Raw genomic sequence first — 501,881 nt, 5'->3', positions numbered from 1 at the left:
GATTGATCAAATAACTAGATAAATATTAAGCATGATGGAAATAGTTTTCTCATTGTGGGAGAATGAAATTAGAAATACAGCCAGACACAATGGTGCACTCCTGTAATCCCAGTCACTCTGGAGACTGAGATTGGAGGATCACAGATTCAATGCCCCCCCTTAGCAACTTAACAAGGCCCTAAGCAATTTAGCAAGCCCCTGTTTCAGAAATAAAAAGGGCTGGGGATGTGACACTGTGGTTAAGCACCCCTGGGTTCAATCTCCCTTAACACCTCCCAAAAAAAATACAAGTCAGGGGCTGGGGAGATAGCTCAACTAGTAGAGTGCTTGCCTTACAAGCACATAGGCCTCTGGGTTCAATCCCCAGCACCACAAAAAGAAAAAAAAAAAAAAAATACAAGTCAGAAAACTTATATTTGAATTGGAGATATCGGATCAGTGTAACTCATGTTCTTGCCACAAGAAAGTGATACTTTTGTCTGGGTTGTTTTTATTTTTGTTTTGGTTTTGGTTTTGGTACTGGGACATGAACCCCGGGGCACTTAACCACTGAGCCACAACCCCAGCCCTTTCTTTTTTATATTTTATTTAGAGACTCCCTGAGTTGTTTAGAGGTTCACTAAATTGTGGAGGCTGGCTTGGAACTTGCCATCCTTCTGCCTCAGTCTCCTGAGCCCCTGAGATTATAGGCCAACACCACTGTGCCCTTAGTAACACTACTTTTTTATGCTAAGTTCAAAACTGACAAAACTCATCTCTGGGGGCACTGGGGAGATAGCTCAGTCGGTAGAGTGCCTTGCCTTGTAAGCACTAAGGCCCTGGGTTCGATCCCCAGCACCCCCCCAAAAAGAAAAAAAAAAAACTCCAGTGGTAGAAGTTGGTATAGTGCTTATTTTCTAGGAGGGTGCAACAGAAGGTAAGATGAAAGGACTTTCAAGGGTGCCAGTTACATAGTGTCCATGTACTTTCCTGTCTGTATGGTACCCCTCTGTAAAATAATTACTTGAAAAAGAGAAATTCTTTGGAAAAAAATATTTTGTGTGTAATACTAGGGATAAAACTAAAATCATTTTATTTTTGCTTTTTGGTAATCCTGAGGATTAAACCCAGTGGCACTGAACCACTGAGCTACATCTCCAGCCCTTTTTAGTTTTTGAGACAGGGTCTTGCTAAGTTGCCCAGGCTGACCTGGAAGTTGCCATCTTCTGGCCACAGCCTCTCAAATTTTGGGGATCATGGACATGTGTCATTGTGCCTTTTTTTTTAATCCAAGAAAAGTAGGCAAATTGACCCAAATATATTTTTATTCTGTTTTGTTTTTTACATTGAAAGAATATAGGCCTTTCTCACATTACACCATTTGTATCTTCTAAGTATTTTGTGCTTTTTCTTTCAAATTTTATATTTCTAAAATATTAGTACCAGCTTATGTGGGAGAGGGAAACCAGAAAAGCATTAAATAATAAAAACCACCAAGCACGATGGTGCATGCCTGTAATCCCACAGGTGGCAGGGCAGAGGCAGGAGGATCATGAGTTCAAAGCCTGCCTCAGCAACTTAGAGAGGCGATAAGCAACTCAGTGATTCCCTCTCTCTAAATAATATACAAAAAAGAGTTGGAGATATGGCTCAGTGGTTAAGTGCCCCTGAGTTCAATCCCCAGAACAAAAAAAAAAAAAAAAAAAAGATAAAAAAACTGTTCATGGACTGCAGTTTTGGCTCAGTGGTAGAGCGCTTGTCTGGCATGTGTGAGGCCCTGGGTTTGACACTCAGGACCACATATAAATAAATAAAAGATCCATTGACAACTAAAAAAAATATTTTAAAAAACCATTCATGATATACTACTCAATGATAATATGTTTACATGATGGTGTTCTGTGTTTATCTGCAACTGTATTGAATGCAGATGGTACTATAGAATCAGTGAGCTTTATGATATAATCAATATATGAGTTTTATTTTAGAGGCAATTCATATTTGTCCCCTTACAAATTAAGACCTTTTATTCTCTTACTATGAAAAAGTGGGGAAATTCAAAATAAAACACTTCTGATTATTACAAACAGAAGTTATTCCATATGAAGAAGTTCCACTTTCCATTTTTTGTTTTTTGGGGTTTTTTTGTTTTTTTGTTTTTCTCTTTACTACCACATTTCCTACACTCTCGTGAGAGAATTCTGGCTCTTTACCATCATTCATTCCTTTTGCCTAAAACTCGTTCTGTTCAGATGGAGTTATTAAATTTTTAAAATAAATAGGTGAGAAATGTAACCCATTGTCTGGATTGTTAAGCTCCTGTGAGTTTGGCAGCTGTTCCTGTTGAGTAACTGAGTAGAGTCAAGTGTGAAGGGTAACACCATGGGTCCCTCCCCCTCGCAGGAGCTGTATCCGCTTCCTCAGTTCTTGATGTCAGACATGCCGATTGCAATGAAACCACTGGGTTATTTTGGGAACCCATTTTAATGGTCACTTGCCCTTCATTTAAAGGAAAAGATGCCTCCACAGGGTGGAGGATGATGCAATCAGTTGCTATCTAAGGATGTGGCTTAAACCAGACAGGATGTGAGATCCAACACCATGTTTTTGGAGAGGTGGGGGGTAGGTACTTTATCCTTGCTTGACATAGTACTGTGCTACTTTGATTTTTTCCTGGGGTAGCACAGTGAAAGAAGATACAGTTGGGACATACCAGTTTCCTAGAGGGTAGCTATGGAGAAGGGAAGTCTTGACTTCCTTTGGAATCAGTCTAGAATCCCAGATATTCTTATTCCCAAATCTGGTCTAAGATTAAACAAATATCAAACCTCCTTCCTAGGCATTCATTTAAATGCATGTCATCATTGGTCTTTTCTAAATTTTCTTCTTGCTGGGTACAGTTGCGCACACATGTAATTCTGGCAACCCTGGAAGCTGAGGCAGGAGATATCACAAATTCTAGGCCAGCCTCAGCAACTTAGCTGTGCCCTAAGCAGTGTAGTGAGACTGTCTTAAAAGAAAAACTGAAAAGGACTTGGGATATGGCTCAGTGGTAAAGCACCTCTGAGTTCAATCCCCAATACTCTCCCCCCAAAATAAATCAATATTATTATTATTCATGATTTCTTGTACTCAGTGGAAAATGCTGCAGCATCTTCTTCTGCCAAGTATATTGCAAAGATTACACACAAGAAATTTAAAATAAGTGACCATTTGAGCTTCAGTGATCTGGAGCTGTGATAAGAGAATATGGGACTTACACAGGCAGAGTCATCTTAAAAGTTTAATTATACATTTTTCTATAATTTGTTCTTGCTCAGAGGTAGATCAACTTATGGAGAACTGAGACTTTGCGTGAAAAGAGTTTTATTTCCAATAATGAAATACGTATGACACATAGTCCTAGATTTATATATATTTTTAAGATATTATAAACCATATTTATTGGTACATCTCTGTGTTTTGTAGTTTTATCTCCTAGGGAGCAAGGAAACTCCTCCACAATTTGCCAGGTTATTATAATTGTACAACCTCATAAAATATAAAGTATTATTGTTATTATAATGATAACATTGTTTTGTCATTAGATTACTGCTGAACCATAAGGCTATTTATCTTTGCTCCTTTCTATGCTTTATCTGAATAGATAGACCTTTGTAACTAGATTGTAGATTGACATTTGATGTGAGGCTTTTGTATTTGGAAGACTGAGTTCATTTTAGAATTTAAAATTGGATTATAGAGGTCCTGGTGCCAAATCAGCCCACTTTATAAATGAGAAAACAGCCTCTGAGGGTTCGATGGTGTCCTCTAAGGTCACACAGTTAGTTAGGGGTAAAACAGGGAATCTTCTGATTCCCAGTGATCTTTTAGATGGGTTTAGTAGAACCAGCACTCAGGAAGGGAGGATTGCTTGACCCTATGAGTTGGAGATCAGCCTGGGAACTTAGCAAGAAAATAAAGTCTGTTAACTTGCCAAATAGTAGGTAGGTAAATTGAATTTTGTTAGACAGTCATAGGGTGGATGTTTTTGGTGGAGATATTTTCAAGTATTGCCAATTAAAAGACACTAAATCAGGTGGTGGCAGTGGTGGTTCCAGCTACTGAGGAGGCTGAAGCAGGAGGATCAAAAGTTCAAGGCTTGCCTGGGCAACTTAGCAAGAACCTATCTCAAAATAAAAAAAAAAAAAGGGCTTTAGATTTAGCTCAGTGGTAGAGTGCTAGCCTAGCATGTGCAAGGCCCTCAGTTTGACCCCCAGTACTAAGGGGGGAAAACAACACAAAAGATCTTGGTAATGTCATAAATAATAATGATTATTTTTTCCTTTAACTACGTCCCTTTCTCCAGTTTTAATAACTTCAATTTTAACTCATATCAAACTATATTTTGTGTAAATTCAATAGTTTTGGATTTATCATACTTAATACTTCTTTTAAATTTTATGAATTTGAGGCCAAATTCAGAAACTGACAAATCTAAATAACATTCAAACTTAATTCATAATCTCTCTCTCTTTCTCTCTATAGGTGGTGCTAGTGATTGAATCTAGGGCCTTGCACATGCTAAGCACGTGCTTTATCATTGAGTTACTTCTCAGGCCCTTAGAAAACATTTTTAATTTTATTTTTTGAAGTTATTTTTAGAAGTTTTTAGTTGTCATGGACCTTCTTTTTATTTATTTATATGCAGTGCTGAGAATCAAACCCAGTGCCTCACACATGCTAGGTAAGAACTCCACCACTGAGCTACAACCCCAGCCCTAAAACTCTTTTTTTTTTTTAAAGTAATTTTATATAATATCCATCATGCGCATAGTTCAAATTTAGGACTTTATTTTAGGAAAATAACCACAGATGTGCAATGGGGATGTTTGTTTCAGCATCACTCATAAAAACAAAATGTAAACACAAATCAATGTTTTTTTTCCTTTGAGAAACTATACCAATTTGTTAATATTGGTTACCTATAGAAAGAAAGATATGCTGAGTGGGAAGAAAATATTTTATTTTTAATTTTGTGTACCTTTTTGAATTTTATTTTTATGTGCAGTTCTATATTACTTTATTTTATTTTATTCAAAAACAACAACACGCTGGGGTACAGTGGCACACATCTGTAACCCCAGTGACTCAGGAGGCTGAGGCTAGAGAGCACAAGTTAAGACCAGCCTGGGTAACTTAACAAGACTCTAGTCTCAAGATTAAAAAATAAAAAAATTCTGGGTTTGCAGCTCAATGGCAAAGTGCTCCTGGGCTCAGCCCTCAGTATAAATATATATGTATATTTATTTTGGGGATTGGATCTACAGCCTTACACATGCTAAACACAAGCTCTATCATTGAGCTACATCCCCACCCCTAAAGTATATACTTTGAATAGTTTTGACATATGCATATAAACCATCATGACACTCAGGATAATGAACATATCAGTTATCCCCAAAAGTGTCCTTATATGCTCCTCTGAAACCCTTTCTCATCATCTGTCCCTTCTCCCACTATAGTTTGCATTTTGTAGTATTTTATGTAAATGGAATTGTTAAATATGTTCCCCCCCTTTTTTTTTGGGGGGGGGTCTGGCTTCTTTTTGCCCAATTACTTTTAAGGTACATACCATGTTGGCTGGGTGCAGTGGCACATGCCTGTAATCCCAGCAGCTCAGGAGGCTGAGGCAGGAGGATCTTGATCTAAAGCCAGCCTTAGCAAAAGTGAGGTGCTAAGCAATACAGTGAGATCCTGTCTCTAAATAAAATACAAAATAGGGCTAGGGTTGTAGCTCAGTGGTAGAGCGCTTGCCTTGCATGAGGCACTGGGTTCCATCCTCAGCACCACATAAATAAGTAAAATAAAGGTATTGTGTCCATCTACAACAATTTTTTTTTCGGTGCTAGAGATTTGAACCCAGGGCCGTGTGCTTGCAGGTACAACAATTTTTTTTTTTTAATTAAAAAAAAAAAAAAAAACACAAAATTGGGCTGGAGATGTGGCTCAGTGGTTGCGTGCCACTGAGTTCATTCCCTGGTACAAAAAAAAAAAAAAAAAAAAGATTCACCCATTTTGTTGTATGTCTCAGTTGTCCCATTGATTACTGAATAGTATATCATTTTATGGATATCTTACAATTTGTTACCTTTTGATAGATGTTTGAGTCCCCCCCTTTTTTGGCTATTACAAATAAAAGTGCTATAGACCTCCGGATACCAGTCTTTATTTGTGTACAAATCATTTCTTTTGGATAGGTAACTAAGAGTAAAAAGTTGGATCATACAGTAGGTGTATGTTTAACTTTTTAGGAAACTTCCAAGCTATTTCTCAAAGTGTTTAAACTCGGTTACATTCCTATCACCACACAGGAGAGTTCCATTTGTTCTACATTCTTATCAATATTTGGTAGGATCAGTCTTTTTAAACTTTAGCCATTTTAGTAGATGTGTAGTTGCATCTCATTGTAGTTTGTGTTTTCTCACTGACTAATGATATTCAGAATCTTTTTGTGCTTGTTTGACATCCAGATATCTTCTTTGGCAAAATGAATGTTGAGATTTTTTTGCCATTTTAAATTGGTTTCTTTGTTTATTATGGTGTTTAAAGAATTCTTATATTCTCCAGATACAAGACCTTTGTCAGATGTATATTTGCAATGATTCTTTTCCCACTCTCACTGCTGACACTAGACACTGAACATGACTTCTAACACCTCTTGCCCTACGGTTTTTAGCTGCTGATTGTTCTATCAGAATGAAATACCAAGCAGTGCCTCCATCTTCACTTCATCCCTCTTCCAGCTAAAAATCTCATGCAGTTGAGAGACCAGAGTACACAGTATACACCTGACACATGTCACTGTGTCCTACACAGCATCTGCTTAGAAATGGCTCAGAGAAGCCCACAATTCATTTGCAGCTCCCAACACACATGGAACCCTGGGAAAGTGAATTTTTCTCTTTTGTCTTGGGAATGAACTCATAAGATGATAGGTGTCCCCAGACATTTTCCATGTGTTCAAGGGTTATCTTACTTTACCAATTTAACTATAAGCTTATTAAGAGAAAAGACACCGGTTTATTACAAAAACAGAACACTCAGTCAATATCTGTTGATTTTTACTTTAGGCTTTATTATTCTTCATTAAAATAATACCTTTGGGATCATTTAATCTACACCTTGTGTATTACAAAGACCAGACTCAAAACAATGAAGTGAATTGATCACAGTCAGGCTTTTAGTTATTAGTAGAGCCAATATTGTGGTTTGAGGGTAAGTTCTTGGAAAGATTCCCAAAGGTATAAATCAGTTTATAGTGATGAAATAGTCTTATGCTGAGAATTGCTTGTGTGTATTATTGTGAAAGTACTAGCTATCATATTCTTCATATTTTTGGCAATACCCCAAATTGTAAATTTGCAAAATTAATGTATTTATTTTTTCTACCTTGTTATTTATGGTTATCTGCTAGTTGTACCTGACATCTTTTCACCCCTTCTCCCACAGCTGTAGAAATCCTGAGTTTCTACTAGGCATATGGCCAACAAGAATAAAGACTACATTCCTATCCTCCCTTACACCTAGGTGTGACCATGTGGTTACATTCTGGATAATAGGAGGTAACCAGAATTGTAGGCAGCTTCTGGGAAGTGTTCTGAACATGTGGGGCCATCTTTTTCTTCCTTTCCTCCTTCCTATTGACCAGGATGTAGTTGGAGCTTGGGAAGTGAGAGCTCTTGGACAGTGAGATGAACTTGAGAGTGGAATGATTACATAGTAAGGAGTTAGGAGACTGCATTCTAAAAGCATGAGGCACATGCTGACTGTGGATTTACACACCTTCTTGTATGGGAGAAATAAAATTCTATCTTGTTTATTAGAATTTTAGTTTATTTAGCTTATTTTCTTTTTGTTTCTTTTTTGCTTCCTGTAATTTTGCAGCTGAGTTGATCCTAATTTATAAACCCTGCCTTGTCACCTTGGTTGCTAATGCCACTGTAGACCTGACTAGGTGATACAATTGCAATTTCGATTTGTCCCATACAAGGCAGGGGGCAAGTGTATCTATATTCTTGAGATAGAGTCCTCAAGTATATAGCAGATTATTACCTCCAGTCAGCCCAGGGTTTACCTAAGTGATGAATCCAAATGAAACCAGCCAATCAACAAGATAGGGCCTTGTGTGCTAGACAAGTGCTCTACCACTGAGCTACATCCCCAGACTGTACCTTTTTTTTTGTACTCGAGATTTAACCCAGGGACACTTTTACTATTGAGCTGCCTCCCCAGTCCTTTATCTGAAGTACCTCCTGCCTCAGCTTCCCAAGTAGCTGTGATTAGAGGTACGTGCCCCTGTGCCCAACAAGACTTTTTTTTTTTTTAACATGGGATGTAATTTGTTGTCTTTGGTTTTAAAAGACTGACCTCATTTCTTTTCTTCCAAACCATATCTTGAAAACCTATCTAGATGTGTGGTCGAATGGGTTCCCTATTTGCCAGAAAATCTTGCACATTCACTATTCAATGAATACTTTTTTTTTTTTTTTTTTTTTTGGTACCAGGGATCGAACCTGGGGTGCTTAACCACTGAGCATATGTCCAATTCTTCTTATTTTTTAAAAATATTTATTTATTTATTTATTTGGTACTGGGGATTTAATCCAGGGGTGTTTTACAACTGAGTCACATGCCCAGCTCTTTTGAATATTTATTTATTTATTGATACTGGGGATTGAACTAGAGGTACTTGGCCACTGAGCCACTCCCCAGCCCTATTTTGTATTTTATTTAGAGACAGGGTCTCACTGAGTTGCGTAGTGCCTCGCTAAATTGCTGAGGCCAGCTTTGAACTTGCCATCCTCCTCTCTCAGGCTCCCCAGTTGCTGAGATTACAGGTGTGCAACACTGTATCAGGCCACTATTTTATTTTTTTAAACATTGTTTTAAAAAACTTTTAATGACTTGTACTATAGGACTATCTTTGGTGAAATTGCTAAAGAAAACAAGCCTAGAGGGCTTGTTGTTGTTTGCAGTGCTGAGGTTTGAACCCAGAGTTCCAAATATGCCTGGGCCAGCATCCTACGACTGAGCCACATCCCCAGCCCCTAGACTTCATATAAAGAAAAGAGACAATCTGTGTTTGGCAATATTGAATACAGTTGTAGTAATTTATTCACATGGGTCTACAATTACTTAACAAAATCTTGACATTTTCTAAGAGTAAAGCATTCTAAAAATTATGTGGATAATGATACTGTTAATATGCCTCACAACTAAATGAAGAAGATACTATTTATTAATACTGTAATGAGGAAGCTGAAGTACAAAGTTTACCAACCAATAAATGATGAACTGAGTTCATACTTAGTATCCATTTAGTTTTTCTTTTGCTTTGGGGGAAGTGTGTAACTTTTTAACTTCTCATAATGCTTTTACATTTACTTTATTAGACAAAAAGTGTAGAATACAGATTGTTATCTGGATAATAACGAGTATACCTCTTGCCTCAGCAATATGGACTACTTATTTGTTTCAAACTGATTAAATTTTGTTAATTCATATTAACTTGCATATATGGAAAAAATGAAGCAAAATGTACATATACACATTTTCATACACAATTTCAGGCAGATAGAACTGGCAATTTTGTCTTATTCGAACATATTTGATCCATTCTTTAAAATTTTTAATAAGATTTCAACATGCAGAAAATTAGATGGTTGAAAGTATAGGTCAAAAAAGGGTACATTTAGCATACTGGAGACTCTGGGTTCAATATCCAGTACCAAAAAAAAAAAAAAAAGGAGATAGGATAATCTTGCCAACACTTCCAAATTATATTTTAGGTTGTGCATTTGCGGCAGATATCATTTTTGCTTTGTGTGTGTGTGTGTGGTACTGGGGATCGAACCCAGGGCCTCGTGCTTGAAGCACTCTACCGACTGAGCTATCTCCTCAGCCCTTTTTTGTTCTCTTCTTTTTCTTCATTTTTGGTTACTGGGGATTGAACCCGAGGCGCTTTACACTGAGATACACCCCCAGTCCTTTTTTATTTTTAGCTGTAGATGGACATAATACCTTTATTTATTTATTTATTTTTTATGTGGTGCTGAGGATCAAACTCGGTGCCTCACATGTGTTAGGCGAGCGCTCTACTACTGAGCCACAAACCCGGCCCCCGCCTTTTTATTTTTGAGACAGGGTTTTAGTAAAATTACCGAGATGACTGGAGATCCTCCTGCTTCAGCGTCGCGAGTCACTGGGATTACAGGCGTGTGTCGCCGTACCTGGCTAGTTTTTAAAAAAGTTAATAAATTTACGTTTAAAACAATGGCGTCTGCAAAGCGCTACTCGGGAGAATCACAAGTTCCAGGCCAGTCTGGGCAACTTAGACCGTCTCAGAATAAAAAAAATAAAAAGTGCAGGGGAAGTAGCTCAGTGGAGCGCCCTGGGCTCAATCCTCAGCACCCAGGAAAAGACAAACTCACGCTCAAGGCATTCCGCAATTAACTCTGAAGAAACGGTAGTTTCGCAAACAATACTGCTTCCCTCTGTCCTTTTTAACTTCATCCACAACTCGGTTTTCAACATTTCCAAAGTATAAAGTGTCCAGAAAGTGACAACCGAGAACTTTAAGCAAAGGTGGAGGAAAAAAACCCACAGCTGAAAGAAGGCGGAAGTGTGGATTGCGCAAGACTGGGGAAAGGTGGGGCGTGGTGCGGGAGGAGGAGCTTCCCAAAGGCCCCGCCTAGGTCGTGCGCATATTTGGCGCCAAACGCTGAGAGCTCTCTCAAGGCGAGAGTATTGGCGTCTCGCGAGAGGTTCGATTCGCTTGCTACGACTTCCGTGGCGCTGAGAGCGCTGAGGCAGCAGGTGGCGTGAGGTGAGAGCTGGTGATGGCCGAGTGAAGTTCTAGATCCGGAGGCTTCTTCGGATCTAGAGAGTGGAGCTGGGGAGTCGCAGGGAGCGGGTGAGGAGTTGGAGAACAGGACTTCGGCTGATCGGCCGGAGCGCGCCTGCAGCAAGCGGAGGCCTGACCGGCCTGGACCTGTGGGGGCGGGCACGTTTACCTGTGTTGGTGTTGGGGGCGGCCTGTCTCTAAGCCCAGCCCTCTGGCCGGAGCGCATGTTTTTCTGGTTCCCTCCGCTTCTGTAGAGGGGCTTCTAAACAGAGGGTGTCTTGTGAATGTGCAGCCGAAGAGCGAGGTCGAACAGGCGGGAGCGGGGTGAGAGTTGGAGAGGAGGGTGGGAGGTTTGGTGTCCCGGGGGTGGGTCCCGGCGGGCACTTAGTCAGCCTGGTAGGCTTTCTCTTGAGACAGAGGGCTTCTGTTTTGACAATTTGGGAGAAGCTGGACATGGGAAACGGAAGGGCCTGGGAACGAATTGTGGTTTAGATATTAAGTGTGTTGACCTTCAGTCCTCTGAAAGTTTGAGGATCAGAGGAGGAAGTAAGACTTTCATCAGTGTCTTAAAAAGAGGCAGTTACGCCACCATTGTCTTATTTTCACGTATTTGTTCCATTCTTTAAAATTTTTAATAAGATTTCAACATGCAGAAAATTAGAGATGGTTGAAAGTATAGGTAAAAAATGGGTGCATTTAGCATGCTGGAGACTCTGGGTTCAATATCAAGTACCAAAAAAAAAAAAGTAGATAGGATAATCTTGCCAACACTTCCAAAGTATATTTTAGGGTTGTGTAATTCTTTACTTCCTTCACTCAACAAATATATATTGAGCATCTGTTGTGAACCGTCACTTGAAACACAGTGGGCGAACACCAAGAGCATTGCCTGGTCGTTGCCCTTTTAGAACTTGTCTAGTATGGGAAACAAACATTAAATAAGCACACAAATAAAAGCTAATGTTGAGATAATTACTGTGAGACTTGGTATTATCAGTGCTTATTAAAGAAGGATTTAAGTTGATGAAATTAGGGTAGATTTTCTGAGGAGGTGATAGTTGAGATCTGAAAGTGATTAGGATTCAGGGAAAAGTTTTCAAGAGAGGAAATAGCAATTTGCAAAGATCCAAGGGCCTAAGGGATATGGCTCTTTCAAGGAACAGAAAGAAGGGGCAAAGAATTATGTGAAGTGGGGCCAGAGAGGTATGAAGAGCCTAGATCACTTGGGACCTTGGGGTTTTCATTCTAAAAGCAGTCAGAAGCCATTGAAATACTCAAGCTGTCTTTTTTGTTGTTGTTGTTGTTGTTTTTTGTTTTAGTTGTACGTGGACACAATTTCATGTGGTGCTGAGGATCAAACCCAGGGCCTCATGCATGCTAGGCAAGTGCTCTACCACTGAGCCACAGCCTCAGCCCCCTCAAGCTAAGTCTTGACGCCATCAATTTTACATTTTCAAAGGTTGAATTTAGCTGTAATAAGAAAAATGGATTAAAAGAGGCAAGTGGATGGGAGTAATGGAGTAATTCAAGGAAGAAATATTGGGAAGTGACTCTAGAGATGGGGAGTAATGGATTCAAGGGATATTTAGAAAATAAAATGGACAGGATATATGGGGTAGAGGGGAAGTTTCAAAGATGACTTGTAGGTTTCTGACTGCATAGCTGGATAGTTGGCATTCACTGAATTGGGAATATTTAGAAATTCATTTTTGTTCTTGAATTAATAAGTGCCCAAGACATGTAAGAACTATAAGGAGGGCAGTAGAGGTTTAAAGCTCAGTTGAGGTCTAGGGTGGAGATAAATATTTGTGAGTAACATATAAATAAATAATTGTGAAAGCCATGTGCATGAATGAATCAAGAGGGCCTGGGATGGAGTTTTGGATACCTAATGGCCAGTTTAGAAGAAGATGAATCTGCAAAGAAGATTCAGGAGGAGTGTCCATAAAGGGAGAAAAACCAATTGAATACCCTTTCAAATGTTGAGGAAAACATTTTTCAAGAAAAAGGGATTGACAAAGTGTCAGCTATTGCTGAGAGGTCAACTGAAAGATGGTACTGAAAAACGTATTTTGAGTTATATGCTTGAGGGTAATTTCTCATTCTTCAGAGGAAACCTACCTAGAAAACGAATATGTAAGCAGATTTTTGTCTTTGGTGGTGCTTTTTAAAAAACTGCTCGAGGTATAGTGGTTCATGCCTATAATCCCAGCAATTCAGGAGGCTAAGGCAGGAGGATTGCAAGTTTGAGACCAGCCTCAGCAGTTTAGTGAAACTCTCAGCAACTTGGTCTCAAATAAAAAGGACTGTGAATGTAGCTCTAGAAAAGCAACCCTGGGTTAAATCCTCAGTACAAAAAAAAAAAAAAGAAAAAAACAAAAAAACAAAGCCGCTCTAGCCTGGGAAAGAAGTTCAGTGGTATGTACTTCTCTGGCATGCACGAGGCCCTAGGGTTGATCGGCAGCACTGAAAAAGCTCTTCTACGTATAAGGATGAATTATCTGTACTCCGTCTATTCACATCCTTTTAGATCACAGTTTGAAACCCTCTAAAAAATCAATGTAATCCTTTCCTCATAGGGGAAACTCAGTAGTTGAGGTAAAATGATTTGTTCAAAATTATATTCAGTCATAGAATCTATATTAGAACTCAGTTCTGATTTCTAGCCTTGTCCTTTTCCCCATTACTTTTTTTTTTTTTTTGCGGTGCTGGGGATTGAACCCAGGGCCTTGTGCTTTCGAGGCAAGCACTCTACCAACTGAGCTATCTCCCCAGCCCCCTCCCCATTACTTTTTTACACTCTACCAACTGAGCTATCTCCCCAGCCCCCTCCCCATTACTTTTTTATGATGTGTGCGTCTAAAATGTGGCTAACACCCGGAACTTGCCTACATAATAGGAATATTATTTTGGATAAGTAAGAATAATTTTACTTTTTTTGCCCTAGAGAAAAAGATGTTAGAACCACAAGAGAATGGCTTTGTTGCCCTGCCAGATTATGATCATGTAGAAGATGAAACTTTTCCTCCTTTCCCACCTCCAGCATCTCCAGAGAGGGATGGTGAAGGAGCTGAACCTGAGGAAGGTCTGTATAGAGTTTTGCAAAAGTGTCTGTGTTTACTTACCCATCCATCAACTTAGAAATAATAAATTCATAGTAAGGCTTAAATTATTTAATGCTGCATCTTGATGTGTTTCATCAGAGTCAGGGACCAGAGCACCCATTCCTGTACCTCCAAAGAGAACAGTTAAAAGGAATATTCCCAAATTGGATGCTCAGAGGTACATTTTTCCATATACATTTATGCTTTATAGCCATTGTTTTTTTCTAATGTTGCAAGCTTTGGGTTGGGGCGAATTGAAAATCAAATTGTCCTATAAACATTTGTTTCAATTTTGGAGGAAATATTTTTTTCTTCTGTGGTCTTAGTTTGGACATCACTCTAGGAAACTTGAAATTTAAAATGTTTTTCTGTTTACAGATTAATTTCAGAGAGAGGGCTTCCTGCCTTAAGGCATGTGTTTGATAAGACAAAATTTAAAGGGAAAGGTTATGAGGTAAGAAATGTCTGACTTTCCTTTTAGACTTGTTTTTTTTTTTTTTAAAAATAGCAATAAAACTATGGGCTCATTATGGTCTTGGGAGCCTTTCAATGTTTCACACATACTATCATTAATCATTATGTCACCTGAAAAGCAGTTGTGATGTAGTGAAAATGGTACCATTTAAAGAATTAGAAAACATGTCTGTGTAGTCTCATTTTTTGTCACATCATATATATATCACATACATATGTATATGTGAAGTCATATCCTTAGGAAAATCATTTCTGAGTCTCTTTAAGCCTGAGTTTAGTGGGTTTTTTCTTTTTTTTTTCCCTTGGTACTGCGTATCGAACCCAAGGCACTAAACAGCTGAGCCACAACTCCAGCCCATATATTTTATTAGAGATAGGGTCTTGCTGAGTTGTTTAGGGCCTCACTAAGTTACTGAGGCTCTCTTAAAACTAGAAATCCTCCTGCCTCAGTCTCCCGAGCTGCTGGGATTAGGTGTGTGCCACTGTGCCTGGCTCTAAGTTTGGGTTTAAAGTTACAGATTTAGAGGAAGCAAGTTGTGGTGGTGCACACCTGTAATTCCAGTTACTTGGGAAGCTGAGGCAGGAGGATCACAAGTTTGAGGCCAGCCTGGGCAACTTAGTGAGATCTGTCTCAAAATTTTAAACAACTGACTGGGGGTGTAGCTTAATGTTTAAGTCCCTGGGTTCAGTCCCCACTAACAAATACAACTACACACACACACACACACACACACACACACACACACACACACACACAGGTTAGAGGAATAGAATTTACTTTATCCTTCAAAAAGTGAGTGATTTTAAACTTCATGAGAGCAGACTCTGCCTGTATTGATCGCTTGTGTGTCCCCAAGATATGGCACAGTACCTGGTTAATAGGTAGCAGCAAAGTTTGTTGAACAAATGAAAACATTTAGTAACAGACATGCACTATAGAAATGTATGTTTTAAAATTCTCTTAATCTTTGAATAATATAGGACTATAGATAGACTTTTTTGGTAGATTGTATCTTTTATAGGGCTTTGCAGTGTAAAGTATTTCAATATAGTCTCTGTTAATTTTCCACCTGTAGAGTAGGTATTGGTCCCATTATCTAGTCACAGACTTAAAGAGTTTTAAGTGACCAATGGCCAATAATTAAAACTGAGCCTAGTCTTCACGTTTAGTAGACGAATTAGAATAATGTTAACATGACAGTGAGTACCATGTAAGTGTGATATGCAGGATAATTTGTAAGGAAAAAGAAACTGGAGGCCATCAACAACTCAGGCTGTTGTACTACCTGTGGGATGAGCAAATAGTACTAGACTGGTGAGGGTAGTGGTAGGTGAACAACATATGGGGCCTATAGATGATTGGACATAGGAAGATAAGAAAGGAAAAGACAAAAATAGTTCCAAGGTTTCAAACCTGGTAGGCATAAAAATTGTGTATTTGGTCCCTTTTAGTAAATGTGAGAATGTAAGCCTGTGTTCTATTTTGCCACAAAACTAAAAATAAATAAGGATATTTTAAAAAATCAAACCCAGCTCAATTAATTTGCCCTTGTTGAAATTTTCAGGTATTAGTGACGAATTGGTGCTTTGAATTTATGAAGTCTTGATCATGTTTATAGTAAACCTTTACTAAAATAGGTAAACTTGTATGAAGAATATGCATTTTCTGTTTTTTCAGTAGGCCAGAATGTGCTCTGAGTTTATTATTCTGTATTTTGCCCTTAAAATTTTTTACTATTTTCTCATGATTTTGAATTCTCACTACTTTTTCTCCATATATTAACTTGGTACTTAACTGTGTTTAGTATTTTCTTTTTTTTTTAATTCTCATAGTTTTGCAATACCCAGGAGTGAACCCAAGGCCTCGAGTGCCAAGCAAATGCTCTACCACTGAGCTACACACCCCCAGCACAGTTTTTTCTTTTCTTGGTTCACTTGTGTCTAATGTGATATTATGAGGTATTTGATCAGCTACTCCCAACTGGAAAATGATGTTAGGTAATTGAATTTTTAAAAGAATTTATACCTTTATTATCAGAAGAGGAGAATGAGAAGACATTGTGTTCTCAGTATTACATATTTAGTCATTGATAGAGTTGGTTGTTTTGACCATTTGCTTCTAGTCAGTAGCAACATTTCAGAGTTTATACTGTGTCAGGCACATTGTTTGATACCTGGGATTGAACCCAGGTGTGCTTAACCTTTGCGCCACATTATTTTATTTTCTTTATTTTTTTTATTTTTGGTACTGGTACTCAAACCCAGGGGTGCTTAACCACTAAGCCACATACCTAGCCCTCTTTATGTGTGTGTGTATGTGAGCGTGTGTGTATGTGTATATATATATATGTTTATATTTTTTGTTTTTTTTTTAAATATTTTTTAGTTGTAGATGGACATAGTACCTTTATTTTATTTTTATGTGGTGCTGAGGATCGAACCCCATGCCTCACACATGCTAGACAGGTGCAGCCCCCCCCCCCCGTTTTGGGGGTATACTAGGGATTGAGCTGGAAAGTACTCGACCACTGAGCCATATCCCCAACCCTATTTTGTATTTTATTTAGAGACAGGGTCTCACTGAGTTGCTTAGCACCTTGCTTTTGCTGAGGCTGACTTTGAACCCTCAGTCCTTCTGCCTCAGCCTCCTGAGCCACTAGGATTACAGGTGCGCACCACTGTGCCCAGCTCCTAGCCCCCTTTTTATATTTTATTTCAAGACAGTTTCACTAAGTTGCTTAGGACTTCACTAAGTTGCTAAGACTGACTTTGAACTTGTGATCCTCCTGTCTCAGCCCTTCCAGCTTCTGGGATTACAGGCATGTGCCACTGTGCCTGGCTTTTATTTTTTAGTTTGAGAAGGGGTCTCACTAAGTTGCTAAGTGCCTTGCCAAGTTTCTGGGGCTGACTTTGAATTTGTGATCTTTCTGCCTCCGTCTCCTGAGCCTCCACCATGCCTGGACATTGCATTAATCCTTACAATAACCCTGTGAAATGTGTATATTATTCTCATCTTTTACATGAGGAAATAGGTGCAGAGAGGTAAATGGTTTGTAAGTGATGGAATTGGGATTTAAATCTATGTAGTCTGATGTTGAGCCTGTGCTTTAATCATTCTCCTATTTTAAAATACTGTTAAGTGAAGAATGAATGTTTTATAGTAAAACCAGGAATTTATAACTTTTCATGAGTCAAGTTTGTTAAAGTTTCTTTAAATTTTCATTTAAAAAATCTTAATTGGAATTTCAGATTTCAAATATGGAGAAGTATTAGTGGTTTAGAATGTTTTATCTGTTCTTGCTGGTCTTTTTACTTGGGGTTTCTGAATATGTTTCTTACAGTTCTGAATTCTCAATGCTTTTCTCTATGTGTATGATTTGGGGACCTGTCATAGTGTTTAATTATTCCTGAGAGATTTTTTTGTTGTTGTTCTTTTTAGATACACATGATAGTAGAATGTATTTTGACCTTTTATACATACATGAACTATAACTATAATTAGGATTCCTGAAATATGTTTTGACATTGTATTAAAGCTCATTTTGGGGTTTTACTTTACCTTTCTGAAAAGACACACAGGATTATCTTGGAAGTTTTCTTACTGATATTTTTTTGTCTGATTTTTAATTTTATTTATTTATATTATGTGGTTCTAGGGATTGAAACCAGAGGTGCTCTCCCACTGAACTACACCCTCTGCCCTTTTTTATTTAATTAAATTAATTAATTAATTTATTTATTTTGCGGTACTGGGGATTGAACTCAGGGCCTTGTGTTTGCGAGGCAAGCACTCTACCAACTGAGCTATCTCCCCAGCCCCCCTTTTTTATTTTTTGAGAAAGGGTCTCACTAGATTTCTGAGGTTGACCTTGAACTTGTGACCCATGTCAGCCTCAGAAGTAGCTAGATTGCAAACATGCACCACCATGCCCAACTTCTGCTCCTCTGGTTTTTAAAAAATGTGTATCGAGCGCTCTTTTAGACTGCAATCCTCCAAGTCTTTACTAAATATTTTTCTTCTTAAATTTCCTTCTAAAAGTTTCTCAACCTTATAAATGTGACATCAATGACTTTCGCATTTCTTTTCAGTTCTAAAATCTGCTGACGAGGCCAGTTGTGAGAATGAGTCTTCTATTTAGCATTTTTATTTTTATGTGCCAGGCTGAAGACTTGAAGACACTAATCAGACACATGGAGCACTGGGCACATAGGCTATTCCCCAAACTGCAATTTGAGGATTTTATTGACAGAGTTGAATACCTGGGAAATAAAAAAGAAGTGCAGGTAAGTGTTGTGATTATTATGAATGTCATTCACAGTGCTAAATAGAACAAGGGTAGATGTAGCCAAGGCTAAATTGCTATTTTGGGGTCTTCATTTTTGAAATTTGTCTTGGTAGAGAGGGAAAATAGTGATTGTTTGAAGAACAACTCTTTAGAAACTAAGAATTGAATAAATGTTCATTTCCCTCCCTAACATTTAGATGAAAATGTAAAACTATCTTCTTTCTTTTCAGACCTGTTTAAAACGAATTCGACTTGATCTCCCTGTTTTACATGAAGATTTTGTTAGCAATAATGGTAAGTATATAGGTTATTTACTTTATTACAATTTTGCTGTTAAAAATGGATCCAGTTAGGGTAGGTAATAGAGGACTGGATTCTTAATCTGTATTATGTGTATAATCAAGAGTATAATTGATAAGAATAAGTTAAAATGCTTTAGTAAATCTAGAAAATATGTGAAATTTGTTTCTTAAAGATATTGTTACAGTGTTATTAGTCATGTAAAAGTATATTTAGCCACAGAATATGAACCTGTGAGAATTTGGCTGACCAGTAATCCTTTATAGTGTTTGTTAATAAAAATGTGTATCAAGATAGAGTGGCCAGGCATGGTGACACATGCCTGTAATTGCAGCAGCTCAGGAGGCTGAAGCAGGAGGATCATAAGTTTAAAGCCCGCCTTGACAACTGAGTGAGACCCTAAGCAACTTAGTGAGTCTGTGTCTCAAAATTTAAAAAAATTAAAAAGGGCTGGGGATGTGGCTTAGAGGTTAAGCACCCCTGGGTTCAATCCCCTGTACCTCCAAAAAAACAACAACAAAAAAGCATGTGTGTGTGTGTGTGTGTGTGCGCGCGCGCGTGCGCGCATCATTAGATATTAGGCAGAATACTGTGATGGTGAAAGTGCAGATCCTGGATGTAGGATTTTAGTAAGACCCATGTGACTGTTCCTGATGTTGATTGCATTTGTAAGTTGTACAGTGCAACCATAGACAGTCACAGACATCAAAACAGATGGTTCCTGCCGACAGGATCTGTATAGTTATCAGATTTTCTGTGCGATGGCTCCATACATGTTTGTTTTTGTTTTGTAACTTTTAATAAATGTGGGAAATACAGGTTCCATATTGAATCCCCCAAAGTCATTTGTAAGTTGCTTTTAAAAGCATGATAGAGGACTGGGTTGTGGCTCATTGGTAGAGCGCTTGCCTAGCACGCGTGAGACCCTGGGTTTGATCCTCAGCACCACATAAAAATAAAATAAAGGTATTATGTCCACCTACAATTAAACAAAATATTTTTAAAAAAATGTGTGGACTGGGGATATAGCTCAGTTGGTAGAGTGCTTGCCTTGCAAGCACAAGGCCCTGGGTTCAAATCCCCAGCACTGCAAAAAATAAATAAGTAAATAAATAAAAAAGAGAGAGAGAGAAACAGCATTTAAAAAAAAAAAAATGTGTGATAGAGTTGGGTGTGATGGTGTACACCTATAATCCTAGTGACTTGGGAACCTTGAGGCAGGAGGATTGCAAGTTCAAGGCTAGCCTGGGAAACTTGGTGGCTTAGTGAGGCCCTGAATTCAGAGATACTATGCTTTAAACAAGAGGAAGAAAAATAAAAAGCTTGGGAATGTAACTTAGTGGTAAAGTACCCCTGGTTCAATCCCTAGTATTCAAACCCCCCCCCCCAAAAAAAAAGGGGGGGGGGGAAGGAATGTGATTTAAGTTATCTGGGGTTTTAAGTTTTTGATAAGATGTGGTATATATTGATGGCATATGACTTTTTGTTTTAGTTTTTTATGGACTCTTATTTATTTACATATGTGCTGAGAATCAAACCCAGTACCTCACACATGCTAGGCTGGGGTTGTAGCCACTGAGCTACAACCCCAGCCCTGTATATTTTAAAAATTATTATAGTACTAGATCTCACATCCTATACTACTGGATTAGTTTGTTTAGCAGTGCCATTCAAGCTGGCCACTATTACACTAAATGTTCAGGAATAAAAGACAAAATCAAGTTAGTTTATAGACTGTAACAGACTGGAGAATGAGTCAGATATATAACATTGTTAGTAGTATGACTAGTGCTGTAATTAGAGGTATTAGTAGGACACAGTGTAGGGTGCAAAAGAAAGCAGTTATGTTACCTAGGGGAGAAGGAAGTTCCATAGAGAAGGTATCACAAGTATTTTGAGTAATGAACAGTAGAGGTCTGCCAGAGGTGATTTTGAATAGAGATCCTTGTTGTCGAATCTGTTTGCTTTGTATAATAATAGTCTCCAAACTTTTTGGAGATCACAAAAGTAAAAATATTTTGAGCATTTATTTACTTTTATGTTTACATACTGATGTGATATATAGTGTGCACTCTTGTTAGTACCAAAAATACATTACTGTTCAACTTTAAAATAAAATGACATGATTGAATATTCTATTGAATAACTCTTTCAATTACCTTGAACTAATACTTCTTGATACAGGATTTGAAAGTATGTAATTTTTTTTTTTCAAATTTTGGTTTCACTGTATAAAGATGTATAAATCCAAATGGAGGGCTGGGGAGATAGCTCAGTTGGTAGAGTGCTTGCCTTGCAAGCACAAGGCCCTGGGTTTGATTCCTCAGCACCACCAAAAAAAAAAAAAAAAAAAAAAAAAATCCAATGGAAGTAGACCCTCACTAAGTGCACTTTGTTATTCTTGGCATTAATTTTTCAATCTCATTCATGCATGTAAGGAATTTTGTCAAGCAAATTTCATCTGTCCCTTTTCAATTAATTGTTTTTCTCACAAATGAATTAGATGTTACTTTTTTATGTGTGTGGCACTGAGGATTGAACCTCAGAGCATTCTATCAGTCTTTTTTTTTTTTTCTTTAATATCTTTATTCATTTTTTTTTTTTTTTTAAATGTGGTGCTGAGGATCGAACCCAGTGCCTCACACATGCAAGGCAAGTGCTGTACCACTGAGCCACAGCCTTAGTCCCTGGGCTGTCCTGAAACAATTCTCTTGCCTTAACTTCGCTAAGTAACTAGGATTACAGGCATGTACCACCTCACCTGGCTCAGGTATTACATTTTTATATTCTTAACCGATGTGTAGTCATCATTCCTCTGCTCATAGTTTTGCAGTGGTGTTCCCCCACCCTGTACTGGGGATTGAACTCAGGGAAACTCAACCACTGAGCCACATCCCCGGCCCTATTTTTATTTTATTTAGAGACAGGGTCTCATTAAGTTGCTTACCATCTCGCTTTTACTGAGACTGGCTTTGAACTCTCAATCCTCCCAAGCCCCTGGGATTATAGGCATGCGCCACTGTGCCTGATTGCAGTGGTTTCTTATTTCATTCAAACACCAGAATCCTTACATTATCCTACTTGGCCCTACAATCTGCTCCTACATTATCACCCCATTCCTCTTGCCTCTCTTTTTCACTATTCTCCTCTTACACTGTTTCAGCCCCCACTTTGCCTCATAAGTGTTCCTTGAACATTTTAAGTATGCTATTTTGGTTTTCTTTTTTTTTTTGTACCAGGAATTGAACCCAGGGGCACTTGAATACAGCCACATCCCAAGCCCCGTTTTGTATTTTATGAGAGACAGGCCTTGCCGAATTGCTTAGAGCCTCTCTAAGTTGCTGAGACTGGCTTTGAACTTGGAATCCTCGTCCCAGCCTCTGGAGTTGCTGGCATTACCAGTGTATGCCATGTGCCCTGCAGGCTTTTGCACTCTTGTATACTACCTAGAACACTGTCCTCTCCATTTCCTCCCAAATCTACATGGCTAACTTTCTTACTCTCTTCAAACTATGCTCAAAAGTCAAACTGCTCAGTGAAGTCTCCTTAACCACACTGTTAAAATTGTCCAACTTCCCCTAATCCTTGATTCCCCTGTACTGTTTTCTTTTTTTCATAGCGCTTATTTCTCTTTAATTATTTTAGAGCTAACTTACCTTTTAGTTTGCATCAAGATGATGGCGTCCTATATATACAACATTGAATATTTCTGGCTTTAATGTCTCTGCTTGCCTGTTAATGATGAGTTTCATGTGTAGTCCTAATTTTTTAATTAATTTGCAGTATTTGGGAATTGAACCCAGGGATGTTCTACCACTGAGCTATATCCCCAACTCTTTTTTGTTGTGAGACAGGGTCTCACAATAAAGGTTTCTGAGGCTACATTGCTAAGACTGCCTTTGAATTTAAGATTCTCTTGCTTCCCAAATTGCTGGGATTATAGGAGTGCTAATTTTTTTTAATCCCATTTGTATCCTACTTAAAGCAATATGCTGCCTCATAAGTGGTTGCATTCACTTTGTTTTCCCCATATAACATTGTTTATATTAAAGAGATCATTTACTATTAAAGATACCTTTTCTTTTGTGGTTCATGAAAAGTACTTCTTTGTGTATTTCATTATTATTGATTCAGAATCCTTTAAACTCTGTAAGATAAGGCATATTAAAAACCTCATATATCTCCTAATTGGTCCTAATGCTTGTTTCTTCTTCAGCAATGTTTTCTACATGAACTCTATTAGTATTTTTTGACTAAGGAATGCATTTTAGTTTCTTGACACATTTCCCCCCCCATGCCAGGAAGGAAAGGTGGCTTTTTACCTATAAAAAGAAGGAGTTTCCAAAGGGGGTTTGATTGTAAAGGATTGGATTAAGTATGATTTTAAAAATCTCACTGAATAATTACAAAGGTTTACCTTCATCTTTTATGATGTTTTACTAATTGGGGTGGTTTTCTATCATATTTCCCTACAAGTCATAGTATATACGTAGGACGAGGATGATATATATATATATATATATATATATAAATTCATATTTCAGGTGGTGATTTAAATTTTCAAGTGACTTGTCAGATCTGTTGGGGTTATCATTTTTAATCCTATAATGTGGATGATGCAGGGAAAGTAAAGTCTCAGCTCTGTCATTTTCTTTTTTTCTTTTTTTCTTTTTTTTTTTTTTTCTAGTGTTTTTATTCTACCTGAAGGCATTTGTTATTTTTCAGAATCTTATTAAACTACCACTTGTGCATTTTGCTGCAGTTGTTTGGTGAAAACATGATTGCAGTTTATTTGGCTGGGCAATCAGAAACATCTCCATGTCACATTATGCTAAAATTTGAAAATGAATGAGAGCCTGTTCCTTGAATTTTTCAGGTCACAGAACAGACTAATTCTGTCATATGGACATGTGGTAGTTTAGCACTTATAGTCCTTTAATTTTTTGCTTTTGGTTCTGGGGATTGAACCCAGGTCTTTGTGGATGCTGGGAAAGCACTATGCCCACTGAGCCACATCCTCAACCTTAGCCCTTATTTTATTTTAGATTTTTGAGGTGGGGTCTCACTGTGTTGCCAGGTTGGCCTCAGACTTGAAATCCTCTTGCGTCAGCCTCCTGAATAACTGGGATTTTAGGTGTGAGCCACTGTGCCCAACTTCACAGTCCTTATTTTAAATATGTTAATAAAACTTAATTTTTCTTAATAATTATTATTTGCAGTGTTGGGAATTGAACCCAACCTAACACCTTGTGTGTGCTAGGCAAGTATTCTACCACTTAATTAAAACCTTCAGCACTCAGGTATATTTTAGATAAATATTTGCATTAAACATGCCTCTTTAAAGTGTTTTATAAATATTTCTTGGCCAGGTGAGTGGCACGTACCTGCAATTCCAGTAGTTTGGGAGGCTAAGGCAAAAGAAAAATTTTTTTTCTCGTTTGAATCTAGCTTGGGTTTGCAATACTCGTACATCATGAATTGTTTCTTTACATTCAGCCCCTTGTGAACGTTTTATTATGTATTGTTTTCTTTTCTTGGTACTTGGGGTTGAACCCAGGGGCATTCTACTAAGCTACATCCCTACTCAACCCTTTTTTGTCTTTTATTTTGGGACAGGGTCTCACAAAATTGCCAAGACTGACTTCAAACTTGGAATCCTTTTGTCTCAGCCTCCTGAGTTACTGGGATCCAAGGGGTCTATACCACTGTTCCCTGACTTCTTGCCACTTTAAGCCCTTTTTCAGTTAGAATCTGTATAAGCTCTTCTCTCTTTTCTAATGCTTCAGTCGTACTAATTTTTTCTTTTCTACTGCAGATGAAGTAGGGGAAAGCAATGGCCTTGATCCAACTGCTGTGGAATTAGATCCCTTTTTGACAGACTCATCTGAGAGTGAGAAGTTTGCTTCTGAGTCAAGTAGAAACCTAACAGAAGAGCAACAACAAAGAATTGAGAGAAATAAACAACTGGCCTTGGAAAGAAGGCAGGCAAAGCTACTGAGTAATAGTCAGTCCCTAGGAAATGGTAAATTTTATGCTTGATTTTATGAGCTACCATTAATATATCAAGGGCATGTTAGAAATTTTAACTTCTCTACTATCTCCCAAAATAAACTACCTCCTGGAATGGAAAAGTGTGGTATTAAGTTTATATGTGTGTGTGTGAGCGTGCGCGTAAGCAAGCGCTATTTGGAATCTTCAAAGAATATGAGTTTAAGATGGTTTTCTGGATAGTTGAGTATACTTCAAAAATATATTCTCCCTGACTTTTTAAATCATGTGGCATATATTCTGTACCAATTAGGGATTTTAAAGCCATTTGCTGTGATATGCTTTTTATTGCATTGTGTCTTGTTATGAGGTGCACTTTTGGTGGCTGTTTCTTTGCTTGTCTGTAGCATCCCCTTCCCACTTTACAAACTGCCTTAAGATTTCCTATTTATTTATTTGGAGCCAGGGATTGAACCCAGGGCTTTGTGTATGATAATTTACCTGCTCTACAATTGAGCTATATACCCTCAGCGCCAAATTTGCTGTTTTTAAAAGTGATTATGGGTTTAGACACTATATAAACAAGTGTTAAAACTGTATTTTAAAAGAATTGCAGGTTTGTTTTGTATGAAGTAATTACATATCTTCTGAATTTCTAGTTTTTTCCCTCAAAGTGGGAAAAATAATTATATAGTAAGTAAAGACCATGTTGTAAAACAAGTTTCACCTAATATCACAAAATTCTCAAGTAAATATTATGACTACCAGTCAGGATATTTTTCAACTAAAATGAACTTAGTTTTTATTTTTACCAGTGGGTGTTTTATTAGTGCCATGTGAAAAATTACATGAAAATACAATTATTAGCAGCAGTGGCTTTCTTGCCATCTCAAGATATACCTGGCAACAAGTATTTAAATCTAACCTATTTATAAGATATAACTTAAAATTTACCCAAATAAAAATAATTTTCTTAAATTTACTTTAGATCACTGTGAAAAAAAATTAGAAGTTATATTTGGCTGTGATGCAGGAGTTTTGAGTTTAAGCCAAGTGTAGTGGCACCTGCCTATAATCCCAGCAGGTTGGGAGACTGAGACTGGACAATCATAAGTTTGAGGTCAGCCTCTGCTATTTAGTGAGGCCATAAACAAGACTGTCTCAAACTAAAAAAAATAAAAAGGAGCAGGAATATAGCTCAGTGGCAAAGTGCTCCAATACCAAATTTTTTTTTTTTTTGCAGTGCTGGGGATTGAACCCAGGGCCTTGTGCTTATGAAGCAAGCACTCTACCAGCTGGGCTATGTCCCCAGCCCCCAAAATATTTTTAAGAAGTTGGAATTTAGTATCATTCAAGATCCTTTGCACTAGGTGTGGTGGCCAAGCCATAATTCCAGCTACTTGAGAGACTGAGGCAGGAAGATCACAGGTTTGAGGCCAACTCCAGTAATTTAGCAAAACTCTTTATCAAATAAAAAGGGCTTGGGATATTGCTCATTATAAAGCACCTTAGGTTTGATCCCTAGTATAGAGGAGAAAATTGTTAAGTGCATACACAGTGCCACTGAGCTATTCTCCTAGCCATAAGACCCTTTGCATTTTAAGTGGGCTTTATACAAGTATGAAAATATTTATATAGAATTAAGAGTAATCAAGTCAGATACATAGGTGCATGCCTGTAATCCCAGCAGCTCAGGAGGCTGAGGCAGGAGGATGGCAAGTTCAAAGCCAGGCTCAGCAAGTTAGTGAGGCCATAAGCTACCCAGTGACACCCTGTCTCTAAATAAAATATAAAAAAAGAGTTGGGGATGTGGTTCAATGGTTGAATGTCCCTGGGTTCAATCCTCAGTACCAAAAAAAGAAAAGAAAAAAAAAAGAGTAGTCATTATTAAGTGATCATAGGTATAGGTTTCATTTCTACTAACCTAAATTTTTGAAGAAATAAATATTTTGGATATAAGATTGAATCAGGTCCTTGTGAGTAATGATACGATTTTTTTTTTAGACATGCTACTGAACACACCCAGGGAACACACAGTTGAAGAGGTTTGTATGGGTGAGGATCAAAAGGAGGAGTCAAATGGATTAAACAAAGACATTTTAGACAATTCACATAATGATACTTCTGTTGGTACTATAAATGAAGAGGAGCAATTAAAACTAGAGGAAACACAACTGGACCAGTCCTTTTAAAATGTACAAAGGTAACTTTATACTTCATCCAGAAATGTAATTGAAGTTAGCTACATCTTTCCTAAAAAGGTTATCTATTAATTCTTCAAGTTTGGGATTATTGTGTATTTTGTCTACTTTGTGAGAAAATCCTTATATAGTAAAGTGTTATGGATTCTTGTTTAAAATCTGGTATTTGTACTAACATTAGTAAAGTTTTATAACTTTATTTTTACATAGATATGACAATAAAGTGATTGTGTTTAGCAACTTCTAATACTAGTGTATATTGAATGCCTTGTTTCCACTAATTGCATGTTTTAAGATGTAAATATGTACTAAATATTTATATCTGGATTTTTTGGGGGTGTATTGGAATTGAACCTAGGAGTGCTGTACTATTGAGCCCTTTTTCTTTTTTAAGACAGGGTCTTGCTAAATTGCTGAGGCTGGCCTTGAACTTGTGATCCTCCTGTCTTATCTCCAAGTTACCGGGTTTGTAGGTGTGTGCCACCAAGCCTGACTGGATGTCACTTTTTATATTTTATTCAGAGATAGGGTCTCACCAAGTTGCTTAAATCCTTAGTTACTGAGGCTGACTTTGAACTCAAGATCCTCCTGCCTCAGCCTCCTGAGGTGCTGGGATTACAGGTGTGCTCCACCACATCCGGCTTGGTGTCACTTTTTAAATTTTTTGGCATTGGGGATTGAACTCAGGGCCTTGCACATGCTAGGCAAGCACTCTCTGCCACTGAGTTACACCTCTAGCCCCTTAATGTCTGTTTTTTAAAAAAGAAAGAAAAGTCTTTGGAGACTGTGAAAGTTTCTGATCACTGTACTTCTACATTTAGACTTTTGGTGAAATGTTTACAGTTTTGTCTGTATTTTGAGGAGTCACTTTAATAATTAAAAGGGCAAATGAAAGACTGAAGTATTGTCTAGCCATGAAAGATTCTGAGGAAGTTCAAAGAATGCTCCTTGGTACCTTTCTGACTAGTTGGAAGGAAATTTGCCCATTATCATGAGTAACACAGAAGACTGAGGGATGATTCATAGGTGAACTCAACAGATTGACCTTTAAGTTGGTGGAGGAGATTCAAATATTGGGAAGACCATGTACAGTGACACAAAGATGTAGGAAGTAAGGAGAATTTAGGAATGGTGACTATGAAGCTATAAGTTTTGGGACCAGATGGTGAGAGGACCTGATTAGAGTTCTCCCTGCCTGCTTTATCAGCTTGATAGAGGGTTAATTAGAGATGAGAAAACATCAAGTTGACAGGAGGTTTAAAGAAGGTCTGATTCTTGGCAGAAGATTCCAATGGAGAGGAAGGAAAAGACTAATCCAGTTTTTTGGGATTTTTTTTTTTTTTAAATAAAAAAGATTAGTATTTATAAAGAAATGCTCTCGCCTCTTCTCTTAGGGAAAGGGTGGAGTGATGGTGCTGCATTTGCTTCCACCCATAAAGCCAGGATAGATGGGCGTCTTCAGAGAGCTCTTCAGGTTTTCTGACTTCAGGTAGGGAAAGGAAGTGACAAAGATGGTTTGACTGAAAAGCCAGGAAGTTGAGCACAAGAACAGCATATGGGCTGTCTGCTTGATACAAATTGCCATTAGTGATAGGCCATGAAAGTGTGTATCAAGAGGGTTATGGTTTATTGTTGCCAATAAGCAGTCAGCTCGCTAGAAGATGGAGTCCAGTCTCAATGGACTAGAGAAACTCCTTCCTAGGATGCTCTGTTTGTTCAGCCTCTATCTGTAATCATGATTTAGATGAGGAGGGGACTAGGAGAGGAGTTTATTTCTCCAGTGGTGGGTTTACTGGCAGTAACAAGTTTGCAACCAGTGGAATCCAATGCACCTCATTATCTGAGGATTACACAACAGAATGAGAGGATGGGAAAGGAGATTTGAGATAACACTTTGCTGTGTATCCCACTACCTTCTCTCTGCCCTATCCCTATCTGGTGCTGGGATAACTGGGAAAGTTTGAGCCAAATATGAAATAGAGGAGTTTTAAAGTGCGTAGGTGGACAGGACTGTCTTCCCTGAAAGTGACTGAAAAGTTATTTGGCAGATCTTTGAAGGGACTCTGTCGCTGGGACTTTGGTTCTAATGAGGCAATTGGAAAATATAAGACTTTGTTTGTTTTTTTCTTTTTGAAGGAATTGATTGATTTGAGACAAGATAACTAAAAATTAAGTTGGAATTCATGAAAATTAGGCTAGCAACTTACCTTGTACAGCCACCCTAACTGAAAAGCCAGTTTCCTTATTAATCTAGTTACACTTTATTTAAAGTAACCTCAATGAATTATGAGAGTACATTTTATACATATATGAAATACTTTATCCAATCCTGATCAACTAGATAGAGTACTGAGTAACACAAAATTAGAAGTTTGAAAGAATGGTAAAACACATAAGATAAAGCTCTTTTAATGAAATAAGAATATTTTATAATCTGTAATTGCTTGAAACATCCAGGAGAGCTAGGTCCCTTATCTCCTCTAGAAGTGTGTATAGACTTCTCCCCTTTGTTTGGCAGTATTCTTGATATTCTTCCTGAATGACATTTACTTTGACTTCTTGGGCAAGCTGAGCTTCTTCCATAGATCTGGTCACTTCTTTTACTAATTCACTCTTCAGCAAGAGAGAACTCTGATGAAAAAGTTCTGTGTTTGCTATCATGTATGGTTTGTTGCTTATTATTTCAAGCCTGATTGTATCAGAATGGCAACGCAAGGCCTGTACAGATATTCTTACCTATCATGGAGAAGAAAACACATATTACTAAATCACATTCTTTGTTATTTACAATGAAAATAATACTTAATATAAATATAGACTTACTGTTACATGGTCAAACAAATGGAATGTAACAGATTGTCCTGCTGTTGTGGTAGAGATGATTTTGTTTTGAAATCGTTGAAGAGATCCTGGTTTCCACTCAGAACAGCTATCTGGGCCACATGAGATCACTAAACCATCTTTATTTTTTAGATAAGCAGCACCTTTAATCCCAAACCTGAATCGTGGCCAGAATAAAAATTCAGAGATAATGTACTTAGTATGCAGATCTTGTATGCTTATCTAGAGTGCTAGTTTTTCTTTTACATTAAAAAAAAAAAAAAAATCACTTTTCCTATGGTTTACCTCCAAGTATTTATTTTACTGTAGCAAATGGGAACACAATATTTAGCATAAGAAAGATCCTAAAATAGATATAGATGGACATACATATGTACTCCAGTTGCCCCCATTGTGTACCTATGGTAACTACAGATAGTTGCTTAATTTTTTTTTTTTTTTTTTTCAGTGCTAGGGGTCAAACCTAGGGTATCATGCATGCTAGGTAAGCACTCTACCACTGAGCTATGTCCCCAGCCCTAAATAAATATTTTAGTAAATAATATCTTATGTATTGTTTTGGTTCTACATTTTTAGTTTAATTCTGATTTCTTATTAACCATTGCATTAGATGTGACATACCTTGGAATAAATACAAGCACACCATTTGTTCTAATTGAATAAATAACTCCATCAGTTATGCATCGCTCCTCAGTTTCAGGGTCCTTGTCTTTAAAGTACATGCACTGGAAGAGTTCAGTAGACTGCTTCTGAGAATGCTGTGCTGCCTGTAAGAAGCACAACAGATTTTCCAGAAGAAACCTGAAATTCACATTTCTACAGAAAATTTCTTTAAAAAGGTTAGAAGATGTCTAACTATTATTAATATAAAAACTATTTTCTATTATGAATCAAATCAATTTTTTGATAACTTAATATATCCAATATTATCCCATCAAAATGTAATAGAAAATGAATTATTTTATAAACTGAAACTTGTTTATAGTTCATCAAAGTAGAGGCTGGCAAATTTATGTCCACTTAGAAGAAGTATCTCATATATCCTGTCATTTTAAGTTTGGGCTACCAAGATCTTTTTGGTGGAAATGTAAATTACCACTACAGTTATTGAGAGCAACCTAGTAATACGCATCAACATTTTATTTATGTCTACCTTTTGATTTGGCAATTCCATTTCTAGGATTTATCAAGGCAGTAGTCTGAAAAGTCCATAACAATGTATGCACCAGGATGATAGTAAACAGAACTTTCTGTAACGATGGAAATGTTCTGTATCTCTGTTACTAATAGGTAACTGCTAATCACAAGTGGGTATTGAGCTGGTGAAATGTGGCTATTACAATCAGTGAACTGAATTTTTAATTCTAAATAATTTAAATTTAGATAATCAATGTAGCCAGTGGCTATAGTATTGCACAACAGAGAATACAAACATTGGATACAGAACATTATCTTAAACATTTGGGTAATTTCTAATTTTCCTCATCACCTAATGGTTTAAGTTCTGTGCTATACCATCTTGTAACTACTAGTATTAATATGAAATAGAATAAGCAGTTTCTAAAATAATGATATAGTTATATCAACATGATATGCTATCAGTAACAAGTATGTTAAATGAAAAGATTTAAAACAGCAGATATGGTACAATATTTTATAAATAAAAATGTTAGCACCGTCTAGAATTGGGTGGCAAGGTGATAGGTGATTTTTTGTCTTCATATCTTTTTATGTTGCTTGAACCTTTACATTCCTACCTTTTGGGAAAAACATCTAAGCTATCATCAATCTTTGAAAATCAAGCCAAGCATGGTTATGTATTCCTATAGTCCTAGCTTCTAGGAAGGCTGCATCTAGAGGATCATTTGAGCCCAAGATTGAGACTAACCTGGGCAACATAGACCTTGTCTCTAAAAAGAAAAATATCTCCCAAATCCACATTATCTCCAAATACTTGGTGAGTATATTATGAGCATTGTTTAGAATAAGAATTTGTTAAAATGTATAGTATTCCACTCTGTATAATAAAGCTGACTTTTTTTAATGAGAAAAACCTTCTTACTCGGTTTCTGTTGTTGATATGTCTGCATAATTCCTCAAGATCCTTGTTGCTGAGCAGGTTTTCTTTAATTTCTATTTTCTTATCTTTGGAAATGGCTGCCATTAACAGTCGATGTACTACAATATCTGAATATCTTCTTATTGGAGAAGTAAAATGGGTATATTTATCTAACGCAAGACCTTCAGAAAGAAACCAAAACATCAAAATTAACAAAAAAAATGTCTGTACTATTTAAACAAATTGCTGAGGTTATAGTAACACATAGGAAAATTTTATCATTCACCATAATGATGGAACTCTTCCTCTGCACATGATCCAGTAGAGAAATACAGTGCATTAGACATGGCTTGCGTAGCCATAGAACGTAGCAGTCTGTTTACAATAGGATCATTGGGGTCATTTGCATTATCCAGAGAATCAGCCAGTGTTTTATTGGACCTAACAAAGAACAGAAAAACCTTTATGTAGTCCCCAAAGGTAAGTTAGAACCCTTTGCTCCTTGGTCTGAATACCTTTATCTGCCAGCAGTTAAATTTCTTTTGGACACATTTCAGAAGCAACTCTTTTTAATTACAGAAATCTAGTTTGCTTTTAGGATTTAAACAGAAAAAGAGAGTCACAAATTAATTTCTTTAGTAAAGCATTGTTCTGAGTAATACTAGGTTCAGTTAATGCTTGTCAATAGTAGGTGGTTAAATTTTTACCCAGTTGAATTCTTAGAATACTTAATTTTAAATATCCTGTACAGGTCAAAGAAGGCTTTTTATTGATTGATTGATTGATTGATTGATTTTTGTACTGGGGATTAAGCCCAGGAGCACATTACCACTGAGCTACATTACCTAGCCCTTCAATTTTTTAATTTTGAAACAGGGTCTTACTTAATTGCTGAGCCTTGCCTCAAACTTGCAATCCTCCTGCCTTAATCTCCAGAGTTGCCTGTGCCTGGCAGCCTTTCTTTTTTAAAGAGACAAAGGAAACATTCTATTTACTCTCAAATTAATTTCATTTCTTTTTTTTGTATCAGGAATTGTACCCAGGGGTACTTAACCACTGAGCCACAACTCCACCCCCTTTTTAAATTTTTATTTGGAGACAGTGTCTTGCTGAGTTGCTTAGGGCCTTGCTAAGTGTTTATGGTGGACTTTTAACTCAAAATCCTCCTGCCTCAACCTCCTGAGTCACTGGGATTACAGGTGTGTGCCACTGTGCCCAGCTTAAAATAATTTTTTAAACCCTAGGAAATATAGAAGTATATTAAGAATAAAACTAGGTAGGGACTGCGATGCATTCCTGCAATTCCAGCTGTCTGAGAGGCCAAGGAAGAAGGAGGATTCCAAGTTTGAAGCCAGCCCTGGCAACTTAGTGAGACCCTGATTGAAAAAATTTAAAAAAGGGGGGGGCGGGTACTGGGGATGTAGCTTGACAGAGTACTTGCCCAGATGTAGAGGGATCTGGGTTTGATCCCTAGCATGGCAAAAATAAATTAAGCCTCAGTAACCCTGTTTTAAGTTTCTGTGCCTAACATGGTAAATGAAGAGAGCCAAGAAGTTTGGGTCAAAGATCGGCCTATCACATTTAAAGAATGACCATAAGATAAATGAATATACAGTACTTCCTGCCATTCCTCTGCCTCCCTCAAAGGAGGAATACCGTGTATCAATGAAGAAGCCTTTTGCTTTAGCACATTCCCGGAGCTCAGAGAAAAACTCCTGGTGTGGAGAAGGATGTTGGCGCAATAAAGCCTGATGAGGGAAGCTCTCCCAGATCTTCTTGGCTACCCAGTGGTTGGCCAGGATCATACATTCAGCCACTGTCTCATGGACCTCTAGAGGTTGCTTGGGGATAAGGTCATGAATGTTCTTTTTTTCATCTAGCTGTACTCGAACCTCTACCCCTTCCAGTTCCAGGGCACCACAACGATCTCGTTTAGCTCGGATATGGCGAGCTATGTCAGTCAGCTTTCCAATTGCCCACACTAATTCCTCCAGCTTGACTTGTCTGCTCTTCTCATCCAAATCTTTAAGTTCTGGAATATCATCAACAATGCTGAAGTTTCCATCCAGTAGTTCCTGGGCTGCTTCATAGAAGAGTTTATAAGCTGATCGAATAATGGTTCTGCCATACCACACTTTCTTAATTTCATAAGAGGTTTCATCCAATTCCCACATGACACTTACAGCATACCTACAAAATCAGTAACAACAACGTCACTATTCAGCTCTATTTTTTGAAGCAAACAGAAATTGACCCCAAATGTAACCTGAAAGAAATTACAGTGCTACAGGTTTTTGGTCCAATTTCTCAATCCAACCATGCTACCAATAAATCAAATTTAAATTAAAACAATGACATTAGACTATGTTCTGATAAGTTCTGAACAAATCTGAAATGAGTTTATATGTAACAGTACATAATCTACTTTATAGTTCTCCATTTTGACTAGAATAGCATGGTACTGATAAAAGAATCAAGTCTGTTTAGTGCCCCAGGATATAGCACAGCCTTTCAGATTCTACAGGATAACAATAAGCTATGATATCAGTCTTGATGACAGGTTAAATTAGCAAAATGTTCATTCAGCAAAGAACCACTTTGCCATCAAAACACTTGTTTCCTGGGTATAGTGGTGCATGCCTGTAATCCCAGTGACTGGGAAGGCTAAGGCAGGAGGATCACAAGTTTGAGGCCAGTTTCAGCAAGTTGATGAGTCTCTAAGCAACTTAGTGAGACCCTTTCTCAAAAAAAAAAAAAAAAAAAAAAAAAAGGGCTAGGGATGTGGCCCAGTGGTTAAGTGCCCTTGGATTCAATCCCTGGTACCAAACAAAACAAAATGCTTCATTTAAAAACACAGTTGGTGTCCTAGCACATACCTATCATCCCAATAACTGGGTTGGCAGAGGCAGGAGGATAACAAATTCAAGGCCAGCCTGGGCAACTTAGCAAAACAATTTGTATCTGGGGGGAAAAAAAAAACAAAAAAACCCCCTAATTCCCCATATTTAAAGAGCTCTCACAAGTCTTAATAGATCAGAAAGCCAAATTAAAAAGTGCAAGGAACAAGAAGTAGTTCACAGAAAAGAATACACAAATGATTGTGAAACTTAAAAATGTTTAACTTTCCTCATAATAAGAAAAATACAAATTAAAACTATAAGAAACATTTTTCAAATACCAAATTGACTAAAATAAAAATACAATGCACTATGTTGGCAAGACTGTGAGGAAATAAGCGCTTGCATACCTTGGTAGTGGGAATATAATTGGTGCAAACTCTGGAGGGCAATTTGATAATGATCCAAACATAAATGCATGTACCCTTGACACATATTTCTAGGAATTCAAGATACACTGTATTTTCTAAAAAGCAAAGTGATTTGTGTTTCAAGTGGTTTAATAATTAGCGAAAGATTGAAATCTAGTCAAATTTCCAAGGATAAGCAACTTTCGAATATACAGTGTTGTCTGTGGTACATTATTACATTTAAAAAAGGAAGGTGTTGAACTCTGTGTGTGTTTATACCATATGTGTAAAAAGAAAATACCCATATTTGTGTACATAATAAATCTAGAAAAAAATTGGTTGTTGAGGAAAAGCAATAGGAAAGAGCATTTCATTAAATATCTTTTGGAACCTTTGAATTTGGACTACATGATTTTATTGCCTATTCAGAGACAAACTTTACAACAAATGAACAACTACCTAAATTTGTGATTCTTATGTAAAACAGGTTCAACCAGGGAATGCATATGTACAAGCTATACAAATTTGTACCCACACTAGCTGAATTTAAAAGCTAACAGAGGGAAAAGAACAAAGGAAGGGAAGGCTAGAGAAATAGAACTGCCTAAAAATAAGTGGTACAGAGGGGTTTAGAGGAGACAGGGAAAGCAGGCCACTGGGGAGAGGGTGGTAAAGATATTAACAGAGGAAAGAGGCCAGAGCAGGGAGCATCAGGTACCTCAAAAGGGCCAAGACAAACTTTAAAGATAAAAATAATAAACTCACCTATCAACACCTCCCAGCAGGGAACACAAATCAGCACTGAGGATAGAGGGCAGCATGTCATAGCGACGATCTGCTAAATAATAAGTGGTGGCCCTGTGAATGACACATATGCAGTGACTGACCTTCAGCAGGGAGAAGTAGAACTGCTGACAGGGTAGGCTGCAGAGAGGTAAATGGCTGAGACCTCAGTACAGATTCCCCAAGGCTGCTGCTCTTCATAAAGTGCAGCAGACTGCATAATAAAATGATTCCCATGTTCCCACTTCTCTAAATGATTCTCCTTTGGGCTGAATATTCTTCCACTGATGTAAGAAAGAAAGCAAGCAACACAAATCTTGGTCATAGAAGAAAAATTGGAGTGTAATGATCCAATGTTTATATAAAGTAGTATATTACTACATGAAAATTTAACCCATTTCAATTTAGTAGGAAACAATGCATGAAAAGGTTGAAAAAGGAAAGGTAAATTGATCAAGTTACTATTTTTCTAAAGAAAAAGGAGTAACCACAACTTTTTTTTGGAAGGAATTTTCAGAATTGTACAAACATGAAACTAGCACACCTTTGCACATCTGAAACTAGCACAGATACAGAATACCAGTCACATACAACCATGGTGCTAATCTCAAATAGCTTACCTTGTTCTAGCTTCAACATCAATGTAAGAATTGGGAGCCACAAAGTGTGTTACATCTGCAATGTGGACTCCAAGTTCCAGATTGCCATTATTTAAGGTTCGGACTGAGAGTGTGTCGTCCACATCTTCACAACCTTTGGGGTCAATGCTGAACACAAGATGGGTTTTTCTTAAGTCTTTACGTACTTGTTCCTCTTCAGGACTCACCTTCCAAGGATTTTCTGGTGTGTTAACTGGCATTTCACACATCTGTATGAGAGGACAAATATTCAGATATACCACAAGTTTCTATAAAAATCTACTTTAACATTCTCAATGGAACCATGTAGAAATTTATTAATTTCTAACTACCTTCTGCATCAACCTATTTTGCTTCTTTTGATCAATCATTATTTAGTGGATGCCTCAGATGTGTCAGGCCCTGGGCTAGGCTCTGGAAAGCAGGAGTCAACAGAAAAGAAAGACCCCCTTGAGGATCTTTGCAGTCTGACAGGAAATGTCTCACAGTTTCCACCAGCCTCATCAGTTATGGGGGCTAGTGCAAGAATGAATGAGTGACTTATGTGTATAAATAACGTATCCCATTTCCAAATGATTTATCTGTTGAAGTGATGATGAAACTTTTTTTTTTCTTTTCAGTACTGGGCATTGAACCCAGTACTGAAACTGATTGAACTATATCACCAGCACTTTTTATTTTATATTTTGAGACTAAGTCTCCCTAAGTTGCAGAGGCTGGCCTTGAACTTAGGATCCTCCTGCTTCAGCTTCCTGTGTTGTCAGGATTACGGTATGCACCAGCATGCCTGGCTGACCTTGAGCTTTTCAAGTCAAGCTTGGGAAAAAAAATCAGCATGTCCCAAATAATAAAATCTTATTCCTTAAAGATAATTTAAACAGGACAAATCTAGGACATTTTCTCTCCTTTATTACCTGTTTAAACCATCAATTTGCAGTTAAGTAGGCTGAAAGAGGAGAGAATTCTAGTCTTGTGAAGTCTAATTCACACTTTATTTTATTCTAACATTTTCACTGTTGCCAAACAACAAGTAATTTCCAGAAACTGTTAAACATAAAATTTTAATAATGTAAAATATTCTAAAATATTTTCTTATTATAGCTCCTGTTCTGTCAAGAACTCAACAAAAATAAGAATACCCATACACTCTTAATGGTAATGCAAACTGGTCCAATTTTTTTCTGGAAAACAATCTGCCAATACATAATGAAAGCTATTTAAATTTTTTATGCCCTTTGACTTGGTAATCTCACTTTAAGGATTACATTCCAAGGGAATGATCTAAAAGGGAAAAAAAGGCAATGTTGATAAAAATGTTTGAAGTAGCATTTTTTATAATATGAAAAATTAAACAGCCCAAGTGCCCAACAATTGAGGAATGTTTAAGCAAAGTAGGGTACATCAATATGCAGTAATTTGTCGTAACTACTAAAAATAAGTAGGCTATGTCAATACATAGACATAATTTTAAGTGAAAGAAGCAGAACAGAAAATAAGTGCGCACAATGAATATGGCTATACGAGAATAATAAACAAGATTTATGAGGATTTTAAAAGACTATAAAGTGATGGAAATGGCTGATGCTTTATGTTCATTGAATTTTTGTTTTCTGTAAAGGTTACAAAAACTTTCATAACGAGCATGATTCTTTGACCCATGGGCTGGAGATCACAGGAATCTGCTCTCCAGTTTTATGCAGCCTCTAGTTGAACAATGGGGAGTGGCATCCAATAGGTCTATAACCAAGTACACTTGCAGTTGCTGAGGATGGATGTATACTGACTACAGGACACTGACATGTCATTTTTAAGCACAGTTGGAAAATATAAAATTTGAGAGCTGTGAAGCTGGAGGAAACAAATTTTACACTTGAAGCAGACTTCAGTCTGGTCCAAATACAAAATAAAGTGGAGTGAGATTTTTTTCATTATTCTGTGCCTTTAGACGGGTTGTTACATAGGATAAAGATTTTTCTTTCTTAATGATGAAACAAACACAAAAGGAAAAAGACAATGTCCATTACTAGATCAAAGGCCTCTGGAAAAACTGACCTGAGCTTCTGAGAAAGGGACAACTGAAATACTGTTTTCTACCAAGATGGTTGCAATCTCCCCTTCCAGATCACCGATTCTTCCTAAAACACGCACAAAATGCCCATTTGGATACACAGATGTTGACTCCCAGGAATCGATGCGCACAACCACCCTGAAGTCCTGCACAAAGGAAAACAAAAGATATGAGCCAAGCACCAGGAGCTAAGCGGTTCAATTAGAAGCATCAAGCAAATAAGAGATAAACAGTACTGAGTTCCAAAGAAAGGGGCCAATTTGCAATAGTGGCGTGTGGTGGTTTATTTTTTATTCTTCCTGTTTTATGGAATTGCCAGATGGCATGCAAATGCTGGGCCCATTGCTTTGAAGGGAGGTATTACCTCTATATCAAATAAGTGGGTTGGAAATTTTAGTCTGTTAAAGAAAGCCAGTTGTAACACATTTTAGTTAACAATGCTACACAGGGATAAACCCAATTATGCGTGGTCCAAATTAAGTCTTAAAACAGTAGTCTCAATTTTAAGTTACTTTTTTAAAGTTATTTTTAGTGTTACTTTCTAATTTTTGGTAGTGGGAATTGAATCCAGGGGCACTTAACCACTGAGCCACTTCCCTAGCCCTTTTTATATTTTATTTTGAGACAGGGTCTTGCTGAGTTGCTTAGGACCTCACTAAGTTGTTAAGGCTGGCTTTGAAATCGCAACCCTCATTCTATCTTAGTGTCTCATTTATAAACTGCAAAACATCAGGTGAGTTAAATTTGGCAATGCCCACATTTTGCCACAAGTAAAGTTTAATTTCTAACTTTCTTGTTTATGTCTTCTCTCCAGTGCTATATTCCTTTATGGATAATCGATTCTGTGAAGTACCACTACATCATCCCTACAGAGCAGAGTGATCGTATTTCTATATCTCTTGCTGGAAGAAAGCTTGTTAGTGTTGGCAAAGTGTATCTATTGAAAGTTTCTGGGTTGGACAGCTGGATAATGTATGTTCGTTCAGGTTGTCCTACACAGCTATTTCTAGGACGATTTCTCTCTGGCCTTCATTTATTAACCACGGACTACTTAATAGATGGTTCTTATATATTTAGAACTTTTAAAAAACAGTATCTTAAGAGTGCCAGAATCCATCAATAATTTATTTCCTCTTATGCAAAGGAATTAATAATTCTTCCTGGTACTGCTCAAAAGCTGGCAAAGACAGAAGGAAAACAGTAGAGGTACAGTGTTGGCTACCTGGAGGGCTTCTGCCTGCTGGGTACTAATTCGAATTTTGGGAATTCTGTAATCCCAAGGTGTAACTAGGATTTTCTGAGCATTTTTGCCCTGTGATTGGACCTCTTCTTTTGATGGAAACGTCACCACATAATCCCTCCAGTTCTTCTGAAGAATGCCCACTACTCGACCTTTGGGAGGACAAAACAGAATAAAGCATGAATTAGTAAGATGTCTTACCTGGACTGTGACCAGCTCAGCAGTAGAGAAGCAAGAAATGCAAAGTTTCGTTTTTTCAAGCACATCCACACAAGACAAGAGTTGTTTAAAGATTTGCCTTCTTAGCACTTTAAAGATGTATTTTTTTAAGATAAATAATTTGGTGGGGGGGTACTGGGGATTGAGGGGTATTCAACCACTGAGCCACATCCCCAGCCCTACTGTGTATTTTATTTAGAGACAGGGTCTCACTGAGTTGCTTAGTGCCTCACCATTGCTGAGGCTGGCTTTGAACTTGTGATCCTCCTGTCTCAGCCTCCCAAATCACAGGTGTGCGGCAGCATGCCTGGCTAATTTTTTTCATGTTATCATCATGCGCTTTCTTCTATGGGGCCTGATGAGACATTTAGAATGCATTGGTGCCATTTTCTTTTTTGCTAGTTCCTTATCAATGTCAGGTTGTGGAATATTGGGAAGAGTCAAAATGATCTTCACTCTTAAACCATGCCCTCGTCTGTGGGTTTTCACTGTCATCTTTCTTTCATCAGTGAAGCTCTCTTGGCCCATTACTCACAAAAAAGTCTACAAATCCTAAGTCTGATACATAGTACTTTTAATGAGCACTGATTGAAGCCAAGAAAAAGACAAATGTAATTGTTAAAAGTACTTTTCTTTCTTAAATATTATTGAGCCCCTTCCTAATATAAGAACCTGTTGGAAGTATAGGAAATACAGCAAGATCAGAACAAAGTCCCTGAGTTCATGGAGTTTATATTTAATCAGTTTGAGTGGGAAACAGACAAAAAGAAATATGTCAGCCAGGCATGATGGTACACACCTATAATCCTGGCAACTCAGGAGGTTGAAGGAAGAGGATTGCAATTTTGAGGTCAGCCTCAGCAACTTAGTGAGACCCTGTCTCAAAATATAAAATAAAAAGGGTTGGAGGTGTAGTTTGGTGGTAGGGTGCCCCTGAATTCAAGGTTCAATCCCCTGTACCACAAAAATAGAAATAAAGAAATACATATGAGGTAGTGATAATTGCTAAAAAAGGCACGAAGTGGGGTAAGGTGACCAAGAAAGACAGAGGGTCAGAAGTGGCAGCTGCTTTAAATAAAGGGACATTTGAACAGAGATTTGAATGAAAGTGAGAAAAATAGATATGAGATAGTCAGGGGTAAGCTTGTCCAAGTTGAGGAAGATCGAGTTATGGCAATATGACTGGAGAAGAAAATGATAGGATCAGCACAAGCTGGGGAGACCACGGAGGCCATGATAAGGACTTTATTTTATTTACTTATATGCAGTGCTAAGAATTGAACCCACGTGCTAGGCAAGCACTCTACCACTGAGCCACAACCCCAGCCCCTTGACTAACTCTTAAGAGTGAATTTGCCTTTTACTGAGATGGGGGCCACTTGGGGAAGAGCAGGCCTCAGGGCAGAAATCAGATGTCTGTTATTGGATGTGTTACATCTCCAGGGGAAGATGCCAAAGAGATGACTGAGTAAACGAAACTGGAGGGTGAGGAAGGGTCTGGACTGAAGATACAAAGTCAAAGACTGAACAAGGTCTCTGTGGGAGAATGCAGAGAATGATGATCCAGAGCAGAGCAGCTGCATGCCCAAGAGGACAACACGATGGAAAACCGGCAAAGGATAGAAGGACCCACCATGGGCTATCTCCTAACCGGAACAGGAGCATGGGCTCCCAGAAGCCAAAGGGAGAAGCAGTGACCCACCAGTCAAATACCGCAGAAATGATGAGGACTGGGAACTGACCAGTGCTTTAGCAGCAAGACCACTGGTGACCTGGACAAGAGCAGTTTTAGAGGAGGAGAGTATCTGAATGGTGTGCAAGAGAGGCCCTGCAGAGAGGAAATCACAGAGAATGCAGCTGTTTTATTGAGTTTCATCATAAATTGATACAGAAAAGGGGGCAATAGCTTTAAGGGATGTGGGATCCAGAGAGGGTTTTTGTTTTAAGATGGATGATGTAGCATTTTTAGGTACTGATGAGATTAAAATAAATGAGGGGATAGGGGCTTACCTCAGTGGTAGACCATGCACTTAGCATGCTCAAGGCCCTGGGTTCAATTCCTAGCACCAAAAGAATAAAAAATACAAATACAAAAAATAAATTTGCAGAGAGGGAAAACTGATCACATAGGTTATAAAATATACAAATATATATTTTTTCATTTCTTTTTTGGTACTGGGAATTGAACACAGGGGCACTTTATTACCATGCTATATCTCCAGCACATTTTAAAATTTTGAGACAGACATTAAGTTCCTGAGGTTCTCATTAAGATAATTAGACTAGTCTCAAAATTGTGATTCTCCTGCCTTAACTCTGCAAGTCACTGGGATTACAGGCATGTGCCACCACCATGTGCAGCAAAGAGACTGTGTCTTATATCAATAAGTGTTATCATACAACATAGTGACTAAGGTGAACAAGGTACTATACCCTTGAAAATCACTGGATTTTAAGGCTTCTCACTACAAAAACAATTATAAGCATGTGAAATAATACATGTTAACTAGCTCAATTTAGCCCTTCCATAATGCATATATATATAAATGTAGGATGTTACACAGGATGATATATATAATTTTTATTTGTTGATAGAGAGCAAGCAGTATTTCTGGAATGCTAGGCAGAAGAAAACAATAATTCCATGAGAAAAATGGATGCCAGAGTGACATTCCAAGTGGGCTTACCTGTAGGCATGGGCTCGCTGGGGGACTCGCCCAAAGCCTTGTCATCACTGTCATTCTCACACAGGGCAGCGGTTCTTCCTTTCCATTCATTTTTAGGGAGCAGTTCCACAACCACAGCATCTCCATGAATAGAGCGGTTCCGAGCCTTCATGCCGTGGATTAGGATGTCACTGATTAAACCTGAGTAGCAAAGGTACACAAACACTATAAAGACACCAGGGTGCCACACCAGGGAAGCATTTCAAACATAATACATTTCAAGTCTAAGCAGCATTCCTGAAAATAAAAACTTCCTTTCAAAGGTGAAGTTAAACTCCCCCCCGCCTCCCCCCCCCAGTTAGGAGTAAAGAAATGCTGCCACCAAGTCGTACTACACAGTGTGCTCTCAAACAGGCTACCCTTGATCACCTTTTAAAAAACTTCTTCCTGTCACCTTTCAAAGTAGGCATGTGACCCTACCCTGTCTGATACCTTCAGGATCTGCACAATCAAGGGAGCAATGGTCAGTAGACTGATGAACTACAGGTAGTTAGTTGCAGAACTGCCATGGCTAGTTCTGACAAAGAGAAGCCCCTGGAAAGCCATTGCTTCTTAATCTGCTTCCACCCAGCCACACTCTACTTAGTGGCACATGCCTGTAATCCCAGCGACTCAGGAGGCTGAGTCAGGAGAACCATGAGTTCAAAGCCAGTCTCGGGGCTGGGATTGTGGCTCAGTGGTGGAGCACTTGCCTAGCATGTGTGAGGCCCCGGGTTCGATCCTCAGCACCACATGTAAACAAATTAGTAAATAAATAAAACAAAGGTTCATTGACAACTAGAAAAAATATTAAAAAAAATAATAAAAGCCAGTCTCAGCAATTTAGCAAGGCCCTAAGCAACTCAGTGAGACCCTGTTTCTAAATAAAATACAAAAAAGGGCTGGGGATGTGGCTCAATGGTTGAGCGCCTCTGGATTCACTCCCCAGGACCAGGGGGGAAAAAAAAAACCAGCTGGCAGAATTTCAAATGTTCCCAACACAAAGAAATGATAAAAGTTTGAAGTGATGGATATAACAATTACCCTCATCTGATTGTTATACATTGTATACAATGTTTTGAAATATCAGACTTAACTCCTGTGATATTTCAGTTGCACATAAGTGCATTGCATATGTACAATTACTATGTGTTAACTGAAAATGTTTTTAATCTTTAAAAATCAAGATAAGATCAAATAAAACCAGAGATAACAGACTAAAAGCTAGGGGGGAAAAGCCCAAATCCCAAAACCCCATGTACATGGGGATATATGATACAGTGTAATATCAGAATGTAAAAAGAGTATGGAAATTTACATAAGGTTTATACTGAACCTGAATCTTTACTGCTGGCTCCTTGAAGTCGAACAAAAGCTTCTATTTGTGCTCTGTGTTTATTGACATTCAGAATCCCCTAAAATCATGATAAAAAATCAGTGTGAAAAATTTTCTGTCTGGTTTACCTCCAAAAGGTCCAGTTTTTTTTTTTTGTAATAAAATTTTTATTGGTTCTTTTTAGTTATACATGACAGTAGAATATACTATGACATAATTATGAAAGCATGGTGTACAATTTGTTTTACTTCAGTCCCCAGCATTTCCCTTCCCCTCCTTTCCTCCCCCTCCTTTGCTCTTCCGAAAGGTCCAGTTTACAAAAATATCCTCATTATATTCCTATAGGTTATGATTCTTTTCATTAGGAATTACACTAAGGTTTCTTTTCTTGAGAGAAAATACAATCATTCTGAAATACTGTCTATACCAAGTGCTAAACGCACTCATTTAAAATATTCATACTGTCAGCAGGGACTTTAGTGTGGCATTCCCAAATTTTTGCCAGCATAAAAACCTTCTAAGTTGCTTGTTAGAAATGTAAAATCTGGGTTGGGGTTGTGGGTTAGTGGTAGTGCACTTGCCTAGCATGTGTGAGGCACTGGGTTCAATTCTCAGCACCACATATAAATAAATGAATAAAATAAAGGTCCATCAATAACTAAAAAAAAAAAAAAAATGTAAAATCTATTATAGAACAGTTCTGTGTCTTAATTGTGGTGATGGATGCACAGATCTATGCATGTGATAAGGCTGCACAGAGCTACACATACAAACACAGACATATAAGTATATAATTGTTCAAACCTGAATGATTTGTCTGATTCCTTCCCAAGACCCTGACAGCACCTAGGTTCTAGGTCCAGGGTGATCACAAAGAGGTCCTTTGAAAGGGGTGGGAAAATGGCACAAGAGTGAAGAAGCTAAATTTCAAAGATTTTATAATGTCGCTAATCTTTCACACCTCGATTCAAAAATGTTTCTTTCCTAGTAACGAGAGGTATTTACAAGTCTACTCCCACACTGCACTAGTATGATGCTCAACATCCAGCACAATTAAGAAATTCACCATAAAGCAGCTTCAAATTGGATAGCCAATGGCTATAGGCAGAATGGCTCCCCAGTCACCTTAAATTTCGACAGCCCAGGCTTATCCTGCATATAGCCTTTCAACTTAGAGGTCTGCAAAAGGAGAAAAAAAATGAGGGGCGCTGACATTGATTCTTTTATTTGGCAGTATAGGGATTGTCCCCATAGGCTAATCTTCCTGCCTCAGCCTCCTGAGGAACTGGGATTACTTTTGTGTGCCACCATGCACTCTGACAGTGGTTCTTTTTTGCCACCCTCACCTGGATATAGCGTCCAGATTTGATCCCAGCTTCTAACACTTCCAAGGGAAGATGTTCTGGGTACTCCTTTCCGTGGCTCTCCTGACTCTCATTCTCCCTCTCCTGTCGAGACTGAAGGATAGAATCACAAAGCTCACGGGCAGCTTTTAGGTCTGGCCAAAAGTTGTCCAGGTAATTCTGCATTTAATAAAGGCACAGAGAAACATGGTCAGAAGAAAATAATTCATAATTAAAATGCGTCTGAAAAATCTTGTGTAAGGACTGCTGTTCCTGAGCCTCAAGTTACTAGTTTATTTTCTGCTATTCCTGAAGCGTTGCAAAGAACTCCACCATGACGCACCTCCACCTCTTAGTTCTCTACATTTTCAAACTTCTCTCTCTCCAGTACCCCACCCACCCACCCACCTAAAACACACACACACACACACACACACACACACACACACACACACAGGCAGCCTGTCTTTCTATATATCTCACTGCTACAGACAGTGGTGTGTAAAGAAAAAAACTTCTGCGTGGGTATTCTTACGTCTTTTTTTTTTAAAAGGTACTGGGGATTGAACTCAGGGGCATGTGACCACTAAGCCACATCCCCAGCCCTATTTTGTATTTTTATTTAGAGACAGGGTCTCAGTGAGTTGCTTAGCACCTTGCTGTTGCTGAGGTTGGCTTTGAACTCACCATCCTCCTGCCTCAGCCTCCTGAGCTGCTGGGATTACAGGGAGGCTATTTTTACCATTTTTTTTTTCTTTCTTTGATTTTAATTCAGTTTTAATTCTAAGGTAGAGTCTAGCACATTCTCTTCTCAAATTGCAAAAAAAAAAAAAAAAGATCTTTATTATCAACTCTAACATCTCTCATTAACTTCAGGGTCCTATTCAAACAAACTGTGCTAATATTAATACTAGTACCCCAATTCCATGGTCACTTATCACTTACCAACACCAAACTTTTGTCATTGTGAACCACCTCTTCAAGAGAGTCTTTTGGCTGTTCTCCATCTAACTTCAAATCCCCAAAGAAAATTCTGGGCTTCCCTCTCATTTGAACTTTACAATCTCTCTTTTTTCCTACTATCATTCACCTCTATGAGGCCCTTGGTCACACAGCATGCTTGAGAAATGCTATACAAAATAAAACTGTCCTATACTACTGAACTACAAAGAAAAGTAATTTTCACAAAAAATAGAAAAATGTAATTTTAGTCAACTGTCCTCTGCAGGAACAAGATATGATATATTACAACAGAAGAAACAAGTGACACTGCCATTAATATCTAGCGCCCCTAGAATTCTCTGGCATGCCAAAATACTTTTTTATAGCAGGGCCAAAAAAATTCTATTGGCAAATCTTTAGCAATACATGCACGTGGGAATCCTTATAGAATCTACAATTCAAAATCCAACTAGTCTTTCTGTAAACTGACAGGGGTAATGGAGGGCCTCATTCTGGTTTCTACATCAAAAAATGAAATCAACCAGTACAAGTTGATTGACCAACTGGGCTGAAAAGGGAGGCCACTCATCTATTGAGAGATTAACAGTCATCCTGTTTCCTCAAAAGGTACTCAGGAGATAGGAAGAACTGTATTGCTATGACAGCCTGAAGAAATTGGCACTGATAATGCCACTCCTGTCTGTGATCTCTACCACTGATCGGACAGCCTTCACATAAATTAGATCACACCTCAATCCCTTCACTTGTCCATACTAACCCCTAGGAACACTCCTAAGTGGGAAAAGTGAGGAACAACTGAAAAATAAAACTGCCTTAAAACAGTTTGTGTTTCATGTGTGTATTCAGGAAAATAATTTGGGGGTCAGTTCTGAATGATGGTTGGGAGCATTGGAATCAGACTCCCTGGGTACAGATGCTAGCTCTACCACTCTCTATCATGTGACCCTGGGCAAGTAACTTAGCCTTTCTGGGCTTCAGTTTCTTTACCCATGAGATGGGATAATACCACCTACCTACCCCAGAAGATTTGGACAAGAATTAAATGAAATAATACACATTGGTGTATATCATTCCATTTAAATAACACATTTAGGCTTGGCATAAATGCATGTTGGTTATTAGGAGGGACTTTAAAACTGCCAGTTTGTTGGTCAAAAACAAGAGAACACTGGCAATCTTACTCAACCTATTGTCATAATCACCATTACTTTATAGACATTAGAGACTGGGGTATAGGTATAGCTCAGTGGTAGAGTGTGTGCTTACCATGCACTAAACACTCCCACTCCCTGCAAACAAAACAAAACAAAATTTACTGTCAGCAGGTGCTTATTAGGCTGGTCTTGGATGCTGTGTGCCTTATAGTCCTAGTAGTTTGTCCAAATTTGCTAAAGTCAAGGTGAATTAGTTGAAGAACAATAAAGATACAGAACTTTTTATTTTGATAGTAGGGACTGAACCCAGGGGCACTCTACCACCAAGCTCCATCCTTGGTTCTATCTATTAACAGGGCCCAGGTTGGCCTCAAACTTGTGATCCTCCTACCTCAGCCTCCCAAGTCACTGGTGTTACTGGCATGCACCACCATGCGTGGCTGATATGGAACATCTTAAAGTGTTCTCTCTTTATTTTCTCTTTCCTGCGGTGTCAAAGGGATTGAGAGCCTTGTGGGTACAATTTACGATGTAAACATACAAATACCTTGAAAGAAATCATGAATACTCCTTCTGTTTCACTTCCATACTGCTGAATCGCCTCTTCATCTTCTGTCACCATAACAATGGGCATCCTATCCTGGCAGTGGTGATAGTACCAAACAGCTGCATTGTATATGCTCCTGGGAAAGCAAAGGACATGTGAACCCTCCCAAGGCTGAAAGATACAAGCTGTTGTTTAGAGTTTCACATCTGGCTCTTAATCTTCCATCCTTTGGTCCATATAGATATTCTTTAATTCACTCATCCCCTTAACAAATACTTCCTGAGTATCCATTATAAATAAGCCCTGGACTTGGTGCTCTGGGGGATACAGAGATGAATGAGAAGGAATCTGACATCTCTTCTCCCCTAGTACATCCAGCCACCATAGCAACCACTTCCATGTCTTGATATGGCTTAGAAACCATAAGGCTCTGTCATCTTTTAACAGCCTTTAATTGGAAGGCTGAGTCACAGAGCACCAAATGGGATGACAAGCTACACTAAGAAATGTGAAGAAATGAGTGTTTGCCTTGGAGAAAAACTAGGCTGCAAGCAGCTGAAGATCATACTCCTTTAGGATCTGACACAGAACTACGTGGAATGCATGGAATCTTTCAGAAAGGAATTTGAATCGGGAAATAGAGTCTAGGTCTGAAGAACTGTGTCTAGGACTAAGAGTATGTCTCCAAGAAAGTGCACAAACTTATATGGTACCACAGTTGACTTAAATGTTTTCTATAGATAAGACACTTTAGAGCTTATAGTCCCTTTATCCTACACAGAGAGTGCAGTAGAGGCTACTGGTGCCCATCACCTGTACCTGGGCCCATCTCTGATTTGGTTGCAGTTCGGGGGACAGTTCTATCCCTCCTCAGGGAGCCACTGAATGGAGTTAACAGCCTTGGGGAAAGATCTTCAGTTAAAGGGGGGAACCAACTAAATGTCCTAGAGCTACCCTTTGGGGTACCTTCAGAGGTATATTCTACAGGGTTTTGCAGAGGTTCCCCAACAAGACTGACTGAACCTTCATTTCCCACAATAGCATCACATCCTTTACTCCTTCCCCTCATCCCTCTTCCTGCCCCCACTTCCTCACTCCTGTTTTGGAAATTATCCCCATAGACACCCAACACCCAAGTGCTTACCTCAGGCTCTGTTTTCAGGTAGACCTAAACTAAGACACTGTACTTCCTAAAACAGCTTCAGTCTAAGAAGACTGGTTAAGGATATTAAATTGAGCATTTGATCTCATTAGCTTAAAAGCAATACTCCTTCCACCCACACAGACACACAAGCATTGAAGTTATGACTTGTAGGTCACTGGAAGGATCCTGCTAGCTCTCAGGGTCAGATAGCTACCCAGAGTACCTATGTTTCCTTAATCACAATTTTTTTCAAGCTACTAGGGATCAAACACAGGATCTTGTACAAGGTAGGCAAGTGCTCTGACACTGAACTACATCCTCAGCCCTTAGTCATTTTTTTCTTCTTTTGAGACAGGGTCTCTCTAAGTTGCTCAGGCTGGCCTGGAACTTGTGATCCTGCTTCAATCAGCAGTCACTAGGATCACAGGTGTATGCTACCACACTGGCTCCCCTAAAAACAATTTTAAAAATTTAACAATTACGTATTCAAATGATTTATCTGTAATATGAACACATTAGGCATTTGAATATTAATCGTGGCTATAAAATAATTGTTGGTTTATTCTAGCATACTATTTAGATCAACTTGCAAATAGTCACTGATGAGGAAATGAAAGATGACTCGGAGCCACACCTGGTCTGCCATTTTTCCATGGATTCTCCTCTTTCCCGAGGGAGATAGCAGTGCTGCTGGAATTCATTAGCAAAGAGAATGCAATCATGACGTGCGTCCTTCAGGAGGTTTCTCAATTTGTTATACTGTCTGTAATGCAGAAGAGAAATATAAATCTAATGTAGCAGATTCTTACCTACTGAAATCTTCAGTTAAGGATAAAAAAAAAAAAAAGATATTCTAGAGCAAAAGATTGATTATTTAAAAGCTAAGAAACAGTTATTGTCCTTAGTGTACTCAGTATTATCAAGCTGCTATTTTTTTCCATTTTGCCTGCTACATACTTGGGAAGGGCCTACTTAATTAGTTTTCAGATTAATTAAATTCTTTCTCTTCATTTTTCCCTCTGTGACTTCAGGTCATTTTACTATGTAATTGTATTGCCCTGTCCCTCTTCAAAGCTTGAATACACAGAGGCAAGCAGAATCTGACACTTTATTTTTATCCCTCACTTTGTTAACACATTTTACTTCTTGCTGGCAGGTCTAGAAAAGGACATGTAAGGTAAATAAGTTTAGGGACTTAGCTGTGAATTTTACTTATGCAGCCACTCTGATTTACATAAAGGAGAGCTAGCCTTAACTGTCCTACATCTAATAAAAAGTTGTAAATCTTTTCCCATCAAGACACCTTTCTAACAACACTAGCCACAGACACAATTCAAAAAGCAAGTCAACTACAATTCAGTTTCTAAGGTGTTTTTCAATAGTCTAAGTAGCATGAAATTACAGAGGCCATTCAATTATTTTAAAGGAAACCAACTGGGATTCTTGTATTACTGTGCTTGGGCCTGAACCCAGGGCTTCACACAAGCTAAGCACACATCTACCTCTGAGCTATACCCCAGCCCCTAAACTAATGTTTATAGTTATTACAGTAATAGTAATGATGATGATAATAGGTTGACTAAGATCAGAAATAATCTCGTTTTTTACTGACAAAACAACAATTTACATGGTTCCATCCAATAATGATAACCAACATGTATTTATGCCAGATATGAGTGTATTATTTAAGTGTCTATTGTCTATTTAAAAGTTGACTCAGCCAGGCGTGGTGATGTACATCTGTAATCCTAGTAACTTGGGGGGCTGGGGATGTAGCTCAGTGGTAGAGTGGTTGACTAGCATGCACAATCTCCAGTACCACAAAAAAAAAAAAAAAAAGCAAGTAATCCTAGTAACTTGGGATTGGGAGGCTGAGGAAGGAAGATCACAATCAAGGCCAGCCTTGGCAACATAACAAGATCCTATCTCAAAAATAAATAAATAAATAAATAAATAAATAAATAAATAAAGGGCTGGGATGTACCTCAGTGGTAGAGGTTCCCAAGTTAAAACTCCAGTACTCACCTCCCCCACCAAATTAAACCAGATGTTAACGTGTAAGTTATCCAAAGTAGGAAACTCTCATTTAACATCTGAGACTTTTTTTTTTTCATGGTGGTTCTGGGGATTGAACCCAGGAATGCTCTACCATGGAGAAACATCTTTTGAAATTTTATTTTGAAATTTTGAAATTTTATTTTATTTTGAAATTTTATTTTGAGAAAGGGTCTCACTATTTGCCCAGACGCGTCTTGAACTTGCAATTTTCCTGCCTCAAACTCCTAAGTAGCTGAGATTATAGATGCAGGCCACTACACCCAGCTGACGTGTTTAATAAACTCTGTTCCCTTCCATTCCCACCACCAGCCTGCCACAATGGATTAAAAAAAAAAAAAAAAAGTCTTTTGGGCCAGGTTTGGTGGCCTATACCTATAATTCCAGCGACTTGGGAGGTTGAGGCAGGAGGATTGCAAATTTGAGGCCAGTCTCAGCAACTAAGTGAGGCCCAAAGCATCTTAGTAAGACCCTGACTCAAAATAAAAAATAAAAAGGGCTGGGGGTGTGGCTCAGTAGTAAAGCACCCCTGGATTCAATCCTTAGTACCAAAGAAAAAAAAGTCTTTTGGGGTTGGGAGTATAGCTCAGTGGTAGACCACTTGCCTAGGCTGCTCAAGGTCCTGGGTTTGATATCCTTCCCTGTAGTCTTTTTGTTAAGGTAAAAACAGAACTCCCAACTTACCCTATCTACAAACATGCTAACTACCAATATCTGTGGAGTCTTATATTTCACATGAAAGCTAGAAACACTGACATTATTTTGAGTCACCTTAAAAGAACCAGGCTTGGGGGGAAAGTTCAGTGGTAGAGCACTTGTTTGGCATGTGTGAGGCCCTGGGTTATATCCCCAGCATGGCCAGAAAACAAAGAAAGAAACAAACAAACATCAATAGCAACTTAGAAAATGTCACAATAAACAAAGGAATTTAGTTTCATTTCTATGAATGCATTGTAGCTTTTCTTAACTTAATTCCACTTGTACAAAAGCCACTCCCCTCCCACAAGATTGGTATAATATATGAAGTTGGTCATTTTCCTGTCTTCACAAATACATATTTAAAACTCATTTTTAAAACTTCTACATTGAGTCAGGCATGGTGGCACACACTTGTAATCCCAGCAGCTTAAGAGGCTGAGGCAGGAGGATTAAAAGTTACTGAGGCCCTGAGCAACTTAGTGAGACCCTGTCTTAAAAGAAAAAATAAAAAGGACTGGGATGGGACTCAGTAGTTGAGTGCTTCTACACTAAACTGTTTTTTTTTTTTTTTTTTTTTTGCCGTGCTGGGGATCAAACCCAGGGCCTTGTGCTTGCGAGGCAATCACTCTACCGACGGAGCTATCTCCCCAGCCGTACACTGAACTGTTAACAGTGGTCAGTTTTGCAGAGGGATACAGATTTTCATTTTCTGCTTTATACATTTAACACTTGAAATTTAAAAAATGAACATTTATTTGTTAAGCTATACAGATTTCTAAAGGGATTTTATAAACAACTATAATTTATTATTTCAGAGAAAACATTGGAAAAATATTGCCTATTTTTGATCTCATCTTATCTCATGCTATGGTTTGAATGTGTCTCCCAAAGTTCATATGATACAAACTTAATTCCCAATGTAGTATTGCCCATGGAATCTTTAAGAGGCGACTACTTTAAGAATCTTTAAGAACTGACTATTATAGCTGACTAAATAGTCAGCTATTTGGGAGGCTGAGGCAGGAGGATCACAAGTTTGAGGTTGGTCTCTACAACTTGACAAGACTGTCTCAAAAAGAAAAGGTGGGTGGGATGGGGGGCACATGCCTGTAATCCCAGAGGCTCAGGAGGCTAAGGCCGGAGGATAGCAAGTTCAAAGCCAGCCTCAGTAATTTAGAGAGGCCCTGTCTCAAAACAAACAAACAAACAAACAAACAAACAAAAACCTGGGAAGGGTTGGAGCTGTAGTTCAGTGGCAGAGCACTTGCCCAGTAAGTGTGAGGCACAGGGTTCGCACTTAGCACCACATAAAAACAAACAAATAAAATAAAAGCATGTTATCCATATACAACTCCCTCCCCCAAATATATATAATAAAAACAAAAACAAAACTGGGGAATATGGAGCTGTGGCTAAGCACCCCTGGGTTCAATGCCCAGGTGGGGGGGAGGGAAAGGTGGGTGGGGTCGGGCCTGGGGATGTAACTCAGAGGTAAAGTGCCCCACCCTTCAATCTCTAGAAAGGAGAGAGAGAGAGAGAGAGAGAGAGAGAGAGAGAGAGAGAGAGAGAGAGAGAGAGAGAGAGAGAGAGAGAGAGACCGAGTCCAGCCGCTCCTCTCTTCATTTGCACACACGTGCTCTTGTGCTCGTCCACCTTCCACCAAGGATGGGAGAGCAAGAAGCCCTTGGTCAGAGGCTAGTCTCCCCATCTTGGACTTCCCAGCCTACAGAACTGAGTCATTACATTTCTGCTAATTTTACATTACCTAGTTGGGACAGGGCAGTGACCCTGGGAGGAAGGGGCTGCTCCTGCCCTCTTGCAAGAGAGCATTTGGATCTCAGACTCCTGCTGTAGTGGGGGGTCCCCTCCCCCATCTACACATCCACCTCCCTTTCTCCCTTTTTCCCCTCGCTGGTTGTTTTGTGTCAACTGTGTTGTTTTCTCTGTGTGCCTTTCCCCTCCTTTTTACAGAGAATTAAAAGTGTATAAAAAGTTTAAAAATTTAAAAAAATTCACCTAGTCTCAGGTTTTGTTTTAATCACAAACATGGACTAAGACATCTCCAGTGAGGTTTTAGTTACCATCTCATACCATCCCATTGTGGACACCCCTAATAAAGCACTTCCTTCAGTTTATATTTGCTACACTGCTTCCACGTGCCAGGTCTTTTGCTGGGCAAGGTGAATGCCCTTGGGGTGCCCTACATCTTCAGGAGCCTGATCAAGGTGAGTTAACTCCTTTTTTTCCAAAAAATCAAAAACAATTACTATGTGACCCAGCAACCCCATTTCTGTGTATGTCCAAAAGAATAAAAAATAGGAACTTAAATATTTGTACATCCATGTTCACAGCAGCATTATTCACAGTAGCCAAGAGATGGAAGCAAGCTATTGATAATGTATAGATAATCAAAATGTGGTATATATTACTCAGTCTTATAAAGGAAGGAAATTGGGCTGGGGAGATAGCTCAGTCGTAGAGTGCTTGCCTTGCAAGCACGAGGCCCTGGGTTCAATCCCCAGCACCGCAAAAAAAAAAAAAAGGGAAGGAAATTCTGACACATGCTGTTCCATAGGTGACCCTTTGCACTTTATACTGAGTGAACTAAGCCAGTCACAAAATGACAAACACTTACTGGATGTGGGGGTACACACCTGTCATCCCAGCAATTCAGGAGGTTAAGGCAGGAGGATCCCAGGTTCCAGGTCAACCTTAGCAAGATCCTCAGCAACTTAGCAAGACCTTATCTCAAAATTAAACTAACAAGGGCTGGGGATATGGCTTAGCAGTAAAGCACCACTGGTTTAATTCCCAGTACCAAAAAAAAAAAAAGACAAGTACTTAAGAGGTTCTAGACACGGTGGGGAAGCCTGCATAACAATGCCAATGTAGTTAATGCCATGAAACTGTACACTTATAAATGGTGAAAATGGTCACTGATGGTTAAAATGCTAAATTTAATGTACATTTTACCACAAAAATGTAATTGAAAAATAGGGATACTACTTGGAAAAACCAAAACAGAACCACTCATTTCAGGATAAAGAGACATAAAGGAGATGAGGGAGGCTTCCTCGAATAGGTGACCTTTGAGGCCTGAAAGACAAATGGGGGCCGGCTAGATGAGGGCCAAGGGGAGGCGTGATGGGTGCTGAAGGCGGCCGGTGGCGGCTCCACGCCAGCTTCTTAGGTCACAGCAGAGGCTCATCTCCCAAACCAACCAACGAATTCACAGCTTAAGAGACACGGCCATCCAAGTCCAGAATAATAATGTTTCTGAATAAACTCTGGTATTTTCAGAACCCGGGTACCCTCTTTGTAGGCTTCATTATATATATGTCACCTTCACTGTAGGCCCAGGATTCTCAAATTTAGTCCTGGCCAAATAATGATATGCCACAAGCCAGACCCAGGTGTGACCACCAAATCAGAGTAATGACAATCTTTCAAAAAAAAAAAAAAATATATATATATGATATATACATACATATATAATATATGTTATTTATTTATTTATGGTACTGGGGATTGAACCCAGGGGCATTTAACCACTGAGCCACATCCCCAGCCCTTTTTTGTATTTTATTTAGAGCAGGTTCTCTCTGAGTTGCTTAGTACCTCGCTTTTGCTGAGGCTGACCCTTGAATTCGCAATCCTCCTGCCTCAGCCTCCTCATCTGCTGGGATTATGGGCATGCACCACCAGGCCCAGCCCTTCCAAATATTTAGAAAAACATCTAACCTAATGACTTTTCCAAATTTTAGGTTGCACTCCCATATATTTTTCTTAGACTTTTAGTACATGCTTCCATTTGTCAGCTACCTATCAGCCAGATAAAACAAATGAACAAATAGCACAGGAATACCAATGGGAAAAGCAAGAAACAAACTGCAAGTCACTCTGAGCATGACAATCAGTTTTCTTTTAGATGTGTGGGCTTATAGTCATAATTTAATAGTGCATACATAACAATATAGTCATATTTTCTGCTAGTCAGAGTTTGTGGTGCTTATGATAGAATTAGATGAATATCCGTGTGGAGTCAGCACAGAGCATCATGGGGCCTTGAACAAGTTTGACCAGAATGATATTAGAGCAGTGATTTTGACAGTCAAGTACAATAAAAATATCTTTAGTTTTAAAAACCCCAGTCTTGCAGAAAGACCCTAGCTCCCTTGCACTGGCTTGGATTTTTTTTCTAGACCTCTATCATCTAAATATTTTGAAAATTTCCTAGAACCAGCTAAACTTCCTTCTTTAGGTTGATTTTTTTTTTCCCTCCTGAGATGGGGGTCTTGCTATATGGCTCAGGCTGATGTCAAACTCCTGGACTCAAGTTATCCTCCTACCTCAGCCTCCTGAGTATTGGAACTACAGGCACATACCACTGAAAACAGGGTAAACTGATTTTTTAAAAAAATATATTTTAGTTGTCAATGGACCTTTATTTTATTTATTTTTATGTGGTGCTGAGGATCAAACCCAGTACCTCACAGTATTCACTCTTTTGTACAATATACTTATGAGAACAGACATCCTCTGCATTGATATTATTAAAATCAAAATATAAAATCACATTACATATAGAATCAGATAAGAGGTTATGTCGTTCTATTATTAAACCCAACTGATGATTTCATTTCAGTAACATATTGTCATCTGCCACATTGAATTATAGGTGACCTTCTGCATCCTTGTGTTCCACACCTAAGGGTTCCTCATCCATAGGGGAAAAATATTCAGATAAAAAGAATTTCAACTGTACTGAAAATGTAGAGTTTTTCTTCAACTTACTTCCTAAATAACGTAACAACTGTTTACATAGAATTTATCTTTTATTAGGTATTTCTCCTGCTTAGTCTCCCAAGTTGCTGAGAATACAGGTGTGCACTACCATACCCAGTTATATTAGGTATTTCAAGTAATCTAGAAATTTAAAACATGAAGGAGGATGTGCATAGGTAATATGCAAATACCATGCCATTTTGTATAAGGGACTTGAGCATCCTCAGATTTTGCTATCCTCAGGGGTCCTGGAACCAATTTCCCTTGAATACTAAAGAATTACTATAATGTTTGTTTGTAGTTTTCTAATTTTAAACTATGTTCATTTACTTTAAAGGTCTGATGTGGTTTTGGGTTTGTATTAAGTATTTAAATATGAGGACTTATACCCTAGACTTCTGTTTAAATACAAATACAATAAAATATAGAAAAAAACATATTAACATGGGGTATCCAGGAACATTTTTGGTTTTTAGAAAAACAACTCATGTTGAGAAACCCTGATGTACTAGAGAGGATGTTGGATCATGTGACCTCACAGAGCCCCTCACCCCCCAAGTATAATATGATTTCAATCTTATGTTGTATATCACCAAAAACAGAGGCGTGAAATGCTAAGATTCTCTGAAGCTCTATGGAAGGAATTCAGGAGAAAGTGAAAAGAAGAAAGCAAGGTTTCCTCACAGAAGACACCAGGCCACACCAGGTATCATCAACCAACAAAGCTTTCCCAGGCAATCATGTTCCTCGAAGCATATTGGATAGAAGGAATTATTTACTGGCATCTCAAAAATATCCAAGGAAGAAGTGAAAACCAAAACATTTCCCAATATTAAATGAATCAAAACACTAGAGAGCCTCTACTAGGTCAAGTTTGTTTAAATGTAAAAAGTCAGTGTCACACACCTGTAATCCCAGAGGTTTGGGAGGCTGAGGCAGGAGGATCACAAGTTCAAAGTCAGCCTCAGCAAAAGTGAGGTACTAATCAACTCAGTGAGACCCTGTCTCTAAATAAAATACAAAATAGGGCTGGGGATGTGGCTCAGTGGCCCAGTGCTCCTAGGTTCAATCCCTGGTTAACCAGCACCCCCCCACCACAAAAAAAAAAAAGAAAAAAGAAAAAAAAGTTGATTCTCACCACTCAAAAAAAGCTAAGTATATAAGGTAATGGACATATTAATCAGCTTTATTTAACCTTCTACAATGTAGATATATTTCAAAACATCAAGTTGTACACCATTTAGTTGTAAAAAAAACAAAAACAAATGACTTACACTTAACACTTATGAAAGCCAAATTAAATAAAGTGAGTCTCCTAGATCTTATAAATTCAATGGCAGTACTGAAGGTTGAATCCAGTGCTTCCCCCACACGAGGCAAGTATTCTACCACTGAGCCAAACCCCAGCCCTTCTTTTTCTTCTTCTTCTTTTTTTTTTTTGGTACCAAGGATTGAACTAGGGACACTTGACCACTGAGTCATATCCCCAGCCCTTTTTATTTTTTTATTTAGAGACTGGGTCTCACTGAGTTGTGTAGGGCCTCGTTTTTGCTGAGCTTGGCTTTGAACTCCAGATCCTTCTGCCTCAGTCTCCCAAGCCATTGAGATTACAGTTGTGGGCCACTGCACCCAGTATAAACTCCAGCCCTTCTTACTTTTTTGTTAAACCCCAGTACTTCTTACTGTTTTGAAACAGGGTCTTGCTAAGTTGCTCAGCCTGGCCTCAATTTTGTAATTCTGCCTCAGCCTCCTGAGTTGCTGAGATTATAGGTGTGCACCACTGCACCCAGTTCATAATAGACCTTTTTTGGGAGACAGGGGATTGAATCCAGGGGCGTTAACCACTGAGCCACATCCCTAGCCCTTTTTAATATTTTATTTAGAGACCAGGTCTTGCTGAATTGCTTGGGGCCTCTCTAAGTTGCTAAGACTGGCTTTGAACTTGTGATGCTCCTGCCTCAACCTCCAGAGTTGTGGGGATTACAGGCGTGGGCCACTGCACCCAGCCCCTAATAGACTTTTTAAGACCAGTTTCAAACCTATTTCTCCTGGAGGTTTTCTGATCTAACCCCATACCCCACTTACACGTTTGCACTTTGGATAGTTCACATTTAACTATCCCTCTGTGGCTATGGTCCTTCATAATTACCTTCTTGTTCTTTGCAACTAACCCCAACAAACAAACAGGTTTACCATGAGGAGGAACTAAGACTTCTTTTTGTATTCCCCAAGGCCTGGAACTAGGAACTCAAAAAGTATTTATTAAGAGGGGCCTGGTGGGGGCTGGGCTTGTGGCTCAGTGGTAGAGCACTTGCCTAGCATGTGTAAGTCACTGGGTTCGATTCTCAGCACCACATATAAATAAATAAAATAAAAGTCCATTGACAACAAAAAATATTAAAAAAAAAAAAAAAAAAAAAGAGGGGCCTGGGAGAACCTGCCCATAATCTCAGCCACTAGGAGACTAAGGCAGGAGGATTTAAAAAGTTCCAGACCTTCAGGCCAGCACAGGCAATTTAGCAAGACCATGTTTAAAAAAAAAATGTGGGGGTGTAGCTCAGCAGTACAGCACACCTGAATTTGATCCCCAGTACCACAAAAATAGAAAGAAAAAGGGCTTATTCAAAGGTGTTATCATAAAAACTTATTTCATAACACATTATCTTTTGTTTTCAGATTTAGTATATTGAGAGACATAGTAAAGCACTGGAAAACCAATAGTTTTTCATCAAGTTAACTACTTTTGAAATGTTCAGGAGAAAAGACATTTAAATTCCAACTCTTTGCTTTTGAATGTCCCAGGAATTGGTTTTTAAAACAATCCTTAATGTTAAAAATATTTTAGAAAACAGAAGTTGAAAAGGCTTGCAGTATGTTAGCAATTTGAACGATAATAACAAATTGATTTTAGTAGTAGAAATTGAAATATGACACCTGAAGCAGCATTTAAATCTGGATGTGTATAAACATCTATATCTTTGTGTCTGAGCAAAATCAACTTCAAGTCATTTTAAAATATTCTATCTGAAAAAACCTGTACACAGTCTAGTTAATGTACATTTTTAACTGAGCATATCATAAGGACAATTTATCATTTTCATATACAAATAAAAACACTTCATCTTTTAGTACCAAGTTCTGAAGAAACTACATTAAAAAAAAAAAGGATAAACACATAGTTTCCGCTTATTAAATAGCTTGGGATGTTAAGAGTTTGGATATATAATTCTAATAAGCTATTTCCATATAGTCTAAGATTCAAATCATAAAATCTTTCTCAGTATTAAATGAAGCAAAACTATTTTTAGGGTATCATTTAAAAGGAGGACAATTATTCTTCATTTAGGTACAAGGCAAGTATTTTAGACTGGTTCAATTAGAAATTTTTGTTTAGCAATTACAATTACTGTGGCTGATATTTACACTAGTAATCTAAAAATAAAACAAGTTATTTCTGCTTTCATGGAAAAAATCATTGTAAGTACAATTTGCATTCACAATAAAGGATTTAAATTTAAAAATATTCTTTTTCCCAAGAAAAGAATGTAGGCTACTGAAACAATTTATCTATAAATAAGAAGCTTAAATAATACATATTATCATAAAAAAAAAAAAAGCACTAACACTGCTACCATAAAAATGCTAACCAAAAGTCAGTTCACACTAGAATCTTAAATACCTATATACTGGGGACACTGCAGTTTATTGATCTACAGTCAGAGTTTTTGGCCAGGTGTTGAAGCAGAAATTTAAAATAATGTTACTGCATTCTTCACTAGCAAAGAGAATACCAAATTAGTTTCAAAAGTCCTTTCTGACAAAGTAATGAATTCTTCCTCTCCCCCTCCAACAAGGGACCTTTTCTAAAGGGAGAGAAAAAAAACCGCAGTATAAATAAATAAATAATGCAAAACAGATACCTCCGGCCTCTTTGATGCTGCACAGCTTGACAAGCCGTTTGCATGAAAATAATTCCCTTCAACTCTGGAAATTCAAGGATCTCAAGGTAATCTTGAACAACTTTCCAGTCTGGGATCACATAATGAGTCACATCACTAGACAAGAGCTTCCCCTCTGAAACATAATTCAAAATGTAAGAGATTAGATAACATTTTCAAACCTAGTTTAGAACTATTTCAATGTCATGGTGCCCCAGTGTGCAAAATAACTTCTGATCTTAATTCCAACATAAAGTTCTTAAAAAGACAAGACAAATCTACTTTGGTAGACGCCCAAATTTCAGAGAAACTCAGCACCTTCTTTTTTTGTTTATGAAGCTGTGATAAATTCAAGTTCAATGCGTTTTATGGTGTTACTAGTAGCGCAGGAGAGGATGACTGATATTTTAAAAGCAAACAAGTACATTTTCAGCACGAGCTGAATATTTCGGTTAACTCCTCATTGACATGAAATCACATTCAAATGGAGCACTATATGTTAACCACTTGTATGTACCCAGCAATTCCTAGTTGGTTATGTTTCAAGCTTCTAAACATGCTCAGAAGTGTCAAGTCTTAGAAAGACAGAATGGATTAGAAAAGATGCTCACAGCAAGCAACTGGAAATGATAGGCTTTACATCCAGCTTGAGAGCTGTTTAGCCAAGCTGTAACTGAAACTGTAACCAAGCTGAGCCCCAAACCATAAGCCCAGGATTCCAAACATCCCCTGAAAAGGACCACCATGCTCATGTCCCACTAGGGGGAAGGAACAGTAACGCTCATTGTTAAATGAGCAACTTGGAAACCAAGGGGTAAGTCTGGTCCGCAGCAGTCTCCAATCCAACTTTCACATGACCTTCCTCTACAACGGGGGGCCTAGGTAATTCACACATCCTGCAGTGAAGAAGTTCTCCACTGTATACATGTTCAAGGCACCCGTGGTGGCAGGTCTGAAAATTTGCAGGAGCAGAGCAGGCAATGCCAAGTGGGCAGCAGCAGCGCGAGGCAGCAGGGCGCGTGCAGCCTCTCACCGCAGAGCGAAAGTGCTCAGGAACCTTCCCCCAAGCTGCGAGCCTGCGCCCTCAGGTCCCCTCTGAAAATCCGAACCACCCGGCCTCTGGGCCAGGAGGCGCCGGTCTCTCGGGTTCTTCCATTAGACACGGGGAAGCAGTCGGGAAGTCCGGTAGCGAGCGTCCCAGGAACCAAGGACCAGGGCCGCCCGCTCCCCGCCCGCAGTCTGGCTGCAGGTGATACTGGAGGCGCGCGGAGGCCGCGGAGCCTTGGACTCAGCGCCCTCGCAGCCTCGCGCCGCGCCCCCAGACGCTCGGCCCCGGCAGTCCTCGCTCGCGCGCGGCTACCCCCGTTCCCGCCAGGCCCTGGCTCTGCAGGCTTCTCCAGGCCCCGGCTGCCCGCGCTCCCGGCCCTGGCTCCCACACCGGCTCCGGCCCTCACCGTTGCGGCAGGCGGCGGGCTGCGGGCAGAGCGCGCTGTTGCAGGGCACGCTGGGCCGCAGGTAGTGCTCACGCACGATCCGCAGCGTCCGGCCCTGGAAGGTCCTCAGGAGTAGGACCTTCTCCCGCTTCTGCAGCATGGTGGCAGCGCTCAGCCCGGCGGAGCTCTGGGTCCCGGGAGGCCGCCCGGAGCTGCCGGGAAGTAGCTGAGGCGAGGCCGCGGCTTGGGGCCCGCCCTTCGGTCCCCTGCCCGGCCCGGCCCACCCGCCGGGGCCTGAACGCTCCGGGCAACGAAACCGCCCTAACGGCCGGCGGTGCTCCGGGGTTGAGGCCGGAGGCCCGCGGGGTGGATTCTCCAGGCCCCCTCCAACCCTCACTCCTGAGCTTAAATTTCTTTCCAATCTGCAAGTGCCTGGGCCTGGGGACAGGTGACAAAAATGCACCGAAAATACTTCGGGGTGATTAGGACACCATATGGAAGCAAGTTTTTTTGTTTTGTTTTGATACCGGGGATTGAACTCAGGGGCGATTAACCACTGAGCCATATCCCAGGCATTTTTGCATCTTATTTAGAGACAGGCTCTCACTGAGTTGCTTAGGGCTGGCTTTGAACTCGTGATTCTGCCTCAGCCTCTCAAGCCGCTGGGATTATAGTCATGTGCCACTAAAAGCTAGTTTAAATGTACTATGAAAAACGTTTGGTTGAACTATAAACGATTATTAATACTATGTTTCTATCTAGGTCTATATGGGAATAGGGCTGCCATATAAATACCTGGCAATTACTAGAGTTTTCTATTCTTTATCCCTGCCCTCTAAAAATTCCAGAAAACAAACCAGCAACCCTCCTAGCCTGACCACCCCCCCCTCTTAAAAATGTACTTATTTGAATTTTAATGCATGTAAACATTCCAACTGCAGATAAAATGAAAACCAGCCCCATCCCTTGGGGGTAAACCCTGTTCAACCTCAACTTTATAGCACTGGCATTCTCTGGCAAAGGAATTCTTAAAACTGCCACTGACAAAATCGCAGTGGTACTGTACATATAGCTTCTGACAGATTTCCTATCTCTTCTGAGATCACATACCCTTGACTGGATAGAACTCCTTTTTCTTTTTTTTTTTTTTTTTTTTTTTTTTTTTTTTGCATTGGGGATTGAACCCAGGGGCACCCAAACACTGAGGTACATCTCAGCCCTTTTTCCTTATATTTTATTTCAACACAAGATCTCGCGCTAAGTTGCTTAGGGCCTTGCTAAATTGCTGAGGCTGGCTTCAGACTCCCTAGCCGCTAGGATTACGGGCATGCGCCACCACAGCAGGCAGAACTCCTTTCTTGACAGACTTGAGCCAGGACAGGCAGCTCCACATACCAAATCAAAGCACTGGGCATTCACACCCACATTTTACAACGGAGGCAGGCTCAGTTATTAAGTGATAGAATCGGCATTCAAGACAGAATCTGGCTGAGTCCAAAGCATGTTCTTAACCTACTATTCACAGATGAATAAAGCATAGGCTCTGCATCTAAGGAATTTATAGTGTATATATTTAGTGAGCTCTAGTTAAGATAGCTCAACCAGCTGGCTCCTTTTCTGCTGAAGTGAGCAGAATTGGGGGTGCCCTATTGGATCTCTCCTTTTAAGGGAACACATAAAAATAGCTATGGTCACAGTGGGTCACACCTGTAATCCCAGTTAGTAGGAAGGCTTGAGGCAGAAGGAGCACAAATTTCAAGGCCAGTCTCTGCAACTCAGACCCTGTCTTAAAAAAATTTAAAAAGCAGGGGAAGTAGCTCAGTGGTGGAACACTTGTTTAGCAAGCACAAGGCCCTGGAACAATCTCCAGTACCATGAAAATAAATATAAAAATGGTCCTTCAGTATATCTCTGTGTCAAGATGCTCAGCAGTGTGAGATCCAAGATGGAATTGCACAAACAGGAATATAACAAGAGTGCAAGGAGGGCCTGTAAGGTGATGAACAGTGCAGGAGGCCCAGGTCAAGAGGTCAGTTCTAAAGATCTCAGAGGACAGCAAGTAGGCACATTTGTTTGCTACACAAAAATGCTTCAGACAGCTATTCTCAATTCTTTCCAAAGTGCTTGCATGCACACGCTTTCTTTTTTCCTCCAATTCTGGAGGGTGTTCTACCACTACACAACATCCTCAGTCCTTTGTATATTTTTAATTTGAGACAAGGATTTCCTAATTTACCCAGCTGACCTAGAACTTACGATCCTCCTGCCTCAGCCTCCCACATAGCTGGTACAGGTGTGCGTCATTGCACCTGGCTAAACTCTCCTATTTTACTTTTCATTATATGGGGAGGGGGATGACTTTGATTAGATACTAATTTGCAGATTGGGACAAATGACCTTTTAAGGAATAGAATACATCTGGGAGTCTACTGAGAGTTGGATTCATCAATATTTTAAATAACCTAAGGCTCATGAAGCATTTCTTTTGCTTGAATTGTAGCAGTAATGTACAAACTGTTATGTTTTTCTTTGTTGTATTGGAAATTGAACCTAGGGGCACTTTATCACTGAGTTACATCCCCAGCCCTTTTTATTTTATTTTATTTTGAGATAGCATCTGGCTAAGTTGCTTAGGGCCTCACCAAATTGCCAAGGCTGTCTTCTAACTTGTGATCCTCCTGCCTCAGCCTCCTGAATCAGCCTCCAGAGTCACTGGAATTACAGATATGTGCCACCATGCCTGGCTCCAAACTGTTTTTAAAAGCATGATCCTGCAATTCTTAGCACTGATCATCTAAAATGGAGGTGTGCCTTTTTGATTGGTTGGTTGGTTGGTTTGTCTCACAGGTCATGTGATACGTTTTGACTGAAAAAAGATTCCTGTATCAGTCAGAATAAACTAGTTTATGCTGCAGTAATATACAACTTAAAAAAACTCAGTGTCTTAAGACAACTAGATGTTGCCTAGGTGCCAAGAGCTCTGCTATGTCCAGGACCCAGGCTGATGAAGTAAACCTTCTCTGGAATGATGCTAGTCATTGGCAAAGGGGAGGGAGCCCTCTAGAGAACCTCACGCGGATGATTAGAAGCTTGGTCCAGAAGTGGAAATAATGCGTGTCATTTCCTCCTGTGGTTAGAATTAGTCACATGACCAGCAATGGGGATGGGTGGGACAGGAGGTGCATTCCTACTTCAAGGTCTGAGGGTAGAGTGGTGAAACCCTTTGAACAGCACTAGTGACTACTTGAGTGCCTCTACCCGAATCCCTTACCCCTAAATGAGACAATTTGTTCTGTAATCACCTTATCCCTTGTTGTTGGGGATACCCCAGCTCAGCCCACTATCTGATCTCTGCTTGAGCATTCTGTCACTCACTTCTTTTTACACTGGACACCCCCACTTCCATGAGCCAATGTGCCAAGCATTTGTCATTACATCATCTTTTTATCCTTACCACAATAGTTCAGTACATGATTTTTTGTGACAGAGACTTACTCTTTTCACCAAATCCATGTTTTCTTCCCTGGGTGCACAGATAACCCACATTTGCTAGTTTCTCTTGCAGGTAGATTGGTGTGGCCACATGACTGGGTTCTGGCTGGCAGAATGTAATAGCACCAGTTCTAGGCCTGACCCATAAAACCCTCATGTATGCTCTTCTTTCATGTTCCACTGGCTGAATGCCAAAGCCCAGGGGATCTTGGAAGCAGGTGTTAAAGATCACAGAGATTTTTCCAAGCCAACTGGAGTTCTTAAAGGACTATACAGAGGAGAGCTCTGCTGGATTCAGGGACATCCTCAGTGGATTCTTGTAATGGAGAAATAAACTCTTGTTATAGCAGCTACCATTATCCTAATACACTCCCACTTTACAAAGGATGCTAAGGAACTTGTCCAAGAGTTGCAGGGCTGTTTGTTCGAAACCTCTCACTAGATATGAAGGGTCTTAGTGAAGCTGTTCAAGGATTTCTACAGCAGTTCTAATGGTTTGGTCCTTTAGTAGATAGGAGAACATTAGTGGTCTGCCATGTTCTGTTTTGGTCTGGGCTATAATGCCACACTGGGCAGGATGCCCAGCAGCTTGCTTTCTCTCTTCAATTTCCCTTTTCCTTGTCAATCCAAGTGTAGATGAACAGTCAATTGCCTGACACCAGAATGCTGTGACAGCTTTCAGCATTCTGCTGCTAATGGAAATCTCTGTGGCTTGGTTTCCCTGGTGCATGACTTCAATCTTCAGGTTGAGCACCAGTGTGCTTACACTGCAGAGGAATTTGTAGCACTGACGTGCGGTCTTGCAGATGCACTCTGGGAGTGCAGACATCAGCATCTATCTACTGGCTCATAATCAAAAGGTCTCATCAAAAGCTTAACCTAGGCAGCATGGGGCATTTTTACAAAGGGCTCAGAGGACAGGAAGGTTAAATGTATAAAAGAAATTCCAGAAGATGAGTTCTAAGTACTTGAGAGGATTATAGACGCTAGCCTGAAAATAATCTATATTTATTGATTGATTTAAAATCACAAAAATTAAAATTACAAATGATTTAAAGTTACATGCTTTTTGCAACACATTTGAACAATTCTGAAGAATGATAAGTAAAAACAATGAAGTTCTGTTTCCATCTGAAGTCTACCCCTCTAGTAATTACTGTTGTTTGATAGCTTGTGCCATACTAAGAGTCATTAAAAATAAACCAAAGTTTTCAACTATCTGAAGAGCTTGTCAGCATATTCTGTACCAGATAATTACAGCTAATGCTTTTCAGGCTTTTACCAGGGATCAGGCACTGCTCTACGCACTTGCTGTATTTTCTCATTTAATCCTCAAAACAATGCCTTGAATGAGCTACCATTAGCAAGTACACCTTCCAAAGAAGGAAAGCGACCTAGAAAAGGACGGAAGTGATTCCCAGGCCACAGTCTTGATGGATGGCAAAGTCAGTCTTGGCTGTGGAGTTCACGCAATGAGTCAGCTGAGCCGCCTTTTAATTAGTAAATGACAAGCGTCATAGGATAGGGTGCATTCTATATGGTGGACTGTGGATGAACCCAGTTACGGGGATATAGAATTGGAAACCATGGCGTCCAAGAATCGACTCTCCTAACTTCCCTGAGCCTTAGTGATTTCAACTATAAAATATGCCAGCAGGGCAGATGTTACTGGGTATTGATATTAATGAATCAATGATTCTAAAGTGTCATGTAAATACCTAAAATTACTCCACTTATCTAAAGAATCAGCTTGCTTTCATTTGTGCTCCATGTCAGTGGAGAAAAAATGGCTGCTGAGATTACTTTGCTACTTTGTATTAGGGATAATTTAATTTCCTATATGTTAAAGGCTGTTAATCCTTAATTTTCATTTTTCCCAGCAGATGAGATGGTTCTATTTTGGCATTCTAAACACCCTGTGATTCCCCCTAATCCACTTTGCAATGATTACTCTAAAACGTTCTGCTTAATTCTTTTTTTAAGAGAAAATTATTTTTGCACTTACTATTGTATTTCTCAGATTTTGACTGTACTGTTAACCTACTGATAATTTTGTCCTTCTACCACTAAAGGGCGCTGTTTCATTGATTTTTTTTTTTTTTTTTTTTTTTTTTTTTTTAATTTAAGTGGCTCCTCTGAAGTCCTCTCTGTGCTGATGTCTGAGTGGTGAAAATTTGGCCTTTCACTGTTAAAATGCCTTCAATTACTTGAGAAAAAAACAAGCAAACAAAAAACCTTGGTATTTTAACAATACCTTTATTCAAGGAGCCCAAATTTCCAGATACTCCAAAATTAATTAAAAAGTAAGCTTCATTGATTAATACAGGAAAGAAAAGAAAATCCTTTAAGTCTTAAAGCTGACTAAAAAAAAAATCCAGTCATGTGGATTGCTCTTTGCAATCCAAAAATAGAAACATTACTGTTGTGATTTAGTTTTTTGAGTTTGTTATTTGTTAAAATTAAATTTTCATCCATTTTGTGGGATTGTAACTAGTCATGATAAACAGTTATTGCATTGGATGAGTATATTACATGGAGTTTTTTTCTGTTTACTTTGTTATTTAGTTATTGAATTTATTTGGATTTGGGAGAGTGAATCCCATTGTCTTTATTGATAGACTATGAATTTTTTTTTTTGGTACCCGGGGTGCTTAACCACTGGAGCCACATTCCAAGCATTTTAAAATTTACATGTATATATACCTTTATTTCATTTTTATGTGGTGCTGAGGATTAAACCCAGGGCCTCCTGAGTGCTACGTGAGTGCTCTACCACTGAGTCACAACCCCAGGCCACTTTTTATTTTTTATTTTGAGACAGGGTCTTGCTAAGTTTCTTGGCACCTTGCTGAGTTGCTGAGTCTGGCCTCAACTTGCAATCCTCTTGCCTCAGCCTCCTGAGTTGCTGGGATCACAGGTATGTGCCTCTGTGTCTGGCTAGACTATGAATTCTAAAACCATATAATCTATAATGGAAAGGTTATGAAGAAATGGAAAAGAGAATCAAGAGTACTTAGGAATGATCCTACACTTCCAGATTTTGGATAAATATAAACAAGGTATTAGAATTTTCAGTTTAACTTTTATTGTTTCATAAAATGAAAGTCACATAAAACTATGCTTCTGTATCTGGTTCTAAAGGAAGAAGAATGAGGACCAAAGTTTAAAATGGCACTTATACTTAACTTTTTTTTTACCTGTGAGGCCAGAGCAAATATGCTTTATCTGCTTGTCTTCAATTCCTATACAAAACAAAGTACCACAAACAGTAGTTTAAAACTACTCATTTATTATCCCGTGTCTGTAGGTCAGCAGGCTGGGCACAGCTGAATTAGATTTTCTGCTCAGGGTCTCACAAGGCTGAAATCAAGGTGTCTGTTGAACTTGGTATTGGAGCTTGGTATTTCCCTTCAAGTTGGCAGGTTGAGACTGAGGCCCCAGATCTATTGCTGGCTATTAGCCAGGGGTGCTCTAAGTGCTAAGTGCTTTCTACCCTTCCTGTCCGTCTTCAGAAGCCACTCCCTTTAAGAGTTCACCTGATCAGGTCAGGCTCACTGAAGCTAATCTGCTATTTTAAAATCAGCTACTTTGGGATCTTAATTGCATCTACAAAATGCCTTCACAGCAGCACCTAAATTCTTTTTTGACTGAATAAGCGGGAGAAAGTGGGTGTACAACCTGGTGCCTCACAGGGAGCGGCTTAGCATTCTGCCTACCATAATGATTCAGAAAAAAAAGTCCAAGTTCCATAAGTTACATTTAAAATGATGGTATTTGTTAAGCATCTGAGAGAAGCAGAAATAATGTTCTGAGAAAAGGAATGGGATAATCCTAGCTACTTGGGAGGCTGAGGCAGGAGAATGGCAATTTTGAGGCCAACAAGATTGACAGAGAGACCCTGTCTCAAAATAAAAATAAAAAGGGCTGCCACACTGTAGCTCAGTGGCAGAGAGTGTCCCTGAGTTCAATCCTCAGTACCCAAAATAAGTAAGTAAGTAAATAAGTAAGTAAGTAAAGGAATGGAAGATGCAGGCCTGTAGTCCAGAGGCTAGACAAAATGAATGAGTGATAGACAGCACTGCCTGGGCTAGCTCAGCTGAGGGGGAATCCCCACCAGAGCACAGGACCCTGCATGCTGTTCATTTTAGGAGCAATGGTTCACCCTGGGCCCCAAATTCACTCAGAAACACTGCACAGAGCCCGGCCCTTTTGCTAACAGGCTCAGCATGTGGGAGGGGGCTGGTCTTCATTATCCTTACCCTCAGTTCTTCCCAAAGAGTATCCTCCAGATTAGGATCCTTTCTTAAAGACCCACTGTGCCAGGTGACAGGAGGCCTGGCAATTTTTGAAGATTTGAGTTTTAAATTAGAACCTCAGAGGCCTCCTTCTCCACGTGGCTGGCTGCCTCCATCAAGTCGGGAGAGAGGAGGCTGAGACCTTCCAAGGAGAACTGAACCGGAGTCAGAGCTGAGGTTGAGGAAACTTCTCTGATTGCAGTATTTGGGTGGGGGTGGGGGGGGGAGCAGAGGGTTTCTCTTCTTATTTTCTTTTCTATTAAATTTGACATTTTAAGAGATAGCATGAAAAAATATTCTTCTGCCCCGGAGAGAAAAGGCTTGGATCTGAGATCACTTTCACAGAAACCGTAAGGCTCTTGTCATGTTTACCATTTTAGCCTTCAAGGCCTTATTTTTTCTGACTTGGAGAATTGAAGGCATTTTGATCCCCTTCCAGTTCTACAAACAATGTTCTTTAATTAGCTTGAGGCATCGCTGTTGATCAGAGAACTACACTTCCTTTCCCTGCCCAAAGTTTACAGCACCTGCTAATCCCTCAACTAGAAGCCAGAGAGGAGGGGGCGTTCTCGGAGCCCCTCGGAGCTCTGCTACTTCAAATGCACACAAAACTATAGAAAATAACCTGTCACCCATCGCCTCATTAGTAAATGCAGAGTGTAGCCGTTTTAGTAGACTTAAGAGCAATGCTGTGAACCCACGTATCCGCCAAACCTATTTATTGACTTAGGGCTAGTGTGATATTCATGCTATGGGACACATGATGTGTCATTTCCACTGGCACTAAGTTCATTATCTTAGAGAAAATGTAAAAAAGGAAAAATGACTAGATAGGAAGTAAGAGTATATTGCTAATAATATTGTTGATTAATACTGAGTGGGCCCTAATAAACCACACTTTTCTCTTCCAAGGTACTTATCTTAAACTTTCCTCAGTTTTACTTATTTTTTAACAGCTTTATTGATATAATTCTCACAAAATGCAGTTCACCCATGGAGAATGTACAGTTCAGACCTGGGGGTGTAGTTTAGTAATAGAGGGGTTGCTTAGCTTGCTCATGGCCGTGGGTTCAATTCCCCGCATTAAAAAGGCAATAAATCAAAAAACAAATGTACAATTCATGGGTTGCTTATTTTTTATTTTTGAGACAGGGATCTTGCTGACATGCTCAGGCTGACCTTGAACTCCCAATTCTTCATATTAGCCTCCCAAGTTAGCTGGTGTTCCAAACATGCACCACTATTCTTGGTAATTCATGGGTTTCAGTGTATTCACGGATTTGTTCACTCATTCACAAATATATAAACCACAGTCAGCTTTAGCATGTTTTGGTCATCTTAAAAAAATTCCATACTTTTTAGCTAAAACCTCTTATCTTTTTTCCTTCATGGTGTTAGGGATTGAACCCAGGGCCTTATGCATGTGAGGCAAGCACTCTACCAAGTGAGCTACACCCCAGTCCACTCCTATTATTGTATTCACTTGACTTAAGAAATCAGTACTACTTTGTTTTTTTGTTGTTTTTTTTTTTTTTTTTTTTTTTTGGTGGTACTGGGAACTGAACCCAGGGGTGCTCTACCACTGAGCTACATCACGAGCCCTTTGTTAATTTTATTTCAAGTCAGGGTCTTGCTAAATTGCTCAGGTTGTCCTTGCATTTGCAATCCTCCTGCTTCACCCTGGGATTACAGGCATGCAATATGGTGCCTGGTCTACTCTGGATCTTTATAATTGGCATATTCTAGACAGTAAATAGAATTATATAATATATGGTTCTGTGTGACATTTTTTCACTTAACATAGCATTTTCTTTTCTTTCTTCTCTTCCTCCTTCCTCTCCTTCTTCCTCTTTCTTCTTCCTCCTCTTCCTTCTTCCTCTAGTTGTGCTGGGGTTCAATCCAGGGTTTCATACATGGCAGGCAAATATCCTGCCATTGAGCCACATCCTCACTACTTCATGAAATGTTCTAAAGTTGTATCCATTCAGTACTTCATTTTTTATAGCTGAATAGGATTCCATTTTATTGATAAACCCACATTTTGTTTATATATTCATCAGTTGATGGGCATTGGGATTTTTTTTTCTCATGTCTTGGATATTATGAATAATGCTAATATATATATTTTTGTATGCTTTGTGTGAACATATTTTCCTTTCTATTGGATATATATTTAGTAGTGAAATTACTGAAGTAAATGATAATTCAGTTTTGGAAGGATGGAATATGTAGATATTACATAAACATAATGTACATTATATATTATAATCCATTATGATTGGCTGGGACATGCTGTGGTAACAAAAACTCCTTGAATATTAGAGGATTAAAACAATAAAGGTCATACCCCATTCAACTCTGTATCCCTCTCTTCCATCATGCTCACCAGGAGACCGAGGCCGATGGTGTTCCCTTTCTGTGTTTCTGCAGTTGCTTTGCAGTTTAAAAGAATGAGACAAATTGTATACTCAATCCAAAAGCTTCTAGTTGGAAATGACAAAGCAAGTCACTGGGTCACACAGGATTCTAAGGACAGAAGGTGGAAAGCCAGAAACGTTTGATGAGAGAAATAACAATACCCGCATCCACATGTATGTATAAGGGTGTACTTTGAAAAGAGGAAAATGGCTTTAATTGTAGCCAAGAGAGTCAATTCTGATTTATTATTGTAATACTGTTGCAACGATAAGTTTCGGATGGATGAAAAGAATGACACAGACTGTTAATAGAATATACTGCAGTCCCTGAAAAGGACAAGGCAGAGCTTTATGTTCACACATGCAAATATTCCCAAGAGACACCAAACTTAAAATAGAGCAAGTAGATTTATTTAAAAACACACAAAAATACATAGACATATTCATGTGCACAGGTTTGTGTGTTTTAAACACATAGGAAAAGGTCTCAAGGGTTATTACCAAACAGTTACTGTTCATAGGTAATAAAGTGGGATTTGTGTAGCATGTTTACCTTTTCACTTTACGTCATCCTGTGTTGTTCAAATTAATTACTTTGAACGTTTATTTATGTATGATTTGTGGGATTAGTTTCCTTAGGGCTGCTGTAATGAATTACTAGAAACTTGATGAAACAGAAATTTACTCTTTCTGGGTGTGATGGCACAGGCCTATACTCCTAGCCACTCAGGAGGCTGATGTACAAGGATTGCAAGTTCAAGGCCAGCCACAGCAACTTAGTAAGACCCTGTCTCAAAATAAAAAAGGGCTGGCGTTATAGCTCAGTGGTAGAGCACCCTGGGTTCAATCTGTTGTACCAACAAACAAATAAACCCTGCCCTCCCCCCACTAAAAAAAATAAAGTTATTCTTTCATGGTTCCGAAGGTTGCAAATCCAGACTCTGGCAGGACAGTCTTTCTCCAAATGTTCTAGGGGAGAATCTACTCCTTGTCTCTTCTAATTCTAGATGCTGTCAGCATGCCTTGACTCGTGGCCATGTCAATCTCCATGGCCACATTGCTTCTCTCTTTCATGTATGTGTGTATGTGTATGTGTGTGTGTGTGTGTGTGTGTGTGTGTGTGTGTGTGTGTGTGTGTTACAAAGACACTGTCATTGGGAGTTTGGACCCACTAGGATAATCTGAACATCCTTAACTTAATTATATCTGCAAAGACCTTTCTTCCGATAAGGGTACGCTCACAGATTCTAGAGATTAGGATGTGGACACGTATCTTGGGGAGGGGGTGTCTACTCACTACACTGATATAATGCAAAAATATTTAAAAGGGAAAAACATTTAAATCATTATTGATGATGATTACTTTTAAAAGGGAAAAATTTCCAAATTCGTTTGAACTAATGTAACATTTGTAATCAGACAAAAACAGTAGAGCAATAACAATAACCACCGCAACCAAAGCAAAACAGGTGGGTCCTAATTTATACATACTCTTTGAGCAGATGGCCCTGACACATCAGAAGGGAGTAAAGGAGGGGTGCTGGGGTTGTGGTTCAGCAGTAGAGTGCTTGCCTAGCATGTGTGAAGCACTGGGTTCAATTCTCAGCACCACATATAAATAAATAAATAAAAATAAAGGTCGATTGGCAACTAAAAAAAAAAAAAAAAAAGGGCCATGTCCTCAAACAGTGATAGAGACAGTGTGAGGGAAAAGATTTCAAGTGAGGGGCCCTACATCAGCTTTGGCTTTTCAGATAGAACCACAGAAACATCAGCCTTGTACATGCAAAGCAGGTCCTACCCTGGATACCCAGGAAGAACCCCACATTTCACCTGGAAAATACTTCCCCACTGAGTCATTGAAATTAAAATGCTAAATGGCGTGGTGGCCCATGACTGTAATTCCAGCAACTTGGGAGGCTGAGGATCACAAGTTTGAGGCCATCCTGACTTGGGCAACTTAGAGAGACCCTGTCTCAAAATAAAAAGCACTGGGAATGCAGCTCAGTGGTAAAACAACTCTGGGTTCAATCCACTGTACCAAAAACCAAACTAAACCAAACAACCCCAAACAAAACACAACAAAGAACAAACAAAAGTAATTAAAATGCTTTGCTTTCCCCCTAAAGAAGCAACGCTATGAGTGTATGTTGCAGGCTTGGGCCAATTGTATCCAGTTTCATCTTCAGTGTGCTGAAACATTTTTCAATTAGTTGCCAACTATTTTCACACAAAATTTTGGGTTTTGGCTCCTCCCGGTTTGCCGCATAGGTCCTGCATTCTCCCATGGCAGCAGTTTGCTGGCGCTGAAGAGTTGCTGTCCCTTTTGCTCAGCAGTGTCCCTTATTCCCTGTCTGACCCTCCTCATCACACTGTCCCTCTGGCCTCTGCAGGCACTGGTGTTTGCAAACCCCTGACGAAAAGCAGAAAAATCCCTTTGCCTCTTTACAGTATGGTCCTTTGTGGGTTAAGTGGGCTGGTGCTGGTTGGCTGGAAAACCTAAAACACTTGCTTCCAGGGAAAAATACATCCTGAGTTCCAAATAGCCAACACGTGAACTTGAAGCTGGCCACCTCTTCATAAACCGGCGACTCTTCTACAGTCCTGTTTTATAGTCTGCCTAAAACAATAATGGAAAATGCGTATCCATGTACGCACTCAGAGATCAGAAATGCAATTCCATGGGCTATTGGGGAAGGAAGTTTCAAAATTCTGCCGAAGCTCATGACGCCGCTGGATCCCGTGTGGTGTGCCTGCCGCTGGCATGTGTGAACCCACGGGGCTGTGGACACGCTTTCACTCCACTAGGGCCACTGCCTGTCCTCCTGACCCTAGTTGTGGGAATTCATAAATCAGGAGCTTAAGTCACCCTCTACCTTACTGGGTTAGAAGCAGGCACCTTGATGGATTTCCTTGCTGGGAGCTGTGCTGACTTGTGGCAGGTGTTCCCAGTGAAGTTCTTGAATTTTTTTTTTTTTTTTTTTTTTTTTGGTGCTGGGGATCGAACCCAGGGCCTTGTGCTTGCAAGGCAAGCACTCTACCAACTGAGCTATCTCCCCAGCCCTCGAATTTTTAATTTGAGCTGAGTCCTCAGAGGACGTGGCCTTCTTGCTTTGGGTGGCAGGGAATGTTGCTGCAACTAGGGTTGGATCCTTTTTGGAAGTCAGTGAAGAAGGTCCTTAAAATTTTTCCCTCTTGATAAATAGCTATTAAGTGAGCACATACTCTGTCCAGGGCACCAGGTTCGGATACCGCATACATTAAGACATGTACAGCGGCTGCATATCAAAGAGGTTTCAACCCAATTGGGGCAAAGAGACAAAACATTGAGTAGTAGCAGAGTGCTGTGTGAAGCAGACGAGATGTCTCAGGTGGTGAGCAGTAATTGCCAGGTGCATGGTGAAGACTCCAGGTGTGTCGTCATCAGGGATGAGGAATAGCATTTCAGATGTGGGGTGGCAACTGAACTGAGTCAGTAGAGCAGATGAAGCACCAGCAGGCACGTGGCAAAGGAGAAAGGGAAGGTGGCTTTGGCTGTGATAGAGGATAGGTCAAGTTTAAGGTAGGATTGTGGAGGGTCCTGAACATCAGTATCCCTGATTCTGGGGTTTGTTCCATAGGCGGTGGGGAACGCTGGGAAGTTTTTGAGCAGAGAAATGGTGGGATCTAAGTAGTGAGTTAGCAGATCACTCTGGTGATGATCTCAGGATGACTGGGAGGAATGAAGGAATGGGGGGGGGCTTTCATAAAGAGAAATGACTGAAGCGTGGGCAGATCATGGAGGCTTGAAAGGAAAGGGTAGGTGGGGAGAAGTCAAGGGCTTGGTGGGACACATATGGGGACAAGCGGAGAAGGAAGAGCAGCAGCAGCAATGTGGAAGAACAACTCTAGGTTTGGAGCCAGAAACCAGATAATGATGCTGCATTAGGGCCCAAAGAGCCAAGTGCAGAGGAAGACAAGAAGAACAGATTGATCTGAGTCCTGCTTTGATGGGCACCTGAGGGTAAAGATCCAGCTCTGGCTGCACATTCTCACCTGCCAGTTGGTGGCATATGGCTTTTCTTATGGTACCACGGATTGAACCCAGGGGTGCTCAACCACTGAACCTCCCAGCAAATCCTCTGCCCCCACTTTTTAAAAACTCCATTTAGAGACAGGGTCTCACTAAGTTGTTAGGGCCTCTCTTTGAACTCGTGATCCTCCTGCCTCAGCCTCCTGAGTCACTGGGGTTACAGGCGTGCACCACGGTGCCCAGCTGGTGGTTTGTGTTCACCTCTTCACCCACACCCTAAGGTCTCCACACCAGCCCCTGATGGTAACCACTGAGGATGCTGAAACTTGCGTGGTGGGCCTCTAAGCCCCTGTGCCTCCTCTGGCTGGTGGTCACTAGTCTCAAGTCCAGCAGACCACCCACCACGCATCCTACCTGGTTGAGCAAGTGTTTTGCACCCAGATGATTCAAAAGACGTGCGGAGGTCATTCTGGCCTATAGCAGACCCAGACCTTGGTTCAACCGACTCTCCAGGCTTTGCTTTCTGCATTCCCACTCCCCGCTGCCCGAACATCCTTCCTCACGCTTTACATGGCTCCCACAGACCTTGACCTCCACAGTGGAGTTCCTGAGTGCTGCCCTTCTTCATCTGTGCTTGCTTATAGTGTAGCAGCTCACATGTAAACGGAGCGATTATCTCTTTTAGAGGAGTATCACACTGGCATTATTAGGCTTCTGCGGAATACTCGTTAATTACTGCAATGCCTTCACCTGAATGAAGGGAAGGAAAGGAATTGGTGACCTGAGGGTCTGGGATTGTTGTTAATGCAAAGATAAAAACCACCACGTGAAGCTTGTGCTAAGGTATGGTCTAACATGGTTCAGAGGGAACCCGTCCTTACTCCTTTTATTCTTCTTATTCTTTTGTCCTCTTCAATTTACCCCTGTCCAGCATCAAGTCCCTTTTCACTGCCCTTTGTTCGCCCTCCACTTCAATCCACCTCTCCTTCTTCTGCCCCACCACCAATCTGCATTGATATTCATTCCAAAAGAATTAGCCAGTCCATTTTGTGGTAGCTAGCCGAGACTGGTGACCGGTGCAACTGTTGGAATATATAAACATGACTCTTTTTCAGGTAGCATCTAAGATGCCAGTCTTAGCAGCCTCATTTAAAAAACTATTTATATTCACAAAAGTCTATAATAGCATTTTTATTGTGTACGCCTGTGATTTGGGTGAATTTTCCCCTCATGCCAGTTTCTTATTATCGTTCAACACCGACTACAGCCTTAAATGATAATGAGAACAGAAGCAGCCTTTTTAGAAAACGATGACTGCTTTCCGTGTCCTTCACTATATGTGCTCCCCTGCCTGAAGCGGGAGGGTGAGGGTTTGAACAGCCGCTCTTGACTGGCTCAGAACCCAAGTTCATATCCTTGCAGCATTGATTCAGTCTCTTATTCTTCAGCAAAGAATAAATTGAATACCAGGCTATTTAGTGTGTGGGTGTCTTTCAGACAAGACCTTAAAACCCAAGGGTTTTTTGTGGTCGCTGGGGAATGTTGGAGTTCTTGTCCTGCTGTCCTTGCCCTGGGTTCCAGAGCCTGGCCTGGCCCCAGATGTCACACACTCAATTTTGAAGAGAGATGTTTATTGGAGTCTTTCTTCCCTCAGCTCCTGCCGTTTCTTTGCTTCCATGATGTGACCTGCTGCTTTCACCCCTCAGTTTTCCAATGCATTAAAAAATCAACAAAACAGTTTTTCTCAAAGTGCTGCAAATCCAAGCTTGTTATCTGTATTCCATTATTATGAATAACTCACCAACTCTGGGGCATGCGTATGATTGACTTGCAATTAGGGGCTGTGTTTTACAGCAGCTCTGAGTGGTATTCCCCCCTAGCTGTTCCTTAAGGCAAGCCCGGCATCCCTGGGTCACATGAGAAAGGGTGAATTTTTATGGACTCCACCCTGTTGTTGGTTCTCTCCACCCCTCCACAAGCCTGGATATTGGATCTGTAATTACTGATGCAATAATAATACCTTCCATTGCCATTTTATGCCTTTTCAAAAATGCTTTCCATCTTGTGATTGATTTTCACAAAACTGCCTTTGCCATAGGCAGTGCAGCTATTTTGGCCTGCCTAATTATATAGATAAGGAAACAGACGTGAGGTTAAATGACTTGCCCAAGTGCTTTCAACAAGTCTAAAGAGGGGCCTGGGATTGGAACCTGATTTCATGGTTGCAAGGTGGGTGGCTGTCCCACAGCCTCTGCATGGGTAACAAACTTCAGACAAGGGTGTTTACACACAAGATTACATTTGCTCCTATGATGACTTTACAAGGTTAGGTGGCAGGTAGAGTCCTCATCTTTCAGGTTGGAAATAGAAAGAAGACCAGAAAGGCAATGTGGGACAAACAAAAGAGGATTTGATAGTGTCTCCAAGTCTGGTTTGTTTGTTTATTTGTTTGTTTTTGGTACTGAGGATTGATCCCAGGGGTGCTTAACCATTGAGCAACATCCCAGCTCTTTTTGTCTTGAGACAAGGTCTCAGCTAAGTTGTTTAGGACCTCATTAAGTTGCTGAGGCTGGCCTTGAACATGTGATCCTCCTGCCTCGGCCTCCGCAGCTGCTGGGATTCCCAATGTGCACTACCATGGCTGGTTGCCTTTTTTTTTTTTGTACTGGGGATTGAACACTGGGGCTTGCACACGATCCTCCTGAGTCACATCCCAGCCCTTTTTAAATTTTAATTTGAGACAGGATCTTGCTAAATTGCTGAAGCTGACTTTGAACTTGGGATCCTCCTGCCTCCGCCTCCCAGGTTACTGGGATTGCAGGAGTGCTCCACCACTCCTGGCAAGTTTGTGGTTCTTGCTGCCACTTTGTTGCCTGATTAATGACACCACCACTCACTGACCTTGGCCAAAAACTTAGCCTCATCCTTTACTACTCTGCCCTCTTATTCCATATCTGAGTCATCAGCAAATCTTACTGATCTGCTTTCCAAGTTGATCATTTCTCCAGCTATTGTGCTCTGAGCTTCGTTGTTTCTTACCTGGATCTCTGCAGTGGTCTCCTACATGGCCAGTCTCCAAAGAAGGTCCCCAGTGAGCCAGTCCTCTCTGGAGTCAGGCCTTTATGTATTTTTACATCAAATCTCCGCTGAACTGTGACTCTTATTTTAGCCAGTGGAATGTGGCAGATGTGAAGCTGACCTGTGTATGGAGAAGGCTTTTGTACCTCTGGAAGCCCTGAGCCACTTGTATGAAATCCTGCTACTCTGCTAGAGAAGCCAAGTGAAGAGGGAGAGGCCAGGAGACTGCATGCCATTGTCCCAACTGAGAGTCCCACACAGGTGTCAGACATGTGCATAGGCATTATGTACCAGTTGTACCCTCTTATGACTGTAGCCTCAGGTGGCATCCCATGAACCTTCCAGCTGAGCCCAGTCAACCCACAGACTATGAGAGACAATAAAATGATGGTCGTTTTAAACCACAGTTTGGGGTTGGTTTCATGTGTAGCAATAGATAAACATCTAAGGGCTCTCCCCGCTTCCTTTCTTACTTATTGCCAGTCAGATTTATCCCTCAGACACAGAAGTTTTTTTGTTTTTGTTTTTATATGGGGGATTAGACCCAGGGTGCTCTATTACTGAGCCACATCCCTGGTCCTTTTAATTTTTTTTTTTTTTTTTTATTTTGAGACAGGGCCTCACTAAATTGCTGAGGCTGGCCTCAAACTTGTGGTCCTCCTGCCCCAGCCTCCTGAGTCACTGAGATTACAGGTGTGTATCACCAGGCCCCTGACCACATTTTAAAATTATAGTAAAATATGCATAAAATCCATCATCTTTAAAACAATTTTTTTGTTTTTAATTGTAGAAGGACACAATACCTTTATTTAATTTATTTATGTGGTGCCAAGGATTGAACCCAATGCCTCATGCATGCAAAGCAAGCGCTCTACCACTGAGATACCTCTCCAGCCCCAAATCCATCATCTTTATCATTTTTAAGTGTACAGTTCAATAGCATTGAGAGTATTCACACTGTTGTGAAACAGATCTCCAGAACTCTTTATCTTGCAAATCTGGAACTCTGTACCCATTAAGCCTCAGCTCCCCATTCCTCTCTCTCCTTAGGTCCCGGCAACCACCATCTACTTTCCGTTTCTATGAATTTGACTCTTTCAGATATCTCATATAGGTGGAATCGTCCATATTTGTCCTTTTGTGACTGATTTATTTATTTAGCTTAATGTCCTCAAAGTCCGTCCCTGTTTCGGCATATCAGCATATCCTCCTTCCTAAGGCTGAGCGATGGTTCCTTGTGTGGACACGGTGCGTTGCGTTTATCTACTCCTCTGCCGATGACACTTGGGTTGTTCTCACCTTCTGGCTGTTATGTTGTGAGCATGGGTGTCCAGCTCTCTCTTCAAACTCAGCGTTTGGTTATTTGGTTATTTGGGTATATTTGGGGTATATACCCAGAAGTGGTATCACTGGATTATATGGTGGTGGTTCTGTTTTCATTTTTTTGAGAAACTGCTATACAAAGAAGATATTAAAATGTAAATTTTGCTACTCCCTTGTTCAAAATTCTCCACTGACTTCTTGTTCTTCTTAGGATAATTCTAAGAATCCCTACTGTGTCCTCCAAAGCCTGATACAGCCAGACCCACGGTCACTTCCTTGGTTTCATTTCCTGTTGTTCTTCCTCTCTTTAGCTAGTTTTAGTATCTTGCTCTTCCCTGTTACCCCAAGCATGAACTTGTCTCAGAGATTTTTCATTTGCCATTCACTCTGGCAAAATGCTCTTCCTTATTTTTTTTTTTTTTTCCCAATGCTAGACATCATACCCAAGGCCTTGTACATGCTAGACAAGCACTCCATCACTGAGCTACACCCCAGCCATCTTCTTTGGTTATTATCATGGCTCATGGCTCTGCTCAAACACCCCCTCCTTCAGACAGACCTTCCCTGGTCACTCCTATCATCGGCACGCCTTTATTTTTGATTCATTGTTGTGTCCCTGCCTTATTAGTGGGAGTTTTTATCATCAGCACACAGTCATGTGGGACTAACTATGGTAGAATTGTCGCTGCTCTTTACGTATGTGAACCTGACTAATCATAACAGTAATTCTGTGGATTAGGTATTACTATGACTATCCCCATTTTACAGATGAGAAGACTGAGACATCAAATGTTAAATAACTTCCGTAGGGTTCTACATCTAGAAATTGGCAAAGGTGGTATTTAAACGGAGGCAGTTAAAGTCCAGAATCCAGCACATTATACTTTTCTCATTACAAATGTGTATCATATGTGTTTGTTTGTTATCTCCCCCATCGGGTGTATGATCCATAAAAGCAGGGACTTTGTTTTGTTCACTGCTCCCCAGGGCTTATAGTAATGTCTGGCATATATTAAGTTTTCAATAAAAACATGTTGGATGAATGAGTAGATTCTTTGTACATTGAAAAAAAAAGAAAGATTCACATTTTCTTTCTTGCTCGTTTTCCGCCTGTGAACTTAATTGTGTCTGAAAAGAACAGCTAGTCAAGTAGAGTAGTTACACCTAGTAGGTGCTCAAGAATTATTTATTCTGTAAATCATTTGGGAGCTCCTCAAGGACAGAGATTCCTGTCTGTTTTCCTTTTGTCCCTGCCTCCCCCTCTCTGCGCCCATTGCTGACTCTCAAACTTCTGTCATTACTGAGGAAGAGAAGAAGAGTGTATTTATCCAGTAAAATTTTCTGCACTTCACTGTGGCAGCAAGTAGATGCACTTGTTTTTGCAGAAGTCGCTATGAAAAAAACAAGCCTGCAAATTCCAGGCCAAGGGTCAGGTAGAAGAGAAGCCATTTTCAAAATTTTTCAAATCTTTTTCAATTCTGCCCGTCAACAGATCATTTTACATAGGATTCAGAGTCAGCTTTGCACACATTCTAGAACATACCCACCGTTTCCCTCATCATTTTTCTCTTACAGTGAGATTCTCTAATGCAAAATGCAATCCCCCTCTCAGCTTTGGAAAGAGCCAGGGCTTCTGAGGTCCCACAGTGCCTTGCATGGAGAAATCGCTCCGGAAACAAAGGCTGAATGACTTAGTTATTTAATTAATAGATCTCTTTAGAAGTAGGTCTGAGGAACTCAGTTGCATGATTGGTTAGCTATCCTTTCAAGATCCAGCTGTGGTTGCAACATATTCTTTTTTTCTCTCTAGTTTCAAATGTACTTTGGAGAGTCCTTCCAGATACTTTTTCCATCAAATTGTCATCGAAATGCAGGTCAGATGTAAAGAAGACCAGTGTCTATTGAAGAGTGGCATCAATGCATTAAAAGGTACCCTGTTGGCCTTAAAGACTTAATGCAGCTTTTTAAAATGCCTAATTTATACACTGGGCTACTCCCACTCACCCTGGCACACTGGATCACATTATACAGAAAAGTAGATGGAACACACTTATAATAGGCAATGGCTAGGCTTCGTTATGACCTTATTTTCACTGATAAAGACAAATCTCATAATTCACTGGTAGCAATGTCAGTCTTTTATCTTCCCCTGGACTCATGAGGATACAAGTCACATCCGCTGAGCCTGCTCCATGCGTGACAAGGAAACTCAGGCAGCCAATCATCTCAAAGGTGATTCATTCATTTGCATCCAGAAATTCTGTTGGCTAAAAAGCAATAAAACTGTTTGGACTTTTTTTTTTTTCCTTAACTCTATAAAAAGTGGCTTACTCTGGTGAAACTCACAGAGCTGCTGTAAAAAATAACATTTGGCAGTGGGAAGTGGGACTTTTGCTGGAGGAACTGATGTGTATATATAATATTTATACATTTCTTAGATGGCCATGGACACTTGTCAATGCTTTCGTGTTCCAAAGTCGTGTATGGATAGAATTTACTATGGCACGGATCTGGGTTTTCAAATGTATGAGTCAGGCGTGTGGCACAAACCTGTTATCCTGGGTACTTGGGAGGCTTGAAGCAGGAGGATCCCAAGTTTGAGACCAGCCTTGGCAACTTAGAGACACTGTCTCAAAATAAAAAAAAAATAAAAAGACTTAAGGATGTAGTACTTAAGGAGGTAGAGCACTTGCCTCGCATGTGTGGGATCCTGGTTTGATCTTCACGGTTGCAGAAAATAAATACACAAATTAATAAAAGTGAAGTGTATGAGAGGATTTGCAAAGTGTGAGATTCCAGAATGAAACGATAAGACACACACAGGGCCTGGAGCGGTAGAGGGATGACATTAGGTGAAGTCTTTAACTTGACTCCCACCAGTCATGGAAAACCATTCTCATGCCCACTTCCTGCTCTAGGGACTCCTCAGGGTCCTGGATGCCCTCATCTGTTTCTGACTTTTGCCCTGTTCTTTGAACCCTGACTTTGGCCACAGAGGCCAGTTGAGGGCCAAGCAACCCAGGAGGACCTTCTACACAGAGCAGATTCCAGAAGATCTGAAATTGCTCAAGAAAAATGAAGAAATGGAGTGAGCTGTGGGGGCAGGGTGGCGGGTGGCCTGTGCTGCTGAAGGCTGGCGCCACCTGCTGAGCCATAAATCAGGTCGGGAGCCTAGATATTTATTTTCAAAGCAGGAGCTGCATCATTCTTTATGCTCAGTGCTGTGCTAAGTACGCTGTTGGTGCTGGATAAGTGTTAATGACAGCAGCTTTACCGCAATGACAGTAATCGTGTGGTGGCTCCACCTCTTATATGCCAGGGGAGTCCAAGCGGTTTAACTCTTTCTTGTGATTGACGTTGATGTGCTCAGGGGTTGGGTTCCTTGTCAAAGCTGACTGACCTTTGGCATTTTTCCTGTTCTCCCATCTGATGATAAGGCTGAGAGGGGGTACGCAAGGGGTCCCAAGAACAGGGCTTCCTGTAACTTCATTTTCAGAACAGTCACTCTGAGGATGACAAATGTTCCCCGGGTGTCTTGGCTGCCAGTCAGACCCCTCTGTCCACACCAGACCTTTTGAAAAAGCAATAACAATACATTTTCATTTTAATTATTCTCTCTCTCTCTCTCTCTCTCTAGGGTTGTGGCTTTTAAATAAACTATATCAGAGTTTCTTCTTTCTCATAATTAAGGGTGACAGTCCTCTTTTATATTTTATTTAGAGACGGGGTCTTGCTGAGTTGCTGAGGGCCTCACTAAGTTGCTGACACTGGCTTTGAACTCACGATCCTCCTGCCTCAGCTTCCCTGGCTGCTGGGATTACAGGTGTGCGCCACCACACCCAGCTTGTTATGATTTTAATCACACTGATTTTGGCTTAAAATGAAACCATTTGCATACTGAGGAGATATGTATTTTCGGGTCAGTGAGAGCTCTTCTCACTCCCACACCTTGGAAAAGGACATAGCTGTGAGGTGGCCCAGCTCTAGGCACTAAACCTAAGCTCATCTTACACTGGACTAAGGACGCGGAGCTCCAGTGCAGACTCCAGCTGCTATGGGAGACAGCTCTAGATCTTCAGGAGGACTGCTGTTTTGCCACAAGGAGCAGTCATCATGGGGAATTCAGAGCTGGGGTGACAGTCCCAGGAAACGTTCCAGGAGAACATGGTGGTGGCTGTCTCTAAAAGTGAAGATCTAGTTGCACTCCCCCGCCCACCGTGGCACCTGCTTGGGTCTACTGAGAAGTCCAGCCACCTGCCGTTTCCCCTTCTCTTTCTTCTTCCTTCTGGATTCTGGCCGGACATGACCTTCTTGGGTTACTGCCCCTTTCTGCTTCCTAGAGTCCACGTGATCCAGATGTAAAAGAATGGGAGCCTCGGAAGCCAAGACAGAGATTGGAATTTCAGTTGGTCATTCACTGGGTCTTGGGCAAATGATTTACCCTTTGAGGTCTGGGGTCCTTTCCATGAAGAAGGATCATGATGTCTCCTTGGCAGAGTGGCTTGGCAAGATGCATAGGGTAAAGATGCCAAGTGCAGAATGCTTCTGCACACAGTGGGTGCTTTGTTAATGTTTGTTGCCTCCTTTCCTCTGTAGGATAGGCATGGGCGTGTACATGGCAGGGAGGACAGATATTTGAAGGGCTGAATTATAAAGACAGTAATTCCTGATGACACTCGTGCCACCCAATGCCTACCTACCCTTGCTGCTTGTCCCCACCCATCCTTTTCTCATGATGCTTTCCCATTGCCTCCTACTTTATAAGGTTTACCCTGATTATCCCAGCCTGCGTCAAGTCTTCCCAGTCCTCTTACACTTATTGCCTCCACCACTCAACTTAACGTTTCACCATGAACCATCTGGGTTTATATATTACGATCTTCCCTCTTGAATAAAGTACACTCCTTGGGAAAGGACTGCGTATGAGTCTTTGCGTCATTTGGCATGGCTCCAGGCATGCAGTAATGCTCAATAATTGATTCTGAAGAGCAGAGCCATCGCAGTCCTACCTGAGGGCAGAGGTATTTTATGTTTTTGTGTCTCCACAGCAGTTCACCCTGTGCTGGACGTCCAGGCACTCATAGATACTCAAACATTTCTCAGATTAAAATTCTGGGGGAGGTGCATGAGGGGGTGATTAGCCATTGATATGAAAAGTATAGCAAGAGTCCTGGGTAGTGAAATGGAGTCTACAGAAGGTTCTAGAATGTTTGGGTTTTGAGGAAGATATATCTCCATTATGATGGCTTGTAAATCATATTCTGTTATTGCAGGAAAATTTCGGAGAGATGATGACTTTTATGGACTGGACACCTAAACTGACATTGCCCTGGAGACTAGGACTGGAGTCAGGTGACCCTCTGGCTTCTGGTAAAAGAAAATAATAAAATTAAGTTCCCTCTTGACTCAGAAGCCCTTTGGAAATTTGTCACCTGTCAGGGATCTATTGACAACTCCTGGTTTCTTCTGATAGGTTTGATCTTGGCCCATAATCCTGAAATAGACAAAACTTCCAAGGAAGCTGATTTTCATTGGACTGAAAGTCAATCAGGCTGCTGCAGGAATATGAAAGTGGCTTTGGGGAAGGGGTGGGTGGTTAATTTCCAATTCTGCAGGGCGGAGGCAACATGGGCTGTGTATCCTGGAGTTGCCCTGAGAGGGTAGCCCTCTGTATCCCCTAAGCATAACCAGGAAGTTCAGCTAGGTCCTCTCTCAGGGCTGCTTTTTGTCCACTTCCCTGCTCTCTCCTGAGGCCCTTTGTTTTCCTGCATGTATTCACAGCTCTGGCTCATCTCTTTCTGGGGCCCTGGCCGAGGGAACCCCTACAACTGGTGTCCAACTTGTTCCCTGACCTCAGAGAGCTCATTTCTATAGAACTCTGTGCTTCTAAGTGTCCATTTTATGCCATGGATGCTACAGTAACCATGAGATGTAGCTTTGTAGACTGGGTTAAGAAAAACAAAACCCAAAAAACTAGCCAAGGCACAGTTCCAAATTTTGACCTTGAGCTAGTTTCATGCTCATAGATGCAACATAGATGGCGGGCCTTAAACACACAGAACTGGGGGTCAGGGTAAGTCCTGCTTTGCTGTTGCTCCACACAGCCTTGTTTCTCTTCCACACCGTCTGATTTCTTTCAGCCTCCTTCCATTGCACGGTCCCAAAATGAAAGGCAGGAATCCTTCCCCGCAAAGCTTGGTGAGGATTCCAGGGCAGCGATGCAGCTGTCCTGGAGGGGGTACAGCCTGCAAGCTTTCATTAATTCACGAAGTACTTTCCATGAGGGAGCCAGACAAGCAGCATTATTATGATCATCAATCACTCAACACTGAAGAAACTGAGGCAGCAATGGGAGGAGGCTGCAGAGCTGGCTCAGCCAATGGGAAAAGGAGGAGGAGGAGGAGGTAGCAAGGACCCAGGCAGCAGGGCTTGGCTCCCTCTGCCAGGGGCTGGAGGTGAAGAGGAAGAGCCAGTGACAATGTCGCTAGGCTGCTGCAGCTGCATTTCAAACCAGACACCTCACCCCACCATAGTCCTTTTCTCTTTGGGTTCCTAAATTGAATACATTTTGATTCAATTTGAATGTTCTGGATTAGTGGAAGGGAACGAGGTTTAAAAGAGGTCAGCTCCATTACTCAGCTTTATTAATGATGTTGTCGGCCGTTAAAATCTCAAAAAACTAGGAAACTAATAAATTTTACATATTGAAAAATCACAGATGAATCAGGCAAATGGATAAATTCTTAAAAGTATTTAATATCTGTTAAGAGGACAGAATGATAAATTCAATATTGAAAACCAATATCAGATTCACAATTACAGGCCATTTATCATAACCAACTGCATGGACAGCATCTTATTGCGGGGAGCCCAATGTGATTCATAAGCAGAGACCCGGAACAAGTCCATATGAAACGAGAAATAAATCTGCTTTACATATTGGAAACTTATTTCTACTTCCTATCTTTATTGCCAACAATAATGTTAGCTTTCAAGAACAAATTGTTACACATTAAACCCATGCATAATGAGCCCAATTGAGTCAAAAAGTTCCCTAAAAAGAGCTTTAAATTATTCCAAATTGGGTTATTAGCTTTAACTCTAATTCCTCTGAGAGGACCCAGCAATCTTATAGTAAGTTTCTGCACTTAACCAGCCAGTCAGTTTCCCAGGTTAGACCCCAAAGTTCCATTTGTTCTTTCTTTTCCTTCTTTCCCTCTTCCCTGAAGAATTAATAGCGTCAGGCTAAAGAACAAATGTGATAATATTTAGCAAATGTGTTAATTTAGTGAATTGCAAGAACATAGACATTTTTGATTTTAGGATGAATTATGCTACTTTCTTTGGCTATCTGAGTGACGATGGGTAAATGGAATGATTTGAATTTGGATCCTTGATGTTACCACCAGGGTACCAGTTCAGACATCTGAGGGTCAAGAGGCAGGGAGCTGATATGGCCAACATGGCTGTCTCTCATCCCTCTGGCTGCCCAGGCTGACCCAGTTAACATGACTGCAATCATGTCACAGGATGGAGTTTTTTGTTTTTGAATTTTATTTTTTCCTGATGTCAAAAATGAGTTGCTCAAATGTAGAAAATTTGGGACATGTAGGGGGAAAAATTATTTCTAACCCCTTTTTCAGACAGGCTACTCTCTGATATTTCTTTTGATTTTTGTTGCACATCTTTTTTTCATGCAATTATGATTATATATACATAATTTTTTATCCTATGCAAATATAATTTTAATGATTATGTAATAAGCCATCATTTTTATAAGGAACACTTTCCTAATATTGGGCATTTTGTTTGTGTTATAAATAGCATTGTAATAATCATCTTTGTGCATATAACTTTGGATGACTTTCTGAATACTTCTTTAAGATTTGTTTCCAGCAATTTATTTTGGGTTAGAGTGTGGACCATTTGGAGTTTTAATATATATGAAGTCTTAAAAAAATTTCTGTAAACTCCTAATTCATGAATTCACTGATAGTCTGTACAAGTTTCAGCCACAACCCAGAGGTTGAGATCACTGGCCTTGAAGTCAGACCCATCTGAATTTAAGTTCCAAGTCTGTTACACACTGGCTGAGGGACTTAAGCATTCAGAGCCTCCAGTGGCTTCATCTGTAAAATGGGTATCACGATAGCTTCATCTTAGGTTGTCATGAAGATAAAATGCAAATTGCCTAGCAGTTGCCTGACCTGGTGCCTGCCTAGTAGAGTAAACACTGCACAAAGGTAGGTAATATTAGCCCTTATCCATTTTTTTGTTACAGAGAATCATGATGTATGTCCTTATGTATATAAAGACATCATAAATTTTAAAATCTTTAAACTTTAATAACAGTCTCCCTTGTCTCCAGAATAAAACCCTACCCTGTTATCATTCAGTATCCTTCACCGCCAGCGTGCCTGACACCTCAGGTCAGTGTGCCCATGGCACTTCCTTCTCCCCAGCCGGGGCTCTTCCCTTATTTTCGCTCTTTGCCTAACTGCTTGTCTAGTTTTTCTCCACCCAGGTGTCACCACTCGCCAAGCCTCTGTGATATCTCCACGGGCAAAATGAGCCTGTTGGTCCTCCCTGCTCCTCCCGCACTCTGCGAACCTTCTGGCTCTGCAGCGTTATTCAGTCTCACATGCTAGAGTGAGCCAGCTGTGCTGCAGTCTCCCCCGCTAACCAGGGGGACTCTGAACATCAGGATCATGTCTTATTGATCTTTGTTTTCTTTAGCGCTACTACAGCACATGGCAGAAGAGGAGGGCTCCACACAAGTTTGTTCGATGTAACGTGGGTAGTCAGTGTGATCAAAGAAGTCCACAAATGGCATTTAAATTAGATTCAATTGAATTTCATCTGAATTGAAAGCTGATTGGACTTCAATTTTTTATTTATCATGGGATCCTAAATACAAATGTATTTTGTGCACTCACGAAGTGCTTTCTAAGCCTTAAAACACTTAATGCCATTTGCAGAACATTTCCAGGCAAATTATTGAGATTTTAGAATGTAAAAGGAATTTCAGAGGACCCTGAATAAACATTTACTAAAATTTCTCATGGGAGACTACAGTACGTATTCATTAAGGAGGTGGAGACGCTGACAAGGAAAGAGAGACCACTGAGGCTGTGCACCGTGGTGCATACCGGAGAGAGTGACCACTGTGCTCCTGGGACCCTGAATTTCCTGCCTAATCTTAATATTATGGTTAAAGCTGAGATTCAAAACGATCTTCATATTGACTCTGCATAGCACTTAAGTACCCCGATAAAATATCTGGCTTGTGTCTAATTGATAAGCACCCTCTTTATCATCATTTTTGTCTGTTCGGCTCAGTGCTGTCTCTCCAGCACCTAAAACAGTGCTTGGCACATCACAGGTACTCAATCAATGTTTGCCAAATGACCAAATGAATCAGCAATCACATTTGGTATGACCCAATCTGCATCTACTTGGGGTTGTTTAGTTCAAGTTGACAAATCTTTATGGAGTGCTTTCTATGTTCCAGACACCTTGCCAAGGAGTTGAGAGTATGAAGATGAATAGCCTCTGGTCCCTGTCTTCATGATCTCCCAGCCCAGTGCAGGGAGTAGACACATACCTGACAAATGCAGTATGCTGTGGCTAGTGATAAGAGAGGCCTCTCTACAGGATGCCGGAAGCTCAGAGGAAGTGTGTTTGGTGTGAGCTGGGGGCTCTAAGGAAGACTTCCCAGGGGAGAAATGCCTAGCTGAGTCTGACTGAGCGAATAAGAATTAAGTTGAAGAGCCAGGCCTGGTGGTGCACGCCTGAAATTCCAACAGCTCGGGAGGCTGAGGCAGGAGGATCTCAAGTTCAAAGCCAGCCTCAGCAACTTAGTGAGGTCCTAAGCAACTCAGCGAGAACCTGTTTCTAAATAAAATACAAAAAAGGACTGGGGATGTGGCTCAGTGGTTAAGTACCCCTGGGTTCAATCCCCAGTTCCTAATAATAATAATAATAATAATAATAATAATAATAATTAGACTGATGGAAGAGCATTACAAGCAAAGGAGACACTGCTAGCAGAGACAACAGTAGGTTGTGTGACAGTGGCAATGGTAACAACAGTACAATATGGCATTTATTCCATCATCGCAAACATTCCCCAATGGCCTGTTAGGTTCCAGGAATGTGGAGGTGCTGGAGATATGATGACAGACAAACAAGGTTCCTGTCCTCATGGAGCTTGTCTTAGGGCACCCAGGGCCCCACCTGTCAGCATTGCTGGAGCCAAAGGATAGAGAGAGCAGGGAGTGGTGCCAGAGGAAGCTGAAGAAGAGGAGGGCAGTCTGTTCTGTGCCCAGGAGTTGAGCTGGTACCACTTACTTTTCAAAGAATCTGAAGACCTTATAAAAAGCTCAGAATTTGCTAAATCAAGATACCACTGGGCAGGAATCCTGGACCCCGTTTTGAGGAGAGTCTGCTTTCCTCAGAGTCTCTCGGGGTTGTGGGGAAATTGCTCACCAATTAGAGAGGAGGCTGCTCCTGGAAGTCCTCCTGCACCGACCCAGTGATTCGGCTGTGATTCAGGCAGTGCTTAGAGAGCCTGACACACAGTGATAACTTAAGTGTTTATTGCATGAAAACACGTTATTGGGTAACCATGGGGTGACGACTTTATCTGGAAAACAAAGCAGTTTCTAATCTCTTTGAGACTGAGAATGAGTGACATTATGGGCTTCTTGGAAAATTAGATGGCCCCTGCTCCAATATCCTGCTCAAGTCCAAGGATAAGGAGCCACAGGTGAAGCCTATGTACCTGTATTTCCAAGTCTATCTATTGATCCATCAATCCATCCACTATTAGACCTTGGCACTGTGCAAGACACTCAAGGGAGTCAAACAACTTTATGGAATGGGGCAGGTAGGCCTGGAAACACAGTGTACAGTGAGAGCTTCTAATAAGGTAAGTAAACAGGTAAGATGAAAGGGCAAAAGAAGGCTTACTGATCAGAGTTTAAAGGATGACTGGAGTTTACCAAGGACAAGTTGACAGAGGACAGGAAAGGTACAGTTGTCGTTTGGATGTGAGGTGTCCCCCAGAAGCTTGTACATGAGACAATGCAAGAAAGTTCAGAGAAGAAATGATTGGGTTACGAGAGCCTTAAGTCAACCCCTGAATTAATCCCCTGATGGAATTAACTGAGTGGTAGCATAAGGCAGGTGGAATATGACTGGAGGAGGGGGGCATTGCGGGGGGTGGCTTTGGGGTATATATTTGTATCTGGCATGTGGAGATCTCGCTCTGCTTTCTGATCATCATGTGAACTGCTTCCTTCTGCCACACACTCCTGCCATGATGTTCTGCCTCACTTCGAGCCCAGAGGAATGGAGCCTGTTGTCTATGGACTGAGACTTCTGAAACTGTGAGCCCCCAAATAAATCAGAACAGCTGTTCTGATCGGGTCCTTTAGTCACAACATTGAAAAAACTGACTAAAACAGGTGTTAAAGCCTCTGAGACCTGCAGTGGTAAAACCAGGGCTCCCGGAATACTATGAGGAACTCAGAATGAGCAGGTTAACTATGGTGTGGCTCTCAGGCAGGATTGAATGGCTGGCAGGTTATAGAGATGAGGAGAATATGGTGAACTCCAGATACCCTAGGGTCCGAGATCCTAGAGGGGAGAGGGCTTGGAGGTATAGATTTCCCAACTTTCTGCTGTAAAGAAAATGAAAACAGTATTTAGAAGTATGACTACCCTGACTTCAGTCAGAAGTCTGCCTCACACCTAATGTTTTTATTGTCATTGCTATTCTTTTGACAGCATTCATTTACATTTGCTCTGGACCCCAAATCAAAGCAAATCAAAATATGACGAAGGTGTCAGTGAGAAGAGTTATTTGTCAGAGAATGCATTTGCTCTCTTTTGTGAGTAAGCAGTTTATATCCTGCTGTGCTGCAGCCTGCTGTGGCATAAGGACTATTTCCAATGATTTAACTTTGCCTCTAACAAACCACATTTTATAATTACTTATTAGCCAAAGAGCATCATTAATATATGACTGTAACTTTTCTAAAACCCACATATATGGCTATGTTAAATTCATTCATTGATTTCCTAGTCTCAGACCCTCCAAGGGCTTTCACAAATCTCTGGGATGCCTCTAAAAGCTGCATTTTGCATCTGATTCTTATGTCTGCAAAAAAGATTCCAGAATTCGTGTTTGCCTCCAGTTTGCAAAGCAGAAGTTTCTGCTCTTGGACAAAATATCACGTTGATAGCTCCTAGGTCATCTCATGCCTGTGAGAGGACTGGGGGCTAAAGATTAAATTTCACAGTGCTGTATTTGACCCCTTTTTATGATAAACATGAAGGAAAGAGATCAGAGACTCAATCCAAATTTGCCTGGATGCAAGGAAATTCAGTGTGTAGATACATTCTTTCTGGGACTGCGTAATAATCTGTCTTAATAGTGGAGCATCATAATAAATAATATGTAATAATGTCATGATGATAACCTATAATTTAAATCAACTCAGGAAAATGTGGAATGGAGAGATCTGCAACACGAGTTTCTGAGGCTGAGTCACAAACTCAAATCTCAGTTCCAAGCAATTGGCACTTCTGACGTTTACACACAAATAATCTCGACCAATCTCATTAAATATTCAATCCATATTCAAAGTTATTAAATATTGAACATGATTTAATAAATACAACCAAGTTAATCAAGACTTCGATTGGTGGTTGTGGGTTCATAAAAAGCTTGTGAAAAGAGTCATTCCACTTGGGCTTCATTCTGATTCTCTCTCTCCCTTGCCCTGTTTTTAAATGAGTGCAGAAAAGGGATAATATGTGTGTCTGGGGGCATTAGGGTTTTCGTGGTACGTATGCAGATGTGTTGGGTTGTATCTCTCAGTAGTTTGTGTGCTCAGCAGGGTTGACACGTCTGGGGTTTGTGTGCCAGTGTGTGTTATGTGAGCAGGTGTGATGCTGATGAGCCACCTTAGATCCTGGTTGTTAAATGGTTTCTCTGCACCTCATCAACGGCCAGGACCACAAGCACCACACAGTCTCCTATAACTGAGGGTTGTTTCCAAAGGTTACTTTCGCCTACGACTGTGCATGTGTAGTCAGCTCCTGAGAACGAATGTCTCTTTAGGTTGTGACCCTAGGCTCTTTGGTTGCCCCAGCCTAGTCCCAGCCCTGCAGTACAAGACACCATACTACTGAGGAAAGAATGTAGAACAAGCATGAGTTCAAATTTAGGTTCATTTATCAGTTATGTGGCTTTGGGCTTTGGGTAATTTAACCTCTTGCACCTCAGCTTCCCTTCTCTAAAAAGGAGATGATAATGCCTGCTATATAGTATTGTTGTGAGGTTTAAATAATATGTGTTTACCTTGTTAATAAAATGTAGATAGCTTACTTTTTATTTATTTATTTTTGATACCAGGGATCGAACCCAGGGGTGCTTAATCACTGAGTCACATCCTCAGCCCTTTTTATATTTTTATTTTGAGACAGGGTCTCAATAAGTTGCTTAGGGCCTCGCTAAGTTGCTGAGGCCGCTTTTGAACTTGTTATCCTCCTGCCTCAGCCCCCTGAGCCTTTGGGATTACAGGTGGGCGCTACCATGACTAGTTTACTTTTTCTTTAAACAAGACAAGATCCTATACTAGGGTTTGTAATAGGACTACAGGTGAAGAAGACATGGTATCAGCTTCAAATATCTTAGCATCTAGTGTGAGATAGACATTCCCATCCAAGGACCCTAGTGTGTCACCTTCTGCTCGAAGAGTTTAAAAGATCCTACAAGTGGCTGGGTTGTGCCTCAGTGGTAGAGTGCTTGCCTGGCACGTGTGAGTACTGGGTTTGATTCTCAGCATTACATAAAAACAAATAAATAAAATAAAGGCCCATCAACAAATAAAAAATGTATATACTAAAAAAATATATATATAAAAAAAAGACCATAGAACTTCCCAAATCTTTCCTTCACTCAACAAATCACAGCCATTCCTGGGAATCCTCTGTGGCTATTCCTCCCAGGAAGGAGAGGGAAAGGCGATGTGCCAGCAAGCAAAGGCGGGAGAGGGAAGGAAAACACCTGAGCCAGGGAAGGGGTGCAGTTATTGCTCTTCCTGGGCCCTAGCCTTCTGATCATTTATCCCTAAAACAGAAGCCATCCTCCCAGTGTCACCAGAGTTTGGGTCTCTGCATCCCCTGCCCCTGACCTGGCTGAAGCATGCAGAGGGTGGACATGGACTTGCTTGTGCTCACACAGCTGCTGAGTGATGGAGCCAAGAATTTGAACTTGGGCATCTACTTCTAGGCCTCCGTCCATTATCTCTCTTTATTCCTCTTTTTATTGTCTTCCTGTCCCAGTTAGAGAGAAAGCTTTTTATATATATGGAGAAGGGTGGGGGGAAGGTTTATTTAGCTCACAGTTTGTATGTTTAAAGTCTGACATCAGACAATCCCATTTGTTTGGCCTCTGGTAAGGGCACATAATGGCAGGATCAAGAGTAGAATCACACACATCTCAAAGATGAGCAGAGAGAAAAAAGAGGCAAAGCTGGTCTCACTCCTTTTATAACAATCCTCTTGTATGAACTCAAGGGTTGGCATGAGAACTAACTCTTGTCCCCAGTGACCTAAAGACCTCCTACCAGGCCCCACCTCCTAAACTTTCCATCACCTCCAACAGTGCCATCTTAGGGGCCAAGACTTATTAAAGTCTTGGACCCTGGGGGGGCCACTCAAACTGCACCCAAACTATAAAGGGTAATCTTTGTTGTTTTTGTTTTATTTTATTTATTTATTTTTTTTGGTACTGGGGATTGAACCCAGGGGCACTTAACCATGGAGTCACATGCCCAGCCCTTTTTTATGTTTTATTTAGAGACAGAGTCTTGTTGAGTTGCTTAGGACCTAGCTGAGTTGCTGTGTCTGGCTTTGAACTCTTAATCCTCCTGCCTCAGCCTCCTGAGCTGCTGGGATTACAAAGGGCAATCTTCTTTGATAGCAGGGTTTAGAGCTGAGAGAGGTGGGCTTTTTTCTTAGATTATGTCCTGAGGTGAAGAGTGTGATTTTAGGTGTTATAACTTCCAAAAAGAACTTGTTGCAGCTGGGCTGACATGGCTCTGGCAGTGGGATGTGCCTCCTTAAAGGACGCTCTCAGGGACTGGCAAATGAATGATGGATGGTGGGCTCCAACATGACCCGGGCTCACTCTCAGAGATGTTTGCTAAAAGTGTTTCTGGCTCTGTTGGGACATGTGTCCTTGGAGACCTGCCATCTGGGTGGGGAAGGTACAACTTTATAGATTCGCGTAGCTTTTTAGAGTATGGCAGAAAACCAGGCAATCCCCAGCAGTCCTCAGGCACACACTTGCTGCCTGACTACGTGTGAGTATGTGAGACAGAGAAGGGGGAGAAAGACCTGTCACCTCCCCGAGCCTGTCAGAAGGGAAGTTTGAGAATTATAAATAGATGGTTACCACACTGAGTGAGGGTACAAGGAATGATGGGAGCAAAAGCTCATAACCCAAAAGGAACCTGCTGTGTATAATCTTAATTGCTAGCAGTTCTAGTGCCTGGAGCTAGGCTTTGGTGCATTATTTCATTTAATCTTCACAGGGTTCACAGTACTGTTATTACCATTTTACAGATAGGAAAATTGAGGCTAGAGAGATTAAGTGATTGCTCAGTGTCACAGTTAGTAAGTGGTGGCACAGGCCTATCATCTCAGCATCTATGGTACGCATCAACTAGCACTGCAGAGCCAGAGAACCCTTTAGTGAAATCCAATTCAGTCTTTTCATAGTCATATAGGGAACTGAATGCCAGAAAGCAACTGAAGGTCAAGGACAGACAACTGCACAACCCTAAGGGCCAGGGCTAGGGTAAGGCAGGGATGCTCCTAGGGTGTGGAATTTAAGGAGGCACTTGCTCTCAGGACCTATGCTGCAATGGCACAGCCCTGAGAGAGAAGGCCTCCTTCAGTGCTGGGCGCCTGGTTTTGTGGTGTGAACCGAGATGCAGCATGGCTTTATTCATTTGATTAGCTATCCCGACTTGAGAAGCTGATGGGACTATCTGCATGGAACTGTTTACAGCCAATACTCCAAAGTAGATTTTTGCCACAGGCCTGGATGGCTGGTTACTTTCTGGTTGGGACCACAGAAGGGGAACAAACTGGCCTTAGCAGCTAGGGCTGAAACTAAGAGAACCCGGATCCTGCCATTCTAAAGCAGGTGGCAGAGTAAAGTCCATGGGAAAGGAGACCCTACAACTCTCCAAACCACTGGGCTGAAATGAGGAAGTGACAGGAGGACTTCCTAGGGGAGGAGCTTGCCCCATCAGAGCCTCAATGGTGGTTGATCAGGGCAATGACCAGGAGGGCTAGGTGCTGGGAAACCTGTCTGGAGACCTTTTCCCAAAGCTTCCAATTATATGCCTGTTTTATTTGCAAAATTCCTCCTGGGGTGGGGGCAGGGTTGGTGTTACAGTCTTAAGTCTTAAGCCTCTGTACCATCGTTTCAATTCAAGAAGAGAGAAGAAGAGAGAAGAGAGAAGAAGAAGAAGAAGAAGAAGAAGAAGAAGAAGAAAGAGGAGGAGGAGGAGGAGGAGGAGGAGGAGGAGGAGGCGAGGACGACAGGAAAACTCCACTAGCAAAGACTCTGCCTATGCCAATGCCCTGTGAGCAGGAGTCCAATATTTCTTGGAGAAGGGCAGCGGGTGGAGGAGAAGGGAGAGGTTTCCTGCCCCATTCCCAATTGCCAGCTCTTCCGTTGCCTGGCCTCATTAGGAGTGCTGCAGGGCATCCCGTTGGCCTAAGGTGCTGTGGCGGGCAGAGAGGTCTTCTTCCCTTGGCTCTGGGCGCAGGGGTATGCAAAGAGCCTAGAAGCTGAAGGCTAGCCTCAGGCGCCCTAGCATTTCTCAGGTCAGTGGAGCCCAGTCCCTGGCTGCAGATGATAGCAGAGGTGGTCTAGTCAGTTACTGGGTAGCCCTCAGCGAGGCACGGTGCTTGCTTGGCAAATCCCAGTTTCCTCATCTCACCAGGTGCTGCTCAGCTGGACTTAGGTTTTGACATTCTGAGTTCTTTGCTTTCTTGCCTTTTCCCAGCCTAGATGTTTCTTGAATCCCTGTCTTTATTACGAGTCTCCAGAACCGACCCATCCTTCTCTGTTCCTTGCCTGTTTAAAGCATGACCTGGCACCCACCAACCCCTTCGACCCCATTGAGCGCCCCCCACCCCCACCCCCGGACCACATCCTGAGCTTCGAGGAGAGGCGCGCAGGCCACTCTGATTCACCGGGAGGTAAAGGGGGACTTAGGAAGAAAAAGGGGAGTCGAGATGCGAAAAGGTTAAAAAAAGGAAATGATAAAGAGAAATAGAGAAAAGAGGGAGCAGAAAGCGACCAGCAAAAGAACGCAAGGCGGGGTGGGGGGGCCGGCAGAGAGATGAAGGGGGATGCTGGAAAGAAGCGAACCAGAGAAAAAGGAATCCAAAGGAAAGCTTAAGAGAGAGAGGAAAAAGAGCACGCGCGCGCGCGCGCGAGATCGGGCTCTGAAAGGACCAAAGAGGGAGAAAAGGGGTGAAAAAAAAAAAAGAAGAAGAAGAAGAAGAAGAAGGGGGTGGGAGAACAAGCGAGAGAGCTGCGAGCTGGGAGGAGGGAGGCTGGAAGGGAGGGAGAGAGAGGAGGGAGGGACCGAGGGACGGAGGGGGTGGGAGCTGGCTCGGCAGCAGAATCCACCGCGGCTCCAGCCGCCTGCTAGCTGGCTCACTCGCTCGCGGTGTCCGCCGCCTGTCGCCCGACTCTGGGCAGCTCTCAGCTCCCGCACTTGGCCCAGCGCTCTGGAGCAGCTCGGGCTCCGGAGGACTGGACCGCGCAACTGGCTGGCTGAGCCCTGGGCGGGCCGCGGAAGCAGGTAGGTGGCTGGGTGGAGTCCGCGAGAATGCGGAGCCTCGGAGTGCCAGGGGCTCAAGGGGACAGGGATGTGTGCTCCAGTCCCGGGGAGGGGGCTTCGCAGCCCCGAGACTAACTTTCCACCAGCTCAGTGGACCCCCGCTACCCTGTCCGGGTCTAGGTCTGGGCTTCCGAAACCGAGTTTGGCGCCGGTAGGAGATGAATGCCGGGTCTTGCGGGAGCGCTAGGGGGTCCGGGCAGGACGTGTAGCGCCCTGGCGTGGGCAGGCGCGCGCCCTCCGGCCGCAGTCAGGACGCAGCGTCCGCCGCGCCTCCACGTGCGGGGGAAGACCCGAGAGCAGCGGCGTGGCGCGGGTGTCCCGGGGAGGGCGCCCGCCAGCGACCAAGAATCTGGGGACTCCCGCCCCCGAGCCGCCCAGGATGCACCGGCTGTACGCACTGCACCCACGCCCTTCCCTCCCGGGTCTGGGCGCAGAGCCGGCTGGCACGCGGTCAGGTTCCCAGCAGTGGCCAGCGGTGCGCCTCACTGCTGCCAAAGCCCAGCCGGTGCCACGCGCTCTTTGGCTTTTGGAAGGCGCGAAGCGGAACGTATGCCCCATAATTTCTTTCTCATCCAGTCTCCCCGACACTCTCCAGGGAATCCGGAACGCCCAACAGCCCTGTGTGGTGGTTATCAGACATCCCTCTTGTCCTTGGCGGCGACCCTAGCTCCCAAAGTTAAAAGAAGCCAGTCCCCCCTAGCGCGCTCCTGGATCGCAGTCTCGAAGTTCCCAACTTCTCTCCCAGCGGTGGGCGGTAGTGTTGGAGGTGAGCATAAGGATGGTCGTCGTGGTCTCTTCAAGCTGCCCAGCGCAGCAGCCTTCCTCCATGGCTTGGGTTTATTTTCCTACTTTGTTAGAAGGAAAAATGACTTAAAAATAGGCAAAAATCATTCCTTGCGGGTGTCAAGGACTGCTAGTGGGAAAGAGCCTTTACCGGTCCTGAGCCCGGGAGCGCGGAGCCTCGTTGTGGCAGTATCCCGAGCCTTCGAGCCTTTGCTCTTTTCTCCCGGACTTGGACTCCAGGCAGCATCCTGTAGTAGCCGCGTCTCCGGATGCGTCCCCCCTAGCCCGCGCCGCGAGGCTAGTTTGACTCTCTCCGGGTGGTCATGTTCTCAAGAAATATATGTCAAAGTGGATCCGCTTTAGGTTCTTCCACTCTCTGTCCCTCGAGACCGGATTGGGCAGGGCCTCCGGCAGGTTGGGGAAATTTGGGATCCGAGCCGTTTCAGCTTGCACTGGCAAGGGTACTCGTGCCCCTTCCTGCACCCTGCCAGGGAAACATGGGTTAATGTACCGGCCAGGTGGCGGCATGCGACAGCCGGCTGGGGCTCTTGGAGCCTGCGGGAGGCGCGGTTCTTCTCGCTCTCCTTTCGGGATTCGCCGACCCGTACGGTTTCCCGGAGAGAGCGGGGTCTCTGCCTTGTAGCCCTCTTTGTTGATGTACGTCCGGAAGATTCTCGTGAGAGGTTTAGCGAGACCAAAAGCTGGGGCCATTGCTAAGAGGGTTACGCCCAGCCGCCCGGCCGTTGCTGCTCCTTGCAGGTTGGGGAGGGTGCCCCAGGGCACTGAACCTGCCCCGCAGCGCTCCATCCCCCGCTCCTTTGGCGGGTTTCCCTTGGTGCGCACTACGCACCAGCTCTCTCTCTTGCTCGGATATTAGAAATCGTTTTAAACCTCTAGAAACTGAAGTCTACAACTTAAGTCTTCACCTCTTGCTCCCATTTCACAAAGCAGCAGTTTGAGACCCAGAGGAGGAAAAAGCACTCTCTTAGAGCTGGCTGAGGATGGAAGAGAAGTAAACCAGGTCTCCTGAATCCCCGGTTCAGGGCCTTTTCTAACATGCCACACGGACTTTACGGTTTTCTTAACGCGGGGCAGGTGTTTCCAGCAAGCCACCGCATACCTTACAGGCTGGAGGGCTGGGAGTGTGCGAGGTTAGAGGCCCAGGACTGGTCTCTGGATTCTCTAAACTAGGTGCCCTGCTGTGAATAACTCCCAGGATGAATCTTTTTTTTTTTTTTTAACATATCTTGATCGGTGCATTATACATAATAGTGGGATTTGTTGTGCATATATGTACATTCACCCAGTATAACAGTATAATTTGGTCAATATCATTCCCCAGTATCTCCCCCTTTCTCTTCCTTCTTTCCGCCCCCTGGTTCCTTCCCTCTATTCAACTGATCTCCCTCTCTTCTGTTTTCACAACACCCACCCTTTACCTTTTTCCTCCTCCCTATTTTCTCTCTAGTTTCTATGTGTAGGAAAATATATGACCCTTGACTTTCTGAGTTTGGCTTATTTTGCTTAACACAATGCTCTCTGGTTCCATCCAGCATGAATCATTTATGTGACAGTTTGTTGCATACCTTAGACTATGCCTGCTCTGGGGCCTGGGGGTAAAAGGAGCTCACAGTCCTGGCTCCCCTGTACAGTGTAAGCCACAGGGAAGGAGCAGCCATGGTTTTGTAGCTGAGGAGTGCTCCCAGACCTTCTCAGGTGAGATCACTTCTGGAGGGCCAAATTAGGAATGGTCCCCGGAGAAGACAGAATTTGGAACTGAGCCTCAGGTAGATTTGCAAACATTGAGGAGGACTGTGGGGCCCAGGGCTCTTGTACTAAAAGGGAGGCAGGAAGGTTGCAATAAGCCTTGCTCAGCCACTGATCAAGGACATCAGAGTCACGGTCAAAGAGAACTCAAGCTCAGAAACTGGCCTCAGAGGTCTTCTAGTTCGAGACGGAGGGGTGAGGAATTGACTGAGAAATATGCATCCCGTAAACCAGGGATTGTGGTACCAACTGGGAAATATTCTGACTTTCATTTCTTTTTCTGTTTCCCATTGTTCCCCCTGCCCCCAGGGAGTTTCGATCATTTCTTTGCCCCTTTCCAGCTGTAACTTTTAGAATCAAGATATTTGAGTGTTTTGGACTTACTTTGCCCAGGGCATTTGCTGTACTAGGAACATGTAGTCAATAAGTAGCTTTGGAGCGCCTACTTCATGCCTGGTGCCCGTCTGGACCCAGATGTTACAACCATGAATCAGGGGGTGTCCCATGCCTCATGCTGACATTCTCACCTCTGCCCATCACAGTCTTAGGGTCTAGTTGTAGGGCAGAGGCAAATACAGGAGGGATGTGGGAAGACCTGCTGAAGTGGGTTGATATAACAAAAACAATACCCAGCTTTCCTCTAGTGGCTCAAGGCTTGAGGTGAAAAGGACGAAGCTATTGGCAACGAGATTTGGAGATTCTCTCCAAATTCCCTCCATGGCTCCAGCTTCTGGTTGCCAGGGTGATCCAAGGCAGTTGCATTGATGTGGCCTTGGAGAACTTCTTTGCAGACCAAGAGTGGTGATGGTGGTGATGGGGGGGAGCTGGTGAATGCTGGTAACTGTGATCATGCTAGGTATCCATAGAGACTGGTGCCAGGTAACCATGTGCCCATTAAATTCCAGCTTCCTCAGCTGCTTGGTGAGATGTACAACCCCATTTTACAGGTGGGTAAATGGAGCCCTCAATCTGTAGACTGGGACAGCTATGCAGCGAGAGAGGATTGACCCTTACAGAATTAGGTGTCCCTGATATGTGATTCAAGTTAAAATGATACTCCATCCTATTTTGTAGAATAGAAGTTCTCAGACTTTGGCATGGAGGACTGGACCCCACCCTCAAAGTTTATGATTCGGTGGGTCTGGAGTGGGCCCTGGAATTTACATTTCTAAACAGTTACCAGGTGATGTTTGAGCTTGGTCTAGAGACCACACTTTGAGAACCAATGTAGCAGAATGGGAAGGTGAGTGATTTCCTTAAGACTATGCAAGGGGTCGGGTGGGGGGAGCCTGGAACAAAGGCTATGATTTAGCTCCAAGAACTCTAGGACTTGCCTGTGTACAATCCTCTCCCCCTCACCCCCCAGGTGGCCATGGAATTAAAGGAATATTTTATCTTCATCAGCACACATACAGAGAGAGAATATATTGCAATGTAATTAGGGAATAAATAGGTGTTGTGTGTTGGATGTAGACTCTGTGCCCTGTGGCTCTGTGGGGGTTTATTATAGCAGTGTTATAATTGAAAAGGTGTCATCCACTCTGAAGAACCCCTCATGAAACTTTCATGGCCTGGGTGGTCATTGTCCAAAAAGACATGGCTTCTTCATTTAAAAGAAAGAAGTCAGAGAGATTGCTTCTCCTGCTAATGGGACTAGCTGTGTTTCTTTTTGACAGTAACTATGCATTGTGTTCTTAGGGGAGAGGGAAAAAAATGAACAGCTGATGTGAGCAGAGAGAGACTGCAGGAAGTCCGCATCACATGTGTACAGATCTGTTGGTCGAGCATTCCAAAATGTCTTGCAACTGTCTGTCTGTCTGTCTTGTCTAGATTTCTGATGTGAAGCTGTGTCTCAGCGGGAAGAGGAGAGTTTGTGTTTCAACTTTGCTGATGGGGTAAATCTAACAGCACACTTTATCCCCAACGTGTTAATTAGACCCCAAAGAAAAGAATCATAAAAGAGTTGTTCTCCTAAATGCTGGTATTTTTCATCTGGATTCTATTTATTGATTATTTTACAGGCGAGAAGGAGCAAAAATCCATGTTTTTATAGCAAATAAAGCTTTCTGCAGTAATTATGCAGGCTCAACATGTCTGTTCTGGAGCAGGAAGTTGGAATTCAGCCTGACTTTCAAACATTTGGGTGAGATCTAATTGAGAAAGACATTTCAAAGAACAAATATTTAGGAATGCGGAGTTTCGCTGATGGTCTCTCTGGACCATCACAAGTGCCTGTGCCTGGCTTTTAACTTGATCCTCAGTGGTGGAGGAAGACAGTGGAGAAGGACCTAATCAGTAGTGTTAAGACCGAAGCCAATATGTGGAGCTGAAACATTGAGATAATCATCGAAGCTTTAAAAATGGAGGAACTGTAGCTTCAGGGCACAGATCCCATGTAATTGCCGAGGAAGGGGAGAATCAATTAATCAAATATAGATTCAACACGTACTGAATGGCTAACCTTGGGATAGGCACAATGAGGGCAGGGAATGGAACTTTTGCTTGTTATATATCTTCCATAATGGTTAGCTCAGGTATCTATAGTGACAAGAGTCCTTGACTGAAGTGGGTATTGGGACAGCAAGCAAGAATAAACCTGAACTCCACTGGCTGAAACAATAAGGAACTTAGCATCACCCAAAACATGAGGTGTGTGCTATTCCGGCTCCACGGTTGTTTATCTCAGTAGATTAACAGATCATCGAGGATCCAGATGCTTTTCATCATTCCTGTTCTCAAGGTCACAAGATGGCGGCAATAGTTCCAGGTGTTTTACCCTTAAAATCTTGTGCAGAGACAGAGAAGGTAGCAGAGCCTTTTCCAGAAATCCCTGACCAGACTGTCCCTTGTCTTGCTGATATTGTGAATCACATGTCTTGCCTAAGCTAACCACACGCAGGCAAGGAGATTATAATAATTGGCTTAGAACAATCCTGATTGTGTGTTGGACCTCAGAGGGGAACAGAATCGAGTGCTTTTGGAAAGGAGAAAGGGACAATCAACAGTAACACCTGTAGAATTCAAGACCTGGGTTTGAATTCTCTCTACTCCTTTTAAGCCCTGTGACCCTGAGCAAAATATTTTACCTTTTGTGCCTCAGTTTGCTCATATGCACAATGGGATTTTTTGGGAAGATAAATCTGAATTAGCTCAATATTTATATTTGATTGGTACAAAAGAGGTAGAAGATAATTTGAAGATCTAACCTTGGACATCAAAGAAATGATAATCCCTTGCAGGAGACATTGAGGATTATGCCATCTAGACCTCAGATAGTTAGAAAGCAGAATCAGAGAGTAAATAATTATGACTTGCAGACCAGCCATGGTAGAAGGAGCATGATGTCCATGGGAACTACTTCCCTACAGTAGTTAGGGAAGGCTTCCTGGAAGAGGTGGTTCATGGTGCATACTGGAACTGCAGGATTAAAGTATGGCTGGGTTATAAGTTCCTTCTGCCCACTTCCTTTTGCTTTTCTTTTCTCAGTGGTAAAATGGAACCATTAGATCAAAATAAGATCTCATCTCTTCAATCATAGTGGCCTTGATAGTCAGTCCATACATGGTGTACACTGACCAGCATGGTTTGGAAGGCAGTCTGCAGCAGCTCCTTCAGGCCTGAACTCCTGGTTTCCAGTCCTTGACGACCTACCAGCCCTCTACCTCTCAGATCATGTTTCAGCTGCTGGTTGAATGTTAATAGTACTACTAGTAGTAGCAGGTAGTAGTAGTAGTTAGCAGTAGTATTTGGGTTCCTGGCTGCCATTATGAAACCTATCTGCCTAAAATGAGATCTAATGCCCTCCTATCACTCAGCCATCTTCCCTTCTGGATTCTTCATTTTTGTTGTTGGCAGCACCATCTTCCCAGTGCTTGGGCCCCAAACCCAAGCCACACCTTTTGATGTCCCTACTCCCCCATATGCCCTGCTTCCAATATTAAATGTGCCAAGTTTCCTTTTGTATTTATGTTTCTTGGATTCGTGCTCTTTGTGGCAGGAGAAATGTCCTTTGTTCAGGTTTTTCCTATCTCATGTTGGGTGGTGACACTGTCCTCGTTCTTTGCCATCTTCAGGGCACAGTGCATGGCTGTATGTAGGGACATGTGTCTCCAGAGCAGTCTACAGGGGCTCTGTAAGTGGGATGGTCTTTGTAAGTTCTAGTGCAGAAGTGGCAATGAATCTGGAGTCCAGGGCTGCAAACCCATCATGTTGCTTTGGGTGCCACTGTCCAGTGGCCGGGCAGCCCTCATTTCTTTCTCTTCACATCATCCCCAAACATGGTTTTTATCATCTTATTTCCTCACACCTGCTCCGCCTCCCATAGTACTCACCAGCAAGAGCCCAAGCTCCTCACATATATGATCCCTGTGTCCGCATTCTGCCCACAACTGTCCATCCTTACCTGCTGGACTCACCACCAGGGCCCACTCTGCTTCAGTCCCTGCCCTTCTCTGCATTTAACTCAAACTATGCTTTCCTTCAAGACCAGCGTCAGAGCTGCGTCCTCATTAGACCTTCCCTGACCACTGGTGCCCACGGTGATCTCAAAGCATCGATCTGTTTTTCCCCTGCACTTCTGTAGCAGTTATTGCCTACACACAAATTCTGTGCTTAATATGCCGCTGGTGTCATTGTTCAGCATTTTGTTGACATGGTCATCTTTCCCAATAGGACATAAGACCTTTGAGATCCAAGGTGGGATGCGGGTGGATCCTTCTTTGTATCCAGCGTTGTGGACATCTTCAAAGCTTCGATGGGTATCTTTTTTTTTTTTTTTTTTAATTGCTGGGGATCGAACCCAGGGCCACGTGCATACTAGACAATTCAATGGTTATTTATTGAATTAATAAATCACAGGTAGATAGATTATTTACCTGAAAAATCACCCTTCGTTTCTTAACCGCAGTCAGGGTTTAATGAATGCCTTCTAAATTTAATGAACACCTTCTCTATGTTGAGCGATTTTTAGGGGTTGTTCTAACTCACCTGTAGCAGGCCTGTGAAGCCGGTATTCTGTTCTACAGATGATCAAATGGAGGCTGGGAGAGGACAGGCGCTGGCCAAGTTCGCTTGGCCAGCAGGGGGCTGTCAGGAGCAGGGTCCTGTTCTTTGCTCTGTGTTCTATTTCCCACTTCTGGTTGAGGTTCTTCCCACCTGTGGTGTCCTGTTCTTCCAGTTTCTTTTTCTTTGTGTCCTACTGTGTTGAACTGCCACGCTATGTCCCAGGACTTTGGAATAATTCAGGAAACTCCAGATTCTCATAGTGGACTTCTGGTGGAGAAGTTAAGTCCTGTTGTTTGGTGCAGAAAAGAAGTGAAGCCAGTAAAGGACAGGAGGGGACAGAGTAGTGGCCCTCAGATCCTCAGAAGACTTTAGACGGTGGCTGGACCTAGGCCTTCCTAGAGGATGTCTGGAGGAGTGGGTGGTGTTAGCATCAGGAGAGAAGAGGCGTGATTCAGTAACAGTGGCCCTTGTTAGGACTTCACAATTAAGGAAGCACTTTTGGAGTGCATGTATTTTTTAGTTTGTGTTTTGCAACAACTTTGTAAAGTAGGTTATTGTCCCCAGAAACTGGGTTTTAAAGAGTTCAAGTGACTTGCTGCATTCACACCCCAAACCTGATGCCCGGCTCCCACAGTATTGTTCCAGAGGCTTCCTGAGGGAGGGACTTCTGTTCTGGAATTACTTCTGTGGATCCAGGAGGAGAAGACTTCCCCCTGTGGGTCTAGAATCTACCTTTCCTCACAGCAAAATTCATTTTCAACCCATTTCTGCCCACTGAACCTGCCCTTCCCCTCTGGCTGCATCATCCAAGCTTAAAATAAATACAATAAATAAAAACACCCCAAAACTTCTTTTCCTGCAGAGGATGAGCAATAATCTACATATGCAAATAAATGGCATGCCAGTGTCCATGAATATTAATTTGAAAAGGGAGTCGGAAGCCCTAAAATACACTCAGAACCCATGATTTGGCATTTTGCAACTCCTCCGGCTCACTCTGCTAATCTTGGTCTTTTATTTTAAGGTGGCCCCTGCTCTCAGGTGGCCTCCCCATTAACACTCTTGAATTTACCAGGTGAATGGAGAATGGATAAATCCTCACCCTGGGCTGGGACTGACCTGGTCCTTCTTTCCTGGGGCCAGAGGGCCTTATCTCCTCTTGGCTCCCAATGTAACAGGGAGTCCCCAGGACTAGGGAGCAGTTGTGGGGAACACCATGGGGCGCCTGTCAGCCTGAGGCTCTTTGCTGTCTGGAGAATGCAAGAAGGGGGAGGGAAGCAACCTGGGGACAGCCTGTCCTGCCTCTCCCAGGCAACTGAGGAAACAGACAGGAGAGGGTGGGCGACTTGCCCAAAGTGACACCATGAGTTAATGGCAGGAAGTGAGAAAGCTTATTCATTCTTTGCTCTGAAAAGCACATTTCTTTGTGTGTGTGTGTGTGTGTGTAGGAGCTGGTGGGCAGGGTGACATTTAAAGTTTGTATACTTTTGGGGAGTGATTCTTCTGTTACAAACATTCACCCAGAGACAGGTGGCAACTGAAAATCCTGTCTTGTGTTCCATTTGGGCAGAAATGAATGGGTTCCTCCCTCCCTGGGCCAGATTTCCAAATTAGATTACCCATAGACCAGGGGTGATGGTTTGCGTCACAGCCTATCTCCAGCTCGAGTGGTGACAGAGCAGGATAGAGAAGGACTGAGTGCCTGGGAGGAAGCCAGATGGGGTTACAAACTGTCTGGGTGGAATCCTCCATGGGAAAATAAGGACCCAATAGTAATTTCTCTGCCCCAACGTGTATGGAGGCTCCACTGGCGCAAGGGGGCTGAGAGAAATAGTGCGCATTGTAGTACCATCAGAAATGGGTCTGACTTGTTCTTTGCTGCTGCTCGTTGGGTAAGTTTGGGCCATTAGTTCACCTTTGGGCCTCCTTTTTTTTTTTAAATTGTGGTGCTGGGGATTGAACCCAGGGCCTTGTACTTGACAGGCAAGCACTCTACCAACTGAGCTATATCCCCAGCCCTGGGCCTCCTTTTTCTTGTCAGTAAATATTGATTAATCAGCCAGGTGAGGTGGTGCTTGCCTGTAATTCCAGTAGCTCAGGAGGCTGAGGCAGGAGGATCACAAGTTCAAAGCCAGCCTCAGCAACTTAGTAAAGCCCTGAGCAACTCAGTGACATTCTGTTGCTAAATAAATAAAAAGGGGCTGGGGATGTGGCTCAGTGGTTGAGTGCCCCTGAGTTCAATCCCTGGTTAAAAAAAAAAAAAAAAAATTGAATAATCAGTTCCACTTCTTAATGCTTCTTTGAGAAGATTTTAAAGGAGGATTTAAAGTTTCTGCATCATGGGGAGCACAATATAGGTGTTCTGCACACCTGGATTTCCTTTTTTTCCAGACAGATTTATACGACTGGCTGCACTGGGTCAGTGTGGATATGTGTGTAACTATGTTTCAGTCTCTGCTTGTGTCTGTGTTGGCATGTTTCTGTGTGTTTGTATGTGTTTCTGAGTGTGGTGCTGGAGATAGGGATGTGAGTCTGTGTTCTTGTGTTTGTGTCTTTGTGTATTGGGGTGGGTATTGTGCTTCTGTCTGTGAGTTGCTGTGTGTCTGTCTGTGTTAGTGTTTCCATGACTGCTTTGTGTGTGTGTGTGTGTATGTGTGTGTGTGTGTGCGCGCGCACATGCGCGCACGTTGCAGGGCCAGAATAACCAGATCTCAGCAGGGTTGGAAGCTATATGGTGCACAAAAAGCTCTGGACCTGGGTCCCCTCTAAGGTCTCAGGTTTCCAGCTCTACCCCTTGCAGGCCTGCAGCCCTTCCTAATTGCCCTCTGTCCCTTTCCTCTGCCTCCTTCTAGAGGCACACTGGGCATGGGGAAGCTTTGACAGTGGCTGGTCCTCCTGGTTCATTTGCATTTGTGTTTGCATATCATTTGCATTGTCTATACAGACTCGGCTTTCATTTCTGCAGTTTTCAAGGTAAAATGCAGTTGCTCTTCTTGAAGGTCATTGTATTAAGAATCCCCTCACCCCCGACATTTCTTATATTCTTTCTGGTTCAAACTACTTCCCAGAATTGGGAGACTGTGAAAGGTAAGAAGCCCCAGATCCTTAGCCCCTCTTCCCAGTCTGCTTCCCCTGCCGGGGCCACCAGCACAGTCAGAGGGCAGAGGGCCTGGCTCAGCAGGTGGACACCCCAGCCCTGGAGGAGCAGTTAGCCAAGAAGAGATTTCCTTCTCTACTTGTGGTTGATTCTGTCCAGATTCCAAGGACAGGTCCTACAGGGACAAGCACAGTCCAGCCTGGGGTTGTGACCTGCTTTTCTACCCCCACTGACCTTCCTGTGAGGAGGGAAGAAGGGCCATCTAGGACGTTTCAGGCCCTCACCTGTCCCAGCCTGGGAAGGCACCACGGCCTGGGCTTGCCTTGTGGGAAACAAAGGGGTAGAATGATATCTTTTCCTTCCAAACTCCTAGTGCCATAATTTGTGGTAGTTCTGAGGCCACAGAAAACCCCCAGGAAGTTTTGCCAGGGCTGTACTCAAACAGTATATTCCTCATGGGCCACAACACAGTACAGTGTTCCCTCTTTAGATGTGAATTTGAGGTGGGACTGAGCAAATTTGGGTACTAGATCTAGGCCTGTAAATCTAGGGTCTGATTCGGTCCCCGTCAGTCAATCAGCTCATCCATCATTAGGTCGGGATGCTGGCGTCTGCTTCACCCTGCCAGCAGGGGGAGCCATCAGCAGTTCTCCCGCGGGTGAGAGACTACTCTGTGCTCAGCAATCACAGGAGATAAGTGGAGAGGTGTTTTTCTCAGGCCTGCATGTCTTTGCCTGCAGAGTCAGATGGGAGCTGTTCCAAAAGTTCTGGCATTCCTAACTCAGTTCAAGGAAGTAGACAAACTCAAGCTCACAGTTGCCTGTGGAATCTCATTCAACAGTAGGGAGGCTGGGACCTCCCTAACACCACACATGCCTTGATCAGAGAGGAAAAGTCCTTGCTGAGATGTGTTGTTCAGAATGCCAAGTCAGAGACCCAGGTGCTTGGGTTTGAACCCAGCTCTAACATTTAAAAGCTGGGCGACCTTGGGCAAGTGGCTCAATGTCACCTCATTCAATGAATGTTTATTGAGCACCTGCTATGCACTAGTTCTACTATTGGGATATGACTGAACAATACGAGACTCCTTCCTTTGTGCAGCTCACGTACTCATGGGAGATGCCAACTACAAACCAGATAGGTTCATAGATGAAAGAGTACGTTTGACAGACGAAGTGAAAACAGGCAAGAAAGGCAAAGAGGGAGTGATGGGCAGGGTTGGGGTTTCCTTGCCTACCTGTAGGGGAGCGTTGTGATAGTGTTTTCCACACAGGGCTTTTGTGTAGGTTAAGTGAGTTAATCTATGCAATGGGTGTAGACCTGTCCTGGCACTTAGTCAACACTGTTATTATTGTCACCACGGCTCAGGTAGAGCCCATCCCTGCTGCCTCCGGGCACCGCCTGGGCTCTAGACTGCAGGGCTTTCGGTGGCCTTCATCTCCCCAGGAGTTGGAGCGGTTTTCTTCCAGTCCTCCCCAGCTCCTCATTAAAAGGGGACACACAACCTGCAGTTTGAGAAGCAATACTTGCGTTTTCTTTTTACTCCGGCATCTGATTCCCAGAGGGAATTGCAGAAGAGCCTTTAGCAAAATCCAGGTTTGGAAAGCGGCTTCCAGCCTTTCTCTGGAGCGCCTGCAGACTGGGGTGGGCAGGGGTTTCCGGCCCCACTCAGGGCTGGGCTGGGAAGAGGGTCGCCCACCTGGAAAACTGGGCTACAACGTTGGGGACTTGGGCCCTGCACTGCTTCTCAGTCCTGGCTGGGTGACCATGGAATTCTTGTTAGCAGGCTCCAAGAGTCCCTTCAGCAATTTGGACGCTGTTATTTACTATCGCAGAGATTTTTGTGGCTGTAATTTACTGCCACTGCAGTGCCTGGAGACCTGAGTCCCAGTAGCCCTCAGTATAGATATTGTATCTAATCAATCCTTTATTACTATGCAAATACATCCTATAGGCTACTGATGTCTTTTCTTTTCAAATACTTAATACATAATTAATGATTCTTCTAATGCCAAAGAAGACACCAACCCAAAAGCTTCCTGCTATGATTTATACCCACCCAGATAGGTTTATTGGTCCCTTATCATTCAGAAGCGGGCCTCTCCCCACTCCCAGGCAGGGGTCACAGAGGCGGGCAGCCTGCTTTCCAGATGGCACTGAGCGGAGCAGAGCAGTGGGTGCCAGGTGCCAGCTTCTTCGTAGTGGTCTCTCCAACCACCTGGAGGGAGGTCCTCTTATTATCCCGCTCTGCAGATGAGCAGACAGAGGTCAGAGAGGAGACCCATCTTGCCCAAGGTCCCACTTAGGCCTCTGCAGGCCGGTGAACCTTGAAGGAGGCCTTGGAGTTTCTTAGCCTGTGAAATGGCAGACACAGTGGCTGCTCTGCAGGATTATGTGAGAATTCGAGAGCATGGCCCATGTTAGGTCCTGGCGACATGCTTGCCAGTGTCTTTGTTGGAGGTGAAATGATGAGAATATCAGTTTGGATTCTTTTGGCAACTCAGTGGTCTTTCTATGGGGGGCAGTGATTTAGAAAGAGACAGGGTGTTTGTCCCACTGTATCAGGGAGTATACCTTCTCTGAGAAGGAAACAACCCCCATGGGGTCCACCCCAGGAGTGTCTTCATCCGTGCCTGGCTGAGCCCCTCTCTGAAACGTGAGTAGCGCTCATCTTGGGAATGAAGAGAACACGGTCCTGTCCAGAGGTCCCTTGTTCAGTGGGGGGAACAGACACACAGCCAGTGTCGGGAGGCAGAGGGGAAGTCAGTGCTGAGTGCCCGGATGCTGTTGCCTGGGGACAAGAGAAGGAGGTGGTCATGGCTCCCACTGGGCACATGGGCACCTGAAAGCGAGGCTGGAGGTGAACACAGTACGGGATGCGGCATCGGCCTCATTCCTCCTGGGGTGTTGGGTTGGCTGCCTTCTTGGCTCAGTCCCTCTGCTCCTCTGTTCTCAGGGGGAGAAGTGGGCCATGAACCCTCAGAGCCTCCTCCTCAACCCAGGGACTGGAAGAAGAGCTGAGGCTGGCAGACACAGGAGGGACCCATGGTGCTTAGGGGTGTCGGGGAAGTCACCTGCAAGCAGCCACTGCTCCAGGTGGGCACAGGCTCCCAGGGAAACCCCTGGGCCAGACTGCTTGGGTCAGAGCTGCTTTCCTTCCTCCAGCTCAGCCCTTCCCATGGCCCCTTATCCCACCCAGGCTATTTCCTGCCTCTCTCTTGTCCCCTCCAAATCTGGTCCATGACCTCAAATTGGACTAAGGGCAGCCCAGCTGTGTCCCTGGACTGAAGAACTGCTGCTTGCTCTGAGAGCCAGCTGCCTTTCTCCAACCTTCGCCTGACACACCTCCCTTGTACCTCCTCCCTTCTCCTTCACCAGTCCACAGTCTCTGTGGCAGGCAGAAGGCTCTTTCTAAAGAGCAAACTGGACCACATCCCTGCCCTGTTGGAAACCTTTAATGGTTCCCTGTTGCCCTCCAGATAAAGTCAAAACTCATTAGCACAGCGGTCAAGGCCCTGCTGCCCCTCCTCCTAATCCACCTCCCTCTGGATGCTTTGGCAATGCCAAGTTGTTTGCACTCCTCTCCTCCTGACTTGCCAGCCTCTGCCACCTTCCAGGCTTTGGCTCTTGCTGTTTTCCCACTGCAAAGCCCTTCCTCCCTTCCTTGGTCTCGAGGCCCTTCCTCATCCTCAGATGCTGCCTCCTCTGAGCAGCCTTCCTTGATCTCCCTCACTGGCCTGTCCTGGTTGTGTGACTGACCTGGGATAGTCCTTGCCCTTGACATGGAGCCCTGATGCCTGCCTGTGGCTCTTGCTGACCTGTGGGACACAAGGCAGGACCTGGTGGCCAGCTGTGGGCTGGGAGATGTGGGAGCTTGGCACTTGGAGACCCCTCCAGGATCTTGTTAGGAGGGCTCGGGGTCTGCTAGATTTTAGAGAACACAAGCTGGAGTAGCTGGAGGGTTTTGGGGGTGTCAGGGTGAAGTGTGGTTGCTCGGCGTCTTGAGAGATGGTGATGGTCATGGGTAAACTGAGACTCCTTGGTGGACAAAGCCATTTTATTTTTCTTTTTAAAAATTTTTAGTTGTAGATGGACACAATACCTTTATTTTATTTATTGATTTTCATGTGGTGCTGAGGATTGAACCAGTGCCTCACCTGTGCTAGGCAAGCGCTCTACCACTGAGCCACAGCCCCAGCCCCAAAGTCATTTTGAAGTCTAATTCCGTTTTCCCTCCAGGTCATGGCTCTGGATTGAGTACATATTTTGACATTTGAATTGCTTTAATCAACACCCCAATTTTTGTTCCTAACTTGATTTTTTCCCCTCCTCTCTGTAGTAAAAGGGTTTTAGGAAGAGGAAAATCTACAAAAATAAAAGGTTTTGAGGCGGTTCACTTGCATGGTGCCTCCCGTCCTGCCTTGCGTGGAGCAGAGGCTGAGAGGTGTGTGGGGGTAGGAAAGAGCCCCTTACTTCTTAGCTGAGGGGCCAGGACAATAAGATGACATCACCGGATCCTGAGCTCTGAAGGTGGGAAGGGCAGAGAGGACCTGGTTCAGGGCCAGGAATTGCTCTGGGGCTCCCTACTGGAGGCTAGGTGTCCTTCTGGGTAATTTCTATCTTTAATTTCTCGGCGTTTTATGAACAGGGAGTAAATCAGGATTCCGCACCGACTGTTTCATGTAAAGGATTAATAAACTGGAGATTTATGGGGCAGTAGCAGAGGAAGGAGGTAGAAATGGAGAATGGAACGAGACTTGGTTCCCAAGGGGCAGAGGCTGGCTCCTGGATCTTCCCTCCATGTGGGGCATCTCCTGAAGGACTTTGCTGGGATTCTTGTCCTTTAGGGTTTGGAGTCAGGGATGGGTGGCTGGGTTTGGCCCTGGGGCCTGCTCCGTGTTTTTTGCCATAGAGCAAACCCAGGGCCATCCCAAGGTCAAGGGGCCAGACTTACCCTGCGTCTCTTTAGTTTGAAAACCTGACATCCAGTCTTTAGAGTAGCATGTAGATGCAAATTCTGGTCATGGACTCAAACAAACTAGTTTTGAGTTTAGAGCCAAAGTCTAAAGTTTACCTTCTTTTCAGCTGTATCAGTTAGGCTGCCAGTAATGGAAAAGCATGATGTCAGAGGCTTAAGGAAGAACCTGGGTCCTTTTGACTTCTCTGACTGTTCTCAGCATGTTGGCACATCCTTGTGATAGCCTTTCATGGTGGTGGTATGGCTGCTGTGGATCCAGGCATCACATGCAGAAATGGCAGTGTCCAGTGGAAGAAGGAGGTACCCATCTCCCTCTTTTTTTTCTCTTTTTCTTTTTGGTACCGGGGATTGAACCCAAGGGTGCTTAACCACTGAGCCACAACCCTGGCCCTTTTTTAATTTTATTTTTGCTTTGAGACAGGGTCTCTCTAAGTTGCTTAGGGCATCACCAAGTTGCCGAGTCTGACCTTGAACTTGTGATCCTCCTGCCTTGACCTCCCAAGTTGCTGGGTGCACCACCAAGCCTGGCAGGAGGTTCCCATCTCACTCTTTAAGAACAAGGAAACTTTCCCCAGAAGCGCTCTGGCAGGTTTTCTTCTATCTTATTGGCCAGACCTAGGTCACATGCTCCCTCCTAAACCAATCACTGGCCTGGTGAAAGGAATAACCATGGTTGGCTCAGGGTAATGCAGATTCATTGAGTTATGCTTCCTGAGTCATGCTGGAGAGGAGCAGGCACGGGCAAAAGTGAGACTCTGGGAGTGAGGAAGCGGATGTGGCTGCTGGGGAGACGGGTACTACAGGGACTTTGAGTAATTTGTTTCAGCTCGCTAAGCCTTGGTTTCCCCATCTGCAGGGTGGGAATAATAGCTAGAGTACTTTCTTATATGGTTGTGAGAATGACGTGTGATGATGACGCCAAGTGCTGACTGAGCAGGGTGCCTGGCACATAGCATGTGCAGTTAGGCGCTGGTGTTGTTAACTACTCAGTGCTTTGAGCACATGGGTTAACCTGTTGGGGTGCCAGTGCTGGGAATAATGGAGATGGTTGATCTCCTCCGGGGCCACACCTGCCTTTGCCAACACTAGGAAGCAAGGTGTATTGTTAGTGTCGTAATCCTGTGGCATCCTCATGGGCAGCACGAATGTTCAGGTCAGCCTGGGGTCCTCCACTCACCTGTGATGTGACATCTGAGAAATCAGGTAACCTCTCTGAAACTGTTTCCTCATCTGCAAAATGGGGACACTATCACTCACCTCCTCAAGTTGTAGTTGGGCTAAGTAAACATGGCAGGAAGGCACAGCACCTGGCTGCAGTGGGTCAGGTGCAGGGCAGGCCTTCATGAAACCGCAGCCCTCCCTTTCACCTCCTGGGTGCTCATTTCATTTGGCACATGGTCCTAACTAGAGACTGCTGGTAGAAGGAACAGCGACCATTGCCCCAGATGTGGTTAATGAAGCAGGCAAACAAAGTCATGGTGCAGCCCCCCCCCCCCCCGAGTACTGGAGTGCCAAGTCAGGAAGCGAGGTAGAGTTCCAGTTCTTAGAGGAACCAAGGGGCTGGGGATGGCCGGAGCTCAGAGGGCACGAGGCTGCTCCGAGCTCCTTGGGGAATTTGGATGCTGTATCTCTGACAGCACAGAGAATTCTAGATCCTACTGTCTACCCTAACTGGTGCTGGTCCAGCCGCAAGGTTTAATGCCCACGACTCCGTTGGGAGGCGTGGACAGAGCCATGGATAAGCCGCTGGGTCTGGGAAATTGCTGGGTTGTCAGAGACCATCTCTACAGCCTGTGGATCTTGGCACATCCAGGCTGGTTGCTGCTGGGCCATCTTTGACCCTTGACACCTGTTACTGCAGAAAGTTCAGCTCTGTATGCTCCTGACCTGGACTGCCTCCTGGGGAAGTGTGGTGGGGCAGCTCTGAACAGGGTTTCTAGACTTGCCCTGCCACTGCTCAACTGGGTGACCTGGAGCCAAACCCTTAGCCTCAGCATGCCCCTGTGTGCCCATCTCTAAATGGTCCAAGAAACAAGCGACCTGCCAGGGTGGTGCCAGGGACTGTGAGGGGCGACCCCAGCACAGGGCGGTCCCGTCAGTGCTCAGTGAGGATTAATTGTTATTGGAGGATAATAAACACGTGTATTCCCAGTGTTCACAAAACAAATCATATTTGCTTTTACTTGTTCTTCTGAGACCCCAGACCTCACCATGGCGGTGCTAAGGCTGGAGAGGAAAATGAAAACCGGTGCTTCGTTAGTGATTAAGCGTCAGTCTAGCTGCCGAAGGGCCCGTGAAACTGCCAAGAAGCTGCTGTGAGCACAGAAGGGTCCGGGTGAGGATTAGCTGGCAGGAGGGCGGGGGTCTGAGTCAGCAGCTTGGTTCATGGCTCAGGAGAGAGTTGGAGCATCTGTCCTGTGGAGGCTGCTTGCTCAGGAGCAGCCTGGGTGGGAGAGATACCCACCTGCTTTTCCAAAAGGAAGCTTTGAGGGGGCCGATGTAATGTGGGGGCCTGGAGGGCCTCAGGTGCCCTCTTGGCATTGAGGACCATGCCTGCTCTGACCTGGCTGTTATACAGAGGCCTATCACAGCCCAGAATTGTCCCCAGTTTCAGGGAAGATGAAGCTTGTTCTATCTCTGTCCCCTACCAGGCAGACTCATCTTTAGTCATCTCTTCACCTGGGCTTCCCTTGACCAGGGTTCTGATTTCTGGAAGGCCTGTGGTCACTGGTGAGGTTGGGTCGCATAACAGGGTTCCTTGATACCTATGGAACTCAGCATTTCCCAGCCCGTGTTCTGGGGAACATTAGTGCTGCAGAAGGTTCTAGAAAGGCTCTGAGAAGTCCTACAGGCATTGGACCTGATTGCTTTGTTATGCCCAGTATCTCCTGAGCTTATTTTACCATGGGACCTTCCTCTTTGCAGAACCCTTTTAATATCCTAAGGAAATGGTGTTTGTGGGACCCACTTTGGGCAACATTGATGTAGGAAGGAAGATATTTGGCCAGGAGGGGAATTCTGCTTCTCTGGTTGGTTCTGTGGATCGCTGCCAGCTGAGTGACTCAGGCAAGCCAAACCCCCTCTCTGGACTTTAGTTCCTTCCACATTAAAAAATAGTGGTGATGATGTAATGGGTGCAGTGGTACACACCTGTAATCCCAGTGACTCAGGAGGCTGAGGCATGAGGATGGCAAATTTGAGGCCGGCCTCAGCAACTTAGACCCTTTCTCAAAATAAAATTAATATAAAAAGGACTGGGGATGTAGTTCAGTGGTAAAGCGCCTCCTGGGTTCAATCCTCAGTATGCCAAAAAAGTGATGATAATGCCTCTTACTTTGCTTATATACTTGAGTGTATTAAAAACTCTTTATAATGGCAGATTTCAAATAGACTCCAAGTAGAGAGCGGTATATTCACCTCCAGGTCCGTGTCACCCCTTTCAGCAATTATTCATATTTTGCCTATTTTGTTTCATCCCCCCAACTTTTTATAAGGATAATTTTGAAGATGATGTAAAATCAAGCCTATGAAAGCACCTTGCAAACTTCAAAGTGCCATACAAATGTAAGTCATCTGCCATTATTATTATTAATCTATTATTCTTATTCCTAAAGTTCAAAGTGCTGCATGGATGTGAGTTATCTGTCATTATTATGCTTATAGTTTCTTATTAATGTCTCTAGTCCCATCACCAAAAGTGCCCAATAATGTGAATATTTATGGGCCTCCATTTGTAAGGCGCTGGCTGAGGCGTGTGGGGATGTAGGGTTTATTCCCTGGGGCTGCTGTCCTGGGTGCTACAGTCTAGTAGTTATGTGAGACAGAAGGTGGAGAAGCAGTCTCACAATGCCTGGTGGTGCTTGGGCCCTGCCAGGCCGGGCCTGGACTGCCTGGAACGACACAGGGAGAGACGTGGGCAGGCAATGTCTGACTGGAGACCTCCTTCACTAGGCTGCCCTTTCCTGGTTGGTGCGGGAGGCTGCGTGGGCCTGGAGGCAGCTGCAGGCAGCTGGTGTGATGAGATGCCCTTTCCAGGACTCAGCCATCTCGACACCAGTTGAGTCCTGAGGGGACCTTGGTGAACACTAATTTTCCTTCCTTGGAGGAGTTGAAGATGCCTCCTCTCAGGCCCTCCAGGACAGGAAGTACACACCACTGTGACTTCCAGATAGAACAAGGTACAGTTTCAAAACAGAGCCTTGTCCCAAGAAAAAAACATCAGACCCAGAATAACCCACCCTTTCCGAGGCCTCATGGGTGTCCTAGTCTTAACCTCCTCAGTTTTAGCTTCCAGTCTTGGCTGGCTCCCGTCCCTGGCCTGGGGCTCTTGACCTGACTGCCGACTGCCTTCCATCTCTCCTTGTTGATTGGACTTTACCAAGGGCCTTTCTTCACTGGGGGACCCTTGCTGTCCCTCTTCCTTCCCTGGAGCAGAGACTCAGTGGTTTGGAGCATATGGCCTTGAAAGAGCCACCAAAGATAATGTGTTTCTGAATTGTCTCTGCAGAAGATGGAGTTTCAGTACCAGATTGTCACTTGGGTGGAACAGACAGCTCTGTTGTCTGCAAAGGCATTTGGCTTGTGTTTTCTTTTAAAACACGTGAGCCAAGAAAGATTCACATACAAATATGTATTTCCAATTTTCTTTCAGTAACCAAATGTCTGCATCTCCAGGCCTGCTTTTCTGCTTGGTAGAAGTCAAGGAAGCTGAGTGGTGGCCTCCTCAAACAGCCAGGGTGTGGCATGCCCAGGTCACCATGACCCCCTTGGGTGTCTTGGGCTCATCAACAGTTGTTGATAAGCCACAAGGCTGAGTCATTTCTGCTCGACTTTATTTCTGGTCATGAGATCTTTGTTGTCATTATTTGACCAGGAGCATTTTTCTTGAGTGATATATTGGCATCCTGGCAGGAGACAAGTGCCACACTCAAGCTGGCTAATTTGATGGGAGCTTAATGGAGGGAATGTGCATAGAGGCCACCAACCAGGGAGCAGTTTCACCCCTGGGTCTGCAGGGACATGAGAGAGTGCTGCTGTGTAGAGAGGCCTGCCCGACAGGAGTGTGACCTTCCATGTACGAGATGGACAGTCAGGGTGGCTCAGCTTATTCTCCTTTTGCTCTGCAGTGTCTGAGCAAGTGCCCCATTGGACATACCCAGCCAGAAGCCAGAGATCAGGGGCGCTTCTCAAGCCATTCATGCTTGCGCCCTTCTGGACCCCGAGCAGAGGGAGAAGTGTGGAGAGACGCTCTGGGGAAAGAATGGAAAATTCCAGTGCAGGCAGTGTTGTAAGAGGTCCGCAGATCCTGACCCCTCTGCTGGCTTGGGACAAGCAGTCCTGATAATGGGGAGCAGGCCCCTCTTTGAGGCAGGGCTATCAGTTCTGGGGGCCAAGGACCTGCTCTCTTGCAGCCTGCATGGCCTGGCTTTCCAGGCTGCGCCTCTGACTACTAACCAACGTGTATGTCTGGGTACCTGTGCAGGTAGGTGGGCACCCTTACCCCCAAATACCCTTTCTCTGAGCACCATAGGATTTTTTTTTTTTTTTAAGTTTCAGCTTACTTTTTATTTAATTTTTTTAAAGTTGTAGACAGACACAATACCTTTATTTTATTTATTTTTGTGTGGTGCTGAGGATCGAACCCAGGGCCTCACACACGCCAGGCAAGCCACAACTGAGCCACAACCCCAACATAGGCTTCTCTAAGCAGCTTGGAAAGGAAGCCTCGCACGAGCCAGAGGGCCGGTCTGGCTGTCCCTGGAGGGCTTGTGCTGCCAGTTGTGCGGCAGCGAGCCTTCCCATGAGCCCTTAGGCAGGGCCGCATCTCTCTTCGACTCTCTCGGCTGATTGCCCTCCCTGTGAGCAGTGTTTTCTGAAGAACATCCTGCTGGGATTTGATTTAAGAAGCTCCCTCATCCCAAGTTATCATCCCCAATAGCCTGCCTTGGATTGTGAGACTCAGCATCTTCCCAAACTCAGGGAAGGTCAAAGTTTGAAGGACCTTCTGACCCACCATTTGTCAGAGAGCAAACTGAGACGCAGAGACAGAAAGTGACTGGCCCCAGGTCACGTGGAGATTTAGGGTTGGAGCAGGAACAGGAACCTGGACCTGCTCCTGGGCTTGGGGACCTGCCCAGCTCCTGGTCTGCCCAGCTGCTCTGGTAGGTGTCTGGGGCCTGGGAGGTGGAGTCTGGCAGCAAGGCTGCGGGCCCAGAGGCTGGGTGGCTGGGCCCGGTGGTCTTAGAAGAGGAAAGCTGAAGCATGAAGGGATCTTCTGTTGAAGTGGGCCAGGGTTGCCCCTTCCCCAAGGTCCTCAGACAGGAAGGGGATGAAGAAAGAGACAATAGCAGCATTTCTATCATCAAACAGCAGAACCCTGAGCGTGGTTTGCTCTGTGGAGGAAGACGCTGTTTGCTCCTTCCTTCCCCTCTCTCCTGCCCGCTCTGCAGCACATGCTGAGAAGCTTGAAATATGGGACCAGGACAGGGGAGAAGTCGGGATGTGAGTGGTGGACACAGAAATGGAAGGAATTCCTGGACTTGGAAGGCTGTGTCTGCCACTTGGGCCAGATTACCCTGGGCATGAATCATCTAAAGTGCTTCCTTTTGTTTTCATTTGTACGGAATGGGGGAAACAATACCTACCTGACAGGGTGCTGCAGGATTTATTATTATTAATCCCCAATATTAGTAACAATACCGAGGATAATGCTGCCATTTATTTATTTTTAATTTGTTCTTTTTAGTTATTCATGACAGTAGAGAGACACATCATACGTGCATGGAGTACCTTCTCATTCTTGCATTCTTCTGGCGGTGCATGATGTGGCGTTACACTGGTCGTGTATTCGTATGTGAACATAGGAAAGTCACATCATTAGCGCTGTCATGGATTGAGGCTCACTGTGTGCAGGCACCAGACCCAGCAACTTCCATGAATGATTCCACTAATGCTCCCAGCAACTCTGAGGAAACTGAGGCTCTGGGAGATTGTGCAGGTCATCAGCAGGGATGTGATGGGGTCATGCGGGAAGACGTTTGTCACCAACCACAAAACCCCAGCCATTTTCTGTTGACCGCTGTGGACATCACTCCTCTTGCCATCTGTGTGGGTGATGGCTGCCCTTGGAGACTTCTTTCATAGGGGAGGGTTTTCAGAATTCTCCATGGGCCTGCGTGCTTTCCATTCCTCTCACCCCTCCCTGGGAATTGTGCCCAGGTGAGGCCTCTCCAAAGGAGGGACAGGCTGGCAGCTGGGAGCACCATCCAGCCGTCCTCTGACTTCTCTGCTGGCCCTGCGACCTGGCTCTCAGCTCAGCGGAGCCTGGAGCCCTGGAGTGCTGAGGGCTGCCTCTGGGAGTGTGCCCGTGAACACAGGTGTCATTGTGTGGCTGCGCATGGGTGTGATCATGTGTGTGTCCATGTATGATGACAGGTGCGGATATGATGGTGTATGTGAGTGTGCGTGCCAGCATGTTTGCTTGTGTGTGTGTGTAGGCGCTTGTGTCTGACTGCATATGCAAGCGGTTTGCGTGCCTTGTGCATGCCTCAACATGTGTGACCACACGCTTATGTACATGTGAGCCTGCATGTGAGTATGTGAGTGTTCCTGTGTGTGTGCTAGTGTATGTGTGTATCTGTGAGTGTGTGGGGTGTACATGTGTCTGTAACTGTTTATATGTAAGCTGTTTTTGTGCGTGTGCTCAAGTGTGTGTGACCACGTGCGAATGTGTGCTTGTGAACTCTACCTATGTGAGTGTGTATCTGACAGACGTGATCAGGTGGGTCAAGCCCACTGGGTCCCTGCCACCCAAGGGTGTCATTCGGAAGCATCTGGATGATCCAGACCTAACAGAGGGGCCTGGTGAGGTCCGCTGATCACGGGTCTCTTGTCCCCGCTGAGGCTCATTGATGCCACACTACCTCCGGAACAGCTTCTGCAGCATCGCCTTCCTGAGGACAGATGGTTCTTGTTGACACTTACCCTTAAGTGTGGGTGGGGGTGGGGACAAGTGTGCTGAGGGGCTTGTCTTTTGGGCAGGGCTGCTTGCCTCTCTCCATGATGAGAGTGGCTCTGTAGTTTGGGCTTTGGTGCAGCTCCCCAGCGGGCATTTGGTAGAGGTGCTGGGCTGTGACTGAGTGCGAATCCATGCCAGGCCACTCACCTTGGCTGGGAGAGCAGATGGCAGGGCTGGGCCCTTCCGGCTGACTGCTCTGCCTGGTCTAGTCCTCTCCCTACTGCACACCCGCCTCCTCATCCCAGGGTCCCCAGGATGGCCAGAGGGCACTGCCATGCCCTTCCCACACTACATTCTCAAGTGAGCAAGCACTCTTTCCCACAGAACAAGAGGACAGGCACCCTCAGGCCAAGGGCAGTGGGGCCTGGGGAAGAAATGTGCTGGATAAAGGAGGGCTGGGGTGTTGACTGAGTGGAATATGAATTTCAAGAGTTGCCCATCACTTAACCAATCAGCAAGATTCGTTCTCCTGTCTGGGGAAATATTACAGCTCATCCTCAGTAGGCACTTCAGGGGGACAAGTGCTTTATACATATTAGTTCCTTTTATCCGTGCAGTAGCCTGTGAATATTGGCATCGTTGCGGCCTACCCATTTTACAGATGGGAAAGCCGAGGCTCAAGGAGGTGAAGCAGCTTTTCTAATGTCCTGAAGTCGTTGTCCTCTTGTTGATTAAATTCCCCCCATGACTGATTTAAAGAAAGAGGTCAGTCACATGGGCTGTCCTTCCTGGGCCAGCAGGGGGCAGGGGAAGAAGGATGCCGACTCTAAAGTGCCCTGAGTAGAGGGGTGTCCCGTAGTGCAGACCACTGGGACTCAGTCCTTGTGCCCACATCCCCCACACCTAGTGAGTACCCAACAAGTGATTTTTAAAATGAAAATTTTGCATCGGTTTTGTTGACCTGTAAACTCTACGCTGTACGATTCACCATTTTATCTTATGTTGGTGATGGGGATTGAACCCAGGGGTGCGTTACTGCTGAGCCGCATCCCCAGTCCTTTTAAGTTTTTGTCTTGAGACAGGGTCTCACTAAGTTGCCGAGTTCCTTAGCTGAGTTGCCCAGTCTGGATCACAGGTGTGGGCCACGACTCCTGGCAATTCACCATTTTAGAGTTTCCACTTGAATGGTTTTGTGTATCCACAGAGCCGTGGAGCTATCACCACAATTCGTGATGTGATGACCACAATCACCCCCAAAAGAACCCTAATCCATCAATAGTCACTCTCCATTTCTCCTCCCTCAGCCTTATACCTGCTAATCTAGCCTTCTCTGTCTTTATGAATTTGCCTGTCCTGGACATTTTATGTAAATAGAATCATATAATACATGGTCATTTAAGTTAGCTTGACCTCAGCACAGTGTTTTCAAGTTCCATCCACTCATAGCATGTGCCAGCAATTTATTCCTTTTTATTGCCAACTAATCCATTATATGAACCTACCTTATTTATTTACTCATTCATCAGTGGACAGATATTTGGGTTGTTTTTACTTCTTGGCTATCATGAATAATGCCACTATGAAATCCATGCACAAGTTTTTCCATACGCATATGTTTTGCTGTGTGTTGGGTACATACCTAAGGGGGGAGTTGCTGGGTCTATGTCTAACATTTGAAGATTTTTCAGACTGCCTTACAGAGTGGCTGTACCCTGTCACAATCCCAGGAGCAGTGTGGGAGTCCCAGTTTATCCACGTGCCCATCGACATTTATTATCTGACTTTCTTTTCTTTCTCTTTATTTTTGGTACTGGGGACTGAACCTAGCTGCACTCTACCATTGAGCCACATCCCCACCCTTCTTATTTTTTATTTTGAGACAGGGTCTCGCGAAGATGCTGAGGGCTTTGCTAAGTTGCCCAAGCTGGCCTCTAACTTGTGATCCTCCTGCCTCAGCCTCCTGAGTAGCTGGGATTACAGTTGTGTACCACTGTGCCCAGCTTTTCTGACTTTTTGAATGTAGCCTTCCTAGTAGGTTTAAAGTAGAATCTCAAAGTGCTTTTGATTTGCCTTTGGTTGAAGATTAATGATGTTGAGCAGCTTTCATGTTGAGCAGCTCTTTGGTTATTTGTGTATCTTCTTTGGAGATGTGTTTATCCAGATTCTTTGGCCATTTTAAAAATCAGATTCCAACACATTTGCTGAACGAGTGTGTGAGTGAGCCAGCCTCCTGCACACCAGGCCTTGGGACTGCCAGGATGAGTGAGGCCCCGCCCTGGCCCTCAGCGAGCTCACAGCCCAGGGCAGGAGACCAGGGCAGGAGACAGATGCAGCAGATACCTCTGAGAGCTACAACGGTAGGAGCCTGAACAGCAGTCGGTGGGAGAGGCTGCGGGTGCTTGGGCGAGTGTCTGCATCTGACCAGGTTTCAAGGAAGGAGGTCTTCCTAGAGGAGGCGGCACTCACGCTGGGTCTTCAGGGGAGATGGGGAGAGCAGGGGTGAGGCAAGGTGGAAGAAGTTGCTCTGGGTGGAGAAGGCCCAAGGTCTAGCCGGGGAGCAGCAGAACTAAGCGGAAGGACCAGGCGGGGTGGGGGCCAGGCATCTAGAGGCTGCCACTGGTCCCAGCAGAAAACCAAGAGAGATGCCCACACGGCCAGCAGGGGAGCGGGGAGCTCAACCTGGGTTTAAATTTACCATCAAAACCCGGCTGTCCTCGAGGCCCCCTAACAGAGTTGCTGAAGCTGCGCTGTGGAACCAGGCGGGTCCTTTTATGTTTTAGTAATTATCCTGTCACCCACCAAAAATAATTTCATCTTGGGAAGCGGGAAGGTTTGGTGGTGTTGAAAACTGCTGCCACGTCAGTGCAAGCGGCCTAATTGGGATTCATAAATCCACTTTTTAACAAGCACAATTAGGAATACTTATTGCAGGCCAGCTTGAGGAAATCAGGGAAGTGCTGTTAGCGGGACAGCTTTTATGTGGCTTTATTTAATGGGATTGAAGAGTTGGTTTGATCCTGGCATCTCAATTAGTCACGAAGGGAGCCAGGCTCAACTTAAAAGTGAAATTTTACTCCAAAGTTTAATTCTGAGGAGGTCGCTGGGCTACTATTATAATGCGAAGCGGGGTCTTGCTAGATGGTTCTCTGGGGGAAATGCCGAATCCTTCCAGGCTAGGGAAAGATAAAAGAGATCGCCCAGGTCAGACCGAGGGTGTGGACAGACTGGGAAGGCACACACTCAATCAGGGAGGTTCTGTGTCCCCCTCTTCTCCGTCTGCTGGGCACTCAGCTTTCCAGGGCGGTTCCGGGCTGGCGTGGAGGGGTGATCCGAGGCCCTGGTGGTGGTGGAATCCTGGGAGCTCTGCGGGGACCAAGGGCGGTGGAGGAATCAAGCAGCTGTCAATGGAGGGGGACCCTCGTGGGCCAAATCATATGGAAGCTGCCAGAGGAGAAGCAGGTCTGAGCGGGAGCTGGAAGGATGGGCCGGACTCAGAGTGCAGAAGGGAGAAGGGAGTCCCCAGGCTAGCGTGCGCCCCGACCCTGCAGCCCTGTCCCAAAGAGAGCCCCAGGAGGAAGGCAGCAGCTCCACGCAGCCTGGGGTGCTGCCCTGCTGAACCTGCACAGGGGGCCCTGGCTCTGCTATTGTTGCTCCGCAGGACTTAAGACCAGTGCCTTCCCCCTGGGGATCTCAGTGTCCTCTGGAATGTTCTCTGTGGGTCCCTATGGCCTTGGCACTGTGGGGTACGGACAAGATGCTGGCCATCTGGGGTTGGGGAACTGAGGAGAGGGGCCAGAGAGGCTGAGGAGGGATGGTGGACTTATTGCTTCAGGTGGGCAAAAGATACTCCAGGGATTTGCAAGGGAAATGTGTGATGAGTTGCGAGCAGGTTGAGCCCTTTGGGGATGGGCGCCCTCTTGGGTCCTGCCCCTCAGGAAGGCTCCGCAGAGAAGGAAGGACTTCTCATGGCTTCTAGATGAAAGTGAGTGGCGGACTGAATGAATGCCAGCATGCCGAGCCTTGAGCCTGGTTAGAGGAAGGAGCCCCTAGTGTCACACAGGCTTGGGATCATCCCGTGCTGTGCTCATTAGCTGTGTGTCCTCAGATGTGTTACAAAACCTTTCTGAACTGAGGTTTTTCATCTGCAAAATGGAGATTTAGTATTTATGTTAACCTCGTAAGAGTCAAAGAACTCAATGGAAGAAAATAAGGTGCTTGGCACACAGTAGGTGGCTAATCCATGTGGATTCTTTTGTCTTTGTCCTATTTCTTATCTGTCACCCCAATTTGTGCCTCTTTCCATTTGGAAATTGGGATCTTACACCTGCCCTGCCTCTAACTAGGATCTTGTTGGAGTCTCCAAATGCATGTGTGAACTTTGTAAATTGTACTTTGCAACAATAAAGGAGTAACTTATTGTTTGCAGGACCCTTTGGGACACTAGGGCTATGCTGGAGGGGAGGAGGGGGAAGGGGAAGGATGGCAAGGGGGCAAGTTATGAGCTGCTCCTGGTTAACTGGTTAACTCAGGGCTGAAGGGCAGGGGAAGCTTACCAGGCCTGGTGGGGGCTCCTGAGAGGGTCCTCAGGGAGCTCTGGTAGGAGACCTGGAAAGCCTGGACTCTAGAGGAATCTGGGTTCCCTGGGGAAGCTTGATTGATCTTGAAGGTGGACTCAACACAGCTGGTGCCTGCGCAGTAACCGTGAGGGAGGGGCCGTGCTGGAGGAGTGGAGCCAGGACTAGGATTTGCCCATCTCCAGGGTCTGGTCACTGCTTTAGGTGCTTCTGTTTTTTGTATCTCATGTGTCATGTGCACTGTGCGTCCTTATTCCCATGTGAGGGGCCTGAGATTCATGGACTAAGAGGAATAATTTGCTCAAAGCTACCGTGTTGGTAGGTGGTGAAGCCAAAATGCTAAGCTGGCTCTCTTGGACTCCAGAGCTTGCTGGAGCCAACTCGAATTGTAAGGGTTTTCCTTTCCATTTGTAAAACGTATAGAATCCTCCTAACATTCTTTATGTAAACTTTTTATTTTTATTTGCTTATTTACTAATTTACTTATCTTGCAATACTAAGGATTGAACCCAGGGACACTCTGCCTTTGAACTACACCCTCAACCCTTTTTATTTTGAGACAGGGTCTTGCTTAATTTCCCAGGCAACTTGGAATCCTCCTGAGTCACTGGAATTACTGGTGTGCACCTTGGTGCCTGGCTGGAAGCTTTTTATTTTGAAATACTATTGGCCTTCCTTATCTGTGGATTCTGCATCCATGATTCAACCAACTCTGGACTGAAAATATTGGGGAAAAATCTATGTCTGTCCTAGACATACGTAGGCTTTTTGTTTTTTTTAAATTGTTATTTCCTAAACAATCCAGTACGACTATTTACAAAGCATTTGTACTGTATGATAATTAGGTATGATAAACAATCTTGAGATGATTTATAGTATACAGGAGAATGTGGTTATATGCAAATAATATGCAATTTTATATGTCACTTAAGCATCTGCAGATTTTGGTATTTCTAAGGGTTCCTGGGACCAGCCTTGCCGTAGACACTGAGAGACAGCTGTAATCGAAGACTAAAATAGTGGAGAAAAACAGTGATGAGTTCTCAGGTGCTGTTCAGCCAGAGTTCCCGGATGTTATCATTTTACATGTTCATAGTATAACGATTGAAACCAGGAGTTTGGCACCATGATATTAACCACACTGCAGATCTTATTTGCATTTCACTGTTTTTGCATGCACTGTTTTTCTTTTGGTGGGGGTGGCAGTGTCCAGCTCCAATTTTATCGTATGTATAGACTCATGTATCCACTTCCACGGTCAGAACTGTTCAGTCTTTTCCCCAAACTTCCTTTACGGTCTTACCCTCCCTTCCCGCCTCCCCTCACAACTGCTCATCTATTGTTCTCCTCCATCCCAATTTTGTCATTTTTAGAGTGTCACGCAAATGGGATGTACCTTTTGAGATTGGCTTTTCTCAGTACAATTTCCTAGAACTTCATCCAAGTTGTTTCGTGCATCAATTTGCTCTTTTTTATGACTGGCTAGTATTCCACGGCGTATTCATTTCCTAGGGCTGCCATACAAAGTACCACAAAGGGGGTGGCTTAAAACTATACACATTTGTTTTCTCACAGTTCTGGAGGCCTTATATAAGTTGGAAATCCAGGTATAAGAAACTTCCTTGCCTCCCCCAGCTTCTGCCTGCAGGTGGCATTCCTTGGTTAATAGGAAACTCTCTGCCTCCCTTGTCATAGGGTCTCACATGGCTTCTCATAAGGACACCAGGCATTGGATTTAGGGCCCACTCTGACCCAGTATGACTTTCACTTTACTAGTTAAATTGGCAAAAACCCTGTATACAAATAAGGTCATATCCTGAACTTCAGGTGACAAGAATTTGGGGGGACACTAACCAACCTAATGCCCAGGATATAGATATGCCAGAGTGTGCTTAGCTGTCCACCCATTGAAGGATGCCAGGTTGTTCCCAGGCTTTGGCTATTATAAATAAAGCTGCTGTAAACATTCTTGTATGAGTTTCTATGTGCATATGATTTTATCTTTGGGATAAACACCCAAGAATGCAATTGCTGGTCATAGGAGATACATGGTTAGTTTTTTAAGAAGCCGTCAATCTTGTTTTCTCAAGCGACTATACCACTTTAAATTCCCATCAGCAGTGGGGTCCAGTTTCCCCACATCCTTGCCGGAATTTGGTGTTGTCACTGTTTTTATTTTAGCGTTTCTGATAGATTCTGAATGATACCTCACGAGGTTTTAATTTCCATTTTCCTGGTGGCTAATGATGTTGAATATTTTTTTCATGTACTTCTTTTCTATCTGTGTATTTTCTTTGGTGAAGTGTCATTTCAAGTATTTTACCCATTTTTAGTCAAATTGTTGATTTCTTCCCATGGAGTTTAGGAGCTCTTTATATGGTATGAATACAAGCCCTTTGTTGGATCTGTGATTTGCAAATATTTCCTCCCATGCCAAAGCATATCTTTTCATTCTCTTAACAATGTCTTTTGCAGAACACTTAATTTTCATGAGGTCTAATTTATTGATCTTTCTTTTATGACTTGTGCTTTGGTGTCATGTCTAAGAACTCTGTCCTAGGAGATCTTCTCCTGTTTTCTTCTGAAAGGTTTTACATTTACATTTAAGGCTATCCATTTTGAATTTCAAATATATTTGGACATATCACTATGTATCTTTATATCTCTCTTTATACATGTCTGTCTCCATCTCCGTCTCTGTGTGCAGAAAAGTTATAGGTCAAGCTTCACCTTTTTGCCTGTGGATATGCAGTTGTTCTGATACCATTTCTAGCCTTTCTCTCATTTTCTCTCTCTTTTTAAAAGCTTCATTGTGGAGGGTAAACAGGCACATCAGACTGATTTTGCTTCTGAGAAAGCTGAAACCCAGGGAAGGTGAGGGATGAGTTTGAAGTTAACTTTGCAAGTTATCAGCAGAGGGTGGAGGTGGGGGTGGGGCTAACATCCGGGTTTCCATGGTCCAAGCACATCTCTATTTTAATTTTATTTTTTAAAATATATATATTTTTAGTTGTAGGTGGACATAATACCTGTATTTTATTTATTTTTATGTGGTGCTGAGGATCAGACCCAGTGCCTCTCATGTGCTAGGGGAGCGCTCTACCACCCCAGCCTCACATTTTAAAGGTGAGAAAACTGAGGCTAGTTAGTGGTGAAAGAGGTCTTGACTTCCCACCAGAGGCCACCTTCTGTAAAGCAAGCAGGCAGGAAAACAAGATCAAAATGAAAAGTTGCACTAGTTGGCAGTAGATCTGGGGTCCCTATCCCTTGCTGAACCTCCTTCAGGTAGGGAGTGGAGACACACTGTCCTAGGTGGGGAAGGTGGGCCCAAGAGCAGATCTCAGGGTCCCTTCTTCCTTGGCTTCAGAGCATACTAACTTGCTGGGGAGCCTGGGTCACACAGCCTTGGTGCACTGGTGCGCTGTACTGGCGATGCTGGTGACGATCCTGTGGTCCTGAGAGCAGCAGGCTTTTAGCTTAATTGAACCGAGTACCTTAAAATGGCAACTCATCAGTCAGCTTTCATTTTGTTCCTTTCTTTTAACATATTTTCCTCTCAGGATTTACCAAATCATTGAAAATGCTGGGTGATCCCCCTCTCATTTTTATATTTTGGGGACACATCCATGGATGATTGTCAACCGTAATAACACAGCTGAGAACCATGAAGGTATCTCTTTCCTTTATTGGAAAAGGCTCCCATAAATGTTGTGAAATGTCAGCACTTATGCCCTATTCTGAGCAGGATGCAGTATGATGTGCCAGGGATGCTGAGAGATCACCCAGGGTATTTTTGGCATAAGGGCACTGGATTTCCCACAAAATAGGAGTGAAAGCCAGGGTGAGCAGGGACCAGGATGTGACCTTTTTCCATTACTCATCTGGAGTCTGAGCCTCCATCTGATATTCTGAAAGGTTCCTGGGGTGGGTGAGCAAGGAGTCAGGAGGTCTGAGACCTTGGGGTGGCTGTGCCAGGGGCTGACTGTGTGGACGGAGGCAAGCCGCTTCCCCTCCCTGGGAATCCTTTGGTCTGACATGAGGGACTAGACTAGACAAGAGATCCTGTGTCACCTCAAATTTTGTGGCACCTGCCACAGGAGACTTGTCTCCCTTCTGGCCATGAAATTTCCCTTTTTTCTGCACCAGAAACCTCTGCCTGGGAGGGAGGAAAGTGCCAGAAGGAACTCACATTTGCATGCTGGCTTCTTCTCTGGAAAAGTCTGAGTTTCAGGGAGGGACTGGGGGATGCAGATGGTCTTATTTACCTGAGATAAGTTCTGTACCTGTGAGAAAAGTGGAAAGAACAATCACTTGCAGGCCCCGGCTGGATTGCTGTCCTTTTGTGAAGCAGACAAATGTGATTAAATTTCTGCTCTTCCTCCTGCTCAACCTGGTCTCTGAGAGAGGGAGCTGGAGGTCATCTCTGCCCCAGTGCAGGCTGGGATCTTCCCGAAGCCAAGTGACTTTGCCTCTCTGGACCTCAGGCTTCTGATCTGTGAAATGAGAGAGCTGGGACAGCTGATCTGATGTGCCTTCCACTGGCCTGATTCAGGTCAGGTTCTCTGAGAAGTAAACTCTCAGCTAGAGACATTCAGGGCCTCCTCTGTAGGGAGCGAGGGCAGCAAAATAGGGCAGAGGGAGAAGCTGGGGCTGTGAGGCAGTCCAGCAAAGTCCTCAGCCCATGGAGCCCTGGGGTGCTTACAGCACGAATGGCTGTGAAGAATTGTCCTCCCTTGAGGCCGGGGGCCCAGGCCTTCATAAGCAGCCTCCCCTTGACCAGCTAACCAGGCACTGGATATGGCTGCTCTTAGGTTTTGGGCATGACCTTGAGCCAAGTCCTGTCTCTGACTGAGAGCAATTCTGGAGAGTGACTTGGGAATGAGTGCCTCAGTCCTGAAGGGGATCTGGGTGGCTGACCTTGGCCTTCAGCACAGCCCTGCCTCTCTTCCTCAGGTGCCCTGGCCTGAGATACACCAGGTTCCGGGTTGGAAAACCTAGTCCAGATTTCTGGACTTCTGACTGTCAGGTACCTGTGGGTTGACCAGGGTCTGAGCAGAACTAGGCCTTGCCTGTCCATTGCCTCTTTTCTTTAGATTGTCTGTAACTGGTGCTGTGCCAGAGAAGGTCAAAGTCAGGGCACGTTGCTCAGCAGGGTCCTGAGAAGACAGGCAGCACCTTGTCTTGTCTTCTACAAACATGACTGAGGACCAGCTGTGTGCCAGGCACTGGGCACAGTGTTGCCACGTAGGTGCAGGGCCCAGACAGGAAAGACTCGATGGGTGCAGGGCGCCTGCATGCAGCCTGATTCTTCTGCAGCTCTGTGCCTCCCTGTCTCCTTCTTGGGGCAATAGGCGTCCTTTAGAACCAAAGCTATCCACCTGGGATGTGGATCCCCTAGGCTGGGTGTGCCAGTGATAGCCACAGCCCACCCCACCCGCGTGGACAATGCATAATTCTAAAGGGGACCTGTAGTCCTCCCACTCCAGGCCAGTAGCTGCCATTTAGCTTCTACCTTTGCCTTAGCATCAATGGGATTTCCAATTTACAGACCATGGCTTTGGAGAGACTTTGTGACAGAGACCATCAATCTCTACATTTCAAATTTATTTTATTTTGTTTTTGCAGCTTGAGTGCCTGTTCTGCTGTGAACTCCTCTGTCTAATCAGCTTGCAGGCAGTTGAAGGAGAGTGGGTGTCCCCTTGATCTGTGGGGTTTATGTGCATAATTCCCTTTAATTCATCTCCAACAGGGGTTGGAGAGCCTGGGTTGAGAATGATTTTCAAAGTCTCTCTCTGGAGTTCAAAGATGCATCTCTCTGGCAGGACCAGTAAATTACAGGAGCAATTTGCTGGGAGTTTCCAATGTGGAGCCTTTGCCGGGTCCTTTTAGGGCAGCAGACTGCTCTCCCCGGTGCCCTCCTGCTGGTAGAGGTGTGGCCGTGGCCTGAGTTCTGGAGAGCAGCTCCTTCCACAGGCTGGACCTTGCCCACCCCAAGCTGTGGCCTCTGCTGGCCCCTGATTCAATCTCATCTTGAACCTGGGCTCATGCCTCATTTGTGGGGACTCAGGTCAACTGTGCACTCAGATGCCGATAAAGCCTTGATCCCGAGCGTGTGTCTTCACACTTGATTTGCCTGTATGATAAATGCAATTTCCACATCAAGACTATCAGTCATTTTCTGATGTGATCTATGCAGCTCTGCCTGAATTGAATCAGCTCCTGTATTATTGTGACAGTTTATTTGGCAAGAAAATGAAATAAGATGTGTAAATTAAAGCAGAGGTGTGCTCAGTGCAGTGTGGAGGTTCCGGGGCCCAGGGGCCCCCTCTGGGGCGTTTCCATTCTTGCTCTTTCCCCTCCCTCACCCCAGCTCCCTGCCTGGGGCTCCCTCTAAACTCAGGAAAGAGACCTATGCAAGGGCACAGAGTGATGGTAGGGAGAGGAAAGATGCTGGAATTCTGTCATGAGACAAGCATGTACAAAGTCAAAATGCACCAAGACTAGCATTCAGGTTACACTTTTTAGTCTTAACACAAAGTGCCGTGGAGAGAGTATGTGTGTGCACAGGAAGCACCGGAGCTCCAAACTGGAGGTTGATGGTAAAGAGGACATGGGACCCTCACCCTGAAGGTTCTATATGCTTCCCTCTGATCCTCGGCCCTTGACTCCCAGGGCTGTTGCTGACCACAGTAGCTGTGGCCACCCCTCCTATCTTCCTTCCACTCATTCCTCTGCACCAACTCTGAGCTGGGACTTGGGCCTGTTTTCATTGCAGGAGGAGGGAACCTCCATGTGTGCCCTTGTTGGGGAGAATGCCCACAGCATTCTGAGCCTCTTTGAGGAGATGCCCGTCTTGGGGTGAGGTGTCAAATAAACACATGCAACATGAGGTGGCGAGGAGGGCTCTCGGCAGTGGTGGGTTCCACCTGGCTGCTGTACCTGTAAGCCATTTGGATTCACCGAGTCCCCTCCCCATCCTGAGGCTCACCCCTTCCCTTCAGCTGTGTCACTTCCAGCTGCTGTGGAACAGGCCTTGGCCACGCTGGGAAAGCAAGTGCTTACCGCTGCCCAAGCCCTCCCAGAACACATCGTACACATGCTGGTCCCTGCAGCATGAGGACCAGAGCTGGGAGGGTCAGGGTGGGAGGAGAGCGTCCCGAAGCAAAGACAGAGACACAACTTTGCCCTCTGATGTGGCAGCTCATTCTGTCTCCTTTGCTGCTTGGGCATATCCAACTGCTTCTGAGGTTTCAGGAAGTGGGGACCATTTTTTCCATCTTGGGTAATGGGAGGAGTGGGTTCCCCTGTTTAGGAAACTGTCCTGAAAAGTCCATGGGGCAGTGCTGTAGTGCTGTAGTCTGGAGGAGTGTCCCTTAATGGTCCATGTGTTATAGCCTTGGTCCCCGGGGTGGTGTTATTAGAAGGTGGTGGAACCTTTGGGAGGTGGAGCCTTGTGGGAGGTCCTAAGGTCATTTGATGTATGCCTTTCAAGGGCACTGAGGTACCCCCACTTGCCTTTTCTCTCTGTATAACTAAAATTTCTGCTTCAAGAATATCAGTCATTTCCTGATGTGATGTCTGCAGCTCTGCTTGAATTGAACCAGCTTCTGTATTACTTCTGTATTACTGACAGTTTATTTGATAAGAAAACTGGTCATGAAGTGAGTGGTTTGCTTTGGCATATGCTCCCACTTTGATGTGCCACTCTCATTGGTGGCCCAAAGCCATGGGGCCATATGATGTTGAACTGGAACTTCCAGAACCAAGAACTAGTAAACCTTTTCTCTTTATAAGTGAATTGCTGCAGGTATTTTGTTGTGGTACTGGGACTGCTGACTAATACAGCAGTTGCTGGCAGTATTTCCCTGAATGGAGGAGCAGTCTGCTTGGCTACTGGCAGAGTGAAGACAGAGCTTACTGAACTGAATTCTCTAAAACGACATTGTCCAATATTGTGGCTACTTGCCACATGTGGTTATATAAATTAAATTTAATTAAAAGAAAGAAAATGAAAAATTTTAGTTCCTGGATGGAAAAGGATATATTATGCAAACAATCAGCAGAAAGCAGGAGTGGCTATATAACTAAAGTGGGCTTCAGAGCAAAGACAATTGCCAAGGATAAAGAAGGACTTACATAATGATAAAAGGGACAGCTCACCAAGAAGACATAGCAGTTTTAGGTATTTATGCACCAAACTCCAGAGCCACAAAATACTTGAAGTAAGAATTTGGCCATTTGGTTACACGAGACATATTTCAAGTGCTCAAAAATCATATGTGGGTAGTGGCTCTTGTACTGGCTGACAACAGAAATTCCTATCATTGCACAAAGTGCCGAGGGCAACATTGCTCCAGAATATCACTGCTTTATCTTCGGCATCTAGACGAGTCCCTGGTACCTGGTAGGTGCTCTATATTTGTGGACTTAGGGAGCTATAGCCCTGATGCGGCCCCTCTTTCTGTGTGACCTTCGACATGTTGCTCTCCCTCTCTGGGTCTCTTCATTCATCAATTGAAGGGCTGACTTCATCTCTGAGATTCCTTTCAGCTTTAATGGGATATGATCTTAAGTATCTAGTTGGCTGATTCTTTTCTTTTATTCACGAGGAGGGGCCAGAGGGAGCAGGGTAGGATGAGTGGCAAATTTGATTAGTGGTGGCTCACCAGCACTCCTCCATGCAGGAATGTGCCTGCCGTGGCCTTTCCTGTCTGCCCTTCCTTGGCTACCACAGAGACACTCAGTGATACTAACAGATCTGTGAGACTGGGAAGCCCGCATGGGGCAAAAGGGGGCTCACCCCATTCTTAGGTCTTGGCCCTCTGTCCTCTAGTTGTCTGGAGCCTATAACTCTTCTGCCCCCTGGGACCCTTCTGTTTTGTGGTTTGAGGCAAACTGCCTGAGCCCTGGACCCCTGCAGGGGTCGCCTGCTGATGCTCCCATGTGAGCTGAGTGGAGTCCCTGGCAGTGGGGACTCTGTGTTGGCTGTGGCCTCAGTACCTGTGCCAGCAAGCCTCTGGGGACAGGCCCTGCTGTGGGAATGCCGAGTTTGCAGGTGAAGGCCTGGCCAGGAGCTGGCAGTGGGGGATAGCGTGTTCCTGTGTTGTTGGGGGACTCTGTGCCAACAGGAGGAGAAATCGAATTGCCTTTAGTCCTGGGCTCCTGGCAGAGGGAAGGGCTTCTCTGCCTGGCCCTGGGGCCCTGTGGGCTGAGGGTTTAGGAAGCCGGGGGAGATGTTTTCCTTCCCTCTTCCCTGGAGGCCTAGGGCAGGGCCAGCCCAGGGAGGGCACCTGGTTTCCCCGTTGTAGCCATGCCCCCAGGACACACCAAGCCTCTGCTAACAGGGGTAGAAAAATGCAGAGGACAGCCATGAATGGGCAGGTGGGTACCCCAGGCCTGTGTTTGTGTGCTTTGGGCCTTGGTAAGGCTGTGGGGGTGTGTGAGGGGTGTCTTCCGTGCCCTTGGGACTCGCCCCTTTGCCCTTCCTCGCCCTGGAGGAGTTCCTATTGTGTGGGCTTTTTTCTTCCTGACTGGGCTGGGCTGGCCAGTGGGAGGCACCTGGGGGGACTGGAGGGCAGCAGCATCAGGGCTGGGGTGTTGGCCTCTGCTGGGGTTCTGGTTCTCTACGAGTCAGCCTTAGATCTCACTGGTTCTGTGACTCTTCTCCTCTTTGTCAGGGTGGTCACATCTTCCCACCAGGGCAAACCCCTCCTGTGTCCCCTTCTTTCTGGCCATGTCTGTGTAAGGACTCCCCGCAATGAACTCTGCTCCATTAAATACTTCTGGGTGGAGTTCTGATGGACCCTTTCAGTCTTGGGATGTCTGATCTCATTCTGTCCAGTGGGGCGGTGGGTCTGCGTTAGTGATTTTGGTCCTCAGGGTCTTGAATCAGCGTGTCTTCCTCTGACTTCCCTCAGTGCAGTCACATAGGGAAGGGAGTGTGATGCAGACCTTGGCATTTCAACTATACCGGGAGGAGGGTGAGAAGCTGTTTCCTCCGGTACCACGTGGAACATGAGAGTGTGTTACCCAGAGTCATTGTCAAAGTCTTTGACAGCTAGTACATCATAGCACTGTTCAATGGGAATGAGGCATTCGCTAACCAGAACAGGCTTCAGGCAGAGTCCAGAACAGACTCTGGCCTTGGCACACCTGGTGAAGTGGAACGGTCCTTCCCAAAGGCCACACCCTCAGCTTTACTTTCTTTTTCTTCTCTTTAAAAAATATCTTTGTTTATTCGTTTATTTTCACGGGGTATTGAGGATTGAACCCAGTGCCTCACGCGTGGGAGGCAATCACTCTACCACTGAGCTACCTTTCTTCCTGTAAATGGGGCCAACTCACGCATGTGGCTGGTTCCTCTATGGGCTGCAGGGGGAAAGCAGTGGGTCATCCCGCCCGTACCTCCTTACCCGGCATCCTCCACGCAGCTGAGGCTGTGCACTGTAAGGTAAGTGGACAGGGCAGATGGGAAGTCGGTGGTGGTGGGACTTTGTGAGCCTTCCTGCCCACCATGGGGATCTGACTTTGGTCTTTTGGTTTTAGCATTCTGATAAGTGGGTCTGAGAGCCATTATTTCCAGGCAGGGTTGGGATTAGACTGAGGCAAGTCGGGCACTGTGGGAAGCTGTCCTTATTTAGCAGAATCAGACCAGGTTGAGCCACAGAACACAGAGGCCTGGCTTCTAGGAACTGCCAGGAAGCATGTGGTGCTGCATGGGATTGGTTTCCTGTCTCCTTCTGGAATTTTCCCCCTAAGAGAATGGCTTCCCTAACTCCACCCTATCCTGTCCATCACAGAAGAAGCTCCTCCCAGTCCTTGCCCCCTTTACCTGTATATTATAATTAAAGGAGAGTTGGGCAACTCCAGGTTGTTGTAAGAGGCCTGAGCTGGTATGGTTAGACCCATTATGCTCCGTTTCATATTGGCTCTTGTGTGTTCATTGAGTAGATAAGTTTTTTGGGTAATAGAAAAACCACCAACATCCTCCTCCAGCAGTCAACCCCTTCCTCCTCCATGTGGGGGGTGGCAGAGAGGACACCCACAGGGCACCTGGGGCCAATACTTAAGGAAGAGCTCATTCGCAGGTGCCAGCCCTGCCCTTACCGGACCCTGAGAGTAAGTGCCTTCTTAAACTGCTTTCAATTAAATTGTTATTTAGATATTTGTAGGTCCACACACAGTTGTAAGAAATAATATCCATTACTCAGTTTCCTCCATGATAACATCTTGGGAAACTATAGTACAGCATCACAACAGGATATAGACGGACACAGTCAAGACGCAGGGCATTTCCACCCTCGCAGGACCCCTCCTGTTGCTTTTTTGCAGCCATACCTACTCCTTCCTGCTCTCAGACAATCACTAATCTGTTCTCTGTTTCTATGATTTTATAATTTCAAGAAAGTTATTTTCTGTAAGTGGAATCCTGCTGTAGCCTTTGCTATTGATTGGAGTGTAATTCTCTGGAGAGTCATCCAGGCTGTTGCGCTTATCCATTAGTTTGTTCCTTTTTAGTGCTAGGAAGAAGTCTATGGCATGGATGCACCACAGTTTTTAAGCTATTCACCCATTGAAACACATTTGGTTTGTTTATGGTTTTTGACTATTACTATCAACCTTCTTTTATAAATTTTGCGTGACCCTTAGTCCTTATTTCTCTCACATAAATGCTCGGATGTGCAATTGCTGGACCACATGGTGCTTGTATATTTAGTTTTTTTTTTTTTGTTTTTTTGCTTTTTGTACTGGGAATTGAATCTGGGGGTGCTTAACCACTGAGCTACACCCCCAGCCCTTTTTATTTTGAGACAGGGTCTTGCTAAATGGCTTAGGCCCTCAGCTGAGGTTCAAAGTTGCTGTGATCCTCTTGCCTCAGCCTCCCAAGCTGCTGGAATTATAGGCATGTGCCACCATGCCCAGCTATATGTTTGGTTTTGAAGGAAATCACCAAACTGATTTCCAGAGGAGCTATTGTCTTTTATATTCCCATCAGCAATGTATGAGTGGTACAGTTTTCCCCACATCCTCGACTGCATGTGGTATTGTCACTGGTTTTGTTTTTTTTTCCCTAGCTACTCAAGCTGGGGTATATTTTGAAGTTTGCTTTGCCAATCTTAATCTCTCTCTCTTGCATTTTTCTTAAACCTTTTAATTGGTATATTTAGACCATTTATATTTAATGAAATTATTTTCTATTAGGTCTTAAGCTCAATGTTTTATTTTTGCTTTCTGTTCTTTGTTTTCTTCTTAAATTTTTAGAGTTATTTAAACATTTTTGAATTCCATTTTGATTTATCTATAGTATTTTTGTATCATCTTTTTAGTGGTTATTCTAGGTATTTTATTTTATACACATATAAAACATCACAGTTTTCTGGTGTTGCCATTTTATCAGTTTGGATGAAGTATAGAAACCTCTCTTTATATCTATTTAGCTTTTTCTTTTCATAGGACAGTTATCTTAAATATTTCCCTTACATAAATTTATTAATTTCAACAGTATATAAAACTTTGCTTCTATAGTTCCATTCTTTCCCCCTTCTTTGTGCTACTTGTCATATAAATTGCATTTTATAGTTTGTGTGCCTGTCAACACAGATTTATAATTTTTGCTTTATGTAGTTGTCTTTTAGGTCAAATAGGAGAGAAGTGACAACAAAAATAGGTTTAAATGGTCTTTCATATTTACTTATGTAGCTACATTTAGTGATTTTCTTTATTCTGTCTTTACTGCCTGGTGTCCTTTCAGCCTGAAAGACTCTCTTTAGTATTTCTTATATGGCAGATTTACTAGTAGTGGGTTCTCTCAGTTTTTATCTGGAATTACTTAGTTTCCACATTTTTTGCAGAATAGTTTTTCTGGGTATAAAATTCTAGGTTGACAATCTTTTTCTTCCAGCACTTTGAATATGTCATTCCACTGCCTTCTAGCCTCCCTGGTTTCAGATGAGAAAAATAGCTGTTAATCTCACTGAGGTGCATTTGTGTGTGATGAGTTGTTTTTCTCTTGATAATTTCAAGAGTCTTGTCTTTCAGCAGTTTGATCATGATGTGTCTAGGCGTGAATCTGTTTGAGGTTATCATACTTGGAATTCGTTGAACACTGTGGATGTGTAGATTAAAGTTTTTCATGAATTTTGGGATTTTTTTAGCTACTATTTCTCTGTATAGTCTTTCTGCCTTTTTTTTTCCCCTTCCCTCTTTCTGAAACTCTCATTGTGTGCCTATTGGCATGTTGTGTTACAGACTCTCTTCATTTTTCTGCATTCTTGTTTGTTGTTGTACCATTTAGAATATATAATTTCAATTGAGTTATCTTCAGGTTCACTGATTCTTTTTCTGACTCCTCAAATTGGCTATTGAGTACCTTTAGTGAATTTTTCATTCAACTTATTGTACTTTTGCCGGGGCAGAGCAGCTGGGGATTGAACCCAGGGCTTCATGCCTGTTAAACCTGTGCTCTCCTGCTGAGATATATACCCAACCTTAGTTATTGTCTTTTTTAACTCCAGGATTTCTTTTTCTCTTTTTCTTTTTTTTTTTTTTTTAAGTAATAATATCTGGCTTTTTCAAGATTTTTTGTGTTTAGTTTTTGTAAGTTTGATTATTATATGACTTAGAATGGATTTCTTTGGGTTTATCTTGTTTAGCATTTGCTCTTAAATCTGTAGAAGTATGTCTCTCACTGAAATTGTAGTTTTCATACATTATTTGAGCACTTTTTCAGTTCTTTTGTCTTCTTCTCTTTTCTCTTCCTGATTTCTTTTTAATGACACGGATGTTAAACTTCTATTATAATCCCACCGGCCCCTGTTACATCTATTTCCTCTCTAGTGTTCACACTGGATAATTTCTATTGTTCTGTCTTCCAGTTCACTAAGTCTTTCCTCTGTCTTCTCTATTCTGCTCTTGAGTCTATCCACTGAGCCCTTTATTTTAGTTATAAAATATTTATATTTCAATTATAAAAATTTCCTTTCATTCTCTATGTCTTCTGTTTTTTTTGCTGAGACTCTTTTTTAAAAATTTTGTTTCAAGCATGTTCATAATTGTTCAAAGCATGTTACGATAGTTGCTTGGAAATCTTTGGCAGTTAATTCTAATATCTTGGTCATTTTGGAGTTGGCATCTATTGATTGTCCTTGTTTATTCAGTTTGAGGTCTTCTGGGTTCTTGGCTTGGTGAGTGATTTTTGATTGAAACCTGGACATTTTCATGTTATGTTATGAGACTCTGGTTCTTAATTAAACATCTTTGTCATTTGGCTTTTTCTGACAACTTGCTGGCAGGGGCGTGGGAAGAACCACTCCGTACTGTGAGGAAGAGGCAGAAATCTAGATTCCCCCTCTTGTCCTTGACACCAGGAGTGAGTGTCTACTTGTTCCTGATGAGCAGGGAGACCTGCTCACCGCATGCTCTCCGCTGCACTAGAGGGGCAGTGTGTCCCCAGCTTGAAGGAGTAAAAGTCCCAGCTCCCTTCTTGGCCTTCTCTGATATGACCCCCGTGGAGGCCTTGTCCCCCTGTGTGGTGACAGAAGTGTAGGCTGTCCATTTGGCCTCTGCTGATGGGGCAGTTAGTGTCTTTGTAAATTTCTTCCTTCTTTTACAGGTGTTTTGTTTTGTTTAACCTTTTATTATGAGGTAGAAAAGTTGAAAGAATAGTACAGTAAGCATCCACACGCCCGCCACCTACGTTCTTCAACGATTGCTAACGTCTGTGTTTGCTTCATCTTTTATCTTATTTGCAGAACCATTTTAAAGTAAATTGTCACACCACAGTATTCACTCCCCTGTCAGCACGTATCGCCAAAAAATAAACACATTTTTCAACATAATCATAAGACCATTATCACAACTAACAAAATTAACAATTTCTTAATATCTCCTAAGAGATATTAAGTTTATATTAAAAAGTTTTCTCTACTGTCCTCATATGTCTCTTTAGCTGTTTTTTTTTTTTTTTTTTTTTTTTTTCCTTTCCTAAATCAAGCTCCAGTTAAGTCCCATGCATTGTCTCTTGGTTCTTTGGTCTCTGTACTATTTAATTTAGGTTGATCATTTCCGACCTCTGTAATTTGTGTGGGGTGGCGAGGCGCTTGGGGTCAGAGCTGGGTCTGTGACTGGGATTTCCTCTGGGGTTCTTGGGGTGGAGTTTTCTTTAGGGTCATATCATTCTTGGAAGAAGACAAGTTGTGGCATGAGAGGGGCTGAGAGGTCACCCCTGTGGACCCACAGCTTACAGTCGGGACGACCTAGCGCTAATTTACCAGTTCCCACCTTGGGACCCCAGAGTCTGATGGGCACACCCCAGTTGCAGTTCCAAATGAAAAGAACAAAAGTTCACTTCTGCTGCTCTTTGAGAAACCAGACACTGTGGCGGGGTGCAGTTCATAGTGGCTGTTCCCTTCTACAAAGGAGGATTTTTTTTCTGTTTCACAAATACTGCAGCTGGAAGGAGGCCCTTGGAGCCAGCAGATGACAGGCTCTGATCTCCGTGAAGGTTAGGCCCCGGCCCACTCAGAGGTGGCCAGGTGGGTCTGCTCAGGCAGGTGGGATTGCAGAAGGTGCTTAGGGGTTATTGGGATGAGCTGGGAGGCAGGGGCTGAGGTGTGTGGGAACAGCAGCCACCTCATGTGGTCAGATGCCTATGATCAGTTCCTTCGGGCCCTTGAGGGTGGAAGGACCAGGTCATCCTGGCTGAAATGGTCTTTTTCCGTCACTCTTCACAGTGCTCTTGATACATCTGCCTTGGTGTCATTGGCTGGGGCCATCTCCCTCTCACAGGGCTCTCACCTGCCCTTGGGGCCAGAGCTCAGGGAGAGCAGCACAGTCTTGCCTGGCAGTCCTGAAGGAAGCCCAGCCTGAGGCATGAAGGAAACTTCCAGAAAGGGAAAGACTTCTTCAAAATTCTGTGTTGGGTGTGTGGCTGGGGATGAGGGGTGTTGTTGCTCAGAAGCACTGAGGAAGAGAGAGGGAGGGGTTGGCAGGATGTGGGGGAGGCTGGTGGCAGGTGCAGGGGGGCCAGGCTGCTGTTGAGGGTGGCAGGAGGTGGAGGAGCAGCCTGCCAGGCCAGCTGCAGCCGCTCCCCTTCCCTCTGCAGGGGCAGGAGTGCTTCCTGCTTTCTCATTCTGGCTGAGTTGCTGTTACTGAGAATGGCGCTTGACCTCAGCGTAGAGGGCCACAGTGCCCACTCACCATGGGCACGATTACTGTCCCCACCATTAAATATTTCATTGTAAAAACACAGGGGTCCAATTGGGCTGCCAAGCAGGCACTGGGCGTTGATTACTCTAATGGTCAGTGGCTGGTTGGGGGTGTGTGCGCGTGGGCACGCATAGTGCATATGTGTGTGTGTGTACACACATGCAGGCGAGGACATGTGTGGTGCCTGCTGTCGGTGTGTCTGGCATGTGTACATGTAAATACGTGTGTGTACATTAAGGTCTCAGTGCTCGCTCTGACCCCAGCCCCCATCTGCCAGTCCTCTTTCCACACACTGGGGAGGGCCATGCCAGTCCCCTGAGATTAGCAGGAAAGTCTGGGTGCAGGTGTTCAACTTCTGGAATGTTCTACATTCCTCCGTGTTAAGATTCCATTTGGAAGAATGGCGTGGAGGCAGGGAGAGTTGGCACCACTGCAGAGCGACGGCAGTTCCTCCATAGGCCTGCCCAGGGTTTCTGCAGCTCCCACACCGCCTCTCGTCCGCATCCCCGTGCCACGCACTTGCCCTGACCTCCTTCCTTCCTTCCTTCTTTCATTCTTTCTTTCTCTCCCCCGTCTCTCCTCCTCCTCTTCCTCCTCCTCCTCCTCCTCCTTTCTCCTTTCCCCTTCTCTCTCTCTCTCTCTTTTTTTTTTTGGTACCAGGGATTAAACCCAGGTGTGCTTAACCACTGAGCCACATTTCCAGCCCCTTTTTATTTATTTATTTATTTACTATTATTATTTTTATTTAGCTTTTAATTTTTTACAGACTGTATTTTGATTCATTTGTACACAAATGTACGTAATTTCATTTCATTGGTTGTACACAATGTAGATTCATACCATTCCTGTAATCATACACGTACATAGGGTAATGTCTGTCTCCTTCCACCATTTTTCATACCCCCCCCTCTCATTTCTGTTTACATATTCTAAAGTTCCCCCATTATTCTCTCATTTCCCACCCCTACCCCCATTATCCCACTTATCAGGGAATACATTTGGCCTTTGGTTTTTTGGGCTTGCCCGGCTCCTTTTTAAAAACACATTTTATTTAGAGCCAGAGTCTCTCTCAGTTGCTTAGGGCCTCATTTTTGCTGAAGTTGCCTTTGAACTCTTGACCCTCCTGCCTCAGCCTCCCGAGCCACTGGGATTACAGGTGTGCGCCACCGCACTCAGCCTGGCCCTGCCCTTTTCTATCCAAAGTCTCCTGCCCTCTCTCTCCCGAGAGCAGCCAAGGGGTGCTTCCCCTGAGTCTCAGCACATTCAGCCAGGGAGGCAGGGAGCAGGGAAAGGTGGGGTGGAGGAAGGAGGGCTGTGTGGCTGAGGTGAGGCCTGGAAGAAGTGGCAGGTGCCATGGGAGAGCCGAGGTTGGGATGTGACGAGTGAGAAGGGACCTCATGGGTTCTGTTCTGGGCTGTCACTGTGCACTAGGGGCTGCTGCTACTTTAGAGACTCTTCCCTTCTGACCCTGAGTCTTGGGGCGGTCATGTGGTCCAGAAGTGTACCTGCAGGGAGCCCAGCCAGCCGGCCTCGGGCTTGTGTCTAGAGTGCTCCTGATTGGCAGTGGAGAGGGCCAACGGACGCTCTGGATCTCTGGCCATTGTTCCTAGGATGACCTGACCTCACCCAGGACTGGGGTCTTAGGCTGGAAGGAACCTTTAGAGGCAAACCCCCCCGTCTCCAAGTGGGTCTGCTTTTACCTACCCACTACTGAACCCCCTGGGGTAGGGAGTCTCCCCACTTTGTGGTTTAATTGCCATGTTGAAAGAAAAGTTCTGCCCAATGTTATACTCCTTTTTTTGTACCTGAATATCAATAAAGACAGTATACAGGGAGGTGGCTGCCCCTGTCGCAGCCCCTTTGCTGGCCAGGCCAGGATTGTCACTGGAACTCAATGTGGGTTAATGATAAGAGTAAGACCCCTGAGTTCCTAGGGAAAGTAACTGTCCAGGAAAGGTACTGTCATTGCTCTGGAGAAACAGTCCCTGATTATCCCTTAGAGATTATTACAAGGAGTAAAAAGTAAGAGTGTCATAAGCAAGCAGGAGTCAATGCACGCAACTCAGATGTCACAGCCTTTGACTTCACAGACTAGGCTTTACAAGAAAAACAGTTGTTGTTCTATTTTATTTTTATAAATGTAAAAGTAAAACCAGAAATGTGTCATGTCAAAAACCAAAGCCAGCTGTGATTCCCTAGGTCAGGGTCTGGCTCAGTGCCAGACACACGATGGCCACCTGTGCGCACCTGCCAGAGCCCTGCTTGGCGTGGAGGACGGCCCTGTGGGTCTGTTTCCTTCCAGGCTTCTTTTCTGTGTATATTTACATATTCATAGTTGAGATGATATTGTATATAGATTTTGAGGCCTGTATTTACAGTGGATCGAGTAGCTTGGGAATTGCCTGTATTCTTGGAACTTTCTGGAAAATATAATTTTTAATGACTATATAACAGACCATCTTGTAGATACACTGTAATTTTTTCCAACCCCCTACTGGTAGATATTGAGATTGTTTCTAGTTTGGACTACATTATAAGACATTTCAGGGGGATTTTTAAATAGTGTTGGTATGACTCAGGTACACAATTATCCAGATAAATAGAGTCCTGGGACTTTGGGTCCCAGTCTTGAGCTGTGGCTCAGGAACCAGGTGTGGGTGAGGGGGACCCTGCAGCAGGGAGCAGGCCTGGCCAGTGACCAGTCAGTATACAAGAAGCCCGGGAGCCCTGGTGGAAATCAAGCCAACCAGCACTGGAGCGGAGCCTGAGGAGATGGAGATGAGGGCCGTAGGACTAGGGGTGGGAGGAGCGGAGCCAGGGCCTGGGGGAAGTGTCTTCTGCCAAGTCATCACCATGATTTGCATTCTTCACTATTGTTCATGAGAAAAGCTTTGAGCTCCCCTGCAATATATATACATTTGTTAATAAACTACATACACAAACTACTTATCAGTGCATGCTAAATAATAAAATGATTTTCTCCTTTTAGATAATATCATATATACAGATTACATTTTTCCACTGACATGCTACTGACCCCTCTGCTCACACCCCTCTGGAGAACCTTCTATAGAGGGTGGGAAGCTGAACCCAGGGTCTATGGGGCCACAGTTATCGGGGGGGGACATCACGGTGAAGAGAGAGGGGCCCCTGGGTGCATCAGAGTCACACCCTGTGGGTTGATGATTATTTGACATTGTTACTAAAGTTCATATTTGGTGTGTTCAATGAATGACGCTTTGGGGTGGCTGATGACATGAAGATCACATGGGCAGGGAAAGGTGGAAGTGGGAGCAAATAAACTGTGAGGGAAATTAAGGAGCATTGTGAACAGTCAGAGAAATAGTGGATGAGGAACAAAAGCAAGGAGTTTAAAGGAATCTATAGACCCGTCGTTTCTAGCCTGGGGTCCCTTTAAGAATTATATACGAATTTTCAAAAAGAATCCTGCACCCCTACCATTGAACATTTATCTATATTAAGAGACCATTTTTCTCTGCTTTTATCCAAAACGCTGTCAAGTTCAAATGGTAGGTAGTTTTCACGCTCGTCAGAAGCTCTTGACTGGTTTTGATTAATTTAAAGTTGGGAAAAAGTATTTTCATTACTTCTTGACAAATGTAACTTGTTCTGCAGGCAGGATTTCTTGAAAGCTGGGGCCTTGTTGAAGTGGGGGCTCAGGGAGAATTAATTAAAAGGGTCCTTATTAGAGGAAATGTTGAACTCCTGCTAGGATGTGAGACCCAAGCCACCCATTAGGCGACTGTCAAGGACAAAGGAATTTTGGAGACTTTATAGATGTACTTCGAACTTTAGAAACGTCAGTTCTGTGAAAGGCAGTGGCCCAAAAGGTAGAGAAAATTTGCATTTAATGAAGCTGGGATGAGTCTGAGTATGTCATCCTACTGAGATGTCACAAAGCATTGGATGGTCACATCAGACTCATGAATCAGAATCTTACCCAGAGTTGAGGTTTACTATTAATTTCAAGAATACAAGTAATCAGGGAGCACAGATGAATCGGCAGAGGTCTGGGACCCTAAGCAGCTCCGGGGCCTTTTCCATCACATCAGGACTTGCTCTGCCCAGACTGACAAATGAGGTCTCTAAGAACTGTATGTGGTACATCACTCACACAGGGAGCCATCTTGGGTTTGAATCATCTCCTATTTATATTCAGGTCGTTATTTAGCTTTGTAACCAAAGGGGCCATCCCTGCCCCATAAACCCACAGCTTTCCATGTTTGTTCACCATAAGCAATCCTACACACCCAAGCACACCGGCACAGCTGCTAAAAGCATTCCACAGATCAGGACTCACGGTCACCAGTCGCACGGTTACTTCCTGAGCTCTGTCTTGAGCATGTTTGCTGGGAGGTTTGGTCAATCCACTTTTTTCTCTCCAAGGACCCCTCCTCTCTACCCTGCTAAAGCGTCTCCTTGCCAGGAAGCCTCTCCAGACCATGACGCCTCTGCATTTGCCACAGGCAGTTGTGTCATGCCATGGCCACCTTCTTTCTTGTTGGAAGTAGGTGGGGCAATACTGCACTCCAGCAAAGTCACCGAAAAGCCATTCTTCCCACTCTGAACCTGTCTGCATCCAAGTGAGTAATGAAATTGCTAAGTACACCTCTATTACAGTTCTTTCCTGCCCTCTCTTAAAACCCTTCAATATCTTCCATCACTTTTAGGATAATGTTCCAAACCCTTAATATGGGCCTGCATGGTCTGGCATCTTCCCTCCATCCCAGCCTCATCTGCAAGCACTGGTTCTCCCCCTGAGCTCAGCCACACTGACCTTTTAGTGTTCTGAGTGCTGTATATTCCCTCTGGCCCCAGGGCCTTTGCACTAACTGCTTCCTCAGCTTGGAGAACTCTTCCTGCCAGTTTTCCTTCTCTGGCTAGCTCCTCCTCATCCTGCAGGTCATAGCTTGGGCCAGCATCTCTGGCACCTCACTTTGGTCCTCTCTCCCCACGTCTTACTCTAGCCCCTGCCGTGGTGGGTAATTCCATGTAGGCTTTGACAAGCTTTGCACAGATGTACCCTGGCAGGACCTCATGGTGGCCTGTTCCACATACCTCTGGCTTCTGGTCCCAGGGCTTTTCCAACACTGAGATGAGAGCCCCTTGAGGAACCCACATAGCAGTGTTGGCGTGTGTGGGAGTTAATACTGGTGTAGCCATCCCGAGCCAGCGGGGACAGCACTGATGGGGAAATGCTCCCCTGTTTTATTTCCTTCATGGAGACTGAGACCCTCCTTAGGAGTCCCAGCTAACTTGAGCCTGGTTTCCTGTGGCCCTGGCAACAGGGCGTCCTTGTTCTTGTCCCTCCTCCTATTTCTCCCCTCCTGTCCCTCTCTCTTCCACTCTGGGTTCACCTCCCAAATAAACTACCTGCATGCATGCCTTTGTCTCAGGCCATCTGCTGAAGAACCCAGGCTAAGACACACTCCAACGTCACATCAACATGCCCAGAGAGGTCAAGTGCCCCTGGACTCGGATGTCTTGGAGTAGAGCTATAGGCTAATTGTGCTCCTCCAAAAATAATATTTTGAGGGCTGGGCACAGTGGCACACACCTGTAATCCCAGAGACTGAGGCACAAGGATTGCAAGTTCAAGGCCAGCCTCGGCAACTTAGCGAGACCCTCAGCAGTTACGATTTGGTGAGTTCACTCATGGCGCTACCTGTTTCTTTCATTCTCCTTCTTTCCAAGAGGGAGAAGATGACTCTCCTCTAATTTGGCTAATGTATTGCAAAGATCTCTGGAAGGTACTATTTGCAGGAATAGGCATCTTCCTCTGACTGGGGACCCCTCCAGAGGGGTGGGGGACCGAGGCTCCCCCATCAGGCTGGAAGATCTCTCAGGGCCAAAACTTGCCCTCCTGTCTGGCAGGAGCTGCCTCTCGCACCACATGGGGACTTCCTATGCTGTGGCTGTCTTTCCCATCTGGCCAGTGTCTCCAGCAAGGAGAGCCCAAGCCCCATCAGATAGCGAGCGCCCTGAAGGCAGGGTGGCACCTTGTAGATGTGAGCTTTCCTGGAACCCTGTCTCTCCCACTAGACTGGTGTCTCCAGCATCACAGGTCAGCACTGTCTGCTCTGAAATGGGACCCAGGTGTCATTGGTGATTGATTTGCCACTGTCCTTTGTTTAAGATCTGAAAAGCAGGGATGGTCATTTCCAAAGTCAGCTCCTTTGCAGGTGAGGGAAGTTGTGAGTCATTTAATTGTTTCCAGAATCAGCAGGTCTGGGCTCTTCTTTGGTGTCCTTTGGTGCCTAGGGGCTATGCATGGTAGCAGCCCACAGGGCACAGGGCGAGGCTGGACTCTGCCCCAGCTGAAGACGTGGGGATGCCATTTGGAACCTTTCTGCTTGCAGGGAAGAGAGATCAGGGTTGTGGTTCCTCTCAGGAGTGGAAAGTGGCTATGCTAAGGGGGTCTCTGTGAGGGGTAGAGGGAGCTAGGGTTGGCCGCTGGGAAAGCCGGGAACGTTCTGATGAGCCTGGTGGGTGAGGACTTACACTGCGGTCTTTCGCTTACCCCTTTCTCCCGGGCGGAATCCCCTGTTTCGCTCCTGTGGGCTCAGGCTCTGCTTTGGACTTCGTCAAGGCCCCTGCGTGCTTGTGGTCCTGGGAGGGCAGTGGATAGCAAATATCCTCCCATTTTGCAGATGAGGAGACTGTCGGGGAGGTGACCGCTGACATCAGAACACAGGTCTTCCTGAGCCAAAGCCCATACCTGTTCTTCCCCATCACACCACCTCCAGGTACCACTCTTCCAGGTGATGAGCTAGTGCCACTTACGGAGCCATGTGATATTTCCTACTGTACAAAGGCAGAATGGGGTAGCAGAACGGGCCCCACCCAGGATCAGGAGGATTTAGGTGGGTCTCCTCAGGTTACAGACATTGATTCGTCAGGTGTGGTAGTGCTGCTCTTCCTGGCTGTAGAGGACAGCTGAGAGGCTCACCTGGTAAGGTGTACAGTAGGGTTAAGAGCCCCACAGGTTGGAGGGCAAGTCCTAACTGTTTCCTTTTGGTCCTGTGACCCTGGGCGGATTTTATAACCTTTCTGAGCCTCAGTAGCTGTCATCTATAAATTGGGATAATCATAAAACTTGCATCCTGGGTTTGCTGGGAAGATTTTAGTATCATGCCTTGTCCAGCAGAAGTCCCAACCTTTGCTGAGCTTCCATTCGGTAGATCTTTCTATTAAGTTGGGAACTGAGACCCGGTAGGGTAGCACAGGCCTGTAATCCCAGTGACTCAGGAGGCTGATGCAGGAGGATCCCATCTGAGGTCTGCCTGGGCAACTTAGCAAGACCTTGTCTCAAAAGAAAAAAAATATAAAGGGCTGGGGGATGTGGCCCAGTGGTAAAGCCATCCTGGGTTCAAGTCCCAGTACCACAAAAAACAAACAACTCAACTTCACTTAAATAGATGAATCATTTGGAAATGGGGTACATTATTTGTACTCATAAGCCACCCATTCCTTCTTGCTCCAGCCCCCATAACTGATGAGGCTGAACTCAGTTGGGACCACCTTGAAAAGGGTACTCCCACTGGTCACTTCATCTCCTCATTCCAGGGCTCATCCAGATAATCGCTCTCCCTGCGGCACCGTCTCCATGGTGCCCCTGGTTGCCAGATCTCAGCACCCCCAGGCCCTCAGGGTCCAGGTACCCCAAGCAGTACATCAAACACTTTTCTTCCCCCAGAATCAGTTCCCTCTCTGGAGCCAGCTGTTAAGATAATGGATTTTCCCACTCAACTACGTGATGCAGAGCCTCCACGGAGACCCCTGCGTGAGAGCCGGAGTCAGGAGAGGCCTGCAGAGCCAGCTGCAGCCTTTGTGCTCTGGTCTTGAGAGTGTGTCTATAATCAATTAAGAGACCATTCTGGAAAGTGGGCCTGACTCCAGCATGGGTCAACGTGGCTGGTCCCCAGGCAGGATGGGACAACCAAGTAGGGCTGTTGTTGTCTGTTTCTGTTGAAACATGAGGCTGCTCTGGTCTTCTGCAGAGGCAGTCCTCCGTCTTACGCCTGGTCTGGTTTTGGGAGAGGAAACTGCTTTTTTTTTTTTTTGGGGAGAGGAAACTGTCTCTGGAAGTCCAGCCAGCCCATGTCTTGTCCCTAGCAGGTCCTCCCCAGCCTGCAGTTAAAACCTCCCTGTGTGTGCTTGCAGAAACCTGATGCTAAGTGGGAATACAATTGCAGCAGGAGCCTCAATAAATAAGCCAATTTATTTTATCTCACCTGCTTGGAGTTGGGGTCTTTTTTGAATTGAAAAGGCAAATTTATGCAAATGACATGCAAATCAGACCCTTCTTGGATTAATAGAAAGGAAATTGAAGCTCTGGGTAATGCCCAGGGCCTGGTCTTGCATCAGGTGCGTGTGTGTTATGAATCTTGGTGCCGTGTGGGGTGGCTGAATGGAGTCACCTGGATGGTGTGTGTGTCCCGAGATCCACAGTGGGGTGGGCCTGTCAGGATATCTGGAATGTCCTCTGTAGGTCTCAGGTAGGCAAGGATCTCTGACAGGGCTGGCATTTTGAGGGTGCTATCTCAGGGTCACTCACCACCCCTCTTCCTCCATTCCTTGCCCTTTTTGCCTTCTAGGGACCTTGTTTTCAGGGAGGGGTTCTGAAGGTCCCCAAACCCTCCTACTTCTTCCTCAATCACAAAGGACTCAGTTCTGCTTCTGCCAATCCTCATGGACCTTCTGTGTCTTTCCATGGACCTATCTTCTAGAGCCCTTTAGAAGAGTTCTGTTTAGCATCTACCCTAAATCCTTTCAGCTGCAGAATAACCTACAACATTGTGTTCCATCCTAAATGGAGGCAGATGAGCACAGAGACCCTTGGCCAAGATGCACATCAGAGTCACTCAGGGAGCCTTGAACATATTGAGATTCAGATTCAATTGTCCTGGGGTTCCATAGGGGCTCAAGAAGTGCAGCCCAGTGGAGAACTATAGACCTAACAGGTCACTGGACTTTATAAGATGACTTTAGACTGGGGATATAATGCTTTTGTCCTTCCCCAGTTGCTCCTTGAAGCCAGAAGACTCCATTCCTTAAGCATCTACTAGGTGCCAGTGCCTGAGACCTGGGTCTCCTGCAACCCTGTCAACAGCCTTGCAGGGAAGAATGGGCTCTTCCAACAGGCTCAGAGAGTTAACAGGCTCAGAGAGGCAAGATTCTTTCCCAAGACCACTCAGCAGGAAAGCAGCAGGTGGAGGGTTAGAACCGGGGTCTGCCTGACCTCAGAGAGCCCTGCTCCTGCTGTCCACTGCTGGTGCCCTTCCTGGAGGCCGGTCCAGCAGAGCTGGGAGGGGCAGGGCCCGTGCAGACTGAGGTTACTGCCACCAGTGTTGGGACCTGGCCTCAGCCTTCCTGAGCCTCAGCTTCTACATGTGTCCTATGACAGAGTTGCCCGGTGCCCATCTTGGTCATGTTTGTCGTCCTTCCTGGCTGCTGCCCTTTGTTCTGCCAGCCACTTCCCCCAGCCCAGCACATGGTGGGGTTTTGAAACTTGGATCCTCTTGGCCTCCACAGAGGATTCCACTTAATCTTTTGCCCTCCATGGAACACAAGTGACTGTCGCCCTGGGAGAACAGGGCAGTAATTAGGTTAAATAATTTAAAGAAACTTTTAATTTTTAAATGATTCCAATTTGCATCTGTGCAAATTACCTCTCTCCCCACTGCCACTGTCCCTGTATTGTTTGTTTGTTTGTGTGTTTATTTAGAAGTTGTGGTTTCTGTTCCCTGGATGACCCCTTTGCTCTGGATGGCAGCTGGCCAGCTCCACTCAGAATGATCAGATTGTGAGGCCAAGGCAGAAGGCAGAATCTGCTGACTTGGAAACGTCTGAAAGGCAACTTTACCAAGCCCTGCAAACCCCTTTGGGAAGGAGAGGAAAGAAAAAACCCGTGCAGTTTGGTTCAGTTTCCTGCAAGAGTGTCGGCAGGGTGCTCTCTAGTGGCTGGGAAACCCCAGATGGATGCCTGCACTCTGGGCAGACAGCAGGCTTACAGAGGAGAAAAGGGCCTGCTGTCTGCACCGGGCTAGGTCCTGGTGCCTGCTCCAGGCTGCAGGGCCTCGGGCAGGCTGCTCCTTCTAAGCCTTGGGGCGCCCCATCTGCCCAGCGGGGATCCCAGCGGCCTCCTGCAGGAGGGGCTGGGGGGTGTCCCAGCGCACTTAGTGCTCAGCTGTGGGACCAGGACTGGGGGCACAGGGACTACGATGGAAAGCCTGGCGGCCTGGCAAGGGCTTTTCTTTGGTCTTTGAAGATCATGTGTTCAAAAGATTTTATTAAATTTGTTAAAATTTAGAGATCATTTCAGACTTAGGAAAGGTACAAAATGGTACCAAGAATTCCTTTAGATCTTTTCTCTTTGTATGTATACATCTGTCTCCCCCCCCCCCCCCTCTCTCTCTCTCACACACACACACACACACCCTCCATCCAGTGATTTTCAACAAGAAGCAGTTTTGCCCCCCCCCCAGGGGATGTTTGGCAATCTTTGGAACAATTTTGTTGCACAACTGCCTGGGGAGGGGTAGGGGGCTATAGCCCCCAGCACAGAATTGTCCAGAAGTCAATAGTGCCATGCTGAGTGTGCGTGTGCATGTATGTGTGTGCATGCGTGAAACTAGTTGACAGTTAGAGACCCAATGTCCCCTTACCCCCAGATATTTCAGTGTGTACTTCCTAAAGTCAAGGGTATTCTCTTGTGTAATCACAGCTCAGTTATCAACATGATGGAATTGCATCCGTACAAGAAACGCTTGGGTTTGACATGGGCGCTCAGTATGCAAGCCCCTCCATGGGACATGCAGGTGGATGGAGACTTGGGTCTGGTCTGTGGAGATGGAGCCCCATGACACTGGACCACCTTTTGCCGTTGTCCTTCCTGTAAAATGGGGCTGACGACTATCCACTGCCCCAGCCCCTTCCAGGTAGTGGCTGAGGAGAAATGAGTGGCAGGTGGGCAGAAAGCGTTTTTGCCTGTGAGTCTAGGATGTCAGCAGCTCCTTCCTGGGGGCTGGGCTGTGAGCAGCAGGCTCGCCCTGCTGGTCCCAGGTTGTAGAGCGGCAGCTCTGGCCAGGCCTGGGGTCGTGGCAGGACTTCTGCAGCAAGCTGTGTGTGTGTGTGTGTGTGAGAGAGAGACAGACAGACAAACAGACAGACATGACCTGGACCTGGGAGGGCCTGCTCTTGCTCTTTCTGCCCTGTCATAGAGGGGGAGGGAAGAGAAAGAAGAATCCAAGGCTACCGAAGGCAGAGAAATGCTCAGCCCGCCATGTTCCTAGATTCCAATTTCTCTCAAGAAATGTTTCCTTTTCCACTGGAAAGTCCTTTGTAACCTCCCTGTTGGAATGACCCCAAGACAATTTGTTTTAGGACTTGGAAGTGGAAAGAAAAAACAAACATTTATTAACTGCTTTCTATGTACCATCACTCTCATATATTTCCTTTTATTCTTCTTTGAACTTTATGAGAGAGATAGTCATTAATACATTTGTTAGGAGAGGAAACAGTCTCAGAGAGGTTGAGTAACTCACCTCATGTCCCACAGCTGGTAGGTGGCAGAACTGGGATTAAAATGTAAGTGGGATTTACTTCAAAGCAGATGCTACTTATGGTTTAAGCACTGGCTCAGCCATCACTAGTTCTGTGACTCTGGACAAACTTCTTAATCTCTCTGTGTCCCAGGTTCCTCTTATGAAAGTATGATCGTCGTGTCTGTCCTAGCTGCCAATAGAACATGGAGAAAGTGTGTTTTAACGTCTGTCAGCACTGTAACTGGCACGGGGCATTCTCCTTTGGGTTTGATTTCTCATCCATCGTGAGTGGGTGCAGGCTCAGCAGGAGCAACTGGCCTGGCAGGGTGGGGACCAGAGACAGCCACAGCCGAGTGCTCTAGCACTGGAGACAGGAGGACGCCCAGGACCAGCTGCAGGTCGGGGTCAGTGCCTTTCCTGGAGGACGATCTCCCAGTGTTGCAGCTGACTCCTTCCCTGTCCCCCAGTTCCCTTTCTGGAAGCTGCCTGTGGGAGAGTGACACCAGCTCACACAGCACGAAGCCATTTTGAGTGCTCAGGCAGAGGACAGTGGCCTGCAGTGTCACCACCTCTGGGGCTTCAGGTCCCAGCTCCATAGAGGGAGGCTGCCCACAGTCCAGGACCCAGGGACCCAGGGACCCAGGGACCGGGGGCTGCTCTGCCTCCTCCAAAGCTCTGGGCCCTGGGGCAGCTCCCCTTGCCTCCCAGAGGGTCCCTGCTGTTAACTTCCAACCCATCCCCTGTGGCACCCTAAGCAATGGCCATGGTGAAGCCTGAGAATTAGGGGGATGTGTCAGGGAGCGCCTGTTGGCCTGGGTCTGGGGCTAGGTGCTCCCATTCGTGTCCTCGTGCCCCTCTGTCTAGGCAGAGCTGAGCCTTGTGAAGAAGGGCCCAGGTGCCCCCACTCTCCCCTTGCAGCTGCAGAGTGGCCCTGAGGCCTGGGTAAGCTTCAGGTAGAGAAATGACTAGGAACACTAATGGGGGTGGTGACACGAAGGTGGCACACCTGGGGCTGCTTGTAGGTCTGTCCAGATCCCTGAGCCCTCCAGGCCTGGCTGGAGGCCTGTGCTCCACGCCGCGAGCCTGGCAGCCTTGCCTTTTTAACCCTAGGGTCCAGGGGCATTGAGCATCTGATGAGGCCCTGATGCTGTGTCCCGCTGCCTGACTCTGCTTCAGTGACCTGGGCTGCCAGGGGTGCTGCGACCTGGCATCGCCCCCGCCTCGCACCTTTGCTCCCCTGCTCTTTCTGCTGCCTGACTCCTCTCTACTGCCACCTCTTTCTGGGGTGACTTCCTCCCGTCTCCTGGGTCTTTGACAGGGCTGGGGAGCAGGTCCCGACCTGACTCCCTCTCAGGCCCAGGTGTGTCTCTGTGAGGGGACTTTTGTTTAGATCCAGATTGCCCTCTGATACTTGTCTTCCTACTCTCGGGGTGATGCCAGAGTTTGGGATACAAGCCCAGAAAGGAAATGATGATGTCCAAACACAGCAGTATTGACATTGTGGGGGAAAATCCCAGCAAAGCAAATGTGCTGCTTATTTTATGCAAAGTGTGCTTTGAAAGGAAGGTTAAGGACCAGGTTGGACACAAGGGGGAACTTTCCGGTGAGCTCCTGTTCAGGGCTGGGGCAGTGTGGGGTAGGGATGGGTTTTGGAAACGAGCTGTGGCTATCTCCAAATCCTAGAAGTCTCTGTCCCTGGGAATGACCAAAGGCCCTTTTGCAGGGTTCACTAAACATTCTGATAACAGATGAGTATTTATGGAGCATCTGCTGAATGCCAGGCACTATTGGGTGCTGGGTACAGAGGTAGACACAGCTGACAGGATGCCCCACAGAGGTACACGGAACACCTTGCTGGCAAGTGTGCGGTGCCCACCGGGGCGGGCTCCGGGAAGGGAAGGGAGTACGGGCTCTGACTCAGTGTGGGTGGGTGGGGCCACTGGGGGACTCCCAGGAAGGGACACTTGAACTGGGACTGGAGGATGTGTGGGAGTTTCCTAGATAGCTCCTGATGGGCTGGATGCCTGGTGTTTTGGAAGACAGTCACTACTAGACAGTCAGTGAAGCCAAAGCCAGGTGGAGAGAGGCAGGAGCTGGGGCTGAGGTGGGGGCCTCGAGCCTTTAGGTCTTGATACCCTCCCCTCTTGAAGGACTCTGAGGTGGTGGAGGGGTGGAACCCTGGGCTGGCCTGGGTGAGAGGTGGCCGCCAGCCTGAGGGGGGTGCTGTGGAGGAGACAGACTGCAGAGAAGAGACTGGCAGGAAGCCCTTTGGCCCAGCCTGGAATGCAGACAGGGAGGGCATCATCCTTGGGGGTGCCGGGGAGAAGGGTGGCAGCAATTCTTTTCTGTTGGGGTGTATGAGATGCACATCAAACTGCACATGTTTGAAGTATATATTTTGATGAGGTTTGAAGTAGTACACCAGAGAAAACATCCCCATAATCAAGAAAATGAACATATACATTACCCCTAAAAATCTCCTTTGTTAATCCTCCTGCCTCCCAGCCCCCTGTCCCAGCAACCATTGTTCTGCCTTTTGTTGCTATAGACCAGCATGCCTTTTTCACAAGTTTATATAAATGGAAACATACATTATGAATCTCTCTCTGTTTGCCTTCTTTCATGCAGCATAATTATTTGGCGATTCATTCATATTGCACATGTAGGCTCTTATTTTGGCTTTGTTCGTTGCTCAATGTATATCTTGGTTAAGTCTTTTTCTTAGGGGTGGGTATTGGGGATTGAACTCAGGAGCACTTGACCACTGAATCACATCCCCAGTCCTAATTTGTATTTTATTTAGAGACAGGGTCTCACTGAGTCACTTAGTGCCTTGCTTTTGCTGAGGCTGGCTTTGAACTTGTGATCCTCTTGCCTCAGCCTCCTGAGCCACTGGGATTACAGGCATGCACCACCATGCCAGGCTTGGTTGTCTTTTAAATCCATGCAGGTTGAAATGAGGTTCATGGACAGTAGCATCTGTGTTGCTGGGAACTTGTTAGAAATGCAGAACCTCAGTCCTCTCTTCTGATCTCCCTTCTCCATCTGCATTTCAGCAAGACCCCCAGGTGGCCTGTGGGCACAGGAAGTTGGGAAGGCCTTTCTGGAGTGGATGGGATTGCATGGTGTGTCTTTTCATTCCTTGTGGGTGAACCTGAGGTGCAGGGAGTTGAGTTAATCACACTGGACAGCTCATTGATCCATCTTGGGCCTTTCTTTCATTTGGGGGCATTGTTGTGAATTTCTTCCTCCCGCCAGCTTCGCTCCCCCAGGCACCCACTCTAATGTGTTTAGAATATGTTCTAAAAGATGCATGCGTCATTGCAAGAGATGTAGTGTCATTCCATGAGTGTGCGTTTTAAATTTACATACATTTTATTGTGCTACAAATCTCCTTCCATTCCCAACTTTTCCGGCTCAGCACTGTTTTTGTGCTCTGCCATATTGCTCTGTGTGTGTCCAGAGGATGACTTCGACAGATCAAGTCCTCCCTGATGTCCCCACCACCTGTTACTCCTGATGGGTCAGGGATGCCCAAGCTTGTCTCCAGCTCCCCTTGACCATGGCTTCCTCCCCGGAGGCCAAACACGAATCTCCGTCCTTGTAAAAGAAATGTCTGGGTCTAAATGACCCACGTCGCCTGCAGCTCTCTCTGCTGTCACTTCTGTTGCAAGTGAAGATGGTGGCAAGTTGCAGGCCTCCAAACTGTCAGGCAGAAGATCTGACTCGTCATGTTTTCCTTTGAGTTAAGTTTGCAGCTGACATAGTGGATGGTCTGAAACCCTTTGATAGTCAGAGTCCCCGAGCCCTTCTCTTTCCCCCTGAGCTCGCGAAATGCCTTAACTTCTGAAAAATTTTTCCTTGTGAATAATACACCAGCTGCTCCAGGGAGCCGAGGGTTGCAGCAGTTTGCAGGTCTGTTTAAAATCCCGATTCTGCAAACTCCTCAGAAGGGAGTGACAGTTCCTACGCCTGTGTAATCATTTATAGATCAGGTAATGATTTCCCTCTTGGCCCAATGACAGTTCTGTTCTCTGGAGAGCTGGTCAGCTTGTCAAATACTGCTGATGTTCCCTCTGGCGTGGGCTTGGGGGATCAAATGCTGTGGCTCTGTCTGCGCACTCCTGCACCCACAACTGGCTAGAAAAGTCACTTCCTTCAGAGGAACCTCAGGACTTGTGACAGGAGCTGGAGAACTGGCAGATTCTATTTGCCGTGGTCCTGCGGTCTTGGAAAAGCCTGCCCGCCACCCTTCCAACTGTACTTGCTGATTGTCTTTAGAAGGGGCTGCCTTTCAGGGGAGGAGGCTGGGGAACATCTGGGGGTCCTCTGTGGGTTAGGGGCTACTCAGTGACTTTCCAGGGGAACTCAGCAACTGTTTAGGAGATTGCCCTGAGCCAGGCTGTGCTGGATTCGGGGCGCTTAGGGTACAGATCTGACTGGTTGACTGAGGACCTTCCCCTGGAGGACTTTCCTCTGTGGAACTCCTCCTCACTGGGGGAAAGTGGGCCAGGACTGGTGGATCCGAAAGGGTGGGAGGTGGGAGTCCCTGGACGGATATGAATTGAGTTCTGCTCTCAGTTACCAGGCAGATGAGTGGCAAGCAGAAAGAGCACCTCTTCCCCAGCACTGGGCCTAAATAAAATTTTAATTAAGAAAAATGGGTTTATGCCCATGGTTCCCAAAGGTGGTGTGTGGGCCTCTGTTAGACTGTCGCCACGTTTTCACAGATGAGATTGGGAAATGAGAACAACATGGTCCATTTCTTATGAAGTTAAACACGTTCACTATTAAGGACTGTTCTTTATTCTAAGATGTCATCCTGCATCCTTGGTGTTCATGAAATTGAGATGATCATAGAAGTTAGAGCAGAAAATAATGGAAGATGGCTGCAAGAGGCCTTGTGTGGCTGAATAGAAAGTTGGCAAATTTCTGCTAGATCCACTGTGTGTGTGTGTGTGTGTGTGTGTGAAAGTGTGCATAAATTTTCCTTGTCTGCAAACCTCCAAAGCCTAGGAACCACATATAACTCTGAATTTAGATAGACTTTGATTCTTAGCTTTTCCCCAAAATGAATATCTAACGCATTATATCCAATTTGTAATGTATCTTTGCTTCTAACAATAATGATTTTTGTTAAGATAAAGATCTTTCCTTTCGAAAAATCAGCAAACTCCACAAATTAGGTTAATCTACGAAACATTTACATCTTAATGAATAGATTCATTGAAAATTGCATAAGTTAACATGTAAATGAGCAGCAGGCAGGAGGAACCCAGGAGTGGGCAGCTGAGGGTAATTAAGATGCAAGGGGCTCTTCTGTGGCCGTGGGGTCACAGCCAGGGCCACCGAGGAGGGGGCTAGGACCAGGCAGCTTCCGTGGCGTCTGGTTCCTCTTCTGTATTTAAATGGAGAGTCAGAGTGAGAACGTAATTAAATTGTGGCTGTAGAGCTCGACAGCTTAACTAGAGCCCCCTCATGCTACACACTCCAGAATTTAATTTTCCAAATAAACTCAGTGTGGCTTTGATGCCGAGGGAGGATCAATAGAATGGAAATTGCTAGCAGTTTCCCCTAAAGTGTTACAATGGACCACCGCTCTCACAGTTACCCCACATTCCTTTTTTTATGCCAGAGAGTGCCTGGTATTCATTCCAGGCACATACTGTTTGAGGAAACAGAAAAAAAAAAAAAAAAAAAAAAAATCATAGCCCTGCTTGGGAGGGGATGACCCTGTGTCCTCCTGCCGCAAGATGGGGTCTCCTGGGTCCCTGTGAAGAAGGAAGGCACTTGTCCCACTCTGTGGGGCTTGGGGAGGGGACTGTGTGTGAGATTGAGGTGCCCTGAGAAGGGACATGGATGGTCTTCGTCCCACTAGGTCACTTCCCCAAGGAGGCCACCCAAGAAGTTGAGCCAGACCTCAGATCCTGAGGGTGCTGCTGCCTGAACATCACTGCTTGCTGATCTACTCTTGAACTTGGGGAACGTTCTTTCATATTCTCAAAACTGTGGGGCCAGAAAAGGTCCCGTTAGCCCTGACTAGCTTGTTCCTTTGGGGCTGCTGCTGTAGAAGATGACTAACCCTCAGACTATCAGGAGTTTTAATGTGGATTTTTCTACTGTGGAGCTAAAGGGCCACATCTCCCGTTCTTTTTCATCCTTTAGGGGAGATACCAAGGAGCTTATACAGACGGCAGGAAGAAGGGACTCTGGGGAGTGAGTTTCTTAGATCAGCCCCTCTGTCCCCTGTGAGGGCTTAGGGACCCTTGCCTGGCTCCAGGGATGCAGACAGGCTGGGGCAGACTGTTCCTGGGCATGGCTTGTGTGCCTGCCCCTCTGTGAGAGGATGGGGGTGGGGCAGAGAAAAGTGACACTCATTCTTGTCATCCAGGAATTTATAGATTGGACCCATACCCACAGGCTTTCATGATCAGCAGGGTTGTGTGAGTTCAGGAACCTGGATTGAGTACAGGCTCCTTATCTTGTACTTGGGGGAAACTGAGGCAGAGAGGTGGCTTTCTGCTGTCTCATTCCAACCTGCTGTTCCTCTTGGCTAGAGCGGCTCAGGGATATGGTGGTGGACCAGGGTGAGTGGAGATTCAGAATTGGTGGGGTGCTGCTGCTAGACTCCCTGAGCCAGCACACTGGGCTCCTCTGCTCCCTCCTCCCCTTGTCACCAGCCCCTATAGCAGTGGCTGTGAGGCTTCCTGGGGCTGACAGATTGACCCTGTTTGGAGATATCTGGAGAGTGAAAGTTCTGGAAAATTAATTAGTGGCAGTAGACATTGGCTACCCAGAGGCTGCAGGAATTTATGGGGTTTTTGTTTCCTTTTTGTCATGAAATAAGTTATCAGCATGTGTGTTGATTGATTTCCTGCTAAATTCTTCTCTGTCTTAAAAAAAAAGAAAACATTCTCAGAGTTTGGAGTCCCTTGAAGCATTTTAATGAACTTCCTTCCCGAGTCACTTGTTCTTGGTGTCCTGTCCCTTCTCACCCAATCTCTCTTACTTCTGACTTACAGCCCAGCAAGGGGCAGCTGGTGCTGGAGCCAGGCCTCCTTAAACCCTAAGGCTCAGGGCACCTGCTCGCCTCCTGGGCCCTGAGCTTGCTTTCCTGACCTCAGAGTCCTTCACAGTCGGAGGGACATCCAGAGACAACATCTGGAAGATTCAGATGCAGAGACCTCGGGATAGGCGCGAAGTGAGTCTGCAGAGGTCTCAGCAGTCCAGGGTGGCTGTACCCACACAGTGTTCATAGGAAGAGCACATTTTTACGTGGAGGCCACCTGCCCAGTGTTGACTGGGATGGCAGTGGGCGGTTTCTCAGTGCCCCCTTCTCTGGCCTATTTGGTCCCTCAGGCAGGTCCAGTCTCCAGAGGAAAGCCCTTAGAAAGGCAGCTGAGTTGGGGACTAGGGCAGATAGGGTGCCCTATGTAGCTTTTTGGAGCTGATGGTAGTTACAGGCCTTCAGTGGAGGTGAAACTGAAAAAACAAAAACACAGCTGCTACTAATTTAAAATGTGACATTCCTCTCATCCCACCCCCTGGAAGCAGAGGAGAGGAATTATTGAATTTGTGACATAGGCGGAGAAAGATTACTGTGCATATTAAGCAAGGAGAAGAGTGATTGCTGAATACATGATGTAAGAGGAGATAGTCACCACAAAATTAAATACAAAAAAATTCAGCAGAAAATAATTATTGTCTATACATTATGGGCTTGACATATGGTAAGTTTTTTACTTTTAAAAGCCTCCTGTAATTTCTGGATAACCCATTTAGCTGTCTGGTCCTCCAACGCCCATGCTTCTGTGCTATCAGAGAAGTTGTTTTTCTGGCTTTTAACTCCTCATGGGAATTTCCCTAGTCATAGAAAGGAACGCTCTCGGGGAAGATGAGAACCTGGAAATGATCTCTGGGATTTTCGAGCTCCTATTGGTCATGTCAGCAGAAGTCTCCCCAATTCTGAGACTCTTGAATGTCCTCTCTTTCTCCTCTCTCCCATCCAAGCTGTAGCATCCTTGAATGCAGGGAACGATCAAGGGACAGATCAAATGGGAAGGGGGGCAGCTAGCCTAGGTGAACATTCTCACTGCTGGAAGATAGCATCTGTGAAGACCATCACCAGGTTCCAGAGGGTTGTTAGCTAGACTTCACCTTCTCAGGTTCTGAGGGTGATTGAACTGTGCATGCCATCTCTCAGGCAGATAGGAATCCCCAGTCCATGGTCACTTGTGGCCAAGTTCTGTTCTAAAACCACTGAGGGTCCTCCCCAGAGCAGAGGACTGGAGAAAGTGGCCAACAGGAAGTACAACAGAAGAGAATTGGAGAAGCTAGAAGAAGCACCTTCCAAAAACAAAGCTTGACTTCTAGAGCAGCACTGTCCACAGGGAAGTCCCGCCATGATGGAAACCTTCTATGTCTGCGCCGTCCAGTTCAGCAGCTTCCAGTCACAAGCGGCTGCTGAGCACCAGATATGTGGCTGGTGTGATGGAGGAGCTGAGATTTGAATTTTATTTATTTTGATCAATATAGGCTTAAATGTTTATGATATGAAAGAGGGTGGCTTGGAGAGGGGCAGGGAGGCTGGGGGAGAGGAGGTGTCTGCCGGGGGTTGGGGGGGTTTGCCTCCCTGATGAACTGTGCCAGTTCCTCAGCTCCTTCCAACAGTGGTAGGGCCCAGGAGTGGGGCTGGGCTGCGTTTCCCCCTATGACGCTGTAACGTCTGGGATGTGTGTTATGGGTTGTGGTCATCTACAGTACAGCACCAGGGTTTGAGGGCCCTGCTCTCCTCCCTGGGAAAAAGCAGGAGTCACATTACACCCAGCATTGAAGCTCACCTGACCCAGCCTTTCATTTCACACAGAAAGACTCAGTGGCAGGTTGAGTGAGAACCCAGGTCTTCTAATCCTCCGTCCAGAGTTTTCCCACACACCAGGCCCCGATTCTCCAGGGTAGGTTTTCTCAGGATTAAGCTGTGGGCAGATGCCACATTTCTTTCTTGGAAGGGCTGGAGATGGGACTGTTCCCAGAGGTCTAGAACAGAGCAGCCCCATCCCTCTCTCCCCGAAGCTCCTTCCTTGTCTCTGGCCTCATCCTTCCCTTTAGGGAGTTGTTACTGTTGACAGTTCCATCTCCAGTGGCCATGGAGAAAGGAATGCTGATGACTTTTGGGTTTGGGCCAAATATCTGTGGACTTGGCAGTTTCCTTGGGTTCCCAATCCCAATGGAATCATTGAGACTAGCCAGAGTGAGGTGCCAAGAACAGACCACAAAGCCCTGAGCAGATGATCCATCACCGGGTGCCATGGAGCCCAGGGAGAGGGTCCTGCCTTGGAGAGAGAGTGTGCATGGGAGCAGGTGTCTCAGGCCATAGCAGAAGGCCTGGTCATCCTCTTGGGGGACTGTGCTAGAGCAGAGGCCCCTGGCCTCCGAGGGATATTGACTTGAGCAGATGTGATGGGCTGTTGATTTGTGGGAAACTGTCCCAGGGAGGTCTCTGCAGGAAGGGTGAGGGCTCCCAGGGGTCTGGTAGGAAGATGGCCGGGACCTCTGGGGAGCAGCTCTCAGGGTGTGAGTTGTCCCTGTTGGCCTCACTGGTCTCTCAGATGCAGGAGAAGCTCAAATAGGAGTTCATTGACTAAGTAATCAATTTGTCATGAAGGTCTGTCTTAGAAAGGGATGGCTTGGTAGAAATTAGGACCCCAAATCTATTGATTTAGTTGGGGTTTGGTTGTGGCCTAGGGCTTGGTATGTTCAATAGGAGGTGTGCTGTTGCCTGAAGGGACAAATACAAAGTCTTGGAAAAAGTGTCCCAGGCCACAGAGCAACTCTCAGGCAGATGGCCCAACATCTGGAAGGTGCCTCGAGGGGAGTGTTTGAGGTGTCTTGCTGCTGCTGTCTCTGGGCAGGGGCATGTTCCTTGAGTCCTGATGGCATTGCGCACATGCTCTTCCCAGTGTGGCCCATATAAAAAGGGATGTTTCTGTGGTTAGGCAGAGATGGAAAAATGATCCAGAAAAGTCAGGCTGATGAAGGTTTTCTTTTTTGTTTTTTCTTTTTTGGTATCAGGGATTGAACCTAGGAGCAATTAACCTTGAGCCACATCCTCAGCCTTTTTCTTTTTTTTTTTTTTTAATTTTTTAAAAAATTTTATTTTGAGGCAGGATCTTACTAATTTGTTTAGAGCCTTGCTTAGTTGTTGAGGCTGGCCTTGAACTTGGAATCCTCCTGCCTCAGCTTCCCAAGCCACTGGAGTTACAGGCGTACACCACCGTGCCCAGCTTGGTGAACTCTTATTAGACATAGACTCAAAAGACCTGAGTTCTGGTGGTAGCCCTGCCATGAACTGATTATGTGTCCTAGGGCAAACCCTGGTCGTCTCTGAGCCTCAGCTTCCTTATCAGTCAAATGAGATGTATGGTCTGGTAGGGTTGCTGCAGGAAACAGATGGCACACTCCAGCTGGGTAATTTGAGGGGAGTTGAATAAAGAGACTTTACAAAGGCATGGCAGAGTACAGGAAGAGCACATGGGGTTCGTGATGTTGGGGCTTGTATTCGTCAGGGTTCTCTAAGGAATAGAATCAACAGGAAGTATGATTAGAAAAAGGGGATCTAATAGATTGACTTACACGACCAGAAGCTAGATAGTCCACAATAGCAGACTGGAGAGCTGAAGAACTAGTAGCTTCACAGTCCAAGAGGCTGAAGCCCCAGAACAAGAGGCATCAACAGTGCTACCCTAGTCTGAGACCAAGGCTTCTGGAAACTACCTGGCAGAGTCCACTTTGGAAGAGTGAAGAAGTGAGAGTCTGATATTTTCAGATGATCGCAGCAGCAACAAGGAACCCATTCAAGAAGAGCCGAGCTTGCATCTGCATCTGCTTCCTTGTTCTTCCAACTTTTATTCCGCCCTATTGGGCGGTGCTGCCCACGCTTAGAGAGGGTCTCCACTTGAGTTCACTGTCCCACATTCACATTCCTAGAAGCCTCTGAATCATGGGCATCTCAATCCAATCAAGTTGATAATTCAAATCGACCATTACAGGGCTGTTTCCAGTCCTAGACCAAAGGGGTGAAGGAAGGGAGCATCAGGAGAAAGGGAGGACAGAGAGGCCAGTGCAACAGACACCCAGCTTTATCACCCCGACCTATGACCATCTGCTGCTGGGGCTCCGCGTGGCTGGACACAGCCAGGAGCAGGGGACAAGGTTGCTTATCAATTTTGCCCACCCAGATGTGCCTCCCAGGTCCCAGAGCAGGCTGCACAGTGAATGTGAGGGATGGAAGGGCAGTGTCCTGCCTCGAGGCGGTGGACGAGGTGGCCTTCCAGCTCCTGGATGGACTGTGAGAGCAAAGCGGGAGCAGGCACCGCCATTTGTTGACGCGTGCTATCTTGGGCGCGGGCTCTGGCCACGCGCTCCCCTGCCTGCCTCGTCAGGGGCGGCAGTCACTGCTGAGCAAACTTCTGACTCCAGCCCGGCCCTGGAGGAGGCGGAGGGCCATCTCCCTTGCCGCGCCGTCCACCGCCACCATCCGTCACTCTGCCAGCCGCGTGAAGTAATGATAGATTAGTGCACATTAGGCCTCCCATCCTGCAGGTCTGGAAGCCAGGACTTTACCAATCAGCGTGGGGCGAAGCAGCGAGAGGGGAGCTGGGCTCCGCGCAGGGAGCTGGAGGCTCCGGGAATTAATAAGCACTTGGAGACGGCAGGGATATTGAACTCATTCCTTAAATCAATCCTTAACCAAGAAGGATGAGGGAATGAAATTTTGGACAATTAGTGGGTAATGACGACCTTGTGAAGAGAGGTATTGATGAAGGGTGAAGGTTGGGAGGGGCGGGCAGCTGGTGAGGGACTGGAAGAAAGCTCCAAAGGTGGGGGATCCCCAGGGCCAGACTGGGTGACCCTCCCAGAGAGGACACGGGCTGGGGTGGGGTCTCTCACACTGAGCTTAGGGGCAGCAGAGGCGGGGGCGGGTCTCCACATGGTCTTCTTGCTGGGCTAGAAAGAGATGAGGTAGAGAGAGTTGGAGACCCGGGCAGGGTGGCCCAGAACCCCGTGCTGCCCTCCCACTCTCTGTCGTCTTCTCCAGGACCCCCACCCCATGTGCACAGCACTTGGCAGTGGGCAGTTAGGGACCAGTTCCCTGATGATCCCCAGCCCCCTTTTGGGTGAGGGGTCTGCTGTCCTTTCTATGGTGGAGACCAGGATGCCCATGGTGAGGGCCTTCTTATCCCGTCTCAGCTCCTGATGGAGCAGGGCCGGCGTGCAGGGCAGGACCTACCAACTCGGCCGCAGGGCTCCCTCGCTCAGCCTCTGCCGTGGTGTCCAGCCTCAGTGCTGCGGTCACTGTGGCTCCACAGCAGCAGCAGGGGCCTGTGCTCTGAAGGGACACTCTTTAGTGGTTCCCTCAAACTGATCCTGAAACAAAGGTTCAGGACCCGGGACTTATTCTCAGGGTGTTTGTCAAGAGAAAATCTGAAAGGGAGGGAGGGAAGCAGGCTGGGAAGGAGGGCAGGGAAGGGCAAGGATGTGACCTCCCCTCAAGTCTAGCCTTGGCCTGTCCCAGAGCAGAGGGCTCTCTAGCCAGACTGAGACCTCACAGTGGTCCTCAGCGGGGGGAGTGGGCCAGCCTCGTGTGTCCGTCAGTCCTTCCTGAGAGCTATCAGGAAGATCTAATGGCCTTTCAACAGGGGCCCCTAGTCATCTGGGGGCAGTGCTTGGGTGAGGACCGTGAGGAGGGGGCTGGGAGCCTTGGCAGCCCACCTCACAGCAAGTGGGGAAGTGGCACCACATTGTCCACCACAAGGCATCTCAACCCCCTGTGGCCACGCCCCTCGTCCTATAAGGGAGGACAAGAAGCCTATGCATTGGGTACCACTTCACCAGCTTTCCAACAGTTGTCTCAACTCCCTTGGCAGGAAAGCTTCTGCCTGCATCTTACAGGAAGGAAGCTGCAACCCAGAGAGGCCCAGTGGTGTGCCCAGAGACCACGCACCGGTCAGCACCGCAGCCAGGACCACCACTCCATGCAGCCGACGCACCGATTGCCTCACACCGGCCACCCTGTAGGTTTCCCCAGCGGGGACTGCTCTCTTCAGAAGGAAGAAATGGTCCTAAACAGAGCACATTACCGGTGTCTTGCACACACCTCCCCAGCCCTTGAGCTGCCAGCTTAGGCCATCTTCTCTGCAAAATGCAAAGTGCCTAGAGGAGCTCTCCTCACAAGCCAGCCAGGGGGATCCAGAGGGAGACTCTGGCTCAGCACCCTTCCTCTCCACCTGCCCCATCCCTCATCGTCATCTATCCCAGTTCTTGACCTGGACTCATTCTGGCTGTTATTCCCATTGTGACTCCAGGGAAGAAGCCACTATGTCTTTAATGCAGCCTTTTAGGTAGAAAGATGAACGAAAGGGACCACATTGAATTTAAAATGACAAGTTCAGTTTCTTTCTGGATTTTTTTTTTTTTTTTGGCAGACAATCTCTTAGTAAATTACATCTGACAACACAAAATAAATTGTGCCCATGATTTATGCTTTTTGTGGACTTGTGGAGCCCAGCTCTGGGGGTGGTAGGATGAAGGAAGCTTTTGGGAGGACTGGCTAATTGCTCAGTCTGCATGTGGCTTCCTCGGCTGCTGCAGGAAGCTGCCCATCCTGTTCCTGCTCTGCCTGTGGTTGGGAAGGTACAGGGCACCAGGCAGAGTCCCCTCCAGTGACCCAGAGTCAGGATGGAGCTATTCCTGTCTTGGAGGTCCTCTTCTCAAGGGTTAACCACAAAAAGTCAAATGAAACAAAATGGGCCAGGGAAGCTTTAGATAAGGAACCAAGGACAGGCTTCTTTGAAAGTTTTCCCAAAGGAGATGTCAGTGTTCGCTGAGACGGCCAGAATTTACTTTAGCTATTACTATGGATGAATAATTATGGGCAAGCCAGGGAGAACCGTGGGTTCACAGCAGGTTAATTGGGAATAATGGGTTTCATTCCAAATCATGAGAAATGATATTTCAAAGAGAGAGAGAGAGAGGCTCTCCTCTCTCGCCTGGGTGCCGGAGCTGTCCTTTCCTCACACACTTGGCTCTGCTGGTCCTGACCAAGCTCTGGAGCCCAGATAGCTGGGCCTGAGTCTTTGTGAGGCAGAGGGTGAGGTGTTAGGGACCGAAGCCAGGGAGATCAGGTGGCTCCTCTGGTTGTTTCCTCTTCCTGAATTCTGGATGGGCAGTCTAGCCGGTATTCATTGAGTGCCTGAGATGGGCATAGACCTCTCACGGGCAGGGTGCTGAGGCCTGGGCACCTCAGAGAGACTAGGTGCTGAACAGAAGAGGTGACAGGTGGTAGAGACAGGCATTGACCAGATCCGTGCAGTGCCACAAAACACAATGTCAGCCACGTAGGCAATCTGAACTTTTCTGGCTGTGGGCTCCTGCACCATCTCTTACTGATCTCACACCCCAACACGGTGCTGAGCAGCAGGCAGGCCTGGCAGCTGGCTGGGGCTGGAGGGGGTCAGAGCAATCTGAGCTGCAGCCTGTAGGTGAGGCAGTGGTTGCCCAGGCAAGCAGGTTAAGGGAAAAGCATTCTTAGCAGAGGGAACGGCCTGTGCAAAACCTGCGTGGGAGCTGGAGGACTGAGGATCTCTGGAAGCTACAATATGCTAGGATCCCCTTCTGGGCTGATGCTGGCATTGGACAATTCCTTTCTCTACCTCCAGGGATGGAACCGTGGCTCATCACACTGGAATCATTTACCCTTTCAGGAGGGTGCAGTCGCCTCCCTCCTCCTCATGCCGAGACCCTGCACCCCTGGGGAGCGGGAGCTTTTCCTCCTGCTTTAGGAAGAGGGATGGAAAAGGGATGGAAAGGAGAAGGGGAAAGAAGAGACTGAGAGGGGCAAAGGGAGGCCTGCAGGGGCCACCAAGGGCCCGGAGGGGCAGAGGTCAGGGGAAGGGGAGGGAGAAGAGAAGGATGGAGAGTTAAGAACAGAGACGTCCCTTTCTCTCTCGGTGCTGGTGTGGGTGACTAGTCCCCTTTTCCTACCTCTGATCTTGCAAAACTGTGACAGGTTTCTGTGTGTGGACGTCTGGCTGGTGTTTCAGCTCCACCCAGCTCCAAGTCCGCGCATGCCCTCGCTGCACTGCAGCCGGGGAAGTTTCCAGTCTGCTCAGGATCACTGGGGCTTGGGGCGTGGAAGTAGGATTCCAACCCACATCTGCCGGATGCCCAGACCGGGCCCCTGTGCCACACCACCCCTTTTGGTTTATTTCTTTCAGTAACTAAACCCAAATTCTTGAAAAATTATGACTCTTGGAAATATCGTCTCTGGTGAAGGGAAGACATTGCAGTGGTCCCGGTTGGAGATGAGCCTGCCGTACTCTTGGGGAGCCTCCTGCAGGTTGGAGTCGTCCTGCAGCCGGAGCTTGCTGTGACCTCTTGCACTTCCTGCCCCCGGACCCCTCTCTGGTGGGCACAGCTGTGGGTGACTGCAGTCACCTGCCTGGAGTTGGCAAGCGGATGGCCGGGTGTTCCTGGGTCAGTTCCAGTTTCAAATGTTCTCTCTAGTCAGACAATGTACTGCTTTTTAGTTCAGAAATTATGGCGCACCTTATGTATGGCTATAAATCCTGTCCGCTCCCGAGGCTTCTGTCCTAGGAAGGGGCGGCCCCTAGAGAGGCAGGATGGTCATTTTAAAGACAGGCAAAGAACTAGGATCAGGGTCTGAGTAGACCTTGGAGGGGTCGTCTATAGAAGAAGGTGCCCTCTGGTCAAAACTCCACAAAGCCCACAGCAGATGTTCCAGACCTGTTTGTCGCCATTTTACAGGGAAGAAAAATAAGGCCCCGAGAAGTAATGCGCTTGCTCAGGGCCCTTGGTGAGTCAGAGATGGAGCTAGACTTGAGCCTGGGTCACCTGACTCTTGGCTTAATGTTCTCTCCACCACCTTGTCCTCAGGAAGAAAGACTTCTGATAGAGGAACCAGGGACAGCCATCCAGCCACACAACTCCGAGTGTGCCCGCTATCAATCCAGAGCAGTGTGGCCTTTCTCTTTTAGATGCCCACCGTCAGTGCCTCCCAGCAGTAGGACAGGAGATGTGGGAAGGGGTCCGTGCCCAGCCTCCCAGGTGGACCATTCTCTGTTCACTTACTTGGGATGGCTATTTAGGGCTGGCTCCTCCTCTCTCCCTTGCCCGCCACTGACATCCTGGAATTAAAACTGTGGCACAAACTCTTCTTGAATATGACACATCTGCTCCTCCAGTGCAGGCAGGAGGATTTATAGGTGAGAGGCAGCAGACTGATCTTCACTCCGCTCCAGTGGTCAGGCCCGCTCTGATTGATGCCCCGTGCGCCGCGCAGCCTGGACGGCTCCTTTTTATAGGCTCCGCCCTCCTTCCCATAACTCAGGAGGAAGGCCGTAAATCCTCCAGGTTGGCGGAGCCATCCTCCACGAGGACGGCCACCTGGCCTCCGGGCAGTTCCCTCTGGCCAGCTCCAAGAGCAAATGTCCAGGCAGCTGTGAGCTGAGGGGACCAGCCCAGGACAGGGAGCCAGGAGATTTGGTGGGCGCAGAAGCTCCAGGTGGGGAGGGGCCCGTGGAGGCCGCCTGGGCTGTACATTCCCCCTTCTGACAGGGACTCGGTTCCTGCCGGCCAGGCCATCTTTGGGGAGCTTCTTCAGTCCATAAACTCTCTCTTCTCTCAAACTGGAATCCATCTTCCCAGAGTCTCCACTTCATTTCTTCTCCTTGGGGCCAAATAGAAGGATCCCAAAGACAGAGTAATGGATTTGTTTAACTTCTCTGCTGGCTTCAGATCCCAGCTCCTTTAATCCCTGCCACTGCAAACAAATCCTCTGAACCTGGCAAGACTTGTTAAAGAGGCTCCATGTGAAGGCAGCCCGGGGACAGGGAGGGCAGAGGCCCCAGGCCCTCCCTCCATATCCCCCACCCCAGCCCCGCTGGGCTCCGCCCTCCATCTGTGGTCCAACCCAGAGGAGCTCAGACCTGAGACTCTATAACATGTTATGTGTTGTGTGATTCAGAGATTTGCAGGGGTTGTTTTGACTGTACACAGTGCTTCCTTGTGTGACTTCTGGATTTAACCTCCACCCGAGAAGTAATTCAATGACATTCCTTTTTTCCCCCTTTCTTTCTTTCTTTCTTTCTTTCTTTCTTTCTTTCTTTCTTTCTTTCTTTCTTTCTTTCTTTCTTTCTTTCTTTCTTTCTTTCTTTCTTTTTTCCTTTCCTCTTGAGGTATAACTCATAAGCAATAAAGTGTACAATTCTTAAATATAGAGTTCAATGAATTTTTACAATGGATTCTACTGTAGGACCCCACCCAGATCAAGATACCTTTATATTACCCTAGGAGGTCACTCATGCCCTTTGCTGGTCAGTGCCTTCTGCACTCCCAGAGGTAACTCTCAGTTTTTGTTTCTATCATTGTATGTTAGTTTCACCTATTGCTTTTTGTTTTACCATACTGGAGATTGAACCAGAGCCTCACATGTGCTAGGGCAAGTACTCCACCACTGAGCTACATCCCAGCCCTAATTCAGCCTTCTCTTGGGCCTTGTATAAATGGAGTCACACAGCAAGCAGTCTCCTGGGTCTGGCTTCTTGTACTCAGCATCCTTTTACCATGCTGTATAATATTCCCAAGCAATGCTGCACTATTTCGGAACCATGTCCAGGCATATAGCTGAGTGGCAGCAAGCACCTTCCCCACCATTCAGCTGCTCTCTTTTAAAGTATTGTCTGGTTGTCCTGGCCCCTTTGGTTCAGCCCAAGCCTTGCTTCTCAGGGTGGCCATCCTGACCCCCATCTTGGATTCCTGTTTGTCCTGCATGTGGACTTGCTACAGTGTTGTTCAGTCTTCTCCACATGACAGTGGCCAGTCGTTAGCAGGTCACGGGATCTGTTCAGTGGGCCTGAACTCACTTTAGGTGGAAAAGTAGAAAGCATTAGTTGCCTCCTAGCTAGTATAGATCAATTGCAGCAGAGGCTGGAAGTGGGCTTTGTGGGGCTTTGTGTTGCTTTTACACGTACATATTTGTCCCTCGTGGGTCACGTGCAGCAAGTGTCTCACTGTGGCACTGAGCACAAGCTTGTGGGTGGCCGGAGGTGTCATTTGTGGGCATGATGGGCAGTGAGGCCCTTCTGTTTCCCACTCCTGCAGCTGTGCCCAGCACATGAGTAGCCATAGGAGCAGGAAGGGGTCCCTGGAGTGCCTGCTCCCGGCCCCATTGCAGGGTCCTCCCTCAGCCTGGCCCTGCACCCAGGTGGATTCGGGCGTGCCCGTGCCCCTCCGACTGCGCTCTGGCCTGCAGCGGCGTCTGCCTGGGCGCTTGGGCACCCTCCTCGCAGAGCCCGCACAGAGACATGGGGAGCCTGCCTGTGGGCTTTGCTGGGAGCACGTACCCCGGCTGCTCCCCCGGAGCTCCCCCTCCGCCTGCCTCTCCCACCCGCGCCTCTCCCCACCCGGCTGTGCTGATGACATTTTGGATCCAGAGCACAGCCCCTTCCATTTATCCCTGCCACGTCTTATCTTCTCCCTGTCAGCCATCGCTCCCGCCTGTCAGGACCTTTTGAGATCTTCATCGGATCCTGTCGCACCGAATGTTCCTCAAGGATCTCGGGCCAAGAGGGAAGGTCTCCCGGAGGGCTCTGCTGTCCCGTCAGCACTCCAGCCTGGCCACCGTCCCCTAACCTGCAGGGCGGACCCTCCCCTCCTTGCTCCGAAACCACCTGCCCCCCAGGGCTGCCAGAGCAGCTTCTCTCCAGCTCTGGCCTTCGGGATCCCCTTCCTAGCACCCATCACCACTTAACATACATGTCAATAGTTTATTTTCTTATTCACCTCTTTCTCCCCATAGAATATAAGTGCCTCTAGGGGAGGGGCATGTGGGTGTCCCCTCGGTGACCAGAACAGAGCCTGGCAGAGAGCAGGCACTCAATAAATGCTTGTTGAATGAATGTACGACTTTAAAAATTATAAGCCTGCCTTACCCACATGCATGTTATATCAGCATAGAATTTAGTTCTAAGCAGAGGAAAAAACCCACCAACTAAACAAATGGGGATATTTATTTCTCAACTACTAAGATTTCTGGAGGTTGAGTAATGCTGATGAAGTGGTTCCACAGTGGCATCAAGAACCTAGGCTGTTTTGTCCTTTGACTCTGTGATCCTTTGCATGTTTTTTGGTGTTGTTGCTTCATGGTCACAAGGTGGCTGCTGTGAACATGTTTCACATCCATGTTCTAAGCAGGAAATGGTGAGAGAGGAAGGGCTTTTCCTTAGTAGCCTGTATCCTTTCATTTAGGGGATAAAGTCCTCCCATACTGACTTCTCCCTACATTTTATTGCTAGAACAGGGACAAAGCACACCTCACACTAATCACTACTCAAGGGAGATGAGATCACCAGGCTTAACTCATTCCTTGGGGCTGGTACATTTCCTGAGGTGAAAGGGTGTCCATCTATCACGATGCCAATTGGAGTTCCATCAGCAAAGAGAAATGGGGAGAGGGAGCTTCCGTGAGAGATGTGGAAGTCTTTCCGAGGCTGTTAGGCCCTTTCCGCATTCTCCTGGGGTAGAAGAGCTGCTTCTGGCTGGCTGGCCTGTGCACGCGAGCCCACGCTTGGTCCTGTGAGCACTGCACCTTCTTCTAGCCTCCCTCCTCCAGCCCTTTCGGAATCCAGCCCAGCTGGGAGGTCCTGGGGATCTTCCTGCTGAGTTCTGCTCCATCTCCTCAGCAGCCCCATTTCCCAAAAGGCCCCGAGGGCGCCATCACACTGGGACTGAGGCCTGGCCCATCCGTGGGCTGCAGTAAGCGCCATTGTGACCCCTCTGGAATCATGAGCATGTCCGAGTCTTGCCCTTCCCATCCTCCCAGGTGCCTCCAGGTCACTGAGTGTTGGGGCCGTGGGGGACAGTGGGCTGGCCTGCACAAAGGGTGTGACTGAGTGGCCACTGCTGTGGGCCAGGCCAGGTCCGAGTACCTGACAGGATCCTCCTGATTCCAGCCCCAGGTCTCAGACTAGAGAGGGGCTGTTCCTTCCTGGGCCCTCAGCCTTTCCCTGGGTCGGGGCTCTCTGGCACTGGTCTGGGGAGTGAGGGGGAAGTCCAGTGTTTCAGGATGGGCACCAGCCACTGAGTGGAAGATGGACTCTGGCATGGTGAGCACGCCCCGGTGCCCCTCACTGGCTGCTGGGACCTCACGCTTTCCTGGTTCCCTGCCTTATGCAATGGTTTCCTGCCACCTGAAAGTCCTGAAGGAGTGAGTCCCCAGTCACCTGAGATGTTCAAGCACAGACTGTGGCCACTGGGCTGGACTCCACAGGGCAGGTTCACACACCTGGGCAGAGATGCTCTTTGTAAAAAAAGCACCAGGCCTCTGGTCTCCCTGCCTGAATTCTACTCCCGAGAACTCGGAGCAAAACTCTCAAATGCTCCGAGCTTCATTTTTCTCATCTGGAGTGAGGAGGCAGCGACAGCTGTGAGAGGAATAAGGTTTGACACCCAGTGAGATCCCGGTGGTGAAAAACGCCACACACCTGACAGAATCACCGTGACGCAGGCTAAGCTGGAGCACGTGGAGGAAAGGTCTTGGGAAGCTCCAGTCTCAGAGCAGGACGTCTCCGCATTCAGACAGAGGCGTAAGCAACAGAGTACAGAGTGAACAGCATTGTCCCCTGGAGAGGCAGGACACCTCAAAGGAGGCGCAGTCAGGCTCGGCTGAAAACCCGGAGTCGAGAAGCTACCGCGCGGAAGACCCGGAGGTACTTAAGTACAGCTCGGAGGCTGGTTGTCTGGTGGTTTTAAAATGAGGGTTTAGGTGGGTGCTGTGGAAACGGGCCTTGGAGGGGGCTTTCAGATATGCACAGATGAAGGAAATCGTTGAGGGTCAGTTATTTTTCTGCTGAGTCCCTTGTCAAGACTTGCAAGGCCTGTGCTTCCCAAGCCTGGCTGGGCAACAGGATCCTAGAGAGATTTTCAAAACCCTGCTTCTGAGCCCCTTCCCTGGAGAGGGCCATCAGCAGGGCTGGTGGAGGCCAGCAGGGTCCTACGTCCCTCCCTCCATGCAACCCTGGGTGAGTCTGATGTGCAGCCAGGTTTGGGACCCTGATCCCAGGTAGGGTGCAAAGGGCTCTCTGTGCCCAAGGCAAGCCGCTGCTGCCAGAACCTGGCACCCCTAGCGTGGGTCCCGGCCTGAGGGGCAGAGCAGGCAGGTTCTGGCTGAGGCTAGGTCCAGATGGTTCCATCCAGTGGGAAGGGGACTGTGTTTGCCTGAAGCCTGCCTTTAGAAAAGGAGAGTCTATTCAACTAGACTGCGTTAGTGTTCTGCACAAAGCTTCTGACTCTTGATTGCACAGAGCAGAGAGGAATACCTGTGGGTGACACCAATTCAGGACTTACGGTTGTCCCCAACAGTTGTTTCGGTTAAGGGGACAAAGATGACACAGGGCTCAAAAGTGACATTTTCAATGTTTAGTACCATTTCCAGCAACATACTTATCAAAAAGGGCTTTTTTTGTGGCTACTGGGGATTGGACCCGGGGGTGCTTAACCACTGAGCCACAACCCCAGCCCTTTTTTGTTAGAGACAGGGTCTCACTGAGTTGCTTAGGGCCTCCATAAGTTGCTGAGGCTGGCTTTGAATTCTCAATCCTCCTCTGGAAGCCTCCCGAGATTCTGGAATTACAGGTGTGCCAGGCTTCAAAAAGGGATCTTTGGGATCTGCAACCATAACATTTTCAGCCTGTTTGCAAGTCATTTACCCAAGCCACTGGTTATCAGACAAACAGAACCGCTGTGTCTCACCCAGGGAACAAAACGTTTCAAAGGGGCAACAGCAGGAGGTGCATCCGTAGATTAATTTAAAATAAAATCCTATCCTCATGTTCCTATCACACCTTGGAGATTGGTGTGAGGACAACCTCATACTCTTCTTTCATTTAAAATTAAAAAAGAAAAAAAAAAAAAAACCACCACCACACACACCATATTTTAACCTTTTCTTTAGAAATCAGCCCAAAAGGTCAGAGCTGTGCTCCTGTAGATTTCCTGGGCTCAGCTGGGAGCTGATTGAAGCTGCTGGCCCTGGTCTCAGCTTTGTCATGGACAACTCTATACACTCTTTGTTATTCACTTTGCTGTTTATTATAAATATATTTATCTTCTTCCGTCAGGCGTCTGCAGGACAGGTGCCAGGGTACTGGGAGTCCAGCTTAAGTGCCTCCAACAATGTCCTCTCTTGGTGACATTAATGCAGGAGATAGAGACGAAGATGGCAGGAGTGCCCGGGACCAGGGCTGCTGCTGCGGGGCAGTGGGCAGCCATGTTGCTAGGGCTAAAGAGGATACCTGGCACAAAGCCTGGTAAAGCCCCCACTGCCACCCACGAGTTGATATTCTGCATGACCAGTGACAGGGTTGTGCAGCCCAGTCCCAGTGGTGGGACCTCGTGGCTGCTGTGGCCTGGGCTATGAGGGGGTGGCTCAGGATGGTGGTGGCTCAGGATGGTGTGCCTGCTCATCCACTCTAATTACAACAGAGCCAATTTTTTTCTCACTAAAGGATTAATACCACGCTGCCAGCTGTGATCAGGAGCGGGGAGTGTGGGTACGCTGGTCCCTGGGCAGTGAGGAGGGAGGCCAGCCGCCTTTGCCTGTGGAGAGGCTGTGTATGACCTGGGGCCATCGTCTGTGTGTGGCGTGTTCTGATCCAGGAGACGTCAGCTTCCGGCACGTCCTTGGTCCTGTTCATTCCCCTCTAAACCTAGAAGCCCAGGGTTGGCCCCATTTCTGTAGGTAGAGTCGTGAGGCTTGGGGTCCGGAGGGGGCGGGTCTGGCTGGGAGTGCAGGCTTCCCCCGGAGAGACAGTGAAGAGGGCAGAGCTCGAGATGCAGGTCTCCTTCGGCAAGCCTCTGACTCATGGCTTCCAGGCCTCCTGGGAGGGGACGGGGTTGGGGCCTGGGGCTTTCCAAGGGAGCCGGCCAGATACGGCCTGGGCTGGGGTGCCTTGACGGGGCAGAGGTCTATGGTGAGCTCGCCAGTCTAGGGAGGACTTAAATTTCCTGTTTTAGTATATGTCTGGGTTAAAAAGACAGAGGGACCTGGAAGGGGACAAGGACACAGGGGTGCACAGCCATAGAAACCTGAAGTTTCCAAACAGAGGGACTGGCAGGGACCTCGGTGCGGGGAGTCCTCCTCTTGGAGACTGGGCTCTGCCTTGGCCTGACACAGGAAAGGTGCTAGAGCACAGGGCCACCATTGTACCCCTGCTGTGCCTGTCTCCAAGGGAAGGCCTGGGGTGTCCAGGTGAGGCTCTGAAGAGGGGACAAGTGGGCCAGGTGCAACAAGGTGCTTACAGCTCAGATTGTGCCATGTGACCTTCCTCAGGGACTGTGTGGCAGGATGCTAGGAGACATGAGAACTGGCCAGGGTGTGAGGGTCCCAGCAGCAGAGGGGTCTGAGCCGAGGCAGGGGCCACCCAGGACTGCTGTGAGAAGACCCACGTGCTAGGTAGGAAGTCGGCTCAGGGAACTCTGAACTCCATTCCCATGTGGAGACTCCGGGAGTCCAGGCCACACACTCTGAGGGGACAGATGTGTCCCCAAGTGCAGGGTAGGCATTAAGACCCCTTGATCTATCCACACTTCCTTCACTATAGACCGATGCAGCAGCTTCCCCACAAGGGTCCCAGGTGGGAAAGACAGGCCTGGGCTGGGGGGTGGGTGCCAGTCTTCCACATTTGCTCCCCAGAGCTGTGTCACCATGAAGCCGGGCATGGAGTCAGGGACCAGGGTGGGATCAGGGAGACCCGTGAGGAGGCCGTTACAGTATCTAGGTGAGAGCCAGTGTGCTGGGGCAGGGTGGGAGCCGTGGTAGGTGGCAAGAAGAGCTGAGATTCAGGATGTGTTTTCCATGTAGGGCCAACAGTGTGCTGAGGGGTGGGGGAATGAATAATGAAGGGTCACTAAGAACTTGGCAGCCACTGAAGTGAGGGAGGTGGCAAGAGGGGCCAGCTTTGTGGTGATTAGATTTGGGGCATGTTAAATTTGAGGTTTCTGTTAGACATTGACGTGGGAGATGGAGGAGGAGTTCAAGGACTGGAGTTCACTTGAACTCCAGTGGAGTTCAAGGACAAAGCTCAGCCTGACTTGTTTGGGAGTAGCCCTGAGACTGCGGGAAATCAGCCAGGGAGTGATCCCAACCTTGACTGCTTAATCCCTGTTCACATCACGTGCTGAATCTGGCAGGTATTTTCTTCCCAAGCTCACAAGCCTGGCATGTTTGAATCTGCCCCGCCTGAGCTGCCCACTTGGGGCTGCGCCTCGTTCTGCCTCCCAGCTGTAACCCAGAAGAGCTGGCGCCACCATGTGCACCACTCACCCAGCTGATGACTGCACAGCATGGTGACCTGGGACCCTGGCTCTGGTGACAACCAGAGCAGCAAGCACTGAGAGGGTAGTCAGGGTTGTATTCAGCCCCTGCCGAGTCACAGGGTGAACCTGGGCAGCTTCAGTTGCCACATCTGTCAACCGAAGATTTTGCCAAGATCATCTGAATGATCTGCCTGGCTCTGGAGTCCTGACTGTGATGGTAATTGGACACTTGGTTTCCCCTGGAGGGGATCTTGTTGGCTGTCAGAGCTCAATGATTCCCCAGGGAAAGACCGTGACAGGGAGTTCCCACGGCAGTAGCCAGGGGAGGGGGTGTGCTCTCTTGCACACACGTGCAAGTGTATGTATATGTAAGTATAATATTACTCCACTGGTTGGTACAGAGCTGCCTTTCTGCCACCTCAAACCCTCTCCTGGGTCCCTCACCCTGAGACCACATCAAGATTCATCAACTTGAAGGGCCACCTCCTGGCCCAGTGGAGGAGGCTTGGTCATTTCTCTGCCCCATGAGTTGTAAAAGATTTTGACTGTCACCCTGCATGTGTGTGTCTTCCTTGGGCGGGTTTCCAACACATATTTTGGAGGTGCCTCTGTCTGGCACATTCCTCTAGAACTTTGCTTCGCGCTCTAGGAAAATAAATAAAAATCTGAGTAAATAAAAATTAATAACGGCATCTTTTTGACAGGAAGTTGGAGGCAGTCTGACGTTGGAATCACTGTTAAATCTCTGGATTATTTATAACCCAGATGTTGACAGATGCTGGGTCAGATAGGGGAGCCTGTGGGTTTTTCCTTCCCTCTCTTCTCCTCAGCAGTGTGTTAATTCTGCAGCCCCATGGCTCTGGGGGCAAGTACCATTCGCCACCAATCCTGTGAGAGGTGGCTCATGGTGGGGAGAAGTCAGCGCAGCCAGATGGAGAGGGAGGACATGAGCGTGGAGGGGGAGGGGTGCGGCCACAGTTCAGGTGTTAAACTACTGATGTGGAAAATTGCTCTGACAGTTATGATGTTGTTGTTGTGGGAAGCAAGGGTGACACCGTCATTTACTCCAGCCACGCCTGCTGGCACTGCCTGTCTTATGCAAAGCCGCTCATTGCTGGTGTCAGAGCTGGCAGGGTGGGTGGGGGCAGGTTTGCCTGTCTTTGGAGGAGCTGCTCTTTGGGAGCAGGTGGGGAGCTGACCGGCAGCAGGTGGCCATCCTCAGGAGCTGTCAATACCTTCATCCAGGCCCTGACTGGAACCCAGAGGCAGCCCATGCCATGACAAGGGGAGCTGGCATTTAGGGAGCACCTTCTATGGACCAGGTGCCCTAGTGACCCTCACCTATCAGGTGAGGTGACTGAAGCCTAGAGAGAAGCAGCAGAGTGCCCAGTGAGCATGGTGGGCAAGCTGAACCAGAGTTGAGTTCAGACTCCTGGTTCTAAAGCCCCAGACCCAGCACTTGTCTATGGTCCAGGGCAGAAGTGCCTCCTTTCTGCCTGGGAGCACCTGGTGTCAGGCCCAGGGGGCAGGAAGTGCTTCTTCAGATCACATCGTGAGTCCCAGTTGCTTTCTTTCCTGGGTGTGGGATCCGCCAAGGAGACCCTGCCTCATGCTCGCCATCAGCCCATCTGCTCGGGAGCGTCTGTCGGTCACCTCTTGGCCTCGGCGGAGGGGAGTGGGAAGACACATGGACAGGGCCCTGTGGAAGTTAGGAGCCTGGGTGAAAGGAGAGTCTGGTGCCGTCCAGGTTCCCCTCGAGGACTGAGGCGGCGGGAGAGGGGCTGGCTGGTGAGAGTTGGAGTCCGGGCGGGTGGGCAGGGCACCAGGTGGGGCTCCAGTAGGGAGTGGCCTCCTGTGAGGCCTGCATCTCCCACCCCGGGGGCCTGTGCCATGGACGCTGGGCTACCACTGCCCATCGGGCTCACCTGCGGGCAGGGCAGGGCGCACCTTCCCCGTGCCTCCCTCCTCAGCCCAGCAGGCGTGTGTGTGACATCGCCGCAGAGAATCACCGGGCCTCTGGAGATCTCCTCTCCCTTGACAGAAGGCAGACTGGCAGCCCCTGCTGCCCTCTCGTTGTGGTCTTGTGGATGCACGTGGCCCTTGGGACAGTCAGTGGTCACAAGACTACCTGCCCCTGTGCCTGGTGGCAGTGGGTGGCCAGATGCTCCCTGGGGAGCCAAACTGCAGTGTCACATCTCTTTTCTCCTCCTTGAGAGGTGATGCTGGGAGGGGCTTGCCCAGAAAACTCCTGAATGAGCTAGAAGGAGGGCTGTGGGGGAGGCCTGGGTGCCATGCCCAGCTCCTTCATGGACTTGCTCTCACTTTTTCTTTGTTTCTGGAAAACAGGAGCCCTCTTCCCTTCCTTCCCCACCAGACATCCCCACCATCCCTGATGATAGGCCCATGTGTCCTGGGACCCTGGCAATGCCCAGGCTGAGCTGGACATAAAAGATACAGGAGAAGGGGTCATGCTGTGGAGCTGGGACCCCTGGGACACCAATCCTGGAAGCAGGCAGGGGCTACCCAGGCTGGGGGTGGAGGGGCTGTGCAGCAGCTTCCGGTACCCTCCTCACCCCACCCTGTGGCAAGCTGCTGGGCCCTGACGCCTGTGATTGCTGTTCTCTCTGAGCCAAGCACTGCTGGGCACTTGGGCAGCACCAGGTGGGGATGTAGCTGGCCGGGCTTCCCCTTCAGCTTGCCCCCAGAGCCTGCCCTCTGGCTCACTGCAAAGGGAGCTGGGAGCTGGGACGTAGGGTTTCCTGAGCTGGGAATGACTTACCCCCAGCTACTGGAATCTCTTGTCTATTGGAAATGGATCAATCAGGTGAATGATCTGTTCTCCCTCAGAGAAGTATTTACTCTGGGAGGTAAGAAACCTGAAGGAACAGGAGGGGAAACTGAGGACCCCCAGAAGACCAGGAGACTGGGATTTCTCCCATCACTTCAGAATTTGGGGCATTGCTTTGGAGAGGTAGTAACTGGTGGTGAACTAGAAACCCAGCCCCAGGGAGGGGGACTGACTATTTATGACAGAGCAGGTCCTGAAACCGGAGTGTCCTGATCACAGTCCAGGGCTCCCTGTCCCAAGTTCCCATCTTCACTCTGTCCCACAGACAGGGAAGGTGGGCTTACTGCAGTTCATGTCATCATTACTGGGGGACTCCCTCGCAGGCTCTGTGACTCCTCAAAGCATATTAATTATTCTCCAAGGAAGTCTTCATTCCAAGTAGTTCCCTTTCTCTGGTAATTAACATGACATGTCATTAACAGTCAGGGAACATTGTATGATCAAAGACAGCATAATTCGTAGCAAGATTCTGAGGAATAGCACAATATTTGTTAATTATGTTATTGATTCTTAGGGTCTGGATGCCCTAATTATTCCTGATCCCAAGTGGGCTCCACCATGCCTGCCAGGCTGGCTTTGAACTGCTGTCCTCCCCCAGGGTGGCCCGGCCCCCTGCTCCGGGGCTGGTGGGACCAGAGCTTGCAAAGGGATCAGAGCAGCTTTGTCTCCCCAGAGCCACATGAAAGAGGGAGCCGCTGGGACGCAGGGGCTGCTTCTCCCGGGCTCCCCCACAGCTCTGACTGAGTCAAGGAGTGAAGTGTAACATCTCGCTTTAATTAGCCAGATGCCGGTAATTGACTTCTCAGGGGCTCTGCAGGCAGGCCTTCCAGGGAAGGGCGGGTTGGGCCTTCCTTTAGGCCCAAGGCCACTCCTGCTTCTGAAGATTACAGTGCTGGGTGAGGCCTGCTGAGGCCGGAAAGTCTCACTGAGGCCACCAATGAGTGTCTTGGGCGACCTCCCCCGCGGGCTCCCAAACTGCTAAGTAGGATGGTGTGTTTCCATCAGTGGCTTCATTATGAAAGGATGCTTGCTTCTTAATGGGTTGTGTTTAGGGGTGGGCAGGGTCCCTCCCTCTTGTCGAATCCTGCCTTAACCTTTGTGACTATGTGACAGTCAGCTTCCCACTCAGTAGGTTTGTGTGAGCCCCAGCGGGCTGTGTGCAGAGTGGTGCTGATGGGGAGGGGGACGAGAGGGGTCTCTACAACTCAGGAGGTGGCTCGCGGTGGTGGGGGCAGGAGCAGGAAGGTGGGCTTCGCCTGAGGAGATCCACCATGATAATTCAGAAGGACTCTTCCCCAGGCTGGGCTGATTGCAGACCCTGACTCAAGCCTCACGACCATCCCTTGAAGTAGGTTTCACTAATATCCCCATTTTACAGGTGGGGAAGCAGAGGATCAGAGAGATCAAGTGATTGTCAAGGCCATACAAGGCCGAGTCAGGAATCAAGTCCATCTGGTGTTATGACCACCAGGGTTTGGGAATGTTTCCAGAAAAATACTACAGCTGAGTTGGGTCAGTGGATCTCCAGGGTGGCTGTGCAGGAAAGGAGGATGAGGGACCAGCAAGGACTGGGCAAGGGAGCAGGAGGAAGGGCTGCTCCTGTTGGCACAGACCCTGGACCCATCCTGTGCTGGGCATCTGCTCTCCTTCTCTTCTCTGCTCTTCTCATCATCTCCCTCCAGCTCTGGGTACTGAGGCCCTGAAGCAGGGGGTGACGTGGCCAAGGTCCTCCTGCTCTTCCATGGCAGAGCCGTGTCTGGGCATCAGCCGTGTGATTCTGGGGGAGTGACACAGTAGGGGCAATGATGCCAGCCTTAAACAGACTCTGCTTCCGCAGGGCATGGCAGTCCCCAGGACCCAGCAGAGAGGGAAGGTGACCAGGAAGCTGGCAGCAGACCCGTGACTCCCTCTCTGCCCTCAATCCCACCCATCCACAGCTGGGGCAGAGCAGAGGTGGAGACACTGCCCAGTGTGCTAGAGGGTGACTTGGGTGGGCATCAGTGAGGTGGAAAGGGACATAGTGACCGGAGGTGTGCCAGACCCAGGAGTGCTGTGCTCTGGGGCGGACATGGAGTTAGGGAGTGTGGTCTGGAGATTTGACCCCCAGGGGACATGATGTCCTAGGCTCATCAAGGCAGCCCCCTGCCCCCGTTTCCTCCTGCCCCAGCCCCACCCCACCCCATCCCATCTGACCCTTCTCTCTGTACCTGCTTACTTTTTTGCTCCTAGTTTCCTTTTGCACTCTGGGGCCATTGCAAAGGAGCCTGGGAATGGGCCTGGCCAGAGACTGGGGCAGATAAGCTGAGACTTGAAGGTGTCCATGTAAATAGTTTCACACAGATGGGATCATAGTGTACTTGATTTTTAGGTCAGTATTTTTTATTTTATTTCATTTTTTTAGTTGCAGATGGACACAATACCTTTATTTACATGCGGGGCTGAGGGTCGAACCCAGAGCCTCACGCATGCTAGGCAAGTGCTCTACCTCGGAGCCACAGCCCAGCAAAGCCCTAGGTCAGTCTTTTCAAAGCTTTTGCATGGCTGGCTTTCCTCCTGCTTCCGCCCATGTCACACCCTTCCCGCCTACTCCGGAAACCCCTGCCAACATCCTTCCATATCACATAACCACAGCCATGCAGGACACTCTCCCTCACACACGTTTATAGGAAATTGTTTGCTTTATAAAAACGGGATTAACTCTAGAGTGGTCCCTTGGTATCCAAGGGGGTTTGCTCCTATCACTTCCACAGACACCAGAGTCTGTGGATGCTCAAGCCCTTTTATGACGTGGCAGGGTATTTGCGTGTGACTTGCACACATTCTCTCTTACACTTTAAATCATCCCTAGGTTACCAAAGTACCCAATGTGATGTAGATGCTATGAAAATAGTTTTCATGGAATCCTGACAAGAAAAAAATCTGTATATGGGCAATACAGGCACCATTTTCCCTAATATTTTTAATCTACCACATATTCCATGAAAGCCCAGCATTAAAAAAATTATTCCAATAGTGAGCATTCTTCACTTTTATCCATTTAATTTTTTTAATCAAAAAATGATTTTTTGAAACACAACTGAGTTCAAGTAGGTCTCTTACTTATGACCCTTCAATGGTTGCCCATTTCTCTCAGAACACAGTCCTGGCTCATAAAGCATGTTCTGTTGTCTGGGGCTGACAACCCTCTGCTTAGCAAGTACCACCGGCTGCCTCAAGCTCCGCCCCAGCAAGTGTGGGCCACTCTTACTTCCTGAAACACACCTGCTCTCTCACCTCCAGGGATTCATGACTACTGCCAAGAGTGGTCCTGCCCAATGCTTCTGCCTCCCTTAGGTCTCAGATGTAGCTTCCTTCTCTCACCAGTACCTGCTCCCAGCTCTCTTGGCAGTGGTCTTGGAGTCTGGTCTTCTCACAGATGCTGTGATTTCCTGACCACGTGCTATTCTTTCTCCCGCTGGAATGTGACCCAACACCTTATGGATGAAGGACCTTGTCATATATCTGGAACCTAGCAGGTGCTCTTGTGTGGAGTGAATTATTGGGTGAAGAACATGGCTCCCAGTCCCTGGGAAGAGTCTGGCAAGGACTCGGGGCTCAGTCACCATGGAAGGTGCTAGTTGGAGAAGAGTATTAGTCATAATTTAAAGAACAGGGAGAAGCGCAGAAGTCATATTGATAGGAACCGGGCCGCCAAGGGAGGTAGGGGTGGGGCTTTAGAGCATAGACCATGCCTAAGTTTCATCTTTGGGTCTTAATGGAAGCTGAAGGAACTCCAGGGACAATCCAGGGACAGGTCAGGAAGGGTATCCACATGATGTCTGCCTTGGAAAAAATGACTCTAGGAGTGGAGCTGAGTGTTCAGGAAGGAAGATTATGGGGACTCATAGGAAGTGGTTAGAGGAAGCAGAGGAAGGGGACAGAGAGTGAGGGATGGGATATTCCCCAGGGAAGGTTCTGACTTTGCAGATAGTGCGGGGCCAGAGGCCGAGGGTCCTTGTTTGTTCTCTGCCCCACAGCTTTCCAGCTCCCTGGACTGACACCAGCCACTGACTGCAGGGGCCACAGACAGATAAGCAGGAGATGGACAGCAAGCATTGAAACTTGGCAACAGCCTGTCACTGATATAATATCCAAGCGTGTCTTCAGTGGACCCCTCCCGTTGATCTGGGTGAAGACCACTGACTTAGCTCAAGTGGCAGACCCCATGAAGTCACACACAGCAGGATAGCATATCAGCTCCGGTCTCAATGAAAATTAAAAACAGACTGTTGTAGACTATGAGTTTCTCTATCCAGATAGCGACCTTCCCTTGTCTCCACCTCTCTTGGGGGCAGAGCAAGAAGACAGTAGGAGGGACTTCAGTTAGACATTAGTAGGAATTAAAATGTTTGTTGACACCATTGGCTGGGAGAAGTATGGACACTTCTGTGAAGTCTTGCTGCAACCACTGCATCTAGGACAGACTTCCTGTTGGAGGTGATGTATTGCCACACACATGTCATTCCAGATACATTTCAAAGCACTTCACTTGCATTATCATTTTTTATATTTTGTTTGGAGACAGGGTCTTGCTGAGTTGCTTAGAGCCTCACTAAGTAGCTGAGGCTGACTTTGAACTTGTGATCCTCCTGCCTCAGCCTCCTGAGCTGCTGGAATGACAGGCGTATGCCACTGCTGCCTGGATGCATTATCTTTTTGATCTTTATAACCGCCCTAGAGGTAGATCAGAGCGAGAATTATTATCCTCACTCTGTAGAACAATCAGTTAAGAATCAGAGAAGTTATGTCAATTTCCCAAAATTACCCAGCAAGTTAAAAACAAAAAAGGCTCTAAAACAACACCCCAGGGTTTTCATCAGTGCTACGAAGGGTGTGAAGGAGCCAGGGAGATGGCAGTACAAACAGTAGCTACTGCTTTCCGTGTACCCAGCAAGTGATGGCAGCTATAGTTGGTAAGTACTTACAGTGTTCCAGAGATAATGTGTAATTATCTCATTTGATTTTCACAATGGATACAATTGCCGTCTCCATTTGCAGGTGAGGAAACACAGCCTCTACGAGATTAAGTCATTTGTAGAGACACTTGGCTAGTAATGAGCACAGCTGATTTGGACCTGCTCTGACTCTGCAGCGCTCATCTAACCACCAAACCATGAGCCAGACGCCTCCTGAGTGTGGCCCTCCCAGGACCCGGCACAGGACCTGTGCTCTTCCCCACAGTTGAGGCTGGGTCACCCCAGGGGGACTTAATCCAGAGCCACACACCCGGCTCCTGAGCTTTGCCGTTCTGGCATATTCTACAGCCCCGCAGAGTCTGGCAAGGGGCTCTGCCCCAGCCCCCCGAGTGGAGGGGCCGGCACCCACACACTGGCCTAGTTTGCCTCTTCCCCCCTCTCTGCATGGTAGGAACTCAAAGTCAGGTACCCCCAGTTTGGTGCTGGCAACTGCTAATGATTAACATCAGAGCAGCTGGCAGCTCCTTGTTATGTCATGACACTGGGAAGATTTATGGCCACTTTGAAAGTGGTTTTGAAATGAGACAAAACTCAATATTGAATTTTTTCGTCTTTGGTCCCTTTGGGATTTCAGGACCTATGAGATCAGCTTCCTCCCCATTAGCATATTTCTAATGAGCGCTTATTAGGGTGAATTTCGTTGCTTCGCTCAGAGTTTTCATTAGAAGAGGGAGAGGGAGGGAGGGTCGCGTGGGGACCTCGGGGCTCTAGGCTCCATTCTGCTCAGTGAGCTGTCCCCTCCCATCCACGCCACTTTCTGCTGTTGGGCTGGGCCAAAGGAACGTGGGCAATTATTCCACGGGCTCTCCATGCCAGAGGACCTGGGTTTGGATTCTGGCTCAGTGCCTGCCCAGGGTCACCCAGGCCATCATGCTTCCTTATCCCACCCCCAGGGGTACTTGCAGCACCTACTGAGCCCTCAGCTCTGTGTACTTCATTCACTGCACATCCTTGCGCCTGGCATATCACGGGACCCAGTGACATGGCTGAATAGGTAGAGGGTGGAGGGGAGAATGAACAGGATGCCAGGCACCTGCTTGGGGGTGCTGGGGATTTGTCCATGTACCCACTTATGGGTGGGCTCAAGTGGCACTGATTGGTGCCTGTGGCACCTGTACCAACTGGAGTCAGGGTGCTCTAGGGAGGGACCAGGCATTCCTGGTAGAGTGACTTAGCTCCCTGTATCACCTGGATGGCATCTTGGATGTGGCAGATAAGCTCACTACTACTGATTTAGCAGATCCCGGTTTCTGTCACCTAGTAATACGTTTTTTGGGGGAGGTACTGGAGATTGAACTCAGGGGCATTTGAGCGCTGTGCCACATCCCTAGCCTTATTTAGAGACAGGGTCTCACTGAGTTAGCACCTTGCTATTGCTGAGGCTGGCTCTGAACTCTTGGTCCTCTTGCCTCAGCCTCCTGAGCCACTGGAATTATAGGCGTGTGTCACCGTGCCCAGCCCCAGTGATACTGATAGGATGGGGACCCTGTGATTCTAGAGCTGAGCCAGGGTGTTGGGAGGAAGGGGGTGCCTGTGCTCTAGGGTGAGGAGGGAGAACTCTCATGGGTTCTCATCTCGATGCTCCTAGTGGGTGGATCTTAGCTCTGACTACTCATTGGAATCACCTGGGGAGCTTTAAAAAAAATGCTGATACCCCAAATCCATCCACACATTTGGTTCTGATTGGCCTGGAGTGAGGTCAGAGCATCAATAGTTCAAGATGTTCCTTAGGTAATCCTAACATCGTGCAGCCAGGGTAGGTACCGTGACTCGTGTGTGTGTGTGTGTGTGTGTGTGTGTGTGTGTGTGTTGGGAGGGGGAGCTGGACATCCTGTCCAGGAACGTCCTCCCTAGCCCCTGCAGGAGGAGCCTTGCTCGGCCCCTGACCAGAGCCCTCTGATGGAGGAGCCTGATTTTTGTCTTCTTAGCTCCCCAGGGTCAGAACAGATGCTGGAGGAAAAGTTGAGGTGCCTTTTGCCACTTCTGTCCCGGTGCCTCCTGGTCCCCATTTCTGCCCCTCAAACTCCTCACCCTCAGGGTCCTCATCTGTAGCAGGTTCTTTTAGGTTGGCTGTGCACTTGGCTCAGAGGTCATCTCTGCAGAAGTGCCACAGTCCTGGGGAGAGAGGGCTGGGCAAGTTGATTCTGAGGGCCTGAGGGCAAAGAACAGAGTCACGGGCTCTGAAGTTAACCTTGGAGGCTTGATGTGACTCCCCACTCTTCCCCGGGAGCTGGTTTCCTCCTCTGCATCCTCCTATCAGAGGAGGAAAATAAGTACCTGCAGGAAAGGCTGAGGGTGGTAGGGAGAGAGCCTGGCCAGCCACTGGCAACCCTTCTCCCTGCACGTGGGGACAGGAAGGATCCCTGGCACAGCATGTATGAGCGGGCTAGAGAGATGGGAGACCGTGGGGCTGGTAGACTAGAGATGCCCAGACCCCAGCACAGCCTCCGGCTGCAGGGCCTTGCTGTCCACCTGTGCCCAGGCTGAGTCTGCCTTGCCTACCTGACAGGCACTGCTGGAAGCATCCTTGCCTTTCTCAGTAGCGTGGTGGAGTGGGATGAGTCCTGGATTTGGGGTTCAGAGACCTGGATTTGAGGTCAGTTCTGTCTGTCATCAGCTGTGTAAACTTGGGCAGATCTCGTTTGCTCTCAGCTTCAGTTTCTGATTGCAAAAACAGTTTCTGAATCTGTTGATGCAGTCCTTGATCGGTTATCTAACATCTGGACAGTGGCACGGGGGCAGATGTGAGAGCGATGGGAAGGAACCCCTCTCCCCTTCGACTCTTGCTGCTGTGAGCCACTGAGAACTCTGTAGTGCTGCCAGGACCTTCACTAGGTCCAAATTTGGCTCTTAAATGGCAGTACTATGAGTCAACCTCCTTTTCTAAATGGGGAAACTGAAGCCCAGAGAATCCATGAATTCTTCCCAGGGTACCATGACCCTGGTGGGTGTTGCTGGAAAACTCGGACCTTCAAGTCCACATTCTCTCCTCAGATGAGACCAGGCACTTGAGAAGTGTTTGTAGCTGCTGTTTATCAAGAAATAGACCAGAGAAGCACAAGCACAGCAACTGAATTAGGGTCACACAGCTCATTATCGGCAGACCAAGAGCAAGAGACCTGGTTCTGGGATTCTCAGCCTTCGGCCTGTTTTTCCTGACCTTTGGTTGGGTGCTCAGCTCAGACCATCCCTGGAGCCCATGATTAGTCTTATCTGCAGATTCTGTCCCTCGCAGGTCCTCCCTGCAGCACCTGTGCCAGGCTGGCAGTTGCGTTCGCTCACTCCCTTCTCACACTCACACAGCTCTACTGGTTGGCGTTAGTGATTGCTCCACAGTGGGTGAAATTGGCTTGAAATAAATGTCTCCTCTGCCTTCCCTCGGGGCGATTTTATCCTCATCTCCACTTTGTGGCGTGATGCAGAGGCTGGCAGGCGCCTGTTCTGTCTAGATATGTCCTTTTTGATGCAAAGATGTTGCCATGGCTGCTGCTGAGCCAGATGTTGCTCGAGAGCCAAGCAGAGGTGGCTGCAGGATTCTACAACATGCTGTCCCCTCCCAGCTGCCTGGGGTGCCACCCAACAATGCGGGGGCTCCATGAGCCCCGCTTCAAGTTAAGGAGGGCTAGGAGAGCTCCCACTTTTTAAGGTATTTGAGTATTTCCTGGACAAGGCCCAGAGTGGCTGGGGCCTCTCTCATTCCTGGGGTGCAAACCCTTGTTCTGCCCGCAGGGGAGCTGACCTCTTCTATAAGAAAAGACAATCCATGTCCTCCCAGAGTAGGGGGTCACTTGGGGATCCTGTGCTTGATTATTGAACGCTGGGATTGCCTTTCCCATTTGGATCTCTGCCAGTTATTGTGACCCCACCACTCACTCTAGGCATGGGGCGTGAGGAGTGCTTCCCTTCGAGGCCTGCCCCCACCTCTCCCTGATTCCTCATAGCACAACTGAGGCAAGGCTAGCACACTGAAGGAAGGTCACCCGGCGAGAGAGGCTGTGAGGAAATACAGAGGACTTTGTGAAATAAGATCATCTGGCCCGGGAGGTCTGGTGTCCTCATCTGTGTTAGGATGTGGCACTCTGACCAGTTCTGTTGTGGGGGCTCGAGGCTTCCCTGCTCCTCTCCTGAGGTCAGAGCCAAAGTGACCTTGGAGACGGTTAGGACTTTCTTAGCCAGGTTCAGGAGAGAGTGCAGCCCTCGTGCCCTGTGGCATCTGTATATGTAGCGAAGTGACTCTTCTGTTCATCCAGAATAGGCCAGTGCTGCACTGTCCTTGGGAAACTGGAGAAAATAGAGTTCAGTCACTTTCTGGGTGCTGTGGCTCAGATGAGGGGTCCTGGCTGACAGGAGAGTGGAGCACCAAGGAGGTCACACAGGGGCCCAAGTTAGCCTTCCTCACAACAGCCGAGTGCCCTCCACACCTCTGCTCAAATTGTGTGAACCTGCGGGAAGCTCTGGTCCGTAGAGTTGACCCCCCACCCTACCCAGCCCGTGCACACACGCACACCTGCACACCTGAGTCCAAAGGGCAGAGGCATACGTGGACCTGAGTGATGGACAAGTAGTCGTAAGTTCTGAGCTCACGTGCCTAGGTCATGCTCTTCCAACTGTGAGCCTCCCATTTCGTCACCTACCAACGGAGATCATTAGCTACCTCAAAAAGGTACAGTGAGGACCCAGTGAGATGGACCCTGTGCCAGCCCAGTGCCAGGCCCTGGGCAGGCTCTTGGGAACCATCCATTCAGTCCTTCCTGACCCTGGTTCTCAGTAAGATGCAGTGGCTGATGTGTGTACAGAACATTGACTCTGACTGTTGATATACAGTTCTAATCCAACAGGGGCTTTTCAGGGTATTCCTAGCAAGTGCCCTCAAGGCCCTGGATATGACGTCAGTCCCCAGGGTCCTGGCAGGCTGTGCCTTCACAGGCTCCTCCCTGCCCCACCCCCACCTTTTCCTTCTTCTCCCCATCTTGGCACAGCCAAACGTGTATGTCAGAGACCTGCTGGCATTTAGCAAGCTTCTGGCCTGCCTCCCGTTCTTCCCACCCCATTGAATCCCTGTGTGTGTTACAACGAATTTAGAAATTTGTGGGCATACCACAGAATCAGAACCCTGGGGAAGCATGGTTCAGGCTTGGCACAAGCTCGCCCTTTTCTACCTATTGGTGATTCAACATGTTGAAAGTTAGCCCTTCGTAGGCCAGATCTGCCTGGGGACAGAGCAGAAAGCCACAGAAGGAAGCTGGGGTCAGGCAGGGGGTCTGCCTCGGCCTCCATCTTGCCTTGAGGAGGGGAAGGTTCCACTATCTGAATTTCCCATGGAGTTGGCAGAAGAGACCTTCCTCTGTTCCAGTGCCTGTTACCAAAACCCCTTTGCAATTGTACCCTTTTCCTTTCCTGCTTGGGTAAGTGGATTATGATGAATAGGATCAACTCTCTCGGCATTTATTGGGATTTTGCATGATTTCAGGATCATCAGTCCTAAAGGCCTTATCCTTGTTCAGGAGTGGGTATGAGGGGAGGGAAATGAAGCTGAATAAATTATCAGAACAGAAGCCAGTCTCGGGACCTGCTTCTCAGGAGAAGTAAAAAGGCAAAACAAGCAAACCAACCAACCCTCTTTGGGCTGCTTTGGCAACTTCTGGTTAATTGAAGGTTCCAGTTAATTGAGGTGGGGTTATATATTCCCAGCTGGTGCCCAGGATGGCCTGTGCCCTGCAAGCCTCACTAGGGACGTGTCTCCAATTCCCCCAACGTCCTCCTTATAACCTGTCATGACTCTTGCAGGCCTAAATGGCTCTGTCGGCATCATTCCATGGAACCCTTGGAAGGAAATAGTCTGACATGTTAAGCTTTTTAATTTAGCACACACCGCGCGTAGATGCCCCCAGACAAAACAGAATTGATTTATAATTCTCTTAATGGAAGCACAGGCTTTAGTTGCTCCAGAAATAGATCGTTACCTCTGCCACCTTTTGTAATTTTTTTCCTCCAATTTTTTTTTTTTTTTAACCCCACTGTGGTCTGAAAATATGATGTTTCGTTTCAGCCTTTTTTCATAATCCACTAAATGCCAGACGTTTCTTTTCAGACCTTTAATTTATCGCATGTTTGTTCGGTTTCACTTCATTAATTAATGTTCTTCCCAGGCCCCGTGACAGGGGCTTTGTGTAATGCTCTCTTACAGTAAGCAGGTGCTTTCATCCTTAATGAACAATTTCCTGGAAAATACTGAAATAAACAACGAATAATCAGGCCAGGAACACAATGAATCCAGGGCTTGTGTGCCATTTTGCAAATTAAACCTGGGGCGGTGAGGGACAGATCGTGATCTGCTGTGGAGCTGTTTTCGAGGGTCCCTTCTCTGGGAGGGGGCACGGAGTGCTGAAGTTCTGGAAGGTGAGTGATCTGCTCCAGGAAACCAGCACTCAGAGCAATGGTCTGATCACAAATGCTTGCAGCCGGAGGGATGGTTGCAGACACAGGCTTGGTTGGAAACATAGCCAAACTGTCCCTGGTCCAGACTTGGAATCATTTCTAGCTTAGACTTTGGGTCAGCAGGGCCTGGGCTGCTCCAAATTACGAACTTATTGAAATTCATCTAGAGTCCCTTTCTCTCTCTTCTGGCAGCCTTGTCCCATCCCAGGAAGGCAGTGCCAACTGGGCGCAGGACCCCAAGCAACTCATTCTGTCTGGGTACACCCCCGGGAGTATTTGCCCTGCACTGCACCCCCAGGCTCATTAAGAGGTCAGTGCCAGACCAGTACTGAGCACTTCCAGGGTCTTCCTGTCCACAGCCCCTTCTCAAAGTCCCGTTTCTTCAGCTTCTCATGAGCATCCAAGTCAGCTTTTATTGTTCCTACTTTACAGATGAGGAAGCTGGGACTTTCAAAGGTTAAGCAACCTGCCCAGTATCACACAGTTGTCAAGAGGCAGAGCTGGGATTAGGACCAGGAACCCATGAGAGTCCAGGGTTCTCGGTGCTTCTTGTTGTTGCCCCGATGTGAAAGCCAGGGTCTGGGTGAGCCCTGGAGAGAGCTAAAATGCCCAGCAGGGCTGACCTGCCCAGGCTGCAAGCCAGAATTCATCAGTGTCATGGACAAAGGGCTGCAATAAATTTCTTTTAAAATCTGAATACCTGATTCATTTATTATACTGAATAGAGCTGACAAAAATGTACATTATCCATCCATTTTTCTGTGTTGTAAGATCATTTTGGGTCTTTGAAATGGCATAATGTTCTTAATCACGGCATAGATATGATCGCGGCATGGATATACACCATCCAATTGCAATGGCAAGCTCCCCCCTGCTGGATGGCTTCAAGGGCTGCCTGGGAAGTGCCATACAGTGGCCTGTGTCCCTAGTAGGGGCAGACTCAGGGCTGGAGCCCTTGCTAAGTCCCTGCACATTGGGAAAACGCAGTCTAGCATTTTTGGTCCTTCTCTCTCAACTCACACCAAATAAATATGGTTATAATGCTCATGCTGTTTTTTAACCTGTGTTTTTCACATGATAATACATCAGGGTCATCTTTCCAAGTCAGTGGACTTATACATATTATGTCAAAATACCTATGCTTTTGATTACCGAGGTGATAATGCTTATTGTTGAGAAACACTAAAGCAACAAACGTGTTTGACACAGAAAGCACACACTTACATTATTGTTCCCTCCCCCCAAGGGTGTAGGGTGTAGTGTATGGGCCACCATATTTTCCCATTTTTCAAGCTTGCTTGGTACTCTGTTATGTAGACATGCTGGATTTTTTTTTTTTTTTTAATTAAGGAACCTACTGATAGGCATTTAAGTTGCTTCAGGAATGCACATATCTCTTTATTCAGAGCTGACACCACATTCTTCAACATCGGTCACTTTCTTTCTTTTTTTTCTTTTTTTCTTTTCTTTGTGTCCGGGGATTGAACCCAAGGGCACTCTACCGCTGAGCTATATCCCCAACCTTTTTAAATTTTTTTGAGACAGATCTCTTTAAGTTACTGAGGCTGGCCTTGAAATCGTGATCCTCCTGCCTGAGCTTCCCAAGTTGCTGGGATTACATTTGTGCACCAATGAAATGGCAGAATGGAATTCTGGGTTAAAAAGATAAACATTGTCAAGTTGCTTTTCCAAACACAACGATGCACATTTCTACTACCAACACACAAGCATAGGGTACTTTAAGGTTTGGGATAGTTGGCTTCAGAATCTCCTGGCCTAGATTGGAAGATTCTTGAAGGCGATCCCATGTCAGTGAGCTGGCAGTACTCCATTTAGCCCCTGTCCCATTTAGCCCCTGTCTGGAGAGAGGTAGCCCCAGAGGAGTGGTGCCACAGATCTCCCCTAGTGCTGGCTATGGGTGGGGATGGAGCACAGTGCCAGAGGCCATCTTGGAGGGTGCTGAGGACTGGACAGAGGAGTGGGCAGGAACTAAGGGTTCCAGCCATCACAAGAATGCTGCCCTTCTCACTACTGGGCTGCAACTGGCAGGCACCACAGCGATATCTGTTTAACCCTCAAGAAGCTAAGGTTACCTCCACCTTTCTCATTTCATGAAAAAGGAAAAGGAGGCTCAGAGCAGAGGCAACCATTGGCCTGTTGAGAAGCTGGGTTGGAACTGGGAGGGAAGACCCAAGAGAGAAGGGAGTGCAGCTCTCTTGAGCCCTGACAGAATGCAGCTGGATGACTGGGCCATCTGGTGACAGAATCCCCTCCCTTCAGATACGCAGTGGATTCAGAGGGAACTAGAACAGATAGGCCAGACTCGGTGTGCAGGGACCTGCGGGAATGTTCAGCATCGATCCCTGCGCAGGTCTCTGATTACCCATCACACTTGCCTGAGGCTTCCTGTCAGAGAAAGGCCTCAGTGCTTTGAATGAGCTCCGTCTGAGCCCACTGCCCTCTCATGGCTGAGTTCACACACCCACGGCTGATGTTTGGGGATCTGGGGAGGGTCCTGCCTGAGTCATCTCAGTGTTGCAGTGACTGACAACTGTTTGATAAATGTTTGCTGAATAGGCGGATGAAAACTGAGACCCGCCTTGATAACCCTGCGGTTAAGACCGACTGGGAGTCACCACATAGGCACAGCTGAGCATGGATCTCCAGCAGGGGGTTTTTCCATCACTATTTTTCTTTTTTCTCCCAGTTCCTTAGAAGTCCTAGAAGTCAGAATTAGAGATGGCAGGGTCTCTGAGGTGGGGGAAGTGGGTCAGGAAGAAACTAATATTTTCTTGGGTGCCTCCTACGTGCCAGACCCTGTGCCAAGCACTTTACCTGCTGTCTCATTTAACATCCCAACAGCCCTAGGAAGCTGGTCTCACCTAACATGAAAGATGGAAGACCTGTGGCATCTGAGCAGGCAGCGATTTTATCTGGCTCATGTAGATAGGAAAGCTGAGTCAGGTTTCAAACCCAGGTCAGGCTGACTTCACGTTCCCTTCACTTGAGCCCTGCAGCCAACTCGTCATGGGTCCTTAAGGAAGTCACCTCCCTTCTGGGGCCACTTTCCTGTGCTGGGGGACCAGGTATTGGGCAATTGATGCTGCTGGCTTTGCCTTAGTACCAGTTCTGATACCATGTGGCTGGTTGTCCAACCCGTCACCCTCTCAGCTCAATGCTGGGGAGAATTGGTTTCCCGGGACCCCATTCTTCAGTACCCTCTTCCCATCCGGGCACTTGTGGTTGCATCTTGTGATTTGAGAAATGTTTTTTCCAAGTGGGCAGGAATGGGGACGAATCCCTGTGGAACCATGTGGTCCTGGGTGGCTGCATTGCCTATGGAGATTTTGTGGATGGAGCGGCGATTTAATGGAAGGCTCCACAGTTCTGAGAACCCCTGCAGCCCTGGGAGGTAGGGGGAAGGGAGCAGGCCCAAAGTGGGCAGGCGGGGTGTGAGCGGCCGAGCAAGACTCTGGGTTGGCCAGGCCAGCTGAGTACACCCTGATTTGCAAAGAAATGGAAAGATGGAGATAATTGCTTTGTGAAAAATGGAATGGCCTAGGAACACAGATAAGTGTCCCCCCTCCATCTTCAGGGAGACTGGAGGCAGGGTGCAGGCACTGGGAACTGGGGGAGGCGGAGGCCTGGAACCCAGAGGCTTCACGTCATGGCAGGAGGCAGGTGCTTTATTAGTTTGGCAATGTCTCCCCCGCCCCCCAGGGTATGCTATGATTTCTCACAGCCTGTCAAGGCTACTTGCTCTCTGCAGGGCGTGAGGTGCAGGGGGCAGGACAATCTTTGTGACCCTGATTAATGGCGGCCGCAGTCCTCCGTGGTGCCATTTTCAGGATTTGCAGCCTGAGGCTTCCCAGGCAAGGAGAAAGCAGAATTTATCAATGCAGTGGAACCCAGACTCAGAGGAAGACATTTAACACGTCTCAGGAGGTGACTCCAATCCCTTCTGATTTATCCCAGTGGGGCAGGCAGCTGGCAGGACCTCCACATTGGCACTGCTAACTTCTGCCACTCTCCTGCAGTCAGGGGATCACTCTTTTGGAGATTAAGGGCTGTGGATTTATTTTTTTTAACTTGTTTTTTTTTTTTTTTTTTTTCTTCTTTTTTTTGAGTACGGGAGATTAGAAAACGTTCAACATAAACCCAGCCCCTGGTGGGATTGCTGGAGGGCAGGAGGCTCCATCAAGGCAAAGGAGGAAGTCTCTTAATTATGGGGCAATTGCGACTCCTTTTTTCATCTCGCACTAATCAAACTCTGGCAAGGCCAGTAAACAGAGAGGGGTTTGGGGACCAGGAGCCAGCTGAGAGTAGCGGGCAAATGAAGGCAAAGAAGATTGGCAAGACTCGCTGATAACCTTGGCATGGCCCCATTGTGCGCAAACTTGGCTTTTCTGTTTTATTCAGAAAAAAAAATAGAGGAGTGTGTGTGTGTGTGTGTATGTGTGTGTTCTATAAATAGAAGATAGAAATCTCTCTCCACCCACACGCTGGGAGGGATGTGAGGCGCTTTCGTGATCAGCCCCCATTTGGGGTTTGCTTCTGCTGCTTCCTGCGCCTGAAAGTGCCTTTTCATGAGCCGCTTGGAACACCAGTCAGTCCCCGCTGGCAGCCCGAGCTATTGACTGGGCTTCAATGCCTGCCTTGTGCAGGCTCCTGGAGCAGACATGCCCTGGCGCTGGTGGGGTGGCCTGGGTAGGGGTCTCTGAATGGCTTTCAGGATATCACGGGTGCCCACTGTATTTGATGCCAACAGATGGGTGTCCTTGTGGCGCAGTGGTAACTCAGCCCTCAAGGCCCTGTGCAGTGTGACTTGCTATTGGGATGGGTTTTTGGTGTCCTCTGTCAAGTGAGACACAAGCAATGTGGCTGATCCTAAAGCTTGGGATGAATGGAAGATTGGAGGAGAAAGTTGGTGGAAGAGCTGATAATCAGTGGACAAAGATGTGCTGTAAAGTGCAGGGGATGCTCTGGGTGCTGGGGACCCAGCAGTGAATACAATAGACTCCCTGCCCTCATCAGATAAGTGTTCGAGTGGTGTGATGCAAGGGGAAGGAAACGACATGCAGACTCACTGGCCCAGAGGGAAGAGCTGAGGCCACATCTGGGTGGTAACTGTAGGAGGGGGCAATTTCCAAAGGAGTAACACATGGAGGTACCACAAGGACAAGGGCTTGTGCTGGCTCTCTTCCACGCAGAGCCCACGGCAGGCAGGCGTTGCTGCTCAGCCTGGCATGCTTTCCCCCTCAGCCTGGACTCTAAGCAGCCACTATCACGGATTCCCGTTCTTGTGGGAGGGGAAGCCTCCCAGGGCCGGCAAAACAGTGTCTGACCTCCGACCACCCTTGCTGCCAGTATAAATTCATTGAGAAGGAAGGGTTCCCTGGAAGAGACAGGGATGGACAGAGAGCAGGTTCCAGGTATGTGGACCAGGCTTTGGTGCCAGGATTTCAGCATAGTCAAAAGGACGAGGCAGGTAGGAGAAGTGAAGCAGGTGGGGCTGGGGCTTTTGCACAGATGGACTATCAGGTCATAACAACTGATCTTAGGGCAGAGGCCATCTGTTTGCCCTCTGCCTCAGTTTATGCATGATGACTCATGAGCAACTAGTCCCTGGCCACGTGTGTGCTGCCACTGGGGAGACAGGCTGGATCTCCTGGCAGAAGGAGGGGCCTCCTAAAGATGCCACCATCTCTAAGCTGGCTCAGCCTGCAGAGGCAACCTAGACCAGAGCAGAATCCTGCAGTGGGAGTTGGGATCCTAGGATGTCAGTCTCTTAAGATGCCCAGCGGCAGGCACAGAAGGCCCTCAAGTGTAAACCAATGAACGCAACTGCAAGAATGCAGATTGACCCAGACCAGGCCTTCCCTCAAACCTGACCCTGATGGAGAGGAGCAGAGTTTCTAAAATAGGTGTGCTGAAGAACTCTGCTTATCACGCTGTATCATTAGAAATAGTTCCATGGGAACTTCTGGGTGAAACAAAGGAAAACAGTTCTCTTCTTAAGTTTTCTCAGAGCCTAAGTTCTGCTAAGATGCACTGTGAATATTTAAGATGAGGACAGAGCATGCAGCATTTTAGAGCTTATTCACTCATGGAAACCTTTATCTGAGAGATTCCTGTCACTTTCTCTGGGGACTAGTGTCCCACAGAAGCCAGTTTTGCAGAGTACCCTCCCAAGTTCCCCATGTTGCACGCGGCTGCTCTGCAGGGCTAGCCTCGGTTGCCAGTGCCCCTAGCCTCCCCTGCACAGTCCTGCCTTCATACATTTGCTTAGGCTGTCCCTGCCCCTGCACTGCCCTCTCTCTGCCCCCACCTTTCCATGTTCTACCCACCCTGATCCCACAAAGTCTTTCACCGCACCCCCTCACCACCACCATGGGAGTTTCCACCCCTTGCTGCTTGGGTCTGCTCCAGCAGTCTGCAGCTGGTACTGTTTTCTTTGTCTTCTGCAGCAGCGCCCAGGCCCAGGTGGGGATGCTCGGGGGTGCTTCCTGGATCCCTTCAGGCTGTGGCAGGTGCGTCATGAGGATTCCCTGTAGGCAGGTGGAGAGACATGCCTCTGGCCTCTTCCTCTCCCTTCCACCCGCTGCCCAGTTCATGGTGTGGAGCATTCACGACCCCATCAGGAAGGACACTTCTCCAGCCCTAGGACTTCGCTCCCTTCCTGTGCTCCTTAATATACAGGGAGACAGGACAAGAGTGGGGACGACCAGCTGATTTATTTACATGTTCTCCTCCTCTGCAATGAAACCAGGGGCATTTTCTTATTTAATTATTAATGCCCTGAATCAGATGGTGCCCGATCCATTAACCTCTGTCACTCCAAATGGAGTGGGCCTAATAACCACTGCGGCAGGATTGACTTTCCCTCAGTCATCTCATAAGCATGTGTCTCTGGGACCCGTCCTCCCAGGGCTGAGGAAGTTGCATTAAAGTGAATGGAGATGAGCTGCCCCCACACGGTGACAGCTCCTTTTTGGCTGCTCTTCTCTCCTCCTGAGTGAAAGGTCTGAGACAAGTTGAAATACTTTTTCTGAAATTGGTTTCTGGAAGGGCAGCCCAGGACCCAACCTACCTTTGGGGTGCTTGCGATCACGTCAGAAAGATCAAGGAAATGTGCCTGGAAGATGTCAGTGCAGATGGGACGCGATTGGGCTGGGTCGTGGGGCCCTGCTGTGAGCTACCTGCTGGGCTGCCTGGGACACAGTGGGGGCACCACCCCTGTGAGGGCCTTTGCCAAGCCCAGCAGCAGCAGGCAGGGTGAGGGGGAGGATGAAGAGCAGTCAGGGCAGGGGGAAGGGTGTGGGCCAGGCTGGAGGGGAGGGGAGAGGTCCACCTGATGGGGGGGAGGTGGTGATAAAGATGACTGATGGATGGATTCTTTGATTCTTTGCAGTGCTAGAGATCAAACCTAGGGCTTTGTGTGTGCTAGGCAAGTGCTCTACCCCTGAGCCATATCCCCAGCCCAGGATGCATCTTTTGATGGGGCCAGACTCCAAGAAAAATATCTGAGTGCTAAGGGTGTCTAAGAGGAGTCATCTCTTCTACCCCCAAGCTGGACATCTTTCTCTCCCTGCCCACCACCACAGAGGTGGATTTGGCTTTAGATACATACCCAATGTGCTGTTCAAGCTGGGGTGTGAATCCTGGGGAGTCCTCAGCTCCACAAAACTTGCCACAGTCTCACTAATGAGCTGAGGAGTGTGGAAGCCAGGCCTCAAATTCGTCTAAATGCCACCCCCTTGGCTATGTCTTGTGCTGCTCCCTCCATCCATCTCCACTTCCTGAGTGCTCATCCAAACATCCATTACCCTTTCCGTGCGCTGGTCTCTAGAGATCTTACTGCCACTGGAAGGCAGGTGAACTGTCCTGTCTAGACCTGACTTAGAAAGGTTTTCTTTTCTATTTTTTATTTTTGTTACTGGGGATTGCACCCAGGGACACTTTACCACTGAGCTACAACCCCTGCCCTTTCTATTTTTATTTTGAGACAGGGTCTTGCTAAGTTGCTGAGGCTGGCCTCCAACTTCCCATCCTCCTGCCTCAGCCTCCTGAGTTGCTGGGATTACAAGCATGTGCCACTGTGCCTTGTGAAAGAAAGGATTACATGAAGATTCAGAAAGATCTAGAAAATTAGAGCAAAGATCTCAGTTACCTCCCTCTCCCATCAGCATGTATCAAAAGGATCTGGGGATCCATCTTCCCTTGTGCAGTTAGCTTGATGTTCAAACTTAGCGAGGTTGCAGATGCCATCCGGGGGTCCTCTGGGGAGAATACTGGTGATAACAGGAACTGCCCAAGTAGTGAGTCAGGGCCACCAAGGAATTCTCCACTGTTGGCATTCAGAATCCCTGATTTCCAAAGGATGGCATCACTCCTTTGTTCATTTGATGCCTGATCAGCCTGAATCCCCCTTGGAAGAAGGTTCCTGTGCCCCTCCTGACTCTCCCCAACCCTGGCCACCCATCCTGGTCAGGTTTCCCATGTCTAGTTGAAGCTCCTGAAGGAGAGGGGAGTGACATGAGCACTGAGGTCCTCTGCAGCCCTGTGTCTTGTGGACTCCAGACTGTGGGGTGGCCACGGAGGTACAGAGTGCATCTGTCAAGCCAGGGTGGGCAGGGGGACACGGGGTGGCCGCGCTTCCCGGCCTGGGCAATGGAGCAGAATCATCACTCTTTCCTAACTGATTTACAGAATGTATTTGGATCTGGCTAATCTGCATTTAGCTACATGACTTCCAGATCTCAAATAGAAAGTAAAACCTCATTAATCATTAATTTGGACCCCCATGGTTATACAGAATTTGTGACAATTTGTTTATCTTTGAAGGAGCTGCTGAGAAAGGGTTTAACAAGGAACTCATTGGAATAGGAGGAGCGTGTTTAACCTTTCAGAAGGAAGGAGCCCCGTGTAGCTGCGCTCTGGGCATAAATGGGGGTGTATAGAGAATACAAGCCTCTCTTATCTGTCCCCAGGGAGGATGTGTTCCTCACATGGAAACTCAGGGCCGGGGTACTAGTTCCCCAACTATTTCAAGCCTGGGTACCCTTTTCCAACGTCAAATTGTTTTCTAGAACACCCCTGTTCCCCGGTTATTAGAAGTTGTGTTGTAAAAGCATCACTGGTTGAGAAGAAAAGCTACTCTGAATGCAGTAAAGCTTTTAAATAAATCACAATCACATCTGTGTACCCATGAAAAATAGTGCTATCTTCATGAGTCATGGTGTTTACTCAGTTTTCAAATGACATTGGCACTCACGAATTCCAGTCCCCCCTGAGGTGACCCTCCCTACCCCTCCCCCAAAGTCAGTCACCCATCAGGTGGCTATTCTCTGTGGCTATAGAACTGTGGCGTCCTGCAGTGCTAGCACAGGAAAGGAACTCAAGGGTCACTCAGCCACTCCCACTCAATTTATTCTCTGCCCTCTTCAAGGAACCCTGTGTTGGGGACATCCTCCACTTAAGGCACAAGGGGTTGACATTTGTGTATGCACACTGGCCACATGCTGTCCCTTTGGGGGCCTAAATCAAATGTTAGAGGCCACTCCTGTAAAGTTCCTTCTGGGACTGTCTCAGCTCTCATCCCACAGTGGGAATGACACAGTGACACACCCCCTACAGATATCAGCCACCTTTGCCCAGCCTGAGGTACGGGTAGCCAATATCTGTAGGAGGCAAGAGAATTAGGGTGCACTCTTCCAGCCAGTGACCAGGACTGCCCAGAAGGACCTTCTCGGCTCAGCTCCCATGTGGGCCACACCTGACGCCTTTCTTCTCTTCTTACACGGCAGGAGGGTGGAGGGAGAGGGAGCGGAGGGGCAAGACTGGTCAAAAGTGAGGGAGAGGTCCAGAGGAGGCTGCTGCCTCTCAGGTAGGCCAGATCCAGGGTTCTCGGGTCCAGGATGGCCTCGGGGCCTTGGGACATCCTGAAACTATAGCCAAATTAGTATGCTTGGGCATTTTTCTGGGGGAGAAGGGCTTTACATTTCGTTGGGTCTATCTATAACTTTCATCTTGAAACAGTCCCTGGGCCAAAAACCATTCGGAACCCCTGGCTGGGAATCTCGGCTTTTCCCTGAGTCAGGCTTCCCACACTCCAGTTACTCAGAGCTGGAGAACTGTTACCGCGTTAGTCAAGCCTGCAAGCGTAAAATATCCAATGCTCATCACCCCACGCCATGGGAAGCATAGTATGTTTAGCAGGCCTGTTCTGCTGCTTCACACAAGAAGTCTCGGTGCCACACAAATGCCAGGCCACAGGGACTGAGTAACCAGGCTGCCTCCTTTGTTCTCTGCACAGGCCCCAATGGCGCTCTTCGTGGTGGGCCTGGCTGTCTTCTCCCTCCTTCAGACCACCCTCGCCCTGAACCCTGAGGACCCCAATGTGTGCAGCCACTGGGAGAGGTAAGAAGTGGACCCTGGGCTGGCACTCTAGAGGGCTCACACTGATGCCAACATCATGGAGACAAAAGCAGCATCAGGAGAGGCTGCAACTGTCCACAGAGGGCCTGCAGTCCACCTGGGGGCTCAGCTCAGATGCAGGAGGACAGGGCCAAGCAGTGTGGATTCCTTCTGAGGCCAGAGCTGAGGGAGGTCAGAGTGGAGGCAACTTATATGAACTGCAGTGAACAGTGCAATGGACACTGTAGGGAACAGTCCTGGCCCTCCCTGTGATTGCACATCCCCCACAATTTACATTCAAGGATTTAGAGACCCAGGGGAACTCAGTGCACATCCACAGCCAGGTGGGGTACAGCACATGGCAGGACATGGACCAGAATCCACAAGTCTTGCTCTCTGATATGCTAGGGTGTCTGATCTGGTTTCTCAAGATGGACAGCAGTATGGCAGCTTGGTTGCATGGCCAGCAGCCTGCCCTAAGGAAGAGAGGTGAGGGGCCCGGCTGGTTCTGGTCTGATGGGGACAGGGGCTGCCAGAAGAAGGGTGCTGGAGGGCACAGCAGGAGAGCAGGCTGCATTCTGCTTCAGTCCTGGGGGAACGGGCTGGTTCCCTGCAGATGGTCTGACTTTGAAGCACAAGGTTAAAGTATTGATTTTGGTGAGCAGAAAGACAGTGACCAGAGACCCAATAAGGAAAAACCGAATTAAACCCTGGAATTGATTGGCCATGCTGACCAGGACGACTCTGCCACTTAGATGCTAATAAATCAAATGAATAAAATTAAGATGAAGGCCCGATGGGGGAAGCAGATGATAGAGCAGGGAAGGCGAATCGGGCAGTCCCTGCTCCATGCCTGCGAGGGTGAATGGCCAGTCCTGTGGTCCTGGACACGTGTGGGCCAGGAGGGACTGGCTGGGAGGCAGAGGGACAGTGCTGTCCTAGTGTGATCTCTAGTGACAGAATGCTCTAGTGGTGGCCTGACAGAGCTGTGACTAGAGCAAAAGGCGGTGCTCTGGCAACCCAGGAAGCACACCAGATGGGCGATGGGAAGACCTCAGTGCATTCCCATTTGGATTTTTCTACCCTTAGCTATACAACTTCGGGGAAGTCTCTGAACCTCTCTGAGCCCACTTGTAGCTCTGACGTGGGGAGAAAAATTATTCTTGCCTCACAGGCTTGTTGGAGGATCAAGGCCACCAGTATCATTAAAGTGCTCTGAGGACCATAAAGCTCAGTTCTCATCTTTTCCTCCTGATGACTCTGGCTGTGGGAACTGGTTATCAGACTCGCAAGCACCAGACTCACTGTGGGGAGGGGTGTGATAACAGAGTCTGGGGGCCCAACCCCAGGGATTCTGATCCAATATTGCATTTTTCATAAGCTTTCCATGTGTTTCCAAGGTTTACTCGGGTCCCTTGCTCCTCTGGTTTCAGTGAATTTGAGCCTTTATTTCCCAGTGGGTCAGGGAGGTACCAGGTAGAACCCAAAGTTAGCCTCTGGCTTTTGGCCTCCAGCCTCAGATGAGTACTTCCATCATGTGCCCCATAGAGCACTGTTGCTTCCTGCATGATAACCAGGCCCTTGGACACCCCTTTGCCATCTGCCCACCTCTCTGTCTGGCCAGGGGTCCTCTTCTCCAGGGAGCCTTCCCTGATGGCAGGGCCCACACTCACTTCCTCTTCTCACAGTCCAATTTCTACCAGTGGATCTGTTCAAACTTAAACTCATTTTCGAAACCTTGGCACCATGAATGCATTTGGATTGGGAAAATATTGGGAGTGGGCTGGGCCTCGGGGTGGGCGAATGGGCCATCAGGTGGGGCTGCAGCCTGGGCGAGAGCACAGGAGTGAACCCGAGTGAAGCTGAGGCTGGGGACCCTCTGGCCTCTGCAGGGAGGAGGCCTTGCCTGCTGACGCTAGGGTGCCTCCTTCTCGACTTTTCCAACAGAGCTCCACTCCCAGTTATACAAGCATAGATGTAGCCTGCATCATTCCAGAAATACACCGATCCTCAGAGACCGCTTAGGGAGAATTTCCCAGCTGGATTAGTGCTTCTGGCGGGCTCCTCGTTAATTATGCCCCTCCACCGTAAAACCCAGTGTGGAGACCTCCTCTGGCTAGTAAAGCCTGGCTCTACAAAATTAATCTGGCCCCTCATTAGCATGTTGGCAAATGAGGAGTGTTAAACCACCCAGCCATGAAGCCGGGGCACACACTTCAGGTCAGAGACTTGGAGTTGGTACAAGGTCTTATTGCCAGACTCAGTTAGCCCAGGGCAGAGCTGGGTCCATCCCTGCTGACACCCCAATTCTCTCTTTTGGGCCAGTGCCTTTCTTCTGAGCAGCCACTATCCCTTTCAGTGCCAGAACCTCCAAGTGCTTAACCAAGGTGGGGAGTCATTCTGAGTGCAGATCTTGATTCCTCTCTCATCCGCCCTGGTCAGGGAGGAAGTCTCCTGTACCCACACCGAAGTAAATCATTGCCTGTCATGAGGATGATGGTCAACATCTGTTAAACACTTACTGTGTTCCTGGCAAGCATTTTATATGTATCATCTTTTATCTTCCCATCATCCTGAGGGAGAGATATTATTATTGCTCTCCTTTAGTCCTTACAATAATCACATGAAGTCTCTGATATTATTACCATAGATTTATAGGTGAAGAAACAGGCATATAGGAGTTGAATAACACAGGCAAGAATGTGCTGCTAACAATTGACAGACTTCACACGTGGCCTCATGTTTGGGGGCTCCAGAGCTTGGGCCCTCTGACCCAGGCATTCTCCCACCTCTCAGTGAGGCCCTCAGGAGATGTGACAGAGTGCCGTGGACTTTCAGAGTCGGGGAGGCCCCTAGGAGGCTTAGGTGGGTGTGGAGCTGCCTCAGTTTCCCTAAGCCTGGAGATGAGCAGGGTTTTGGGCTGTGTCTGTATAGATTGTGCCTCTGGCACATCTGTAGTGTGCCTGCTGGTAGGGACGTGCCAAGAGCCCTCCTTACAGCCTCAGTGCATCCAATAGAATTTCCCACCACCTGAGTTCCTAAGCATTGCCTCCTGCTGGACTCAACCTTGAGGCATTTGAGAGCCTGTTGCAGACCCACACGTGCCCAGCACCCAGCACCCATGCAAACGAACCAACTCAGTGTCCTCAGGCAAAGCAGACAGGCTTTTATAGCCTGGACCTGGCCATCTGGCCCAGGTCAGCGCTCCTTCTGGGGGAAAACACCAAATAAGACCAACCTACTTAAAATTAATTCCTGAGCTCTTGGCTGGGTGTGCACCAACCTGTGCAGGAGGAGCATTCCAGGCTCCAGTGCCGTTCCAAACCGCCCCGCCAGCGGGGACCCGGAAGAAGGCTTACTGCTTCCCCATGGCTTCCACAGCTAATAGGTAGATTGACAGAATAGCTCTCCTATTGGGAGGTTTGAGGGCATGTCCTCCATGTGCCTCCATTGCACTAGAGGTAGAATAGGCTAGAAGGTCGCTGGAGAACCTGGGGAAGTCACTGTGCTCGCTGAGGCTCAGTTTCATTATCTATACAGTGAGAACAATAATTCCACTTATTTTATAAGATTGAGAATTAAAAGGGATCAAAATATTTAAAATAGGGCACTCAATAAATATTAGCAGTTATTGGTACCAGTTGACTGACCCAGGCAAGCTGCCTTTCTGAGCCTCAGTTTCTTTATCTATAGAATGGGGCCATTTACTTTGGAGTTACTACCAAGATCAGCTTCCATATATGTTTTTTGAAGACCATAAAAATCTGAAAAAACATTTCACATGGGTACATCTGCATATTTATTTATATTTTGTTTTGGATGTAGGTCTTGATTCTGTTCCCCAGGCTGGCCTTGGACTCCTAGGCTCAAGTGGTCCTCTTGCCTCAGCCTCTCAGGACTACAGGCATGCACCACTATGCCTGGCTCACATAAAATATTTTTAAATTTGTTGACTCTGCCTTCCAGAACCACACAATATCAACCTAAACCTTTACTCCTTCTCAGATGATTGAACAAATGAACTAGAATTTTAAATAACTAGGCCAAAGGTCAGTAAGGGATGTGAGGTGTCCTGGAGCCAGCCTGGGGTCGGGGAGGTTTGCATACTGGGGGCATGCAGGGAGTGGGCATGTCAGAGCTGGGCAGCCTGGCCTCGGGGCTGTGGCTAGCAAGCCTGGGGTGGGAGGCTGCATCCTGATAGCAGGCCAGCTCAGCCTCTCCAATGCTGACCATGCTTCTATGCCCTGTCTGGTTCTCAGCTACGCCGTGACTGTCCAGGAGTCGTACGCACACCCCTTTGATCAGATCTATTACACGCGGTGCACAGATATTCTCAACTGGTTCAAGTGTACCCGGCACCGGTGAGTACCTCTCTCAGGTAATGGGAGTGGGAAAGGGGCAGGTCCTCAGGGCTTGCCTTGGTGCAAGTTAGTAAAAGACCCCAGAGCAGCGGTTGTCACTCACCTCCCATACCCCCTAGCCACTCTCTGCATACTGAACGCCTGAGATGCACAGCTGGCCACTGCTTTCTGGCCAGAGCAGCCTGGTCAGGGTAGCCAAAAGTACTAGAGAGTTAATGGCATTGGGGGCATCTTTAACCAGTAGCAGATAGGAAGCTGGGGAATGAACACCCCAGCTTTCTCACCCTGAGGGTGGAGGGCCCAACCATGAGGTACGATCTGTGCTGCATCCCATGGTCCCCAGAGGCTGGAACCCCAGTCGCCCATAGTAGTAACCCGCCTACAGCACACTCTGCATTGGCTTCCTCTGCCTCCCTGCCTCACTTTTCCACTCCCCTGTTAGTGCTTCCTTAGATCACCCTCCAGACTGCTCTTCCCTGAGTCCTTGTCTCGGGTCCGCTTAGGGAAGAAAATCCACCTAACCCAGCCCCCCTCAGAGAAGATGGAGCCCCATCCCAGGGCATCCAGGCTGGAGAAGAGGGTGCAGCTAGAGTCAGCAACATCTTGGCACCTTGACCAGGCCACTCTTAGCAATGCTCAATGTGAACAGCTGTTCATGGTCATCTTGCACCCTTATCAGCAGCCATTCTGCAGATGATGATGTGCTTTCATGTCACTGTGGGAGAAAGGAGTGGAAGGAGGAGAGGACATGTTTTGAGGGATGACCCCGGCAGGTCATTTTTGGGGAGAGATTTCCCATCAAACAGAATAATCCTTGGGAGCTGGTGAGGTCAGGAATGTGAGAATACTTTGAGAAAAGTGAAAGGTAAAAATGGAGAAGAGTTGAGGTATTAGTCACACGTGAGGTGACATTATGTTTGGGGAAATGAGAAAGCAGCAGATGAAGGGTAAATAAGGAACTGAGGGAGACCACGTGGAGGGCCCTTTTCATAGTTGCTAAACATTCGTGTTGATTCCAGATTTCTCTTCTGCTTCGTCCTTGTCAAGTGCTGTTCCCTCTGGGGTTTATGCAGGATTCATGGTGGGCAGCAGGATGGGTTGGGCTTGCTCTGTGCTGAGAAGCCGAAGTCCTGGTTTTCTTTGATACTTCGCTACTAACTTACTTTGAGACATCAAGCATAGTTAATATATCTGCTTTAAAATCCCTGTCTAATTCCAACATCAGGGTCATCTCAGGGTCAGTCTTCATTGATGATCTTTTTCTCTTGTTTAGGTGATTTTCCAGTTTACTTGTATGTCCAGTACTTTGGATTGTATTCTGGACATTACATGTGACATATTAGAGATTGGCTTTGGTCATGTTCCTCCAGAGAGTATTGAGGTGTTGGGTTCATTTGTTTATTTGTTTGTTTTAACAGTCAGGTAGCTTAGCTAAAGTTAAATTCCAAACTCTGAAAGTTTAGTATTTTTAGCCATCTCTGGATTCTGGGAATCTTCCCTCCACACTCATCATTCAGGGGCTTGAAGTTTGGCAGAGATTTTACAAGGCATTTTGGGCTTCCTTTTTATGGCTCATCCCTTGCTGAGATGTCCCTTTTCACTTGATCACTGCTGGTTCTACCCTGGACTTGTCCTGTTTGGGTCTTCAAACCAGTAAGATTGCATGTTTTCTGTCTGAATTTAAATTGCTGGAAGCATTATTGAGCTAATCTGCCTGGGGCCATTTCCTTCTTCCAAAAGCCCACTGCTGGGCTGGAAGATAGCTCGTGGTAAAGCACTTGCCCAGCATGCATGAGGACCTGGGTTCCATCCCCAACACCACATTAAAAAAAAAAAAAATGTCCACTCCCCTCCAGTATCTGCCCACTGTCATTCCCTAATGTCTTTAAGGAGTTGCTTTTTATGTTTTCCCCCGATTTCATAGTTGTTTGTTGTAGAAAGGTTGGTCCAATAGGAGTTGCTCAGCCATGACCACATCCCCCTCCTCTAGCCTTTGAACATGAGGTGTGGCCGCCTGCATTGTCATTTGTCATGAAGCGAGGGCTTTAAGGACTAGTTTCTCGGACCTCCCCCAGTTTTGCCAGAGTTGGTTTCTGTGGCCCTGGTCAAAGGCAGGGACGGGAGTCCTGCTCCGCCCCTGCTCCCTGGCATCCCTGTGCCAGAGCTGAGTTCGCTCTAAGTGTGGCTCTGTTGGACACTCGGAGGCATGGCTGCCATCCATCACCCCTGGGCCTGGGTGAGTGAGCGGCTGCTTATGAAAATAGGCTGTATTCCCGGAACATGAATTATTTTGTTAAATGATGGAGTCGCCTTGCAGCCTTCCTGATGACCCGGAGTGTGATGCTGACAGCGGCACCATCAGTCTGCCTGCGGGTGGGTAGCTTGTTTTCACTCGCGTCCCTTCTCCCCAGAGCAGCCGGTCCGTGGGCCCTGCCCAGTCCTGCTTCCCACACGGGAGCAAACCAGGATAGGGGAGCCAGAAGCAAGGGGTGGCATCCCTCTCCTGATAGGCATTCATGTTAATGAGGCCAAGCCCACCTCCCCTTCGGGAGGTGGGGCCATCCTACTTGGTGGGGACAATAGACCGGATGATGACCTCTGAGTCAAACTCCTCTGAGTCATTTTTTTCCAGTGCTGGGATGGAGGCAGTCATTCTTTATCTGAAAAGCTCACACAGCCCCCGAAACTGCCTCCTGTGCGGAGGAAGAGCTTCCCTGGGAGGCCAGCTTACCTTCCATTATGGGCTTTTGACGAAGTAGAATGACCTTAGCTTACGACATTCCCAAATATCACAGATTTCCCCGAGGCCTGCATTGTCATTTGTCATGAAGTGAGGGCTTTAAGGACTAGGAGGTTTTCTGGGCCTGTGCTGAAGGACTTCCTTCCCCACTGGGCCCACCCTCCGCGGGAGGCAGGCTGTGGGCACCTTGGCCCCGGCTGCTCTGCTGCTGTTGTGGGGCCCACAGAGCAGGGCTCGCGAGTGCCGAGGGGGTAGACAGAGCTCTGCCTTTGAGGCCTGGGGACTTGGGGCTGATCCTGCTCATACTCTATGACCTTGAGCAAGTTACTTCCTCTCTCTGGTCTCTGATGGCCACATCAAATCTCCTCCACTTTGACGTTACTCATGACAAAGGGGCTTTTGATTCTCCTCAGGGTTCAGCCCTCAGACATCTTTATTTCCTTTGCCTTACTCCTTCACCATGACCAACTGCAGGGCCAGAGAGCCACCCAATGGGAACTGACACACAGCAGCCAGTGGAGCCTTGTGGCTTTGAAATTAAAGTGAGCTGGGTTTGAATCCTGAATCTGACACTTAGCTGTGTGACCACAAGCAAGTCAATAACCTCTCTGAATCACAGTTTTCTCATCCATAAAACAAAGGGTGGGGTTTAGGTGCTAACATAAAAACTCTAAAAAGTAATAAAAGAGAGGACATAAATAGGGCATAATAATGGTAGCCACCCCAGGACCTATTGGGACAGGACCAAGTCTTAGCACCTGTGGCCAAGGACTAGCACCCAGGCCCCTGGCTCCCGGGCCAGGGCGTATACTGCCCCGCGGGCCCAGTTCCTTCCTCTGTGGTGTGAGTTTTAGAGATTCCCAGGGAGAGCACGTGAGGCTTCCTAGGAGCTATTATTTTTGTGGTGAACTAGATTCATGAGGGACCGAGTAGGACTCAGTGGGGCCTGGCCTCTGTGGGTTCCTCCAGCCCAGAATCTGGAAGTGTCAAGGAACCAAGGTGAAGCCCACAGCCACCTCCCACAGTGTCAAGCCAGACTGTCCACCGTGGTCCTTCTGCTGAGAAGGCTGGGACCGTCAGCCGGCTAGCAGAAACGCCCCCGCTGGCAATGCCATCGGCACCACAGCCGCACAGATCCTGCCATCGATTTTTCTTTATTGTGTTCCTTCATATTCGAAGCCGCCATGCATTTTAAAGTAATTATTGAATGGCATCCTCGATATAGCTTAACACAAATATCACTCTAAACGGGAGTGATTGATTTTCAATACTTTCAAGTGGCTCTCTCCCCTGTGCCTTAGGATCAGTTATAAGACGGCGTATCGGCGCGGCCTCCGGACCATGTACCGGCGGAGGTCCCAGTGCTGCCCTGGCTACTACGAGAACGGAGACTTCTGCATACGTACGTAGGGCTGCTGTCTGGCCTCAGTGCGGGTGCGGGGGTGGAGGGGAGGGAGAGGGGTAGGGCTGTGGGCAGGGTCCCCAGGCAGCGGGCCCAGCCCACCCTAGGTCACCCCAACCCACAGGAGGGCTCTGCCTGTGCAGTGCTGACAGGGTGGAGGGTGGAGCAAACGCGTCCACCCCCTCACAGGGTGGATGGGAGCAGGCAGCCCAGGCCCCAGTGGGGACAGGGGAGAGCAGGCCCTCAGGAACAAAGGCAGGCAGCGCCTAGCGCCTGGTACTGGGCCGAGGCTGTCGCAGGCACCCAAGCAGGCTTTGTCAGAGGCAGGAGAGGGCGGGAGGAGGGAAGCCTGCCTCGTCAGAGGGCAAGACCACAGTCCCCTAGAGGAGGATGGTACGGAGGGAGCAGTTCCAGGAGGATTTCCAGAAAGAACTGGAGGACCTGGGAAGAAAGACGGTGGATGAAAGACACACCACCTCCTACCCTTTTCGTCAGCTCAGAGAACAGAAGCCTTGTCGTCCCCCAGAAAGAGAAGAGCAACCGCAGGCCCTCTGGGTGTGGGGGCAGTGTGGTGCAGTGGAAAGAACCCAGGAGTGGGGGCTCTGTCCCTGCATGCCAGCCATGTGGGCTTGGGCCAGTCTTGTCACCTCCCTGGGAGAACAATGGTGGGTCCTGCCAGAATCTAAGGGACTTTCCCCACTCACTTCTGCCCAGTGGATTGGGACTATGAGGGACTATTCAGTGGCATGGAAGTGTGTCAGAGCAGCGGGGAGCTCCCAATTCATGCAACTCCACCCCAAAGCCTCTGCCTCTCGGGTGGAGAGTTCTGCTTCTCATTACCGTCCTCCTGGCCATCCAGGTGGGCAAGGGGGCTGGCACCAGAGAGGATTCAGACAGGGCAAGTGTGTTTTTCTTGGGAATGAAATGACATTTCCCCTCCTGTTGTTACATTGCCCCTGATGCTGGAGAAGCTCAATTCTAATAGCATTACAGGAATGAAGGAAAAATGCTTCTGCAAGTGGGTTCAATAGCGATGGGTTTAGCAGGAAAAATGCAAAGAAATTCACTCAAAGCAAGTCCCAAAGGTTGTTTCTCAGGAGCAGGCAGAGGACTGAGCTAGGACGAGGCCCTGGCTGTGCCTCACCTGGGATGGGGCCACTCTGGGGACGCGGGGGCAGAAGCGAGCTCGCGGTGGCTCTGCCCACGTGGAGTGGAGCAGGTCCAACAGAACAGGAGCTCATAAAGCCCAAGCAGCGTGGATGTGTGGGCCTGCCCAGGCCCAGGGCACGGCAGGGACCTCAGGAAATTATAAAGGGGTTTGGTGTCAGCACAGGGCTCCGGGATGGATGAGCACACGCCCTTTCCAGTTCCCACAAGTGGATGCCGGAAAAACGCTTGGAAAATGAGGGCGGGGCTGAAGTGCCAAGTGTCCTGATTGCAGGGCTCCATCTTGCTGACGGGGAGGGCCTTCCCAGCCTCCTGACCTGCTCCTTACGTAACTGCCAGCCGCTGGTGGCCACAGCGGGTCCACTGGGGAGCTGAGCTTGGAGAGCCACTCTCAGGACTGGAGGCTGTTCTCAGGGGAGGACAGCAGTGTTGCTGCAGTGAGCAGGGCACGGTGGCACCCTGGGTGCTGGTATGATGACATAGGGGCACACTGGCCTGGTGTGATCTTGCTCTGCACTCCCAGCGTCTCCCGCCTCATCTCCATTGAGTTCTGGCCACACGCCACGTGGTGGGTGCCGTTCTGCCCACATTCCACACACTGACTCATCTCCTCACAAGAGTACTGTGAGGTGGGTGCCCTTATTTCTTTCATCTTACAGATGGGGAAATTGAGTCACAGAGAGATTAAGCAACTTTTCCAAGATTGCACAGCTAGATGGTGCCAGAATTGGGCTCTTGGGCTGTTTAGGCAGGCTGCCTCTAGCTTTCGAACCCAGGAGAGACTTCTCTGCACTCCTGTAAAATGGGGCTAGGATCACTGCATCACTAGGTGCAGAATCAGAGCTTGATAAATTTCAATTCCTTTCTTCTTTTTTTTTGTTTTTTTTTTGTACTGGGGGTTGAACCCAGGGGTACTTAACCACTGAGCCACATCCTCAGCCCTTTTTAGTGTTTTGTTTATTGACAGGGTCTTGCTGCATTGCCTAAGGCCTCACTGTGTTGGCTGAGGCTGGCTTTGAACTCAAGATCCTCCTGCCTCAGCCTCCACTGCACCTCACTCCATTGGTTCTTAACATTTTTTTTTCCTTCTGTCATGGAGATTTTACTTTAACTGCTCAAAAAAGGTTCATGAACCCTTTCCCTGGGAAAATGCACAGTGTGAGTACAAACCCTCAAGGGACTTGCAGCCTTGTCGAAGGAGGTGGTTCAGTATACCAAGGGCATGTACTAGGAGGTTGTTTCAAGCTGGTACTTATTAAACACCTACAATGCCCTCCCCCCGCCCCCCAGCGCCGGGCTGCGGCTATGAGGGAAGGGTTAGAAGTGGCTCCTGCCCTTGTGCCATCTGCAGCAGGATGAACTCTCGGCAAGGTTATCCCATAACAACCCAGTGCCTGAATGTGAGACAGACAGACAGATGTGCTCAGACAGAAAAGAGTGCTGTGACCTGCACTCACTTCATGGGACGTTGGGCCGGACCATGAGGGATAACTGACAGGACGTCTCAGGTGGGCAGGAGCGTGGTGGGGAGTGGGCTGGAGAGGCAGGGAGCCTAGCTTGGTTAGGTGCCGGCGGGAGTGTTAACTTCCCAGGGCAGCTTTACCAAGAACCACAGGCTGGCGGTTAAAACGGTAGTTTATTGTCTCACAGTTCAGGAGATCAGAAGCCCGATCCATCAAGGAGCCAACAGGGCTGGCTGAGGGGGATAGACCTGTCCTAGGCCTCTCTCCTGGCTCCCAGCAGCTTCTTTCTTTGTGACAGTGTAACTCCAATCTCCACAAGGCATCTTCTCTGTGTGTGTCTCCAGATGTCTTCTTTTTATAACAACATGGTCATGTTGGAATAGGACCCACCTTAATGACTCATTTTGACTCGACTACCTCTGTAAGACCCCGTCTCCTAGTAAGGTCATGTTCTGAGGTGCTGGGAGCTAAGACTTCTACACATGGATATTAGAGGGTTACGATTCAGCCTAACAGGTGGGTGTCAGCTGTCACCAGCACCCTCCTGCTTCTTGTGACAGGAGAAAAGGGCGAGAGCAGCCAGCTCACTCGGGTGTCAACATTGCCCACCAGAGAAACAGACGCAGGGAACGTGAGCGGGAGAGGCGATAGTGAGATGGTGAAGACTGTGCTCAGGGCACTCAGTACCAGGGGAAAAGCTTGAAAACCTGTTGCCCCTGCATTTCCCCTTCCTCATTCCAGGGAGCCAGAGAACCGCCAACTTCTTGAGAACCTATCTGATACTGAAAGTCCCAAGGAGGAGCCTGCACAAGAACAACTCCTGAGTTCTGGGCAGGGACATGTCACCTCTCTCCAAACCACCTTCCTGGAAACATGTTTCTAACAGGCAGTGAAGCACAGTGGCCTGGGAGGGAAAGCCTTGGGTGACTTTGCCACTAACTTGCTGTACAATCTCCGGCAAGACCCTTGGCCCCTCTGGACCAGCTGGGACATAGGATGGACCATGCTGTGCATGGAAGGAGGAAGAGAAGAAATAGTGTTCTGAAAAACACGGAACTCAATACAGATCCAGAGTGGCACTGTTTTGGTCTCCTTTGTAGCATTTCCTCCTCCTCAGAAGAGCTGTCCTCCATGGGCATGTGGAGATCCACATCAGAGATGCCCCTTGCCTCCTCCCCAGTGCATACCCTTTCCCCTCCCATTATCTGCAGACACAGTTGACTCCTGGCCCCACCTGGGTCACCAGGTATCAAAGATTTCCTGAAGACTACTGAGCACAAGTGTCTTCCTTCTTTCATTTGAGACAGTGCTGTGAGCATCTTTGTCCTTGCATAGAGCTGCTTTTATGTCTTGACAAAGCAGATTGTCACTTAGGCAATAGGGTTCAAGGTACTTTGGGAAGCTCTGCTCTTTGAAAATATCAGCCTAGATCAGACTGGATAGGCTGGATTATGCTGCAGTAACAAGCAATACCCGAATCCTAATGACTTAAAATGGTAAATTTTTTCTTGTTCACATCTCTTGTCTGTTGTGGACTAGCTGAGGCCAGTTCCTTGCCAACTTCACCCCAGGCCTCAGCTGATTGAAGCAGCCAGGCTTTGCAATGTAGTAAGGTGCTGGTGCAGGAGAAGAGGGCTCCAGCTAGTCTTGAAGGCAGGGGACCAGAAACGTTTGGTGAGCAGTATTGAAGCTTATCACAAGTCCCATATGAATGCTCTACAGGCCATTCAAATGTACCTAAACAATTTAATGTGTGCTGTGTGTGCTCTTCCCCAGGGGTTCACAGACGCAATCATGCCCAATCAGAGTCACCTGGAGGGCTTGTTGCCTAGCATGCTGAGCATCTGCATTTCTAACAAGCTCCCCAGGGATGCTGGAGCTGCTGGACCTGGAACCTGGCTTTAGGAACCACCTGGATATGTTGTGCTAAGGGACAGTTTCTGTGCTGCCCAGCTGGTTGCACATTGGTCCATCCCTAGGTGCTCAGGGCTCCTCCTGATGGGCAGCAGGGAGAAGGCAAGGAGAGGTCCATCTGCTGAATCCCTCTGTCCCCCGTGTGCTCTTGGTCACATTTCCCCCCAGGGGAGTTCGTACCCCAGACTTTCAGATGTCTTTTGGCCCTTCTGGTGGTCACTTGAAATGGCAGAGTCCATCCTCTGCAGTGTGGTTTTCATCCACATCTAGAAGTGGAGGAATGAACCAGAAACTCCAAGCGTGTATGTGACTGATGGTCCAGCAGGGCTGTGGCCTGGGCGTGCTCAGGGCATGTAGCCAGCCTGGCCCCAGAGGAGTGGGCTGTGCCAGCTCTGGAAGGCCTGGGAGGTGGGGGGGCGCAGAGGGGTGAGGGGGTCAGAGGATTTAAGTCCAGTGGACTCCTCTCACCAGTGTCGTGACTCAGGTGCCTGTTTTACCACTGCTGTTATTTTGAACACCCAAGTGTTATTTAAATCTAAATGTGACTCACGTCTTCACTACTTTGTTTACCCTCTCTCTTCTCGCATCCCACTCTGGGTTCAGCTTCCTTCTTGAAGGCTCTTTGGTCATTCCTTCAGGGAGGGTCCGTGCTGGTCGCCTCTCTTGAGCTCTGTTTGTCTGGAGAGGTCATGAGTTTGCCTTTGCTCTCGCGTGCTGGTTGCCTGCGATGAGCTTTTCTTGCAGCAGAGTGGGCACACGGCTCCTTTGCCTTCTGGACTTCGGGTGGCCCAGCTCTGCAGGTTCTTGAGGATGTGTGTCGGGGCGAGGAGTTATTTTTACTTCTCAGAGGTACACATCTTCTTCAAAGCTCAAGATTCGTGTCCTGCAGCAATTCTGGAAAATTCTCAACTGTGTCTCTTCAAAAATCTTGCCTTCGTTCTCTCGGTTCGCTCCTGTTGGAGCTCCAGCCATCAGCCCCTCCCATCCCATTTTCTCCCCTAAATTCTCATTTTTCATTTCATCTCTTATGCAGCCTCTTGAGCAGGCTCCTCAGATCCATTTTTCGGGTCCCTTAGCTTTGGGAATGAACTCCTGTCTGTGGAGGTCTTAATTTCAATGACCACATGCTTAATTCCTAGGAGTTTCATGGCTTCTTTTCCAGATATGCATGTTCTTTTTCTATCCTGTTCATTCTTTCATTATGATTCTCCTTTTATTGCTTTCATTATTTTAAACTATTTCTTTTACTGTCTCTTTCAGGTACTTGTGTCTTGAGCTACTAGTTCTCTTTACTCAGGTCCTGGAGGATGGACTCTCCTGTCTATGATGACTGCTGAGACTCCATTATGGTGATCATTTCTTGTAGAGGTTGTAACTGTTTTGCTATAAACTCTTTAGCTCTTTTCTCCTTCCCCGTGCCTTGGACTGTGCAAGGGCCCTGCACGTTAGCTTTGCATTTTGGGGGGTGGGTGGGGGCAGGGAACACTGGTTGTTTTCACTGGCTCAGGATCCCTCTTTGGTAACTTGGTTTGGGATTCCATGCTGTGTGTGGTAAAGGCTGGGGAGTTTTGGTTTTTATTTTTTCTGTTTAATTGATGTGAAATTCACATAACATAAAATGAATCATTTTTTTTTCTTTTTTTGGGGGGTACTGGGGATCAAACCCAGGGCCTTGTGCTTGCAAGGCAAGTACTCTACCAACTGAGCTATCTCTCCAGCCCCAAAATAAATCATTTGAAAGTATACAACCCAGTGGCATTTAGTACATTTACAGTGTTGTGTAGACATCATCTCTATCTAATTCGAGAACATTTTTATCACCCCTAAAGGAAACCCCGTACCCATTAAGCAGTCACTCCCCTCCCTGGTACTTTGTTTCCTGCAGGAAAATTTCTCCAACCAAAGCCTCTTGTTTTACCCCTAGGTTGGGGAGCAGCATTTCCCCCCACCCCTTTTTTTACTGGTACATTATAGTTGTACATAGCGATGGGATTTGTTGCACAATCATGCACAAAATATAACAATGTAATTGGGCCAGTCTCACTCGCCTGCACTGCCCGCTCCCCTTGGTCCCTCCTGCCCCTTGGTCCCTTTCCTCTACTGTCTCCTGTTGATTCCTATGAGTGGGGTGGGGAGGTAGCAGCATTTCTGGTTTCCCCCTCATGGAGCTGGCAACTCCCAAGGCCACGTGTGAGGCCAGGCCTGCCTTGCCCTTTGGGTGGGTGTTAGTGCGCTGCTCTGGGTGTGGCTGGGGCTGGGGGAGGACTGTGGCCAGGTCTCATGTTTCAGTTTGGCTCCAACAGTTCATCTTATTCTCTTTCTCTAAACTCTCTTTTTATCGTACTTCACAATTCACCTTTCTCTTCTTAGAGCTCAGTGACATCGTTTAAAAATATTTCGTTGTATTTTGGGGACACTTGCAACACGAGGAGGCTACATGACTGCCTCATCACTGGGACTGTTTTAGAGTGAGCAGTGAAGTGGGGGCTTTTTTTGTTTTGACATTGAATTCAGTGCCTTCTTGGACGGGTTGCTGACTTCTGGCACTAATGAGGACAACAGTGGCGTCACGTCGTGGCTTGCCCAGTGCCTTTGTGTGTACTGTGTTACTCTCTCACAGACTGGAGAAGCCAGCAGGACTCTGTCTCACCCTTTTACAGAACACAAAACTGAAGCTCAGAGATGCTGAGTGACTTGTCCACATGGATAAGTGGCCAGCTAGGAGTTCAGGTGGGTGCAACTTCAAATCCTGTATTCGCCCCTCTTCAGTGGGTTTCTCTTGGCAAACCTGTGGCTAGAAGAGAGGAAGGGGAAACAGGTTTGTAAGAGAGAAGGGGACTAAAGACACACTGGTTTGATTTCAAATTCTGCGAAGGTGGGTCCTGTTGGGTCCAGGCTCCAGGAGTGCGCCTGGGGCTGGCGCATGGCGTGTGTGAGCAGATCCTGCAAGAGCGCCCCACGGGCCCTCTAGCAGGCTCCCTGGGGAATCGCACCTGCTGTTGTCACTGAAACAGTGCTGATCCCACTCCCTTGGGTCACCCACACCTGGTGCTGAGCTTTGCTACCTAGAGCCATGTCCATCCCTCTTCCGTCTGTCTGTCCATCTATCCTTCCATATTTATTAGGTACTCAAGCCTTGCGGGCTCTGCTGAGTCCTGGGGTTAAGGGTTGACTAAAGAGCACACGGGCTAGTACGGGAGATGCCATCACAGCATGATAAGCACCGTTTAAATGCTCAGGCAAGAATGTCACCAGTCTGGTGGGAGAGAAGGAGTGGCTGCCTGGCTGCCCCAGTAGGTCCCTGCTGAGTGGCCAAAGCTGGTGCAGCTGCCATGATCTGGTCCTTAGTCTGTGCACTGAGAACACGGGTTTAGGATGCTCAGTGCAGCTGAGCTCCAGGTGATGACTCACACTGACCAAACTCACGAAAACCAACGCTTAACCCTGAAGCCAGTTAATTCCTTTGCAATGGGAAATGTAACTACTGAAGATTTGTTCTTGCCCACCTATTAGTGCTTGCCAGGCCTTAATAAATTGCTGAATGAGTGAATTCATGGTCTGAGCATCCACAATGCCCAGTGGTGGCTTTATGGATTCTCCTATCTTAGAGTCTTCTTGTGCCACCCTGAACAACATCTGCTTAGGAGTCAAATGACACTCGGTTCATGTGATCCTTCCCCATCCTGTCCCTCTTCTGACCCCACAACTCCTGGGCCCTCTCTGTCACTCCTGTCCCTCTGGTTCTGCTGCTGCTTGCCCTTCTGTCCCACTCAGAAGCAGAGGGATCAAGTCTTCCTCATGCTCAGTGCCTGGCACTGGACACTGAATGAGTGAATCAGACAGACTCATCCCCAAACCTGAGGGCTGTCTATGGAGAAGCAGCTAGCTCTGCCCATGGATGGAAGGATGGGGGCATCCAGGAAGACGCTGTGGAGGGTTAGTTTCAAGCTGAGTCTGGAAGATGTCCAAGGACAAGGGCTGGACCATGGATGAGAGAGATTCAAAGCTAGCTGGCTTGAGAGCCAAACCCTGACTCTATTAGTCATGCGACTCTCTCTGCACCTTGACTTTCTCATCTGTACATAGGGCGCATTAAATACCTGTGCCTGTGGGCAGTCGCGAGGATGACATGAGCTTCCACAAATGAAGGACTTAGAAGAGGGCCCGGCTTGTAAGCGCTCAGTCAGTGTCAGCGATGATTCCATGTTTATTTTGATGGAGGAGGACATTCCAGGCAGAGGGGCAAGGTAAGCAAAGATAAGAGGTGGGAGAGAGCAAGACAGGGTCAGGACACTGCCTGGACAAACTTGTGATGTCATCAAAGGGTCTAAATGGCAAGTGACACCATGAGGTGGTGTCAGGGGACAGCTGGTCTGCGAGCAGCATCATGGAGGTATGTCAGACTGTCCAAGGGGTGAGAGACAGGCCATGGGGTATGTGCAGGCCTGGGTGAACTGTGGAAGGCTGTGCAATGGCACCGTGGTCAAGGGGTGCAGGTGATCTGGGGTCTGGCCTCTGGGTTTTGCTGGCCAAGCTCTGAGCTTTGCTGCCAGGCCTTTCCCCATGCTCATCAGGTGCCAGCAGGGTTCCTGTGCTGTCACAGCTGTGGAAGGATCAAGGATCTGCTTCTTAATTACCAGCTGTGGCCGTCATTAAGCTCTGCAGTCTGACTGGACATCCTCTGCCGGGAGCCTGGGTTAGTGTCGGAAGCAGTGAGACTTGTCTACAAATCCCCTTCCTGGGTGTCTGGGGCCAGCCAAAGCCTGAGAGGAGCTAACCTGTCCCCAGTGCAATATCTCCCCCGTGGAAACTTCCTGAAGTTCTGGATTGTCAACTTCCGCATTCCTCCACACCATATTCCACCCGAATGCCACCACTGGCTTCAGGTCCTTGGTGGCATCTGCTGCTTACCTGACCTCACTGTACTGCAAGCCCCATGAGTCCTGGCCCCAGCTAACATGGGGACCCAGCTCCTCCCACTCTGCCTCTCCCACACAGGCTCCTTGCTCCTTCGGCACCTAGGAAGCCTTGGCATCCCTGTGCCCCTGCCCAGCATGCTCTTCCCCCAGAAAGTCAAGTGCACCACATGGCCACTGGCTACTTCACCAGCCTGTGTCACGTGGCTGAGAGGCCTTCCTCTCTGGCAAGGTAGCTTTCTTCCTCTTTATCCTCTTTGCCTCCATTTGTTTCTTGGCCTGGCATAGAGTAGATGGTCAAAAAATGTTGAAGGAATGAATGAATGAACTATCAGCTCCTGCTGGGGGTTGAGCCCAGAGCCTAGCACATGCTAGCAAGTGCTCTCCCGCTGAGCTACATCCCCACCCGAGACGTCCTTTTAAAACATATCATTGCAAAGTCTGTGGTGATTCACAAAGTGCCAGGTATGTGGTAGTGGCCCAGAACACCCGAGTGACCAACCCATTCCAGTTCTGCCTCGCCCCCTCGCATGCATTGTGGCACTTCCCTGCTGATCCCCTGGGACCCACCCATCTGTCCCAACTCCCTGCTTTTCTTCCCCAGGTTCTGTGCAGCTGCCCCCGCTTTCCAGGACCTGCCCTACCCTCCCCGCTTCTGCTTAGTGGCCTGGAAAACTCAGTGCAGAGCCGAACGTTCTCTGGGACCCCCTGCCCGACACCTGCCTTTTCCTTGCCTGTCCTGATCTCAGCCCCTTCTCCCCATGTGCCTGTGTGGGTGCGTCTGTGGTTTCCTCACTGGGCAGGGAGCTCCTCAAGGCTGTGGGGCCCTCTGTGCCTGGTGCCCCACAAGGGACCCATGATTTGGGCAAGCCTGTTGACTTTGGGCTAGATTTTCTCTGGGGCACTTAAGGAACACTCGAGGGAGTAGTCTCTGGGCAGGGCTTTGAGGTCCTGAATCAGGGGCAGGCGGCCTCAGCCCCGATCTCTGCTCTTCCCTTGACATAGGACCCCTCAAGTTCCCAAAGCCTTCCCAGAGTCCTGGTGTCTGCACCCATGTCACATGTGTGTGTGAAGAATCCAAGGACCAAACAGCAGAGACTGAGGCCACTGTCCCAGAACCCAGGAGGCCACCCTTGGGTTAGAGCTGATATTCCAGGCCATGGAGAGGCAGCAGAGAGAGGAAAGCTGGTGGAAGGATCCACCGCTCATGCTGTCCTCCTGGCTCGCCAGCACCTCCTTCCCTCCTGGTTCCTGGCCTCTGTAGCACAGATATTTCAGAAGAGTGGCCATTAACAGGGTTTTAGAGTCGATGGACACATCAGTCCCTAAATCCCCTCTAATGCTTGCTCTTTGATTAAGGGATGCTGAGTGGTTTCAGTGAGGGTGACAATGACAGTTCAGAGCCTCTCTCTGCCTCCCAATGGCCACTTCAGTGTCTTTGAAGACCTGTCTCTGAAGAGCCTTGATCAGCTGCCCATTAGGTGGGTGAGGAGGGGACTGGCTGTGGGGAGCTGGACATCCACTCACCCATCTGACCGGGCCTCGGCCACCACTAGAAGAGCCTGGAGCCAGGTCCCTTATTGCAAGCACATGTCCCACTGTCCCTACTGTGCCTGCATCTGGGAGGAAGTTAAAAAGATTTAACTTCAGGGTTGGTGTCCTTACCACTAAGTTAGAGGGAACCAGGACCCGCTAACTTAACCCTGAAGGGGCTGGATTATGGGAAGGGAAGTTGGGAGAGGCTGGGGGTGGCAACCACTTGCCAGCAAGAACAGGGGAATTTTAACATTTTGCCATTTGGTACCCTCTCCCCAGTTCAAATCTTAGACTAAACCAGTCACTGGGTCTCATTTTTCCTGGAGATCTGATATGTCTGGACCTCCCAGGAAGGGGCAGCCCAGCACCAGTGCCTGGCTGAGGGAACATGTTTATGCATATGGGGTTGGATCTTTGCCTGTGTGGAGGCTGCTCCCAACCCTGGTGTGGGGTGTCACTGTGGGCGGGTCCCACCAGACAATGTAGAAGTTATGAGAAAAGACCCTAGAACCAGATGGGTGCCTACTGCCTGTGTGCTTTTGGGCAAATTACTAACTCTCTGTGCCTCAGTTTACTCAACTGTAAAATGGGGTAGCAACAGTACCTTCCTCATGGTGGTGTTGTAAGGATTTGATAAGAGAATTACATAAGAGCTCAGAAGTACACTGGGCATGGGGTAATGCTATGTGAGTGCTGGCTTTCATCATTACACACATGTACACCCAGGAGTATTAAGGTTCGCAGTGTGCAAGGAGCTCCGCCTCTTACAGAAGTATGCACATGCGTAGTCTGTTACTTGCTGTGTATGTGTATTGCATGTCTGCCCAGGAAAAAGCCCCGTGACCTGCATGCGGCGTGCGTACCCGCCTGCTGGCATACTTGGAGTGGCTGTGCATTCACTTCTCCCTGGGCTCTTCTGAGTGTCACCTTCCCCATCATTGTTTCCCACTTTCCTTTCTCCTTCCCCTTTTCAAGCAGCCAGTGGCACTGAATTGTCACCAAGGGAGCCAGAACAGCTCCTTCGCTCCTGCTGGAGTGGGAAGGGGGAGCTGAATGACACCATCAATCTCATTCCCCAGGCTGAAGGCGGGCCTGGAACCCAGGGCGAAAGCCAGGGAGGCTTCCTTCTCCCCCGGCCACCTTTAGGCTGTGCCCAGCTGGAGAGGAAGGGAAGCTCCCAACTGTGGGAGCAGGGAGGGTGGCCCCAACTTACAGGCAGCTCCATTCTTTTGGTGTGGTCAGGTAGAGGGACCTTGGCCTGTTTCTCCAGCCACCAAACAAACTGCAGAGGCCTGATAGTAAATCAGCAGCGAGAGAGTGTGATTTAGAGGACTCTGTTTGTTTGCTCAGCTAAGCTTTTGGCAAGGTAAATGCATAAGCTGCAGAAAATCTCTTTGAAACAGCCGCAGGGCTCAAACGCCCTTCAGTCCTCATAAAGGATCCTCAAAATTATATGGACTAGATTAGTATCTCTATTACATAAAACCATTTCGGTGCCTGCCGGGGCTTTGAGAATAAAGTCACCGGATGGACCTTTTGTTGCTGTGCCCCACCAGCAGCATGGTAATTGAAGATTTCCCTTTAAAAGTGTGTCAGGTGGAAAGAGCTCCTAATTTACTAAGTGGAGGGGCCTTTGTTAGGGAGCTGATCCTTTGTTCTGGCCGTCCCTTTTAATCTTGTTTCTGCACAATGCACTTACAGAAAGCACTACCAGCCGATTGATGCTGGGGAGCAAACCAGGGCAGGGCTGCCTCGCAGGGGAGGCCCGGCCCCCTTCCATCTGCCTTCTCTTCTTGCATTTCTTGTCTGGGCTCCTTCTGCTCCGGACTCCAGAACCTTGGGCAGGTGCGAGCCCTGAGGCAAATTCCCAGTCTTTGTGGGAGTGGCCCCCTTGTTTTTTCCAATCAGAGCACAGCTCCTCCTTTCTAACTGGAGTCTGTGCATGGAAACCCCAGAGGCCAGACCCAGGATTGGGGCTACATTCTCTGCTGGTTGCCCAATTTGAATCTAGCTGAGGTCTTCAGCCCTAAAGTCAAGTGCCATCTGGAGCCTGATGGGACAGTTTTGGTTGGAGGGGTTGCCCTGTCCTGGGGCGCTAAGGAGCATTTGTTGTCTGAGAGCTCTCCCCAGGCTGCTTGGGCTCCTTGGAGGAGGAGGCTGCTAAACCCTGGTTGAGGGGACTGGCTTATATTTTGCCTCTAGCAGGGAGCCACTCTCTTGGGGCTTAAGGCCACCATGGTGCTGTCTGCTGTGAGGCCACACAAAGGGGAGTTCTTGTCACCACTGGCTAGGCTGTCAGCGTGCTGTGTGATTGGCTGCAGGATTTCTACCTCTCTGGGCCTTAACTTCTCATCTGCAATGTAAAAAGACCTATCAGCTCTGAAGTTCTGTGACAGAGGAGTTCAAATGGTAGTGACTGTAGACAGGGGGTTTTGTCATGTTCAGGTCAATGGGCAAAGTTACCTGGAGACCCAAAGCGAATGGAAGTGTCCAGAATGGAAACTTGCAATTTCAGGAAGAACCTGAGAAGAGTCCGAGAGACTGAAAAAGAATCAAGTCACAGAGAGGCACGGAGCTCCTTGGAGATGCCATTTGGTGTGTTCCAAGATGGTGGATATACGTCTCCCTAGGAGTTTCTTGACAAGCCTCCTTTGGGTGAGAGCTTCCCCAGTGCAGGGCTGCTGCTTCCTGCACTGCATCCTCAATGGGCTGCTACAGGCCCTCCTGGCTTCTAAGACTTCATTCCTTGGCCTGGTGGGGAGTGGAGAGGAGTCCGTGGTGAGCACACCCGAGCCCATAACTCCTTGCCAGGCAGAGGAGCTTGTTCAGGCTCATCGGCTGCATCTGGAACAGACCCAGGTGACCACCTCTGCCTTCTCAGAGAGCAGGAGCTAGGGAGGGCCCTGCATGTGCGTGGCTTCAGTTTGTCATCTATTATCCTCAAGATGACTTTGCAGTAACCTACTTCTCTCTTTCCTTCTGTAAACCTGGGACTGGGAGGTAAATGGCTTGCCCCAGGGCCCCAGCTGGGAAGCGGTGGAGCTGGATTTCCAGTGCAGCATGGAGAAGGCTGGCCCTGCAAAGCCCACCCCAACCTCATGAAAGGCGCTGGGGTCTCTTTGTGGCTAGTGCTTCATGCAGCACGACCACCAGTTCTAGCTCAGGCTTGGGCTGCGGAGCATAGCCCTGCCTTCCACTCTAACCAGCTGAGTGACAGACTCGGCATCCCTTGAGTTTCTCTTTCTTCATCTGCAAAATAGAAGCAGCAGCCCATGCTACAACAGAGTGATGGCCATTGCGATCACTGCTCCTGCTGACCCCTGCCTTGCCCCTCTTCCTTTTCCTCCTCCTTACTGACCTGACACAGTGTGAACTATATGCTAGGCCTCATTTCTGTATTAATTTACTGAATCCTGTGACAACCCTATGAAGTAGCTACTACTAACGTCCTCATTTTATTTTACTTTATTTTTGGTACTTTACCACTAAGTTACATCCCCAATCCTTTTTATTTTGTGACAGGGTTTTGCCAAGTTGCTGAGGGCACATCGTCATTTTAGGTGAAATAGAGGCGCAGAGAAGTTACATAACTTACCCAAGGTTACATGGGAGTGAAGCAACAGAACTGGAATTCAAACCCAGGCATCTGGTAGTGTTTCCATGCCATTAGAGCCAGAGGCCACCAGCCTGCTGCTCTAGAGCTGCTTTCTGAAGTTTCTGTGTCTGGGGAGTATGGAGGGCGATGGTAGGCAGCGTTAGCTGATAGGATCTGGGGTGTGGCTGCCTGCCTGACCCTGCTGTGTGACCACACCATCACCCCAGGCCACCACTGTCCTGCTCAGTTCCCGTTCCCCCTGGGATGAAGCCAGAGGAACCCAGCTGTTTGTCCTCTTCGTGCCTCAGTTTCCTCATCTGTGCAGTGGGGATGATAACAATACCTCTCACTCAAGCTCGTGGGGGAATTAGGTGGACAAATGTACATAAATTGCTTGGAACTGACTGGCACACAGCCAGTGTGTTAGCCGCCCCCCACGTCTGTCCAGTACAGAAGGAGAATGCAGAGTTTCACTGCTAGGCCAAGGGCGAAAGGAATCACAGTTTTCAGATCTGGGAGGGAGGCCCGAGTGTCTCCACCTAGGGTTAGGGCCCCCTCCCTGACTTCCTAAAGAAACTATTTGAAACTGCCATAAAGAATAGCAAACAAACACCAGACTCAAAGTCTGCGTCAGGGAAGTGTGACCAGGTCCTGGCTCTGCTCGCTCTAGGACACGCCTGGATTGCCACATCTCCACTCAGCAAAGACAGAACATTTGCGTCTGTACCATCAGGATCCTTCAGGATCCTTGGGTTCTGCCTGCAGGTGTCCCTCAGAGACAAGAGGATTCAGAACCCCAGAGAGGGGTCGGAGGACCCTGCCTGTGACGGGAAGATCTGCCAGTGCTCTTGATTTCCCCTGAGGAACTCCGGGTGGCCTTGGAGCACAAGCTGGCCCTCGTGGCACTGCTGACACCTTTTACAGCTCAAATGGTGAAACGTGTAAGATGTCTGTCTGTCTGTCTGGGATGAAACAAGCCCCTGTCATAGGACAGGGTAACCCCTCAAGGTCTCTTCCAGCCCAGAATTCTGGGGTGTGGCTGGGCAGGGTTAGGGCTGTTCCCCCTTCAAAGAAGGCAGAGGCAGCGAGCTTGGCCCTCCAGCTCCCTGAGTGGACCTGGCTGGGGCTTTAAAACACAGCTTCTGACATGTGGACAAACCACAGGGCCACAGTATGGACGCCTCGGCTGGAGACTTAATTACCTGCTAAGAGCAAGAGACAGTTTTAAGATCTGCGAAGTTGCTTGTGGGAAGTGGTTTATTTCCCAGAGCAGGGTGCAGAGCAAGGGGAGCCATATGGGCCAGTGGCAGAACAGCTGTCTCTTGAGAAGGAGCAATCCCCAGGCCCCCACCATCTGGGTGAATTATGAGACTTGCAATTTTCACGCATATGTTACAGCATCTCACCGACACAGCAGTCCAGGGGGTGGGGGTGGAGAGAGATGGTATGTCCCCATGCTCTGTGCCCCGGCCCACTGCACAGCCATCCTCTCCAGACACCTTGACTCGGGGCCACGTCCTGAGCCTGTCTGCCCTGGCCAGACCTTGTCTCTGAGGTCCTGTGGGCCCCCAGCTTCTGCCCAGCAGGTGGCCGTCCCCTTTCTGCAGAAAATATACTTGTCATTCCTATAACTGCAGCCTTTTCTTGCCCCTTTGGCAAGGCTGGGAAAATCTCGCTGAAGCGTGCTTAGTGGTTTGGGGCTGTTATATTTTCTCTGCTCTATGATCCGTGTTAGGTTAAGAGGGCCAGAGCTGCGTTTCCTTCCCACTGAAGATAACTCAACCTGGACAGGCTCCCTGTGGGAGAATCAAAGGTGATGAGGGACTTCTGGTTGGCTGGAACTGTTAATATCCTTCCCCTAAAGTGGTCCTCTCCTTCCCCACTTCCCCAGCTGGTTGCATCGAGTATATTCCAGTGTGTTCTTACTCCAAATGATGCCTCTTTTCCTTTGGTTGTTGGTGGCTGTCAGAGCAAGTACTGCATATCCAGGAAAGCAGGAGGGTCCCTCAGTGGGTCCCCCGGAGCGCCAGGCCCTGTGGTATTCCTCCCCTCCTGCCTTCCCCTGGCTGCTGTGACTGCCACTTTGTAGGTTAGGAGGTAAAGCCCAGAAGCCAGAAGTCAGGTTACTAGCCAGAGGTCCTCACGCTGGGATTTGGAAGAGAGGATTCAGATGGAGGTCTGTCTGACTCCAGAGTTGCGGGTCTCTGTAGAAGCTGTTCGACCCGGTTGCAGGCAGCTCTCTGAAGGTGCCATTACAGTGTGTGTTCATTTTAGGAAAGAGTCATCACATAAATGGCTATGTCTCAGCCTTTCAATCTCTCTCCCACTGGCAAGCCAGGAATTTTCTCATTAGATTCCGCTGTGGCTTCCTGGTGTGCAGAAGGTTCCTGGCCAAACGTGACCGCTACCTGAGGAGATGATGTGCTTCTCTCCGTGCCCCTAGGAAGGGTAGAGGGTAACACAGGCAGAGGACACTGGTGCCTTCCCACCTTGAAAACTTGATCTGAAGTTGGCCCTGGCCCAACCCAGATGTTCCAGTGACATCCCACTTGAGCCTCCACGATCCGCATCACCACCCACCCAAGCTGGTTGATCTGTGGATCGTCCAGGTTTATTGTCAGAGAGGAGTGCCTTGTTCCTTGCTCCCTGGCTTGCAGGGGTGGGACCCAGCCTAAAGGCCATTGAATCCCCAGCCACAGAAGCTGCTGTCTCCAGAGGTCTGGAGCAGGCCTCTGGGTGTCCTGTCCCTTCACCTGCTGTGCTATGTGGCATTGTGTCACTGTCATTTGTCTTCCCTCTTGGCCCCTGGATAAAGTTGCCCTGAAGGCCCCCAAAGCAAGGTTTGGATCCAAATGTCTCTATGCTTCTGTGAAGTGACAAGTTAGTGGTGTCTGCTGGGGAGTGGATTTGCGGAAATCAAACTGGCTCTTCCTAAGAAAGGCGGGGGACCTTGCTCATTCATCTCTGGCAGCGGCGAGGCCAACTCAGTCTTTAGGAGGGGCTTCCTTTGGGTGGTCTCTTCCAAAATGATCCTGAACTTAGTGAGCCAACCCAAGTCCTCCGAGCCTTTTGAGCTGGTGGTAGAGCGTGGCCTCTGAGTGACAGAGCCTGGAGGCTGGAACCCAGGACTCCTTTCCTGTCTGCCTTCCCCACTTAGTTGCCCACACTTTCTTCTTCATGGACTTCCATTTTCCTTGGATGGAGGCCATTGACTTCTCTTGTTTGGCCGGGCACTTGCCTGTAATCCCAGCAGCTAAGGAGGCTGAGGTAGGAGGATCTCCAGTTCAAAGCCAGCCTCAGCAACTCAGCAAGGCCCTAAGCAACTCAGTGAGACCCTGTCTCTAAATAAAATACAAGAAAGGGCTGGGGACATGGAGGCTGGGAGAGGAAGCTGTGTCAAATGACCTTCAGAGGCATTGGGGGCTGCCCCAGCTTCCCAAGGTGGCCACCTCCCTCTTCCCCTTTGTCTCTGGATCCAGCTAGGGTCTCCTTCCTGCCACACCCTGCTCCTGGCACAAGGGGTTCCAGTGTGGGAGTTGGGGAGAGCAACTGGGAGGTGACTCCTAGGGAGGTGGCTGCCCCACACCCCAGGCTGCCCTCCTTGGGTTGTGTGTGAGATCATGTCCAGCTGGTGAGGGGAGGGAGAATTCCCTGTGGACCTCACTAAGGGTACCCACACTATGGGTAGAGGTGCGGCTTTCTATCCCCAGCAAGATCCTATGGGGAGAGCAAGGAGTAGCTGGGCTCAGAGCCGAGAAATAAGACCCTCTGGTCCAGAACTCCATGCCTTATGTCCATGGAGCTGGACTGGGAAACAGGAGACATAGGGGTGGCCCCCGATCCCTCCCTGTGACCAGATCAGAGGCCACATTCTCAGGGTCAGGTGAGACTCTGCAGGTCACACTTGGGCACAGCTGTTTGGATGCTGATCTCTGCCAGGGTCCTGGGGCTACCATGTGCATGCTTGATGCGTGAGCAGTGACCTACAGAGCTATGCGACATGGAGGTCTTGGCATCAGCCACAGGGGACGCTTCAGGCTCAGTGTGATGACCGTGGTTGATTGGGAGCTCACTTTCTTCTATGGGAGGCAGGATAGGCTTGAACTGCTCTTAACAGGATCCACATAGCAGCTTTTCAGATAGTTGAAGAAATGTCTCCCTCCTCTCTGCCCCTGAATGGTGTTTTCTTTCCTAGGCTAAATATCACTTTTGACTTAGCAATTGATTTTCAAGTACATCTTATGTTCCAGGCTCTGGGCGAGGTGCTAGAGAGATAGGAATTAATAAAATAGATATGTTCGTCACCCAGGGAGTTCAAATTCAGCATTCCCAGACACCCCTCCCCTTGAATAGAGGAAGGTCTGCAGGTCTGGCTTGATCAGGGCAGGAGACAACAGCCCTGCTTTGCATACCATACTATTAATATCTGTGAGAAGCTGAGCAAATCACTTAGCCTCTCTGGGATCATTCTAAGAATAACACATACCTACTTACCTCTCAAGGTTAACATCTGACATCTGGCATAAATTGGATTTTTACTTTATTACACCAAATGCAAGGTGTTATTTACCTCCAATTCCTTGGAAACAGAGGAGCAGGAAGAGAAAGATGTTTATTTTGGTGATGTTCTTATGACAGTAATTATTGTACCTTTTTGGACGAGAGGGTCGTCCATTGAACGAATGTATGAAGTGGTTGAACACCATGATCATTGGCTTTTTATTAGGACAACGTATATTGAGTGCTTGCTGTGTTCTGGGCTCTGTGCCAGGGCTGGGGTAGACATGGTGGTGAACAAAAGAGACAGGGTACCCCATGAAACTGACAGCCTACTCAGAGATAGGCTTTCAACCCTTGTCCCCAGATAATTTGGAAGGACATTCCTGATGGGTGCCATGGAGGAAAAGAACGCAGGGTGAGGAGAGCCAAGAGCAGGGAGATCTCCTTCAGAAGGGAGGACGGGGGTCAGGCGAGGGCTGGGAGCTGAGCCCTGAAGAGTTTACGGGCGAGGCCTGGGGCTGCGAGGGAATTGAATGGGCAAAGACCCTGAGGCGGAAGGGCATTTATGCTCTAAGAAACTCGCAGCTAGTGGCGGGCAGAGGGCTGGGAGGAGGTGTGTGGGTGGGATGGAAGAGGTGGATGGGGCCAGGTCCAATGGGGCTCCCCGCAGAACAGAACAGGCCTTGGCATATGGGCTGGACCCGAGTGAAGGCAGGCAAGGTCCTGGGGCTGAGGGATGAGGAGGCCTTACCGTTGCCGTAGGTGTCTGTGGCAGCCCTGAGGCTGCCGGGCACCATATTGGTGGCAGCCACTGTCCTGTGCACTTCTCTGGGCCTCCCCTCTACCCTTCGTGGGAACAGGACTCATGCTGTGGAATAACACCCGCTGACCTCTGACTCCCTCTCTGGGCGAGACTTTCCAAGGTATACCTCCTGTGACCAGCACAGCACCCAGCCACAGCTGGCCAGGTAGGACCAGCTTCTGGCTATGACACTGCCAAGAACTTGCTGTGACCTTGGGCAGCTCCCCTTCCTCCCCTGAGCTGCTTGGGACTCACATCCGTCTGTGCCTAGTAGATGATCCTGACTCCACACCCTGTGCGTAGGGAGCTGGCAGAAATGAGACGGGAAATTCGGGGAAGCGGTGGGAAAGAAGGGTCCTTGCCCACTGCAGCATCGGGAAGATGGAAGATGCTCTGACAAGCAAACCTTGCCCTCAGATCATCTTCCACCTCTTCCCTTCTCCTTTTGCCAAGGTCCCCGGCTGCCTTTACCCACAAGGTGCCCGCCAGCTCTCCTTACGCTTGTAAGGAAACAGGGCAGCCACAGCCAGTGAGTTGCCCTGGTAGCTAGCCAGTCGCCAAAACAGCAGTGGTGGAATTAAAAGTTGAACACCAGAACCCCAGCTCCGGGCTCAGTCTAACCGCTCTGCCCCCGACCTTGTCATTTCTGCAAAGCCCGTGCCCGTCTGTTGTGCCGTTTGTGGGCCTGTGGCAAGGTGGGCAGCACTGTTCTCATTTTCCAGGTGAGAAAGTGAAGTTCCCTCAAGGTCATCAGCCAGGTCTCTGGCTCTGGGCAGGAGACCTTGCCTCGCTCTGGTCCTGGAAGAGCGTGGCGTGGGGACCCGGGAACTGCTAACACACAGTGTGCAGGAGGCCACACACGCTCGTGAGCTGCAGCTCCAGCTGCTAGATTTTGAGGACGTGGCAGGCTCCAGGACAACCTATGGGCTGTCACTCTGGGTCTGATGTTTCTGTTGCTTTGATACAATAATCTGTTGAGTGCCTACCATTGGTGCCCTTTGGGGCAGGAGCAATATTTTCTATGTGTTTTAGGGGCTGAATTACTTCTCACCTTTCCCCTACTATTTTTGTCCCCAGGGGAAAATAAGAGTCCTGCTTTCCAGGCTTTCTGGTTTCTGGAAGCACCTGTTGTGGGCACCAGGGGCCTGTCCCCACGGGCAGCATATGTCCTGCCCCTTCTGGCACAGCTGCCTGCCTTCATGCCCTAAAGGGTGTTGCAGTCCTCAGCAGCCAGCCAGCATCCGCCTGGCCACTGTGCAGTGCCAGGCTCTGGATGGGAAGGAACAGTGGACAGGAATCTCTGTCCTCCAGTAGCCAATGGCCTGGGCTGCCAGATGATCCCCACCATGCCAGGTGATGATTGATCATGCCAGCTGCTGTAGGTGACAGGCCGAGAGAATGCTGCAGGTGACCAGAGGGTGTGCCAAGTGCCACAGAGAGGAGCCCAGAGGTTAGGGCTCTCAGCCAGCTGGAGTGTAGGGGACCTTGAACAAGTGCCTTCATGTCTTTGAACCTCATTGTTCCCTTCTGTGAAGTGGGTAAATAACAGACCTGTCTTGCCTACTTGGGGAATTGGGAAAGGCAATGTGCTTTAGGAACTATAAAGTGCCCGTGAATCAAAACTACTGTAGGGTCTGCAAATAGAGGCAGAAGTTTGTTCTGTCTTTCTTCAATTCCTCCCTCCCTCCTCTTCTTCCTTCCCTTTTCCTTTTGGCAAGTACCTGCTGGATTTCTTCCTGATGTAAATAGCATGCTGTATAACACGTCAGGATCGGGGGAGAAAGCAGGGCACAAAGAAGGCCCCATTCTGCCCTTTACGGGATTTGAGACCAGTTTGGAGGCAGGTGTTACCATAACTGTGGTGCAGAGTAGAATGTGGCGCTTCTCTGCCAGCTAGAGTTCTGGGCAGGATGTGTTGGCGCATAGGCTGAACCTTGGGTAAAAGGTGGAAGTGGGGATGGGCAGCAGGAGGGCAGGGAGGGCCCAGCATCCCAGAGGGAACTCTACCACTGGGTGGCTAGAGGAAGGGACACAGGGACCCAGAGGAAGCTCACTGTGCGACTGCTCTCAGGGAAGGCGGCGTCCTCTCTGGCACTGGTGCTGGACCATCCTGGGCCCATCAGCTTCCTCCCTGCACTCCTCTGACTCCCACAGTCCTGTGGGGCTCTGACATGAAATGACAGGCCAGGGGCACATCCTGCCTCCCTCTTCTCTCCCTTCTTTGCCCCAACCCCAAAGGACCAGAATGACTGGGCTTGGATGAGGAACGGCTGGGGAAGGAGGGAGGAATAGGGCATTGGTTCGGGAGAGCTCGGGGCTTCTGGGCTCTGCCCAGGGGAGATGCTTCAGACAGGGCTATGGATTATGAATGAAGGAGAAAGGGATGCGGAGGACAGGCAAGCGAGGAAGTGAATGAGAGGAGAGGGACAGAGACAAGAACTCAGAAGGAAGAAGGTGAGAGGGAGGCGCTGCACCAGATTAGGTCAGTGAAGACTGGGAAGAGGGAGAACAAGGGTCTTATTGAATAAATCAATACTCTGCTCAGTGTGACACAGGCCTGGTCATCATCTGGGGAAATCCATGTGATTGTTTTATTGGGTCTCTCAGTGCTGTGTTGAGTTCGCTGGGACATTGGTGCTGTGTCCCCTCCCTGTGCTACTGGCCTTCCCCACACCAGGGCAGTGGAGACCCTGGGGAACCTGCTGTTTTCTGTGCTGGACTGTGACAGAGCCCAGGTCATGGTCAGAAGTGCCTTCTCAGACCCCACCTCAGCTGCAGAACTGACCTTCAGGCAGTGGCCATGGTTTGACCGTTGGCCAGAAGTGAACCTTCCTCAGAATTTGCTGGGAGCCCTGAGCCCTCAGGCTTCTCCGTGATAGCAGTTGCTCTCACTTGGAGCTAATCCATGTGGGGACACTGATGCCTCCTCTTCCAGAGGCTGTTGTGAGAGGTCCCCAAGGCCTTCTCCAGAGGGCCTGGCCTTTATAAATGCAACGTATTTGTCTTCCGCACAGGTAACACATTCTCCTGGTTCAAAATTTATCAGTTACAAAAAGGGGTGCAGATGAACACGTCTCCTGGTGCCCCGCTTCCTGGAGGAGACCAGCGGTGTCAGTTCTTGTGCATATTTCCAGCGATGCTCTCTGCCTCTATGAGGAAAGACACATACAGATTCTTTCCCTAGACTATGGAGTTTTTCCACAAAGTGTTGAATAATCTGCACTCTGCTCTGCTTGGCCTCTGCTCCTCTTTAGCTTAGTGCTGTGTACTTTATAAAGCAGGAAGTGCCTCAGCTTCCTCATTGTGATTGCATAGGATTCCACCCGTTGGCTGTGCTGTCACTTATTTATCCTTCCCTTGTGGATATACGGGTCGTTTCCAGGCTTTTGCTATTGTCACCGGTGCTGCAGTAAATGACCCTGCGCACTTGCCGTGTCCTTAGATGCAAGTGTATTGAGATGGTTTTGCCCAGAGCCCTAGACAGGCCCATGGGTGAAATGGGCGGGGAAGACCGAGATCCCTGCCCTTCTCTCCCAGCTGGTCCTCCGCAGCTGCGGGGCTGCTCCAGGGCAGGCTGCAGTGAGGGCAGGGGCATCCTGCCGGGTGGGCCCAGGAGGGACAGGATGCACTGTTATCCGCCTCTCCCCAGGCCACCAGGGCAGGCACAATGGCACATCCTTAGCCCAGGTGACCCTCCTCTGAGCACTGAAGTTCAGAGGACAGAGCTGGTCCAATTCTGCTTCCAAGACTCCTGTCAGCCCTGTGTAGTGTTTCACGTCACCTGCAAGGGTCCCCTCCTCTGCCAGGAAGGCTTCCCTGCTCCCCCAGCCCATGTGCCAGTGTCACCCTTGATCTGGCTGCCCTGCAGGCTTAGGTCTGCTGAGGGGCACATGGGGGCCACTCTAGTTCTGAGCCCTCTCAGCCCTGGGTATGATCCTGGCTGGACCAATTAGAAGCTGTGTGACAGGTGACAGTGATTTTTAAAAGTTAATTTAAAAATAATGTTAAAGTATTAAATGTTCTAATGTTATCTGAAACAGAAGGAGACAACTGTGGACTTGACTCTGGGGAGAGGAAGGGCTGGGGTGGAAATCAGTTTCCAGAAGCTCCCGTCAGGGCAGCCCTGAGCATCCCCACTCATAGGATGGCAGACTGCAAGGACTCTGGGGATTTGTCCTGCCAGCTTCTCATTGTTCAGGTGAGCATGAGCATCCACCTGGCTCATTGACCACAGCTGGGCACAGGCAGAGGCCTCTCCACTTGCAGGCCAGGGGTGGTAAAGGGTCATTTCAAAGATTAGACGTACAAGTTTCTACTTTCCTGGGAAGGGAGGAAATTCCTAAGCACAGCTCAGTGAGAAACAAACGCAGCCCACATCAAGAAAAGAGTGATTTTGATGAGCACTAAATCATAAAATCACAGACTTCCAGAAATGGTAAGGGAATTTAGGAATCCCCAGGCTGGCAAAGGTGCTGGGAGGGAAGACGGGTGGGGTGGGAGGAAGAAAGACAGTGACCTTCACGGAGGACTCTCCCGTGCAATTTGCATTATTTTTATTAAAGCTCTAAATCAGTTGTGCTAAGTACTTCCTGATTTAGTTTCTCATAGAAGTGAGATTTAAAACCAGTGGGGCCACGGGCTGCTTGCTGCTGGGGCTACAGCTGTGACAGATCTCATATGCCTTGGGGTGGCCTTCATCATGCCAGACAGTGGCAGCAGCCTTGCCACATACCCAGGACAAAGACTAACTTTGAAGGAAGGACCCTTCTCCACGGGCGGGCACCTTCTGTCCCAGCCACACCCTACCATAAGCCGTGGGTTCACGTCACTCTGTCTATGACCTGCTTCTGATCTGAATAGGGAAAAGTCTCCAGAAAGCTTGTCATGTGGAATCAAAAGGAAATGTGGGCTGGGAGCCGGAAAGGGCAGACTCAGCACCACCACTGTGCAAGTTCCAAGAAGGCAGAGATTCAGCTCAATGAAGCGAAGAGCTTTCTAGAAATCAGAACGGTTTCTAACTGCAAGGGACCATGTTGATTCATTTGCTCATACATTCAACAAATGTTTATTAAACTTCTTTGTGTCAGTGTCATGCTGGGCTTGAGGGCATGAAGGTAAGAAAGAGACAGTATCCTCCTTTCAGAGGCTCCTGGTCCAATGTTTAAGACAGTTGAAGAGCCAGTGACATGTGACTTATTCCAGAATGGAGTAGGACAGGTGCTAGAGAGCACGTATCAGGAAATCTAACCTATTGAGGGTGGCCGGGGATGGCTTCCTAAAATAAGTAGTATTTGAAATGAGACCTGAGAGATGAGTCAGCCAGGTGAGGAGGAGGCAGTAGGGAAGACCAGCATATGCAAAGGCCCAGGGGTTGGAGAGAATCATTCTTACTTGAGGACATGAATGCAATTCAGTGAGGCCAGAGCTCAGTAGAGAGTTGGCATGGGACATGAAGAGGGGCTGCAAATACTGGATGGGTGGCAGTAGTGGGGACAGTATTATTACTTGGCACATTTTACCCCTAGATACTATGGTTCTGAGCGTCAGCTAAAGTTTCTGAGTTCAGCATGTTTGAGGGTCAAATATGCACTACCTTCTCCAAATTCAATGATTTCTATTAGCTGGGATTCCTGGGGCCCTTGCTGGAAGCTCCTTTGCCAAATACCTTGTAAGCTTCATCCCAGTTAGCACTCATGACTTTGATTCAGATGATGCCACTAGTCCAAGTTGACCGATGGGGCACACCAGGCTTCCCAAGAGTGGAAAGCACTGGGACCCCGACCCAGGCCTGTCAAGCCTGAAGGCCACGTGCTGAGCCACTTCTGTCTGCTGGGGGCCTCCCTACTGGAGGGCAGGCAGTGGGCCTGTTCACCTCTCCGTCTTCCTGCTGCCACCTCCTTTGGGGGTCTCACAGCTACCACGAGAAGAGGCCACACCTTTGGGGAAGGCAGTTCACTAGGCGGAAGCAGGGGATGAGTTTTTAAATCAGAGCACTAAAAAAATGCTTGACAAGCCTCATGTTTTGCTTTCCTCGTAGGTGGTAAGGATCAATTTCCCAAAGAAAAAAAAATCAATCAGTTGGAATGTGTCTTTCTGGAAAAAGTCTGGCATCTGTCAAATGGGGAAAAAAAGACCCAGAAAAAGATTTTCTTGGGTCGTGTGCTAGGGGTTGCTGACTCAGGCCGTATGTTCCAACATCATTAACAAGTTGAAAGCTGTTGCTCCTTGCAGGAATACAGTATTGGTGGTTTGAACAGCTCAGCTGGGAAAACCCTCTACAAAGGAAAGAAGGCTGGGGGTGCCGGGAGCAGGCCTGGAGCAGACCTGGGGCCTGTGCATCTATTAAGGGAATTGCCAGCATTGCTGGGCTTTTAATCAGGCCCAGTGGCAGGAAGAATTGCTTTATGCAGGAACTTGATAGGAATGTTCTGGCAGGTTGAAAACTTTAATTGGTAAACAATTATTAACAGTTAAAGCACACTGAGGCAAGTCAGGCTAGTATCTTAGGGTGATTGGTAGAGGTACAAAGAAAGTCCCCAGGGGAGTTTATCATGTGACACTGGCATTTGATGTTAGATGGCTCCCAGGGCTCCAGATTGGGATGGAGCAGCCCAAACCTCAGGCTGCAGTCCTTCCTGTTGGGCTTTGCTGGAACATTCCTTGTCTATTAGCTGGATTCACTGGACTTTTTCTGAAGAGCATTTTGCTGTCCCACCATGGGGGGATTTGGGCCTTAGTGTAGCCTTGGTCTCTCACCCTAGTATGAACCACTTGGGAGGCAGTTTGGGCCCTGAGTAAGGAAAGGGGAGGGCCCTCTGCAAATTCAACACTCATTCAACCTATGTTCTTAGAGCACCTATTGTGTGCCTGACACCATGCTAGGTGTTGGGGCATAAATGTAATGGAGAGGCCCAGATCTTGCCTTGGTGGTGTTTATGGGAGATGGACTGATAGGACTTCTGTGCCATTGGGTAGGGAGCAAGGAGAGTACCTAACACAACCTGGGGCCAGTGATAGGCAGTGCAGTCAGGGAGAGCTTCCTAGAGGAAGTGGTATTCAAGTTAATGTGAAAGATAGACACAGGTAAGTGGTGGGAGAGGAGGTGTGGTTGGAGTTCCTGGCTGTATGAAGTTCCAGTGTGTGGCGGGGAGGGGATCCTTCATGATGGAAGATGCTTCAGTGGCACTGAGGACAGCCAGTGTGCAAACCAGAGAAGTGAGAGGGCAGATGAAAGGAAGTAAAAGATTTGCAGACTTCCCACAGAGAACCCTAAGAAGCAAGATTTCCCTGGTCTATAGCTGGGGCAGCATGGTATACGCCTGTATCCCATAGGCTCGGGAGGCGAGGCAGGAGGATTGCAAGTTCAAAGTCAGCCTCAGCAATTTAGCGAGGCCCTAGACAACCTAGTAAGACCCTAACTCTAAATAAAATACAAAAAGGTCTGGGGATGTGGCTCAGTGGAAGAGCACCCCTGAGTTCAATACCCAGTACCAAACAAACAAACAAACAACCAAACAAACAAACAAATACAAAGAAAGAAAGAAAGATTTCCCTGGTCTGTTGGTTCATCATAGGGTGGAGGAGTTTGGTTCTGTGCCTGTCACACATGTGGTAGGTGCCCAGGAAATACATTATGAACATCCAATTGAATGTTGCCTTCTCTGTGAAGTCCTCCCTATCCCCTCCCCATCCTCCCACATGGAAAAATTGCCCGCTCCCTGCTGGGACCCATTCTGCACCCTGAACTGGCTATCACTAGCATCAATGACTCTTTAGTACCTTGCCTGCTGGCTCACTCAGGTGAACCATGAAAGTAGGAACTGTGGCTCATTTGCACCTAGCACACTGTCTGGCACATAAGTGCTTAATAAATGCTTTCGGAGTGAGTGAGTGCTCAGGGGCAGGGAAATGGATTAGAGGAACTTGGAAAAAAGACCAGCTAGGTTCCCAGTACTGGGCACTGTTCTAAGCAGGCTGCGTGCATTGGTGATGTAATTTTGCAGCAAACTTAGGCAGTACAGGGCCATTCTCCCTATTTCACAGGTGAAAAAAACTGTCTATGAGAAGTTAAATAACTTGCCTGAGGTCACATCCAAGGAAGTGGCAGAACACAAACATGAACCTAGCCCATCTGGCTCCAAGTCTGTTCTCTGATTTCCTCGCTGTCCTGGCATGGGAACTCTGAGTGCAGTCCTTGTCCCTCTGTGCACAGCTTGCTGCAGAGTATCTGAGAGAGTGACTGCCCCTGTGGCCCCCAGACTCTGCTCTTTGGGGAAGGGATCAAGAGCAGGCAGGGGGAGGATGTACTGCTCAAGAGGCTGGAGGGCAGGGGAAGGCCTGTCTTTCTATATTCTGGATCTCTCTCTGCAGGGCCGAGCACCCAGGGGAAGCTTGCTAAACACTTGCACGGGTGCATGGGTATTTGCATGCATGAGCAGAGGGTGCAAGGAGGACTCTGGGTGCAGGTCCCCCAACCCTGGCCCAAGCTCACATTTCCCCCGGAAGCACAACAAATGGGCACAGGAGAAGGGGTCTGGCATCCAGAATAGCGGCCTCCTTTGGTTCTATGCTTCTCCTCTGTGAGAGCCAGAAAAGGAAAGGGGGCGGGGTGTGCATAGTGCCCCCGGGTAGATTATCATCCACAGCAGGCTGCCCCTGGCCTGTGTCTCCTCCTTCCCCACCCCATCCGTATACCTCGAGTCTACGCCTCCCTGCCTCAGGAAATGGGGGGTTCTTTCCAGGCCCAATTTGGGCCATCCTATCATCCTCTGAGCTGGAAATGAAATGAGCTTAAGAATTCTCTGAGACCAGGTCCCCTGCCCAGTTTTGGGAAGAAAACTATAGTAATAACACACACACACACACACACAGTGTGTATGTGGGGGGAGGCAACAATTACAACTAGCCTCTGAATCCGGGTACTTTGCATGGCTTACTTGCTATTTGTAATGATGCTGTAAGTCAGTGGCTATCTTATAGATGTGGAAGTTGCCTAAGGACACATGGCAAATCAGTGGCAGAGCCAGGACCCTGGCTTTTAAGTAGGGCTATGCTGCTGCCAGAGGGTGTTGACCAGCAAGGGCACCTCAAAAGCGAAGACGAGTGGCCCTGGGCCCGCTCAGCAGGTGGGGATGCTCAGGGGTGGGGTTGGCACCTGCAGCCCAGGAGAGCCTTGGATGCTTAGTGTCCTTCTAGTGTATCAGCCCCACAGGTGAAGTGCTGCTTTTCTAAAACTGTTCATGTCTTGAAGCCAGATGTGGCCACAGCAATTTAAAGCCAGTTCTGGACATGCCAAAAAGAAGGGCCAGCTTTTTAGACTCTTCCAGACTGTGGAGGGGACTCAGGGTTGGTCATTACAAAGGATGAAGTGATACATATCTGCTGAATTGTTTTAAAACTCTCCTTGGAGACACCTCGAGTCCCCCTACACACATACACCGTGGGCCATGGGTTGTGTGACCTTGGGTATGGCAGAATCACTCATGCTAAGCGTGTCACCTCAGAATTGGCACTTGGGCCCACTTGGATGTAGGTCATTTTATTTCTAAGCTGAATCCAATGACAACCTGATCTGAGGCTCTTGCCAAGAATGCTAATGGTGGGTTGATCAATGTTCCTTGGGGCACTGGGTCCAGGGGATGCTCCATAAGCCACATGCCATAGAATTCTGGGAGATTGCCACCCAGTCCCTGACCCCTAAGACTTTTGCCCTCACTAGGTATCAGGCTAGTTGGCCAGGGAGCATGGAAGTTGTCTTTATTTATCTTGACCTTTCCATGTGAGTAATTTTTATAGTTCCATTAACTAGTGAGGCCATTTGCAAACCGCCAAGCAAAATATATTACCACAAACACCTCAGGGACTCCCGGGTCATCTCGGGTGGAATGCTAATAGAATTGAGAATTGATTCAGACCCTCCACGTGTGAGGGTCAACAAACTGGGCTGCTTTGGGTCAGGGAAGGACCTGTGTTGTCTCAGCAGTTTGCCGAGGAGATCCCACGACTGGCTCACGTGTCTGTGCTTGTGCCGTACTTCACATCCTGGATCTGCCTGCAGGTTGACCTGCCCTGGGACTGGCGTCCCCGCCTGTGGTCTGCACCACAGAGCACACTTGTTCCCACGCCAGCCTCCATGGGTGTAGGGGATTCGTCTCAAATGCGGTCTAAACCAGCCGGAAATCCAGCAGTTGCTGCAGTGAAGCCCTGAACCCCAGAGCTGGAGGGAACATTTGAATCATGTCATTTCAGACAGAGAAACTGAGGCCCATTGGAGGGAGGGACCTCAGCCAGTTCTCACAGCAGGTTAGTGACGGAGCTGGTGCTGGAACTTACTTCTCTCCACCTTTGGTCCTGGTGGCGCGGGATCCTGTGGGTAAGAGCAGGCCTTTCGGCAGCCCGTGTGAGAGTTCACACCAGATCAGTTAGGGCTCTGGCAAAAACCAGTGTGCACTGAGGAGGATCACCGAGGACAGCTTCATGACAAGGTGGTTATTAGTAACCCTGTAAGCAACTGTGGAGAGACGACCATCCCTAAGCCCGGGAAACCCTGCTGGAACATTTAGCTCTGATGGAGAAGGACTGTCCCACCCGCTGCCTCCCCATGGGCGAGGCACCCATGCTTTCTGCCAACCTCCCACCCATTGCTGGTATTTCCCATTGACCAAGTCCATCCAGAAACCAGAAGCCAAGGAAGCCCCTCCACGCTGTCCATGCAGGTCACTTCCCAGCGCAGAGGAAGGTGGAGAAGGCGGAGGGTGGTTCCTCCCAGTGGAGGAGATGGAGCATGTGCCTTCTTAAGGGGTACAAATTTGTTCTCAGTCTGATTTTATGGAAGGCAAGATGCACGGGGTACCGGTGGTATTTGAATTTCATGGGAGGGAACAATTAAGAAAAAATTGTCTAAAAACCCTGCTGGGGAGGAGGGGGCAGTAAGGAAAAAAGGGTTGAGGAGCGTGGACCTAGCACATTCTCTTGCTAACTGTGTGGTTTTGCCCTTCTGTGGCCATTTTCCAGCTGGGTATGGAGAGCCAGCCACACGGACCTCCAGGGTTACACAGGGCCATGTGCACTCAGCGCCCAGCAGAGGAAAGATTTCTCTTGTGGCCTTTTCCTCTTTCCACTCGCCACAGCTTGTAACTCACTAGAGATGCTTCTGGCACCACTGGGTCCAGCCCCTGCATCCTGGATGCAGTCTGTGCTCTTAACCACCCTTGTCCTCCTTCTCGTTAAAAATGCTTCTAGCACATCAGGATATTAGATCAGGATGGGGCAGGAGGGGAGATGGGGCTGGGGGACAGAGAGTAGCCCTTCACTTTTCTCAATGGGACTGGGAGTGAGGGTGGGCCACCTGCAGTCACACAGCCCTGCCCCAAGAGCAAACAGACACACAGCGGTGGGAAGAAGGACTTGACAAAAGCTCTGTGTAAAGATACAGGAGCCAGAGCAGGAGCCCGGGGGCAAAACCCTAACTCGACCCCACCCAGTTGTCAGCCAGAGTGGGATCTGGGCTCAGAAAGAACGTAGGGGACCCACCACTCTAGGACAGCTCTGTGTAAACCCCAGGCCTCTGGAGGAGCTGCCCACCATTGGTTTCCCTGGGATCCTGGTTAGAAGCAGGCTACCCCAGCCCCAGGGAGGGTCATGGGAGCCTTGCCTTCATTGTCCCCCAGGCGACTCTCCCAACAGCACCCCAGCCCCTCCCCATCAGGTGTTCAAATGCACAGTGGCTCAAATGTCAGACACGGCAATCAAAGCCTCAGGTATTCACTAATCAATATTTCAGGCTTCAACACTCTCCAAACAACACCTATGAAATATGATGGGTTGAGGGTTTAATAAGCACATAGCACAGAAATAATACCAGGATGATAAGGAGCAGAAGTGGGCAGGGGACACCAACCACATCCCTGGGTGCAGGCCAGGGTTTGTGGGATGACTGTCCACATGCAGGGTCATTAGGGACAAGTGTGCCGGACACAGGGCTGAGTTGGGGATCTATATCTACAGTCTAGCAGGGGTGCCAGAGATGGACTGTCTCTCTGGTCCCTGGAACTTTGGAGGGGACCATGGAAAAGGTGGTGTAATGTGAAGTTTGTGCCGAGCATCCAAATGCCATTCCCTGCCAGCGAGGGAGAGGGTGCAGGAGCTAGGCCAGTGGTCCAGTTCTCTAAGGTCAGAGAGAGGGGAAGGCATCCCGGCACTGGGTGGCCTTCCTTCTGACTTCCCTTCCCCCTCCCTCCAGCTGATCTGACCTCCCTCCCCCATAGGATGCAGCACCCTACGCTGACCACTCTGGATTGACTCCTCTAGTCCCTGAGCCCCATGGGCCGATGTGAGAGAAACATCAGGCTGGGTGAAATGCGGACGCTCTGGCCTTGACTATCTCACCTCCCTCCTCCTTCAGAGGCCTCTGTCTCCAAGAGTTCATCCTTGAACTGCTTCCTTCCTGCCTGAGAGGTTGCACACTGCCCATGAGGTCAGGGATACTCAGGCCTCAAGTTCTCTATGTATAAGGTCAAGGGCTATATGTGATTTTCTCTGAGGTCTCTTCCAGCCCTGACACTCGGCAGGTTCATGATTCACTGCCTGCTCTCACTGCCTTGGCAGAGACCCCGGGGACCAAGGTGTTGCTCTCTGCAGTTGGAGGTGTCACTGAGCTATTCTGACAAGCTGTTATGCAAATAGGCCCAGCTGTGGCGTGTGCAGGGCCTCCGTCTGTTGGGTGGGGTGGGGGACAGGAAGCAGCTCCCAAGGTTGGGAGCTGGCTGGGTCAAGGGGCTGGCACTGATGGGAAACTAGGGGCTGGACACCTGGTATCCAGTGTGTGCTGGATACTGACCCATTTGAAATTGTTTGCAAAGTCCAGTGGGAACAGGGGGGTACCAGGGCAGCAGGAGTGACTCACTGGGGTCTCACAGGCGAGCAGCTCACTGTGGCTGTAAGTGGAGCTGGTGCCTGGGGTTAGGGTTTCACCTGATTCTCCAGTGAAAACTGGGTTAGCTGTCCCTGGGGCTCTAGGCAAGTGGAGTCTGGTGCGTAGATATCTTCAGAACAATCCAGCACCCTTTCTGAAATCCACTTGTACAGAGAGGGACTCTGGTGGCAGGCCTCTCCAGACACGTCACCTTCCAAGCTTGCTGCAGACAGACTGACTCCAGACCACCGGCCCTGGGGCATCTGAAATGGCTCTTGAGTTCTGAGCACAACAAAGGCAACAGGTTCAAGGCCAGATTTTGTGTTTGGTAGGGGCCAGAGGACCCCACGCCAACCACAAAAAGGGCCTGTTGTCTAACCCAAGAGGGTCCTCACTGCAGGCATCGGGCCAGGCCAGTGGAACTGGAAGGTCAGTGGCAACCTCTTGTGAAAACACGCCCAGGGGACCACCCACTCTCCCTCTCAGGCCAAAATGGGCGAAGAGAAGGTCTCTAGTTGCTTTCAGAAAAAAAGCCCTTCATCTAGATCCCTCCTGGGAAATTGGCAGGGTCGATGGTAACAACTGATTTCCTGAGCCTTCAAAATCGGTGGGGGTGGCAATGGGGGTTTTCTCTAATCCTTCACTGATGGATTAGATGGTGGGGCAGATCTCTCAGGAGCAAAGGATGACCTTGAGAAAATGTGGATTCTGTCAAAAGAAGAAAGAAATAATCTCCCTCCCTCACCCTGCTGTCAATAAGCCTTCCTGGCGCTGGGCGGTGGACGGAACCTTGCTTGCTGCTGGAGCCTGCCGGCTCGGGAGCATTTGACTGCGTGATAAGAAATTGCCAGGCGCTTTCTAATTACAATTATCATCATCATGGATGTCTTTCTTAATTACTTTCTTATAATTAGCTGTTGCTTTTTCCTCAGCATTTGTGTACTTTGCAGATTTGCTGACATTTGAGAGCCCCAAAATAGGGACAATTGGGGAGGGGGGCAGAAAGGTGGGGGAAGGTGCCTGTTCTTTTCTGGAAGCCTGGTACATTTGGGCACCTTGCAGAAAGAAGTTGAGGCAAGAGAAGGAAAAGGGACAGGTGATCGACTGAGCAGCTGGGATGGAGCACAGGAGTGGGACTTAGGGACTGTGGTTTGCAGAGTACTCCAGAGGTTTAAGCCTGTGGAGGGGCTCTTTTTGAAAAGCCACTGAGGCTACCATTTCTTGGGCTTGGGTTTCATTTTAGGAAGTGAAACTGGAGAAAACACACCCTTGTCAGCTCTATCTCAGAGCTGGCAACTCACGCCAGGAATGGCTTCATCTTTCCCCAGGTCAGCAATGTGTCCTGAGTGTTCCTGGCACCAGGAGCTGTGCCACAGTGGGTTTTACTCCTCTCCCAGAGGGTTGGTTTTCACTGTTTGTTCTGGTTCTTTCTCCCTCTCTCCATGCCCCTCAGCCCTGTGTACAGAGGAGTGCGTGCACGGCCGCTGCGTTTCCCCGGACACCTGCCACTGTGAGCCTGGCTGGGGAGGGCCTGACTGTTCCAGCGGTGAGTCTGGTGTCTTTGAGGGTCAGCTGGCCCACTGGTTCTGATTTGGGAGGGGCTGGGGCATGCACATGCTTATAGGAGGGGGTGACTTGGGATGGGCTGCCTGAGCTGGCGTGGGCATAGGGGCATGCAGTTCATGTGTGATGGTGCTTGTGGGGGCTGCAGGCTGTAGGGGACATGGGGGTGGTGGTTTATGGGGGTCTATGAGGGCATGTGTGTTGTAGGCACAGGGAATTGCGCGAACATCTATACAACTCTGACTTTGGATGGAACACCTTTAGATGGTCTCTGCGGATTGAAGTGAACTTGGGGTGCAGACTCTGGAAGTTACTGTGGTCTAGGCCTGGTCCTTGGATTTGCTGGTTCAAAGCCTTAGTTTTTTGGATGTCCACAGAGGCACAGGGGGACCGATTCATGAAATTGGTGGACACTGAGATATCTGTGTTCCCAATAGTAGGAGAAGGGGACACTGTTGGGAGCAGGTCGTTGTGTTCCTGCATCTCTGTGCATACATTCTCCAGGAAGCTCCTTGTGAACATAGAGTGAGAAGGATGCTGTTGGGGCTGACGCAGTGACCCACAGTAGCATGGAATGTCATCTCTTCTGTGGGTCTGGTCACCAAGACAATAGGTGCACCTGGCAGCTACCTGGGAATTCTCTTCCAAGAACCCAGTTGAAGACAAATTCTTCCCCTCTCTACTCATTTCCCCAGTGACCCCTTTCCATTGTCACACCCTGCAATCCGTCAGTGGTTGGTTAATGTCGTAGTTGTTTTTAAAAATATTTTTTAGTTGTCAATGGCTCTATGTATGTATGTATCTATCTATTTATTTATTTGTATGTGGTGCTGTGGATCAAACCTAGGACCTCACACATGCCAGGCAAGTGCTCTACCACCAAGCCACAACTCCAGCCCTAATGTCACAGTCTTATTTGATTTTCTAGAAGGCCTTGACTAGTGCTGAAGCCCAAATTCCTTCCTGCTTTGTTCTGGGGTAGAGTGTCTTTTTATGGTAAATTGAGTAGACAACACAGCCAAGCCGATCCACTAGGGGTCTAAATCCCACGATTTACCCATCTTCAGGAGCCACTTCCATATTCCCTGTCCCATACTTATGACAACGGTTGTGAAAACCTGCACAGAGCAAATGTTGGGTCCACGCTGGCCTCCTGGGGTTTCTTGCCCTCTCTCACTCCCTCTGCTGGGATGGAAGCATCTACTTATGGTTCTTTTTTCCAAAGGCCTCCCAGTTCTCCCAGTGTCTGAGAATATCCCTGCCAGAGCAAGGCCATTAGGTATGTGGTTTTGTTTTGAGTCTTGATGATACTCTTGGCCTAGGGAATCCAGGATCCGCTTGGGGTATCCAGGAGACCCTCTCTAATGTATTAAGACTCCCCAGTGTTCATGGTGGTCTCCTGCTTTCACCTGGTTCAGTGCTTTGAGGGGGGCTATCACTGAGAGGAGGGCCAGACAAGGAAAGGGAAGCCCAAGGCACATGTGAGTTAAGGGCATGTTCAGCCAGTTTTTCTGTGGACAAGAACTACAGGAAACGCACTGGGCCACATGTCTGAGGGCTTCCCCCTTGTCTGTTTTGTTTATATAACTTGGCTTATAATGAATCTTTGATGAAGAAGTGTCTAAGTTGGATGAGGAGAGCCTCCCTGGATGGTCTGCTGCTGGCTCATTGCCAAGGGCAGCCCGAGTCTCATGGGCCCTGAGGGCACATGAATCACCAATCAGTGCAAATCTGTTGAGTGCTCACATCTGCTCAGGACTGTGCGGGGCAGTGGGACGGCCCTGGAGGGCCATTCAGACACGCTCTGTGTCTTCTCGGATTTGCAACCTAGCAGAAGAGACCGGATGCTGGTAGCACATGATGAACAGGACTCAGATAGGTCTTGCCCCCAGATACGCAGGGAAGCAGCCTTGTTACTCTGCAGTACAACCTGGGCTGTCTAATCAAACCCCCAGCACAGTCATTAGACTCAAAGCTGAGAAACCCACAAGCCATTTTCTCTCCATTAGATCCTCCCACGTGGGCCAAAGGGCTGCCACTCCTGGGTCCACTCAAAGAAATGTACTACTGGACCCACAGGAAGTCCTAAAAGATGAATTCCAGCCGCACTGGATCAGGGGAATCTATAGATTCCCACTTGCAGGATCGTCCAGAGCACTGAAGGTTTAAATGCCCCCCAAGAGCTTGCCAACCTCTGCTTGAACCCCTCCAGTGGAAGGAACCTCACCCCTCCTGTGAGGCACATTCTGACTGGGAGTCTATCCAGGGGTAGATTTCCCTTCTGTGCAGTGCAGATTCTACCTCTGGATCTTCCTGGTTTGTTCTTACTCGTGCCAAAGATCAGGCAAGGTGAAGGATCACCGGGACCTTGCTTGCCATTCCAGTTTCTCCGCAGGAATTCACAGGACAAGGCTGCAGACTAAGTGTACACCATCATCTCAGAGCTGCTGGTAGTCACTGCGGAGGAGGCACAGAGAAAGCCAGGGTCCCTTCCAGGGGCAGCCTTTTGGGCGTTAGAAGACAGCCCTCCTTTTTCTCCCCCAACTTTTCTTCTTCAACCTGCTTTGATTCTCTTGTGACATCACCTGACCTGCCTTCCTGTCTGGTTTCTTCCCAATGCCTGTGGCCTTTATTCTTTTCAAATATCATTTCTACACCTGACCACACACTTGCAGGCTTGGTCTGAGCAGTGGAAAATAGTAATGGAGATTGCTACCATGTATTGAATTTGACTATATATTAGGCCTTTGCTTATCTACTCATTTAATCTTCACACCTATGATGTAGGAATTATTATTAGACCAATTTTACAAGGTAAAAAGTTAAAGTATAGAGAGGTTAAAGAACTTCCCAAAGAACTAGGCTCAGAGGTGTGCACTTGTAATCCCAGCTACTCAGGAGATTGAGGCAGGAGAATCTAAAGTTCAAGGCTGGCCTGGGTAATTTAGTAAAATTATCTCAAAATAAAATTTAGAAAGGATTGGGAATGTAGCTCAGTGGTAAAGCACCCCTGGATTCCATCCCCACCACCCCTGCTCCCCAAAAAAGAACTTTCAAAAGACATAGCTAGAAAATGGTGAAACTGGGACTATCATTCAAGCAAAACCTGGATCCTGAATCTGAACTCTTAATTATTATACTCTCCTTCCTTCTGGATGCTAAACCTCTGTTGATACAGTCTAAGGTTGAAATAGATATTTGATATGAAAATACAATTGCTTGCACAGGAAGTAGGGATCTACCTAAAAAATATGGCCCGGAAATAAGGTTATGGAGAGAGGGAAGTCAGCCACAGAACACAAATTGTTATCAGGTTTTCTCTAAGCAATTTGAGCTTGCTTGCTTGTTATTATATGGTTGGATGCCCATGCTCTGCAGTGCCTTAGGGTCTCTACAGGGCCATGTCCCTGGAAACCTCTGAATGGGGTCTGTACCTGTGACACCTTTGCAGAGGAACTTAGCTTGTTTTTTCTCTCCGATTCTTAAGCTATACCTGTTCATGTTAAAAGAAACATCATTAGGAGGCTGAGGCAGGAGGATCACAAGTTCAAGGCCAGCCTCAGCAACTTAGCAAGGCTAAGCAACTTAGTGAGACCCTGTTTCCAAAGAAAAAATGAAAAGGCTAGGGATGTGGGTCAGTGGTTAGGCACCCCTGGGTTCAATCTCCAGTTTAAAAAAAAAAAAAAAAAAGAGAGAGAGAAAAAGGAAAGAAATCTCAAACTTCATGGAAATGGTGAAACCCACACACCCAGAGGTAACCACTGCTGGGGTCTAGGTGCTTCCTCTGCCCTCTACACATTTGCACATAGAACCAGGTCTGGATCACATGTATGTGCTAGTCTGTAAATTTAAGTTCAACCAAGTAATGTGCTTATTTCCTTAGTCGACTTTTAAATTTAAAAAAAATTTAGTTGTAGATGGACACGATACCTTTATTTTATTTATTTATTTTTATGTAGTGCTGAGAATTGAACCCAGTGCCTCATAGGTGCCAGGTGAGCACTCTACCACTGAGCCACAACCCCAGCCCAACTTTTAAATGGTTAATGGTCTTCAAAAATTTCATCCTATGGATTACCAAATATATATAACCAGTCTCTTGTTGATGAACATTTAGGTCATTTATGGTTCTCCACTATTACACGCCCAGCATCCTTTATCCAAGGACCCTTGGGCCCATTGGTCTCAGAATTAAGAACTCCCCATAGTTTAGAAAGTGCACAGCGGCCATGTCATTCGAGTTATACCCACAGGATCTGGGCAGCACCCTGGGTAAGATAGTAATATTTCTGAAGTGACACATGACTGGTCAGATCTAGTGACATGAAGTGATATAACCACAAATCAGTTCCCTATAGATTTACCTCTAGGTGAATTCTCAGGCAAAACTTTAAAAATATTTTACTTTTTAGAGATTTTTGGATTATGAATATGACCCTGTGTGAAATCGCTGCAGCGATTCTTGTGCATAAATAACAACTTCCTGGACATGGAGGGAGGGTCATAAAGACACATGGTGGCGCGCGCCTGTAATCCCAACACCTTGGGAGGCTGAGGCAGGAGGATCTCGAGTTCAAAGCCAGCCTCAGCAATGGTGAGGTGCTAAGCAACTCAATGACACTGTCTCTAAATAAAATATGAAATAGGGCTGGGGATGTGTCTCAGTAGTCGAGTGCCCCTGAGTTCAATCCCCAGTACCACCCCCTGCAAAAAAGGCACATCATCCTAGTCCCCCCCCCCCCCCCGCCCTTTTGGCTGCCAAAGCATTCGTGACTTTGACAGTCTTGAAGGGGGCAACTCTAGTACCGAGGTAGGGGTGGGCTTTTCATTCTTTTACAGACTTATGACCCCATAACCTAATTTCTTCGAGGCCTCGACTAATTTCTTTCTGCTCCATAAAGGAAGAAAGCAGACACGTCAGCTTTGTGGATAGTTCCAGGCTGTTAGGTGGACCAATACAGGGAAATGGAGTGGCCGCGTGCTTGGTCATAAACCTCGATCCCATATAATAATGAAGAGTAAAAGGATGAAATGTCAGTTTATACTGAATAAAGACGACAGAGTGACTCTTATTAAATTGCACTAATCTCACAAGTGGAGATAAAAAGAAAAGAAGTTTTTCTATATTGAATATCTAGCTTTTTAAAGTAATTAGGAATATTAAAGCACTGACAATGATTGAGATAGAAACATTATTCATAACTTTTATTTCCGTACTGGGCAATGATCCAGTATATTTCATTTATGAGGTTTGAGCTGTAAAGAGAAGGACGTGAGCCAATTCCTAAATTAAATATGCCCTGTTAACTTTTATAAATGATACCCAAGAATTAACTTGGAAATTTAAGCTTTCATTGTATTATTTAATTATTGTATTTCCTGGGTCCTGCTTCTCTGCTCCCATGGTGCTTTGCAGTTTGGGTTCTGGACTATAGAATGGGATTTTGGTTTTGGTCTCGGGGCTCCCAGAAGGGCTGGGGTAGACACAAAGAGAATACCACCTCTCCATTTCCTCACTGTCTGCCACCTTCTTAGGTTCCCCGCAAGGTGCCTCACTCATGTGCATAGGAGAAAGTGCAGGAGAAAGCTCAGCAGTGTCCTCCTCCTCGGGGACCTCTCCCCGCTCCCCAGACACAGGGCCAAGCAGGACCGCAGCCAGGAACCACACTGGCCCACCAACAGTGGCTCCCGCCAAGTCCAGTCTGTTCTTATCTTGAATGGTGTGGGGACCCCTGGCTGACTTGGCTCTGAGCCATCTTTACAAATTAAAGCAAAACATTAATCAGCTCAGAAATATGCCCGCACTCCTAAGCCAGCCTGGGACCAGTTAGGTCGGTGCTGCTCAGTCTAAGGTCTGTGTTTGCTGGAGACTCTCTCTCTTTTTTTTTTTTTTTTTTTAATTGCAATAAAATATTTGTAATGTAAATTTTCCCATTTTAACCAGCTTTAAGCATACAGTTTTGTGACATTAGGACATACACATTGTTGTGCAACCATAACCACCATCCCTCTGTGGAACTTTTCATCTTCCCCAACTCAAACTCTGCACCCACTAAACACTAACTCCCCACTCCTCCCTCCTGCAGCCCTGGCAGCCACCATTCTACTTCCTGTCTCTGTGAATCTGACCACTCTGCTTTATGTAAGTGGAATCACACAGTATTTGTCCTTTTGTGATTGGCACATTTCACTTGGCACAGTGTTTTCAAGGTTCATCCATGTTATAGCAAGTGTCAAAAATTTCCTTCCTTTTTAAGGCTGAATAATACTCCCTTATATGTAGAGATCATATTTTGCTTCTCCATTCAACTGGCAATGGACACTTGGGAGGGACACTCAAGTTCCTTCTACCTTTTGGCTACTGTGAATAATGCTACTATAAGCATACGTGTACAAATATTTGTTTGAATCCCTGCTTCCTTTTCTTTTGGGTATAGAAGCATAAGTGGAATTTCTGGATCACATGATAATTCCATGTTTAATTACTTCCCCAGCAGCTGCACCACTTTACATTCCTACCTACAGTGCATGAGAGTTCTAATTTCTCCACATCTTCTCCAATGCTTGTTATTTTCTTGTTTGTTTGTTTTTTCTTTTTAAAAATTTGTTCTTTTTAGATATATAGGACAGTAGGGTGTATATTGACATATTATACATGCATGGAGTAAGACTTATTCTAATTAAGATCCTGTTCTTGTGGTTGTACATGATGTGGAGTTTCACTGGTTGTGTATTTATATATGAACAGAGGAAAGTGATGTCTGATTCATGCTACTGCCTTTCCTATTCCCAACCTACCTCCCTTCCCTTCATTCCCCTTTGTCTAATCCAATGAGCTTCTATTCTCCCCCGCCCTCCATTGTATTTTAGCATCCTCATATCAGAGAGAACATTTAGCCCTGGTTTTTTGGGATTGGCTTATTTCACTTAGCATGATAGTCTCCAGATCCATCCATTTACCAACAAAAGTCATAAAGTAATTTTTTATGGCTGAGTTATATTCTATTGTGTATATATATACACACCACATTTTCTTATCCATTCATCTGTTGAAGAGTACCTTGTTAGTTCCATAGCTTAGCTATTATGAATTGAGCTGCTATGAACATTGATGTGGCAGCTCATTATAGTATGCTGGTTTTAAGTCCTTTGGGTATATGCTGAAGAGTGGGATAGCTGGGTCAAATGGTGGTTCCATTCCAAGTTTTCTGAGGACTCTCCATACTGCTTTCCAGAGTGGCTGCACCAATTTGCAGTTCCACCAGCAATGTGTGAGTGTACCTAACCCCCCACATCCTCACCAACACTTCCTGTTACTTATTTTCTTGATAATTGCCATTCTGACTGGAGTGAGGTGGAATCTCAGTAACACTTGCTGTTTTGATAATGGTCATTTTAATGGATATGAAAGTATTGCCTTATGTCTTTCATCTGCACTTCCCTGATGATTTTTTATCTCAATCCTCTTTTCATGTATTTATTATCCATTTGTTTATATATCTACACATATATACATATATGACTTGAAAATATTTTTTTTCTATTCTGTGGCTTCCCTTTTCACTCAGTGTCCTTTGATACATGAAAGGTTTCTTTAAATTCTGATGGAGTCCAATTTAACAATTTTTTTCTTTTGCTGTCTGTGTGTCAAATCCAAGAAATCATTGCCAAATTTGATGTCGTTGAGTCTTTTCCCTATGGCTTTTCCTAAGAGTGTCAGAGTTTTGGCTCTTATATTTAGGTCTTTGATCCATTTTTGAGTTAATTTTGGAATATGTTTTAAGGTAAGAGTCCAATTTCTTTTTCTTTTTCTTTCTTTCTTTTTTTGGCAAGTAGTATCCAGTTTTCCTAGCATCATTTGTTGAAAAGACTTTAGAGATTCTTAAAGCTACAGAGTTTAAGTTTTTCACCACATATCTCACAATTAATCTTTGTTTCTTCAATTACTATAAATCCAAATTTATTATAAAATGAAATGTATAATCAGCATTTACTGAAAGAAAACAAAACAAAACAAAACACCAGTGTGATCATTTGAGCTTATGGTAGGCCTTTTGAGGTTCTGCCACAGGCCTCCCCGAGAGCAGCTCCACTTTAGGGGTGAACGTGGGGAAGCAGTGAAAACCGTAGGAAGACCACAATCCGAATTAGATCTCCCAGGGCTGGCCACTGTTCGCAAAGATTGTTCAGAGAGGTTTCAGGGCTTGACGCCCTTTCTCCACCAGCGCTCGGGGGGATTGTCTTCCGTCCAGCGTGCCGGGCTGTCTGCAGTATCCTGCCATCTGTGCCTGGACTCCTTGCCCCAGATTGCTATGGGCTGTGGTCCAGCCCACACTCTCTCATCCTGGGTACTCCCAGGGCCTCTGTGTCTTCCCACAATGCTCAGTGCTGACCTGGAGATGCTGACCTAGAGCGTCTCTGGCCCCTTATTGCTGTGGCTTATCTGCTTTCCTGCTGCTTTCTCCGTGGACCTTCTCTGTATTCACATACTCCTGGATTGAAGTGCTAGGAAGTGTGGTCTGGGATCCCAGAACTTAATTTTCTGTTCATTGGGATCTCACAATTTAAACCATCAAAACCACTGAATCAATAGCAGGGAGTAGCTCAGAAATGATCTGGTCTACATCTTCCATGCAAACTAAGGCCTAAAGAGAGAAAGAAACATGCCTGATGTCACCAAGCCAGGTAGCATCAGAGCTGTAACATGCTCCTGGGTCTCTCTAGTTCTGGTGCCTTCAGTCTTCCTCAGATGCTCTGGGAGTTTAGGGATGGAGTTGCTTAGAGGCAATGGGTTTCATCGTAGGAAAGCAAATTGGCCAAATTGTTCTATAGACTTTTGCACAGATGACCTAAGTTTGGGCCTTCCTGGTTCCTCTTCTACCGAGGCCTAGAGACTACACCCATGACTACTGGTCAGGCCATGGCACTGAGATTGGAAATTTCCAGGGAGGTCCACCCTGCCATCTTGGTACATGAGAGGTGTCCCTGTGTCTGGGACACTGGGCACATTCTTTCAAATGAACATGACATCATCACCCAGCGGTATAGGACACCAGAGGTAGAGAAAAGACATAGGATGTGGGTCAGGCTTCCAACCTCTGACCTGGAACAGGTGAAAGGCTGAAAAGGAGATGGACAGGCAGGGCTGGACTGGGTGTGAGTGGATCTGCTACCGAGGTCTGGTGGGGAGGGCCATTGTCAAAACTGTGGGGCTCCTTGCCAGCAAGGGAGTGAGGAGAGCCAGCATGAGTGGTGGGGGAGGGGAGGGAGGAGAGAAGCACGAGGACCTGCGTTCCCCATGCATGAAGATGCTTCCCATAAATCACCTTGTAAAGTGCCAGCAGCCTGGAGAGGTCACATGTGTCATTCCATTTCACAAATGAAGGGATCAGCACTCAGGGAAATGGAGTCGCTTCTGAGAGTCATCCAACAAGTGGCGCACCTGGGATTAGAACCAGAACTTGTTTCTTCCCACAGCTCCAGCTGCCTCTGAGGGTGTGGAAGTTGTCTTAGTCTCTTTGGTTTGCTGTAACAAAAATGCCACAGACTGGGTCCCTTGAACAACAAACATTTGTTCCTCACAGTTCTGGGGACTAGAAATCCAAGGTCAGGGTGCTGGCTTATTCGGCTCTGGTGAGGGCCTGATTCCTGGAGTGCAGACGACTACCTTCTCATGTGTCCTCATGGAGCGGAGAGGGAGATTGTCTTTTTCATGTCTCTCATAAGGGCACTAATCCCATCATGAGGGTCCTACCCTTGTGACATTATTACTTTCCAAAGGCCCCACCACCACACACCACCATATTGGGGATTAGGGCTTCAATATATGAATTTGGGGGAGCAAACATTCAGCCCATAGAAGAAGCCCTGCACTGTCATGCACCGGAAAGCTCTATCCCCACCTGGACAACCCTGGCTAAGTCTTTTCCTCTCCGTGGTTCTCAGTTTTCTCATCTGTCAAATGAGGAGGTTAGCACGGATCTTCCAACTCAAAACTGCTGTGATCCAGGGTCAGCTCCCCTAATCTAGAGCCCTGGCGACCTTCTTGCTGAGGCCTGGTGGAGTCTCCTCTCCCGGCCCCACACATGTTCCTCCTGTGAGTCTCTCTCTTTTCATTCCCTAGCCTGGAAAGGAGTGGGGAGGTGGAACGGCCATGGAGGGGTGGCCTCGTAGCACATCCTCTCCCCGCAGGCTGAGCTCCTGGTGAGCCTCTGGTTGCCCAGGTAAGGCTGCTGCCATCCTGGGAGGGGTATGCAGAGGGCACCATGCCAACCTGGAGGCTGCAGCTCTCTCCAGGGGTGTGTTTTTCAGTGCACTGAGCTGGCTGTCAAGGTTAAAGCAACTTCAGATGAATCACCACAAAGCAATTACACTTGCTGTTCCTCGCGTGCAGCTCTGCCCAGCCCAGGGCTCCTTGCAGCCTGCCTGGGTCGCCTTCTGCCGGCATCTGGTGTGCCTGTGGGCCTCCCCGGAATGGTGGCTCCATGTTGGCCCCGCATGCGGGGGTGCAGCCACTGTGACGGGGCCAGAAGGGAGCTGCAGACGCGCGGCAAATGCTTTTTCAAGGTCTGTGAGCAAGAGGAGCTGCTATTCCCCCCAGAATTCCAATGTGGAACAAAAAAAGGTTTCCACAGCCAGGCCATTGGCCTCAGCAGCTCCATCCTTGAATCCATTCAGAGGCCAAGGCTGCCAAGGGTTCATGGCTGAAGGAGGGGCTCAGGGACAAGGATGGAGGGCAGAGCCCCATTCTCAGAAAACTTAGAGCAGAGGCCAGAAGCATCAGCATAGAGCCACAGGAAGAGGAGGGACGGGGGGAAGTGCTGGGTTCTGTTCGAGAGGGACCTGGATGGCCCAGGAGAGCCATCATGGGAAGCCGTGGAAGGAAGGAGCAGACGCACCTGTGATCCCCACTTTAGAAGCAGAAAGCGAGGCACAGAGACACCGCTGGGTCTTTTTGGTACTTTCCACAGGCTGTAGAATGACAGATGTGAAAACAAGCTTAGTCAAGAGGACCATGTGAGAGAGGCTGGATGGGACCAGGAGGAGGGTTTAAGAGAGCACAACCTGTCCCAGTACTGAGACCTTGGGGTGGGGCCACAGGGGAAGGACAGCAAAAGAGCAGGCCCATCGGCCTCTCTACTGTCTCTGCTCTTAGCTGTCGCTGTCCTGCAGGCCCTGCCTCCCTCTTTTTGACACCACAGCCTTGGCCACACTCAAGCCTGAGGAAGAGGATGGTTTGCCACTTTCCTTCCACAGCCTCCTTCACAGGGAATGAGAAGGAGTAGTTTCTGGGGGTGTGTTGCCCTCATGAAGCCCAGCCCATTGTCAGGATGAGGATGAGGCTGGGTCAGGGGGTGGTCCATGGAGACCCCAGGACATAGGACTGAAGGCAGCTGGTCCTCCTCACCCCTTCTCTGCCCTTGGACCAGGTCCCATTCCTGCAGTGATGTCCGCCAGGGAGGGAGGGAGACCTTCCCAGATCCCTCAGCTGCCCCCCAGGGTGCCCAGCCCTGTCCTTCTTGGGTCCTGGGGAGGCAGGCCATGGTGGAGGGCTAGGGGAGCCACTGCTCTATGCCTGGAGGGGGAGCAGCCTCCCAGAGCGCCACCTCTTCTCCCTCTGCCTCTCAGAGCAAGGGACATACAGGAACAAATTGCATCTGGGCCATGGCATGTGTGACCTAAACTGAAAGTCAGTTTTTATACCTGAGAGAGCCTGAAACTGGGTAGCCTGGGGTCTGTGGGAGCTGCGTGTTTGCCGGAGTGATTTTGGTGGATGAGGGCCATGCTCTCTACCCAATTCAGCTCTAGCCATCTGCTCCCTGAGAACGAAATAAGTAAATAAATGACACTCAGGGAGTCTCAAGACTGGTGAGGGGGAGGGGGTGGGAGAGCCTGCCTAGGATGTGACAAAAGCAGAACAGAGTGGCAGGAGGCAAGCTGGCATCGTCTCATGAGGCTGGCAGCCAATGCCGACACCACTCCCTGGCCCCACACAGGCTCGAAAAGGACACTGTGCCTCCCCACACTCAACCACAAAGCCTGTGCTTCCAGGGGGGCGCGGGCAGGGCCTCCGTGGGAGACCTGTTCCTGGGGGAGCGAATCGCAACTGCTCCCACCTGCACAGCCAGCCTGGGACTCTGCTGGGGAGGGAAAGGAGCAGGTGCAGCCTCTCCTGCGGATGGAAGGTGGCTCTGTGCCCAGGGAGTGTGAGCCAGTCCCAGCCAGCCCTGCCCAAGGTGGACACATGATGGTCTGGGGTTATCCTCCTGCAGCCCTGGAGGTGGGGCCCTAGGACTCCTGCCCTGAGGGAGAGGCCAAGGCCCAGGTAGCTTAGTAAGTCTCCAAGGTCACTTGGCTGTGCCAGAATCTGAGTTCTTTGGGCATTTTTCTTCCAGGACTGTGGAGGAGGCTAAGGGGAAGGCCGCCTTCAGGGATTTGCTTCTGCTTAGAGATGCTCTCCTTACTCACACCCAGCACTTGCTCCCACCCTGTCCTGCAGGAATTCAGCACTATTACCCCCATCATCCAGTCCAGGAAACCGAGGCCCACAGGCACACTGCGAGTAAGTGGCAGTGCCAGGATTTGAGCCAAGCTGTCTGGTTCACTTTATTGATTTGGTTTTGGTTCTAGAGATTGAACCCAGGAATGTTCTACCACTCAGCTGTATCCACCCCCCAGTTCTTTTTATTTTTTACTTTGAGACAGGGTCTCTCCCTAAATTGGTAAGTCTGGCCTGGAACTTGCGATCCTCCTACCTCAGACTCCCGTGTAGCTGGGTTTAGAGTCATGCGCCACTATGCCTGCTGGGGAGACCACATTTGAAACGGCTACCCTCCCTAAACCTTCCCACAATGCCCTGGGCTTGTCATCTCCCCACCACCTGCTGCCTGCCTGCAGGGAATGCCCCAGCTCCTTGGCCAGGCCTTCATCCCCACCATTCCCACCCCCACACTTCCTTCTCCCCCAGCACTCCCTCCTCCATCACCCTTTGCCTTCCCAGGCCAGCTGGGAAGCCACCTCTGCTGTGAAGCCTTCCTGATTCCCCATGGACCTTGGCTGTACACACGGCCCACATGTTCCTCGCCACCCTGGATATTTGCGTGCTTGCTCCCTGTCACCTCCTGTCCCCTGAGAACTTCTCCATGGCAGGACCCAGGTTTTACTTGTCTCTTGACCCAGAGCTCCTCATGCTGCCAGGCATATTGTGGGCGCCAGCACCGGTTAAGAAGGATCCAGTGGATTTGCTCTCCTATTTGATCATATCTTTTGTTCTTCCTGAATGATGCCCTAGTGGCGAGGCTAGGACTGGGGAAGAGGGTGGGGATCTGTTGGAGGCATGAATGACATCAAAGCCACGCCGCGTGATCTTTTAGAGCTTTTTACCTCCCACATGTGTCTGAGGGAATGTGATGTAGGCCAGGGTCCTTCAGAGGAAGCAGGAATCACCTTCAGCTTGAGAGATGAGAAAGATGCCAGGAAGGTGGAGGAACCAGAGCCCCAGGACGGGTGCAGTCTGAGGTTTCTGTAGTCAGATATGGAAAGAGAGGGCATTCCCAGCAGGCGGACCACATAAGCAAAGCAGAGAGTGGTGAGCAGGTCAGAGTGGAGGGAGCAGAGGCTGCCAGAAGACTGGAGCCAGGCTGGAGCCATGGGCCAAGCAGATGGTGTGGTGCCCTCAGACCGAGGCAGGCGCCTCCAACATGGCTCCACAGCCGCAGCCGTCTCTGAACATGCAGTTTTCATCAACTAAGTCTCTGCCTTGCTTCCCAGTGGGGCAACCCCTGACTCTTCTCCCAAGTTGCCTGTGACACCGGAGGTCCTGCGTCCCCAGCCAGTCCCTTCTAGACCAGCTGGGCCATGTTCCCTTTCCCCTGTTCTGACCAGAGGCTACTGAAGAACATATGGTAGCCTCTCTTGGCATTGGGTGGGTAGCAGATTGGACGGAGGGAGCCCACTGTGATTAAGAGTTGGTGAATGGATCCGGGCAGGGGGTGACCCAGAGAGGCCAAGTTGGATGTATCCTGGCCTGACACCCTCTGTCTCCCTGGCCAGACCAGGGAAGGCAGACCTGATTGCCAGGGAAATGTCCAGGGATAGTGCTTGGGACAGTCCAACTGCCTGATATCTCTGACTTCCAGCCCACCCTTTCAGGGGCAGCCCTGCCCTCCACCTCCAATCCTTAGACCTCAGTGGGTCCCCAAAGCAGGCAGCCACTGCCTAACAGTGCTACAGCAGCAGAGGCAGCTGCAGAACTGGGGGATCTGTCACCCTCTAATAAGGGAAGCCCATTCTGGCAGGCTGGGTAATAGGCCTCAAATTGAATAATTAATAAAGTTATAAAAATATGTCTACTATATGGCCAGAATAATTCAGCCCAATTAGAAGCAATTATTTCTTGCAGTCATGCCACTCTATATTTTTTATGAAGAGCTCTAGCAACAAGACAGGATTTCTAGGTTTGGCTGCCTGCTTGAGAAGATCTGTGAAGATCAAACCTATGATTTCCTCCCATTGAGGAACATCCATCTTTCCATCCATCCATCATCCCATCTATCAGTTTGACCAGCCATCTCCCTGTCCAACTTGGTACCAAAGTATACCACCCACCCACCCCCGCTATCACTCTGTCTAGTCATTCCTCTATCTATCCCTTCATCTGTTCGTGTATCCATCTGTCCATCTGTTCATCCATCTATTCATTCACCAGACTTTTCTGAGGCCCTCATGTACCAGACACCGTTTGAGGTCTGGACATGTAGAGATGAGTAAGACCTGCCTCTGCCCCTCTCCCAAGCAGCTCCCAACCCAGTCAAGGGAACTTTAAGCCACAGAAGTGCTTGTTCCTGTTCTTCTTGAGAGGTCCTGCCAAGTATGTCTTTTTGCCCTTCATCTCTTTCCCTGTATTCCACAATATATGTCAATATTTAGACTTAAACCTGGCCTTGAGTTAAAAATAGACTCCTCTCAAGGTGGTACAGCATGTTCCTCTATACTTGAGAGTTTAGGGATCCGCTAGCTTCAAAATGTTCTAGGGTCCCAACCTTTTATCAGGTAGTGACTGTGGACATGGGATCTGCTCTCCATGGCTCCTGCTTTCAATGTGGCCTGGGACAGGACATTTACTTTTTCTTAGCCCAGCTAAGACATCATCTGCAAAATACGAAGAATCTCTGTGTCGTTGTGAGCTTCCAGGGGTGAGAAGAGTCGGGAGGCTTAGGACTACCTGTCAGAGCTCCATGCTTGCTTCCCAGAACACTGGCCATATGTCTAATTTTTTCATACCTTACAGGCATCCTGCAGGAAATTCTTTCCATAACACCCAAGCTCTTTGCACAATGAAAGCCTACTTCTGATTTCTCTGCCTGGATGTTGAATCTTTTCTTACAGTGCAACAAAACCACAATCAATTCATTAAGTCCCCATAGAGCCCTTGCTAGAAGGCTGGATCTGTGCTGGCCTGCTCTGATAGGATTTTTAAGTGAGTTGTTTTATGGTTACCAAATATTTATTAGGAGCCTGATATATGTAGATTACTGAGGATGCAGAAAGATGTGGGTCTTTACCCTGCCCCAGAAGGCCTCTCTGACATGGGTTCCCTTTTGCCTCATTGCAAATCAGAATAGAATATTAGAGCTTGCAAAGGCCCTTTGACACCTGCATGAAGCAAAAAGGCAAGCCACAGGCTGGGAAAAGATATTTGCAACACATATAATCTTCAAGATTAACATCCAGAATACATTTTTAAAATCCTACAGATCAATAAGATCAACCCAATTCAAACACTGGCAAAGAATATTAACATACAGTTCCCAGAAAAAAGGATATTGATGGGCAATAAGCCTATGAAAAGATGCTCACCTCACTGATAATTGAATATCCCAGTTACAACCAGGAGTTACCACCACATCGTACCAACAGACTGAGGACAATTAATTTCTAATAATTCCAAGAATGAATAAAGAGCCAGACAAATGGATATTCATATGATGCTGGTGAGCATGTGAATTAGCAATATGACTTTAGGGTGGAATTTGGTAATTTTCAATAAAGCTAAAGATAATACCAACCTCATAATACCAAGCATTTCAAACTTTTCTACCACAATCTAGATTAACAAATACATTGTCTCAATTCATACAAACACACACACTGATATTTTAAAATCTCTTCTACTTAATTTTTTAAAATGATAGTCACGACCTATTAGATTGGTTTCATGACATTCCTCTGAGTGACAGCCTGAGGTTCACTCTGCCCCGGTCTGTGCAGCCCTGAATCATTGTTTGTAATGGGGAAAAGCTGCATGCAGCATAGAGGTCCCTCAAGAGGGAAATGGATAAATTGTAATATATTCATACAATGGAATCTCCACAGCAGTTAAAATGAATGAAGTCGTGCTATACCTGTCTACCTGGATGAATCTCAAATATATCATACTGAGTGAAAAAAGGCAAGTTGCAGAGGGCTATGTACATATCATACAGTTTCATTTATGTAAATTTTCAAGTATGCAAAATAATGAATATGGTATTTATGTGTATATTTATATGTAGTAAGTGTGTGGTGCACTCCTGTAATCCCAGTAGCTTGGGAGGCTGAGGCAAGAGGATTGCAGGTTCAAAGCCAGCCTCAGCAACTTGGTGAGGCCCTGAGCAACTCAGCGGGATCCTGTCTCTAAATGAAATGCAAAATAGAACTGGGGATGTGGCTCAGTGGTTGAGCACCCCTGGGTTCAATCCCTGGTACAAAAAACCAAAACCAAAACAAAACAAACCATGTGGCAATGATACACCTAAAGCCAGGCTTAGGGTATTCCTGGGAAGGGAGGGGATGAGGAGGGATACACAAGGAGTACATTCCATTCTGTAATGCTTTGCATCTAAAATCAAAACATCCGTAGTAAAGATAAAGAATGTTAAGATGTGTTTGATGACTATACTATTTCAATTTTCTCTAAACTTTCCAATATATTTGAATGTTTATGTGCTAAAAAAAAAAGCGGGGGCACCTCTGTCACCTCTTTCTTTACCCATCCAGCACCCAAGCTTATGTGGGGGAAAATGTGTTTCTGCTCAACTCAGTTATTCATCCAGCTTAGTTCCACAGATACTTACTGAGAGCCCACTATGGGTCTGACAATGACAGGTGTGAAGTTCAAGGTGGACAGGAAGTGGGGGGGAGAATTACAAAAATTTGGAGTTCAGCAAGGACATAGGCCACCCGCTCCTCTCTGCCATGATCAGCAAGTAAACATTCATGCTGCCCAGAGGAGCTCCAAGTTCAGAATCTGTGTCTCTCTAGGGAAGGAGGGAAGGTTCCCTCAGTGGGTGAGGATCCAGCAGGGCCTTGAAGGATGACCAGAGATGGACTAGCTAGAGACTCTGGAAAGGAGAGGAACCTGGAGCTCCAGAGAGCTCATGGGAAAGAGGAGGTGACTAGGCAGCCTGGTCTCTAAACTGCAGTGCTGCAGTGAGCTGGTTAAAGGCCCTAGGACAGTGGCGCCCTGGAGGAGATGAGATGATGGAGCTGAGAGGTGGGTCTAATTAATCATGGGTGCTTAGGTGAACGGGGTCCCAGAGGCTGCAGGAGACTGGAGACAACCTGCCAGCCAAGGAAGGGCACAGCCTTGCAGGGACAGCCTATTCCACCTCCCATCCTTGGACAAGGGCTCCCACAGGGAGGAAGGGGGCCAAAGTTCTGCTCAAATCCCAGGCTGAAAATTTATTTGACCAGCCCCCAATAAATTCCTCATGCCAGAGACCCCGCCATCCGTCTAGGGCAGCAGGGCAGAGGCAGCAGTGGAGGGGCATAGCAGAGGAAGTGTCTGTCTTCGATTGCTCGGGGACGCGGCCACATGTCTTGCTAGGAGGCAAGCTCCTAAATCCTCCTCTGACTTGCTTCCCTCCTAGTAAATCTGAATAGTTTAAAATAACTCCTTCCGACCTTGAGGCTGGTGCCAACTTTCTGCCATCCATCAGCCCTGGCCGATTTCTTATTAAGGTTCTGCTGTTCCCTTGGAAGAGTTGCCACCTTAAATCAAGGGGCCGATAGGGCAAGGGAGAGACAGAGGACCTGGAGACAGCGGGGCGACAGCAAGTCAGGAAGATGAGGTTCCAGTGCACCACTAGGGCGAACCAGGCGGCCTTGGGAGCCCTGGCTCCGCAGCTTGCACGAGGGTGCAGGCGTGAGGGCTGCTGAAGCCCTGCAAGGCTTCTAAAGGCTGCGGGGAGAGGCTCAGGGGCGGCACCTGCCCGGGGCCCCACAGCGCCCGCCCGCAGGGAGACGGCTCAGGGGGAGTGCACGCGGAGCACCGGCTGATGTCACCACTCACGCGGGAACATGTGCCACTTGCGTAGTGAATTTGTGTCCTACACTTCTTGTGTGCTTGCTCTCGGGATATGGCAGTGAACAGGCCAGTGTGTGTTTTCATGGATAATCCCTTTTGGTGAGGAAAACAGACAATTAATAAGCATGTAAATAAACACGGTGACCTCAAAGGTGGTAAACGTTGTGGAGAGGATTAATCAGCGATAGCTAGAGTAAGTGAGGTGAGGGGTTGGGGAAGGCCCCCTTGGGGAGCGAACACTAGAGTGGAGATGTCATGTTGAGAAAGAACCAGCCATGCAAAATCAGGGATGGGGATGGGGTGGGCAGGCGTCATGTGTTGACCAAATTTAATTATTATTATTCTTTTTTTGGTACCAGGGTTTGAACTCATGGGTGCTTAACCACTGAGCCACATCCCTCGCCCCTTTTATATTTTATTTAGAAACAGGGTCTCACTAAGTTGCTCAGGTCCTTGCTGAGACTGGCTTTGAACTCTCCATCCTCCTGCCTCAGCCTCCTGAGCCTCTGGGATTACAGGTGTGCACCACTGTTCTCAACCCAACCTTAATTCTTGATCTGCGAAAACTCAGCAAAACAAAATTCATTTATGCACAGTGGAAAATTCATAAGCCAGGCTCTGTGGGGGATTTATAAATGAGTGTGCAAGTTCCTGCTCACACTAGATCACATCTAGTAGCTGTGATCATACACCATGCAAGGAGCTCTAGGGTCAGCTGCTTGGGGTCCAAGGCATCCTGCTGAAAGTTCAGAGAAGGCACAGGTCCCTTCCAGCCAGGATGATCAAGAAAGGGCCCAGGAGTGAGCAGAGCTCCTGAAGGGAGTTGTCTGGCAGGAAGGAGCCATGGGCTCTGTGAACAGCACCTGGGCCCAATGGTGCTCATTTATTTTGGCAGATGTTGATCCTGGGTGGGCCGAGTGTCCTATTAATTACTGGAGCGAACGGAGTTGTTTCTTGGAGTGAAGGGATGCAGATGACACGTATTGCCTCATCAGCAAAAGAATTACAGGCTGGAGGAAGGCAGAGTGGGAGCCGACCCTCTTTTAATAATCGGCAGTGGAGGGAGTGGGGTGAATTCTTTTTCCCTGGCTGTCACTGCTGCCAAAGGAGATCACTGAGGTCGCTCTGCTCTTCTGCATTATATGTCTCTTCGCTCTGGGTCACACACAGCCCTGACTGGGAACCAGCGCCCTGGATGGTACGGATCACTGGGATGACAGATCCCCGATGCAGCTTCAGGGCCTCTCTGGGGAGAGCCTGCACCGCCCCAGCAGGCCTGTCGTTGACAGAAGCGCACCCCCCACCCCAGCTAGACAATTTGCTCAGCAAATAAAGATTAGCAGGCCATACTTCCCGAGCTGACTCTCAGCTCCAGAGGACAACCACAACATGCAGTGACTTGCCACACAGCTCAGAAGCTGAGCTGCTGCCTTCCCAGGCTGGCTTGCACCCACTGTGGGGACAGTGGGCACTGGGGAGAAAAGGACAGCCCCTTCTGATCACGTAGACACAGGCAAGTAAGCCAGAGCAGGTGCTGGTGTCTACCTGTGCACTGGGCCAGGAGAGAGGACAGGTCTCTGAGGGGGACCTTGGGTAGTGTTTCCATCTCCCCCTCCTCCCCTATAGCACTTGGCACAGAATAGAACAAAGAACTTGGGGCAACATGGCCACTCAGTCAGACCAAGAGAGGCCACAACTGACGTGAATGATGGCCATCTTGTCCTAGCCCCTGGGGGGTGGGGAGAATAAGTTAATGCATAGTTTTCTCTCAGTTCTGTTTTTCTTTTCAAAAATTTCCTATAAGCTTTGGTGTCTTCAACAGCTTGACTATACTAAGACCTAGGGAGGAACATGGAATCTTACGGAGCATGTGGCGGGTTCTAGGTCTGGTGCGCACAGACATGGATCTCATTTAATCCTCCCACCTGCCTTTCAAATGCTTCTCATTCAGTGGACGAGGGAGCTGAGAGGTGGAGCTGTCCAGGCCTCATGGGTCAAGGTCTCAGGGCTGCCAAGGGGAGCGGCAGATTAGTTAGCAGAGCATTCACCTTAGCCCAGAGTATCCATTGAGCTCTGCAGGAAGTTAGTCGATGGTGTTCTACCAAGACTCCCCACCCCTTTGGAAGAGTACAAGGTGACAAACCTCTTGGCCAGCGGTTGTGGAACATCACTTTTACTTCCTTGGCGATAATTCCATAGCACCTTTTTCTCCTTTCCTGACAAAGTGGGCCTGTTTGTCACATCAGACACCCACCCACCTGTAGGATGAGGATCTGCAAACTATGGCCCATCGGCCAAGTCAGTTCCACTGCCTTATTTTATAAATAAAGTTTTATTGCAATACAGCAGCCCATTTGTTTCTGGATTGTGTATGATTGCTCTCTCACTACAATGGCAGAATTAAGTAACAGTGGCAGGGACTGTGTTGCCTGAAACACAGAAAATATTATCTGTCCCTTTATAGAAAAATTTGCCAGTTGCTATCTTAGAAGAGTAGCACTCTTTGCCCCAACATTCTTCTCCTTATGAAAAATATTAAATGTCTTAGAGACAGGATCACTAAACCTTTCCATCACCTAGGCTAATAGTATAATAATAATCACAGTAGTAGCAGCGTCAGGTCTGAATGCTGACCCTGTGGAGGTTAAGAGCTCAGGTTCTGGATTTAGACTGTTCTTTGCCTGGCTTCAAAAGTTGTGGGAACTTGGATAAAGTGGATGACCTCTCTGTGCCTTGATTTCTTCTGTAAAATGGAGATGATAGCAGAACCCTCTTCAAGGGTTACTGTGTGGGTTGAATAAGGTCCCCTGGGAACTGCTTCAAAGATGCCTTGACAAATCGTTCCATAAATGCTGGTTTACGCCTTCAGTCCTCATGGCAAGTCTCTTAGCCTTTACCTGCCTGTCCTACACTAGCTAGTTAAATTCCGAAACAGGTAAGAGTCATACATAAAGATCTGGATTGGTCACTTACTGTGATGACTTCCTCTCTGACCTCTTCGTGAACACAGGAACAAACAGATATGAATGGTGGAGACAGTTCTTATGAACTTGGAGTAGCTGCCATTATCTTTCCCATTTTACAGCCAGAGGAGCTGAAGCTGAGAGAGGCTTAGAAGCTGTGAGAAGCAGGTCTCCATCCAGACTGACCCTGGAGCACCCTGTCACTCCCTGGCCACTCTTGCTGGCCGAGTCTCTTTCTTATAGTAGGTACCCATGCTTGAGTGAATTTGTGAGGGCCCCTCCCGAGCAGGCCAGAGCTGTTCTTCATGTGCGGCTGGCCACAGAGGCCCATGCACTATCACCAGGGCAGGTAGGGACTTTGCACAACTGGCTACCCAGCCTCCCTCAGGACCAGCAACCCCATGACAGGACGACACCCTGATTAAGTGGACTGAGAGTAGGACAGCAGCGACTGGCCTCTCCCATGCTGGAACCTTGATCATGACTGATGGGAGGGGCTGTCAATGAGCCATGAAACAGGAGTGATGTGACAAGAATCAGGACCCCTGGGCTTGATTCCTGGCTTAGCCACCAACTTGCTGTGTGACTTTCCTCTCTGAGCTTCAACTTCTTCGTTTTTCAAATGAGGATATTAGATGTCAATAGATCAGTGGTTTTAAACATGGAAGCGGAAGGGAGATCCCTCCAGGGGACATTTGACAACATCTAGAAACACTTTTGGTTGTCACTGCTTTGGGGAAGGCACTACTGGCATCTAGTGGGTAGAAGCCGGGGATACTGCTAAATATTCAGGACAGCCCCTTCCACAAAGAACGATCCCACCAAATGTCACAAGGGTCACCACGGAGGAAGCCTGCAATCTATAAAGACCCATGCAGCCCTAAAACCCCTTCCTACAATTGTTCATCAAACACTGATTTATTAGGAACCTACTGTGTGCCAGGTAGTGAGCAGGGCAGTCCCTGCCCTCTCAGGGCTCACAGTTTATAAGAACAATGATAACAATCAGAGTTAACGATGGTGAGATGCTAACTCTATGTCAGGCTTAGTAGAGCTTCAAAAATCCTTAGACCCTACTACCATTACTCCCATTTTACAGAGGAAGAAACTGAGGCCCAGTGAAATATCTTGCCTAAGGTCACACAGGTAAGTAAGTGGTGGCATCAGGATTTGTACCACGGAACCTGTGCTCCTAGCCAAGCCTACCTTCCCTCGCCCCAAACTCGCAAGTGCTGTGGAGGACTGCAACCAGCCAGCGCCACCAGAAGAGAGGCAGCCTGGATGCTTAGACCCTGTGGACGCTTTATCATGCCAACCGTTTAGCAAACTGGAAAAGGGCCTCATGACTATAAAGCAGCCGGTAATGACCTGACAGGCAAAGGGGGCTGGAGAAGTGTCGGGGCCACGGAGACATTAATCTGCTTCCAGCCACTGCTGCTAGAAAGACATTTGTTAGAGCCGTTATGGGAGCCATAAAAGGCTATTTGACAGCAGTTCTCCCCACGCGGGCCACAGTAGGCAGGAAGGGGCTTCTTGGGGCTCAGGTGTGTGGCTCTCCTGGCCAGAGGCAAAGGCTTGTACCTGCCCCAGGTGGGATGCTGCTGGCTGAGGGGGAAGACCATGGGTGGGCCTGCAGCAGGAGAGCTGGATGGGTCCCTCCTGGGACCTAAAACAGCCCAAGGGTCTCTAGCAAGCCCTATAATTGCTCTGAATCTCAGTTTATCCATCTGTAAAATGGAAACATGAGCATTTGTTTCACAGCACTGTTTGAGGTTCTGTCCTTCACGGAGGTGTCCAGCATGGTCACTGTTGGAGGCTGTCATGGGAGTAACAGCTGCTGTAGCAGCATACAGGGACGTCATCAAACAGTCAGGCTGGAGTTGGCTCTCACATGTAATCAAACATTAGAACTGGACAAAACTTTATAAATCTGTCTGGTTCGATTCCCCCGTGGTATAGGTAATAGCGTCTCTTCATCGCACACTTAGTACGTGTCAAACACTGTTCTGAGCACTGGATTTATATTGGCTCATTTAATCCTCACATCAAACCTGTGAGTTAGAGATGAATACTAGCCTTCTTTATAGATGAGGAGACTGACGCCCAGAGAGTTACCAAGGTGGCCCAGCTGGTCACAGGCAGACTGGCCCACCTGTGACCCCTGCTCTGTCCTCATGCACAGATGAGTACTGGGGTCCATTGTGAGATGGCAGGCAGATGGCACCTCTCCCTCTGGGGCAGGGTCTCCACTGCCCCCTGATTGCTGAGGCCACAGGCATCCTCTGACCTTGGCTTTGCTGCAGAGGTGGTGCACAATGGTTGCTGTTTGGGGCTGGGACTCTGGGGATGACCCCAAGCCTAAGCTATAAGTGCAGTGGGCTCATCTAGGGAGATGTACTCGGGACTCGGGGCTCCCAGTGGAGACATTCCAGCTTCACAGGGACCGAGAGGTCTGGGCTATTTCTGTCACTGGAGCTGGTGTGAAGACCATCTTGTGTCAGGCTTATCAGGTACTGGGACACAGGGGCAGAGGTACCACTTGGGAGCAGGCCAGTAGGGTAGCAGAGTGGGGGCCCACCACAGAGAGGCAGAGGGCCAGACACCAGGGAGGACAGCTCTGTGCTCAGCTGTAACATGGTCGGTCATTCAGGTTTTACACCAAGTGCTGATGTTTGTTGTTTTTGAAATTATTATTGAAATAGACATGTAAAAATTTTAAATTCCCATAGGTTCCTCTTGGGTCTCCAACCACACTAGAGAAAACTTGCCTTAGACGATTCCCACGTGTGGATGCTGGAGGGGAGAAGGGGAGGAGTCAGGGAGCAACGGGGGCTCAGGTGTTAGTGCGGGGACCTGATCTGTGCCCCCAACCCTAAGGCCCTTGAGCTGCCTCCTCTCCCTGCTTTTTCTGCTCCCAGGGACGTGTCCTCAGTACCCTTCCCTGATCTTGCTCCTGAGCATCAGAGACCTCACTTTGCAGACTTCCTTCTTAGTACTTGGGAAGTTCTTAGGCCAACCCCACAGAGCCATGGGCCTTCCCATCAGTTGACTACCTATTTGGATTCCTGTCCAGAGTGGGAGATGGATGAAATGGCCTTTTCACCCCTCAAACCCTGTTAAATCGGGGTGTTTCTTAAGATGCAAGGTCAACCTGCTCTTGTACCCTAAGTTGGAGTCCTGATCCCCTGGACCTCAGGCTCTCTGCAGCAGGATATCTGGGTGGGGGCTGCCCATGTTCCTTGGAAGATGATGATGGGGCCTCCAAATGCTCCCCCACCCCACTGTGCCCTCCTCAGGTACCCTCAGCAGTGCAAAGTCAGGGGAGATCTTGGTGTTTGCCTTGTGGAAAAGACGGGAAAATCGATGGGAGGAAAAAAAAATCTCATTTTCAGGCTTCTAAGCAGGTATTGCAATCAATAATGCAAAGAGCAGCGGGAGGCCATTAAGCCACACTTGGCAGTGTCCTCTGGGGCTTGGGAAGTGTTTGCAGAGAAGCAGGATCTCCAGGGTGCCTCAGCCCCCACCCCCACCCACCCAAGGACCCCTGTATGGGCCCCTCCTAGGGGAGCCAGTCTGAGTCTGGCGGGGGTGGGCAGATACCCCTCAGAAGTGGTTAACCAGTTCCCACCCCTGGTATTGTCCCAGGGCAGTGGATCTGAGACGATCCAGACATGGAGCAGAGGATGGCCAGGGTGGGGAGGGGTGATGGGTTGGCCTTGGTCACCAGAGTGTTCCTAGGAGACATCACTAGCAGTTTCTCCTTAGCTTTCCTTTTCATCACAGGGACAAACTTGACTTTTCCCCCCACCATCATAAACTCAGGGTTTATGTCCCATAATTTCCTAGCTTATTTTGTACACTGCGAAATTTTAGTTTTCAATCCTATCTCTGACTAGTGCCAAAAAATATTAGGTGCTGTGGCAAGATGGAGGGGCATGCTCCTGCCTCACCCATAGTGATGTTCCCTTCCCCTCGTGCCTCTAAAGCCGGCTGGCTCTCCGTGGATGTGAGGGCCAGTGAGCAGGGTTGTGAAAGGGGGCCCGGTAGGTGAGCCTGGTGCGTGGACTGGGGAGGAGGCTTAGCAGGAGGAGACCTGGTTCCTCCAGAAGCTCCCATGCTGGTGCCAGAGCCCCGCAGTCGGACCCACAGAGCTCCCAGTCTGATGGAAGAGTCTAGACTCTATCTGAGACAATGGAATAATAAATAGCACTTAAAATATGTATAAATATATCATTTCACAAACTCTCACCCTCCCAGGAGACAGTCTTATTCATCAATTGTCCTGGAATTCTGTTGTACCAGGTATTGCTTGAGAAAGTGGGTTGTTAGATGGAGTTCAGAGTTGATTTATACAGAGTTTTATTTTCTTGCAATGGTTTTTCATCAAAGTACTAGGAGGTGGGTGGAGTATAGATTCTGAACCTGAGCTTTGGAGTCAGAGAGACTGGGTTCAAATCCCAGCTGCAGAGTTCATGGTTTCTGTATAATCTTGAACCTGACTTTTCTTGAGTTTGTTTCCTCATTAGAAAAGAATAAAGCCAGACACACCAATCTCAATCTCATGTTGCTCTTAAGAAAAACCTGCTCTGTAGCCCGGCTAGTGGCACACGCCAGTAATCCCAGCAACTCAGGAGGATGTGGCAGGAGGATCACGTTTGAGGCAACCTAGAGAGGCCTTGTCTCAGAATAAAAATCAAAAGGGCTGAGGACATGAGAGTGATAGAGCACCCCTGGGCCCAGTCTGAGTACCTAAAAAAAAAAAAAAAGAAAAGAAAGAATGAATGAAACACACCTTTCCCAGGGTGGCAGCTGACCCAGTGGGTTTTCCCTTTATCCCTGTCCTAAATATATTCCTTTATCTGATTAATGTCAATTTCATGGAGAATTTCCAAGCCCAGAGAGCTTGCAACTTAAGGAATACTCTAAATTGAAGGGGGGTACTAATCATGAAAGGCTCCCCTAAAAATCTTGGTGTCACTGCCAAGACTTACCTGAAGTCCTCCCACCCAGGCCAAAGGCTGAAAGGGAGGAACTGCGACCCTGTGACCCCGGCACAGGCTGTGACCACCCAAGCCAAGGGCTGCAGTCTGGTGTGGGCCGAAGCTATAACCTGGAGTTTCCGCTTCTGAGGATGAAGACCAGGCGTCATTCCCACCGGCCTTTGTAGGTCACCCCCGTGTCCCCCCAGAGAGTGGGCCAGGGCTAGCTGGTGGGGAGAGATGGCTGATAAGTTGTCTCATGGCTCACCAAGACTAGTGCAGCAGCCCAGCTGGCCTCCCAGCTAGCATGGACTCCAGAGCATGAGTCAGATCAGGTTTCTCTTCTGCTCGAAAGTCTCCAGGGGCCACTTAGAAATGATATTTAAAGCTTCAAGCATGCCCTGGAGTGTTTCCAAATACAAATATCAATTTGTCTAGGTACAAAGTCATTGGTCTGAAATTATGCAACTTGCTAACATTTAAATAAAAGTGAAATTTTGAGGCAGTGAATGTGTTCAATTTTGCCACTCTAACTCTGGTTCAGGGTACAGCTTAATTGTCTGAATACATATATCTTACCCAGTTGATTTATAGATTGTGTTTTATAAATTCACATCTGAATATATTCTTTACAATAATTTACAAAGAGAGTTTAACAACAGCATCTATCTCAAAAACAAAAATAAACCCCTTCCTGTTACTTGGTCATGTCACTCAATCTCATGTCCTACCATTGCTCATTTGTGTATCTGTCTGCTCCAGCTATGCTGACCTCTTGAGGTTCCTTTGTGTCTCAGGGCCCTTGCCCTGGCTGCATCTTCTGCCTGCACTACTCACTCTCTCACATTGTTTTCTATGTCTGCATAACAAATTACCACAATGTAATAGCATAAACCAGCACACATTTATTATGGCATAGTTTCTTTAGGCCAGGAATTTTGGTACGACTTGACTGGGTCCTCTGCACAGGGTCTCACAGCATTGCAGGCCAGGTGTTGGTGGGCTTCAGTTCAGTCGCATCAGAGAACTGACTGCTTCTAAGCTCACTCCAGTGTTAGCAGATCCATCTCTGTGGCTGTCAGGCTGGGACCCTGCTCTGCAGACTCAGTCGGGAGCTGGTCTCAACTCCTGGAGACTGCGATAGTGCATGTGGCTCTCTCCCTAGGCCTTCTCACCACATGACAACTTCCTTCTTGAAGCCAGCAAGGGAGAAAAGTCCTCCAAGGAACAAAAGTCTTCCTAGAGCTTTCTAGAAAAATGGCGCCTTGTATATAAGATAACACAGGAGTGACCCGTCACCTTTGCTATACTCTGTTAACGAGCAGCAAGTTGCAAGCCCTGCCCATACTCCAGGGGAAGGGGCCTCGACAGACCCTGAACATGGGGCCACCCTTGGGCCTGACCACTGCACTCACCTTCTTCAAGGCTTGGCTCCCACATTCTCAGGAAGCCTTCCCTGAAATCATTGCAAAATTGCAGCCCTGCTCTTGCCCCAGTCTTCTGATCCCCTTTCTCTGGTATACTGTTTCCCCATGCTATTTAATCTACATGTTTATTACATTTGTTATCTGTCTCCTACTAGAAATTAAGCTCCCTAAGAGCACAGATCTGGGTCTGGTTCATTAAAGATTGATTCCCTAGTACCTGCTTAAAAAGACAAAACAAAACAAAACCTCCAATGGCTCCCCATTGTCCTTTGAGAACACCCAAGCTCCTGGCCACCTGAAAAGACCTCCCGCCTCCCCTCCTTCCTCACCCCTGGCAGGTGAGGCTCAGCCTGCAGCCTCCTGCTCTCCGATGGCCTTGTGGCCTTCTCCTGCTGTGGCCTTTTGTTCTTGTTGATCCCTCTGCCTGGAAGGAGTTTCCAGCTCTTGGCTCTGTGTTGCTTTTGTAGAAGTGACTTTGATCCCTTGTGTATCAAATATCACCTTCCAGAGAGGCTTTTCCTGACCACCTGACCAAAAGAAGCTCCAACACCCCCACCCAGATGCCGATGACAACTGTGCACTGGTTTCACCCACAAGGGTGGCTTACTGTGCCCCTCCTGCCGACTACCAGCCCCGCGAGGGTCTCCTCTCCCTGTGCTGGTGCAGACCCAGCTCCCAGAGCTGAGCCTGAACTCATGAACAAACAGAAATCATGAATAAATGGGCCTGGGCCTGAGATGTGGGTAGCAATGCCCTCCCGGCCCTGGAGGGGTAGGGGCAGTGAAGTAGGAAAGCTGTCCTGGCCAGTGCCTGGGCTGGCCTGTGGTGACCATCACCTCCTCCCCGCCTCAGCCTCCTCTGTAGAGCTGGGAGATGCTGGAGTCTGCCTCCCCTCCTTCACCCTGGGAGAGGTCAGGCCCTGACCCACAAAGACGCAGGTCTGACACTTGGGGGCAGAGGGTGGCCTTCAGTCACCACATCGCAGCGAGGCCGCCCGCAAGTCACTTTCGCTACTCCTCCCTGAGGTCCTGGTCTCTGCAGCCAGATTCCCCTCTTCCTGGGTTCTCCATCTGTACTGCTGCTGCCTGGCCCTGGCTGGGGACTCCTTGTTCCCTCCAGTCCCCTGACCAGTCCTTGGCTCCTCCAGGAGGCCTGTTAGCCAGGACTATCACCATCAGCCCTGGACACCAAGGAATGAGCCCGGCCCTATGAGGGCCTCTGTTTCTGACCCCTTGGGCCACTATAACCTCAAGTCTGTTGTCAATCGCTCTCTCAAGATTCCTAGGTCATGGGCCAGTTTCAGTTCTACAGATCTTATGACCTCAGGCGCAAGGGGCACAGATGAGCAGGCGTGAACTTTCCTCAGGGAGTCTAGAGGGAGGGACAGGCATGCTCAGATGACCAACACCCAGGGTGGAAGCTGGCAGGTGGGCAGAGTGCCTAGGGGCTCTGGGAGGACAGAGGCCTGTCTGCCAGGAAGGCACACTTCACACAGCAGGTGGCTTCGGAAACTAGCCCAGCTGGGGGACAGGCTTGCCCACTGCAGAGGAAGGCCGTATGTTCTCAGGGTCTTCCGTGTAGCGGCCCGTTCGGAGCCGCAGGTGCATCCGGCATCCAGGTGGTTCTGCAAGGGAGGAGATAGTGGTGAGGCTGGGAACCTCGAGGGCCCCAAAGGATTAGGGTGTGGGTGTCTTTCCCTGACCTCATCCTTCAGTGCTCCATCTCTTCCCTCTATTTCTGTCTCTTGAGTAGCTCTTGCACTGTGACTCTGTCTCTCTGTCATCCATCTCTCTGGTTTCTGTCCCAAACCTGTCCCCATCTCTCTGATCCCTGTCCCTCTGAGCCTCTTGTGCCTCAACCTCTCCCTGTCTCCCTGTCCCCTGTTCAATTTCAGTGTTTCTTCTCTCAGTATTCCATTACTATCCCCAGACCTATCTCCTTGTGCCTTGTCCCTCCCCCATCCTTCATCTCTTTGCTGCCTGTCCTTTGTCCCTCAGTTCCCCACTGTTATGACCAGTTCCCAAATTCTAATGCTCCCCCTCCCTGACCCGCTTTCCCCAGGTTCTCCCCCAAAACCCTATGCAGGGGCGGTGGCTGCTTTTTAAACAAGAAAACAGATTCCAGCTTGTTTGTTTAACTATAATTAGGGAAATAAATCAGCACATTAGCTCCCTGCTTGGGAGCAGATTCTTCGAAAAGAAGCCACTCCATTGTAGGGGAGTCCCCAGGATTCTGGGATGAGCTAGTGCTCTCTCGGCCTGACAAATGGGAATGGCTGCATCTCTCCCTCCCCACCCTCCCTGCTCTCGAGCCTGCGCAGTTCATGTCCTTTCTGTTCCAAAGCCTGGAGCAAGTGGTTTGCTAGTCCTATGGGGGTCCCTGGGACTGTGTGGGGCAGGAGGCAAGGGGTTCCACTGAGTCAGAAGCAAGTGGGTAATGAGGGACAGGTGCTGTTCATTAAGCCCACTCCCCACTTCTTCTGATGTCCCCTCCTAGCTAGCTGCAGGGCAAACATCGTAGCCCATAAGCCTCTGTCCCCTCTGCCTAGGACCATTAAAATCCAGTTAGCAGAATGAGGACCTGTTGAGCAAGGGCCTGCCTTGCTCTGCTGGATGCCAGGGGCCTGGAGATGGGGTGGTGGGGTTCTAATGAAGCTGGCAGGACTGAGCCTGAGAAAGTGATGTCCAGGAATAGTAGCAAAGACTTGGGTTAGAGCTGGGGAAGGACTTCCTCAAGGTGAGGATGTCCATAGGGGAAGGGAACAGCTCTAGCCTGACTGTGCCACCAAGCCACAGCTTCCTACTGGTCCTCCATGTGAATTAAGGGGCTTGAATGGTTTCTAAATGGGGCTAGGTCTGGAGCAGATTCCCCCAAGTAAGTAGGGGAGATATTCAAAATACAAAATGATCCCTGGGGTGAAATGAGGGATATCAACCCACTTACCCCAACACCCTCAGCTGGGGCAGGGGTCAACCCTTTAATTGCTGAATGGTTGGAAGTCCTGGAGGCAGCAGTCCATCGAAGGGATCAGGAGGGCTGGAGCCCTGGGAAGATGACACTGGAGGGCTCAGGGAAAGGGCTGTTTACCAGCTGGTGTGGAAATATTTGAGAATTTCAATAACTGGGACGATGTACAATGTGCACCAGCTGACTACCTGCATTGCCTCTAATGGGAGGCGGCCACTTGTCCCCTCCTTCCTCTGGGTGGGGTGGGGGTGCACTGGAGAAGACCACCCAACAGGGCGGATGGGATGGAATGAGCTCTGCGCCTCCCTTCTGCAGAGAGCACTTTTTACCCCTTCCTCAGTGCTTCAGGAGCTGGGGAGGGGGCTCTGGGGGTGTAGGTGTCTGGGCTACCCCAGTCTTGTCATCTACACCCCAAACCTGCTGCTGCCGCCTCACTACACAGGGGCCCTGGAGCCCGGCCCAGGCTGTCCCTCACCCTGTTGGAGGGATGTTTTCAACAGCTCCTAAAACTGCTTCCTCAGCGCCTGGCTTGTCTTAGTCTAAGTAGGCCTCTTGGATTTATTAGTTCTGGGGGTGGAAAGAAAACAGTTTCTCGCAGAAGTATGTTTAGTGCCACATTTCAAACTTGCAGGCTTGATTGAAATGGTAGTTAAAACATTTTAAGGCTCTTAGGTAAAGTTGCATTTGCCTTCTGCACAGCCTATATTCTGATATTATCCATTTATTGCGGTGGCCCCGCTATATGGCTGAGAGGTAATGCTTTATGGAGAGCTGTCAGCTCATCTTGCAGGGATGTGGCCCCAGCTCCCATCTGCGAGCCTATCGCATGGAAGCCACCAAGAAGGAAAAAAGGGGTAGAATAATTGTGCATTTTAATTAAGCCTCAGTGAGCACCCTATTGTGGAGATGCTAATATTAAAGAATTCTTTTCACTTTGCTGGAAGCTGGAATATTTGTTCCCCATGTCATTTTTATATTCCTTTTGTGTAGCAATTAATATTTAACTCCTGGGAAATAAAGCTGCCACCTGATATCATCTTTATGGCCTGGTATTAAAATAACTGTTTCTGATATAAACTATTGTAATAAAGTATTGGGAAGACCCTGCTGAAAGGGGGTTTTGTTCAGGTATTAATTCTACTCAAGGAGCTGGGCCTGGAATGAGTGTTTTAATCCCGGTTTATTTCATTTTTCCACGATGACACATCAATGGGCCCAAACATAATCATAACCACGGTGAAGAGAATGAGTGTGTATTTAGGGGGCTGGAGACTTGGTTCGCCTGTGTCCCTCCCATAAAGGTGTTCCCAATTAGCACAATCGCATGTCTATCACCACCTCTAGCCAGAGCATGTCCTTGATGTAGTAGAAAAGGTGAAAGTAGCACATTTGTAGTCCCTTGTAGGAGCCCAGCTGTACCTGGCCTCAATAGTATTTAACTGGGAGACCTAATTTGAGTTTACAAGTGATTACAAGGTGTCCTGTGGGACTCTGCTTACCGATGAATTCTCAAATAAGTTGCAAAACAGTGACGAATTAACTTGTTATGCTGTCAAAATCACTTACTGCAGAAGACAGCTTAACTTCCCGGCCCTGTTCTCAGGGTCCCTGAGCCAGCCTGGCCACCCTCTGCCCTGGGAGAGCTGATCAAGGGAATCGGCAGACTCCGGCTGCCTCCGGCTGCCTGTCACCAATGACCTCCCTCCCCAACACCCCTCCCTCTCATAGTTTGGTTGAAGTCTCTGGTTTGGATTTGGGGAAGTGAATTCTCAAGAGCAGAGATGGCAGGGGAGGGAGGGAGAGGAGAGCCAGCCTGGCCCACCCCCTCCAAATGACATTCTCTCCTGCCAGTGCAGGGGGACTTCAATTGATTCTTGCTGTGGCTTTAAGTAAGATAAACATCTGAAGGCCCTGAGATCTTTATTTTGCAGCATTGAATGGAAGGGGCAATTTATAAATGTTCCCTTAATATTTCTGAAACAGATTGGCCAGTAATTTATAGACTGCAACATTGAGGACTGAATTAATTTTCCAGTGAGAAAAGTCCATCTGCAGCTAGCATCTCCAAGCAGTCAGAGAATGATGGCATGAGGAGTGTGGAGGTGGTGAATTTCACCCTCTCCATGTCACAAATGGGGAAACTGAGGCCCAGAGCCACACAGCCAGCTCCTGGCTGAGGCAGATCTGGAGCCCACTCTCCTGAGTTCTAGTCTTGCTCTCAGTTTTATGCTCCTTGTCTGTAGCGGCTCTCCATGCTGATCTTGCCTTTCTGTGGTGTTGGTATCTCCAGCCTCAGACGCCAAGGGGACCTGCTTCTGGTCTGGCTTTGGTTCCCTTTCTTCCCAGGAGACACATCCCTTTTTGCCTGAGGAGATGTGGGCCTCATGCTCAAGACCCAGCTAAGGTTCTTGCTATCCACACGGTGTGTGGGGTTCCCACAGGCACTAATGTCTATTGAGCTCCTATTGTGTCAGACACAGGGTGCGGCTCTGTATTTATTTTATTGCATTTATAATCCTCACAACAATCCTGTGTGTGGCAAGTATATTGATGTCCACTTTACAGATGGAAAAAATGAGGTTCAAAAGATTAAGTGTCCTCTCTCTCTCTCTCTCTCTCTCTCTCTCTCTCTTTCTCTCTCTCTCTCTCCAGCCCAGAACAGAAATGAAATGGGTCAGAGGCTTCTGGTGATCAGGAAGATTGGGTGGGGCACTAACTGGGCTAGTGCTTCTCACAATGTCTTGCACCCATGAAGCCCCTGGGGATCCCACAGGATTCCCCAGATACTGCATGCAGTCCCCATTTAGCATGTGGGGGAGGGGGCAGCAATTCTGCATTTCTAGCAAGTTCCTAATGATGCTGATACTGCTGGTCCAGGATGCCCTGTCAGAGCTGTTTGCTCCCAGGGTCAGGCAGTCACAGCTGGCCATGTCTTCCAATGGCCAGAGCCCATTCTCCTGCCTCTGGAATTTGGAGCTGCTCTTGTATTGTGCACAGTCTCTGGGAGAGAGATGGAACCCCCCTCAGAGGCTCCCCAACCATGTTGAGGCTGGCCTGTATTTAAAACCCAAGTTGATGTTCACATAGGTTTCTTGCCATTGTGATTTAATAACTAGCAACTGAACAAAAATCAGTCGCTCACATTTACTCAGTCCTTGAATCACAGAGCATGCTTCAGGGGCAAGATCTTTACTGTGAAAATTGAGTCAAGACCCAGATGTTACCAAACATTGTAAATAGCACCGGATTCATTTTTCAAATACTCCATACTATAAAATGAGAAAAGAATCTGGGGAGGCTGCCTCTTTCTCGCTGATTCTCACGCACCAGCGCAAGTACGTGCTCCCAAGCCAGGCACCACGTGCAATTAGGTTGTGGTGCACGTCTGAATATCTCCTTGTACATGACATTTACGAAGAAAAACACTTGCAAATTAAATGTTTGATTAACATTACCTCTTTTGCAGTTTAAAATGGGTGAGCATAATTGAAAGCTGCATTAGCTAAAGAATATGAACTTTAGATGAGCTTTATCCTGGCCTCTGAATTTCGATAGTTTTATTGAATCTTTAGTGCCAACGGTCCAGGGTATTTATACATCACATTTCATGAAATACTCTAAAGGTTCAGGAGTTTGCAATCTTATCAGAGGGAAATTTGTTACAGTTTGAGCATAAATCTTATCTAAGGGCAATGAGCAATTCCTGCTGGAATTTTGGGTGTATTTTATCAAGACAGAGTGGAATTTACCCTTTAGTTGGATACAGGAGGGTTACAGCTACATGGGTCTACACCTGCCACTTTTCTAGAGTCCGTGTATCTACACCAGAAAAACCACCTGTTTTATTACCTGCTTCTAAAGAATATCCTCTTCTATAATCTCAAGGACTATTCCCTCTGCCCTCTATATTCCTTTTCTTTTCTCCTTTTTTTTTCTCTCTCCCTCTCTTCCCACCTTCCTTTTCTCTACCATTCGTCACCCCCCCAATCCTGGCCATGCCCAAGTTCCCCTGAAGAGCCTCAGATCCCCAGAGATGGCCCCCTATTTACAGGTGGCCCTCAATGACTATGTGTTAAAGATGAAGATTTTTATGAAGTAGAGCAAAGCTTTAAGTACATTATTTGGGTTTTCTGTCACTGAGATCCTTAACAACCTATTTGGAGCCCGCATGTTCTCTTAAGCTTACTCTTTGTTTTCTAGGTTGCTCACTTGGCCTGGGACAATGGAGGGAATCTTCATCCAGCCCCCCTTAGAGGTGATTTTTACAGAATGAGCTAGGTTTGCCTCCAGAAGAGATGAGTGGGGAAGGGGCACACACCAAGGCCTAGCGTTGGGAGAGGGACCTGCCTGTTAGGGAAACGTTGAAAAGCCCCGGGGCAGGATGCTGGCATATGATGCTAAGGGGCTGGACCCAAAGTCAGAGGGGACTGTGAGGATGAGGGCCTTCACCAAGGAGCCCACAGGAGGAGAGCCCCATGTTTCCAAGAACACAGGGAAGGCTGGAGTGAAGGATGACTGAGAGTCTGATGGAGAGGGACTGGCTAGGAGCTCTGGTCAGCCCACCGGGAAGGCGTGTTGAAGACAGGGCCCAGGCTCTACTGCAGACCCAGTGCCAGGCAGGGGCAGCTGGGAATAGAGAGGGGTCCAGTGGTAGGTTTCAAGGGTTCTCAGAATATCTGGACTGGTGTGTTCATCAGTGAGGGGCTGGGGTCCCGAGGGTGGCAACTAAAATGTCACCAAAGGCAGAATGGCTGCTGACAGCCAGGAATACAGTGGAGGTGGGGAACACAGCTGCCAACTTGAGGAACTAAATGACAACAACAACAACAATAATATTAACGCCATTCCCACACGTGAACCACACTTTAAAATGTATCTGAGCCATGTGGCCTGCCATGTCAGTACTAACACAAGAAATCTCAGGCAGCTAAGTTGACGAAAGTCACAATAAATGAAGATTTAATAATTGAACCCTCCTCTTCTAGTCTGGCATTTTTGACACGAAAGAATATTTGTACTCCTTGGGACACTTGCAGCTGGCTCCATGCTAAGCATATGGAGAAGCATAAAGGATGTAAAAACTCCTTGCCCTGGGAAACCTCATGACCTGGATCAGACGACAAGGTTAATAGATGAAAGTAGCCAAGTCACACACCCGCCCTTTCACCTGTGTGCTCACCCCTCTTTGCATCCATGTACCTGTCTACCTGTCCATGTGTCTAACCTTGTGTGCATCCATCTATTCAACATTTATGTAGTGATTATAAATTGGGTCATTCAGACCCTAAGTTGGTTCTCCTGACTCCTGCATGTTAGAAAACACTGATGCTCAGGCCCCCTCCCCAGGGGTGGAGCTAAGCTTTGGCAATTTTAAATAAAGTTCCCTGGGGATTCTAATATGTAGCCCGAGTTGAGGGGTTTATCAGTTCAAGGAAAGGAGGCCCGGGAAGGGCTAGGGTGCCAGATGAACCTCAGAGCAGAAAGCCAGCGAAGCCTATTGTACAGCTTCACTCTCTGGCCAGGAGGCCTGATTGCTACTTGGCCGCTCTTCCTCTTCCTCCCAGCTCAGGGTAGCTTCTCCCCTTTCCACTAGCGGACAGGGAAAGCATCAGGAGGAGGCAGAATCTATGTGGAGCTTCAAAGAGGCAGAAGTCCTGGGGTAGAGGGAGGCAGCAAGACCCTCAGCCCACCCCCAGTCTTGCGCATTAGACCTACAACTTCTAATTCAGATGAAGAAGTCTTGTCTCCTGAGCAGAAAGCAGGACCCCTCAGTTGTCTAAGGCTGGAGGTCCCACAGTCATAGGAATAGAGGTTTTGAATACAAATGGCAGCACAACCACAGACATAGATCAAGAATAAGACTGGTACCAGGCATGGTGGTGCACCAGTAATCCCAGCAGCTCGGGAAGCTGAGGCAGGAGGATTTTGAGTTCAAGGCCAGCCTTAGTAACTTAGTGAGGTTCTAAGCAACTCAGTAAGACCCTGTCTCTAAATAAAAATGCAAAAAAGGACTGGGGATGTGGTTCAGTGGTTAAGTGACCCTGGGTTCAATCCCTGGAATTGGAAAAAAGAAAAAAAGAATGAGACTGGTGTATGGGGAGATGTGGGATCCTGTGAGCTTTTGAGGGCTCTTTCAGTGCACAGCACAGGCAGATCTCTCCCCAGGCGCCAAGCATCCTTCTGTGAGCACCTTGACTTCGCTCCCACACCTGCCTGTTGGTGGCAGTGACCAGGACTGCTGGGCCGTGCATCATCCATGATCATAATTTACCATTGATCCTGCCATTCTCCGAAAGCCCCTGGCGAAGCCCCACCTGGAGAGCAATGAGGAGCGATGAGCCCGTTGCAGGGAGGAAGTTTGAACAATTACTTTACTCTGATTAAGAAAGGTAATGTCTCTCTTTGAGGAGCCGAGTTAATGCGGAAGTGGGGATGATGGATGCCGGCCCCACCCACATAAATCCACCTGTGCGCCTTTGCTGCCTCCTCGTGATGCATGTATGAGATAAATTCTCCAAATCTATTTTTGTGCCGTTGCCAGCAGCCTGCTGATGGAGTAAATAAGAGTTATGGCCGCCATAATAGCATCACTTATGAGGGGCTAAAAAAAAAGCAAACATGTCCACACAGTTCTTATAAATCTATTATAAACGTGGGCTCAAGTTTCCGAGGAAGTTCCACTAGACGGCTTGGCACTCACTTCCCCTGGAGTCCAATGAGTGACTGAGCAGGCAGGTTCCAGAGAGGGCCACAGGTGGCCTGAAATGACCAATGACCCCTTCCCTGTTGCCTCCTCACTCCCCTCTGAGTCCTAAGCCCTGGTCAGCCACAAGAGCCAAAGCCATAGAAGGCCAGATAGCCCTGCCTCGGCAGCCCCAGGCCTACATGATGAAATAGTCACCATCAGCACCTCCATGTACCAACTTTGGACACGCCACACTTGAGGGACCACCAGCTCCCTCATCTGGGGCACTGAGCACCAAGATTCCTTTCAGAGAGAGCTGACTTGGGAGAGGCCCACCTCATCTTCCTTCTGTACCTTTTTCTCAACTTCTCAACAGAGTTGAGACCAATTCCTCTGTAGGAAAAGGCAATCTCGGGCCTGCTAGGTCTGGGACGGACCAGGCCTCAGCCACCTCCTGAAAGTCTTGAGACCCGCCATCACAAGGAAACTATCTGTTTCCCTGCTTCCTATCCCACCTCTTCAGGTTGAACAGGTTTGTCCAGCATGGACCCTGGAAGGCAGCGAGACTCAGGACCCCCCAGGGTCTGCACCCTCTCCCTGCCTGCTGAACTCACACTCTGGTCCGCTACCTGAAGCCTCAGTTTCTTCATCTGCAAAATGGGAACAATAATAAAATAATACCTAACTTGTGAGGCATTTGTGATACTCCCACACTTTGGAAGTATAAAGGGCTGAGACATAGGGCTTGTTGTCATTGTCATCCTCTGAGGCTGGAACCTGTCAGGTGAAAACACCTGAGCCCTGCTCCTCGGAACCGGAGGCCCTCAGTGATTCCCTCAGGGGGCGCTCTCAGCCAGGTGAGGTTAATTATCTTTAACTCGGGCTTTTTTTTTTTTTTTTTTTTTTTTTTCCTCGAAGAGGCTTTCAGCCCCCAGAGGGTAGTGCCAGCCTCCGAATCAGCCTGGGAATCCCAGGGCCAGCTCTCAAAATGTTGGCTTACCTCTTGGTGGTCAGCACCTCCCTGATGGGGAGAGTTTGTGGACTCGCTTTATCTGTAGAGCAGTAACCACTCACCTGGATTCCTCCCTCAGCCTCCTGAGTGCTCCATCCTGTCTTTCCAACCCCCCAAATCTTGGCTCCATACAGCCGCCAGCGTGGGCCTTGTAAAGCACTAGTCAGACGGTGCCGTGCCTTGGGCTCCCCACTGTACTCAGCGTGAGCATCCAGGACCCACTGGAGGTATCTCAGGTCCTGTGTGACCCTCAGCTGATCTCCAGCCACACTGACCTCTCATTCCCTGCACCTGGCAGGCCTCTCTAGGATCCTCAGGGCCTTTGCACTTGCTGTTCCACTGCCTTCTCATTGGTCGCTCCTCACTACTTCAGGGCGTGGCTCAAATGTTTCCCTGATACTGTATTAAAAGCACAGGTCTCCAGCCCAGTATCTCCCCCTTTGCCATGTCATTCTCCCACGCCCCCTGCACAATTGATAGCCCACATTTTGCACTTATTTTGTTTATCTCTTGTCTTCTCCATTAGAATGTAGACTCTGTGCGGGCAGAGACGGATCTGCCGTGGTCTCTGCTGCATCCCCAATAGCTAGATCAGTACCTGGCACATAGTAAGCCCTTGAGATGTTTTAGTTGCTTGAGTGAATGAGTGAGTGGACAGTTGGATGGACAGAGTCAGAGAGGGCCCTGGCTGGGCGGGCAACAGTAACCAATGGAAGGCACAGAGGAGGGCAGTTTCTTGGCCAGAAGGCAGTCTGGGAAAAGGACTTTCTCCTTTGCCCCTTAGATCCTGAGGGAGGGATGCTGTAGGCGGCATCCCAGGCCTGTGCCACTCTTCCTGCCTGTTCCTGGCAGGGACCTGAGCACAGAGAGGTGTAAAGATATAGAAGCCGCTGCATCTGGAAACCGTATGTCTGATAATCCCACAGTCACTAAAGCTGACTTTTCCAGAAAGCCAACCAACCTGTTAAAATGCAGCTGACCTACCCCTGGTGAAGTGTGTAAATGGCGCGGGGTGGGGAGAACCCCGGCACAGACCCGTCCCCATTAAAAAAACATCGACTCCCTTGGCACTTGGCTTGCAAATTCTAAATGTCAATAGTTCCCCGAGTGAAGGCAGGCAGAAGGTTGAAAGGTTAGCCCTTTTAAGAAGCTAATTGCCATGAGTAAATTAGAATGATGAGCACACCAGCCCTTCCCTTTGTCACCTTGCGGCACACCCGACTCTGCCCCTGGCCCAGGGGCCCCAGGAAGAACACAATTTAAACCCAGGCTGGAACCTGGAATACGGGCTTTCTGTGATGAGAAGGTGGTGGAGTGGCAATCTCCCTCCTTGCCGTAAGTGGCGTCCCAGTGGGGAGGGTGCTGTGTGGCCCGGGCTGCCTGCCCACCTGCCCTGGCTCTCTTCTGCAGCCCTTCTCCGGTGTTAGAGGACACGCCTGATGGGCTCTTCTGACAGGGGAGGAACTGGGCTGAGGACTGTTAACCGCAGGCCACTTAACCTTGGCTTCCACAACTGTAAAATGGGCTCGGTGAGAACGGGTTCTTCAGGGCTGCTTCCGGGTCTAAGGGTTATGGTGGTGGTGTCGTGTCTGTGGACAGGCCTGGAAGTTTATCTGTTCATTCTGGTACTGCCTAGAACTTAGGATGTCACTCGTGTGGGTCACTTGCCTCCTGTGACTCCCCCATCTGGGAGTCTCAAATGGCCAGGCCTCCCCCATCCCCGGCTTGTCACCTTCCAGGGTACTGATCAGCCAGCACAGGTCATGCGCTGGGGTGGGTCGGCTGCCCACCGAGTGTTTCTTTGCACTTCATTTCCTTTGATCATCAGAGGGAGCTGAGCAGGTGTTTCAGGGGTGGAGAGGCAGGTGGCTCAGACTTGCCCACTGCCACATGGCCGCTAGGCCCCGCAGAGCCCTGGGCTGCAGACAGGAGCCACTCTCCCCTGGCGAAACCCATGCAGAAAAGTGTTGATCTGTGTTGTGAATCTCTCGGAGAAGGGCCCCTTCCACTCAGTGATGCTGGCAGTATCTGGAGGCTTTGAGCCATGGGCTCCTCCTTGGGTCCTCCTGTGAGGCTGCCCATGAGCAGGTGGGAGGACAAAGACTCCTCCCAGGGCCCTTGGAGAGAACCTAATGTCCCCTCCTGCATCCCCCAGCCCCCTGCCCTGTGTGGTGCATTCCACTTCAGGACCCACTCCTGCCCCCCTAGAGGACCAGGGAGCAGGGTCTCAGCCTGCAGTCCCAGGATCACCCTGCAATGCAGGCGGCAAGGCCAGCACCTGGCAAGAGCTGATCTGCTGCTCTCCCAGGCTCCAGTCGGCTGCCTGCTGTCAGTCCTTTTGTTCTCAGCTTTTCAAGCAGCTTGTGAGCCAGAGAAAAAAGGGATATGAACTGGAGAGGATGTGAAAGGAACTGAACAAGGTGTCCATTCTGGACATGGGATATATTATTCTTGGTAGAGTGGTGTAGGCCACTTAATGGGTTAATGGGTTGTAAGAAAGACAGAGGGGAAGCCAGGGTATTTTTATGCCCAGTGTTGTGTGTGTGTGTGTGTGTGTGTGTTCATATTTCATAAGACTCGTAAAACAAACTCAATAGAAGGGTAGAAGCCCCATCTTGTAGATGAGTAAACCCAGGCTCAGAGAAGGTGAATAACTTGCCCAACGAGCAAATGGTAGGAGAAACAGAGATCCGGAGATGCTCAGTAATTGACCCAAGATCACACAGCCAAGCTAGGATTCACATCTATTTCCTTCTCTGTAGGTGTGGGAGAGGGATCCTCTTTTCCCTATGTCATGCTATGACCAACTGCCTAACAGCTTCTTAACTGCCTGTACTAAACAGCAGACATTTGGAGAGAACCTAAAGGAATTCCCCATCTCCAAGTGGGTTTTGTCTTCCAGGTCCTCCTCTGAAGGACAGCAGGTCAGCATAACACCCTATGTGGCTCCCTCTTGACCCAGCTTTCTGGAACCTGATGAGCTGAGTCAAATGAACTTCATGAGATGCACTGAAATTCACATGTATTGATCGGGGCCACTCATGATCACCTCCTGAACAGCACTGCCTGCTGAGGGAACCTGGGCAAGGGGACCTCCCTGCCCCCATTGTCCCTTGCTCTTCCCAGCTGCTGCTGGAGGGTGGGGAAGGTGAACTGGCTGCTTGTATATACATGAGCTTCAAGCAGAATCTACCAGGCAGAGGCCAGGGAATGTATTTATAAGGGGACAGCCTGGGCAAAGCCAGCGGGGGAAGGCCAGGCTGAGTCATGATGAAGGCAAGGGCTGCCCTTAGCACCCCTTCATCACTGCTTCAGACTCTGTCATTCGAAGGGAGCAATATCCTCTGCAAGTGAGTAGACAAACATCCCTTAAGAACCACGTGAAAGGGCACAGTGGTGTTCGCCTGTAATCCCAGCATCTCAGGAGGCTGAGGCAGGAGAATGTGAGTTCAAAGCCAGCCTCAGCGAAAGTGAGGTGCTAAGCAACTCAGTGAAACCCTGTCTCTAAATAAAATACAAAATAGGGCTGGGGGTGTGGCTCAGTAGTTAAGCACCCCTGAGTTCAATCCCTGCTACTCACCCACCAAAAAAAAAAAAAAAAAGAAGAAGCAAAGGAGGAACCCCCATGCCTCGGGGCTCATGCTAAAGGTGAGGGAGAAGCCCTGGCCAACAGCTGAGGCCCTCTGCTCATGACAGCTGCAGAAAATCTGCAGGGTGCTTACCTGTGCCCATTCAAAAGGTCCAACTGTCCCTCCAGATCTGCCGTCTGGAGCTGAGCTGCCCAGGGAGCTGCCTGGACAGGAGCACACCTCCTGGGGTGGGGGCTCCCCTGTCGGGCTCAGGTCTGCCAAAGCATATGGCCACTCGTTTCTGTGTATCTTTCCCACTCTGGGATGGTGTCCTGGCCTTTCCCAGTCTTGCTTCCCTAGTGCTCAGTTTACGAGGAAGCTGCTCAGGACGTTTGCTGAGTGAATAAATACCTAGCCTCGTGGGGCCATTAGCAGGTTCCTAGTGATGCTGCTGAGGCCCTAGTTTATCAGCAGGGCCAGCCTACAGCCGGCTCCTCTGGACAGATGCTCTTTAGACTGCATGTGTGAAAACCTTTCTAGTGTGGCAGTCTGGGACTCTTTGGGTAGCTGATAAGGCCTTCTCAAATATGGCTTCTTTTGTGTCAACACCCCGCGGGCATAATTACATTAGCTGTGCAAACACACAGGCAAAGAGCCACTGGGCTGCGTGTCGTCTGGCATGTATGGCCTCTGCCCAGACGTCCCACAGAAGCCCCGCCAGGACAGCAGATGGGGCTAGTTTAGGTCCTCCTCCCCCAGGATGCCTCTGGCACCCCAGCTGGCCTGGCACTGCCTCGTTCATTTGCATCTGATCTCAGCCCAAGAGGAACCAGAGATCCAGTCAGCCCTGTGGCCCTGCTACTTCTCTGACAGCCATTGAGGGCTGGTTGACATGATCATTGGGTCGCCGATCACTATTGAGCCCCTTCTGTTTACTGGAGGTGGAGGGAAGAGGAGCCAGAGGGAAGAAGATCCAGACCCAGCCTCAAAGAGCTCTCAATCTGTGGAGAGAAGGAAAGTTCCAGAAAGGATTATGGAAAAAGACAAAACAGTGTTTACAAATAGTGGACGCAGCCAAAAGCCACCCCACACAGGTTGCCTAAAACCTCTTTTCACCTGTCCCTGGCCAGTCCCTGACTCAGGAAGGGCAGAGACAGCCCCCCAGAGTTCAGAAATATTCCCTGTTACAGGCTGAATTATGTTCCCCCAAAAAGGTATGTTGAAGTCCTAACCTGTGGTCCCTCTGAAAGTGACCTCATTTGGAAATAGGGTTGTCACAGATGTAACTGGTTATATTAAGACGAGGTTATACTGCAGTAGGTTGAACCCCTAATTCAACACGCCTGGTGTCCTTCTGGGGCGACAGATGCACAGGGAGCAGCTGGGAGCATGCAGCGTCGCTGGGGGTGCTGAGCCCACCAGGGGAAGGCCGCAGCTGGAGGGGCGAGGAGGGCGGGACCCCCAGGTCTCGGCAGCATGTCCTGCCACACCTTGGCTTCAGAGCTTCCAGTCTCTAGGACTGTGACATAATGCATTTCTGTTGTGTGAAGCCACCTGGTTTATGGTACTTTGTCACAGCAGCCATAGGAAGGAGACATGTCCCCAGAACTCTAAGCACTGCTGAAAAAACATCTGTCCCCCAGAAGTTTGTGGGAACCTTTCTTGGCCTCATTTCCCATTTAGGCCCTGAGCACATCCCCCAGGGGACAGGTCCGTCTTTCCTCCGCAACATGAGCAGGGCCTCCCACCTGACTTCACACTCTTGTCCTCGAGCTCTCCTTGCCCCTAGGGTCAAGGACCTTGTAACCCCTAAGGAACCCCTATCATTGGGAAAGTTGCTTTTGGGGCAAGAGAGGCAGGGCAGTTCAATGTTTAGGAGCATGGACCCAGACCCCCACGTCCCTGGTTTGGATCCCAGCACTGCCACGTCCCTGCTGTGTGACCTGAGGCAGGTAACTTGACTGCTCTGTGAAAGAGGTGGTAATATCAGTACTGAACTCATAGAAGGCTCAAATAAGTTCACACAGGGTTGGCAAACTTTTTCTCTAAAGGGTCAGATAGTCAATATTTTCAGCTTCATGAGCCTCATGTACTGTTTCTGCGGAGCTGCTCCCCGCTGCTGTGGCGGAGCAGGAGCAGACACAAATGGCATAGAGAAAAGGCATGGCTGGGATCCAGAAAAGCTTTATTTACAAAACCAAGTGGCAGGCCAGATGTGGCCATGGGCTGGAGTTTGCCAATCTTTGAATAATCTCTCAGAAACACTTGGTCCAGTGTGCAGCAAAAAGGACCCCTCAGTGTGGGGGGCTGGTGCTGCTCAGCACCATGGAAGTCGCAAAACCAGGGCTGGGGGTCAGGTGCAGCTCAGAGCTGAAGCGCTTGCCCAGCATGTGGCAGGCCCTGGGTTCCATTCCCAATACTGAAAAAAAAAAAAAAAATCACAGACCCCCTCTCTCTCATGAGCAAGTCTGTTTGCTCTTATGGAAACCCTAGGAGGAAGGGTGCATCCCCACTACACAGACAGGGAAACTGAGGCCCAGAGAAATTATTCATCTTGTTCTGCAGGAGCCAGAGGCTCCTTCACTGTCCCAGCTCCCAGGTGCCCTGATGGACACAGGTTACTCTTCTTGCCTGTTGACCAGACCACCAAAGATCTGTGTGCTCGGGGGCTGTGCTGAGCTCAGAGACAGAACTGGGCAGCAAGGGGATACAGAAAAGCCATGACACTTCCCCCAGTTTTCCAAAGTCGGCTTCTTATCTGTGAAGTAGGAATGATAAACTTGCTCGCCTCAAAAGAGTGGCTCTCTGCTCCCTGCACTCATTCACAGAGCCTTGCTTATTTACATGCATTTATTGACACAACAGGATCTTAACAAGCAGGCACAGTTTTAAGCAGGGCTGCTGCCAGCCTAAATGGCCCCTTTGTGAAAACTGCCAAAGTGGCCCTTCCTCTGAGTAGATGCAACCCCATGCTAGGATGTCCAGTGGCAAATTGAGGACTTTCTGGGTATCAGTCCCACTTTTCCCTTGGCCAGGTATCTTTAGCAGTACACTACTTATACAACCATGCATGTGTTCCTGTTCCCTGGAACTTCTGTCCAATAGAGATTTGAGGCCTGGAAGTGAGTGATTATCAGTGATATGAGTGCTCCCAAAGAGAAGTGAACAAGATGTTCTGGAAAGCTCTCAACTTCTCCTCCTCATCTGCCAGTTTCCTCATTTGGAGCTGCCACTTCTCTGTCCATATAACCATCCTTTGGCCTGGACCTGCATCCCCACCCCCACTGAAGAGTGCCTGCCGCACCTTAGAGGGCCGGAGGGACCCCCTCAGGGCTGAGTGCACGTTCGCTGAGAAATAAGCTTCCTCGTGTACCAAATTTGCATTAATGCATGCCATTAAAAGATAATTACTGTATGGGAAAGGGCCAGGACTCATCAGGGAAACATCTGGAATTGTTTTAGAGCCCTGATGAAGAGCCAGTCTGAAGTTCCTCACTTTCTGCAGCCACCACTGTCATCAGCACTGAATCTGAGCCCCAAAGACCCACCTGTGACCTGCCACCTCCCCAGGAATCGTTCCCTGCTGCTCCAGGCACTGGCTCTTTCTCCTCTGAATGGCCAAGTCGCTCGCTTTGGTATTTAAACACCTGGGCTCTGCCCTTAGCTACTGTCTCAGCTGGGTTACTTGTGTCTTGAGTTGGCCGATGAGCCCCTCTGACTGAGCATTCAGGGTTCAAAGGTCAGCAGCTCCAGCACCTTCACTGACCCTGGGAGCAGACTGGCATCCCCTGGCCCCTCAGAACCTTCCTCCAGGTGGCTCAGCTCGCCCTCACTGGAGGCACCAGGTGGTGGGACAGTGCCGGCTTCCTGGATGCTGCGGCACCACCGAGAAAGCAGGGGTGGAGGTTTGAAATCCTCAACACCCAGGTTTAAACTCTGGCGGTCAGCTCAAGTTCACGGCGCCCATTTCCCCCATCTGTAAAACGGGGATGATGCCACCTGCCTTTCATTCGTGTGCATGTAATGGTGACAGTCACCGGTCTAACCCGGTGCCCAGCACATAAGAGAGTCATGGGCTGCCCTCTTCCTCCTTAGGGGACTTGGCTCTTGGCTGAGTTAGGCTGAGCGCCCCTCCTCCTCAACTGTCACCTGCTCCCAGCAAAGCCTCTCCCACCTCTCCCAGAGTGGGCAGTCCCTGTAGTCCCCTCCTGGGGACATTTGTCCTTGTCAGGTTCCTCACTGTGGAATGAAATCTCCTCTCCTGCTCTCATCTGCTTAATGGAGACTTTTCTTCAGTGGAATAATGAATCCTGGCATCCCTAAGATTTGATCACATGGTAGGCACATTATACAAAAAGGCACCTTATACAAAAAGGACCTGTTTATTGTTTGTTTCTGACTCGGTGGGTCCGAGGCAGAGCTGAAACCCCCCATTTCCAGACAGCTCCCAGGAGTCATGCTTCATGCTGCTGCTATTCTGGGGAACCCCAGTTTGAGAACCATTGCCGAGAAGGCGTTGGCAGGCGTGTGTGCCATGAGTAAGCTGTTAGGCACCACGGATGCTGCAGGGTTAAACCAAGCTTTCCCTGGTACTCCCACCGTTTTTCCTCTTGCTTTGGATCCAGGTGCTGCTTGGCACAGGTACCGGTGAGACCCAGGTGATTGGATTAGTGAACTTGGCTCAATCCCCATCATCTGCTCTGAGAAACTGCATCATATGGTGGGAGGAACACAGGACTTGGAGGCAGAAGCAGGTTCCACATGGTGCCTGTCCCACAATAGGTGTGACCTTGGGCTGCTAGTAGCTATCATCGAGGCAGGGATGACCTGGCTCTCCTGGGCCTCAGTTGTTCTCATCTGTAAAATGGAGATGATAATGTTCTCCTGGCATACCCCCTCTGTGATTAAGGGATGTGTTCTAGTTTTTGAAACTTGAGTACTAAATGAAGTATCATCCTCTTATCCACAGTGGGAAAGAGGGTAAAAGAGTGGGAAACACAAAGATGCAAAGCCTTAAGCACAGAGAGGACTTTGGGGATCCCAAAATATCCCCCCATTTTACAGAGGCAAAAACTGAGGCACCAAGGCAGGGAAGGGATGCCCACAGTCAAATAGCAAGACCAGGGGAAGAATTCAGCTCTCCCCTGCCCCTTCCTCCAGAGTGAAGTGTAAACATCTCCCCAAAGCTGGACTCAGAATTCCACCTCTTCCTGTCACCCCATCTTTGAAGCGAAGCCAGGTGCGTGCCTTGATTTATCATCCCTGACCCTCTTAGGAGGTGTTCATTACTCATCTTGCTAATTACTCCTCTCCTTCCTCCCCTGGTTCTGGGCTTGTCTCCTTTTCTGCCTCTCCAAGCCAAGACTGAAACAATAAAAAAGTTTTATTACACCTAAAACTGCTTTGGTAAGTGCTACCATTAGCTGATAATAAAGCGAATTTTCCAAATGTCGCTACCAGTTGTTTTGAAATTTCCTCCCGATGTCACCTGGCCCTGGGGATGTGGAGGTGAGGACACCTCCATCCTTGTCCCCATCATCTCCTCTGCTAGGGAAGAACTGACTCCAGGGAGGGAGCCCCGGGCTAGATCCTGGGGGTAGTAGCCAGGCTGCTAGGGACCTGTTCCTACCCCGGAGACCCTCAATCAAGATGAGACCCAAAAATCAAGATGATTTTTTCTTCTTTTTCTTTCCCACCTCAGGAAAAACCTCTTCTAGTGGGTAAATTAAAGTTCTGCCTCCAGAGGACTCCTGGGAGGATGGGGAGACCACGCCAGGGGTGCGAGAATTTCTAGGCTAACCTTCAAGAAGCTCTTACATGTGATTACTGCTTTTTCCCTCACAACAACCCTGTGGGGCACTGATTGTCCTCATCCCTGTTCCACAGCTGAGGAAACTGAGGCATAGAAAGGCTATGTCACCTGCTGGAAGCTGTCCACTAAGAAAGCAGCAGAGCTCAAATCTGAAAACCTACAGACTTATTTGGGTAGATAGTGGGTTAATTTATCCCCTGACTATAGTAAGTGTTCAATAAATGCTTATTGATCCCTTGACTCGTAAAAGGATGAGATAGAAATGCAATTGGATTTGGAGCTTGGGGGAGTGAGGGAAGCCTTCCCCAGCAGGCAGGGGTCTGATGGGAGGGCTGGGTGCTGGGAGGGCTGCCTCCCCATCACCTGCTCCACGACCAGCAGTAAGAACCTGGAGCTGCAGTTTGCAGACCCAGCTTAACAGGCCATGAAATGTCATTGCTGGTGGGTTGTTCTAGGAAATAGCTCAGGTCATTGCTGGCCACCATACACTGAATGGAAAGGGTGCAGGCAGCCTCTGCCTCTGCCCTTCTCTCCCGTGGGAACCTCTGGGGTCTCAGAGGACCTCAGGGAAGCAGGAAAGAAAGGGGGAAGAGGAAGGGAGACGACGACATGCAAGGGGGAATAGAGAGGAAGGGACGTCAACGGAGGCCTGTAGGCCCAGTTACTGTGCCCGGCACATGAATCCTCCTGCATGAACGAGGAGTGGACCCCGGAGGGGCGCAGGCAGTGCTGCGCTGGAATCAGGTGTGTAGAAGTCGGCCACTCTCACCTGAATTTATTTGGGTGAATCAATTTCCCTCCTTCCCCTTCCTTTAGTTAAGCAGACATGGACTCTGAAGACTAATGGCCATGCAAGGCAGCATGTGGCTTGGTGTCCGAGCCAACAGAAAACACGAGGGCCAGCAGAGAGCAGGGGATGGGAGTGGTCACTGCTGCAGTATGGGTGACAGTGAAACCCTGGAGGTGGCGTGAATGCCCCTCAGCCAGAAAGCGGGTATATGTTCAGACCTACTCATTCCGTAGAGTGCTGCGTGGCAGCGAAAGCAAATGAACCAGAGCTCTGTGGAACAATGTAGAGAATTCTCCAAAGCCAAGTGGAGAGTCAAGTCGCAGTGCCTTAGCGTGCGTTCCCTGAAAGCAGTGCCCAGGTGCCAGGAGTTCCTTTGGGATTATCCCAGGAAGAACAGAGAGGACCAAGCAGGGAGACAGGGACAGGGGAGCCAGGAAGGGAGGACTCTCTGAACAGGGCAATGCCCTGGCATCTGGGATCCCTCTGGGGAACCTCAGAGCATGCACAGAAGTGGCCTTGGAAAAAGGGGCTCTCATCCAGGACTCCTGTCCCCTGCCGGGTGAGGGCTGCACCAGGGAAGCCACCTGCTGGCCCTGCTGGCTGTGCCTGCACAGGCTGAGCAACCTGTTGGGAGGAGGGGAAGCCCCGAGGCAGGAGAGCAGAGAGGCCCCAGGACTGCAGTGGGCCGCTGGCAGGGTGCCCCAGGAGGTCCCCAGAGCTGTGCTAAAAGGGGCTGGGGCGCAGAGTACAAAAAGCATCCGCCGTGCCTCCACACACGCATGCCAAGCTTACAAACATGCAGAGCCCTGATCTGTGTTGACAGTGGGTATTTATGTGATGAGAACAGAAAGCAGCATGAGCACGAGGAATGTCACGTTCAGATGCCGGTACCTCTGGGAAGAGAAGAAGACCACCAACAGGAGCAGCCCCAAGACTTCTGTTGTAGCTGTGATTTTTCTTTTCTTTTTCAAGCTAGGGGTGGGGACATGCATCTTATTTCACTGCTTCTTGTATGTTTAGTATAAGTCATGGTCATCACAACCACGTGCAGAAATGCATACGGAGAGGCCTCAATAGGAGCCACTGCTGGAGCTGATTCCTGGTGGAGGCTGGAGAACAGCTTTGACCTTGAAAGAGGAATAAGATGTAGATGGACAAAGGAAGAAGCTGCATGTCCCAGGCCAGGGGACCTCTCGAGCAAAGGCACTGAGGTGCGAATGAGCCTGGGAGACCCGTCTGGTGGAGCACAGCGGTTGTGTTGTGGAAGTGAAAGCTGAATAAGCAGGATGAGGTCATGCCCGGTTCAGGGTGCTGAGTGCCATGCCGAGAGCGAGTTTATTTATTTATTTAGGTCCCAGGGTTTGAACCCAGGGGCACTTAACCACTAAGTCGCATCCCCAGTCCTTTTTATATTTTACTTAGACACAGAGTCTCACTGAGTTGCTCAGGGCCTTGCTAAGTTGCTGAGACTGGTTTTGAACTTGCCATCCTCCTGCCTCAGCCTCCCAAGTGGCTGGGATTACAGGCATGTGCCCCTGTGCCCAGCCCAAGGAATTTAAATGCAACAGGAATGTCAGAGTGGCAGTAGCAGTCGTAGCAGTGGCATTAATAGTAGTGATATGGAAAGAAAGTATGATAACATATTAATAATAAAACAATGACCCTACTACTGCCCATGAAGCCCTTGCTCTGGGCCAGGCACTTTGCTGTGCACTCTGCACATTTAAACTACATAACAGCCCCATGAAGTGTGTCCTGTCATTATCCCATTTGGAAACCAAGGCCCAGAGAAGATGAGTAGCTGCCCAAGGTCACATGCTTAATCGGTGGCAGAACATGGCTTGGAGTCCAGGTTGGCTTCGTGCCCAGTCCAGCCTCTCCACGCTTCCTCACACATTTGCCCTGTAATCGCTGCTGGAGGCTCTTCACCCCGTCTCTATCCCTGTCGATTCCTGAGTATGGGATGGTATTGTCCCTGATGCAGTGGCGGAGGTGGTATGCTGGGCTGAGGTGGAACCCAGCCTGGGCTCAGTGGTGCAGAGGGTAGTGATCAGAAAGTGGTGTGCGCTAACCTCACCCAGCCCCCGAGGAGCAGCCTCGCGTATCCTATGCTGTATCCCACGGAGAGAAGGGATGTACCCATCGAGAGACACGCACTGGAGAATGTCTCATGTTAGTTCACAGGTACAGAGAATACACTTTTCTCCATGCAAAGGTGAAGGCGACCCATCAAAAGATGCTCACAGCCAGGCGCAGTGGCAAACACCTGTAATCCCAGCCACTTGGGAGGCTGAGGCAGGAGGATGCAAGTTCAAAGCTGGCCTCAGCAATTTAGCAAGACCCTACGCAACTTAGTGAGACCCTGCCTCTGAATAAAATATAAAAAATGGACTGAGGATGTGGCTCAGTGGTTAAGTGCCCCTGAGTTCAATCCCTGGTACAAAAATAAAAATGCTCACAGGACATCCTCACTCTGAGGATGGGCTCCAGATGCTTCAGAAAGGTGTTCAGGCAAGAAGCCCAGTGCCCCTCCACTTGGACAAGATATTTGCTCTTCTCTGAACAGACTGATCATCCCAGGGACAGGATGGGCCAGTACAGGTGGGCCCTAAGTCCTACTAATCACGTAGGAGTCCTTTGAGTTTTCCATTTATGTTTCCCTGAATGGAAATCAGGCCCTGGGTCAGATCCTCAGGCCAAGCCTGGGAATCAATTAGGCATGTAATGCTCGTTAGCAGTAATGAATGTTCCTTGCTGAAGTCCTTGTGCAGCTTGGTGGGGGACATGGCTTCTGTGGTAAGGATTGAGTATATTTCCCTGAGCAGGATCCTGACCCAGCAGGAGTCCCAAAGCCTGCCTACCAGGGTGTGTGTGTGATTTGTGAGTAGGATGTGTAATAAATGTGTAATCTGAGCCTTGCATGTAACATGTGTGGGATGTATGTAGTATGTGTGTTTGCCTAGCCTAAGTGTGGGCATTACATGTGAAGTTCTGGTATTTATGAAGTGTATGTTAGGCGGGAATGTGATTCTGTTGGACATGTAGTGTGAATGCCTGCAAGTTTGATGTGACATGTGCCTAGCACGTGGATCACAGATGTATGGTGTGCGTGCATGGAAATTGTGCCCAAGTCTGTCTGTGAGTGTGTGCCCAGGTATCTGAGCCCGAAGGACTTTGTTACTGTCAGAGCCACAGATAACTGAGAATTCCCATGACATTGGGCAAAATTATGATCCCGCTTAGCACTAAGATAACATTGGTTAGAGAGAGGACAGGTGAAAAATGTCTCTAGAAACAGAGAAAGAATTCAACTGGCTCAGCAGAGGATGAGCTGGGGCTGGGGAAACAGGGAGGAGTACTTGATTAAAATGGAAAATCTCTGAGGTCTAGTGGAGAGAACAGCACAGCTCAGCCTTGAAGAATATGGGAGGGAAGATACATAGTCACTGGAAGCAGGAAGCCCCAGGTGGGGCATGAGTATTGGAAAGATTCGGGAAGAAGATTCGAGAAGGGATGTTCTCATGTGGCCCCCAGAACATATTACTCACAGAGCTAGGATGTGAGCACAGGTGGCCCAGGGCCCACCTTCGACATTTCTTGACGTCTCTGTCTGAGTGCCACAGGAGAATTTCCCTGCCCCACTGCTAGTCAGTCCCAGAAGCAGTTTTCCTGTCCTCTCTTCGTGCTCTACAGAGGCCTGGGTAACGTGACTGTGTCCCAAATAAGACACTTGAGACTAAAAATGGCTATTAATCATTATGCCAGGACAGCAGGTGAAATCTGGGACCATGCCAGGCCCACGGGATGTGGCATTTGGATGAGTGAGTGTGGAGAACGAGGCTCTTTGATCCTCGGCCAGGCTCAGCCCCGGCGGGGGAGACCTTGAGTGCCACCAGGGCTCCTCCGTGAGCATCCTCAGACCCCTCCCTGGCCAGGTCCTCACGCCTGCAAGAAGCGTGGGCTTCAGGGAAACAGAAAAGGCAGCCTTCTCCCATGTGGATACGTACCTGGAATCAGTGGAGAGCACCCAGAAAATCAGGGAAATTCATGGTCACCCTTCTCAAAGTCTCAGCTCCATCCAGAATTCCACAGTTTGTTTAGAGCACAGGGAATTTTGCCAAGATTCTCTGAGCTAGATACTGGGCTGGATCCAGGTTCTTTGAACATCACCCTGCCCTCGACCTCTAACTCTTTCTCTCTCTCCTTGTTTTCATTTAACACAGAGTTAGTATTTGGCTACCGAAATTTTGCATTGTGAAAATGGCATCATACCAATAGTATAGAAACTGTTTAAAAATAAAAATAAATGACCTCTAGTTTCACCACCTTAATATGATAATTAATTTTATTTTTGCAAAGTCCCTTCTGATCTTCATCAGCACGCCTACATTTTTATGACATAGTTATAATGTGCATATAATTTTACATTCTGAGTTTTTTATTTCACATTTTATCATAAGCATTTTTCTATGTAACATAGTTTTCATAAATATTTTAAATGGCTGCATAATAGTTTGTTGAGTTTATATACCATAATTTACTTAACAACTCCCCTATTGTTGAACATTTAGGTTGTTTTCCGTTTGAGGCTATTATAGATAATGTTGCAATGAATATCTTCATGCATATATAAAACTTGTTATTCTTATGAATGATTTCCTTTGGCTACAATATTACAGGCGATCACTGGGTCAAAGTAAATGAGCATTGTTATAACCCTTGATGTGTATTGCTTTCCACAATGATCATTCCCATTTTCAACATTATCAGTAATGTGTGTATCAGTTTCAACATGACATTGTCCGTGGTGCCTCTTATCATTTTTTCCTTAAATTACTAATTTAGGAAGTGCAAAATAGACCTCCATGTTGTGTTAATTTGCATTTGTTGGCTTTCTAGCAAGGGCAAATTTTTTTTGTGTTACAAAAGACTTTTATTGGGTATTTACTATAGACCAGTGTCTAGGTGTTTCAGGGGATACAAAGCTGATAGGACAAGGTCCCTGTCCTCAGGCAGCCCATGGTCCAGTACAGATGTGAACCCAATGGCTGCCCAGAAAAGGAAACCAGGTACAGGGAGAGACATCATCCTGGAGAAGGTGTCACTGAGGTGGCTCTTGGTGAAATGGATGATTTTTGGAATTGAAAGCAAGGAAGAGCAACCCACGTGGAGGTTTCAGCTTGAGCAAAGACATGGAGATGGGAACCTGGGGTAGAGGACAGGGAGGAGGGGAGCCAGGCATAAAGGCAGGGCACAGCCAGCAGGGAGCACCAGCACTACTAGGTCAGGGACTCCCAGCTTTGAGCCAACCCTCTGAGGTACTGGGCAACCCTGGAAGCCTGGGGCTGGGGTGCTGCTGAGGAAGGGACTCAGAAGGATGCTGGTAGGTGCCCGACACCACAGTCATCAGAGCACCTTGCAGTTCCTGTGGTTTGTACATTTTTCTGAGTATTTTCCACTTTTGATCTTTTTGATCCTAACTAATCCCCCAATATAGTTGTCTTCACTGTTCCCATTTTACAGATGAGAAAATGGAGGCACAGACTCACATTTTGTTGCAGCTTAAGGAGGAGAGTCAGAACCCGAGTCTGGGGCTTATGGTTCTAAGCTCAGGGCCCTCTGATGGATGCCAGGCCAGAGGAAAGGAACAGTGTGAGAGCTAAAGGATCTCAGCCCTGACAGCATATCAACCCCATCTAGAGCTCAAGTAAAAAAAAGTTGATTCTTGACATCCCCATCCAAGACCTGCTCAATCTGAATTGTCAAAGGTGGGGCCCAGGATCTGAATCTCCAAACTCTCCAGGTGGCTCTGAAGCACTGCCTGAGCTGTAACCAAGAGATGTGTGGTGGGTCAGAAGGTCAACCACAGTGGGGCACAGGGTGGAACTGGGTTCTGCCATTGTGAATGGGAAGAATGAGTGGCACCCATGGTCTCAGCAAATCTGTGTGGCTCACAGTGATGGAGGGAGCAGAGTGCATTCCAGGTGACCTTGCCTTAGAGCACTCGCCTGCCCTGCCTTCCTGTGTGGGACCCTGCCTGACAGGGGTCAGTTTGAAGAGGACAACGAGGTGCAGGTACCACAGCCCAGTGTGGCGTGTGAAGCTGGTGATTTGGAAGCTGGTTGTTTATGAGCCTAAGTCTGGACTCAGCCTGTGCCTAGAAGGTACAAAGTCAGGATTCGAACCCAGGTCTTCTGAATCTGTGTGTGATTATAAATCTGGAGGCATGCGCATTTCTGAGTGAGCTGCTGGCCTGGCTGGGGCTCTGGAGCTGGCTAGGGGGGCCCGGAGAATCTCTACTGCTACTATGTCCACTGCACACTGGATTTCAGGCCTATTGGGGTACATTAGGGATGCCAAAGATGATCATCAGCATGAAGACACCCTGAGGAATATGTGTCCAGTGGCAGGTAAAAGAAGAATAAAAGAATATCAGTGCTGGTTTACATTTCATATGCATGATGCCATTTTATTCTCCCACTGATTTTATCAGGCTCTTGGGGAAGTAAGACATTGCCTATTTTACAGATGCAGATACTGAGGCCTACAGCGGGTATGAGCCTTGCCCAAATCCATGTAGCTAGAGCAGTAAAACTTGCGTTCAAATACAGGTCCTCAGGCTCCAGATCCATCGCCATCTTAATTATGGGTGTGTTCAGATTCACGAATGTTTACTGAGAACATAAGCTGCATAGAAGCCTAGGGGATGGAAATGAGTAGAGCCCATAAACCACAGTCACTTCATCAGGACAGTGCCTCTCAAAGTGTGGCCCCCTTCATCAGGAGCTCATTAGAAATAAAGAATCTCAGGCCTCCACCCCAGACCTCCAGCACTGGAATTTGCATTTAACCAAGAACCCCAGGCAATGCTCATGCACATTAAAGTTCAAAATGCCTTGCTTGTCTCTACCCAGATTCTGGACACTGGCTGCACATTTGAATCACCTAGAGAGGCTTGTGGGTGGGGAGTCACCTGCCCAGACCCCACCTCTGGAGATCTGAATCAAGGTCTAGGGCCTTGGCATTGACATTGTTAGAGTTCCCCAGCTGATTATCAGGTGCAGCCAAGGCCAGGCACCACTAGTCCAGGACACCCCAACCTAGGCTGGTCAGGCTCGGCCTCTGGGCTCTCCTGACTCCCCTGCCCTTTTCTCCAAGTAGTCAGTGTGATGCAGCTGAGAGATGTCAGTTATCATGTTTAGGAAGTGGAACCAAATTCCCCATTAGAGAAGTTGGTCCCAGAGCCTGGGAAGCAGGTACTTGGGATTTGGGCCATAAGTTCACAAAAGCTTAGGTCTACACACCCCTTTTCTCTCTGGGGAGCTGTGAGGAACTAAGGGGCAGAGAGTAGAAAGTTCTGGGAGATCTGATAGGCAGACTGAGGTAGCTGAGTGGTGAGTCACACAGTACTGCTGGGTATGGATCTGGGTGGCAGGTTTCATTATCTTTCCCACTTTATAGATTCAGAAACTGAAGCTTGGAGAGTTTTGGGTTTTAGTTTTAGGTCACTTGGGACTTGAAGCCAAGTCTGATCCTGCCCTATTCCTCTATCCTCAGGATAAAGGCAGAAGACCTAGTGGACCCCAGCCTCTCCCGTACCCTTCAAGCTGCTAGGCCGAACAGGGGCCCAGCATGGACTTTCAGTAAGGCAAGCCAGAGCTGGCCAGGACAAGGTCCCACCAAGGAGTCGGGGTGGGAGCAGCCCCTTCCTGAGGCGGCTGCCAGCAGCCAGGGAAGAGGGGCAGAGGGGAGGAGGCAGACGGAGTGTGTGTGTGCTTATGCACGCGTGGGGCATGTGTCCCCCCTTTCTTGGGCACTGGCCCAGGTTTTGAATCTACTTGCTGGAAGAGAGAGTTCAATTTGGCGTGGATACAAACTCCGCCGTCACTGAGCTGCCATCTTCATTTAGTGAACGTTCTTTCTGGGCAGACCTGGCTGGGATTCATCTTCATTACCCAGTGAGGCGGCTCACTCCAGGCCAGGCTTTGATCTCGCAGCAGCAGAAAATCGCCTCTTGCAGATGATTTCCCCTGAAGGCCATTAGCAGGGGTGGTGGGAGGCTGAGTGCCAGAGAGGGGCTGCGACAGTCCCTCATTCCACCCTAACCAGGCCCCAGCCACTTCCAGCAAGCCCCACTTGTCTCTGGCCTGCTTAGCTCAGCTGGGAGGGGCTGGGATCCTGACTTCCTCCTCTCTCTGCCCCCACAGTGCTCCCTGCCCAGCCCCACTCAGCACATAACCAAGCCCCTTGCCTATGATTTTTTTCAAACTCTAAGTCAGGTTCACCAGGGTTCAAGTCCTCACTTGATACTTACACAGTGACCTTAGGCATGTGGCTTCACCTCTCTGAGCCACAGTTTCCACATCTGCAAATGAAGCGATAACACCAGCTTACACATTCTTGAAATGATTCTACAACATAATTCAAGTCAAGGGCATAACACAGTGTCTGTCACAGTAAATGCCAGCTAACACTGCGAGGCCCATAGCCCCACACCTCTCTCACGAACAGGAATCGGCTCCTGAAGGTGGCCCCTAGCCAGCCAGGTGACTTGTTCTGAGCCTTGGTGTCCTTCCCTTTGAGGTCCCAGTAGTGGCATCCGCCTCCCTAGCTTGCTGCAGGACTGTGGCCATGTGTAGGCAGGTCGGCCAGGGGCTGGAGGGCTTTTGGAGGTGGCAGGATGGGCACCAGACAGCTGTGCCCCCCAATGCACCTGAACACTAAGCAGAGCCCTGGTGCTTCTGGAGCCTTTGTGGCCTTTAAAATTCTTCCAGCATTTGGCTCACGCACCAGGAGCACACACACCACGAGGTCAGCAAGATTCTGGGTCTGGCTCCCAACTCTGCTCCCTAGAAAGGAACATTCCAGCCCCACCCTGAGTCTGCAGTTCTTGGCCACTGCCCACCTGCCCCTTTGCCTTGTTTTTGCTGGTGACTTCTATCTCCTTTGTCCCAATGCTTTCCTGCCCTGTCCCAGTCCCAGCTTCCTCTCTCCTCAGCCCAACAAGGGCAGCCCTGTCTCCCTCCACAAGGCCTCCAGACGACCCCGCCCCCACCATCCCAGCCCCATTCTTGGCTGCCAGCCCAGCCTCGGGCCTTTCTCTGCAGGCCGTGCCCCCAGCTGGTTTTAATCCCCTGTGATTGGCACTCTCTGACAGTGCAGGGTAAGGACATTTGGTCTGAGCAACTGGCGCTTCATCGCTATTATCTGTGCACGGCGCAGGGTCTGTAATCCAGCCCATTGATTCAGCCGCTTTTCTTCTTCTGCACACGCTCCCAGGCATGCTGACCCCACTTGGATTTGTGTGAACTTTGCAGCAAGCAAAGACAGAGGAGCCTTTTCGCCACTGGGGCTGCCAGTCTTTGAGAAGCTTGTCCGTTCAGAAAGGCCGGCTCGGAGGGATTCATAAAGTGCCTCACAAATCCAAACAAATGCCTTGTGTTCCCCAGCGTGGTGCCTTGGCCAACTGCCTTGCACCTGACCACCCATTAATCTACCTTTTAACTTGGTCTGCATGTGGCTGAGGCACATGGTTACCATCTCCAGCCCCAGCTGGGCCTCCTACAAACTGGGTCACCCTAGTGGCTCATGGACATAGGCCTGCTTCTTCCAGACAGGATCCAGCCCCTGACCCTGAGCTGACAGCGGTTTTACGGCATCCTGGAACTCAGGGCAAGAAGCAGCTGCTGCTGTGTCCAGAGGATGGGAAAAAGATAGAATTTCTAGCTGGCCAAGCCCAAAGAACCTCAAACAGAAAACTCCTAACTTGGAGTCTGTGCACTGCAGCACAGTAGGGCCATAAACTCTTTGAAATTCTGTGCAAAATTATATGCATGTGTGCATGCATGTACACGTGCATTTTGGTGGAGACAGTCCACTGCTTTCTTCAGATTCATATAAAGGGCTGAGAGCTAATGGTGTGCTCAAAGCCGAGCTAACCTTAAACCCTTGGTCATGACTGTCAACTCTGCAAAGGAGCTCAGAGGTCACACAGGTAAAGCTCTCACTTTACAGGGAAGCCAAGATCGCCCCCCTCTACCACACCCCTTTTGCAGTAAACATCCCACATTATCTTACATGGGGGAGCCTGAGAGAGCACAGCAGATAGAACAGCCAGCAGACCTGAGGCCCTTAAACCTGTCCTGGATGCCAGTCACCACATCTAAGCTCCACTTTGCCAGGCCCTGCCTGCAGCAGGGCTCAGCCAGCCAAGGCCCAAGGCCAGGATGGCACTCTTGCCATTGCAGGGGTCTTTATCTCTAACCTCTTGCTTATTCCTGATCCTGGACCTTGGCAGGGTCTGTATACCCAGACCCTTAATCTGCAGATGACCCAGGCACTCTCACCTGGCTTGTCCTTTCCATGCCAGCCCCTTCCCAGACTGGCATCTCTCCCACTCTAGCTGCAAGCATCTTCTTACTCTGTAGAGACATTTTGCTCTCTTGCCAGGAACCACTTGGAAATTTGCAAACTCTTGCAAGTGGAAGAAATAATGAAGGTAAAGCAGAAAGCAGCTCTCCTCTTCCCGCTTTCTTTTCCTGAGTTGTCTATTGCCTGCTAGCTCACTTGGGTCTTGGTTCCCTGCTTAGGACAGTGCAGAAGGGTGGGGACATCTGGGAAACTCCCCTCATCCCAGAATCTCCTGTAGAAACCCATTTGGGCCTGAGCCCTGGGCTGGTGGCTGAGTTTCTCATCCTGGAACACAGACTCTTTCCTTCTAACAGATTCTCTGGGCTAGTTCTCTACTTCAGACTTTGCCTTGAGGACAAGTATTATTGGTGTTTGTTTATTGATAGATAAATTCCTTCTATTCCCAAAAAGATTGCAAGATTAAGGATAGAGTTCCCAAGTGTCTGAAACACAATAGAGACTCAGATGTAAAAGATGATAGAACTGGGTTTGAGTTCATCTTTCCAGCACCTTCATCTCACTGACAGGGAAACTGAGGCTCAGAAAGACATCTGACTTGCCCAAGGCTCTCTAAGCCTGAGCCCAACCTTCCACTACATTGTGCTGATTGAGTGATTGACTGATTGATAGCACCGAGGAACAGGAGCAGCAGGCGACATAGGAGTAGGTGACCCCAAGCATTGTCCCTATAGTGTCCTGTACCAGTTCTCTGAGGGATGTTGGGAATTTCTCAGGACACTGTGTCTTGGATGGTGCAAGGAGTCAATATCACTGCCCCTGATTGCATTTGAATTCTTAAAGGTGACTCCAGGGCTGAGGGGACTAGGACCAGACAGCAGGAAGTCCTGCCATTTTTTGAAACCTGATGCTCTTCTTTCCCCAGATATTTCCCTGGGGAGGACAAAGGCCTTAATTAGTGAAATGGAAAGACATGCTTCAGATTTCAGGCATTAAGCAGTACTTTTTATTGCAAGTGACAAAAACCCAACCTCAGTTTAGGCAGGGAGGGGCTTTGTTGCCTTTTGTAAAGGAAAAGAAGAATGGATATTGCTTCAGGCAGAGCAGCATCAGGGGACTCAAATGTCTGCAACCTGTCTCCACCTTCCTTTGTGTTGGCTTCATTCTCAAGTACTCCCAGGTAATAACAGCAGCTCCAGATTCATGGTCGCCAGCCCAACAGTCCCAATGGGAAGAGAGCATCTTCTCACTTGTTTGTTCTGCTTAAGTCCCCAGGCTGAATCCCATTGGTCAGATTGAGTCCTGTGCTGCTGTGGGTGGAGTCAGTGTCAAGAGTTCCACCCACATTGAGACTGGGGAGGGGTGGTGTTTTGTGCTGAAAAAACAACAGCTGCTGGCCGGCAGGGTGGCAGTCTCCCTTATTCCCACAACTCGGGAGGCTGAGGCAGGAGGATCTTGAGTTCAAAGCCAGCCTCAGCAACTTAGCAAGGCCCTAAGCAAGTCATTGAGACCCTGTCTCTAAATAAAATACAAAAAAGGGCTGGGGATGTGGCTCTGTGGTAAAGCCCCCCTGGGTTCAATCCCTGGTGCCAAAACAAACAAACAGCTGCCCACTCACCCTCCTCGGTGTAGCCCCATCATCACCTGGACCTGCCCACTGCAGGTGCCATGGCCTTGTCTGGAACAGGCAGAGAAAGGATTGGAGGAGGAGAGGAGTAGTGGAAATGGTTTGCAAGCATGGAGCCAGCGAGGGTAGGTTTGTTGGAGGGTTAAAAGTTTCTAGATGACCCATACCTTGGCTCTCAGTCCTCAGGAAGGATGATACCTGATGTGAAGCTTGTCACATCCACTGTGTCTCTATTGATCCTCATAACAATGACCTGAGATGGGAGAGGAAACCAAGCTCAGAGAGTAGGGGACCGTGCTCAGGGTCACCCAGCAAGTCAGTGTTCTGTCCGAGTGCTCAGTGTCACCCTATTCTTGAAGCCACATGCCTTGGGTGATGGTCTGGTGATGGCCAGCAGACCAGAGGGCCGCGCTGTGCCCTCGCTACCCTCAGAGCTGCCTGAGTGCTGGAGTAGGAACCCGTGTGCCCCGAGGAGAGAGGGGGCAAAAGTGGCCTGAGCCCAGCGCCTGCTGCAGGAGTCGGGCCGCATCTTGCCAATGAAATATTCATGGTGGTTATTGAATCAAGTTTTATTGGAATAAAAATACACTTGCTGAATACATTTATTTCCCCTGGTTCCTTTCAACCTCCTTCCTTCCCTGAGTGATTTGATTTGGGGGCCAGGGAAGGTTTTTCCCTAGTAAATTGGACTTAGGTCAGCAGAAGAAGGATGCTATGTCAGGATTGGAGCCTGGCAAGAGAGAAGCCCTCTGGGGGCGCGGGAGGCTCCTGGGATGACTGATGCGGGCTGGGGGCTGAGAGGCAGGGAGGAAAGGGTCAGAGCCCCCTCGAGGTCCTGCTCCAGTTCCTGTATACAGGGCCATGCAGGAGTTCACAAGTGGGCACTTACCCGCTTCCAGTGCCTCCTCCTTCCCCTCGCTACTGAGGGACCGAGGTCAACACGGAACCAGAGAGGTCACAGGCCCGAGTCCCACACGGAACCAGAGAGGTCACAGGCCCGAGTCCCACGCAGTGGCAGGTTTCCTGCTAGGCCGCCCCTCTAGCACCATCTTGGAGGAATTCCATCTCGGGGGAGGTGCAGATGACTCTGCCCTCTCTGATAAGTAGCTCTCTATCTTTTCATGTTTTTCTTCCTCCGTTTGACTCTCTTGGTGTCTTTCTCTCCTCTCAGTCTCCACAGATCTCCGTTTCTCTTTATTATATGGAGTTCACAGCCTTCCTGGGGCCTCTCTCGCTCCAGATATTTCTTTTGGTCTCAGGATTTCTTGGGCTCTGTGTGTCTGCCATTCTGTCTTAAAGGCCTCTGTTCTCTATAACGTTACACTCAACCCTGCTGTACAACCGCACACCCACGCACACGCACACACACATGCAGAGACACCCTTCACATCCTTACACACGGTCTCACACTCCCTCCTCCACAGGCACTGACTCCCACGTGCTCCTCCTGCGCACACTCGTGACTGCGCACTTACCCTCACACTCCATCATGCTCAGTCTCTCTGCTGACTGACTCAGCAGATCAAGGGAGTCTTCTATCTCCCTCCATTCCTGTGCTGGGGTGGGCACGTGGGGTTCACCCACTGCTCTGTAGCCATCCCACCAAAGCCATAGTGTGTCCCATCTGCAGGCCACCCTCCTATTTCACAGGGGGGTGGTCACAGATGAGAAGCAAAAGGTGAAGCCCAAACGTGCTGTTACCTCTTCTGCAGGGCACAACTGCCAATGTCACCTGGCTGGCCCTGCCCTGCTCAGTCATTGGCATGAGGTGGGAGGACAGACCCTGAACTGTGCAGGGGCTTCATGTGACCCTGAGACAGTCAAGCAGCCAAGGGAGACAGTGTTCCTGTGGAGCAGAGCCTGGCTCTCCTCGCTCTGTGACCCCATCAGCCTTTCCTGAGGAATGCCCTACTTCCTTAGGCAGAGGGATCCTCCTTGGGTCTTAACACCCTCCTGGGGTAGGTGCTGCTCCTCAGGACTGCTTCTTCCCATGCCTGGCCTTCTTCAGCCTGCCTCACCGCACACACCAGCACCCCAGTCCTTCCGCTCACCTCTCTCTTTCCCCTACTTGAATGTTCAGCCTTCAACCACACCAGCTCCTCTTGGAGAAATGTGAAAGTCAGGCTTTTCGCCTGACGGGCAGGCAGCTCCTTCCCCCAAACCCTCTCAAATCTTGTCTCCCAGGGCCCATCTCATCTCTTTGTCTTCCTGGGCTCTCAGTTTGGCCACCCCCTGCCTCAGATTCCAAGTGTCACTGAGCTCTACCGGCTGCCTAACAAGTCAGAGTTCCCCCTCCCTGTGGCTCTTCCGTGCCCGGGGACGCTCTTTGAGAGACCTCTCTCTTTGTGGACCAACCATCAGCCCTTAAGAGTGGGGAATCCAGGCAAGTTATTTCTACACTGAGCAAAGACATCAGCAGGAACCTCTGGCTTCAGCTCCCCAGACCCTTTGGGCAAGTAGATCCCATGAGTAAGGAGGAAGATATGACCCTTGGACAGCAGGGAGTGAGCAAGCACCTCTTGGGTCAGCCCAGCAGGGTGTCAATGGTAAGAAAAACCAGCCAAGCTAGGGAACATGGCAGCTACTCCCGGCCTTAATCACTTTGCTAACTGTGTGACCTTGGGTAAGTGACCCAGCACTTCTGAGTGTCATTTTCCCCTTCTGGAAAACGGACACAGGAATACCCATGTATGTGCTAAACAATGAAATGGGCACAGAAGGTGCTTAGTGAATGGCAGTCACTATTGTCACCATCATGAGTAGTGTCCCAAGGACCCATGGGTGCCAGCGGTACTGTGAGGTGGCATTGAGTCTGCCCGTGGGTCTGACCATGTCTGCCAGGCCTGACGTGCTGCTGTCTGCAGATGACAGCTCCATCTCAGTAATAACGGGCCTGAGAGTGCTCCCCTCCCGCCCCCCTGCTGCTTATGATAATTTAATTGATCATGCTCACAGTGCTGTGCAGCTCTTCATGGCTTAACTCAGGAAGGAAAAAAAAAAAAATAACTCCTGTCCCTATAATTAGGACTTTGGCTCTGCTCTGAGCCAGATGACCATGCAGGAACTGAAGAGTTGCGGAGTTTTCCTTGGTGTCTGGGGATGTCAGAGGGCAGAGACATCAGCCCCTGCCTGAGCTGGACCACCTTTGGGACAACTTCCTGTCTCCATAGGCAGCCCTTTCCCCATTCACAGAGAGCAGATAATTAAACCAGCGTAATGAGGACTCATTCACTGCTAATTCCTGCAGTGTTGAATTTACATTCCTGTGCAAAGGGGGGGGGGGGATTAAAAATTTGAAAATAAAACCTTAAATACTTATATCAAGCTTACTATGTGCTAGACACCATCCTAAGCCCTTTACAAATAATAACTCATTTAAACTTGTCATTTTGAAGGTGATATTCGGCTGTCAGCCTGGATTTGTAGCTGGAAGCTTTGTAAAAGAAGGCAGTTTGGATCAGACACAATTTGTCAATGCTGCAGGTTGTCAAGGGCGTTGCTAAGAGGAGTCGCTGTGTTTAAATGTTGTTTAACTCCTTGCTTTCAGGAAAAAATTAGATGGAAAGGAGGTTCTTCTTTTAGAACAGAAGGACAAATTATTTTGTTTTAATTGGAAAATTTGGGATTATAATTCTGATCTCAAATAAACTTTGAACCATGTGAATGAGAGAGCCTGCTGCTCTCTGGTGGCAAGTACAAGTATTGTAGGAAAAGCACTCAAAGGGAAGTGTCTGGCAAACCTGGAGCTGGGGGGGTAGGGGGGTGGCGGGCGCTGGGTAGCAGCAAAGAACTGAGTCGAACTGGTTTTTCAAAGAAAAACAAAAACTCACACCACACAGGGGTGAGGGGATGACATACAGTTGACACATGATTGGCCTTGGGCTGTTCACTACAAAAGCTGAGTAAAGTGTTTTTTTGTTTTTTTGTTTTTTCTTAATGAGTTAAATAGAAGAAAAAGATAATTCTAGAAACAAGCAACAAATTCTTTGCCGGTTCCATTCTATGTTTCAATGCCTAGATAGGTGGAAGGACCTCTCTCCTATTGCAAAGATAGGGTCCCCCGGCTCAGTCACCCCAAATGAGAGGGCTCTGAGGAAACTTCCAACCCCACAGCAGCACTAGGGGAAAAGATGATCTGTGGATGAGCAGAGCTTCAGGCTGGGGAAAGGATCCATCTTCCCGTCATCCTTTTAGGCTGCAGACTAAGGCCACTTTGCATTCCCCAAGGCTCCTAGCTCAGCACCGCACCAGAGCAGCTGTGTGCATCCATTTGGTGAATAAATCAATTTGATTGCCTGTTGCAAATTTGCTTTCCAAGATTTATCAAATATTTGCTGAGCCCCTCCTCTCTCCCAGGTACTGGATTGGGAGCTTTCTCTATGTGTTCTCTTTCCATTCTCTGGAGTAGACTCTTTATTCCCTTTGCACAGATGAGGAAACTGACACCTACTGCAGAATATTATCATTTTTATTACTTTCCACCAGGATGTGAGTTTCTTGACCCAGGGTCCATACTTTCTTTTTCATCTATTTGTTTCTATTCTCCATCATCCTATCACAGTGAGTAGTCAGCAAATGTTGACTGAATGGTTGAAGTAGTGCTTAATCATTCAACGAGAGGTTATATGACATAACCCAGGTTATACAGCTAGTATGTGGCAGAATCTGGATTCAAGTCTAACCCAGAACATCTTTTGTAGTGTCATAGCTGCTGAAATGACCTTCAGCTTCCTCAATTAATAAGATTCTTGTGACTTCTAGGTTCATACCAGTTGACTAATCACTGCAGAGGCAACTGATCCAAAAGGGTGCTTGCGGGCAAGGGGTCAGAGGGCCTGTGTGTGTAAACCCCTCCACATGGCTCCCAGGTCCCCATCTAACTTGGTAGTATTTTGAACTGTCTTGCTTGAGCTCATGAGAGCCGAGTGTACACATTTCCTCCAAACCCTAAGTTTTGTTACTTCACATTGATAGCTTGAAATAGCCCACACTAGTCGTATTTACACCATGGGAATTGGCCAATGCTATAAAATCAGGACTTCATTTTACTTTGCTGAACAGCTGGTTGTTGGGCATTTAACCAACACACCACTAACTAGTTTACAACTGGCAAGAGGAAGATTTGCTGAGCCCTCACTCTGTCCCAGGTACTAGATTGGGAGCTTCCTATGTGTGTTCTCTTTCAATTTTCTGGAGTAGACTCTACCCACTTTGCATAGATGAGGAACCCGATACCTGCTGCAGAATGTTATCATTTTTAACTTTTTTATCACCACATAATGTGAGGTGTGAATCCTCCTGTGGCTATTCTCCAGGAGCGCTGTTAGGCCATGTAGTTTATTCCCCACCACTGTCTGCAGGTTGTTGCAGGTGCCGGGTACCAACAGGAAGTCCATGAAGATGAAAGAGGAGAATTCTCAACCATTGTAATTTACTTGCACCTCTCAGAAATTGGCATGTCCATGTTAGGGAACAGTTTAGGGTGCTCTCAGGAGATGTCCCCCAGGGCAATTAGTGACTGATGGGCAACCTCACTGCTTACTTCTGGGGTGACCAGGGAATCTCAAGGCATTTTTGTACTTCCTTATTTCTCTCTTCCCCACCCTCCACCCCTGCCTGAGTTCCAGGTCTCCTTAGCCTGTGCCTGGACTACTGCAGTAACTTCCTATGGCCTGTTTCTTATGCTACTTCCCACCCAGACCCCCTCTAATCATGTCACCATCCCTGAACCAGCATGCAGGCCGTGGCCCTCTCTGCTTGCACCTGCTGTCACTCTCTCTGCCACAAAGAAGAAGTTCGAATTTTCTTGCTGAAATCCATAAATCCCCCAGGTTCTGGTGCTAACCTACTCCTCCAGCTCGGATCTGCCTCTGCCCTTCACTCCCCCTCAGCCAACCTGATTCCAAATTGAGCCACTCTTGTTCACTCCCCGTATTTTCCTAACTCTGTCAGGTTAAGTCTCACTCTGCTGCTTATTGACAGGGTGTCCTCTCTGGACCCCTTCACGGTGTTGCTCTGAGACTGTACATCCCACATATCCTCACCGTGACATGCCCCTCCCAATTTCTTTGTTTTCTTTCTCTTGCAAAGGAAAGGTGATGGGCTTCAGAGCAGGAGAGACAGCTTCAAATATCTGCCACTTACTGTGGGAATATGGCAAGTTATTTTCTCTCTCTGGGTCTCTGATCTTCACTGAGTTGAAGAGATTAGATTAGGTCATGGATATAAAGTGTCAGCACAGAGAAGCCCCTCGAGAAATATAGGCTTCCTTGGGATCTCTGAGGACTCAGGACCACAGGTGTGTGATGGAGGTTGCCATGTTGATATCAAGAGCAGGTGTGGTGTCTGGGGTTGGAGGGTGGAGGGATTGGTTCCTTGAGGCTCAGGAGGAGGATAACGGGAAGGCAAGCACAGAACCAAGGTGGGAAGGAGACCAAGGTCAGGCAGGGCTGGCTTACCAAAGCCTCTCTGGGCACACTGAGTCTCCCTGGGCTCAGCTTATCTGTGGGTGGGAAAGGGCTTGAGGCCAAAGACTTGAGTGCAGTGGGCCATTCTAAGCAAGACCCTCTCCTCTGCATCTCAGGTTCCATATCTGCAGAATGACAAAGTAGGAGAGGAAAATATCCAAGGCATTGACCAACAAAAGCGGACAGCAAGATAGAAGTATCCCCTCCCAGGGAAATAGCAGAATTTTAAGCACATTCTAAATAGCCCAGTCCCACTGGCTGGCCCTTTCTGCAGAGACCCTGCACCAGGGCCACCCTGTTGCTTTGGGGAAGCTAACAAGTGCTGGGGTGGCCTCCTCAGGACTCTTAGGGGCAGCTCTGCCACCTGGTGGCCTCAGCAGCTGTGACTGCTGGGTGGGTGGAGGGGTAAAGGGCAGGTGCTTCCGGGCCCAGTTTAGGGATCCTGGCACCCGGAGATGACAGCCGCATCTGCCCTACGTGTTTTCTTATTTGTTCCCAGCAGGAAATCGATGATGTCAGAAACTGTGGGATAATTCTGCAGCCCCAATCAATAGACCCTGATTAATTCAGTCATGGCCGTTGGGTAAATTTGCTGCATCATAATTAGAATTATTAATTAAAAATAGGAAATCGATGGACACAAATTAAGCCAAGAAGGAGTCAGCTGGGCTGCTTTGACATTGCTGGGGCAGGTGCCTCAGGACATTCCATGCCCGGTTCTAGCTTTGGGGTCCGCATTGCATATGACCCTCCCCCCAGGATGCCCCACAGTGAGAACCCAATCTCCAAGATCGGCCACTAACAGCAGGGCCGAGAGAACTCCTAGGCCTCCCATGCCAGAGCTGGAGGCTCCCAGGAGCATCTCCCAGGACCCTTATTATTTAACTGTAAAAAGTTAGAATTTTAAAAGGAAAACATCTTTGTTTCTGTCCATTATTTTGCATCCTCTAGTCACAATCCTACATTATTCTATCATCATAGTGTCTACCTATGGTGTGTGATATCTTTTCTCTCAACAGCATGGCATAATCATTCATTTGCCACATAATTATCTTTTTAATGGCCACATAATATTCTCTGGATATGCCATCATCTACCTAACCAATTCCCTTTTCTTGGCCACTTAAGTTGATTAATAATAATTATTATTACAATATGATAATGATGATAGATATTATAAGAATTATTTTATTAATAAACTTCATTGTTATTGTTGTTGTTATTATAGCTAAATTCACTGGGTCCCTTCTCACGGTTTGCACCGTGGATTCCACACGCATTATTTCATTTAAACCTCACAGCAATCCTATGATGCAGGTGCCATTATTATCTCCCTCTGATGGGGAAACTGATACTCAGAGGAGTTAAGTGACTTGTCCAAGGCCACACAAGGCTTGTTGGAGGTGGAGCCTATAGGAGGCCGGGGTTCTTGAGCACGGCACGTTCTGCTTCCAGCTCCCCCTCCTTCTGTAAGCAAGTGGCCAGCCAGCTCCCATGGCTTACTTTCTCTTCCCCAGATATCATTTTACACATGAGGAAGCTGAGGTCTGCAGGGATGAAGTCAAGGTCCTGTAGGCAAGGGCACATCCAACTCCTTCCTTCTTGGCCCCCTCTCTCCTTGTTGCTTCCTTGAGGTCTTCTGAAATCTTATGGTGGCAGAAGAATCCCTGTATGCACATCTGTCCCCAACTGGGTATGGGGGTGACATCACTGGAGGAACTAAGCTGCTCCTGTCCTACCTTCCTACCTGGCATTTCTAAACCAGGTATGGGACAATCATTCCCTATGACCACTCCTGCCAGACCCCCTTTATGCACACCCCCATATCATATGGTGAGTGGGAATGCCTGGGGACCAGCACTCTGACTGGGGAGTTCCCTCCCTTCGCCTGTACCTAATAGCCGACCCCCGTCAGGAGTGGACCACCTGACCACATCCTTGAGAATGGTTTTTCTCCATATTTATTTCCCGGAGACACAGGACACATGCAGCTCATATGGGCTGGGCCCCAGTTATTTGGGCTACGGGTTAAGAGCAATCTCAGTGGCTCCTGGTGGTGGAACCCCATTTTCTCTCCCCTGTTTAAGTAAACAACCAGTGATGCAAGCGATAGGGAAATTAGCACAAGCTCACAACCTTGACACCTCTGTTATTGAGTATGAAAAATAAATTATTCACCAGCCTGGTACAGTGTTAGCAGCACATCGCTTGTGACAAACCCCACATTCCATTGTGTTCTGCTGGTTTGTTGAGCACAACGCCACAGGAAGAGCACTAGTTTAAAATACACAGATTGTTCCAAAAATTATTTTCTAAAATACCTGCAGTTAGGAGTGAACTCTTTCAAGGCCCTTTTCCCCCCTTTTCTTCAGAAACCAAATATAACCAGCTTTCACTTACTAGATTCCGCTCAGCAGCCCCTCTCTGCTTTCCAAATGCCCACCTCTGCCACTTTCTTCTGCCCTGTGCCACCTCTCCTCCCAGGGAAGGGTCCCTGGGATTTGAAGATGGTCTCGAGTCACAGATGGGCACCTGCCTGGCAGAGCCTCCCAGCCCTATCATTCATATCTTCACCTCCTCCTCCACCTCCTATGCCCACCCCACAATCTGCATCCCTGGCCCCTGGGAAGGAGTCCCCCAGGATACTCCGACTTCTCAGAATGAGGTACATGGTCCCCGATGACTGTCAAGAAGTATCATTAAGGGACCAGTCTTCCCTCCACCGGTAATTTACAGCACTTGTGTGCTGTAAAAAAAGTTAGTTTGAAGTGTTCTCTAACCAACTTAATTACCACAAGCCTCCTTCTGAAGATCGTTCCAGCTAGTTGAATATTAATCTGCAATTCAAAGAGTCCCCAGGCACAGATTGCAAGATCTCGTACACGCAAGTAATTAAGACCATGAGTAGACAGACTCCAAAGAACCAGGGACTTTCTCCCAGAACAGAGGATCGAAAGCTCTGGTGAATTTAGGTGATGGTGCTGTCTTTTTCACCAGCTTTCCAAGCTCAACTGATGGACCAATTTGGGACAAGAATTGAGGTGTTGGTACTTCATGAGTTCTAGAAAACGGGGTGTTGTTAGACTGAGGAAAGATGATAGAGTGGAAGAGCACTGAATTGAGAGTCCAGAGACCTGCTTCGTAGCCTGTAACTCTTGTACCTTGGGCAAGTCACTGTCCCCTCAAGAGCATCCTCATCTATAAAGGAAGGAGGCTGGACCAGACTGTAATTGTGTGTACGCATGCTCGCACGTGCAGGTGTGGTGGGAGTGTGGGTGTGTATTTATCATTGTTGACACAGCACTGACACATTGCTCAACTTAAGGGTAGTTTTCCACTTTTGCTCTGAAGAAAGTTTAAAGGAGGCCAAGCAGACAGGACTCAGGGACACCCTCCTCAGCCCTGCCCCTCTTCCCAAGAACATCTCTACTTTTGTCTTATATTTAGAGCTCTGCAAAAGGTTTCACTTGAAGAAGAAGTTTTTTTTTTTTTTTTTTTTTTTTTTTTCACTGAAAACCAGTGGCTGCAGTGATGTGTGTAGTTCCTGTCACCTCGTGACCTCAGTGTGTAGGACGCCTTTTCAGCCCTGAACTTTTGGTGAGACACTTCACTCTCCCATGCACCCTGCCTGGCAATGGCAGGAGAAAGTGCTACAAAAAGGTCTGACAACTACATCCTGCCCCCCTGCAGCAAGAGACTGCCTCTGATCCCTGTTTATCCCCAGCACCCAAGCCCCGCCCACTCTCCCCGCCAACAGGGTGCCCAAAACAAGTGCAAAACCTGCAGTGGGTGCTCAGCAAATAGTTGTCGCCTGGGTGAAGGGGCAGTGAGAATGTGATATCTGAGCCATCACTGTGTCCCTGTTTACCCTCATATGGACCCTTGGAAATTATTCAGCTTTTCCACAACAAGGACTATAGCAGGGAATCAAAATATTTGATTGAGGGGAAGTCATTTGACTTGCAGCTGGAATGCCAAACAGGACGTGTGTGTGTGCGTGCGCACACGTTTGTGTGTGCACACGTGTGCACGCTGCTTATTTTCCCAAGGTGGTTCCAAGTTTGGGCTTGGCTACTGCTTGAGGCTAAGCTGTGCAGAAACCTCATGCTGATCATGACGCATGTTAACACTGCCATCACCATGAGGAGGTGGCCAGGACTGGCAGGAGTGCCTGGTGACTCACCTGTGCCTACCCATGAACCTTCCTAAGTCAGCATGCTCCATGCTGGCACGGGGGACCCCTGAGCCCCAAAAGGTCAGCAGTGTACAGCCACTAAGTCAGAAGCTGAGTTAGTCTTGCTGGTAGCTGCCGAGCCAGCAGAGGAAGAATTCAAACCAGGTGGACATGGAGAATGTGACGAGGTCCCTGGTTGAGGGCGCAGAGCAGACTTGTTTGTTTGCAAGGCTGGGTCAGCTGGCTCGGTTTCCTCTGCTTCCCAGGAAAGCATGAAGGTGCCTCTCCCATTGTGTGCCCATGTGGCATGTCCCTTTTCTTGGCGATTGAACAGACTGCCAGTGGGGGCTGCCAATGGGCTGCTGTTCTTAGCTCATCCCAGCCTGCAGCCCATTCTTCTCTGCTCATGCTCTAGTCTTTAGAAAGGGCTTTTATATACAGGTTACTTAATGTCATTCAGATATCTTATTCCTGGGACATAGACTGGAACAAAAGTCAGAATGACAACAGCAATTAATTTTCCTGTCAAGGATGCCAGCAGTAGGCAGAGCCAGGCCAGAGCCAAGGAGCTCAACAGCACAGTGAGATTTCAAATGCACAGCCCTGGAGTCTATCTGGACTCTCTGGGTGCACTGCATATGTTACTCTCATTTCAAGGTTCAGCCACATGTGGAGAAGAGAGGAGAGGAAAATCTACTTTCAGGACCTCAGTGTTTGGCCCTTCCAACAGAGATGCAATACAAGCGAAGTGTCTGCTTGGCTCCCTCCTCATGTCCCTCAGAGAGATCAGGCCAGCATTGCTCTAGCTATGGGCTCAGAGAACTCATTGGACTTGGGTAAGGAGAAGATAAGAGCTGACAAGAACCAAGCACATCCTTCATTCTGGAGTGGTGGAAACCAAGGTCAAGTTACCTGAGGTCCTGCAGTTAAAACACTGGCCTTCTGGTCCCGCATCTCTTCACTTCTCCATCCTGCCTCCCTTCTCTCCTCAGAGTGATACCTAATTGTATAAGTGGGTGTGGTTCTTCTCATCCTTATCCCACTTACAGTTCTGTGAGGTCCAGCCTCATTGTCCCCGTTTTGCAGATGATGAATGCCAAGTTTCAGAAAGATTAAATACCACCATCATACGGTGCCACAGCCTAGCTTTTTGTCATCTGATTTCATTTTACTCTTATAGCCATCCTGATGGGCCGGTTTTAGAATACCCATTTTCTATTAGAGAAATATAGGGTTGGGGAGGTAAAGTGACTTTCCCAAGGGTACACAGCTACTCCGAGGGTAAGTTGGGACTTGAGCCCAGATACTCTTCACTGTGTGAACAGGAGAGTGGCTGAGCCAAGACCAAATGTGGGGCCTTGACACTCAGCCTGCCAACCCTTTATGCTGCCCCAGGTGGGCCCCATTTCCCTGACAATGAGACTGCCCCTCGCCCAGCGAGTGGAATGACACCACAGCATCCTTTCCACTTAGAGATGCTTCACTGCCCACCTCCACTCAGAAAACCTGTGAGGCTTGCAAATGTCACCAGGCACCATCTGAAAGGTTTTCATTTACCCCCAGGGAAGCCAACTGGACAGTTTTTCTGAAAACTTTCTCCAGAGATCTTTCAGCTAAACCAACCCCCAATATACATTGCCCTCTTTGCTCCCCACCCTGAGAGATTGTTCCACTCCAGACTTACTGGAGCAGAAATCATAACAGTATTACCAATTAATAATTATATTGCACTTAAGTAATTTTGCAGACATGTTTTCAGCATTTGCTCACCTGGTGAAATGACCTCCACTTGGCAGGTGATGGATCAGAGGCAGGATTTGCAGCCTGTCAGGGACTGTGCTAGAACTCAATCCCAAGCCTTCTGGTTCCCACTTCTGAGTTTTTCAGCATAAGGTTGGAAAAGACAAGCAAAGACTAGCAGAAGGTAGAGCAGGGAGAAGTTTCTGCAAAGCAAGTGCCAGAACCCCCTCTATGATGGGATTACTGTCATTTTGGTCACCAGCATGTCCTGGAAATTGGAGCATTATTTTGTATCTTGATGCGACAAGAACGGAAGAAAGTATTTCTCTGCTTTTCAAGGTCTGTGTTCAAACATTCGTTAATGTGGAATTCAGCACCAAGGACAGCGCCCCACCCCCTGCAGAAAGCAGATGGCCCTGGTATCATGAGACTGGAGAACTGGGAAGAGTCCCCTCAGTTCAGAGTCCAACTTGCACCCACTGCTTCCACAATATGTAGTGCTTCTCTGGTCTCTACGTGAATACCTTCTGTGTTGGGGATCTTACCATCCCCACACTCAATCCATCAAAGAAGGTGCCTTCAAAGATGGTGCCACCTATAGCGAGTGCAAAATCAGGGAGATGGTTACTGCTGAGAGGAGATTCAACAAATTCTTTTTTAAATTACAGAGTATTCGTGACATACCCAAAAGAATTGAGAAAGCAATATGAAAAATACCCACCACCCAGATTAAACAAATACTAACATTTACTGGATTCCCTGAATCCTTTCTTTAAAAAAGAAAATGTTACAAAAATAGTTGAAGTCCCATTTGTGCCCCTTTGTGCTGATTGAATGCTGCTCCCTCCCTTTCTCCCCAGGGATCATCTGTATGGATACTACGACCCTTCAATCCAGAAAGCTGTTTCAGGGCCAGAAGGGTCTCCTTTTCCAATCCCCTCATTTAACAGATGAGGAAACCAAGGCCAGGAGAGAGGACTTAAGACTCCATGTTGTTCCTAGGTCCTTTCATGGCTATTATCTTCTCTTTAACTTCATCTCGGTTTTTGATGTGGGGTGGGACGGGATGAGGATGGCCATTTTACAGACCATTGGGTTGTTCAGCTGCCTTTTTGACTCTCCACCTCAACTCCAAGATATCGAGTCCCCCTGTGCTGCATGTGGAACTAGGAGAGGAATCACAGCTGGACCATTTCCTTGGCTCACCCATTTTCCACATGGGGAATTTGAGTCATGGTTAAGATCATCAAATAATAAGGCAAATTAAATCAACTTGCCCTGGTGGGGGGGATGGAGCAGGGGGAAGGCTAGGCCTAATTGAATGTCAGACCATCATGTTCATGGACTTGAGCCTCAAGTCACTGTGAAGCCATAAGAGGACAGAGCAGTGACCTCATCAGATTGGTCACTGGGAAAAGATCACTCTAGAAGTGAGGCAGAGGTAGCATTGAGGGGACAGGCTAGAAGTGGGGTTCTGGCTTAGCAACTTGTTACAACCATTTACAGCTACTTGTGCCGCTTTCTTCTGGTGGTGTTGGGTTGTTGGGTATATTCCTGCAACTCGGGCCAGCTTCACCTCTTCATACCCTACACAATCAGACACTCCCAGGGATAGAAAATTTGTTTTCATGAGCCACTGGAAGAATGTGGCAAATGAGGGAAAGCATTATAACCCACTCCCACATGTCATGGAAAAGGCAGACCAAGGGGGTGGGGTGAGACTATTCATTTCTGGCCTGCATCTGTTCAGCTCAAGTTTTGTGGAAGAAACATTCCTGGGCCTCCCGAGACCTTTTCTAGGCTCGGCATCGCCCCTAGTGTTTCATGTGACCTCAAAAAAAAAAAAAATCATTTACTCTTTCTGGGTCCCTGCTTCTTCACCTTCAAGGTGAGAACTGGACTGGCTGGTGGCTGAGGTGTCGGTGGTTCTGATACCTCATGCTTAGACCTCTTCACTTAGAGGGCTCTTAACTCTGAGGTCTGCAGCTAGTCCACTCAACCCTGACCCTCCATGATCAAAACTGCAACAATTCACGGTGCATTTATCAAGTGCTCAGCACCGTGCCTCTCCTGTGTAGTCCCGTTCACTCCCCGCTGCCCTACCCTGCAGGAACTATTATTTTTATTTTACTTTAGGGAGAAACTGAGGCACTGAACATTTTAAGAATTTATCCAAGGTCATTCTGCAGAACCAGGATGTGAGCCCAGGTCTATTGGTCTTTACACCCTAATGCCCAGCCCCAAGCTCAGGCCAGAACAGGTCCCCATAGTAGGGTCTTCTCTTTGGCCCACATCATAAGGGAAAATCTTGTCTATAAGAGCCTTCTTTCTGCTGTCCTGAATGATGACAGGCAGCCATCTAGAACTAACTGCAGTGTTAATTTGCCTTGAAACCTGCTACAAGCTCTCCAGCTGGAGATAGCTGGAGCCATGAGCTCATGAAGCCTGTCCCCAGCACCCAAATACAAGCAAGAAAAACTGCCATTAGTGAACTTTACATGGAGTTGAAAGGTCCAGGTTCACCCAATCCAATGTCTCACTTTAAGGACCCCATTCCAGTCCCCCCAGTATTCAATTAGCTGTCAAGTAGCCCCCTAACAGCCCCTAACTGGGGACAGGAGAGGACCATCGAGCCCTCAGCTCAAGTTCAAAGATGTTTTAACTATGCACCTGGGTTTATCCTGGCTTTGAAAGTAAAATACTTTAAAAGGAAGAGAAGAAAACCCCACAGGAAGGGGAGGCCTGCTGTGCCCAGGGGTTCAGACATCCAGTTCCCACAGGCTGCCACCCGCATCTCCCCAGCATGCCAGTCTGGGGCAGCCTCACCTTGTCCTCCCACTGCCTCAGCTCCAGACCCAGCTGCTGAGGCCAGGAGTGGGCAGGGATGAGGGAGAGAGATGGGTGGGGCAGGAGGAGAAGGGGGTGAGGGTAGGGAGAGAGGCAGCAGAGCTAGAAGTGGAGACAGGTAGAGGGCAATGGAGAGACACTAAGAGAAGCAACTTCTGGGTCTCCTGTCCTCCTGGGATAAAGCTGAGCTACAGAATGAGCATGACCTTTGAGTAATTCCAGATATCCTGATCCCTGATGGCAACAGCATCCTTTCCTGGGCTTTGAAGTTCTGAGGCCTGAGGGGATCCAGCCTGAGGAGGTATCCCTTCTTCCTCTCCTCACTTACACCCGCCAGCCGGTCACTCAGTACAGATGGGCAGGTTGTGCACTGCAGCGACACAGAGAAACTTTTATGGAGGGATATGACTGGGTATGGGAACTCCAGCCCTCCCAGCAGCATTCTAAGAAGCAGGGAGCCTCTCGTATGTGCACTCACCCCCACACACTGACCAGCACTGTTAGGAAAACTGCTCCCAATCTTGACTCTTTCTAGTCACCCCCTGAGGCCCTTTATGACCTCTCTAAGGCCAATTTCTGTTCCCTTCCCTTCAGCTCTAAACCTTACAAGTTTAGAGACCCTAGAGACCCTCCAGCCAGAATCTCCTGCCTGTCCTTTCCCTGCATCCTGGGAGGACATTCCTGCCTCTAGCCTCCCCAGGCCCAGGCCACCCCTCTTCTGAGTGATGTGTGCCTTCACCTCTCCCTGACTTCCTAGCTCCCTGACTTGTAGTGTGATTTATCCTTTGTCCTTTGTCACATGTCATTGTGCCTCCCCCATCCCCACCCTCAGGTCGTGGGGACCTGGGGGCAGGAGCCATGTCACCAGTTTCTTGTCCCTTCCTCCTCTAACCATTTCTCACACAGAATTCACTGATGTATCATTCATTGAACCAGCAAATATTAATAATGAGCCCCTAGTACGGGCCAGACACGGGGGTACAAAGCAGACCTGGTCCCTGCGGCTGAGGCTCCGGGCTCCCGGACAGTTCAGCACCCACCTCTGTTGGAGAAACCCTAGTTCTTGGCTGGCAGCAGTGAAGGTCTTAAGTGTGTAAACCTGCGGGGAGGAGCGTTCCACTTCGGCCACCTACGAGAGTACACAACTCCCCCAAATTGACTCAATGTTACCAAGGGAACCCATATAGGAGCCTGGTGGTCTGATCCCCCGTGGCACATTGTGTTTGGGCAAGAAACCTATAAAATGTATAGCTGTTCCCACAATAAATGAGTTTACAAGCTGCTCGCCACAAGCTTGCTTCCACCCAACTCCCGGAGTCTGGGTCTTGACTCTGCGGCCCTTACCCCATGTGTGAGCCAGTCCAGCACAAGAGAAGCTACGTACCTCTATAAGCCAAAGGCTGCCGCCCCCGATAAACATCTGTGGCACTGCTGAGGCCCAGTTCACAGAGCTAGCAGGGTGAGCCAGAGAGCAAGGGCCAGGATCAGGGGCCCATGGAGAAGAGCCCCTGACTTTCTTTTCCCTGGATTGGGTCAACTCTGAGGCCACGTTCTGAGTTGCGTTAATCCCAGAGGTCCAGGCGGAATTCAGCTCCAGTGGTTCTCTTCCCGCCTTCCCCCGACATCCCCTTGCCCCTGCTTCTTGGAATCCTGCAGGGTCTGCTCCTGGGGAAGCCCAAACCAATCACCCTCCTGAAGCCATTTAGAGCCAGGTGATGACAATAATGACCTGTTATTAATCCCCATACTAATTTGGCTGCTGAATGAGTTCACCCTTGCACATAACATGGCAGCTTGATGGATGGCTTGGTTTATCTGCCCATTTATCTCCACATTTTCCTGAATGTTTTGTCGCGTCGTCCGACACCTCCTCTCGCAGTCACAGAATCGGATGCTTTTGCACCATATCCTGGTGACAGCTCAATCAGGCACGTGAGAGCTCCGTTTCCTAGGTGAGGCAGAGAAGCTAAACCTGAGCAGGCGGAGAGGCTTGCCCAAGGTCACGCAGGTGGTAAGGGGCAGGGTGGGCTTCCAACCCAGGTCTGTGGAATTCCGCAGCCTGACCTGTGGGGTGAGAAGCCACTGGAAAACTGAAAGGCAGGCGCTGCCGGGTGCAGAGAACGAGGTGGGGCAGGGCGGCTGCTGAAGGCCTCTGAGGAGGAGTGAATCTGAGCCTGCAGGAAGGTGCTCTCAGGACGGGGTGCTCCTCTTCTGGGTGAGCGACAGGAAGAGGTGCTTTGGTGGAGGCTGGGCCCTGTCCTACAGAACGGGGAGGGGCTGGTGCTGGGCCTGATTCCCTCTCAAGTCCCCAGCCCCTAAGAGCTCAAAGGATGATTCGGAGGCACAAAATGTAGTTGTCCTGCTTAATGAAGCTGCCGGCTACTGCCGGCCATGCCTGCAGTCATCAGAAACCCTAAGGGTCATTAACACCTTCTCCCTTGCTCAGCGCTGCATGCGTTCCTGGCTGAGGAATGGAGTGTGCAGTCAGCTCTGGAGGGGACTTGGCCTCCATCATTTGCCCCGGCCTCCTCCTCTGCATCTTAGCCATGGCCCACCCTTTGACTTCCTGGCAACTGGCAAACACAGCACCCACTTGTAGCGATGGGTAGGCTGGACTTCAGGAGTCATTGCTTGGCACCCAGAGACATAAATAACAGTGAGGGGAGCTGTCTTCAGTGAGGCCTCTGCTGCTCCTAAAGAGGGGCACTGCAGTTTATAAGAGCTCAATTTGTGCACAGCTGTCTGCACATTTTCTGAGTCTCCTGGACACCAAGGAGCCCTGCATAGCCCTCCTGCTGGCTCCTGCCTGTCATGTGGATTGTCTCCCTGGCACTGGACAGTGCTGGGAGTGAATCAGAGGGACAAAAGGGCTCTCTCTCTCTCTCTCACTAAGCCAGGGGCTCTGGGCCTACCCAGGGCACAATGATGGGCTGCAGAGAGGAACTAACTGTCTCCCTCCTCCCTGCCACAGGGAAATCCTACTTTATTACTCCATGAAGTCACAATAGAACACTTCAAGTGCTTCTCATTGCTCTCAAAACAGATACCAGCTCCCTGCCACAGCCACAGAGATCTGGCCCCATCTCCTCCTCCAGAGCCACCCTCCTCCCATCGCTGCATGCACCCCGCCCCCTCCCCCTTTGTCACCTTACACCTTCCACCTTCCAAGCTGAGACACTGCTGAGCCTTTCCTGCCACAGGACCTTTGCCCATGCTCTTTCTTCCAGAGGCTCGTCTCACTTCTTACTCTCACTCTTTCCACGGCTGCCACCTTCTTGTCCTTCAGTCCTCAGTGTCCATGGCATTTCCTTAGAGAGGCCTTACCTGCCCTCCCAATAAAGGGAGTCCACTCTCAGAGTTTTCTATTAAGCTTCTGTTTATACCTTCAGACCCGTACTGCAAACTTATAATTACATATCTACCTGTTAATGTCCTCACTCATCCAGCAAATATTTATTGAGCATCTGCTGTATGCTAGACACTGTGCTAGGTGCTGGGGACATAGCAGTAAATAAAACAAAGCCCCACCCTCACGGAACCAGTATTCTAGCACTAGCCCCAGACAATGAACAAAAAGACAAAAATAAGTATACCCAACAGTGATTCCATTGTATCAGATCATATCAGTGCTGTAAAGAAAAGATGAAGCTGGGGCTGAGGGAAAAGCTTGGAAAGGGTGGTCCAAGGAGGCGGTGTGATATTTGCTGATTGCTTCCCCACGGCTGGATTTCAGAAAGGTAGCAAGGGCACATTATGGCCTATTCCATCCCTAGTACCCAGGACATAGTAGGTGTTCAATAAAGTTTCATTGAGTGAATGAACAAGTGAGCGGCACATGAGATTTCCCTCCACTGCAGCAGAAGTGTCTTTCCTTGGTCTCATCCTTAGCAAGTCTCAGGAGCAGCCAGTCCCCATCCTTCGATAATAACTCTTGGTAGACAGGGTGGCTATTTGTCATTCACCCCAGGCCTCCTCTCCAGGGAAACCAGAGGTTGTCACCAGCAGTGATGGATTGAGTGTCACCTCTGCCTGGCAGGCCAAGCTAGGAGCTGTTTTCAAAATCCCTCTCCTGCTCCAGGTCAAATGGACCATGATACAAATGACACAAATAACAAGACAGAGTGAGCAGGAGGTCCAATACTAAAGAGTCCAATCCTGAGAGGTGGACGCTGTGTTGGGTGAAGGAAGCTGTGCCTGGAGAAGCGGGGGAGGGGAGGCCTGGAGAGTCTCCACTCTTCTGCAAAGTGGACTGGTGCCCTCAGAAGAGCTGCTTCAACTATTCTGGGTCTCAGTCTGTCCATCTGAGCAATGGGAGTGCCAGTCTTTGCTTTGGGGACCTCTAAGCTTTGGGATGCTTTGGAAAGCCAATAGTGCTCTGTAGATAAACAGGACTATTTCAAAGAGCAAGTTTCCTACAGCATTTAAAGGGTGAGTTAACTGCACAAGGTCTTGGAGGAACAGTTATATAAAGTGAGACAAGCTTTCATTGGTTGTATTCATTGTGAAGATTCTGGTTTTGCCTATAATTCATTGGACCCCGTTGAGCAGAAATCCAGAGCACACGTATGGGTGCCAAGGACCACACCTGGCTTTCTCCTTAGGATGGCTCTTCTCCACATCTCCCTCCTCCAGAGAGACAGAAGGAGTCTTGGGGATCATCTAGTGCTGATTTCTTTATTTTATGGTTGGAAAAACTGAGATCCAAAGAACAGGTGTGACTTGCCAGAGACCACACAGAAAGTCAGCAGAGAGTCTGGATTGACCCCCAGGGTCCATAATCCCCAGACGAGGCCTGAGGCAGGGAGGGATGGAGGTCAGGAGCTTCCCCAGGACCTGGTGACATTAGGATGTTCTGCTTCGGTGGGTTGCTTTCCTCTCTGCAACTCAGTTTGCTCATCCACCAGAGGTTACAGGGTCATTGGAGGATTTAATAAGATACAACCTATGAAGAGCCCAGACAGGGCTTGTATCTAATGGCCCACGCCTGCTAGCTGCCACTGTCCTGGCAATAGCCAGCAGGCACCAAGGCAGTCTGACAGCCATGCCGACTGTGGGGGTCCTCCTCTTCTAGTTAGTGCTTTGAACATTGTCCTTGGTTATACTTATCATTCTCAATTTCCTAGTCCCTTAGGTAGCACAGCAGCTTTTGGGAGTCCACAGAACTTCCCCAAGGAGATGGCAAGGACTGGAATCTTGCCCAGCCAGAGATCCCCAGAGAAGCTACCTGCAAACCTGTCCTGATCAGCTCTTCACCTCTGCTTGTCTAGCCCACTTGTATTCAAAGTGCTCTATGGAACTGGGCGTGGTGGCTCACAACTGTAATCTCAATGGCTTGGGAGGCTGAGGCAGGAAGATCCCATGTTCAAAGCCAGCCTCAGCAATTTAGCAAGGCCCTAAGCAACTTAGCAAGACCTTGTCTTTAAATAAAAAATTAAAAAGGGCTGGGGATTTGGCTCAGTGGTTAAGCACCCCTGGGTTCAGTCCCCAATACCAAAAACAAACAAAAACCAACAACAATAACAAAGTAAAACACCTGTAGCCCAGCAGTTGTTATAGGCTAACAAGAAATTGAGAGTAAGTGTTCGGAGTTGTTACAAAAGACAGCAACGTTCACATTGCCATGAGAGCCAGGCACATTGCTGAAGGACTCCTCTTACTATAGACTAATGTGGGTGTGGTCACACACTCATGGTGGGTCCCAGGGGGTGTGACCAGCACATGAGTCCCGTTCCGTTAGGACCGTGTATCTGTCTGAGAGGGACTGGGATTCATCCTTCCCCATGGGTAGGTAGAGCGCCGAGCACTGTCTAGCCTTCACTCTGCAAAATGGACTGCTCTGTCTGCTTCCCAGAGCCTCTGCACCTGCTCCTCAGCAGACTGTCCCCAGCCCTGCCTTCTGCCTGCCTTTGCTTGTGCCAGTCCCTCTGTCAGACCCGTTTCCCACCCACTAAAATCCTATCCCTTCTTCACGACCTTCCATCCAATCCTGTCCTTCTGCAGGACCCTCCTGGGCAGCTCAGCCCCCACCCGCCCCAGCCTCCCATGGCACCCTCCCCTCCAGCAAACCATCCCCTGCTGTGCTATAGGGCCCCACAACTGGACAGATGCCCACCTCTACCCATCAGTGGCCCTGGGGGTGGCCAGGCCCTCCCCTCCTTCCCAAGCCCACCCAGTGTTGTCCTTTCATTCCTCTGGGTCTCAGTGAAGTTCTGCCAAGCTGACCCAAAACAACAAGGCTCCAGCTACTGCCTTTGCCAAGAGAGCAAGTGGCTCCGCTGTGAATCCCTTTCTTTGGGGCAGTTGTGTGTAAACCCTGCCGACGCTCAGCAGAGCTGGTGAGCTGTGCACTGGGGAGAGCGCTTCTATCTTTGCAGCAGTGACTTCCAGAATGAGCCCTGCGTGTGGGGTGAAGGATGCCAGGTTCATCATGCCCCTGTCCAGATCCAGGTGACCCTGACCTGTTTTCCCTCTCCCAGGGACTGTGAACTCACACCCTGAGCTTCAGCACAGCCTGCCTGCCTCTCCTCTAACCCCTGAAGGGAAACACCTCTCCCCCATCATGACCAGCACCACGGGCAGCCAGGCTTAGTTCACCATGCTCTGGGGGCCAGAGGGAGCCAGGCCTCTGCTTCCTGCACGTCCCATAGGGGCTTCAGCCTGCAGAGCCAGACAGGAAGTTCCCTCAACATAGAGACCTGAGTCCCACTGTGCCTCCCCAGGAGCATCTATTGCCTGCTGGACCCTAAAGTGACCCAGCTGAAGTGTTCAGCTAGAGTGAGGGAGAAGTCACTTTATATTGCCCTAAGAAATCCCTCAGTGAGACCTATGGAAGACCTTTCTGACGGAGAGAAATTAAAAACAGACATTTTAAGTGAGAAATCAGGTTTTCACACACTCTTCCCCATTTTGGCTGCTTCCTCACTGTGAGGATCCAACAGGAAGCTCAGCAGCTGTGGAGCTGTGGAGGTGGTGCCAGAGACCCTGCCAAGGTCCCACCTCCACCCCAGGCACGGGGTGCCTATGGGCTCCATGGGCCGCTGCTTGGTGCCCACATTCATCTGGGCAAATTCTGTTTGGCACAGGCCCAGAAAGGTTCCCAAGGCCCATGACCAAGTCAGGGAGAGGCTTTCCTCCACCAGAACTCGCTGTTTGAAGCGAGTGGGAGGGAACTGTCGTGGTGGGGAATGGCAGCGATGTCCTGGCGTGAGCTCACTCCCCACGGGAGACTTGGACCCCGTGCTCAACGTTCCCCTGTGCTTTCCAGCGTCCCCCCCAACCACTGTTTGTTTTGTTTCCCTTACAGTGCACATCTGGGGGTCTCATTCCCACACTGGGAAAAACAATCACCAAATTCCCTTTGATCTCCCCATCCCCAGTCTGAGCTTAGCTCAGAGCTCTGGAAGGAGGGTAAGGGGTGGACGCTGGCGAGGGTACAGGGCCCTGTGGCCCCCTGGCAGGCCTGTGGTATCTGCCTGCTGCCTTTGAAATTTACCTCTTCCAAAGAGGTAATTCCTTTGTGCACAGACATGATTTATGAGACTTTCTAGGCAAATTGTGGAGATAAATGGTCTTTGGGGCTGGGAGGCTTCAAAGGCAGTGTGTGGGCAGATCAAGCAGCCGCAGGCTGGCCCTTGCTCAAAGCCTGGGGGACGTGAGGCTGCTGGGCAGAGCTAAGGACCGCACAGCTCGGGCGGCCAGCCCCTGGGGCTGTTTGGGACTGCCGCAGCTTGCCTCTCCCCGGGACCACACTGACCCCATTGCTGTCCAGGAATAGGCAGAAGTGCCAAGGTCATGGAGACCCATTCATCCCAGAGACGGGTGCAGCCACAGGCAGAGGTTTGCAGGGAGGATGTGCGCCTTCTGACGCAGACTCCATAACAGCAGGGAGGGTCAGCATGGGGGACTCCTGCAGGAGACCATGGAGGCCGCCCAGCCTCTCCGATCAGTGTGGCCCAGCTGCCTGGTGAAGGCACCAGAGCTTCACTCCCCTCCTGCCTCCGACTGGTGACCTGGACAGGCTTACTCTTTGGGGGTTAACAACCCCTTCTGAACGAGAAGAACACAGGCCTAACCGAACCCCAGTGTTCCAACTCTGCGCTTCCAGGGCCTTCTTGTTCCTTGTTCCCTGTAGCTGTTTGAGACAAACAAGCCAGAGATTACCCTGGTTGGGAGGTGGAGGGCAAGTACCCCCCCCACACCTAACCACAGCCTCTTCCTCTTTCAAATGGGGATAACTAACTCTCCTGTGGAGTGTGGCTTAAAATGAACAAGATAACAGCAGCCAGGTCTCTAAGGCTTGCTATTCCTCCCTGTTATCTGTCCATGCAATATGGTGGCATTCTATATCCAGAGCCGTCCCTGATTTGAGAGAGAGAAAGTCCCTGATAAGGTTCCTGAAGTTGATAAATTTGACTTTCACACCTTCTCATCTCCTCTCTCCTACTCAGGTTAATAAACACACACACACCTTCTTAATCTGGCTCCCGGATCTGCTAATTGCCACTCGGATATTAACAGATAGCTGAGGAATTAATGGCTGATAATGCCGCATGATGGGATCTTGCCCCCCCCACCTACATAAACACGAGCCTGTTGGCATTTTAATAGGGATTCCTCCCCCCACCCCACCCCCATGGAGTCCTCACCGTACAAAGGCCTGTGCTGGCTTCCATTCATCCATCCATAGAGACATGTGACTCTGGGAAAACCTTAGTGACCCTCCCGATTCCCTCCTGGTATTTTGGTGAGACTTCTGGTTGAAAAGGACTTGCCTGGCTGGAGCTGGGTCCAAGGCAAAGCAGGTAGCATAAGGATGGTGATGGGCTGAAGCCACTGCCTTAGCTCAGGGATTTTAATGTCCCCATTGCCTTTGTTCCCTCCCCCTTCCCAGCTACCCCCAGGCATTGCCTGCTTCAGGCCTCCTGATCTGGGGTCCCACGGGAGGGCATGCTCGCCACTTACAGCTGCCCCAGCGACAGCCAGTCCAACCTCCCCTCCCTCCTCCCCACTTTCTCATGGGGCAGCAATTTCCCATTAGCTTGTCTTTTCTCACTGACTGTGGGCGTCTCAGCCCTTTGCACACAGTAGGGCCTCAATAGTTGATGATCAAATGATCCTCTCCTCTCCTAAAAGCTGGTGTGGTAGGGATAGGTAGACATGGCCTGCTAGTTTCAAACAGGCAGTTTGCTGAGGAATGTGACCCAGCCTGTCCACTCAGGCCAGGCAGGGCTGCAGGTACCTTGCTTCTTGGAAAAGAATGCATGTGGGGGTCAGCATGGTGGGCCCATTTCACAGAATGATTCTCCTAACCTCGAGCCCTCACATCCTCATCTGTCTGTCCCCGAACAGCTCAGACCTGTAAAATGTGTTTTGCAGGGGAGGGGGCGCATGAGATAACTTCCAAAGCCTGTGAGTAAGAAAGTCAGCATCTGACTCTCAACTCTGCCTTTTGTTATCAGAGGTGATCCCCCCGCCACCCCGGCAGGAAACATTTGTCAGCATCTGGAGCCGCTCCGGGTTGTCACAATTGTATGCGTGTGTGTGTCGGGGGTGCTACCACATCTAGAGGGCTGGGATGTTGCCGAGCATCCTGCAGTGCACAGGAGAGCCTCACAACAAGGAATTTTCTGGCAGCAAATCTGGAAAGGGCCAAGGTCGAGGAATCCTGATTTAGTTCTTTAATGTACCTGAAACTCAGTTTTCTGAGCTGGAAAATGGGTGCTCATCCCACCTCACATGGTTTTCCTCAAATCCTGCAACAGGCAGGGTACGAATAAAAGGCACAGTTATCAAGGATGGAACGAAGAAACCCAGGTGTGAACATGGCCGCTTCCTGTAGGCACTCAGGGCTAGTGCTTCTCCCCTGTGTAATGTGCTTACACCTCGGTCCCTGTCACCGGCAGGAGACAGAAGGGACTCAGAGGTACAGCACTGGGAACCCTGGCTTCCCCTCAGAGGTGAAGAGAGATGTGGAGAGTGTGCGTAAGGAACACAGGGCAAGTAACAAGTGTAATAAATAGATCACTAAGAGCTAATGATGCCTCATTATAATCCTGTGCTGTCAGCATCTTCTAGGCTTAGGGACTGTGTCAGGAGATTTGGGGTTTAATCTATGGCACCTTGGTCTATTAATATTTAATTCCAACAATCTAAGTGGTGGAAAGATAGGGAACTGAGCCATGGCTCAGCTTAGAGCTCGGGTAACCACCTCACATTTGTCTTCCACACGAAGACAAAAACGCACCTTCCACCTCCACCCTGTCCCCTCTGGCCCATTTCTCAAGTGGGGACATTGAGCAACAGGTCATAGAATCACACAATATTTGGACTGGAAGAGACCCCAGCATTACCTACCAGTGCTTCCAAATGGGGTCCCTACTGGCATTTGGAGGGTGTGGTTCTGTACTGTGCATGAATGTCCTCTATCATTTGTGACTACCTAATCCCTCCACACACGTTTCCAGGTGCCTGCTAGAGGAGGGTTACCTATGCCAGGCAAAAGCCACTGACCCAAATCTGTCCTCCACAGAGGTGAAAGCAGGAGCCCAGAGAGGGGTGGATGCTGCCCCAAGAGTGCCCAGCTTCAGCTCTGACGCACCTTCCAATGCTCCCTTGGAGTTGCAATATGGGACAGGAAAGGGTGGAGGGTTTGGCCTCTGAGAACTCGACTGTGCTTTATTTGGGGCAAGTCAGTTGACAAATGGCCTCTCTCCCTGGGAAGTCACTTTATCAGTGGGAATGGTTTCAGGGGGCTACACCTCCATCTCTGCCTTTGCACCACAACTCTAGAGACTCTGGAACAATCCCATGACCTGGCAGCATCCCCTCTGTCTTCTGAGGAGAATGGGGACCATGGGCCATTGCTGTGACTGCATCAAGCCTTTCCATTGCTGGGTAGGCACCGTGGCCTAGGTCATGGTACAAGGTAAGGCAGCTCAGGCTCAGGGGCTTCCAGGTCTACTTCAGCCCCTTGAACTTCGCTGCTGTGGAACAGTCCTCCTCCTGGCTGAGTCTCAGGACTCCCGTCTGTGGATGGGAAGACCAGCCTTCTCTCCCACCCCCATGTTGGCCCAGCATCCTCTTGCCCATTTCTCTGAGAGGACCAGTGAGAACAGAAATCATGGGGAGAAGGCAATTTTGGCCCCAAGAGCTTTTCAAAGGACCTATGTTTGGCCCCACTACCCCTGGCTGATTAAATCAGCATGGCCAAGGGCATTCGAAGCATGAGTGCTTCTTAAAGCTTCCCCCAGGGATGCCAGTGTGCAGCCAAGTTAAAAACCACTATCTGAGGGAGTAAACTCCCACAAGCCCCTGGGTGATAGCTCTTGGTAGCTGGGAGACAAGCCGGTCAGACCCCTGATCAGCACTGTGGGCAGCTCTTCCTCTACCCAGCTGGGTGGGACAATGTGTATGTGGTGTGGGGGAAAGCAATCACAAAACAAGGACACACCCAGCTCCCCTCCACCCCTGGGCCAGGGAGACTCCAGGGCTAATGGAAGAGCTTGTACACAAGACAGCTTACACAGAAATTTACACAGATTCTGTAAAGAAATTGATACAAGCCAGACACAGTGGTGCATTTCTATAATCCCAGCAGCTCAGGAGGCTGAGGCGGGAGGATCACAAGTTCAAAAACAGCCTCAGCAATTTAGTGAGGTCCTGTCTCTAAATAAAATATTTTTTAAAAGGGTTGGGATGTGGCTCAGTGGTTAAGCACCCTTGGGTTCAATTCCTGATTGCAAAAAAATTATGCATAAGTGGTGACCAAAAAAAAAAAAAAAGGTTGCCACCAAATGATTGTTCCTAATAAAGAAAAGTAGAAAAGTCAACAAAGACATTAAAAATATACCTAGTGTGCCTTTAATAATTGATCCTCAGGAACTCAAAAAGATACTCGTGGGCTGGGGATGTAGCTGAGTGGTAGAGCACTTGCTGAGCATATGTGAGACCTGGGTTCAGTCCCCAGCACTGCAAAAATAAAAATGAGATGCTGGTATGTCAGTATTCATAGGTAGCGGCATTGTTCACAGTAGTTGATAGGGGTACTACCCCAGTGTTCATCAACCATAAATGGGTAAACAAAATAGGAAATATTCAGTACTATAGGAAATTTTCAATACCGTTCAGTCATTAAAAAGAATGAAGTACTTACTGATCATGCTACAACATGGATGAACCTTGGAAATGTGCTTAAGTGAAATAAGTCAGACACAAGACACTAATGTGATTCCACTCATATGAAATATCTAGAAGAGGAAAATATGTAAAGAAAGAAAATTAAAGTCTCCTGCTGGCTAAGGGGTTGGAGGAGGGAGTTATTGCTTAATTGCTAATGGAGTTTCTTTTGGGGGTAATGGAAAAGTTTGGAAGTGGTGATGTTAAGGCACACACACTGTGAATGTAATGAATGCCACTGGGTCATACACTTAAAATGATGAAAATGGAAAATTTATGTTCCATATCTTTTAATAGGGTAGGAAAATTCTGAATAAATCAATCAATAAAGTAACTGAAGAAAATAAAATTATGGGAAATAGGGTCACCTGTGGAAAACCTGGGACCTCTGACAACCATTCACACATAAACCCATCTCTGAATAAGGCATTCATGAAAAGTCTCATCTCTATGGGTTATTATTTAATTATTTAAGCCCAGGCTGGCTGCTAGAGTCCCACATCCCTCTTCCATCAACCCCAGGCCACATCCAGCGGGACAGCAGGTGTTTGCAACTCAGACTCACAGTCACTCTCTAGCTGTGGGACCTGGGACAAGTTATTTCACCTCTCTGAGCCTCTCTTCCTTATCTGCAAGATGGCAATAATAATAGCACCTGCTGCAATAAATGAGAAAAATCCACTTTATACCTTTATCTCATGGCCTGGTGCATAGGAACTACTTAATCAATGTAGTTACCAATTAAAAGCCTGCCCATGGTGACGTCATTGAGAAGCCACTCCCTCTCGTGAGGTACCAGGAGCCCATAAGGCTGAATTCCAGAGTCTGACTTGGTCACCAAGTGGGGGAACTCACCAGTTACGCACTTCCGGTTGCCCCTTAAGCCTTTAGTAGCTGCCCAGAGAAAACATAGCCACCTGAAAAACCAGCCAGGACCAAATATAATTAGGAAGGAGAGTCTGTGATAGGAGAAAAAAATATATTTGTGTGATGGGGTGACATTCCAAGGCGAAGTTGGAGTTTGTGATTGCTACAGAAGAACGCAACGTCCTGTTATAATTATAATAATGATAGTTTTTATTCACCTTCAGCAGAGTAGATAATTGACTCGCTGCAGCTCTGCCTCATTTCTCTGTCATTGCTGGGGAATGAGGTGTTTTTAAGTGAATTTTCTAGATAACTAGAGTTTATCCCTGTGAACCCTAACATTCTCTTCCCATTTAATCACTCCAGGGAGAAATTTCTCTGGAATGGATTACACACCTCCCTGCTTCCTTAATCAGAATATTCTAAATGGAGTGTAATCTTTTCCTGTCAATTTAGAGATGAGGGGCTATTTGCCCTTTTATTAATGGCTCCAAGTAGCTTTGCTTGTTTAGTCTACAAATATTTTCCATTTATTTCCATGGTTTCCCACGGTGCGCAGAGCTCTTCCCACATATTTTAGGAGCCCCATAAAACATACACAGGTGCACGTACACACACACCCACACACCAGTCTGTGGTGGGAGAAACCAGAAGGTCAGGCTGAATAGATGGGCATTCACACGGGCTTCTACAATGCCTGAGCCGCCTTCTCCAGCGGCCCTGCCCCTACTAGACTGAACACTCCAAGAGGCAGGACCCCGCCCAGCATTCACAGGAGCTTGGTAAACATTGAAAGGAAAAGAAAAGGAGTAAAAGTCCCTGAGTGTTATTGCATGGACTTCGTGATGACATTCCACCTTCCTACTGGGTTTGGACTGTGCCAGAAAAAATGGAGGTCACCTGATAAGCAAAGAGTAGCTGTATGCCCTGGGATGCATTGAGGACAAACTGGCCTTGGATTCCAGTGATTTTCTACAAAACCAAGGTCTTAGGGCAGTAACTGTGATTCCCAACAAATGAAGAGATCCCTTGTTCTGCATCCTGAGGTTGCTCACAGTGCTGAGCAGAGAGGGAGTGGTCAGGCTTTGTGGTATCCCTGGCCTTTTGCTTTGTACCTGCTGTCCTGATCTCAGTGCCACCTGTAAGTTTCTCTCCTGAGATAGCCTCCAGAAAGTGTTCCACTTACCTGTTGTGGAGAGTGGGGATCAGAAGACCTGGGTTTAACCTTGCTATCACCTTGGTCATCATCTAACTCCTCTGACCCTTTTTCTCCCATCTGTAAACTGGGGAGATAACAAAATCTAAATCACAGGATTGTAATTTTGCTAACATATGTAAAACTTCCAGAATGGCACCAGCACACAACATTTAAAAATGTGGTTGTCATTATGATAGAATCAAATGTATATTAAGCTTATGTGAATCAAACCATGTGTTTGGCAACAAAGGAGAGAGAGAAATGCCTTAGAAGTAATTCTGCTATTCTTTTTTCTCCCTGGATATGTGTCTGTAAGACAGGGTAGGGTGGAGCTATGCAGGGTTGCTACTGTCACTCTGTCGTGTGAGTCTTTCAGTGTGAGTAGAGGTTGTAACTATAGATGGACTTGATTTTTGCCTACTGTAATACCAAGTGGGAAATATGGGGTGTGGATCACTCATAATTTGTCATCTTAGTTTGTCTGTGTAAATATTTGGGGCAGGAAAGAAGAAGGGATGAACCAAGTTGGGGATTCTGGGATTCTTAGCGATTCTGTCTACTAAAGGATGACGGGCAGGCTCCATGACTTTGACCACCTGACCCTAGTCAGCTAGTGGGAGGGACAGGTCGGAGATTGGTAGGGCTGATGGAGCGATCCCTTCAACCAGTCCTCTGGCCCCCAAAGAACCCAGGTGCTCACTGGCCACACTCACCTTGTGCTCTTGCACACGCTCCACACTGAAATGTCACTGCATCTGGCCATACTGAGCCTACCCCATGACACCTTCCTGATCCCACTCAACTACCTATTTCCTTTCTGAGTTTTCTAAACTCTAGAAATCAGGAGCACAAAGATCAACGGATCATCTGTGTCTTCAAGCGGTAGAGCAAGGAACCATTCCAGCTTGCCCAGGACCACTGGACCTCCTGGAATGTGGGACTTTTAGTGCTGAAAACAAGACTGGTGGTCACTCTATCAGGCAGTCAAGTGAGCCACTTTTTATAGCCCACCTGAGATGCTCTCTCTCCTGGGAAGCCTCACCTGATCTCCTAGCTGGAAGCAACCTTCTCTCCACTGAACTTCTCCTAGAACATTGTTTGTGCCTGTCCAAGCCTGAGTCCACACCCCACCCTCACCCCAGAATTCAGGGGAATGAGGCTATGGTGCAGATATCTTGCTATTGTGTGCCCTGTACACACCAGGTGAGGGTCAGAATGGAATGTGACAGCGGGCAGTATGACCTTCCTGGAGCTCACCATTCCTCCCCTTTCCACAGTTGTAGAGTGAATGTCTGTAAAGCTGGCTTAGCGATCACTCTTTGAAACATTTAATTACATATAAAGATCTTGAAAGCCGTCTCTTACCTCCCAGGGAAACATTTCTTTTTCCTGCCTCTTCTGAAGCTGGCTGCTTGGAAAGGAATGAAATTGAACTGAAGATGAAGCAACCAGGGGGCACAGGTGTTACTGAAAGGGAAAAAGAGTCAAAAGGATGATGGAGAGATGGAGCCAGGGGAGGGGCAGGGAGTTAGCAGAAATGTTCCCAGTATGAGGTACTAGAGAGGAGAAAAGCAACGAGTGTGGGAAGAGAGGGAAGAGGGCAGGAAAAAGAGAAAAGGGAGCTGGACTGAGCTGGGGAGTCAATAGGAAGAGGAATACAGTCACAGAGAAGAGGGGTGGTGAATGCGGAGAGGAAGGGTCCGGCTGAGAGGAACAGAGAAAGACAGCAACCAAGAAAAGTCTCACAGCTACAGAGAGGCAGCTTGTCACTCCAGCATTTCAATACAGGAGAGAAAGAGGCTTGGGCATTGATTTGGTTGGGAGAGAATGGCCAGACTGGAAGATGCTTTTCGAAGCTGGGTTGAGGAACAAGCCCACCGCCGTTTTTAGCTTGTGTGATTATCTCAGTGGCCTGGTAGAACTGGTGGAGGTTATGAGGAGCCAAAGTTTCTACCGGGACGCCTCTATGCCTCCTCTCCAGGGTCAAGTGATGCAGAAACAGGAAGGCCTCATCGATTCCCGACCTCCTTTCCAAGGAAAGTCCGCGGGGAACCTTCTACCATGACCATCCCCTCTCTTGCAGGCTGCGACAGCGACCACTGGGGTCCCCACTGCAGCAACCGGTGCCAGTGCCAGAACGGCGCCCTGTGTAACCCCATCACAGGCGCCTGCGTGTGTGCCGCCGGCTTCCGCGGGTGGCGCTGCGAGGAGCTCTGCGCGCCAGGCACCCACGGCAAGGGCTGCCAGCTGCCGTGCCAGTGCCGCCATGGTGCCAGCTGCGACCCTCGCACAGGAGAGTGCCTCTGCGCACCTGGCTACACCGGCGTCTAGTGAGTAGCGGGAGCTGGGCGGGGCGGGGCCCGGGGCGGGGCGATGTTGCCGCCCTCTGCAGAGCTGCACTGCGGTTCCCAGTTCGCAGCGTGTGGCAGGATGAGTCTGGAGAGTCCTGGCTGTGACATCTTCTGCCTTCTGACCCCAAGTCCAGTAGAGTCTGGCCTTGCCCACACAGGTCTCTGATCCAGATCTTGAGGTGACTGGTCCAACCTGAAACTGTGCCTGGGTGGCCGAAAGCGCTCATGTTGAATGGGCTTGTCAGAGGGCCCTTCCTGGAGAGGGACTTCAGATGTTAGCTTGGAATTCTCTTTGGACCTTAACTCATATGCCTCTGCTCACCTGGGGCCTGTTTCTCTTGTCAGACCCCCAAACAGCCCTTCACCCCAGTTCCCTGGAGACTCCACATTGACAGGGGACCTCCAATATTGCTTTGCTGAGACCTTCTAACAGGCAATGGACTTTCTCCTCCCAACCCTGTTGAAGGTTCTGTGACCTTTCCAACAGCCCTGGAACCCAAAGGAGCAGCCAAGAATTCTGACCACGGATATATCCTTGGTTGAAGGTGCTCCCTGCCCTAATGCCTAGCCAGCTCCCAGGACCCTTTGCACTAGAGGTCAGAGCCATTGACTGAAGACCCAAGGTTGAGACTCCATGCACATTCTCCCCAATGCCTGGTAGTTGGGAGCCTTCCAGAGCCTGGAAGATACATAGGTGCCCCTCTCTGAATATAGACAGATACATAGGTGCCCCTCTCTGAATATAGGCAGATTCTTGAAGGCAGAATCCATGGGTCCTTCTCTGTGCTTTTGTTCATGCTATTCCTTTTACCTGGCATCCTCCTGAAATTAATTTCGCCAAGCCCCAAGAACAATGTCTTCCTCTTAGGAAAGACTTCCTCAGCCTCCTCTCCAGAAGAACACTCTTTTTCATACTAAGAACATTTAAGTCATCCCTCAAGTATTGGCCCAAGTACACTACATTCCATTATATTATATCTGAGCCCTGCTTCCCCCTCCTGGCAAGGATTGGTACTGCATCTCACCTGACCCTGTGCCTAATACAGTTCACGGGCTATGGACATACTAATTCCTAAGTAGCTTGCCTCCTAGGGAGCCCTGGATCATTGGGACTGGCAGCTCTGGGGCAGTGATCCCAATGCTGCTGAATCTAACACTGTACTTCTCCATGCAGCTGCGAGGAGCTGTGCCCACCTGGGAGCCATGGAGCTCACTGTGAGCTGCGCTGCCCCTGCCAAAATGGGGGCACCTGTCACCACATCACTGGCGAGTGTGCCTGCCCTCCAGGTTGGACGGTAGGTGGGCCCTCAGGCTCTCTGTGGGACACTATAAAGGTCTAAGCATGTCTCACATGCACCTTGAAAAGTTAAATTCCTTTCCCACCCTGAGTAGCCCCCATTTGTGGTCATAAGGATTATTAGGTTCTGTCAATGGTGTCATGGATGCAGCTTGGATCCCCAGGTCTGCAATCTAAGTGCTGTGTGGCCAAAGCAAGTTGCTTAATGCCCCTGAGCCTGTGGTCTCTTGCATGGAAAAGAAATAAATTTTTCTCATAAGATTGACTCTATTGGGCTGGGGTTGTATTGTGGCTCAGTGGTAGAGCTTCCCTTGCACATGTGAGGTGCTGGATTTAATCCTCAGCACCACATAAAAATTAATTAATTATTTATTTAATTAAAGGTATTGTGTCTGTCTATAACTAAAAAAAAAAAGAAAAATTTTAAAAAAATGATTGGCTCTGTCTTTGGGCATAGGTGCTCATATGAGCTGCCAAATATGGCACAAAGGGCCAGGGAAGGAGGAGAGACAGGATATGGTTCACCTGAACTTGTAAGATTTCACCCCCATGTGTTCACACACATTCAGATGCTTTGGGCCCCAAAAATCTGTATTTTAATGAGCATCCCGGGTGCTTCTGATGCAGCCTCAACCAACCCAGGTCTTGTACCTGGAACAACCATTGAAGGAAAGGGGGATAGGATTTATAACCTTACAGACCTAAATTCAGGTCCCATGTCCAGTGCTGACCCTGAAAAAAGCCTCAATTTCCCTGCTCTCTGCTTCCCGTGTGCAGAATTGATTTAACAACAGTAAACCCTGCCCTGCCTCAGATGAGACCGTGCATGTCTGAAGTGCTCTGCAAATGCAGAGGCATCTTTGACTGCCGGCTTTACATTTCTGGAAGCCATAGTCTACCCACAAGCCTCCTTTCAGCCAACTGGCTCTGCCCATGGGCTCTGCCTGTGGCCTGAGGCCCCACAGCAGCCACAAGAGCACTGAGACCAACTCTCCCAGGCTGTGTCCTGCCTGGTCCCCAGAAACACAACCCATTTTGGTGGGGAGGATCATTGGTACAGCTGGCTGCCCTCCCCTGGGACCTGATGACAGGGCTGCTGAGCAGAAGCAGGTATTTCAGGAGGCTGTAACTGCAGAGGTCACAGGGACAGCCGGAATGAACAACAGGCCCAGGGATGCCGGCACAAGCTTGGCAGAATGTTTTAGAAAAGGAAAGGACCTTGGGGTGCATCTGGTCCAGCAGTGTCCAAACTTGGCTGCACATCGGAGTCCATGACAGGATGGGATTGGCTAAATACAGATTCCCTGGCTCCACCTGAGCCTTCTGGGATCTCTGTCTTTAATAAGCTCCCAGATGACTCAGAGGAAGGCAGCCGTGTCTGCATTTGGAAATAATTGATCAAAACCATAGGATTTCTTTCTTTGTTCTACACAACCCTCTGGTTTCTTGAGTTGAGGATGGGAGTCAGGGGCCTAATAATTAGGACTCTGGCTCCCACCCCACCCCCATTGCTCTATTTTAATCTATTTTCTGTATTTAGGTTCTAGATAAGAGTTCACATAAAAACAGGGTGTCCTAACCAGGCACTGTGGTACACACCTATAATCACAGTGGCTCAGGGGGCTGAGACAGGAGTTTGAGGCCAACCACAGCAATTTAGTGAGGCTCTAAGAAACTATTGAGATGCTGTCTCAAAAAAAAAAAAAAAAAAAAAAAAAATTAAAGAAAGGACTGGGAATGTGGTAAAGCAATCCTGGGTTCAATCTCCAGTACCAAAAAAAGAAAAATGTGTCCTAGCTTTAAGAGGTTTCAACACCACCGGTCTGTACATACCTTCCTTTCTTGGATGATGGAATTGAGGGCAGGGAGGGCTAGTAACACCAAGGGCACGTCACTGGTTAAGAGTGAGGTGGCCTAGAATCCAGGCCTCTGGACTCCTGAATCCCAGCCCGGCTGTCTGTGTTTCTCTGTCTTTTCAGAGGAAGACAAAGAGCTGATGCCAGCCCTCACATCCCTGGTCATTTCTTCTCCACTGAACAGTTCTCTGGGAAAGGCCCTTTCAGAGATCTGTGATGGGCAGGCTGGATCCTTAGAGATCCTGCCCAGGAGCAGGTGGTGAGGTGGGATGGGGAAGGGGTGGAAGAGAACAGGCCGCAGCAGACCGTGAGCGCATAAAGGCCTCCGGAGAGAGGCTGCTGCAGGCAGGCAGTGGGGGAGAGAGGAGGAAGTCACCATGCAGAGGCACCTTTTTTTAATCTCCCGAGCAGCAAGAGGTTTGTTCTTCTGGATGATGGGAAACTCTGTCCGTAGAAATCTTTGGATTTGGACTTTATGTTTTTAATTTTATTGTAGACAATTGCATTTCTATTTTTGACATAGCATTTAACTTGCAGATTTGCATGCATTATTAATACCCCTCTCGCATGCAGAGTCATAGTATAATGAGGCTGCAGCTCAGCCCTGAGGCTCCTCCCAGGGAGAGTTGGGGCCAAGAAAAAGACACTGGGGAGAAGAGTCCCTCTTATCATCTCCCATTGCCCAACTTTTCGTTGACCCCCATGTGGCTTCAGCCACACATTTTCCCACTCAGAGACCATCTGGAATATGATTTCTTATTCATATTATACAGCTCTCAAAAGCACAGAAGCACTGTGCAGAACCGTAGAGGAACTGCCTGCAACTCTGGCCTCCAGGCTATCAGCCCCTGACAATGACACAGGACACTCCACTTGCCCAGCTGTCATGAGCCCTTCCTAGGAGGGGCCTTTCCAAAGTACCTGGGAGTTATTTCCCCTCTTTTTCTGGTCTCTGAGAACTTGTAAAGCAGAGAAACTGAGTAGTTTGATGAGGATGAGTGCTAGAAGCAGGTGGGGAGGGAGAAAGGAATGCGATCAGACCCCCTGGAGTTCCCAGTCTGAGGTGGAGGCTAGATGGAGTGTGTGCCTGTAGCTCACAGCATGTATACACAGATCTGCAGACCCCCATGCGAAGGAAATGACAGGCTGGAAATGAGAAGCTGGGGAAAGGGGTTCAGTTACCACTGAGAGTCAAAGAGAAGCTTCTGGAACTGAGGTTGCAGAATCAAAGATGCTCAGGTCTGGGAAGGATGTTTTGTGGAGGCCCATGGCTGGGCCTATGGTTGGGATCACACCACCTACACCAACCACTGTTCACTGCTCACCGCCATCCTGGGATGGCAGCCATCACTGGGAGTGAGCAGCACTCTTGACTCACCTTCTGCCCAGCCTTCTACATGCCACACAAAGTCTCACTGCAGTTGGAGACAGAACTGACAAAAGCCAGATGCATTAGTCTGCTCAGGCTGCCATAACAAAGTAGGCAGCTCACACCACAGGAACTCATCTTCTAGGGGCTTGGAGGGCTGGAATCTGAGATCACGGTGTCTGCAAGGCTGGCACCTTCTGATGCCTCACCCCTCGGCATAGCAATGGCCATCTTCTCCCTGTGTCTTCCCATGGTCTTCCCCCTGTGTGTCTGTCTCAATCTCCTCTTCTTGTAAGGACATGAGTCACAATGGATCAGGGTCACCCACCTGACATACCTTAGTCACCTCCGTAAGGTGACCTCCAAATAGAGCTCTACTCTGATGTACCAGGAGTTCAGACTTCAACATTAAAATTTTGAGGGTACACAATTCAACCTATCACAGCAGGAGAGATCTCCCCTCTTAAGCTGACACTGTCCTGTCTGCTCTCTGCCCGGCGCTCCCCAAAGGCTTCTCTTCCAACCAGCAGCTGATGGTGGATTACACAGTTTTCTTCCACTCTTCCGGGTTCCGGGTTCTGCTGGGCTTCTGTCTTGCGCCACCTCATCAGCTGTCAACTTGGTTCAATTGATATTCATTGAGAGCTGACTCATTAAGGTGTACTCATGAGTGACAAGGAGTCTTTGTGCAAGTCAGTCCAGGGCTGCATAAGGACACTAACTGTGAAAAAGACACTTTAAGCCAACTTAGGGTGCTATGCCTTCCACACCCCCATCCTCAAGCAGTGTGAAACCAGATTTCTTCACATCTCTAATCTCAAACTTTACAGTCACCTGGGAGACCAGGGGTTACTGTTCCCATTTTGTTGGTGAGAAAACTGAGGCTCAGAATGACCACATGACTTTTCCTCACTCAACCATCTAGGAAGAGACCAACCTAAGATTTGAGCCCAAGTCTGACTTTGAAAAGTCCAGTGTTCTTCCAGGTAGCAAGACTCCAAGGAATCAAATTCTTTCAGGTCCAACAGCTCCAAGCCAGAGGGACCTAGAAATTCAGGGACCTGAGGTGCCTGATGTTTGGGAATTCTGAGTAGGAGCTCAAGAGAAGCTCCCTCACTTGAACAAAAAAATCTGAGGGCTGCTTGATTTCCCCAGGGAATGCTGCAAGGAGGATTCTACTCACCAAACTTTCCTATTGGTTCGGAAGCCCTGGCTAGCCCATCAGGGCAAGGGATGTGTGTGTGTGTGTGTGTGTGTGTGTGTGTGTGTGTGTGTGTGTGTAAGTACATGAGGCCACACTGCTTGAGGATGGGGGTGTGGAAGGCATAGCACCCTAAGTTGGCTTAAAGTGTCTTTTTCACAGTTAGTGTCCTTATGCAGCCCTGGACTGACTTGCACAAAGACTCCTTGTCACTCATGAGTACATAGAGTTTATGGGGTACAGTGAGGAAAGCAGGGGTCTGCCACATCCGGTGGCCCCCCAGGAGGAGGCGGTTCCCCCACTCCACCCACCCGCTAGCCTGGCTGTCCCACCTCTGCCTCCACCCCGAGTGCCTCCCGCCAGAGCCTCAGTGACAAACGTGTGGAGAAAAATCTGAGCTAAGCAGCTTCCCACTTAATTCATTACCACACAATTGGATCATCTCAGAAGATGACTCTGGTCTGGCAGGCTTTTCCTGACAGCTTTTCCGCTGTCAGGGTCAGCGGTTATTGGTGCTTAATAATGATGTGTTGAACTAATTGATTCATTAATTGGAAAATCGTCCCTGATCTCCATAAGAGAAATGATTATCTCTGGTGTATAAGAGGCTGAAAGGGTGGCTCAATGTACATTTGGTAAAGAACTAATATCTCTATCTAGTCTAAAGTCACATAATACCACAGGGTTAGTAGTGGAGCGAGGGAGAAGGGGAAATAGTTCCCAGCCCCACATACAAATCCCTCAAGGCAAACAGGTTAAAACCCTGTAGATGTTTCCTCTGGCATTTCCCTCCATTTTTCTACCTAAATCGCTTCACTGCAATTTCTCGATTTTACCATTTTAGACTTTAGCTGAATCTATTGACTTCCTGCCATAGAGTAAGATTTAACTCCACCACACACACAGACCAACTCCTCCCACCTTCCCAATGGAATTCTATTATAATTTTTGGTTAAATCATGGTTCATGTTTATGTTAACATGACCACATACATACTGTCACTAATTTATACCTATAACTCCTGGACAGAAGCTTAAAATGCCACTCAATAATGTCAGACACATCAGCTCTCTCTTAATTAGCATTTTGCTTTTGTTTTCATTTGGGGGTTAAACTCTCAGAAGCCTGCATGCTTCCGCTTCAGGATGAACTCCTGCTTTCCAGGTCTGCTGCGAGGTTGTCCTCTGGCACATTCTCTCGCCACCACCCTGGAATTCCTTTTGCCTGTCTCTTTTGCTGGGTTCCCTATTTCCTGGAACCCATACCTTTCTTTTTCTTTGATATTTCTTTTTGGTGGAAAAGAAAAATCCTCTACCCTATTCAAGAAATATCCGTGGAAGGTTAATTTTTTGAGGTTGTTGAAATATGAAAATGTGTTTATTGAACCCTCTACTTTGGTGTTAGTTTAGCTGGATGTAGAATTCTAGGATGGAAATTAAATAACTCTCTCTCTCTCTCTCTCTCTCTCTCTCTCTCTCTCTCTCTCTCTCTCTCTCTCTCTCTCTCTCTCGCTTTTCGGTACTGGAGATTGAACCCAGGGGCACTCTGCTACTAAGCTACATCTCTGGCCCTTTCAATTTTTTATTTTGAGACAGGCTCTCACTAGGTTGTTGAGGCTGGCTTCCAACTTGTGATCTTCCTACTTCAGCCTCCCAGGTCACTGCGATGATAGGCATGTGCCACCATGCCCAGTTTTTCTCTCCATATTTTTAAGGTGTTCCCCATTGTCTTCTAATTTCTGGTTTAAAAGTCTAATAATTTGCTTCTTGATTTTTTATTGGAACTGCTTTCCTCTTTCTAAAAAGTTTGAGGATCATTTCTTTACCCATAATTTAAAACTCACAATAATATGCCCTTTCCTTCCTTCTTTTCTCCCTTCCTTCCCTCCTTCCTTTCTCCCTTCCTTTCTTTCTATTATGTTTTCTCTACTGTTTTAGGTCCTCTCTTTCTCTCATTCTATTTTGTAGGAGGTTTATTCAACCTCACTTCTAGGGCTAGAGTGTAGCTCAGTGGTAGAGCACTTGCCTAGCATGCTTGAATTCCTAGGGTTTGATCCCCAGCACTGCAAAAACAAACAAGCAAATAATTTCCAGCACTCCTATTTCAATTTTCAAATTTCTGCCATCTTTTTTATTTTCAAGAACTCTTTACTCAGGTTGGGGCTGTAGCTCAGAGTGCTTATCTAACATGTTTGAGGCACTGGGTTCGATCCTTATCACCACATAAAAATGAACGAATAAAATAGAGGCATTCTGTCTATCTACATTTAAAAAAAAAAAAGGTTTTTTTAAACTCTTTACTCTGGCTATCTCCTTTATAGCACTCTCTTCTTTCATGAATACTTTCTTATAACTAGCTACCTGAGGATATTCACTTTAATTATGATAGAGGGTTTCCCCTTCTCTTCTTTTAAGTTTTCTTTGCTCCTGGCATAGTTACTGATTCCTCTGTGTTCCTTTTGTCTGTCTTTTTATTTTGGTCTTCATCTTACATGTGAGAACCCATTTCAGATATCATATGATCTTTGACCTTTCAATCATGTTTTACAGTGAACCCCAGAAAAGCCAACTAGAGGCAAAGGGAGATGCTAGATTGGCTGCTGGGACCCTGGGACCTCAGTATCTGTGGGTCGTTTCTCCTGAGCTCATCAGTGTCTCCCAAAAGGAATCCTTAGCCTCCTGCCACAGGAAGGGTAGTTTGGAATTGTCATTCTGGGATTGATGGAAAGACTGCAGGGGTGTGACGATTTGGCAGGTAGAAATACACCCTGTGTCCCTGTACCCAAAACCTGTGTGCTCAAGCTCTCTGAAAGGCTTGGGAAGTTACCTGGTTGTTTGAGGTGGGGACAAAGATCAGGGACTAGTTCCTTCTTTTATAAACTTTCAAACAGTCCTGTTCACCAACCTGTGTCTTGGCCTTCCATGGATGCCTGTCTTCCATGGATGCCTACATTCCTGAGCTTTTCTGAGGCTAGAAAGGTCTGGATCAGCCAGCATCAAGATGGCTTCCCACACTCACTTGGTGGGCACTATGCATTGTTGAGAAAGTAGAAGCCAGAGCAGTTACTGCTCTTCCATCTGCTTTCCCATCTTCCAGTATGTGACATCTCTTGTCCTCTATCCCTTTGTCCTTGTAGGATTGTACCTTTTGGGCCCTTTACTCTCCTGTCAGCTAGTTGAGGAAGGAGTAGAGATAAATGCAGGTCTCTGCATCAGCATGTTCAGTTGGGGGCTCCTTCCTGGCATCTGCTCAGCTTTTTATTGCATTTCTGTGCAGAATACCAGCATCTCGTGCTTTTCTTGGCTCTCTCCCCAGTGAACTGGGAGGACAGAAATCAAGTCTCATTTTTTGTACCCCTAGTGCCTAACACAGCACCTAGTATACAGCCCTAAGTGTGTGCTGAATGGTTGGACGGCCATGTTGGCCCCAGTGTCTCCATCTCTAAGATGAGGGCTGTGGAGCCATGGTGTCCAGATCTCTTTGTTTCCATTGGAAAGATGGGTGGTCCCTGGGGCCCAACAGCTATATCATTCCTAGGAGACATGGCCTCAGTATGCCATCTCCAGCGCCACCATGATGGTCTTCCTGCCTCTGTTTCAGGGGGCAGTATGTGCCCAGCCCTGCCCACCAGGGACATTTGGCCAGAACTGCAGCCAGGACTGCCCTTGCCACCACGGAGGGCAGTGTGACCATGTGACTGGACAGTGCCACTGCACCGCCGGATACATGGGTGACAGGTAAGGATGGTGTTGACCAACTCTTCATATTCACAGCAGCCTTGCAGGGAATGTGTGAGGTTTACCAAACCCTATCACTCTGCTTGCCCACCTTCGAGTTCCTTCCTCAGCAAACATTCTGGGTCCTCCTGCCAGGGAGAGTCATCCACTCAACCTTCCTCCTCAACAGAGTGCATCCCCTCCCCCAGCCCAGTGGCCCTGAATTTGCACTGCTGTGCCTGGGGGACGGAGTTGAGCACCTGCCACCCACTGTCTGCACTGACAGAGGGAGACACTGACAGCCAGTCCAGGGAAGCTGAGTGCAAAATCAGTCCCCACAGTTTGCCTGATTTCTTCTGGAAGTGGATCTTTATTCTGAATTTGAGTCCCCCTCAAAAGATTCTGATAGAGTTTGCATCCTCTGAAGGCCTGTGGCCTGAGAGCATACTGAACGAGGGCACCGGTGTCCTCAAAGGAGACCAACCCAGCAGAATGGGTGATCCACAAAACCCCTCACTGAGGGATTGCCATATGCCCACATTTGCCACCGTTGGAGGAAGGAGGCCACGCTGATAGCAAGAGGCAGAGGAAGAGAGCGCGTGTGTCAGGGGGCGTGGGTTTGGAGCTGGAGGAGGGCATTTGCTCATGGAACCCAGGCCGAGCCCCCTGCCCCTCACTCTCCACCACCTGGGTCTCTTCCAGAGAGAGGGCCAGTAAAGAGGAGGCTCCCCCACCCTTGCCTAGCTCCATGGCTCCATGTTTCCTTCCGGCCCCTGGGTGTTGTTACTCTGCACAGACAAAGCAAAGCAAGAGGAACATTTGTTCGCCATCCCCCTGCCTCCCTTGCCTGGGCAACATCAGGAAGCAGGAAGTAAAGCTGAGTCAACCAATGCATCCTTTGGGACCTAATGGATGAAATCAAGGCTTCAGCTCTCACTAGATTCGACCCCAATCCTCAGTGATGCCCAGAGAAGAGACTGTCCTTTAACCGTGGTTCTCTGAAACTTTTACTGACTCTCTACCAATCACTGTTCATCTACATGACTTCCCGGCCTAGAGCGTGGGTTGTGGCATCTGGGGATCCAGGACTACAGCAACCTCTCCCTTAAATCAGGCAATGCTAAGGATGAGCCACTGGGTACAGGAACCAGGAAGACCCCAAATCGGAATAGGACCCCTTGGCTTCAATCTATTTCCATATGAGAAAGAATGTATCCCTTTTGTCATTGGAAACAAGTAGGTCCAGGGTTCCAGCCATGATCCATGGGCAAACAGAAACCCCAAAGCAAAGGGCCCTTTTAGCAATCTTTGCCAATCAACCACAGGAGAGTTCAGAGGGCCACATAGCATTTGGGTTTCCCACCTAAATAGGCTGCCTGGTGTTTAATATTTTGTAAAATTGCCTCCATTTATTTTGTAGGTGACAGCTGCATTAACCCACCCCAAATCATCACGAGCATATTAACGCTGAGCGGGTATAATAACGTGGGCCTCCCCGGATAGGCTGAATCCAGTGCAAATTAAACACAAGACGTAACGAGGGCTTTGCAGCTCATTTTGTAATTTAATTGAGCAATGTATCTGGCTGTTAATGGTGATATTGGACACATTAGATTGATATGTTGCAAAGGAAGGATGTTTAAGTAGAGAACTAATTCCTGCTGTGATTACCCTTCTGTTCCACAGGCCCTGTTATTAGCATGCTTTGTGTAAAATTCATTAGCCATCGTTGCTTGATCTCTAAATAAATAAGTTTTTTAAATTGTAAGAAAAAAAATAGAGGCCGTTTATGTAAATGGATTAGGTTGCCATTATTTCATTTCTAGATCCTTTTTGTGGGGCTGTGGATTCAGTCACACCAAAAAGTATGACTGGGAGCTCCTTCAGAGGAGCTTCGTGTCCAGTCTCTGTCCAGTCCTGCTAGGCAGAGGACAGGAATGTTCAAATGTAGGGGAAGAGGTGTTTCCTGTTGTGAGTTTTCTCCCCTGACATTTGAGACATCTGAGGTAAGCAAAGCTTGGTGACTTCTGGAGAGATCCATTCGGAGGCTGAGCCAGGGCCGGCAAGTCAGAGAGTGATTCTGCAGGTCTTTAACTGTCCTTGGTCCTCCCGTCTGCCTCAGTCTTCCTCCTCATCCTCCCCATGCTCCTTTCTGCCTTCCCTCTTCCACTCCTTCTCTAGACATCACCTTCCCTCTTCTTTCTTCTCCCTCTTTTCCACTGTCTTTCTCTTCATGAGGCCTCAGATTGGTTGACATGCAGCAAGATATGCAGGAAGATGATCTAGTGTCATCTTGGCCACTCACAGCCTACATGAGCTTGGAGAAGTCACCTCACCTGTCTCACTCAGCCTCCTCAACTCCAAGTGAAGGCAATGAGATTACCTGTTCAGCTTGTGCAGCTGGAAACCCCTTTCTCTCTGGCGTTTAGGGCTATTGCCATCATCTCCCCTGCTGCCGGCCCTTCTCCCAGATTCCTCCTTTGCCACAGTGGCTCTGTGGGGAGACAGATGGTGATGCCTTCCTGTGAGGGAAGCTCTCAAGTCTAGATGCTAGTCACTCTCTTCCTCTTCCTGTCACTGTGGGTACAGAGCAGCAAAGACAGAAAAGATTAGACAGGGACAGACAGGGGCACCCCAATCTCCAGTCTCCCTGACACACTGACCACTCTTGGCCCCATGCACAGCTGGCCTTACTGAATCTCCTGGAGTGTGACCACTCACCCTCATGTTGGGCCACTGAGCTCACAGGGACACGGACTCACCCTGCCCTGCCTGTGAGGAAAATGCTCAGTTTCACCCATGACCCTCCAGGATATGATAAAGAAGTTTGAGTCATATTTTTTTAAAAATCTATTATTACTTTTCCCTCTGGTTACTGTAGAAGACATACAGAATACCTGAGAAATGGGAAAATAGGATAATTAAAATACTTATAATTCCTCAAGACCACTCCACTGTTCACATGAGAATTCCTCCCTTGGAGCTTTTTCATGCCAGGATCCAAAGTCAGAACACCAGATGGGCTCTGTTTTAAGAACTATAAGAAGCAATATTAAAAAAAGTAATAATAATGACTAACAGTTCTTTATGAACATGGAGCATGAGCTGGTTGCCTCTCTAAACATTTATACACACTATCTCATTGAATCCTCGAATAAAAGCTGATAAAGTTCCGTGAGTGTCCCATTTGATGATGGGACATGGATGAAGATGGGACATCCATGAAGACATGGATGTCCCTTGGGTTGGCTCTCCACTATCCACACCACTGAAGCAGCGCTGGGGAGCCCATAATCTAAACCCAGAGACCAGAGGCTGTTTCCTTCTGTCTTAGGGATGCAGGAGTCCCCCCAGGTTTATCCCTTACCTTGTCAAGATCTAGTTGTTAGACAATGAATTTGCCTCCCCTGGGAACTAGCCCCAGGCTGGGGTAAGAGGCACATTCAGGAAGCCAGGCAGGCAACAGCGGGCATCACACCCACCCACCGAGGATCCACACCTGGTGGTTGTGAGTCACATGAAATAGAACAATTGTCATTATGCTGGGCACTCCAAGTGCCAGCCCAAGCACACTCAGGACACTAAAGGGTCCCAGTCCTCCTGGTTGGGATGGGGGTGGGGGCTCACAGGCGATGGAGAGACCCAGCCCTGGCCCTGACCTCGAGGAGATCTCCAATCCCAGGAAGGGGAAATGGCCCCCATTTGATGAAGGAGGATGCCTCTTCTCCTGGGGAAGCTCCACCTAGGGGAGTAGAAGCATCACTCAGCAGAGAAGAGAGCCTGTACGTCTGCCCCAGACTCCAGCAACACAGTGCATAGCAATGAAATTACCCCATTTCATCAAACCTCAGATGCCACTAATTATAAGATGCGTCATTATTTTATACACTGCTAAGAATGAAAAATACTGATAATTAAACTATGTCACACCATCAGTTATACAACTTATCTGATTTCAGACATGTTAAGATATATTTTTAAACATAAGGTTTATTATTAATTGGTCCAGAGTTTCAGTTTGTGAAGATGAAAAAGTTCTGGAGATGAATGGTGGTAATAGTTGCAGGATAGTACACAAGTATTTAATGCCACTGAGCTGTGCACTTCAGTGGTTAGAATGGTAAGTTTTGTATTAAACATTGTCTTAGTCATTCATGCTGCTATGACAAAATACCTGAGACTGGGTAATTTATGAACACAGTTTTCCAGTTCTCACAATTTGGGAGCCCAGGATATCCAAAATCAAAGTGCCGAGCTGTTGAGGGCCTGGTCTCTGCTTCTAAGATGACACCTTGGTGCTGTGTCCTCCGGCGTTGCAAGAGATGGAAGGGCAAAGAAATAGACCTAGCTGGTTTTATGGGCACATGAATCCATTCACGAGAGCAGAAGCCTCGTGACCTAATTTCCCAAGACAGCACCTCTTAACGCTGTCACACTGGGGATTGAGTTCTAACCTGAATTTTGGAGGAGAAACAAACATTTAAACCATAGCATATGTAGTTTACCACAATTTGAAAAAACATCAGATTTGGCATCAGTGGAACATAATTGTACAAACTCATTGCTGAGGTGCTAAGGAGACCCGGCCTGAGGCAGGGAGCTGACCCGGTGAACTACACCAGGGAGTGCTTCCTGGAGGATAGAGGAGGAAGGCTGTGGGATGGGGAGGCAGGAAAGGGCGCGTGCTGGGAGGAGCTGGAAGAGCAGGTGAGGGAGCCCAGCCCACGGCCCTGCTCTGCTACTCCACAGGTGCCAAGAGGAGTGCCCCTTCGGGACCTTCGGCTTCCAGTGCTCACAGCGCTGTGACTGCCACAACGGGGGCCAGTGTTCGCCCACCACCGGTGCCTGCGAGTGTGAACCTGGCTACAAGGGCCCACGCTGCCAGGAGCGACTGTGCCCCGAGGGTCTGTATGGCCCAGGCTGCACCTTGCCCTGTCCCTGTGACACCGACAACACCATCAGGTGGGCCTGGGCAGGGGCAGGGTGGGCTCGGGTGGACAGGGGTTTCTCAGGCCACAGCCCCCACCTCCAGCATGGCCATCCAGGACAGGCAAGAGCTGGGAGACCTCAGCCATCAGCTCCTATGATGGCCTTGATAAAAAGGGGGAAGCCAAGGCCACATGGCCACAGTCAGGACCCGAGCCCAGTTAATTCTATCTACTGCCACCAGTTGCCTACATTTCAAACTGGGACTCTGAGACCCCACTCACAGCAGCAAGGAAGGGGTTTGGTGACCGCAGGATCTTGAGACATAGAGAGCAATACTCGAAGGAACCTTAACAGTCTGTATGACCCATCCTGGGTCCCAGAGGCCCTGGCAAGGTAGAGGAACAGGAGGGACAGAAGTCAGCCCTTCTCAGGGCGTTGGCATGGGATCTGCTTTTCCCTGCTTCTGTGTCCTGTGTGTCTTGGGGCACCTGAGCAGAAGCTGGCCCCTTCTTCTAGAGGAGCCTGAACTTGGGCCCCAGATAAACACCTCCCCAGCCCTTAGTTCGGACTGCTTCTCGTCTGGAGGTAGCAGGTGTGGGGAGCATCCCTTCTCCTCAGCCTGTGGGCAGCCAAGGGGGTCCCTGGCTGTCCTGGGAGAGCAGAGCACACTTCCATTCTGCAGCCCTGGTGCCAGGATCGCTGGACTTAGCCTCTGCCCCTCTTCATTGCCAGCTTGATTTTTCACAAATCACCGAGGTACCTTGGGTCACTGCAAGCAGAGGCCCCTCAGCATGTGTCACAGCTTAGATGAAAATGGCCCTCAGTTCTCTGGCTGAGCAGCAGGGTGGTTCTAGGCAAGGGTGGCAGTTGGGAAGGAAACTGTCCAGAGAGGTGCTGGAGCCAGAAACTGCCTGTACGTGACCTGAGTGTTCATTCAACAAACACTGAGTGCTGTAGGGCTGGGCCATGAGGCAGCCTCAGGACCTCGGGTCTGCGTGCACACACACCAGGCACTGACAACACCAGAGGCACAGCTCTCTATACGTCCTGCTGAGAAAGGAAAATTCTATTTGCTGAACCACCACCTACCACTAGTTAGCGACTGCTACCTTGGTTCCAGAAGGCTCCCTGGAGGAAGTGGCATCTGGGCTGGGTCTGCAGAGCAGGCGGGAGCTGCAAGGCATTAAACACAGGGCCCCACGTGGCTGTCAGAGAGTGGGCAGCTGCCTCTCTGTTGCCCATGTGGAGGACAACACCGGGACACCCACCCCTGCTGGGAAGACAAGGAAGGCTTCGAGGCTTCCGTAAGGCTTCTGCTGGGGTCCCGTGCAGGGGGACGCCTCTACCACAGAGATCCAGTCAAGCCCCAAATTAAAGAGCTATTGTTTTCCTCCCGTGCCTGAGCAACCGTGCCCTGCATAATTTATCTCTCCTCTGAAGGAGTCCTCGATGCATTATTAATCTGGAAGGACTCCCTCTTCTCCGTCGCTAATCTCAGCCCATCCAATATTAATGATTATTTGCTTTACTGTCTTTAACGCATGTCATGTTTCAGGGACTGGGAAGCAGTAGTGATTCCTAGGGCTGGGGGCTCAGAGGGTGCCTGCCAGGCCACCCCCAGGCACACCCCTCAGAACTCATGTCCTCACCGAAGTGGAGCTTTGTCACAGCCTGCGCCCTGCAGGTTCCAATGGCCTGGCTTGTCCATTTCTGTGGTTGCTGTGTCAGTATTGCCCAGTGCCCGGCACAGAGCAGGCCTTCCATAAAAAGGCAACACCGCAATCATCTCGAACAGCCCACCCCTCCCGGTGCTCTGCACATGAACTGATGTCTGCCTATTTTTAATATTTCACCCCTGTTCTGCATATGACGTGACGTCTGCTTTTTATTATTTCATCCCTTTCTCCTAGCACAGTGCCCCAGTGGTTGAGCCCCTGACACAAATTTTTTGATTCTGTCTAGCTCAGGCTTTCTCAGTCTTGTTGCCGTTCACATTTGGGGCTGGATGAGTCCTCGTTGTGCATGGCCATCCTGTGCATTGTGGAGTGTTTGGCAGGATCCCTAGTCTCTGTCCAGTGGATGCCAGTAGCTCCCCCTTCCCATGCCCAAGTTATGAGCATCAGAAATGTTTCCAGTCATTGCCAAATGCCCAGGTGGGGTGCAGGTAAGAGTGTCTGAGGTTGCGAGCCTCTGCTCTAACTGGATGCTTTCATGCTGCATTTGGCTTTGATCTCATGGACACGGAGAACAACTGTTTCCCTCTGAGTGGACACAGGTCAGACCCTCTCTTCTCATGAGTCTTTGACCCATCATAGAGCCTTTGCTTGGGATTCAAGAAAAGCAAAGGAGTGACTCTCTGACTCCCAATCTCAAAGCAGTTAAATTGCAGCTGTGGGGTGAGCGATGGGACCTGGGGTCCTGGCCTCAGATCAACCTCTGTCTAAGCAAATGTCCTGACTCTTCTCTGCTCGATGCCTGTTTCCCAGCCTGTCCATCACTTTCCATCAGCCGAGTGGGGGAAAACTTCTCTAGTGGTCTTTACAAGTGAAGTTTCTACCCAACTCCTCAAGAGATGAAGGTGAGATCCCTAGAAGCCACATCTCATTTCCCCCCAACTTCTGCACAACTTACCCCAAAGCCCCCACCCAGATGACTTGCAAGTCCTGAGCATCTTCGTAGGAGGACAAAGCACTCCTGACACTCACCAAGGCAAGTCCTGCCCACCCAGCCCAGCATCTCTGGGCTCCTGCCCCCAGCCAGGCTAGGCCACAGTGTCGAATCACACCCAGGAGGTTCTTCCTGGCTGGTGAGCTTCCCCAGCACTGCACTCTATCGACTCTTTGTAGTGCACACAAAGAAGCCACCCTCCTTTATACAGGAGTAACCTTGAGGGAGAGCGCCCTGAGCATCAGGCCTCTTCAGTGTCCCCTCCACAATTGGATTGTCATCGACGAAGGCCTGCAGCCACGGTTGTGTTTTACCTTTGGAAGATTTGATTTAGCCCACGGATGAGAACTTGATGGAAATCTCAGTGCAGCCAAAAGGAAGGCAGAAATCCACTCTGAAAAGATTCCTGCATTGTTCAGCTTTCAGTTCCTATTAACTTGTGATTAATCTATTTCTGGGGAAAATGGAGAAAAGCAGGGGAAACCAGAGAAAACGGAACCAGCCTGAACACCCGTGATAGTGATTGTCACCTGAGCCTCACCAGCAGGGCCTGGCCCACCATGGAACTCAAGGTGACGGGGACCCTAGCCGGGAGGAAGGGAAGCTTGGGAGCAGGGAATGCTCAAGTCCCTCTCCTGAGGGACAAAGGTGTGAACACAGTGACCAGAGTTCCCAGCTGTCCATTCCCCATCCTCTTTTCAAAGGGACTTTGGGAATTTTATAAGACAAGACAAATAATCAAATTAAGAACACAGATATTTCATCTTTGGAAAAAGTATCATAGAGATGTGGTTAACAGAAAGAAAGGAATGGTTTTAGATCTGGTCTTGGGCCTTCTGGTTCCCAGAGTGGAAAGTGAAATTAGCACCTAGACAGCCTCCAGGCAGCCAAAGATAGCGGCGGAGATCAAAGGAGGACAGCAAGCTCTACACAGTCCTGGTGGGATCGCACTGTGAGCAAGCGTGCTTTTCAGAAGGCTGCATCCTGGCCACAATGAGAGCCTTTGGTGAGTGAATTCCAGCCTGGCCATTCTCACTGCAGAGGGAGCAGAAGAATCTACCGATGAGAAGAGCAGAAACGTGCCTGAGAACTTTTGAGAATCTCCAGGACTGGGCAGGGCCAATGGCTGTAGCCAAGACCTGTGGGTCCTTCCTGCGTCCAAGCATGTTAGCCTTTATGACCGTGACTGAGCTGGTCCCTCTGATCCTAACCCTGAATCCCAGAGGAGGCCCCTGGGAAGTTGGAACCTAGAAAGGCTGTGCCTAATGGCTTTGCTCAGATTGTTGAGAAAGAGAGAGAGAGAGTAGAGCTGAGGGTTAGGGACACCAAGTGGGTTCTGCCCATGGCATCTGTGCCCATCACTTATACAAGGGGGGGGGAATTTTTCTAGAACTGTGAAGGTCAGAAAGTTTCAAAAACTCATGCTTTACCTTCATGCTTCTTTGTTATATATTTACAGTTTTTATTGCTTTACATCTGTTTATGAATTTGATAGTTTTAGAAAGTTAGAGAATACATAGACATTTAACAAAAAAACTCAGTCACTTGTAATTTCTCAACCTAGAGGTAAGCACAAAATTCATTTTGTTGTGATTTGTTCATTCTTTGTCCATGTCTGCATCAATCTCACTTTTCCATATTTCCGATCATGACTTTGTATGTAATTTGCTTATTTCACTAACATATGTGTTGGTCAGATTTTTGTCACTGGGACAAATACCCAAGAAAAACAACTCAGAAGAGGAAAGGTTTGCTTTGGCTCATGGTTTCAGAGGTTTCGATCCTTGTCTGCTGGCTTCATTGCTTTGGGCCTGAGGTGAGGCTGATCATCATGGTGGAAAAGCATGGCGGAGGGAAATTTCTCAACTTGTGGCAGCCAGGATGCAGAGAGAAGGGAGAGAGAAGAGAGAAAGAAAGGGATCGTGCACAAGAAATGCCCTTCCAGGGCACACCCCAGTATCCTATTTCCTCCAAATAGGTCTCACCTCACAGTTTTCACCACTTCCTAAGAGTCCATTCAAATTATGAATGAATCCATCGATGACTTAATCCCCGGATGAGGTTACAACCTTCATGATCCAAGCATTTCCTAAAAGCCCTACCTGTGAATGTTGCTGCAATGGGGACCAAGTCTTCAATACAAGAGACTTTGGGGGACATTCCAAATTCAAATTGTAACAACTCTGTATCATATCATTAAATATTTTGAAAATAATGATACCTCTCTAGCATTCCTTCATGCAGATGATCATAATTCATTTAACCATCACCCTGTTGTCAGAGGCAGCCTGAGGCAGGGAATAAATATGGCCAGACAGACCAGGATCAGAATCCTAGTTCTACCACTCACCCACTTAGCTGTGTGACCTTGGACAAGTCATATAACCTCCAGCTGCCATCTGTGAAATAGGCTTAAATTCCTAATTTGCAGGTTTCTGAAGATTAGAAATATGAGTATAAAGTGCCTGCTACTTTAATAGCCTGGTCACATATTATTTATTATTATTCAAATTGCTTCCTTTTTCCACTGTTATAAATAATGCTTCAGGGAACATCTCTGTGCATAAATCTTTCTGCATGACTCTGATTATTTCCTTAGGATAGATTCTTAGAAATGGAATTACAAGACCAAAGAGTCAGAACGTTTTTAGGTCTCCTGATACATAACCTCAAATCATTTTGAAACCTTTACCAGCATTTAAAAAAAAAAAAAAAAAACCTTCACTGTTTTGATAGAGAAAAAGTGATATCCAATTGTTGTTTTGACTTGATGATTAATGAGACTAAACATTTTCCAAAGTGATTATTAGCTACTTGCACTTACTATTCAGGAATCGTCTGCTTCTGTCCACCCCCTCATTTTCTGTAAGAAAACCAGGGCCCCCAGACGAGAAATTGCTTGGCTGGGCTGCACATAATTAGTTTGTTCATTAATTCATTCGTCAAATATACATTAAGCACCTCCCATGTGCCAGGAACCCTGCCAAGCCCTGAGAGGTAAGTGAGACAGACAAGGGCTCCCCCGGAGAGCTGCACCCAGTGGGGAGACCTGACAGACATGTCAACAGACACAGAACACAATTAAACTCAGTGAAAGCTGTGCTCATTCCCAAATATGTAATCGGGCAGTGACTCTGAGCCTGGGACTGGGAACCCATCAGTAACCCAGAGATAAAGCCCATCCTCATGGAACTTAGCAGAAAGAGGACTGGTGGGGGCCCGTCCTGCCAGCCCAGTGCACGCTTCTCTTGATAATTTCCCTTGAGCTGGACTCCAGAGCAGGGGACACATGGGGAATCTAACTGGCTTGTTTCTACCATCCAGCTCCTTTTCTGGGGTATTAGTCTGGGCAGGGTGTATCAAATACAAAAGATTTACTAGGGGAACATCTGTCTGCAAGGATAATGGAAAGGGAGCTGTCAGACCGCAATGCAGGTCTGACCCATGCAAAGGAGAGAGGAAAGGAAGGAAAGGTGGGTGGAACAGTCTGAGCTCACGGCAGTTCTAAGAATTGTGGTACCACAGGAAGCCTTGAAAGCAAAGGTGCCCACCAGAGCAGGCCAGCACGCCCAGCAGAGCACCCACCTGGTATCCCTGATGTGGAGCAGCTGGAGGGAAATGTGGCCTCAGGATTTCAGACACAGCAGCTGTGGCCGTCAGTTACACTCCTGTAGGAGCTCCAAGCAGCACGTGGGCACCACATCCAGCATGCCCCTGACCATGAATGGACATTGGCTGCTGGATCACACCACTGCCTGCCAGAGGTTGCTGCCCTCTTGGGGACATGCCTGGCAGCACCTGCCTCCAGCCAAATGGTCCTTTCTCTGGCCTAGATAGATTAGAGAAGAGCCCACCCAATATAAGAAAACCTTAGCAAAGCACAGGTTTGGAGGAAGGCCACATCTGCCGGGAGGTCTTGTTTAACTCATCATCCAACGTGCATGAAACACCTGGGGGTCATTGCTATCTTCTCATGCTTCTTACTACACTAGGGATCTGCTTTGGGTGAGGTGGTGTGAAGCTCTGGACTCCATAGCCAACGAGACAAGAGATTAAAGAGACTCTGGTCTCTGCATATTTGTACATATTTGGGAGTCAGAAGGCCTGGGTTCTAATCCTGATCTTGCTACCTTCTTGCTGTGTGACTTTAGGCAAGTTACATAACCACCCTGAGCCTGTTTCTGGGGACTAATGAGGCCACTAACGTGGTCTAGGCTTCTTCTCGTAAACAAACAAGGCTCTGAGCAATTTAACCTCACAGGTCCTTCAATCTGGCTATGATGGGCAGACCAGATTTGGGGTGGGCAGAAGGTGGGACATGGCTACACCCCTGATGAACTGTTCTCCTCTCCCCCTTCTCTCGCTGACTCAGCTGCCACCCAGTCACTGGAGCCTGTACCTGCCAGCCAGGCTGGTCTGGCCACCACTGCAATGAGTCCTGCCCTGCTGGCCACTATGGTGATGGCTGCCAGCTGCCTTGCACCTGTCAGAACGGCGCCGACTGCCACAGCGTCACTGGGAGCTGCACTTGTGCCCCAGGCTTCATGGTAAGATGTGGGGCCTCATGTTCCCCCCAACCCCCTCCAGCTCCTCAGTACCTCCTGGCAACAGGGGTTTGGTCTTTTGCCCAAACACGAGCATGTCCTTGTGTCCTCTTCAGAGAGTCCATGACAGGAGAGCCCCTGAAGCTGTTCCTGAGGGGCTGGGGTTTGTAATTGTAAAAGTAGCGGTGGAGGAGGTCTCTCCATCACCCTCCGCTCTGAAACACCAGCTTTCTTCTTTTGTGCCAGTTCCTCCCTGTCTGTGTCCTTATGCACGTGACATTTTTACATCATAATGACCACAGGGCACATATGCAGTTTTCCGTTCTGCTTTCCTTCACCTACATTTCTATGTTGCTGCTTCTTAATTATCATTTTAAATGGCTGCAGAACTGCAGAAGCCAATGACCCCCGCCCCCAGCTTTCTCAGCCATTCCCTTCCTGCTGAATATTAAGTGGATTCCCACGTTCCCAGCTGGCTCCCAGTGCGCGGGTTCCTACAACTTCCCCCGCGCTTATTGAACTATTTCCTTAGGGTGAATTCCCAGGTCAGTAGGCATAATATATTAATGATTCTTGATGGATGTTGCCATATCGCCTTCCTCCAGGGTTATATAAGTCTACATTGTCACCAGTAGTCTATGAGTATACCTATTTCAATTTTGCTAACATTAAAAAAAAAAATCTTTGCTAATTAGATAGGTAGAAAATGACTCCTCACTGTTGCTCTAATTTGCATTTCTCTGATTACTGCGGAGAGTGAACATTTTCCCCACGTGTTTGTTTACTATTTGTGTTTCCTCATGAATTATGCTCATCTTTATGAGGTTTGATTCTGGGGAACTTGACATTGGAAGTAGAATCCTGTTCAAAGGTGGGACATGAGGCTGGGGAGATAGCTCAGTTGGTAGAGTGCTTGCCTGGAAAGCACAAGGCCCTGAGTTTGATCCCCAGTACCACAAAAAAAAAAAAAAAAAAAGCAATTCTCAAAGGTGGGACATGCATAGTTGAGTCCACCTCAGTTGTTGACCCACGTGCAGTTATCTCCCAGACTCTATTTTTTTTTTCTTTAATTGTGCTATGGGAAGTGGTTTGTGCAGTTGTAAGAATGTGGCCTCTAGAAACAGATCTTGATCACATCCTGGCTGTCTGACTCACAGTGTGACTTAGGCCAGTGGCCTAGCCTCTCTTAGACTCTACTTTCTCACCTGTGAAATGGAACACCTGCCTTCAAGTTTGCTTACAGGTATAGAGAAAGGATATACAGAGACGCTATCACATTGGGCCTTGTTGAATGTCAGCTTCTGATCCAGTAGATCTGGGTGAGGCCTGAGGCTCTGCATCTTTGACAAGCTCCCAGGTGATGTGGATGCTGTGGGTGAGTGGTCCCCCGCTTGAGGAGGAAGTAAATGCATAACTGTGGTTTTTGACTCCACTGCACTGATGCCTGACCCCGCTCCCAGAGGCGCTGGTATTCTTGGTCTGGGTGTGATCTGACTGTGCTGCCAAGGTGGTGATCCCCTGGTCTACAAGAGAGTCCTGTCATGATGATGGCAGGGAGGTGCTTGCTTGCTTGGTGACACTGTCTTTGGAAGCAGGTCATCCTTGGTCTGCAAAGTGGGACTTAGGACAAAACATTGCCTAGCTCCTCTTCCTCCTCCTCAGTAAACTCTTTGGCATCTTTAAAGGGAAAAATCTGTTCCTTCTAGGGGTTTCCTCTCTAGTTTGTCTGAATTGGTGTGAATTGTGGTCCAAACTCCCACAGAAAAATGGTAGCACCCTAGTTTTGGGGTTTGTGTAGGCAAGAGTAGTTACCTAGGACTAAAAATCTCATGTAGCCAAATGATCAAGAGATTGAGGCTGACTGCACCAAACTGCTGATGGGGTGTCCGGACCCTAGCCAAGTCCCAACTTGGCCACTGTGCTAGTTCTGTGACTGGGACTCACCAGTCCCAGTTCCTTCATGTGTAAATGGTGAGTGGACAGGGAGAGATGAACCAACTGATGTCCAAGATGATCTGCTATGTGAACTCCATGGACCAAATGGGGAAAATATCCACTTCTGGGGACATGAGGGAAAGTAAGAGCAAGATGGTGTGTGCACCAAGGGGGTGGCGTGAGGGGTGTCACAGTCTGCTCATGTGCATTGTCATGGGCGTCCTGAGGGCCCATCCTCCTTGTTCCCCCTTTTTACCCCCAGCTGCCTGCTTAATCTCTGCCCCTCAGAAGAAAAGAAAATCAGGGCCTGGGAGGGCCTGGGGAGACCAGCGTCTGTGCTCACTGCCTCCAGTTAAAGCTTCACTAGTCTAGAGGCCAGGGCACTGCCTCCCATCTGGGATGCAAATTACTTCCTGTCCTTGAACTTTGGGGGGGCTTGATGCTTGCTGGCATCATCTCACACTGGAGTCCTTCCTGCCTGGGGCTCAGGACTAAGACAGATTGTGAGCCACGCTGCCCTGGTGAGACCCCACAGATTCCCATTCATCTCCTGCTCAGCCTCATTATACCTGCAAAGGCTTTCCGGGGCACTGTTGGGTGTTAGGCAGGGTCCCCTCAAGGTGATTACAGCACAGTCAACTGTTCTCAACCAGCAAGTGACTCATTTCTGCAAGCGCCAGGCTCCAAGGGGGATACTGTTACTCTTGCCCTCACCCCAGCTTCCCAATGAATGACTTCCTGCAATTAGTCAGCTCTGGCCAAAGTGGAGGATGGGGCAATCAATCTGCAGAGCAGACTCAGCTAAGGGTCCCCTCAAAATATCCCGCAGTCAGTAATAATTAGCTATGCCTTTGTCTGTTGGATGGTTTGTGAATTTATATACCTGCTTACTTCCTGAAAGGCTTTAGGATAGGGAATTGGTGATGGACTAATTAAAAGAGTCTGTTTCTGGGTATTTGGAGACTTTCATCCTAGGCTCAGTAACCTTGGACACCTTACTTCACCTTCTTGGGCCTCAGTTCCCTTATCTATAAGATAGAAGGAGTCAATCATTCTTGCCTGCTGTCAGATGTGAGTAGCTGACATGCTTCGTCATGGATGGGAGGCCAAATCCTCAGCTGTCCCCTCCCACCAGAGCCCTCCTCACCAGGGCCCTGTATAGAGGATGTCGAGCAGCTTTATGAATGCTACCTCTCTGAGGGCTGAGAGGGGTCTTGGGCTCAACACAAACATGAGCAGTGCTGATGAGGTAGTGCAGAACCACCCCTGGGACTCTGTGACATGTCTGTTCCAACCAGGTGGTCCCCATCTCTGGAGGGCACAGGGATATGGGGCAGACGCAGGCCCTGCTTGGCATGCTGGGCATGTTAGCCCTCACACTCTCTCCTTTCTTGGCAGAACACTGGATTTTTACTCTGCTAAGGACTGAGGCGGGGTGTGTATGGAAAGGCTCATTGGACACCCATCCAGCCACCACCAAGGAGTGGTACTCTGATAATAATCACATCCACACTAGAAGTGACACTCATTGGATCCTTGCTGCATGCATCATCTCCTTTATGCCTCACAAGAGCCCTGCAGTGGTACACTTTCACTTTCCTCCATTTGCAAATGAGGAGCTGAAGTTCAAACAGGATAAGTGACTTGCCTAGGATTAAAAAGCCACTAGTGGTGGGAGCCACTGAACTCTCTTTTGATAGCTGATGAGCTCCAATGGAAGGGGCACCAGGGAACCACACAAATATGTGTTCAATACTGACTTTCCAACCCCTGCTCTGCTTACTGGCAAGTCACTTGTCCTGCCTGAGACTTCAGCTGTGAGAGTGGGAAATTTCACACCGAAAATTCCCAGCTTAGTGCCTGGAACATGATAGACCTCTGGTGAAATACTAAGTTGTGAGGGTAGTGGGGGGACTTGCTTCCCCAAGTCCTAGTGCATGCACACACACACACACACACACACACACACACACACGAGAGTATCAGGATGAGCTGTTGCAGGCAGGTCCACCCAAGGACCTGTGGGTCACCCTGAATGGTCAGTCAGTCTCAGGAGGCACCATGAGGTGGACATGCCTGTCAGCATTTGGGGCACAGAGATGGGGATGGAGGTGGGAAGAGACTCTGGGCATTTTACTTGTTAACTTGGCAGCAGCAATGGCATTATTTGGGGCATCCATTGGTGAATTTCACTAGGGCTTCCCAGAGAGGGAAAAGAGTCTTGGACTGGAAGGTCGGAAAATGAGTTCATAGCTCTGGTTCTACCTCTTTTGGGGTCTCTAATTCTCATCTGTAAAATGAAAAAGAAAGTCTCTGCCCAACAGAAACTGGTGAGGGCACCAGTCATTCCAATGGGAATACGTCAGAGGGGGCAGTGTTTCAGCACCGTGGACAGCACCACGCACCTCCCCTAGACGCCCTCTTAGAACCTGTGCAGAGCCCAGGATGAACAGGAGGGCAGAATGACGGGTCAATGAGACAGAGGGACTCAGGGCAACTGAGTCCTGAGTACTTGCAGCCCTGTCCTGGCAGAGTCTCTCTGAAGAGGTGAGGACCTTTCTTTCCACCCACACTGGCTAGAGAAGCAGCTGAATTGAGTATGAGGGGCTGGGGTGTGGGGGACTGTCCATCCACTTGCAGGTTTGGGTCACATCATCCTTCTCCATGGCTCCTCATCCCACCAAAGAAAATGCAAACATCAGCCCTTTGTAACTTGCTCTCAAAACTAAGTAGCCCAAGCCAGGTACTGTCCCAGCTATTCAGAAGGCTGAGGCAGGAGGATCGCAAGTTTGAACAATTTAGCAAGACTGTCTCAAAATAAAAAGTAAAAAGGACTGGGGATGTAGCTCAGAGGTAGAGTGCCTGTGGGTTCGATGTCCAGTACCAAAACACAAAAGATAAAAAAAAAAAAAAAAAAAAAGACTAGTTAGTCCACCCTAATCTCATGTCCTGCTAAGTCCTGTCACAATCTGTGTGGTGGCCACACATGGCTCCCTTTTCCCCACCTACATCAGGGTCACTTTGCCTTTTCCAAAGCTCTTCCCCTTCCTAGAATGCCCTCCCCACAGTCCTTGTAGAATCCATGAACATCCTTCTCAGCCTTTCAGGCTAAGCTCCAAGGCTGCTTCTTCCATGAAGCCTTCCATAAATCTCCTGTCTTCAGAGTTAACCATTCTATCCTCTCTCCTCACCACACATGGCTCATACTCAGTGGATGTCTCCCTGAGGACAAGGCCACCTCTCCCTCTAACCTTGTGCCTCCTAACCTCTACCACTGCCCCATGCCTACCACATGGACAGCTTGCTCAATGAGCTATCTTTGAAATGAAAGAAATCCTCTGTAGGAGTAATGCCCTTAGAGCAGACGTTTCCAGATGACATGCATGGGAAGGAAATTCATGCCATTCCCCAAGGGGCCTTGCCAGCAGGATTGGGACTTGAATCTACCTGTTGGCCCCTCTGACGTTGAGACAAACAGGTAGCTGTCCTCCAGCACCACCTCTGCCTTCTTTGGACAATGGCATGAGCTTCTGCCTTATGCAGTACTGTGTGTTGGCCGTGCAGAGACTCAAGAGCTTCACTTCCTACCCCTATTTTGTTGCATGTGAAAGAGGAATAACAATAAAGCCCATGGGGTTATAGGACTGATTAAATTAACCATTTATAATGCCCAGCAAGCTAGTCATCTTTCAACAAGTTTTACCAATTATTACCACTTTTAAAAACATTGAAACTGTCACTGCTGTGGTTATTTACCCCAACGGTATCCCACTTGAAGAGGCTGACGGGGCCTGGACCCGGGGCCCTGTTCAGAAGCACAGGTGGTAGGCAGAGCCGGGTCAGCCAAAGCTTCCTCCTGGTTGGGGCCACGGGTTCCTGGATTCCCAAGAGCAGCCCCGGAACTGAGAATAAACTTCCCAACACGGGGGGAATAAGTCCCTGCTCCTCTGCTGGCCAGCTCTCCTTGCCCTAATTAAAGCCTCACCTAGGTGCCAGCCTGATGGAGCCTCCTGCAGTGCTCCAGGACTAATTGCTGCCACCTTGGTGCCTGCAGTGAGCAGCCTGTGAGGTCACTGCCCGGGCTGTGAGACTTGGTTTCCCAGACCCCCTCCCGTCCACACCTCCCACCCAGAGCCCTGGTGGCTGGGAGATCAGGGCCCTCTGGCCATTTCTCAGTAGATGCTCCCCCTCAACTCCAGCTGTAATGGGGACAGGGAGCTCAGGAGGTGGGGGAGGGCCTGTGCCCCCTCCTGGAGGCCTGGGGGCACATATTTCTCCCCAGGGATGACAGCATTTCTATTACCTTAAAGGTCTCATCTGTTTATGCCGCAATTTTTTGAAGCCCTGTCTGCTGTTATTGAACCCTGCTCGCCAGCGACGGGAGCGAGCACTCCATCACCCAAATGAACAAACTCGTTTCTGCATTTGTCTCGCCTTCCTGTGCACTGTCGCTGTCGGTGGCTCGTATGCAAACCTCAGCTGCTTTGGCCAGGAAGGCAGGAGGGGACCAGAGTGAAGAAACTTCAGATCAGTGGGCAGCAACTGCATTTCCTCAAGGTTCCCCACGTCCCTCACAGATGTCCCCTCCCCAGCCTCCCCCAGCAGGGCAGAGTGCACCTGCCTGTTGGGTGGCCCTTTGAGCTGGAGCTGGGGCATGAGGGTGGGTGCGGCCAGGAGGGAATGCAGACTGAAAGGACAGCCAGGTGACGTGATGATGATGTGCTTCCTGTCCTAATTGTTTCATTCTTAATCAAACTGAGGTCTATAAACTATTAGCCCTAAGAGCAGAAAATCAGCTTCCTGTTCGCCACCACCACCACCGTTGACTAATTTCCTAATTATTGTTGTAAAAGATTTTCCTGGATGCTGTGCTAGAGGTGAAGAATTTACCCTCTAACTGCTGCAGCCCCCTGAGCAAAGAAGCACAGACAGTGCTAAATAGCAGAAACAATCCAAAAATATAACACACACACACTCCACACTCAAATCCCAGCTCTGTGGTCACCTGCCGCACTGGAGTTATTTAGGTATCTCAAACCTGATTTTTTTTTTAATGACCCTTTTTAGAGAATTCACACTTTTTTTTTCTTTTTTGGTACTTACTGGAGATTGAACTCAGGGGTACTCAACCACTGAGCCACATCCCCAGCCCTATTTTGTATTTTATTTAGAGACAGGGTCTCACTGAATTGCTTAGCATCTCACCATTGCTGAGGCTGGCTTTGAACTCTCAGTCCTGTTGCCCCAACCTCCCATGCCCCTGGGATTATAGGTGTGTGCCACAGCGCCCAGCTCAAACCCTAATTTTTTATCTATAAGACAGGAGAAATAATGGTACTATGTTATAATGTGATTATTAGGATTAAATGAGATAAAATATATACAGTGCTTAGAACAAAGCCTGGCATATAGTAGATGCTCAATAAATGTTCATCAGAATCCATTATGTGGCTGTGTGGAGAAGATACAGCATTAAGTAAAAGCACACAAACTTTGGGGTCAGAGAGGCCTGGGTTGAAATCCTAAGTCTGTCTGTCTGTCTGTGTGAACTTAGGCAATGTACTGAGCCACTTTGAGTCCCCATTTCCCATCTGTGCAATGGTTTAAGAATGCCAGTTGTGCAGGGTCAGGGGCGTACTGAATGAGATGCAGTGTGGAAACTCACAAGGTGAGATTGGAATCAGTGCTTCTGAGGGTAGCGATGGAAGGATGTACTGCATTTCATGGTGCACCTGCTCCCTGTACAGAGGAAGAATCTGAGGTCAGAGAGGGAAAGTGACTTGTCTCGGGTCACACAGAAAACTGTGGCAGAGCTGGGGTGGATGGAGGTCCCAACTCCCAGGAGAGCACTCTTCCCGCCTTTACCTCCGTGTCATGCGTCTACTGATGACAGAGCAGACACCTACGGATGTTTCCCTGGGCAGGGAGGGATAGTGGCGGGGTGCTGGAGGAGGGCACTGGGAGGTTAAGTCATGTTGGCAATTAATCCACAGAGCAAAGTAGTGGAAATTGGCTTTGTGTCACTAAGGCTGAGTCCAGTCTTCCCCTCTGGGACCCACAGTTTGTGGCTTCATTAGGGAAAATTGCTGACTCTACTGTTCTGAAAAGTAAATATCCCATCTCAGGCCACACTCTTGCCACCGCGGTCCTGATGTCCTCCAGCACCCTCGTTCTCGGCTGGGCCTGGCAAACGCCAGCACTGCAGCGCTCTGAAGAAACTGCCGGGGCAGGTCTCAGGTGCCCCTGCTCCACACACACCCAGGTTCCTTTTCCTCTGAGCCTCAGACTTTGATGGGGCTTCTGCTGGCTCCCAGCCCTGGGAGGGCCCAGGCCTGGGCCTGAGCCCACAGATTTGTGGGGCGGGGGCCACAAGTCAGAGGAAACAGACAACCAACCGACTGGGATGCCCATGCTCCCATTTCCAGCCCGAAGCGCAGCGGGACCTCAGCCAGGGTCTCCACACTCTCTGTAAATGACTTTGTCAGATCCTCACAACAACCTTAGTCAGGAGCTGTTAGGATCCCCGCCTGGGGCTCAGAGAGGCCAAGTCACCTTCCCTGGTTGGTAAGTGGCCAGCAGGAGCTGAGCCTATTGCTGTTTGAACCCGGAGCCCATGCTTATAGTTGCAACCAAAATTGCCTGGACAGGACAAGGCCATGAGGGCATCATTAAATAATGGACCTGAAACTTTCTCAGGCCTCTTCCTAGGAGAGGGGACAACCCCAGCAACGTCTTTTCTCAGCCGGCGTCTAAGTGGCCTCCCGCTTTCCTCTTCTCTGGGAGGTAGGCGGGCCCCTCAACCTCTCACAGCTGGGCCTGCTGGGCCTCCCAGCTCCGCTGCGAGGAAAGCCAGGAAGGCGATGTTGGTGTATTTCATAGATGAGAACATGAAGTTCAGAGTGGTCTTGTCCAAGATGATTTGACTTACAAGGACATCAAGAACCCAGGGCTAAGGCCTGCAAGGCCAGGCTCCCCAGGACAGCCGGGCAGGGAGCTGGGATCAACGCTAAGGACAGGACTCCCTGGGAATCAGTCTGGGCTCCATCCCTGGCTCTGCCCTGCTGTTTGTCTTGGCTGGGTCACTTCACTATTCTGTTCTTTAACTTCATCTGCAAAATGAGGTTGCAGACAGGCTGACCCCTGCCTCCTGGGGCTGCCATAAGCCCCAGAGGAAACAGTTGCTTAGAAGGACTGACTGGTGGATACATCAGAGCGTGGGCACCCAGGGGACCCAGGGCCAGCAGACTCTCCCCACCAGGTCTGCAACAAAGAAACCAGCTCCTCGCCTCCAACTCCAGCTCCCAGCAGTCCTCCGGGTGTCTCTCCTTCTCACCTCACGGTCATTAGCACCAGCAACACTCTTTGCAAGAGTAATTATCTACCCCAGGAGGGGAAGGGAGTCCTGCCAGAAGATGTGATTATGTCTGGAAAATGAAAGATGCTATTGAGAAAGGTCATGAATAAATCATATCAAGGTGGGGCTGATAAGAAAACTCAGGGTGGGAGGGGTAAATTCCAAAAAGAGCCCTAGGTAAGAGTTCTCTCTCAGAAACACTAAAAAAATTTTTTTCTTTCTTCTCCTAAATGTTTTGAGAGATCCTATGCCCTGAGCCAGGTCCAGGGAAGCAAGACAGGGGCTCCCCGGCTCGTGCACAGGTGAGCGGCGGCCCAGGAATGGGAAGGGGGAGAGTGGGAGCAGAGCAGGCCTGCCCTGAGCCTCATGCGGCAGGCAGGACAGAGGAGCTGCAGTCTAGAGCAGGGACCGGCCCAGTGGCGCTGTCCTCCACCTCCATTCCCTCCGTAGGGAGACGGTGATGTCGCACTGAGGACCCAGCATGCAGTTGGTGCTGACTAAGTGCAGAGTCCCCGCACTCTCCACCTGTCTTCAGTGGAGGCTGCCTGGCAGAGGGGAGAGCCTGGCCTGGGCTTTGAGTGAGGGGCACCTGCGCTGCCCGCCAGGCCTGCGGCTCACTGACTGGTGGCCTAGAGCAGGGCCCATCCTCCCAGCTTCTTTTCCCAGTGCTGGGGTACCCCAGAGCCCTGCAGGTGCTAGGTCAGCTTGTCCCACAGGCCACGCCCACCCCGCTCCCCTTGGGGCTCCCTCTGCTCTCCTCTATGGACCTGGACCGTCCTGCAGGATGGCTGGGAGGAACCCAGGGCAAGTGCCACAGAGGCGTTTCCCTCGCAGAGGGACAGTGCCCTCTTTCCTCACACCACGTGGGCGAGGCTCCTCCTGGGCCGCACGGTGCCGAGAGCCTCTCCGGCGCTGTACATTCCACACGCTGGTCTTCACACCGCCCTTTCAGGAAGGTGCTGTTTTAAGCCCCTTTTTACAATAGGGAGACTGAGACGCCATGAGGCTAATAACTCGCCCAGGGTCCCTCTGCGTCAGAAGAGAACCCGAAACCAGCAGTCAGCTTCCCCACTCTCTGCGGACGGCCTCCTTCAGCAATGCCGGACTGACCCTGCTGCCCCCAACAGGATGAAACCCTCACGGTGGCCATGGGTACAGGGCCGCAGGGCTAAGGATTTGCCAGGGGCCACCAAAGGCTAGGAGGGACAGCTCCGGGGAGGTGTCAGCCTCCCTCCACGCATGGCCTCTGTCCCTGCTGGTGGTGTGGATGGAAGGCCCCTCATCACCATGGCGCCATCTGCTTCAGTCCTCCCACCCCAGATGCCCAGAGCCCTGGTCTGACCTGTTCTCGTCACCCTCTGCGGTTAGATCATTGTTGCCATCTTACAAAAAGGAAACAGGCTTAGTGAGGGCACCCTGGTCTCTGGAGTGTCTCCACCCTCCCAGCCTCCCCTGGTCTCCACGTCCAGGGCTGGACCCCTCCCCAGGCTCTTGCTTCTCAGTCGTCTCTCTCAGGGTCCTGCTCCCCTCTCTGCTCCAGGCCAGAAGCCTCCACTGTCCTTTCCCCACAGGGAGGCCTGAGCTGGGCTCCCAGCAGACCTGCCTGAGCCTCGGCACCTCAGGTGGAAGAGCATGGTGGAGCCGGGGTCTACATGGTGAGCTCTGTGACAGGGTGCCCAAGAAACCTCCAGGGTCCAGAAACATCCAGAGGAGCCGATTTGATAGTTAAGGGAGATGGCAGCTGGGTGGGCAGGAAGGACAGCTTGGGTGGCCCTCCCTGGTAAAGGCCTCAGCTCCCTAGTAAAGGCCGCTCAGGCTTTAATTTCAGAGCTTTCTTTGCTTTCAGTCTGTAATAAAAATAATAATAATTATTATTATTATTATTGTTATTATTTATTATTATTATTATTATTCCACAATCCATAATCCACTGGTTTGTCTGATTCTGGATTCACCCAGAGAGGAAGGGTCCAGCCGCCGCCAGCCTTGGAGGAGGGGCTTCCTCAGGCAGGCTGAGCTCTGAGTTCCCCTCCTCTGCTCAGGAAACTGCCTTGATCTTTGGGGCAGTTTGAGGTTTAGGCTTGCAGTGGAGGCCATCTGGCTGGGCCCCTCTGACCTCCAGGTGCCCATTGCAGCTCGCCATGGCCCCTGGCCCAGCCTCGCCCACCCCCACACACCAGCAAGTCCAAGTGCCTTGCCCTGGGGCCTCCTACCTATGTACAGCCCCCCACACCCCTGCTCCATCCATTCCTTCCCTGGATAGCCCTTCTCTCCGTCCACCTGAGCCAGATCCCACCCCCATGCCCTCTACTGTCAGCCCCGCAGCCACCTCCCACTAAGGCCTGCTTTCCCTCCTCCCACCGGGTCCGACCCTGTCCCTTGTACACTGGCCTACCCTCTCTGGTGGTACCTTGTGGACTGTTCTGCCCTTCACCCAACAGAAAGCTCTGAGGAGGCAGCAAGTCTGTGGGACTCATCCCTGTGTCCCCACCCTTCCCCATTCTGTCACCCCCCAAGCCCCAGCCACCCAGGTGTGGCACAGTCCCAGCAGCCATTGGATAGACACACAGTGATTACAGAGGCACCTCGTAAGTTGGGAACGTGCCACATCCACCCGGGGCCCACTTAGCACCCCTTATCAGCCTCTGTAGGACCTCAGTCCCCCACAGGCTGTTTCCCACCCAGGATGTTGTCCCTGTCCTTATTGTCAGTCTGACTCTGCCACCTGCTGCCCTGGGTCCACACCAGGCAGCCCTCACCCCCCAGGGAACTGGGTTCTGATGCTGCAGCGTGCACACACTCCCACAGAGCCAGCCCCACAGTGTGAACCCAGCATGACCCCTTGGCATGCACCCCACTCACAGCCATCATGTTCAGATCACCATGGGGCTCCAGAGAAGGGTCACAGTGCCCAGAGGTCTGACCTACAGGTGCTAAGCTGACCTCACAGCTGTCACACAACAGAAAACACACACACCAAGCACACCACAGGGACCACATCGGGGTGACCCTGGAAGCTTCCATCTGAATCAGAACCTGGGACAGCAGCCAAATCCTGTCCCTCACCTGTACTTCACGCACACAGGACTCCAGGCGAAGTCACAGGACACAGTCAGGAATGTATTCTCCGCTGGGTTCCCCCACACCCCTTCCTCTCTCTTACCAAAAACAGCCAGCAGGACATCTGCAAGCAGGGTGGAGTGCCACCCAAGCTAGGCCTGCCCTGCTCCCCGGCCACTCCACACTCCAAATGCTCAGATAAACTCCTCCAATATCCAGCATAGGCTTTCCCAGAAGTTTGCAGGTAATATTTTTGGCATTTAAAAATGACAACGTTTTAAAAAATATTTTTATTTTTTATTTTTAGTTACACATGACAGTAGAATGTATTTTGGCAGAATATACATGCATAAAGTATGACTTATTCTAATCAGAATCCTATTCTTTGGTTGTACATGATGCAGAGTTACCCTGGTTGTGTATATAAATACAAGGCCAGGGAAGTTATGACGGATTGATTCTATCATCATTCCTATTCCCCTCCCCCTCCCTTACCTTCATTTCCCTTTGTCAAATCCAATGGATTTCTATTATTCCCCTCCCCAAACCCTTTGTTTTGGGTTAGCATTCACGAATCAGAGAGAACATTTGGCCTTTGTTTTGAGGGCTGGGGCCAAATTGGTTTATTTCACTTAGCATGATATTTTCCAGTTCCATCTATTTACCAGCAAATGACATAATTTCATTCTTCTTTATGGCTGAGTAATATTCCATTGTGTATAAATATATATACCACATTTTCTTTATCTTTTCATCCATTGAAGGACCCCTAGGTTGTTTCCTTAGCTTGGCTATTGTGAGTTGAGCGGCTATAAACATTGATGTAGCTGCATCACTGTAGTGTGCTGTTTGTAAGTCCTTTGTGTATATGCCAAGGTGTGGGATGACTGGGTCAAATGGTTGTTCTATTCCAAGTTTTCTGAGGACTCTCCATACTGCTTTCCAGAGTGATTGCACCAGTTTGCACTCCGACCAGCAATGTTTCAGTGTACCTTTTCCCTCTGGGAGTTCTGCCTGAAGTGGTCCTTTCTCGGCCACACCTACTGCCTCTTGGGTTTCCTGAAATGCCTCAGTGTCTGGAAACTGTTGTAAGGAGTCTGTTCTCGTTTGGCGAGTCCTCTTGAGGGAATCAAAGCCATATGTCATATTTGTGCAAATCAGAAAAATGACCCCTTTCTCAAGATATTCTACTGATATTTACCAGAAAACTGATGTAATATACATGTGTATATTGTATATATACATACATACATCTACAGTGACTTGTCATGTGAGTGGCAAGAGTTGTGCAGTGCACATCCTATAGAACTGTATAGAACAACCTCAGGTCACTGGCAGCCTCCTCATTTTAGACAAATAAAGGTAAGCATGAATGTTCCAGTTGCTTTCAGTGCTAACATTCATCCCTTCTTCCCCTTGCATGGGAATCAGGCAGAATTATTCCACTCCACGGGTGCTGAGCATTCTCTGTTTGGCACAGGGTGGCAGGCACAGGAGGTGGCTGTGACAAGTAACCTGTATCCCTCCCTCCCTCTCTCCCTTGGGCTCTCTGCTCCTTGTGTCTTGTGCAGTTTCTTTTCCCCAACACGCATCTGCTGTCAGGTGCTGCTTTATCAGTGACGCACTAATGAGGCCCAGCGAGGTTTGCTCTGACTTGGAGAGGCCCCCATGCCTGGTGTGTGGTCAAGCTCTTCTCTCTTTGCCTTGTGGGTCACGTGCCACTCTCTCCCTGGAAAATCACAAATGAGGCTCCCTCCCTGGGAGTCCTGCCATCTGGGAATGAGGGAGGAGTGGAGGCAGGGGTGGCCCAGGGCTGGCGTCCTGCATGGAAGAGCAGCACGCACCTAGCAAGGGGCTTTGCAACAGCATGTGTGTGCGGTCAGCATTGATGCGACACTGACCACCAAGAACCACCCCACCCATGACCTCAAGCTCCAGGAACAGCAGGGGAGAGAAGGGAACAGAAACATCAGAGGATCCAGGGACAACAGAAGGCCCGCAGAACACCCTGAAGTGCCTGTGCCCCATGTCCTGTAGGGACAAGCTCTGTTCTACTCGCCCTGTGTCCTCTGGTCCAGTGCAGTGTCTGGCACACAGTGGAAGTGTCTCCTGAAGGTCTGAATTTGTTCAGCACATAGACACCGAGCAGAGACCGTGGATGAGGCACTATGCCAAGGCCAGGACCTTGGGGTTGCATAAACCCACCCAGTCCCCACACACGGAGAACTTACAATCTAAGGCATCAGAACTGAATTTTTTCCAGAAATTATTATTTTATTATGATTATGGTAAGTGCCACAAAGGAGCAAGTAACAGGGTCACCCGCTCCAACAATGGAGGGGAGGGAAGAGTTAAAGATGGTGGGAGCTCGGTCCTCTAGTCTAGTGTGGTGGTTAGTGAGACCTGGGCCCATCTGGGGCCTGGCCTGGTGCAGACGTTCAGCAGACACTGGTCCCCTGTAGGATGGATAAATGAGGCTATCGTGGGTCAGGGCTGATGCCTCACTTGAACCCTTGGACGCTGACCCAGGGTCCAGAGGCCTTTCTTCCCACCTACTCCTCCAACCAAAGGACCTGTGGGGCAGGTGCAGTGGCCTACACCCATAATCCTAGCTACTCGGGAGGCTGAGGCAGAATTGCAAGTTCGAGGCCAGCCTGAGCAACTAAGCAAGGCCCCATCTCAGAGTAAAAGACAAAAAGGGCTAGACATAGCCCAGTGGTAAAGCACTTGCCCATCACGCATTAGGCCCTGGGTTCAAACCCCAGGCTGCAAACAAGATGCAGACACGTGCAACTTCCCTGGGCGCTGTCCCCAAGTCCTCTTTCTGAGCCCTGATAGGCTGGCGGGTGCACCCTGCTGCACCCTCACCCAGAGCTGGAGAACCCAGTTCTACTCTGTTTACACTGCCTGCCACCCACAGAGCATGTCTGAGGGAACATGGAGGTAAACTCCCACGATGGCCTCCCTCCTTTGTGTGAAGGAAGGTCACCCACTTTCCATTCTTCTTCCACCCCCGAAAATATTCATTAACCTCCTGCACGTTGCTTGGAAAACGGGTGATCAACATGAGAAGCCCAGCTGTTGATTAATTTTCTCAAACAGGGCCAAACTACAAAGCAGCATATTGCAGGGGAGAAAATTCGATAAACAACATTCAAAACAAATTTAATAGAACATATAACTCTTTACCCAGGGGCTCCGGGCCTGCACCGCCATGTTGGGCAGGAGCCAGGTGAAGGCGGAAAAGAGATTTGCTCGTCTTGAGCAGGACCAGCTGGGAGGGTTCCATTCTGCCGGTGGCGCTTTCAGATCAAGTTCAGGATGTTAATAGCCAAGGCCGCAGCTATAATTAACAGGCTGCGAATGGGAGGAAGTGTTCATATCCGTCTCCCATTCACCAAGCGCAGATGCCGAGCAGGCCTGGCAGGCATCACCCCGCCGGAGCTCCAGACCTGCCCCTGTGGGAGGTGGAGGCTCCCTGTCCTGCGAGGGGTGGTGTGGGATAGGAAGAGGAAGTGCGTTCGATGGGGATAGAAAATTACCCAGGCATCCATCACCTTCTGGGTGCTGAGAAAGGGCCAGTGCTTCTGGGCCTCAGTGGGTGGCCCTTCAAGACACAAGCTGTGTCCTCTGCTGTCCTACTGTGCTTGGGTGATGAATGATAAGAACAGGGACAGCAAACCCAGGTGTCACCACACCTGTGCTAATAGAAGTGGAGACAGAAGATTCGAATTCCAAATCCATCTTTCCTTGCTCTGGCTGTGTGCTCTTGGGCAAGTCGCTCACCTCTCTCAGCCTCAGTTTCCTCACCTGTGAAACAAGGCCACTGAACCAGGTGGTTCCCAGAGTTCCTTCCAGCTCTGGAACCATAGGCTTTCTCCACACCATTAGGACAGGAGTGACCAGGCTGGGCATTAGCAGAGTAGGTGGCCACCCTGCTGGTGTCATTCGTAGGGGGCCAGGAGGGGTCCCCATCCCTGGGCCTACGACTCACCCTTCCTCAGTCATTGGGGCCAAGACCCGACTCCAGGCAGGGAGATGCTCCTAGGGAGAGCCACAGGGTCCTTAGAGATGACACAGTCAGTGGTCCCCAGCCAGATGCTGCAAAGGCTGCCACAGGTTGCCAGGAGCAGGTTTGAACATTCCCCAAACCAACAGGAAACCCTCCATTACCCACGATGAGGCTAACTAAACACCAAAGACTTTATTATGCTCTTAATTAGAATTAAACTAACTCGATGTGTTAGACCAGGGTAATGTGAACGATCAGAAGCTCTGATTGCATAGGTGACATCATAGGAATTTCTAGGTCATGGTCACTGGCCAAATCGTACCTGTCCAAATCTTGACTGGCCTTGGACACCAGCACAGAGTGACAGCAGTATCTTCCAAATTGAGAGTTTTTGCAGGCAGAGGATAATAAAAGGGTCTGGGGTGGTGAAAAATTGGGAATACTGGTTGACCTTAATGACCACAGATGCTTGATAAAGAAAGCAAAGCTTGTGTGTTCCCTGGCATTATCACGTGTCCATCAGAGAGAAGACTGCCTTCCAGCAAGATGTGTGGAAATCCTGGATGGTGGTAATCTTGGGGAACAGCCTCGATAAAGGACTTTAGGGGCCGGGCCTGACTGGAGCAGTGGAGTGGACAGAGGGTCTTGGCCATGCAGAACATGAGATGCCAAATGCAAAGTGCCCGACTTCATCTCTGAGCGGAGGAGAGATCCACAGACATGAACGCAGGGCTGGTTTGGGGCAGGCACTGGACTCCCGGTGCCCTGGGAGCAGTAGCATGTACGTGCATCTCTGCCCTGTGGCTCTGGCTGGGTGCCATCACCTCTCAGGTCCCATTTGGCTCAGAGTCTCCTTGAGCAAATGCTCTAGAAGACGACAGGAGAACGTCCTGGCTGTGCTTCTCAGCCTCCGCCTGGCTAGGCAGAGCTGGCAGGGTGCTGGGGCAAGGCATGGAGCCACAGACTGGGATCTGGCCTGTCCTTCCCTGTTTACAAGAGTTCCAGGGAGGCTCAGAGTCAGTGTGGTAGCAAGGGACTCCTCAGACCGGACAGCACTCGGCTTCCCATGCTTCCCCGCCTGCTAGGGCCCTTGCTCATTCCTTTACGTAACTCCTATGCCCTGTGGCTGGACCTCAGCTGGGGATGCTGGGGCAACCCAGGCAGATGAGGTAGCAGTTCTCCCGAAGCTTCTAGTCTTCTTGGAGAGGGCAGGCAGTAAATAAGTGGACCGACACATTGCCCAAGGGCAGAGTCTGGGCCCCAGGCCCCTCGGTGCCCCTGGAGCCTGTAGCAGGCTGGCTCAGCACTGGTCCCACTCAGCACACATTTGTTGAATTGGCTGGCATGAGACAGAAGCATATGGAAAGTGCTAGTCCTTCTGTTTCTGTCCACGGTAAAAGCCAATGTGTATACACAAACAACTCATTTCGATTAAACATGTATTGAGGGTCCATTATGTACCAGCAGGGTCCCAAGCCCTGAGAGTCTAGGTGTAAATAAAGCCAGATCCATCTCCCCAAGCTCAGGGCCCCTGGATGGAGGCAGGAATGTGAGCCACAGGGCCTCAGGGTGCTAGGATGGTGGCTGCTGTGTGCACATCTCATTCCCACCAGGATAGGGTCAGGGGGCAGGAGAGGGCGCCCGGGAAGAGATGAGGGCAAAGGTGTGAGGAGTCACAAATTTCTTCCTGAATCTAAATAGATGGAAAATAGCCATGCCAGAGACGGCGCAGAAACACACCCATCCGTGCCCTGGCTACACAAGCACGTGCTGATGTTGACACTGACATCTGGGAGGCTGAGGCAGGAGGATCGCGAACACAAGGCCAGTCTTTATGTTTATACTGACATCAGCCTCTCAGACTCAGACTTCACATAGATCATCAGGATTAAGGCCAGTTAGTGGTCCCCACAGCCAAGGAGGCCACACCAGATGGTAGGTGAGGGAGCTCTGGGGTGGGCAGGGCTGATAGGACACCCGGAGAGAGAGAGGCCAGTTATCCGCTTGCTGGAAACTCAGTCACCAGCCGCCCTGCCCTCAGGTCAGAGGCTAGAAGTTAGGGGGTTTGGGCAAGTGTAGCTGATGGTTCCTGTGCTTGTTGAGGTGTTGGAGTGAGGCAGGGGGCCACACTGGGACACGGGAGGGCAAGGGGAGTGCTGGAAGCCAGTGATATTCAGCTCCCCCTTTAGTAGCCACATTTCCCCCACTTGGACTCTGTGCCGTAGGAACTAGCAAGTGCAGCCCCTTGGGGAGTAGTCCTTGGGTCCCCCAAGGTTGTTGGTATGTGGTAGCAACCCGTGCAAGGACAGGAACCGGGAGCCGGGCACATGGGAGAGATGGGCAGGAAAACGGACCCATCTCTCCTGCCCCAGAGCATTGCCTCCCCTCCCGTGCAGCACCAGGAGTGGCTCTCTCCTCCAGAGCTGCCTTCTGCTTAGACCTCCAAAGTTTTCGCGTATGCTTTTAACAGGAGATGCTGTAACATGCATCAGTTTTGTTTTGGTACTGGGGATTTGGTAACCAGGGGTGTTCTACCTCTGAGCTACATCCCCAGCCCTTCTTTTTTTCATTGTTTTGAGAGTCTCCCTTAGTTGTCTTGAACTTGAGATCCTCCTGCCTCAGCCTCCCAAGTAGCTGGGATCATAGGTGTGTGCCACTGTGTCCCACTGCAGATAAGTTTTTATAGTGTTTTCTACCCAACGGACACCGACCAACCTGCTTCACAAATACAAACTAATTAATCCTCCTAACAGTTCCATGCACAGGGACATGAGTCCCATTTCACAGATGTGGAGACCGAGGCTCAGCGAGTCCCAGCAGGGTGGCTGGTGTGGAGCAGGCTGGGAGAGGCCACCTATGATCACTTGGCTCTGTGCCTCTCGGGACTGCAGAGCCGCTTCTCCCTCTGCATGTCACTGCTAACAGACACACTGTGGGGCCCTGGGTAACTCACTGTCCCCACTGAGTCTCTCTTTTCTGCTCTGAGGCAGAGAGCCCTCCCAGCTGGTGGCCTCCTGAGGCTTTCCAGGGGGAAGCCATGCCCTGACATGGTGTTCTGGGTGGCAGGCATCTCAAGCTGGTGTTCGGCTTCCTGTCCCCATCGGCAGACCCCTAGCTGGGCCCACAGGGGATCGGGTTGAGGACAAGCATGAGGAGGCTGGGACCATGCAGAGAAAGGCGCACACCGTGCCTGAGATTCGCACCCAGGCCCAGGCCCTCGGTGTGAGCGTGTTTTTATGGGCTGTTTATGGTCTTGGAGACAGACTCCAGCTGGCCAGGCCTTCCAGGATCTGGCAGGGGAAGGAGTGGGACGGTAGGGCCTTATGTGCAGGCCTGGCACTCCTAGTCCCTCCTCCTGAGGTAGCTTGTGCCCATGGGACAGAGCAGAGGGCTGACCAGGAACCTCCCCTTGGCCAAAGGCCCACATCCTCTGGTCTCTCTGTGGCCTAAGGGAGGTGAAGCCAGGTGCTGGACCCTCAGAGTTGAGAGTGAGCCCCTTTACTCCAGGCCTGCTATTTTACACATACTGGGACTGAGGCTCAGAGAGGGGCAGTAAACTAGTCAATTTCACACAGCCAGTGGCACCCAGATAAGCTCTTGTCTTCTGGCCCAAGATGTGCTGTGTGTCTCACCGTAAGATTAGACATGAGGCCTGAGAAGCGGCTGGAGCCATTCACTAGGGGAAATGAGAATTCCACAGGCCCCAGAGCAGACAGCCCCAGTCTCCCAAGGTGGGAAGGCATGTCTTGGGGGGACTCAAGGAAGAAAGGCCAAACACCATTTCCTGTCATTCTAGATCCCCAGCCCCCCCTTTAAAATACCTCCTCCACACCTCCCTACACAGACTCCCCCTTCAGCCACCCCTCAAACGTTCCAATCTTGGGGCCTCTGCGCTCCCGTCCACGACGCTCTCTCCACCTGGACAGCCTCTGCCCGGGCACCATGCGCTCCCAGCCCTCAAGGGTCCAGGTCCCCATGTCCACACACCAGGTCCCCATGTCCGCACTCCTCCCCTCCCCAGTATCTTGCCCTGAACTCTTTTCAGAGCTAATGGCGCCCCCTCTCTCTGGGCAACAGACACAGGGGGCACTGCCCAGATTCGCCCTTCCCACCCAGGCACTCTGCAAAGTCTGGCTCCCAGCTGAGGCTTTTCTACAGTTGCCCTCGCAGACAGCCGTCCCACCTGGGGGTCACACCCATGTGACCAGGACCACAAGAGCCAATAACCGATGAGTACGAGGGCTGTCCCTCCTTCCCCTAACTGGTGGAGACTGGGGGCTGTTCCTGCCCTGGAGCTTCCTAGAAGGTCAGCAGAGGCCTTTGCTGCGGCCACCTCGGGTCAGCCTCTCCTCTGCTCAGTCCTCTTCCTCCCTTACACCTCACCTGGTTCTTCTCATGAGCTTACTAATCCTGGCTCCAGGAAAACTGGTTGGTGTCACCGGGGAAAGGTGGTTATACTTAGCCAGCCCCAGTTCAGGAGATCAACCATTTCAGCTCTGCGGCCTTGGCAGTTAGTTACCTGTTTTATCTGTGCAGTGGGAAGGATGCTGAGACAAGAGCTCCCGTGTCCAGACTGTGGTGCATGACGCTGGGAGCTCAGCTCGCGTGACCCGTTGTCATCCACACCTGGCTTCTCAGAGCTTCAGGCCAAAGGCGACCGGATGCAGCTATTTGTGTCACAGTGTTGGTGAAAAGAATACCATAAGATAGAAAGGCAAAGGTTAAGTGCTGTGCCCTTGTGACCTAATGCAGACTCATGGGGTCAAGGTCCCCAGGGCTTTGCCTACCCTACAGCCCCAGTCTGGAGGCGGACTCCATCCCAACTGCTGGGTTACTGTATTCGTTTTCTATTGTTGTGGTAACAAGTTGCCACAAATGTCGTGGTTTATAACAACCCAAGTTTCTCATCCTGCAGTTCTGTGGGTCAGAGTCCGTGTGGGTCTCCTCAGGCTGAGGCCAAGGCATTGGCAGGCGGGCTCCCTTCTGGAGAGTTGAGGGGAGAATCTGGTTCCTGCTGCTTCCGGTTGTTGACAGAGCTCAGTTCCTGGGGTTGTAGGATCCCAGTACCTGTTTCCTGCTGCTGTAAACAGGTTGATGGTAGTTTCCAGAGGCTGCTGCATCCCACCCTGAGCCTCTTCCTCCATCTTCAAAGTGAAGGGACGGCTTGCAGGCTGTCCCTCCCCACAACCTTCTTCCGTCATTTCTACCTTTCAGGACTCATGAGCCCACCTGAACAATCCCAACTGCTGTCCCCCTCTCAAGGTTCTGAGTCACATCTACAAAGTCCCTTTTGCCTTGAAAAGTAACACATTTGCAGGTTCCAGGGATTGGGACCTCTTGCTGGGTGGCAGGAACATTATCCTGCCTACCGCGGCCACCCAGCAAAGGAAAACCTCGGAGCCAAAGTTCACTGTCTTTCCAGGGAGAGGTCTGTGCAGTTCCCTGTGCAGCAGGGACCTATGGCCCCAACTGCTCATCTGTCTGCAGCTGTAACAATGGCGGCACCTGCTCCCCCATAGACGGCTCCTGTACCTGCAAGGAAGGTAATGCCCTCTCTCCCAAGCCCCACCCAGGTGGCTGCCAGTTGAGGGGTCAGATGAGGCTGCTCCTCCCCACCTGCCCGCAGATTAGGCTCCAGCCAGGGTTGTCAATAGCAGGAATGTCATAAAGAGGTTCTTCTCCAGGTGTCAAGAGCACACGGAGAAGGTGGGCAAGGATGTCAACACCTAGGGGTGGGGGGACAAAAGGAGAAGGTGCAGTCCCAGGGCCTGGGTATGAGGCTTACCTTGTGGAAACTGGGACATGGACAGAGGGACGCTCGGCCACTGCCAAAGCCCTGGCAGGAAAAGGAGGAGGCCCCGGCTGGCTTCTCTCCCACTCCCCACCTAGTCTGTGGGCCAGGTCTTCCTTGACAAGCCCACCTGGAGCCAGCTGCAGTGGTCTTCCCACCCTGTGTCACGGAACAGAGGAGGGAAGGGGAGAGTCAATCTGAGGGTAGAAGTCAGCGACCAGCCTCAAAATGAGGAATTGAGCTGGGCGTGGCGGCGCAGCTCAGGAGATTGAGGGGGAGGTTCACAAGTTCAAAGCCAGCCCCAGCAATTTGAAAAGCCCTAAGCTACTTAGCAACTCTGTGTCTTGAAATAAAAAATAAAAAGGACTGAGGATGTGGCTCAGTGGTTAAGCACCCCAGCACCCCTGGGTTCAATCCCCAGAACCCCGCCCCCGCCCTCCCCCAAAAAATAATATAAATTGGACTGTCCTGCCACCAGAGGGCCCACAGGTAGTCTGCAGCTTCACCCTGGGGAAGAAAATGCTCCTCACCTGAGCTGGTTCCGTCCCGAGTGGGACCTTCTGCCTGTAACAGAAGCCTCAGGGCCAGGCAGGGGTGCCTGGGGTCAGCCTGGCTCTCCCTCTGAGCAGCTGTGCGGGTTCTAACCCAGACACAGGGCAGCAGAGGTCGGTGGGATGCTGCACAGAGAGCTGGGCAGCAAGCCGCGCTAGGCGGGAGAAGTGACGCCTGTTCCCTCCCCTCAGGGTGGCAGGGTGTGGACTGCACCCTGCCGTGTCCCAGCGGGACTTGGGGCCTGAACTGCAACGAGAGCTGCGCCTGTGCCCACGGGGCAGCCTGCAGCCCCTCGGATGGCTCCTGCTCCTGCACCCCGGGCTGGCTGGGAGACACCTGTGAACTGCCCTGCCCGGTGAGTGCCGGGGTGGGAGGTGCGGGAGGGCCTGGGGTGCTCTTTCCACAGAGGAGAGCACGGGGCGTGGTGGGGGACCTGAGCTCTCCGTGGCCACCGTCCCACCGTGGGCCTCGGCCCTCTCTCTATCAACAGCATCGCTGTCCCCTTGCTGCTCTGGGTAAGCAGCATTAGTGGACTGGCCCACTGACCGGAACCCTAAAGCAGCTGCATAATGGCCCCCAGCAGGACCAGGACAGGTAGACAAGCATCTAAGCTTCCTTCCGGTTCCCAGTCATTACTTTCATGGTCAGGGTGTAGGGAACTAAGCCAAGCACTATCCAACGTCACTACCCACACTTTTTCTCTGAATCTTAGTCTGTTAAACCAACTGATGTGAAATTGAATGAGATTGGGCCTTGAGGTCCTGGGTTCAAATCCTGCCTTTGCCACATACTATTCCCTTGAGTGGGTTATTTCATCTCTCCAACCCTGTTTCCCATCTTTAAAGTGAGAATATAATGGAAGCATCTCATAGTATTGCGAGGATTAAGAGAAATGAGGTATTAAAATGGTTACCATTTTTTCCCAATAACAAAGAATGAATCATAGTTGTTCCTCACATGTGATCTATGTGTCCTGTTTAGCAAAGTGCCTTTTCGGTTACAATTTTAGTTAATGACCATTATAGCCCTCTGAGCCTACTCATTGAAAAATGGAGCAGGACCATCACCTCCCTCTCTCCAAACCTCATATGCCTGTTAATGCAACCAATAATTCTTGGGAGTGATTTTGTGGCCCTATTCATCCCTGATTACAAAAGCACCCCCACTGTGCCCCAGTTCCTGTCTCTGTATCCTATGGGGTTATGGCTTGGTTCTGTCATCCAGAGCCAATAGAAATGTGTGTACCTCTGGGAGTCTAGGTCTGATCATCTCCCTGTCACCCTCTTCTCCACAGGATGGCACATTTGGGCTGAACTGCAGCGAACGCTGTGATTGCAGCCATGCCGATGGCTGTGATCCAGTCACAGGCCACTGCTGCTGCCTGGCTGGATGGACAGGTAACGCCCCTGCCTTGCCACCACCCAGGTCCTGTGAAGCTGGACTCCTGTGTTCTCTAGCTGATCCTTTGCTCCTCCAATTCCTTTCTTCTTGTTTCCTGAATATGCATTCCTACTTTCTGCTCTGGGCTCCAGTTCTATATTCCATTCAAGTAAGCAGACATTCATTGACACCCACGATGTACAGGTTCTATTCTAGGAGCTAGGGACACACCAGCACACACACACGAAATCAGACGGACAGACAGTGGGTGTAGGTGCTCAGTCTGTTAATAGAGAATATGATGGAGAAGGGGACAAGGAATTCTCTGGAGCCCTGCCCCAGAATTCGACCCCTGCACCCATCCTGGGCCCGGCTCCTAGGCACAGGTGAGCCCATCTGCTTCCCTCCATCCCAACACCCCGGTGCAGTTCCCTGAGCCCGGCTCTCATCTGGCATGGTGTCCTCCATCCTTGGTCGCAGGAGAAAGTGCTCAGAACAGCACGTTGTGTGAATGGACCCACCAGCAGGTCCCAAGGTGGGGAACAGCAAAGAGAAAGAAATACAGTCGGTGCTGGCAGTGTAAGTTCTCATGTAGATGATTCACCTCCGGTTGCTGCCTGGCTTCTGTTCTCCACAGCCAGAAAGCTCCTGAGGGCTGGGACAGGCCTGGCCAGCACCTCCCTGCCCTTTTGACTGCTGCCCCTCAATGTGGGAGGAGGCTCCAGCCTGGTCCCCTCGGTGAGAACCAAATGGAAATCCACTTTAATTTTTCATTGCCTTAATTTCAAGTGAACTGATCAGATTTTAATGACATCTGGGTGCTTAAAAATTCTGTCTTTGATGGACAACCTTTCCACAAGGCCTCTGCTGTTCTAAAGCTCATTTCCCCAAAGGTGGTCTTGACATTTTTTCAAAGAAGCGATTGATGTCCTGAAGTTTGTCATGCATAAGGAGGCCAAGGAGAGAAAGGGATGGGGAGCGGGTGCAGGCATGGGCCTCCCACTCCGTGAGCCCATCCCACCCACCCCTAACCCAAGAGAAGTCAGGGCTGACTTCCCAGCCTCTGGCTATTTGCTCACGTGTTGGCTCAGCGTAGGTTCTGGTGTGCCCCAAGCTGTGTCTCCTTGTTCTTCCACAAGCCACAGCTATCTGTGACTGGCATTATGCCTCATTCACTTTGCCCTGCACATAATAAGTGCTCACTGAATGCTTACTGAAATAGACTGAAAGAAGCTGGCTCGTGACCATACATGCTTTCTCCCTTGGAAGTGGAATAGATTTTAAAGATTATCTGTTCCAGCCTTCTTAAACTACAGTTGAGGAAAGGGGGCTTCCCAGGGTCTCAAGACACAGGTGCCAACAGGATGGTAGATGCAAGATCTCAATCCTTGGGAGAGCCATTAACTCATTCAAGTAGCATTTATTGACTCAAGCAATTACCAAGGCTTTATCTGGCAGCTGCCTCATGCCCAGCACTGACATAGGCTCAGCAGAAAATGGCAAAATCCAGCACCAGTCCTGAGTACCAACTATGTGTCGAACACCATTCTGGGCACCAAATGACTGAGGCAGCACCTCTGCCCGTGAGGAGTGCCTAGATATCAGGGCTGGACTATCAGTAAGCTTTGATTCTTACCTTCAGATTGTTGGCAGGATTCATCATGCATATAAAACATTCAAGTAACAGAAACAAAGCTGTATGCCACTATCAAACAGATGTTTGGATGCCTGGGCAGAATCTAGGAAGGCTTCCTGAAAGCCCAAGGGATGTGGGATGTTGAGTGGCTGGCCCCATGGCCCCATGGCATGAGCTATGATCACAGCATAGGGATCCTTTACTCATCAGCATAGATTTGTGAGGGGTGGGAGGGCTCCTGAAACTAAGCTAATGGGATTTCCATGGGTAAGAAGGAAAAGGGGATTATTATCCCTGCTCAACTGTGGGGAAAATGGGGACCTGGAGAAGGTAATGGATGAAGCTGCTTCTTTAGACGCTGTGGCTGGGAGCCTCCACAAGGACAAGGCCAGGCCCTTTGGTTGCACCAGTAAGTCCCTTCTGGTACTGGGCACTTCCCACAGGAGGCCACTTTGACACTTCTTCCCACTGAAGTGCCAATGTTTTAAGCTCCAAAGAGCTCTTAGGACACACAGGACCTCAAACAGGAGCCCTACTCCCCCAGAACCAGGCCCAGAATATAATGCTTGCCAAATCCTGGAACCCAGTGGGACCTTGCCACCACCTATATAGTCTGAGCATCAGCAGCACACACTCGTGGCTCCCAGTTTAGGATTCTTTCTTGACGCGAACACTCTGAGGCTCCCACACACAGAAGTGGCTATACCTTTAACAGCCAATAACTGCAGAAAACACAGGAACGACAAGCTGTCATGAACTCGGTGGCACTTCTGCGAGCGTTGTTTAGTGGATCACAATCTTATATGGCTTTAGAAAACGGCAGTGTCTGTGTGACACACCTGCTGTGGTCAGGCTGCAAAGAACACTCGGTGCACAGGTGGGATCAGGGCCAGACCCTGCCCCGCCCAGCATGCCTCCTGAGGAGCAGCAAGGTCCTCCACCCGCAGTGTGGAGCAGGGTTTTCATGAACCACAGGCGAAGGAATTCCTCAGGGCAGATCACAACTTTCCGTGTGCAGTCAGCCTTCTGGACCCACAGGATCCACATCCAAGGTTTCAACCACCGACCGACTGAAAATATTTAAAAAACCAAATTGTATCTGTATCGAGTGCATACAGACCTTACATAGCATTTACATTGTATTAGGTATTGTAAGTAATCTAGAGATTGAAAGTATTTGAGAAGATGTGTGCTCCTTCTTGTATTTCACATTTTCTTATCTGCAAGTACTATGCCATTTTACATAAGGGGCTTGAGCGTCCTCGGATTTGGATATCCCTCATGGATACTGAGGAACAGCTGTGCCTAGAGGAGGGGAAACTTGGAGATGTATCCCAAACCTGGAACAACTTCGAGATTTCCCCTTCCCCAGGCCGAAGTTGCTTGATGATGCCTGCACAGGGTTCTCCTCTCGGCTACTTGAAACTCCACGAGAGAGACCATCTTCAAGGGGAAAAAGGTGGCAAATGTGGCTGCCCCCAACCCAATTCTCGGAGTGAAATTTCCCCCCGCTACCCCCACCTCCACCGCCCTGCTTCAAAACAGGCATTCCGGGGAGGGAGAGCCGTGCCGGCTGGACTGAGGGTGAGGAAAGCCTGCGCGTCCCCCCATTCCCGCAGCCAGGTGGGTCTGTGCAATTCCAGCTGCCTCCAAATTGGTCCCTCTGCTCTCCTGCTGCGAGGGCTGACTCTTCACTGGGTCTGAGCGTCTTTCTCCTGCTTTCATTCTTTTCCTCACAGTCCCTGTCCTTATAACAAGGCAGACATGGTTTTTAAACTAATTCTGCCCCTCTCGGCGCCTCTGATGTTCACCTTCCAAAGCCCAGCCAGCCTCTGGGCCCCGCCTCCCCTTCCCCAAATGCTGCCAGCCAGGAAGCCTTCCTGCCAGGGAGGAAACCCCACCCCAGAGCTGCACATCCAGACTCAGGCCTTTTAAAATTCCATCTTCGCCTTCAGGTTGAAATCGCTGCGGCACATATTTCAGAGGAAATATGTGAGCTTAAAAAACTGCACAGGGCTTTCTTTCTTATTGAGATATTTCATCTACTCCCCTGTAGGCTGCTGTTCGTCAACTTGAGGGTCATTAAATCAATTTCTTGGGTTACAACTAGCATTTAAAAAAATAGTTGGTTTCTTTCATATGTATGTATATATATGATATAAAATATTTACTGTACTGAGGACTATGGTCAAAAGAATGTGAAAAGAGCTCACCCGCTCTCTGAGCCTGGGTTGGTTGGCTGGAACCCAGGAAGGACCAGTAGCTTTCGGGCCAACACAAGTGGGCAAGTAGCTCAGCTCCAGTCCCAGCGCCCCTATGAAGGCACTCACTTGCCCAGAGTCGGTTTCTCTCAGGCCCGTCCTTGGCGCCAGCTAAGGTGTCAGAGATGGAGGAGGCCCTTCATCATCTGGTCCCTTCTTAAGTTTCACAATTTCATCTCCTGCTGTGCCCTGTTTTGAACTTTCTGGTTCAGGCCCTTTGTGCTATGTTTAAGTTCTTTCAAGATGTGGTGCTTGGTTCTGCTCTTTGCAAGCATTGTTTCCTCTCCCTGGTCAATTCTTCCTTGTCTTTTAGAACTCTGTTTGGGCCTCGCCTCTTCCTGGAAGTTCTCCCCAACCAGCCGCACCCGCAGTGGGCTTCTTCTCCACATTCCCAGTTGCACTGTGCTTGCCTCTGCCTCTTCATACTGCATTGTCCACCCCATCCATTCTTTCCTCTACCCTCACCCCTCTCACTACTGACCGGAGTCTGCCTCTGGCCCACAGGCATCCGCTGTGACAGCACGTGTCCACCGGGTCGCTGGGGCCCCAACTGCTCCATCTCCTGCAGTTGTGAGAACGGGGGCTCCTGCTCTCCAGAGGACGGGAGCTGCGAGTGTGCCCCTGGCTTCCGAGGACCCTTGTGCCAGAGAAGTAAGGCTGTGACCTGGCCTCAGAGACCCAGTTGGTCCTACCTGAGGGAGTCTGGGTTCTTGGAGTTAGTCCCCTGCTTTCCCCTCCCTTCGGTCCCCTCTCTCCCTGCACTGGCTTTTCTGTCCCCAGTTCAGGGCCCAGCCTAGCCCCTTGGACCAGACCACCATTCTTCCCTTCCAGAAGGGATGGGCCCTCCCAGGTGTGGGGAAGATGTAGCTCTCCCAAATGTTGGAGGGGCCTCTCTTCATAGAATGTGGGATGGGAGGGGTGGCCAAACCTTCTGAGGCCCCTTGGGCTGCTGACCCCCATCTCCCCTTCACCCATAGTCTGCCCCCCTGGGTTCTATGGCCACGGCTGCACCCAGCCTTGTCCACTCTGCGTGCACAGCAGTGGGCCCTGCCACCACATCAGTGGCCTCTGTGAGTGCCTCCCAGGATTCTCCGGAGCCCTCTGCAACCAAGGTACTGTCACCAAGGGGAAGGCACAGGGCAGGGAGGTGGGTCCTGGGAGGGAAGAGACAGAAAAGAGAGGGCTTGGGATTCGCCTCCTATTCTATGATGGCAGCTTCTTCCCTCTTCAGGGCTCAGTTCCAAAAACTCAGCACTGCATGGTATGAGACAAAGTCATCATGCAGTTAAAGTAACAGGCTCAAAGAGGTTAAATGACAAGTCTGTGGTCTCTCAGCTAGCAAGCGGCAGAAACAAATCCTGGCTCCAACACCCACACCAAGGGGATGAAAGATGAAATAAGCATAAAAAAGATCCCCCACAGGCATCAGCTGATTCATGTGGAGTGTCAAGTGGTTAAGGCAGAGGACTCTGGGAGAGCATGGGAGTCGGTTCTGGTGTTGGCTGGAGATAGCAATATCGCAGCCCTTCTCCCGTGAGCTCAGGTGGGCATTACCAGTCCCTCTCCACACGCATTCCTATCAGCCTCGGAATGCTTCACATCAACTCCAGTGCCGCTTCACTCCACCGTGCAGAGGAAAGATTACTTGGCTTTGGTGTGCTGCTATACAGTTCTGTGGGGAACTGCCTCACTTTGTGACACTTGCAGGTGTCACCATGGTTGATTTCAAAGTACCAGTGGTTTAATGCCACTCATAAAAATGTGCAGGACTTAGCTGGGCTTTAGTCTGTGAGGGAGAGAAGGAAGAGAGGCACTCTGGGTGGAGGAAACCGCCTGGAAAAAGAACACAGGCCTGGACCTGCTATCACCCAGCAATAGGGAGTGGCAGAAGGAGGTGGCAGCTGGAGATGGGAAAGGGGGCTGGGAAAGCAGGCGGGGGCCTTAAGAACAGCTCTGAACACCAGCTGGCAGAATTTGCACTCTAACCCATAAGGAGTGAAAGGATCTTAGGATAATATAAACTTAGAGCTAAAAGCAACTTCAAGGTCACCCAAGCAAGAATCTCATCTGGTCTCTGCTTAAATACTTCTCTTGACTGAGAGTTCACTACCTCCCAGGGGAACCCATTCTTTTGATGAATAATCACTGCTGAGCTGGGCTATTTAAGTCTGCAGGGCCGTTAATATGTATGAGTGGAAAGTTTACTCCATGATGCTTTGAGGTCATGAGAAGTTTGGGCCCCAGGGAAACATATGTGACAGTTTCATTTGCTTGCAGCCCTCCTAGGACAGTTCAATCATCACCTGACATGTTGAGGTTTACTTATTAAACATAGGAGACCTGGCCGTCAATACAGATAGGTCTGGTCTAAATTAGGACCTAACCCGCCGAGGAGTAACTCTTGCATCCTGCATTGTCTGATTTATCGCCCACTGGCCTAATGAGTATTTTCCACATATAGATCTAATAGAGTTTGCTATTAATGGCAACTGCCCTGGTTAAGCCTCAAACCTTGTAAAAAATTGAACTGACACTTTCTAATGACTGGCTTTCCAGTGAGTTACAAATTACAGACACTGCTTCTGCAGAATCATTAAACATAGATTAAATATAACCAGATGTTTTCTTTCCACCAGCCCCTCCCTTCTCTCCAGCACCCTTACTCTTGATTCAACTAAGAAGTCAACCAATTAATGTATTAGACGATCGCATTAGCAGCTCTGAGGGCGAACGTGTTGCCTTGTGCATGTGAGAAAGACTTCAAAGACTGTCTGGTCAGAGAAGCTCAGAGTTGTTTTGGGGGTGGGGGAATGGAGCTGCTCAGACACCCCACAGAGCCAGGACTGGGTATGGATTCCCCCAAAAAACACCTCCTCAAGACAGGGAAGAAGAGTCTAAGCGACTTACTTTTCAGGAAGCTGAAGGAAGAGGCTGAACTGCACACAGGTGGGATCTGTGCCTGCCTTCTGGCAGTGACCTCCTGGGAAGGAGATAAGGTGTTTGCTAAAGGAAGCACAGGGCCCGGGGTCAGCCAGCCTGCCCATAGCTGAGCCTTCTCATCCCCATTTCAAAGATAAGGAAACAGAGACCCTTAGAGGGGTGATGCGGTTTGCTCAAAAGTACTTAATCAGTAAGTAGTAGAACTTTCTAGCTGTATGACTTTGGGCAAGTTGCTTATCCTCTAAGTGCCTCCATTTCCTCATCTGCCATGTGGAGTTAATAATGGGGAATGATGAGAATACCTAATAATGAGAACATTCCAAGGTTAAGTGAAGTAATATTTGTGAAGCACTTTGAACAGTGGTGCATATAAATTCCACATGTATTTTTGTTGAACACAGAATAAAACTAGAACCCAAATCCAAGGTTTTGGACTGGAGAGTCTGGCTACCAATGCTGCCTTTATTGTGTCGCAGTCACTAACCATGCCCAGGGGAGGCAGAGGGAATACAGATCCTGGCCACCAGGTACTCACAATCTGACTGGGGAAGGGCTGGCAACATGAGGCAGTGTGGTGGAAAGGAGAGGGTGCCAGCCAAGGTTTGAGAGACCTGACCCAGGAAGCCACTTGTCTTCAAGTCCTTGATCCCCGTGTGTCTCAGTCACCTGAGGGCCTCTGGATTCAGGAGCTGCCCTCCCGTGGTAAGGGTGAAAGCAAGCCTCCTTCAGTTGGGCTGCTGGAACTGGGTTTTGGAAGGAGCATGTTAAACTGAGAAGAGCTTAAAGGGACAGTTGTCAATCACAGTAGGGTCCTCTTGAAGGTCACTGCTCCCAAGAACAATTTTGGGCATTTTGGAACATTTCCTAAGAGTGTGCTGGACACTCAGGTACAGCAAAACATGAGAGCCACGTTCCCTGCCCTCAAAGCCTAATGAACTCAGCCTATCCCAGCAGGACTTGGGAAGCAAGTAGTGAGAAAGTGCACCCAGTTTATTTCCATACATTCAGTCATCGTGCTGTGATCACCTGCTGTCTTTCCAGGCTTTAGAGGGGACACAGATGTGGGTGGGGCCTAGGCCTGACCTGAAACAGGCTCACAAGTCTCATAGAAGACTAGGAAAGAAACTACCTGGAGACTCAAACAAGGTCATAGCCACCCAGAACAGAGAAGAGGGGTGAATCTGTTAGGATTGAGTTCAGATATAAGTATTATAAAAATCCAGAATAAGTGGCTTGAATATAATAAGCATTATTTCCTTCATGTATTTTTTAAAAATGAAAAGATCTACAAGTAGGCCATTGGGGAATATCAGGGCAGATTACAGAGCAAGATGTCAGAGTCCAGACTCTTTATTCTTTAGAGCTTACCACTGGCCAGACTATAGTCCCATGGCCATACCTACCTGTTCAGGAGTCCTAGGAATTAAGTCTCCATTCCAGGTGGCCACAGTGCAGCCAAAACTCAAGATTCTAGTTCAAAGGAAGAGACTTAGTATTGAGGAACAACTAGCAGTCTAGTAGTAACACAGGAATCATGGAGGAGGTACATTTAAGATGAATCTTGCAAGGCAAGGTAGGATGTCCACAGCTGGACACAAGGGTCAGGGAACCTTGAAAAGCAACAGCTTAAACAAGGATCCAGAGGAAAGGCCTAGGTGCATTTAGAAAGTGCGATGTGGGAGAGATGAGGGTAGTCCAGGACAACCCAGGTGAGGTAGGTTAGTGCTGAGTTTTCTTTCTGGGGCAATGGGGCGCCATTGAAGCTGTGTGAGCAGAGCATAGGAGTGCCATGAGGAGAGCGGAGCTTGGGAGGAAGTGGGGGCAGGGGTGGACTGCAGGAAACCAGAGATTAGTAGGTACCCAATCAATACTCAGACTGACCTCGTACTAACGAGCTTACAGTCTGATTAAAGAAACCAGTCCTTCCTCCAAGATGAAGGAGTGACTCCTGAGGAAGAGGCTGTGACCAAAACCCTATAGGTGACAAAGTAGAAATGCCATGGAGTGCAGAGGCAAACGGGGCCTTTGGGCACAGAGAGCTTTCCTGAGGAGGACACTAGGCTGAAGCTTGAGGAACAGGTTAGAGGACATGTGCACAGGGACAGACAGTAGGGCCAGTCCTCCAGCAGGCAAACTACAGACAGACCTGCCACACTGCATTTGTCCCTCTCCTTCCAGCTATAAGCATCCTCTGTCCCCGAGGCTAGGGGATTGGTGATGCAAAGCTGCAGGCTGCAGGCTGGGGAGCAGCTCAGGGCACCAGACCAAGAGTCCAGAGGGGTAAAGCCTCACCACTTCCTGACTGTGAGACCTAAGTCAAGTGATTCTACCTCTGTGGCCTCAGCCTGTCCCTATCAAAAGGGATAACAGAGCCTTCTGAAGAGGAAAACCATGAGAGGAAACCCGCTTCTGTACAAATAGAGAAGGGTGATGGGGGTGCCGAGGGCGGGTAGTTCGCATCCAGATCCATGACCTGGGATGGTCATGGCTGTGGCCCAGCTGTGGGTGGTGGTCTTAGGAGTGTGGGAGAGGACAGGTGTCAGGCTGCCCTGTGCCCACAGTATGTGCTGGAGGGCACTTTGGGCAGGACTGTGCCCAGCTCTGCTCCTGTGCCAACAATGGGACCTGCAGCCCCATCGATGGCTCCTGCCAGTGTTTTCCTGGATGGATTGGCAAGGACTGCTCACAAGGTAAGCTGTGGCCCCGTCCCAGGAATTTCCCCCTCTAGGGTCAGTCCCTGAAACTTACTTTATTGCCAAGAACCTCTCTGCTCTGGCACCTCCACCTTCAGGGACAAGATCTCCTTCTGTAGATAGGAACATGCACCTGAGTCCCATTTAGCTCTATAGCTAACACGAGAAATTACTAGGATGGACAAGTAATATTTTAATTGCTGGTATTAAAGATATTGATATTGTTGACAATACCACTAAAGCTATTAATTTTGAGAGTTAATACTCCATTAGCACCTATGTGAGGGGCAGCCCCTGCATTTGGTTGGGGAGGAGAGGACAAGGACTGGCATGCTTCTGTGGGGCCAATATGGTGTTTTGGGCACCACAAGCCTGGACAGGGCACTATAGAGGCTGTTCATGTAAGATGCACCTAGTCTGACTCAAAGGTAACATCCCCTCTCCAGGGGACCCCCAATCTAAGGACAGAGACCCAGCCCCTGCCCTATGGAGCTCCTCCTCTGATGGATGAGACCAAGCCAGTAGCCATAAGTGGTCCCAGTTAGATGGTGTGACCTGAGGGAATTCCATTCTCTTCAGGGCGCTCAGGCTCCTTCCTGAGCTCACCAGCCAAAAGAGGAGAGTCAGGCCCTGCCCTGGGCAAGTCCCCACCCTCACCAGAAAGGTAGTACACATAGTATACACACTGTAAGCCCCAGTGTTTACTCACGTGCTTCAAATCAGTCAGCCCCTAGAAAGGGGATGCCCAGGAGCCCTTGGAGCCATGCTGAGTCAAGCACTGACCAGGAGAGGACCAGGAGAGTGGGCAGAGAATCTGGGTTCAGTGGAAATCCTGGGTGACTAGGCTAAGAAGTGAGTTGAGGCAATCTGGGAACAGTGCATCACACCCCTGAAAGCCAAGAAATGTCACCCGGCTCCACCCTGGCCTCTTGGCTCTGACATGTGCTCCCCTTCCTCTCCCTTTCCATCTGCCCCTCTCTGCCTTGCCCTCACCCTCTGCATCCCACCCACCCCCCAGCTTGCCCACCTGGGTTCTGGGGCTCTGCCTGCTTCCACACATGCAGCTGCCACAACGGGGCGAGCTGCAGCGCTGAGGACGGGGCCTGCCACTGCACTCCGGGCTGGACCGGACTCTTCTGCACACAGCGTAAGCCCCGCCTCCTGGCCTCCCAGCCTCCCAGCAACTCCCAATCCCATGCTGCGGCCTACTGGCCACCGTGAGCATAGTCCAGGACTGAACAGAGGGAGGGAAGAAGCTGGCCCCAGGGCCTAAATGGACTGGGGTTCACAGGCCCAAAGTCCTGGAAGGTCAGGGCTATTGTACCCCAGCAGTCACAAAGACCAAACCTTCCTTAGACAATGGAGTGGAGCAGCCTATGGCTACAACAAGGAGATCTGAGCCTGGCCTCTGATTCCAAGGCCCCTTTGAAGGAAGGACTACCCAGTCCCACTTCTGTCCCTTGAGAGTAGAGCATGTGGAGATGGTGCTGGTCTAGGGTCTCACTAGTCTACCCTGTGCTCCATGAAAGAGGAGGCTGAAGAAGGTCTGGTCCCGGCTGCACCTCTGCAGTTGTCCTGACTCTGCAGAAACTCCTGTGACCAGAGGTCTTGTTTCTCCAGGTTGCCCAGCAGCATTTTTTGGGAAAGATTGTGGACGTGTTTGCCAGTGTCAGAATGGCGCCAGCTGTGACCACATTAGCGGCAAGTGCACCTGCCGCACAGGCTTCACTGGGCAACACTGTGAGCAGAGTAAGCCACCCCACCCTGATCCTGGGTGTCAGTGCCAGGCCCCAGCCTCCTACAGGGGAAGCATCCTCCTCCAAGGTCCACTCATTCAGGGTTCTGCTCTCCCTGCTAAGGCTTTTGAGGTAACTCCTAAGGAAAAAGGCCAAAGGTCATACCTACACATTGCTTGAAGAGTTTCTTCCTCCATTTCCAGGGGGAGGGCATTGGGAGCCTGAAGGGCAATAAGGGACTAGAGAAAGGCAGGATCTTCTTGGTTTTTCTTTGAAGTCTTTATGGCACCCAGCTCAGGGCCTGGCACATGGACAGTGCCCCTTAAATGTGTTGCATGAAGAAGTAGAGTGAGTGGGTCCTACCCCGTATCCCCCCACTCAGGACTAAAAGTGCTCTGTCCACCCCTAATATCTAAACAAAACACAATGGGAGCCCACAGTTAAACAAGCTTCACTCTGCATGAGACAGAACTAGCCTGTTGCTCTAGGTGCCCCCTGTGGAATGGGAGGGGTGGGGAGTGGCTGCATCTCACTGTCTACCCACATTCTTCACGCCATGCAGGATGTGCCCCAGGAACCTTTGGCTACGGGTGTCAGCAGCTCTGTGAGTGTATGAACAATGCCACCTGTGACCACGTCACTGGCACCTGCTATTGCAGCCCTGGATTCAAAGGAATCAGATGTGACCAAGGTAATGCACAGGTGAAAGGGTGTATGAGCAGGGACTATATGGAGTCTCCATGGAGTTCCAGCTGGACTAGCTGGTGTTTTTAAAGGATACTTCCCTTTACTCACATTTGGGAGGAGAGTGGAGGCAGACATCAGTAGGTAGACTCGGTTTCTCTCTGCTCATCTTTGGCAAGTTTCTTATGAACCAAACAAGGGTAACCACAAGCCAGTGTTATGGAGAGGCCACCAGACCAAGTCAGAATATCTGCAAAGTTCTAGTTTTGCCATTACCTGCCAGGTGTCCTTAGGTAGGTCATTTGTTTTTGCTGGGCCTGTATGCCACATGCAAAGTGGGAAGAGATTTGTCTTGCCCCATGACACAAGATTCCTCTGGAGGCCAAGGGGCACCACCTTGACTCCGGCTCTATAGTCAGATGACACCTCATGGTGCAGCTGACAGGATCAAGTTGAGACACTAAGCAAAGGACTCAGCAAACACCTAGCACATGTGAGTACTCCACTCATGGTGGCTTAATGTACATAGAACCTTTTATAAAGTGCTGCAAACCTGTAAGGGATTATATGGTTGTTGGTTTAGTACATGGGGGAGAACAGGCTCTCAATTACCTGCATTACAGAAAAGGGACCAGAAGCCATGTTTCCACTGCCATCTGAGGATATATCATTGAGAAGAATAATGCAGCACACATTCCTCCCCGGTAAGGTCAGCCAGCTCTGTTCAGTCAGCACCCACAGCCAAGGAGGGGTCTAGATGCTGCTGGGAGGCAGGATGGCCCCCCCAGACTGAGCATTAGCATAGAGTGGGGCAAACCACACACATATCTGAGAGGCATCTTGTGAGCAGTAATCCCAGGCACATAGGTGCAGTGCTCCCAGTTTTCATTGCCAGTCTATTATTGGGTGCTCACAACCCCTTGGGGAAGGTGAGATTATTGTCCCTCGTTACAAGCGAGCCAACTGTGGGCTATGTCACAAAGTCACAAAGCTGGTGAGCAGGGAAAGAAGCTGAGTCCAGTTTTTCCTGACTGCCAATTACTGGTTGTTTGATGTTGGGCAAATTGCCTAACCTTCTGGTGACTCACTTTTTCATCAGTGGAAAGGGATGAAATAATCCCTTTTTCATAGGGCTGCCACAAAGGTTAAATGGGTAACTCTAACTCATTTTTGGAACACAATAAAATACTCAATAAACATTATTTTGTTTCACAACCACACACAGTTACATTTGCTCCTTGTCATGACCCTGGACTCCGTCACGTTTCAGGAGAAACTGAGGAACTGTGAGGGTGGGGTCACAAGGGATTGAAAAGGGCCAACACCAGTATCAGGTCTCCTACCACTAGAGGGCTAAAGGAGTCTGGGAGATCTGAAGAGCATGCAGGACCAGCTCAGGCCCTTCCTCTGCCCACAGCTGCCCTCATGATGGAAGAGCTGAATCCCTACACCAAGATCAGCCCAGCTCTGGGTGCAGAGCGGCACTCAGTGGGTGCTGTCACGGGCATTGTCCTCCTGTTGTTCCTCATCGTGGTACTGCTGGGCTTGTTTGCCTGGCGCAGGCGGCGACAGAAAGAGAAGGGCCGGGACCTGGCTCCCCGTGTCTCCTATACGCCCGCCATGAGGATGACTAGCACTGACTACTCCCTCTCAGGTAAGGGCTATGCCCTGGGCATTCCCTCTTCCCCATCCACACACACAACCAGGAAGCACCGCACAGCATCCTTGCAGACACCTGGGTTTATTGAAGATGGTTATGCCTGCACGGCTGGTGTTTGGGTCTGGGTGTGGTTACCCCCAGATAGGAGTGGGAAGCAGAAACCCACCTGAAAAGGTTCATGGGGTTCTAAATGGTTTAATTTCCTGGACCCCCAACTTTGAGCAGCTATGCTTGGTAGCCTCTTCCCATTTCCCCACAGCTTCATCTTAAGCTTCAGCCCAGGGGGTGGGGGGTGACCTATACTAAGCAGTAGCTTTCCTAAGCTCTCCAGAAGAATGTCTTCCCAGCCTCATACCTGCACCCTGCATGCCAGGCCTTGGGCTCTAGTGCCCAGGCCCTGTCCATTTCAGCTTTCCTGGTGATAGCCTCAGGCCAACTTTCCCTGAGTCCAGTGGAAGAGGGTGACACCTGACTTGGGAGACATCTGAGGGTTTGGACAATGTCCCTCTGACAGGCACATGAGCACCCAGTCTGTTCACTGATGTGGTAACAACTCCAATGGGCATTCTCCCTCAGAGTCCAAGTCGGCGTATGTGTGGGGATCCTGGGTCACCCTGGACAGCTGCCTTGGAGATAAGGCTTTATGCTTCATATTTAGCTAAACTTTAGAAGCCAAAATGCTCTGAAAATGCTTCTAACCCTCAGGAGAGGTTGGGCCTGACTGGGTGAGCACAGGATGATGGCTCACTGCAGCTGCCTCCACGGCTTATGGCTGACCTACAGCCTCCTGCACCTTGTACTTACAGAACCCAGAACTTCAGCTATTCCTGCTGTCACCTGCTATATGCCAGCTTCAAGCTAGGGGCTTCAGGATAGACAGGTGGCCCAGGTGCAGCCCCTGCCTTCAAAGAACTCCTAGCCTCCGTGCTTCAGCCAACGTCAACATCATCTGATGAATGCCCAAGCCCACAGAGATTTGGGGGTTTTCTTCTCTGACCATAATGAGCAAGGCTGGCTGGGTTTTCCCATACCATTCCCCTGGAATTCCCCAGCCCTGTGGAAAGGTCATGGAATCCTCCAGAGAAAAGAGCTGGGGACAAGAGGAATGGGCTTCTCTTTATGGAGTTTGACCCTAGGGGGAGGCAGGAAAAGGTCAGCCCAGTTCTAAATAGCAACTCAGGGACATGTGAGACCATCAGGGCCAATATTCCGCAACTGGCTCCAGCTGACAGTGCCACCCTCTACACACTGGTGAGCCTGACTTGCATCCTGCAAGCTGCAGAAGGGCCGGCATGAGGGAGGTGGCAAACCAGGCTCTCCAGATTTCCAGAGGGTAGTGGATCCAGGAAGCTGGGGGAGGGGGAATCTCACTTTGCTGGGCACTCTCAAGGCTGCCCAGCCCAAGCATTACTTTTGGGATGTAATGCCAAGGGAAGGTATGTGATGGAATATGGCACCTTGTTCTCTTCCCAGATTTGTCTCAAAGTAGCAGCCATGCCCAGTGCTTTTCCAATTCCAGCTACCACGCACTGGCGTGCGGGGGGCCTGCCACCAGCCAGGCCAGCACTCTGGACAGGAACAGCCCCACCAAGGTACCGGGCCCCTAACTCCTCAGCCCCCATCCACTGTTCTCTCATTTAGTCTTCACCTCTGCCCATGTGGAGGGTCCACATGGAACCAACTCATTAAGAGCAGCCTTGGTATTCGTGGCACATGTAAACACTGAATCATGTAATGAGAGCATGCATGTGGAGCCAAGTGCCCTGTAACTAGCAGGCATCACGTGTAACCAACTCCAGCATCACTCCATGTAACACCCTGTACCCTGTGTGTAACCAATTGGTATCAAGTCGTGTAATCATCATATGTAGCATTCTTGTCACACATAACCATGTATATTCCATATAGCCATTTTTGTCAACATCAATACACAATCAAAACACTATAATACCTACCACATACCACTACAGAATGTTAGCAATACCATGTGTGCAACCAGCACAATATACCATTACTCAGGTCTTTGGAATTTGGGCATACCATCTCATCAGTACACACCCATTTGTTGCAATCTGAACCAACATAAGAGATGTGTAACTCAAACATCAGCCAAAGGCAGTGTTCACATCAACAGGGAGTTGGGCAGATATGCACTCTCCTGGACTGGGCCTTTTCTGACAGCTCCCAGCAAAACCCTGGCCAATGGCAAATCAAGATGTTCTTAGTCACAGGCCTTTGGGCAGGGCTGTCCCAGCACATCTGTTTATAGATACTATGAGTGTGCCCCCTTAATGTGCTAGTATGTGACCAGGCACTAGGAGAGAGAAAGGAGAACAAAATGGCCCCAAGGACAAGGTGTGATGGGTTCATGCTACACACCTCCTGACACTGACCTATGCATGTGCCCATACATGCATGTACATACACACACACCCCAGCAGGGCCATTTGGAGAAGTGAGCAATCCTAGGACTCCTGGCTTCCTGTAACAACCATCCTGGGGCAGGAGCATAGCTTTCATATTCCAGGCCACTGACCTGGAGCTCGAGGAATCCCACCTCCTTGTCTGCCCTGTGGAGAATGACCACCAGTCCACAGACTTAGAGTACTGGAGCCTGAACCCAACAGCAATGGTAATAAAGACTGTACAGCCTCAAGCAACCACAGTCAAGGCAACATCCTCTAGCCACTCTCAGTCTGTTTTCCTATAAACAGGAGAGCTGTGTGTGGGGTGCCTGGAGGCCCACTGGTAAAGTCTGGCCATCAACCCCATACACAGTCCAATCTACCAGTTTGACCACTTTCTGTATGTCCCTTTTGCTCAGACCCCTGTTCCCAGCTTTAGCTTTAGACTTGTTTGAAGACCTGGGAGCTAGAGAAGAAAATTTTCAGTTTCCCAGTAGTAGACCTTGATTAACTACAGTCATATTACCAAGGCTACAGCAAGCTAGAGGCAGAGGACACCAGTAATGAGAGACAATGGCTTCTGTAGCCATGTTATTCTTGGTTTCAATTTACAGAGAAGCACCTTTCAGTAAGGGGCCAAAGTTACTGCAGAGTACCCTACTTGGTGACCCTCTGGCTCATCTCGCCTCACCTTAGAGTGCTTCTACATGACCGAAGACCCTTCAATCTGGCAGACAGGGTATCTGCAGCAGAGGCAGCAAGCTACGGCAACGTGGAAAGGTCACTGGACTGGGAGCTGAGATCAGAGTTCTAGACTCAGCTCTGCCATTGACTCCTTGTGTGTCCACGAGCAAAGCTCAAAGCCAGAACTCAAGTCCCCATGTGTGAAATGAGGATAACATCCTTGCCTCATATGAAGGACAGCTGTGAGGTACAGAGAGAAGGACTGTACCTAAGCCTCAAGACTTCCTGCCCTGAGTCTTTCCCTTGGTCACATGAAAGGGAGACTCACTTGGCCCAGGTCAGGTGGCAGGCACTGTGGGCAGCTTTGATACCTACTTATGTGGGGGCAGTGGCCTCATGTTATAGCTGAAGCACTTCCAGAGCCCCTCTCCTGCAGCTGAACCCCACCACTGAAAGGGGCAGCTTGCTTCAGGTCTTCTTGGCCATTGGGAGGCCCTGCTCCTGCCCCCCAGCCTTGCTACAAGGGGCCTGGGAATCCTATAACTTCAACCTGACAGTGTGGATGGGGTATGTTGTGCTTCCATTGGCCTCAGCCACAATATGGTGACCCAAGCCCATATTTTCGTTCTCACGGGCCATCTAGTGCTTCCCTCCCCTCAATGTCCAGAGTCATCATAGGAGGGTGCGCTGAGGCTGGACCAAGAGATGGCTGGGGAGGGCACCTGGGGGAACTAGCTATTAACTGGCTCTCCTACTCTCCAAACAGCTCAGTAACAAGTCCCTTGACAGAGACACAACAAGCTGGACCCCCTACAGCTATGTGAACGTGTTAGGTCAGTAGTGGTTTCAGTCTGGTCCCCCTCATTGTAACCCACCTTATTCTTCTCCCATATTGAAAGGGGCCCTATCCCAGCTCTAAGAGAGAGGGTTGTGAGTCCTGAGCATGGTTTGCCCCAGGGAAAAGGGGAGCAAGGAGAAACCCAAGCCCCTATTTTGATTCTTAGAAGCAAATGAAGCCCAGGACCCCCTTCATTTCTGTAACAATTATAAGGAGTGGGTGGCTATGACTCAGGAACCACAAGGGAGACAGCTAGGGCTGGAATATGGGAATTCTAGATGGAAGCAAAAGAAGTGCTCACCATCTGGGAAAAGGACCTTTGTCTGACCCAGGTCCTACCAAAGTGCCCCTTTCAAGGGCTTCCTTCCCCTGCGCTGGTATGGGGTGGAAGTGGGAGGTGTGGGGGAAACAAGGCAGATGGCCTTGGCTCTAGCAGATGTCCCTTGCTCCACCAGCCCTGGCCCCTTTGGACTTTACACATAGAGGCCTTGATTCCTTCTAGGCTGTTCCACCCTGACCCTTGCCCTCTCAGCTATCTCCCACCCCCTTTTCCTACCATACCAGGCCCCAGAAATAATGGCTCCTCCCTGTCATTCCTCTCACTAGACTCCCATTTCCAGATCAGTGCCCTGGAGGCCAGGTACCCGCCCGAGGACTTCTACATTGAACTTAGACACCTCAGCCGCCCCGCTGAGCCACACTCACCAGGTCAGATGCCCCAGTCCTACCCTCCACCCTCTCAGACCAGACCCAGCCTCTGCCCTACTCCCCATCCCTATCTGAGCCACTCCTACATCCCCAGAAGTCTTGTTGTAGAACCCGCCCCTCTTTCACAACGTTATTTGCCTACTAACCCAATGCCCAACCCTAAGGAGGTAATTTGTCTGAATCTGTTCTCATCATGGCCAGTAGATGTGGACAAACCTGGGTTGCTTTAGGTGGAGGGGACTCACTATAACTGCACTCCCTGTAGCCCATAAAATGCAACCCTTGGGAAATGGAAAATGGCTTGGGAATGGCGGTACCTTTGGAATTCTCCAGTCCATATTAGTGTAGGTAACAGTTGGTTCTCAGACCAAAAAGCCAAAAGTCCCCTACAGAGACCACAGACCCAAGCATAGCACAATCCAAGCTTTCCCAGATCGCTGGATAGGGTTGCTGAGCAGAGATCTGGGGAAACTGAGGAAGAACCTGTCAACCAGCACCCTCTGTATTCGTGTGTTAAGCTCAAACTTGGTAGCTTGGGAGAGATGCAAAAAGGAGATGTGGCAAGTCCTAAAATAGGAACATGGGGGTAGGAGTTATAGAAGCAGGTATCAAAGGAATGAGTAAAATGAATGACCGGAATATATCTTCTCTGGTCACTGTGAGTGTCTTCACAGAGTAATTTCTAGGGCATGCTGGGGCAGGGCCATAAGACACTGGGCAACTCTGGGCCCAAGCTCAGGTTCCAGCAGACTTTAGGCGCTCAAGGGACATCACAACTCTACCACTTCTGCAGGTCCCTGGAGCTGGTAGCACAGAAGAGTGAAGGTTCTGAATTCATCTACCTGTTGACCAGGCATAGGCTACAAGAACCCTATACCCACACCCAGAAGGTTATGTTTTTGACTATGGGTCTCCTGGACAGTAGCTAGGACATTCAATAACCATACCAACTACACCTCTGCCAGTACACACACCACCACCACCTTGTATCTCTTTCCACATGGGAACATCCTCTGGGCTTGTGTCAGAGTGTAGCCACAGCACTACATGTTGTCATTTGGTAGTTTACATTCAGGCAGACTGGTTGGTGGCCAATGGGAGAGAACACTTGGGGATATCTGGGCTCAAGTTGCAACTCAACTTTTCACTTGCTGGTATGGCCTTAAGCAAGTCTCTGCCACTCTTTGGGGCTCTGTTCTATAAAAAGGAAAAAAATTAACAGCCTAGTCACCCTCCTTAAGTCACAGCAAAGAAAGCTTTGTCGGTACAAATTGCTAACCTGATACCAGAGACTTATATCGAGACTGTTGCAATCTTGTTTCTTAAGGGTACAGGTACCTGTAGGCCTTTCAGAAGAATAGCCAACTTGAGAAAAACTTGGGCCTGGTTCTGCTGTATCACTAAGGAATGTGTGCACAACGGGAAGAGAGGCTTGAAATCCTGCAAATTCAACTTGGGAACGGCTCTGTAGATTAGGGATCTAAACAGCAGTGAGTTGGTCTTCAGTGTCAGAAACAGGAAGAGTTAAGTGGAGTCACACTGTATTTTAGTAAGCACCTGCTGCATGCCTTATATGTCCTCAAAAGCTGGGGACAGGTGGCTTTAACTCTGAGCCACAGTTATCACTGTCTCAACTTAAAAATGCTAGACCATTTCTTTTCTGGGATCAGCAGTGACAAAGAACCCAAATGTGGTCTCTAAAGCTTTATGTCCACCTCTGACTGGGGCTCAGAACCATGCATTGTGGGAACCTAGGGAAAAACAACTGATAGCAAAAGGGAGAAAGGAATTCTTGGAGCTGAAAAACACCAGCAATACTTTTCAAAAAGAAGTCTCAATTATGTACAAGTGGTCCACCACCAGAAAATGGGTACCTGAAAGAGCTGGTTCTGGATTACTGTACTTCCTATAAAGATGACTAATCAAGAACCTCAGCCACTTGTCTACCTCTCTCTGGCTCCCATCAGCTGAGTCTTGGATTCAAGAGAGGACAGGCAAAACCAGAGCTGAGAGAGGTGAGAAACACTGTCTCCAACACATTCCAAAATCCAACAGAAAGGAAATTTGGATTATCTTACATCCTTCCCTCAAGCTAAAAGCTGGTTCTGCTTCGCTTTTATCCTGTATCTTTGGAGCCTGAAACTTCACCTACAGTGACTGCAGGTGGCATCGGAACTGCCTTTTATTACCTCCCGAAAGGCACTCTCCTAAGGTGAAGGTTAAAGGGAAGACTGAGTGTGCCAGGGGGCGTTATGGCACACCTTAACACCTTGAGCCTTTTAAGAATGCCTACATATGCAAGTGGTTTCAGGGTAGATTATTAAGCCCAGAGTAATTTACTACCAATAATTATTTGTTTTCTGGTTAGGGGAGAAAGGGGGGGGAAAGGTAAGAATATAAGCAGTCTAAATAAACCTCACCCCCATATTTTCTTCCCTTATATTATTTTTACACAGGTGCTTGTGGAATGGATAGACGTCAGAACACATACATTATGGACAAAGGCTTCAAAGGTAGAGTATCCAATCCTGACGTCCTATTACAAAGGGCTTAGCAAGAGAAAGTACAGATCTGAAATGACCAGGAATTCTGCCTCAGAGAAACTGCATATCTCACCCCACTCCCTTAAAACATTAAAAGACCACAGGACCTGGGGCTGCTGGGTAGCTCTGCCCAAGAGGAGAAATCATAATAATAATGAATTCATCTTTCAATTTCAGTTGCACCTGCTTAGCAAACGCTTGTGGGTTTTATATAGATGCCAACTAAATGTCTTCGGAAATGTAGAATGTCATTATCCCACCAATTAGTAACAGTTAAATTGATTATAAAATCTGAAATAAAGTCAATCTACCTGCCCCAGAGGCCTCCTGTCGTGCTGGCAAAGAACGCCACCCTGCACCTGCTGCCTTTCTGAGGCATAAGGGATGAAAATGATACCTGATGTTAATATTGTATGCACTTTACCTCAAGAGATCTCTGCTCCCAAGAGTACCCTAACACATGGGAAATGCAAGTCAGATCATCCCTCTAGGAAGTCTACAGGTAAAGCCAAAAATGAAAAGTCAAGTCCTAACCCTGGACTAGGTCCTAGGTTTAAATGTCAGAATGTGTAAAACGGGGGTGGGGGTGGGGCGGCTTTGGAACTCTGTTGCTTATTAACTGTGAGCTCCCCAGAGCTGTTTCCTCATCTGCAAGGTTGGGATAATTATACCTATCCTTTTGTCTGATGCCTGTCCTATTATCTAACAAGGTTATCATGAGTATCCAATAAAACCACCGATGGGAAGTGTTTTTGCATATTATAATCACTGTATTAATGTAATAGGGCTGTGCTTCTGTCTCTGAGGTCTGTTTAAAAGAGTCTCAGCTAAACTGAAAGAGCTAATGACTGACAGTAAAGGTCCCAATGGATATCCAAAATCTAGCTGTGCACCAGGATCATCTGTAAAGTTTAATATTGCAGATACTCACATACCATCTCCGAGGCAGTAGACGAGGGGGCCCTGGACTCAGCATTTTTGATACCTCAGGGTATCCTTATGCAGATTATTATCCAACTACCATTTAGAAACCCCTGATCTAGACTGATCCAATTTCCCAAGTTACTTTTCTGACCTTTCAGACTTAGCCCCAAGACACAACCATCTCCTAACCAAGTGAGAGCTACAGCCCTTGGGGAGATGGTTCCTAAAAGTACGGTGAGCAAGGGGCAGGGTGGTAATAAATTGCATGTTCTGAGGAAGAGAACAATAAGGGTGAGTGACTATCATCAGTTGTTAGGATATTCAAAGTCAAAGAGAATTGTTGAGGACAGGAGGTGTCACCCAGGCTTCAAGTCAGCTAACTGACAGTCCTTCCTTGGGAGAGTGACTCAAGCAATTTTTCTGAAAGTTCTGACTTAAAAGCAAGTACCATTTCAGAGTGAGGTTGAAAAACAGAAAGGACAGAGAGCTGTCCATTCCATCACTGTGACTTTAGTTGTTTTCTCAAACAGGCATGGGCATTGGGCAGAAAGATCTCTAAGGGCCTTTCAGCTCTGAGAAAATGCATGACTCAAATGTAAATAAGCTCAGACAGGCCCAGACGCCTAATAAATGAGAACACAACTTCCCTGTACACTTTGTCATCCTGTGCATTGTGGTTAAGGTAGTTACTTTTAGACTTAAAATCATAAATGTAAAAGCTACGGAAAGCAATGTCTCTGCTTTGGCACCATTTCATTCCTGTTTTATGGAATCATACATCTGAGCCTCTGAATGCACGAAAGGCCGGAGCAGGCGGGCAGCCAGATTTTGTTTCACTACTCTGGCTATAATAATCCTTTAAATTAGAGACAAAAGAACTGTGTAGGCAAATGTACCAGCAGGTGTTGGGGACCAACACATCGGAACAAGAGAACTCACAGATAGGAAAATGAAATGTCATGGTTCAAAACTTTATAGAAATACTTACAAAAGACATGAAACAAAACCTAATTCGTTAAACCCCAATTTAACAACCAGTTTGGACCACTAATTAAATCACTTTCTAAAACTATACGGCAAAGCCAAATCAGAACTGCTAAGAACATATGTATTCTCTGAACTCAATGGGAAAAAATCCTTGCCTAGAAAAAACAGATTTGAGTTGTTCTCCTTGTTTGGTACTGACTAGGTCATAACACTGTTTTTTTGGATCTTGGGTTCTTCCTCTTTCAAAAGAAAGGAGTGGCTTAGCACCATTTCTAAGGCCCTTTCCAGCTCTGACATTCCCAGTCTTAATTCAATCTGTGCCCACTCTTTTTCCTGTTACTTACTGAAGAAATATACCCACTTTCATGCTGGAGGTTGTGAACACTTTTACTGCTAAACACCTTTCTCTCTCCTCTTCTCCACTCCTGAGGTGGCTTTGGAAAGTCATTTCCTCTCTCTGAATTTGTGCTTCCTCATAAAAAGACGTTTAGTTCAAAAGCCCCTTCTGTCGGTGACAGTATATGGCCACATGGGATTTGGGGGGGAACAATATGGGTTAATGAGAGCAAATGCCAGGTCACTTAGTAAGACTAAGCCTTCAATCCTGATGCTAATTACAGGCCTCAGCAGAGTGACTTCTCAGAGCTTGGGCAGCCTTGCTGAAGCTTCCCCTTTCTTTGCAAAATAACCTGAAGGGCAGGGCTGTGTGGGGGTAGGGGTGTAAAAGGATGAAGAAGTATCTAAGCAACTGGTTATTCTTCCCCTTACCCTGCCCTCTCTTCTTGCAAGCAGGTGGGTGACTCAGCTTGATAGTGGCTTTGTGAGGTGGAGTTTTCCAGCTTGCCTTGCCCTTTCTCATCCTCTGATTCCCAGCAGAGATGGAATAATACCCAACACACACTCTCCCTACCACCCTCATACATTTCTACATCCCTTGTCTTTGCCTCTGGCCCTCGTATGGAAGATACCTCTAATCTGAGCCTAATCCCTTCCCACCAACCCCAATTTCTCTTTTATCCATTTAAGTACATATCCTGCTCCAAAGCAATCAGTATATTCCCCAAATCTTGAAAGCAGTCCTGACTTTCTAATGAAAATGAGGAGTAACCACTGGCTGGCTGGTCTCTTTTAGGCACTGAGCTAGAGCTTTAAGGGTCCCCCACTACCATAACTTGGTCATGGGATACCCACAGGAGGCATCAAGCTTACAGCTTAGTCTTTTTCTCTCAACAGGGTTTAGCAACACAGTTTAAAGGTATTCCTTGTCCAGGGTAAGGTAAAGCAGCTTACAATTAGAGATGAGGATAGATATGTGAGATTGGGCAGGTCTTGATCTAGGACCCACAGTCATCTCTCTCCACGTGATCCTCCCACCAGCACTTGGGCCTATTGGGCCTATTCCAATCTTCCTTTAATCCTTGCCTTGAGACTGCTCATTGTATTGCAAGAATGTTTTCTCCTTCTCTCTGGGGTCATATGCTATAAAGAGGTCTAAGACCAGGCCAAAAACATCCCTCCCTAGTTGCTGCAAAGTGCTCCGAGTCTGGCTCTACAACTTGTCTACTACTGAAACAGTGTGAGCCTGGGGAAGTCAATTCCTTGCTGTAAGTCTCAATGTCATCATGGGCAGTTGGGCAGAGAAAGAAGTAAATAATTATCACTCTACCTGTAGAGTGTAATACCTGGATCACAGAGCAATGTGAACACTTGCAGGAACTACTGCATGAAATGTACTTCTGCACAAGACTGAGGAAATGTTACCTGCTAAAACAAATAATAGCAGACCAGATGTCTAAATTAACAGGAAAAAATCCCATCCCAACCAGTTACCTGTCATGAAAGAAAAGACTACTCATGGTAGTACACATCCCACCTTCTTCTGCCACATGGGAATGCTCTGCTCTCACTGGTCCAAGGCACATCTAGCTACCCCTCGAGTTACATCACTTTCACTTTTAAAAATTTTTAAATATTTTTTAATATCTTTTTAGTTGTAGATAGACACAATACCTTTATTTTATTTATTCATTTATTTATATGTGGTGCTGAGGATGGAACCCAGTGCCTCACATGTGCTAGGCAAGTGCTCTTCCACTGAACTACAACCCCAGACCATCACTTTTAACATTTTCAATAATCTCAAGCTAGAGACAGAAAGCACAGATAAATAGCAGCCTTAAATGCAAATTGTGGGATTCTAGTGAAAGATTATCCAAGAATTTCACTGTCTACTATCTTTCACAGAAACTCAGCCCTGAAAGTTCTCTTATATTACTCTTTAGCATCAAGGACCTGTGACTCAGTATTTGTTTCTAGACTCCTCATCCACCAAAGCCTTGCATATGAGAGTCAGAGCTGTCAGATTACATAGTCTACTGTTTTTTCCAGGCAAGTCCTGCCTCACTTGTGATTATCTGCAGGAGACAGTAATCTTCCCAAAAAGGGAACAGTGTAGCAGTTGAAGGAGGAAATCCCCTTTTCCCTCTGTGACTCCAAGTCATTAAGAGACCTTAGAGACTTCCTCCAGTGGAGCTACAATTCCCTTGTGTCATAACTGAAAGCCAGTTTGCAAGTACCCTGAAGTCTTGGGATGATGCAACTGAGAGGTAGCAGGAGAGTCAGCACTAGTTCCAGTCTCAGAGAAGGAAACTGCTGAAATAGGTTTCAGCATTCATGAGAACTGGGGAAAGTAACTCTGGAAGATACAGTGCAAGCTTGCTAGAAAACAGAAACTTCCCAGTCTTTTTTGAGAGGTACTTCTTATACTTATCTGCCCAGCTCTATAATCAGGAGCTCCTGGAAGGCAGGAGCTAGTTTGCCACCTAAAGGTTGCTAAATTGCTGACACTTGTGCTAAAACACATTCGTATGCTTCTTCTGAACTGAAGCTTCATAGTTATCAAAAAGAATTCAGAAGAATGATATTACAGAAAACACACAGGCCAAGAGTACTAAGGCATGGATTCAAGTCTTAACACTGCCGTTTTCTAGTTGTGTGACTTCTGGGTATTCATTCCATAAAATGCTAAATATTACTTCTAAAAACTATATGTAAAAATATATTACAGGTATCTTGAATTAATATCTACTAAAAACAAATACTTTCCTAACCTAACCAAATACTTTCCTAACCTCCAAAAATTTAAGTTTCTTTGAGAAAGAACTCTGCCTACCCAGGAAAGCATACCTCAAGACATTTAATAAGTAAATAAATCTTCAATTACCATAGGTTTTTCTAGTCTCAGGTCCTGATAGTAGATAAACTCAAACTATAGTCTGTTTCTGGTTTTTATATAAAGACTTATGTCCTTGTTCATCCTAAGAAATCTCTCTTGCTTTGCAGATTACATGAAAGAATCCGTGTGCAGTTCTAGTACCTGTTCCTTGAATAGCAGTGAAAACCCTTATGCCACAATTAAGGACCCACCCATCCTCACCTGCAAGCTTCCAGAAAGCAGCTATGTAGAAATGAAGTCACCTGTGCACAGGGGGTCTCCGTACACAGATGTGCCAACCTTGTCGACATCTAATAAAAATATATATGAAGTTGGTAGGTGTCTCAAATAAGTAACTTAGTGAAATCAGGGCTGTAGTGCAGAATCAAATAAAAACAAACCCTCTCTACTCACCCTGTCTTGACAACACGCCATTCCTTTGGTTGCTTTTTAAGGAATCCAAAGTGAACCCAGGACTGCCCTCTCCTCTAACACAGGAAATCAAATTCTGATATAACTCTGCTTTAAAAAAAACACCAAAATCAATAAGAAGCAGAAATAGTGGGGATGGGAATGGGTAAGAACACTTCAACTGATTGTTTGATACAAATCCCAGTTTAAAAAAGAAAACAATCAGAATGGACATCTGCAAGTTTCTAAGTCACCCTCTTCTATCTTCTCTTGGTTTAAACTATGCTCCTGAGTTCATTGATAAGACCCCTACCTCTAGGATATTCTAAGTCTCTTAGCGTTGACCAGCGAGTGGGATCTTGACAGCACATTCACGTAGGCTTACCATCTCTTCAGCAAGCCTCAGTCCTTACCCTCAGATATTTGTCATAGATTTATAAACCCCTAGGCTCCTCTCCCTGCCAAGTTAAATAGTATTCTCTTCCTTCTCAACAAGACAACCAAAGCTAATCTGTTCTCTGAACTCATTTCTCACTATATTCCTTAGAGCCCACAGTCAGTGTGGTCCAAGAAGGCCGCGGTCGTAACTCCAGCTATATCCAGAATCCATACGACCTACCTAGGAACAGCCATATTCCTGGTCATTATGACCTCCTCCCTGTAAGACAGAGCCCTGCCAATGGGCCCTCCCAGGACAAGCAGTCTTAAAGAGGGATAAGCTTCTCTCTTGCAGTGTTCTCTGCTGAATATTCTGACTCTCTGAAAGAAGACAATCCCTTGACTTGAAATAATGATACAGATTGACTCCAGCTGCATATTAGTTCACGTGGAACTAAAGAAGAGCTTCCGAGTGGGACTGGGCTAATTGTTCAAGGAAGTCTGTTCACAAAGGCAAATCCTGTCACCCACCCACCCCAGCCCCCAATGCCCTGGATTATGAGATTTTAAAAACATTTAAGATACCACTACTCATCAACATCAACTAAATACAGCTAATATATATAATATTCTGAAACACGATGCTTATAAAGCATGTAGAATAGGTTTTGTAAACCTTCCTATGAGGAAAAGGGGACTGCAGAGGGGACAGGATTACTGTAAAGCACCTGAAATGTACTGTATTTTTGGTTGCTGTTACCATCAACATCTGTTTTTCTACCTAAGATAATTAGTACATAGACATGAACTGTTCAAATACCATTCCTACAGTACTTGTACATATATGTCTGGTCCATCAAATCACAACACTCAAGATTACAATAGTACGTAGTCTGATGCTCACAACTCCCATTTTTAAAAATAAGACTTTAGTAAATACAAATTAACTTTCTCTCTCCTGCCCTGTGACAGTAGGCAAAAGAAATGAAAAAGAAAAAGAATTAGTTCCCAAAGTACAGTGGTCTCTTTCAGTCTACAATGATCTCTAGGCCAGCTTTACCAAATTTTGCCAATTAAAAGTTCTGAAACAATGCAAGTCCTGGCCTTGTCACATTGCCTTAGTTCACACAACACCCAAGTCATTCCATGTGAAATAGAGCACTGAGATTATACTTTGTGAGATTACACTTTAAGTAAGTAGTCACAGACTGACAAGAATTAAGTATCCCTAAAAGTGGCTATTTGGCTTTCCCCTTTTATTTAGTTGGCATCCCTTGATTCACAAAAGTGCTTGATTTCAAGCAATTCATAAATTTTGAGCTTGCAGTATGCAATCTAAAAGTGTAAAGGAAATTAGACAAATGTGGATTCAGCAAGTTTATGTTGTTTAATGTACGTTATGCTTTTTGATGGAACTAAAGATAAATGATCAAAAAATGGACTATAACCAGTTTTAGCATGATGTAAAACTTTGTAGTAAACAATGTGAGGATATGCAGTGCTTCTACCGTAAAATCACAAACTACTGAGATGGCCAAATATGTATTCCAATGAGTTAATGATCCAGATATCTCAGTGGTCAGATGTATCGATACCTTCTACTACTAATGAATGCAGGTAAAACAAAACTCAGACAATTCCAATGGAGCCAGCTTCTAAGTGCTACAGAGGACCTCTTTACAAGAATTCAAAACAGAAAAGGCAAACTGTGGAAGCTAATGGCCATCCCTATTCCACTTCATTCTCTGGTAACAGTACAACCAGTAAAAAATACTTCTAAAAAAGGTCTAAAGAAGAGGATCTAAATGACTGCAAAGCTGGAATATGGCTACAGGATGTGTGGGAGTTCTAAAACCCTTGATAAAAATTGGAAGTCTGCCAAGGAACCCATTAGTTAGGGCAATAATCAACAAAAGCAAGAAAATAAATGAGTAAATCCCCCTCCCCCACTCCTCAAGGCATAAGCAAATTTTAGTGTTAGAGGAAAATATATAATACTTACATGAATGCTGCATGTGTGCATGGGAGCAAATAATCAGCAATAAAAAATTTGCTTTCCAAAAAAGCCTTATTCAAATATAAATACTAGAAAATTACTTTGTAGACCCAAGTGAATATTTCTCATACATATGTAGAAATATAGGTGAAACTTACCTCAGTATTTTAGGGTCACGATGTGCTCTATTATCATTGTGAAGCCAGGATGAAGAAGCATGGCAAAGTCAGATCAGCTAGGAGAAACTTCATCTCAATCCCAGGTTTTATCTTCTGCCCTTATCCTGCATGTGCCATAACTGCTACCTGACAAACTGCAAATAAGCAGCATCACTCAAGTTTCAAGTTTCACCTCTCTTCTGCCAAATGCCCTCTGGGCAAAGGTATCCAGCAGGAGGTGAATGGCTAGAGCACTGAGTTGAGATTTCAGTGTTACTCTTGTCAAGTTACTTGCCTATTTGGGTTCTTTTATCCCCCATGCCTAAAAAGTGAAGAAGCAGGGAGTGGGAAGGGAGCTCTGCCAGCTCCTCAGTTCTACCACTCTATGACTTTTTAAAGTAAAGTAATACAACTCAAGTCAGGCAATACAGAGAAGGAAAAGGCAGAGGATGTGATTAATGTATGGTAACAACAGCACTCTTCACCTATCTACGAGTCACTGGTAAAAGACATTCCAATCTTACAGAGAAAATGTTCAAACAACTTCTAGCACTGTCACAAATAGGTTCATGGTCAGCCTAAGCATGTGCACTGTGCATTATATTGGTGATTTGGAAAGATCTGTTCAATTATTTTGCAGAAACTCAATTCTCAATAAAATAAAATATGCATACAATTCAAATGAATAAAGGAAACAATTTATTGTACAATAGCATAAAAGATACTATGAAATGGCAATACTTTTTTAAACCACAGATTTGTAATATATTTGTTCACTGTACAGAGGGATTGTACCTTGTACAAAATAAAATGAATTTCTCACACTAATTTAACAAGAATGCCTACTGTGGTGTTGCAAACTGAAAATGTCTATAATCTATGCTCAGGTTTAAGGGCAGGAACTGACCTACATTTTGTGTGGTCACTTTATGTACGTGGAAGAGTGAAAATTATTTCAATAGATGCTTGAAAATAAACAGGTTGTTTAACAAGAGAGTCTCTACATTTAAAGTAATGAATGGAAGCAATATATGCTTATGTCAAGATACTTTAAAATCTTATACATATTAGTACTAGAGAGTTTTTCTTTTCCAAATCTTTGTACTCAAAGACAACAATCACATTTTGTGCTCAGCACCAGAGGCACAGTGGAACTTCTATGGACTAGAATAAGGGCAGGGTTATGGGCTACCTAATTTACATAAATTCAATAAACCAGTTTCTACTGGTAGAAGTGAACATCCAGTACAGTTACTAGGAGTGCATCTGTTTTAGGACCTTTTAAAAAATAACTTTCTGACCTAACTGGGAAAGAATTGGCAAGATTAATTTTATAATAAAATACACATGCTAAAAAATAGCTTACTGAATGATTCAAAAAGTTTACATTTCTCCTTCATACTTTCAAAATATTTATATAGTCCTCATATTTAAGTTAAACCAAAATCTTCCAACAACCTGTGAGTTCACAAGGCTTATGATATACAAGAATTATTTCAGTTTAGTATGATATTTAATGAAATATATACATTTTTTTTTCTACCTAGAGATAGGAGCCATTCAGAAAAGATTACTAAGATAATCATCAAGGGTTGGAAGTTGACATCTCAGTGAAAGACAAAATGTAATTAAGAGGTTATAAGCTTAAAAAAGGTATTTACTAAGAATAGCCTAAGATGGGGCTGGGGTGTGGCTCAGTGGTAGAGTGCTTGCCTAGCATGTGTGAGGCACTGGGTTCGATCCTCAGCACCACATAAATAAATAAATAAAATAAAGGTATTGTATGCATCTACAACTAAAATTGTCTTTAAAAAAAAAAAAATAGCCTAAGATCATGCCCTTTGAGTCTCAGAATATTACCAATACTATAAATGATAGGCTGTCTCAAAATAAAAAATAAAAAAGGGCTGGGGATATGGACTAGTGGTGGTTAAGCACCCCTGGGTTCAATTCCTAGTACAAAGAAAAAAGATACGTTCTGTTAGTCATTCATCGGAACAGGGGGAGGGAAGACCTGTTTAATCAGTGTGGCAACAGAAGACAGAAAATCTAAGAAGGGATGGATTAATGGATATATAGGCGTTTGTTAAACTATTATTTATGCTTTTGTATAATATTTTATTGTAAACACATATTTATAGAATTGTAAATATAATTATAATTCTGTATGATTTTTAATAAAAAATTTAAAAACTGAATGACAATTCTCAATTATAGCTCTCCAAGCAACACCAAAAAGAACCCTAGGGCTAGACCCCCTCACTCTTGGATAGCCTCCCTAATTGTTCTGACATGGAGTTGAGGGTGCAGGATAGATATTAGGAATGTAAATATGAGCAGAACATATTCCCTGACCTTGTGGATTTTAACAATGTGATGACTACCAGAAGGCTCTGATGGCTACCAATTATTTTCTTCCCAAACTTGCAGAGCTAGAAAGACTTGAGTAGTGGTCCAACCCAAACCTATGGAAGGTGGAAGCTGTGGTCTTTAACTTCAGCTGTCAGATCCCCTTGTTCTAGATTCTGCCTCCCAAACAATTATTTTCTGATGCCCCCCCACCCTGCCCCACACAGAATTATGTAAGAGAAAACATGGGAACCTGGAATCTTACAAAGCACTGGTTTTTAGGCATTCATACTTTAACATAAATTAAAACTATTTAACTGAGAACCCTAAGTGATTTCAGATCAAGAAACAGTGTTGCTTCTTGGGGCTTCCCAGACTGTTCTAATTCCAGGCATATATTCTTCTTTTATAATATTCTTGGACCCATATGATAAAAGTCTTTAGCAAAGAGGCCAACACAATGGTCAGCAATCTTTTAAAGATATGACAAGGGCTAGCGATCTAGCCATGGTAGGCCCACATGCAGTAGGCTCTAGGGTTCAATTTCAGCACCACCAAAAAAAGATGAAGGACCACACCACTTCTCTGAGTTATCAAAGAAAATGGTATACTGAGAAGTGAGTTTGTCAGTAGGGAAATGGGTGCTAAAAGCAGTGCATTTAATTCAGTAGGATGGGGTAAGATTCTGTAGTATGAGGCAAGGTTAAAGTCCACTGATACAAACATAGGAAAGGAATCCTATTTTGCTATTAATTTTCACTATGATGGCTGACATTCGTAAGGGACTAGTTAATAACCAATCTACGTGACCTTTTATGTTCACATGTGTACTCTAGCTGGGCATGGTGATATACATCAGTAATCCCAGTTTCTCAGAAGGATCACAAATTCAAGGTTAGACTGGGCAATTTAGCAAGACCCTATCTCAAAATAAAAAATTAAAAGGGGTGAGAATGTGGCTCAATGGTAAAGTGCCCTTTCAATTCCTAGTACCAGAAAGAAATCAAAACAAAACACTGTCAATCCTATGCCTAAATGTTAAAAGAACCAAATTCAAATAATGCTTAATTATTAATAATCAGATTACATAAATGGCAAAAAAATACCATTTATATCAATATGTATGTACACATAAGCCTATACACTTGGATCTAATCACCGGTTCTAGTGGATAACTAGCTCTGTGGATTAGTCTACCTTCTTATAGATTCCTATTAAAGAGATTGTTTTAAAAAATGTTTTAAAAAGTTCTCTCACAGACATGAATATATTTTATAGTATACTATTAAGTCAGCAGAACTTCTGTTAAAAGCAAATATCATAAAACATGCTGTTTTTAATTTACAGTTGATAAAGCAGCCCATCTGAGAGTTCCTCCTGCCTTAGCACATTACACTGTTGCACACTGTTAAAACTGACAGTCATTTTGCAAATGGTCTGAAATTTTTCATCTTATTTAATGGAGCTAACATGAAAATAAAGAGCGTTTTAATCAAGTTAGTGTAATAAGACCAAAAATGTTTTACAAAAATCAATCTCTTCTCTTACCTATTAAATTTAAATATGAATTAGAATGTATAATAATTTGGCTTTAGTACTTTAAGACAGAGTTCACTCAGAGAATTACTGATTTTGAGCTGAGACGAACCCCAGAAATTTATTTAATCCAGCCCCTTTGGTTAACTGGAGAATGTGAGCTCAGAGATGAAATGATGTTAAGAACTGTAACTAGAACCTGTCCTTGTCACCCAGTCTAGTGCTGTATTATACCCACCACTTTCAATCTTTTAACTCACAGTCTGGCTAGGATACAACATCCTTTCAAATAATCTTTCTTCCAACTCAATTTTCAGGAAAATGGATACCATTAAAATTATCTTTCAGCCTAATGGTCTCCTTACAGAAGGTGTAACAACATACTATAATGGATTACTTTATTGCTATTATCAGACTCCTAGTTTGGGAGAACACAACCATTCTTTAAAATGCCAGAATGACACCACCAATTTATTTAGCTTACTATTTAGGTGAGTGGAGAAAGTGACCTACCCAATTGTAGAAAGGGGCATGGTCCCAACCAGAAGAAAAATCAGCTCTCTTCTCTTTAGCACTAGTGTCACAGCTCCCTATCTGACTGTTCCAACCCATTAAATGATGTGGTGGATGGGGGTCCTTTCACAGTCTTAGTTCATTTTTTTACATAGTAAGTGGAAGTCATATACAATCCTAAATGAAATTCACATTTTGTTTTGAATTTTTTTCAGGCTTTTGATATGTGTGAGACATCAGATAAGCAATTCCAATTTTTCTCCTCTGTTAAAATAATAAAAAAAATTTAAAGCTCTAATAAATTGAAACCAAACAGGTTAGAGTAAGTTCTTAATTACACACTAGCCTTTGAGTTCTTCGTCTCAGTGTTGGTGACAAATGTCTAAACAGTACAGCTTTTTTAAGGTAGATGAAAGAGTATATCACAATAGCTCAAACCAAAGAACGTGTTTGTATTTTGTAAATACAAGTCAGCAAAGACAAAAATTAAGATTTTCATTTTCCAAAGAATCAAATGCACAATCCAAACTCTTACAAAGTCTAACTTTTCTGCAGAACCGTTCACTTTAAAAGTCTGGGGCAAAAGTCACTAACTAGCACCTCTTCTTCTAATTACAATTTAGCACATTCAACACAATGATAACTTCCCTTTGCATAGAGACAACTACTATTAGAAATCACAGATAGCACTTGAAAACAATGACATACAAATTTAAATCAAATTATGATGTCTAACTGACTTTTCTGGAGAATATAACAGGTTTTAAAATATTCAAAGTTAAAATAACAGAAAAGCAAGGTCAAGCAGCAAAATATTTCTAAATTGCCTTGTCATAATATTTAAAAACTTAATGTTTCTTACCTGAGACAAATTGTCAAATAATGTTTAGACTATTAATAATCAGATTACACAAGGAAGATATTTGTTGAAATGCAATCAAAGTCATGTTCCAATATATCTAATGTTTCCTGGATCTGCAAGATCCAACCATGTCTAAGCAATATATAAGTCTACACTTGGTTAAAATTCAAAATTACTTTATTTATTTTCAATTCACTATATGGTTCCTCAAGTTGTAAAAATTTACTATTAATTCTGAATAAAATAGAGATGGAGCCTTTTTCCTGTACTTGGTGACACTTACATATGAAGCACAGAGACTATTCCCTAATGTTTCTGAGAATACTTTTCCCAAGACAGGCATAATTGAACTACCGGTCTAAAATCAAACCTCAGCTCACAATCTGATACCCCCCAATTCAATGTTTACTCAGTAATCCAAGGACCAATGTTCTTACTTATTGGAAATCAAGTATTCCATGGCTACATCCAAAGCACTCAAATGAAAAATGTAATCTGACAAATAAGGAACAGTCCCCCTATAACTGTTTATTAGAATGAGAATATATTCCAAATCAATAACTAAAAAAAAAAAATCAAGTTACAGAGCATGCATAAAATACAAAGTAGCGATTTACAAACAGACAATAGTATCTTTATAACCAATACACTAAAATAATAAAACAGCTACAGAAGAAAACCAACAATGACTAACTACAGCAATGCCTTCCGTGTGCTCCACACATCATGAGCACCGCAAAAGACAGAAGATTAACTATGAAACATAGCAATCGATGCAAGCCCCAACATATATATTTTTTCAGGTATCCCATCATCCTGAATAGTAGCGCTGCAGTTGACAACTTTCAGAAAACTGCAGAGTAAGTGCTTAATATTATCCACAAGGAAGTAAAACTAAATATTAGTGTGCACATTTCTGAATGAGAAACTATTTAGTTGCTCCATTGATTTCAATAATGTAGTGGAATAAAATTATTTTAGGTCTCTACAATGCCTAAATGCACTCTATTTGAACTCAAGGTACTATTTCATTTTACATACTAAAAGAATACATGCCTTTAAGTGGTACCACTTGAGCATAAATTAACCTCTCTCTGTATTCTTTAGACACTAAAACCAAAGATTTAACTGGACTGTATTCCATTATACACTGTAAAACCCAAAGATAAGCATTGTTAAAATAATTACCCATGCCTGTTGGTGGATATGGGGATAAAACTAGGTTGCATTTCACTCATTGGAAGGTTTTAAAACAAAATTGACACTTCAAGATTTGACACTTCCAGCATTAAACCAGTTATTGCCTGAGCAATAAAATGCCACATAATCTACTGCTGGGAAATGAGATGAGTTAAATGGTTTGGGCTGATCACTGCACAGAGGCACCTCAATCTCTCTAGTTTCTAGCCTACCAGGCATCACTGTTTAACATACAGCTACATAACTGTACCCCTACCCAAACTGTAAGTTTTTTGTAATTATTAAGATAATTCTAGTCCAGAAAAAAGTGCCCCCAACTTCAATCAATTTTGATGCTTACAAAAATTTTAAAATAAAGTTTACTAAACTACAGAAACCTATTAAGGCATTTTAGAAATTCACTTCCAGAATAATGGAAAATTTTCAAGCTCTCAAAATCCTGCTACGTTTATAGGGCAATTCTTAGATTTGTCAAAATATACACTGCACTGAGGAAAAAGTGTAGTACTTATAAGCTGCTCTGTGGCATAACAATAGCTTATTTCTAAGGTCTTCTTAGTTTGATTTGATCAAGACCAATAGGTCCAAGCTTCAAGTGATCAAGTTCTACTGTGTCCTACAGTGACAGGCTTCCATGATGAAAAGTAAACAATAATTGAGGAATTCAAACATTCAGTTTATTAAACTAAGGCCAGTGAAGCCATAGCATGGGGGAAAAAAAAAAAAAAAAAAGCTGCAGTCATTTGGGACAAAGTGGATGATTTTATAAAGCTAGAATCAAAAGACTTAGGACATGAAAAAATAAGTATGAGGAAGTAATAAAACACAAAAGTGACCACGAGAATTACAAATATATTTAAATCTCAGACCTGGGAAATGGACTATACACAGCCTTCTAGGGGAGAAGAAAAAGCCTTAGATGTTCTGACAGCACTGCACCTTTGGCTTGTTTTCAGTGGTTGGTGGAACATGAATAGGAACCACATTGTTGCTTGGAGACATGTCATTTTCGCGTCTGTCTGACATTTGTTTCTGAGAAACAATACGGTATATCTCTGAAAGAATAAAAGAAATAGCAATACATAGTATAAATAAACCCATAAAGAGTTGGTATAAAAGACAGATAAAACACAGAACAGAGAACGTATAAATTCTAAGTTTTATTTTCAAACAACCACTGATTAGAATCAACTCATTACTGTAAAAAGAGAAACCAAAGTTTTTGCATTTCAGAGGGAAAGGTTCACCAAACACATCTTGGTTTAAAAAGCATTACACAATTTTTAGGCATAGGTCTGAATTAAATCAGAAGAGCATTTTCAATCTACCTTTTCCAAAAGAAGCCTACAAACACTGACACTATGCAAACAAACAAATAAACCTGCATTACCAGATATATCAGGTATCTTCCTAGGCTGCGTAGAGAAGAGCACAACTTCATAAACATGATTTAGAAAAAAAAAAAAAAAAGACTCCTGGAAGAGAAGTAGGAATCTAATGTGTTCATTAGTGACCTCCAGAACTAAAGTTAAACTATAATTAATTATTCCAAAGAGGCAACTTAAGATTTTATATGCAGTCTATTTTACTTTCATGACACTTACTGAGATTGTTTAGTGTTTACCTCCTCCACTAAACATTAAATTTGTAAGAACTAAAACTGTCTGCCTTATTCACTGCTGTCTCTCCAGTACAGAGCATATAGTAGACGGTTGAAAAATAACTAATTGCATGAATAAATGTAATTAAACTTTACCACAGTATTTGTATTTAATATATTTTATTTGGTCCTACGTGACATGACCTAAAAGTAGATTACATCTGACTAGATTATAAACTTAAGAACACTGAATGTATCTTATTTATCTTTGTTCTCCCAGTGCATCTTCCAAATAAATACCTTCAAAAGGCAAATGAATTCTAAAAAATGGGACAAACTTGATATGATAAACCACCTCCTAATATGATGTACTAGGAAGGACACAATGTATGCCTCTATAGAAACCCAAGTACTTGTGCCAAAAATGTTTATAATGAATTTAACCATGAAGAAATAAATTCAGATTGAGATGAGAATAAATGCTCTATATTTATACTGTCCAATACAGTAGACACCCATTTAAATAAATTTTATAAACCAATTTCTCATCCATGAGCCAAATTCCAAATGCACAGTATCAACCTATGGCTAGGGTCAATTCTACTTGATACCCCAGATACAAAACAATTCTATCAATGTAATATGTGATTGTTTGGTAGATCTTGGATTTAAAGATTAAAAAACAAATCTATAAAGGATATTTTTATTTTTACTGGTGCATTATGATTACACATAATAGTGGAATTCATTATAACTTATTCATACATGAATATATATTTGATCAATTTCATTCCCTAGTACCTCTCCTTATCCTTCCCCCTTTCTTCCTCCCTCCAATCTCCTTCCTCAACTCTACTGGTCTCACTTTTATTTTCATGAGATCCCTTTTAAAATTTTTTTCTAACTTCCACATCTGAGAGAGAACACCCAACTCTTGACTGTGAATCTGGCTTATTTCACTCAAAACAATGCTATCCAATTCCCTTCATTTTCCTCCAAATGATATGATTCCATTCTTCCTTCTAGTTGAATAAAACACCATTGTGTATATACACTACACTTCTCTATCCATTCATCTGCTGATGGACACTGAGGCTGGCTCCATAACTTGGTTATTGTGAACTGTGCTGCTATACATGGGCATGCATATACCACTAAAGTATGCTGACTTTAATTCTTTTAGAAAAATATCAAGGAGTAACAGAACTGGGTCATATGGAGACTCCATTCCTAGTCTTTGAGGAATCTTCAGAGTGATTTCTGTAGTAGTTGTATTAATTTACAATCTCATCAACATCATACAAGTGTTCCTTTTCCCACACATCCTTGCCAGCAGAGTGACAAGAAATCTCAGTGTAGTTTTGAATTGCATTTCCATGAATACTAAAGTTGTTGAACATTTTTCATACATTTGTTGATTATTTAAATTTCTTCTTTTGAGTTGGGAGCAGTGGAACATGCCTATAATCCCAGCGGCTTGGGAGGCTGAGGCAGGAGGATTGCAATCTCAAAGCCAGCCTCAGCAAAAGTAAGGTGCTAAGGAACTCAGTGAGACCCTGTCTCTAAACGAAATACAAAACAGGGCTGGGGATGTGGCTCAGTAGTTCAGTGCCCCTGAGTTCAATATCCAGTATTCCCCCCAAAAATTTTTCTTTTTTTGAGAATGTGTATTTAGTTCATTTGGTGTTCAGTTTTTTGAGTTCTTATATCTTTAATATACTTGGAGAAATATGTATACAGACTACACATTAATACTGTATAAATGTTAAATTACTTGGTTATGATATGTGGCACTGTAATTATATAGTAGAATGTTTTGTTCTAGAGAAAGCGCTGAAGTATTTACTACCAAAGTACCATAATATCTACAAACTACTTTCCAAAAACTGAAAGTGGGGGGAATATGTACATACATGGAGAGAGAAACCAAATGTGGCAAAATGTGAACAATAATTCACATTATTCACTATATATTATATACTATTCAGATATTCACTATATTATTTCTGTAATATTTAGAGATTTTTAAGTATAAAAGATATGTAGTGAAAAAACACAAAGTAAAAACATCTGCAAAATGCTCTGAGAACATAAACTAACCTATGAGTATCATTTGGAACCTCAAATAAGAATAAAAAATTTCAAGTCAGGAATTACCCTTCAATCATTCAATCAGGTTAGTGGTTAAGGAATAAAGATAATCATCAGCTTTAATTCCATACCATTTATTCTTTATGTTTTTTCTTTAATGCCAAACTACACAAGTCTTCTTTTTTCCAACAGCAGATAATCAAATGTGACTCATAAGTTTTAACTTATTTGCAAGCTGTTTTAAAGAAGTTAGGAGAACAAAAACAAAAACAAAATGCAGGCTCTTAGTAAAAAAAGCAAATATAAATAATACCAAAGAGAGGCAAAGGGAGACTTCTCAGAACAGAGAGAAGTAAACTGAAGAGAACTCATTACAAAGCAAGACATTGGAGCAGTGTTGTGTAACTGTATGCAAATACTATATACTTTTAGAAATGGATTAGTGCTGCATTTACTCCAGTAACTAAAAAGATATGTGCTAATAAAAATACCAAGGGCAATAAAAATTTGAAAATATTGATCAGAAAATAAGGAAAAACTTTTTCTTTCAAGTATAATCAGCTCTAAGAGGATCTACAAGTAATTTACTTACGTCTCTTATAGCGGTGTCATTTAAAAAAAACTTTGATAAGGAAATAGGAAGCAGGTACTTACTAGCTGGTATCTGATTAGAGAAGGTTATTTCAGTAGGAGAAAAAGGACGTAACTAGTAACTTGCTAAATCAAAAGCAAGTACTGTATTTCCCTCTTTCAAGGGCACATTCTCATTTAGAGCCAAATGAACATTTAAACAAATTGCTGTGCAGTCCCTTTTCAAGTTGTCTAAAGGTTAGGTAAGGTCAGGAATACTACTTTATCATTCTATTAGGATCTCTTATAGAAGATCTAAATATAAAGTAAAATATCAATATAAAATAGTTTTAAATATAACAAGGTAAAACTAAATAAAAAGGACATGTACGTATTTCTACTCTACTGAAAATGTGGATTAAGTGACAGTCATTCTAAGGAAGTTAAATGAAACTGTTCCAATTTAGGGGACAAGAGTTAAAATTCTTTAGACCATCCAAATACATGAAAACAGAAGCCTGCATTATTCTACTACAGTCTAGGTAAAGCTTTTAATTTATTAAATCTCTTCAAATCCATTGCTCACCATGTTTTGAAAGTCAAAAAATACCTCAATCTGACACATCCATGTGTATTTTTAAAAGATTGCTACATGCCAAGAACAAACCAACTACTACACCTAATTAAAAGATTCTTACTACTCTAGTATCTGAAAACTTTAGCCTCTTTTTTAAAAGCCAATATGCCAAATGATTTAAAATTCTTTCAGTCACAGAATAAAGAATTTGTCTTTAGCTGGCACAGTGGCACAAGCCTGTGATCCCAGCAGCTTGGGAGGCCAATGCAGGAGGACTGAGTTCAAAGCCAACCTCATCAATTTAGCAAGCCCCTAAGCAACTCAGTGAGACCCTATCTCTAAATAAAATACAAAAAGGAATGGGGATGTGATTCAGTAGTTAAGTGCCCCTGGGTTCAATCCCTGGTACGGAAAAAAAAAAAAAAAAAAATTGCAACACCAGTAACGAATAAAATAAACCGATTACCACAAGCCTTTGAATTGAGTACAAATCTGTGGCATTTCTACTGAAAGCGTATAACTGAATTTAATCATGAAGAAACATAGGACAAACCCAAATTGAAAAACACTATAAAATAGCTGGTTTATACCCTTCAAAAGTGTCAATGTTAAAAAACAAAAGAAATATGAAGGAACTGGTTCAGATTAGAGGAGACTAAAGAGATAAAACCACCTGAATAGAATGCATGACCTGACCTCAGACTTTCTCGTTAATAAGGACATTACTAGGAACAACTGACAAAATCAGAATTAGATCTACAGCTGTTGATGTAGTATTATTCTCTGTCTTGATCACTGCACTACAATTATGAAAGAAAATGTTCTTGTTTTTAGGAAATACAAATAGAAAAGTACTTAGGAATAAGAGGCATTATGTCTGCCACTTACTCTGATGTAGTGCAGATTTTGAGACAGGATCACATTAATCTGCTTGAGGGTCTCACAAAATTGCTAAGGCTGGCCTCGAACTTGAGATCCTCCTGCCTTAGCCACCCAAATCACTGAGATTATACAGGCAGGCCCCACCATGTGTGAGGAGAGCTTTTAAAGTAAAAGAGGCAGTAAAGTAAGACAAAAGGCAGGAAATGTATTATGTGGATTTAGTTAGCCTGCATTACACGTGCCTAAGGAGGGGGCAATCTCTGCTCTCAACTTCCTTGGCATTTATTAGGGTGGAGGGTTGCTGCCCTTTAGTTTCCATTCTCAGCATAAGGAAGCTGTTCTAACTGCTAAATGGGGCCGGGGGGGGGGGGGGGGGGGGGCGCAAATTCAGTCTGTTTCAATTTGATAAATATAGGTAAAGGGTATTTACAAATTCTTTGTATTACTACTGTCAACATTCATTGAGTTCTTAGTGAGCTTGAGAAAAAAAAAAATCTGTACTGAAATGCAGATTCTGAGCAATCTACCAGGCTAATTCATGTACTATCTAACCACTGCTAAAAAAAAAATGCCACCAGCAAATTCATCTCCTGGGATGTGTATGGTGGCACATGCCTATAATGCCAGTGATTCAGGAGGCTGAGTTAGGATTGCAAATTTGAGGCCAGCCTGGGCAACTTTGAAGACACTGTCTCAAAAATCTCAAAATAAAAACTAAAAGGGCTAGGAATGTAGCTGAGTAGTAACATGCCCCTGGGTTTAATCACTAATACCACCCCCTACCCCCAAAATCATCTTATGGAATCATTGTGAAATGCATGGATGTTAAGAATGCAAATGCCACAGTCTTCTAAAACAACACTACAAATAACTCTCAGTAATAACATAGATAAATTTTCCAATGCTACATAATTTTTGCATCTTAAAAATTAAAAAGCCAGTTTTATTCTTCCAGCAATATCAAAATAAAATGAATTCTTCCTTAATGTTAAGGGTAGAATTAACTGTAATGAGATTACTATTCTCTTTCCATTTTTTTCTGTGCATTAATACTTTCACATAGGAGGGATACAGACAGAAGGAAAGTTTAGAACAAACATCTTAACACTTGCAAAACAACACAGAGGTCTGCTGCCATATGTAGTGATCTTTGATCAACATTGAAACTTATGCAGCAAGGTAAGGAAACAGTAAATATAAAGAGGTAAAGTAATAGTAAGTGAAACTAAAAGTCTTTGCTTTCAAGCAACATTTAGCAGAAACAGAAGTTTAATCTAGGGTAAATTTTAAGAAAAACAGCCAGATGTTCTTCAGCTTTAAGTACAAAACATTTTAATTTTAAATATCTATCACTGCTAATTAAGTTTCATGTTTGAGTGGATCAGAAATTTGAGGTTAAAATGATACATACAACAGTGAATTACAGATGGAAGAAGACTTGGCTTCCTCTTCACTTAGTACCAGAACATACATGCTAGAAATTGAGATCAGAATAAATGAGCTAGAATTATAGCAGAGGAGATCTGATAGGACATAAAAAATATCCCAACAATGAGGACTGCCTAAAAGGTTTTCTCCTCTAAGGTGATGTAACTCAAAAGTGTTTAAACACTATAAATCCAAGTGGCTCAGTGACTTCAGTTACACAGGTACAAAGGAGTAAAAAGAAAAAACTTCAAACTCCTGGCTCAATATAATACTCTATATGTTGACTTAATAAAATCCACACAAGTGGTTATAAAGAAAAAAAGCAGAACTTGCAGACATACTGCATATTTAATCAAATCTTGTTTGATATAATTTGCAGTGAAACTTGACACACCTAAGATTTTAAAGAAAAGCTACTGTGTTCCCAAAACTGTTTACCCAACCATAGTACTGGTTGTTTAGTAACTATCCTTCAGGTAACAAAACAATTGTAATAAAATAGGTATTCAATCATCAATGTTTACTCTATGTTCAAGAATTTTTTTGCCATGCCTTAATTACTGTTTAGCTATGAATTTATCAAATGTTCACTATATGTCAGGGATAGCTAAGTACTTTAAAGGCCCTAATTAAACTCATTTTCAGAGTCCAGAGCAGACATCTTAGTGACGGAACACTATTTTCTGTGGGTTAGAGACCAAAAAAAAAAAAAAAAACCCTACTTTTAAGTAGAAATGAGAATCAAGTTAGATCATATCATATCAAATCATATCTCAAGGTTTTAAAAACCCAAGCCCTCTCTCAAAAAGGAAGTATCATCTCCCCAAAACATATTTGAATTTTACAGATGAACAAATTAAGGGCTAAAAGGGGTTAAAAAACTTGCCTATGATTACGAGCTAATAACAAGTGAAGGCATCAGGACCACCGTGAGGTTTTCTAATTCATGCTCTTAATTCCTAGGGTTTATTCCTTACATTTTTACAGTGAAATAAGACAATACTTCAAGGTTAAAAACTGGTACTGCATACAGTCTAAATTAACCTGTTACATCATAATGGGAAACTAATATTAACAATTCTACATACAGACTTTTCAGAGAAATGCCACATAAGACTGTATTCTAACTCAGGCGTTCTTAAAGGTAACAATTTTACACTACTTAGAAGCAACCCATCAAAGTACTTGTTAAAGGATTAAAACATTTGCTGATAATCTGGTCATTCAAATAAAAAGTTAGGGTAAATATGAGTCAGCACAAATAAAATGTCTTCAGGAAGACTGACCAGGTCATCCACATTCCAAAACAGCATGAACTTTGTCCTTTCCCATTATTTGTTTCAACTTTTCTATAGGGATCACTGGCTGACTTTATCTACAAGTAACATCTTGCTTCTATCTCATGTGAAAATTTGATCTTGTTTTTTCACTTAAATTTTTAAAAATATTTTCCCTTAGTCTTTTATTTTTCCTTGCCTAATTTCAAAAGGGCATTATCTTTCCATAGCCAAGATTTGAATATATATCTTGTGAAAGTACATTGAACATAACTAATTTTGACCATGAAGTAAGAAATATATGACCTAAACACTTGGAAGATAACAACCTACTTTCAAAATATTTTCCCACTATAAACCAAATGAATTATGATGACTGAAGCACAACAAACAAGGGTTCTAACTAATTTTATACTCTATACACCACTGTTACTGGCACCTCTCAAATGACAGTCATTCTCAGATGGTATAATGTATAGTTTCCTGATTAATTCATTTAATTCCCTTCCTAAAAACTTCCAATTCCCACTGATAAAACCTGATAATGTCTTACCTGTTAGAATTGTCTGAAAAGCAGCTTCTACATTTGTGGAGTCTAGAGCAGATGTCTCAATGAATGACAAACCATTCTTTTCTGTAAGGAGACACAATAAATTTAGTCTTAAGTTTTGGGGTTGGTTTGTTTTTTTGCAGAGCTGGACATCAAACTCAGGGCCTCACAAGGCAAGTGCTAAGGCAAGCACTTTACCACTGAGCTATATCTCCAGTCCAAGATCTGATTCCAGTAAGAAGTCAACAATCTTTTTCTCAAGCCCCACCCCCATGGTGCTGGGGATCTAACCTAGAGTCTTGCACATACTAAGTAGGCACTCTTACCACTGAGCTACTATAACCCTGGCCTTCAAAAACAGAAATAATTTCTTAAAACTTAAGACCTCTCAAACTTCTGGAATGTTAAGGGCACCATTCAATTTATACTTCAGTAGATTAAAAATAAGTGAGAAATTTCCTTTAGTTGTTTTTGTTGTTGTTGTTGTTTTGTTTTGTTTTTTTAATGAGATTGGGTCTTGCTATGTTGCCCAGGTTGGTCTTGAACTTATGGGCTCAAGTGATCCTCCTGCCTCACCCTCCCAAGGGGCTGAGAGTACAGGACCCACCACCATAACTAACTAATAGTTTCTTACTTAAAATAAGTAACTTGCTGCATCTAAATACTACCACTAGCAATGAACGATACTACTAAAATATAGTAAAATTAATCAAACACCCAGCTATTTTATCCTTCACTATCCTTCCTGTCAACCACCCAACTATGCTATCACTAAATTCTGTAACTATATTATTTGAAATAACGCTGCTTCTTGCCTAGGACACTAAAATAATAATTGTTAAAGTATAACAATATAATAACTAGTGCAAGGTCATGACATTTACAAGCCAAGAATGAACCATGTTGCCTTCAGGTAATTGCCCCTACCAAAATGTCCATACCAGAATGATGGTAAGACACAAAAAGTTAAAACTAAGCAGTGGCATCCCTGTTGGTCCCTAACACTCCCTAGGAATGTTTTTAGACCCAGATACAGCAGCACAAACTTCAAAACAACTGATTTAATTAATTAATTAACTGAATTTAATTAATTAACTGAATTAATTCTTGCTGACTGTTCTTTTTTTTTTTTTTTTTGGTACCGAGGATTGAACCCAGGGGCACTTAACAACTGGGCCAGATCTCCAGCACTTTTTAATATTTTATTTACAGACAGGGTCTCTCCAAGTTGCTTAGGGCCTTACTAAGTTGCTGAGGTTGGCTTTGGACTCAAATTCTCCTACCTCAGCCTCTCAAGTCACTGGGATTACAGGTATGCACTATGGTGCTTGACCACTTTTATCTTTCTGAAACTATTAAAACCTATTACCCTGGGGCTGGGGCTCAGTGGTAGAGCACTTGCCTAGCACATTTGAGGACTGGGTTTAATCCTCAGCACCACATAAAAATAAATAAATAAAACATAGGTATTAAAAAAACCTATTACCCTCATTGGAAGTATATCAAAACTGCAAGATGTAAACAGTAAGAAATATTTAATCACTGTAGTATCATGGAATTCATATTACTAACCTGCAAAAGCTCTTGCTTCATCTGTAGGAACTGCCCTGAGATGACGTAAATCACTCTTATTGCCCACGAGCATGATAACGATGTTACTGTCAGCATGATCTCTCAGTTCTTTCAGCCATCGTTCTACATTTTCATATGTGAGATGTTTAGCAATGTCATAAACTAATAAGGCACCTACAGCTCCACGATAGTACCTGAAAACAGGAACATACATTTAACTATCAAAAAAATAACCACAAGATAAAAGTGAACACCAGGAAGAACTTAAGATATGGATCATATATTTTTTGAAACATACCTTATAATTTCAATGAATTCCTCATATTGGAATTCTTAAAAGAAAATAGTATAATAGTCCCCTTTATGTGTAATATCACTTTACACAGTTACCTGCAGTCAACCACAGTCCACAAAAATTAGATGAAAAATTCTAGAAATAAACAATTTGTAAGTTCAAATCAGTACTGTTGTGAGTAGCATGATAAGATCCCACTCCATCGAGGCCTGGACATGATTCAACCCTTTGCCCAGTGTATTCATACAGTATAAACTACCCACCCATTTAGTCACTTAGAAGCCCTCACAGTTATTAGCTCAGCTGTCATGGTATTGTAGTGTTTGTGTTCAACTAACCCTTATTTAATAATGACTTCAGGGTTGGGGTTGTAGCTCAACGGTAGAATGCTTGCCAAGCACATCTGAGGCACTGGGTTTGATCCTCAGCACCACATAAAAATAAATAAATAAAATAAAGGTATTGTGTCCATCTACAACTAAAAAAATATTTAAAAAAAATAATGACCTCAAAAGCAAAAGTAGTGATGCTGGCAATTCAGATACCCCATAGAAAAGTCATAAAAGTGTTTCTATTAAATGAAAAAAAGAGGGTTTAGTACTATGTGTGGTTTTAGAGATCTACTGGGAGTCTTAGAATGTACCCCCAAGTTAATGGAGGACTATTCTACCTTTTCCAATATGAAAAGTCAGCTAATTTACCATATGCCAACATATTTAAAAGAACTTAAAAAACATGAAACTTACGCTGATGTTATAGCTCGGTATCGCTCCTGCCCTGCTGTGTCCCATATCTGTGCCTTTATTGTTTTTCCATCAACCTGGATGCTTCTTGTTGCAAACTCCACTCCAATAGTGCTTTTGCTTTCCAGATTAAACTCATTTCGAGTAAATCGAGATAGGAGATTACTCTTTCCAACACCAGAATCTCCAATAAGGACAACTGAGAAGACAAGAAATTAACGTCAGATTAATAAGGCAAAAACATCCAGAATACCATCACAATTTCAACAAAATGAAATTTGGCTTCAAACTAAATAAAGCAAAAAAGATAGGACATTTGAATTTTAAAAAGGGATGGGAGCAGGTGCTGAATAGCCCCATGCTCTTGACCTGTTACCAATTTATAAAACCAATCTATTCTCTTTAACCTGTTTCTACCTGCACAATTATAGTACCCTGTCTTAAACACAGTACTCACACCCCGCTTTTTTTTTTGAGGTGGGGGACAATGCTGGCAATCAAATCCAGGGCCTCAGAAATACGAGGCAAGCACTCTACCACTAACCTATACAACCAGCCCTTAAAAACACAATTTTAATCATAGGGACATCAGGCACTAATGACAAGCATTAATTACTATCAATGCTATATCGACATGGTATTAAAACGCAACAGAAATGAAACAAAAAGATAAGGCATCTGAATTTTAAAAAGGGATAGAAGCAGGGTGCTGAATATAAGGATATTAGTTGATGGAGACGAAGAGTGAATACATTCTACTGAGCTTCATCAAAGATTAACTATGATGTTAAGAATGATACTTCTGGGGCTGGAGCAGTAGTTCAGTGGTAGAGCACTTGCCCAGCACTTGTGAGGCACTAGGTTCAAACCTCAGCAACACATGTAAATAAAGGCACTGTGTCCATACACAGCTAAAAATTTTTTTTTTAAAAAATGGATAATACTTCTTTGAGATGAAACATTTAAAATATGAGACATCAGGGTTACAAACTTTGCTGTTCAGATGACAGAACCTACAATGACCTTTTAATAGTTGCACTTATCAGAGTGACATAAAACTAAAGAATGTCACTTGCATCCCCCACTCCCCATAAGCCCCACCACACTAAGGATAAACAGAGGCCCTAAGGCCAGGTGTGGTGGCACACACCTAAAAAGCCAGCAATTCTGGAGGCTGAGGCAGGAGGAACACAAGTTCAAAGTCAGCTGCAACAACTTAGTGAAGTGCTGAGCAACTCAGTGAGACCCTGCCTCTAGTAAAATATTTTAAAAGGGCTGGGGATGTGGATCAGTGGTTAAGTGCCCCTGGGTTCAACCTCAGTACTCCCAGTACTACCTGCATGCCACACCCCCACCCCTGAAAAACAAAGAGGCCCTAGGAAGTTAACTAATAACTGAGACACTATGAGTCAAAAACCAAAGCAAGAAGGACATATGCTTCCATTTATGACTGCATGAATTTTTTAAAAATAGGCTTTGATTAAATGAATTTACTTCCTGTGATTTCTGTTAAGAGACAGTTTTATTTACTAACTTCTTCACCCAAGGCATAACACACTTAGAATTTCAAAAACAATGGGAACCAAGCACACCTGTATTCCCCTAGCTACTCTGATATTTAGGAGGCTGAGGCAATAGGACTGCAAGTTAGAAACCAGACAACTTAGCAAGACCTTGTCTCAAAACAAAACAACAAAAATAAATAAATAAAAAGGTGTAGAGATGTAGCTAAGTGGTGGAGCACTTGCCTAGCATGAACAAGGCCCTGGGTTCAAACACCAGCAATGAAAAAAAAAAATGAAAAGAAAAAGCCTGGGGATGTTGTTCAGTGGTCAGGGCACCACTTGGTTCCATCCCCAATAATTAAAAAAAAAAAAAAAAAAAAAGGTTTTAAAGCATTTCTTTTGTGAATTAAAGACCAAAATGGGTTCATCAGTTTACAGAATTTGAAGTAGAAATTGTTATTGGTTATTTCAGGAAGCACTGTATTTATTTCTACTGATGACTACTAATGCTTCTTACCCATCTAAACTAGCTAATTAATTTAGACACCAAGACTAGAATATAAAACATACAAGAATAAGGCCAAGGAATCAGAACACGCCTTTCTCAGGAGACTGGGATTTGGTGGTACAGGTGGAAAGGGAGGTAAAAACATGATCTCCTTGCACCCGAGTAAGAGGAAAAAGAGTCCATTATGTATTCATTCCTTGTAACAGAATCAGATATAAGCTGGCTTCTAGACAATCTTGGAGGGAGTACATTATCAAATGCATATCTTTCTGGCTTCCTCTATCAGTTGAGTCAGCAAGAAATTATCCAGGCAGCAGTCAGTGACCCCATGTAGCACAAAGAGTAGTTATTTCTAACTACATAGTCAAGTAGAGGATGCCAAAGGTACTGTGGTAAACACAGATATATTATTAAATGCTTTTATTTGGATACCAGGAAAGAAGATGGCAAGGTCATGAAAACAATGTACAAAAATAATGCCCTTTCAATTTTATAGGATGATCAGCTGATAGGTTAGTTTCCAAAGCCTACCTTTCTAGATATGAAGTCAAATCCCAGTTTCAATAACAGTCTACCTATTAATAGAATATAATCACTGTTGCTTCTTAATACAAGAGGCTGGATATTCTGCTGAAGAAATTTTTAAATCAATTCTAGCCCTCCATGAGCAGTACAAAATACTAACTTGAGGAGTGAACAGCTAAAGGAAAAAACAAAAAAGATTAGAACATTTCAATTTTACAGGCACTTCATACTAATCAGTAATTCGGGAGTCAGTCATATGAACAAGACACCTAGAATGACACCACCTTTGAAAAATTAAAACAATGACAATGGGGGGGGGCACCTCAAAGTACACCCTCCACTTCTCCATTTTCCACAAAAACTCCAACATTTTCAAATTTTGGGTTCTACCCTTTGACCTTCACTTTTAACTAGATTAAGTTCATTATCCACCAACTTCGAATCTTTATGCTGTGTAGAGACAGTGAGGGAATTTTTTTCTCAATGTAATCAATTAATTTTAATATTATAAAGTCACACTCATCTGAAAATAACTCAGAATTTATAAATGCTTTATGTAGTATAAAATAGTTATCTCAACTAGACCTGGGCAAATTTGACAGAATTAAGACTAGCAACCTATTAAAGGATATTTTAAATGACAACAGCAGACAATGGTTCTATAAGAATAGTCTTATCAAAAAGATACTGAGAAGTGGCACCTTAAGGAAAGTTGATTCTATTCAGCTACCAAATGAGAAATCAAAACAGGTAGTGTGGGCTCGGTTGTTGCTCAGTGGAAGAGCACTTGCCTAGTACATGTGAGGCACTAGGTTCAATCCTCAGCACCACATAAAAAAAAAATAAAAATAAAGGTATTGTGTCCATCTACAACTAAAAAATATATTAAAAAAAAACAGGGTTATATTTAGGTTAAGTAAGTAAATATAAAGATGAAAGCAACATAAGAGAATTAACTGGTTATGACTTAAACAAAAAAATTAAAAACAAAACTTCATAGACCTTTCTTAATGGATTCAAATTTAAATATTTATGATCAAAGCAGTTTTTTTCATTAAATAATTATGATCAAAGCAGTTTTTCTCAGTTTTTAAGTTGACAATATTTAATTACTTCTTTTTTCTAGGAGTTTAACCCAGAGCCTTGTGCATAAGCTCTACCACTGAGTTACATTCCCAATTCCTTAGTTGCTTTTTTAAAATACAATAAACTAAATAATTCTATTATTCAAGAAAAAACCTGCAATAATTTTTCTCTGTTGTCTATGACTAGTATCTTAGCACTTCCATTTAAACATTTTACAATTATAAGCCATCTATATGGCACACATACAGTTAATAACAAGGTAACTAACAGAATCTATATATTAAACTTTTTTTTGAAATTTCAAAGTAATCTGATAGCATTTATCTTCACTTGGTTAGCATTATCTTCTAAATGTTAATATTATCTCTAATACCTAATACTGAATTTGTTTATATACATATAAACAAATATCAGACTGCTAAATACTATAAAGCAGAATACACATATTAATTATTCATTATTTATAAATTTTCCACCTCTTCAACCACTTAGTTTTACACTTTCTCTGGCAAACTAACTTACTGGGCTAAAAATTTGTTATATCACATATAGCACATCAGCTCCAGATGTTATCAACTGAAAGAATAACATCATTTTCACAAACTTGAAAATAATTCCACTTTCTAAACTATATTCATAGTCCAATCTCATCAAAAGTCTTTATAAAATACATTCAATTCAATAAGGCTGAAGTCTAGCAAGTTTTTCCATATTCAGCAGAAACGAAGTTGCTCAACCAAAAGTTGTGAAAGAAAAACTACCAAGATGTACAACAATGATGTTCCTATGATCATTTGTACAATCAGCTGATGGTTAATGAAAAGAAAATGCCCTAAAAAACAGACTATGTTCCCAGTGATAGTCAGAAAATGTGACTTCAAATGGATTGCTTCTACCACAATATATGTAAATGCTAACTGTGACTGATGTTCATTTCTCCTGTGTCTCATAAAAAAATTTATTCCCCCTAGCCCCACACATATACACCCCAAAAATTTCACTATAGAGCTTATGCGGATATATGTAATATATATTAATATATTCAAGAACAAATACATAATTTAGAATAATTGTCCTACTCTTCCCACATTACATTACCCTTTAGACCACTCCACCCCATACTAATAAAAATATCCCCTTATTTTCAACTGGTTAGTTATAAACTAACTCCAATTCCATCAACTATTAAGTATGCTATGGTAAGCCTTCTTCCAAGTAGATGTAGCTGCAGTTTACCTTAGTGAAAAAAACTCTATAAAATACAATCACTTTAAAATTATTCTTGCTTCATTTTAAAATAATTATATAAATAAGAAACTGGCTAAGTAATCAGCATTGAGGTTCAAAAAAAAAGTGACTCATATCCTGTAGGAGTTTTTAAAAAGTGGAAATTCTTCTCAACATTTTTTAAACATCCTACCTTAAACAGCAAAATGTTAAACAAAATGAAAAAGTAACCCACATAAACAAAATGCTTTAGAAACTTCCTAGTTTTATGTTTCTTTACTAATATGTAAATGCTTATAATTTACAAAGATTTAAGAAAAACTAAAAAAAGTCAGTAACTTCTTTTCAACATATTACCATTTATTGAGTCTTCACAGGAGCTAAAAGTTAATTGTCTTGTTTATTCCTCACAACAGTTCTGAGAACCAGGTATTACAGTATTTCCTTTTTTATAGATGAGGAACTGAGGTTAAAAAAAAAAAAAAAAAACTTTCCCAAGGTCACAAAGCACGTATAAGTCCTTGTCAGGATTTGAAAACAGATGTGATTCCAAAGCTGCTTTCTCTTTGTTAGAAGGATGGTTTAACCCCAAAACTAAATTAAAATTCCATAAGCCAATCCAGGAAAATTAACATCCTTGGGGGGAGGGGTTTTCTATAACAGACACTCAAGTACCCAACCAAACAAGAGAAACACCCTGATAACCTATCTTGTTCAAAATTACTTCAGAGGAAGTTACCTGCCATTGCCATTATACAGTATTTTAAAAAACAAACCTCCCTTTAATGACTAAACCGCAAAGTCTCCAGGGACTCAAGTAATTTCACATCACTTCAGATGCTTTCAGCAAACTGTGCAAATAATCCATGTCTCCTTTTTGTATTTGTAAAATTAAATACTCTTATCTGTAAATGACCTTTCAATATAAGAATAAGGGTGATAACAAAGGTACTCACCCTATATAATAGAATACACTGCCTCAGAGGAGTAAGTGGAAGGGTATATCATCAGCTAGTATAACAAGATTTGCAAAGTATTAGTAAAACAAATAAATGTTTCCTGCTTCCTTTAGTCAATCATTCTTAGCACCCAATGGCAAAGTCAGGAACAGTCATCATGCTGAACATTCTTTATAAACTCCACCCTCCACAGTAAAGCTTTAATAGCAATGGCTTCTTCCTCCCTGGTAATGATCTTTGTTCAGCACACTACTGATTGCTGCTCTTCTAATTCAGCAGCTGAGAAAGACTATCAAAGTGAGAGCACATTCACTGAACAAAAAAAGCATTCACTGTACTCTTTTCTCAGTGAAAGCTGTATCTTTTATCTTGGTTGATTTAAAAAAAAAATTATTTGGATTCTTTTCAGACTCAACCCATAGGCACTTCTTTCTACCCACTCCCCATCCTCCAATGTCTGTCCACGGGCACTACATGTTTCCCTACCTTACAATAAATAAATAAATATTTAATTTAATCAAAAAGAGCACACAAATACCACCCACCACCCACCCCACCTCCCACCGTTTGGGAAAGGTATGTGGCCAACTGGGGCTCTTCCCTTCCTGTTGGATCCTCCCAGTGTTGCAGCAGGAAGCAACCAGTCCATAGTGATAAGCAAGCTAGTATTTGTGCAGCGCACAACCTTTCCTGTTCGGGAACTGGGCCTTCAGGTCTGGCAAGGATAACAGCCACCACCCATCCGCAACCCTTTCTCGCAAGCGAAGAGAAGAGTTATCCCGGGCTAGCTGCAGCTGGGTAAAAGACAGCAGGAGAAAAAAAAAAAAAAAGGCTAAGTGGGAAGTCCTATCAGTCTGCCGGGTCACTGCGACAAGTGCGCGAGTGGGTGATGGACAACCCCTCCTGTCCTCCTATCCACCACCCTGGTCGTACCGGAGAAGACACAGGAGGAGCTTTAAACACAATTTGAGAAGGGAAGGCAGAGAGAGAGGGTTGCCTATCAGCGGGGAACGAGCGAGCAGTACGAGAAGGTTACTGACCGCGAGAACTGCGGGGCGGGTGGAGGTGGGGGTGGGGGACCTCGGCCCGCTCAGATTAAACGAGGACCTGGCCCCGGGACAGTAGAATCTGGCTAAGAGGGGCGGCCGCCCGAGGGAGGGGCTGTGAGGAGACGCAGAGGAAAGGTTCACTCCGAGGAAAAGGGGGCAGATAAGAAAAAGACCTATAGTGGGAGCCTGCGCCCAAGGATAAGCCCAGAGGAGCGAAGGGCCGGTCGGAGGGGATGTGAGTGGGGAAGGAGCATCCTGAAAGGGAGGGGGCGCTAAGCCCGAAAAGATAGATGGTGGGAGGGGCGGCGGGGCCTCGGAACCTCAGGGAAGGAATTACACGATTTTGGAGAAGACGGTCCGCTCTAAGAAGGACACAGTGAGGGGCTCCTGAGGCTGCGAGGCCTACGGGGCCCGCTAAGAGACAAACGTGTGATCGGACCCACCGTCTGAAGGGAGGGTAGGCAATAACCAGAAGACCGCAGGACGAAGGGCTGAGGAAGGCCCATTTCAGTGCAGAGGCGGCCCGCACGCGGGTCCCCCGGGAGTGTCCCGGGCCCCCGCACGGGACTTGGTCGACAGTATGAGAACTCACGACCTCACCTTTGAAGAGGTAGTCGTACTCGTCGTCGCGGGTGCCCATTGCGCGGCCGAGGAGCGAAGGGGCGGGAGCAGCAGTGGTATCGGTGGGACCAGGGGGCGTCGCTGCAGGGGTAACCCGAGCGCCGAGCTTCAGCTGCCGGACCCGGTGAAGAGCCCCTCCCTGCCGCTGCGCCACTTCCGGCAAGCCCCAGCCCCTAAGGGGAAGTACTTCCGGGGAGGTGGCACCGCGCCCCGCCCCTGAGCCGGGGAGGGTGGAGGGTGGGAGCGACCCTTCGCGTAGCGTCGCGTTGTTCTTCAAAAATTCTCATTCTTAAAGGAAGCTCACGTAAGAAATTGAGTCTTAGGATTCACAGCTGCCCACAGTCCTAGTGGCCCCTCGCTCATTCCTTGGACCACCGTGCTGGAAAGCGGGGTGCTGAGAGCGCGTGAACCTCTCAGTCGTGGGCTTGTGGATGGGGGCGGGGTTCTCTAAGGATTAGGCAGCTGAAGGCGGCTACACACGCGTGGCGGTTCCATGGTGTAATGGTTAGCACTCTGGACTCTGAATCCAGCGATCCGAGTTCAAATCTCGGTGGAACCTATACCTTTCCTTTTTAGCTACTTCTTTGATTCATTTATATACTCAACAAGGAATGAAGCACCTGCTCGGGCCTTGAATTAGGTAAAATACAATCTTTGCCTATAAAAAAAACTCACTAATTTCCCCTTTCTATTCAGGATCCGCTGCCAGGAGGTCTGATAATTAACCACATTTTTAAGCCTGAGCCCCCCTCTCAAGCCTTAAATTCAGAAGCTTCAAAACAACGATTTATCTTACTGGAATTTTCTTCCCCCAGCTTCAGTCAAGGGCAGGCGCTTCTCACCCACTCCTCTCCGGAAATCTCTCCAACTATCTCCAGATGTCATTCAGAGAACTTCGCCCACCCTCCTCATCAAGATTCATCAAGAACTTTTTGAGTCCTGTTTATTGGCCTCTAAACTAAGCCCGTTTACATAATTACTTCATCTAACTCAGAGAGCAATGAATGGCTTTGCGGAATTTCCATTGTATCGGAAATGTCAATTCTGAGACTCAAGTGATCAAGCTGCAGAGCCTCCTTGTATTTGATGGGAATTTTGTAATTCCCAAATGCCTTTCCCATTTATTAGCATACCCCCTACCATCTATATGCAATTCTCGATTTAGACTTTTGAACAAGAGTGCTTGTAGTAGAATAATGGCTCCTTCATGCATGTTCTCTTTCCTGTTCCTGGAAACTGAATGTTAGGTTACATGACAAAAAGGAATTAAGCTTACACATAAAATAAGTTGCTAATCAATTGACCTTAAACAAGGATACTACTCTTGATTACCTGAGTAGGCCCAGTGTCCTTTAAAAGTGGAAAACCGAAGCAAAAGAGGTCAGAGTGATGTGGTGTGACAAGATCTAAACCTACTTGCTGGCTTTGAAGATGGAAGAAGAGGGCCAGAAGCCTAGGAATCTCTGCCAGTATAAAGTGACAGGAGGTTCATCTAGGGTTCTAAATACTGTCCAGGAGGTGAGCATTCAAGCTAGGAGAGACGTATGATATTCCTTAAGCAGCCAAATTTGTAGAACACCAGTTCCCTTCTACTGATTATTTCTCAGATAATCCCAGTGCTTAACTCAGCTTGGATAGACAAGATGGACCCACAAAAGGCAGACGACCAGTAACTAGATGTTCCAGGAGTAAGTACCAGCTCAGAGAAACATATTTAGGAAGGACTCCCTGGAAGAAGAGGAACTAGTACTAACCCCTGAAGGAGGGAGCAAGGAAGGAAAATCATTTTGGGAAGTGGAAATAGATTGTAAACATGTTGAGCAAGGCCATGAATGCTAGAATCATCACGAACTTTTTCCTCTTAGGTCATTGTTTCTCAGTATGTGTTCTGAGAAGGACAAAGTGTTCCTCAAAAGAAGGTTGCAGGCTCAAGTAAAATTGAGAACAATTATATAGTCTTCCCCCATTAGAGATTCCCTTAGCACTTGGGCATTTTAAAGTCTATAGATACTCCCCTCTGAAGAAATTCTGGTTTGTTTTGTTTTGTTTTGTTTTGTTTTTTTAACAGTGTTTAACAGCATTTCCCAGATTCACCAGACCACAGAATTGTTTTTCTATGGAATAACGTTAGCATCCTTCTGAACACTGCAGGAATAAAAGATTTGTGGGCAGAGGGATGAAGGAAATAAACCTTAGGGAAAGTAAGCTAACAACTTCAGGACTGGGATAAAGAAAGACTGGAGGAGTGACTATCAGAAGTCTACTTGCAATCAACAGGGCACAGGTTAATAGAATTGGGGTGCAGCCATGGGAATAAATAAAAAAGATTGTGTTGGGAGAAAACTTGTAGATTCCATGGACAAAGAAAAGATGTGGGGTTTTACTTTCTGGGTTTGTTTGTTTGTTTGTTTTTAAAGAATACTAATTACTTGATGTTTCTTATCTAATCTGTCAAGAAATACAGGCTGAATATGGTGGCATATGCCTATAATCCCAGCACTTTAGGAGGTCAAGACAGGAGGATTCTAAGTTCAAGACCAGTCTGAACAACTTCTGGAGACTCTGTCCCAAAATAAAATCTAAAAAGGGCTGGGGATGTAGTTCAGTGGTAGAGTACCAGTACTGGAAAATAAATGGGACCCCATTCTTAATGTAAACAATTTAAATATACAGAAGTATAAAAACTTAGATCCTTAACTAATTCAATTCTTTTCCCAACCCCAGAGGTAACTACTATGGTAATATAATTTATAAATTATATAATAGGTAATATAATATATGTTATATTATATATATTATTTATATATACATGCATGCATACATACATATGTATATACATATACATATATAAATAATATCAGATTATATGTTCTGTTCTTCATCTTGGAAATATTTCCATATTAGTCCATACAGACTTAACTATTTTGCTGCATAGTTTTCCTTAGCAAGGGCATATCATCGTTTGTGCAAACATTGCCATTCTCTTTCCTGTGGATGTGGCAGATACTGAGGATTTATCAAATTAAAACCTATTTCCAAATCATTTCTTCCTTGCCCATTTCCACTAGAAAGACTGGAAAAGCCAAATTTTCATTTTTTCAGCTATTCTGCAAGGAGCAGCCATGTGGGACAGTTCTGGCTAATAACAGGCAAGCCTAAATTAAGGAATCTAGGTTAAAGAGACAGGGGTTTCCACTTCATCTCTCATTCTTCCAAATATAAAAGGGATGTGGTATCTACAGATGTGGCATCTCCTTCCCCCTAGAGAACCAGTTCAAACCTAATTGTCATCATTGAGCTGTACTACTCACCAGTCACCTACACTGAATTCTAGCAATATGTATATTCTCCAAATATACTATCACCTAACTTTCTTATTTATTTATTTTTTGGGTCTGCTTTTTGTTTGTTAATTATTGAGACTGGGTCTCACTATGTTGCCTAAGCTGTCCTTGTACTCTTGGTTCAAGTGATCCTCCTGCCTTAGCCTGGGACTAGAGGTTACACCACTATGCTCAGTTATCACCTGACTTACTCTTATTTATGATGCCTTTTTCCATACAGAAATTTTAAACATTCATTTCATCAAATCTCTCTCAGTCACTTCTTTTATGGCTTCTGGAGATTGTATTTTGCATAAAGTTTTTCCATGCCAAGATTACTCCAAAATTTTTCTTCTTCAAATATTTTTATAATGTTTTTCTCCATCTGGATTTGATTTATATTGAGGATGATGTGAAATGGGGATCTAAATTAGTTCTTTCTCAATAGTTAGCCAATTACTTCACCATCGTTTATTTAAATATTCTACTTTCCCCTGCTGATTTGAAATGCCTAAATTATTTTCAGTGCATTCACATATATAAATGAAGCTGCTCTTGAATCTTTCATATTAGAGTTTTGACTAGGGTTTCATTACTAATCATTAAAAATGAAATTCATTCAAAAAAACAAAATAGTAAAAATCGAACATGATGTACAGAAGTATGAGATTCTGCCTGTGGAGATGCAAAAAAGTCAGAGATCTGAGATTTAATCTCTACTTGAAAGAAAACTCAATAGAAAAAGTCAAGTGAGGATAACAAAAAAGAAAAGAAAAAGAAAAAACCAAACTCTGGCAGTCACAAAAGCACACTGCTCACTTGTCACTTTGAAAGAAACCCTGTTGTGAAAAATGGTTTTGGCCTCCAGCTGCCATACCTCCAAGATCCACTTCAGTGTTCACACTGAAGCCACACTCCCTCTGAATCCCTCCCAGGGACAGAACACAGTGGGGCTACAGAGCTGGATCTGCTCAGTCCCAAGAGGGGATCTTCTAATAGGCCGTCTTTTCTGGAACTTTCCATTGGTCTACATGAGATTTTCTCAGAATTACATAACAATCTAAAGCTTTTCCTACCCAAATTCTCCTTCTCTCGCTCCTTGCATAGATATTGGACCTGCATGGTGTTTGGAAGGCCCTTCCTTTCTCCTTTGTTCTTTACAGGCATTTTCCCCAAAAGAATCTCTGCACTTCTAATTCATCTGGTATCTGTTTTCACAGGACCTTACCTGATACCCTGTCATTGGTCTAGAGTTCTCCTCCTATGCCAGCATCACAGTGCTTCAATTATTATAGCATTGTAGTTTAGTTTCATTTCTCATATGAGGTATTAAATAAGTAAATCTTTGTATAGTGCTTTAGAATAGTGTCTGACACATAGTCTGAGACATATGTACTTGGTAAATAAAAATATATGTGGAAAGTCCCTGTCAATGTTTTTTCTTCCTAAACTTTGATTATTTTAAAGGACTTTCTCACTCAAATGAACTTTAAACTTCTTAAGAGTCATAAACATTCATATTAGAGTTTTTGCTAGGGTTTCATTACTAATCATTAAAATCAAAATTCATTCAAGAAACAAAATACAAAAAATTGGACATGATGTACAGAAATATGAGATTCTTCCTGTGGACATGCAAAAAAGTCAAATCTGAGATTTAATCTTTATTTGGAAGAATGATCAATAGAAAAAGGGAAGTGAGGATAAAAAAGGAGGGGGGCAGAAAAAGTAAAAATGCTGACCTTAGTTTCAGGCATGTCCTAACAGTCAATAAGAAAACCAAAAGCAATATAGAATATAAAGCCTAAAAATATAGATTTTAAAATGTCTTAGAATATGTGGGGAAAATGACCTGGACTACATCCCACGTTCGGCATCCACAAGGCAACAATACATGGTTGATAAAAACCAAGTGAGAACTGCTAGGGCTGTTTTTGAACCTCCACTCCCTCACTTCTTGTTTCAACTTTAATAATTTACCTAATCCTGCTGAACTTCAGTTGCTTATCTGCAAAATGGGAACAAGGATGAAGAACTGAAATAATATATGTATAGCTCTTAGCCTGAATCTTGGGACACAGTAAATATTCAACCAATTCATTCATTTTCAACAGGGATCATTTTCACCCCCAGAAACATTTGGCAGTGTCTGGAGACATTTTTAGTGCTACTGGGTGGGGAGGTGCTCCTGGCATCTAGTAGGTAGAGACTAGGGGGCACTGTTAGCCTAGAATGCATAGGACAGCCCCCCATGATGAAAGAAATTTCCTAGCCCAAAGTGTCAGTAGTGCCAAGGTTGAGGAGCATGAGTCCATAGTAAGGAATAGCCAGAGGCTAGGCCAAGGTCACTTGTGGGAAAGGGTCAGAATGACATGAACGTCACCTCCATCCTAGCTCATTTTTGAAATTGCTGAACACACTCCACAGACCTCAGAATGCCTAGGGACAGACGTCCCACCCTTTAGTATTCCATAAAGTAGAACCCAAGGCTCTACTGGCCTGATGCAAAATATTTCCATATGTGGTTTCTATTTGTTAAGTAAACAGACTTCAGTGTACTATTTCTGAGCCCAAAGGAATTTTATAGTGTTATTTACAGTGTTTATCTATTAATCTCTACGTACCAATTTCATGTACCTTTTTGTAACTATACTAGTTCTATTCCACAATAAAAACTTTTTGAGAGAGAGAAGTAAACAGATCTTATGAAGTGGTAAATTTTATCTTCTGTGCTCTTTATCTTTCTTATTGAGGATATTGTGAGGTGACAAATTATATACAAGATCAAGAAAACTCTCAAACTTCATCTGATTATAGACAATAGAGTACCAGTTATGCTTAGGGAAAGCAATGATAACATTTTTATATAAATATATTTATTGTTTAAAGTATATGCTTTTTATATACATTTTAAAATACATTATAGAAAACTTATTGTTAATGCCCCAATACTGTGCAGCTTAGTCATAGATTTTTTTTTCTATACCATAAAACCAGAATCAGAATAACATCTAACTTTTATTATATGAGTTTATTCTTCACATATTCTTAGCCTTTTAGTTTTGGTACTCAGAGATCATGAATCATATGGCATAGTCATCTTCCCAAAATTTAAAAGGAAGGATACAATCAAGAGTATAAATCCATAGAATGGAAAAAAAAATATTTAAAATCCCATCTGATAAAGGAATAATATCAACTACATAAAGAACTCTTACAACTCAATAAGAAACAACAGCCCAATTCAAAAACAGGCAAAGGACTTGACTAGTCATTTCTCCAAAGATCTACAAATGGCCAGTAAGCATGTGAAAAGATGCTTCACATCATTCATCATTAAGAAATGAATGTCAAAACACAAACCCTTTCAGATGGCTATTATAATTGTAAAACAAATTCTTTCCAACAATATAAATATCGGAGAGAATGTGAAGAAATTGGAACGTCAGCATTGCTAGGAGAATGTACAATGGTGCAGCCACTGTGTAAAACAATTTGATGATTCCTTAAAAATTAAACGTTGCCAGCCGCTGTGGTGCACACCTGTAATATTAGCTACACGGGAGCGGGAGGTTGAAACAGGAAGGTCACAAGTTCAGTTTGAGCCTGGGAGACTTAGCAAGACCCTGTCCCAGAATTAAATATAAATAGGACTGGGAATGTAGCTCAATGATGTAGCTTAGTGGTAGAGCACCACTGGGTTCAATCCCCAGGTCCACAGAAAAATTTTTTACAAAAGAGTTGGGGTTGTAGCTCAGTGGTTGAGCACTGGTCTTACATGCATGTGGCCCTGGATTCAATCCCCAGTATCAAAAAAACATGTTATAATCGTATGATTCAGCAATTCCACTCCTAGATATATACCCAGGAGAATTGAAAGCAAGGATTCAAGGAGCACATCAATACAGAGTGAAATGATACAAAAGAACAAATGGTTCTCTCTTATGATTTCACTCATCTAAGAAACCTAGACTAGGTACATTCATAGAGACAGAAAGCAAAACGGTGGTTTCCAGGGAGTGAGGAGTGGGGTAGGGGGAGTTATTGGTTAATGGGCACAGGGTTTATGTTTGGAATGATGAAAAATTTCTGGAAATGGACAATGATGACAGTTTTCAACATTGTGAATGTACTTAATGCCACTGAATCATATACTTAAAATAGCTATGATGGTAATTTCTGTTTTATATACATTTTACCACAGGGGGAAAAAAAACAACTAAAAGGAGTCTGTATCTACTTTCTTAAAAAATGGATAAAAGCAGAAAACAAAAGATCAGTATTAAAGGGGCAGATGGTGATACAGGACTGAGAGCCTCCGTCTTCCCAGGATCCCTGTCTCTCTGGGACTATTTGCCTCCTCCCAGACAGCCTCCCAGAATACCTGTGGACTGGCTGACTTTCTAGTCCAAACTCGGATGATTTGCCTCACCCACACTCAGCCCCCAAATTATACCCCCACTAGTCCCAGGAATTCCACCATTACAGAGTGTTTCCTTAGGTTTGTAGATACTGCCAGCCCCTTCCCCAAAGAAGAAGGAAAAACTAGCACAGAAAGTAGCATTTTTCTTTCTCAATCAGTTATTTGAAAAATACTAGACCTCTCAGTAATTTAAAAATAAAATCCAGGCGTGGTGGCTCATGCCTGTAATCCCAGGGGCTTGGGAAGCTGAGGCAGGAGGATCACAAATTCAAAGACAGTAAGCCCCTAAGCAATTTAGTGAGATGCCACTCAAAATAAAAAAATAAAATGGGCTAGGGATGTGACTCAGTGGTAAAGTGCCTCTGGCTTCAATCTCCAGTACAATCAATCAATCAATAAATGAAGCTGTTATACTAAATTGGTCAGGGCAAGCAAGGAGCAGATAAAGTTGACACTTCCAAATGTGGATCCAAAGTTTGGAATAGAGAAATGATTACTATACAACCCAGTCAATCCACTCCTGGGTATTTACCCAGAAGAAATGAAAGTCCTATATATTCACACAAAAACCTGTATGGAAATGTTCCTAGAAGGCTTATTTGTAATAGTAAAGAACTGGCAGTAGCCCAAATATCCATCAACAGATGAATGGATATGCAAATTTTAGTATAGCTGCACTGTAGAATACTACTCAGCAATAAAAAGGAAAGAATTGCTGATAAACAAGAAAGTAGATGAACTTCAAGATAATCATGCTGAGTGACAAAAGCCAGAGGAAAGGAGTACATGTTGTATGATTCTAAAAACCTACAGACATAAATAAGGTCTACAGAATGCAACTGACCTGTAGTGACAGAAAACAGATCAGTAGTTGTCTGGGAACAGAACCAAAGAAAGGTAAAGGGACTAAAAGGCATGAAGACATTTTCTGGGATTGCGATATATTCATTATCTTGATATAGTGATTGTTTCACAGGTGTATACCTGTGTATATCTCAAAACTCATTGAATTTCATACTTTAAGCATGTGCATTTCTGTTTTTTGGAAAGAGAACAAGAGTAGGAAAAGAAAGAGTACAAAAGGTCCTCCCCATTTGGGGGGATAAGGGTTTACCAGAGGATGAAGCTAGGGAACTTAATCCCCTAAGTATTTTGAGTCAGGGTCTTGCCAAATTGCTAATGCTAGCCTCAAACTTGAGATCCTCCTGACTCACTGGGATCAGGGGCATGTGCCACCACACTTGGCCCTATTTGTTCTTTTGAGATGGGATCTTACTGTGTTGCACAGGCTAATCTCCAGCTCCTAGGTTCAAGTGATCTTCCTGCCTCAGTCTCCTGCGTGGCTGGAGCTACCACCAAGCCTAGTTCCACCTGTGACATTCTTGGGGCTGGGGTTGTGGCTTAGTGGTACAGTGCTTGCCTAGGTTTGATCCTCAGCACCACATAAAAGTAAACAAAATAAAGGTATTGTGTCCATCTCTGACATTCTTGAATACAAAGTTAGAATATGTAGATGTCCAAAATCACCATCACTGCTGTGCACAGTACTTATAGTCCCAGCTACTGAGAGGTTGAGATATAAGATCACTTGAGCCCAGGGGTTCCCACTCAGCCTGGGAAAATAGACTTCTTCTTATAAATAAATTAATTAAAGTCGCCATTGCCACTCTCACATAATCACTAAGTCACCTGTATCTCTAAGTTATATCCCTTTCCATTCCCACAACCACTGTTTCCATCGCAATCCTCCTTCCTCCACCATTAACTTACAGCCTAGCCTTACTCCCAATATCCTCCCCATTCAGTCCAACTGGAAGGTGTAGTCAGCAGAATAATCTTGACAAAAGACATATCCAACCACATGACACCTATTATTCAAGCCATCATTAAAAATCTATGTATATCCACACAAGCCTGAAAATAAAAGTTTATAAAAATAAAATGTTAGCAGTGTTAGTTTTTATTCTTTTGCTTATTTGTTTTCTATATTTTGTGGGAGTATTTTTCTAATAAAAATACATATTTTTATTAGTACGGTTTTGCTTGTTACAAAAGGAATGAAACTTGCTGCAAAATAGTCAAGTCCCACAAACAAAATGGAAATAAAGTAAACTTGGAAAGTGGAGTTTGTTTTGTCCCGGTGGCTAATATTGTGGTTGTGTCCCCAAAGTTCACCCCAACCCTTCCATCCAAGAAGCAGTCAAGTAGTTTGGGTAGGATTACCCCTACCCATAGCTCCAGGCATGGCTTCTGAAATGACCTAAACCAGCAATTCTCAAGCCTGACATCCAAATTCTGATATTGTAACCAACCTTTCATAGCATAGCCTTTACCATGCTGACTTATGATAAACTTCCAGCACACAAAATTCTTTTAAATTTAGGAGCTGAGTTTACTGGTATTTATTTAAGGATTTTGCTTTACAACATATGTGTGTGTGTTTGCAGGAGTGTGTATAGTATTATATAATCCATTTTAGCTGCTGAATATGTACAGAAACAGAGGAAAACACCACAACTGAAGAAAGATGTCATCCACCATTTTAAAGAGGCTTTTGAGTGTTGAATAGGCAATTTTTAAATCTGTATAATGCTTTAAATATAATATAAAGGAGAAATAAGACAACAATTCATGATAAAATAATATATTTTGATATGTAAATGCTTGAGCACAACCGTAATAGAAGACGTAATGAGGTAATTGGATACTTGCACCCTAATACAGAATCACCATTTATTCAACAGTATGTATGGAGTAGCTACTTGTGTTAGGCATTGTTTATTAAAAACACAGAAATCTCTGCCTCACAGAGCAAACATTCTAGTAAGGTGGTGGGAGATAGGCAACAAGCAATCAACATAATACGTAAGTAAATTAATTACATATTACATTAGAAAGTGGTAAGTTTTTTGTTGTTGTTGTTTTGCTTTTTTGTTTTGTTTTGTTTTTGTTTGTTTGATACCAGGGATTGAAATTTATACTTTAATTGATTTAGGGAAGTTGTAAGAGAAATTTACTCTTTGTAAACCATACTAGGATATTTAACATATTTGAGGTTATTTACGGGTTTAATTTTTTTAGAGGGAGGGGTACCATGGATTGAACCCAGGGACGCTTAACCACTGAGCAACATCCCCAGCCCTTTTCTATATTTTATTTAGAGACACGATCCCACCAAGTTGCTTAGGGCCTTGCTAAGTGGCAGAGGCTGGCTTTGAACGCATGATCCTCCTGCCTCAGCCTCTCAAACAGCTGAGATTACAGGCATGTGCCACTGCACCTGGCAGAAAATGATAAGTTTTATGAAAAAAAAAAAATGTTTAAAATTGAGTAGGGTAAGGGCAATTGAGAGGTGGGTAGCAGATTGCAATTAAAGTAGAGTGGTCAAGGTAGGCCTCACTAGAAGGTACATTTGAGTGAAGATTGAAGGTTGTGAGGAAATGGATCATGCAGATTGTCTAAGGGAAAAGTATCCAGGAGAGTGGAACAACCAGTGCAAAGATTCCAAAGCAATTACCTAGCAAGTGTATGGTCTCTAGGTGGATCAGAGAAGTGGATTGGAGAAAGTGATATAAGTAAAAGCAGAAGTAGGAAATGGATCAGAGGAAGTAGAAGAACTAGATTTTCAAGGGCCTCACAGGCCTTTGTAAAACTTGTATTCTGAGCAGAATGGTGAAACATGAGAACATTTGAGCAGAGGAGTGACATGATCTGACCTACATTTTAAAAGGAAAATTCTGACTGCTCTGTTGAGAATAGATTTTAGGGGACTAAGGAAGGGAGTAGAAGACCAGTTGAGAGGTGGTTAAGAACCCAGGCAAGAAATGAATGCAACAACAGCTTCAGATGCAGACTGATATTCAATACCGTATTTCATAGAATCTAAGATGTCATTGATTGTAGGATATATCCTGATTCAGAGATGTTAAAATATGCAGCATGAATTACATTATGCAGTGTGAACTGCAATATGCAAGTCTGAATCAGTGACTCAAATATCACAAATGTTCGTGGTTGAAGACACGATTTTCTGAAATAGTGAACAACTCTTGGTAAAATTCCAAATGTAACAAGTACTATTTTTTCTCAATTTACCCATTAACCCCATATAAGAAATTTAGTTTATATTAAAACTACATTAAAATAGTTCATATTTATATAAAACGAAGTTTGAGTCTGGGTTCAAATTATTAAATAAAAATTTTTAAAATTTGCATTAATACATAACTTTTGTAAAGGGTAGGAGAAGTCTATAATGTATTTTTCCTACACATTATCAGAAACCTAATCCCCCTGGCCTATATTCTCTAAATGCTAAATCATTGTGACAATCAAAACTTCTCCCCAAATTTCAAGAGATCTGTAGAATGTGATGCCAGCTTAGTTCATGATTCAGGAAAAGACCCATAACCACATTATAATATTCCACAGTATCATGGTCCTTTCAGAGGGAAGCCAGGGACTGCTGTGAGATGAGGCAGGCAAGACACCCTGAGTGAAGAAACCCCTAACTATAGCCATATCTAGAGTCCACTCCAGCCCTCCCACTACCAGGGGGAGCCAGCCCAGAGATGAGGCCTTAACCATTTTTAATTTTTTTGTGGTGTTGAGGATCAAACCTTGGCCTTGAGTTTGCTAAACAAATGCTCCACCACTGAACTACACCCCAAGACCTAAAGCTTCATTATATTTATGTTTATTTTATTTAACCAGTCTGCTTTTGATAAACATTTAGATCTTGAGAGTGTTTCAATACTATAAACATGCTACCGGGCACAGTGGGGCACGCCTGTAATCCCAGTGGCTCAGGAGGCCAGGGCAGTGGGATCAAGAGTTCAAAGCCTGCCTCAGCAACTTAGTGAGGCTTTAAGCAACTCAGTGAGACCCTGCCTCTAAATAAAATACAAAACAGGGTTGGGGATGTGGCTCAGTGGTTGAATGCCCCTGAGTTCAATCCCTGGTACCCACCCATTCCCCCCCTCCCCCCCAAAATACTATAAACATGCTATAATGAATATCCTTTCAAATATTTATTTCTTTCAAATACATTTTTAGAAGAAATGCTTTCCCATTGGTTGTACCAATTTTTATTCCTAATAATGGCTTATGAGAGTCCCTGATTCTCTATGTTCTTAAAAATATAGTATTTTTCATTATTTTTATCTTTGCTGATAAATTATTTCTAATTTTTAATATAATTGTATTATATATTAAAGTGAAATTGAGAATTTTAAAAATGTTTACTAGACAATTTTATTTCTTTTTTTGTGAATTGCATGCTCAAATTTTTGTCCATTTGTCTACCAGGATATTCATCATTTGTCTAATAAAAGCTCTTTATAGAATTAAGGATCTTAAATACTTCTCCAATCCTATATGTTAAAAATATTTTCTCCAGCTTATTATTTGTATTTTAGCTTTTTAATGGCATTTTTCATGTAAAGTTTTATTTTTTAACGTTAGTTTAGTTATATGAATGTTCGGTTTTCCCCACATCATTTATCAAACAATCCATTATTTCCTGTTTTGCAATATCATTCTTATATCTTAAATCCTATCCTAAAACTCCATAGTAATGGATCTATTCTTGAACTTCTTTGTTCCATTGATTTTTTTCCTACCTATGTACTAGTGCTTCTCATAATTCTTTTCTATCGTTAATATTTTTTTTCTTAGCTTATATCACATTTCTGTTTTCTAGTGAGCTTTAGAAAAAATATGGACAAATTACAAAAATATCTATTGGGTTTTATTTGGATTACATTGCAATCATAGATTAATTTGTGAAGGGATTTATTTTTGATAAAAAGTTTTTCCTTTCATGAACATATATGTCTATTAGTCAAGATTTCTTTTATGCTTTTGAATAAAATTTTATCCTTTTTTTTTGCAAAGGTTCCTACACATTTTAGATTAAATTTTTTCAGAAGTATTTTAGAGCTGTTGCTATCACAGTGAACCAAATATTTTACTAACTGGCGTATACCTTAGTGTGTTTATTTGTGTGTGTGTGTGTGTGTGTGTGTGTGTGTGCGTACTTGTGTGTGTTTATAAACATATTGCTATTTTCTGATTGTGTGTCTCCTCCAAAATTCATGCTGAAACTTAATCCCCAATTGTGGTATTATTTTGGGAAGTGATTAAATTATGAGGGCAAACTTCATGGTAGATAAATTCCCTATAAAAGAGGCTTCAGGAAGGGCTTGCCCCTTTTCTTCCTTCCACCCGCTTCCACGTGAGGATGCAGCATTCATCCCCTTCAGAGAATGCACAACAAGGTGCCATCTCAGAAACAGAGAGAACAGCCCACACTAGAAGCAAACCTTCCAGTACCTTGATGCTGGATTTTTCAACCTTGTGATCTGTGAAAAATAAATTCCTATTATTTATAAATTACCCATCCATAGTATTTTGCTATAGCAGCACAAATGAACTAACACACACACATATATAGAAACTTCATGACTTACAATGGGGTTATGTTCTAACAAACCTATCATAGGTTGAAAATAACATTAAGTCAGAAATGCATTTAATACTTCTAACTACCAAGCATGATAGATTAGTAACATAATACACTGTTGTTTACCCTTATAAACACGTGGCTGACTGTGAGTTTTGACTCACTGCAGCTGTTCAGCATCCCAAAGAAAGTGTAAAACTATGTATCACTAGACCGGAAAATAAAAATTCAGAAATCAAAGTACAGTTTCTACTGAATGAGTATCAATCACTTTTGCGCCATCATAAAGTAACAAAAAAAAAATTGTGTCAAACCATCATTACTTGGAGACCATCTGTATATTGCATATATCCTATTAACCACACCACTGAATTCTCTCTTTTCTTTCCTTTTTTGACATTTCCTCAATAGATAATAAAATAGTCTCCAAATAAAATCTTTAAAAATTTATTTCATAAGCTATGCCTTTTACTTATTTTTCTTGTCCTATTGCAATAATTCTTCCAGAAAAAATTAACAATGGAACTAATGTATAGCATATTTGTCTTGTTTTCTTTAAAAAAAAATAACAGCTTTATTGAGATATAATCTTTTACAACAAAACTTACCCTTTTAAAGTGTACAACTCAGTGTTTTTATTTTATTTATCTATTTTAATTCATCATTATTATTTGCAGTAGTAGTAATAGTACTGGGGATTTTCCTCAGGGACACCCTACCACTAAGCTATATCCCCAGTCCTTTTTTATTTTTTATTCGAAACAAGGTCTTGCTAAGGTCACCCAGCCTGGCTTCAAAATTGGGATCTTCCTGACTCACCTTCCTGAGTCACTGGGATTCGAGAAATGCACTATGATGTGTGGGTACCACTCTGTTTTTAGAAAGCTGAGGTGGTTCCTAAAGGTACTAACTGCTAGAAGTTGTCAACAACTATATTCCTTGCAGCTAAATGGCAAATTTCTTTTGTTTTGGTCCCAGGGATTAAACTCAGGGGGACTTAACCACTGAGCCACAGCCCCACTCCTCTTTATATTTTATTTACAGACAGGGTCTCACTGAGTTGTTTAGGCCCTCACTGTTGCTGAGGCTGGCTTTGAACTCTCAGTTCTCCTGCCTTAGTCTCCCAAGTTGCTGGGATTACAGATGTGTACCACATACCTGGCTGGCAAGTGTTTCTTTTAGAGATAAGTCTGAGCATCACACCTCACAGTTGCCATCTTTGTATTGTAATCTTTTATGTATGTGCTATCTCTTGAGGTTTAGGATATCCTCTTCTTCTTCTTTAAATAATTCTATGTATCACCAAAAGTGCCTACCATAACTTCTGCCCATGATACAACCTTATTAAATATGTGTATAATACATTATTAAGTACCTGCCTGTTGATTTCAGGACTTTTATATAATCTGGGTAGAAAAGTATAAAACACAGTCCTTACCAGTAGTGTGCTGGTAGATGTATAATAACTAGTCATTAGGATTACTGATTTATAGTATTTGCTGATTTCCAAGGTATAAATACTTCCAATTTCAAGCTGTCCACATGACATTAACCAGGATATAAAATTCTTGAAATTTAATAATCAGACCTCTCAAACTGATTCAAACCAACTCCAGTACATCACTTGTCTTTACTTTGAAAGAGTATTTTTGAGTGTTATTTTCCCCCTTTGGATTTTTATTTATTGAAAAAGAGCAATAAGCCAAACCCAAAGCACCAAAGGCCAAATGTTTTTTCTGATATGCAGAAGTTAATTCACAATAAGGGGGTGGGGATAGGGAAGAATAGAATTACTTTATATTAGGTAGAGGGGAGTGAAGGGAGGGGGAGGGGCGTGGGGGAAAGGAATGATAGTAGAGTGAAACAGACATTATTACCTCATAGTACATGTTTGACTACCTGACTAATGTGATACTGAAATATGTATAATCAGAAAAATGAGAGATTACACTCTTTTTATGTATGATCTATCAAAATGTATAAATGCATTCTATTGTCACATACAACTAATTAGAACAAATAAAATTTAAAAATTAAAAGAAAAAGAACAATAGAAGATATTAAATGAAAATTTTTAAAGAAATCACCCATAATTCAATTACTCTAATAACTAACGTAACAATTTTTCTGTTCCTAGTCTTTGCCTCACGCACATTTAAGTAGTTATAATCAACAAGTTTTTTAAAAATATTTAAACATGTACAACATGGATATAATAAAATAATCAACCCCATGTATCTTTACCCAACCCCTCAGAACGTTCACCTGTGGCCAGTCCCGTCCCATCCACATCACCACTACTTGCAGCCCCCACAACGCCACCACTTTTTGAAACAAATCCCAGACATCATATCCTTCTATCTGTAAATATTTCAGTAGTAACCATTAAATTTTTCATTCAGCTTTTTTCACTTGTAGTCTAAAGAAGATAAAGACATAAATAATGCAACTAAAAATTTTAAGTATTCTGAAAGTTGATTTGGGGAAAGCGGAGGGAGGAGTGTCTAAGAGCTATTGCATCTGGAGAGCTTTAGTACTAAGTCTTTTTATTTTTATTTTCCATCCATAAAATGTGGAAGAACCCAATTAAAATTCTACACATTATCGTGTACATCAACATAACATGGACCCAATCACAGCTTCTCTATACATAAAAAACACTCATCAAAATAAATTCTATTTGAGGCTGGAGTTGTGGCTCAGTAGTAGAGCACTTGCCTAGCACATGTGAGGCACTGGGTTCCATAGCATTACATAAAGATAAATAAATAAAGGTATTGTGTCCATCTACAAATAAAAAAAAATTTAAAGTAATAAATTCTATTTAGTGGACCTAAATCCCAAGGCAGTTATTAGGCATCTTCTTCGATGTCAGCAATTTCAAAAGATCTCACTACCAACCCCATTGGATATATTTATTTTTAAAAATTTCCATCCAATTATCCATTGACCAGAGCTTTCCAAGGAAACAGATTATTTTCTCTTTCCCTCTTCCATTATTTTATGCTGCAACCCCAAACAGAAAATTGGCAAACAGGAAATCTTCATTATTTCCACCTTTATCATAAATGGCATTTGATGTTGTAGTAGAGTAACTCACCAGTGCAAACTGGGGGGCCAGGATCTGTTCTCATTAGTTTTGTAATCTCTTTAGTCTGTTGTTTGTAATTCTGGGTACAGGTGCTATCTCTAACCCTGGCTGTACTCTACAAGATAGATTTTATTATACCAAATGTGCAGATGAGGAAACCAAGTCTCAAGAGACTTACTTAAGTCAAACCCTTAAATGTAGTAGAGCCAGCATCTAGACCCTAGCGAATCAGCTGGGGTTATTTTGGTATGAACAAATTGGCTAAGCTCAGTTTTAAAAGGGGCCTTAATTAGAGGGATATTTAACAGCTCACCACATGAATGGGAAGCTGCAAGAGACATACTGGAATCAGAAAGAGTGAACATCGACCACGGCCTTTTTGTTTGCTTTTTTCTATTCTTCTGCATTTTGTTCAAGATTCAAAGTTTGTGGAAAGAAAAATAAAATACACAATTTATTACCCCATGAAGCAGAAGAAGTAGCTCCTTGAAAGGAATTCAGGGTATAGTTTTGAAGGATGAAATGGACATTGAGTCACAAAAAATAAATTAAAATTCTGTGATGACATCTGAATGCATTGTCTACAACTTCCTTCAAGGAAGGACTTGTTGCCCAGGTGAGGGAGAGGGGTCTGCAGACAGCCTTCAGCTTTCAATCCCTTCAGGAACGCCTTGCAGGGAGCTGCTTCAGCCACCCTTCCAGGGTCAGCCCACACTGTTGAAGTTGGGACATAAAGACCTGACCAATTCACCTCAACTCTGTAGAACATTCTAGCTCTGTGGGGTTGACGGAGGTTGTTGAAGAGCCTGCTTTGCACCTCAGCTTTTCCCTGTACCCACTTCTGCTCTCCATCGCTCTCTTTCATAGGTGTTGCTACTAAACTCATGCTAAACTAGATCAATCCAAGTCTCCTTTCTGGAGAATCTAACCTATGACACTCCATTCAGTAATTCTGTCTGACTCCAAGTCTTACATTCTTTCCCCTCAAAAATGTAATTATGTTTCATTATAGTATTTTAAAAAGTGTAGTAAAAGATATAAAACATGAAATTTACCATCTTAACCATGTTTAAATGTATAGTTCAGTGGAATTAAGTACATTTGCATTATTGGGCAATTGCATTTATGACTTATTTATGACTTTCAATGACACTTTTAGAATCATAAAGCCACAGAATTGAAACTGGAGAGATTATTATACGGTAAAGTATGCAAATTCTACTACCAGAACTCAGCAGACATGAAAAGAGAAAATCAAAAATTGATGAGAGGACAGAGTGAAGAGAGAGAGAGAGAGAGAGAGAGAGAGAGAGAGAGAGAAGCAGGCAAGTCCCTCACCTATGACGAAGTAAGTAGGAAATGTAAACCAGAAACCCGAGGCACTCACAGAACCCCAAGTCCCTTTCATTTCTCACAGATAGGCTTCGTCCCAGGCTGAGGGTGATTCTGAATTAAGCATCTTTATTTTGCTCGAAAACAGCAACAAATGCAGACCAACTACCTCATGTAGTTGAGGAAAAGTTGCGTGAGTGTTAATAAGAGGTGGTGGTCTCTTGAGGCCTTCCTAAGAGGTTTTCATGAGTAATTTTATTATACACAATTTTTCCCTTTATACTGACCTTTGAACTTCATCCAGGTAAGACCCAACCCCCTTTACATCTATCTGGCGTTGCCAGCATTGCCATCGGACAGGATTAACTCATACCAAGAGTCATGACATCATTTAAAAAATGGCAAATGGAAGTATAATAGAAAGAAGTTCTTAATAAAGTATTTATTGGTATCCCTGTCAGTAGGACTCTATAGCTGTAGTGTCCAATGGAAATAAAATATGGGCCACGTGAGTAATTTCAAATTTTCTTGTAGCCCCATTTGCTTTAAAAGTTAAAAAAGAAACAGAGTTAATAAATAATTCATTTGATCCAATATATCTATATTATTTTAACTTCCTCAATGCAACTATTATTGACGTATTTAATCTTTTTCATAGTAAGGGTATACTTTGCACTTACAATGCATCTCTGTTCCAAATGACAACATTTCAAGGACTTGGAGGGCATTTGTGACTTCCTTATGGACAATGCAAGTCTCAAGTATTTTCTCTGGCAACAGAGAAATCTATCATTTCTCTGGGAAGTTTGATCTAATTGGGTAGCATTTGAGGGACAGAGGTGGAAAAATTTCTAGCACCATTTCAAAACTTCTTTGCCCAGGGATGCAAGGTTGGTTCAACATCAGGAAATCAATAAACGTAATTCACCATATTAATAGACTTAAAGTCAAGAATCACATGATTATTTCAATAGATGCAGAAAAAGCATTTGATAAAATACAGCACCCCTTCATGCTCAAAACACTAGAAAAAATAGGGATAGTGGGAGCATTCCTTAATATTGTAAAGGCCATTTATGCTAAGCCCATGGCTAATATCATTCTAAATGGTGAAAAACTGAAAGCATTCCCCCTAAAAACTGGAACAAGGCAGGGATGCCCTCTTTCACCACTTCTATTCAACATCGTTCTTGAGACTCTGGCCAGAGCAATTAGACAAACCAAAGAAATTAAAGGGATACGAATTGGAAAAGAAGAACTCAAACTATCCCTGTTCGCTGATGACATGATTATATATTTAGAGGAACCTGGAAATTCCACCAGAAAACTCTTAGAACTCATAAGTGATTTCAGTAAAGTAGCAGGTTACAAGATCAATGCCCATAAATCCAACGCATTTTTATACATAAGTGATGAATCTTCAGAAAGAGAAATTAGGAAAACTACCCCATTCACAATAGCCTCGAAAAAAATAAAATACTTGGGAATCAATCTCACAAAAGAGGTGAAAGACCTCTACAATGAGAACTATACAACACTAAAGAAAGAAATTAAAGAACACCTTAGAAGATGGAAAGATCTTCCATGTTCTTGGATAGGAAGAATTAATATTGTCAAAATGGCCATACTACCTAAAGTGCTATACAAATTCAATGCAATTCCAATTAAAATCCCAATGATGTACCTTACAGAAATAGAGCAGGCAATTATGAAATTCATCTGGAAGAATAAGAAACCCAGAATAGCTAAAGCAATCCTTAGCAGGAAGAGTGAAACAGGGGGTATTGCAATACCAGATCTTCAACTCTACTACAAAGCAATAGTAACAAAAACGGCATGGTATTGGTACCAAAATAGAAAGGTAGATCAATGGTACAGAATAGAGGACACGGACACAAACCCAAATAAATACAATTTTCTCATACTAGACAAAGGGGCCAAAAATATGCAATGGAGAAAAGATAGCCTCTTCAACAAATGGTGCTGGGAGAATTGGAAATCCATATGCAACAGAATGAAACTAAACCCATATCTCTCACCATGTACGAAACTAAACTCAAAATGGATTAAGGACCTCGGAATCAGACCAGAGACCCTGCAGATTATAGAAGAAAAAGTAGGTCCAAATCTTCACCTTGTTGGTCTAGGACCAGACTTCCTTAACAGGACTCCCATAGCACAAGAAATAAAAGCTAGAATCAACCACTGGGATAGATTCAAACTAAAAAGCTTTCTCTCAGCAAAGGAAACTATCAGCAATGCGAAGAAAGAGCCTACAGAGTGGGAGAATATCTTTGCCAATCATACTTCAGATAGAGCACTAATCTCCAGAATCTATAAAGAACTCAAAAAACTCTACTCCAAGAATTCAAACAGTCCAGTCAACAAATGGGCTAAGGAAATGAATAGACACTTCACAGAAGAAGATCTACAAGCAATCAACAAACATATGGAAAAATGTTCAACATCTCTAGTAATAAGAGAAATGCAAATCAAAACCACCCTAAGATTCCATCTCACCCCAATTAGAATGGCGATTATCAAGAATACGAGCAACAACAGGTGTTGGCGAGGATGTGGGGAGAAAGGTACACTCATACACTGCTGGTGGGACTGCAAATTAGTGCAGCCACTATGGAAAGCAGTGTGGAGATTCCTTAGAAAACTTGGAATGGAACCACCATTTGACCCAGCTATCCCACTCCTTGGCCTATACCCAAAGGACTTAAAATCTGCATACTACAGAAATACAGCCACATCAATGTTCATAGCTGCTCAATTCACAATAGCCAGACTGTGGAACCAACCTAGATGCCCTTCAATTGATGAGTGGATAAAGAAAATGTGGTATATATATACTATGGAATATTACTCAGCCATAAAGAATGATAAAATTATGACATTTGCAGGCAAATGGATGAAATTGGAGAATATCATGCTAAGTGAGATAAGCCAATCTCAAAAAGCCAAAGGACGAATGATATCGCTAATAAGTGGAGGTTGACACATAATGGGGGGGAGGGAAGGGTTAGAGTTAGGGTTAGGGAGGGGGGCAAGTATGGAGGAAGGAACTACTGTATAGAGGGTAAAGAGGGGTGGGAGGGGTGGGGGGAAGGGAAAAAAATAACAGAATGAATCAAACAACATTGCTCTATGCAAATTTATGATCACACAAATGGTATGCCTTTACGCCATGTACAAACAGAGAAACAACATGTATCCCATTTGTTTACAATAAAAAAAAAAAAAAAAAAAAAACTTCTTTGCCATAACTGAAAAGGACTTCCATGAATCCTAGAATTAAAAGTGGGTAATCAGCTACCTTTTGGCAGAGAATGCCAACCCAAATCCAACATTATAAATGTACCCTTAGCAGAGAGAAGCAACTTCTCCTGCGACAGAACATGAATCAATCATTTTCAGCTCTCCAGCATGCAGTGAATCAGTATGGTTTCTCCAGTATAATTCACAGTGCATTCCAATCAGGTCTATCCACTACAGAGACAAGAAGTCTATTCTTCAAGCCTCATCGACTTCCATTCCAGCAGAGAAAACAGCAACAGCTCACAGAGAAGGCATGAAAAAGCACCCAAAATCAAACTGTTGATTTTATTTAAAACAACAAATTACTTTTTACAATATTAAAAAAAATGGAAGAGTTCAATTTTTACTACTTTGAAAATGAAATTGAAATATGGAACTGAAAACAGCTTTGAGAAAAATTAGATAGATTTTAAAACCATGAACTCCATTCTACTTATACCGTGCCTCCTACATAATGCCAAATAAAATAAAGGACTAATTTATTCACATGTCTTTAAGCAGATCTCTCTCTCTCTCTCTCTCTCTCTCTCTCTTTCTGTCACACACACACATACACACACACACACACACACACATTTTGCATCTGATGCAGAAATCTTGAACAAAGATCAACATAAAAACTCTTCCACAGTTAGTGAAAGGTGAAGGGTCTCAGCAATACCAGATCTGTCAGAAATACTTTCAAAATTCATGGCACCCACAACTCCATGGGAAACAACTGTGCTCCAAATAAGCTTAGCATAAACCATTACAAACCACACAGAAAAAATAAATCACTAAGAGAGAAATTATAGGAGGGAGAGGCATAAACCACAAACAGGGAAATATGTATCCCCCAAACTCAAGATAACAGAAAAATCTGAAGAGATGTTTAAGTAAGTTTCTTTAAAATGTTCAAGGAAGCCAAGTGTGGTGGCATACGCCTGTAATTCCAGCAGCTCAGGAGGCTGAGGCAGGAGGATCCAGAGTTCAAAGCCAGCCTCAGCAAAAGCGAGGTGCTAAGCAACTCAGTGAGACCTTGTCTCTAAAAAAATACAAAATAGGGGGCTGGGGTTGTAGCTCAGTGGTAGAGCACTTGCCTAGCATGTGTGAAGCACTGGGTTCGATTCTCAGCATCACATATAAATAAAATAAATGTCCTTCAACAACTAAAAAAAAAAAATTTTTTTTTAAATACAAAATAGGACTGAGGTTGTGGCTCAGTTTGTTCAGTGCTCTGAGTTCAATTCCCAGTACCAAAAAAAAAAAAAATGTTCAAGATATGTTGGGGCAATAGGACATCAGATTAAAAAGTATCAGTGTGACCAATGTGGGAAAAGAACCAATTAGAAATCTAAGAAACAAACAATTATATATATATATATATATATATACACACACACACACACACACACATATATATATATTCATTGTAAAAAGCACTTAATGGACAAATTACACTATACATCAATAACTAAATAGAAATTATTAATGATTTGGGAGTTGAGTATAAAGAAATTATACAAAATATATCACAAACAGATGGAAAAGTGTCTTTCTGAGGTGGGATACCAGGGATTGAACTCAGGGACACTAGACCACTAAGCCACATCCCCAGCCCTGTTTTGTGTTTTATTTAGAAACAGGGTCTCACTGACATGCTTAGCACCTTGCTTTTGCTGAGGCTGGCTTTGAACTCATGATCCTCCTGCCCCAGCCTCCCCAGCTGCTGAGGTTACAGGTATGTGCCACCTCCCCCAGCAAAAAACGTTTTAAAAAAGTCAGAGAGGTTTTCTTTTTGGGGTGTGCCTGTAGTCCCAGGTGCTTGGGAGACTAAGGGAAGCCAAGGCAGGAAGATCGCCTGTACCTAGGAGTTTAAGAACCAGCCTGGGTGACACAGCAAGACCCTGTCTCTAAAAAATTAATTTTTTTTAAAATTAGAGATATGGAGGATAAAATTCAACAGAGTTACAAATAAAGAAAATAGGGTAGAGGTGATATTTGAATAAATAATGAGTAAAATTTTAAATATTTGGTTTTTCAAATTGAAAAGCCTTACCCACCTGAGCACATTCTCTCCTAGACATATTGGAATGAAGTCATAGAACATCAAAGAGAAACCTCTTATAACTACCAGAAAGAAGCCAGGTATGGTGGTGCATGCCTATAATTCCAGCAACTTGGGAGGCTGAGGCAGGAGGATCACAAGTTCAAAGCCAGTCTCAGCAATTTAGTGAGACTCTGTGTCAAAATGAAAAATAAAAAGGGCTGGGGATGTTGCTCAGTGGTTAAGCACTCCTACATTCAATTCCCATTACCAAAAATTAAAAAAATATATATATGAAAACCATTTGGGAAGTGATACAGAAGAAAGGGGACACACTTCAGATCAGATAGACTGAGATCCAGGTCCTAACGCCTCTTCGAAGAACTGTGGACCTTGAGAAAATAATCTCTCAGCTTCAGTTCTGTGAAGTGGGGAAGTGATGTCTAGCACACAGTTGTTATCAGGATTACCTGAGGTAAAGTATGAGGAATAGCCAACACAGAGTAAGGGTCCGATAAATATGAGTTCATCTTCTCACTCAAAGAGAGTTTTATGTGTTTCATTATTAGTTTTGAAAGCAAATAAATAAAATGTTTTCTATTTCTCTCAAAAATTGTTTTATATTTAGGTTACTGGAATTTATTTTCTTCTATAGTTAGTGGGTTTTTTAATGGAAGATCATTTTCCCTTCATCAGGGTTTCCCTAATTGTGTCCCATAGAATGTCAGTATCCTAGAAGACATTTGTAGAGATCAAGTGAGTTTGGCAATGCCACGTACAATGTCTTCTTGCTGATTTATGGAGCACACAAGACTACTAAAGGCAACTCTTTGCTGGGTATAATGATGCAGGCCTTTAAGCCCAGCAATTTAGGAGGCCAAGACGGGAGAATCGCAAGTTCAAAGTCAGTCTCAGCAACTTAGTGAGACCCTGTCTCAAAATAAAAAATAAAAGGGGCTGGAGATGTGGCATAGTGATTAAGCACCTCTGGGTCCAATCCCCAATTAAAAAAAAAAGGCAACTCTTTCAGCAATTTCCTTGACTACTTAACTCAGTGTTTTCCATCATTAGTTGACCATATCCATTTTTCATATAATACCTATTAACATCCAAACAACTTCCTTTGGAAAATGCTAATTTATAAAGCTAAATAGGCTGGGTGCTATAGCACACACCTGTAATCCCAGCAACTCAGGAGGCTGAAGCAGGAGGATCACCAGTTTGAGGGCAGCCTCTACAACTTAGGTGAAGCCCTAAGTAACTTAATGAGAACCTGTCTCAAAATAAAAAAGGGCTGGGGATGTTGTTCAGTGGGACAGTGCCCTAGGATTCAATTCCCAGGACAGGGTGTGGGGCGAGGGGAGAGAAAGAAAGGAGAGAGGGGGTGGGGGAAGGAAAGAAGGAATAAAGGATGAACTTCCATATACTCTAAGGGAATTTCCATAAATATAACTTCTTTCATCAGAGAGAAAGGAGTTACCTACTTAACATTCAATTAAGAATACATCCATTTTTTTCTTTCTTTTTCTTTTTCTTTCTTTCTTTTTTATTTATTTATTTATTTATTTATTTTATTTTACTCAGGGGCATACTGAGTCACATTCCCAGTCTTTTAAAATAATAATTTTATTTAGAGACAGGATCTCACTGAATTGTGTAGGGCTTTGCTAAGTTGCTAAGGCTGGCTTTGAACTTGCAATCTTCCAGCCTCAGCCTCCTAGGCAGCTGGGATTACAGGCATGCACCACCATGCCCAGTTCAATTAAGAGTACATTCTTTGCCAAGGGCCTAAAGAATTTTATTTGATGTTTTTGATTGTCTTTGGTTCTTTTTTTTTTTTTTTTTTTTTTTTTTTTTTTTTAAATCTGGTGATCAGACACTAGCTGAGAGAACCAAACACAAACACAAACCACACAAACTTGTTAAACTCTTAATATTAATGTGGGTGATGACAGGCATTTCAATAGGATTGCTGAGAGGACTGAATAAGATCACTCATGTTTAAATGTAGTCTATAGAAGAGTATCCTGCACTGACTTAAAAATGATGCCTTTGGGATACTGTTGATTATGGGGGTGGAAGTGAGGGAGGGACCATTAGTGATTCTCAACAGAAATAATAATGGCACTATTTGAGCTCAATAGAGCAGAGGGAGCTATTTGAGCTCAGACCCAACCAAGGTATGATTTCTCTTTCCCAAAGAATGTTAAGAGTACACAAAGCATCAAATTAAATGACCCAAACCTGGAGATACAGGCAAGTTGGAGGAAGGAAAAAAAACATACTACCACCTATTTCATAGGATTGTTATGAAGACAGAGATCATACAGTAAATGGTGGCTATTATTACTATTAGAGAGGACTAAAAACTGCATTGAGAAAAATATATCTAAGAATATGATGAAAGGCATAAATACCCACTTAGAGAACTGAAAGCAGGCAAATTACCCTCAAAATTACCAGATGGGCTAAGCACAGTGGCACATGCCTACAATCCTAGCTACTCAGGAGTCTAAGTCAGAAGGATCAAAAGGTTAAAGGCCAGCCTCAGCAACTTAGCAGGACTGTCTCAAAATGAAACTAAAAGAAAAACAAACAAACAAACAAAAAACCCCCACAACAATAGGGATGAGGTAGGGGAGGCTGTCAATGTAGTTCAGTAGTAAGGTGCTCGCCTTCCATGCCCAAGACTCTGGATTCTTCTGGATTCTCAGTACACAGAATCACAGAGAATTTACTGAAAGATAGAAAACAAAGATATGCCAAGAAAGCACAAAAATAGAAAGCAAAATAAACTGACAAAACTAAACCCACACATAATAATTATAATAAATGTGAATGAGATAAACTATGTTATTGAAAGAAAAATATTTAAATTGGTTTTAAAACTGAGAGTACAAGAGTCCTATCTAAAACCAGAAATTGATTGAAAAAAATGTTGGTGACAATGGAGCCAACAAGTTGTTACATCCAGTGTTCCCAGGAGTATAAATTAGTCTAACATTTCCAGAAGACAGGTAATCATATCAAAATGGAAAATGAACATTGAGCTACGTCACTTCCAGAAATTACCCTGAGGGGAAAATTGCACAAAAGCAAAAAAGCTGAACACAGGATGTTTATCACTGTGTGATTTATAGTATCAAAAAATAGAAACAACCTAAAGGCCCAACAATAGAAGACAGGTCGAGTAAAACATGGTTTATAACTATCACAAATAGTTCTCAACCATTAACAATCACAGTGTTAGTGTATAGCTATTGACTTGGAAGTCTGTCCATTGCATATTATGTGTAAAATAGCAATTACAAGCCAAATGGGGTGGCACACAACTGTAATCCCAGCATCTCAGAAGGCTGAGGGAGGAGGATTGAAAGTTCAAAGCCAGCCTTAGCAATTTAGCAAGGCCCTAAAGCAAGTCAGCGAGACCCTGTCTCTAAATAAAAAGTTAAAAGGGCTGGGGATGTGGCTCAGTGGTTAAGCCCATGGGTTTAGTCCCTGGTACCAAAATAAATAAATAAATAAATAAATAATAAATAAAAGCAATTACAGGATAACATGTGAATTATGCTCCTATGTATGTGAAACTGTACACATACAAGTCCAAGTGTATATACTGCATAGAGATGTCTAATGGATACTCACCAAAATGGTGGCAGCTGTTGTTCCAAATGGTGGATTTGGGGGATGAATTTTATTTCCTTCTTATATCCTATCTTGGATAAAAATGTTGGTCATGAAACACCCATTTTTGTGTATGTGACTACAGACTCATAAGCCCTCCAAGCTTCTGGGTCAGCCTCACAAGGTCTCAGATACCCATGTGCTCCATTCCTGTTATTGTCCCCATGATAAGCTTTAGGGAAGGGAATACAAGGGGTGACTATCGGGAAGCCATGACCAGACAGGCTTCCTGTTTGAAGAGACCAACAGGGGCTGGTTACATAGAGCCAGCAACAGTGTCATCTCTGGGGCAGGATTTAAAGCAATTCTTAGAACTGGAGTTGCAGTTACTGAACATAGACTCTTCTCTGTCTGTGTATGCATGTACATATGTATTGATTTAAAAACTTGTCATGACTTGCATGATGTCTACCATAAAGCAAGTATGAGAATTTCTCCAAACGAGGAGGCTACAGTGAATGACTAATTTCTGGCACATCGTGAGGTGACTCTGTGCATTGGGCAGCTGCAGAGGGTGACTGTCTGGCAGCTGAGTGCTTGCAGCAGTGGCTCTGTCTGCAGCAGCAAGACAGGGTAAAGGAGGATGAAACTCCCAATGCTCCTATTTATTGCTTGCTTTTTTTTTTATATTTTTGAGTGCATCAAAAACAATGAAGCTATTTTTTTAAAGAACAGAATGGTCAATAGTGTCAGCGTATGATAAGGACTGAGGCACTGGATGTAGCAACAAGGAATGAGGGAGTGACCTAGTCAGGAATAGTATCAGTGTGGTGGTGGCAGGGGTGGCTTTAAGAGGAGGAAGTGGAGAGAGTGAATTTGGACAACTATTTCTGGAAGTTTGGAAACATAGAGAAGGCATGAGCTAGAGCAATGAATGACTAAAGGGAGGAATGGGGGGACAGGAAAAGGTATTTAATATTTTGTTTATATTTTTGCTTCAGATTGAAAAGGAGCCAGTAGCTAAAAAGTGGCTGTTTCAGCAGAGAAAGGGGATGCTCAGTAACAAAAGCAGAGCACCAGGGAACAGGTTAGCCTTAAACAGAATGAGACACATTGTAGCCAGAGGGAAGGAGAAAAAGCCATGGAGAGATCTAATGGAGAGCTGCCTTGCAAAATAATAGATTGAAATACAGGTAGCCTGCAGGGTCTCTTGCCATTATTTTTGAGAGGAGAGTAGGCTTCTACCACATAGTGTTGAACTAGGTGTACTCATTCTGTTCAAGCCTGAAATGGAAAAGCTGTCTGGAGGAAATGAGAATTATCTCGACTGTGGTGGTTTCATGGGCATATGCACATGTTAAAAATAATCAGATTGTACAGTTTAACAGTGCAATTTATTGTGCATTAGCACAATAAAGCTCATGCTGGGATTTTTGTCGTCTTAAACTGGCATGCCTCTGTCAACAGGGGGCGCTATTGTGCACTACAAGATGGAGAAAGGATTTTCTGACCTGAGTTTTCATTCTGTGGTTCTGTTTTTCCAGAGCATTTCTCAGAAGACCGAACTCGTGTTTACAGGCATTAAAAGAAGGGAAATGAATATTATAGGCACGAAACAGAGACAAACGGATGTGCAAAGATCTAAAAGAACACCAGGAGCTGCTGAAATTCTCTGGATGCCAGAGTAGCAAGCTTTACAGACTGGGCCACAGAAAGGATGATAGTAGGCAGGAGAGATTGCACTGCTGCCTCCAGAGAGCTGTTACCACTGGTTTCTGTGACGAATACTGCTCACAAAACTGATTGGGGAGGCGAAGGGAACAGAGTTGAGAAGAGACACATGTAGGTCTGAAGATTTTCCTGCAGCCTGGAACAGAGTGAGAATTGGCCCTGACCTACTGGTGGAGAGAACTGTCTTCCTTGTTAACCTCTCAGTTTAACTTTTTGGAAATTGGTTTCTTTTCTATGGATCTTTGTTGTTTCATTTGCAAAATCAAATCAATAGGTTCTGCCTTGCCTGCTTCTCAGAACAACACTGAAAAATTCTAATGAAAACTTTGAAAAAGTAAAAGGAGTCAGGTGCATCGGTGCACACCTATAATCCCAGTGATTCTGGAGGCCAAGGCAAGAGGACTGCAAGTTCGAGGCCAACTTCAGCAATTTAGCAAGACCCTGCCTCAAAATAAAAAATAAAAAGGACTGGGGATGTAACTCAGTGGTAAAGTGCCCCTGGATTCAATCCCTAGTACCATAAATAAATAAACAAATAAATAAACAGAATGTGAGATCTTAATGTAAATGCAACAATTTGGCAAAACAGGTGGTAATCCAAGGTTCTCTGGCTTGTAAAAAGAGTACACATCTCCTGGGCCTAGCCACTTCTGGATACTTGTGGCCAGTTTTGTTGATTGGGTACACGGTTAAATGACTCCACCCAGTCAAGGTCCCATTCACCTTACGCAGCATAACCTCACCATGAGATAGACATTATTAATCCCATTTTACAGCTGTGTCAAAGAGGTACAGAGAGATTAAGTGCCTTTCTTTATGTTGTAAACAACATAAGAGAGCTGAGGTTTGAACTTCGGACTCAAACACCAATGTCTGGTCTCCTGTATTTCTTTGTTACCTTTTCTTATTTGTTTGTTTGTTTGTTTTTCAGTACTGGGGAGTAAACCCAGAGGTGCTGTATGATTGAGTTACATCTTCAGCCCTTTAGTTTTTTGCTTTTTATTTTAAGAAAGGGTCCCATGTTAGACTAGAACTTAAGATCCTTCTGCTTCAGCATCCCAAGTCAGAGATTCCAGGTGTGTGCCATGTGCCCAGTTCTTTTGTTGTTTAGTTCTTTTTAGTTGTACATGACAGTAGGATGTATTTTGACATATCATACACACATGGAGTATAACTTCTCATTCTTGTGGTTGTGCACGATGTGGCGTTTCACTGGTCGTGTATTCATATATGAGCATAGGAAATTTATTTTCAATTCATTCTGCTGTCTTTTCCATTCCCATTCCTCCTTCCTTCCCCCTGTCAAGTCCAGTGAACCTCTGATCCCCCTGACCCCTGCCTGTTGTGAGTCAGCATCCACATGTCAGAGAGAACATTCCACCTTTGGTTTTTTGGGATTGGCTTATTTCACTTAGCATAATACTCTCCAGTTTCATCCATTTACTGGCAAATGCCATCATTTAATTCTTCTTTATGGTTGAGTAATACTCCATTGTGTATATGTACCACTGTGCCCAGTTCTTAACCATCTTTAAAATAAAAGTGTTGCTAATATAGTAGTCACTAGCCACATGCAACTATCTAAATCCAAGTTAATTAAAATTAAAAGGAAGAAAAATGTCCCTACTAGCCATCTTTCAAGTGCTCCGTAGCCATGTGTGGCTGCTTTATTAGTGCAAATATAGAATGTACCCCATTGCAGGAAATTCTAATGGACAGCACTGGTAGCACATTGCTATTTGCAACTGAAAAATACAGTCAGAAGAAATATTTACTTTTACCTCATTCTGCCCTTCTTTTATCTTTATGGTCTAATTCTGAATATTCTCTCTAGTCCCTTCGGTCTTCCACCTAAGTGCATGCCTGGTGCTGGCTGGGACACAGAGCACACAGGGCAGACATAGGGATTTTGATGACAAAGACAGATGCTGGCACTTTGCCTGAATCCAGGAGACAGCAGCTCTGTAGCAATCTGCAGTGACAGCATCAGGGTGGCAAGCAAACCCCTCTTTCTGCTAATCTGCTGTTTGTTTGCCAGATCAGTCAGAAGTAGACAGAGGCAGAAAGGAAAAGGGGGGGAAGTAAGAAGTGAAACGAGGGCATGAGGATGATGGGGCCAGAGACACCAAAAACTTAGTGATTGACTTTTCTTCCTCTTGTTCTCCTAGGCACAGAAGTTTATCCTCTAAAACCAGGAAGGAGACTTCATTTGCCATTCCTACAGTGGGAGGAACTTGGTAATCACTTAAAGCACTCATCAAACATGAATTTATATGATCCTGGATCAAGTTATATGTTAAAACTTTTTCCTAATGATGAAGATCCTAGAATAAGTGTTAGAATCAGGTGGTACTAAGAATAGATACACATATACATATTCTTCTTCTTTTAAAAAGCACAGATAACATTTCTCCTTATCTGTTCCTTCAACACCTAATTCTTTGTTCCCGTGCTGTCCTGGATATTTAGAAGTCCCCATTTTGATGCTCACAGCTACTGTTTCAATGTGGTTTGTTCCCACCAAAACTCATAATGAAGATAATGGTGTTAAGAGGTTGTAGGCCTTTCAGAGGTAAGTAGGTTGTTAAGAGAGGTTAATGCCTTTCTCCCAGGAGAGAGTCCTCACTGTCATGGGACTGGATTAGTTACAGTGACAGCAAGTTGTAATCAAATATCTGATCCCCTTTATCACCCCCCTTTTTTCCACCTGCACACACGTCCTGCACATGCTCCTGCCATGTGGATGCCATCTACCATGTTAGGATATGGCACGAAGCCCATGCCAGATGCTGCAGCCCAATCTTGAACTTCTCTGCCTCTAGAACTATAGGCTAAATAAATGTATTTTCTTTATAAATTACCCAGTTTCAGTTATTCTGTTATAGCAACAGAAAATGCACTAATGTTAGGAGACAGACAGATGAGGATGGTGGGAAAACAAGGTTAAGAGAATAACTCTATAAAATGGGACCACTGTGTTGACCCCACATGCTTTCTTTGCCGAAAAGCAGTTTATCTGCAGCCTTGCCTGGCCTAGGTGGACAGGATATGTCGCTTCCTCAGCAAACTACCTGTTATCTGCTACAGGTGGGAAATAATGTTGATAAAAGGAACCCAAGTTACTTTGAAGCGAGAGACATTTGTGACCCTTTTCAATGACCAGATTCTGAAAGATAAGGATAATTCCTCCTAACCACAAAACCTATAAAAATAATTAAGAATCCAATTAGAACCAGTTAGCATGAGCCAAGATGATACAGACTTGTCATGACCATGGAAACTTGTAAGTCTGATGTCACACTGTTGTCAGTCAAAAGTCAAGAAGTGGACTGGGCAGGACTCTCTAGAAACTTCCCTGGAACGCCCAATAAAACTGAAGTGCAGGAGAGGCACATTATCTCTCCCTTGAGAGTGTCCCCTTTCCCTTTTCCTATCGATTTAATAAACTCATTCTTGTTATTCTGAGCAACATGTCTGAAATCTTTCTGACTCGATGGCAAGAATCGAGGTTTGAAGAGTGCAGTCTTTGTGCTGCCTCAGTTTCCCAGAAGGCCCCAGCTCTGTAACACTAAGACACCCACCCTTTCCCAGAAGTCCTTTAAGCCCATGGAAGAGTTATCTGGAGACCCATGAAGCTTTCGGCACTCTTTCTGACATCTAGCCAGCAAACTGTACACCCCAATAACAGTGTTACCTGCATTGCTTTTTCTGGCTGTTTGCCAGTTCCTTGTGTAATTTAGAAAGCACATTTTCAGAACATTATAAATGACTCCTTAAGTAATCTAGAGGTGCTCTTTTGGAAGGCCCTGCTTCACTCACTTATTATTTTAAAAGATTGTCTCTGGATTCCTTTACTTTGAAATTTGTGTAGCTGCTTCAGCACTTCCTTCCCAGGGAGAGACCCTGTGGCCTTGCTCCAATCAACACTATACATCTTTCTCTAAGTATCCAGGTTGTTTTGGTTTCCTATAACCGAGCTGTCACTCTCTGGATTGCTGTGTGCAGAGCCTGCTGGGAGCAAAACAGGAATGCGCCCCTGCGGCACCATTCACAAGGCCAAGGAACTTGGAAACCACTTGGAGGAGCAGCTGTGTGAAAAATGGCAGGCTGCCCTGGGACTCCTAGTCTCACTCTATGGGGACACAATGACACTGGAAACCCGTGCTTATGGTTTCTCAGGGGCCTGGCACTTTGTTCTGTTGTCCCAGTGACTCACATGATGATTTTCCAGGCCTTCAAACTGGGTCAACAGCTTTGTTTGCCCAGATTGCTCCCCTGGGAGGCCACTTTAAGGAAGGTTGGCTGAATGGGGATGTTTGGCCAGGTGATTCTTTTTACTGGCTCTTAGCCTGAGGAAATATTACCAGTATTCAGGCCTGGAGTTAGGAGAATTAAAAGCTGCCCAGTATCTGGGCTAAATCAACAAAAGTCAGTGTTACTAGTTAAGTGTTAACCACACTGCTAATGGTGGCTCTCTCCATTGGAGAACTGAAGAGATGACTTGGGAAGACTCTAAACCAAGATGTCTACTCCTTATAGATAAGAAAGACAGCACACTTAGGCTACAAATCTAGTCAAGCTTCTAAGCTTCCATTAACTCTCTCTCTTAAGCAGTAGAGTCAGCCCAAGTCATAATTTCTCAAATCTGGGAAATCACCAACCCCAAGAGCATACTCAAAGACTGGCAGGACCCAGTTTTTATAACTTAGAATTAAAATGTTCTCAGAGCAGCAGTATTCATGATGGCTAGAAAGTGAAAGCAAATGTCCATCAACTGATGAATGGATCAATGATGGGATTCAATGGAACAATGTTCAGTCAAAAGGAAGAATGAAATGCTGATAATGTTATAACATGGACGAACCTTGGAAATGAAGGAAGCCAGACACCAAAGGACACATATCATATGATTCCCTTCATATGAAATGTTTAGAACAGTGTAATCCAAAGAGACAGAAAATTGAGTAGTGGTGGTTAAGGGCTGGGAAGAGGGAAAAGGGTAATGACTGTGAATGGGTATAGGGAATTTTTTGTGTGGGCGGGGAGGGGGGATGATGAAAATGTTCTAGAGTTGTATAGTGGTGACAGTTGTATAGCCTTGTGTGAATTTTATGGCATATGAATTATATCTAAGTGGGAAAAAGTTACACATTATTTTACCTGATTTCCAGGTACTAGGATATCTTAACTACTTTCTGTGAAGCAGTGAATTATGTGTTAAGAACCACTTATGGGCTGGGGAGATAGCTCAGTTGGTAGAGTGCTTGCCTCATAAGCACAAGGCCCTGGGTTCAATCCCCAGCACCACAAAAAAAAAAAAAAAAAAAAAAAAAGAACCACTTATGAGGGCTGCAGTCATAGCTCAGGGGCAGAGTGCTTGCCTAGCATGTGTGAGGCATTGGGTCGATCTTTAGCACTACGTAAAAATAAATAAAGGTATTATGTCCATCTATAACTAAAACATTTTTAGAAAATCCACTTATGAGTGCTGAATATCATACACAAGGCTCTGGGTTCAATCTCCAGTGCCAAAAAAAAGATTCACTTAATGTGGTAGCTAGCCATAAAATGTTTATATTAACTGTAGACGATCATATAAGACAATCTAAAATCACAAAAGATAACTTCTAGAACCAAGAACTCATCAGTGGAACTCCCAAGAGTCCATGAACCTCATTTTGAGAAACACGAGCCCAGATAACCTTCTGAATTTGTGTGGTGTGGTAAGGACTTCTCATAGGTGATTTCCAAAGACAAAGCCTGGCCAGAGACAACTTAGGATTTATGAGTTCTTGGCTAAACCCTGGTAACATAAGCATATTTTTCCATTTACACTCCAAGGACTTCATTAAGCATGTGTTTTATGAGAACTAAAACGCGTAAGTCCAATGCGAGATGAAAATGAAGAAATTTCAAGTAACTTAACCTGGAGGATCTGAGGAAGGCATCCTGGGGCCTCACATTGACCTCCCTATATTAGACACTTATGACCTTCCAAAAAAGTCCCTAGCAATGGAATAAAGATGGCTGTTGCGAACTCAAACCACAGGGGAAAGCTGATGGGCATTTATATGAGCAAGGGGATTTTTCCCCCATGGTCTATGGCTCTTATTTAACTGGAAGGTAACACTCCCCGATCTTTGATCGTTTGTTTTCTCACCTAGGAAAAAAAAAAAATCAGAAATGATCCGACCTCTTGGGGTAGTTGTTCGGATTAGTTCAGTTGTTCGGATTAATTCTTTTTTAAAAAAGACTGCTTTTGCAGGATTAAATATTGAGGTAGCTATTGAATATCATTTACCTGGATATTGACTGAACACATCATCTCCCATAAAGGCATTTTCCTATTGTGCCCACTAGATGTCACATTATTTTGTAAAAGAAAAACAAAAACAAGAAAAATGCTGCTATTTTCACCTGCATTCCCAATCATTTACATGATAAACATTGGACTCAGCTAAAATCCCATTGTGTAAAATGCCAGTAGTTGCTTCTCAGTTGAGAAAAAGCAGGGAAAGGAGAAATGTCTTATAATTATTTCTCCTTTTTGTGATTCATGCACCTGCAAATTATTTTCTTGAAAAAGCCAGTACTGGGGCTGGGGTTGTGGCTCAGTGGTAGAGCACTTGCTCGGCACATGTGAGGCACTGGGTTCAATTCTCAGCACCACATAAAAACAAACAAACAAACAAATAAAGGTATTGTGTCCAACTACAACTTAAAAAAAAAAAAAAGCCAGAACTAGGAAATGGTGTGGGAATTCTTTTCTGATATGAATGTTAAGTCCTTAAGGACAATAACACTGGATTCCACCCCCTGGTTTCCTGGGCTAGAGTTTAGCTGTAGTCTGTACATAAACTGACATTCCCAAACCACACCATACTCTGTGAGCCTAGGTACAATTTGTTCTTCCCTATACGCAGATGTCAAAGAAGCCATTTTCACAATACAATTCAGGGTCTTCTCTTGCACTAGGAATTTCAGGTTTATAAATGATACACAACTGCATATCTAAATATTATTGCCAGTGTCATGCATGACTTTTCTTTAGATGGCCTATGGCAGAACCTTTTGTCTACGAGTGATATCAGAGAGGAAGGCACCAGATAAGAGGAAACTGAATGCCTTCAAATATCTATTGCAACTTTAAGAGCCCGTCTCATTAGGTTTTTATGCCTACTAATGAGAGCATAAACAGATATGACCTTTCTGCAATGCAATTTGGCAATATCCAGAAAAAAAAAACCTCATATATATATATATGTATGTGTGTATATATATATATACACACACATGTACACATGTCCAGGGGGTTGAACTCAGGGTGCTTATACCACTGAGCTACAGCCCCAGTCCTTTTTTTTTTTTTCCAAAATTCATCCTTGATCTCTTCATTCTTTTTTTAAAATTTTTTTCATACATGAATATAGGTAGCCCCAGTCCTTTTTATTTTTTATTTTGAGATAGGGTCTCCCTAAGGTTGCTAGGGAGAAGTTACAATTCTCTTGCCTCAACCTCCTGAGTCACTGGTAGTACAGGTGTGGGACACCATTCCTGGAAATCAAGAACTTATTTTAAAATATATTGTAAAAGTTTATATTCCCAGACTGGGAGTATAGCTCAGTAGTAGAGCATTTGCCTAGCATTCCTGGGGTCCTGGGTTTGATCCCCAGCACGGAAAAAAAAAAAAAAAAAAAAAAAGTTTATACTCTTTAACCCTCTGTCAGGATCCCAGAAGGAAAGAGATTTACCTAGGATGGCTCAAATGAAGACACTTAAAAAAAAAGGACTACTGGCTCCGGCGGCTGCCCAGGGGAGGAGTGGCGAGGAGAGCTGTGTGGACTCAGGACACCGGGGCCTGCCCTGAGGAGGAGGAGGAGGAACGTGGCTGCTTGGGTTCGGAGTGACTGCACCAGATCTACAGGCGGTTGCCAGAGGAGGGGCTGCGTGGCGAGCTGTTTGGACTCAGACCACTTCTGAACACCGGGGCCTGCCCAGAGGAGGAGGAGGAGGAGCAGGAGGAACGCGGCAGGTCGTTCGGACTCGCAGTGACTGCATTAGCGCTCCAGGCGGCTGCTCAGAGGAGAAGGCGAGTGGTGAGTTGTTTGGACTTAAAGTGACAGCTCCTGAACACAGGGGGGCTGCCTGGAGGAGAAGCGTGGTGGGTCACTTGGTCTTGAGTGGCCGCACCAGAGCTCCGGGCGGTTGCCCAGAGGACCCGTGCAGCGGGTCACGTGGATTCAGAGCTACTCAGAGCGACCGCTCCTGAACACCCGGTGGGTTATCTGGAGAAGGAGGAGGAATGGGGAGGGTCACTTCGACTCGGAGTGATTGATTGCCCAGGGCTACGGGTGGTTGGTGGGAGGTGGAGGCACGCAGTGAGTTTCTTGGACTCCTAGTGACCGCACTGGAATACTGGGCGGCTGTCTGGAGGAAGAGGCGTGTGGCGGGTCTCTGGGACTCAGAGCGATTGTATGGGGCCCCAGGTGGCTGCTCAGAGGAGGGGCCGCATAGCCAGGCGATTAGGTGCAGAGCAGGGTCCCAGGATATAGGAGGCTTCTTGGTGGAAGAGCCGCACAGAGACAGGCTTAGGGCGGAGCGAAGGTTCCAGGCCTGCGGGCAGATTCTCTGAGGAGGGGCAGCCTAAGGAGATTCATCTGCGAAGGGTGAGGCTCCCAGGCCCAGGAGGTAGGGCCAGGCCCCTGGGAACTTTGCAGAGGAAGGCAGCCCAGCCCAGGCGGTAGCTGTAAATTGAGGGGAACCTCTAGGAGGGAACTGACCAGCGAGACCTCCCCACCGGGTGAGTCTTCCCTGCCGGGTGAGGTTTCCCCACAAGGAAGGTAAAACCAGAGACTCAGGCCCAAACAGGCCTTGTCTCAGCCCGCAGCCTAGGTCCCCTTTGGATGACCATTGGTCAACAAGTGGAGGCACCTCTGCCCACTAGCAGGGATTATACCCCACCTGAAGGCCACCACTCCTAGAGAGGCAGCTTCCTTGTGTTGCACCGCATTATCAACTTCCTCCAAGACTTCAGCCTACTGAAGGCTAAGGGGGGATATATATAGAAATCTTCAGGGACATTGTAAGTCAATAGAGGAAATCTGCAATATCTCAGCGGTCCACTGAAACCTGAACAATATGAGAAAACAAGGAAAGAAAATGCTGCAAACAAATCTAGATGTTCCATCAATAAAACCCAATGACAGCATGGCAGAAGAAATGACAGAAAAGGAGTTCAGAAAGTACATAATTAAAATGATCAGAGAAGCAAACGATGAGATGAAAGAGCAAATGCAAGCATTGAATGATCGCACCAATCGACAGTTAAAAGAGCAAATACAGGAAGCAAAAGATCATTTCAATAAAGAGTTAGAGATATTGAAAAAAAAACCAAACAGAAATCCTTGACATGAAGGAAACAATAAACCAAATTAAGAACTCCATAGAAAGCATAGCCAATAGAACACCTGGAAGACAGAACCTCAGACATTGAAGACAAAATATTTAACCTTGAAAACAAAGTTGAACAAACAGAGAAGATGGTAAGAAATCATGAACAGAATCTACAAGAACTATGGGATATCATGAAAAGGCCAAATTTAAGAATTATTGGGATTGAGGAAGGCCTAGAGAAACAAGCCAAAGGAATGAACAATTTATTCAATGAAATAATATCAGAAAATTTCCCAAATCTGAAGAATGAAATGGAAAATCAAGTTCAAGAGGCTTATAGGACTCCAAATACACAAAATTACAACAGACCCACACCAAGGCACATTATAATGAAAATACCTAACATACAAAATAAAGACAGAATTTTAAAGGCTGTGAGAGAAAAGAACCAAATTACATTCAGGGGGAAACCAATACGGATATCAGCAGATTTTTCAATCCAGACCCTAAAAGCTAGAAGGGCCTGGAACAACATTTTTCAAGCCCTGAAAGAAAATGGATGCCAACCAAGAATCTTATACCCAGCAAAACATACCTTCAAATTTGACGATGAAATAAAATCCTTCCATGATAAACAAAAACTAAAAGAATTTACAAAAAGAAAGCCAGCATTACAGAACATTCTCAGCAAAATATTCCAAGAGGAAGAGATGAAAAACAAAGAAGCAAATCCGCAAAGGGAGGAATTATCCTAAAGGAATTGTCAAATAAAGGAGGAAACAAGTTGTGTCAAACAAATAAATAAATAAAATTTTAAAAATGAACCAAATGACCGGGAAACCAAATCATATCTCTATAATAACCCTGAATGTTAATGGCCTGAATTCATCAATCAAAAGACATATACTGGCAGATTGGATTAAAAAGAAAGATCCAACAATATGTTGCCTGCAAGAGACTCACCTCATAGAAAAAGATACCCATAGACTAAAGGTGAAAGGATGGGAAAAAACATACCATGCACATGGACTCAGCAAAAAAGCTGGAGTATCCATCCTCATTTCCGATAATGTGGACTTCAAGCCAAAGTTAGTCAGAAGGGATAAAGAAGGTCATTTCATACTGCTTAAGGGAAGCATAAATCAGCAAGATATAACAATCATAAATATCTATGCCCCAAACAGTGGCTCATCCATGTATGTCAAACAAATCCTTCTCAATTTCAGAAACCAAATAGACCATAACACAATAATACTAGGTGATTTTAACACGCCTCTCTCACCACTAGACAGATCTTCCAGACAAAAATTGAACAAAGAAACCATAGATCTCAATAACACAATCAATAATTTAGACTTAACGGACATTTATAGAATATACCATCCAACCAAGAGCGAATACACTTTCTTCTCAGCAGCACATGGATCCTTCTCTAAAATAGACCATATATTATGCCACAAAGCTAATGTTAGCAAATACAAGAAGATAGAGACACTACCATGTATTCTATCAGATCATAATGGATTGAAGTTAGAAATAAATGAAAGAGTAAAACACAGAAACTATTCCAACATCTGGAGATTAAACAATATGCTATTATATGATGAATGGATAACAGAAGATATTAGGAAGGAAATTAAAAAATTCTTAGAGGTAAATGAGAACAAAGAAACATCATATCAAAATCTCTGGGACACTATGAAAGCAGTACTTAGAGGGAAATTTATTTCATGGAGCGCATTTAATAAAAGAAGTAAAACTCAACAAATAAACGACCTAACACTACAGCTCAAAGCCCTAGAAAAAGAAGAACAGAACAGCACCAAAAGTAGTAGAAGACAGGAAATAGTTAAACTCAGAGCTGAAATCAATGAAATTGAAACAAAAGAAACAATACAAAAAATTGACAAAATAAATAGTTGGTTCTTTGAAAAAATAAACAAAATTGATAAACCTTTAGCCACACTAACAAAGAGAAGACGAGAGAAAACCCAAATCACTAAAATTCGGAATGAACAAGGAAATATCACAACAGACAGGATTGAAATACAAAACATAATTAGAAGCTATTTTGAAAATCTATACTCCAACAAAATAGAAAATTCCGAAGACATCAACAGGTTTCTAGAGACATATGAATTGCCTAAACTGAACGAGGAGGACATACACAATTTAAATAGACCAATTTCAAGTACTGAAATAGAAGAAGTCATCAAAAGCCTACCAACAAAGAAAAGTCCGGGACCAGATGGGTTCTCAGCCGAGTTCTACAAAACCTTTAAAGAAGAGCTCATTCCAATACTTCTCAAAGTATTCCATAAAATAGAAGAGGAGGGAACCCTCCCAAACTCATTCTATGAAGCCAATATCACACTGATACCTAAACCAGACAGAGACTCATCAAGGAAAGAAAATTTCAGACCAATATCCTTAATGAACATCGACGCAAAAATTCTCAACACAATTTTAGCAAATCGCGTACAAAAATATATTAAAAAAATAGTGCACCATGATCAAGTGGGTTTCATCCCAGGGATGCAAGGTTGGTTCAACATCAGGAAGTCAATAAACGTAATTCACCATATTAATAGACTTAAAGTCAAGAATCACATGATTATTTCAATAGATGCAGAAAAAGCATTTGATAAAATACAGCACCCCTTCATGCTCAAAACACTAGAAAAAATAGGGATAGTGGGAACATTCCTTAACATTGTAAAGGCCATTTATGCTAAGCCCATGGCTAATATCATTCTAAATGGTGAAAAACTGAAAGCATTCCCCCTAAAAACTGGAACAAGTCAGGGATGCCCTCTTTCACCACTTCTATTCAACATCGTTCTTGAGACTCTAGCCAGAGCAATTCGACAAACCAAAGAAATTAAAGGGATACAAATTGGAAAAGAAGAACTTAAACTATCCCTGTTCGCTGATGACATGATTATATATTTAGAGGAACCTGGAAATTCCACCAGAAAACTCTTAGAACTCATAAGTGAATTCAGTAAATTAGCAGGTTACAAGATCAATGCCCATAAATCCAACGCATTTTTATACATAAGTGATGAATCTTCAGAAAGAGAAATTAGGAAAACTACCCCATTCACAATAGCCTCAAAAAAAATAAAATACTTGGGAATCAATCTCACAAAAGAGGTGAAAGACCTCTACAATGAGAACTATACAACACTAAAGAAAGAAATTAAAGAACACCTTAGAAGATGGAAAGATCTTCCATGTTCTTGAATAGGAAGAATTAATATTGTCAAAATGGCCATACTACCTAAAGTGCTATACAAATTCAATGCAATTCCAATTAAAATCCCAATGATGTACCTTACAGAAATAGAGCAAGCAATTATGAAATTCATCTGGAAGAATAAGAAACCCAGAATAGCTAAAGCAATCCTTAGCAGGAAGAGTGAAACAGGGGGTATTGCAATACCAGATCTTCAACTCTACTACAAAGCAATAGTAACAAAAACGGCATGGTATTGGTACCAAAATAGAAAGGTAGATCAATGGTACAGAATAGAGGACATGGACACAAACCCAAATAAATACAATTTTCTCATACTAGACAAAGGTGCCAAAAATATGCAATGGAGAAAATATAGCCTCTTCAACAAATGGTGCTGGGAGAATTGGAAATCCATATGCAACAGAATGAAACTAAACCCATATCTCTCACCATGCACGAAACTAAACTCAAAATGGATTAAGGACCTCGGAATCAGACCAGAGACCCTGCATCTTATAGAAGAAAAAGTAGGTCCAAATCTTCACCTTGTTGGTCTAGGATCAGACTTCCTTAACAGGACTCCCATAGCACAAGAAATAAAAGCTAGAATCAACCACTGGGATAGATTCAAACTAAAAAGCTTTCTCTCAGCAAAGGAAACTATCAGCAATGCGAAGAAAGAGCCTACAGAGTGGGAGAATATCTTTGCCAATCATACTTCAGATAGAGCACTAATCTCCAGAATCTATAAAGAACTCAAAAAACTCTACTCCAAGAATTCAAATAATCCAGTCGACAAATGGGCTAAGGAAATGAATAGACACTTCACAGAAGAAGATCTACAAGCAATCAACAAACATATGGAAAAATGTTCAACATCTCTAGTAATAAGAGAAATGCAAATCAAAACCACCCTAAGATTCCATCTCACCCCAATTAGAATGGCAATTATCAAGAATACGAGCAACAACAGGTGTTGGCGAGGATGTGGGGAGAAAGGTACACTCATACATTGCTGGTGGGGCTGCAAATTAGTGCAGCCACTCTGGAAAGCAGTGTAGAGATTCCTTAGAAAACTTGGAATGGACCCTCCATTTGACCCAGCTATCCCATTCCTTGGCCTATACCCAAAGGGCTTAAAATCAGCATACTACAGAGATACAGCCACATCAATGTTCATAGCTGCTCAATTCACAATAGCCAGACTGTGGAACCAACCTAGATGCCCTTCAATTGATGAGTGGATAAAGAAACTGTGGTATATATATACAATGGAATATTACTCAGCCATAAAGAATGATAAAATTATGGCATTTGCAGGCAAATGGATGAAATTGGAGAATATCATGCTAAGTGAGAGAAGCCAATCTCAAAAAGCCAAAGGACGAATGATATCGCTAATAAGTGGAGGATGACACATAATGGGGGGAGGGAAGGGTTAGTGTTAGGGTTAGAGTTAGGGTTAGGGAGGGGGGCAAGTATGGAGGAAGGAACTACTGTACAGAGGGTAAAGAGGGGTGGGAGGGGTGGGGGGAAGGGAAAAAATAACAGAAATCAAACAACATTACTCTATGTAAATTTATGATTACACAAATGGAATGCCTTTACGCCATGTACAAACAGAGAAACAACATGTATCCCATTTGTTTACAATAATAAAAAAAAAAAAAGAACTACTTACAGATGGGTAGCTGGGTAGGCTGGGTTAAGAGAGTACACAAGGGAAGAACAACAGTGGGAAGCTCTGACCACTCCTGAGGTTACAGAGACAGAGAGGAAATGATCCTGTGGAATCCAATAAGAGCTGGAACAGTGGAAGAAGGACCTCCAGTGGAGGCAGAGGCTGGGCTTGGGGCTGGGAAGAGCATGTAGCTACTGCTTCACAAAAGGAAGAGAATGACAGAAATAACCAGACCTCTCTCTTCTAGACTTTGAGCTCTGCTAGTGCCACCACATTGACAGACAGAACTGAAGGAAGTTAAAGGGGCAAGGGATTCTGGAGGTAATCTATAAAGGTACCAAGCAGAATGAGGAAAGGCAGTATATTGCCGATATCATTCTGCAACTTGAGGGGTTTTTTTTGTTTTGTTTTTTCTTTTTTGGTACTAGGGAGTGAACCCAGGTGCACTTAGCCACGAGCCACATTCCCAGTCCTTTTTAAAATATTTTACTTAGAGACAGGGTCTCACTGAGTTGCTTAAAGCCTTACTAAATTACTGAGGCTGGGATTGAATTTGCAATCCTCCTGCCTCAGCCTCTGGAGCTGCTGGGATTACAGGTATGTGTCACTGAACCTGGCTTGCTTTTTCTTATGTTGAGGGGTTGGGGAGCTGGAAATGAAAAAAAAATAACCACCAATCTTGTAATCCCACTTCTAGGAATATATCCTAGGGACATAATCAAAGATAGAACAATGAATTACATGCAAGGATGTTCTTCACAGATTTAAATATAATGATGAAAACAAGTTATATTTCCTATAATAGAGAAATCATGATGTATAAGGGCTTTGAAATATTATGTCATAATAAATATTTTTGAAGAATCTGTGATGATATACAGAAATGCCTAAAATACAATGTTAGCGGGGCACCGTGGCGCAAGCCTGTAGTCCCAGCGGCTTGGGAGGTTGAGGTAGGGGAGATCGAGAGTTCAAAACCAGCCTCAGCAACTTAGCAAAGCCCTAAACAACTCAGTGAGACCCTATCTCTAAATAAAAATATAAAAAAGGGCTGGGATGTGGAATGTGGCTCAATGGTTAAGTGCCCCTGGATTCAATCCCTGGTACAAAAAAAAGTTAATTGAAAATAAAACAAGGACACGAAACTGTATATACAGTATTAACCCACTCCCATGAACACCATCTATAAAATTGTTAACAGTATTTATTTTTGATGACAGGCTTACATTTTTTCTTCATAACTTTCGATGTTTTTCTCCTTTTCACATTTTTCCGTGACAAAGTGAAAAAACTAATGCCAGAAAGAAGAGTTCACCTTACTGATATCAACTTGGGATGATATAAAATATTAATAAAGGACACAACAATTGTCTAAGTAAATTAAAACTAGTAACATGGAAGAGGAACCTTAGTCTGTATCCATCTGATATCTGGACTAAAAGTGAAAGCAAAAATCAGTCAGTTTCTTCATAATATCAAATATTCAGACATTTTAGATGATTCTGATTCTTGACATTTTTTACTCTTTACTTGAATTATAAGTATCATATCAATTCAGACTTTATAGTTTAGCATTTAGTATCATTTATTTTAACTATATATTTTTACTATTTGGTTAAGTAATACAAAATACATTCTTGCTTTAAAGATCCAAACAATACAGAGAATGCAAAAGTCCTGCTCAACTGGTTTCCTTCCCCTAGGTAACCTGTCCTTAGTTTATGTAACATGTAAGACATTTGCATGTCATTTACATATGCATATAGAAATATATAGTTTTACTTTTCTTCTTCAAGTAGTGTTATATTGTCCATATTGTTCTGCAACTTGCTCTTCCCTTATGTTGAAACATCATTGTTTTTCGAGTCATAGTTTGCCATGAGTCACATATTCCAGTTTATTCTGGTGGCTTTTTTGTTTGTTTATTTTAGTTAGTTGCTACTTCAGACAATGGTACAGTGAAAACACTGGCATATGTGTGTGCATATATGCATGACCAATATTTCTCTAAGGGAGTTATTGATCAATGGAATTTCTACTGGGCACAATGGAATATAATCCCAGTGACTCAGGAGGCTGAGGCAGGAGAATTGCAAGTTCAAAGCCAGCTTCAGTAATTTAACAAGGTCCTAAGTAACACAGTGAGGCCCTGTCTCTAAATAAAATATAAAAACTGGCTGGGGATGTGGCTCAATGGTTAAGCACCTCTGGTTTCAATCCCTGGTACCCAAAAAGAAAGAAAAGAAAAATGAAATTTCTAGTTTGAAAGGTATGTGCACTTAAAATTTTACTTGGTACTGCCCAGCAGCCTTCCACGAAGCTTTACAAATTTACTTTCAATAAAAAGATTAATAGATGACACACCTTACTTATAACTAGGAAAGTGCAAATTAAGAAGCAATAGTACAGCTGGGCATGGTGGTGCATACCTGTAATCCCAGCGACTCAGGAGGTCGGAGGATCTCAAGTTCGAGGCCAGCCTGGGCAACTTAACAAGACCCCTATATCAAAAAAGAAAACGAACAACAACTACAACAAAAACTAGCAATAAGATTTCAATTTTGCCCACTGGTTTCACAAATTTTAAAAGATTGATAATGCAAAGCATGGAGGGCATAGAGACATTTGTCCTCAATCAAGAACCAGCATCTACAAGAGGGATTGTTCCTTGGAGTTTTATTCAGAGTGAGTATACCAGACTGCTATGATAAACAAAGGACATTTCTTTTATAGAATCATTGATTTTTATGTGTGCTGACAGCAAAGCTGCTGTCACCCTGTACTCACTCAGAGCATTTTTTACCAGGTATATTGTTTTGTAATCACTAATTCCTTAATTCACCAAAGAGGTATGAATTTCTCCATTATAATAACCATATTTTGTTTTACAACTTAGACAACTTTCTCATAGATTACTTCAAATGATCTCCACTCCAATGGCGGTGGGAGGTGCTATTTCAGATGAAGAAACTGAGATTCTGAAATTAAATGACTTTATAAGATCACTCAGCTACTTATAAGTGGAAGGGCCTTTTTGACTCCTATAGTCCATTAGCTTCCCACTTCCGTAATTGCTTTTAAAACAAATGACAGTGACTGGGTGTGGTGGCGCATGCCTGTATTACAGTGATTCAGAAGACCGAGGGTGGAGGATCGCAAGTTCAAGACCAGCCGCAGAAACTTAGGCCCTAAGCAATTTAGCGAGATTCTGTCTATAAATAAATAAATAAATAAATAGGACTGGGATGCAGCTCAGTGGTAAAATGCCCCAGGTTCAATCCCCAGTACCAAAACCAAGAATAACAACAACAAATGACAGTGAATGTCCTTTCTGTCTCTTCCTGGAGTTCATTCAGGTCAATGCAAAAGGAACCACAAGGGGCAGCCTGATGCAGGAAAGGACACAAACAACCAGAAGGCTGAGAGCTGGCTTTTTATCTGTTCTCTTCACAGTCATATGTCATTTAGCCTCATTGAGCTTCACTAACCTTTTTAGAAAAATAGAGAATATGTTCACTGAGTAGTATTGAAAGGAGACATAATGCCACATAGTTCCTCTTACCTGTGAGATTTTTATTTGAACTAGTGTTCCCTGCTCATACATTTTACAAGGTTTTTTTTTTGTTTTGTTTTGTTTTGTTTTTCTTGCAATGAATTTATTCTCCACAAATGTGAATCCACAAGGGAAAAACTTACCATACAATGCTTTCTTCTATTTCAGTCTAAAACTATTTCCTTATCTTTTATCGTTTCCCTTTTTCTTCTCCCTTTCTTTCTCTTTCTCTCCCTTCCCAGACCCCAGTACAGGGCATTGAATCCAGGAGTGCTTCACACTGAGCTGCATCTCCAGTCCTTTTTATTTATTTACTTTTATTTGGGGACAGGGTCTTGCTAAAGTTTCTGAGGACCTTATTAAGTTTCCAAATCTGGCCTCAAACTTGTGATCTTCCTGCCTCAGCCTCCCAAGTTGCTGGGTGTCTTTCTCTTTCTTTTACTTTTAATTTAAGCATTATTAAGTAAAGAACTTGCTGAGGTCTAGAGAAGTCCCCAGAGAACAACAGCAAATGGTTTCAGGTAGCTCAGTGTATCTGGAAAGATGTTTTCTACCTGGATCTTTTACTGTTTGGCATAGCCACTTACATGGCTTGCTTCTTATTATTACAGATTTAAAACATGATTTATTTTTCCATCCTATTTTCAATAATATGAAAGCTTTAACCACAGTTCCTCATAGTTCAATTTTCATAAGCCAAGAATTTTAAGAGCTGGAAGGAGTCTTAGATCACTTGAGCCCGTATCTTTGACCAGATAAAATATTTTTCCATTTAACAGAGGAAACGTCCAATGCCCAGAAAGCCTTGGAGTTATTCAAGGTTTCAGAGCCAATGAGTCTCCTTGAGCAGTACTTTTCCCACTCTTACTGCGTGACCATTTACTGGTGAGCCTGGCTCTTCCAAAAAATAGCAATGAAAGTCAAAAAGAGTAAACTATGCAATCACTGGTTGTTTTCTTTTTATCACACATCATGAATTCTTCTAGTCCTAACCATATTTTGATGCATTATTTATGAGAGCCATCTGGTCACAGGTTTCCAGAGAGAACTCTGGAATTTTAAAAAGTGTACTTTATTTTTGCAGGAAAAACACTGTTTAACTCCGATCTATTCTCTATCTGCTCATCAGTGATGGGACAATGAGATTTGTTAACTGCATCCTTTTTAATTTTTTTTAATTAGGGTATAACCTATATACAGTACAGTGTACAAATCTTCAGTATACAATTCAAAACATTTTTACATGGGTAGAACCATGTAACCACCACCCAAATCTAATATTACCCACATCTCCAAAGTTTCTTTGTGACGTTTGTAAGTCAGATCCCTGCCAGGGGAACTCCTGTTTTTACTTCTATCATTACAAATTAGCTTTACTGTTTTTGAAGTTTGTATTAATGTAATCAGACAGTATGTATTATTTCATGTCTGCCTTTCTTCAATCAATATGAATAACTGTATTTTAAAAATGTAATTCTCTGTCTGGCTCAAGTCCTCAGGGAACTCTCAAAATCAGGGACATAATATGCCAGTTGTACCCAGGCATGTGTAGTATTTTTAAAATGCAGATAAGAAAATAACTTTTAAAACAATGATCAGACCAATCTTGCTTTTGTCTCTTTCTCCTCTTGCATCATCCATTTCCTTCTTTATCTCTGCTTTAAATGGGCTCTGATCCACTCAAGCATTATTCTCTTTCCTTCTCCTGTTAATGGATAAATAGCTCATATAATTTTCCTTACTTATTTATATCCAGCATTCCCCATCAATGCTCCACAGTCATTGGTCTAAAAACTGGAAATGGCCTCAAGCTATCATCTGACAAACCTTCTATCCTCAGCAAGAAAAGCATTATTATGCCCTACTTTCGGATTCAGCAGATATTTACTGAACACATATAATCTTTAATGTAGTTTGCTAGGTGTTATGGAGGGCTACAAAAATAAAGCAAGTTCTATGGGCTCTACCTTCATGAGCTTCCAGTCTAGCAGAGACGTAACATAGATATTGTCATGAAAAATCAGAACATAAGCTTATCAAGTATTAAATGACACCAAGTATTAACTGAATTAAAAGAAAAAGGATGCTATATGAGACTGGAGCAAAAGGTAACCTCTAACCAGAGAAGTGTTAAGGAAGGTTGGTGGGAGAGTTATTTGTACTTGGCAGATTATGGGAAATAGGACGTCATGGCTAGACAGGTCTAGCCATGCAGTGATGGGGGAAGGGTATTTTAGACAGATAATTTTAAGGGCAAGGACACTGAATTGGGAAATCATTCAGCATGTACAGGGAATGGCAGTTCAGTTTGACCCAAGAATAGGGTAAGTGATGAAGAAATCAGGGCCCCTAGTAGTTATGGCCATAGCACTAGATAGCCCTAGAATAGAAATTAAATCCCAGGCATCCTCCTTATTGCATGTTTTTCTCATAGCAGAATCAAGTCAGTATTTTAGGCACTACTATGCTATATTTTAAAATCAATGACCCATTGTCTATTGTTCATTAATTAATTAGTTCAACAAACATTTATTGAACATCTACTGTATGCTAAGTACAATTGGACCCTATGGACTCCAAGGCTGATTTGATATGTGTTTTAAAATAATTTTTCCAAGTGGGGAATAGGGTTAATATAACATTGAGTGGGTTTTCATTCCCTTTAATTGTTAGAACTTTATTGTGTTTCACTTCAGAGCAAATACTGTAAATAACAGAATTAAACCACAAAAAAGGGTCTCTACATTCTGGTTTTCTATGTGACATCAATATATTGAGTCTTAGTAATAATGACACATGTAGTTTTTCCACAGCTACTCTTATATTTGAGCAAGAGTAATACAGGAGGATCTGAAACTTTCCATCTTTGAGCGAAAGTTTAAAAAGATTACTAACATTGTAGTACAAGACTCACTTCCTTTTAGCTTATCAACCACTAAAAGACATTTCCCCTTTGTACATGTTATGTTTTAGTGTTACTATGGAGACAGCACTTTCTATGCAACAGACACATGTGATTCTAGTTTAATGTACTCATTTTCTAAGAAACATTTTAAAAAATTGTGTCAGTATTCGATCTTTGAGGTACTTTGGTATTTCAATGTAAATCTAACACATGCATTAGTTAACAGTCATGAGGGGACAGTTAAATGCAAGAAACTATTGATTCTTTTCAATTCCATCAATCTATTCCTACTTAAAGCTTTAGTGCCAGAAAGAGGGTAATTATTATTCAAACAAATTAGGATGTAAGATACTTCATAAGTGTAAGGTATCAAGTTGAGATTTTTGAGTTCTGTTTCCAGGCATATGACTGGCTAGGAATTCAGACTTCATCTTCCACTGGAAACAACTAAGAAAGCTGAATTTTTAAAAATCCTAAACCTCACAGAAGCATTGAAGCATGGACAAGAAAAGAAGAAAGAAAGAAGGAAGGAAAGAAGAGGATTACTAGGCCAAAGAGAAGTGAAAGAGGCCTACAGACATATAAATGGACAACAATGCATAAATGTACAAAACAGGAGGCACCATTTATACTCTAGTCATGTAAAATGATGCTCCTGGAGTTGTTCAACCCTATGGGTCTGAGGTCCCTTTGCCCTAATGGCATTTGTTCAACTTGGTGAATTTACCTTTGGCTTATGGGGGAGCGGGACCTAGATAAAGCTTAGACCTTGGAGAATGCTATAGGAGATACCTTTCCCAATAATGATTAGACCCTTTGGATGGGGATGAAAACCTACATAGTAATTCATCTTCAGAGGACTGCAAGTTTCTGTAGTGCTTAGAACTAAGGATCAAACAATGCTGACCATGAAAGACTTGTGATGAACTACAGTCAAAATAGGTCCTTAAGAGCCTCAAGCTATTACTATAAGTTGAGTAGCAGGCCTCAGGAACATGGAAGAAGGAAATGCAAATTCTCTCTAGAGGAATGTACCTCAATAACCCACAGATTTTCTTAGGAAAGTGAGTAGCTCATAGTAACAAACACTAAACACCAAAGAAAGATTATATGGTTGGGAACTACCAGAAACAGCATCCAATACAATCAACAGAAAACATCCACAAAGCAGATGTAAAGGTGAAAAATTATTTTCTTTTTAAAATTATCTTTTTTTTAAGAAATAAAATAAAATGGAAAACACTTATTCAAAATGGGAAACAATAGAAAATGGCTTGGTAGATTTTAAAAAAATAGAACTTACAGAAATGAACAACACAGTAACTGAGGTCAATAACATAATGAACATGCATAAGAGAAAATTAGTGAACCAAAAGATATGACAATAGAAGTTATCTAGCCTATGGTAAAGGGAAATAAAAATATAAAAACATGAAAGAGTAGTAAGTAGACATGGAGCATAAAGTAATACTATCTGATATTCATCCATCTAATTGGATTTCTGGAAGGAGAGAAGAAAGAAAACAGTGCAGAGGCAATATTTGAAGAGATAATAGCCAAGAGTTTTCTAGGACCTATCTGTATAAAACTCAAGTTTAAAAAGTCCACCAAATTTCAAGCTGGATTTAAAACAACAAAAACAAATAAATCAATTAAAAAAAAACCCTCTTCACTTAAATACAACATAGTGAAACAGCAAAATATCAAAAGATAATCTCAGAAGCAGACTGACTGTTAACTTCTACTCAGGAGAGAGAAAAAAAAAAAAAGGAAGGGAAAAAATCTAATTTAGAATTTCATCCCCAGAAATAAAAGGTGAAAGGACACCTTACCTAAAAAGAAAGTGAACCTAGATGACAGGCTTAAAAACCCAGAATGAAAAAAACGGATACAGTGGTGCATATCTGTATTTCCAGCTACTCAGGAGGTTGAGGCAGGGGAGAAGTTGAGACCAGCCCTGAGACTGAGAACATAGCTAGACCTTCATCTCAAAAAAGAAAAAAAAAAAAAAAAAGCGAATGAATGAAGAGCTAAGGAAATGATAAATATGAGTAAGGTTAAACAAATCTTTATTGTATAAAGTAGCAACGTCTCACAGGGTTTTTAAAAGAAGACTTAAAATACAAGACAACAGTAACTTTGGAAGACAGTAAATGGAATTAAAATATCTAAGGTGCTTGTGTTGCCTGGGAGAAGGATAAAACTAATAAGTAAGCGCATGCTTGTGATTTCAGTGCCTGCACTGGAATCACCTGAAGGGCTTTATTAAAACACAAATCTGACTCAGGTCTGGGGTATGACCCCCGAATTTACATTTATGACATGATAGCCATAAAAGAAAACAAAAGCAAAAACTGAGCATAAATTGCAAAATACTAGAGGGGAGGAAATTGAAGAGTGAAAAAAAAAAATTCAAAAGAAGTATATACAGTCGGGCGCAGCGGCACACGCCTGTAATCTAATCCCAGCATCTAGGGAGGCTGAGGCAGGAGGATCTCAAGTTCAAAGTCAGTAATGGCAAGGGGCTAAGTAACTCAGTGAGACCCTGTCTCTAAATAAAATACAAAATAGGGCTGGGGATGTGGCTCAGTGGTTGAGTCACTGAGTTCATTTCCCAGTACCAGTCCCCCCAAAAAAGAAGTATACACCACACACACACAAAATAAGGAAAAAACTAAGAGGAACAAGGGAAAGGCACAAAATAGGATGGTAGGATCAAATTCATATCTATTAATAATTGCATTAAATATAAAAGGATTAAAAACTGCAATTAAAAGACAAAGATTGTTATGAAAAATGAACCCATGTAGGACTAAATAAAACATTTTGAATAAAATATAGAAAAAAACTTATGTGACCTTGAGGTAAGCAAGGAGTTATAGATACCAAATCAAAAAATGATCAATAAAAGAAAAAACAATAATTTGGACTTCATCAAAATTAAATTTTTGTTCTTTAAAAGACATTGTTACGGGCTGGGGATATAGCTCAGTTGGTAGAGTGCTTGCCTCGCAAGCACAAGGCCATGGGTTCAATCCCCAGTACAGCCAAAAAAAAAAAAAAAAAAAAAAAAGACATTGTTACTAGAATGAAAAGACAACTTGTAGAGAGGGAAATATTATCTGACAAATATCAGAATACAAAGAACCCTCAAAACTCAACAATAAGAAGACAAACAGCCCAATAAAATAATGAGAAAAAGATGTGAATAAACACTTCACCAAAGAAGAGACAGATGAAAAACAGGCACATGGAAAGTTGCTTACCATCACTACTCATTAGAGAAATGCAAATTAAAAAAAAACAGTGAAATACAGGGAGCAACTGAATTCTCTCTTACATTCTCATACAACGCTGATAACAATGCATTACCATATATACACTTTAGAAAGCAGTTTGACAGTTTGTTTTGTTTTTGTTTTTTTGTTTGGCGCTGTGTGTGTGTGTTTCTGAGGATTGAACCCAGGGGCATTCTATCACTGAGCTACATATCCAGTCTTTTTTCTTTGTTTTTGTTTTATTTTTATTTAAATTTTTAGATAGGGTCTACTTACTAAGTTGCCCAGGCTGTCCTAGAACCTTATGATCCTTCTGCTTTAGCCTCCCTGATTGCTAGGGTTACAGGCATGCACCACCATGCTTGTCTTGCCAAAACTTATTTTTATTGTGTTAAATAATTTTGTAAGAAAGAGACGAAAGATTATCAGCTTGGATAAAAATACAGTAGGACCTCTTACAGTCTCTGTTGGCCAAAGGCAAACTTTGCTTAAGAAAACATGAGTTCAGTTCTCATTCTGAGAATCCTGGTAAGATTATGCACAAAATCTTCCTGTTTAAAAATGAACAGTATTTCTGTTTTTAGATTTCTAACATGTAGCAGCACACACACAAAAAAACCCTCATGCACGTCAGACTTAAATATCCTTTAATGTACTAAAGTGTTGCATATCTTACACAATTGTAAAACACATTTGATTTAAAAATCAAAGAGGTAGTTGAACTGTTATATCTGAAACAGCCAGATGAATCCCTGAAGTTTTTACTTTCCATACAGCTGTTTTGCCATCATCGAGCTAATTTTAGAAGGAGTAATCTTATAAAATGCAGTGTAATTAAGAAAAGTAAGAGGTTTTTTTTTTTTTTTTTTTTTTTTTTTGAGGCATCTAATTCAGAGTTGTACTTGGAGCTTGTTTTTCTGAACCGAGCCAGAAACCCAGGAATAGTTTGAATCATAAATCTAAGGATAAGTCAAGAAACTTTTAGCTAAAGAATCACAGTTGGATTTGAGAAAAGCTGAATTCCAGTTCCTTTTTATTAATGGGCTTTAAAATAAAGTTCCAAAGTTTTTCTTCACTCTGTGAAAAGCAAAATAAAAGTCACAGTGTATGATGGATTATTCTCTCCTGCAAATTGAATGACTACATTTGCTTTGTAATGCATATTAAGAATATGCTTGCTTTCTTACTCCTACTAAAGAATGCAATAGATACTCCTTGCTTTCTTTTTGTAATAAAATTTGTCAGCAACATGGAACATATTGCCACATTTTTTTGAGCAAAGGCATTAGAAGAATGCAAGGAGTCAAACCCAAAGAGTCTAGCCCAAACCAAATAATTTAGACCACAAAGTTCAAACTAGTTTTCCCCATTTCTCAAAATAACTATAACTGAATACTCACCAAATCTCTACTTTCCTTTGTGTCATGTAGATGCTGCCACAAATCCAATCCTTATTTTTTTTCACATTTTTTAGGTCAAACTTACATCAACCTTTGGTCTTATTACATAGGTGTACAATCACTTTGTGGTAATTAACTATGGAACAAAATAGATTAAGTCAAGACACTTTTATTTAACTCACCAGTTTCAGGGGCTACATAGGAACATTGAAGTGTGTTTATAACAGCTTATTCAGCACATGAGTTTCCACTCAAATACTTTTTAAAAAAATCTGAATTTATAGAAAAATTCAACCAGTGCAAAGGTAACCTAAAGTAAGTCATTCCAACCAGTCAAGAACCCGAGGGGTTGGGGTTGTGGCTCAGTGGTGGAGCCCTTGCCTGGTATGTGTGGAGTTTAGGTTCAATTCTCAATACCACATATAAATAAATGAATGAAATAAAGGTCTATTAACATCTAAAAAAATTTGGGAAAAAAAGAACCTGAAAAACTTACATATGAAAAAATTGAAAAGAAAGATGAAAGGAGACTGGCATCCTATATTATTCTGGAATCATGCTTATTCCAAGGCTTCAGTTTGTTTCTCCTAATTATACTAAAATAATGTCCCAAGCACACAATTAAACCTGTTTAATAGATCCTAAGACCAATGATTGCCTGAAAAGACTTGTGTGTGGCTAGGAAAACCACATTACTGAACTGTTAGCCACTGGTTTGTGACATTTATTAGAACCCTTGCAATTTACCCATAACTGCTGAAAAACAATTTTTTTAAAATCCTTCTTTCAAGTTTTCACATTAAAAAGTGATCTTATGTATGTAGGCATGGAGAAAAATATGGGAAAGTTACTCTCATCAGGCTGGCTTTCAGTGGATATACAGTGCTTACACAATGTTTTGAGATGTCAGAATGAGCAGTTCTAATGACAACATACCACACAGTTATCAGGAACCATGTGCAGGCTAAGGAGAATTTTCTGGGTATCAGGGTGGCCCACATGTTGCTATTTGTCATTTCATTTTCATATCAAAATCGAAATTGAGAATAAAAACAAACTTCGAAACCTAGTAAGTCGTCTGTGGCCTGAGTAATGAAACCTCTTGAGGGGAAAAACAAAACAAAACAAAACAAAACAAAACAAACAAACGAAAACCCAAACCAGTTATCAACACATTTTTGAGAAACCAGCTTTGGTTTCAGAGCACTTCTGCAGCTGATTAATTCACTTGCTGAGGTAGTTCAGGTAGGTAGAAATTTATAGTAAAATTTTAGAGTTTATATGCTGTCAATGATTTTATCATTTTTAAGAGAAATGAGAAACACTGTGGTTGATAGCAAGTAGCCACACACATATTTTCTGCAGCTGCATTTTAGCAACTACAGCAATACTTGTAGATGTTAGGGTTATATCTCAGTTGCAGGCTGTGACTGAAGGTTACTCCAAGTGAGAGCTCCATGATACAGAGTGGGCACTGAGTCACTTAGGAAGTTGTATTCTTCTGAAAAGGACATAGCTTTCCTTATAGGAAGAAATTCATGAAGTCTAACAGGTGTGGTTGCATTTATTCCATTTTGATTGCACAAGTTTTCAAGTGGACAGTGTTCTATTTCAAGGTCATTCTGTTGCAAAATCTTGCCCGCAGTTGTAACATAACTGTTTCTGTTGTAAACCTGAGAGAACTGCAAGGAGAAAAGAGATTAGGGGGAAGAGTACTCCATATAACTTTTACACATGAAGGTCTTTTACAAAATCGATTTTAAAACAAAAAAATTCTAAATGTTCTGAGCTTCTACCTGAAGGAGCCCTGTTTTTACTGAAGATCAAGGTGGTTCCTGAAGAGACTCCAAAGTTTCCAACAAAAGTAGATTAAGGACCAGTAATCATCTAAATCAATGATTGCCAACTTTATAATCTGAGAATTATGAAGACTAATGAAATAACCACAGTTGATCATCACTTATGGAGTAGCAATAAGGTACATGGTCCTGTGCAATTTCTTTTTCAGGGTGTGAGATGAGGATTAAGTATGTAAATAGGAGGCAGGAAATCTGTGGTATAAACTAATTGTCTTGTGTCAAGGTTGTTACTTGTTCATTGAGGAAAGGGAATGTCTGGAATTTCCTTTGTAAACGTCTACTTGTGTGGACATATATAAACTCCCGAATGATTCTGATAATGACAATAACAATCTTTCTATCTGAATGCATAGTTTGTACAGGTTCCTATGAGCTATGTAATTAAGAACTGGAGCAACTATTCACAAAATGAATAAAGGCATGAAAATGAAAGTTCTGAAAAGTCCTTCAAATAACTATAGTCTTGGTTATAAAATACTCAAAAGTAGGGCATGGTTGAGATGTACTTGGAGTGAAAGGAAGAAGTTTAACAGAAGGTAAAAGATCAGGATTCCCCCCACCTTGGTGTTCCAAAATTCCAATTAGGATTTGTTAATATCTTAATATCTTCTCATTTATGAATAAAACAAGTGTGTGTGTGTGGGGGGCACAGACAAAATAAAGCAAAACAAAACAAAAATGAAAACAGTCCTTCCAAAAGCTACCTTGTGCCCAGGCCTTCTGCTCAAATCTTCATCTAAGGCAAAAAGGCAAAAATTCTCTTTCCTGTTCCCTCTGAAGTTGTAGATTAAAAAAAAAAAAAAAAAGACATTACAAAAGTTTTTCAGAGACATCTACAGAGTTGTTGAAAAAAAAAAAAAATTGCATTTTAACTTCTCATTTCAAGGAATTTGGGCCCCAAAGAAAACTATTGAGGTGTTTTAGGTCCCCTATATAAAAGTTTCCCAGGAACTGTAAGCTAATAATGATGTTTCAAAGATGAAGTATCTTCACAAACAAAACACAATCACTAGTATGTTTCCTGTTCCAATCCCAGAAAGTAACAGATTTTACTCTACAGCTGCTTAACATCTGGAACATCTCAACATCTTGCTTCACAGTCAGTGTGAGCTCACTTAGGCCGCACATCTTTTTCAAAGTAGTGACAAGAGCAAAGTCTTTTTTGCAAGGTATCTTCTGACCCAATCTAGGTAGCAGCATAAATATGTCCATTCTTGATGACTCCCTTGTTTAACCAAATCAGTTATTTAAATTCTTTGAATTTCTTAGTTCAATATTGAGTTATGCATTATTAATTCTTCCCAAAACTTTCATCCTTAACTACTTCTAATAGACTAACCTCCAAATGTGCTTTCACTTCCCTGTTACTTTGGAAACCCTTATTCATCATCAGTACTGTCTTTGCATTGGTGTTCTTTTATAAATAGACTATGTCTGTAAGTATAAAGGTTTGTTTTATAGCAATTGTCTTTATATATTGGACTCATTAACATTCTAAAATTCTGCTTTTCCTTAAATATGTTCAGTATTTGAAGGGTTAAAAAGCTTCCACATCAGATTTGTTGATCCTATTAAATTTACATAGGTAACCTGTTAAATGCCACACATAAGACTTCAGAAAAACAAAAGGAAACCTAAGTAAAATAAAGGGTCAAGTAAACATTCTAACAGAGAACTCTCCCCAAGCCACAACCACTTCTTACTCTAATTTGTAGTTTCACTACTGGCCACGCTCTTATTCTGCTTACTTTTTTTAGTTTGTTCCTTAGATCTATTTTTTTACATATGCTTTTGGATAATAACACTAACCACTTGATCTTTCTAATGCAACTTGGTCAGTTTCATTTGAACTTCAAGCGCCCCTCATGATACAAAAGGTAGTGCATGTTGGCTGGGGATGTGGTTTGCTGATAGAGTGCTAGCTTAGGGAAGCTAAGGTAGGTGGAACACAAGTTCCAGGCCAGCCAGAGGCATTTAGTAAGATTGTCTCAAAATCAAATACATAAGGGCTGGGGATTTAGTTCAGTGTCTGGAGTGCTTACTTAGCATTCAGGATGCCTGGGTTGAATCCCCAGCAAAAATAAAGTAGTGTCTTGAAAATCCAGGAATATAATGGCAATGACCTTTGTATTGCCTTTTCTCATCCCCTTTCCCTTTATTTTGGTACTGGGAATTGAACCTAGAGGTGCTTTACCACTGAGCTACATTCTTAGAACTTTTTTTTTTTACTTTGAGACAGGATCTCACTAAGTTGCTGAGGCTGGTCTTGAACTTGCTGTGCTTTTACCTCAGTCTCCCAAGTTGCTGGGATTCCAGGTGTGAGCTTAGCAAAATTCTACAATGATATATCATCATATACCAGTTAGAACAGCTAAAGAAATTTAAACACATACACACATAGCAATCCAAACAACAAAATAAACTTGACAGAACCAAGTGGAGCAACTGAAACTGCCTTATTACGTACTGTGAGAATTCAATATGGTTTGACCACTTTTTTTTGTTTTGTTTTTATAAAGTGTTTTATTGGGACATAGCCACAGGAATTTATTTTGTATTATCTATTGCTGCTTTTTTTAAAATTTATTTTTATTGTAAACAAATGGGATACATGTTGTTTCCCACTTTCTTTTTTGTTGTTTTTGTGGATACTGGGGATTGAAATCGGGGGCACTCAACCACTGAGCCACATCACTATTCTTATTTTGTATTTTATTTAGAGACAGGGTCTCACTGAGTTGCTTAGTGCCTCGCTTTTCTTAGGCTGGGCTGGCTTTGAACGCTCCTCCTGCCTCAGGCTCCTAAGCTACTGGGATTACAGGTGGGCACCACCACACAGGGCAACATTTTCTTATAAAGTTAAACAAACACTTATCATAGGACCCTGTAAGCTCTCTTTCTAGGTATTTACCCAAGGAAAACAAAGGTGTATTTATATACAAAAACCTGTAACTAAATGTCCCTCAACTGGAGAACGGGTGAACAAATTGCAGTACATTCATACTACTCAACAATAAAAAGAATCATACTACTTATTGATTCAGGCACCCTTGGGCAATTCTCAAAAGTTCCTACTGAGTGGAAAAAAAAAAAAAAAACCTCAAGAGGTGACATATTCTATGATCATGTTTGCTTGCTATCTTGGAAAAAACAATATTATGGAAAGAAAAATCCAATTAGTGGTTCAAGGGCTAGGATGGTGGGTGCATTGAATACCAAAGAGCATGAGGTAACTTTTTGGGGTGATGGAAATGTCGTATATCTTGATTGTGATGGGGGTTCACAGCTGTAAACATTTGCCTGAACTTTCTACTTAAAAAGAGCGAATTTCATTACATGTAAAGTTTTTATTTTATTTGTTTTTGGTACTGGGGATTGAACCCAGGGGTGCTCTACCACTGAGCCACATCCCCACCCCTATTTTTTAAAAATATTTTAAAATTGTCAATGGACCTTTATTTATTTGTTTATATGTGGTGATGAGGATAGAACCCAGTGCCTCACACATGCTAGGCAAGTGCTCTACTGAGCCACAACCCCAGCCCCAACCCTATTTATTTTGAGATAGGGTCTCACTAATTTGCTGAGGTTGGCCTGGAACTTGGGAATCCTATCCCAGCCCCCTGAGTTGCTGAGATTACTGTATACTGTATGTAAATTTTATTCCAGTAAACCTGACACAAAATTCTTTATCAAAACTTACGGAAAATAGCGAAGACTATCCTTGTTTCTTGCATGTAGAAATCTGTATAGCTGCTGCTGCTTCTTTTCCTCCTTCTTCTTGTCCTTTTTTTTGTTGTTGTTGGATTGATGCTGGGGATTGAATCCAGTGACTTGGGCACTGTATTGTGTAACTCTTCAAAGAGAGTCAGTAGAGTTTGATGAACTCCTAGAAGATTCCAGTATTGTTCTCATTACATGAACCCTGCTATGGATGAAAAGAATGGAAGAAAAAAAAGTACAATAAATCAAACAGTCGTAATTGGACTATCTATATTCTATGAACCACTAAATTCTGACCAAAATTTTTGTGTAAGAGGAAGTGGCCATGTTAACTGTCTTTTAACTGCTTCTGAATAGAAAAAGTTTAAAATGCTTTGCTCTCATATAGCTATTCTTCAGTAATAACTCATTGAACAATATTTAATTATGAAATATTTTAAGCATGCATAGAAGTTTTAAATGGAACCCATAAACTCATATGAATTTAATAAAACTTATACTTTTAAGAGTTGCTTAGATACATTTTAAAAAAGCATTACAAAGCTGTAGTTGAAGCCCAGTTTCATCTCATTTCCTTTGCTATTTCTCTAGAGCTAACCACTATTGTGAAGTTGCTGTGTAGCCTTGTAATTTAGAGATTTGTCCATGTTGGTACGATTTCACTGATCTTAATTATTATATAGTGTTCCACTGTATAACTTACCATGGGTTCTCCTATTGACAAGCATTTGTTTTTTGTCCAGTTATTATTACTATGAGCTACATACCAGTTATCCTAGTAGTGTCTCCTGGTACATATGTATAAGAGTTTCTTTACATGTTGTTGTTTTCAAGCTTTTATGGCCAGTACTTAAAAATGAGAAATGATTTTACATTCAGATCCTATACAGGCACCCATGCATGCATCATCACAGGCAAGTTGCCTGGGAAGTAGACTCACACAGAGATTTGTGTGCAAGAGTTTATTGAGGAGTGTCACATGATCAGCACCTTTAGGAAAGTGAAGGAAGCAGGAATGGGCAGGGGGAGAAGGCGGGCTGTGATGAAGTGGCAATAACTGATGGCCTCAGCTGATCCTGTATTGGCTGGGGTGATCTTTCAGATTATTTTGAATTATGGAAGAGATTAGGCCTTTATATACCTTCATTGATCAGTTACTGACTATACTGTACCCAGGAAGAGTGACTTTGAGCAAGTAGTAGCTCTCATCCTGGAGGTAGTTCTGAAAAGGGACCCATCTAAAAGCTTTTGGCTACCAACACTCCTAGAAATTGAAAGAATGAACCTTTAGTCCTGGGGGCAGAGAATCTAGGTAGCACACCATGACATTTAATATGGAAGTGTGTGCATGTGTCACATATAAATTCATATAAATCCTTGCTCTGATACTTTGTTCTGTTTCATTTAAAAAATAATATATAAATATGTACATATATATATATATATGCATGCACGCACATGCACACACACACACACACACACACACACACACACACACACATATATATATATATTTTTTTAAGCCAAGTGTCGTGGTATACACCTAAAGTTCCAGCTACTATGGAGCTGAGGCAAGAGGATCTCTTGAGTTCATGAGTTTGAGACCAGCATGGGCAATATGGCAAGACCCTGTCTTAAAAAAAATAAAATTGTTGCAAACCCTTGGTTGATTTCACAATCCACTAACATGATCATGAGTCATAGTTTAGAACAAATTTCTTTAGTGTATATACACAAAAAATGGAATAGCTGGATTGTAGGGTATATGATTTTTTTAAAAATAATTTTATTGTATTTATTTATATTTATGTGGTGCTGAGGATCAAACCTGGTGCCTCACATATGATAGGCAAGTGCTCTATCACTGAGCCACAATCCCAGCCTGTGTATGTTTTTTTAATTTTAATAAAATATTGCCACTGCTTTCCAAAAGAGCCAAATTGCTTAACATTTCTTTCCACCAGTACAGCATAAGAATTCTAGATTTTTTTTAAGATTCACTAAGTCTTAGTATTGTCAGACTTTTTAATGTGCTCCCATCTGATGGACAGGGTAAATGCTGTAGAGAGTCTGAAAGAAGTCCATCCTTTGGGGAAAGTTAAAAATATTTCTAATATTGTAGTGCACCAAGACTTAACTTCTTGCTAGCTTATCAACCATCAAAATGGCATATGTGTGTTTCTCTGATAATGAGTGTTCAATTTTTAGTCTTGCAA

At 46.1% G+C, this 501,881-nt stretch overlaps 4 protein-coding genes across 21 annotated transcripts; 2 read left to right on the top strand and 2 right to left on the bottom strand.

The window, feature by feature from the left end:
• The first annotated feature begins 10,730 nt into the window (after window positions 1-10,730).
• On the top strand, window positions 10,731-47,491 carry TIPIN (TIMELESS interacting protein). 6 transcript variants are annotated; one of them, XM_079125727.1, is made up of 9 exons: window positions 10,949-11,188; window positions 13,812-13,949; window positions 14,068-14,146; window positions 14,347-14,422; window positions 18,604-18,726; window positions 18,959-19,022; window positions 24,844-25,050; window positions 27,021-27,219; window positions 47,266-47,491. In XM_079125727.1, the coding sequence occupies exons 1-8, from the start codon at window positions 11,149-11,151 to the stop codon at window positions 27,206-27,208; spliced, it is 915 nt and encodes a 304-aa protein (XP_078981853.1). In that variant the 5' UTR covers window positions 10,949-11,148; the 3' UTR covers window positions 27,209-27,219; window positions 47,266-47,491. The 6 variants fall into 6 exon arrangements, with proteins under 6 accessions (XP_078981855.1, XP_078981854.1, XP_078981853.1 ...); XM_079125726.1 differs by lacking the exon at window positions 47,266-47,491 and adding an exon at window positions 30,507-30,673 and having other exon boundaries at window positions 10,950-11,188; XM_079125729.1 differs by lacking the exons at window positions 10,949-11,188; window positions 47,266-47,491 and adding an exon at window positions 10,731-10,846 and having other exon boundaries at window positions 27,021-28,590.
• On the bottom strand, window positions 29,005-62,695 carry DIS3L (DIS3 like exosome 3'-5' exoribonuclease). Of its 3 annotated transcripts, none has more exons than XM_079125652.1 (17): window positions 62,436-62,695; window positions 60,964-61,117; window positions 50,139-50,267; window positions 48,361-48,496; window positions 45,700-45,876; window positions 44,354-44,432; window positions 43,000-43,179; window positions 40,064-40,245; window positions 38,838-38,999; window positions 36,768-37,015; window positions 36,130-36,222; window positions 33,774-34,307; window positions 32,404-32,558; window positions 32,121-32,299; window positions 30,680-30,825; window positions 30,041-30,215; window positions 29,005-29,953 (listed from the first exon to the last, which is right to left on the bottom strand). In XM_079125652.1, the coding sequence occupies exons 1-17, from the start codon at window positions 62,572-62,574 to the stop codon at window positions 29,645-29,647; spliced, it is 3,177 nt and encodes a 1,058-aa protein (XP_078981778.1). In that variant the 5' UTR covers window positions 62,575-62,695; the 3' UTR covers window positions 29,005-29,644. The 3 variants fall into 3 exon arrangements, with proteins under 3 accessions (XP_078981778.1, XP_078981779.1, XP_078981780.1); XM_079125653.1 differs by having other exon boundaries at window positions 40,076-40,245; window positions 62,436-62,694; XM_079125654.1 differs by lacking the exon at window positions 62,436-62,695 and adding an exon at window positions 61,920-61,942.
• A 36,071-nt stretch (window positions 62,696-98,766) lies between these two features.
• MEGF11 (multiple EGF like domains 11) lies at window positions 98,767-412,557 on the top strand. Of its 11 annotated transcripts, none has more exons than XM_079125641.1 (26): window positions 98,767-98,934; window positions 203,916-204,019; window positions 208,276-208,377; window positions 212,419-212,519; window positions 246,779-246,871; window positions 338,984-339,230; window positions 340,426-340,546; window positions 348,575-348,711; window positions 353,440-353,652; window positions 360,659-360,833; window positions 382,614-382,734; window positions 383,726-383,889; window positions 384,829-384,931; window positions 389,316-389,462; window positions 389,789-389,923; window positions 394,313-394,441; window positions 395,463-395,591; window positions 396,065-396,193; window positions 396,743-396,871; window positions 398,282-398,518; window positions 399,998-400,116; window positions 402,380-402,446; window positions 403,058-403,159; window positions 405,616-405,672; window positions 410,956-411,162; window positions 411,786-412,557. In XM_079125641.1, the coding sequence occupies exons 2-26, from the start codon at window positions 203,922-203,924 to the stop codon at window positions 411,944-411,946; spliced, it is 3,423 nt and encodes a 1,140-aa protein (XP_078981767.1). In that variant the 5' UTR covers window positions 98,767-98,934; window positions 203,916-203,921; the 3' UTR covers window positions 411,947-412,557. The 11 variants fall into 11 exon arrangements, with proteins under 11 accessions (XP_078981767.1, XP_078981768.1, XP_078981763.1 ...); XM_079125642.1 differs by lacking the exon at window positions 98,767-98,934 and adding an exon at window positions 135,426-135,537; XM_079125637.1 differs by lacking the exon at window positions 98,767-98,934 and adding an exon at window positions 167,895-167,979.
• A 6,981-nt stretch (window positions 412,558-419,538) lies between these two features.
• RAB11A (RAB11A, member RAS oncogene family) lies at window positions 419,539-439,455 on the bottom strand. Its single transcript, XM_079126778.1, has 5 exons — window positions 439,275-439,455; window positions 431,819-432,014; window positions 430,778-430,971; window positions 429,209-429,289; window positions 419,539-421,285 (listed from the first exon to the last, which is right to left on the bottom strand). The coding sequence occupies exons 1-5, from the start codon at window positions 439,312-439,314 to the stop codon at window positions 421,146-421,148; spliced, it is 651 nt and encodes a 216-aa protein (XP_078982904.1). The 5' UTR covers window positions 439,315-439,455; the 3' UTR covers window positions 419,539-421,145.
• Window positions 439,456-501,881: the final 62,426 nt, after the last annotated feature.

This window comes from Sciurus vulgaris (assembly GCF_902686455.1).
Source record: "Sciurus vulgaris genome assembly, chromosome: 2".
Lineage (NCBI taxonomy): Eukaryota > Metazoa > Chordata > Mammalia > Rodentia > Sciuridae > Sciurus > Sciurus vulgaris.
The sequence above is the reverse complement of the archived record's forward strand: the minus strand, read 5'-3'. Positions and strand labels throughout refer to the sequence as shown.

Coding starts and splice junctions, on each gene's coding strand:
- RAB11A (XM_079126778.1), bottom strand. CDS start 439,314: ATGGGCACCCGCGACGACGAGTACGACTACCTCTTCAAAG. Junction 432,015..439,274: donor GTACGACTACCTCTTCAAAG/GTGAGGTCGTGA, acceptor TTGTCTTCTCAG/TTGTCCTTATTGGAGATTCT. Junction 430,972..431,818: donor TACCGAGCTATAACATCAGC/GTAAGTTTCATG, acceptor TCCTGTTTTCAG/GTACTATCGTGGAGCTGTAG.
- TIPIN (XM_079125727.1), top strand. CDS start 11,149: ATGTGCAGCCGAAGAGCGAGGTCGAACAGGCGGGAGCGGG. Junction 13,950..14,067: donor AGGAGCTGAACCTGAGGAAG/GTCTGTATAGAG, acceptor GTGTTTCATCAG/AGTCAGGGACCAGAGCACCC. Junction 14,423..18,603: donor TTAAAGGGAAAGGTTATGAG/GTAAGAAATGTC, acceptor TTTATGTGCCAG/GCTGAAGACTTGAAGACACT.
- DIS3L (XM_079125652.1), bottom strand. CDS start 62,574: ATGCTGCAGAAGCGGGAGAAGGTCCTACTCCTGAGGACCTTCCAGGGC. Junction 48,497..50,138: donor ATGGAAAAATGGCAGACCAG/GTGTGGCTCCGA, acceptor TTGCTTTCCCAG/GAGCATATACAATGCAGCTG. Junction 45,877..48,360: donor TATTCATGATTTCTTTCAAG/GTATTTGTATGT, acceptor TATTAAATGCAG/AATTACCTGGACAACTTTTG.
- MEGF11 (XM_079125637.1), top strand. CDS start 167,941: ATGCAGCCGACGCACCGATTGCCTCACACCGGCCACCCT. Junction 340,547..348,574: donor CCTGCCCTCCAGGTTGGACG/GTAGGTGGGCCC, acceptor CCTCTGTTTCAG/GGGGCAGTATGTGCCCAGCC. Junction 405,673..410,955: donor TATGGACAAAGGCTTCAAAG/GTAGAGTATCCA, acceptor CTTGCTTTGCAG/ATTACATGAAAGAATCCGTG.